The sequence below is a fragment of the Delphinus delphis genome, chromosome 3 (assembly GCF_949987515.2).
Source record: "Delphinus delphis chromosome 3, mDelDel1.2, whole genome shotgun sequence".
Lineage (NCBI taxonomy): Eukaryota > Metazoa > Chordata > Mammalia > Artiodactyla > Delphinidae > Delphinus > Delphinus delphis.
This window is the reverse complement of record NC_082685.1, coordinates 27250264-27737850: the sequence shown is the minus strand read 5'-3', so window position 1 is coordinate 27737850 and position 487587 is coordinate 27250264. Positions and strand designations below refer to the sequence as shown.

Here is a 487587-nt window from a genome sequence, read left to right as displayed (position 1 = left end):
TCTGACGCTAAAGCTCCTGCTAGGTGGGAGGGAGCTCGGTTTAATCACTAGGCTCAGTTACCAGGGAACTTCCTGCACTTGTGGCGATGGCCTGGGTGACGCCAGGTATCTGCTTGGCCTCTGCCAGCTTGCCTGGGCAGGAGACAAGTTGGAGGTGGCCCCTAAGCTTTGTGGGGGCTTTCTAACCCCTAGCCTTCTGCGGTGCCCCTGCCCAAAGGGAGGGAGGAAGAGGAGGAGGGGCGGGTCACCCTGGGGAGGGAGGGCGGGCCCTGAGAGGGAGTTTGAAAAGAGGAAGGAAGTGGGGCCCGGCAGAACGCCTAGCCACCCCCTGGCTGCTTCCCCACAGGACGACGCGAGGTGCCTGCAGCCGCCCCACGCCCCCACGCCCCACGGCCAAGCCATGGCCCCCTGGCGCAAAACTGACAAGGAGCGACACGGAGTGGGTAGGTGTGGGCATGGGGTCCTCAGCAGGGAGAAGGGCAGGTGGCCGAAGAACCGCATAGGAAGAGGCTGGGGAGCCAGCGGCGCAGACGTGGGCTCAGAGCACTGACTCAAGCTTTGAGGGTGCAGTGGCTCCCTCAGCCTGCTGTGGCACCAGCTGGGCAGGAAAAGGGAGGCAGGGGGGAGATGAAGGTGGGTGCCCTGCCCAGCAGGCTACGCCCAGCCCGCTCCCTCTCCTGCTGCCGCCACAGGGCTACCCTCTCTCTCCAAAGGCTTTATGCATTTCCTAGACGGGTTCCAGCAGAGCTCTTAGCAGCCTGGCTCTGCGTCAGGCTCCTGGCATTGTAAGGACTCCTTCACCCCATCTGACCTCTTGGAGGGAGCATCATTCTCTCCCTTGGCCGAGCCTGGCCTGGCCCAACATGCCTCCCTCCCCCGCTGCCCAAAGCGACACCCATCTGCTCGCTTCCCCTGCCTGTTCCTCCTGGGTCAGATGACCCTTATTTGTCAGAGCGTCCAGAGGGCTGTGCAAGCTGGGGGCGTAGGGCTGGAGGGCAAGACCCTTCACTCAGCCCCAGAGAGCCCCTGGGGAGAAAGGCTCCCACCGGGTTATAGGGGCATATCCAAGAAGCCAGCCTCATCAGCTCCAGCCATCTAAGCTCCCAGAGGCCTCTGCCTCAAGCTCAGGGCCGGAAGTGGTGGCTGGGGGAAGGGAGGCTTCAGGTACTAGGACTCTTTCTACTAAGTGGCACGCATGGTGCAATCCCCATAGATTCACTGTGGTTTTCAAATAAGTGTGAATTAAAAAACCACTCTGTGGCTTGCTACACAGGCAGATACCAGATACCACCCTCAGAGATAAGGGTTGAACAGGTCAGATGTTGGAAGATCCAGGGGCCAAGAGTAGGGAATGATGTAGGGAATCCCAAGGCCACTGCTGGAGAAACACAGTCCTGGAGGGCTCAACACTTATTCATTCACTTACTAGGCTCCAAGCACTGTGGAGTGTTTAAAGATGAATGGTCCCTATCCAAAGAGCAAATAATATTCCATACCCTGAAGGAGGCTCCGTTTCTCAGTTTCTCCACCTATATTGAACTAGACTCAGTAACTTTTGAACTATAAAGCTTCTCTAACTCTGGCCCTTCCAGGCTGAAACACCGCTCAGGTGAAGATGGGGACTGAGAAATGGAGCAGACCATTATAGGTGGAGGGACCAGTGTGGTCTAGGAGATGAAAGCTGGACACGAAGGGACTATCCAGGGAAAAAAGAGCACATCCAGCAAAGAAGAGTGGTAGCTCCTTTCGCCTTGAGGGGAGGGTGCATTGAAGGGAATGGTGATGCTCAAAGTAAGTTGGAGCCACATTTTGGAAGGCTCTGAATGCCAGGCTAAGAAGTTGAGACTTTTTCCATCGAGGCAGTTGGGAGCCATAGAGGGCTTCTGAGCAGGGGAGGGACATGAGATTTGTGCTGAAGCCAGTGTGGAGGGAGGCTGGGCGGACAGAAGAGCGAAGGTGCCCGGGTGGCAGACAGGGATGGTATTGGTGGTCCAGGATGACGAGGGCAGTTAATGGGGGCAGCTGAGTGTGGCGGAAGAGTCCCACCCTCTGGTCGAAGGGCTGTAGTGTGTTCCTGCTGTGTAGGCCCTGTGCTATGGTGTGAAGCTCATGGGCTCTGGTGCCTGCTCTTGGATTCCAGCTTCCAGTGCTTCCCAGCCTTGTGAGCTAGACAAGTTACTTACTCTCTCCAGGCCTCAGTTTCCTTGTCTGTGTGTTGGGAGTAATAACAGCACCTGCTTCCCAGGGTTGTGGGAGGACTCAATGATAATGATCCATATAAAGTGCCTGGAATGACAGTCGTACAAATCCTCACTAAATGTTATTAGTTATTGTTTTTAGCCTTTATTCTCTGCTTAGGAGCCCAGTTCAGGACATGACATCACAGGATGGGAGGGGGCTACTGAATGAAGTAAGGTTTTCACCCGCCTTTGCTGAGGAAATCCCACCTATGTGCTCAGAGACTAGGAACTCTGTTAGGCTCTAGGCCCAGGGGATTCTTCTGATGGTATAACTGAGAGTTTTCACACCTACCTGTGAAAATTCTGTTTGGGGCTGGGAGTCGGAAGGTGTATGACCCTTTAGGGGGCCATAGAGCACTTGGAAGGTGTCTGCTTATCAAAGGATCTCTTTTTCTCTGCAGATGAATGTCAGAGGTTAGGAAGGTAATCTCCAACCCTCCTCCGTAGACTCCAGGTAGATGGAAGGGAAGGGCAAGGCTTAGGTTATGATGAGACAGGGGACTGGAGTCACCCAGCAGAAAGAACCGTGGCCTGAGAGTAAGGAGTCTGGGTTCTAGTTCTGACACTATCATTTTTGCAGGCAGGTCTGTGCTCTAGTTTCCTCACTGTAAGTCTAGGTATTAATACTTTTGTCTTTCAAGACGTTCTTTTAGAAGAGTATCTGAGGTAATGAGTATGGGGGCTTGAAAACGAAGCGCTAGAGCCGTGTAAGGATTAGGGGCTCCTTGGAACATCTCCAGAGTCCCAGCCAGCCTAACACAGGAAAACCTGAGCTTTGCTTTGCCATTTGGTTTCCTCTTCCTCTGGCCTAGCTGACAAGGGCTGCTGGTGTCTGTTTGTCTGGGGGGCTGGCTTTTCTGGGGACAGCTTCATCACCAGAACCGCTTGGCTTCTTTCTCACTTTACTGTCTGGTGGGCAGCCAGGGTGAGCCTCGTGTAGATCCCTGGCCAGGTTCTTCCTTACTTCCTTGATGGAGCTTTAAAATGTGATCCACTAGAGTCCCAGAGAGGACCCTTGGGTGGAGGTGGGTAAGAGTTTCCACAGACAAGACAGTGTAGCTGTGAAGAAAAGACACAGCCTCTGCCCTTGAGGAGATACGGGTAAGGTTAGAAGCTTGGGCTGTGAGTTCAAATTTGGTCCTGTTTCCTCATCTTTCCTCATCACTCCTACTTTATGTAGGAGTAATAATGATAATATGGATTTCATGAGATCATTGTGTAATGAAAAGCATTAGTAATGAGACTGGTCAATGAAAGTTAGCGACTGAGGTCAAGGGGCGTACCTAATAGGTGCAGAGCCGAGAGACAGGTAATGTGCCCTAATGCCAGGCTCAGGAAAGTCATGCCTTATCAGAATAAGTGTAGTAATTTATGGTTTACAAGACCCATTCTCATGCAGTATCTTTGTCTGGCTTCAGAACATCTATGTGAGGCAACATATTATTATTCTCATTTTACAGACGAAGAGTTCCAGAGTTCACATAACTTGGAAGTGCTTGGGCTGGGCCTTAAATTCAGTTGTCTTCAGACACCAGACCCTTTGCACAACACTAGGAGGGAATCTGGGAGGAGAAACATCATAGACAAAGGCAGGAGGTTGGAATGGGTGTGGCTTTTGGGTCAATAAATAGTCTGCTTTGGTTTTAGTGGATGTTTGTAGAAATAAAAAATAGTTGGAGAGGTAGATTATGGTCAGGTTGTGAAGGGCTTTGAGTACCAAGCTTATAAGTTTGGACTTCATTTTGTGAGCAGTGGAGTTTTTGAGCAGGTGTGTCACCTGTAAGAAGATAATTTAATCACTTGGGAGGGGGGCAGGGGTTAGACATAGAGTGGAACAGCAGTGGGTGACAGTTTACCTATCTACCGACTGCCTCATTAGTTAATCCTGCAGGAGTCCCTTTATAATTAACATTTCCCTTTGGCTTTTACTATCTTAATCCTCTCTGCCTGAGACTCTTGTCATTGGTCAGAGCTTTATCCTTGGAGGAGACAGTGGAAGACAGAAAAGGAGGAGGTAGAAAGAGCAAGTAACAGTATCAGTTAGGGATAAGTATGACTACAGGTGACAGAAAACGCCCAAAGTAGTGGCTTAACCAAGCTAGAAGCTTATTTGCCTCTCATGTAGAAAGCACAGAAATGGTCCCTGAAGAGGCAGTAGCGTGGCTCTTTCTGTCTCCTGCATGGCTTCCTTGGCACGAGGCTTCTGCCTTTTGAACCAAACTGGCTGCTTAAGCCTCTATTGTCAGGTCCACTTTCCAGCCAGCAAGAAGGATGAAGGGAACAAGAAGGGCATGACACTGCTCATTAAGGACACTTACTTGAAGGCCCACTGGACACTTCCTCTTGTATCCTTTTGGCTTAAAACCTAATCACATGACTGAACCTGGCTGCAGTGGAACCTGGAAGTGTAGTCTGCCATGTAAGCAGCCATGCACCCAGCTAAATATCCAGTGTGCATTCCTGAGGAAGGAAGGGAATAGGATATTAGGGATGATATTTTAGTTTTCTCAGGCAGCCGTAACAAAATACCAGAGACCAGGTGGCTTAAGTAACAGAAGTTATTTTCTCACAGTTCTGGAGGCTGGAGTTCCGAGTCCAAGGTGCTAGTAAGTTGATATCTCCTGAGGCCTCCTAGGCCTGCAGACACCTGCCTTCTCCTTGCTTTGTCCTCATATGCTCTTCTCTCTGTGCATGCTCACCCCCTGTGTCTTCTCCTCTTCTTAGAAGGACACAAGTCCAGTTGGATTAGGGCCCCACCCTGACGGCTTCGTTTTAACTTAATCCCATCCTTACAGACCTGATCCAAATATGGAGCTTCAACATGAGAATTTGGAGCAGTAGGGAGGGCGACAGCTGGGTTCCTAACAGTTGACCTGTGGTCTGTGGTCTGATATTTGGGGATTGTAAGAGAAGCCTTCAAGGCAGGGGTCCTCAGAGGGTGAATGCAGAAGAAAGGTTTGTTTACCCTGAAGCTGGGCCTGCTGGGTAGATTTGTGCAGGGGCTTCAGTTATGCTCAGAAACCTCTCCTCCGTACAGATCATCTCGAGTTATGGTTGTGTATCTATGTGTGGTGCTGGGGAGTTATTGCTTGGTTCCTTCGGAGGGCTGAGGGACAATCTAATCTGTCCCGTGTCTCTCCCCTAGCTTCGAGTGACTTGCTGGCTGGCAATCTTTGGTGTCCCATGGTTCAGTAGAAGTATCACCCCAGTCTCTGCCTCTGTCTTCACGTGGCGTTCTTCCTGTGTGTGTGTCTCTTTCCAAATTTTCCGTTTTAATAAGAACACCAGTCATGTTGGGTGAGGGCCCACCCTAATGACCTCATTTGAACTTTACTACCTCTGAAAAGACTATCTCCAAATAAGGCTGCATTCTGAGGTGCTGGGAGTTAGGCATATAGCATATCTTTTGTTTTGTGGGGTGGGGCACAATTCAAATCATAACAGGCTCTGCAAAAGTTGAGAAGGGGTCTGTTTCACATCTTGATTGGGGACTATGGATGAGTGCGAGACCTCTCCCTGGTCCAGGGATGCAGGTGATGCTGTTTCCTGGACAGATCTGGTCCATACTGAGATGGACAGATTGGGAGTGCGCAATGGGTGATTGAGTCCCTTGCAGCACAGACTCTTATTACAAGGAACAAAATCCACTTAAAGTAGTTCAGTTAAAAGGTATGTGGTGTGTGGCTGTATGTGAGGAGGGAAGTGGTGTGTTTTAAGCATCAAGGGACATCAAACAGAAATCCAGGAAACATGGGCAGCAGTCCTCTGGAAAGGCCTGGTCTGAGGAGACCGGAAAACTGCCTGTCTTCTCATGGCTTCCCAGCTGCTCTAAACTTATGAGTGCTGTTCTCCTTCCTCTTCTCCTCTTCATAACTTTCATATTCTGAGAACACCACAGTGTTCTGACACCACCAGCATGCCACCTGCCTCAACCTGGCATGACTTTGCAGTGCCAGCACCCTCTGAATCCTCTCTCTGTGTTTATTTGTTCAAAGTCCTGAGAAGATCTGAGTGGACTGACTCACCTTTTCAATAAAGGCCCCCCAGGTCAGAGGTCATCACCACGCTAAGAATGGGCCCCACTCTGAGCAGGGTGCTGCCTTTTCCAATACGCTCTGGTTATGGGGTGGGGTCATGAGGATCGCAGGAGTCGTGGATGGGGACAGATTCTTGGAGTAGGAGGCATGAGTCAAACGTGCATCCCAAACACACCCAGGGCAGAACTCTACTACAGAGGGACCACTTAGACTGCTCTTGTTGCCGGAGTTAATAGCTAAGGAGGAGAGATAGCGACCATCATTTACTCACCAGCTTGTTCACTCATGCACTCATTCACTTTTCATTTATTTCTTAAATATTTATTGGGCATTTCCTATGTGCCGGGCACTGCGCTAGACGGTAAGATTACTAGAATTTGGCCAATATGGTTCCTACCCTTTTGGAGCTTATAGTCTAGTGGGGAAGACAAAAAGAAACTTGTGGAAAAATCAATAGGCATATCACTACAAATCGTGATATGTGCTCCTGTGATAAAAGAGTTTGTCTCATGAATGAGAGTATTGGAGGGAAGGAATCTTAAATAGGATGGTCTCAGAAGGCCTCTGAGGAGCAATGGGGGAAAAAATCGCAAAGGAAATGCTTAGAGGGATCTTAGTACGTGTATCTTGGCTATGGAGGCCAATTGTATCTTCGGACTGGTCCCCAGAAATTAGTCTGGTGCAACAAAAACACACGGATTGGAAATCTCATTCCTTCCTACCACCAGTTCTTAGGTGCCTGGGCTGCCTGCTTTCGGATGCAACTTGGGGTTGTTCAGGAGTGCCTGCTGGGCTGACTGTTTGAGTTCATTTAAGTAGATGGTCCTAATCCCTAGGTTTATGGGAACTACATTAGTTAGTGGCCATCTTGCCCCCAACCATAATGTTTGAGCTTAAATGAGCCTTGACAGACTGTGTTTGCTAAGCTCTGCTTCCTCTTGAGTTCAGCATCCTTATATTGCTGCTATATTTTGAGACAGACAGTGTAGTCACCATAATATTCTGCTAACTTCTGGACCTTTGGACTTCTTTTTTTTGTTTTTAAGCTTACAGGCCTTTAATATTCAATTGCACACGGGTGCCACAGTCTGAGTTTTGCAGCATATGTTCTGCAAATGGTGAATGCTAGTGCTTATTGCCACCCGACTCCAGAGGAATCTGTGTGCAGGCACTGCAGATGTTCCCTTTAATAGGCACTCTCTCCTTTCATTCCACTTTCTTTAATTCGCGTGAAGTGAACAACAGTCAGGCTGAGTTTGTCAACATCTTAAGTCTTACTTGGTTTTTAGTTCTCCTTGGAAAAAGCCATCCATCCCTTGTCTTTCTGACCCCACTAGGACACTGTCAGCTTCTGCACTGATTTAAAGCAGTGCAGGAGGGGGATGTGACTGACAATGTGGGCACTTTTCCAGACCCCTCTCCAGACATTGCCCCAGGGCACTCAGTGTTCCCCTGACAACACATGATCCCTTGGGTCAAATCCTAAACCAGGATGGTGAAGGGGACCTAGGTGGGCCATGTGACTTGCAGAGATGCCTCAGCATCCAGCACAGGGTCTGACCAGAGACAGTGCTGAGCAGGCATTTGTTGGGGTGGATTAAGTGCTAGCAATGTCAGGTCCCAAGAGCCCACGACTGCTGCCGCAAAGGGGCACACCTTGTGCCAGCTGGACCCTGAGGATTTGCCCGGGAAGGGGGATTTTGCTGCTTGCCTCACTGGCGGTGGCGACAAGGTCGTTGTCTCAGGAAAAAGTGTTCCAGGAAGAATAAACAGCCAATGCAAATGTCCTGAGGAGGGAGCCTCTCTGATGTGTGGGAGGCCACTGTGAATGGAGTGGAGTAACCCAGGGGCAGAACTGTAGGAAATGAGTTCTCTGAAGAGAGGTTGTATTGAGTAGTGCCTGGTACATGTTATAAGGACTTTGGCTTTTACTCTGAATGGAAGCGGGTGGGGCACTGTAGGGTTTGAGAAGAATTGCAGAATGTTCTGTCTTATTTTTTTTTTAATTTGGTTTTTAACTGAAGTATAGTTGATTTACAATGTTGTGTTAATTTCTGCTGTACAGCAAAGTGACTCAATTATACACACACACACATATATGTATATTCTTTTCCATTATGGTTTATCCCTGGGTATTGAATGAAGTTCCCTGTGCTATACAGTAGGACCTTGTTGTTTATCTGTTCTATACATAATGGTTTGCATCTACTAACCCCAAACTCCCAATCCATCCCTCCCCTGCCCCCTCCCCCTTGGCAACCACTGTTCTGTCTTATTTTAAAATAATTATTCTAGAAGTTTTATGGTTAGTAGATAGAGGGGAATTAAAGGTGGAAGCAGGGAGGCCAGTATGGCAGTCACTACAATAACCAGGCAAGAAATGGTGGGGGACCCCCCCCAAGGATGAAGCAGTGGAAGAGGTGAGATGTGCTTAGCTGTGTGTGCTGTAGGTGGCAAACAGGATTTTCCTCATGGATTGGACGTGGGTATAAAAGGAAGTAGTTAAGGGTGACACCATGGTTTTGGTCTGAGCAGCTGGGAGAATGGAACTACCTACGGGACTTCCTTAGTTAGTCCCCTGATCTAAGTTGTCATCAACATTGTCATAAATAATAACATTGCCTCAACTTTTTTCAGTCCAGTCCATTCATAAAGCACTTGTGGTACCACGTTTAACCCTCACGGCCACCCTGAGAGATGGGTACTTTTATCTTCATTTCAGAGATGAGGAAACTGAAGAGCAGAGAGATTTAAGCTCTTGCTGAAATGCAGCCTTTTTCCAGTGCTTTTCTTACATCTCATCCCTGGAAGAAATGTCTTCTGCTTTATCAAAATCTTCATTTTTCACCTTGTCTTTTAGTTATGTGACTGCAGGTTGTCTCCCCCACTGGATGGCTTATTGTCTGACGGCAGAGCTCTGTTGGGGGTCGAATTTGATTCCATCTGGCTCTGTGGTACTAGCAGAAACATGGTAGGTTTCTGCTAGTACCACAGAAGGTACTAGCAGAAAAGATCATCGTTATTGTAACGCAGGACCCTTGGGAATCCAAACACTATTCCTACAAAAACATGCACATGAGCAGTTTTGCATTACAGTTTCATTATGGCCCATTCATGGAAGCCAGTTAAGGACCCTGCTAAAATGTACTCAGTAACTAGATATAATAGGTACAGCCAAGGTGTTCTGCCCAGGGTGTGAATCCTTAGATCTGGGAGTGGCCAAGATTAAGAAAACTATTTTTATAGTCTATTCAGATCAATTAAGTTCAGTGAACCCATGCTAAGTTATGGTCCTGAGCTGAGTACTGGGGCCCAGAGCTGAAAAACACAGTCTCTGCTCTCAGGAAGCTTATGAGCCAGTAGTAACCTCTCCTTCTTTTTGTTTGAGGCAGGAAAGAACACTGTTACTAGTACTAATGTCCCCATTTCTCAGGTTGGGGATGGGTGCACCCCTTACTTCAGGTCACTATGGCCCCTGCTGTCACCCCCATCGTATTTCATTGTAGCCTTGTGTAGAATTCTCTGGCTCCTCCATAGAATGTAAACACCATGACCGCAATACTGTGTTTCTTCTTCTCCCACACAGAGTGCCTAGCACAGAGCAGATGCTCACTTAGGAGTTGTTGATCGGATGGATGGGTGGGTGAATGAGTGGGCAGAAGGTGGGGGATGGAGAGGGGAGAGAGGTTGGAGGTTTTACACTTTCTGGTAGCCTCGTAAGATTCAGGTGAGTTGCCCCATCTTGCCTTCATCTCCTCACCCTTACCCCCTTCCCTGTCAGCAGGCTAAGTCCTAAGAGAGAGCACAACAATAATTGGGGTGTTCTTGAATTCTGCTCCAAACACCTGGACCCCTGTAGTTGGCCACCGCACCAAGCCCCATGGTTCTCACCTTAGGACTCACTGCGACTGTGCACCCGTCAAGCTGATTTCCCCTCCCTTCTTGCCCTTGTGGTATTTCCTTCCCCACCAACCTCCCCAGCGCTCTTACCCCAGTTCTTCTCCTTGCCCTCCCTCTGCCCCTTCCTCTCTCTCTAGTCTCAATTCTTTGATGGGGCCTCTCTTGATCTCTCTTCTCTGAGAGCCCACAGCTGCCGTGCCCCACAGCTTAGCCCTTTCTTTTTTAAAAAAAGGCAGCCTCTTGTTTCTTGTGTGTTCATTTTGTCTCTTGAACTAGATTTCCCCAAAGCTCCAGGGGAGCAGGAGCCATCCTCTCTCACTCTACCTTTCTTTCTAACCTTCCATATGCTGCCTGCATTGGAGGTTGGGGGCTGAGAAATCAGCCCTTGGTTTCATCATAAAGCCTGTCTTCCAATTCTAGCATGTGAGTGTGTGAACGTAGAAGAGTGTGAGACAGTGTGTGCGTGAGTGTTTGTGTGCGTGTGCCTATACTGGCAGCACTGGGAAGGAGAGGGTGAATCCCAGCATGATGTTTTAGCAGGACTCATCAACCTTGACACTGTTGACACGTGGGGCCAGATGGTTCTTGTTATGGGGCTATCCTGTGCTCTGTAGGACATTTAGCAGTGTCCCTGACTTCCCCAGCTAGACGCTAGGAGCTCCTCCACTCCCCATCCCTGCCTCCCCCACCCCCAGGTTTGTGACAACCAAAAATGTGTCCAGACATTGACAGATGTTCCCTTGGGGGCGAAATTGTTCCCAGTTGAGAATCACTGTTTTAGAGAACTCATGGGAATCTCAACTTCCTTCTTGTTGGCTGGGAATGTCACCTTGGCTCACCTATGGCAACCTGTAAGGTTTTTAGGAGGATCCAGTGGGGGTCCTAAAGCACCTGGCAGGGAGCAGGTGCTAAATACACATCCACTAGTGAGAGGCAGTGTGGTGTAATGGTTGAGGGTGTATGTTCTGGAGCCAGCCTGCCTGGGGCAAAATCCTGGCTCGCCACCTTCCTAGCTGTGTCACCCTGGGCTGTTCACTTCATCTCACACTACCTCAGTTTGCTCATCTGTAAAACACAATTGACCATAATTTTACCCACCACAAGATTAAACAGGTGCTGGGATTGAATAGGTGACTGTAGGTAAAATCATTGGAGAAGTGTCTGATACATAGAAAGTGTTCCGTAGAGGTTGTAATTCTTGTCCTCTCCTGGTCAGGGGAGGAACACCTCCTCCCCCTTGGTTCCCTCTGGCTGTGATTCTCCTGCCTCATCCACTGCTGACTTGCACCGGGTTTGAGCTCTGACCTCGCTGCCAGAAGCTTCTGCTGGGTCATCGCATTCACCCTCCCTGATGCAATGTCAGGATGTTGCCTTGGTGCTGCAGCTGTCAACACCTTGTCCAGAGACTCCAGGCAAACTGCTTGTATATTTCAACGACTATGTTTCACTTGAATCCAAAGTGGACCTGCCGGCTAGTTCTGTTTCTCCCTGGAGTGGAGACCATCCAAAGCCCAGTTCAGGGACTAGAGAAGTGAGCTTCAGGCAATTACATTCTTTTTCTCCAATATTGTTTGTGTTCCTCTTATGTAGCTACTTGTACAAACTCTATTAACACTTGGTGTTTGCTGAAGCTTTTGTTTTGAAACACATCAGCAAGTGGCAGGGGCCCTGATGAGGTACGAATCCATCCTGAAGGGTCACAGGGCACTTGATGGCTGCAATCAAAATTGGCAGACCAGCTGGCTCAGCATCTCAGCAAGTAATCTCAAGAAATGCAAGAAAAAACTTAGAAGAAGAGACATACCTGCCCTTCATGTTCGTGTTCCTTCAGTTTAACAAGTATTTCTTAAAGTTCAGTAAATATTGATTGAACTTCAACTGTGAGCCAGATGCTGTTCTCAACACTGGGAATTCAGTGGCCGACAGGCAGACTCAGTCTCCACCCTCGCTGAGGCTGAAGGAGATGGGAAATGAACAAGTCTAGTACATACACACACACACACACACACACACACACACACACACACATATATACACATATACATATATACTCATACACACACAGTAAATCGTGACATCAGCAATGGATTAGTCAGGGAAATAAGGACTTTAGACTCCAATCTGGGTTTGACTCCACTTTCTACCACTTTCTAGCTGTGTGGCCACGGGCAAGTTCCTTAATCTCTCTTTAAGTTTCTCATATGTTACGTGGAGGGGAATACCTTGGAGTGTTACTGTGAAGATTAAATGAGCTGGTACAAGTAAAGTGTGAGGAATTTTGTCTGTCTTATTTATCACTATTGCCATATACTCAGTATCTGGCACACAGTAGGTGCTCAAATGAATATCTGTTGAAAAATAACATGTGCTTGGTACACAATATGTGTGTTTACCATTTGTGGGGTGTCAAGCAGTATATGAAGTGGTTAGAATCCAGACTTCTGGATAACTGCCTTATTAGTTAGAGATATTAGAATAAGTTGTTTATTCTCTGTCTGCCTCAGTTTCCTCGTGTATAAATCCAAGTGAAATACTGTACTTATCTCCTAACATTGCCCGAAGCACAGAGACCCCAACCCTGTTTGTTTCTGTGAGCTGCATGCTGTAGCAATGGTATGTTCACTTTTCCCTTATTTCTCTTGATTTGGGCTCCTGATGAGCAGGGCATTTCAATACGTTTAAGTAAAGTTGGTGGCTAATCAGTAGATTGGATTTCCAGGGTTGTTGGAAGTCCCACCTGTCTCAAAAGCTCCCACTGGCTTGACACTCTAGGATTTCCAACATTAGAGTCCTCACTGGGTTCAGTGACCTCAGACGGCCCTGGTACTTGAAGCACCCCCTTGGTCTTTGGTCATAAGTATTTTGGTCTGGTTAGGCGTATCAGGGACTAGCTGCTGCCTTGGCTCCTGAGTATAGTATTTTGATACAAGGAGAGGTCAAATCCTTCACTGGGATGTGCCAGTGTTCTCCAAGGCACGGAGACCTCGTATGAAAGGGGAAACTGGAATGGGTATCTGTGGGAATCCTTTCACCACTTGTTTATCTTCCATGATGGGCATGGCCAGTGTGGGGCAGGCTGTGATTTCAGTGATTTTTACTTATTACTTATTCCTATACCTTCCTTATGTTTTCCGGCCTTTCCATCACTCACTCAGAACTCAAGGGTAGTTAGGCCTGCAGGGAATGGGGAAGAAGATGAACTGTTCTGACACTGGTCAGAAACAACTCAGGAGAGAGTCATAGATAAGCAATCAAACTTTAGCAAAGAGTGGCATTCTGGTTCAAAGTTTCCTGTTAGTCATTTAGAAAACTTAACAGAATTGGGTACCGGTATGCAAAGCCACTTCCTTTGTCAGTAATGTCTGCTTTTCCCCAAATGGAGCCTTGAGAACAGAGGTCTTCATGCAAAGGCAGAAATACATTTATAAATTAAAGGGCAGTGTCAGTTACTTTCATTTTCGTATGATGTGAGTCTTTGGAATGAACACAGACCTCCATGTTGAATATGAAGTTTCAAGATCTGTCCGAGATATCTTCTTAAGCCAGTGGGTTGGTACCTTCTCACCTGACAGAGCTGGGCAGAGGGTGAGGAAGAGATTCCTCAGGAAAGATGGGAAGGATATAGTCTGGGAACAAAATAGAGTCTTGCCCTGCCCTTTAAATACCTGATGGACGAAACTAATTTGCTGGTGCTCCAGAGGCAAACACATGTCATGGATGGTTTTCTTCTGTTAGAAACCTTCAGTTGCCTCTGTGGCCCTGCCCAACTCCTTGGCAGGCATGTCCTCAGCCAGACCTCTGGAGCTGGAGGGATCAGGGAGTGGAGAGTCTGCAGAATTAGGGCATCTGCAAGCTGGAGTGGGTCCAAATGCTAGCAGCCTTTGTGGGGACAGGATTTGAATTGAGGCCAAGTGTGGAGGGAATGAAGAAATGGGGAAGCTTTATGCAGGAGGAGAGAACTCTGAGTCCCCTGAGGGTCCTCTCAAGGTTTGTTTTTGGGCAAAGGTTTAATTTTATTCATTGTTGACTGACAGTGCCATTGAATGCAAACTGCAAGGAAGCAGATTTAAAGGTGACACAAAGAAGAGCTCTGAAGGAGTTCCTCTGAATGGATTGCTCTAGGAGGTATTATAGTGCCAATAAAGAGAAAAGTGACTACTTTTTATTGACCACTTACTCCCGGCCAGACACAGAGTAAAGACTTTTTCTGTGTATTGATCTCAGCCAAGCTTCCAAGGAACTCTTCAAGGTAGGGACCATCATCTCCTCCTTTCTATAGTTGAGGAAAATGAGGCTTGGGGAGGTGAAGTTGCTGCTCAGGCAGGCTGCCGCTGGCCCCTACAGTTCCTCTGTGTGAATTACAAAGATACACCCCCTCCCCTGGTGGGCACAGTGCCTCGATAGGGCCCAGGCCTTGGCAAGCAGATCAGAGGTTGGGTGCCAGCCTCTCCTGCTGTCTTTGGCTTGGTGGCCTTGTGCTGGACAAAGCCTGCACAATCATACTCTGCAACCCTGGGCTTGAGACCAGAGCTGGCAAAGGGCAGAACTGGGCTCAGGAGCCACATTTGTCTTATTCCAGGGACACTGGCTCATAACTCCCAAGCTTTATTATCTCTCAGGATTGAGACTTTCCACCCCTGTGAATACTCAAAAAGGCTAGTTGGTCCCTTGGTGAAAGGGCTGATTTGTATAGGTCTTTGGACTAAAAAGCCTACAGGTTTCATCCTTTTCCCGCAGAGAATGCAGCTCAGAGAGTGTGGCAAACAGAAGCCTGAAGCAGGGTCTGGTGAACACCTGAACACCTGCCATCAGATGCTGTGGAGAGGCAGTGGATGCAGGGAATGAACAAGGCACAGGACAGGGTTGAAGTCTGGCTCTGTGATTTACCACTCTGTGGGTGGGTCTTGGATAAGCTACTCAAACCATCTGAACCTCAGTTTCCTCCTCTGTAGAGTGGGGATAGTACTACCTCATGCAGTAGTTGTAATGACAACATGAAAGGGCAGTTGAGAATGTGCTTCTCTGTGATATAGTGGAGGAACATTATAAATGCTGCTTGTTTATATTTGAGAAGGGTTTTGACCTCATTTCTTTCCAAGGCCTCTTCACTGATGTGATCACTGCTTTCACTGCATCTGTAAGTTCTGATAGGTTGTATTTTAATTTGTATTTGTCTTAAAATATTTTTTTATCTCGCTTGTGAATTCTCATTTGACCCACTGGTTGTTTAAGGGTATGTTGTTCCATTTACACGTATTTGTGAATTTTCCAGTTTTTTTTTTCTGTTTTTCATTTCTAGCTTCATTTCTTTGTGATTGGAAAAGATGCTTTGTATAATTTCAGTCTTTTCTTAATTTATTGAGACTTGTTTTGTGGCCTAACATGTCATCTATCTGGAGACTATTTCATGTGCACTTGAGAAGAATGTATTCTGCTATTGTAGGATGGAATATTCTGTATACGTCTGTTAGGACTAGTTATTATTTTTTAAAATTTTATTATTTTTGGCTGCATTTTGGGTCTTTGTTGCTGCGTGCAGGCTTTCTCTAGTTGCAGCGGGCTGGGCCTACTCTTAGTTGTGTTGTGCAGGCTTCTCATTGTGGTGGCTTCTCTTGTTGTGGAGCACAGGCTCTAGGCACGTGGGCTTCAGTAGTTGTGGCAGGTGGGCTCAGTAGTTGTGGCTTGCAGGCTCTAGAGCGCAGGCTCTGTAGTTGTGGCACATGGGCTTTGTTGTTCCGTGGCATGTGGGATCTTCCCGGACTAGGGATCGAACCCGTGTCCCCTACGTTGGCAGGCGGTTCTTAACCACTGCGCCACCAGGGAAGTCCCAGGACTAGTTATCTATAGTGTTGTTCAGGTCTTCTGTTTCCCTACTGATTCCATGCCTACTTGTTCTATCCATTATTGATAGTAGAGTATTGAGGTCTCCAATTATTATTGTAGAACTATGTATTTCTCCCTTTAATTGTGTCAATGTTTGCCTCATATATTTTGGTGTTATATTATTAAGTACATATATGTTTGTAATTGCTATATCTTCTTGGTGTACTGACTCTTTTGCCAATATATTATGTCCTTCTTTGTCTCTTGTAACAATTTTTGACTTAAAGTCTATTTTGTCTAATGTTGGTATACCCACCAAGCTCTCTTTTTGTTACTATGTGTGTGGAACTTCTTTCCCTCATTCTTTTATTTTGAACTTATTTGTATCTTTGGACCTAAAGTGAATCTCTTGTAGACAACATATAGTTGGATCGTGGTGGATTTATGTATGTATGTATGTATTTATTTATTTATTTTATGGCGGATTTAAAAAAAATCTTTTCTGTAAATCTCTGCCTTTTGACAAAAGGGTTTAATCCATTTACATTTAAAGTATATACTCATAAGGAAGGACTTCTTCCATTTTGCCATTTGTTTTCTATGTATCTTACATCTTTTTTTGTTCCTCAATTTTTCATTACTACCTTCTTCTATGTTTAACTGATTTTGTCTGGTTTACTGTTTTTTCCCTCCTCTATATTTTTTAGTTATTTTCTTAGTGGTTAACCTGGGTTTTACCACCAGTATCTTACGTTTATAACAATATAGTTTAAGTTAAAACCAACTTAGCTTCAATAGTATACAAAAATCTCTGCTTCTATATAAGTTTGTTTCTTCCCTTTTGTATTGTTGCTGTCACACATTACATCTTTATACACCCTATGCCTGTTATCATGGATTTGTAATTATTGCTTTCTGTATTTGTCTTTCCAATTGTCTATCAGTGATGGAATCCCTGTTTTTGTTTATCTCTTCATTTCTCCTTCATTTTTGAAGATAATTTTGTGTGATATAGAATTCTTGGTTGACATTTTTTTTTTCCTTCAGCACTTTAAATATGTCATCCACTGTCTTCTAGTTTCACTGGCTTCTAAAAAGAAATCATGTGTTAATTTTATTGAAGATTCATTGTACATGATGAATTGCTTCTCTCTTGCTACTTTTAAGACTCTGTTTCTTGTTCTTGACAATTTGACTATTTTGTCTTGGTATGGATCTCTTTAAGTTTATCCTGCTTGGATTTCATTGAGCTTCTTGGATGTATAGATTCTTGTCTTCCATCAAATGTAAGTTTTTGACCATTATTTTTTCAAATTTTCTTTCTGCTACTTTCTCTTTCTTTCCTCTCATTATAGAACTCCCATTATGTGGATGTTGGTGTGCTTGATATTGTTCCACAGGTCCCTTAGGATCTGTTAATTTTTCTTCATTCTTTTTCTTTCTGCTCCTCAGTCTGGCTAATCTCAATAGATGTTTTTTTTTGTTTGTTTTTTTTTTTGGTTTTTTTTTTTGCGGTACACAGGCCTCTCACTGCCGCGGCCTCTCCCGCTGCGGAGCACAGGCTCCGGACGCACAGGCTCAGCGGCCATGACTCATGGGCCCAGCCGTTCCGCGGCATGTGGGATCCTCCCGGACTGGGGCACGAACCTGCGTCCCCTGCATCAGCAGGCGGACTCTCAACCACTGCACCACCAGGGAAGCCCCTCAACAGACCTATTTTTAAGGTCATTGGTTCCTTCTGACTGCTCATATCTGATGTTGAACCTCTCTAATAAAATTTTTACATTTGTTATTGTACTTTTCAGCTCCAGAATTTTTATCTGATTCCTTTTTATAATTTCTCTCTCTTTGACTATATTCTCCATTTTCTGAGACATTATACCCCTGGTTTCCTTTAGTTCTTTGTCCATAGTTTCCTTTGGATATTTGAGCATACTTAAGATAATTGATTTAAAGTCTTTGTCTCCCAAGTCCACTGTCTGTCATTCTTTAGGGACAGTTTCTATTAAATTCTCTTTTTCCTGTGAATGGGCCATACTTTCTTGTTTCTCACATGCCTCATAATTTTGTGCTGAAAACTGGATATCTTGAATATTTTGATGTGCTAACTCAGACGTCAGAGTCTCCCTCCTTGCCAGGGCTATTGTCACTGCTTGATATAGATTGTAGTAGTTTGTTTGTTTAGTGACTTTTCTGAAGTATTTTTGTTAAGACTGTATTGTTTGTTGCATGTGGTCACTGAAGTCTCTAAATGCCTGGAATCGAGAGAAAAAAAACCTAGTCTTTGCAGCTGTGCGCATGTGTGTTGGGGCTTACGTTCAGCACTTAGCCAGGCCATTTACAGCTCTGCCAGAGCCTGCATTTCCTCCCTGTATGGAGCTTGGAGGTCAACCAGCGCTGAGAACTTTGGGCTTTCTCCCATCCTTTTTCAGCATGTGTCCAATTCATCATGGCCTTCTAGATCCCCTGCAATAGGTGGTATTCTTCAAAGCTCTTTATTCTCCAAAGCATTTCACTCCTAAGCCTTTCCTCCCAGGTTTATTAGTGGTATTATTGTTTGACCAAACTTATATTCTTTGCCCTGTATGGAAGCAGGTAGTTCTTTTGACTTTAAATGTTTTTGATCAATGCCCTTTGCATAGCTGTTTCTCTCCCTTAAGAGAGTCCCAAGTCAGGGAAATAAAGGCAAGCTCATGGCTTTAGTCCTTCAGGGAGCCCACAGACAGATCAAAACAAGCAACTACTGTACAGTTTCTTGGGACAAGGTCTGCTCTGCTCCCTCCAGCCCCAGGAACCCACAGGAACACGGAACACCATCTTCAAGACTGCCACTAAGATGGGGAGTAGAGAATGGGATAAGGATAAGTTAAAATGCTACAAAACTTTACCAGGTTTCAGTTGCCTTTTCTTGAGTAAGCATTTGCTTGGTTGCTGTAAACTTTTGACTGTTTTTCAGAGCTCTGGTAAAGTTGATTCTGACCATTTTTGCTGGATTTTTAATTGCTTCTTTGGAGGGACAGGCGCTTGGAACTCCCTATTTCACCATTTTTGCTGATTTCACTCGAAAAAGTAGTTTTTAAATGCATTTTGTTTGTTGACACATGAGGAAACTGAGGAGCAAAGGGAGAGGGAATGAACTGAATCAGTGGTAAGACTACCAAGAGGACTCAGGATACCTCTTATTTAGTTAATCTACCTCCCGCACTGCTTGGTCACATGGTTCATCAGCAGCAAGTCTCTCCTTGGTTCAAAGACCTCTGGGATTAGAGAGACAAAGCAAGGGTCTCCTCGTGGGCTCCGCCACATCCACTCTGCCTCCCTCCATCCACTCCCCCAACAGCAGTCGGCGTGATGGGGTTACATCACTCCCCCGCCTAACAGCCTTCAGCCTTCTATCCACTGGTGTATTTATACAATGGAATATTATTCAGCCATAAAAATGAATGAAGTAATGAGAGTTGCTACAACATGAATGAATCTTAAAAACCTTGTGCTGAGTAAAAGAAGCCAGTTGCAAAAGACCACATATTACATGATTCTATTTGTACGAAATGTCCAGAATAGGCAAATCTATAGAGACAGAAAGTAGATTAGTGGCCGATTGTGGCTCAGGGGACTTTTTTGAGGTGATGAGAATGTTCTAAAATTAATCATGGTGGTGGTTTCACAGCTCTCTGAGTAAATCATTGAAGTATATACTTTAAGTGGGCAAATTGTATCTAAATAAAGCTATTACCAAATCACTAAGTAAAATCTATCCAGCTTCCTGTTCTCTTGGAGTAAAGCCCAAAGTCATCGTGAAGCCCTGCATAACCTGGTTCTTGCCTCTCCAGCATCCTCTGTGTCACCCACCTCCTCCCTTATACTCCATGCACAGCAGTTTCCTTTTTGCTCTCTGAATGTGCCAAGTGTCTTCCTTACTTGGGGCCTTTGCGTATGCTATTCCCACTTCCTGAAATGCCCTTCCCCCCTTTCTGTTCCCATAGCTGACTTGTTTGAATCCTCCATGTATCATCAGCTCAGGGGGTCCTTTCTTAACTACTCCAACAAAAATTGTTGCCTCCTCTATCAGGCCCTATTTGTTTCTTACATCACATGTATCATATTTTGTAACCTTATATTTATTTGTGTATTCACCAAAAGAGCAAGATCAGTGCCTAGCATGTGCCTGGCATATTGTAGGCACTTACTGAATATCTGCTGCATGCATAAATGAGGACAACCTTGTAGGATCATACCATCCATCCTCCTGAGGGTCTTTCCTTAAATTGAAACACTTGTGTTTTGATTCACATGTCATATCAAACCTCATTGTGTCCTATTCTGTTCTTGAAGATCTTCCAAGCTGGATATTCCTTAAACAAACTTCATCCCTAGGTTAACGGTAATGGCCTGGTCCTCACTTAGCAAGTGATGCTGAGTAGGGGCTGAGCACTGCAATGATATGGTGTAATCTCACATTCCAAGGGATTAGCAGAGGCTCCCATACCACACAGGGGACTCTGGGTGTTTTCATAGCCAACTGCTACTCCCCAGAAGCTGACAGTGTAAATGGGAAGGTAGACAGTGTAAATGAGTGGTAGAAAGACTGGCATTTTAGGCTGCTGTCACCAGGATGGAGTAATTGGGGAGCAGCAGGTAGCTCACAATAGCAGTTGAGAATATGGAAGTTAGATACTGGTTTTCCTGTCACTTCCTAGCCTGATGATTTTGGCCAAATTGTTTAACCTCTAAGCACCTCCATTTCCTTATCTGCAAAATGGGATCACAGTTTACACCTCGCAGGGTTGCTTTGGGAATGAAATGAGAGGATGTGCTGAGCACACGCCAGGTGTACAGTGGGAGGTCAACCATGGGAATGACATAAACGCCATCCTTGTGACTCAGACTGGAGTGCATTACCTGTGCTAGGGAGAGGTCATGTTTGACTAATGAATGGGGGCCTTTGGGAGCCAGGCTGGGCCTGCATTGACTCCTGTGGCAGGCTGTGGTTTTTACATTGGTTTTACATTGGTTTAGTTTAGCCATATGGGCTGCATGGTCATCAGATAAAGTCAAGAAAGGAAGGGCAGGAAGGAGCAGAGATTCTTGGTATCCAGAGGTCTCACCAGGCTGCCTCTCTGTTCCATTTCATTTCACAGCCATATACAACTTCCAAGGGAGCGGAGTCCCCCAGCTCTCCCTGCAGATTGGCGATGTGGTGCGAATACAGGAGACCTGTGGAGGTGAGTCACTGGCCCAGGCGACCCTTGGATGCCAGGAGCTTGCTGATGGTGTTGGGACACCCCCAGGACATACCCAGCACCTCCAGCCCTCTCTTGGAACTTGCACCTCTGTGTGGTCTATTTAAATACATTTTGCTAATATTAGTATTTCAGATTTACTGAAAATAATGCTTTGTTATTGTAGGAATTCATACTTAGAAACAAAAGCCAAACTGGGTGGTTTGATGTTCATTGTGCTCTCTATTTGCCCAGCCATGGAGCTGTTGGGCCCTATGACACCTTCTAGATACACTTGTTCTTCTTTTTTTTTTTTTTTTGCGGTATGCGGGCCTCTCACTGCTGTGGCCTCTCCCGTTGCGGAGCACAGGCTCCGGACGTGCAGGCTCAGCGGCCATGGCTCACGGGCCCAGCCGCTCCGCGGCATGTGGGATCCTCCCGGACTGGGGCATCAGCAGGCGGACTCTCAAGCACTGCGCCACCAGGGAAGCCCTAGATACACTTCTTTATTAGTTTCAACACCATTATAAAGGAATATCAGCATTATTAGGGTTTTGAAGGGTCCAGTAAATTATAATCCTGATTCCAGTTCTGCTGTACATAGCTGTGTGGTTTGGACACTGCATCTGGGCCAGGAAGCAGTACTCACTCCCTTCAGCAAGCTGGGTGCCCTGTCTTGGGCAAAATGGCATCTCTTTCTTCCCACAGAGGTGTCATCTCTTGTGAAGCCAGGTGTCTGTTGGGCTGTGTCCACCATCGTGGCAATGGTGGTGGTTTTTAAAGTTTGCACAAAGGTTAATGGCCTTACACTCATGAGTCAGGCCATTAGAAATCAATGTATCACCTATGTCACTGATAAAATTGACATTGGGAGCACAGCTTGGGTGTAAGTGTCGAATGAGCTTGCTCATGGGCTGACTACATTCAGGCAGGCTCTCCCAGCCCTCACTGCCCAGCTGGGCCACCACGGATCTCCTCCTGTCTGGGCCTCACTATAATCCTGCCGTGTGGAGGGCGTAGAGTGTGTCTTTCCTGTGGTCAGGCAGAGCAAAGAGAAAGGAGGGCAGAGGGGGCTCTGTCCCTGTTTCCCAGCTAATCCCTCAGGTTAGGCTGTCCTGTGCTGGGATGGGGGTGAGGGGTAGGCAGGAGGCAGGTGTGCTACTGTTAAGGAGGCCCCCTCAAGGAGAAATAGAGGGCTGGAGGAAAGGAGTTTGCCTACAGAGCTAGCTATCTTTGGGTTCTTAACCACATAGTGAGTACTCTGCTAAATTCCCATAACATGTTAGTCTAGTTACTCCTCACAGCAACCTGCAGGACAGGTGGTATCTTCAACCCTAGATTAGCTATATGCAATTAACAGAGCACCTCTGCAGATTCGTGAAGGAGTTTGCGTGTCCACATACACACACACACACACACACACACACACACACACACACACACACAAATGCAAACCAAAAAGCAAACAAACAAAATGCTTTTTGGAGGGAGAAAGAATTTGATATTTGATATTTCAAAGCAGCTTTAAAGGAATCATCATGGGGGAAATGAGAACTTTGTTCACCTTCCTTACGTTTATTTTATGCTTTAGTACTGTTGCTATTTATTTATTTTTTAAGGATTTCTTTTTTAAAATAATTAATTTATTTATTTTTGGCTGCATTGGGTCCTCATTGCTGTGCGTGGGCTTTCTCTAGTTGTGGCGAGCAGGGGCTACCCTTCATTGCAGTGCGCAGGCTTCTCGTTGCGGTGGCTTCTCTTGTTGTGGAGCACGGGCTCTAGGTGCACGGGCTTCAGTACTTGTGGCATGTGGGCTCAGTAGTCGTGGCATGCGGGATCTAGAGTACAGGCTCAGTAGGTGTGACAGACGGGCTCAGTAGTTGTGGCTCGTGGGCTCTAGAGCACAGGCTCAGTAGTTGTGAAATGCGGGCTCCAGTAGTTGTGGCTCACGGGCTCTAGGCACGTGGGCTTCAGTAGTTGTGGCGCATGGGCTCAGTAGTTGTGGCTCGTGGGCTCTAGAGCGCAGGCTCAGTAGTTGTGGCTCATGAGCTCTAGGTGGGTGGGCTTCAGTAGTTGTGGCTCATGGGCTCAGTAGTTGTGGCACGTGGGCTCTAGAGTGCGGGCTCAGTAGTTGTGGCACACGGGCTCAGTAGTTGTGGCTTGTGAGCTCTAGAGCTCAGACTCAGTAGCTGTGGCCCGTGGGCTCAGTAATTGTGGCTCATGGGCTCTAGGTGAGTGGGCTTCAGTCGTTGTGGCACGTGGGCTCAGTAGTTGTGGCACATGGGCTCTAGAGTGCAGGCTCAGTGGTTGTGGCGCACGGACTTAGTTGCTCCGCGACATGTGGGCTCTTCCCCGACCAGGGCTCAAACCCATGTCCCCTGCAATGTCAGGCGGATTCTCAACCACTGTGCCACCAGGGAAGCCCAATGTTGTTATTTTGGACATCATGCACTTTTCAGTGTCCAGGCCTCTATAGTGCCCAGTCTGGCCCTATTTTACACACAGAGTGAGTGGGACTGGGGGAGGGGTAGGGATCTGATTCCAAACACCCTGCCCTCCTCCCATAGTGCAATCCTACCCTTTACAAATGTAGTTCTACTCAGTGGCAGATAAGCAAACTCTAGGTGTCTACCAAGGGCAAAGATTGAAAATAAAAACAGCAAGCAAAACAACTCCTCAGTGTCACTTTTGTGCTACTGGATGATAATCCCGAGAAACAGGCAGAGACCTCAGATTTGCAGGTGAAGGAGCAAGGCTCAGGGAAGAGAAATGACTTGCCTAGGCTTGCACAGTGAGCCACTTGCTGTTCTCTCCACTCTCCTAAGACTGCTCCCTTTTCTCCACCCCATGCCTACCAAGGCAGTGAAAAGCCTCAGAATGTTTTCTGTGTCCTACATTTTGAAATTCAGATGAGTGTTTTTTTCTTCTTTTCATGCAGTTTCCCTGGAGAAAGTGCTTCAGGGCAGGAAACTGACCACATAGGTTGCATGTAATCAGAGCCTTTCTTTACTTTTGCCTGGCTTATAGCCTGACCTTCAAAAAGACTGCACTTGCTGACTCAAGTCACCTTTGTTTCAGGGATTAACCTCCTTGCTCCGAAGCTCTTTAGTTCTGGTTTCCCATTTAAAATTTTGTTTTATCAGTCTTATTTTAATGCATCCTTGTAATAAGCAGCTACAGTACTTTTCTGGAAAGAGCTGGACATATTAATTTAGCAAGTGATTGCCAGTTCATGACTACTTTGAAAATACATTTGGAAGTCTGTTAGACTGATTCTAGATATCTGAGGAATTGGTATGAAAATTATTAGGATTTATCATGCATGCACTCATACCCATATAGAGTTTTCAAACTGGAATTTATAGGGTCCTAAGAGTCCGTGAGGGCCTTAGATGGCTAAGGGCTCTGAGATCAGGCCTGGTCTTATCTTTTTTGCATGCGGGGAGTTCTGCTTATGATTCCAGTTGAAAAACAGTTCCTCTGCAGATATAAAAAAGTGAAAACCATAGTGTTAGTCAAACATTAGTCAAAATGACATAGTAGAAAAAATATGGGTGTGCTTATATCACCGTCTTGCAGAAACCTACTCAAAAAATAAAATCCAGCCAATTGAGAGATGAATCAAAATGTTAAAATATAGGAATTGAAAAGCTGTGATAAGAGGAAATACAGGCAAACATTGAGTCCAAGTGAATTGATTTGTCAAAATTAGTATTAAAAGTCATGATAGTTACGACTACCAAAAAGAACGTCATTGTTGGAAAACTGTAAAATGTAATCACCCCCACCCACCCCCCACCCCCCCGCAAAAAAAACGAATACAGTTGAGAAGTGGAGAGGGGAATGGAATAGAATAGATACAGTCTTGAAGATTCAAAGCACATTTCTCCAGATATCAGCAAGGATTAATTCTTGGTGGTAGGAATGTGAATATTTTTATTTTGTGTTTTTCAGTAATTTTAAACTCTCCCCTCTCCTCCACAAAGAGAAAAGAAAAGAAGGAAGGAAGGAAGGAAGAGAGGAAGGAAGGGAGGAAGGAAGAAAAGAAAGAAAGAAGAAAGAGAAAGAAAAGTAGAAAAAGCATGGGCTTTTGAATCAGAAAGTTATTCTCTGCTCCACTTACCCACTAGCTTAGTGATCTTAGGGAAGTAAGCCTCAGTTTTCTCAGCTGCAAAAATGTATTATCATCACCTTGCTTCTGGGTGTATTATGAGGACAAAATGAGAGAAGTAGAGAAGCTGTTTAGCCTTATGCCTGGCTCCTAGGTGCTCTGTGTTGAATTCCATCTCTTTCCCCCATTAAACAGAGCTACACTGAGACTGGCAGGTATGTATCTATCTTAGCCATATCGCCCAGGGAACACAGAAGGTGACCCTCTGATCGTCTGGAGTGGGTGAGGCTAGCCCTTCTTTGCCTATGCACTAAACTTACTCAGCCAGATGAATGGGGAAAACAGAAATCTGAGCTGAAACCTTAGGCATGAATGAATTTCCTTTCACTAGAGCTCTAATGGTTTTAGTATTTCCTTTTAGATAATATTTTATTGCGATAAAAACTCAAACAATTCAGAAGGGTGCCCATTGCTAAGCTTTCCTAATAGACATCCTAATGCCTATTTCTTTGTCCGTATTACATCTCTCAGACTGCCTCTCTTACCCAGAGGCAGCATAAACATTCTGCTTCCTGATTTTAGATGTGGAAAACACATGTGTTTATTAAGTAGTCAGAACTCCTCGTGGGGGAATAAATGTGAAAAAGGAGTGTTGTTTTTCCCCAATCACTTCCTTCAGTTATATTTGGTTGACATCTTTCCAGATATTTAACAACATCTCAAAAGAAGGCTTCAATTCCATATGCAGTTTAATGCTCCTCTCCTCCTTCCCTTTTCCTAGCTTAAACAAGGTTGGGGGTAGAGGGAGCTTGGGGTGCTCTCTCTCTGATTCTTTGACTTCCTGATCAAATAAGCCAAAAGATCAGCCAGTCCCCTGCACGAATAGCCATGTAGCTGGGGAACAAGATGCCAGATGCCCGCTATACCTCTGAGTGAGTCTTCTGGACTGCACCCTTCGCGCTTGGATTTGGTCTGGGGGTGAGAGAGCTCTACCATGCACTCCTAAGGCAACAACAGCTACCTCCGAAGACCAACTCCCATCTCCTGATTACTTGGACAGCGGTGAGGGGATGTTCCTTGGGGGTATCCCAGGTTACTTAGACTCTTCCTTATGAGCCCTTCAGAGGGAATGTCTGCTCCACTCTCAGTTATTTGCTACCTGACTCTTCCTTTCCAGAACAACAGCGAAGGTTCCATTCCATGTACTGATACACATACTTGCCCGGGTCATGGGGGCCCACTCTTAGTGGTGAAGAGAATGGGATTTCTAGACAGTGGTTTCCAAGGTGCTTTTGAATTTCATTTACCAGTAAAATGGAACAAGGGGAGGGGATGAGGGAGGAAGTTGACCTAGCTTAACCTCCTTAAGGTAAGGCATAGCTTTTATTGTCATTGTTTTCTAAAAAATGGGACTATACTGTACATACCATTCTGAGACTTGCGCTTCTCACTTAAAACATCTGGAATTCCTTCTAAGCTGGCACGTGTGAATCACCTCCACCTTGGTTCAGCTGCAAAGAGCTCTGCGTGAAGAGTTCCGAATCTCCCACTTGCTCAGTGGGGTACACCCAGAGCCATGCCGCCTCTTCTCTACTGACAACTCCACCGAGAGTGATCCTGACCCATCTGAGTCCTTTGCTTTTAGGGCACGGTGGGGTGGGGGACATTATGTGCACTTAAGAGGATATTTTTTTAAAGTGCCACTTTGCAGGGAGATGGTCCTTTGTTTAGATCTGCTCTAGAAACAGGTTGGTATGAAAGGGACTCCATTTTCTTAAGTAAGGCTGTTTCATTGTAGGGAGTTGGTAAGTGAAGTTTTTCTTCCCTTTTGCTTGTGGGTGAGGCTAAAACGTCAGTAAACTTCGATTATGTTGAATTTGAAGAATGTTTCATTTACTTTGTTGTTATGGGAATATGTTGAAATGACTTCACACACACAAAAAAAAAAACCCACAAAAAAACAAAAAACAGGGCTTCCCTGGTGACGCAGTGGTTGACAGTCCGCCTGCCGATGCAGGGGACACGGGTTCGTGACCCGGTCCGGGAAGATCCCACATGCCGTGGTGCGGCTAGGCCCGTGAGCCATGGCCGCTGAGCCTGCGCATCCGGAGCCTGTGCTCCACAACGGGAGAGGCCACAGCAGTGAGAGGCCCACGTACCACAAAAACAAAAAACAATATTCAAATTCTGTAGGTTCTGGAAATAAAATAGAAAATATGCCTAAGTTTCTCTGGTTAATGATGATGATGATGATTATGGATTTTTAACTGACATATGGTATTTAGTAATTTTTTTAACACTTACCATATGCCAGGCACTGTACAAACTCTGAATTGCTTATCTAATTTAAGCCTATGAGACGGGCACTATTATTGTTCACATTTTACAAATAAGGAAACTAAGGCTTAGAGAAGTGCACTAACTTGTCTAAGATCACGCAGAAGTGCAGATCTTCATTCAAATCCAGACTTTGATTCCAGAGCTCATACCCTTAACCACTGATTGATACTGGCTTCTGTTACATTCTTCTTAATGTTATTAGATATTTCAATCAAATAGGAAAGTGAAATACTCCCAGGCACACACCACTCAAATAGATATTAACATTTTTCCTTGTTTAGTTCATACATATATTTTTAAAGAAATAAACATTTTAGGTGCAACCGAGATCCCCTGTTTACCCCTCTCCTATTGCATTCTTGTCTTTTTGTCCATTCTTCAGGTAACACTCATCCTGAAATTGGTATGTCTTCTTCCAGTCTAAGGTTTTGTACCTTTACCAGATGTGTTCACCTTCATAATTCTGTTTAAACAATAGTTTGTGCAACAGCCGTGTATGGTAGCTGTTATTGTCCTTATTTGACAGGTGAAAACACTGAGGCTTAAGTGACATGACCAAAGATCACGTTGCCCGGAGAGGGCAGAGAGAGGACTGGATTTCTAGGATGTGGATTCTTGTTTGATGTTCTGGGATGCTTTTAACCTCTCCTCCTTTTTCCCCTCCCCACGCAACTCCTGGGTGATTAGAGAATTTAGGTACATTTCATTTTGATATTTGGAATGTGGGAAAGGAGGACAGTTGGAGTTTATCATTTTCCATAAGAATGGTAAAAAAAAATTTCCTTTCCTCATATTCCCCAGGATGCACTTTGTGAGTTTTCTGTTTATAAAGTTTTCATGGATAGGGTTAGACAAAAAAAGCCTTTTCTATTACTTAACTGAAAGGGCATTAAGCCAGGGGATGCGTCCTGGGGTGTGGTAAATGCTGTGTTACCCTGAGCCTGGTTTTGATCATGGATTTTGCTATGTGTGCCAACTATTGTTATCTGCCCAGTCAGGTCTTGGAGTACAGCCAGATATAACTGGCCAGTGACCAGACTAGGGAGTGGACATCAGGGGTCATAGAGATCAGTGATTCAGCAGGGTTGGGGATATCAGAAAAAGTCCTAAGGACAGCTCTGATGCAGTGGATGCTTTATCATCATCCAGCAAGTGGAGATGGTGGTAAGCCTGTCTCGTCAAGGATCACTGGGGATTTATTTCTGAGAGCACCCAGCCCAATGTCATGTACACAGTAGGTGCACAGTCAGTGTTTGTTGAACTTAAACCTGGGAGCCAGAATGTATATGCTGGCGGTAAGCGTCAGTCGATTTCTTGCTCAGGAGTGAGTTGAAGTTTTGCAAATCAGGATACCGACAAGGGGTGGCAAGTCACTGATTCTCAAGGGTGAGAGAGGGCAATGTCACTGGAATTCAAGGGTCCCAGATGGAGCCCCTGTCGTGGAGAGCCAGATGTGGGCAGACTAGTGGTCACTTGGTTGTTTTCCTACTATCTGGTGGATTTTGGTGGCCTTGGCCAATAAGGTGGATTCAGGTCACTGCAGCCAAGAAGCCCTTAACTGTATCTGTGCTTTAAGAGAGCATTATCTGTATCTGTGTTCATCGCATGGGGGACAATGTGGTGGAACAGCTTTGAGGGCTGGCTTTGAAGCCACAAAGACTTTCCCTTGAACCCTGGCATGTGATTTGGCCCAGTACCTCAACTGACTTGAATCTCAATTTCTTCATCTACAGAATGGGAATATTACTTAGCTCACAGTATGGATATGAGCACTGAATGAGAGAATACATGTACAACACTTAGCATATAGCTTTGTGTGCATTAAGATTCCCTGATCAATTAATGGTAGCTAGTAATGTTACAGAGATGCTCTTATATCTTGTTTGTTGAATGGGAAAGAACTGCAAATAAAGGAGGTTGTTCTAGTGCAGTACTAGAGTGTCACCTCCAGAGTCAGATGCTTGGGTTTAGGTCTTAACTGTATTACTCACTAGCTGTGTGACCATGAGCAAGTTGCTTAATCTCTCTGTGCCTCTCTATTTTCATTTGCAGAATTGAGGCAATAATAGTACCTACTTTATAGAATCATTGTGAAGATTAATTTATAATTTGAAAAAAACTTTACCAGAGTTCCTGGCACACAGCAAGCACTATTATTAATATAATATAAGCATTATTGTTCACAGTTAATTATTACAGATAGTTATAGGGAAAATTATTAGAGGAGTGTGAAAATAGAATATGTTCTTCGTGAAGTAGAAAGTTTTCCACCACTGGAAGTACTTAGTGGGGTTGTAGTTTTGGGGATTCAGATGTTGGGAGGATGGAAGTATTAGGCAAATACCATGCTCCTTCTCCTATTAGACAGGAAGCACAGTATGATGGCTGTTTACGTTTAGATCCTGGCACTGTTACTTACTAGCTGTGTAACTGTGGTCAAGTTACTCAACTTCTCTGTGCCTCAGGTGGGCCACTCTTCTGTAAAATGGGATAATTGAATTTCCCGCCTCATGTGGTTGTTATGAAGATTAAAAGGCTTCATATATGAAGAGTGCTTAGAACGTTTTTTTATTCCAAACCTGAGATTCTTTCTCTCCAGCCTCCGTTCCTTCCTTTCTCTCTCCTTCCTTTTCTCCTTCTCTCCTTCCTCTACCTTTCTGTCTTTCAAAATAGGAACCACTTTGGGCCCCTTTTGCTTTAGAACTTTCTTTATGACCTGGCCCTCAAGCTGGCTCATGACCGGGAGGGGTGACTTTGCATCTTAAGTTGTTTGTTTTGGAGCTTGCACGTATGTCTGTTGAGAACATATTTCGACAACAATCTGTCAGCCCAGTAATGAGGGTTTGCTAATGAGGCGCCTGACAGACGCTTTTTATTTACAGAGATGACAAATGCCACTACTTGGCTGTGCTTGAATCATTTCAAAGGCCAGTAGGCTCATTATAGTCATCAATACTTGCTATACTGAGGTTCATTTTGTCCGAGAACTGTGTATAATTTGGATCTCTGTTAATTGAGTCATTTTTGATATTCCTGCAAAGGGAAGAATCTCTTAAAATTCCTGTCATTTTACCCATCCCTGAACTTACCTGTTTTGTAATGACTAACTTCTGCAAATCACATTTTAGACACAATTTGCTGTTGTTAGAACTGCGGCCATTATTTTAGGATGTTCGCCAAACTCCCTCAGACATTCTCAGTCTTTCTTTGTCCCTAAGGCAGAGGTTGAAAACATGCATATGAACACAGGAAGGACCCAGGCAGTTAATGGAAATAAGTGAGGGGCTAGGTAGAGGCTGGTGAGTTGGAGGCGCCTGCTTTGTCTGATGGGACCAGCTGCTTCTCACCACTAGCCAACTGCAACCATGCGGGAGCACTGGCCACCGTCTCTGGGCCTCCTGTTCTTTCAAAAGAAGGATGAAATTTGCATTTTTATGTGAAATCCCTGTATTTGTGGATGCTTTTTGGAGATGTTGGCAACTAATTCAAGAAACTGTTGCATCCTAGGGCTTTGATCTGTACCTAAGGTGTAAAGCACTTCTCAATAGTTTCTTTGCCAGTGAAAAACAAACAGCAACAACAAAACCCAGCAAGGAACTTGTACGAATAGATGAAAAACCTGTTTCTTTGTTTTCTCTTTGCAGACTGGTATAGGGGATACCTTCTAAAGCACAAAATGTTGCAGGTGAGGTCAATTTGTTTTTATTTGGGACAATATTGGATGTCTGTACATGACCCTGCCAGCCCCCTGGGCACTCATCTCCCACTGTTGCTCCTCTGCAGACTGATTCCATTCCTCCCTCCTTGTGTCCTGTGATTTCCTCGCTGTGCCTCAGTGCCTTCCCCTTTCACTCATTCTTTAAGGTCAACCTCCAGAGCTCTCTTCTCCCTGAAACTTTTCCTAATATGCCAGTCACATATGATTTTTCGAGTCCTGTGGAATCGTGCATTTTTTATTTGAAATTTATCTCCTACTGCCTTTCTTTAGCATTGCTTGGGGCATTCATCATTTCCTCACCTATGTGTGCAACATGACTCAGAAGGGACAGGTCCAGTCTCCGCCCTCAGGGAGTTCCCCTGCCCCAGCCCCACAGCACACCGCCATCTCCATGGGAGCAAGCGCCTGCTTTGCTCATCTCTCTACATCTCACAGTGTCTAGCGCAGTGACCGGATGTCCCCAGTGTACACGCTGGCTGAATTTATGAAGGAATTTCCAAGTAGTTGATCAACTTCTCTTAACGGAGCTAAGCTTATAGAGCAAGGAAATAATAGATGCTTTTTCCTTCCTCCATCCTGAACAATAAAATAAATCCAGAGAGAAAGAGATCTCAAATCAAAGCAACCCATATGCAACCAGGGACACTGTTGCCTCAGGACCTGACCTTTCCTGACTGTGAAGGGTGGCTGCTGTCCCGGGCAGGAGAGGTGAGAGGCAGAACGCTATTCTCCCTTAGAGTGAGTCTTTCAGGCACTCCAGCCTTGCCCATCTGATAGGGTGAGTGTCCGCAATGGGGTTGGAGCATCCTTTGGAATCTAGGGCTACTGTGGGATCCTGAACAACTGATAAAGAACTGGAGAGGAACCAGACCTGAAAGAGTAGATTTGGCACCTACCACTTGTTCTCTTGGACTGAGATTATTCCTGTAAAGTTTTTACCAGCTAGCAGCTTTTGGAAAAATCATGAAGACCTGGGGTCAGTTTTTTTCTGTAGGGACAGGTCATGCTATCTCACCTTGTCTTATCTTATCCCCAACAGGGCATTTTTCCTAAATCCTTTATCCACATCAAAGAAGTGACAGTGGAGAAAAAAAGGTATTTGCCACCCTTCCCCACACTTGACCCTCCAGTGGCTCGTGGATGTCACTGTCCTGTCTGCTCTGAAAACCTGACTGGGCAGATGTGAAGGATGCCCAGCCGATCCGCCTTCCTTGTGCTGTTTATTTATCTTCTTTCCCTCACTGGATGGGAGACCCAATGCAGATTGATTCGTGTTCAGATCTGATTCTGAGGGGGTTTTAGTAAATTTGGAGAATCACACTTTTCACTGGCAGCTGCCTTTGAACTGAATTAAAGTAGATTACTCCTGAATAATGAGCTTGGAGGGCCCACCCGATGAAGGAGGACATTAAAAAGGAAGTCCCTTGCATCTGCATAATGTAATTGGTGTAGACATTAGAGGCGGTTTAGTCTCCTGCCAGGAAGGCCCCTCTCAGCAGCTGTAGCTTAATGCAAATTTGCCAACATCTTATCTTGTTAGCACCTGGGTCTCAATTTCACACCAGTTTCTCTCCCACCTTAAATAGAAATATCGAGAACATTATTCCTGCAGAAATTCCTCTGGCACAAGAAGTGACAACGACACTTTGGGAATGGGGCAGCATCTGGAAACAGCTCTACGTGGTAAGACTCAAAACCCTGCTCCCTGGGATGGAAGCTTCTTGCAGTTTTTGGCTTGGTTCAAATATGGAATTTAGCCTTGACATAGTATAGCAAACAGTATGAGGCTATCAAGGCCCAGAGAAGTTAGGTGACTTTCTCAAAGCCATACAGCGAGCTAGTGACAGAGCCATAGTGAATGGGCATCTGGTGTGATCCTTCTGTTTTTTTTAAACTACTGAAAAAGTCATCAAACTTGAGTATGCTTAAGAATCACCTCGAAAGCTATTAAAAATACAGCTTCCTTCAATGGGGCTCTGCATTTTAATAAACTTAGAGATTTTGATTTGGTGGTCTGCCGATAACACGTTGAGAAATACTGTTCTCGTATATTAATTAACTAATGACTGTTGTCCTCAGATCTATGAGGGAGCTTTGACCCTGGAAAACAAAGAGCGTGTTTTATACGAGTTTTCCCTGTATTGAAGTAAATCTAATTTAAAATCCTCCTTTGATGTTTCTAAAACTAATGAAAGTGAGCAGCTAAGAAAACCATTAAACTGAGAGTGAAAATGTCGACCAAGGCTCACTGCATATTTGTTACAGCATCGTGTACACCTGCTGTTGCACACGCTCTGTTTGTGGAGTCACATTTTATGGTCATAAATGTTGACTCCCATGTGGATATTTCATCATATATGGTAATGGGCATATTCAGTTACCATTCTATAAGTTTCCCAAAGGTTGTTAGGACAGTTTAGGGGGCAAACAGCAGACTTGAGGCTAAAGTGATTTATTATTTATTTCTACCACCCCTTTTACACATCACATACACAGGCACCGTGGAAGCTTGGCATTTTCCTTAAGAAATCTTTGAATTGCAAGTCCATCATGCCCTTTACCCTAGTAAAGTGATCCTTAAACCTCCAGTTTCATGATTCTTACCATATCTGCATACCACCCATGAAGTATTTACTTAAAACCTAAGTTGTCTCCCTTTTTAGTAAACTTAAATGACTTACATAAGGAACTTTACAACATACTGTGTCATTCCAACAATCCTCCAACTCTCCAACACCAACTGGATGCCCTATAATTCAATTCAATTCAGTTCTAACACTGACTCCCCAGAGTTTAAGGGCTCAGTTCTACACGACTGCCCTCTCTTCAGATGCCAGTTGCAAGTCCCAGGTCCCAGGCTCCCCACACATCTGTCCAACTTGGTACAAATTCGGGGACTCCCACAACACCCCTCCAACCTCACCTCAGGTTCCGTGTGTCCTTAGAACAACTCATAAAACTCAGGAAAGTACTACTTTTACAGTTTTATTATAAAGGATACAACTCAGGAACAGCCAATGGAAGAGAGACACAGAGGAAGGTACTGGGGTAGCGATGGGCACAGAGTTTCCGTGCCTTCCCCAGGGAAGGCGTGCCACCCTCCCAGCACATCAATATGTTTACCTTCTGGGAAGCTACTAGAACCTCGTTGTTCAAGAGTTTTTATCCGCATTTCATTACATAGGCATGATTAAATGATTGAATCAAGTTCCAACCCTTCTAACCTCCCTGGAGGTTGGGGGTTGGAGCTGGAAGTTCCAACCCTCTGACCACATGGTTGGTTCCTCTGACAGCCAGCCCCCATTCTTGAAGCTCTCTAGGACTCATCTCATTAGCACAGACTCAGGTCTGGTCAAAACAGGCTCGTTGTGAATAAGAAAAGACACATCTATCACTTAGAAAATTCCAAGCATTTTAAGAGCTCTGTGCCAGAAACTGGGGAGAAAGACCCAATAGGTATATATACTTTTATCACTTCACACGTGCTTCCCAAATGCACAGTCAAAAGCTCTTGGCACAGTTAGAACATTATTCAGATAAATACACGAAAACAAAACAATGTCATCGAGTAGTACCTGTCAAAAGCTCGGAGCCAAAGAACTTCTCTCTCTTTTTGTTAAAAAAAAAAAAGAAATTAACAAATGTGAGAGAGGGGTTAAAGTCATATTGCCATGAAACTGCAACTTTCTCTTGCCCTTAAACAGAAGGATGGGAAGAGACTAGAGGAGAATCACCATATGGGTCCCTAATATGTGTCTTTGTACCACCAAAACCATCTCATGTCCCTTGGGTTGTATGCATGTTACACTTGGGGGAACACTGCCCTAGAAACAGGCCTTCTGCACCAGAGCAGTGGCCCTGGTTCTCAGCCTTAAAGGGCCTGGCCTCTGAGACCTGCATTGCAGCAGATGTTCTTGGCATTCCTATTCAACATGTAACTTCTTGGATAAGAGTCAGAAATAACCCCTCTTTTTTTAAACCAGGAAGTGATTGGCATTATTACTTTTGCTTTTGAGAAACGCCTGTGGCCCTGGGGGAGGAAACATGTCAATGACTCAGACCACCACCCAATCCCTTCACAGCTGGGTAGGGGCCAAGAGAGGCACTCGAGCCATGGCCCCTGAACATGCATGCTTGCCTTTGGCCCAGTTTGCCAGATGGAGGCCCAAGACCTTCGGTGCAGGTGACTGCGATTGTTTCCTGTTTCTGCTCCTAGGCCAGCAGAAAGGAGCGGTTCCAACAGGTGCAGTCCATGATGTACGACCTGATGGACTGGCGGTCACAGCTCCTCTCAGGAACTTTGCCCAAGGACGAGCTGAAGGAACTGAAGCAGAAAGTCACATCCAGAATTGACTATGGCAACAAGTAACGTCTCTTTCCTCCAAAAAGATGTTTTCTTTCCCCACCCACCCCACTTCTTCCCTTTCTCCCTATGAGAAGCTAGGTTTCATTTTTAGATGCGAGTTTGCCACTTTCTATTTGGGAGAAGGCTGTTACCAACGACCGTGCTTGTGTGCCTTTGCTATCACCCTCGTGGGACCCAGGGACGTGCAAGCGGAGAGAGGCTTGCTTGTCCAGTGGTTATTAGCCGGCTAGAGATTCAGGACACTCATTTAACCTACTTCCAAGGGGCTGGGGAGCACAGTCATGCTGGTTCACTTTCGGCTTAGTTGTCATTTTATTCCTGCATTTACAAAGCTCTCTCTTAAGTCCCAATGTGAGACTTAATGTCCCTTCCTCGTCCTACATTAATCTAAGCCACATGCCATCAGCTAACTCATATGCACAGTTGCAAAAGCATTTCCTCAAAGGGAAAGAAGCAGAAATTGGTTAGTTTGAATGCTGTGAAGTTAAGGAGAGTGTGAAACAATTTTTTGAGGCAGGACAATGCACTAATAATAATAGTAATGAAAATAACATTATAACTAACACTAACACCTAATCCAAGCTTATCATGCACCAGTCTTTAGCTTTGTGTTTCACATCCATTGTCTTATTTTTTTTTTTCATTTTTATTTATTTTTTGGCTGTGTTGGGTCTTTGTTGCTGTGCGTGGCTTTCTCTAGTTGTGGTTTGTCGCGGTGTGCAGGCTTCTCATTGCGGTGGCTTCTCTTATTGTGGAGCACAGGCTCCAGGCGCACGGGTCTCAGTAGCTGTGACTCGTGGGCTCTAGAGCGCCGGCTCAGTAGTTGTGGTGCACGGGCTTAGTTGCTCCGCGGCATGTGAGATCTTCCCGGACCAGCACTCAAACCCGTGTCCCCTGTACTGGCAGGTGGATTCTTAACCACTGCACTACTATTAATTTTTATAACAACTCTATGAGGCATGCAGTTTTAGTATCCTCATTTTTTCAGATGAAGAAGCTGAGGCTCTTAAAGAGGTTAACTAACAGGTCCAAAGTCACATAGCTAGTAAATGGCAGAACCAGAATTTAGACCAGGCAATCTGACTCTAGAGCCCCTGGGCCTCACCATTATATACTAGTTGGATAACATTTGAGAACTGTAAAGGCCCTTCCCGTCCTGATTATGTGAGTGCTCTCCAAACATCCTACTTACTTGTTTATTCATCCCAACAACAAACATGTATTAAGCGCTTATGATTGGCCTGATTTCCTGCTAGGGTTTTTGAGGCCACAGAAATAAAAGTTCCTGTACACTAAGGGACCACAGTCCAGTTAAGAGTGAGCTACAAGTAAACTATTGATATGTATTGTGGTAACTTTGATGGCTTAGGAGGCAAGAGCATTCTTAATTCAATTTGGAGAAGGAAGTCAAGGAAAGCTTCCTGGAGGAGGTGACCACAGTTAAATTTTGAAAGATAAAGAAGTGTTAAGTAGGTTTTTAAAAAAAGGGAGGCTGAGAGTGCATGAGAAAACATAGCATGTTCAGAAGACTGCAAAGTGGATCAGAAGCCTGGAACATAGGGCCTGAGTGGGAAATGGAAAGAGCCTATTAAGTGGGAATAAAAAAAGAAATTTTCCCAGCAGCCAGGCTTCCTTGCCTTTGTCACACGCACTAGGAAGATGATCCAAAGAGGAAAGCCAATGGGTCCAACTTATGGCTGATTCCCATCCCAGGGGCACGATCCCTCCGCTGGTTCCCCTGCTGGCAGCTGGCAGGCGAGTCCAAATCTGCTTATTGTGCTCATCATCCCAAAGTGACAGGAAGGGTTTGCTCTGCAGCTGTTGCTGCCATTGGTACAGTGATATCTTTAGCTGAGCATGGTTGCAGCTGGGACGTGGGAACTGAGGACGTTTTGCTGCTTCGCAGTAATGGCGTCTGTGACCTTCAGATGTTTCCTCATGGGGGCTTCTGACAATAAGGACCAAGGATGGAAAAAATGGTCACCACTCTTAGGAAGCCTTCCCTGATTTTCCTCCACCCCCCCTGGCTGGGTTAGGCACTCTTGCAGGCCCTTAGCACCCTGACCAGTAATTACCTCCTTACCGGCCTGTCTCCCATGCTGTTTTGGGAGCTCCTCTAAGGCAGATGCATTTCTATGTGCTGGGCATAGGATCTGCATGCAGTAGGTGAATGGTGGTGAAAGGAGAAAGAGGATCCTCCCTAAATCAGCCTCCCTCCACAGCATCGCCTGGATCAGCACCGTGCTTTCAGTTTCAGTCAGTTGCCTTTGGGGAAGTGAGAGACATCCTCGGAGACAGAGGCCCTGAGCTAAGGGGCCCCTTGTTTCTTGCTTCACTTCCCTGATGACTTCAGCTGGAAGTGAGAGAGATTTGTGCACCTTAAATTAATATAGGCCTGGTGTCTTGGGGGTTCAGAGCTCTGATATGGGATAGGCAGCTTCCTGAAAACCAGAAGGCCAGATTTCAGGTCAGAGTGTCAGGAACAGCAAGAGGACCATCAGCCTCAGGCTGTGAGAGTCAGGGAAGCAGGACTCTGAGTCTTGGAGGACTGGTCAGAATCAGCCTGTTTCTTCCCCCAGAAATTCCATTCCTTCCTTCAGCCATCAAACTTTTGTCGAGCACCCGAGAGGCCCTCAAGACACAGACATTTACAAAATACAGCCTCTCTATGCAACAACAACAAAAGGCAAGCAAAGAGAACTAATAATAACTTTCTGAGTGCTTACTGTCTGCCAGGTACAGTTTTAAGCACTTTCCATGCATTAACTCGGTTAAGTCTCGCGACAACTCTGTGAGGCAGGTACTATTATCATCCCTATTTCTTAGATGAGGAAATGGAGGCTCACAGGCTGATTCGGTCATTTTGCCCAAGATGCACTGGAATTTGAACCAGGTAGCTTGGCTCCAGAGTTCAAGCACTTAACCACTGCATTCTACTGCCTCCTGTGGACTATGAGGATTAGTAAGAGAAAGAGAAGTAAGCAGACAGTTGAGTAAGAAGTCACGCGTTTCATGAGAGGAGGAAGCGTGAACAAGAGGGTGGGAGGAGACAGGGCAGGGTGTGACACCTGACCTGCATCACACAACACTGGCAGGAATTATTAGGTGAAGAAATTTAGAGAAAGAGAGAGAAGTTGAGAGGAGCTGAGAGATGAGCATGAATATGGAGAGGAAGGTAGACAGGGGCTGGAATCTCGAGGGCATGAATACCAGGTGGAAAAGTTCAGATTTGTCCAGAGAGCGATGGGGAGCCACAGAAAAAGCCATTTCTGTTTTCTTCACCTTAAAAATTTTTATTTTTTTGAAAAAGGCATACAGTGAGGACTTCCTCCCCTGCCCTCGTCTTGGGTTCATTTTATCACTTTCTTGAACAGAGAGAGCAGTGGGGCTACCTTCTAAGGAGAAACTGTCAAAATGCTCAGTTCTCCAAAATGAATGGTTTGCTGTCCTATTGGGAAGAAGCCTCTCCTGATCTTGGGTCATGGGAATCCCATCAATCCTGCCCCTTGTCTACTAAAGCTTCCAAGTTTCAAATGAAACTGGTAATGGACAAGCTCTTTGGTGTCCAAGGAGTGAGGAACCCTCAAATGATTCCTTCAAATCTCAAGACAGCTGGACCCGGGAGAATGTTTTATTCATACATTTTAGAACCGAATCCACTTTGATAAATTTTGAAGAGAAAGGAGCTAGAGAGATGTCGGCATTAAATTACGTATTGGCTGTGCTTTGTCTTTTCCCAGGTCGTGAGAGCCTCTGCTCAGCATTAGTTGAATACATTTCTTCCCCCTTAGCATTGCCCGTTCAGCAGCATGGCTGTGCAACATTATGAGTCATATCTAGTTGGAAGTTAATTTCCTAATGAATGTGGACAAATGGGTGAACTTTGGCTCCCTTCTGTTTGCATTTGGATGACATGAGAGATGTGCCTCTTAATCCAGTTGACAAATAAGAGATGAAAACGTAGTCTCCTTCATCTGTCCTTGCTGCCCTGACCCTGTCTGGTGCTTGGCGGTACTGGTGCCTAAGCAGGACCACCGTTGTTCCTCTCAGAGTCTCCATCAGCCCACCGCCCCCTCCCCTCTTTGTATGGACAACTGAGGTCCTCCATGTCAACATCAGATGCAAAAGCAGCTTCAGGTTAGGACCTGTGCAAACATAACCCCTGTCCACAAACCCAGTGCTGCCTCTAAGAGCCTCCTGTCTTGAAAGTATACCATAAAGGTTAAGAGTGCAGACTAGGATGCCATATTACTTTTTACTAGCTATGTGACCTGGAGTAAATTATCCTCAGTCTTTTCTTCATCTGTAAAATGCAGGTATTAATAGTACTTCCCTCACAGCGTTGTTACAAGAGTTAAATGCCTTAATATGTGTGAAGAATTTAAGGTACCGCTTATCGCAAGTGCTGTGTGACTATTTTGCTGTTACTAGTATCATTGATGCCAATCAGAATGGCAGATGCAGTTGAAACAAATCAATACCAAACAGGGAAAATCTTGTGACCTGGAAGTCACAGAGCTAAAGAGCACACTGTGGGTAACAATGGATATATGTGAGATTTCTCCCCCAACGACTATTTTCAAGGTACCATTGAATAAGCGATACATGAATACCTTCTCTGCATATGTATTATATATCATACTATATTATGTTATGTTATATAAACATTAAATAGAGATAAGGCAAAATTCTCCCTTGGCCCCTCCACCCCTCCTAGTCCCAGTGCCCTGCCTCTCCTCACAGGCACGCATGTTGGTAGTTTGGTGCATTTTGTCCATACCTTTCTCTCTGTACATGCACCCAGGTAACATACCTGCCTTGGTTTCTTTGTTTGCTTGTTTTTTACTTAAAACACACTGTATGCATCTTTCCATGCTTGATTTTTTTCTTCACTAATACATATCATTAAACGTATCAAAACTATATCATATTTTTAAAACCCAACTACATAGAATTCCATTACAGATGACAGTTTGTCATTCCGCCTTTGACTGACATTTTAGTGTTTTTCAACACTTTGCTGATGCAACACACATCCTTGTTCATTGTTTTTCTAAGTTCAGTATCACAGGAAATACACATTAAAATTTTCTTAGTACACACTACCACAGTACCTCCCAGAAAGGCTGAGCTATATCAGTGTGACTCCCAGCTGTGTGCAAGGCTGTCTGTATAGAGCTGTGCTATGGGAGCCTATGATCCTTAGAAATCAGGTGAGCTTTCTGGTAGAAACTTCTCACCAACATTCTACAGGCTTCAACCTCCCTTGATTTATCATCTCACATTTTTGCTTTTCAGAATCCTTGAGCTTGATCTGATTGTCAGAGATGAAGATGGAAATATCTTGGACCCTGATAATACCAGTGTCATCAGCTTGTTCCATGCACACGAAGAAGCGACTGATAAAATCACAGAGCGTATCAAGGAAGAGATGGTGAGCTTTGTGAACTAGGCTTGGCCAAGTCAAGCAGGCTTTAGCACGTCATAAGCTTAAAATAATAAGCTCATTAACCAGACTGTATATTATTCAAAGGGACATCTGTCCTATGACCTGAGATCATCAGTAACCACATGCATTTTATTGTGTTTTTTTTTTTTTTTTTTTTTTTTTTTTTTTTTTTTTTTTGGGTACGCGGGCCTCTCACTGCTGTGGCCTGTCCTGTTGCGGAGCACAGGCTCTGGACGCACAGGTCCAGTGGCCATGGCTCACGGGCCCAGCCTCTCCGCGGCATGTGGGATCTTCCCGGACCGGGGCATGCACCCGTGTCCCCTGCATCGGCAGGCGGACTCTCAACCACTGTGCCACCGGGGAAGCCCCTATTGTGTTTTTGTACTTGGATCTTGATTCATTCCACAACCAGCCCCCAGGTGGTTTAATGCCAGGCAAGTTTCCTGTTCTCACGGACCTTTTATATTCCAGAGAGGAAAAAAGAAGAAATGTTAAAAATGTAAATAATTCCAGATGGCGATAAGTTTCTAAAAGGCAATCAATTAGTGTTATGTGAATCGGAGTGAATCAGGAGCTATTTTAAAAGGTACCATCAGGAAAGGCCCCTCCCAGGAGGGACATCTGAGATGACACTTGTATAATGTGAAGGCAGCAGGCCTGGGAAGATCTGGGGACAAGATGTTCAGTGCAGGGGGATCAGCAAGTGCAAAGGCCCCGAGATAGGACTGAGTTTTGAATGTTCAAGGAGTAGGAAGGTCAGTATGGATGGGCCATAATGAACAGTGGAAGAGTGAAGGCAATGCTTTGGAGAGGTAGGTAGCAGGAGCCAGTTCTCATAGGACCTAACGGTCATAGGGAAGAGCTAAAATATTATTCCAGCTGTGGTAAGAAGCCAATAAAAGATTCCAAGGAAACAATCTTTACAAGGTTAACATAATCTGATTTATATTTTTGAAAAGTATTTTATCCACTGTGTATTGTTTGAAAGCAACTTTATTTTTAGCTCTACTGAGATATAATTTTCATACAATAAAATTAATTCATTTAAAATTACAGTCTAATGGATCTTATTAATACATAGTGTTGGGCAGACTCTACCGCAATCAAGGTATAGAATAGCTCCATGATCCTAAAAGTTTCTTTGAGTTCCTTTGCAGTCAACCCCCTTCCCCAGTCCCAAGCCCCAGGCAACCCCTTTTGTGACTATATTTTGTCTTTTCTAGAATTTAATAAAAATGGAATCATATGTCTTTTTTTATAAATTTATTTATTTATTTAATATATATTTTTTATTTTTCGCTGTATTGGGTCTTCGTTGCTGCATGTGGGCTTTCTCTATTTCCGGCGAGTGGGGGCTATTCTTCGATGGGGTGTGCGGGCTTCCCATTGCGGTGGCTTCTCTTGTTGTGGAGCACGGGCTCTAGGTGCGTGGGCTTCAGTAGTTGTGACACGTGGGCTCAGTAGTTGTGGTGCACGGGCTTAGTTGCTCTGTGGCATGTGGGTTATTCCTGGACCAGGGCTTGAACCTGCATCCCCTGCATTGGCAGGTGATTCTTAACTGCTGCACCACCAGGGAAGTCCCATATGGTTTTTGTGTTTGACTTCTTTTACTCAGCATGCTATTTTTGAAGTTCGTGTTGTTGTATGTATTAATGTTTTTTCCTTTTCATTGCTGAGTTGCTATACCATTGACCAGTTGCCAATGGTATATATCATTGATCAGTTGTTGAATATGTGGGTTGTTTCTAATTCAGGGCTATTATAACTAATAACACTATGAATATTTTCATATAAATCTTTGTGTGGGCATATGATTTTATTCTTTCTGGATAATAATCGTTGGAGCATATGATAAGTACATATTTAACTTTTTCAGGTACCAACATACTATTTCCCAAAAGGCCTGTACAATTTTGCATTCCCATCAGCAATCTATGGGAGTGCCAGTTCCTCTACATTCTTGTTAGCACTTGATATTGTCAGTCTTTTAACTTTAGCCATTCTAGTGGTTGTGTAGTGGTATCTCACTGTTGTTTTGAATGTCCCTGAATGACTAGTGATTTTGAGCATCTCTTCATGTGCTTTCTGGCCTAATTTACCATTTGTATCTTTTTTTTGTGAAGTGTCTGTTCAGATACCTTGCCCATTTTCATTGGGTTGATTTTCTTGACATTGAGTTGTAAGAATTCTTTGTATATTCTGGATACAAATTCTTTATCAGATACATGTTTTGCAAATAAATTTTCTCCCGGTGTGTACCTGGACTTTCAGTTTCTTAAATGTGTCTTTCAAAAAGCAAAATTTTCAGTTTTGATAAAGTCTGTTTAAGCATTTTTTTTCTTTTATAGTTTTTGCTTTTTATGACACTAAACTTTATGTGGAAGTCTGGGTCATTTGTGGTATTTCCCAGGATCAAGGCCAAGAGAGTCAAAGTGACTTGGTTCAGACAACAGGAACTTTTGGTGGAAGGCCTGGATATAATGCTGAAATCTTTAGGCTTGAAACTTACATGATTCTTAATATTCAGGGCCATCTTTCTGTTGTTCTAAGTGGTGCTGGGCTAATTTTCTCCATTTTCCTCCCTTTTCCTTCCACCTCTCAGTCAAAAGATCAGCCTGATTATGGAATGTATTCCCGGATCTCCTCATCCCCTACCCACAGCCTCTATGTCTTTGTGAGAAACTTTGTGTGCAGAATTGGGGAAGACGCTGAGCTTTTCATGTCCCTCTATGACCCCAACAAGCAAATGGTCATAAGGTAAGTGTTCAACATTGCCTGACTTCTCTGTATTCGGGAGGTTGGAGTCGGCAGAGCTCAGAGTGCCTTTTCCTTCCGCCATCACTTGTGGAGAAATTCCCACCCAGTAGAGAAACAGTCTAGCTGAGAATGTGGAAATAACTTCTTTTAGGGTGTGGGAGTCAGGTGGAAATGTTACTTTCACCACTTTTTTTTTTTCCCAGAGTAGGGTTATGGTTACACCGTAGGGTTTTGTAAACAGTTCTTTGATTACTGGAAAACAACCAGAAATAACAAGATTCAGACAGGTAGCACTGAATAGAATAAAAATACCTATTTTAAAAGGAGAGTTAAGAAATGAATAGTGAAAACGCCCTGTCCTCAATGGCAGGCTAAGAGTGTGGGCTCTGGAATCTGTGTGGGTTCACATCGTGCCCCCACCATTTACTCTTTCTTAACCTTGGGCACGTTGTTAATCTTTCTTAAGCCTGAGTTTCCCATTTGCAAAATGTAGATGTCAACCTCACGGGGTCATTTCTTTTAGTTAGACTTTAATAAGTAAAAGCACAGGAAGCACAGGGCCTGGCACATGGTGCTCCAAGTGGCAGTGGTTATCATTGTTACTACCTTAATTAATTGTTCTTGGAAATGGAAAAAGTAAGGGAACTTCCAGGTACCTCAGCTCGAAGAAGGGAAAACACGTTTGGGAATCTCCAGAGGAAAGACTTTGATGTACTTCTGGCCCCCACCACCAGCCCTGGCGTCTGCTTATGGCTCAGTCCATCCTTCCTCCCAGGTGACCACTGCCTGTCCCCTCCAGTGGGGTTCTGAGCCAACACGTGGTCCTGTATTTGAGATCCCAGTTAACGCAGTACAGTGGAGCTGGAGCATGATCCTTCTGCTTCTATGGAGAAAATGATATCTTCTTACCTTGGTTGTGTTGATGATTAAAGGAGATAACATATAGTTCCTACTGAATTATAAAATTCACTTTAGAAAATAATGGCTCTCATGGAGACATTTAGTAAACATAGAGGGGCTGTCCATCTAAGAAGACGGAACTGAGGTCTGTATATGATCTCACATAATCGTCATTACTCCCTGTGATTTGGGTGAGAAAATGAGGCTCAGAGAGGTCAGGTGACTTGCTCAAAGGCACATATATTTATAAATGGCGGAACTGAGCTGTTCACCCAAGTCCATCTGACTCCGAAGATAAGCTAGTTTCCAGTTTTAGTCTGTCACCAAGGAAAGAGTTGTATCAAATATCCTCAGTGGTTCTCACCAGGGTCTTAGCACTGTTGCGGTGGAAAGCTATTCTTTATAGCAAACTTAAATCCCTAATTTAAAGAATGAGCCCAGCTCATCTGGCTAGGCCTCAGCAGACACTGTGAACAAGTGTACCTGCTCCCTTAGAACCCACTTTGAGATGGTCTGCGTGTCATAGGCCCCTTGCTGTTCCCTGTCAGCTGCTCCAAGGCACCTGTGACAAAGATCCCAAAAGCACTCCCTGCCTCTCAGAAAACACAAAGATTCCTCGTGGCTGAATTGACAAGGGTGCCTGGCCTGCTGGCTCATCTAAGTGATGGATGGCCTGAACCAGCCCTGTGGAGGGAGGCAGTGGATCAGTGAGGTGGCAGCTCTGTTCCCCGATGCGCCACACCGAATGATGCGCTCGATGGGGCATGCCTGAGTGATGCCTCTGAGAGTGCCAGAGACACTCTCCCGAGGGAAGCCCTCGGGAGAGTGAGGGCTGAGGAGGAAGGGGACAAAGGGGCAGAACCCTGCCCCCTCCCCCGCCCCAAGGATTAAAAAAAAAGTAGAAAACAAAGAAAGAAGAGAAGAGGCATGATACAGGAAAGGGGCAGGGGAACGTGGAAGCACTCCCCCAAGTCAGTCTGACTCTGGGTAGCTGTTCTCTCCCTAAGAAACCAAATTTCTCCATTCCTGCCTTCCCTAGCCAGCGTGTGCATACAGGGAGCCACAGGCAAGTTAGGGCATCCTCAGTGTGGCCCAGATGTGAGCTGGGGAGAATTTGGCTGGGACCAACCTTTCAGTATTGGGATGTACGATGGTCCGATTCCAATGGAGCCTGCAGAGATTTGGTTTGGGAAAGTTAAGATAAATTTTGGTAGTATGAAAAAGAAAGCAGTTCAGGCATCAGGCCAGTGGCAAGGCTAATTTCCAAAAGGAGCTCAAGAAAGAGTTGGAATGGTTCTCCCTCTTCCCCTGAGGAGGGTGTCATGTGGAAGAGGTCTTACCTGTCTGGGTGCCAGTAGGCCTTCAGATTTACCACCCAGGTCTTCCTGGGCAAAGATGGATGGGGCCAGCTCAGCCCTCTAATTGCTTTTCTGATTTATGATTCTCTTTCCCCTAGAAGAAAATTGCTGGTGCCTAGAGTTTAGACCTAGCAGGCTAGTTCTCTACTGGACATGCCACATGTGATTAAAGGTCCTGGGAAATACCCAGGTATTTCACTATGACAGTCCAGAAATAACCAATGGAAAATAATTAAAACAATTTGGGGGGGGGGGATGGAGCCTTGGAGACTTCTTGGTTATTTTGCTGAAAATTCCACTAAAAATTTTAGATCTTACTAAAAAAAAAAAAGTACATTTAACTTGATTAAATTTTAACCATTGGTTAATCTGGGACAGTCTTCTTTTTGTTGTAAGTTCTATTTCCCCCTTGAACCTTGCTCAGACTGCTCTTAATAGTCTTCTAGGGGTGAGTGGAGAGAAAAAAACAAGGCATCAGAGAGAACAAACCTCTAAAAAGAAGGCACTTTGCTGAATTCTCTTATTATGCCTTTTTTGGGCTGACTTGGTTTTTGAGTTTTATTTTGTTTGTATCCTGATTCAAGATAACGGGCATTTATTTAGAAGCAACTATATGCTCCTGGATGGCATGGAAAACTGAATGACTCAACTCAGCAAACTCTACCAAGCTTCTCCTAAGTTAAAGAATGCTAGGTTTCCTGATCTTGTCGATGCAGCTAGACTGACTAGTATGAACCACACAGGGTTGTGTGTATGATTGCTAGAAGATGTGTATTGATGAATGATCAGATGTCAGAACTGTGTGACTGCCCTTCATAAAACCTGTCAGTGGGTTCTTATTACTATCAGGATCAAGTCAGAATCCTTGAATGGCCTGTAAAGCCTACATGGGCTGGCCCATCTTTCTAATTTTTCTCTTACCATTTTCCCCTTGGATCTGTCTTTTAGGTGCATCAAACTCCGTCCTGTCTCAGGGCCTTTGCACACATGTTTGCTTTGCCTGAAACATTTCCCTTTCCCACTCTCTTTTTCCTGACCAACTTTATTTACATGTCACATCCTCAGCAAAGACTTCCCTAACCACCCAGCCTAGGCATGGTTCTTCTGATAATACATTCTCACAACATCCTGAACTTTTTTTTTGTAGCATGATTGCATATAAATAGTTGCCACGACTGCATTTAAATCATTACTTAAGTGTATCTCAGATAATGGCTAAGGCCCTCTATGGTCCAACACAGTGTGACATTCCTTCAAGGAAACGGTCCGACATCTAATGGATAATTTAAAATAATGCAGATCTTTACTCAATCTTGAAAGGGGAATAGGGTGGGAAGGACAAATACATTCTTAATGCCCAGCAAAACGTACAAAAATCCTTTCCCTCTCACTTCTGCCACTCTTTATCACCTCTACAGAGAATGCTGCTGCTCTTCAAAAATATTAGATAGCTGGGTTAGAATTTGCTTACTAGATGGCGGAGGGAAAGAGGTTGTGAGTACCAAGTGTTAGTAATTCCTTACCCCTGCCTGTCTAACGTCTGTCTCCCTGACGGGACTGTGATCTCCTGGAGGGAGGGACAGACATGGAGAGCCTGTCTCAGACACTCCCATGTCCCCAGTTGCCAGCTTGGTGTTGGGCTCATAGCAGAGGCTTGGTGAATATTTTTACCTTATGAATATTGAGACCCCTAGCAGTAATGGGTTGCCACCCCTCTTCCCACAGCGAGAACTACCTGGTGCGATGGGGCAGCAGGGGCTTCCCAAAGGAGATTGAGATGCTCAACAACCTGAAGGTGGTCTTCACGGTAGGTGTGCACTGTCCTCTTGTACCACATCCCATGCTCACGGACATGATCTTGGAGATGGGGCTGGTCAGGCGCTCAGGAGGGAGCGTGGCCTTGGTGCAGAGCTGTGTTCTGGGCTTTCTGTAAAAGGAAGCTATTGGGAAGATGGATCTCCTCCTTGCTCTCTCTTCCTCGCTCCCTATCTTACTCGTGTGTACCCAGTGCAGAGCACTGTGTGAACAAGCACAAGCCTCTTCCAGCAGTAATGTCTAGGTGGACTAGGTACAGCAGCTACTCTGATTTTCTGGTTGATTCATGGTTAACTTGAGTTCCTGACTTTGGTTCAGACCATCTAAAAACCTTTCCAAAATACATCAGATTAAAAAAGGCCTTCCTAGAACATTGACTGCCTTGGTAAATTAGACATTCTGAACATAATTAAGTCATAAGATGACTAAAGATCTTACGATTCCCTGGGATCATCCTTCTAAATACCAATACTCACCAGGCAAGACGTAACAGAGAAATGTTGAAATCAATTGCTATTTGGATGATTTATTTCTGAGAGTAAACTGGCTTTTTAGTTCTAGAAAGGAGAAGCAGTGGAAAGAAGGAGGTAAGAGTTTATCATTTCCAGCAGAAACCCCTCTCTTCTGTTTTCACCGAGTGGTGTTCAGAGTATGATCTTAAGATATCTGAGGATATTGGTGTTTTCTGCAAGCACCTCTGGGGAGAAGAGCATTTATGAGATTTTTCACTGTGTCACCTGTGTTAGCAAGAGAGATTACAGAGGAGGAGCGAGGGAGGGGTTTGGGCATTACAGAGTGACCGACATGCTGGATTAACCTACCTTGCTCCACAATAATTTTCCAGTTACAGGCCATTAGGTTCTATGTCTTATGTTACAATTAGATTGGAGTGCAGCTGATTTATTTTGTTCGTTATTTCCTGAAAAATGGGCTAGAGGCATGGAATAAGATCATAGATCCTAATTGCTTAGACAAAGTTTTCTTGGCATATATAAATGTGCCTCGGTGCCGTTTGTCTATTATTAGTTAGAAGGAGGAGCCTATTTATTTTCTTGATAAATAGGAGAGTCCCACGGGGCTTCCTGATTAAACCAAGAGACAGATGTTTCACAAGAGGGAGAGGGACGGGGAATCAATCAGTGGTTCATTTTGCAGAGAACCAATTCATGATGTAAACGTGCAGGAAAGGTCATCAGTAAATTTGTGTCACTCAATAATAATGAGAATGTGGTCCTGCCTTTGCGGAATTCTGCCTGTGCCACCACCTCTTCTTCACACAGCAAACGAACTTGAGAGCCTTGGTTGACTGGTTTAATGGGTTGACACTTCCTTCTCTTGAAATGATGGGAATCTTCATTTCAGGACAAGGAACGTCACGGTGCTCTAGCTTCTTTTATTGATTCAAGTGCTACCCAGTGAGCACCTACTGTGTGTAAGCTCTGTGCTGTGTCTGGGGATACAGCAGTGAGTAAGCTGATAGGCTCCTGCCCTCAGGGTGTGATGGGGGGAATTCAGAAAATAATTAAATGAATAAATAAGAGAGATCTCAGAAGGCAATCCATGCCATGCAGATAATTAAAACAGGGTGATGTGATGGCGTTTGACTGGGAATTACTTTCAGTTGGGCATCGAGGTGATGTTTTCGATATGAGATACGACTCGGCAGGCACATGCCTTGCTGGCCTCCTTTCTCCTGTCTCCGGATGTCAGCTCTTCCTAGTCTCCTCCTTGGAGGCAGAGCCCAAGAAGCTGGCACGTGGCTTGGGCTGATGGTGGCGTTTCCCTTCCGTCTGCTTTATGAGCGTTCACCCTCCGTGGCCCTGTAAGAGGAAAGCGCACATACCGCGAGGTTTCCTAAGACTTTGCCCAGTTTGGGGGTTGCTGCTAACACGTGGGGGACAAGACTGAACAGTAAAAGGAACACTGATGAATGACTAAATCAGGTAGCGCGTGTTTTAAGTTTCGTGTCTCAGCTGCCCCAAACGTCTGAGTTTTGTGAGGCCCGAGTGAGAATGATCGGGAGACACCGCAGACTGAAGCCTAGTTCTGAGATTGCCTGTTTATACACTCTCCAGAGAATGACCTGTGTTCAAGCATTTTTACTTTGCTCTCATAGCAATAAGCTTCTCTAGTACCAAGGGCCTCTGATGAGGAAGCTCTTAAAGGTCTCGTGTCTTCTTTTGAGCAAGTGAAATTTTTTCAGAGAAGAGGAGTGGAAAATGGACTTACCTAGGAATCTTAAATAGTTACCTAGTGTATTAATTTGCTAGGGCTGTCATTACAAAGTACCATAGACGGGGTGGCTTAAACAATAGAAATGTATTTTCTCACAGTTCTGGTAACTGGAAATCCAAGATCAAGGTGTTGGCAGTGTTGGTTTCTTCTGAGGCCTCTCTCCTTGGCTTGCAGATGGCCACCTTCTCCTTGTGTGTTCATGTGACTGTCCTTCTGCGTGTCTGTGTCCTAAACTCGTCTTCTTATCAGGACACGAGTCATACTGGATTAGAGCTCACCCTAATGACCTCATTTTAGCTTAATCACCTCTTTAAATGCCCTGTCTCCAAATACAGTCACATTCTAAGACATGAAGGGGTCAACATATGAGTTTGGGGGAGACATAATTCATCCCATAACATTTAGGAAGGAACCTGTCAGGTGGCAGGGCTTCTGTGTCTCTGGAATGCCTCTGAAAGATACCAATATAGATATTTCAAAAATACAAAAAATCCTAATGGGAGGAGGGAAGTAATTAGGGATGGAGGTCGTTGTGAGGGAAGCAGGACTTGAGCTGTTAAGGATGGAAAGGATTTGGATATATAGAGGAATAAGGGGTAAACTTTAGAGGTGGAGGTACAGATGTGGGGCTTAGGAAGAAAGATCTAGAGTCGAAAGTGAACATTGTGTGTTTGTGGAACAATAAAGAAATCTTTGTGACAAAAATAGAGTACTTGCATGCTGAGAATAGTGGGGAATCAGTGGGATAGGACAGCTGGAAATATATTTTGTCTAGGATATTTCATGTCAGCTGGGGAAAACTAGCACTAACAGGGTAGCAAATATCGAGCTATTAACATTGTTGCGGGGAGAGAAATGAAATGATGAACGTGGCTCGTAAAGATGAGTTTCAGGGGGATTTCAGGGTGGGTTGGAGGAAGGAGTCAGGCAGGCCAGAGAAGAGGCTGTCCCACCATCTGGATGTGAGATAATTGGAATCTCAAACTCAGCTGCCTGCTGGGCAAGGCGGGAGATGCAAATGAGTGGAGGGGCTGCCTCCATCAGAAAGCCGCCTCTCCCCTACCTTCCCTGTCTCCCTGCCCAGTGGGGAGACTTGGGAGAGTGGAGAAGCAGCTGTCCATTCCTCCAGCTTTGAAAGGACAGCCCTTGTATCAGTGAAGATTCTCCAGGGAAGTTGAACCAGGAAGATACGTAAATAGGTAGATTTGTTGTGAGGATTTGGCTCATGTGATTGTGGGGGCTGACAGGTTTGAAATCTGTAGGGCTGGACGGCAGGCTGGAAACTCAGGGAGGATTTCTATGCTCTAGTCTCGAGGCAGAATTCCTTCTTCGCTGGGAAACCTCGCGTTCTGTTCTTAAGACCTTCAACCGACTGGATGAGGCCCACCTACGTTATGGAAGGTGTGTCCTTCACTTAAAGTTAACTGATTGTAGATGCTAATCAGACCTACAAAATACCTCACAGCAACATCTAGACTAGTGTTTGATCAGGCAACTAGGCAGCATAGCCTGTCCACGTTGACACATAAACCCCCAAGCAGGAAGCTGTGGACCACTTTGAGGCCATGTCTTGTTCCCAGAGACTCTGCACACCCCTCCCTCTTCTTCCCACACCAGCCACAGTGAGAGGCTGGGGATGGCTGCTTTACCCAGGCCCTGGCTCTGATGTCAGCTGACAGGCTGCTCCCAGTACCTATGCCTGCATGAGGATTAACTCAGAAGAGAAGCGACTATTCTCTAGTGAGGCCAGGCCCAGGAATCTCTGCTCTGATGCCAACAACATGCCTTGACATCCATTCTCCAGCTGATCTGAGCTGGAAGGGGGTGCCAGGAACACCGAAGCTTTTAGATTTGAGCAGGGCACTTGAATGCTGAGGTAGTCCAGGTGGTTTCCCTTCCTGTGTGCCTTTGGATGGTGAAAGAAATGTATGGTGGTGGTTAGGTGGATGGACTTTGGTGTCAGAGTGACCGGACAGTGTCTGCAAGGACTGAGGTCATGTCCTCAGGGAAGACCCTTATCTTCTTTGTGTCTCAGTTTCCCCATATGTCAAATGGGGCTGCAGTAATAGTATTAGTGATGGGACTTCGGAGTGTTGTGAAGGATCAAATAAGACGATGATGTGTGCAACACTGAGCACAGGGCTTGAGATGTCAGCGTAGTTCACGGTTTCAGCGTTCCTCCTCCTGAGCCCACCCCTGTCCCCCTTGCAGTTAGGTGTGGCCACGGCCCTTGCTTTGGTCACTGAAATGGAAGCGGAAGTGATATGCCTCTCTTCTGGGTGGGAGCTTTAAGAGCCAGTGAGTGATTTGCCCCGTTACCTTCCCCTGCTCTGGGGACAGTGAGTGCACCTATTGTGACAGGATAGATCCTCCAGCAGCCAGGGGCCCAGAGTGAGTGAGTGGAGCCCCCGCCCATCTGCACTGGACCGGTAGCCTGAGCTGGAAGTAAACCCTGTTGTGTTAGAAGCTCAGATATTGGGGTTGTTTGGTGTCACAACAACCCAACCCCGAGTGATATACATGCATTAGGTGCTCAGTAAACGGTGATTGTTAGGATTTTTCCTTCCTCCTTTTGCCTTCTCCCTCAGAGGTGCTGAGTGATGACCAGGTGGATGGAGTCATTTGCAGCAAATGCTATTTTTGGATACATCAGCTGGTATATAGAGACGGCTACCTATACAGCTGATACTGTACCTCTATCCTTCTCTTCCCATCAGTTTGAGGTGGAAGAATTGGGATTGAACACCAGAGCCCTGTCACCCAATTTCCTTTCCAAAACTCACCTTTCTTATGTGTGAAACGGGGGTGATGGCTTTGTTTTCCGCCTTTCCCAGGACTAACTGTATGATTGGTCCATGAATGCTAAGTGCTAAGCACCAACCTCCCCCCACCCCCACCCCCAGAATTTACTATTACCGAGTTTGCTTTTCTACTTTTTGTTCATTAGACACATGGTGTGTAACTATTCGTTTCCTGCCTTACAGGATCTTGGAAACAAAGACCTCAACAGGGATAAAATTTACTTGATTTGTCAAATAGTCCGAGTTGGGAAGATGGATCTGAAGGATACGAACACAAAGAAATGCACGCAGGGACTGAGGCGGCCTTTTGGGGTGGCAGGTAATGACACACCACACAGCACTAACTGTTACTGGAGTGCACATTTTATATGACTGAATTTTGAAGATTTTTTTTCTTTCGCTCTCCTCCTTGCCCTCCCCCCCTCAAAAACTTAGGCCAGACAACCCCTAATACCTACATTTCCTGTGACTAAATCAAAATAATTGGTAACTAAGTCTAGATTTATGATGAAGACGGTGAATGATGGAATCCCCGTGTCTGGAGCAGAGCGCTGGGACCACAGTGCAGTCTGATCAGTCGGCACCTTCACTCCCCAGCACAGTGAAAAAGGAAGAACAATATGGGTGGGATCTAATTATGAGGCGCAAATCATTTTAAAAAAAATATCCAGGACAGGAAATGCAGTTACACAGAATGAGTCACCCACCACACATAGAAATTCCAGCTGGAAGTGGACGTGTGGAGAGCTGGCATAACCGAATGAGGCTGCTTGAGAGCAGCAGCACCTCCACACTGCTTTCCAAGCCTTAACTCCCTTGGGGGTTTCCAAGACTTCATCATTCTTGTCCCACTTTTACAGTTTTTGTTATATTTGACTATCACTTGCACTATTATTTACCCAATATATTTTCTCTTAAGGAACCTTCTTTATTTAAACTGAAGTACATTTTTTTTCTTAAAAGACAATTTAAATACCTGTGGAAATAGCAATTTGATATGGGAGTTTTACTTCTTTTTTTAAAAGTATAACATTTTAGTTGTGTACCATTTATAATCCTTGTATACCATATCTAAACCCAGTGTTTCAGGTTTCTCACTTCAGGACACCCTGATCTTCTGTTATCACAAACCAGCTGGCTGTCCAGTGAGTCCCCTGGCACTGCTTGCAAAGTGGCAAAGCGGAAGAAGTTAGCTTATACTGAGCCAGCTGGTGTTTCAGCTTAGCATTATTGCTAGCTAGCTAGCTAGGCGATCTTGGACAAGCTTATTCCCCAAGGCCTTAGTTTCATTATCTGCAAAATGAGGGACTTGGACCTGGTTGATCCATGCCTTGGTCTAAATTCTCTGATTCTATATGAGGGACACTTTTGGCATCACAATGTCCCTGTTAAGGCAGTGAGGGTCCTTCAGCCTTACTGCAAAGTGTGTCTTTGTCTCCAGGTGTAGCTGGCTCTCTCTTTTGGTTTCAGGTGACAGCAATCTGGTGTAACTGAAAGGTTTAGGAATAGATTGCTTCAGGCATAGCTGGATCCAGGAACTCAATTGAATTTACAGTATGAAAAACTCGGGAGCCAGAGGGAGATGGTTCTACCCAAATCATTCTCACTGAGAATGGGCAAGGGGGGGTTCTGTTCATCAGAGAGAATGGATGCTGGTCAGGTTCCAATAACAGTTTCCCCTCCTTCTCTCAGTTCCGTACCTCCTCTCTTGAGCTAGATGCAATCACTAGTTGATTATTACCCAAGCAGTTTTAATGGCTCCCTGACTGGGGCCTGGAGTGTTTGAGGAATTTCATGCTACTAGGGTTTTGGCTCTATTTGGCTAGCATGTCTCAGTGCTCCTCCCCCTGCCCCCATTTCTATAATCCCTGCTCTAGTGCAGGAGTTCTTTACCTTGGTTTTTTATGGACCTTCAGTGGCTGATTTAAGAAGTTTCAGAGGATCCCTCTGGAAATGCAGGGTTCAAGGATCCACAGATAACGTGTCTGTGCCTATGAGCACGTTTACGAAAAGAGGGTGAATAAGTGTTCAGATGCCACAGGGAGTCACCGCGCTTGGGTTTTGTCAGCACAGTAAACATCCAGTACAAATATGTCAGGTCCAAACCTAATTAATTCCATAAGCTTAATTCCATAAGCACGGCTCTGACTCTTTCCTTTTGGCCTCTGCCAAGCCCTGGGTTCTTGGATGCTTCCCTGACTGTTGACCTCCCAGCCCGGTTTGCCCAGAGGCGTTTGCCAGTTGTTGCCTGTAATGAATCCTTGCTGTCTGTATATCGTCTCATGCTGGCTTGCTTGCCTTTTTAGGCTTTCCTGTCCCAGCCTCCTGCCCTACAAGCTCATCCCATTCTTACCCTTTCCTGGGAGCAAGAGGGCTTAAACCATTAATTCATTTCTCTTTTCTTTCTAGTTATGGATATAACAGACATCATCAAGGGGAAAGCAGAGAGTGATGAAGAAAAGCAGCACTTCATCCCTTTTCACCCGTGAGAGATTTCCCATTTCTTTCCATTCTCTGAAACCACATCCTTTCTGATTGAGGGCCACACAAAAGCAGGGTGAACTGATTCCCTGAGTTGATGATAGCCCAGGTAGGACCTCCCAGGAGGAGGGCAGGTTGAGAATGATGGTCTCAGTGCTGAGGCATTCAAAACCAAGCAGCTTATACAAAGAACTATTAAAAATCAACCATAAGAAAATGACCCAATTTAAAAATGGGCCAAAGACCTTAACAGACCCCTTACCAAAGTAGATATACAAATGGCAAATAAGCACATGAAAAGATGTTCCACATCAAATGTCATCGGGGAAATGCAAATTAAAACAACAATGAGATAACTACTACATACCCATCAGAGTGGCCAAAATCCAGAACACTAACGACACCAAAATACTGGTGTGGATGTGAAGCAACAAATATTCTTACCCACTGCTGGTGGGAACGCAAAATGGCGCAGCCACTTTGGAAGACAGTGTGTTGGTTTCTTACAAAATTAAACATACTCTTACAATATGATCCAACAATCATGCTTCTTGGTATTTACTCAAAGAAGTTGAAAATATGTCCACACAAAAACCTGCACACAAATGTTTATAGCAGCTTTATTCATAGTTGCCCAAACTTGGAAGCAACCAAGATGTCCTTCGGTAGGTGAATGGATAAATAAACTGTGGTACATTCAAGACAATGGAATACCATTCAGAACTAAGAAGAAATGAGCTATTAAGCCACGAAAAGACATGGAGGAACCTTAAATGTGTATTAGAAGTGAAAGAAGCCAATCTGAGAAGGCTACATACTGTATAATTTCAACTATATAACATTCTGGAAAAGGCAAAACTATGGAGACAACAAAGGGATGAGTAGTTACCAGGAGTGTGGGAGGGATGGACGTATGTTGTTATATATTTGTCCCAACCTATTGAATGTACACCACCAAGATTGAACCCTTAGATGAACTATGAATTTGGGGTGAACAAAAAACCAAGCAGCTTCTCACCTATTCGTTCATCAGATGTTATTTATTCAACGGACTTTGACTGAAGGCTGGCAGAGGACTGGGCGTTGTGCCAGGCGTGGGGGGATGAGGTGGGGAACAAGGTCGACGTGGCCCTTTCTTCCTGAAGCTTATGTTTAGATGCAGAATTAGATGAACAAAAGACTAAGTATGACAGGGACCATGAAGCTGTGAAGCAGCAGCCTATCAGGAGCATATAACAGGAAATCAGAACCTAATTCTTGCGGGTGGAAATATCCATGACTTTAGAGGAGGGTAGTGAGGAGGGTGAATATCCTTTCCTTGATCTAAAACAAGTTTGAGAAAGCCGGATCCGTAGTTTCAGAACTTTGTCCTCGTTTGTCTAAGGAGGATGGTGTTTTGTTACAGATAATGAGGTCAGTGACTCTAAGTCATGGGATTAGGACTTCGTATGAGCAGCTAAAGCCTTTTCCACCTTGCTGAGCTCATTTTGAGGGCTTGGGAATCCTTCCTTTTTAAGAGTTTTCCTAGGAATAAAAATGGCCTCTACTTGTAGCATTGGTATTCCCCAAATTTCAGAGCCATGTTGCTCTGTGAAAAAGAGAGATGTGCTTCTTGATGGCAGGTACACTCTCTGAGCTGACATGGGCAGGCTCACTTTTCACCTAAGGTGTATGGAGGGGTTGGGCAGCTTTCTGGAGCTCCTGGAACCACAAGGTAGGGACCCCATGGGGGTACCACGCAAGTATTTTGTGCTCTCTTTTCCTTTCTAGGGTGACAGCTGAGAATGACTTCCTGCACAGCCTGCTGGGCAAAGTCACAGCCTCCAAGGGAGACAGCGGAGGGCAAGGTAGAGTGCCAACAGGCCAAGTGGGCTGGGCCTGACTTCAGCTTGAGATCCCTTGATTCTGTGGCAAACAGATCAAACTCCTAAACCCTGGGAAACATAGCCTTCCTTCCAGACAGACCGTTGTGAGGAATGGGGGAGTGTGATCTACAGAGCTGGAAATCTCTAAATGGGAAGCAGAAGGAGGCATGTCCTAGTGCCTGAAGGAAGAAGGGAATTGGTATAGCCTATCTCCTATGTGTCAGGCACTGTAAAATGTTTCCTTGTTCAATTTCATCCTTCCCACGGTCCTGTGAGATAGATGGTATCAAACCCACTTTACAAAGTCTGGGTTTAGAAGGGTGCAATGATTTGACAGAAGCTGATCCTGCCAGAAGTAACCTGTGGGATTTAAGTTGGAGGTGTCTTGCTCTAGAGCCCCTCTGCATCCTGCCTTGCATCCTCCCCCGGGGCTGGGTCACTGCATCTGTGGCCGCTTGTCTCTGCTTCCATGGTCTCCTCCAGAGAGAGACCAAGGGGAGAGATGATGGGAGGGTGAGGCTGAGGGAACACCTTGAAGTTGACTCTTCACCATGAGCGTTCCCTTCCAGGCCTCTGGGTGACCATGAAGATGCTTGTGGGTGACATCATTCAGATCCGCAAGGACTACCCACACCTGGTGGACAGGACCACCGTGGTGGCCAGGAAGCTGGGCTTCCCGGAGATCATCATGCCAGGTTCTCCTTCCCCCTGGGCGGGGCTGGGGGTGGTCTAGCTAGTGTGATCCATTTTCTTTTTAAAAAGTCAACTACTTCTTTTCTACTGTTTTTCTCTATTTCTCTCTCTGAAGGTAACCACTGACAACAATTGTTGTATATCCAGAAATCTTCTATGCATTCCCATAATAAACACAAACACATAAATACACACACATGCACCCACCCCCCCACAAATGGGAACCACACTTCATATACTTCATATACCATTACTTATTATACTTTACATAGCGTTCTGCAGCTCACTTCTCACTTAATAATTTATCATGGACATCCTTTCCACTTTACTACACGTGGAATAATTTCACTCCTTCTGGGGTGAATACTGACATTCTCTTAAATTGTTAAGCTATTTTTTAATTACCAAAAGAGTCCACGCTCATTGTAAAATGTCCAAATGGCATGAAAAGATTTAAAGTGAAACCTTAAAAGCTCTCTCAAATCTTTGTCTCCAGAAGTAACCACGATACGTATTTTCCAAATGTGTATGTAATAAAAGAAAGTAAATGGGACTGCATGACAGCACTCTTTTGAAACTTCCCTCTTTGCCTTCAACTTGAGTCTAGGACTTGTGTCCATAACTACTCTCGCTGACTTACCCCTTCCGTCCACAGTTGCATGGTGGTCCACTGGTGGTGTAATTTATCTATGCCTGCTTCACTGAGACATCAGTCCCTTGTGCATTCCCCTGTAGGGTTTTCAGCTCTCACCTCCCCATTCCTGAAGACCCTCCACACCTCGTCCCTCACCCCATCCGTGTTCCTCGGACACAGAAAGTCATTCTGTCTGCTTCTGCACAGTAAGAGATCTGCGGAGAGAACCATCTGTGGTTGTTATTCATGCACCAAGATCAATCCAATTGGAGTTTGCCTTTGCCTTCCCAGAAGGTGTCACTAGAGGATGAAAATTAAATGATTTTTAATGGAGAAAAAAATACGGCCAGTGGTGACCATCCTACCTCCCTTTTTGCAACTAGTTCCCTACTGTTCCTCCATCCTCTTTTTACCTACTGCTCCAGCCTCCCTGATGAAGTAAAAATGCTTTTCCAAATCGTTCTGATTTTAACTTCATTAACAGACAAGGTGTGGCACTTGCACCAGCTCCCCAACTCCCCGCGCCCTCTAGTCAGTGCCTCTCCTGCTACACAGACTCCAACTGTTGTCTCTCTCCCTGTGCCACAGGGGACGTCAGGAATGACATCTACATCACTCTCTTACAAGGTGACTTTGACAAGTACAACAAGACCACTCAGAGGAATGTGGAAGTGATCATGTGTGTGTGCGCGGAGGATGGCAAAACGCTTCCTGTAAGGGACCCTGCTGTTGCTCTGGGTGACAGGGCTCCCCTAGGGTGCCTCTGTTCATAAAGATTTTCTTTTCCCATTCCCGATCCTGCTCTCTAAATGCCAGGGGCCTGCAGGGTGGTGTTGAGTAAGGGGATCGACACCTTTAGAGCTTGGCTGGCACAGTAGCCCGTAATAAGACCTGGTGTTGTTCTTTCTTTACCCCAAAGCAGTTGGCTTTTCAGTGTCTGTTCCTTTCCTTTCATGACCTCTTCTTTTTTTTGCTTGGCACCTCAGTTTATAGGTTAGCTTTTCACAGTTAAAATGTTGTTCTCATCGAAACCTGAGCTGGTTTATTCAGGCAAAATTCCATGGCAAGAAAAAGGATCAATACAGAGCCTTGGGCTGGTGTGAAGACTCAGGATGTCCTCAAAACAGACATTCCCAACACTTAATCTAACTCTCTAGCACTCAGCCAGACATTCTGGTGGAAAGCCTTATCCGTAAATTGGTCTCCAGAGGGCCAGCAGAGTGAATTCAAGAATGCAAAGCATATTGCTATATTTATACAGCAGATGTCCTGTACAATATTTGTCATGTGTGTTTACATTTATTTACTTATATTTCCTTTAAGGTTGTCAGCAGTTGTGTCCAGTGTGTGGGAGGGTTTTGCTTCTCAATTTCTCCTTTCCGAGTACTTAGCTGAAAATAAAATCAGCTCTCAGCAGAAGTTTCAGCGTGGGCAGATATTCCTCTTAGGCTGCAGGAGGTGATCAGATAGCACCGGAGGGTAGGGCTGTGAATATTGATAGATCTTCTGCTTTAGCCTGGGGGCCTGGAGCTCAGGCAGGTTTTGCTACCCTCTACCTACGAATAACTGGCATTCACAGAGGCATTGCTACATGCCAGGCACTGTGATAAGTAGGTTGCATTACTGTTATTTTCCCCATTTTTACAAAGGGGGAAACTAAACCTTTGTCAAGTGAGACAACTTTCCCAGGGTCGTAAAGTTAGTATATGGCAGAGATGGGGTTTGATTTCAGGTTCCAGTCCCTCTTATTAAACACTTCACTCTAATGCGTGTACATTAAAAAAAGCCTCCAATTTATTTCTCATTTAAAAAATGAGGCTAATAACCACTCCCATCAAATTCTGGGAAGAGTCATAATTATTTTTTAAATGTAAAGAAATCATCGCAATTACCTTTTTGTTTGGAAAGACTGGTCCCATTAATTAATATCTAGTTGAGCAAGATCCAAGGATTTAACTTAATCCTCTTTTTGTTGGATTTTGAAACTTTTCTGAAAAATAAAATAAGTAAGAGACACTTTGCTCAAAGAAACACAAAGGAAGAGCAGAGGGTTTTTATCTGAAAGGGAAATTGGGTTTCACCAATGCATAGACCATGCTTTGAAGTCTTTTTTTTTTTTTTTTTTTTTTTTTTGCGGTACGCGGGCCTCCCACGGCCGCGGCCTCTCCCGTCGCGGAGCACAGGCTCCGGACGCGCAGGCCCAGCGGCCATGGCCCACGGGCCCAGCCGCTCCGAGGCACCCTCCCAGACCGGGGCACGAACCCGCGTCCCCTGCATCGGCAGGCGGACTCCCAACCACTGCGCCACCAGGGAAGCCCTGAAGTCATTTTTATCCAACTACCTGTTGGAGAACTTTTCAACCTCAGCCTCATTTTTTAAAACGCTGATGTGCTTGCCCTCGATGTTGCCGAAGGACAAATTAGAAGGAACGGTTAATGGGAAAGCAGACCTCTTATCTCGTTTCTGAACCATTTGTACTTCCGACTCTGCCATCCTTTCGTGTCACACCCAACCAGGCTGAACGGACGCACTTATCAAAGATGAATACATAGGCAGGAATTTGGGGGCAGAAATGGAGAGGTAACTGTGGAGCACAGCGATAATTTGCAGTTTCATCTGTGAGGGAAGTTAGGGGGAGTTCAGTTGACTGACTATTGAAAATTGCTAAGGAAGCCTGTGGGAGGCTTTTCTTTCTCTACTTGCAGAAATAAATATTACTGCCTAATTAAGTGTCAGGCAGCACACTTAAACGTTCCTGTTTGATGTTGGTGGGAACAGTCCCCTTTAGGGGTATCGATTTGTCCTCCCGCTCCTAGGAAGAGTGGGGTCGGAGGATAGAGTAGGTTAGACTTGTCCTTGGCTCACTTTGGGGTCTCAACGACCTTGCTCAGGAGGACCCATAGCAGAGAAGCTAATAGGCTGGGCTCTGAGATCAGACTGACAGCAGTCAAATCCCACCCTCCCCTCCTATTAGCTGTGTGATCTTAGGCAAGTTTACATGTCTATAAAAGAGGAATAATAATCTCTTCCTTGTGGGGTTGCTGTTTATACAAAATGGTAGGTGTAAGGCACCTGGTATGTGGTAAATACTCAGCAACAGGAAGGAGGTAACATTTAGGAAAAGCAGACCAACTGCAGGCTGAAGCCCTGGAAAGGATCTGAGGGGGTCAAACAGACAATCCAGTGGGGATAGCTAAAGCAATTTCAAGAAGTAAAAATGCTCAGATGCCGGGCTGAGAGACCTTTGCTCTTCTGAGACCAGCCAGGTTACAGGGCTGGAGGTAGGGCATGGGGGGCAGTGCTGTGTAGTGCTTAAGACATGACCTCTGGGGCCAGGCATCCAGGCCGAAAGCCCAGCTCAGCCCTGATTAGCGGGATGACCTGGAGCAAATTACATAATCTCTCTACGCCTAGGAGACTCTGTCTGAAACTGAGACCAGCAGTGGCACCTTACTCTTGTGAATGCCAGCTGAGGTAATTGACGTAACAGGTGTTCATCGAAGTTCACTATTACCGGAAAGGTAGAGCTGTCGCAGGCTTGGTTACTGCCTCGTGGACACCAACTGACATCTTCCCATGATAAGACCGACCTTGTCAGCCTAAAGCACTTCCTGGCTCTCGAAATGCGTTCACACCCCTGGTGTCATTTATTCCTCAGGTGATTCCTACGAGGTAAACAAGACCTGTGTTTGGAGCCTGATTTTTCCTCCTGCTGAAGTGTGTCCACCAAGGCCAAGTCGGCTTTAAAATTTCCAGGCTTCTTTCTACTGACCTGAAGCCAATTAGGGGCTCTCGTTGTTAACAGGGAGCCATGGGGGTGGACAATAGGGAAAATTATTGAATAGGTTCACTGGAGACAAGCACAAAGCTATATTTTCCTGAAAACCGGCCCCGTCCCTGGTCACAATGCTCTTTCTACACACCCAGCGACATTCGGTTTTATCTCTGAAGTGTTGCGAGGGAGGGAGCTGTCTTAGGTCTTTCTCAGAATAATACTGAGACTGTTTTCTCCAGCTTTAGGCAATCAAACATTTTCATCATCAGGATAGTTTTGTGGGATTCAGCTGCATGTTGTACAGCAGCTTTACTTTCACCGCAGATACATGTGTATTTTCAGTTTTTATAAGCTATGTGGATTCAGCTGAGCTACAGGAATGTTAAGCCCATCATTGTCACTAGCTATAAATCTTAGGAGGCTGGAAGGCATCTAGGTTGTTACAGAGGGAACACTGGGCAAAGAATTAGAGGGTCTGAGATGTAGTCCGGGCGTTGGTACCTTTTGGGGCAAGTGATGTAACTTCTCAAGGTCTCAGTTTACTCAGTTCTGAAATGGGGATAATGACAGTAATCGTCAGAGGCGGTTGTGAGGATGGAATTGAGTGAGGCAGTTCGTGTAAAGGGCTTAGCATAATGCTGGACACAAAGCACTCTCTAAATGGTTAGGACAACTTTGGAAGCATATTTTTAGTTCAGCACCTCAAGAAGTTCTGAAAGGCGCCATACCATTGAAAAGAGAGTTGTATGTCTTCCCTCATTTGCAGTTCCCTGGTTGTCCTTGTTTTTTCAGAGATAAGTTTTGAAAGGATGCTGTAGCCTTATTTTCAGATGGGTTTGATCTGACCATATGTAGCATCAGTCAATATTGAAACTGAACTCATTCTTTCCCTATAGCTCAGAAGTACAGAGGGACAGAATTATCCTTCCCGCAGCTTAGCTTGCTTTCCCAGGGGCCCAGAGTGGCCAGCTTTGGTCCTTCAGCCTGGTGGGGAATCCACTGGAGAATCTGATGGAATCTAGTGAGAGTCATGGATTCTCTCACCATAAAAGTGCCCAGAGGCACACAGTTTTGTGGTTTGGGGGCTTGGGGCTGCAAAACCAATCCTCATGTCCCTAGATCTCTGAAGACTTGAGGTTGAAATCTCTTGTTCTGGTATGAAAACTGAACTTAGGCCCCTTCTGAGTGACCCTACCTTAGATCTTGTTTTGGGGCCAAACAACTGGAATGAGCACAGAGATAGAATTAGGGGTTGGCATACTCTATTGCAAGGTTATTCCTTGTTACTCTGAGGGTGATTTTTTAAGAATAAATATCCTATGTAGGTATGCTTGCTCTGTGCTCACTCTCTCTCAGAATGTCGTTCCTGTGTTTCTGCTCAAAGCCAACTTGGAAGCTTTCTTCAAGAACTTCAACTGTCATCACCTCCAAGAAATAGTCCCTGAGTCTTCAGGGGACACTGCAGTGTCCTTTCTCTGTGCCCCATAGTATTATACAGTCAGCCCTCTGTACCTGCAGGTTCTGCATCTGCAGATGCAGAAGTTCAACTGTACTACACTGTTTACACTGTTTTATATAAGGGATGTGAGCATCTGTGGATTTTTTTTTTTTTTTTTTTTTTAATCAGTGGCGGGGAAGGGAGGGCCCTGGAACCAAGCCCCTGTGGATACCAGCGGACAACTGGATACATATATCTGTCATCACTTCACATTGCCTAGTGATTTGTCTGCTCATATAATGATTCCTACACCACACTGTGAGCCCTCGTGTCAGGTTTACTCTCTGACTCATGCCCGTATCCCAGTGCTTAGTGTGGGCCTGGTACCTGGAAGATGCTCCCTAGCTGTGGGCTCCTTTAGCCCCCTCTGCCCATGTGTCTGTCTGAAACCCAAGCTCCCTCCGCTTGCCCAGCTCCCGCCAGCACCTGGGTGTGTTAGCATCAGAAATCCATCGGAACGGGCTGCTGCTTGGCTGATCTGAGCCTGTTTGGTAACTTTGTGCAATTCAGATGTGGGAAACAAATAGAATTAATAAGACTGGCAGCGCGCAGCAGCTCCAAGGCTGGTTACCGTTGACAATAGGGCAGCCACGTCAGCTCCTGCTGCGCTTCAGTGGTTTCCAGAATGCAAGTAATAGAATTTCTATAGTTAAGCAGCTGTCGCTCCCAGGGCCTGGCACATTCATGTATAAATCCGTAATGTAGAAGGGTACCTGGCAGAAGGCTTAAAGAAGGCAGGGTTATCCCAGGCCCTGTGGCCAGCCTTGGCCTCGGGACCAAAATTGCCCAGGCATAGAAAATAGCAATTCTATAGTGTTTTCTCTCTTTTCATTTTTCTTGGGTCAGAATGCAATTTGCGTGGGAGCTGGGGACAAACCTATGAATGAATATCGGTCCGTCGTGTACTATCAAGTCAAACAGCCACGGTGGATGGAAACAGTCAAGGTAATAATAATAATAATGATGATGATAATAGTTGGGGGACTCTAAGACTCCCTAAGATCTGAAACAGTAGCCTAGCATGTCTCTGGTGGTGTGTCAGGCAGTGGAAATAGTGGCCCAGTGGGCGACCGCCCGGTCCTCTTGATCACCCTTCAGCGGCCCGGCAGCTATAGCCACCGTGGCATTGTCAGGTGATCTTGTGGACTGTGCCCAAGACATCAAGTTGTGTCGTTTTACTCAGCAGTGAGGAGTGACAGAGCTTGGGAGCAAATGTGAGGCTATAAAAAGCTATTTAATACCTGGTAGGTACACCGTTGGGAGGGTACCTCAGATGGAAGTGGCATTAACCACAAATATTTGCATTACCAGATTGTCACACTGAAGCAGAAGGGAATATCATGCATTGGAAGTGGAGTTCGGAATTAATTTAATGGACAGTGAAGCTTGATTACAGCTTCAGATGTCTCTGCCTTGTAATTAATAGCAGTCTTTACTCACTCTGTGCTCTGAACCCAAACTGAAGGTATTCATAAGACTTCCCTTTCAGAGGTAGCTCTTCAAACCTCAGTGGTTCTTGCGTTGTCACCTATATTCCTGTTTTCCTCAGTGGGTCTCCCTGTACTCACTCTCTTAAAAGTGATGACCTACCCAGCTTTGGGGTCAGAGAGCTGTTGGACCAGGTTGTTTTCTCTGTGCTCTCTTGTACCCCAGTTATATCTCTTTGCTAGCCCTCATCACATGGTGATAATTATGTGTTGCCCTGTGTGGGCCATGAGCTCTTTGAGTGGGACTGTGCCTTATGTCAGCATGGCCCGTGCTTCACATGATTGTAGCTTATAGTATTGATTCAATATGCAGTGAAAGAATGAATTGGACAACAGCTGCCCATGTGACTCTCAGCTCTTGTGCTCTGAGACACACAAACAAGTGGTGGACCTCTTTGGGCTCAAATTTCATTTTCTGGAGCAGAAAGTATCCACAGAAAATCTGAGTGGTTTTTCTCACAGGTAGCTAAGCTTCTCTGTCTGGGCCTGAATTGTATAATACAGGGATCGCTGTGGGGCTTTGGGAGGTGGGATAGTCCAGAGACAGGCCAAAAGCACCTCAGTCAAGGGTACAGCAGACCACTCACTGGACAGTGACACTGGGTGACCAAGGGGTGATTGTCTTGGCCCAGTGTCCTTGGAGGAAAAACCAAAGATGGGAATGAGGCCTAGGATTTTCCCGAATATGATTGGATTCAAGCATTTTTATTAATTTACATAAATGACAGTCCCCCATCAAGCCCCCTAATGGGCACTGTTAATTTTCTAAGCCCTGCTGCAACTGCCCAGACTCCTGGAGTGTGTAAGGAAAATGTGCACTGTGCAGTTTGCAGTGCATTAAATCCTGTGCTAAAGTTATGTGACTTTTATATCAATTTGGAGAGATTCATGTTTCCTCACTATAATTTACAGATCTCTTTTCATTGGCTGGGAATGCAATTTGCCAAATGGATTACATTTGGTACTTTATTTTCTCTTCATAGCCAGTTCTTATGTAATGTATTTACAGTTCATCAGGCTTGATGGCTGGGTAATAAATCAGCACGCAGCACTCTAAGTTAAATGGTCAGGCTGCCTTTTGCGGGGGGCGGGGTGGAGTGGGGAGGGCTCTTTAACTCATTGTCTCCTGAGCTCTGGTTTCTGCCTATTGAGGTGGCCGTCCCTATTGAAGACATGCAGAGGATCCACCTGCGATTCATGTTTCGACATCGGTCATCCCTGGAATGTGAGTGCCCAACCAAATGGCATCTCTGCAAAACCCCTAAGGGGAGAGGGGTGGGATCATTGGGTGGCCCAAGTATCTTTTTTTTTCCTGACCTCAACAATGCTATTTTCAGCCAAGGATAAAGGAGAAAAGAACTTTGCCATGTCCTATGTGAAGTTGATGAAGGAAGATGGGACCACTCTGCATGACGGATGCCATGACTTGGTTGTCCTAAAGGTACCATGAGCTGGTATTAACTCTGCAGTGGGGAGCATGCAGGAAGTGAGGGGGAGATGGCAGGATGGCTTGGTAATTAAGAGCAGGGACCCCAGAGTCACACACATAGGGGCTTCCCAGCTGTGAGGCCTTTTGTACAAAGTCGTAACTTCTCTGGGCCTCCGTGTCCTCATCTGTGAGCTCTCAGTGAGTAACTGTGAGGATTATATGAGTCGGTGCATGTAAGCATGACATTGATGGGTACGTGGAATTCTCAGGAAATGGAAGGTTATTGTTACATACAGAGTGGGCTTTGACTCTGTTAAGATACCTGTGGGATGTACAGAAGACCAGCAAGAAATATTTGAGAGATTCCTCCCTGTAGCTAATGGAAAAAATATCACAATTTAGGGTCCCGATCCTGCTGTTGACTAAATTGGAGTCATCTTCCATGTCTTGCTGAGTCTCAGTTTCCTTTTCCTTAAGTGGTGATGGCCATGTTTATGACCATAAGATGACCCACGCAGAAGGGCCATGTAAAAGAGTATAGAGGGCCGCTGCTGTTATTTTTACGTCATGAGACTTGCACTGTTCTCTAGAAGTGGGGAAGTATTTTCCTGATCTTACATGCATGCTTTCCCACAACCACTCCTGTGACAGTGGCACGTATCTAGCTAGCCCCTGGCTGGAGGCAAAGGGTATGGCTGTGAAACAGGGCAAAGCCTAAGTGGTCAGCACAGGGATCAAACCCTTGCCCTTGACTTTCTCAGCATTGGAGGTTGGAGTTGCCCTTTTGCCTGTGGTCTGCATGGCAAACACAGCCTCATCAAAGCTTCATAACAGGGTACTCTTCTCTGAGTCTCTTTGGCTTTTCCAGAACACCCCTTTTCCTTCTGTACAGGCTCTGTTTTCTCAGTTTTGACGCGTCAAGGTAGTTCTTGGTTTAAAAGATTGTGAACTCATTGGGGGCAGAGTCCCAGTTGCAGTCAGTTTTCAATTTAGTCACCCTCCTTAAGCCTCAGTTTCCTCATCTGTAAACTGGAGATGATAACAGTATACACAACAGTAACAACTGTTGTGAGGCTTAAGTGACATGAACTAAGGCATACAAAGCACTTAGTGCAGCATCTAGTGCAGAGTAAGGGCTCAGTAAATGTTGACTGCTGTAATGCCTACCTCTAGTCGTTCATTTCAGCATGCCAAGGGACTTAGTGTCTGTCATCTTACTAAGTGTTCTATATGCATTATGCCATCCAGTCTGCTCCAGATTTCTAGAAGTAGGTAATATGGTTAATTCTCAGTTTAATCATGAGAAGAATGAGACACAGAGAGACCAAGGAATGTGTCCAAAATGACACAGGCATGTGAATGGGAGAAGAGGGTCTAAATACCATCACTTTCAGAATCTAGTGCCTTTGCTGTTAACTTCTTCTTTAAGCCGATTCCTTATCCTGCTGGTGGGCTTGTTTGTGTTAAGATCTTATAAAACTTAGAATGAATTAAAATATCCTGTTTGGGAATCTTCAGTTCCCTCTGTGCCATTAATGAAGTCCACGGAGCCTTCAGGTGGTTGGTTGATCAACCCCTTTCCCATTAACGTAACCTTGGGTTCTCGCCTATTTTGTGGAAAAACAGCCTTACCTTACCAGCTGATGTTCACTGCTCCTCTTATGATGTCCCTCACTGTTTCTGATCCTCTCTACCTACAGTGTGTAATCTGGCCACTGCAAACTCTGTGTAGCATTGGGTGCATACCCTTGGCTTGGGGAAGTAATCAAGGTGTTGTTTCCAGGGGGACAGCAAGAAGATGGAGGATGCCAGTGCTTACCTGACTCTTCCTTCTTACCGACACCATGTGGAAAACAAGGCGGCTACCTTGAGTCGAAGCTCCAGCAGTGTTGGGGGGCTCTCTGTCAGCTCCCGGGATGTATTCTGCATTTCTACGCTGGTGTGCTCCACAAAGCTCACCCAGAATGGTATCGGAAACATTGATAGCTGTGTGTGTGTGTGTGTGTGTGTGTGTGTGTGTGTGTGTGTGTGTGTGTGTGTGTGTGTGTGTGTGTGTGTGTGTGTGTGTGTGTGTGTGTGTGTGTGTGTGTGTGTGTGTGTGTGTGTGTGTGTGTGTGTGTGTGTGTGTGTGTGGTCCTGATACAGACAGTTCAGGCCAGTAATAGTAATTCTGCTTGTCTGGACTCTATTTTAGTGGGTTTGCTGGGTTTGCTGAAGTGGCGTATGAAGCCACAACTGCTACAGGAGAATTTAGAAAAATTGAAGATTGTCGATGGAGAAGAAGTAGTAAAGGTCAGTGGGGCTTCATTTTGCCTGTATTCATCCACCAGTGACAGAGCTTTAAATCATGGGTGGCTTCAGGGGAGAGATGAAGTGCTGAGGGAGATAGGACAACTTTGCTTCTGACAATGGGATACAGTGTCCGAAGTCGGCATTAGAAGCCTTTATTGGTAAATCTGGGGGATGATATGGTTCAGTGATGCTGAATCTTGAACAGGAGAAAAGTATGGTTGTGCTCAGTCTCTGAAAATAGGTCAACTTTGGTGTAGATCCCAGTTCAACTGCTTGCCAACTTTATGTGATAGTGTTATCAATATGACATATTTTCCAGGGTTGTGAGCATTCAAGATGATACATATTTAAAAATTACTCCACAAGTCTCTTACACGTAATGCACAATAATTGAACTAACGCTTATGAAAATGTACAAAGTTCAACAAATAGTAACTATTATTTATTTTTGTTGTTGTAAGTTGCTATGGTAGTATGATCTCTTAGTATTATCTACATGTTGCTGTTAGAAATAAAAAGTATTCTTGGTTTCTGCTGCTTCGAGAATGTTATGTATTAAACATGAGAAAAGGAAAGACATCAGCGCTCACATTTTAGGTGAAACAAGCAGAAAACGATGTAAATGTCAGATGTATTGTTGTGTCCACATGGTGGTGGAGAATATAGTGTCTGAAGCGCAAATCTAATGAAAGCAACTGTCTCTCCAGCACTATGAATTGGGACAAGTGTTTCCCAGAGGTCCTGGTGATCTTGTTTCCATTGGGAACCTGGTACAACTAGAAACTCTGAGATTGAACATCTTTATGTAGTAGCTCTGTGTTTCGACCATAGGAAATATTGACCCATCTCTTAGGAGGGAGGGGTATCAAATTTTAGTTAATTGCCCATACATGGAGAAGCAATGGTCAGATTTCCAGATCAATGCTTTAACTGTGCACTGTGGACCCACCTACCTGGTTCAACAATGGCAGGGAAATTCCCCACACATCCTTTAATAAGGCCTGTCACCTTTGTCAGCCTGGAAAAGTCATCTGAAAGGGCATTCTGTTGTCTCCCTTTTGCATTCTTTTTTTCTTGTTTTTAGAAAAAAATTATTATTGATGTATACTCTACATATGGTAACATATGTACGGAGCACGTATCTTAAGAGTACAGTTCAGTGTATTGTTACACATGTACACAACTGTGTACCCACCACCTAGGTCAAGGTACAGAACATTTTTAGCATTGCAGTAGGTTCCCTCTTACCCCTTCTCCATCAGTAACCTGTTCGGGAGTAACCACTAAGCTGACTACCATCATTATAGATGGGGTTTTTGCCTGTTCTTGAATTTCATAAAAAGAGAGTGATAATGAATAGACATTTCTGTGTCTGACTTATCTTACCCTGCACAATGCTCACGAGTTATATTCGTCATTCCACGTTGAAGTAGTTTGCTCTTTTTTTTTATTGCTGTGGAGTGTTCTATAATGTGAAAATGCCACCCTATAATTATCCACTCTGCTGAAGATGGACAGCTGGGTTGCTCCAAGTTCTGGCTCTTGTGAGTAAAGTACCTGGCCCTCCTGAACATGGCACATGGTGGATGTGTGCCCTCACCCTCTTGGGTAAACACTGATGAGTGGGACTGCTGGGTCACCTACACTCTTTCTTACAAGACCTTCATTATTTTGCCCAGTTTCTCCAGGATACTCTGGATGCCCTCTTCAACATCATGATGGAACATTCTCAAAGTAATGAGTATGACATCCTCGTCTTTGATGCTTTGGTAAGAGAGAGGGGGCCAGTGTTTAGTGACATTAGGCATTAACGTGTGTCTCACTGTGAGAACACAGAGAACTTATGGCCCACATGGCCCTTTTCATGAATTTTTTTGGAGGCATTGTAACATTTGGCAACCAGACCAATGAACGAGTTGCTGTTTCCCTTCGTTTGCTTCGAGTTCATTTGAAAGCATGGGCAGGGTGATTAAAAGGGGAGTGTTTAAGTGCTGATGGTGGATTGGCCCTGGTTGAAGGTACATGAAGCTGGATACCGTGAATAGTCGCTTTGGCTTTCCATGAATACGGGGAGTGAGTCCTTGGCCAGGTTGTAAAGCACCCAAAATGTTTCCTAACTCTTTTTTTTTACCTTCTTCCTGCTCAGTCTCCAGCGCAGTTGTTACACTCCTCCTGCCCACCCCGGAACATTTTAGAGTGGGTGGTACACCAGGCAGATCTGTCTCCTTTCCACCTTTCGAAATGGTCTGTTCTTCCTCTTGTGGTCCCAACTCACATCTTCTCAATGTCATGTCAAAATAAACATAAAAAAAAAATCTGCATTAAGGTATCAGTGACCAATAAAGTATGAATGTGTCAACCCTTTGTGTCAGTGACATTTACATTTTTAAAGAGCTTACTTGGAGACAACTGTGACTTAATCCAGTGCTTCCCAAGAGGGCCTCCTAGAAAGCTGTGTCTAAGGAAAAATGCTTCCTGACAAAAAGATCCTTTGATTAAAGAACTTAGGGAAGTGTTGACCATTGCGTGACTCTCTTGGAGATTTACAATGCACAGAAGCATACGGAAGACTCCGATAAGGCCTGCAATAAAGAAGGCAGTCTAAGGTTTTGATAACTTGAGATTTCTCAAGCTTATCTGACCGTGAAACCCTGTAGCATACTTCGTGAAATACTTTTGAGGAGAGGTACTACCTTAATGAAAAGGACTGAAGCTATATTAGTGACCTAATTCCTGGGCAAAAGAATTTGATAGGGTTTCAGTTATGCCATGTGAATACAGCTTCCTGTCCTGGGTCTGCCCACAAAACCCACTGATTCCTTGCTTCTTCCTCAAGATCTACATAATAGGACTCATTGCTGACCGGAAATTCCAGCATTTCAACACCGTTCTGGAGGCTTACATTCAACAGCATTTCAGTGCTACCCTAGCTTACAAGTAAGTAACTGTGTACTTCCTGCTTGCCCTGCCAGGATGCCTAGGTCACAAAAATTTGAGTAGTTTCTTTTTGTCACCAGCCTGTGTGAGTTCTGCCTTTTTTGACAAAACCCAATCTGGCTGTGTCATTTGGATTAAATAAAAATATGCAAACTCATAGGTTGGTACGAATATTTTATGGTGGCAGAAGTACGTGGAAGTGTTTGCTCATTCGTTCATTCATTTAGTCAGTCAGTCAGCTATCATTTATTGAACAGCTACTTGTGATACACACTGGGATTCAAAGGCTAGAGAGAAGGAAGTGCATATGACAAGTAGCTCAGTACAGCTTGTGTATAGAGAACTGAGGGTTAGAGATCAGAGACGATGCTGGAAAAGTTGGTGGAGGCCCGTTTGTGAAGGGACCTGGAAAAGCAGGCCAAGTAGTTCGAAGTCCGCCCTGCTGGTAATAAAGAAACATGGTAAGTTTCCAGGCAACGGAGTTCCATGATATTACAGGAACATTTTCTGTGGGAAGAAAAAGCTGAAAAGAACATTATCACCACCACCATCCCCCCTCACATCCTCACTGTGACTAGTTTTCCCAGAGTCAAAAGATTTTTTTCTCACTACTTTTTCCTTTGCTGGCTGTTTATGGACAGGAAATACTCACTCCCTGTATTAAACATATATTTTTAGGCAGAGTTATTTTTATGGTGTAAATGACTATGTGAGCTTGGCTATACCATCACCTCTAACCTTTGATTGAATGCCTTATAATTTAGTAAACAAACTAATTACCATGCTGTGGGCTGAAAAGAGATGTATTTTGAAAATGTAATCCCTTATTCAGGAAATTGATGATGGTGCTGAAGACTTACTTGGATACCTCCAGCAGAGGAGAGCAATGTGAGCCAATATTAAGAACGCTGAAAGCTTTGGAATATGTTTTCAAGTTCATTGTTCGGTCAAGGACATTATTTTCACAGTGAGTACTAGTTACGTAAGTGATTGATTAGCTCTGCAATTCCTCTGGGGTACAGCAGTATTTGTGCCATTGGAGAAACTCTTTTACAAAATTGTAACCAGCTGCTGATCAAAAACAGCTTAAAAATCCAATTTAGAGAGTTATGAATAGGTAATAATTGTTCGAAGTTCATTTGGGGAAAAAAAGAAGAAATCTTCATATGTTGAAGAGTTATGTCTCCTCCAGTGACTATGATTTGTGATTTGAGGCTCTTCTGCATTTCATCTAACATTCTTCATTTGATTTGAGATATGGTGAAAACCTTCCAGGAATCTATATTCCATGGGGACAGGGAAGCAGATCTCAGAGAATTTGACATTTATTTGGTTCTAGGAGGATGCACATGACAGATGAGTGGGTATTTGCAGCTGATCCGCCTGTCCGTGAAATCCTGGTGGCCAAAAAGTGAGCTGACATGTTAGAGCACCTAAGAGATTTGATATTCGATGGTCAGCATCACAGAGGTTAGCTACCCGTTTAAAAGGCTTTAGAGGTGGAGTCATTCCAATGCAACCTGCAAAATAACAATTTATGTGTCTCCTGGCTACAAGACAGAGTTAGGCAGGGAATTGGTTGTGTGTGTGACCAGGTTGGTTGTGTGTGATGGGAAGTAAGAAGAAGCATACAGGAAATGTATTGTCTGGATTCTTATCGGTGCAGAGGAAGAGCATGCAACCCAAGCTGACTCGGGGAAATAGGACTTTATTTTATTTCGCATTATTGAAAAATCTTGGGGGTACTTGGCCTTCGGTACGGCTGGGTCCAGATGCTTAGTGTCGTTCGGATGGTCTCTGTCTCTCTAGATCTTGGCTCTGCTTTCCTTTTGTTGGCTGCCTTCTGAGGCAAGTTTTCCAATGGGGAAGCCACTGGGAAACTCAGACTCATATTCTACTAGCTTAAGCAACGCTAGGTTCCCTGTTGTTCGACCAAAATCCTATGCCAAGAACTATCTTGAGTCATGTACTAAGGTCTTAAACACTGTGACCTGGAGAATGAATATGCAGGTTGTGTACTTATGGTCCCATGTTCACCTCTGGAGCCATGGGTCAGGTCAGCAACTTATGGTATGAACTTGTTTACTTGAAGGGATGGTTTCTCAAAAAAAAAAAAAAGGTAGAAGTCCGTAAATCATCATTCTGATCAAGACATTGGATGAGTTATGAAAGCTTCATACTCAAAGGCAGCTGAAATGGGTAATTATTTGAGATTCTCCTTTGTAGGAGAATTCTTTGATATTTCAGTTGATGAATAGAAAGAGATGAGTGTCTTGAACCATGTCACAAAACATATGTCACTTAGGCTATTCTAAAAGTGAAATATCTGTTTCGATTCCTCTCTTTTGTCACATAGTCAAGGCAGAGACTGTGTAGTGAAGTCTTAGGGGTATTCTTGAACTTGAAAGAATATTTGAATTATTTGAAAACCAGTAAGAGACAATTATGGGTCTTCCTAAGAGTTGAACTCTTGGAGAGGTTCAAGGATTCAAACGTTGTAATTCTAGATTAGGCAATGATATCTTATCCCATCTCCAAGCGAGAACTTCAGATCTACAAGAACATATCTTTCCATGTATCATATCTTATGCCTCAGTTTGTCCTTTTAATTTATTTCTCTTCCCTCCCTCCCCCCATTCCTTAGTTCTTTCCTTCCTCCCTCTCTCCCTCCCTCTCTTCCTTTCCTTCCTTCCTTCCTTCTTCCTTGTCTTACCTCTCTTAGTCTTCATCTGTTTCCTCCACTGGAACAAAGAGCATTTGTACATCTGCTTTCTTCTTTTCTACCTGAGGGCATGTCATCTTGCAGTGCCCCCAGCTCTTCATTCAGTATAAATTCAGTGCTGCTGGAACTCTAAGTGAGTTTTGGCTTCTTAAGGAGTGGGATAATCTGTTATTCTCTTATGTACTCCCAGCATAGCATATATAGAACATCACTGACACTCAAGAACGCTTGTTGGATGAAGTGCATTCTGGGGGCTAGGAGAAGCCATTTGGTCAGAGGAGATGTCTCGAAGGTAATCCAGACATAATCTTGAATCCTTTGTCATGATCAGAAATATAGGCTGACCTGCAAGGAATGTCTAGAACCTCATGCTGAGGGAAGGTAGTAGGTCTTGTTCATTCTAGAATCTTTCACAATGGGTTCTCTTCAGTGGAGCCTCAGGGACATTGGGAAGTGATGGTAGTATCTCCCCAAACTAGAAGGGAATTTTACTTGGGAATGGAAGATAGGCGTTTCAGTGCTTTGAGATTTCTAAGCCAGCTGGTGGGAAATTGTAATATAGTTATTGCTTTGGGAGCTTACTGTGTCTGGTATTGTGTTTCCGTTTCCTGTTATTCCTTTGTCTTTCCTGGTGTGCATAGTTACAGCTGATCCAGCTCCCGTTAATTGTTCCCTGCCATTTTTTCTTTGGGCGTGCTGCACATGAGCGTTTACAAGGGCTAGGGATTTTCCTGTATCAATATGCAAGATACACTTGGGTAAGAGAGGAAGAAAACTTGTTGAGAAGGATTGGAACTTTTTTTTTTAACATCTTTATTAGAGTATGATTGCTTTACAGTGGTGTGCTAGTTTCTGCTGTATAACCAAGTGAATCAGCTATACGTATACATGTATCCCCATATCCCCTCCCTCTTGCGTCTCCATCCCACCCTCCCTATCCTACCCCTCTAGGTGGTCACAGAGCACCGAGCTGATCTCCCTGTGCTATGCAGCTGCTTCCCACTAGCTATCTGTTTTACATTTGGTAGTGTATATATGTCCATGCCACTGTCTCACTTCGTCCCAGCTTACCCTTCCCCATCCCTGTGTCCTCAAGTCCATTCTCTACGTCTGCATCTTAATTCTTGTTCTGCCCCTAGGTTCTTCAGAACCATTTTTTTTCTTTAGATTCCATATATATGTGTTAGCATACGGTATTTGTTTTCCTCTTTCTGACTTACTTCACTATGTATGACATCCACCTAGGTCCATCCACCTCACTACAAATAACTCAGTTTTGTTTCTTTTTATGGCTGAGTAATATTCCATTGTATATCTGTGCCACATCTTCTTTATCCATTCATCTGTTGATGGACACTTAGGTTGCTTCCACGTCCTGGCTACTGTAAATAGGGCTGCAGTGAACGTTGTGGTACATGACTCTTTTTGAATTATGTCTTCTCAGGGTTTATGCCCAGTAGTGGGATTGCTGGGTCATATGGTAGTTCTATTTTTAGTGTTTTAAGGAACCTCCATACTGCTCTCCATAGTGGCTGTATCAATTTACATTCCCACCAACAGTACAAGAGGGTTCCCTTTTCTCCACACCCTCTCCAGCATTTATTGTTTCTAGATTTTTCTGATGAAACCTATTCTCACTGGTGTGAGGTGATACCTCATTGTAGTTTTGATTTGCATTTCTCTAATGATTAGTGATGGTGAACATCCTTTCATGTGTTTGTTGGCAATCTGTATATCTTCTTTGGAGAAATGTCTATTTAGGTCTTCTGCCCGTTTTTGGATTGGGTTGTTTGATTTTTTGATACTGAGCTGCATGAGCTGCTTGTAAATTTTGGAGATTAATCTTTTGTCAGTTGCCTCATTTACAGATATTTTCTCCCATTCTGAGAGTTGTCTTTTCGTCTTGTTTATGGTTTCCTTTGCTGTGCAAAAGCTTTTAAGTTTCATTAGGTCCCATTTGTTTAGTTTTGTTTTTATTTCCGTTTCTCTAGGAGGTGGGTCAAAAAGGATCTTGCTGTGATTTGTGTCATAGAGTGTTCTGCCTATGTTTTCCTCTAAGAGTTTGATAGTGTCTGGCCTTACATTTAGGTCTTTAATCCATTTTGAGTTTATTTTTGTGTATGATGTTAAGGAGTGTTCTAATTTCATTCTTTTCCATGTAGCTGTCCAGTTTTCCCAGCACCACTTATTGAAGAGGCTGTCTTTTCTCCACGGTATACTTTTGCCTCCTTTATCAAAGATAAGGTGACCATATGTGCGTGGGTTTATCTCTGGGCTTTCTATCCTGTTCCATTGATCTATATTTCTGTTTTTGTGCCAGTACCATGCTGTCTTGGTTACTGTATCTTTGTAGTATAGTTTGAAGCCAGGGAGCCTGATTCTTCCAGCTCTGTTTTTCTTCTTCAAGATTGCTTTGGCTATTCAGGGTCCTTTGTGTTTCCATACAAATTGTGAAATTTTTTGTTCTAGTTCTGTGAAAAATGCCATTGGTTGTTGTTGTTTTTTTTTTGTGGTACGCGGGCCTCTCACTGTTGTGGCCTCTCACGTTGCGGAGCACAGGCTCCAGACGCGCAGGCTCAGTGGCCATGGCTCACAGGCCTAGCCGCTCTGCGGCATGTGGGATCTTCCCGGACCGGGGCACGAAGCCATGTCCCCTGCATCGGCAGGTGGACTCTCAACCACTGCGCCACCAGGGAAGCCCCATTGGTTGTTTGATAGCGATTGCATTGAATCTGTAGATTGCTTTGGGTAGTATAGTCATTTTCACAATGTTGATTCTTCCAATCCAAGAACATGGTATATCTCTCCATCTGTTTGTATCATCTTTAATTTCTTTCATCAGGGTCTTATAATTTTCTGCATACAGGTCTTTTGTCTCCTTAGGTCAGTTTATTCCTAGGTATTTTATTCGTTTTGTTACAGTGGTAAATGGGAGTGTTTCCTTAATTTCTCTTTCAGATTTTTCGTCATTAGTGTGTAGAAATTCAAGAGATTTCTGTGCATTTATTCTGTACGGGATTGGAATTTTTGTAAGAATCATTCATTTTGTCACACAGCCAAAGAAAATGATTTTCCTGTCCCCTCTTCTTATGTCAGTAGCTCCTGAGTCAAAGTCTGTACAGGTGTCTCTGGGCACATACCTGTGCCATAGTTGCAATGGAAGCTGGCAGAGCAGGTTTGAGCTTCTGTCATAGGGAGGCAGGCTTCAAAATATGGGGAATTCTAAATTGTAGGAAGTGAGTCCAAAAGATGCTGAGTGGCTATAAATATGACCAGTATCCACTGGGCTTTTCTAGATTAACTGAGGCCCTGGGAGGTATAGAGCATAGTGAGGAACATTCAGAAGGAGCCGAAGTGATTATGTTCTAGGCATTGAGTTTCTTTATAAACCCCCTTGCAGTGCCTTTTATCCTGAACCTCAGACAACCAGCTGAGCTGATCCCCAAGGTTTCTGAGTCCGTGGAATTACTCAGAGTCTGTGGTAGTCCATGCTTCCCTGGTCCACGTGGTGGACACTCCAGGAAGAGCTGCCCTTCCTGCTGGCCAGGCACATAGTAATGAGACTGCAGAGCTTCTGTAAGGATGACTTCCCGAATGAGAGAAGATCCAGAGCTCTGTTCTGCAATAAGAGCGTTTGCTCCTGCTTGTCTGTGTTCCTTGTAAATCTTGGTGCTGCCGTAGGCTCGCGTATAGGGGATAGTGTGGGGCATGGTTATGTTCACACTGTACTGGGCAGTGCTGGCTCAGTGACGGTCAGTGCTCACACTGGACACTTCCTGTCCCTGTCAGCACCTGGCTTGATGAGTGACCTAACCTCTCTGAGCCTCAGTTTCCCCACCCACGAATGAGGATAAACCAGCTTTTAGTGTTTTGTTGATGAAATGAGATTACATGTACAGAGCTTCATGTAGTGTCTGATATTTATTCCGTGAGCAAAATAAATCTGTTAGCTGTTATCATGTTTTCACCTAGGAGAGACAGAAAGGGTACTTGTTTCAAAAACTCAGATTAGAAAGAGAAAGTGTTAGTGTCTTGATTCCTGCTCACAGCCTGGCTTACTGTTCATGCTATACAAAACGTTTCTCGCTCTCTATTTTTTAGGAGGATGGGACACCTTTACCATTTAGAAGACCTCAATGTAGGGAATTGTTATGGCTCCGTGAATTCACCTGGGTCTGCTGCTGGCCCACTGCACGGGCCCTGCTTTTGTCTGTGGCTCCCACTTCCCCTGTGTGTGTGTGGTCAGGCCCCTGTGGCCAAGCAGCTGTGTACCCAGCTCTCCCTCTGTTCCCTGCTTGCTCTGCCTGTCTTTTCTTTGGCCGCATGCCTTCTGCTCTTGTTCCAGACCTGCTTAGTTCTTGCTTCCCCCTCCTTCTCCATGTTATCCCTCTCCTGGGGCTGCTCTGCCATCACACGCTTCTCCTTCGCCACACTCATCCACATCTTTTGCTTGCGAGTCAGTCGGCTCAGGGGGTAAAGACACTGTCTCTGGAGCTAGGCTACTTGGGTTTGAATTCTGCCTTTGCATCCTATCACTACCAGGTATGAAGGTTTATGACCTTGGGCAGATTAAATAATCTGCCCAAAGCTCAGTTTCCTTGTGTGTAAAACAGGCAAGTACGGAACAACCCTTGCAGGGCGGTTGTGCAGACTCACTGAGCTAATGGACATCAGGCATGTGGCACAGTGCCTGTCACATAGCGAGTGCCCACGGTTATGATGTCCTGCTAAGTGCATTTCCCTCATTATCTCCATCAGCCTTCACATAAATGCGGTGGAGACCCTCGTCTCCTGACTTCACCTCCTCCTACTGCTCTCTCACTGTGTGCCAGCCTCACAGGCCTCCTTGCTGTGGCTCAGGTTCCCAGGGCAGGGCCTTTGCACCCTTTCCCAGACAACTGCTTGCTCACCCACTCGCCTCTTTTAGAGCTTTATTCAAACTTCTCCTCATTCCCTTACGTACAGGGGCAAGCCCTGCCCCTGGCACTTCTTCTTTTGGTTTGTTTTTTTGTTATTCTATATCATGCTTTTAATACAGACTTAAAACAATCTGGAACAATATAAACTGTACAGATTTGATCAATCTTTTTGTTTTGTTTTTAAACTCAATCTCTAAACACACCAGTGTTCCATTCCAAAATATTGCACAACATTCTGCATACAAAATGCTTGACTGTGTTTCTCTTTCACTAAAGAAAACAAATTCATGACCCTGCTCCCCCCGAGCTCCTCTCCATGTTGCCTCAGTGCCCCCATTCCCACCTGCAGGGGTCAAACTAGAGAATCTACAGCTCACTGCATTGAGAAAAAGACATCGTTCTGGACTAAAAGTTTACGTTCTTTGCAAGACGATCCACCTTTTGATTTGTTCCTGGGAAAGAGGGGTAGACAGAGGTTGGGGAAAGGGGAGAAGTAGATTTTATTCTCCTCTTCTTTTATTTTAAAGTTTGTTTTTCCTGAAAAAATATCTTTCTCTCCTCTTAAGAAAAACTCTTGAGAAGAAAAGAATTATGTTTTTACGTTAGAAATTACATTTTACAAATGTAGCCAATTATTCAATACAAACGGACACCAAAAAATGTAAAAAGTTAAAAAAAAAAGTTTTCGTACGAAACCAGGTAAATTGGTGCAGATTTTTGTTTTGTTTTCTTAAAAATAAAATAAAATGGAAGCAAAAATACCTAGATTTGAGACAGACAGACTGAAGTGGGCCCAAGAGCCCAGCACAGGAGTCATGCTCCTGATCACACATTTGTCTTCCTGTTTCAAAAGACCCTAAGGGGCTGGTCTCCCCCTCCCTGTATGTGGTGAGGAACAAGCCGACCAGGGTGTGGTGGGTGCCTGTGTGCGTGAGTGGGGGAGGAGGGGCTGGAAGGGGGCATAAGACAGCATCCAGCCTTTCCCAGAGAGCAGCCTGGGCCTGTCACCTGGCCCCTGGCCCTTCTGATTGCCCTCCCGTTCACTCTGCTTTCTGTCATTCTTCCTCCCCATGTTAACATACAATAATAAGTTATGACATTTTAGCGCTCTTCCTGCTAGAATGTCAGGTCCACGAGGACAGGAGTCTTTGACTGTTTCGTGCTGCATTCCAAGCGCTGAGGACAGCACCCAGCACACAGTAGGCACTCCTTCAGTAAGCAGTGGGACAGCATTTCTATCCCCCTTTCACAAATGAGGAGGCTGAGGCTTCAATTCAAGCTCAAAGGTCACACAGCTAAGACTCAGTAGAGCAAGCTTCGCATTCTACCTCACCTGATCAAGCAGATTTGAGAACTGGCACTTTTTCCAGGCTGTGCAGGTGGGAAGCCTGGCTGGCTGAGAGGAGGGGCTGTCCTGAGAGGAAGCAACTCCAGCTGGAAGGGTCAACTTGCTGGGCGCTGCTGGGGCTGCTGAGAGGCGCGAGGCTGTGTGGGTTTAGGTGCTGCCATCCATCCCTAAGCACAGTAGGACTTCAGTGAAGAGCATGATGACTTGGAGCAGGAGTTGCCAGGAAGGGCATCCTCGCCAGCATGGTGAGGCTGTCCTGGCAGCAGTGACTTTGTCCTCATATCCTCCCAAGAAATGAACAAAGAAAAGCTGACATGGGGCCGGTCCAGGTGAGCTCACACCCCTTGGAAACAAGTCACTGGTCAGGGAAAGAGGAAGGCACTCAGTATCCTAATGGAAGCAGCAGCATCTCCAGGAGTCCTTCTGCTCCCCAGCCCTCACCTGGGACCTGGGCAGGCTGGCCATGGCATGCACAGTGTCATTTGCCTGCACTGGGACTGCCACTCCATTAACACAGGCTCAAAGGACCACGGTTCTCACCTCCAGCAGACAGCCCCAATCTGGCTCTGGTCACCCAGGGCCAGACATCATTGCCCTTTCTCTAATTGCCTTCACGTCAGATGATTTGGTGCTCTCTGATGCTCGCTTTTGCCTTTTTATTTTGCGTCTGGCTTTATTCTACCCATCCCGTCCTCCCTCCCCTGGCCTCCACCTCATCTTTCCACCAGTTCAATTTCTTCTTATGTAAATATTATATACTAGTTTATCCTGCAGGTCATGAATATTTTAGGCAGCAAGGTTGTCTGCATAAAGCTCAGGCATGCCCAGTGTAGCCTGCAGTCACAGAGGATACATAAGCCTCCGCCTTTTTGAAAAAATATGAATTTAACTCGAAGGGACTTGCCAGTGTGATTTGTTTTCACCGTTCATGTATGAATAAATATTAAAACGTGATCATCTGTTTATGCTGAGGATGGGTTGGAATTCTGGTCATATTGCTATTTCTGTTTCTCCTGCATGTAATTTGTTTGCCATGTTAATGACATTTATTCCTGTATAAACCTCTGTTTTAGGCTTTGAATGTAATTTCACTTTTTGATGACAGTAATGGCTCAGTAAACGGCACAATTGCACTTAATGGAATTATTTTATGATAACATTAACTTGGCATCAGATCAGGATGGAAGAGAAAACTCATCAAAGGGATATAGTCAAATAGTTACTTTTCTCTAAGTTATTATCTATTTTATGAGTTGCTACAGGGCAGAGGGGGGGGTAACAACCTGTTTCTTACAAGCATATGTGAAAGCGTTTTGTAGATCATTAAGTAAGTCATCCTTATTATAACATGAAATTGTGCATCTATGTGCACTTTTAAACAGTCCTCTTTCCCCTTTGCATATGGAAATATTGATAAACTGTTATTGAGCACCTGTTATGTGCTAGGGACTTTGTTAAGTGCTGGGAACTCTGAAATTGATGTCAGACTTCCTCAAGCAGTGGCAGTTTAGTGAGCAAGAAAGACACGCATGCCAGCAGTCAAATGCCAGCATGCCTGGGATAAGCAATGATCAGTGATATGATTCAGTGGAGGCTTACAAATGGTTCCCGGGGGCAGACAGGTTTGAATGACAGACTCCACCTCGGGAGGATGAGTCATTCTTCTCGGAGGAGGTGATCTTTTAAACTAGACATTGGAAGGTATTTAAGAAGCCTGGCCATGGAAGAAAAGAGAATCGGGAATTCCAAGTAGAGGGGACAACATATGATATAGAACTTACTCTGAGGTACCATTTATAAAAGCCTCTCCTCTTTGCATGGCCCTGTATCACTTTTTGCTCTACCTCACTTAATACTCACGACAACCCTGCAAAGTACAGGTATTATTATATTCATTTTATGTTCACTTTACAGAAGGGGAAATTGAGACCCAGAGAGGTGCAGAAAGTGACTTTAGGTCACACAGTTAGATGTTGGCAGGGAGGGATCTGACATCAAAGTCTCAGCTCTTTGTGCTATCTTGTGCTTGCCCATGAATGGCACTTTTATGGAACAGTCGCTAGTGGGTGCAGCTGTGGTTGTGGAGGAGTGAGGAGGTGTTTGAAGAGGGGATTTGGAGCCAGATTGTGAAACACCTTGAATGCCAGACCAAGGAGTTTGACGTCATCCTCTGTGCTGGGGGATATTGGCATAGATGCTACCCTCCATCCTCAGAGCACAGAGTGAATACCCCAGCAGAGGTACAAACTAATCTACTGGGATCAGACAAAAATATTAAAATTTCTTCATTTTGTCCTAAGATGAAGAAACTAAACTTTATAAACATTTGACTTAGAATAGTACATGGATATAATTTATATATAAATAAGCATCTGTTGAGACTCATACTTAAATTTTTTTTTTTTCCTCATAGGAGCAGTTTTGGAAACCCCTGCTTTTGGCAGTGGGGAGCCATTGAAGTTCTAAAGCAGGGGATTAACATGATTAGATTCATGTTTTAGAATGATTAGTGCAGAAGTAAGGTTAGTATGTGGTAGACAGAGGAGGGGAGGCAGGAGATCAATAACGAAGCTATTGCAGTAATCCAGGCAGGAGGACTTGAACTCAGGTAGTCACGGTGGGGCTGGAGAAGAAGGAAAGTAAGAAGATGAGGGTTTATAGATGGCAGGATTGCCCAAACTAATTGAATGTGGGAGTGGAACTGATGGAGGGGGCCAATTGGCTGATCTGACCCTGAACTTTGTGGTCCACTTTTATCAGGTATTGCTCATCAGCATGATGAGTGAGGGGAGGAGCACGTTTTGGGGGGAAGACGATGTGTTTGGGACATGTGATGCTGGAGGTGTTTACTGGCGTAGCCAGATGGAAATGCACAGCAGGCGGTTAGATACAGATTTGGAGTTCAGGGGAGTGGAGAATGGAGATATGGTTTTGGTAGAAATTGATCTCCTTTGGTAGAAAGAGGATGTGTTTGAAGCTGTAGCACAAGGTGGGCAGTGCTATAAAACTCAGAATGGAATGCAGGAGATGCGCATGTTGGAGGGATGGATGAGGGGAGAGTCCCAGGGAAGGAGGATTGGAGATATAGGAGAGGAAGCAGGAAGGATTGGCATTACAGGACCCAGGAAACGGAGCATTTCCGAGAGGGAATGTCAGCAGTATTCACTGTTACAGTGAGGTCCTGGGAACTGAAAACTGATCAGGAACAAGATATTTCACAATTAGGAGATCTTTGGTGAATCAGCCGACCCTTTCCGAGAGTTTAGCGTCTTTCCTAGTATCCAAACAGGAGGCCGTCCGGGGCAGAGGGATCAGGCTTTGATGATTGATTTCCCATCATCTGCGCGTGAATTACTTACATCGTGGATTGTTCTTTGCCAGGGTATAATCCAAGACTGGCTTCCCCCCACCATCCCTCAGAAGCTGAGCCAGTTGTTTCCTATTTCTTACCAATCTCATACTCTGCTTACAGCGAAGTGTAAAATGCTGGTCTTGTTTGCTTCCATTGTACCTTTAAATGGCTTAATTTTGCAGAACAAGATGCTATAGATGGTTACGGGAAAAGCCAAGGAGGACACAGATATTCATTCTTTCAGGTTGAAGCAGTAGCCGATTTCCTCTCCTTGTTAACTCCTTGTTAGAAGTCTGGGGCTAGCTTGCTGGTAGAATCTTTGCCTTTGCACAAAAATAACTTTCTGTCAAATGCCTAGGCTGACAGTTCCTCAGAGAATGACTTGGGTGGGAGATCAATTTACTGAATAAATATGTAGATTTAGGATATGTGTTTGCAAATCCCCTGTAACTTAATATGGACATGCAGGATAATAAAGGGTCTAGTTTGCCAGAGGGGTGAAATTCACCAAGCTAACCTAACTGTCAGGGATGCTGAACTGAATCAGGATGACTAGATGTATTTTGTGATCCACTTCAGATGCACTTGAGGCAGGCATCACCCTGAAGTAGAATTTGTTTCCTTATTAGGAAGTATTAATAATATATTACTCAGTTGTTGGGCTTGTTTCTTATTGTGTCTTTGGGGTGGATGGAAAATTAAAAAGGACTTAGTTATGGGGCACATACGGTCACTGTCCTTCAGATCTCCAAACTAGCTCCTCTGTATCTCAGATCTACTCTCCTAATGTAGTCAGTTGCAAAGACATATGAGTTCAGTTCAATTCGTTTGTTCATTCATTCGTTCAGTAAACATTTTTGAGTCTTACTATTTGGAAGTTCTATGCTAGGATACTGCAGTGAAAAAGGCAGATGTAGCCCTGCCCTCATGCTTCCCTTATATAATACTGTGGGGGAAAAAAATAAAATAAACAAACACACCAAGTCGTTGCAAACCATGATAAATGCCTGTACGGGAATTAAGCAAGTAGTTGAGATAGGTGGTCCAGTACAGCAGTGAATAATCCCATTAACTACCTGTATAATTGTGGGCAAGTGACCTAACCTCTGTGCCCCAGTTTCCTTGTCTAAAGATGGGATTACTTCACAGTGTTATTGTGAGGATTCTGATGAAGTGACGTTTAATTAATTAATTTGTTTTTTATTTTTGGCTGCTTTGGGTCTTTGTTGCTGCACGCGGGCTTTCTCTAGTTGCGGTGAGCGGGGGCTACTCTTCGTAGTGGTGAGCAGGCTTCTCATTGCGGTGGCTTCTCTTGTTGTGGAGCACAGGCTCTAGGTGCGCAGGCCTCAGCAGTTGTGGCACGCGGGCTCAGTAGTTGTGGCTCACGGGCTTAGGTGCTCTGCGGCATGTGGGATCTTCCCGGACCAGGCTCGAACTCGTGTTCCCTGCATTGGCAGGCGGATTCTTAACGACTGTACCACCAGGGAATTCCCTGAAGTGACGTTTAAACTGAGATGTGAGGGATGGCAATGATCCAGGCATGCAGGGATTGAAGGAAGAGTCCTTCAGGGAGGGAAAGTCTGAGTAAGTGATCTTGAATAAGAAAGAGCTTGAAAGAGTTTTTTTCAGAAAGTTATCGTGGCTGAAGTATAGAGAGCACAGGGGAGATTAGGAGGAAGATAAACTGGGTGAGATAGGCAGAGCCTACCATGCAAAGATCATTCTAAGTGTATTACAGAGTCCTCGGGAGGCATGTAGTTGAAGATGCTTTCATGTGACGTAGCATGCTGACACTTGATGGTGAAGAGGGCTTGTGTCATGTGCCACATGGGTGGATTGGGGGCGGAGGTAACTGCACAGGGAGCTGTGACTGACCAGTGGTACCTGAAATGGGCAGCTCAGTAGGAAGTGACAGATTGTTAATCCCTGAGTTAATTACACAATCCTGGATAGGAGTAAAGGACTCAAGAATACAGACAGAGTGCATGTTGTCCTACAAAGCGTTTGTGTTTTAGATTATAGTAATTCCATATTTAAAATTGAAAAGCATGTGTTTCATAACCTCCCACAAGCCTCTTTGGTTGCCTCCTGTAAGATTCAAAGACATAAACCGCCCATCTTTAATTGGGTTGGGGGACAGACACAGCCTGTGCTACCTTATTTCACTGAGCAATCCCTTTAGGTTTTTCTGTTTGTTGGTTGGTTGATTTGTTTTTTGCAGTATCTCATCTCTGCTAGGCATTATTGTTTTACGGTCATAACGTTTATTACTTTTTTTTTTTTGCGGTACGCGGGCCTCTCACTGTTGTGGCCTCTCCTGTTGCAGAGCACATGCTCCGGACGCGCAGGCTTAGCGGCCATGGCTCATGGGCCCAGCCGCTCTGTGGCATGTGGGATCTTCCCGGACCGGGGCACGAACCCGTGTCCCCTGCATCGGCAGGCGGACTCTCAACCACTGCGCCACCAGGGAAGCCCCCCGTTTATTACTTTTTAATGCCATATATGTTTTAGCGACCATGAATTGTTGGCTGCAGTTTTGGACAAGTTTTTTAAAATATATAGTCACTTCTCAGTGATCTGTTAATGTATGGGTCTAAAGACCCATATTACCTGAAGTAGCAGATAGTGTCAACTTCACTTGATTTGATCATCAGAGTGCACTATGCAGATGTGTGTATCTGTGTACAGGTGAACTTTTCCACAGAAGAATGTTTTTCCAAATCAGTTTGCTGGGATAAATAATATCGTTAATTATTATTTCCTGATTTCCTATCAGATGGGCATTCTGGAAGGAGGGCAGGCCTACTCGTCTTGGGTACCATAGGGGTGATAAAAATGAAGAGCTTGTCTATGATCAAACATATTTTGTGAACAAGCCACAGATGATAACATTATTATGTCAACAGTTAAGAATATCCCAGATAGCACGAGCCACAGCATTTTACATTGCTAACCTCTCCGCTTCCTCAAAACACTTTCTCCCCTTGGCCTCTGTAGCACAGAACTCTTTTAGTATTCCTCATACTTCTCACACCCTTTGGAGGTCCTAAATGCTCAGTTTAAACCAATCCTCCTTTCACTCAACTCCCTCCACCTAGGTGACCAAATTCAAACCCATCTCTTCAGTTACTGCTTCTATGCAGATAACCCAGAAATCCAGCTTGACCTCTTCAACAAGTTCCAAATCTGTGTGTCCAGTTTACTTGATATCTTTCGTATCTCCGAGGCAATTCAAAGTTAGCATAACCAGAACCAAACTCATGATGTCCCCTCATCTCACTGACGTACAACCCAGCATGTTGCATGGGGCAGACAAATAGGATTTTTTGACACCTCATTTTTTGTGTTTTTCCCACGTAATCCACAGTCAAGTCCCCTCTTAAATGTCTCTCAAATTCATCCACATCTTTCCATCTTCACTACCAACTTCCTGTTCACAGTTCTCATCACCTCACACCTGGATCACTGTGTTAGCTTTCTCCAGTGGTCTTGCTGCTTCCATCCTTGTCTTCTTAGAATCTGTTTTGCTATGGAGTCTCACGAATTTCCTAAGTAGACAATTATAACACCTGTAAATATGGAAAGCTTTGTTTCTCTCTTTCTAATTTGAATCCTTTTTCTCCCTGTCTTATTGCATTGGCTAGGATTCTAGACCAATGTTGAATAAAAATGGTGATATATATTATGTATTAGATTTAAAAAATATTTTAGATATCTTTTATCAATTTAAGGTAGTTCTTTTCTATCACTAATTTGATAATAATGTTCATCGTGAAGCAGTATTACATTTTATTGTGATCACTGATGTTTTGAACTTATTTATATCATCTTAGATGTGCATCTTTGCCAACACTCTGATTTTCTGTTCTCTTTTTCCTTCTTTTTTTTGGATTGTCTTCAGTTTTTTCACTCTCTTTTCGCCTTTAATAGCTTGAAAGTTACATTTTATATGCAGTTCTATTAGTGGCTACTTAGGTATTCTATCATACATATTTAACTTAATAAAATCTTAGTATCTTTACAGTCCTTCTGAAAAATAAAGGATTTTAGAAGATACTTCCACTTCCTTCTTAAATATTATACTATAATTGTGTAGTATGTCAGTTTTGCCTTTTTTGATAATTCCACAAATTAGACATTATTATTGTTTTAAGCAGTTGGTACTTGTTTATATGATTTTACCAATAAAAGTTCATCAACGGGGGCTTCCCTGGTGGCGCAGTGGTTGAGAATCTGCCTGCCAATGCAGGGGACACGGGTTCGAGCCCTGGTCTGGGAAGATCCCACATGCCGCAGAGCAACTGGGCCCGTGAGCCACAACTACTGAGCCTGCGCGTCTAGAGCCTGTGCTCCGCAACAAGAGAGGCTGCGACAGTGAGAGGCCTGTGCACCGCAATGAAGAGTGGCCCCCGCTCGCTGCAACTAGAGAAAGCCCCAGTGCAGCAACGAAGACCCAACGCAGCCAAAAATAAATAAATAAATAAATAAAATTAAAAAAAAAAAAGTTCATCAACACTACTATACTGTAAACTTAAAAGTGGTTAAAGTGGTAAATTTCATGTTATTTTTTTATCACAGTGAAAAAAAAGGTATCATTTCTCCTGTCATCTTTGACCATCCATATTTGTTTTTCTTCTCCTTGAAGTAAATCGTTTATTATTAATGGCAGGAAATTTACTGGTAGAGTTGCTAAAGTCTCTCTGATTTTATTCTGAAACTTGGAATGGGGTTTCCCTGGATATAGAGTTCTAGCTCTTTTGTTCATTGTGATCAGCTGTTAAGGTTAGCTGTCAGTCTTACTGTTGTTCCTTTATAGGCATTCTGTTTTTTTCTCCCTGGCAGCCTTTAAGATCATCTCTTTGTCTTTGGTATTCTGCATTTCTCTATGTTGTACTTAAGAATGAGTTTGTTTATATAGCTAGAAGTTAGTTTTCCTGGATCTGGAGTTTGGTATTTGCAATACCAATTCTATAAAATTTCTCATTCATCATTCTTTTTAATTTTTGCATTTTCCCCTTATATTCTATGATCTCTCTGAAATGTCAGTTAGTGTATGTTAGACCTCATATTCTCCATGTCTCATAAACTCTCATATTTTCTATCTTTTGTTTTTTGGGGTTCATTCTGGCTAATTTCTTTCAACCTATTTTCCAGCTTACCGATTTCCCTCTTAACTGCATCTAATATGCTGTTTGATTCATTGAATGAGATTTTTTATTTTAATCATTATATTATTCATTTTCAGAAATTCTATTGAGTTCTTATTCAAATATAACTTTTTAACTTTTTTTTGTTTCTTGATCGTATTTTCATCCATCCTTTCTATATTTTGAAGCACATTAAATATGAGATTTTATATTCTTTGCTGGATAACTCCAATAGGGGGATTCTTTGTGAGGCTGATTCTGCTGTTTCTGTTTTGGGTGACCTTGAGTCCTTGTGCATTTTGTTGTTATTATTATTTTTTAAAGCTTATTTCCCTTTCAACTTTATCAGTTCTTGTGTATTTTTAGTCTTGAATTAAAGTTTTTTATTTTCTTCCAGAGAAAATCAGAATTTCCTTCCATTGTTCACCTGGGGGTCACTAACAACCAGAGACCTCTTTAAGTTAAAATTTCTCTTTGTCAATCCAAGTGAGGCACATGAATTTGGAGAAAACAAAAACAAACAAGATCACAAACAAACAAAATCCAGGTGAGGACTGGCTTGTGGTTAAGAAATCTCAGTGGAGATGTGTTTTCCTTCTTCACCCAGCACCAAGTTTTCTTTCATGCAGTAGATTTATTTCTCACCTTCCTTTATAGGAAGGTATAACAATTTGGGGTATCAGCTTACTGCAAGGGTCACCAATATGCAGGCCCCAGGATTGATCTCATTCTTTCTCTTCCCCAACCAGTTAACTTCAGTAGTTGTGGCATGCGGGCTTCAGGAGTTGTGGCTTGCAGGCCCCAGTAGTTGTGGCTCGCGGGCTCTAGAGCGCAGGCTCAGTAGTCGTGTGCGTGGACTTAGTTGCTCCACGGCATGTGGGATCTTCCCGGACCAGGGCTCAAACCTGTGTCCCCTGCATTGGCAGGTGGATTCTTAACCACTGTGCCACCAGGGAAGCCCTGGGAGTCATTTTTATTGAGAGGTTTTCTAGGGCACTGTGTCTACCACAATGTCAGAAGTAGAAGTCTTTAAATTTCACTGCAGCCAGAATGATCTTTCCACATTTCAGGTCAGACTGAGGTGCTCACCTTCTTAAAATCCTCTTAATTTCTTCTCATTGCTCTTAGGATGAAGGCAAAACTTCACGTGACCTGCGAGGGTCCCGTCCTGGCTGCCCGCCAGCCTCTTTTCACCCGGCTTACCCAGTCTCTCCACTCCGGATTCAGGGGCCTTCATTCAGTCCCTCTGACCCACTCGGCTCCCTTCTGCTGCAGGGCCTGTGTGCTTGCTGACCTGTGGATGGAATGCCCTTTCTTCTCCTTTTCTCCTAGTTCTTTCTTATTCTCCTTTCCTGGGTCACCTGAAGCATCACTCCCTCAGAGAACCTATCCCTGTATTTTCTGGCTAGGTCAAACCTCTTTAAATTCTCATTGCCCATGTATTTTGTCTTTCAAGTATGTATCACAAATAAATATTTGTTGAGTACCTATTATACATCAATTACTGTGCTCTCAAGGAATTTGGAAAGAGAAATAAAAATTGACACCCAAATACATATCATAGCTGCCATTTTACATATTTGGGGGTTGATTTTTGTTTCTTCTTATAAATTCCTTGATAGCACAATGATTGGTGCATAGTAGGTGATCAACAAATATTTATTATCAACTATTTTTATAGTTGAAGTAACTATCTAATGGAAACCTTAAACACAACTGCTCAAGCCAAGTAAAAGTGTCCTTCTCCTAGACTTTAGAGAGTCCATTATTTTTTAGTTTTCCCTTCCCTCGTCCCTCATGGCTTGCTCTCTGTGTTTGGTTTTAAACCAGGTACGCACAACTGGGTCATTAAGGTCTGGTGACTGAAATGCAGCCCTGGGTTTTAAAGCTCACCTCTAGATCAGGACCCCTCTTCTGTGATCAACATTTCCTCTTCTGATATGATTTAATGTGATAATCTGGTGCCTCCTCCATTGTAATACATGTTAGAAGGTGGCCTCTCCCAAACCCCAGAAACCAGTAGAGAGCCTGTTGAGGGCCCTGCCCGGGAGCTTTGGTCTGCTACACACACTGCATGTCCTGCTTCTCTGAACCTGGAACTGTGCCATTTTCCATTTTAGGGGTATCCATGGGGCAGGAGGAATGTGTGCCTTGTAACTAATTCACAGGTCATCCGAGGCCTGGAAATCTAATTTCCCTCTGAGCATACAGCTTCTGAAAGGCCTGTAACTCAGCATTTATTCTTCCTTACATTAAGCATCAACACATTGTATACCTGTCCCAGGTACACTGAGCCCTAAAACTTGGTCCTTCTTTTTAAGCCCTTGACTTGATAATGAAAGTTTCTAAAAGTGTCGTTGAAGTATTTGTCTAGTGGTCAAGGTTTTGGTTTGCATTAGCAATCAAGTGTTTACCCGACAAATATTTATTGAGTAGCCACTGGACCACTCTGCTAAGCACTGGAAATACGACAATGAATCAGAGAGACTCAAGCCTAGTCATGGGATTTTTAGTCTAGGTGGGAAGGGAGTCATTAAGCAGGTAGTCGTGTGGGCGCATATGAAATTAAGAGAGATGTGTGTGTGAGATGCCTTGAGAGCATATAACAAGGAGATCATATCTCATCATGAAGTCAGGGAGGTGTCCTGGAGGAAGTGCCATCTGTGACCTGAGTGATGAGTAAGAGTTGGCAGGTAAAGAGGAGGAGGGTGTAACTGGTGAAAAGAAAGCTGGAGGGAGGTCCCTGAGACAGTAGAGAACTTGACTCAGTTGAGCTGTGGAAAGGCAGAAGTGACTGGAATTCAGTGATGGAGGGATGAGAGTAGCAGTAGATTGCCTGGAGGGACAGGAAGAGACAGATCTTGACGATCCTTGAAGGTCAGGCCGTGGCATTTAGACAATATCCTGAGGGAAATTGGGAGCTATACTGACTCTTTTTTTTTTTTTTTAAGTGTAGTTGATTTACAATATTGTGTTGTTTTCAGGTGTATAGCAAAGTGATTCAGTTATACATATATATATCTGTATTCTTTTTCAGTTCTTTTCCGTTAATTATAAGATATTGAATATAGTTCCCTGTGCTATACAGTAAAAAAAAAAAAAAAAAGGGATTATGAACAAGTGAATGGTATGATAACATTTGTGTTTTTAAATTGGTCCCTCTGGCCAATGTGTAGAAAATGGATTGAAAGGAAGTAAGAGTGAAAGACGGGAGATGGTTCAGAAACCTCTACTGGTGAGAGGTGACGGGGACTTGGATGAAGATGGTGCCGATGAGGATGAAGGATGGTAAATGGCTTTGGTGACTGTAGTTAACAGTACTGTATCATGTACTGGAAAGTTGCTAACAGAGTATATCTTAGAAGTTCTCAACACACACACATGCACACACACGACTGTAATTTTGTGAGGTGATGGATGTGTTAACCAGCCTTATTGTGGCAATGCTTCTGCCACATATACTTGTATCACATTATCACGTTGTACACCTTAAACTTACACAGTATCATATGTCAATTATATCTCAATAAAGCTGGAAAAAAATGGTTTGGGGGGGTGGAATTAATGGGGCTTGATGACTGAATGACCCTCAGGCTCTTCAAGATCCACCCCTACTTACCCCAGGCTCTGGCTTGGGCAGCTATGAGGCCATGTCATGTTGGGGAGCTCTGCAGAGTGAGCAGGGTTGCCCTTGGATGATTGTCATACCCCATGCTGACTCTTTGACAATAGAAGCCAATTAGGAATCCTGGAGGTTTCCCTCAATGATAATGTGTCTCCTTAGAGATGAGTGACCCGGTGCCCAGAGTGATGTGACCTCCTAAAGGTGACAATACACAATGGTGCTGACATCTGTTCTAGAATTCAGTCCAGGGACACAGACCACTGGTCTTTCTGCCACACTGCCCTCTCCTGGCAACTTCTCTGGCCCTCAGCCATCCTACCACTCAACTGACGATTCCAGTAATGCAAACCTCACCGTGTTTGGACTCGACACTTCCTCAGGTGTTCCCAGATTTCAAAACAAAGAGTTTTACTGCACATGCATTTTTCAAACCAGCACCATTAGTAAAGAAACTGTTAAAAATTCTATTTAATTCTACACACCAAATGTCAAGGCTCTCAGTGGAACAAGATCATGTAGCCCAGGGTTACTTATACTTCTAGGAAAACCACAGACTGAAAGGGCACAGTTTAGATGGTTTTGGCATGACCACCGTTTAGAGTAATACTAACTTTACATTTCTTAGGCAAGTGTTTCTCTAGAGGCAGTCCATGCCAAGAACCAGGAAGTAGGTGAGAAGTCAGCATCTTGATTCAATGATTGTAGAGAGAAAACTGCCACCAGTTGTATGGCCTTGAGCTAGACCTCCTGGCTCCAGCTCTAGTTCCTATGATGAGAATGAGAGAGTTCAGGAAAGACCCTGGGGGAAAGGATTGTTGTAGAAAGGAACTGGAGGCCAAGAAACATTCACTCCCCACCCCCACCCCCCAAAAAGAGTAGAAAGATCTTTTTAAAATTAAAGGCAGTATTTACTTGTTATAAAATCAGAATATAATATAAAAGTGTATAAGGGGACTGTTGACACAATCCCTTTTCTAAGAGGTAATGAAATGATCAATTTAATGTACAGATTTTACAAAGTGTGTATGTGTGTGCACATGTGTGTAATTATTCTGCAACTTAATTTTTTTCTGTTATGATGTAGAGAATATTATGCTTAGTAAAATAAGTAAGAGAAAGACAAATACTGTATGTTATCACTTACATGTAGAATCTAAAAAATAATATGAATGAATGTATTTGCAAAACAGGAGCAGACTTACAGATAGAGAAAATGAACTTGTGGTTACCAAAGGGGAGAGGGAAGGGGGGGAGGGGCAAATTAGGGGTATGAGATTAACAGGTACAGCTACTGTATATAAAATAGATAAGAAGCAAGGATATACTGTATAGCACAGAGAATTATACCCATTGTCTTGTAATAACCTTTAATGGAGTATAATCTGCAAAAATACTGGACATTATGCCATACACCTGAAACTAACATGATATTGTAAATCAACTACACTTCAATAAACTTTAAAAAAAGATACCAAGGACACCTCCCAGGTCATTAAAAAACTAAAGGAAGAAATGGTAAGAGAAGCAGTCAAGACATAGTTTCTTTTTAGTACCTAAACTTTTTAGACCAACTTGGCCTGAAGAGAAAGAGCTGGAAGGACTTTGCTGAGTATTAGCTTCTCTTTCAAGTAGATGATGTAATCCGTCTTTTTCTCTATATGTCTTGAAACTGTGGAAGTGTGTGTGTGTGTGTGTGTGTGTGTGTGTGTGTGTGTGTTTGTTTCTATCCTTAGGAACATTGTTTTGGGAACACTCAATTTCTAATTATATTGAGGGAAAAGACCCTGAATACCATTTTTCATGCTAATGGAGAAATTTACCTAAGTGCAGACTTAGGCAACTTAGTTCTTCCTGCCAAATTACATAAAGGTTGCAGCTCCTCTCGGTAGAATGAAGGATGGCACAGGGCATACATCACACTCTATTCATAACTTAGCTTTTGCCTGCATTTCATTACCTACTTACTATTAATTTATTGTACAGGGTTGCCATATTTTAAAAGTAAAGTGAATGTTTTAGATGGATTGTTTTTCTTTCATTTTGTCCATATTGTTAACTTCTATTTTTTTTTTTTAATTTAAGCTGTTTACACTTCTACCTGAGGCAGTTTTTCTTCAGTGATTGCATTAATTTTTGTGCATTCATTCTAGACATTATTCAAAACAGGATACCCCACACTTTGAGTTTGCCTTTTTTTCCCTCTCATCTACAAATCTTTCTTCCCTGGGGTGATTTACAGGAAGAAGACTGTTTAGTGAAACTTCTTTGCAGTTTGCCCGAAGGGGCAATCCACCTCAAATGTCAGATTCTGGAGAAGTAGCAGCTCAAGTAGAAATAATTTTGTCAATGACAAAAGGATTGGCACCAGGAACTGGGCTGAGCCCTGCCTGTGGACTGCTGGTAGTATTCAGTTCAATCAAGTCTTCATGAAATACTCTCTGGCCACCAGAGCTGCTTGCCAGTTCACACTGGCAACTTTGTAGTTATCCTAGCCCTTTCTTATATAGTTCCTTTCTAACAGGGTACAACTTTACTCTTTCTCTTCTGAGAATAACTCCTTACATTTCAACTTTGTTACCCTTCAAATGAAATTTTCTCTGGCCGCTGTTGAGCTGGGCAGCTCACTCCAGGCTCATTGCACCAAAATTCCATGTCTTAATCTGCAATTTCTGATTCATTTCAGGTCCATAGCATAGACCTTGGTGGTGGGAGAGGGGGTGGCGATGGTGATGATGACCACGTGGGGAAGAGCGGAACCAGAGAGGGGACCCTCTCCTTCATAATCCCTTTCCAGCCCTATTGCTTTGATTTAAATGTGCCTGCTGAGTGCACTGAAGGGTTTCTTTCTATAAGCAGGAACGATAAATGCAAGGATGATTTTCAGACAGACTCAGCTGGTTTGCCTACAGTTATTCTTTATCCCAAATGGTAGGGATGTGGAGAGAGAGAGACAGAGACAAGAGATAGGAAGAGACACAGAGAGACACACAGACAGACAGAGACAGAGAGGTAATAGAGAGGTAGGTAGGTTCTGGTCTTAGACTGCTGTGAATTTTCCAGAATAATTACTCTTCTGCAACCATGAATGGCTTAATGGTTCTCTTTGTAAAGTCACTAATTTACACCTCCTGTAATAGAGCGAATTATTGGCTCAGGGGTAGGAATACCAGCCAAGTAACCGTGGATTTAGAGCCTGAACAAAAAAAGGTGAGAGCTAGCCATCTCACTTCCCTACACAGTTGCAGGATATCATCCCAGGGGCAAATGATGCTTTCCTATCCACCTGACTTCTTCCGGTCCCAGGGATCTGCTCGCTCTTTGCTCTGTTCCAGGAGGCAGTATTGTTTAGTGGTTGAAGGAGTGAAATTTGCAGCCAGACAACTCCTCGGCTCAAATCCTGACTGTGCCATTTACTAGCTGGGTGAACTTGTGCGGTTAGCATAGTGCCTGGTGCATATAGTAAATGCTTAATAAGTAGCAGGTGTTAACAGTATTAGTCATCTTAGTGGTAAAAGTTATGATAAAAACTAAAGGTGGCAGAGCTGAAGATGACTATTAATAGCATCCTCACGATGTTGTTTAGGTACCGTTAGCATTAGCTGAACTTCTATGAGTTCTGTGGATTCCTAAGACATTTCTGTACATCCACATTGAAGGTGCTGAAGTTCATTCATTTAATAATTTATCATTTGTTGATGCGTTTGCTTAAAACTCACTTTTGATGTTCCGTGCCTCTTGCTAGACGTGGGGATATTATGACAAAATAGCCTTGATCTCTGCCTGCACGGAGCTTATCCTCCAGTGGAGAAGACAGGCAAGTAAGTGGTGATGATAAAGAATGAAGTATTCTAACAGGGAAGCCTCAGTCATTGTGACAGTCTGCATTAAATGCTGTGTGCAGTGCATATCATTCATCTAAGGAAATGCACTGGGTAAGTGGCCTCCCTTCTACAGTATTCCTCATGTCCTGGCATCGCTGGGCACACAAAAGTATCTTGACTTGTATGGCAAGGTAACAGAGTGGTGTGGTGAGATCTCATTATTTAAGTAATTTTGCTCAGTTTCGTATAAGATCATGGAGACATTTAAAATAGAATTTTCATTTTTAAAAGCTTCCAGTGAATCTGGTCTTGCTCCCAGGCACTTGTGAAATGAGTCAGGTGTGTGTCTTGCCAAGAGCAAATTGAGGCAAAAGATGTGACCAGGTAAGGGAGACAGAGGCAAGCCAGGCCCAGGTCTAATCCTGGGGGCCTTTCCAGGACTTCTGGGAGGAAGGAGGGAGGCGGGGGACAGGCTGTGGTGGTGGCATGGGAGGGGGGCGAGGTGCTGAGGGCTGAGAGGGACCTTCAGGTAGGTGGCTAACTGAGGTCAGTGTCAGCGGGGCCCCTGCTCCTTCCTCTCAGCTTCCATTCCCCTTGTTCACGCCTCTTTAATTTTTTTTCTTTTCTCATAGGTAAGACGTAGATAATAAGAGCCTCTATCAAATGAGCTAATCCGTGCGAGGAACTGAGCACAGTGCCTGAACCTTAGGAATCACTCAGCAATAATATTAAACTTTTATTGTTCAGCTTTTCTCGCTACCCGGCAATATATGATTTACCTGTGGGTTTGCCTCCTGACTTCTTGGGGCTGGGGACTGGGTCCTGCTCCCGTCTCCCTCCACTGCAGTGCCTGGCACACAGTGGGTGCTCTATAAATGGCAGTTGTGTTTATGAAGTGGCTGACTTCTTTCTCCTAAGACTTTAGAAAGCCGAAAGGAGCGGATCCAGAAGAAACCAGTGCTACCGTATAACAATAGCTAATGGTTATTGAGTGTTAACTCTGCACCAGGCACTGTGCTAATCGCTTTACATGCATTATTTTAATGTAGGACAACTGTGTGGGGCTAGGACCATTTTACTAGTGAGAAAACTGAGCCTTCTAGAGCTGAAGAAACTTAGCCAAGATCACCCAGCTGACAAGGGTCACAGCAGGGTTTGGAAAGCGACACAGTCTCACTTAAATGTCTATGTTGCCTCCAAGAGGTGGGTAGGAAATCAGGAGGATTCCTGGGAAGGTGGCTCGGGGAGCTGGACGTCGCCGAGGTATGAGGTATAGAAGTGTAAAGAGGCCGGTACTCAGGAAACTCTCCACCCTGGATTCTCAGGTGAATCTTCCTCCTGGCTTTCTGCAGCCCGAGGTTGCCTTGGTGCGATTCTGCTTCCCTGCGCTGCTGGCCTGAGGTGGGCGTCTCTGTCTTCGGCTGAGGCTTTCTGTACCTGCACAGAGAAGGTGGTGCAAGGCATTGTACACTCCATGTGGGGCCCCAGTTGCATTTAGTGAGTGCGCAGCTGTGCACAGCGTCTCCTTAATGAATCACATGCCAGCCGAGCACTGCTGTATTTATCCCAGCCCCGGGAGCTGAGTGCCTGCCGTGGTTGGGCTTGCACGCCCCAGAACAGCGCCTCGCAGGGTGTTCCAGTTTTTCTTGTGGTCAGGGCCTTTGGGCCCTTCAATAATTCGTCCCCTGGCGGAATCAGCTGGTTTCTAGGTGCTCTGAAGCCAGAAAAAATGTTTCCCTCCTGAAGCTATATACAGAGAACAAGTGTTAAAGAAGGACCTTGAAACCACATCTGCTGTGCCCTTGACTTCAAGGCCACATTTAAAGCCTTGCAGATAGACAAGACATTATTTTTCTTTCCTCCTTATGCTTCTCAGGGGAGGTCCCATGGTGCTGAATGCCCCCCTCACCCACCCCCACCGCCATCAGTTTATTTCTTCCACATAATCTAAAGGCTTTATGTATTTTTTTTCCTTAGTCACTCCTTCTAAGAAATATTCCTTTTATTTACGTACACTCAGATCAGAGAGTTTGCCAGTATGATCACTTCTGTGCTTAGGAATCAACAACAAGAATTACTGATATTTACTTAACACTTGTTAAGTGCCAGCCATAGTACTAAGCACTTGAGATGCACGATCCCATTTTTTTCACCTTAAAATAACCCTTCGAATGAGCATTATATCTCTGTTTTATCCACAAGGAAGGTAAGATTCGGAGATGTAATTTGTCTGAGGCCAAACAGCCAGTCTATGGAGGAGTCTAGCTAGACAGCAAAGCTCTTTACACTAGTTTTTTGCTTCCTTTCTTCTTCCCAACTGTAGTCATTTTCTTCAACTGTTCTTCCCATTCCCAGCAAATAAAAGCCCAGGCTTAAAAATTCACACACACACACACACACACACACACACACACACACACACACACACAATTGACAAGACTGCAACAATTTTGCTTAATGATGTAGTCAACTGTAAAACGCAAGCCATTTCCCCAACAGAATTGTTTTTACCCTCTATAAAACTTCAGCAGGTATAGAATGTATTTCCCTCCCTTGACTAGAGTGTGGTGTTAAGGTACTTAACTTGTGACATGAATAGCAGGGAGCAGCTTAGATTCCCAGGGAGGCAGGTACCCCAGTCTTGGCTTCATAAGATCTGTGTCACCTGTGCTGTGCTGTTAGGTTCTCAGAGCATAGAAGGAGAAGAATGCTGAGTTCCGGGTCTAGCTATGCCACTGGTGCAGTCTGTGACCTAGAGCGAATCACATGTCTTGCTGGTAGAAATTAAATTCAGTTTCCCAAGTTTAAATTTGAGTGGAAAACCTCGACTTGATTTTACCGCCTAAAAGTCTCTTTTCCTTCCTACCTCAGTCAAATAACCTTTAAAAGATGGTAATGAAGCTGAGTCACCTCCGCACTCAGGCCCTCAGTCTCTTCATCTGTGCAATAGGAAGCATGGACCCAGTGCTCACTGGCGTTCCCAGCAGCTCTTGCCTTAGAACCCCAGGGAGCTGCAGGAACAAGCCCGTCTCACCCTGCAGAGCTCTGACTGGACAGGAGTTTTCAACGAATCCAACCAGGGCTAGTCTACGCAAAAAAAAAAAAGAGAGTTTATTGGAGGGATATTTGTGCAGCTTATAAAATCCAAGAAGAGTTAAATAACCAGACTCAGGGATGTAAGGAACCAGGGTAGCCTCAAAGATCTCTTCAGCAGGAGTTCATGAACTTTCCTCCTGGAGCACTGCCTTAAGATGACTCCCAACAAAGCCCATTTCTTTGTTTCTCTGTTAAGAATGATGAATTCCAGGGAGGGAGCTGCCATGGGACTATTCAGTTATGGGAGGTGGGCTGGGGGTGGGGGGCGCTAGGGTCACCAGCAGGAGAAAGCTGCTGGAGACCATTTTTGTTGGCAGTACCAGTGGTTCCCAAGAAGAGGACCTGGTGGGATCCCCTCCGCCCACCCCGCAAGCCACACACACATACGGCCACAAATATACAAATAAGTACGCCTTACAGAGAAAGTCCATGCATGGTAAATAATGATGTAAATTATGATGAGCTCACCATGGGCAGCCACGTCTGGCTGTTAAATGTGGGAGGGAGACACCATAGACCAGGAACAGGAATTACGATGTCGCTTATTAGATGTTTTCAGGCGGCTGTGGCTAGAGGAAAGAGCAAGGGATTTCAAGGCAAAAGCCTTGGAGGATGGACCGTCCATTAGCTTAGCTTTGGGCACAGAGAAAAGCTCACAGCACCATCTCACAGGGAAAGCATCACCACTTTGAATTCAGACCCTCCCTTCCTCCCTGCCAGACCTGGTCTCATCTTTTCCACTTGGATGGGATTTGGGCAAGTCTCAACCTGTTGAGAGTTTTTTATGTCTTTATCGGTGTAATACTCCAACAATTAACAACAACAAGACAATGGCTAGCATTTACCAGGGCCCAGTGTGTGCCAAGCACGTCACATGTGAGCTGGGCTCCTCATAATCCCTGGACACAGTGCTGTGACAGCCTGCATTTGCAGGTGAGGAACTGAGGCTTACAGGAATTAAGAGAGGTGGTAAAGCATTGAGCACAGTGGTCTACGAAATGATTGAGAGGGAGGCTTAGGAGCCGATGGCCAGGTTTGAATTCTGGCTCCAACACTTACTGGCGCGGAGTCCTTGGGCTTAAGTCACCAACCTATAAAATGGTGATAAGGATGGGGCCCCTTACCATGGTGTGGTGATGAGGGTATGTGAGTTAATAATACAGACAGTGCCTGGGGCAGAGTGATCCTCTGTGATGTTTGCTGTTATTTATAAGGTCTTCAGTTAGTACTGGGCAGAGTGGAGATTGGAACCCAGGCTGACTCTAAAACACATCGTCTGTGGCAGAACATCTCTGTGTTCAGGACTGAGGGGTGTAGGAGAGGGGAGAAGGGAAGAAGAGAAGGAGGAATGGGACAGGTGGGGACAGAGAAGGAGAGAAGCCTTAGGACTCCTGGCTCCTCTCACAGCCTTGTCTCTATGACCTTGAAGTAGATACCCAGAAAGTCAGCAGCAGTTTCCGGATCCCTGTAGTGGATTGAAACATCTGGCATTGGCTTCCCCTTAAGCTTCTTACTTCAGGAGGCTTTAGGAAGGGGCCACTTAGGAAAAAAGAAGAGAAGGAGACACAGAGAGTGACTGAGACAGAAGAAAGAGAGATGAAGTCAAAGAGAGAGAGAATGGCAGAGGGACACCTAGAGACTGACAGAGAGACAAAGTGAGTGATACTCAGGAGAAGAAGAACAGAGAGACGCACACTTAAAGACAGAGAAAAGAGGTAGGAGAGAAGCAGGAAGAAAAGAGGGGCGAGAGCATGGGTGGGGGATTGAGTGGAGACAGCGCTGAGGTGGCCGTGATGGACCGCTCGACCGGTGATTGATGGAGCAAATAAACCCCTTAAGTGTGTCGGCGTTTTATCTGGGGAAAGCACCTTCACGGCAGCTGGCAGCTCAGTGGTGTCTGGCTGTGTAGGGCTGTGACAGGAGACCCTCTATCTGAATGGGAGACAGAAGCACCCTTCTCTGTGTTTCACCCAGAATGCCAAAGATTAGGCTGCAGAATTTTCACCCGTTGGCAATAAAAGCTTGTTTGGAGAGGCCTTGGGGTGAACGACACTCCAAGGCTGGGCCACGAGGGCACTGAGACTCAGGGGCCTGGAGACTGATTTTATGCGAGGGGATGGTTTCTATAAAAAGTCACATGTATATATTAGACAGGCCTTGAAAATCTCTGCAAGGATATCCTTAACGGTTGCTAATTTTATGGTAGGATTAATGAGGAGTCTCATGGCATATGCAAGCAGCGACTGCTGAAGCAAGCCCCCTCCCCTTAAGTCCCTATCTCCACCCCTGTCTCTTCCCAATTTCAAATGAAGTTTGTGGCTGGCACACACTTTCAAAGGTATTGCCTGTTGGCTTGAGAAATGACTCAGATGTGTCTTCTTTCAGGCTTTACGAAGGCAAGGAACAGATGGAGTTTGAAGAATCCATGAGACGCCTCTTTGAATCCATCAACAACTTGATGAAAAGTCAATATAAAACAACCATCCTTCTGCAGGTTGGTTTACAATACAAAAGAAAACAATTCTGTCTTTTCCCTTGGTCATCTGATAGATAACAGCGTAGTGAGATAACGTCTACTTTTGCTTGAATAGCAGCCATGTGCTAATTGAAGGCCTGGGCTGGGCCTGTGGTGTAAGGGTCGTGAACACCAAGGGCTCCTCGGAGCAGGGGATGACATATTTATTGTTCGTTTCCCATGAAGGTAGTGGTGCCTCTTCTTAAATAACTCTGAAGCTTTTGCTCCCTGGAAGGAAGGAGGTCAAACCCGATCCACTTCTAGTGGTGAGAGAAGTTAAGTTGTCAGTCTCTTAAATCGTCCACTTTTTATTCTCCACACCATAAACTGAGCTCCCATTTTGGGGTGAGAATGTCCTCAATAAACAAGAGATATTTTGGAGAAAATGGGTCCTGTAATTTAGTGGTCCATGATCTACAAACTCTGTAAATCTTTGAGAAACCTTGAGGTCTAACCCTATGTTTGAGAATGAGTTTAGCAGCCAAGAGGCTGAGTGAAGAGGCTGTTTCAGGGAGACTTCCTGACTTTCACAGCATTTATTCACAAGTGTTCGGGAAGAGCTGCCTCATGAGTTAGGAAGAAGAAAACCCAGACACATTGATTTAAACCAGTGGGTTAATGCAGAGTACCTCCTCTTCTTTTGATCAGAGTTTTCTTTTTAATTGCTAATTTAAATACTCACTAGCTAGCTATGCCTGGGGTTGCCCAGCCTCTGGTTAGAACGAATGAGGTACTAGTTCAGCCAGAATGCAGGTGAGGAGGCAAAGGCAGAAGTCTCTCTGGGGAGTGTTGGCTGCTAACATGATGGATTCCAAACTTTGCATATTAAAATCCCTTGAGGATCTTGAATAAATTCTGATGACTGACTACCACCAGCAAACATTCTAATTTAATTAGTATGGAGTGTGACTAGGGAAAAGGGAGTCTAAAAATCTCCCAACTTGATTTTAGTATGAAGCAAGGTTTGGGAATCACTCTGCTAATGGCTTCCTTAGAGGGGAGCTTTGTCTCGTTCATCGTTGTATCCTCAGCACCTAGAACAGTCCTAATACATAGTTGATGCTTGATAAATATCTGTTGAATGAATAACCCTCGGAATAGGTGTTCAGATCTCTGTTTTATAGATAAGGAAATTGAAAGGCTCCTATGCACTAAGGGGTGTAGCTGGGATCCAGATCTCTTTCTGCCTGGCTCTAAAACCATGCTCTGAGCCGCTACATCAAACTGTTCTTTATACTCCACATTTAGCACCTGCTGGGGATATGGTGGTTTTCTCTGAAATGAGTTGGGGCTGCAGTCTTACAGTTTTCACCTTCTCTTCCCTCTTGCTAGTCTTTTTTTTTTTTTTTTAAAGTCTTCCCTCTATTCCTCAAACCCTCATCATTTCAAAGCAAAGGGAGTAACGGGAGCAGGGGGCAGCATGAAGAAATATGACAAGAGCCAGAGCCTATCACCCCGGAGGCAGAGTGATTTCCACACCTCTTCACACTGATATCACACTGGAAGCAGCTGATTTCCAGTGAGAGACCACACAGTGAGTGTTAGGATATCCGGTGACAGCTGAGGATGCCCGGTTGCAATGAGAGGCTGTGGCATTGCATCAGGTCTGAAATAGGCTCCAAGGAAGCTGAAGTGTGAGGGAGCAGAAATGATGGACAAACAGAGGAAGCCGGTTGGTGGGGAGGAAATCGGAGTAGATGCCCCAGAGAAGCAGAGGTGCCAGGAGAGAGACCGCATGACCCTGAGAAAGACAAGGGGATAAGCCATCCTAGAGCCACCCTTTCCAATTTCAGCACCACTTTCCCTGTGATGAACTACAGGTATTTGGGGGGAAGGAATAAAGGGCAGAGGGAACAAGAAGGTAGGGAAAGAAAGGAGGAAAAAAAAAAGGAAGCAAGGAAGCAAAAAGATGAGCCAGGAGAATTTCTGGTCCTGAGGAGACCTGGGTCAACAGAATGTTCTTGATCAGCAATATGATTTTACCCTGGATTGAACTTCTCAGTGTCTCTGTTTCCTCATCTATAGAACTTCACTGTTTGGATCAGATGAACATTGTCTGCAAAAGAGCCAATTATAAAATGCTATGCAAATGCAGAGAGCCAATAGGATTATTATGGCTTTGGCATGAGTCAGTAAGAACCCAGGTTCTTATTGTCTGGGTAACTGTGTCAGAAATGTCTTGTTTTCCAGGTTATGCTGGTTTCTCCTTATGGATTTCTACCCTGAAGTCATGGAAAGGGACTTTGTCTCTTTTTAAATTTACTTTAAGGGTCAAATTTAGCTTCTAGGAGTTACATAAAATCAGTGATGCTTTCCATCTATTCCTATGGTTGTTGAAAAGTTGTCAAAGAAGAATGTAAAGTCATATTCAAATACAGAGAGCAATACCATTTGAAAAAAACTGAATGCTGTTTTAGGGTGCCAGGAATGGGCCGATGAGGGGAAAGGAGTCAAGGCCATTTGATGTTAGCAAACCCCACACAAGAGATCTTCTGCAGACTTTGACATTTGCTACAGCAGAAAGAGCTTTGGATTTCGAGCCAGAGAGATCTGGGTGGGAAATGGGGCATGCCCCCTTGGGCAGGTAACACTGGGCAAATCACTTCAGTTTCCTGGGCCTCGTTTATCCTTTTATAAAATGGGAAGACTAATTTAGAGGATTATTGAGAGGATTAAATAAAGTAATGCATGTAAAGCATGGTGTGTAAAGCCTGTTACATAGTTCCATTTAAATAATTTTTAGTCATTTATATCTCTCCCTCCTTTACCTCATCGTAAAACAGAAGCCTTGAGGGCATTTTCCTATAGTGGAATCTGGAAGGGAATATTTTTGTTTCTAACCCTGTCACATGAAGTCGAACAGTGTTAGGTCATCCAGTTATTCTGTTAGATCAAGAAACAGATATAAATTTCAAGGAGGATAAACTCACAAGAACTGACTCTATGAAAAATAAAAAAGGAAGGAAAAGTTTCACCAGTGAAATAGTACAACATGACTGTAGTCTTGATTCTGAGCCTGCATGGGGGTACAGTAGGAAAGAATGCTGTGATCTATTAGTAATGTCTGCCATAAGTTTTGGATGAGAGCACGGAGTAAGAATGCCAATGATTGACATTCTAGTCCAGACTTTCTACTTCCAGCTGGGTAGTGGCTTAGGTGGAAACCCTAATTCATGCCTGCCTCAGTTCAGAGTAAAGCCTATCTGGTTCAATCTCAGCTTTGGCTATTGTGAGTTTTGGGGCCCAAGCAAGTTATTTCTCAATGTCTGAGTTTCATCTGGCTTTTGTGAATTGCTTTCTGTGGTTTTCCTTATTGTTTAGAGCTGGCATGGCAGTAGCTCACCCAAAGCTATGGAGAATTTAAAGCTAGCCATCCAAAGAGGGTAGAGGGAGCATTAAAAACACGTTCCACTGATTGAGTACTTACCGTGTGTCAGGCATGAAGCTGACCTTTCACATGCAGTGTTTTTAGCCCTACCAAAGGTCTGCAAGGAATCGCTGTCTTCAGTGTCCACAGAAGGCTCATAAGGTTAAATAATTCATCCTAAATTATACCTATTCATAGTGGTGGAGCTATGATTTCAATCCACCCAGCTCTTCTAACTCCAAAGTTAATATTCTTCTCTAAGCCACAACGAATGGGTATGGCCAGGGGTTTCCACGTGTTTTCAAGAATGGGCTGTATGCTCAGAAGTCCCCATGTGTGCCAGCCCTGTGAATATTGTTGATAAAACTGATGGCAGAATGAGACAGTCAACACCAGACAGTTGTGAATTGGATGTAGCTCAAGTGTGAGTAATGGCCATTTGGTGACGTTGTGCAGACCCATTAGACCCATTCTCCTTTAGGTCATGATTCTTTATAATTCTCCAAGTTGATGGTATGAGTGGAAATAAATAAGCAACTCATAATTGTATGATATGCTCCCTTGGCCACTATGATCGCCACACATGATTGCTAATATAGCCACTAGAGTGTCCAGGAGTGCAGGGGGCTCTGCCTTTTAGGTCTCCAGTATCTGAAACAGTGGCTGTCACATAGTGGGTACTTGAATGTCTTTTGGCTGAGTGAATGAAAGAATGAATACTAGTTTGCACTATTTTATGTTCTAGCATTTATTATGTGTCACATGCTGAGCTAAAACCTTTACATATACTGTTAGCTTATTTGATTTTTATAACCACCACCTTATTAGGCAAATACTCTTCTTATCTCTACTTTACAGATGAGGAAGTGGAGGCTTAGAGAGATGGAGTAACTTAACCACAGCTGAGAAGTGGCAGGTCTGGGACTTGAATCCAGGCTGTGTAAGCCCAGAGTTTGAAAGTATGGTTTCATTAAAGAGCTGAGTCTTCAGGCAAAATGCTAGGTGGCTAAGCAATGAGCAACGTAAACAACAGTACAGATGGGCAGATGTCTGGTCTGCAGTTATGAAGCCAGGCTAATTAAGGAGGCCTCTTCCTTTCCTCTCTTTTCATTGTTAAGTTTTGTAAAACACCCACATGTCCGAAGTAAGGGAAGAAGGTAGTTCCTTCTGGAGAAGTGGCCTACAGGCTGCCCCCAGAGGTAGGAGAGGGGAGACTCATATCTAACAGCCAGAGCCGGAGTTTCATCTCCAGTTGTTAAATGATTCTTTACTGTCCCCTTCGTAACCACCTACCCTATACTTACGGGCAGTACTTGGGAATGTTGGATTTATGGAGGGTAGGATGAAATTTTGTTCCAATGAGGTGCTGCAGTCCCATTGATAGCTCTTATTTTTCATTTAATCGTCACATCAACCCTATAAAGTAGGTGACTTTATTCCCTTCATTCTCCTGATGAGGAAACTGGAGCATAGAGAGTTAACTTCCCCAAGGACACTCACGTAAAAGGGACCCACCTAGAGTTGAACTTGGCCTCTTCAGCCAGCCATTTTAAACACTGAATTCTCCTGCCTCATGCCAAGACTCAGGGGCCAACACACTGTTGGGTTACAGAAAGCACAGAGACATTCATATCCCAGAACCTGTTGGTCCCTCTTCCCTTCCCTTTCACTGAAAGACCAGTGGCAAGGGTGAATGTCTGGGGAGAGGGGATGTATTTTCCTCAGGGACAGCTTAGCATCTATAAGGAAGCTGCTGCTTCTGGTCACCTGCGGTGAACCCCTGTAACACTGTTTGTCCAGTTTCCATGGACCTTGACTGTCCATTACTTGGCTAAAATAAAAGGGTTGAAAATTGATGGGATGGGAATATTGTCAGAGCTCTTGAATGAGGAAGATGTCTAGTGTTCTCGTATAACCTTGCACCATTGCAGGATGTGTTCTTTTGCCCAGAAGTCTGTGTCTGCTGGCACCAACACTGTGCAGTCTTGGTTAGAATGAAAAAGAGAGGGCGGGGGGAGATAAGGAACCCTGGAAACACGTAGAAGACAAATCCCCGTTGAGCTTGAGGGAGTGCAACTGTGTGGTTTTGGTTTTTGTTGCTATTTTTAAACATCTGTTGTGTCCTAGCAGCCCAGGATTATCAGCTCTGGTGAAGTCCATCTGGATAGCAATCATTTCAAGTGTTTTCCTGCGACTTCTCTTAGGGCCACAGTAAAATCACGATCCCTTGATTTGGGGCTGGCTCTCTTCTTGTGGCCGGTACCTGGCTTCTGGCAGAGGGGCTTGGAATTGATGATTCATCTAGGAAATTCACTCGGTGCCCCATTATAAACTAATTACTGAGCTGGAGAATGTTGTCCTGGTGGCCATTCTTGCAACCTTCATATATGTGGTGAAGAGGATTCTTAACCTAAGGCATATCAGAAAAACTGTACCTTCTTTCAAAAGCCATTCTCCTAAATGGGAGATGTTTCTTTATCTACCTCCTCCCCCACTTCAGCCTTGTCTCCTGTATTAAAACCTCTGCACTTACCAAGATGGAAACTTTTCCTCAAGCAGGGTAGGCAGGAGCAGAGCGTACTGGTCCGAAGCCAGTTGGACAGAATCAGGTACATATCTTTGCTGTGTATGTGGCTTATTAGCTATGTGGCTTCTGGCAAGTTATTTTTACCTCTCCGTGCTATCATTTTCCTCACTGGTAAAGTGGGATGACAGTGTCTATTCATAGAGCAGTTGTAAAAATAAAATGAGATCATGCATGTATAAAGTTTCCGATAATGGTTTGCTATTTTGATTAATATATTTTAATCCTAATATATACACAGGTATATGTGTATATATATGCACATACACACCTACATAAAAACATCGGTTTGTTTTTATTAAATATTATATATGATATAGGGATATACACTATGGGATGAAAGTAATTACACAGGAATATAAGTTTATGTGCAATAGTAATATTAATGAGAGTAAAGATAATAACAACAGTAGAGCAGCGCAGTTCGCAGGAGGCCAACAGGTCTAGAAAGCCAAGCTGTTTCTAGTCCCAGACCTTAGAAACTTGCAATGAATGGAGGTCTCCAGCGGGTCTTATGGCTGAGCTCTTCTGCCTCCTGGGAGTGCTTGGTGGTAGTGCTTGCTTGAACCCACCTGCTATCACTCCACTCAGGTGTGTCAGGGCTGTGTGAAGGTGAGGACTGTGGACAGGCCTCCTGAGGCCAGTGCTGGCTGTGACAATAGACTTGGCAAACTTCCTGTCCCCTTTGGAAAAGAAAACCACAGGCCTGCCATTTCTCTGTGAGGCCCCCTGGACCAAATGGAAGTTTAATACACCTGTCGAGGTGGTAACACCCTTTGAGTCTCAGCATGACAACCCCTCAGTTTGTTTTACTTTATTGCCAGCCCAGGGCTGGGAGGCTGGGAAGATTGGCTCCTCCTGAAGCAGCCCTTGTCCCAGCTTTGCCCAGCTCCTCCTTACTAATAGCTGAAGCGTTTAAGTGTGAGTGTCCATGTAGACACCTGGTGATTAGTGCTCTACAGTATCACTCTGAAGCCCTGGAATGACATGCAGCCCTTGAAAGCCAGCAGCTTGCTGCAGACACTGAAGTCCTGGCTTTCCCCGACTCGCCGAGAATTTCATTTCTGTTTTTGTTCCCTCACTTTGGTCTTAATTATGATGAGTCCATGTTACACTTTGTCCAGGTGCTGGGTAATGAGGGCTGGTGTCAGAGAGATGAGATAAGGAGAGATCCAGCACACGCACTTCTGGGGGCCTGCTGCGTGCTGGGCATTACAATAGCTGCAAGATATACTTTATTTTGCATCATTCCTCTCTGCCCCACATGAAGATGCTGAGGCTCAGGGGGTGAAGAAATGGGCCTCGGAGCATGCAAGTGCTGGGTGGAGCACAGAGATCCCCCCCACACCCCCGCCCCAGGTGCCTGTGGGCCCAGAGCTCTATGTTTCTCAGCCTAAGAGTGAAGGAAGGAGTAGTTTGCTAGGATGCTCAGATGGGCTTTTATCAGGGCATGTGCCTCAGATGTCTCTTTAGGATGTGGGGTTATACGCTGGCAGCCCGTGGGAGCAGTGCAGCCTGCAGGCGTGTTTGATTTGGCTAGCACAGTGTTAAAACAAGTGAACAAGAAGGACTCATGCTTTAGGCAGAGTGTGGGTTCCACATACCTCCTCACTTCCCACTGGCCTGTGCTCTTCTCATTTCACTCTTTCTGCTGCTTTCCCAGCCCTGCAGGCATCTGCTTTTGCCATATCTTGATGTTTCCTGATACAGATGGCCTGACCAACTAGGCTGAAATGTACTGTGTACTATAATTGCCTGGAAGAATGTCATAATGCATCTTAGCATATTAAAATTCTGAAAAGTTCTGCCAAAAAACCCCCTCCAGAAACACCTTACTGGTTTATCTTTGCTTAAATCAAACTTTCCTCTAATTATTTGATTGCAATTCCTTACCCCCCCACCTTCCCGCCACAGAATACCTAACATCATCCTATGGGAAAAGGGTGTCCCAATAGACCCTAGTTTTAGAAACATTCACTTTGGAATCTTGTTAACTCTTGCCATCTTGATTTGAAAAAATAAAGAATAAATCTCTGGACACAAAATCCAATAATGTAAAGAAAAGATCTGACACATCTGACAACATACAAATTAAAATCCTACTGTGCAATGAAAGGTACGATAAACGAAGCTAAAAGACAAGCAACAATCAAACTATAGGACAAGCAAGAGAAGATTCTTGCAAAATGTGTTACTGCAAAGGGGTTAATTTTTTTTTTAACATCTTTATTGGAGTTTAATTGCTTTACAATGGTGTGTTAGTTTCTGCTTTATAGCAAAGTGAATCAGCTATATACATATACATATATCCCCATATCTCCACCCTCTTGTGTCTCCCTCCCACCCTGCCTATCCCACCCCTCCATGTGGTCACAGAGCAGCACCAAGCTGATCTCCCTGTGCCATGCGGCTGCTTCCCACTAGCTGTCTGTTTTACATTTGGTAGTGTATGTATGTCCATGCCACTCTCTCACTTCGTCCCAGATTACCCTTCCCCCTCCCCGTGTCCTCAAGTCCATTCTCTACGTCTGCATCTTTATTCCTTTCCTGCTCCTAGGTTCTTCAGAACCATTTTTATTTTTTTGGGAGATTTTTTGATGATGACCATTCTGACAAGTGTGAGGTGATACCTCATTGTAGTTTTGATTTACATTTCTCTAATGATTAGTGACGTTGAGCATCCTTTCATGTGTTTGTTGGCAATCTGTATATCTTCTTTGGAGAAATGTCTATTTAGGTCTTGTGCCCATTTTTGGATTGGGTTGTTTGTTTTTTTGATATTGAGCTACATGAGCTGCTTGTAAATGTTGGAGATTAATCCTTTGTCAGTTGCTTCATTTGCAAATATTTTCTCCCATTCTGAGGGTTCTGAGCGTTTTCATCTTGTTTATGTTTTCCTTTGCTGTGCAAAAGCTTTTAACTTTCATTAGGTCCCATTTGTTTATTTTTGTTTTTATTTCCATTTCTCTAGGAGGTGGGTCAAAAAGGATCTTGCTGTGATTTATGTCATAGAGTGTTCTGCCTATGTGTTCCTCTAAGAGTTTGATAGTGTCTGGTCTTACATTTAGGACTTTAATCCATTTTGAGTTGATTTTTGTGTATGGTGTTAGGGAGTGTTCTAATTTCGTTCTTTTACATGTAGCTGTGCAAAGGGCTTAATATTAATGATATATAAAGAATTCCACACCAATAAGAAATCACCCAAAAGAAAAATGGGGAAAGAATATAAACAAGCTATATATAGTAAATACAGTTTTTCAATAAGTATAGAAAAGGTGCCCACCTGGACTAGATCCAAAAATTCGCAGATTGCAGTTGCAAATTATGTATCAGATTGACAAAATGAGACAGATTTGTATACTAGTGTTAGCAAGGTTATAGGGAAAGGAGTAGAAGGAAATTGATTACTGCTTCTAAGTTAATATGACATTATCTCCTAAAACGTATATGTGTATACATTTGTATGTACATTTGCATATGTGTACATACATTTTACACACTAATTTCTCTTCAAGCAGCCCATCCATCACACAGGGGTTCTCACAGATACACAGATGTATATTTTAATATTTTCTTATCACTTATTTTATAATAAAGAAAAACTAAAGATAGCATGGAGTCCGTCAGTAAGGAGGACTTGGTGTACCCATGGGAGCATTGTTGTGCAGTGATTAGAAATGAAGAGTGCACTCTATGAAGTGATGTGCAAAAATACTGGTGTTAGCATGGTTAACTGCAAAAAGCAAGTTACTGAACTGTATAATCACACACATACATGTGCACATGCACATGCATGCACACACACACAAACACATATTTGTTCATGCACAGAAAACAGTTGGGACTCACCACAATATTGACAGTGATCCCTTCTGAGGAGTAGGGATCGGGGCTGAGATGGAGATGTGGGACTTCAGGGACAATTTTCACCCTAATACTTGTGTGAATTTTTTAATATCAAACATATAATACTGACTTGTAAACATCATAACTAACAAGACAAAAAAGCGTGGGGGCATGGAGAAAAACAGTGCTATTGGAGGGCTGCAAGGAGTGGCGCTGTAAGTAGCCTGCCTGATCTTAAATCCTGGCTCTGCCACTTGCTAACTTTGTGACCTAGTTAGTTATTGAATCTTGATGCCCTAGTGGTTCCTGATCTATGAAAATAGTGTATCCCTTGTAGGCTGAAATAAGGTTTAACAAAATAATCTAACAGCATGGTGTCTGCTCCACTGCACACTCTCAGAGGATAGTCATAATTGTTATTTATGTTAACTAAGAAGTGCAACTGTATATGGCTAGGATAAGATTTTCTTTAAAAAAAGAATTTTCTCTATTTTAATTTTGGTCTGTTTGTAAAAGGATGATACTTGTTGACTATAAAACACTTAGCATATACAGAAAAATAAGAAGAAAATATAAAATGGATACATCTACCAGATTTTTAAACATTATTTTCCAACTATGTGACTTACAACTCCTCCTGTGGAAATTACAGTCTACTCTGCTGTTTAGCAAATGGTGCTGTTTTGCAAGGGCCTGGGTCTTTTTCCCACCTATGGATGTATCAGTTATCTTGCACAGAGGACAGAAACAATCCACCACAATGCCCAGTTTTCCTAACCCAGCTAGTGGACCAAAACACGCTGACGATTGTTCACAAATTGGCCAGGGAGAGAAAATAGAAATAACTCAGTCCATGTCATCCTTGCCACCAACAAAACAATTCAAGCTTACCATCTTCCAATAAAGATAGAAGTTACCCTTTATTGAGCACGCAAATATGTCTGGCTTTCTGCTGGATGCCACATTTATATTATTTTGAATCTGTATAATCCTGCAAAATAGACATTATTTCCTCTATCTTATGGATAAGGAAATTGAGACATCAGAGAGGGTAAGTGTTTTGTCCAAAGTCACCTGGCCACTAAGGAGTAGACCCAGGATTTGACTGTAAGTGTGTATAACCTCAAAGGTTTTGATTGCTCTACTCTACATTTCTGCTCCCTTGAAGACAGAAGAAACTTTTGAAAGAAGTACACCTGGTGTTTCAATCTACATGCAGAGTCTGAATCACTGTAGCAGTGCCCAGGATTCAGGATCATTTTCCCTTGATCTGTGTTATGTTGCAAAGTATTCTCACCACCAGGCAGAGTTGTTGGCCGTGGGCACTGCTCATGTTTATTTCACTTTCTACCTAGGTGGCAGCTTTGAAATACATCCCATCTGTCCTCTATGATGTGGAAACCGTCTTTGATGCAAAGTTACTCAGGTGAGCTTATGGTGTGTACTTTCCTGGGCTCTGTTGTCAAGCCAGGGATTCAGAGGGAGAGGAGAGCTCTTGTGGGTAATTCCAGCCAGGCACTCAGTGCGGGGACAGGGAGGACACATGGTCAGAGCTCCCTGCAGGGATATTGGTGTGGGATTTTTACAGTTTCATTGGGTTGTGTCAGATTTGGTGAAAACCAACTATAAAGTAAACATCCTTCTTTGACAATATCAGTGATGCAGGATACGACCATGTAGGTTAAAAAACTGATGTTTGGTGTAAATGTCTCCATTTCACCTGGGCTTGAAGGTTATTTTGGGGTTCCAGTCTTTGCCCTGTAAGCCCTGTAGTTACAAATGGAGAACAACCTATGGACACTTAATGGGATAATGAGATGGGCTCCCCTTCGCTCGCTCCTTCTTCACCCCATTCCTCTCATGGGAGGAACAAATTATTTTACTGTGCTTATGCTCTTAGAATAGGGGCATCTGAGCCAGATACACCCTTTTCCTCTTTTTCCTAAATTCACTTAAGTTCCAAGATAACATATAGAAGATTTTAAAAACTTTTTATATTGCAATACTTTTAGATTTGGAAAAGCACTTCAGAGATAGTGTATAGAGAGTTCCTGCATACTTTTCACTCAGCTCCCCTTAATGTTCACATTTTAGATAACTACAGCATAGCTGTCAAAACTAAGAAAGAAACATGGCACAATTCTTTTCAGTGCATTCCAAACTTTATTCAGCTCTCGTCAGTTTATCCACTGTTCATACGAAGATTTCTTCTGGCTTCTTCTCATTCTTCTGGTCTCAAGCTAAATGTTATCTTCTTGGAGAAGCTACCTCTGAACATTGTAAATAAATTCTGTTCCTCCCTCAACCCCTGCACCGTTACTCTCTGACACAACTCCCTGTTCATTTCCTTCATCGCATCTACGGCCTTGTATTGATTTGCTTGCTTTTGTGTTGTACGTTGACCTCCATTAGAATGTAAGTTCCATGCCAATTGGGACCAAGTCTGTTCCTATTGTATCCCACTGCCCTGCACATTGCCTGTCACATATTAAGTAGATGCTTAATAAGGATTTGAAAGAATGAATAAGCACAATGAGCTGATTTTGGAAAGCTGACAGGAGCTGTAATTTTGTTTCAGTGGTATTTTTATTTTCACTGTATTTGGAAAGAGCTATCTCCTTTTTCATATCCCAAACTGGTTCTAACCCACAACTTTTCAGAGTTTTTTTAAAAATTAAGGACGTTTTTGATCTTAAGATTTATCATAAAACATTACTAAGCATAAAACATTAGTGAATAAAACGGCATGGCAATGAAATTAGAATCTGGTTTTGAACCCTTGTTTCTTTGACCCTCCCTAGCTGTGTAACTTTGGGAAAGTTAGTTAACCTTTTTAAACCTTACATTTCCCACTTGTAAAATTGAGATAAGCATTGGATCTACGTCATAGAATTGTGAGGCTTAAATGGCACAGTGGATGTCAAGTGCAAAACATGTGCCTGATACACACAGTAAGTGGTTGGGTTTCTTGATATTATTTTCAGATTTCCACATCTCTTTGAACACTGTCAGTATTCAACACCAAGACCAACTATGCATACTTACTGAAGGCTTATCATGCACGGAGGTGGGGGGCGAAGGGAGCAAGAGGTACATTGTTTCTGCCCCTGCAGAGCTGGCAGGCTGGGGATGGACAGACTGTAAGTGCCAGGAGGTGGCAGACATTGGTTTAACGAGCTCTGCGTGCTCTGGTTTTTCCTGCCCTTAGCCAACTCCTCTATGAGTTCTATACCTGCATCCCTCCCGAGAAACTCCAGAAGCAGAAAGTCCAGTCCATGAATGAGATAGTCCAGAGCAACCTCTTTAAAAAGCAAGGTGAGTGCAAAGCATCCTGGCCGGTTGGGGTGCCAGAAACCCCACGTGCTCATTACATGCTGCGCAGTTAGGAAATGTTTCTTCTCTAACAACTCCCTTGGTCTGAATGAAGGGGAAAAGCAGAAAGTAGCTGACGACTTAGATATCAGAATCTAAACTAATTTAGGGAAAACATAGGCTGAACTGTTTGTTTTCCTGAGAAAGTTTACTGAGAGGCTAAATTTGGAGTCATTTTGCTGTGAGGTTTTTGCTCTACGTGAGAAGTAGGTAAAGGTCTGATCCCTTCACAGAGGCACCAGGGGCTTCAGTCTCCTGTTGTGTTTGCTTCCAGGGGCACTCACTATAAAAGCAAGCAAACACACATTAACTATATATTCTCCCCTGGTCTTTTATTACTACTCTCATAGTAGCATGTTATACAATTGCTCTAGACGTTGCCTTTCTTCACGTAACGGTATTTCCTGGAGAGCAGGAAATGACAGTGGACTTGGGCAATGGTTGTGGTCAGAGCTTCTGCTCACCCAAACTGATCTCTGGTAACCACCAGTCCCCAGCCAGCATCCCACAGTCAAGAGCCTTGGGGTTCCCTGTTTTTGGGATCAGTGGGATGGATGGCCACACGACCTCCAGCTATGAGCAGGTAGGACTTAGATGTCAGTATTCACCATTTGCTACATCACTCCTCTCTGTGAGAAGAAAACTGTGCAAGAAATAAGAAGTCTTAGAAAGCAGAGGATCAGTCATCTCCCACCCGGGATTTATTCAGAGTGAAGCTTGAATATTTATGTATTAAAGATTCAGGAACCACTTCACTGTAAAGACTTTCCCCCCTAATGTCTGGTTGACATGGTGCATCCAGAATTGCTGTCTGAATCTCATCCCGTGGAATTAGAGCTAGGAAAAGGGCATGGGAAGAAAAGCGTTCTTGTGATTTCATATTCATGCCTGGAGTTTCCTGACCATTTAGACAGATGTGTGACAGCAGGTTAACGCAGTACATACATGGTTGGTTTGTGCAAGGTGGTTTGTGTAAGGTGATTGGAAACTAATCCTGGTTAAGTCTTGCTGTATGCCTTGTATTACTGGGTTTTTTTAAGTGAGCCTTCCTCGGTTTTCACCTTCTGATTTCCATGTCGGAATAAATTACCCTCACTCTGAAAACTTTGAAATATGCCTGCCCCTTCCTGCCCTGGCAGTCCCTTTCTGGATTTCAGGTGGTGTCACTGTAGAAGTGAAGTGAGTCCCATCCTAGGGGCGTGGCAAGGCCGACTCTTGCTGCATGTGGTGCTGCACAGGCAGCAGAGAGCAAGGGCTGCTTGGCTCCCTTTCGTTGTTCAGAGCGGCAGTCATGGTCAGGGGCCCGGCTCAGCATCGAGGCCAGATGGAGTGTTAGCGCGGTCCTGGATTGGGCATGCGGTGTCAATTCCAGCCTGGTAGGAGTAGGAGTGATTCCTTTACTGGAGTCACATCTCCTGGGCTGATGGTGGCCTCTGAGGGTTAGCATAATCACAGGGCAGGCTGGACAGCTGCTGCTCGCCAGTCCTGCTGCGTCTTTGAGTTTCAGATTCAGTAAAAACCCTCTGATTAATATTAACTGACAGAAGGCCAGCCCCAGTGTTGTACACAGTTACAAAGAAAATGCAAAATTCTTACCTTTACATACATACAGACACTAGAAGTAGGTGAACAGAGAGCCCTTTGGGGACCCATTTTAAAGAGGCGGCAATGTATAATTAGTCTATCCATCCTTGGTTCACGTGTGAAAGCAGTATGCTCTTATGCACAGCTTAAAGGTAACTCTTCTCCCACTATTTATTTGTTAAGTGAACCCTCTTACAAAAGTAACCCAAAAGAGGAAAAGAATCTGAAAAAGAATATATATACACACACACACACATATATATATCTGTATATATCTGTATATATGTATATATATATAAAACGGAATCACTTTGCTGTACATCTGAAACTAACACAACATTGTAAATCAACTATACTTCAATTAAAAAAACAAATTAAAAAAACACCCCAAGGGAAACTTCAGCTCAGCCTTCTCCTTAAATCCTCAAGTTCCAAGTGAATACAATCTGAGTTCATACACATGAACTTACTGGGTGTCTGGGGCTCTTGGGTGAGTGTCTCCTTTATACCCTGAAATAAGGGGAGTTTGATTCCTTGGCCAAGTCTGAGTTATAATGAAATCCCTTCTGTTGTTCTCCCTGTGAATTGTCCTGTGCCTCAGGGACACAGTTTGCTTTAAGTCTGCACTTATCTAACTGCCAGATGTGCAAATTGCCTGGAGTATTGTCGGTGACATTAGCTTGTACTCACAGCCTTGAACACTTGTACTGACATCAAGCAGAGGAACCAGAAGGCTTTTAAGCACTTTCCGAAATGTTGGCAGACTATCCTATTGGCCTCTCTTCAGGAGGGTCCTATGCAGAAGGGGGAGAAAGTTTACTGGTTAAGGGCACTGGTTCTTGGGTTGGATTCCTAGTTTAGCCCCTTTTCAGCTGGGTGACCATGGGCAATTTACTTAACCTCTCTGATCTTCAGTAAGCTCATCTGTAAAATGGGAAAAATGATAGCAATGTCTGTTTTAGAAGATTGTTGTGTGGGCTGATGAGACCGACAGTACGTTTAAAGTGCTTATCAGAGCAATATAATATCCCATACTAAGTGATCACTGTTATTACTGGTGTTGTGGTTATTATTTCTGCTGCTCCTTTCATTTTCCCAACTTCTGTCCTTACCTTCAGGTTCTTTGCAATAAGGTCATCCCTTCATAGTTGATAGCTGCACGTAACCCTAAGCTAAGCTTCCTTGTTTCCCTGAAAGCTGTGTGTTTTTCTCCAGGGTCTGAGAAGCACAGGACTTAAGGAACAAAAAGGCCTTGGTCTGTATCCATGTCTCATTCCTGCTTTGAATCGTTTTTCCAATTTTTATTTCGTTTCCCTAGAGTGTTTTTGCATAGGACCTGTGCGATGTGAGCCCAGAAGAATAGGTCAGGGTGAGATGTTTGTGGTTTCTCACCTCATTGTTTACCTTGCTGCAGGCCTCAAGATAGTTACATAGTTAGGGACACCTGACAGACATCCTCTAGGGTGGTTTGCTCCTTGGGGCTCTTTTAAAACATACACACACACACACTTTTTAATTCTTTCTTCTTTCATGGAGGCAGTTAGCCTCCATTCGCCTCAACTTTTACTTGACTTGTGATCCGAGTAAAGTACTTAATCCTTATAAGTCTCAATTTCCTCGGCTGTAAAGTGGGAACAACCACAGAACGAGTCTCATTGGGTTTTTGTGCAGACTCAGTGGCATAATGTGACTTGTTAGCCTGGGGTATGAGGGAGTCAGGGGCCACCAGCAGTCGAGGTCCCGCAGGGAGTGGCTTGCCCTGTGTGAATGACTTCCGGGTTCAGCGGGAGGAGAACTGGGACATCTATGGAGACGAATTTCCTGTTTTCTCCAGCTCGGGCTTGCCTGATGGTGCTGATGGGAGAAGGGATGAATAGGTACGCCCCGAGGAAGCTCTTGAGGGGAGTCTGCGAGAAAACCAAACCTTCTGTTCCTTTGGAACAGATTTGTCCCTGCTTAGAACCTAATCTCTAAGTAATGTGTCTTTTTAGTCTGATGCTAATCGCATGTGCCATCTGGTTCAGTGTAAACTGCTTTAGGATCCACACTGCTCACTTTTCTCAAGTTCCAAAACAAACAGGGGGCGGTGGGGGGAAGACAGAGAGACAGAGAGAGAAACAGAGAGACACACAGAGAGAGGGACCAACAGGGAGACAGAGAAAGAGAGAGAGACAGAGATCTGACAGAGATTTGGAAACGCTTTCAATGTTTATTTTCAGCTAGTGGGATTTTCTTTGGAAACTTTGTTGAGAAGCCGTTCTCTGAACACAAAGCATCCAGTTTTCCTTTTATCAAGATGTAGTTTCCTTCTTTCCCCCTCTTCTTATCTGTTGCCCACAGTATCCGGAGCTGCTAGGACCTCAGTTCACAATGGGCTAGGCCTCTGTGGTGGGAGGGGGCACAGACATCACTGTCCAGTGCCCTAGCGGGGGATTATCTTTTCTAATCATCACATCATTGCAACACTGGTCTGGAATAGAGAAAAGTCCTCTCGTTCTAACAGTTATTGCTTTGCTTGGTGAACTTATGTAACATCTCTGAGCCTCCGGGGTTCCACATCTGAGAAATGTGAGTAGCAATGTTGCCATTAGAGTATGGACTTTTGGTTTAGGAAATCCCTGTTTCTGATCCTGACTTGATCACTTACTAGCTCTGTGTTCCTTTGAACAAGTAACCTCTTTGAGGCTTGGTTTCTTTAGCTACAAAAATGAGATCATGCATGTAAAACAACTAGTAGAGTGCCTGACACAGTTGCTGCTTATTTAAAGACATTTATTGTATCCCCTGAATAACAGTAATAACCACAGGAATAATAATGACATCAACTGCATCTTAAAGGAAGAGACATTTATTAAATGCCAGCTATATATTATTTGCTATATAGGACATAAACATATAGTAAATTCTTACAACCCAATTACATAGGTATAATTATTCTCATCTTATAGATGGGAAAACCAAGGCCTAGAGAGTCAAGTAACTTTCATCCCAATGAGACCAAGGGTTATATTACAGTGTATTAGTGCATTAGTGTATTTGGCTATGTGATTCTGGGGTAACAAATCAATCTCCAAATATCAGTGGTTTAACAAAGGTTTACTTCTCTCTTGTGCAAAGTCTGATAAAGGTCAGGAAGGTCGGACGCCTTTTGTCCCTTGTGAAGCTATGCCAGCTTGTACCCATGGCCTCTTTGCAGCAGGGAAGAGAGCGAGGAACGAAGTACAACCACTTTCAACTACATCAGCCTGAAAGTGACACCCAGAGATTCCACCCGCAGTCCACTGGCCAGACCCCATCACATGTTCCCAACCTAGTTGCAAGGGAATCTGGGAACTGAAGGGAAATGCATAGCATATTTGATGACCGTCTCTGCTACCCATAGGTAGCAGTGGTGGCGCTGGATTTGGAACACAAGTCCTTTGAATAACAAAACTCCTCTTCTTTCCACTACACCATGCTTTGTTCTTATAATGAATAAAAAGGAGAAGATATGTTTATTTTCTTATTGAAAATGCTTCCTTCTCCATGTTAGAAAAAAGTGCCACATTGTTCCTCCTAAGAGATTTTTTTCTTCCTTCCTCACTCTCTGCCCCTGTTCCAAATACTGGGCAACTCTCTGACAGCTGTGTACGGGGACCTTTGCTTGGGCAGGAGATGGGACTCTAGCTGCCAGTGGTTGCTATGTCACTGCAGGTTTTTAAAGCACAGCTTTCCTGCAGTGAGAAGTGGTATAAGCAGGCTGCCTGGGACTTGGGATGTCCACATCAGGCTGGGTACTAAGACTGCTGTGAAAGACAAGGCAGGAAAGGAACAAGTGTTCTTCCTCCGAGGACATGCTCTGGGCTCCTGGCTGGCTCCTCGTCTCTCCTGGCACCATACATGACCTTCCACAGTTCTTTTCTTCGTGAATACTGCCCGGAATACCTTCTACTGCACCACCACCCTCCCGCCCCATTCCCTACTCCCGCCCCTAGACACACTAACTAGTAACTCCCACTCATCCCTTTAAGACCCTGACCCAAGGTCAAGTGTGCAGTGCGTCTTCCCTGATGTCTCAGGCATCTCAGCCTAGTCGCATTCCGCATTTACTCAGTCCCTGCTGCAGGACAGGCCCTGGGGTGGTAGTGCAGATACAGCCGTGCCAGTTTGCAAATTTCTGCACCACACTCAACGTGCAAAGACGATGAAGCTTCTTGGTTTTGTTTGTTCTAAATCTAATCTAATCTTTTTGAGTCTCCACCTCACTTTGTACTGTGGCAACTTAAAATTTTCAGTCAATGACATCTTGTGGCTTCAGATTTAACAAGTCTTTCTGTTTCAAAATAGTTCCCCTTCCCTCTCCAAAATAGTGTCTGGGACCAGGTTAGGAAAGGGACCCAATTAGGAAAGGGAAGAGAGACTCTGTTTTTGCCTTTTCCCACAACCTATCTAAAATATCTCTCTTTGGGACTTTAGTCCAGGGTGGGCATGTTGGGACACACATGTCTTGTGGCTTCAGGGGCCGCTACCTTTTTGCTCTATAGTATCTTCTTTTCTGAGGAAGCCTTCCTCATCTCTCTTCCCTGGGGCTATAACAATGGAACGGCTGCCAGGGTTCTTGACCAGTGGGGGGAAGTGTGACAGTAGAGAGTAGCACATTCAAAAGATTATCCTGGATTCTCAAAGGGGATAAAGCAAGACATAGAATCTCTGCGGGGAAGATTTCTCAGACCTTAGGTGCATCTGGGAAGTTTGCTAAAATTGCAGAATCCTGGACCCTACCCCAAAGATTCTGACACTGCAGATCTGGGGAGGGGCCAGGGATGTGCATGGTATCAGCCCTCCAAGGGGATTCTGAGGCAGGTGGCCCCCTGACTGACCCTCTCTAGTTGGCAAGCGGAGCTCCTAGAGCCTGAGTGGGGGAAGGAGAGCAGTGCAGCAAAGAGGAGCAGATCCCACAACACATAGCAGAGACCTCACCCTGACACTTGGCATTTCTCTCTCTCATTGTCTGTTGGTGCGACTATCTATGCTGCTGGAGAGAGCTCCTTACGGATAAGGGATATATATTATTTCTTTATGTGCCTAGTCTGCCTAGGGCCTCACTGATATCCACTCTCAGAAACTAGTCTGTGCACCTGGGCAGTAAAATATACCATTATTCGGTGACCAGGGTCCCTTAAAACAAAGGAAAAGGGAAGATGGGACCTCAGTTGTAGAGAACAGGGGTTGTCATAATACTCGACTCATAGTGTAGCTCATCACTGGTCCACACAAGGGCTTGCTTTTATATATTAACATATTTAGTTAGTTATTTTTAATAATAAATTAAACATCCTTGCACTCACCACCCAAACCAAACACTAGAAACTGAACAATCAACTACCTGTAACTATGTGTGTCTTTCCCCACCTAAGGTAACCCATTCTTGAATCTTTTGTTAATCATTCCACTGCTTTAATGCAGTGTTACTGCATCTATACATATCTCTCTAGTGTTTTGGTTATTTTAGCTTTATAAAGAAGCGTATTGAACTATGAGTAATTTGAAGGGACTTACTTTTTTCACTTAATATTATACTAAAATTCATTCATATTACAAACTGTTGGAGTTCATTTTTCTGATGAGTGTAGAAAATTCTATTGTGTGAATAAGCCATAGTTTATTCACTCATGCTTTCAATTTTAGGCACTTGGGTTGTTTCGGATTTTTTTTTTTATTGTAAGCATTGCTGCTAAGAATATTCTTGTACATGTCTCTCTTTGTACATGTTCAGGAGTCTCTGTGGAGCATATAACTACCAGTAGATTTGCTTGGTCATGGGAGAGCTGAATATTTAACTTTAGGAGATACTGCTAAACGCGTTTCCAAAGGTGCTTGCACTAATTTACTCTCCCAGCAATAGTGGATGAGAGATTATGTGGATCTGCATTCTCTTCAACACTTGATATTGTCCCAATTTAAAAATTTGCCAGTAAAATGGGTGTAACATACGTCATCACTGTCTTGATCTGCAGTTTCTTGATCACCAGTGGCACTGAAAATCTTTCCTTGTGTTTCTTGTCACTTGGGTTTCATGTCTGTGATATGTCTGTCCATGACTTTTGTCCATTTTTCTTTGGGGTTGGTTGTATTTCTCTTATTAACTTGCAGGATATCTTATATATTCTTCATACTCATGTTTTGCTGATTTTATGTATTATGAGAATCTTCTTCCCACTTACAGCTTGTCTTTTCATTTTACTTAAGATATATATTTTTTTCATTTCTTACTCTTTGTACAGATTTATCCATCTTTTTAACAGTCAAATCTTTTTGTGTCATCTTTAAGAAATCTTTCTCAATACCAAAGTCTGAAAGATTTTCATTTATATTTTTACTAAGAATTTCATAGTTTTGTTTTTGATACACAAGTCTTTAATCAACCTATAGAGCTTATGTTTTATGTATGGTGTGAGGTAGGAGTCTGATTTTGTCTTTTTTGCCATTTGGCCACATAGCGTTCCCAGTTTCAAGTGTTGGCCAGTCTTTCCTTTCTCCAAGTCAGTGTCATTTTCCATTTCCAGGACATTGCTCTTCCCTGGGGACTTGAGGGCAGGGTTGTTGGAGCCTGGATTCAATCCCTGGTCCACAGTGTGCAGTTTCTCTGTGTTACTTGTGGGTGGAAGGGTCAGAAGGGTCAGGAGAAAGGGATAGCCTCTCCTTCCCAAGCAAGGCCCCAAATTCGGATCCTGTGTTATGTTAGCATCCTGGGAACTATGTGCCAAGAAATAACACTTCTCCAGGTTTTGGACCTTCTCAGTTATGAAAAAAATGAGATGGTTTCTTGGAATGATCATTTTTCTTATAGCAAGAAATTTCTTGGGCCCATGGGGCAAGCTTCTTGTAGTTTCTGTATGTATCTGATAGAAAGAGCACTGAACTGAGAGTAAGGAGACCTGAATAATAGCAACAATAATGTCAGCAGTAGCAACTGTAGGTGAGGTTTACTGAGTGCTTATTATACACCAGGCACTGCGACAAACACTGATGTACATTATCTCATTTACTGCACAGTTGTGTGATCTTCGGCAAGTCACTTAAGCTCTGTAGAACAACTATAAAATCATGAGACTGAGCAAGATTTTCCAGAGCTCTACCGACATGAAAATCTTTGATTTATAAAAACATTCCCTGAGTGACAATGGCAATACTGCTGAGTCTTTCTAACACCATTTAGTGCCTAAAAACGCCTTCTCCCATATATTGCCCCCAACACTTCTAAATGTCCTGCCTGAGCTGGGAGTGAGGAATGAGGATATTTTATAGAAGGTTAAACGGATGCAGGGAAGTGGCACGATGCCCTCAAGATCACACAGCAAGGCTCAGAACCCTGGAAAAGGTAAAAGGATATTCTTACTGGAGCCAATTTATTTTCTTCCAGAAAGAGCTGTTGAGTTTTGAGAATCTAAGATTTTTCTCCTCAGAGCATTTGGAGGCATCGAAGATCTTTCTTCAGATAGGGGCTTGCCCCTCCCACCTACAGTGTTACAAAGCTACCTCCAGTTCCAAAACGTCCCTTCTACACTTGCAGATCTGAGAAGGGGCTGTTCCTTACATCTCTTTCCTTTTCGATGTGACTGATGTCAGAATTCAATGTCAGAAAGAAACCTTCAGATCCAGGATCAGAGAAGACAGTGATTTAATAAGCTGCAGAACAAATCCAAGAGAGATTTATTAAACTGTCCTCTTTTTTTTTTTTTGGCTGAAGTTAAAAAAAAAAAGTTGGCATACAATCAAAGAAAAGAATCCCTCTTGAACCTCCTCAAATACTTAGAATAGCAGCTTTTAATGACATTACAGAATACAGTTTAATTGGGGGCGGAGTGTGGGGCAGAGAATCCCAGATTACTTCTTTAGTGGTAAACCAAATCAACTCTTGTGCAATTAAAAGCAATTTACCTCATTAAAACTAACGAGCAAAATCAGGCTGTTCTCACACCTTTCAAACCAAGTTCCATGGGATTTTTTCCAATTTTGGAATGACAAGTGGAAACACACAAAAGGATAGAGTTTATATAAATCTTTAAAAGGTTCTATGTTTACTCCAAATTTTTTGTTTGTTTTCATTGTGAAGTTACAGTTATAGATGGTTTGAATTATACTGAGGCAGGTTTTAAAATGTTCAGAGACTTTTATGTTGACCTGTTTAAGTTTGATTTTGCCGATTTTTTTCTCCACATCTTCCTAGAATAGGAGAAAGTTTCCTTAAGACCATGATACAGTTGAATTGAAGACCAGCTGAAGATTTAATTCAATAATATTTATTGAAAAGCTAAAAATGTAGCAACACTGTGTTATGGGAAATGTGAAAGAAATACAGTAATAAATAATTTCATGGTCACCATTTATTTAACTGTCTTGTGGCAGGCACTATGCTAAGACTTTTCACACATTATCTCATTTCATTATCATGACATCCCTGTAAAGTGTAGATATTAATACCCCCTTTTACAGGTGAGGAAACTGAAGGTTAGAGAGGTTGGGAAACTTGCCAAGAGTCATAGGTCAAGTAGCATGGCAGGGCCAGGATTCCAAATGGGGTCTGTCTGATTTCAACATCCACTCTCTAAACAGCTGTGCAATATGGCATCTGGAACAGAAAATTTTCAGCACCCCCCAGGGAGCGTACAGTTGGGAGAGAAAAGACATACCCCAAAGATCTTCAAACTTGAGCCCACATAGGCCATGAAGGTAATAGAAATGAACGTACAGAGTGATAGTTATTATGCCATTTTATATAGTAACCTAAGCAAATATATTAAATATATATTTTATATATAGTATATAATATATATAATAACCTAAGCAAATATGCATATATACACACACACAAACACACTTAATGTCATCTTCAGTTGTATTTTTTACAACAGATTTTCCATTTGCCTAGTAAACGTGTGAGAACTTTCTTCACTTCACAAAGAAATGTGATTCCTTTCATTTTTTCCCTAAAGCACAGTGCCATTTGGTCAGTCATTCATTTCCCCACCTTTGACAGAGATAAGTATACAGAAAAATATTTCTCTACTACTAAGGAAACAAGAGTGAAAATGATCAATCCACACGCAGCTCAGAGTGGGGAGCAATAGGGAGCAGTGAGGACTGGGGCAAAGTCCATGTCACTGGGTATATAGGACAGCTGTGAATCAATGCTAAGTGATTGTTACTGTCTATGTCAATATGTGGGCCCAATGCTACCTTATCTCTTTTTTTTTTCTTTTGAGAGAGAGGTCCCACAAATTTTTTTTTATGAGAAACCTGCTGATTTAGGTTTTAAATGATATTTTCAGGCTGAATAAAATCTGCATATGGACCCAGCACAGCAGCCTCTGGTGTAAATTTATAACTTACAGGGTTTTAAATAATTTATAGGGTTTTAATAAATGTATTATAAATTTATAGAGTTATTTACAAATAATCCCATAAGAATGACTACTATTGGAATTCAGTGAGAATAGTGCTTTTGGAATGTTGAGGACAAGAAGAGCTAGGATGTCAGCTGAACTTTGAGGGGTAGTGAGTATGATGTAGGCCCTCTCCAGAAAACAGTTCTTTGGGAGAACTTGTAGTGTCAGGGCTGGAGCACTGTCTCACTGAAGACCACTGCCTTTCAAGCCTTAGGAGAGCTCAGGGTTCATCCTTGCCTGACACACTCCCTTGCTAATGAGGGCCTCAGACCACACCATAACCTCTATCAGGCATTCTCCTGGGAATGCTGGGCCATTGTTGGAAAAAATGATGTTTATTGTTCATAGAAATTAGTATTATAAAAATATTGTGTTTTTGTAGAATATTTGGAAGTAAATAAAAGCACCTGTGATCTCATGATTTAGAGGTAAACATTGTTATTCTTCCTTTCTTTTGTATCATATATTATATATAACTGGGATAATGTTTTGCCAGGTTTGTAATCTGCTTCTTTCACTGAGAATCATTAGGAACATTTTCCCACGCCATTTCTAAGGACTTCATAGGACTCTGTTGTATAGATGGGCTATAACTGATTTCACTGTTTTCCTATTTAGGGACATTTGGATTCATTTAATTTTATGCAAGAAAAACTTACTGGAATTCATTGTCTTAATAGACAAATGGTTGTCCTCTGTGCTCCTTATTTCTTCACTGTTGGGCATGAATCTCATCCAGCTTTTCTAGTGCTTGTCGAGGATTCTTATTCTCCCTTCTTCCTCCTCTTCACGTGCGTGTGGGGGCGCGCACGCGCACGCACACACACACACACACACACACACACACACACACACACACTCGCCCACAGGATTTTTCTATCTCCTTGTGTGATAGGCTCAGCGCAAAGCAGATCATGTTGTCCTCTCTTAAAGAGCTGGAGCGGCATGTTCCCATTTGGGAGGGACATGTTTTCACAGCCCTGCCGTCATTCTTGATGGTAGGGGGTATGTCTGTGCATGGACCTTCCCTGCAATACCGGGCACTTAAATGCAACCACACTGAGAGCCCTCATTAGCCCTGGGCAGCCACAGTGGATGTGCTGAGTGTGACACCCTCCAGGCTGGAGCGGCTGCCCAAGAGGAACAAGACACCAGAGCAAAGAGGGAAGCCAATTATCCAAAGGCAAATGAGGCTGTAATTATGGCTTTAGCTAAAGAGGGTAAAATTACTTGAGGAGAGACATCTCATTTCTGAAGTACGCACAGCCCAGGACACTTGTTCAGAACAAGGACTTGGATCAAGTCCTGGTTTTGCTGCCTTAACCACGACACTTCCTGTCTAGGAGCATCTGATTCCTCTTCTGTCAAATGGGAACAATCTAGGATGTTTACCTCGTTGGTTTACTGTGAGAATGACATGGGATAATGCCTTGGAGAGGCCAGGTGGGGTCTGACATTTAGTGAGGACTCATAAATGGAGTATCATCGTCATCGGTAACTCTTACTAGTATTACTATTATTTGTAATCATTTGATAGTGGAACAGAATGTGGAAGTGGAGCTCAGGAGACCTGAATTCTCAGTTCTGCAGTTTTCTATTGCAACTTAGAAGTGAATAAATCTCTGAGTTTTATTTTTTTTTTGTCTCTCAAATGAGAAACTTGGATCAAGGGTTACATCAGGTCCCTTTCATTCGGAGATTTGTGGACCTACACGTGCTGAGAACTATATATCATCCTCTTCATGGAGCCTCATGTCAACCCTGTCTTATAGGTGCTATTATCTCCTTTTTTGAAGGTGCTGAAGTTGAGACTTACACAGGAAGCTGGGATTCAACCCCAGGCTCCTAACATCCATTGTATACTTAATTGTCTGCGTGTCCCAGCATTCAGTGTAGTGACTGATGGTAGACTTGTGCTCAAACGTATTTGTTGGCTGCACTCCAGGCTTTTGAACAATGGGAATGGTGGTGAAGCTTGGGGCTGTGCTCACACCGCACCCTTGTCTCTTTTACTCAATCCTCCCAAAACTGTAGGCACAAAAGTCCAGAAAGAGGCTCTTGTCAGACTTTGGGGGCAGCTCCTGATACCTCAGCTCTATTTAACATAAATGAGACTGTTAAACACTTGCTCTTCATGGCAAGTGGGTCATTTTGTGAGTTACCCGAAGGATTGTGTATGCATGTGTGCATTAAAGAACTTGGCACCACTGGGTTAATCGAACGTCTGAGCTGGAACGGACGTTAACAACCCGCTGCCCAGAGATGGTCCAAAGCAGCAATTCAGAGAACCTCTGAAGAGGGGTCACCCTGACACGTACAGCAAGCTCGCCTCCTTCCCCCAGCATCTACCAGGCTAGCTACTCTCTCCTTCTCCTTCCCCAAGAGCAGTGAAAGCTGCTCTTGTACTCCCCACCCCTCTACCTCCAGCTCTCCCTCCCTCTTTCCCTTTCTTTCTCTCTCTCGCCCCCTTCCCCCCCTTCCCCCCACCCTCTCTCTCTATCCAAGACAATTTGACTTAACGCAAAAAATTCTAGGTGTAAAGGAGTGTCTGGAAAATTGATCTGGCTCTGATGAGGGATGCTGACCGTGGAGGAGGCTGGGCATGTGTGGGAGACTCGTACCTTCTGTTCAATTTTGCTGTGAATTCAAACTGCTCTAAAAAATAAAGTCTATTTTAAAATGTTAAAAATGCAGTGAACACACACACACACAACACACACACACACAAATTGACCTGCCCTTCCCACAATCTATTTTGCAGAGGATGGGGGAAAAGGCCCCGAAACGTTAAGTGGTTCCTTCAGGTCAGTTAGTTGCCCACACATCAGTTGTGTCATTGGAAGTGCGACTCTAGTGTGGTTGGGTCCCTTTTCTTTCTGGTTCAGGGACACATGTCAGCGCCTTAGGGAAGTAGCAAGGGAATTAGTTCATTTTCATTGCCCATGCCTATGGTCGCGGCACGTTGTCTTTGCTGGCACTCAAGTATCACCGTGCTGCAGCAAAACCCTGTGCGCTGGGCCTGAGGATCACTTCCCAAGGCTACCTCTGGAGGAACCACGGAATGATTAGGTGGTGGTTCGGGCTGCCCTCTGCCCACTCCACTGCCCACTAGCTCCCAGCTGTGCAGGTCTGACCACCTCCCTGTCTGTGTCTCAGTCTCTCTGTCTCTGCCTCCCACCCCATCCCCACATCTCCCCCATGCAGTCCCTTCTTCAAATCCACTGCCTCAGCACCATCCTGAAGAAACTCCACCTTGCCCCCTGCCCTCTTTTTAAGCCTGCTTTGGGCGTTAACTGATTTTCAGCGAGGCTCTCCTCTGCCCATCCCCTGGAGTTCCAGGATGTAAGGTAGGGGTGGTGATGGACTATACGCCCCACAGAGAGAGCGTGGGCTGTAGGAAGTCATCCTATGTCATTTTCCCTCCCAGAGAGAGCTACAGTGAATTTTCTTTCTGGGTCATCTAAGATGTGGGCACACCGTGCCAAGGTGAGCATTATTTATTTATTTTTTTGCCTCTTCCCCACCCAGCTTGAGCCCATTTTGTCCTGACAGTTACCACTCTACTCTGGTTGCAACTGGTTTTGTTACCCAGGTGGGACAGAGTCAGCTCTGATTAGGTTTTTAAATTTTAAGCACTACTATCCCCCCACTCCCCCCAAGTAATAAAAGTGTAGTTTTGTTTTGTTTTTTTTCGGTACGCGGGCTTCTCACTGTTGTGGCCTCTCCCGTTGCGGAGCACAGGCTCCGGACGCGCAGGCCCAGTGGCCATGGCTCATGGGCTTAGCCGCTCCGCGGCATGTGGGATCTTCCCGGACCGGGGCACGAACCCGTGTCCCCTGCATCGGCAGGCAGACTCCCAACCACTGCGCCACCAGGGAAGCCCTGTTTTCTGTTTTTAAATGTGTGTTGTGTAATTCTAACACACCTTCCTCTAGTGAATCATTGCTGGCTCCCCCAAACAGATGGGGAGGTCATGAACTCCTCCTCCCATGATGATGAGATAAAAGAATTTGGCACCCAGTAGAGTACCTTTGGGCATCTTATGCTGGCAGCTTCTGGCCACGTAGGGGGTTCTTCCCAGTTCGCATATGGCTTATCATAAGTCAAACAAATGCAGTGAGAATCCACACATTCTGCATCTGAGAGACTCTCCTCTTCCTGATGATTCTCTGAGATTTTCCTTGCATTTGCACAGCACAACCTTCTTGAGTTCAGGTAAAGAGTGTTTTCTCTGTATTCCAAAGAATTGGCTCTGAGTAGGTGCTCAATGTGTTTAAAGGATGAAGGAACCTTAACTGAGGAAGGTAACATAATCTATTGGAGGAAACACTGTACTAACAGTGGGAAGATTTAAACTCTAGTCCAGGAAAGCTACTAACAAGCTGCATGACCTTGGACAAACCACTTAACCTCTCTGGGCTCCATTTCTCATGAGTGTCATTAGAGAGTTGAATGTCTAAGATCCTGTCCATCTCTGATAGTCGGTGAGTCTGTATTGCTAGAACAGCATAGAAAAAGAGGCAGCAATTTCAACCTTAACACTGCTTGAAAAGCACTTAGGTATTCTGGGGTTTTGAGGGCAGTGGTGTCAGTTTAACATGAAAGATATGGAAGGACTCCTTGTGTTCAGATGTATCCTGGGCGGTACATTGTCCACACAGGCCATTGTGAATCCATGGCACGTCATTGAGAGGTTTGTCCGAACTGGCTCTGTGCTTCTTGGCGGGAGGGACCTGAGACTCCACCAGTCTTCTGAGCCTTTGGAGAGGGGCCAGCAGTTAGGACAGCAGAGCCCCACTTGCTCTACTGGGTTTTTCTCTCCATGCAAATATTTCTGTGGGTCTGAAAAATTGCTTTTCATCAGGTTTGCCCCTGCCAGTGTCCCTGAGTGGCCAGAACCTAAGTGTGTAATGAGGTGCTTTGTTTGCTTTGGTTTGGTTTATGGGGGTTCTGGGCTCCCCTCCAGTTACAGCTGCAGGTTTAAAACAATTACAGTACCGGTAGCAAGAGGTTCACTGCAGTGCTCTGCTGTTTGCTTGAGGCCTGTGTTGAGAAAGCAGGTCCCGGTTACCTCTCAGGAAAATCTGTGCTGTTTCAGAGGCCTACAGCGAGTTGTGAATCTCCATAGTTGGTGGGATCAGTCTGCAAACAGCAAAATGGTTTGTACGTGGTTCAACAGGAAAAAGATAAAATCATTCTCTGAGAGTGAGATGTGTTGTTCCCTCTTCCTTGTTCACCAGGAAATCTGGGCCATACACATCGAGAGACAGACCCTGGGGTTTGTGGAGTGGAGCAGGAGAGATGGTATTCTTACTCCTGTCCCATGGGAGGGGGCAACTCTGGCCTCCAGGCCCCTTCCTTGTGGCCAGGCTTCTTGCACCATTTTACTTCCCATGCCTAACTCTGGTCAGCTACCCCCTTCTCCCTCTCTTGCCAACCTAGGGGAGAACGCTGGGGAGCCCTCCACCGTTTGTTTCTCCTGGTTAGTCTTGGGAAATGGGGACATCCTCAGAGTGCATGTTACAGGGCTGCAGTGCTACACGTGCTTCTTTCCATGCCTGAGGGTCAGGAATGAGGGTCCCAGAGAGAGGAGGAGTATTGCCTTGGAGCAAATTCAGTTCATTCAGCAACCACTCTTGGGGCTCCAGTTCTAAGCTGTATTCTGGTTTTGCTCTGCCCGCTCTTGCCTAGGGGAGTTCATCCACCCTAGGGCTCAGTGCCATCTTGATGCTTACAACCGCCAACCTTAATCTTTTTTTTTTTCTTTTTTTTTAAATTTATTTATTTATTTATGGCTGTGTTGGCTCTTCATTTCTGTGCGAGGCTTTCTCCAGTTGCGGCAAGTGGAGGCCTCTCCTCATCGCGGTGCGCGGGCCTCTCACTATCGCGGCCTCTCTTGTTGCGGAGCACAGGCTCCAGACACGCAGGCTCAGTAATTATGGCTCACGGGGCTAGTTGCTCCACGGTATGTGGGATCTTCCCAGACCAGGGCTCGAACCCGTGTCCCCTGCATTGGCAGGCAGATTCTCAACCGCTGCGCCACCAGGGAAGCCCCGCCAACCTTAATCTTTAGTCCATGTCTTTGCTTTCACGTCAATCCCCGTATCTTTGTCTCTCTGACATCTCAAATTCCATACAGTATAGATGGGACCACCTCTTTAACGAAGAGACATAATGTTTCAAACGGTTTTTCCAATTCAACAAATGTTTATGATCCTCTGCTATAAACAAAGCATTGACTAGCCATTTAGAAAATACAAAGTTGGCAAAAATATGGTGATGTCCTCAAGGAGCATGCCTTCATTTGCAAAATGAGGCACTCCTTGTTAAAATGCAGGATGAATTTTCTACAGTAGAGGCATAAGCCAAGTGCCAGGGGATTTCAGAGGAGAGAGCTAGATGATGTTCAAGTCTTTCTTATTGTTTATTACCTCTAAAAATTTATTTTAAAAAACAATAAGAAACACAAGAGACCTTCAGAATTGTGAATATTCAACCTTTCTTAATTTATTAAACTAGATTTTGGTAATCTCTGATTTTTTTTTTTATGATTCGACTTTGACCCCAGATGTATAAAAAAGACTTCCTGGATGATCTCCTCACTCACACTTGTTGAGATCTGGAGAGACACTGTGAAATTTCATAATCTCTGAGTTGTATCCATCAGTGACTTTGGAAAAGTCACATCCCTTCTTTGGTTCTTGGTTTCTTTATCTGTAAAATGGGAATAATAATTGGATTGATGTGAATATTAAATGAAATAATGCTTAGTGCAGTTCCTGGATGGTAGGTAATGTTCTCTAAATGGTAGCTTAAACTTAATGTAAGTATAATTATTATTTTCATAAATTATTATTTATAATTATTATATTCATTTTCACTATTATCTTCTCAGAGTTGGAGCCAAAGTACAGCATTAAAAATAAAATGTTGCTTAAATTGATTTTTCCAGAATATAAAGACAGGAGAAAAACTGAGAAAGGGGATAAACATATGTACTGCCATAATTATGATAATAGTTAAACTTTGTATAATTTCTTATGGAAACCTTATAAAGTAGGTTACAGTCATTCTTTTACAGATGGAGAAAAACTTGCTTAACTACACCAGATCTTGCTAGTGAGCAAGCTTACAGTTACTTAGCTGGTTTTTGACTACTGATCTGTTTCTTCCCCTCTCAGCCTGCCATTAGTAAAGCCGGTATTTTGAATCAGCGCCCTTTTTTACTCACTTGGCAGACACTACCACTTGACCTAGGCAAATGATTACATGATGGTTGGTAAGGCCAGTTTAAAGGCAGTGCTTTGCCCACTGGCTTCTAAAGCTGAGGGGTGCACGGGTATATATCCTGGAGAGTCAGCTTCTGTTGTGCTTGCACTGCAGTCGATTGTATCAATTTTTGTTTCAACGCAACAGCTTCAAAAGGCTCTTTTGCCCCAAAGTGGCTGATCTTTTCAAATCTTTGCTATTTCTTTCTGGTAAGCGTTTCAGATAATAGGATAAATGCAGTTAACAACCACATATTTTAGATGATGAAGAAATATTCTAGAACACGTTTAAAGGTTTCACAAAACACAGACACATAGAGTTGAGCGGCTCCTTGGAGAGATTGCCTAATCCACAACCTCCTCATTTTACAGTTGAGGAAACTGGTCCAAAGAGTGGACATGACCTGCTCAAGATCACACCATGGGTTAGTTGCAGAGATGGGAAGCCAGAGATCCTGATTTTGGTTTCTTTCTTTTTACTTGTGTTTCTCAAAGTGTGATATGTACCACCACATGCAAAATTCTTTTCCTTGGCATGAAGGATAATTTTAGCTATGCACAGTTAAAGTACTATATCACAGAAGCAGATCATTCGTTCTCTCTCAAGTCCTTTTCAATCTTTCTCATTATGTCAAGGATTGTATACCTCTGCTATTTTGTCTATAATCTTTCTCTGCTAATCTCCTTTGATAGCGCAAAAGGAACAGACCTCGCCGCTAAGTGCCTCTTAGAATTTAATGTAAGTGTTTTGTTTTCCTGGTATTGATTGTTACCTTACCTTCCATCTATGGGAAGCGACAGTGGTTTTCCATTTGAAATAGCAAAATTTTCTTTTAAAATGAATGTAAGCAGATTAGAATGAATCTCCTTTATGAAAAACATTAAGTAAACCATAGTGTAGGCTGTAAATTTTGAGGAGTACGGGGTAGGTTTCACGTTGTCAAAATGTGAAATGGTTAACTAAAGCTTGGAAAATATTTGATTCTGCCCTTTAGAATGCCCTAAGCCTTTTGAGGATAGATGTGGCTGAATCCCAGTTTCCTTCTTATTCATGTCATGTCTTTTTTATGTAGCAGCCAGAAAAACAATTATTAAATCAAAATGGAGAACATAAAAACTACCCATATACCAGAGATATATTGAAGGTCTCATTATTGGTAACTTTCCTACAATCCAAGAAGTTGGGTCAGTAGTCAATTTTCTTTCAGTATGTATGTATTTTTGTGTGTATTTTAAATTATAAACTGCATGCTACTGCATTTGTTGAGAACAGAAACTGGTTTTATTTTTCAGGGACTTACTTAGGCTCTATTTTAAAATTCTATTTTAGACCTCATTCTTACCTTGTTTTCCCCATCTAAAAAGTTCTCTAATTTCTGATTACCTTGCTGTTCAGTGAGAGGGTGTGAATGAAAGAAAAAGTGGCAAAATGCAATTTATCAAAGATTTTCCCACTGTTATCACATTTTAAAGGTTAGAATGTATGGGATGAATGGAATAAGAATATTAAAGTTATTCATCAGATGGGGGCATAGGTAACTTTCTTTTACCTATAAATAGGTATATGCCTATATGAATTGAATACATGGAGAAAAAGATGTACTAGATTACACTATTTGGGTGATTTTCCTATTGTCTTTAACAGCTAATCTTCCAATATTGCCTAATTTTTTTTCCCTGTTCCCTGAAGCAAAAGTTCCTGCTTCTATAATTTAGTTACCCAGAGATGCTGGGGTTCTGAAGACCAATCACTGCTAGCCTGGCATGAGCTAGCCTTCATAAATATCACACAGAACTCATTCATGTCCCCTCATACTGTGGGCCTCTCCTTCTAAGAACTGGCCATTATGTGCTTTTTGTGGAATGCTCCTTCGGCAGAGAATTTATTCTCATTGAGAGGAATCTGAAGAAAAAAGAAAAAAGGAAGGCAGAGTCAACTTCTGGTGACTTATGGGCAGTTAGAGTCAAATGTTTGAGATACGGGCTTCTGAATCAGCAGAGATTTTACCAAGTGCCTGGTAGAGCTGCATACAGGTAGGTAGGGTACTGAGATGCCAAGAAAGAATGCTGCTTCTGTTAGGGCTAATAAAAAGACTGCATTGTACGGCTTCCCTGGTGGCGCAGTGGTTGAGAATACGCCTGCTATTGCAGGGGACGCGGGTTTGAGCCCTGGTCCAGGAGGATCCCATATGCCACGGAGCGGCTGAATCCGTGTGCCACAACTACTGATCCTGTGCTCTAGAGCCCACGAGCCACAACTACTGAGGCCTGTGCACCTGGAGCCTGTGCTCCGCAACAAGAGAAGCCGCTGCCATGAGGGGCCCGTGCACCTCAACAAGGAATAGCCCCCGCTCACCGCAACTAGAGAAAGCCCGCGTGCAGCAACGAAGACCCAACACAGCCAAAAATAAAGTAAAAAAAAAAAGACTGCATTGCTAAATTCAGGGCTAGGAAGGTTAATGACGGCACATTCTTTTCTAGTATCAAAGATTAACATGATAACTTGCATATTAAAGTTAGTCCAGACACACTGCTAATGGAGGAGACATACAAAATTAATTTCTACAGCACCTCATAAATTATGATCACTCACTCATCCCTGCCTGATGCTTTGTCTTGGCAAGAGCTGCATGCAGACTTAGAATGGGTGCCCGTCAGTTCCTAGTGGGACATCTTATGCTCCAGAGGAATTTGGAGAGCTCGGGTGTATTCCCTTCAAGTCCTTAATCACTGCCAGTCTTCTGCTGGGTGTCCCCCTGCTGGCATGTGTGCACTTCATCACCAACCAGGTTGTGATTTGGCAGGCATTTTTGTTTTAATAGTTAATAAGGCAATGGAACTGAGCTGAGATGAGAAGAGTGTGGAAGGTGGGGTAAAGAATGGGAGAGAGGAAGGAAGAGCTGCTCTCTCTTCATGCAGGAGATTCTCCATGTAGAGTTGGGGACAGCATCTTTGGGTAACGGCTCCTTGAGCCCTATAGAGGACCAACGCTCGGCCAACGCAGGAACCCAAGCCCAGTCTTTGAGAGCTCAGGCTCTGGAGTCTGAATGCCTGAGAGTGAGACCTGGTGCAGGATCTCAGGCAATTTGCTTAACTTCCTCAAGCCTCACTGTGCACACCTGTCAAACAGGGAAAATAATAATACCTACCTGATAGCAATGTATATTTTAAATTTTGGTATAACTTACATACAGTGAAATGTACAAATCTGAAGTGTACAGCTCAGTGAATTTTTTTTACATTTGTAGACACCCGTGTAACCACCACCCATGTCAAGATATAGCATATTTCCATTACCCAGAAAGTTACATATGGATATTTAAAAAAATATGATAATAATAGCTTCCATTTTCATGGCGCTTACCATGGGCCAGGTTTGCTGCTCTAAGTGCTTCACATATTCTTATTTCATTCTCACAGTCTTGTGAAGGGAGGTGCTCTTATTATCTCCACTTTACAGACAAAGACACAGAGATTTAGAGAGATTAAGTGACTTGTCCAGGGTCACACAGACAGTAACTGAGATTCCTGCTCTTAGCATCCATCCTGTACTCCGCCTTATCGAGGGGCCTGGTACTTATTGTGTCAGAAGAATGAGAATGGAGCCTCCTTAACGTCTGACAGTTCTTTCCATTCCTCCTCCTCACAGTCCAGTTTATCCCTTTGCCTTATCTTGGGCCAGTAGGCTGTGCATGATGCTCTAGCAGGAGAGCCCTTGAGGGAAAGGACCAGGTTTTAGCTACATTTCCATCCCAGTTTCAACAGCCAGGTGCATTGTAGATACTCTAGAAATAGTCGTTGGCTGTTGTGCCCTGCAAAGCCTGCTTTCCAGTTCCTATTCAATTAGCCTTACTTGGTAAAGTGACAGTATTGACAAACATACTGGTTAGATCACCTGGGCAGTTTGGGCTGCTTACCCCTCTTTGGACTCCACCTAAACCTTGTCTTTGTGATGAGCTAAAGGTTTCAAGCGAAAACCTCTCATGTTACCAAGCCCCTCTAAGCTCCCTTGTCCCAACTTCCTGTGTTCATATATCCCCAGTCAGTCCCTGTTCAGACCCCAGCTGCTTTTCCTTCTCCTCTTCCTTGCTTCTGTATCTTCTTTCCCCTCCTTTTCCTTTCTTTTCATTTCATTGTGGTCTTCATGATCATTACCAGATAAACTTTAATAAACTGCTCTCTGCTAAATGCACTGTGATTGCTTATTATAAATTCTTTATGGAAGGAGGTCATGTACCATGTATCTTTCATATAGTTGAATTCATGCTTGCACATTTATATGAAATCATTCTCAGACCTTTGTCCCTTTGACATCTTCATCTGAATGTCTTACAGGTACTCAAACTCAACACTTCCAAAATTGTATTCATTCTGTTCATGAAAACTTTCTCTTCTTCCATTATTTTTCTGCTGGTCATTTGGAGTTAGCCTTCAAATCTTCTTGTGCCTTATTTTTCACTTTCAATAAATCACTAAGGCCTTTGACTGTTTCCCACATATGCCTTGAGTCTGGTCACTTCTCTCAGTCTTTACCACTTATGTCCTGGTCCTGTACACCCCAGTGCTTGGCATTTGCTAGGCACTCCATAAACATTTGTCCAGATGAAAAATAAATGAAGATGCCATGTAAGGACAAGTACACGTCATGAGTCGTCCTCCATTTATTGTTTTCATGTTTTATGTGAGCACATAATGCAGTCAAATGAATGAAAACCATTAGCTTTTCTCAGGTTCTTCTTAGAGCTAAAATTCCACAACTTGATGTCAAAAGCAGCTAATCACTACTGAACTTAATCTAGAACATTAACATTAAAACTCAAAATACAAAAAATCTCTTAAACAATTTAGTGCCAGAAAAAGCTGTGTTTCTCTTGAGGAATTGGTTCTCTTCTACTTCAGTGATCCATACACTCTAGAACTTGGATGGTCTCCTTCATTGTCCGGACAGTTTATCACACAAGTGAGGAGCTACATTTTGTGGGTAATTGAAGCCCTTATGTTACCTTTTACTTTGGCGTGTCATCTCCTTTTTGCATCTTTTTGGACTAAGGTAGCATAGGAAGGAATACATATAACTAAAAATAAATATATTAACAAGTCATGCCTAAAATAAAATATTAATGTCATTTTCATAGGAGTGCAATCTGAGATTCATTGGCAGGGACTGAACATAGTGGAAACACAATGTGTTTCATCGTATGTTTTTATACTGTTCCCGTCAGTTGACTGGTTCTTTTCTTTATTACACTTGGACTGCCCCAAGGGTAAGGACCATATGTTGTCCTCCCTCTGTACAGAAAGCTCATTACATGTTGTTGACCGACATGTATTCTCTTTACTTTCTCCCTTCTCACACTTTCCCGATTTCCTCTTCATTGGCTTCAGAATCGAAACAGGATCTCTTTGATCCTCTCATTTAAATTTTGGGCCTAAGTGGGTGATTCATTTCTCAAGTCACTCTTTCGCTTTGGGCCTTCCAGGGGAGGGCTCGTGTTGGTTCTGTCGCATGAATGGAGAAATGAAGCAGGCAAAACCCCCTGCCCCCTGAAGGCTGTCTCTCTTCTCTGCCTTCTTAGCTGAGTGCTTCTAGAAAAGAAAAACAGGCCAGAAGGAGAATTTTTTCCCATTTTCATTTTTATTTGGGCAGCATCAGGGGGAGGGGGGGCATAGCAATGGTTTTTCCTTCCTCTTTGGAGTTTGCTTCCAATTCTTCAGCTTGTTTGAAAGCTGTTACACTTGTCTGTTCTCCCTTTGTAATAAACAACACTAGATTTTAAATGTGTGGGGCTGTGAGAGGGACCCCAGTTTCCTGTCCTCTGGAGCTGTTATGGGGAAGGTGAGGGAAGGAGAGAATCAGATGATGATTGGAAACAATTACACAGCCCTTACATTTTGCTAATGCTTGAATCCAGGAGAATTTTCTCATTTAATTCTCTGAAATGAAGGGCCCCTCTGTTGGCCTTAAAGTGCAAACGAGAGGCTTTTAGTGTGTGCTTGTCTCAGAAATGGAATGCCGGCTGCTCATATTGATCCAAACCATTGCTGTTGGTTTTTGTTCTTTTTGGTATGTGTAAGTTTTGTGATGCCAGCGATACAGGGTTGTTTGTGTGCAGCTTGAGGATTGCCAGTAAGTGGCATTATTATTCTAAGTTGCAAGCAGAAATGTACAAGGAAGTTCAGAGAACGCTTGCCTGAGCCTTCTTTTAGTCTCTCCACATACAAAAGGGAGCATGAAAATCTGAGGCGTATACCCCAATCATTTCAGTTTATTCCCTCCTCTCGGAACTCAGTTCTCTGGAGTTTGGTATTTCAGACAAAGGACGCTTGGTTTGAATGATGCAGATAACAGCTTCTAGTCCCTTTTATTCCAGTACGCCTGGACCAAGGTGTTTTGTCAAGTGTACGTGTCAGCTGCTGGAGTTTCGATGTGCTCTGCTTTGGACTCAAAAACTTCTTAGGTGTAGCATCAGATCCCTATGCCTCATTACACTTAATACAGGCACATCCAATTTTATTGCACTTCACAGATACCACATTTTTTTTTTTTTTTTTTTTTACAAATTGGAGGTTTATGGCAACCTTGTGTTGTCAGATGATGGTAAGCATTTATTTTATTTTATTTTTTTACCAGTAAAGCATTTAAAAACGAAGGTATGTATTTTTTTAGACATAATGCTACTGCACACTTAATAGACTACAATATAGTGTAAACATAACTTTTATATGCACTGGGAAACCAAAACAATTTATGTGACTGGTTTTATTGTGGTATTTCACTTTATTGTGGTGGTCTGAAGCCGAACCTGCAATATCTCTGAGGTATGCCTATAACTACAACTGAATTTGTATGTTTTATTTGGATCCTCTTATGGGCATTTTAATCCCCATTTTTGGAGGAAGAGAGGTAAAGTGACGTATTTGACATCACGCATCCTGGCAGTAGTAAGTCGGGGATTCAGACCTAGGTCTCTGGACCCTTAATCCAGAGTTCTGCCCACTTCTCCATAACTGCCTTTGGGATCAGATGAAGCCAAGGATGGAAAGATGTTACAAGAACAGCTGCTCAGGGGAAGTGGTGAAGGTGAAGAAACACACGTGCAGTTCTCCTCCTGCACACCCTTCTTCCAGCCCCTAGCTGCTGCCGTCTGATTTCTTCAAGGACAGCACAGGATAATGAATAGTGAAATAACCCAACACCAGATAGGTTTCTGATTCTGAGAGTTGCCCTCGGTGTAGGCAGACAGGGCTCTCTCTGTCTCTGAAATCAGCAAAGACTCGTTCACTCATCTAACACTTCCTAGGATCCTACCGTGTGACAGACATTGTGCTATGAGCTGCAGGAGACATGACCTGATGGAGATTAGGTGTCTCACCCCACGCTCTCACTGTCTTCTGGGAAACAGGGAGTGAGAGGTTTGAAGGTCATGATTGCTATCTGCTAGCCAACTGCAGTGAGACGGGTAAGCTCAGGTTATTTAACCAATTGGAGTTGAATAAATGGTTGGTTGAATTTTAAAAAGTGAAAGAAGTGAGTGACTAAACTGATGACTAAATCACCGAGTTGATGAATGTTCATCATTATTTAAATCTATGATTCTAGGACTGCGATTTGTTGTTTGTTTTATTCCCCTGGTACTGTAACCTTCACTAAAACATACAAAACAACCAACCATTAAACAAACCAACCAGCCAGGGTCTTGGAATTCCTACTTAAGGCTAGCTTAAGGGAGCTAACAAATTCAAAGGGTGGCTGCCTTCAGTTTGCAGAATCTCGAAGTTGGGAATAATTGTTTGTACTCATGAGCCTGTGAGTGAAGTTGGAACAGTGCTGGCATTGGAGTCTACTGTGAAATCTTGCCTCTGTTGGAGTCACACTAGCTAACTGACCCTACCCTGAGCAAGCTGCTTAGAGTTCCTATTTTCTCATCTGTAAAATGGGGACAATGCCATATACAGAACAGATTTTGGTAAGGGTTAAGTAGTTTCCCAATATGGTGCCCAGAACCCAGCAGGAGTTCAACATATGTTACCTAGCTCTCATACTTGGTATTCCACTCAGCCACTCCCTTTCATTCTCAATGGATTTCTAGACAAATGGTTTCTACCCTTTATTAAAATTTGACTCCTACTGCTGAGAAAACCCTGTTTGAGTATGTGACCACAGATTAGCTCAGAAAGACTGGTTAAGTAAAGATTGAAATTCATGGAGCCAGGGAATCATGTGAGTCTCCAGAGGAGACAGGGGCTGGGGTGAAGGGATTAAAGGATCTGTGTAGCATAGTACAAAAGAAAGGCAGTGGGGTCAAGGATGATATGCTCTGGAAGGGTGTGGGTGGTACTTACTGTTATAATAGGTATCCTAAGTGCTTATAAATGGATTTGAATTTCAGATGTCACTGAATTGGAACAAAATGGGGGCAAAGGATGTAAGACCCAGCTCCTGCCAGTCAAAAAGCTACCTTGACTCATTTCTCCTCTTGCATGAATTTGAAATGGAGCACATTGCTTTGATGAGAATCCTCCTTTAAAGACTGCCCGGATTATCCAGTGTAGAGGCCAGCTGGTTCAGCCCCAAGCTTTTCATTGGCTTCTCCTTCCATTAGCCAGGGTTAGGAGATGGATGAGACAATCTTCTAAGGCTGAGCTACACTCCTCTGGTGTGGCATCGTGAATGTAATCATTCTAAGCATTAGGGAACAAATCAAATTTTGGGTCACTGCTCAGTTGGCCATATCTGCACCTTTATATTCCTAAAAGCACTTTCGATGGAGCTAGACTGTGGTTTAATGAGTGTGCTGGTTAGGGAGGAGGTTGGTCACAGTGGCGGTGTAAGTGATCCTGGAAAGTGCAGAGGGGTAACCGAAAGTGGAAGCACCTGTCAGGACACACTGATTATGTGTCATATATAATATAATATCGGACACACTGATTATGCCCGAAGAGCTTGCAGAGGTATGATAATGGGCCATCTCGGCAGCCACTTCACGCTATCAGAGAAATGTTGATGGGAGTCTTTTCATTACTTGCTAGTTGAGGCAGTGAAATGGGCTTCATGATTAGATCCTAACTTGATAAACCCTAAAATGAGTCTGTTATTCTCTCCAGCATTCAAAATGCATATGCTTACACATCTATATAGCACATTTAAACCCATCAGCAAGTTCGATTCTGCCTCTGAACTGTAACCCAAGTCTGTCCATTTTCCTTTGTCTCTCCTGCTACAAACTAATCAAGTTTTTATCTCCTTTCCCCTTCACTGTTATAGTAAGGAGGCAGGATAGTTTAGTAGATGTGAAAATGGGCTCTGAGATCACATTTTCTATGTTTAAATCCCAGCTCTGCCACTTACTAGCTGTGTAATCTTAGGTGAGTTACTGAATCTCTCTGAGTTTTAGTTTCCTCATCCATAAAATAGGTACAATGATAGACTTCTTCAAAGAGAGACTGCCTGGTAGAGAGTAAGGGCTCAATAACCATTAGACTTCTTTTTCCCCTCTATGAAAAGCCTCCTCAGTCTTCTCCTACATTCCTCTCTAGGCCCACCCCCTACCCTCTATTAAAAATACAAAAACAAAACATCTTTATCTCCACCCAGTAATCAAACTCCTTACCATGGGCCACAGGGCCTGATGAGACCCGGCCCCGGCCAAACTCTCATATTATGCTTCCCATTTCCTATAATCTGGCCACACTTATTTCCACGTGATTCCTCCAACATGTTGAGCAAATTTCTACCCCAGGGCCTTCACGTGCTGTTTCCTCTGCTTGGAATGGCCTTCCCTGAGATCTTTCTAGGCTGTTCCCTTCTCACCCTCAGGTCTCAGCTCCAGTTCTCCGTCTCAGAAGCCTTCTTAACTGCCCCACATGGAACAGTCTTCCCTGCACCTCCAGACTCTCTTTCCCAGGTTACCCAGTTAATTGTCTTGCTGGGAGCTATTGGCATTTGTTGTAATAGCATCAACTTTCAGCACTCTTCCCATGTCTCCTGTAATCGTGATCATTTTTGTGTACAAGAGCTCCAGGAGGACTCTCTCTCCCAATAGCCAGCCCCTGCCTTCTCTGGCTGCCCTCAGGCAGCAGGGCCTGCTTTGCCTGGACACTGAGAGCACCTGAAGTGCCCGGGACCACCCATCCCCAAGGTCTAAATACTCCAGCTGCTTCACCCCTGTGGCCCACACTGTCCCCAGAGCTCCCCTTCTGTGAGACTTGAAGGCTACCTGGTCTCCTTCCCTTCATGGTCCCACTTCCCTACTCCCCTTCCAGTGTTTTCTGGAACACCTCCTTATTTAATACACCTTCACCCAAACCTCATCTCAGAGTTTGCTTCTGGAAGATCCAACCTAAGACAATTATTATCTTCTTAAATTGTTTCTGATATCCCACTAGAACAGGATATCCATGAGAATAGTGCCTGTTACAATAATTATGTCTATATATGTTTAAGGATATAAATATATGCATATAGACTATCAGAGCTTACAAATTATATTTATAACCAGTGTGACATTTTTGGACATAACCACACTCCCATCACTGTGTAAATTCCAACAATTATACATCAGTCTACTCTTCCTGCCATCACTATGCTTCTGAATGGCAAACACTAACTTGTTAGAGGGGTTCGCTTGTAGGTTTAGTGCAATATCATGCTTTGTGTTAAATATAAAGGATATATGGCAAAAGCAATAGCTCGGTTTGGACTTTAAGTGGGTATCTAGTATAAAGTTCTGAACGTATGTTTCTTCTTTAGGATTTACTGCCTAATTATATTTTCACCCCTGTAAGATACCTGGAGAGAAAGTTTGCAGTTGCTGAGTTCTGAAATCTCTAAATAGGCTATGTTTGTTGAGCTGGGGAGACATATTCTGGCCCTCAGGGTTCGTAAAGTGGAGATGTATGTCATGGCTGAGGCAGGCTGGAGGGGGAGTGAGGAGTGATTCTGACATTGTACTTAGGCGTGTTTCTGGGAAGGTAAGGAGAGTGAGTCACGAGGAGCTGCTGAAGAATGCGCGGGGGCACAACAGTGGTAGGGTTGTAAAAGGCTTGTAACCTGATCTGGAGTATGAGGTTTGTGGGTAGTTACTGATTTCCCAGTGGGTGGAATTACTTTCCTTCATGAGGCGCTGGCTGGAGGAAGGCGGTTGTGAGAACAAACTGCTATCAGATTAGAGCTGTGTGTGGCGGTCCTCCTTCGTGGCTAGCTGATGGAACCAAGTGGCCTCTGGCATCTGCAGATGCTCCCCCTACCAAACAGAAGGAAAGCGGCCGAGCAGAGCCCCGCTGGCCCTGCTCAGCTTTGCCTGGGGAGAATGTTGGGTTTCAATTAGGGGTCTTCCCTGCTTGCCAAAAGGCTGGGGGTGGGCAGTGTGGGAGAGCAGGGCAAACCTTGGCCATCACAAGTTCCTCGCTCTCCTCCAGGAGGGTTGCGCGGAGCTGAATTCGCCTTTCAGTCAATAGGAACTTGACCAAAGCAGAACGACTTTCACTTTAAAGCCTGTGAAAAATCGAACAAGATTGAGGAGTCCATTAACCCATGCTGGTGATAACGTAAAGGGCTGGCTGTGAGTGGAGTGAAATTCCAAGCGAAGGCTGCCACAGGCAGGCTTAGAAATGGGGTAACCACACTGAGGACATGACTGAGGCCCTGACACACACACCTTGTGGGTTTAACCTTTCTCCCCACAGTTAGAGAGGGATTCCCAAACGTTCTCAAGTGTCTGAGTTCTGCTGGTGGAGCCAGGATGTACCTGGGATGGAAGATCAGCAGACATTTCCCTAGTGGGGCCATAAGGTGCCAGTCTCATCTTCATATGTTTCATGAGTGATTCTTTTGTCTCTACCTCCCTTCACCTCAGCTCCAGGGAGGAGAGGCAATGCCTTCTTTCTATGGGCATTGCTTTGTATCCAGAGTCCTCTGCAGACCCTCCCTCAGTTCTGGGATGAGGTGCATGCAGATTACTGTAGGACTGGTACTGAACTGGTACCTCTCAAAAAACCATGGGGGATGATGGTGTACACCAGCTACTGGAGACGGTTTGGATTTAGAATGTGGAGCAGTTACACCTTTTGTCCTCAGCTTTCGACCTCAGCTTCACTTCTGGGATGTTGATGAGAACCTTACTGTTCGTCCTGTTACATAGATGATAGCCACGTAATGTGGGAAATGGGAAGATGAAATTCTAGTCTGGATACTACAGGAGCACAGAACAGGGTCACCCAAGTCAGAGTTGGGGTGTCAGGAACATTGTCCTAGGGGATTTGGCAACTAAGGTAAGACCTAGGAGGCAGGGAGGAGTTAGTCAGGTGAAGATGGGTGGGATAAGTACATTCTGGGCAAAGAAAATAGCATGCAAAAACTCAGAAGCAGGAGAGGAGAGGCTATGGTGGAGTGATGCAGGAGGTGGAGGGTGGAGAGGTAAGGAAGGGCCTGCCCACTAAGGGCCTTCAGCTATGCCAGAGCAGCGGTCAAACTCACCCCTGGGAGACTACTGAAGCCCTTCAAGGAGGGAAGTCCCGTGGTCAGGTTTGGGTTTGGGGAAATTTCCTGCTGCTGAGATTGGAAGTGGGAGATCAGTTTGGGAAACTTGGAACAGAGGATGCAGGAAGTTGGCTTGGGGGTGAGATGGGTTTGACTTCCTGATGGAGAAGATGTTGGGGATAGAGAGAGGGAGAAATCAAGTCTGCTTGGCTGACTGTGTGCCCGAGGGTGTCTTTGCTCAGAGTGAGCAAAGAAGGAGCAGGTTTGTGGGGAAGACAGCAAGTTCAGATGTAGTTCTTAGGAGTGTTTTCCTCTGGGGCTGCAGTTGTGGCTGAGATCACAGATATATCTGTGGCCTGATGCACCTCAAGGTGGTTTTCCAAAGTGGACAAAGGATACATTTTGATCTTTCCATGGAGCTGATACTGGGGAGAAGGAGGTGACGAAAAGGACCATCTTATTTGAAGTATACCTGAGTCGTGAAATTATTTCAAAAGCATATCACACTTCAAGAGAGCTGTGAATCCAGGCAGTGGCATCTTCTGCCATAGGATAAAGGTTTCTCTGAAAAGGAAGACTCCAGAGCCCGGAAACACTGCATTTTCCTCTCTGCAGGTCGCTTTGACAGAAGAAAACTCCTTTCTATGGAAACACAGAGTTGAGTAGCTCTGCGGGTTCCTAAGTTCCTGGTCTGAATTACGGTTTGGACTTGTCATCACTTGTTGGCCGATCTCCAGGCTCTGTGGGGCTCAGTTACCCAGGCTCTGTTTGCAGGTCTCTCACGCTCATTGCCTCTACCTATAAAGATTGATTTAAGGCTCTGCAATATTTATCTTTTAACCATTTCTGTTTGTTTGCTTGACATTCAAGCCACAGTTTAGAAATGCTGCTTCCTGAAGCTTTACAGACTAATGTAATTTCACAGCTCCAATTACAAATGAGAAAAATTATTTCATTTCAAAACAGAGGAGCCAGACGCTTCTGAGAAATCATGGTTAACGAGAAGACAAAGTACTTTCTGCAAAACAGGCTGTGTTATTAATGGCTTCCTCAGCTCAAATCCCTCTGACTCAGCACGAAGAGCCCTCGTCCTGTGGGGATGCTGGTTTTGATCACCTGTAAAGTCGGTGACTTTCAGATTGATAAACCACGGCTTCTGCTGCGGCCTGGTCTGTAGCTCCCACGACCTCAGTGGTCTGTAAACAATGCAGACATGTCCACTGTCTTTCCCCCTAGCAAATACATCCTTCCTCCTGCCACTTCCTTTGGACCTCTGTTTTATGGATCATAGAGTTTTGGATGGGGATTTAATAATCATTCCGTTTAACCCTTCATCTGATACTTTGAATACCTCTTCATTATCCCTGCCCAGAGACAGCTACCTACTGCTTAAATATTTCTAGGGATGGAGAACTCACTATTAGACTTTTCCATGAGAATCTACTAATTTAGCTCAATTTTAAGTAGAATGTAAAGTCCGGTGACTTCTCAAGGAGATCTTCATTAATATCTAAAATCTTCCAACAGGCCTTTTCCCTTGCACCCACGTCTTTGTAATAAGATCTAACTGAAGTATCTCAACTAGAATACCAACAGAATGAGCTGTTTAGGAAAAACCTGGCCTTTACTATTCTATAGCTCTGTTATATGGCCACTGACAGGTTGCCACTCCCAGGAGGTAGAGGCACCAGGGTTTTTCTTGTTTACTTAAGTCTGCCTCTTATCTCTGTTGGCTCTGCTGCTGTGATGGGCAAGCAACCCCTGGTTACATTCCCTCCCATCCCAGAATAGTGACTGGCACTTAGGGAGCCTTCAATAAATGTAGTAGATGGACTGACTAAATGAATGAATGAGTTAATTAACTGCCTCAGTAGATTAACCCTTTGTCTACCTTTACACACCTCCTCTCTGCAGGTCCTGGTGATCCCATTTACAGATGGAGAGGTTTTAAGTGATTTATAATCTTGGATCGCAAAAGCCTATTGCTCTAGGCTTTAAAACATTGTCTTACTATGCTTTAAACTCAAGACCAACTTTCTTTAAGGTCTTATCAAATCTTTAGCTTCAACAGAGAACAAGAATGTTGTATCAGAGGCTAGGAGTCTAGCGGGGTAGAACCCAGCACTTTTATTCTCATTTGCCATCACCTGGACTACTGCAGTGGCATATACACTGGTCTCTGTCTGCTCTTTGGTCTTTTCTTCCTGCAGCTGCCCTACATGCTACAATGACATGAATCACCTTAAAAAAACATCTTTTGAAGACTCCCTTTGCCCAGAGAACTATGGAAGAACAAGATTTTTGTTGTGTTTTAAATTTCCTTTATTAGAATCTTTTTTATTTTACTAGCAAAAATTAACTTTTCAGAGAGGAAGACTTTACAATTCTTACCTAACTTAAGTGAAGGCACAGTTCTTATCTTCTGATGGGGTTTAATTATGACAACATCAGTGAAGGGAGTTAAGTTTCATGAAGTTGGTGAGGTCATTCATCTCCCAAAGACAAAGAGTTTACAACTTCAAATGAACTCACCTAGTTTTTCCTACAACAAGCATTTTTACACATACAGTTTCCTCTAACAAACAAAAAGTTTCAAAGTTACAAGTTAACATCTTTTAGAAGATAACTTTTAAAACAAACTTCTGCACGAAATTTGCAGGAAATTTCTTTACCCCTTTTAATAAACAGACCTGGACAAAATTTCAATGGACTAAGTATAGATTTAACTTAAATGTTATGGTAATTGGTATGTAAATATTATCCAGTCTTTTTTCTTCTCTCTCTGAACAAAGGGTAATGGCTAACTCAGCACCTTGTATTCTCAGAAGTCCTTAGACCAACCATTTCTTGAGTCCAAACAAAGTACCATTAATCCGTGGCCCATGATTCCATCTATAACATTAAGCAAAGCTGAATCAAAATTTTTGTTGCCTGTAATTTTCTGTTTCCATAGAACTATAATCTTACACCACCCATTGCATTTAAGAATTTTCCTTTTCAATGTTATCTCCTGTTATTCTACTTCCAAGAGACTATTCTACTTACCCAGGTCCATGTACTCTATTTTTATTTTTATTAAAATTTTATTTTATTTTATTTTATTATTGAAGTGTAGTTGTTTTACAATGTTGTGTTCATTTCTGCTGTACAGCAGAGCGACTCAGTTATACACATATATACATTCTATTTTTAATATATTCTTTTCTATTATGGTGTATCACAAGATATTGAATATAGTTTCCTGGGCTGTACAGTAAGACCTTGTTGTTTATCCATCCTATATATAATTGTTTACCTCTGCTAATCCCAAACTCCCACCCCATCCCTCCCCCACCCTCCTCCCCCTTGGCAACAACAAGTCTGTTCTCCATGTCTGTGAGTCTGTTTCTGTTTCATAGTTAGGTTCATCTGTGCCATATTTTAGATTCCACATATAAGTGATATCATGTGGTATTTGTCTCTCTCTTTCTGACTTACTTCACTTAGTATGATAATCTCTACTTGCATCTATGTTGCTGCAAATGGCATTATTTTATTCTTTTTTTATGGCTGAGTAATATTCCACCATTGTATACGTTGCTACATCTTGGTCCATGAACTCTAAATCACTCTCTGTTCTCTAAATCCCCACTCTCCTGATGGCAATATTATTTACTCATCAGTGACCATCTCAAATGATACCTCTTCCATTCACTCCATCAAGATTTACTGAGTAGCTACCATGATCCAGGTACTGTGTTGGGCATCTGAGATTTAGTCTGGCTGTCACGAAGCTTACACTTTGGTTGGATGAATGGACATTAATTATACTAATTAGAATTTAATTACAAACTGACATTAGTGCTCTGAGACAAGGGACGCAATTCTATCAGAGCCTATAAAGTCTTCTATGAACCTTCCAACCATAGATCATTTCTCTCTTCTGAAGCCCTCATGGTATTTTATGACTCTACAAGTCTGAATTCTTTGGTTGTGAGTGACATACACCTAGTCTGATAAATTTAACCGAAAATAAATGTATTTGGATGATAGGGAGCAGTTTAAGAATCAGAGGAAAAGCTGGGGAACCAGTCTTCAGAGAGGGGAGATTCAGAATAGCCCTGAGAGAGGAAGCAGCGAGCCTCCCCAGGGCACTTCTGTGCAGACAGATGAGCTCCAGGAAAGATACTACCCTTTGTCTAGTGATGATGAGCACAGGCTCTGCAGTCAGACTGGATCCACCACTTACTAGCTCTGTACACTTGGGCATGTCCCTTTGTTTCCTCATCAGCAAAACGGGAGAAATAACAGTATCTACCTCCTAGACTCATTGGGAAGATTGAAGTAGTTCATGCAAGAAACTTCAAACAGTGCCTGGCACATTGTAAGCGCTCAATATGTTAGCAATGTCAGCAGTAACTGTTACTAAAGTTCCCTTAAGGTGCAGATCAAGAGGTTATCCTAATTAGGGTCAGGTACCCAACCCTGGTCCAGAGGAGGGCAGGGAGCCTTATGACAGTATCCCTAGGTTTATATCCCATAGCAGGGTGGCTCACCAGGGTGAAACCAGGGTGCTGTGCCAGAGCAGGTATAGATGCTAGGCTGACAGAACAAGAGCTGATGTCTGATTCTTCCCACCGGTATCTTATTCTGTCTTCTGCCGTTGCCCTTTGTTCTGTTGCTGATCACCTCTGTCGTATTTTAAATATCTACTGGGTGAGAACCATATATTATCTCTGTACTTCCAGAAATACAGTGCCTTCCACATCAAAGATGTTCAGCACCTACTTGTTGTATTGAATTAAAATAAAATTGGCATATATGATTCACATGTCAGCTGTAGAAGCATCTAGGTAGGGATGGCTTGAAATTTGGGGGGATGTTTTTGATCTCTCAAGGTTTGCCATTTTTAATAGAAATATAGAAAGAATGCTGTGTAGGATTTCAGAAACTTCCGGGTATTTCCTGAGACAGCAAAGCCAAGAGAGTTACCCATCTTTGCAAAGGTTTTAATTTATTTAAAATGAAAGTCATGGTGTATAAGGGTGCAAGTGAAAAGTTGTTCATTTTTGTACTGTTTATGCCAGTGAAAAATGTCCATCAATAGGGGTATGACTAAATGAACAAACATGTCCATAATAGAGAATACTATAAAACAGCTATAAATAATTAACATTGATCCTTCTATGTAATAACATAGAAGGTGCTCCAAAAAATATCGGTGAATGAAAACAATCAAGGTACAGAACAATATGTGCAGTATAGTCCCCTTTTATAAAAAGGCAACAAAACCAAAATGACACTAAATGTTCTTGTACTGATAACGTACATATGTAAAACATATAAGAAGATCTTGAAAGATGATCATCACAGTGCGATATGTTTTACTTAAATGAAAAGCCAAATCAAAATGATACTACATATTTTATACTGGTATACAAACACACATACATACATTTTTATATGCACATACACATACATCTATATAGAATAGAATAACTGGTTGGTTGCCTCTAGGGAGTAGGGGTTGTGGGAGGGGCCAGAACTGTGAATAATGTTCTAAGGAAATCTTACCCTAATTTTTAAAAAAACTTATTTATTTTTGGCTGCACTGGGTCTTTGTTGCTGCGCGTGGGCTTTCTCTAGTTGTGGCAAGTGGGGGCTACTCTTGGTTGTGGTGCGCGGGCTTCTCATTGCGGTGGCTTCTCTTGTTGCGGAGCACGGGCTCTAGGCGTGCGGGCCTCAGCAGTTGTGGCACATGGGCTCAGTAGTTGTGGCTCACGGGCTCTAGAGCACGGGCTCAGTTGTTGTGGCGCACAGGCTTAGTTGCTCTGCGGCATGTGGGATCTTCCCGGCCCAGGGCTTGAACCCGTGTCCCCTGCATTGGCAGGTGGACTCTTAACCACTGCGCCACCAGGGAAGTCCCTTAACCTAATTTCTAATATTTGCATTTTTTACAAGAAGAAGATATTCATGAATTATTTATTTAATGAAATGTTATCTAAAAAATAAAGAAAAGAAGCTAAAAAACGAGGAAGCTCAGATGCCTCTGAACTGCCTTCATTCCAGAATGCCGGGACATCTTGCTTCCTGTCATCACCAAGGAACTGAAGGAGCTGCTGGAGCAGAAGGATGAGATGCAGCACCAGGTCCAGGAGAAGAAGTACTGTGTCGAGTTACTCAACAGCATTTTGGAGGTCCTCAGCTGTCAGGATGTGGTGAGTCATCGTGATGTTGTAGACGTCCTGGACTCAGACTAGGGCTGAGTTAAGTTCTAAAATATTGATGCTGATGAATAGCATTCGAAGTCTAAAGATCAAAAGTCAATGGCTTTCTCAATGGGCCTACTTTTCCAGTGACTAATTCCCTGGCTGTGAAAGACAGCTTGGGGACTAGAGTTAAGCATGTAGCATTTTGTCACCATATTTCTTGTTGGACAGGCTTTCTCAGGGTGTAGGTATGGACATACTGCAGACTTTTTAGATTGCCTGTCCATTTACCAAAGCCCTGGTTTGCAGGGATGAGGGTAGGAAAGTTTTTCTATGTCTACATAGCCAAGAAGACCCCACTTACCTGCTTTCTTGGCTGATTTTCCTTGGTTTTGTTTCTCCAGTTACCTCCTGCAGTGGTGAAACGGTTAAGACTCTTTCTGGATGAGCAGATTGCTCATGCCTAGACCCTTGAGATAGGTTGAGGCGTTAAGTGATGATAGAGAGATGGCTGTGGCAGTGAAGCCAACGTAATATTGGTCAACATCATTCAGAGATTAGGTAGGAATGAGACCAAAAGGAAAGTCTCAGTGGGAGTAAGTAGAGGGCTTCCAAAGGGCAGAGTCTGCAGAAGATAATGAGGGAGACGGAGTGGTGATAATGGTAAAGACTGAGAGGCAGTGATTAAACACAGGACTACAATTCTTGAGACTTGGAAGACAGAGATAAACGTTCTTGATTTGACTCAGGTTCCTTTTGCAGCCTTACCTTGTCCTTGAATAATGTCCAGGAATATCTGTCCTTATGTGGGCTGGTTTCAGAGGACTGGGTAGACCCAAACAACCAATAAATCTAAGTATTTGTGTGACCATTCTCTCCATCCCCTCTCCTCCCTAGAAAATCCTCAGAGAAGGGCTTTCTGGATGAACGGTATCTATGATTGACTGTATTAGAAAACTCTGCAAAACAATATTTTTTTTCCTGCTCATATCCCACAGTCAACCATTATTATCAGTTTCCCTGTATGTCTCTCTCCTGTCTTGTCCTTTCCACTCTTACCATCCTAATTTTTTCTTATCTCATTTCTAGGTAAGTGAGATACATAGCTAGCTTCATTTGTTCATTCATTCATTCATTTGTACATATGATGTACCAAGTATGTGCCAGGCATTGGGTACACAAAGGCATGTATTTTTTCTTAAGAAAATACTTATAAACATATAAATAAGCAATTGCAATATAATATAATGACTAAAATCTAGATGCATACTAGGGATACTGGAACTACAAAAAGACTGTGTGTGTGTGTGTGTGTGTGTGTGTGTGTGTGTGTGTGTGTGTGTAAGCATTTTTGTCAAGGAAGCCTTCACAAGAGAAGTGAAGCTTCAGCTGGGTGTTCAAGAGTGAATAGTTAATGATCACAACTGCTACTTAATTTGCTGTTTTCTAGACATTGTGTTAAATGCAATCCAAGCCTTCTTTCTGCTCACCCTGATCACTGCTAAGGATTACCATTCCCATTTTATAGATGAAAACCTGAAATTCACAGACTTAAAAGTTCAAGGCCAAACAGCAAATAAATTGTAGGGTGAAAATTGAAACCCAGGTTGGTCCAACTCCAAAGTCTGCATAATCGTAGGCACTGGGGATATAAAAGCATGGTCTTTTCCCTCTCATTTTTTCCTATCCTCATCCTTTTTTGGGGGAGAGGGAGTATAATGCCCCAAAGCTTGGATATCTAAAATTCACTCTGTGAGAATGTCATGGTGATGGTGTTATTTTCATAAGCATGTTCACTAGCCAGCTATTGAACTGGTTCCACTCTTTGTTATTCTATCTTTAAAAAAAATTTAAGGGAATGTTTGATCTTACTCTCACAGTGTAAAAACATGATGGTTGGCCTATTATTTCTCCAGAAACTTCCCAAAGAATGTTGCCTCTTCTTGTTGAAAAGAATTTAGTGTTTCTTACATTTTAGTAGTGTTCACGTCCGTTTTCATGGGGAAAAAAATCCTAGATGCTTGGGACTACACTAGTGGACCCTGGTTTGAGGAACAGACTTATAATGTGTTCTGCCAATTTCCTAATTTGGGTAGAGGGATGGCCCCAGTACACAGTTTATTTGTTAAGCAGCGATGCTAGGCTCTGCCTGTCCCATGGGAGTGGCCCCCTAGAATTCTATGCTGGCAGGTTGTCATCACTTTGCACATTGGGTGACACCAGACACTGGTGAGAAGAGGCTGCTCTCTCACACACCCTGAATACTTGGGACTTCAAAGCCAAGAAGCCAAGGCTCTGAGCTCCCCTTGGTGGATTGTGGCAGCTGGACTTGAGGCGTGTGGGTGGTGCGGTGTCACTCCTCACTGCCTCCGAGCGCACTGCTTTTATAGTGACTTCTGAACGTGGGGACTAGCCCGCCTCTTTCCCAGGATGAGCAACTGTCTTTGCTGATGAGTTGTTAAATACTGTTATTACCGTTGGGTTTGGTACAATGTTGGTACAGTGTGTGAGCTTCACATCTAACTTCTCCAGCTCATGAAGATGGAAATCTCTCCTCTTCTCAAAAGCTTTTTCTTTCGCGAAGAAGATTCATTCAGCAACCACTATAACTTTGAGTTAAACCAGAAATCAGAAGTTGCAAAGTGTCTAATCTAAATCTCTCTTATTCTAGTATATGGCAACTGTCAACTCTGCCTACACATTACATCACCCAAGGAGCCTTTTTAAAAGTAGCTGTTGCTAAGTTCCAGTCCTAGTGGTTGTGATTTAGTTGCCTGGGGTTGGCCAGGGCATCACAATAACATGTTCACCAGGTGATGATAATAGGCAGCCAGGGTGGAGGACCACAGTTCTAGTGCAAAAGGTCTTAAACATGATAGTACATCCCAGTGACCTGGAGGAGCTGTTAAAACAGGTTTCCGATCATTAGGTTTGGAGGATGGGGCCTGATCATTTATTTATTTATGTATTTATATTTTAAAAAATATTTATTTATTTAGGCTACACCGGGTCTTATCTGCGGCACGTGGGATATTTGTTGCAGCATGTTTAGTTGCAGCATGTGGGCCTCTTAGTTGTGGCATGAGGACTCTTAGTTGCGGCATGCGTGTGGGATCTAGTTCCCCAACTAGAGATCTAACCCGGGCCCCCTGTATTGGGAGCACAGAGTCTTACCCTCGGGACCACCAGGGAAGTCCCCTGATCATTTATTTTTCTAACAAGTTCCCAGATGATGTGGATACTGCTGGTCCAGGGATACACTTTAAGAACCATTACTCTAATGTGACCTAATTTTTTTTATCTTCAGTATTCACTGGAAATGGAAGAACAGTTGGGCTCATCCTCAGTTCTTTACCTTCTTAATTGAAGGGCCCTTTCCAGTCTATAAAACTTTGCATCTTCCAATGTTGCATTTAATAAACCATAAAACGGCAGAGTCTTCAAACACATTCATTTGTACTCATCAATTCATTTTTATGCAGTGGTGGGGACATCGCCTGTACAAAGATCTGACTTTGAAAATCCAAACCATCAGGTGTGCTGTTGGTTTCTTCAGGCACTAACTCTTCAAAATTGGAAATTTCGGAGAAAAATTCAAAAGGCTCCCAGGGTAAATTCCTGGATTTTTCTTCTGGTTGTTTGGAGCCTCTCTGTTGATAACAACATAGCCATCTATTTCTTTACTGACTTTTTCTTGGCACCATGGGATAGTTGATCTCTCCAGCCCAAGAATGGACTATACCTACTGGAACCATTGCCCAAGGGCAGAACCACGTGTAGAAATTTAGCAATTACAGTGCAGTATGCCAAGCTTCCTTCTGGGGGGCATTGTGTGTTTGGGGGTTGGGAAAGAATGTTTGTCTTCAATAGATTGTCATCGTTTGGGTAATTACAGCCCAGCACAGCAGGCCTGGCATGTGGAAGCTATGTTTTCCTGTTATTACCATATTCATGGTAACCCTGGGTGGCATATGACTCAGGGAGGGATGTCCACCTAAGCCTGGATGTTGATATTTTTGTAATGATAGTGTTAAATCCCCTCACTCAGCTTGCTTGCTGTTGCATTTAACATAGGAAAGGGACAGGCTCAGGTGTAGGATGAAAGGCCTTCTGCCTGTATTAACTCCTTTTCTCCCCCTCACCGAGAGCAAGTTTAATTGTCAACTTAGGCTACTTTGAAAGGTGGTTTCACACTGGCTTTGTTCTGTGCCTTGCTGGCTGCCAAGTAACTCATAAAATTTAATTTTGCGCCAGACCTGGAGAGAGTTGGCTTTCCCCCCCTCTTGAAGCAGGCTTTTTGTTTCTGTGTTTCATTCCTCTGACACAGACGGGAGAGTCGTCATGTTGAACCCTGCTTAGCAATCAGAGTGGGTAAAGGTGACTCCTGGCTCTGAAGAGAAGTTGGTGTTGGTTGTATCTGCATCATGAAGGCAGAGAATACACAGAATCAGCTTAAAAAATAAACCTCTGAGCCCATTGACTAGACCTGAGGGGTTTTGCCGAGGCCCTCTGTTAGTCATAATTAGTTTGGGGTTTCTGGTGTTTTTATTCATCAGCTTAGACGCTGATAGAGAGGGCTTTTGCTCATGCTTTTTCTCTTGCTTGAAATTTCCTTTCCAGTTCCTGTTCTTTTTATGCAAGTAAAATCTTAAACTCCTTTTAGGTTCAGCTCAGGTAATAGTTCCTTTCTGAAATCTCACTTCTGTGTCCTCTCCACACACACCCCTCCCGCACCTGCCAACCTCAAGGCAGGTTTAAGGGCTTCCTTCTCTGTGTTCGTAACTATGTGTTCAGACTGATATCACAGCACTAACTGCTTTGTGTTACACTTTCCTGTGTGTGTCCCATGCCAGGCTTTGCGCACAGAAGCTCAGAGAGCAAGCCTCCCTCCCCCAGCTTCACAGAGCTTACACTTTCAGCCTTCCCTCTTGCCAATTCCACTTTTACTCTCCAACTCCTGCTCCATTAAAATTCTTTCAATCCCTCAGGGGCCACACTCTCTCTCTTCTGGGCTGCTGTGTGTGCTGTTTGCTCTTGTCGGAATGCATCACCTCCTCTCTTTGCCTTGCTAAATATTCAGAAGTCAGATGAAATGTCACTCTCCCCAGGAAGCTTTCTCTAACCCTCCTCCATACCCCTCTCCTGTGGCCCATAGAGCTTATGCGTGCTCTGTCATAGCACCTGGGTTATCATCCTCTGTGGACCCATCTGCCTGTGTAATTGGGAGTGCCCTACCCTAGACTGCCCTGCCCTGCCGCGCTCCCCTTCCCCATTGCCCATCCCGCACAATGCCTATCTGTTGAAAGAACGGATAAGTGAATGAATAGGACTCGTCCCAATCAATGGCAGAGACTGATTTCTCCCTTGGGTCTTCCACTCTGAGTGCTAGGAGGGTATGCTCCTAACTCTTTTTGTCTTCCTTGGGTGTCAGGTGCAGGGGTTGAATTAATCACACTCAGTTTATGACACTTTATCCTCATTGGTCTGTGCAAGGCCCTCTCTTGTTTCGTGTGTGTGTGTGTGTGTGTGTGTGTGTTTCTTACCTTTATCCCTGTCTCCTGCTTCCATTCCCCTACTTCGCTTACCTGCTATGGGCGATTTGCCTACTGTGTTGAATACACATGTGTGAGTTTGGGTGCATGTATTTTAAAACACACAAACACATACACTCACCCTCATGTCTCTTCCTTACAGAGGAGTAGACATTGACTGCAGAAGGCCATTAGCGTCTTCAGTTCTGTTGGGGTCCCCATGGGTGGGGAAGGGACTGAGGCGTGCATAGGGAGTAGTCTGCTTAGAGGGTGTTCTCCGTCTAGCGCCACCCCTGACCTAACCGTGTGTGATAGAAGCAGACCCTGCCAGTCTGTGCTTGGGTGTCTTCCTCTGAAATTCTAGGCTCTCTGAGAATCCCAGGCAGCCTGCATGATGCAGGCTTGAAGAGAGGCTGATGCTGCCTCTTTGCATTATCATTTAGTTTCCAGGATCAATACCACACTGCAAAAACAGCAGGGTTTTCTTCTAACCTATCTGCTCCCTTGTATATTATATAAAAGGTAGGGAGACAAGGCTCGCTGAAATTCTTTTGTCTGTGGTGCATTCCAAACAGGGGACAGCCAAGTAAGTCCTAAACTTAAAGTTGAAATAGATGAGAATGCTGTACCTTCTGCTGTGTTCAGGGCCATTTCTTTTACCCGTTGCTCTTCCTCTGCAACCGTGGTGTTCGACGTGCCCTTCCTAGGCCAGTGGAATGACATTACGATGTCATGGACGGTGACATACAGGATACTTTCTCTCCTGGCACCTTTTAGCCTGCAGAGCGCTTTCTCATACATCACAGTTGTTTGTTTCTGGCCACCACATGGCAAGATTAGCTTTATTAGCCCCATTTTACTGGTGAAGAAGCCGAGCCTCAGAGAGAGACTTGGTGACATTCCTAACTAAGGTCAGAGAATTAGTAAAAGGCTGAGCCTACAGGGAATCACCTCATCTCACTCTGAAGCCAGCCTTTCACACACCACAGTACCTTCCATTACTTCATTTATGCTCTGCCATGTAAGAGCTCTTTACCAGCATTATTTCCCCGGTGGAGGTAAGAGCACAAGCTTTGGAGTTAGGCTACATTCATGTATCCATCCCACAAATAACGTAGAAAGCACCATGTGTACTACACTACATGCTAGAGCTATAGGGCTGAGCAGAGCTGGGGTGCGTCCTAGCTCTGCTTCTTATTAGCTGGGGAACCTTGGGAAGTCATATAATCTCTTGGAAAAAGGTGGTTGTTCTTTCTCTGGGTGTGTCAGGATTACAGTAAACAAGAACATCTGTGAAAGCATGCAGCCCTGTATTTGGCATATAATCTGTACCCGATACATGTGGTTTTGCCTCTTCCTTCACTATTCCCCTTCCCTCCTATGCTCCTTCCACTGTTCCAGGCGGCTTCTGAAACATCCCTGTAATTCTTTTAAGAACAGTTAAGGGCCAAGTGGTCTCCTGGAAGAATGGCAGACAGGTTCTGAGCCTGGGGAGGACTTGGTACCCCGTTAGCCCTGGCGGCAGCCAGATGCTTTGGAGGCGTCATGGGAGGCTTGCCGAGAAGCAGCAGATACCGCTGCTGGAGCAGTGCCATCGCCTGCAGGGCATCTGGACCTCGTCAGGTTTCCTGGACGGACTGGAGGAAAGTGTCATCCTGCTGTTTCAGGGGCTCTTTGGGTTATTCCGGTACTCGGGGGCTCAGGATAACCGCTGTATAATGGGGTGGTGTGCTGGAGCTGGCTCATCCCAGCTCATGAGAACCAAGTTTTAAATGTTTAGGAATTTTGTGAGTTATTTGTTAGGTAACAGCCATTATTAAAATTTTATATAGATATCTATAACTAATAAACTATATTGAAATCAAAGGTAATAAATACATACTCAAAAGTACCACTTCCTAATTATCTTACCATATTTTATTCTTATCTGTGTGCTTGAGGTTATTTACATTGTTGTGTCTGTATGGTAGAAATACATACAGATATTTAATATTATAGATATTAATATTTAATGCTCTGCTGCAGCCCGTTTCTTCCCAGTTGTGCTCAGTGATGTCACAGTGGTAGCTTGAAATCAACCATGAAGGAAGTACTCTTACCAGAAAATTGACAAACACTTAATATCCAGACTTGTATTTTTTTCCCTTCCTGGAGAGACAGTTGATAAACATTTACCAGCACACCACTGTCTGGGACTCAAAGGAATTGCCCCAAATGAGAAAAACCCACAGGCACAGGGGAGCTGCCTGTGCACTTCCGTTCTCCCCAGTGACCCTGGATCTGCTGCTTCTAAAGGTTCTCATGAGACTGGGCAATGAGAAGATGCTCCAGGGATGTAGCAATTTAAAGACAAACTAAACCCCCAACCTAGAGCAGAGATAAAGCAATGTGTTTCATTTCCCATGACAATTCTTACTGATTGGCAATGGCTTCTTTCTTAGTAGTGTGGAGAATTTTGAAGACTCATGTGGGCCAGTGAGAACGAGAGCCCAGATTCCTGCATAAGTGAAGGTTGGGGATGATGACTCTGGTGCCATGGATGTGCTGTGCCTAAACTAGATGTCTGATCCATACAGCTGTGGGAAAGTCACATTTGACAGGGAGATTATTATCTTTCACCTCAGTAGCTTTGGGCCTTTGGGCCTTACATAGGGTTTAAAGATGATAAAAAGCTCATCATTTTCAATTAGGCAAACACCTCAGTTATTGTTACAGGAAGAACCACCAATGGATACTGAACGTGATGGGCAAAAGTATGATGAGAAACAGGATATCTGCATAGTCTCAAAGTATCCTCCCAAAGTATCCACTTATCAATGACACAAAGAAAGATAGTAACTTTACAGTGGAGAAACCTGACAGACACCACCTTAACCAAGTGATGAAAGGGAGCATCACCAGGAAGGGCACACATCAGCATCATGTGCCTCCTGAGAAAGGTACTGAGAAGGACACGACACCATTCTTTTTGGGGAATCCTGCCAAAAATACACAACCTCAGTCTAATAATGAGAAGACATTAAACGATCCCCAACTGAGGGATATTCTACAAAATAACAGATGAGTACTCTTAAAAACTTGAGGTCATGAAAGATGAGGAAATACCGAGGCACTGTCACAGATTGGTGGGGACTTAGGAAACATGGCAACTAAATTCAAACTGGGATTCTGAATTAGGTCATGAAGCAGAAAATGGCGTGAGAAGGAAAATTGGCAAAATTAGAATAAGGTCTGCCATTTAGTTAATAGTATTGTACTGATACAAATGTCCTGCTTTGATAGTTGTGCTCTGATTATGCTCATATTAGGATGTTAACACTAAGGGAAGCTGGAGGAAGTATGCATAGGAATTTTCGGTACTGTTTTTGCAACTTTTCTGTAGGTCTAACTTTTTTATTTTTAATTAAGCTTATTTTTGAAGTATTTCAGGAATGATTGCTCACTTCCAAAGAATGCATTTTGAGGATGAGCAGTTCCCCAAAGTACACCTGATCCAGTGTGAAGGGCTGCTGATAGATAAGGAGTTTTCTCTGCTTTTTCAGTCAAAACAACAAAACCCACAGACAAATCACTAGCCTTAGTAGAGGATTCCACTCTGTTAACTGCCTCAATCTGTCTGGAGGTGATTGGAACCTCCGACTAAATGAGCAATTGTGTAATTACTTGACTAAGCCGACATCAGCGTGCACTAACCCAGAACTAGGCTCTGGGGACCGGGAACGTGGAGTATTGCAACCTCTCCTGGTCTCGAGGACCTCGCAGGCTACAGCATTCACTTGGGCTATTTGACAAGCCTGTTCATGCGGTAATTGCTAGGCCAGCGTTTGGGACATGAATGTCGCCTGATCTTTGTTTGGCAGGCTTGGTAAGTGGGTGGTTTGGCATAACTTACTGGATGGTTTTTGGGTCGTTTCTTCTCAGGGGAGTCACCTGGAAAATTAGAAGACAGTTTTTGTTGATGGTTGACGAGAACTCCTCCCAATAAAATGAATAATCCAACACCTTCTGCTCCATCAGCACCAACTAGAAATACTTCTGAAGGTCTTCTTCAGTATTCCTCTATTGGCTATGACCAAAGTTTAAAAGAGTTTGCCCGCAGCCAAATCCACTACGTCCTCTCTGCACTCCCTCCCGACGGCTTCCCAGGGCCAGGACGAGGGTCAGGCAAGTGAGGCACTTGCCTGGGGGTGGAGGCAAAGTATAAGTGGGCACCAGAAATTCAGTAATCAAGAAAAAGAATATTTCAGTGCAATATTTTTAAAAATCAGTATTTTAGGATTTTGTTTGTCATACATTTTTTGCATTTATATATTTTTTAAAAATGTAGCATTAAATTTTATTTGTTTTGACTAATGAGTTTCTTGACACTCCTGAAATTTTGCCTCCTGGGCAAGTGCCTTGATCACCTTACCCTCTCACCTCAGTCCTGGCTCTGTATGGAGGCTTCAGTCAACACCAGCAGCCTGCGATGGCAAAGCTAGACTCTGACCCATGAATGGGCAAGCTGGCAGCTTGCAAGAGTGGAGAAGGTACCTTTCCATTCACCCCTGTTCACAAGACTGTGGAGTATGCTGTGAAGATCAGTGTCTGTAGGGAACCCTTGCATAAAAACACAAATTGAAAGGAACAATCATTTACACTAAACATTCACTGGACCAGCCACTTGTTTTCCAAAAAAACATTTCTTGCATAATGTTTGAATTAAATCTCCTGTTCACAGTTGGGAGGCATGAGTTAAAAGCCCGCTCAGCAGCAGAAAAATATAGCTATATTTGGTCCAGGTTACAGTTACTGAGGGAACTATAACTTTGATTTGCTCAACTGGTATAAATGTAAATCCTTAAGTGAAATGTGTTAAGTGAGGAAACAAGTGCTCTGTTTTTGAAGATGCTTTTGATCCACAGCTCTGTCTACAGAGCCCCAGCTGTCATAGGCAATCTGGGGGCAGCAACCATGACTACACTAGGGACGTTTCCAGAAAACCACCCAAGAGTTCTAGAATGGACATTTTGTCAGGGCGATTTTAGATGATATTAGTCTTAGAGGTAAACACAGTTGATTTAGCAGCCAAGGTTAGAAAAGACAACGTTTAATTCCAGCACAATTTCTCCAAGCAACATAGCATGCTGAAGTTGTCTTTCACTCTTAATTTATTATCTTTTCCTTTACCTGGAATACAAACTCAACTTAGCTTTTCTCTGCAGCCACATTTCCTACTGCTTTCAGTGGCACTCTGGGTTCTGGGGAGACCCCTCTTCCTCTCCCACTAAGCCTTCCTGCTCCTTGCTCTCTCTGTCATTTACCTGTTTCCTCCATCTGAAAAGCATTGTTTTTCTTCCTTCTTCTTGTCCTGAGGGCCTCCAGTTGGTGGTTCACAGCCTGAATCTAGCCCACAGATGTGTTTTGATTGGCTTGCCAAATTATTTACTAAAAACCACAATCCCACCACTTCCTATTGTTTCCTAAGTGTCTGTTCCCATGCATTTGTTTCTGTCTCAGCCTTGTAAGTATCTCAGCTGTGACTCCTGAAAGCCAAACCTTGCCCTTCCTGATAGACCCAACCCAAGTCCCCTCGCATTAAGAAATCATCCCCGGGCTTCCCTGGCGGCGCAGTGGCTGAGAGTCCGCCTGCCGATGCAGGGGACGCGGGTTCGTGCCCCGGTCCGGGAGGATCCCGCATGCCGCGGAGCGACTGGGCCCGTGAGCCATGGCCGTTGAGCCTGCGCGTCCGGAGCCTGTGCTCCACGATGCGAGAGGCCCCAACAGGGAGAGGCCCACATACCGCCAAAAAAAAAAGAAATCATCCCCGATTCTTTTTGCCCTACCTTAGTCACTTTCCCTCCTGCATGCTGACAACTTCTGACTTATCATAGAATTTAGCACTTAATTGTGTGCAGTGTTATGTTTGTTATTGTCATATTGGACTGTCAATATGGACTGTCAATAGGACTTCAATATGTTGAAGCAGGACTAGCACTTTTTTTGTTATTTCTCTTTTCTATGAAGGTGACGTCTTTTCACCTCACTAAACATTAACTGAGCGCCTACTGTTTGTCAGGCACCGTTCTAGGCATGGGGGCGGGGGGCAAAGGTGATTAAGACAAAATGCTCCCTCATTTACAACTACCTCTGAGACCTATTTCCCAGTACTCCTAGCTCCAGTCCGTGGTCTATTCATTTTGGGGGGCACACTTGCCCTGCACCTTCCTCCATGGTTAGCACTCCTCCTACTGCCACCATGAGCTCTTTCTGAATGCATTTGTTTCCAGATCAGAGCTATTTTGAAGCCTGGGTTAATTCTCCTTATCTCTGACCCCCCAGCCCATTTCAAAGACATGTATTTACCCCAGTCGTCTAGAATTTTGACATAGACTACCATTTACTGCAAGTGCTCTTATGTGGGTGTCCTATAGCTGGTTTACAGACTCTCCATGGATAGGGCTGATTCGATCTTATATTTTTTTTCTATATTTGTACATTGCCTGGGCATAGTGCCCAATTCCGAGCAGGAACTCAATAATTAATCTTTGTGGTTTGATTGATCCTCCTATCTTCAATGAGTCTACTTTCTAGAAATACATGCTGACACTAATTTTATTTTTTATACTCAGAAGAACCTAATGAGAAAGGTAAATCTGCTGCTGTTGCATTAAAACCTCAGATAAAAAGCAGGTACTAACTTTGAGTATTGTTGTGCTCCCAAAGTTGTTATATATCAGTTTAGAATTCAGCATGCATTTTCCCACAGAAATAATGCAGAAGAATAATGGTGGTCAAATTTCCAGGCCAGCCTGTTTGAGCACGTTTAACCTATAGTGTAACTGAACTCTGGACAGAGGGTAGAGGCTCATATTTACGCGTCCATATTACATGAATAGTTTACAGAGGTGGTAGGTACTTCACCTTACCTGACTCTCATCACATTTTGCTCACCTTTGAAGTGTCTTTTAAGCCTCATGGATGCAGGGACTGCATCTGTATTGTTCACTGCCATATCCTAACATAGCATCTGGTACAGACTGTGCAGTCAGAAATACCTGTTGGTTTTCAGTGAGTTAAATTCTAGTTGAAAGATTATGAACTTTGGAGACACGTAGACCGTGGATTCACCACTAGCTAGCTGTGTGATCTTGGGGAAGCTGTATGTCCTCCCTGAGCCTCAGCTTCATATTTTGTTAGCCATGGCTACCATGTTGATACTCAATATGTGTCTCTTCTTTCCTTCCCTCTTGGCCTGAATTAATCCCTCAAAAAGTATTTGATTAATTCATTAATGATGTCTGCTTTCCATGCTGCATTGGTTGAGGTGGTGGTGACAGGGAGGTGACGTTTGATATCAGAACCTGCAACAGTTTTTGAGACCATGTGAGTTCTATATCCAGCTCTAGTTCTGACAGTCTGTGTCATCTGAGGCAGGTCACTCAAGTATATCTGTGAAAGAGTGATGATGGATTTCAGTTATTTTCAAGCTTTTCCACCTAAGTATCTCTAATTTCAGGTGAATAAATATAAACTCTCAATGTTCTGGGGATCTTGCCCAAAGGTTGAATTTATTTGAATTCAGTCTCGTGTCTTATCTTAATTACTCATGCATACTTTATTTTCTAATTCATGATAGATTAATGTTTTCAAAGCATTACTGTTATTTGTGAGTCACTCATAAATGAATGTTTGCTATAAGCCAGATGCTTTGTCAAGGACCTTATATACAGAAATCAACTCTTACCATAATCTTGTGAGTAAGCTGTTATCATGCCCCTGTTACTGATGAACAAACAGCAGATTAGCAGCAGAGTCAGAATTCAATCTGTCTAAATCTGAACGTTTCCCCTACACCTCCTCAAGGGGTAAGTAAAAACAGACTTCCCTTGGCCATCAAGTATATTAATAAAAATGCTATGCCATGTTAACTGGAAAAAGCAGAACACAAATTGTCTGCGAGCTGCAGAGGGATTTCTTAGGCATGAGAGCTTGAAGGCATCACAGAAGAAGGATTTAGATATGTTTCAGGGCTGGATTATGGGTATATTATGTCACTTTTGTTCCTGGTAATATTTGTGCAAGAAATAATGACTTTAAATAACTACTCTGTGTAATTTAGAAGTATACTGAATGGATAAAGGGATAGTTGATTTTGTTAGACATTATAATTTTTCCTGTACATTTTTGTGAGGGATCAGAAATGTAAAAATGCAGGCAAAGCTGGTATTTTTTATGTCCCCCTCTGGCTTGACAAGCATCCCTGTAGCTGTGAGTAGGTAACAGGCAGCTGTGCCTCAAAGAACCTTATGGAGAGGCACTAGAAACCTCATAAGCAGAGTTTGAAAGCAACCTCCATGGAAAGGGGAGTATTTTTTTTTTTTTTTCTGTGAGTAGAGAAACAGAAACTTTAGGGAACAGAAGAGATGTTTTTATATCTGGGGGCAAGGAATGGCACGATTCAGGGAAGGTTGGAGAGGAGTAGTTACAATCTTCCAAGCTTCTAAACGACCCCTAAAAGACTAAATATTTATCTGCTTGAAACCTATTCTGAAAGGCAAGCTACAACACCACATCCTCTTAGTTATAGGGTAAAAAGTGAAAGAAGAGAGGAGATGGTGTCTTCATATAAGAAAAAGAAGGAAAGAAACTGTCAGCATCTTTGTTCTTTGAGAATAGATAACACATCTGATATTTTGCATCAGACTCTGAATTGATAAGATGTAAATTTAGGCAATATCATTCATCTATCCATTCATCCTTCCATCCATCTGTCCAACCATCCTTCTATTCACTGACACATTGATTTTATATATTTTTTCATGTACTTTGAGCTTCCTCTGTGTCAAGGAGATACCGCACTTTGGTCATTCAGAATTGAAATATGTGGTCCCTTAGTTTTGGGAAGTATGAGTAAGGTTTTGTGGGCACCCAAAAAGAACAACGACTAATCCTGCCTGGGGTGAAGTGGGAGTTTAGAGTGATTGAGTCAGAAAAGGCTTCCCAAAGGTGATGATTGAGCTGGGTTTTCTGACTGCTGAGTCACCTGATTGGCAGGTGGCCATGGGTAGAAGGGCATCGCAGACACAGGTAAAAACTTGCTCTTAAAGGCATTCAGGTTCTTCTCTGTGGGAAGAATGAGCTGACCAAGGGTGGCTGGATTAGGACCTGGGAGAAGCAAAGCTACACCAGACACAAAAGACAACCCCTTGAAGGAGCTGGTTGCAGTCCAAGGCTAAGGTGAGGTGAACTCTGCCTCGTGATGACATTGTGATTATGGGAAGATTAAAATCACCCCAGAACTAGGAGCATTGGGAGTAGAAGATTACTTCTAGATGCTACACACTTACCAGAAAGGAACTCAATGTACTTCTAGGACTAAACACTTGCATTTCGTTCAAGATGAATTGGTTATACTAATGAATTATGCTAGACTCTCGCTCGCTGAGAATAAAAAGGGACTGAATACTCAGAAGAAGGACTTTCCTGCTTGCAGCTGGTCAGGGAAGGATCAGAGCCAGGGATTAAAGTGGAGGGCACTGAGTATATTATGGAGACCAGGAAATAGATGGCCGCCTTCTTTTCCAGAAAGCCACCAGAAACCATAGATCAAATTGGAAATTTTGGAGTAAATCAGAAGAATAAACTAGTTCTTCCTCTTTCAAATTTATTGCAGATATATAGTGGTCAGAGAGAGATAATGAGGGAGGAGGAAGCACACAACCTAAACTTTCTGAAAAGAGTTGGCTGGGGATGAAAGTAAATATTAGCTGTGTGATAGAACTTTAAAAATATTTGAAATCATCATTACAATTTGGGAACAGTGAAGAAAATCACGCATGCTTTATGAACATTAAAACAGACACATGCACATGCTCTGGGGGTCAGTGAGGGGAGAGAGAGAGAAAGAGAGAGAGGGAGGGGGAGAGAGATTGAACTCCACCTTCTCCAGATGAGGAAAATGCCTTTGTTCTAGGAGGAAGGATTTTATCAGCACCATGGAGAGCGGCACAAGTTTTGTATTGCTCGTTCCTTCTAGAGATGAGTTTCCAGGGAGAGTTTTTCTTAACTGAAAAGGCAACATCGATGTCTGTGTAACTGCACATGGAGATCAGAGGATGCACATTCACTCCTCAGACTTATTGCTCTTTTCCGGCCAGTTCTCTTGCATTTAAGATTGGCCTACTTCCTCCATCCCCTCCAGGCCAAGCAACAGAGGTTCAAGGGTAAGATTTTAAAGTCTCCTCCTGTTGGTGGTAATTCTTCTAACGTTTCTGGCCTAATTGATCTTTAAGACTTGTCAGTGAGCGAGGGCTCTGAATTCTGGCTGAGACACAGGATCCTGGGATGTTTCATGAGACCTGTTTCTGAGCTCAGTTTTGTGCCTGCCTGATTTGGGAGGGATTTGTGGGGCAGAGAGTCCATTAAAAAAAAGAGGACAGTAGAGTTTTGATTTGGGGAGACCCTACTGAGGAAACTAGATCAGTCACCGCCAGATGAGCTGTCTGGTATCTATATTCTTTGTCGGGAGGATTAGGGACATTTTCACTGTGGGAAGGAGGTTAGAAGATTGTGTATGTATTTTGATTCCACTCTCAGCTTGTCTAAGAACCCCTTAGTCATTTGTGTAGGGTAAAGCTGTGTGGCCCATACAGTTGAGGAAGTCCACGCCCAGAAGCTGCTAGATTTGACATTCTGATTTCATCCCCTTATCTAACAATCTCTCCTTACTCTCTACAACAGTTATCTGACATCTCGTATTTGCTTTTCTAATTAATTAATTAAACGAAATCTACATCCCCTTAATAAAAATGTGGTGATTACTTCTTGTGTGTCAGATATTTGTGCTAGGTGTTGAACCTAAAATAATGACACAGACCTAATCTCTGTCCTCAAGGATCTCACAGGTGATTCACAATCTATTTGTTCAACCATGAAGCGGGGTCAGGTAGGAGTGGATATGTTATGACTTTTACCTCAGAGGGGCTTATGGTCTAGTATTCTAATGCTCTCATTCGGGGCCTCATTTTAACAGGAGAGAATTAGCCTTCCGTCAAAGAATGACATTTTATTCATGGAACCTCAAATATCAACAAATAGTTGGAGGTATATTTGGGAAATCATTTGGGGTGGGGGAGAATCATTCTGGTCTGAATAGGTACCTTCTTTGCCTGTGGCTAAAGCCATCCCAGGATGGTGGGTGAAGGCTGGTGACAAAGCAGAGGCACAAAGCAGAAGGAAGCAGAAGAGAAATGCCAGACTGCTAGCGGAAGGGGAGAGAGAGAGGAGCACAGGAATGGAGGGAGGAGGCTCACTGCGTAATCAGGACATGGAGGGATGGAACCATATTTGAATGACTTTCTGGATAAATAGGAACAAAGATCTTCACCACCAGGGTTTTTTACACCACTCCTTACCATATTCTGATGGAGGCATAAAATACATTGTCTCCTGAACAAGCAAAATGTATTAAACATTAGATAATTTGTTTACTCATTAAAAAAAAGGGTAATATATAAGCGCCTTCTGAATCTTCTAAACCAGCAGAATTAAACAGCCTTCCTATCTGCAGTTTATCTTATTCTCATTCACATAAGGAATTTTGACATTGCCCTAAGCCAGTGTAATAACACTGAAAACGAGTGACTGTACAATTTCTGTTAATTTTTAAAAAATATTATAAATAGTTCACAGACCCCATTTCTACAGTGGAGACCTTAAAGGTGCCCATTTCTGGCAGACCATTTGCATATTTATCTTCCTTGTTACATTTAGCTATTACAGACAATACAAAATTGCTGTCAATAGCCATGTATACAACACAGGAGCCTTGCAACCAAGGGGACGTGGATTCAAATCCAGTTCCACGACCTACAGTTCTGTGACTTTGGACAAGTTTCATAAACCTCTGAATTTTCTCATCTGTAACATGGGGAGAGCCAGTGTAGTAGATTGATAAGATTATTCTGTGAATTAGCTGAGATATTCGTGTAAAGAACTTATAAATAGTATCTGGCATATATTAAGTGCTCGGTATATACTGAACGGTAATAATAGTTAGATTAGAATGGATCTCATTTTACATCTTAAAATAGGGTAATATTTATTCTCAGGGGTTTGGTCGAGATGCGGTGAGATAATAAATACAAAGCACGTAGCCCATTGCCTGGCACGTAGTATGAATTCAGCAGATGTTAGTTGTGTTCCTCATCCATTTCTCCTTACACAGTCCCCATAGATTCCTCCTGTTTTGAAGAACAAAACCCAAAAGTGGAGCGTCTCCAAGGTACCTCTTCACAAGTGGCTCCAACCAGCCTCCATTCATCAGCATTAACCTCATAGACCTTGGGAGGTTCATTTTTTCCACTCTAGGCTGTAGGTTGTAGATTTCAGTGTATTGTAATAAAAGCCCCACAGAGCAACTTGCAGGATCTGAATAAAAGCAACATTTCTCTCTAGGCACAATGGGATTTTTCTGTGGGAGGTGACGGTTTTGTCATTTTTTTTTTTTCTGGTTGCTTTAAGTAGATTTTTTTTTCACCTGCCAGGAAATGGAAGTTAAAAGCATCTGATAAATGGAATAAAATATTTCATAGTTGCGCCTTCTACAAAAGTGTTAACCCACGTGACTTTGTAGTTCTTCTCTGTCCGCTCGGTAACGTTGACAACAGCCCTCCAGCACGTGAGCACTGAGACTCCATGGCCACGCTAGCACAGGGTGGGAGCTCTCAGGAGGGGAAGCACCCTCGCCTCTGAACACAGGGCTGCCTGCAGCACACTGTGGTCCCTGATAGGTATCCACTCAGTCCTCTGTAATATGATTCCTTAGGTGTGTAGACTGACTTTCATTTTGTTCCAATTGGGCAAGAGTTCTATTTTCTTTGTTACTATACATGATTACTGTGAAGATGTCCAACAAACCATAGCAAGTAAATTATCCCTTTAACCTCACATCTCTCCCTCCTCTCCCTGTTTAATGATTTCCTATGCATTTTTCCAGACCTTTTGGACATAGAAAATATTTTTCAAAAACATAAGTGGGCTTCTATCACATGTGGTGCTCTGTAGTCTCCTTTTACTGATATATTAAGGATATCTTTCCAGATCAAGGAATATCTATGCTCTCCTACTCCACTGTGTGGATAAGCCATCATTTATATAATAGGATCCCTGATTTGGGGACATTTATCTTGCTTTCTACATTTGGATATTATAAGCAATACAATATGCTATAAACAGCTGTGCACACCAATGTTTGTGTTATTATTTACTTTGGAAAAATTTGCTGAATGATTTATCATCTACAGAGTGCTGCCGCATCCATTCATTTCTGTGATCCTAAAAGATGGAGGCAGTGGCAGTTACAAGCCTGGACTCTGGAGTCAGACAGGCCTGGGCTGGAACGTGGATCAGCATTTACGTGGTGTGTGACCACAACCAGAGTCTATTTCCTCATCTGTAAATCTGGGATAATAGAAGTATTTCCTGCATTTCATAGGGAGGGGATTGCAGAATTCCTTAAGGTGATATACGCACAACATGTAGTAAAAGCTCAAAAAATACTAGCGATCAGTGTTAGAAATGCCTGCAGAGGATCATGAGATTCTCAAGATAATTCTGATGCTGTGGTTGTGATTATGCCTGTGTACAGATGAGGAAACTGAGGCTCAGAGATGTAAGGTTGACCAACAGAAGAAAGGAGCATAATTAGTGGTAGCTCCATAAGCTCTGTGCTAGGAGAGACTCTGTATTTTCGTAACCCTGAGAATCATTGCCAGAGAGGATTTGGAGGGCCTGAAGCATCTCCCACCTCCCAGCACCACTGCACTTCGTATCAGGGAAAGAGTGTGGAATTAGACAGAGCTGAGCTTGGGTTCAGGCTTGGCCAGCAGTGAGTGGATAATTTCTGGGCAAGTGACTAAGCTTCTCTTACCCTCATATTTCACATCTGGGGCTTCACTGGATTTTTTGTAAAAAGCTAAATGAGATCATAGATGTCAAGTCTACATGCACAGCTCCTAGCTTATAGGATGACCTCAAGATTGTCAGGTAACAGCAGCATGAGAATGAGAACCCACATCTTCTTTTCCTTTGTTATCTCCCCCTACCACCAACTCAAACTCTCCCCTTCTAGAGAAAGCTAACCCACGGTGCAGACACTCATGACCACATGAAGGCATTGCCCAAGTCCTACCTGGGAAGTGGGGGGGGGGGGCGTGGTCCAGTGGGTAGGAGAGGCAGAGATGATGGGGTGCAGCAAAGCTGCCCCCCTCCTGACTGCACTGACCCCGACTCCCACTTCTCTTGAGTCAGCAGCTGCCTCTGTCGCTTGCTTCACACAATGAGCTGTTGTGCAGTGAAGTCAAGTCTTTCAGGATGGAAACCAGTTCACACAGGAGGAAATAAACTAGCATTAAACCCAGAACTCATGAGAAAATCACATCACCTCCAGGAGCCATAAAAAGAGAGAGGGCGACTCTGCTCTAGGTGATGGCTGGTACTGTTTTTTGGAATTTAGTGTATTTTCTTTCTAGGTGAGTGTTTGTGGTGCCTTCAAGATCAGAACGAGGTTGAAAAGACTTATATAGGAACACAGAGCAGAGAAGAATAGTAGTGGCCATAGATGTCATGGTCAGAATACGCATTATTTCTCTTTTGCTAAACGAACAAAGAAGGTCGTTGGATTTAACTCTGTAGCTGTGACCTGGTATTCTTCATCTTAATACTGAAAAGAGGAGCTGGGATTGTCCTTGGCATGAACACAAGGACCAAGACTGTTCGCATGCTGGAGCAGAGGGAACAGTCGGCTGGACCTTGCTCAGCAGAACTGATTTTTCATTCTAGCTGTAATGACACGACTTGTCACTGGTCACATGACCTTATACTATCACACCCGCCTCCAAAAAAAAAATTGAAGTTTTTCTTTCTGTAAAATTAGGAGCTGCGTTAGAACTCTTTTCAAAACTTCAGACATTTGTATTGCACAGTCTCATTTTTTTGTTATTTAACCATTATCCCATGTACTTTTAATATTTCTGATTAAATCAGCTCACTTATAAACAATTAAACATGAAATGTTAGGGTAGAAATCCCTGAAAAGATGGTAGATGAAACACAGTTATATATTTTGCTCCCTGTTAAAAACCTACTGAAAAATATTAAAGGGAGTTTTTTTAAAAGGAAGGTAGATATCAAGTGGAAAAGTAATAAATGACGCAGCAGACCCAAGAAGGGTATTCATAAGCCAGCAGTGGGGAAAGCTGAAAACTCTTCCATTCTAAAGCAAAGAGTCCCCTCAAAGTTTCAGGTAATGGTAGTACCGGGTGCCGCTGGAGGTGGGAGGAAGGAGAGGAGTTCAAACAAGTAGGATCAGTTGCAAATCTGTGTAAGAAGCAGCCTGACTCCATGCATCTGGGTCACTGGAGGTTTATTCTATAAAGAGGATAAAACAGCGGGCACCTGGAGTAGCGTACACCAGGCAAAATCGAAGGCAGTGATGCCATACTCAAAATAAGCTTTTAACCAAAGTATGCATCCTGGAAACTGAAGGCTCCAGCACTTTCCTCCCACTCAGCTCCTGGAATGCTGGCAGCCACGTCTTAACCCTTCAGACAAGAGAAATCAGAGAATTCTCCACTGTGTAATCCGACCAGCCCAGACTGATCCAGAAGAGAAACTTGTATATACTGATACTTGAGCCTCTCCTCCTAACTGTCCCAACCAGATCACCCTGCAGTGAAGCTCCCAGACCACAAGCTCTGCTCCTATGCCCAGAGTTGGCAAACAGCCTTCGAGTCACCCGCACTGAAATGTGACCTACCACCACCGGTTACAGAGAACTAAGAAAGAACTCTAACAAGAAAGAGAGAGTGCAAAACAGGCAAACAGAAGACGAGTAACCTGGAGGAAAACAGTGACTCCATGAGGCAAAGCAAACTTAAAAATAGGCAGAGAGAATTTTGAAAAATAGGAGAAGAGGCAATCATGAATTAGGGAAAAGATAGTTTAAAAACAATCATCCGAAGAACTAAAAGGAATATCTGATTTTTTTCCCCCAAAATTGCTTTTGTCATTTTGGGAAATGAAAAGTTGTACAAGAAATGGGAATTGGTCATAGTTTACAAAACATTTTAAACACCAACTATTGATCAAACCAAAATTACAGTATAGCTGTATGGGAAGAAGGAGAAATGGGAAGGATGCCAGGGCCTAATGGGGCAGAGCGGGGAACAACAGTGAAATCCTTGTCTTATATATGGTGGAGGGTTTACAGATAATAACCAGAAAGAGGAAGACATTTGCTTATAAAAGAAGTAATGCAAGTGTGTTACTGGCAACATGGTCGTAAATACCAAAATAACAACTATGTCAGCTAAAAGAAGTAAAGAAGTTCCCCTGGGGAGGAGAAGGTGAGGCACTGCTGTTTTGTTTTTTTAATGAACCTTGGAGAATGTTTTTAAACTACATACATTTGTAACTTTGATAAAAATAAAGAAAGTTACATCACTGCCATTAAGTAGTCAGCATCACTTGTATAACGTAGAGCCCTCACACGGTTAAAAGTATCTTACACAGTTAGATAGTGAGCATGTATCAAAGTTATATTTGATAAACTAGGGAAGAACAAGCTGAACAATGAAAGAGCTGATTCAAAAGTATTTAGAGTTCTTGTCTTTTTTGTGGGAGAAGAGATGCTTATAGAAAATTGTCCTTACATGTAAGACAAAATTCTGCAGATCAGTAGAACCTTTAGAGAACCAGCAAAAAGCAAAACAAAAAAAATCACATTTGGTCATTTTTCTACAAGTTAACCTCCATCTTTATGTAGCTATGATATTTCTGGTTTCTAATCAACTGTAGACGATTAATCAAATAAAGATACGTTTCCTGAGAGGGTAAGAGCACATTTCTCCTCTCCCCCCAGTATGGGCTTAACAGAAATGCTCTATTTAAAAACCATGAGGATTAATCTCCAAAATATATAAACAGCTCATGCAGCTCAATATTAAAAAAACAACCCAATCAAAAAATGGGCAGAAGACCTAAATAGACATTTCTCCAAAGAGGACATACAGATGGCCAACAGGCACATGAAAAGCTGCTCAACACCACTAATTATTAGAGAAATGCAAATCAAAACTACAATGAGGGCTTCCCTGGTGGTGCAGTGGTTGAGAGTCCACCTGCCGATGCAAGGGACACGGCTTCGTGCCCCGGTCCGGGAGGATCCCACATGCCACGGAGCAGCTGGGCCTGTGAGCCATGGCCGCTGAGCCTGCACGTCTGGAGCCTGTGCTCCACAACGGGAGAGGCCACAACAGTGAGAGGCCCACGTACCACAAAAAAAAAAAAAACAAAAAACTACAATGAGGTATCACCTCACACCAGTTAGAATGGGCATCATCAGAAAGTCTACAAACAACAAATGCTGGAGAGGATGTGGAGAAAAGGGAACCCTCTTGCACTGTTGGTGGGAATGTAAATTGATACAGCCACTATGGAGAACAGTATGGAGGTTCCTTCAAAAACTAAAACTAGAACTACCATATGACCCAACAATCCCACTACTGTTCACATACCCAGAGAAAATCATAATTCAAAGAGACACATGCACCCCAGTGTTCATTGCAGCCCTATTTACAATAGCCAGGTCATGGAAGCAACCTAATGCCCATCGACAGAGGAATGGATAAAGAAGGTGTGGTACATAGATACAATGGAATATTACTCAGCCATAAAAAGGAACGAAACTGGGTCATTTGTAGACATGTGGATGAATCTAGAGACTGTCATACAGAGTGAAGTAAGTCAGAAAGAGAAAAACAAATATTGCATATTAACGCATATATGTGGAACCTAGAAAAATGGTACAGATGAACCGGTTTGCAGGGCAGAAATTAAGACACAGATGTAGAGAACTAACGTATGGACACCAAGGGGGGAAAGTGACCAGGAGGTGGGGGTGGTGGTGGGATGAATTGGGAGGTCAGGATTGACGTGTATACACTGATGTGTATAAAATGGATGACTAATAAGAGCCTGCTGTATAAAAAAATAAATAAAATTCAGAAATTCAAAGAAAAATAAAATAGTAGGCTCAAAAAATAAATAAATAAATAAAATAAAAACCATGCATCCTCGTTTTGCTTTATTTCCAAGTTTTGGATATTTTTCCTAAACACTTGCCATAAATATAGCTTTAAAAATAAACACAATAAAAATGAAACAATTTTATTAAGTTCTAACTAGATTCTGTTGCGTACCGTCTGCTCTAACCTGAGGACTTTCCTCTGTTAAAAAAGGAGTCGTGCATGAACTAAAGGGGTATTAAAAACATATTAGCGCCAAAGAGAGATTTTTCTACTTGGTGTTATTGAAAGGGTTAAAGAAAAAACTGAAAGAAGGGGATACCTTTCACATAATTTGATTCAAAGTTAGGAAATGCTGTGTCTGTGTATTATTACTTAAAATCGTCTCATATATGGCATGCTCTATTACAATTCTGGAAATACTGTAGGAAAGCAGTAGTTTTGAACCTCATCCTACAAAGTCCTTGGGCTGGCTTCAGGCCTAGGGTGAGCTAGGAAGACAGGGGTTGCCCCACCCACTTCGAGTTCTCCTTTTACTATGTTGTGTAGTAGGTTTATGGATAAGATTTCATTTAAAGAAAGGACTCCAAGTTCCTTCCAGATCTCACAGCCTATGATTATTAAAAAGAAAAAGTCACTACCATTTGCAGTGTGTTTAGGTTGGATGGATTAATTCCTTTGCCAGGGCCATAATAGGAAGACTGACTTTGTCATTTCAATTATAAGCCACTGACTGTTTAGTCGAGCCCGGAAGACAATTTCCGGGAGGTTCCCTCCACTTGCCTGACAGTGGATCAATGAATGGCGGGTGATTTGTGTCTGCATTTTTACTGCTTCGCACAGGTTTATCATCTTGAAAGTTTTCCATTTGCATACGTGCTATACATTCTTTGGACGGCATTTCAATATCATCCAGAGTTTAGATTATGCATTGCCTTTTGCTGCACTCTCTGCTACGTGATGGGAATCTGCAAGCCCGGCCGGAATGCTGCTGTAGACCTAGGGGAACGTGAGTTGCAGCCACCACTTATTGCAGGCTTACTACGTGACAGCCCTTAGTATCGAGGGCTTTCCCTGCAGTACTTTATTTATTCCTCAAACCAGTACTTTGAGGTTTCTACTGTTTGCCACATTTTATAAATAAAGAAGCTGAAACTCAGAGAGGAAAGGTAATTTGCTCCAGGTCAGCCAGCTCAAATAAGCAGAATTGAGATTCAAACTCAAATCGGTCTGATCCCAGAACACTCTGCTACACAGCCTCCCTTATCGGGAGCTTTCAGAGTGAAATGAATTGAATTTGTCAGTTTTCGGCTTTTAAATACCAAACTTCCCAAGCAGTCTAATTGCTACTCTTTGGACTAAGAAGAAATGACTATTAAAAAGAAGCAGCGGGCAGGAGGGCAAGAGAACAGGGTTTTATTATCTCTGTTGGTAAAAGAAGAGATGTAATCCTGAAAAAAAAAATAACATGAAATGGAAACTATCATATACATTTGCAGTGGGTTTAGGTTGATGAAATTGCAAAGGAATGAAGAGAAGGTAAGGGATTAATGAGAAAAAGCACTGAAGATTTTCTAGAAGGGAAAGGTCAGAAGTCACTGAAGGCAGTTGGAAGTTGGCTCAGTTGAAGGCAGGGTACCTATGTATCTTGACATATAGAAAGAGGCAAATGAAACTCCAAAATAACAACCAGAGATCTGTGTTCATGTTCCAGTCAGCCTGGGTGGGGTGTGGGTGAGGAGCAGGCTCTGGAGCCAGACTTCTGGGCTTGAATTCTTTTCCCTGACTTTCTGGCTGGGTGACCCTGGACAAATTACTTAACCTCTCTGGCTTCAGTTTCCTCATCTGAACAATGGCGATCATAACAGCGTCAATCTTGTTGTGAGAGGAAGTAAAATGTTTAGCGAGGTGCCAGGCATTTAGTAAGAACTCACAGAAAGTTAGCTATTGTTGTTATTACCATAAGCATCACGCTCATATAATGCAAGAAATACGAGATTGTAAGTCAGTAAAAAGACTCGAGGAAACAAACGGGAAGGAAGTCGGGAGAGAAGTTCACCTGCAGCCAAGAAGTAAAGGGCAATTTTCTCTTGCCCACCACTGAGCATCAGGAGGAAATGCCAGACGTGGGGAAAGGCTGGATGGTGCGGGGAGCTCAAACCTAGCAAGACATTGAGGTCTGGATGGATTTAATGGAGCATGAGAAATTGTTTCTGTAAAATATATGCTCTGATGGAAGCTCTGGTGGCAGAGGTTCTTCTGGTGAGCTCCACAGGGCTGGGGAATCGGAGATTAGCCAACATACAGAAGAAGCGAGTCTGGGGCAGAGAGAGAAAGCAAGCTCTGGGTTATTCGTCTTTGGGTGCCAGTAGTCATGGAAAGCACATTGGGAGGGGAGGGAATTTTTTAATAAGCACATCTTCTTTTGTTTTCTCATTCTCCCTCCCCCAACTATGAATCTATTTTCCATTCATTCGTTACATTAAGAAAGAAACCACAGTTAAGTTGAATGCAGCAAAGATTAATAAGGTACTTATGAATGAGTGAGTGGTCGTCTGCTTTTTCAGCCACCATTTATTTATCACCTTCTTGATGTCAGGGTCTGGTTAGGTCCTGGAGTCACAGGATGTTCCCAAATACAAGCCTGCATTTCCAGAGCTTTACTGTGTTGTGTCATGGTTCTCAGTCATCAGAGTAACCCACATAAAGTTCAGAAATCACAGATGTCCAGGATCTGTCTCAGACCTACAGATTCTCCTGCAGTGGAATTAGGCGAGTGTATTTTTCCACCACGGCATGTGTCACTCTTATGTTCACGTCAACCTTGAAAGACTGGTGAGAGAACCTTCCACAGTTTATAGATAAGGAAGTTGAAGCTCAGATAGGTTAGGATGATAAGTGAGGACACACTGCTGGCAAGGGCAGAGCTGGAACTCAGACACAGAGCTACTGAATTTATAATCCCAAGGGCCTTCCTCTTAGCTATGACCACTCTCCCAGGTATGCATTAAGTCTGTGCCTTAAGTCTGCGCCGGTAAAAGGATCTGAGGGTGTAGGTAAACATGCATGAAACCCTTGCCTACCCCAAAAAATGCTCAGAAAGCATCGGTAAGTCCTACCCAAGGTTCAGGGACTTGTATTTAAAGTGGACAGAACCCTATAAATGTTACAACCTGGCTCATTGTGGATTTCCTCCAAGGTGGATAATGCAGTGTCTACTGCACAAAGCTCTCCCATGTTACAGTTTCCATCACATAACCCCAGTCCCGGGCTCCAGAAACACTGCCTCCTTTTATTTGTCTCTGCAGCCTAGGGATGACAGTGGCCGCCTGCTGTTGCTAATCCCTAAGTTACCTTCTTTGGTGTCTCAGCTTTTTCATCACCTGTATAGCCAGTTTCCTGCATCAAATCCCCTCCTTATTCCAGGTTAGATCCTGTTACACAGATAAAGAAACCAAGGTTCATAGAAGTTAGGTAACTCAGCCAATATAATACAATAGTTCTTGACAGAGTTACTATTCTGAACCATACGTTTCTGATTCCAGAGCTTAAGCTCTTAATCACCGACTTATATTTAAGGTGGTTAGTGAAGTTCCTGGTGCCCAAAGCCAGGTGGTGATGGCGATGGAGATACGAGGACGACAGTGATTATGACAATGATGGTGCTGATGTTGATGCTGACGGTAGTGGTGGCGGTGATCTTGGTGATCACCATGTTTGACAACTGTTGTATGTCCTTTGGGATAGGTGTGCAGATACAGTGTCCCGGTTGTCACACAGATGTCTCTGATTGTGTTACAGGCCTTCACCTACCACCACATCCAAGAAATCATGGTCCAGCTTCTTCGCACAGTGAACCGGACAGTCATCACAATGGGGCGGGATCACGTTCTGATTGTGAGTAGATCTTTTCCTCTTGTCAGGCATTTCAAACTGGGTCAAGGAATGAATTTTCTGGAATACCAGGTCTCATCAAACGCTCAGCACCAGTTGTTGCTTTGTTTTGGACTACATGGGTCAGATTTTTCCTACGTTGGCTGGGAGAACATGAGAGTTAACTCAAGTTGCTGAAATAAAATTAGACTTAGAACTTGTCTACCCGGATGAGTGTACCAGATGAGTTGAGCCTCTCTGAGCCTCAGCTTCCTCATCTATGACTGGTGGAAGGTTCTCTCACCAGAGAGAAGCCTTTTGTAAGTAAGGCATGTCCAACCATGTCACTCCTTTGCTTAAACTCACTGGTGGATTTCCATCTCTGCTTGGCTAATCTCTCCCTTAGGTCTGAGGGCTTGTGCCCTACTGTTAATCAGATCTTGGCTTAGGTGTCATCTAATCAGAGAGGCTTCCCTGCCCTGACTGCCCTGTCTATAATACCCCACACCCCTCCATCCTCTTTTAATTTCTACACCCTACTCCTTCATGTTTCTTAGTACTTATCACCATATGACTGAGATATATATCTATATCTATCTATATAGCTATATAATTTATATAGCTATATAGATAGATACAGATACAGGTATCTATAGATTATATAGATATATAGATAGATATAGATATATTTTCCTTTATTTATTTGTTTATTGGCTGGCTCTCCTTGTAAGAATATGAGCTCCAGAATGAAAGGATTTTTGTTTTGTTCATTTGTATCTCCGGACCCTACAGCAGTGCCTGGCATATAGTAAGTACTTGATAAATACTTGTTGAACAAATGAATGAAAGAATGAGTGACTGAGTGAGTGAAGGAAAGAATGAAATGTACCAGGCAGGGACTCTAAAGTTTAATGAAGACAAGTAGTACTCAGCTTTGATTGACTGACACCATGTGGGATTAGCCATACAGCTGCTAGAACTCCCAACTTCTTGAGAGAAGCTAAAAATCCCCGTACTTTATGTGAAATTTCCTGACGTTTAAGTGTTGGCAGCTAACTAAAAAATATTTATAAACATTTTATGATCCTCAAACAGCTGGATTCAGCTCTCAGAAAGCCAGTTTGGGATGTCTGCTTTAAACTGGTACAGTATGAGCCGGTTTGGGGAAGTTGATGTCAATAACTATAGTCCTGCTTCATGGTTACAGAACTTAACATGCTGAGTGTTTATTCTAACAGTAGCTTGGCAAGGATTTGATCTCTAGAAGCCAAGTGCAACAATCTTCTTTATAGCCATTTGCTTCTGCCTACTTACGTCAGTGCATGGTTCCTTACTGTATATTATGTACATTTAAAGGAGTGGTGACATCCTTAGAGGGCGCCAGCAGTGCTGGGTACTCCTGCCTTACTGGTGCAGAGAGCCATGTAAATCATTCTCTGTTGTTTGTCTTACTGTCCTTCCACCTTAAAAGCATCACCATTTCTTATTCAGTTATAATCTTCCATATCTGCAGTTCCCATAATGCACCTTAGATAAACACTTTATGACCTCCCTAATCTTCATTCCTTCTCTTTGGAGCCAGACCTAAAGATGGTCATCCATCCATTTGGCTCATTCCATCTATAGCAGGCTCTTAACTCTCTGTCTCTCCTTCAGAGCAGTGATGCTTTAAAACAGTGCCTGGATCATAGAAAGCACCAAATAACTGGTGTCTATTATTATTATTTTCCTTTCTCTCTGGTACAGTGTGTCTCTCTGTCCCTTTGTGTTATCGACATAGTCAGGTGAGCATAGTTTGGCCCTCTTTCACGCTGAGACTTTTATCTGATGCTCTGTCCTTGTTGCTTGCCCTTCCAGTGCACACTGCTCACAGCTGGCCTATTCATCTTTGCCAGGAAACTCCCCTACTCTAGAATGTTCAGTGGCTCCCCACTGTCTACCAAATTAAGGCATAAATGCACTAGTTTGGCCATTCGTAGCTTCTGTGATCTGGCCATAACACGATCACTCATCAGGCTTGCCATACTTAGTCCCTTGCAAGGTGATTTTCTGATTTTTGTGCTCATGCCCCCTACATTCTGTGGACCCCTTTGAGGGCAGGGATCACATTTACTCATTCTTTTATCCTTATCACCCAGAGGGTGCCTGGCTTACTGTGGATACTCAATAAATGCTTGTTGAGCAAATGAATGAGTGAAATACTCCCTGAAAATGTGGTGCTGTACCATACCTTCATATTTTTGTACATGCTTTGCCCTCAGTTTAGATTGCTTTTCCTTCTTCAAGGAACACTTTTTCTAAATACCAGGAACCCACATCTCAGGGAGTGTGGGAGAAGTGTAAGGAATTGCCTGCTCAGACTTTCCCTGCCCCCTGGGCTGATTCCAGGAGCCTTGCAGACATTCTAAGCTGCAAGCTGTGTCATTAGCCTCAATGACTCTTGGGTTTGCTGCTGTAATTGCAATGATAAGAGTGCTGAGTGGGGAGTACTAGAGGTATGTAGCAAGCACACCTCACTAGGAGCAGGGATGTGCCTGAACTAGAAGGAAGAAATAAACAGGTCTTTCCTAAGATTTGGCTTCATTTTCATAAAATGGGCCTTTCCAGCAATTCTTAGAATAGAACTAGCTCATCCAAATTAAAGAAAATGACGTTGGAAAGTAATTACTCAGAGGTCAGGGGTCCCTGTCTTAGCGCTGAAGGCCCCAATTTCATTTCAAATTGAAATCTGGCAAGGAGGAGAGATCCCCATTCCAACCATCACTTTTAACTTTCCAGATATGATTTTTATTGGTTAGTTTCATTACTCTGGAATATTAAACAATCAATATTTATGGCAAACACCAGACGTGTCTAGTTCTTCTGAAATCCCAAGAAGGCCCGATTGGGTGTAGGGCTGGTTGTTCTCGTGTCATTATGTGGGATTACATAGTGACTTTTTTTCTTATTTGTAGGAGTAGAAATGTTGTGATAAAAGGTATTAAAATTACAGGTACCATAGGGGTAGGATGGATTGATTCTTATGCACAGCACATTGTAATTATCATTTGCTGGAAATAGCCATTCCTGATTTTTTCTGTAGATCATCTGCCTGAACAATGAAGTGTCGGTGGTGACAAATGAGCAGAAGGAAAGTTTACAAAAACAAAAAGCAAAAAACTTTTTACATGACTGCTGCCCTCTCTTCCTTTCTTAGCCAGAGTCTAACGTATCAGATAAATGTTTGTTTACTTAAATGACCAAGGATTTTTGACTATGATGATGAGAAAGGCAGCATGGTTTGGTAAAGGACATTTTGGATAAGGGAGAGCTGGAGAAAGTTTCCACACTCTAGACCTTAGTTTCTTCTGTGTAATGAACTGTATCATTTTTGAGATCTTTGTCATGTATGGAAGTTTTCTCATTTGGCCAATGCCCATTCTCTTTCCCTGCCTCCCAAGGTCCTGAGTCAGGGACAGAAAATAGATTTCACTTTATGTGCCAACTCTGGTGGCTTCTCAATGGCTTCCTGTTGCACTGTGTTGAGAAAGATTCCGGAGCTACATCTTGGCTTGGTAGAAAGAAGTGCTGAATTGATTAGTGATGTCTGTCATAAGGATGAGATTGGAAAACAGTGATGTATGCAAGATTCTTGGAAATATTATGTATTGACTGAAGTTATTGGTGCTTTTTTTGCCCAATCCAAACACTCTTGTAAAACCAATATTCCCTTTCACATATTCTTGGTTCCTTTAAGGAGGTAGTGGTGTCCGAGCAGACACATAATGGAAAAAGCCAGTAATCTGAGAGCTTGCATTTTTACCAGGGAATGGTTTCTATGTGCTACAGTCATATTTTATCAAGTGTAAGATGCACCATGATTTTATGTTCACATTACAAAGAGATATGCTACCAATTAAACTGCAACACAGTGGTTTATTATTGCACTGCTTGTACTCTTCAGAGATTGTTAAAAAATAAAAAAGTAAGTTTGACTGAAAATCCCTGTTGTGTGATGGAGCTCATCTGAGTCCTCACAGGTAAGTGTCATCCTCTCCCGTTGTTCAGGAGAATAGACTGACTGAGCTTCAAAGGATGGAAGCATCCTGGCCGAAGTCACACGGCTAGTAGTAAGATGGGCTGTGAACCCAGGGACGTCTGATATCAGATCATGTGTACTTTGTGCTGTCCCACAGGTCTCAGAGTGTGGGGGGAAACGTCCAAGCTTGTTTGCACAGGTGAGGGGGTTTGTCAGGGAACCCCTCCCTGGCCAATGAGTCCTGCTGCTGTCTGCTCTAGAGAAGGCCATCCCCTGCCTCTGGCCTCCCTGGTGCTGGGGATGGACAGTCCCATAGGCAGAATCAGGGAACCTAAGCACTGCCAGAAGTTCTTGGAAGGGAAACAAACTGGTAATTTTGCTAAAATTGGGTTCTAGCTTTTATTTTAGGTAGTTCGAATAAGCCTCTGGGTGATACATTTTGGGCCTAATTACCCCAGTTTTCGCAGAGGAGTCTATTGAGTGATTAAATAAAAGTAAATGCAGTTGGCACGAGGCCAGCTCCAGAATTTCAGAGCCATTTATTCGAAAAGGAAGAAAACACGTGGGAATCACCCCACCCTCCATTGCTTCACCTCATAATAGCACTGAAGACTCCAGAAAATGCCTGAGTCATCAGAGAGCCAGGGTTTCAAAGCTCTGACTTCACTTCCCAAATGACAGATAGCCCACCTGCATGACCACTCTCTGTCACTGTGAGCCCAAAGACTCAGGAGGCCTCTGCAGGGGCCACCGCGACACAGTGCCAACTCCACCCACATCCAGCCCCATCCCACGGAGAGCACGCGTGAGGACAGTCTAGGACACGAGAAGGTGGGGTGTTCCCAGCCAGAAGTGGTCGGTGGATGCCTGACCTTCACTGCGTGACTCAGCACCTTGTTCAGAAAGCAGTGTTTATACTAAAGCCATCACTTATTGAGCAGATATCCTGCTTTCAGGCAGAAGGCTAAGTACGATGTGTGTTTGACATCACTTAACCTGCATCAGGTACTCATGTTTTACGTGTGAGATAACAAGCACAGGAAGGTTATGTAACTTGCCTATAATCACACAGCTTGTTCGTGGAAGAGCTGGAATTTGAGCCCAAGCAGTGCCACTGCTAGAGTCCCTGTTTTTAAATAGCATATTATGCACTCCTGCACTATTAATACCTTAAGTTACTATTTAGGCATCAGGTATTTTAAAGATAATAATGAGCACCTTAAACCCAGCTATTGCCCTGCCTAGACTTTGGAATCTAATGGGATGACCTGTGTAGTAACTTTCAGAAACCTTAAGCTGGCGTAGAATTTTGGTGGTTTTATGATGACAGTGATATCTTTAGGATCAAGCTCCTCAATTCTGGTAATTGAACCATAACAACCCATAAAATCTGAAGAACTCTCCGTCTCCTTGAATGCTGGTGCTTATGAAATAGCAGGTTTTACAGAAGGTGACACAGCTAGAATGGAGACGTGGAGATTCTAAAGGGTTCCGGAAGGAGAGGTAGTCTCCTCCTTCCACATCCAGCTCATCTCCGGGTTCTGTTTGTTCTAGGTCTAAAGGCCTCTATCCAAGCGTTTCTCATTACCATCGATGCCACTAGTCTGTGTCTGGCCATGACCATCTCTCACTGGTGCCCTGCTACGTCTTCTGATAAGACACACTGCCTCCGCTCTCGTCCCTTTCTAATTCTTCACACTGTGGCCAACACGGTCTTTTAAAGTAGCAGTTTCTTGGAGATAAAGCATCAGTGACCCCACAGTGGCCAAGGATGAAGGCCCAGCTGCTCACCGTGGCTTTCAGGGCACCCAGTCTAGGCCTGCATCTTCTCCCAGTGCCCCTTACCTCCCACACTTGTGCCAAATCAAGGGAACGGCTCTCTTGGTCCCAGAATGCTCTTTTTCCCCTCTGCGTCCCCCTGCACACCATTCCCTCTGTCTAGAACATACCCCTCCTAACTTTCCTTCCAAGACCTTCCACCTTGCAAACTCCGCTTCCTCCTTCATGTCTTGACGCACATTCCACTCCACCAAGTTGGGATCAGACCTCTACTCTCTTCAACCTTGTGTACTCATCATACTGTCATGAGAACATCCTTCCTAGCAACTGCAGAACAATGCCTGTCTTCATCACTCCTGCGTTTCTAAGGACATAGTGGTTCCCTGGCATGCAGGATGATCTCAGTGAATACCTGCTGAAGGAATGAAAGATTTCTGCTGTCTATTTTATTTACATACAACCCATCATTCTTTTCCTTAACATGTTAAGTGGTACTTGCATTACCCTTATACAAGTGTTACTGTTATTACCCTTGTGATATGATTAAGCTAGGAGAATAAGGGAGGAAAAGAATTGTTATTGAATACCCAGACCAAATGGAAAGGAAATGGGGGGAGAATGTATTCATACCCTTCAGAGGATGCATATGTCAATAATAATGTCAGTTAACATTTCCAGAGTGTTCGTTGTGTGGCGGAGATGGTACTTTGGGGATATGATCACATTTAATCTGTGAGGTTGACAAATACTATGATCCCCTCTCAAAGAGGAAACAGTAGTCAGAAGGGCTTAAGCTCCTTGTCCAGCATCACACACCTGGGAAGGAGAAAGCTAGAGTCCATACCCAAATCTACAGAGTTTGAAGCTGACATCTTAAGCATTTCACTATACATATCTGGGAAATTGTTTTCCTGAGATGAAATTAATTAGAGAAAATTCCTGAGAGAGAGAGAGAGAGAAGAGTAAATATGTGTGTATGTTGTGTATTAGAGGGGGATCAGGTTAAGAGAGAAAATAAACATTATACAAGAGACCTGAAATTCCAGCTGGTAACCGAAAGATGGCATAATGAGCTTGGGGTAGCTTCGTTGCTGCTTGATATCATCATGTGGATGGTGCTTATAGCCAGTGAGTGGGGAAGCTGTCCATCGGCCCAGGGCATGGCATGTAGCAGGCGCTTATCCAAGCTACAGGAGTGAGTGGAAAGAACAGAACTAATTGAAAGCACAAATAACTGTTTAGCTTTAAAAGATTCTGATTTTAAAAATAAGATGAGAAAAGATTTATTTCATGCTAGGCTTTCCCTTAAGGATCTTTTTTTTTAAATATAAAATTCCCAAATACTTTACTAGCCCTGTGTGGTAGCATTCTTTTAGACAAATCAAAGTTTGAGAGCTGGAGCATAAAAATGCCAGCTTCATCTCCAGACCTTCCTTTTGTTCCATGATGAGTCACAGAGATGGGAATTATGAAGTTCCTAAATTTTTTAAAATAGCCACTGCGTTCTCCCTAGTCCACCTAATCGAGCAGACCTCTGCTACAAGGAAAGAGAGCGCTCCTAGATAATAAACATGCTGCTGCTGTGACAGTTTCACACGTGGCTCAGTAACATGTGCCTTGTGGTACTTCAGAGGAGGTGAGCTCAGACTCTAGAGAAGCTGGAGCCTCCACTGGCCACCCAGGGGCTGCTGTTGTTAGTACCCAGAGAGGGAGAGGCAGAGACGGAGTTTGGGTATCATACAGTTAGTACTAGGAGATGCATGACCAGTGCGTCATATCCTAATGAAATTGCCTCCAAATATCTCAGTGCCTTTTGGCTTCTCTTAGTGGAGCTGGACAGATCTGACTTTGAACAAGTAACTTTAGTGTGTCTTAAAGGTTAGACTCCATTGTATCTTCTGTCCTGTTTCCTGGTGCTAGAAGAGATGCCAGTCTTTTCTTGTCCTTGGTGAACTTCGGAAACTTTATTTATTTAGTTTTAACATCTTTATTGGAGTATAATTGCTTTACAATGGTGTGTTAGTTTCTGCTTTATAACAAAGTGAATCAGCTCTACGTATACATATGTTCCCATACCTCCTCCCTCTTGGCGCCTGTCTCCCATTTAGGCATTGATGAGCACCCTCACTCCCAGCATTTCTTTCTAAGGGCTATGGGGGTTGGAGTTTGAAAGGATTTTACTGGCTGGGAACTGGTCCTCTTTTTCTCAAGGGGTGAGGTGACCTTATTCCATAGCTAGGAAGTCTCTTTACTTCATAGTTCTGCTCCTCAGTTTCCATGTCTGTAAAATGGGGCTAGTAATGGTTATTACTTGTCAGTTCCATGGTGAGGACTAGGTAAAAACCCATGTGTAAGGCTCGCAGCACGGAGTTTAACACATAGCAGACCCTCGGTAAATAAGAGCCATTGTTTTCCCCCTTCAGTGCTACAGTCTTCTCCCTACTTTGACACACGTGTTATGAGTCAGATTACAAGTTATTTTATGGTGTGACTTGGGATAGCACCTGGGTTCGTGCATTATTATTAAGCTGTTGCTACAGCTGGGCTGTAAATAAAGCGCCCCCCCCGCCCCCCGAGATGAAACCAACCACCAGATGTCTGCCACAAAGGCTTGAACCCCAGACAGGAAGGAGAAATCCCATCCAGAGGCTCCTTCCCTGGGAATGCGGAGGGAATGGAGCTGCCCACAGAGAAAAAACCCTGTTAGAACAACGGCGAATGAAACAGGCTTCCCTGCAGGTCTCCGTCCCTGTCGTCCGTGCCAGGGCACTGGCCTTCTCCGTGACTCAAGGGAATCAATTCTGTCAAATGATCCTTCAAAATCAGAACCCACTTTTCTAGATTCATGCTACATTCATAAGTGATGCATTTATGTCGCCATTAAATATTTATGATAATTTTTTAATAACGTGAGGATATTCTAGGACTTAAATATGGAGAAGGATTATAGAAATATAACAACAACAATAAGAAAGCCATCATGGGGCCCTGAAGGTCAAAGAGGGGAAGAAATGTGGCCTCTCACCAGAGGCTCTGGATCTCTTAGAGGTCAGACCCAGGGACCTTATTCAGAAGCTAAAATAATGTTGGTATCGGCTGCTTAAAGGACACATGATTTGTACATTTCTGTAGTTTTTCTCTTTCTAAAATGATTCGGCTTTCCTTTTAAAATCAGGAAAAAAAAAAAACCCTCAAACACTATTTCTTTAAAAATAGGAATTAACGAGATAGTCAAACTTACTGAAGCATTTTCATGTATATAATTCCACTTTTCTTCTAACTAGCCTGTGAAGCCAGATGGTTTCATTCTGAAGACAGAGGTGGGGGGGTGGAGGTGAAGGTACTTCTTCAAAACTGTGCAGGAAATCGGGGGCTGAAGTCGGAGTCCTGGTCTTGTTCTGGTGCGTCTTTCCACCCTGGATTGTTTTTCCTCTTAATGTGTCCGTCTCCATATTTCCTCCCAATTCGTTCAACAAGCATGTGAAGCACTTACAGCATCTCAGGAAACGTGATCAACACTTCGAGGCTCCCAGGGATACAGATGACATTTCCTATCCCCCAGGACTTTGCTTCCTGGTGGAGGTGAGTGTGAGGGGTTGACAAAAGAAATGCCAGGATAATATAAGCAGCAGTCTGGTCAAAGCACCATGAGTACTTGGAGGACGATGGAGTGACTAATCCCATGGCAGGAGCGGGGAATGATCAGAAAAAGTTGCAGAGAAGAGTTGACATTTAAATTGCAACTTGATGTCTGGCATAGGAGTGAAGAGCCCAAGCTCTCATGTTTGGCAGACCTTGCAAGAGCTGCAGCCTTCACCATCTCATACTTGTGGACTTGGACAAAAAACTTATCTCCCTCCAAGCCTCGATTATTCTTCGGGGAAATAGGGGTCATCATTAGCTACCAAAAAATTATGGTAATTTTTTGAGGAAAATATAAGATAATGGAAGCAAAACATTTGATAATAGCCCAATGTAACTTCAAGAAATCGGAGCCTTTATTATCATGATTAGTAGTAATATGGCTACTATTCATTTATTCCCCCAAACAAAAATTATTTCCCATGGTAAATAGGTAATGGAACAGTGTCCCAGGTAGGGGGAACAGCGTGTGCTAAGCCACTGATATGTAATGTCCTCTGACGTTTTAGGAGGTGGCAAGGAGATGGTACAGGGGAAAGTGGAGTGGTAGGAAGTTAGGCTGCACGTACTAGGTTGGAGTTGGATTGCAAGGAACCTCGTTGCTATGGGAGGAATTTTATGCCCTGGATGGTGGTGGGCACAGTTAGAAAAACTTGGAGTGGCACGGCCAGATATACATCTTAGAGCGACCCCCAGGTAGCTGCGAGGAAGCTAGATCCAAGGGAGCTGGAAAACTGTAAGGAAAGTAGACTTTGAAGGCCAGTGCAGCGGTCCACACGGAACAGACAAGGGCTCATAACGTTGAAGTCTTTAATTAAACAAAGACTTCCTGGACTTAAGACTTTACAAGGGGAGGAAAGAAGTTCCTACTCTCATGACATGTTACATAGAGTTGGGAAACAGGGAGAAAACTAGAAACAGCTATAATTCAAGACAGATAATCATCATAAGAGAATAACAAGGACAGCATTAAGAGGGTCAAAAGGAGGAGGGGTATGATATCCAGATGGGTGAATCAGCAAAGGACATGTGCTCATTGTCAGAATCCCTGTCCCCCATCCCTCACTAGACTGTAGTAAGCTGGGACAGAGAAGGGAATCTATAACTGTTTATTGGGGAAAAAAGTGGTTATGGGCTGAGGTTCACGTGAGAAGTTTCCTTGGAGCTGGTTGTCGTGTAGTAGTGGAGAGGAGTGAGGGATCAGTTCCAGGAATTAAGATCAGGTCCGGGGTCTGAGTTTGCAAATGCTGAAGCTCTGCATGGCTTTTATTTTGCTCTCTTTGATCCCTAATTGCAGAAAGCATATTGTTTTTACCTTGAAACACACAAGCAAACGAAAAGCAATGACAAAAACACATGACTTCTCTTGTCCATCATGCATATGGGAGCTCTGCACGTGGGATTAGGTTCAGTGGGGCTTGGTGTGCTCGGGGCAAGAGCTATGTGAACCACTCTTGATTTCATCAGTTAAAATGACTCAGCCCGTTTGGCTCAGGAGGAAGAAGGCTTTTCTATCAGCATAACCAGGGTATCACAACATTGAGTGTGCTACCTGGGGAACCAATCCCAAGCACGGATGAGAGGTCACCGTGTGTGGCTGAAGATTTAAGAAATATATATTGAGGTTTTGCCAGGAGAAAAAATTATGGGTTTCATTAGAGTGAAATTTAATATACCATAGTTAGTTATGGATTCTGAGAATTCGTGAAAGCCGTTCATGATAATAAAGCTTTTATTTGGGGCTTCCCTGATGGCACAGTGGTTAGGAATCTGCCTGCCAATGCAGCGGACACGGGTTTGAGCCCTGGTCTGGGAAGATCCCACATGCTGCGGAACAAGTAAGTCTGTGTGCCACAACTACTGAGCCTGCGCTCTAGAGCCCGTGAGCCACAACTACTGAGCCCGTGTGCCTAGAGCCCATGCTCTGCAACAAGAGAAGCCACCGCAATAAGAAGCCCGCTTGCTGTAGCTAGAGAAAGCCCGTGCATAGCAGCAAAGACCCAACGCAGCCAAAAAATTTTTTTTTTTTTTTTTTTTTTTTCCGGTACGTGGGCCTCTCACCGCTGTGGCCGCTCCTGTTGCGGAGCACAGGCTCCGGACGCCCAGGCTCAGCGGCCATGGCTCACGGGCCCAGCCGCTCCACGGCATGTGGGATCTTCCCGGACTCGGGCACGAACCTGTGTCCCCTGCATCAGCAGGCGGACTCTCAACCACTGCGCCACCAAGGAAGCCCCCAAAATTTTTTTAAAAAGGTAAATAAATAAAGCTTTTATTTGCTTTGAAGTAAATAATCCTTTGGTGTGATGCTTGTTGTCTTTTCATTTTAATTGTGGTTTAAGCCAAGACAAAATGCTCTGCCCCAAATGCTTCTTTAGTGAGACAGACCCTGTCTCCTTTAAATTGCGTTTTGTCTGAAATGGACTAGGTCACATGTAATAAGTTCTGGCATTTTAATGGAAACATTACAGCAAAAATAGTTAACAATCTGCTTTAATTTCAAAACTAATTTTCTCTTTCATACGGTAAGGCAGTATCTTGGTAAAATGTGCAAAATGCATGGGGATTTAATTAAGTTCCGGAACAAGGTTAAACAATTTGTTCCGAAACAAGGTTAAGCTGGGCTGTCAATATTCAAGATGAATGGTGGGGGAAGGTGGTAGTGGCTTGATGTTCCTGAGTCCTGAATGCCATGTGGACCACAGTGGAATTAGAAGAACTGGCCACATTAGCTGCTGAAGGCCCCAATCTGTGGAAGGCTAGATGCTCCTGGCAGCACAGATAGAGCCTGTACATAGATAAGGGAAAAAACGGGGAGTCATTTCTTCCTGTCTCTCCACTGAATCCAATTCATTCTTTAATTTATCCGTGCAAAAAATATTTGAATCTCATTGTGCTAAGTGCTGGAGATTCAAAGGTGAGCAAAAATAAGCAGAATTCTTACCTTAGGAAGATAATAGGCTAATGAGAGAGAAATACATTCATCAAAGAATTACATAAATATATGTACAAGGCCAGCTGTGCCGAGGACTTTGGTGGAGGGGTCCTGGTGCCAGGTGAGTGTATAAGAGGGGTATTTGGGATGATCTGGGGCAGCGGTGGTTGTAGTCTTGGAAAGCCTTACTTGGGAAACCCCAGCAGAGCTGGAAACTGGGCAGGGCGGGTGGTGTGGTGGGGACTGTTCCAGGCAGAAGGAAAAGTGTGTACAGACCCTTAAGGGAGTGTTCGCATGGTGGTTCTGAGGAACCCAAGGTGACTCACTGTGACTGTAGAGCAGACAGTGAAAGGGCCTGTGATAGGAACTTCCACAGGAGAGCCAGGTGGGACCTCCTGAGCCATAGTGACAGACCTAGTGTGACTTCCTAAGTTTATCAGGACGCCAGATTGTGACAGCCAGAGTGTGACATGGGTCAGGTCTAAATTCAGCAATGACTGGTTTTGCTGCTACGTGGTGAAAGGGAAGGGCTTGCACATGGGGAGACCAGGTGGGATGCTTCTGTGGAGGCCAGCTGAGAGAAGAAGGGGGTTTGCAACGGGAGGCCGGTAGTGGAGAGGCACACTTACCTGGGAAGCCGGCTTAGCCTGGCAGTGAGAAAACCAGACTCTAGGTGGTTCTTCCCGGGCTGAGGATCCTGGAGGATGCAGGAAGAAATCATATATTTGGGAAACCTCAGGACTAGGGGTGATAGACATGAGCAGTAGGAATTCAGGCTGTAAACTGGTGGAAAGAAAATGGGGATGAAGTTGGGATGAAAGTACCCCAAAGGGGTTATGAGCCTTAAGCCGGTCAAACATGGTTTTCACCAAATGCAAGGAGTGTTGCGTGTGGATTTGTCTTTTAGTTCTTTTTATTGCAAGCTATGCTTGATGGGCATAATGATCACAAAGCATCTATGTTTCTTGGAACTTAAAAAGAGAAATACGCTTTTAGCATCCAGCAATTTGCCTTGAGCTGCTTAAAATGAGAGCCTTTTCAAGTGAAGGCTATATTGAGGCCTCTGATGGGCTAAGAAAGAAACTGTACCTGGAGGTCAGAATGCGTCTCAAGTCTAGTGCCAGTGGTTCCTGGAACTACCCTGGGTGCTGGTGTCTGGTAGACCTTCACACGTTGCACCCACCCACCACATTGCTGCCAGCACTGGCTTCCCACATGATTTCCACGAGCCCTTGGATGCATCATCTATCTAGCCTCTCTTAGTTGCTCACGCTTCAAATGGCAGGGGCCCAGCCCTTGCAGTGTCTTTTACCTCTAGGGTATTTGATTCCACGCGGCAAGAATCCTTCATTCCCCAGAGTGCTGTTCTGTGCTAGACATGCCTGCGTATTCTTGCTCACTGAGGCCTTTGTTACTTATGGATCATTGTCATGGTTTCTAGTCTTAATAAGGCCAGGAAGAGTTCATTCCTTATTAACACCACTCTTTGCCCTGAGAAAACCTCAGGCCTGTTTCTGAAAACCCACTGCAGTCCCATAAAGGCATCGTCCCTCTTCTCCCCCAATTTACTTCAATAAACAAATGAATAAATACACATTTATTGAGCACCTGTTGTGTGCCCTCCGTAATGCTCAAGGTTCTCTCCCACTTAATTGTCAGGCACCCTTGTCAGGGAAGGGTGATGTTCAGCGTTATAAGAAAAGGAATCAGCAGCTCACAGAGGCTAACTTTCCCAAGGTCATCCTGCAAAAAAGAGGGTGGTAGAATAATATTAAACCCAAGCCTTCTGATTCTGGTTTTTCCCACCTAAACTGGTAAACAAACTGGTTTTAGATGGCTAATGGACAGCGCAAGGAAAAAATTAAATCACGTGATGGTAATGTTGTTTTCTTTTCAGTTCTCTCTCAAGCATCCTGATTAGTCAAGTAGAAGATGCATTTGGTGTTAAAGGGGCTTTAGCACGTGTTGAATATTTGCTGATCTGCCATTTTAACAAAGAGAGCTGGTCTCAGGCTCAGCACCGTTAACACTCAACAGGCTCCAGCAAGAATTTTAAAAAATTATTTTGGTTTCATCTTTTATTTTTGGAACATCATACTGGTTTCTCTCATGGTGGTGATAGATATAAAGGAAGAGGATTATGGGGAAAATAATTAAAGAAATTATTCCTCTTTCTAGGAAGAGAATTATGGGAAAAATAATTAAAGAACAATATTGAGTAAGTTACATTTCAGGTATATGAGCATAATAATGATAAAAAGCATGAATATGTATCCGTCTGAATGAAGCTGGGAATTGCATCATTGATTCACAGTGCCTCTCTGGCTCCCAGGACGTGTGGGCCTTGAGGAGATCATTGCCATGCTAAGTTCTGAAGCTGCTCTTTTTTTATTTGTTTCCCTGGGAAACATATAGAAGTGATTATAATGAAAACTCTCCCTGCCATTAGGACCATTGGACATCCTTCTTAGGTTTAACTTTTATAACCCAAACCAACCCAAGCTAGTGATGGAGTCTTAAAACCTAGGAAAAATATGTAAGTTTATTGCAAAAGATAATATCCCATTTAAAACAGTTTAGAAATTTACAAAACCTTACATCAGTACGTAGTCTTTAAGAAGGTGCTCTGTAGATGAGCTGGTATTAATTCCAAGTATAGCGAGTACACATTTTTTTTAACTACAGAGAAAGCAGCTACATAAACGCCTGCAACTTAAGGTGATGTATCAGTCCTTCACCTTTCAATTTTATAAAAGTAACCTTTGCTAAATTAATATCGCTCTGTAAAACCAGATAACTTCAAGTACAGCATTTCTGTAGGATATCACGGTAGATGTCACATAATACTTTACAAAGAAGCAATTTTCGCATGAGTAGGTGAATATAGAGTCTTGGTATATGTATACTTTTTGAAGTTTAACACAGAGATGATCGTTTCTGTTTAGCAGGAATGTGTTTACTGAATCCACTTCCCCCATAACAATTTAAACGTTCAATTTTCAGAAGAGACTTCCTTCCCAGTTTCAGGTTGGTGGCCCAAGCAATGTTGTGTTGTGCTTTGGTATAGAATCATTATAGCCTTGTTTGGTTTTATCTCTAGAAATGTCAACCTTTTCAGACCACTATTTCATCTAACTCAGTTGAGGGTTTATCCCAAGGCCACCCCAACAGAAGTGTATGGCAGCATACACTTCTTAATTATCCAAATGTTGGATTATCCATTTTGTGTGAGTTATCCCAGACATCTCTTCCTCATTGCAGGCTGACTTTGACAAATGATCCTGATCACCTCTGGGTGGCTCTGCCCATTTAATGTTGGCATGTGCACGGACTTTATAAAACAGGTAGAGTAGGTGTTCATATCTCCACTCGGGAATGGACAAACAGGCCTTGGAATAGACTGTTCTGTTGCCTGGGTGTCTTAATTCTGGGAATAGGATTATTTGCATTTTACTGTGCCGCCCAGGAACATAAATTAATTTGAAAATTAGCGGAAGCAAAGCAAATTAAGATGGAAGCGCTCCTACAAGATAAAATTATATGAGATCCCCAATGATTTTGCTTTACTGGATTATCCTCTGTGCCGTTCTTTTCGGTTGTTGGGGTCAACTGAGTGTTGATCGTGTGGATACATACTGAAAAATCTGTGGCTTTTAGCCAATGGTACCATATCTTATTGAAACGTGGCTTAAGTATGACAAGTGTATTTATCTTAATTCTAACTTCACGTTATGTATTCCGGTCTCATTTTGTGGGTTTAAACATTACACTAGAAACAGAACAAGAACATCTTGAATGACATTCCAGGATTTAATAGTGCCAGCCAAGATTCCTTGCCAAATTTCCCTCTTGCTGTCACTGAAATAGCTTTGTGCACTGCAGCGCAGGGACAGGGGAAGGTGAAAGTGTCCGGGTGGTTTGCTCAGTTAGCCTCAATTTGCAGCGGGGAACGTACGTCCCACGTTTACACAGGATGCTGCACTCTGCAAAGACTCTAACTCAGACACCCAGTCTTCAGCAAAGGGGATTATGAAGTGCCTTCCTCACTGAATGCTCGTTGAGTTTAGGATGCCTTTTCTAAGCAGCCTCAATCCAACCACAGGCTGGTAGAGAGTCTAACAAGAAGGACTATGAGCCTTGCCAACCTACCCCTCGTCCCTAAGAGTATGTAGCAGTTACTGAATTACATTACTTTAGCTGTTTGTTCAGCCATGCAAGTTTGACTGGACCCACATGTATGGAGGTCTTGTCAAAAGAATGAGCCAGACTCTAAAAGAATTCAGACTTTGGGAAGGAAAGGCCTTTAATACTAAAATGGAAAAAAATATATCCTCATCCCCAGTTCTGCTGCTTCTTCAATCAGGTGACCATTGCCTGGTCACCAGGAAGGGAGATTGTGTAGATTAATATACTTTGAACTTGTCTACAAGGCTGCTGTAGGGGTGAATGGGCGAGAACCAGTGTTGTGTTTTGTCTTAGTCTTATTTGTGTCTCTGGTAAGATGAAACGGACAGATAGGCTGCTGGATCTCATGATCTTAAATGTTGCAGAGAAATTAACTGTGGAATCTTAAAGTTCAAACCCAAACCAGACCCCATCCATTTGCCAGGCAGTCTCAGGCCTCAGACTGAGAAGCAGGATGATTTAAGGTGGGCCCTGGAGTAGCTACAGCCGTAGGGTAGTCATACCTGCAAGTCCCGTATACCCTGTGGTGAGCTTACTCTGCCACAGACTCTTAAGGTCCACACAGCATGAAATGACAAATCCTTGCTTTGGGATCAAGGGGCTAATTAAAAATGAAGAGGACCCAACCCACAAGGTGATCTTGCGTTCTCATGCCCTGCCCACTTTGGTTGTGCTCATATATGCCAATATCTTAGAAAACTGCCAGTTTGGGTATCTGTTTTTCTCTGGGTATCTGCTTGTAACCCTCCTCTATCTTACTGCTCTGCACAACATTTTTGTTTCTTTCCTTTGGGACGATGAACCCAGGATGGGCAGGAAGTGCTTAGCGTTACAGAGATGTAGGAAAGCGCGATGGGGGACTTGCCCATGGTGGGAATCTAGACTCACAAACCAGGATGTGTGACAGGAAGCTAGGCAAGTGGGCACTCGGGTCCGTGAGGTCCTCAGCGAGCAGTGGCACGCACTCAGGTGAGATGTGGTCATGTGTCCAGTGGCAGGTAATCCAGCCCAAGTTGTTCTGGTTTCACAGGTCGAGTGGCTCATAGCCTGGGGCCTTCGCTAAGAAGTAGAGAAAGCCTGAGGGCAGTGGTTCCCCACCTCGGGAAGGGCAGAGGTGAAGGTCCCCATGAGCTCAGATCCACCAGAAGCATTTCTTCTTCACCTTCTTGGTTTTCCGCCTTAAGTCCTGTTTCTCAGGGACTGAGGGCTCTGCCGGGGACTTTGGTGGGGGAGATGCCTCCGCAACTGGCTCTGCTTCCTCCAGACTCTGTAGAACTTCATGGAACCTGCCTTCCTGCTGCCGGAAGTCATATTCTACACTGAAAAACACAAAGAGGAAGGAAGGAAAGTAAATTCAAATCAGCACATACTGATGTAGCATCACCAAGTGTCCAACTGACATGGAAAAACATGTGCTTTGAGGTCAGGTCCCAGATGCTCAGGTAGCTGCTTGGCTGTGTGACCTTGAGGAGCTTGTGCCACCTCTCTGAAGCTCCAGTTTCTCATTGACTGAATTGGCATCTGTAATGCCTTCCTCTTGGGCATGTTATACTAAGTTTAAACGAAGCACGTAACATGGCAGCCTAATAGTAGATGTCCGGTAAAAACGTCTCCAATCTCTCTCTCACATTTATTTAATGCTCCTAATTGTTCATTCTTTTTACATACATTTTATGCATGAAAACTGCCTCATTATAAAGTACTTAAGTAACACAGAGGATTATGTACTAAAACTAACAACTCAGTTTCCTTATCCATAAAATGCACATAAAAACGGCACCTATCTCAAAGGCTTTCTCTGGAATTAAGATGTATATTAATTGAGAGAATATAAATGAAGTACTTAGAGTGGTTCCTGGCATATAGTAAGCCATCTCAGAAGCCCAGTGACAAGGTACCATTTGGGGACTTTATTAGTCACACGTGGCAATCGTGATCTGCCTTTTTGGTGGCACTTACTCCGATCCTGGGTCTCTGGGAGGTGACATGGGCATAGCAGACCAGGAAAGTGTCCCTTTAATGACAGCTCCTTTCTAGCCCTTGCTGGGTAGAAGGCTTTGGCCAGTCATGCCACATCACAAACCAACATGGGGTCTTTCCTCTTCCGTATGAAACATTTCATTTTCCTCCTTGCTAAACAAGGAGGGACACCGTTTTCGTGACTCTGCATTTCCCCCACTTTCCATACTCCCAAGCTAGCACCTCATCTTTGGGCCTTCTGAGAGTTCTAGTATGAAACCAGGTAACAAACACAACTATAAGCTTAAGAGCCTTCTTCCAGTCATCCTGGCACTGGCAACTCCTCTGTAAGTAAACCTCCTGTGGAAGAAAGTGGACAATTAAGGGTGGAGGGAGCACATACACAGTCTGTAGGGACGTCTGCAGGACTCAGTCTTCCTGGCCCGGCTCTCCAGGTTCTGAGAAGGCTGAGCCAGACTTACCAGATGGGCTGACCCTTCCTGATGCCCACTGGCCTGATTCCCAAGCCCTCAAAGGTCAAGGCGAGCCTGAGCACCCACTGCACGCAGGCCAGAGCTTCTGTTCTCCCCAGCCTCTGACTCTCTAAACGCCTGAGAACCCTGGTCCCCAACAGTGTCATGTTTACCTCACAGACCTGTGTACAGACGATACAATGGAGTCTGTACATTAATGACTCCAAAACACACAAATAAAATAACAAAAAAAGGAATGGAGATTAGGAAATGCCCATTAAAGGAGAGTATTTAAATATGTCTGTATTGAGGAATCCTGTGAAGTAAGCATAGGTGTAAAGCTCTGCAAGACACATCGTTGAGAAGCAAAGCAAAGAGCAAGACATAATATATTAGTAGTAATAACATTAATGATGATAATAGTAGCAGTAATAGGGGCTGAATAACTATGCTTAAGGAGCATCAGGGATGGGTGTCTGATTATTTTGTTTTGTATTTTTGGTATGCTTCCACCAGATTTTCTTCTCTTTGGCTTATATCCTTTTACTTTCTGTGCCCCCGGTCTTCTCCACAGGGACATACTCCTGGCTGGGTGACTTATAATAATGAGTGTAGTAATGCAGGCTATGTTTTTCTAGGCAAAGCTTCACGATTGATTAACTGTGAGATCTTGGCAAAGTCATTTCTCATATTCAAGCCACAGTGTCCTTATCTGCAGAATAAGCATGGTACCTACTCATAGGATCTCAGTGAAGTATAAACAACAGAATGGTACAACACTCAGCTCAGAGCCAGGCACCAACAAACACTGAATGGTATTCAGCTAATCATTCAACAAACTAAATTTACTGAGTATGTCCCATGTTCCAGGCCCTGTGTTAGGTGCTGGGGGCAGAGTGGTAAACAGACAGACAGACAGACACAGAGGTCTGGCACTGAGGACTCACCCAGAGAACTGTTTTTTTCTAATTGGTGTTAGGACATTGTTGTGAGTCTTGACAAACTCAGGTGGTTTGTTGTTGTTTGTTTGAATTAAGAAGTCAGAGAAATATCACATATAAGGAGAAGAAGGAGGCTGTTTTGTGTGTATGTTCATATAATTTGGTAGAGGTATATGGATGAAGAGCTGGAAAGTAGGGGTAGTTGAGATACGTACAAGGCAGATTTTTAAAGCAATTGTTAGTTTAATCATCTGTCTCACACGCTGGTGAGAAAGATCCCCAAAGCAGTATCCACATCTGTCTATCTCACTGTGATGTCCCTGTAGCTGAGCACAGTATCAGGCCTAGAGTAGGATGGATGGTTGGATGCATGGGTGGATGGATGGGTGGATGGATGGATGGATGGATGGATGGATCGTTGGTTGGATGGCTGGATGAATGGTTAGATGGCTGTATGGATGAATGGATGGTTGGATGAATGAATGGATGTTTAGACTGTTGACCAGCTGGATGGATGGATGGATGGATGAAATTTCTGATACCAGAAAGCTGAGGAAATTCCTAGAACGAGTAAGGGGTACCTACTTTCTTTGGCTCCAGCTGATGCTCTAGGATGAAGGTTATTTTTCTGCCTGGTGAAAAGAGGGCAGGGATATTTCAGGAGCTAGGAGAGCTATGAATGTAGATGTTATCTATCTGTGAAATAGTGTAAGAGAGGGTAAGAATCAGAGTTTGCAACTCACTGCTTTAAATTCCTTCCTTAAAGCAATGAGAGTTTGCTGGAGACAACTCTTCCCCGGCCTCTGAATCCATCTCCTTAAATTTCAGTTGGGGAGAGTGAGTTGCAGGTAGTGGTGACAGAAACCCACCCCAGGCTCAGAGACAAATAGGGGTGCAGTGCTGGGCAGTACATCCTGGAAGTGGGAGCCTCAGTGGATACTTCTGTTCACTGATCTGGCAAATCCTAAGCTTTGGCTAGAAGACCTCTAGTAGCTCTTGATATTGGCTAGCATTTACTAAGGACACAGAGCCACTAGTTACCAGCACCAAGAGGCCAGACAGGAGACACGGGTTTGAGCCCTGGTCTGGAACGATCCCATATGCCATGGAGCAACTAAGCCTGTGTGCCACAACTACGAAGCCTGGGCTGTAGAGCCCGTGAGCCACAGCTACTGAGCCCGCGTGCTGCAGCTACTGAAGCCCGGGCGCCTAGAGCCCGTGCTCTGCAATAAGAGAAGCCACCGCAATGAGAAACCCACACCCCGCAACGAAGAGTAGCTCCCGCTCACCGCAACTAGAGAAAGCCTGCGCACAGCAACGAAGACCCAGTGCGGCCAAAAATTAAATAAATAAATTTATTAAAAAAAAAAAAAGAAGGTAAAGTCTGTCTTAGCTCACAATTTAAAGCACATTGTAGACAATACAGAAATGGCTCTCGAATGGAATACTCCTGGGTTTGAACCAAGGCTGTACCACTTACTGGCTGGGTGACCTTGGGTAAGTTGCTTCTCTTTCTGAGACCCAACTGAAAGTGGGGGTTATAAAGCTACTTCAGTGGGTAGTTGTGCAGATGGGACACAATAACGGGAAATGTCCTTATGTAGGATGTGGTCTCTACCCACTCCACTAAGTCTCTTGTCTTCCTATCTTAGAGACTGAATGCCTCACCTCCTCACTCATACCTTCAACTCTTCAGTAATTGTATACCTTGCCAGAAACATCACTTTTCACCTCTCCCCTCCATGTACATTCAGGGAAGAATATGCTCTTTATATTTCTATGGAAACACCACAGGCTTCCATTATAATCACTGGGACTTAGGGAACTCCCCATCCTCTTCTTGCAACTGCCCCCATTGGTCTTGACAATTCAAAGAGCATTGAAGGTGACTTTCTTTTCAAGGCCAGGCAAATAACAGAGTACAGACAAGCATCTGTGCTTTGGAAAGAAATTGATTAATGTTTTTTTAGGCAATTTATTAACATAAAGGAAAATTGTCACTTTTCTTCTTATCCATCCATTTGACAAACTACTGTTCAGTTTGGAAGGGAGGAGAAGGCATATACTTTGTTTTGGTAGCAGCTGCCCTATAAGTGGGCAGGAGGCAGTGCCCTCTCTCATCTGTCTTTCATTTTGAGGCTGGGTCGAGAAGAGGAGATGCCCCTCGACTTCTTAGTTAGCCAACCCACAGCACTTTCAGCAACTTCTTGAAAGAGGGAATAAAATGCCAGCTTGAGAGAATTCAAGCAGACTCTTAGCAGAGGGCTGTTTGCAGATTCTGGGGAATAAATGCCTGCCTTGGGTTTGGTATCAAGGTAGAACACCAGTAACTTTTCCAACCTTCCCTTCTCTCTTTCCTCTTAATCTACCTATCTTCCCACCCTTACCATCTTCTCCATTCATATCCACGTGGATGAAGAGGAGTGCTGAATGCTTAGTTTGTACAGAGCTCTGGCTCACGGTGGGATGGGAGTGGCAAATGGTGGTCAAGAAATCGTTATAATACAGGATTCAGGCCCGGAGCCATTGAGATAGTTTGGAGCATTCAAGGTCTGCAAGGTTGGCCCTCTGAGGACGCAGGAATACCTGACACCTGGTTCAGGAGCGCCCAGTTCACTGTCTGGGGATCCTTAGAGCCTCTCCCAGCCAAGATGTCTGTGCGTGGTGCCACTCTGCATTTAGAAAGTGAGCTGTGTGTAGACCAAGAATGGAAGAGAGCTTTCAGGTTTCCCTCTTGAGGGCATTTCACTCATCTAGCTGACAGATCAATGCTCCAGCCATCATGCTAGGTGAAAAACAGAAGGATGTTTTTCTAGGTAATGGGAAGTAGCGAGAAGCCTAAGTCATGGCTTGTCTGGAAGAAGAAATAGTGAGAAGCAAAAAGTAGATAAATGCGTAAATACATAAGCAAACAACAGAGACAGATTCTGGATGTAGCATCTTGGCTGGGCAAACTGAAGTTGGGTGAGACACACAGAGATAAAAGTTTATATAGAAACAAACAATAGAAACCTCTTACTTTTATATAGCACTTTCAGATTGCAGACACTCCAGATCTGCATTTTCATTTTATCTTCACAATAGCTCAGGAATCTAGGAAGGTTGTTATCTCCGTTCAGCTGACAAGTGAGTTGGTGAAGGGAGTCACACCATAAGTTATGATCAGAATCTCAGCTTGCTTTCCTGACCTCTAGTCCTCTGTTTTTTTCCTAAAAAGGGATCAGATGTTTTAGCCCAGGGCTTGGCTGGTACCAGGGTCTTACTCTAAGAAGAAAGAGATATAACATGAGAGTATCTGGGTCATGTTAGGTGAGGCCATATGGTAATTTAAATGATGAAGAAGAAGGAAGAGGTGGAGAATGACTCTCATTTATGTAATGAAATCTATATTCCGGACACTATACTACAAATTTAGTAATTCTCACGTCTCATGTGATTCTCAGAGCCCCATGAGGTAGATATTATCTTCATTTCACAGGTGAGGAAACTGAGGCAAGGCAAGGGGAGGTTAAATATTCTGCCAAGGGCACACACTAATAAGTGACAGAGTCAAGGTTTGAGCCTAGATTGTCTGGCTCCAAAGCTTGTACACGAAGACACACAGCATCGAAAGAACAGCAGTCTTCAATCTGTGTGAGATCCTGGTCACCAGATGAGCATGGCGGGGGGGAGGGGAGGGGCTGGTGACCAAGGCCTAGTGCATCTAAATGAACTTGCAGCCCGCTGTGGAACCAGACCCAACCTGGGCTGGGCTGCGTGCACGACCCTGCGTGACCCAGCTGACCAGCCCACCCTGCCATAGTGTTTCCAGATTTCAGGGACGTTCTGACGGGGAGGCCGCGTACCAGAGAAGACAGACCCCCCACAGGAGGCAGCTTACTCAAGGTAGTATCTGGGCGGTGCAATTTTGGGTCTGGTGTAGGTTGCTGAGGTCCTCGGGGGCCCTTTGCTCTTCCTTCTCAGCAGGGGGGTCTTGTTCTTTTAAACCGTACCGTTCTTTTAAACCATAAACCGTACACCCCAAGCAGGTTGGCTGAGAAACTAATGATCCATGGCATCTCCCTGAAGACAAAACCACTTCCAAGTCCCTCTCCACCTCTTCATCTCTGTTAGAGTGTTTCTGTGGCCCCTCTTGCCACGGAACTCAGGTGCAACACAGATTCATTGAGCTCCAGAAACTTTTGTTTTAGAATTAGCTGTAAGAATCAATGGAATCAGCACGGGTAGTTTGGTTCCTGTCTACGTGAATAAATCACACCACTTTGGGAAGTGTCTCTGGGGAAGAATCACAGTCTGGGAAAGTAGGAACCTTAGTTAGTGTTTTTCCCCAGTCTGGAAGGGATATTGTTCCTAAAACTTTCTCCTAATGACCAGTTTGCTCATTATTTATAGGGTGCAATTTTAAGCTTCACAACTCACAGCCATTTCCAGCTGGCAAGTACACCCCTTCTTGGGCAACTGTCTGCTGATGAGTCCTCAGAGAATTGCACGTTCTCTTCTAGGCACATAAGTAAGCAGAGCCACGCTGCAGAAACCTCACTGCTGATTGCTGTCTGTGAGGGAGGTCTGCGCTCTGGGTTCTGTGGCTCTGTGTTGAGAATGTCTTCACATTAAGTCCTTAGAAAGAGAAGGTCGTCTCAGAGAACTTTAACACAAATATTCACTGATTGTGCAAGGTCAGAAAGTAAGAGGGAAAGGCACAAGAAGGTCTCCTGAAAGCAGGACTGGTTTAAGCCCTAGCTCTGTTGGATCTTGGACAAGTCACATAGCTTCTCTGAGTCTCAGTTTCCTCATCTGTAAAATGGGAATGATAACCATACCCATATTTTAGGGTTTTGGGGAGTCTGAAAAGAGATGATACGTGTACAGTGTTTAGCAGAATTCCTGGCACAGTGCCTGGTTCAACAAATGGTAATGATTGTTGCGTTAACTTGAGGAATTCTTGCGTTAACAGAGGAATGAAGATTGGGTCATTCTGTGGTCAGCTGTGGCCTCCTGCCAGCAGCCATCCATTTGTTGTTCCTGTGAAATGCTCAACTTTCTTGATTTTATATTTATGGCATGTTTCAGCCTCTTTAGCTATTAATGCATTAAAATAGGTTTCATTTTTATTGCAGATAAATTGCTGATGTTGTAAATCCTACTTCTTTCCACTTACACTCCAGGGAGAAGAAGAAAGGGATAAGCATACTGAGAGAAACAGGGGCTAATGGCAAATATCTTGGGGATCAAACTGTCGAGGCTCAGAGAGGTTTCCACATGTACCCCAAACTTTATGTCTGCTTCCAAAAGAGAGCTTGAGCTATGTTTGGTGGTAGTTGTTTGGGGGATGCTGGGTAGTATTGCCATTAACATTCACGTTCCTGCATTTGAAATGAATGCTGCTCAGTCCATACTACCATGGGATGAGAGCTGCAAAGGCATCTGTGATTACTAGAAAGAACAGACATGCTGTGTGCTTTATAATTACTCCTCACTGTGGAATTCATTGCTGGCCAGAGAGAGGACCGTGGCTGGAAGACGAGGCTCTGACAGTTCACTTGGCTCCGCGCTGGGAGGGCATCTTAAGCAAACGAAAGGAACATACTAAATAATTTACGTGGAAAGTTGGTTGCTGAATTCACAAGCCTGGGTGCATATTGCATTTCTAGTAAAATGCCTTTTTCTCTGGTTAAGTAATAGCTTTAAGTGGCAGGCAAGACTAAGACCCAGTGGCCAAGTGACTTAACCATAGAAGGAGACTCTAGAAGGCTCTCAGCGCCTCTGACTGCATGACCCCAGGTAACTCACGTTGCTTTCCTTGGTTAGACGAAGGCCTGGCTTTTCTCCGACAGGGCACACAGCTGTACAGCTTTGGCCTGTGTTCCAGAGAGACTCCTTATGGGAAGTTCCAGATATTAAAACAATGAGGGGGCGACCCCAAGAACAGGGATGCTGGTCGCCGGGTACAAAAGACGGCACTTGCAGCAAATCTCCTTTTGCATATCCTTAACTTCTTCTCTGTCTTGCTCAGAGGAGTTGTAACAGTGGAGGAATCAATAATGATAAAAAAGCAGTCTATGGTCTGTGGCGTTTGAGGAAATGAGAGGAAAGTGGTGGAGGATTCTGGTGTTCAGCTTCACGCATATTCCCTGGTTCTGGAGCCTGTGGTGACCACACCCTCTCCTGGAGCAGGGTGGGCGGTCCTGGGCAGCACTTTGCATGGCCACCCTGTCAGGTGTTTGTAACTGCTCCTCCAGGACGCACCAGAGGGCAGTTCCTAGCATTTGGGCCCTTGGCCTGGGAGCAGAATTGGGCTCTAACTGGTCTGAACCTTAATTGGAGGAGGAAGCGCAGCAGGGATTGCCATTCCGTTCCTGATCTCAGATGAGGACCAAGGAGCTGGGAAATGTGGGAGGGAGGAGAGGCTACAAATGAATCCCCTAAGTAGTGCATAATGAAAGCCTGTGCGCCCACGTGGACCGGCAGAAGCTCATTTTGTCTTCTCATTGGAAATAGGAGGCATCAAAAATACCCTTAGTCTATGAGGAAGCCCCCCCCCCCCCACCAATCCTCTTCCCTTCCCTTTCTCTTGCCTCCGCTCTCACCTGCACCCCCTAGTTAGGTCTATACCTGACCACCTAACCCTGTAATCGAAGCCAAGCAGAAAGGTAAGTCATCTGTCCAATGATGCGTTTAAAACAAAAGCTACTTTCTGGGTTACTTTATTAGCAAGAGCTTTCTATGTCACAAAAGTTTCTAATAAATTAACCAGAAACCTCCTCCTTTCAAGACCCTAATTTTACCTAGTTGAATGTTTCTCAAGCTTCACTGGGATCAGGCTTTCCCAGGAAACTGGCTGTGCCTGTAGATTCCCATCCTCCACCCCACCCCTCTGATCCAGCAGGTTTGGGGAGTGAAGGCCAGCAACCAGTATTCACAGCCAGGAGACTGATGCAGATGGCCCAGGATCACATTTTGAGAACACTATTTAGGTCCTGCAACTTAAACACAAACCCTCACGATGCCCTTGGATTATGAGAACTCAGCCATACAACATTCTGCTGAGCCCTGATACCCCTCAAGCAGGTCTGTCCTCTGAAGGCAGCATGCTGTAGAATCTGGCCAACAGGAAGGGAGGACTAAGTTCCAATCTCGACATTGCCACTTACTAGTTTCAGAATAATAGTGCAAGTTCCTCTCTCTCTCTCAGTCTCAATTGTCTAATCTGAATAGTGTGCAAGTCCCTGAACCTCAGTTATCTCAGTTATCTGTAAAATGGGAGTATTTTTATCTATCTCACATGGTTGTGGGGATTAGATACGAAAATAAAAGGCATTTATAATGACCAGTAATAATAGACACTCAATAAGTGGTAGCTCTCTTCTTATTTCTTTTCCCTAATCTTCATCCCAACAGATCTCTGTCTTCCCCTAGCTGTCATAGTTGCAAAGATCATCAAAGTCAAGTTAACAGACCTCCAATTAGATGTGAGTAGTTTACGAATTATAAGGGTTTAATCCAGGCGTCTTAGTTTCCTGTTACTACTGAAACAAATTACCACAAATTTAGTGGTTTAAAACAAGACAGATTTTACCCTTAGAGTCCAGAGATCAGAAGTCCTGCAGAACTGTAAATCAGGGTGTCAGCAGAACTGTGTTCCTTCTGGAGGTTCTAGGAGAGAATGTGTCCCTTGCCTTTTCCAGCTTTTAGAGGCTGCCTACCTTCTTTAGCTTGTGACCACATCACTTCTGCCTCTGCTTCTGTTGTCACATCCTCTCTGACTCTGCCTCTCCCGCCTTCATCTTTCCCTTGTAAGGATCCTTATGCTTATGTTAGGCTCACCTGGACAGTCCAGGCTACTTACCTTGTCCTGAGATCCTTAACTTAATCACACCTGCAGTGTCCCTTTTACCAAGTAAAAGGTATTCACAGGGTCCAGGAATTAGAATGTGGGCATCTTTTGTGGGCATTATTCTGCCTACTACACTGGGTTTTGATGCTTTACCAAGAGAACCTGCCAATCTAATGCCTTAATTCCCTCTTCCATAGAGATCATTGGTGCAGTTCAGACACCGTAGAAGGGAGACATTTTAGCCTGGAGGGAGTTTTCAGTTTTCCACAAAGCAAACCGCCTTTCCTACCACAGCCAGTACAGAAGTACTGGGCAATAATGTTGGATGGCCATGATGAACGAGGATCTCAATGTCCTGTGAAATTGCAACAAGCATTCTGAGTCATCGAAGGAAGATTTGATTAGGTTTCATCTTGTAGTGTTCCAGGTGTTTGAAAACTGACAGTCCATGTACTACACATAGTCGTTTGATTTAGTTCCGAAAGATCTTCTGAGGACCTGCTGCACAGAAGCCTTCCTTCCCTAATAAGAACATTTGATTAATTAAGGCCTTCCGTTTCCCCACCCAAGGGTAGGGGCACACACAAATGGTCACACTGACTTGACTTTGGGGCATCTGAATAGCTGTTTTTCATCCCTCCCCTAGTCAGTATAGCCATTCTCTTCCTTGACAAGGTTCTGTTGAGCACCAACTATGTGTTAGACACTGGCCCACGACTTTGAGGTACTAGCCATCAGCTGAAGGAAAGAAACTCAGAAACACTGCGTTACAATGCAATAGGATAAATGGTATAGTCGAGGAATGTGTGTGCCAAGGGGGTCCTTCTTGGGAAGGCATGTAAGGCTATTCAGAGGAACTGACTTTTAAGCTGCAAGACTAGGAGATTTCCAGACAAAGCAGGGCAGAAAAGGCATTTCAGGAAATAAGGAAACTTGCATGAGAAAATGCACAGTATATGAAGCCAGCTGAGTAGTTCCCTGCGGCTGGGGAGAAATAGGAGACCCAGCAGGTAAGAAGGTTAGTATCATGTTCAAAGGGCTTTGAAAAATTAGCTGAAGGAAACAACAGGAACTGGAACAAAATTGTTTAGCAGGGGAGTGACATGATCAGATTCTTCTTTTCAGGTAATTTAGCAATCTGTGCGGAGGATTACTCGGGACAGGGCAAAAGGTACCCATGGCAAAAAGACCAGCTAGCGTTTAAGTGACCAATGATGAGAGCCTTTATGGACCAGAGAGAGAGGGCAGAATCAGTAGCCAGTTTGCTGTGTGTTGTAAAGGAGAGGAGCGAGGCACTATGGGGACTATAGTTTCTTTATGGAACTGTGGTTAACAATGTTGAGCAAAATAAGAAACATAGGAAAAGAATTTTGTGGAGGAAAATAAGAAGTATGTTTTCGTATATGGAGAATTTGAGGTACCTTTGAGATACCAAGATAGAAATGGAAAGATCTGTAGGTAGTGTGTGTATATATATATATATATATATATATATAGAGAGAGAGAGAGAGAGAGAGAGAGAGAGAGAGAGAGAGAGAGGGAACTCATAAAAAAGATAGGGGAAGCTGATGTCACAGAAATTAAAATTAAAATCCATGAGCGCAGTTGAAGTCATGAACAGAGGCTAAGGATGAGAAGAGGAGACAGCCTGTCCAGAGAGACCCCTGAGCAAACAAGTGCTCTTCTGTTGTTCTCTCCTCTCTAGCACCTTTCAAATTTTACATGGCCAGCCTCTCCCTTCACCCTCTGAAAATGGTAAGTTTGCTGTTTGCTCTTTATTTCCATTTTCTAAGAAACACACTTGGATGATAGAAGAAATTTTTTTTTTCTGAGAAAGACTTCCCATTCTTTTTCCTTAAAACATTTGAGGCATTTTACAACTTAAACCAGGCAGATTTTTTTTCCTGGGAGCTACATCCGTAAAATAAATGCATGATTGGTGTAGTCAGAGACCTCCAGAGAGGTTCTGTGGTTATTTTTAGAGTGAACGTGAAGATGAAGTGCAGGCAGATGTGGCTGGAGGAGCAGAGAACGGGGTGAGGGAAGGAGGAGAGATATGGCTTGGAGAGACTTCATGTCCTTGAGAGAGGAAAGGGAGCTGGTTCCTTAAGGCACAGTTTCCAAAACTGCAGTCATTCATTCACCACCTTCATGGTTTTTGTGAAACTCCCCATACCACATGCACAATAATTTTTTTCTCTCTAGACCAATTCACTTTTTAGACTTAAAAACATTTGTACAAAACAGGCAATATACCTTTTGAAAATGGAGACGTGCCTAACAGTGAGTAGGTAGGGGGACTAGTTTTAAAAGTTAAAATCTTCCCATAAAGATTTAGAAATGATTACATTCTGGCTGCGCACTCTTGCTTGCCCATGGCTATGAACATGAAACATGCTCACTCTTGGCAAAGAAGTGTGATAAGTAAGCATTAGAAAGGTTTTGAAGACATTCTAGCACCAAACTCAGATTTTTCCCTCTGGGTAAATCAGAAGAATTGAAATGAATTTGAAAAGAGAACAACCTTCTCACTAGGTAATCCAATGCTATTGAATCTTAGGTACCGCAGGAGGCATGCAGAAACCCTTTGAGTACCTTGTCCTAGGATTAATGCTAAGGAGACGTGAGGAGAGTGTTTGGGGTCTAAACAGCCTGGAACCAGCTTGAGTCATAGAGCCAGTCCCCACACCCTTCCCCTGGAGCCCACAGCAGTCAAAACTGCAAGGAGTTCATTCTTCCTGGTGTACTCATGAGAATACACGGAATCTTTGGGCATCAGTTTTGGTGCTGTTCTCCTTGGTGAGGTAGGATCTATCACAGTGATCCATGGTAAGAAGAATGCCAGTGAGGCTTTGAGGAGCGGGTGGACAGAAGGCTCCTCTTGGAGCAGAGAGAATGAGTCGGATAGAACCAGTGACCCCATGTGTCTTGATGGAAGCGAGTAGCATAGCCATAGGCTTCGGCTGATGGGGCCACTTAGAAAACCTTATGGATTGCTAACTTAGCAGCAACCTCTCCAGAGGAGAAGACCCGGCAGGCAGTCCATCACGCATCCATGTGCTTTATGTTCAGTGACATGCACTCGGTCCATCCGTCATCAGGGGGAGACTGCAGCTTAACAAGGCCCGAGGATGAGTATTTCACATCATTTATTTATTAGTTTGCAAGATCTGACTTTCCAGGATACCACACAGGGTTTGAAGTCATTTGAAATGTTAAAAAAAAAAAAACAAAAAAAAACGACAACTCTCATCTTCCAACTGTTACTGTGATGGAGATGTTGTTCTTATCTCTTTGCTTTCATCAAACTAATTGCCTGTTCCTTCCCAATGGCTTAGATACAACGATATAGATACTGTCTGGGAGAAAAGTCTGGCTTTGAATGGTAATGAGGGATAGATGCATGCAATGGCTGCTTTTCTTGGAAAACTGAAAAGGGATGTGTGGATAAAGGTTTGCCAGCGCATCCAGGGGTAAATTTAGAATGTTTGCTTGAGATATTTGAAGTAAGTACTAGAAAAATGCAAACATTCTCAGACTTGTTGGAAGGTTGTAGTTTAGCCAAATATTACTATTTTAAATTCAGCCTAGAACATCAGAATGTCAGAACTGAAAGGGACCATAGGGACCATCTAGTTAAAGGCCCTCATTCTTCAGATGAGGAAACTCAGAGGCCAGAAACGATTTGCCGAAGGCCAGGGCAAGAAACTCATAGTAGATTGGAAAATAAACATTTGTCCTTTTCTCTTACATAAGCTAAATAAAAAGTCATCTGAAGGTAATAGAAAATACATCATGTGGCTGCTGAAAAAGAGACTTTTCAAAATTTAAATGGAAGTTAGTTAAAAATAATTATTTTTGTTTATGAGGAAAAGTTTTTGTCCTCCCTAACAGTCTAGACATTTAATGATTTTTGTCCTCCTGATGATGAGGAAATTTGCTTAAGATGGGGAATATAAAAAAAGAAGGAGCAAAAGGTAAGCAATTGATGCGACTCCCTAATTTTTCTTTCCAATGCACAAGCCTTTTCCAGAGCCCCCTTTTAAGAGGGGATATTTCATGCCAGGGTAAAGGGCATGTTTTTTTCTGAGAGGTCCTGAAGCTCCTGTTATTGTTATTGTTATTGGTGAAAAAACTTTATGGTCCTTTGGCTTTTAGGTATAAAGTGTTGACAGTTCAGTGAGAAAATGCCCAAGGCCTCACCTAAGGGTAGGGGCCCCCTGACTACCAGGCCCCCATCCCTTGCCAGGATGAAACCTCAGGATTCTGCTGGAAGGAATGAGACATTTTAAAAAGAAGACACAGGCAACCCAGTTGGGCTTCAGTTTGCTGAGGCCCTAGCTGCCTTTCTCATCAGAGAGAGAAAATAATACAGAAAACCAAAGCATACACTTTTGTTCAACAAAGTTAGATTCCATCAACTGAAATGACTGCTTTAGACCACTTTTCCAGTGTGCCACCGAAAGTAGACTTCCAGCTAAAGGGGTGTTGATTTTTCCAGTAATAACAGGAATAAGCTCTTGGATTTGTACAGAAATTTACTGTTACAAAAGGCATTCAGATATATTTTCTCATTTGTTCCTAACGGCAACTCTCAAGAGGGATAATTGTTCCCACTCTACAGATGAGGAAACTGAGCTCCAGACAAGTAAGCAGGCGTAGACTTGGGGATTTTGACTCCAAGTTTAGTGCTCTTCCAACTGTATGCTGTTTCCCTTCTATTACTTATAAAAATTCACTCTATTGCAGCAACCTTACCCCCTGCTGGAAAGAAACAGTGTACTTAGAAACGAACGCACAATGCTTAGCACAGTTCTTGACATATAGTGATTGTTGGCATGTGATAGCTACTGTGGAGGAAGAGGCTGTGTGGTACAACAGTCAAGATCATAGGGCTTGGGATCAGAAGGATCTGGATTTGAGTCCCAAGACTCTGAATATTTGGTTGGAGAGCCCGCCCCCCCCCCACCCCCTGCCCCGTTCTCTGAAAATGCTTTATGGGAGTGGAGCCAAATGGCTGAACTTCTCTGAGGACCTTAACGCCTACCTCACGAGGTATACTGTGAAACGAGACGCAAACGGGCGTGCAGAGCTTAGCAAGGCGCCTGTACTCGGTATTCAGTAAGTGGAGGGATGATATCTCAAGAGGATTTGCTCATAGACCTTGTTGTGAGGAAACAAAGCAATGCCTGCCTTGGAACCAGATGCTAACATTTCATAGTTAAACGCCTTGCTTTTTAAGTCTCAGGTATTCCAAGGCCTCCTGTCTTTGCCCCTCTCTTGAATTTCTGTGCCTAAGAGAGCTTACAAGAATGTCCTGTGGACCCTGCGGCTTCTGTGCTCTCAAGAGCAGGCCTCGGTTGCGGCCAGGTACCTGTATATGATGCACGCCGTGTTCTGGCAGGTCCTGCAGTTGTTGAGATCTTGGCCAGTTCGATAAAAGTTGCGCCTGCAAGACAGAGCATTTACTAGATAAATCTGTGGGCAGAATCCCCCTGGGATGCACGCATTCTACAGACTCATTCCCTGCAGCACAGCATTGCCCCTCTCATGAGGACCAAAGCCTGGCCATTACAGACACAGAGACAAGAAACCCCCGTTAATAGAAGCTCACATTTCTAGAGCGCTTTATAAATGTTTAAGCACTTTGACATACGGGTTTTCTTCATGCTGACAATGACCCTATGAGATGAGCCAGTTATTCTTATCCCCGCATGATAGATGGGGAAACTGAGGGACTTTGCAAATGAGTAGAGGAAGATGATTAAAACTCCAGATCCCTTAGTTCAGTGCATTTCTCTCTGTATCATCACAGTGCTTCTCTCTTACAAGGCAATGTTGATTCTGATCCCTATCAGCAAAGGCCAGTTAATTACTTCCTCCCTCTCCTACCCTTTTGTCGATTAGCTTTGGCCATTCCTTCTTCTCAGTCTTTAGAGAGCACTGTTTCAAGGAAAGAACAACTCACACCTAAACAGAAAACTGCCTTCCCCTCCCCAGACTGATGCTGAGTCATCCAGGAAAGCATTTTGTGACTTTTTTCTCTTTGCAAAATTGTGATCTCATTTCAATTTCCATTTAGCTGGTCCATGATGGACTGGCCCAAGCCTTCAAAGTGGTCAGTGGTGGGAAAGGTCAACAGTAAGCTTAGTGGCCACCTCAAGTCCCTGTGACAAACCCATAAATAACTAAAATACTGTGCAAATGCAGTAACTTGCTTCAAGGATGGGGGTGGGGGAAGCACCTACATGCTAGCATTTTCCCCCATGATTTATCAGCTGGACTCACATCTTAATAAAAATCACTTTTGACTCTGCTGCTTCATGGCCCCCTTTCTGCAGTCTGTTGACATCTGGAAACAAAAACACATCACCGTGGAAATCCACCAAAGCCTACAACCAGGCGAAACCCAGTCAGAACAAAGGGGGACCATTGCTTACAATCTGGGGAAACAACAGAATCTCAGACATTTTGGAGACATCTTACTAACGGAAACCAGTGCTCTCTCTCTGCCCCTATCCTGGCAAGTGGCTTAACCCAATAAAAAAAATCCACCTTACCCTTCTGTGAGAGCTCGAGCTTTCTCCAAGTCTTGAATTACATTCAGAAGGACTTTAATTTTCTCTTGGTTTGAGTGCAGAGATTCCTCCACGGATTGCAGCCTGCCCTGGAGGTCGCAGAACTCACCCTGTGCCAGGTGGATTGGATTAAGTGCACCCATCTCCGTGGTGCCCTGCCGTTCGGTCTCCCTCCTTGGAAGAGAGGATGGGAGGTGATCGCTTTTTGGACAGTTTTGAAACGCTGGGATGTGTGACTGGAAGGGGTTCTTTGCCATCTGCTCCTCACACACAGGGGCAGATTTTGACTCACTGTTAGTTTTGAGTGACTGCAGATCCTGGTGATTGTTACTCGATGAAGCACAATCTGAAGCTCCCCCTGGCTGGGCTGGCTGGCTGTGGGAGCCTGGCGAAGGGGAGCTGTGAGTCTGTGGATGTGAGGGAACACACGTTTCCTTTGACTGAGATGACAATGGGCCAAGGTCTTTGTCATCAGAGTTATCTTTGGGCAAAAGCATTTCAGGTTTAAGTTTCCCTGTGCCGGGCATGTGGTTGGCACCGCTGGTGGCATTTAAGCAGGAGAGGGGTCTTTCTGAATCTGACGGTGGCACTCTTCTCCCATCACCTGGACACATGTCAACCAAAGTGGGTATGGAGTTGCTAATCTCAGCAGACCTGTCTGGGCTGAAAGTGGACTCTCTACCTGCCCAGGTAGGGCTGCGATAAATATCATCTGGAACCTGAATGGCAGCTGTTGCTTTCTCTGAGGCCCTCCATGTCCCTGCTTCCAAGCATATGCTCACAGGCCCATTGCTTTGCACCTTGGACATTCTAGGGAGAAATGGGTGGGACGCCTTGACCCTTTGAGGCCCATCTTCAAGATGCCGAGACAGCCTTAAGTAGGCAAGGTCAGAGGACACAATATCCTGTTCAGAGAGATTGCCGTTCACCTGGATGGCACTTTGGGATGCTGTCTGCATTTCCACCAGGGACTTGCTAGCTGTGAGTCTCTTCCTTTTGAAAACTGGGAAGTGCTTCCTGAGACTGGGGGAGGTTTGGATGGCGATGTGCCGAAAGCCCCCTGCCTTCTGGGACCTGGGGAAGGAGAGTGAGTAGGTGGGGAGGTGATGGTGCCCGGAGGCCTGAGTCTCGCCCATTACAGCCGGGTGCTCAGGAGTTTGGATGTCAACCTCAGCTCGGGCAGGTGGAGTCTTACCGGTGCCATCTTCCTTAAATCGCACCTGCTGAGATTTGCTCCTGCGGTGGTGAGGTTGCTTCGCAAGCTCCACCGACTCTAGACTGTTATGCTTCAGAAGCACAGGCCTCACTTTCATACTTTGCTGGGCCATTGAGCCTCAGTTGAAAGGATTGGGACCATACACTTCTCCTGGGCACATTTCCTTAGGTCTTTGGAGCAGCGTCTAATGACAGCATCTCAGACACAGAGCTCTGCCAGCCGGGATGGAGTGATCCTCTCCTCTGAGTATGGGCAGCTCTGTTGGCCATTCCCAGCCAGTAGGTTTTCTTGGGGGGCTCTCCGTAATGCTTCCCCTGCAGTTAAAATATTATTCCATTGCAGTGGTAATTGCCACTTAGGTAAACAAGGAGTTAGGCTAATCATTAAACCTGATCTACCAGGAGAGCTGGTGGGCTGTTTATCAACGGAGGCTGGCAGGCAGTTCTGATCCTGGAAGAAGCTTGCTGTCTTGAACAAAAAGACAATGAAAGTACCATTTAGGGGATAGCGCCAGACTGCCAACATGTGAATTCCAAAAGAAACCTGCTATGTCTGGAACATACGGCTTCCTTTCTGGGAGCGTCAATTTGCAGTGTAAAGCTACAGGAAACTTAAACATATCTTTCCATTTCATGTAAACAGGCAGAGAAATAAATGACCTGGGGCTTGGCTTCTTTGATGATACATGATGCTCCTAAGGGAACATCCCCATTTACGTCAATCACATATTCTTCCTTTGGGGCCATTGTTTTCTTTCATGCTGTTTCCCTTTTCTTCAGTGAGGGAAACTTATCTGCCTAAATAGCCTCACAAAACCCAGTGGCGTGTGATGGGGACAGGATTGAGGCATCCGAGGGCATTCAGAGGGCAGAGTCCCTGTCGTGGTGTCTTGGCTGAAGTTCACATGTGGGAAAAGTGAGCCACATCTGCAACTTCTGGGTATTTGAGCCAAAACGTTTGTTCGCTTGGCCTCGGGGTCAGGGTCTGGGACCGGCAGCCTTTGCCACCAGGCGGGGAGAGTCTGAAAGGGAAGAGATAACAGATGCAACTGAGAACACAGTTCCTGGGGGCCTGGGTTTCTCTCCGATTTCCAACCTCCCAGCTGAGGGCTTTTGATAGTGGATGGTCTGGGGGTAAGTCAACTTACTACCTTTGTGTCTTTTCCCCTAGTGAGCCAGCCACCTTGTGGCTACAGGGCCTCGGAACAAAATGCCTGTCTGCCTGGATCGCTTCCTCCTTCTACTCCCAGGCATCCCCCAGCCAACTCCTATTCATCCGTGAAGTCCCAGCTTAAACGGCACTTCCTCACGAAGTTTTTCTAACGACTCCTCCCTCACATACACCTCTGATGCTACATCATATCAGGACCGCCATTATACCTTTTCACCACATTCTTCATAACACAAATTGTAGCTGTCCCTAAATAATCATTTGTGTACGTATTTATTTAATGTGTATCTCCCCTGCTACCCTGTAAGCTCCAGGGTGGCAGGAGCTGGAGCCATTTTTTTTTACAGCTTAGGTATTTCCAGTCCTCCTTTAGGCTCACTGTGGTGCTTAATGAGTATTTACTGAAAGAGAGGATGGCTGAGTAAAGCAAAGGAGAGCCTGGGAATGGTGGACGGGGTTCCTAAGGTATCTTGCCAGGGCAACAGGATGGTGGATTCTCTCTGCTCGGACTGAAACTTTTGCTAGAGGACAAGATTTTCCCCTAATGTCTTCATTTCTTAATTGCTTTCTAGGAGATAAATTGTGCATAAAATTCTCCGTGCAGAGTGTACCTTGTAATAATAACAGTTACCATTTATTGAACACTTATCTTTACCGTGCTGTGGGCTTTACTTGCATTAATCATAACAACTCTCGTTTACCAAGTAGTCACCAATGCACCAGGTGCTGTTCTAAGCACTTTCCAAGCCATAACTCATTCATTCCCTGCCCTATAGAGGTGGATACTCTTATTATCCCCATATTACAATTGAATATGCTGAGGCCCAAGGACACACAGTTAGTGACAGAGCCAGCGTCTGAACTTAAACAGTCTGGCACCAGAGCCTGTGCTCTTAGCCTCAATGCTTCACTGCTTTCCCAGTTTTACATTATCTCATTAATCCTTGGAACAAAACTATGAGGTATTATGATCCCCATTGGACTGATGAGGAAACTGAGGCTCAGAGAGGATAAGTACGCAGTGGAGGAGCTGAGACACGAACCCAGGAGTCTATGACTCCAAAGTCCATGTTCTTGCACACGAGGTTATGACTTTGTCCCCTTGGCATCTTCCTGGTATTCGGGGCAGACGGTATTAGTGATTTGAGTACAGAGTTTGAGGACCTGTGCAGGTCTGGAGAGATGCAGGGGATTGTGCCCTGGCCTTGCCATGGCAAAGTGCACCTGTTTGCTGCTAGTCTGAGGGAACCCACAGAAGTGGAATGAGGCAAGTTTGAAGCCTGCTTGAGTTGACCAAAGGATATTACAAGAAAATGAAAGTGGTAAAACAGTCCGCAAGTATTTGGATGTCTCTGAGGGAGTATTCTGTCTCTATGGTACTTGGCCTTATCATTAAGGTCGAAACCTCTGGCTTCTCTAAGCACCGGGGCTTTGCTCCCAAGATGTTCTTCATCCTGCTGCTTGGGGTGCTGTTTTGTGGGTGCAGCTTAAGCCTTGTTTCTCAGTGTTCTACTCTCCCCAGGAATTACTAGATAATGCCAATGGCAATTTCGGCTTTCCCAGCTCCCGGCTACCTTGAGAAGGGTCACCTGACCCAGTGGGGCTGGCACAGGTAGTGGCAGGTCCTGAAAGAGGAAAGGATTCATCTAATGCTAATGAGTTGTCAACTTATCATGAGGTCCTGCAACTACTTCTCACATTCTGGGTTCAAACCCCTGTCCCTTACTGGCTGAAGGGTTTTTGACAATACTTATTCCCTCCAAGCCTCATTGCTTTCATCTGTCAAATGGGGATGACACATATAGCATAGGCACTACATATGCATGGGTCTGTTGAGGGAAGTAATAAGACAATGCATGCAAAGCCCTCAGCGCAGAGCTCAGGACACAGTAAGTGATCAGCGTGGGCTTGCTGTTGCTGTTAATACTGTTGTCACCACGCAATTAGCTTTCCTTTTTGTGAATGCGGGAGAGCATGTAGAGCTGCTATCTGCAGCTTTTCCAGAGCAGGTAGAGCCACTCTTGGTACAGAGAATGGGCAGTCTGGGGGAACACTTGCCTCACCTGTCTGAAAAGCAGGGCTGGCCTATGAGAGCTGCATCGCCCTGTAACTCTGGGGAGATGGCCCTGTTGGTGAAGGGCTCCCCAGTCACTCTGCACAACAATCCCAAACAACTCCATTTTAAAAATCAGTTTTGTGTTTCAACAACAGCAGAATCTTTAGATCTGGAAGAATCCAGTAGCTCATCCCCTCCTTCCAAGGCTAAGTCTTCTCTCCATCATCTTCTTCCTGTAATAGGTAAGCCTGCCTGGATACCTGTAGTGACAGGGAGCCCACTACCTAATCTGACAGTCAACAATAATTATTTTTATTAATATTAGCAAATATGTATTAAAAACTTGTTATTACCAAGCACTGTGTTAGCCCTTGGCATTTAATCCTTAAAATGGCCTTTTGTATATGACCTCCCTTTTGCAGAATGAGCAATTAAAACTTACTAGGTTAAGTCTAAAACCACACAGCCCATATCTTTAACCCTTGTGCTGCAGAGCCTAGATATTTATATGTCTACTCGTGTGGATTTCTTTGCTTAATTGTCCTCTACCTTCTCCCTCTCCTTAACTGTTCATTAGTGCTTCATTCTGGGAAAGTTAACTCACTTAGACTACGATTGCCTGAAGCTGGTTTTCATAAGAGCTAATATCTAGTGAACATTGATTATGTGCCAGGCATTGTCATAGGTGTTCATGTACTCTTGTCCTTAATCTTCATGACAGTCTTAGAGGCAGGTGCTGTCAGTCACACATTTTGTAAATGAGGAAACTGAGGCACAGAAGCTTAAGTAATTTGTCCCAAGTCACTTACCTGCTGAACCCAAGGACTGACCCTGGAGCATAAGCTCCTAACCACTGGGATTTCCTGCCTTCTCCAGAACTAGGAAAGGACTGATCTTGTCAGGCTGTTAGGCGGGTTTCAAAGTCACTCCACATTTTCCTTCTGAAAGTCAGCCATTATTCTGCTTTTCACCCTGCTTTTTCTCCAGGAAATGTGTATATCCTTGACATGTTTTATTTTCATCTTTGAAAACAGTTTTCTATTTTTAAATTATTACATGTTCATTGTAAAAATTCCAATAGTATAGATAAACAAAGAAAGGAAGGAAAATCACTTGATTTCTAAGATAGATAAACAAAGGAAGGAAGGAAAATCACTTGATTTCTCACCACCCAGAAAGAGCCACTATGTACCAATAATTTGGTGAAGTTCACTCTCGGCACCCTGCTGTGCAACATTTGCACATTAATAGTAGGCACATTGCATATGCGTGCACGTTTACAGGAAGACTTTTTTTACTGAACAACATGGAGAAAGTTCCACATTATGGCACATAGATTCACACCATCCTTTTAAGTAGGCTCATCGCACTTCGTTGTCTAGTTATACCGTGATCTATTCAAATAATATCCTTTTCTGGATATTTAGGTTGTTTCTAAATACTTGGTGTTATTAAGAGTTCCGTAAATAACATGTTTTGCTCTCTGAACCTTGGAGCACTTGTCTAATTATTTTCTTGGAATAAATTTGTGGAAGAAGGATTAGTGGATTAAGGTACCTAGGCATTTTACATTTTGTTGATATTACCTCTTTGCGTATGTGTTTATCAGTGATATTGGCCTGCAATTTTCTTTCTTTGTGGCATCTTTGTCTGGTTTCGGTGTCAGGGTGATGGTGGCCTCGTAGAATGAGTTTGGGAGTGTTCCTCCCTCTGCTATATTTTGGAAGAGTTTGAGAAGGATAGGTGTTAGCTCTTCTCTGAATGTTTGATAGAATTCTCCTGTGAAGCCGTCTGGTCCTGGGCTTTTGTTTGTTGGAAGATTTTTAATGACAGTTTCAATTTCAGTGCTTGTGTTTGGTCTGTTTATATTTTCTATTTCTTCCTGGTTCCGTTTCAGAAGGTTGTGCATTTCTAAGAATTTGTCCACTTCTTCCAGCTTGTCCATTTTATTGGCGTATAGTTGCTTGTAGTAATCTTTCATGATCCTTTGTATTTCTGCAGTGTCAGTTGTTACTCCTCCTTTTTCCTTTCTAATTCTGTTGATCTGAGTCTTCTCCCTTTTTTTCTTGATGAGTCTGGCTAATGGTTTATCAATTTTGTTTATCTTCTCAAAGAACCAGCTTTTAGTTTTATTGATCTTTGCTAGTGTACTTCATTTCTTTTTCTGTTCTTATTTTTAATTAATTAATTAATTTAATGTTTGGCTGCGTTGGGTCTTTGTTGCTGCACACAGGCTTTCTCTAGTTGCGGTGAGTAGGGGCTACTCTTCGTTGCAGTGCATGGACTTCTTATTGCGGTGGCTTCTCTTGTTGTGGAGCACGGGCTCTAGGTGCACAGGCGTCAGTAGTTGTGGCACGCAGGATCAGTAGTTGTGGCTCACAGGCTCTAGAGCGCAGGCTCAGTAGTTGTGGCACGTGGGCTTAGTTGCTCTGCAGCATTTGGGATCTTCCCGGACCAGGGCTCGAGCCCGTGTCCCCTTCATTGGCAGGCAGATTCTTAACCACTGCGCCACCAGGGAAGTCCTTCTGATCTGATTTTTTTTATTTCTTTCCTTCTGCTGACTTTGGGGGTTTTTTTGTTCTTCTTTCTCTAATTGGTTTAGGTGTAAGGTTAGATTTTTTATTTGAGATATTTCTTGTTTCTTGAGGTAGGATTGTATTGCTATAAACTTCCCTCTTTGAACTGCTTTTGCTGCATCCCATAGGTTTTGGATCATCATGTTTTCATTGTCATTTGTTTCTAGGTATATTTTGATTTCCTCTTTGATTTCTTCAGTGATCTCTTGGTCATTTAGTAGCGTATTGTTTAGCCTCCATGTCTTTGTATTTTTTACAGTGTTTTTTTTCCTGTAATTGGTGTCTAGTCTCATAGCATTGTGGTTGGAAAAGATACTTGATACAATTTTAATTTTCTTAAGTTTACCAAGGCTTGATTTGTGACCCAAGATATGATCTATCCTGGAGAATGTTCCATGAGCACTTGAGAAGAAAGTGTATTCTGTTGTTTTTGGATGGTATGTCCTATAAATATCAATTAAGTCCATCTTGTTTAACGTGTCATTTAAAGCTCATGTTTCCTTATTTATTTTCATTTTGGACGATCTGTCCACTGGTGAAAGTTGGGTGTTAAAGTCCCCTACTATTACATTGTTACTGTTGACTTCCCCTTTTATGGCTGTTAGCATTTGCTTTATGTATTGAGGTGCTCCTATGTTGGGTGAATAAGTATTTACAATTGTTATATCTTGTCTTGGATCGATCCCTTGATCATTATGTAGTGTCCTTCTTTGTCTCTTGTAATAGTCTTTATTTTAAAGTCTATTTTGTCTGATATGAGAATTGCTACTCCAGCTTTCTGTATTTAATTTTTGATAGTTTGATTAGTATGTGTCTTGGCGTGTTTCTCCTTGGATTTATCCTGTATGGGACTCTCTGCGCTTCCTGGACTTGATTGACTATTTCCTTTCCCATATTAGGGAATTTTTCAACTATAATCTCTTCAAATATTTTCTCAGTCCCTTTCTTTTTCTCTTCTTCTTCTGGGACCCCTGTAATTCGAATGTTGGTGCGTTTAATGTTGTCCCAGAGGCCTCTGAGGGTGTCCTCAGTTCTTTTCATTCTTTTCTCTTTATTCTGCTCTGCGGTAGTTATTTACACTATTTTATCTTCCGGGTCACTTATCTGTTCTTCTGCCTCCGTTATTCTGCTATTTATATCCTTCTAGAGAATTTTTAATTTCATTTATTGTGTTGTTCATCACTGTCTGCTCTTTAGTTCTTCTGTGTCCTTGTTAAACATTTCTTGTATTTTCTCCATTCTATTTCCAAGCTTTTGGATCATCTTTCCTATCATTACTCTGAATTCTTTTTCAGGTAGACTGCCCATTTCCTCCTCATTTGTTTGGTCTGGTGGGTTTTTACCTGCTCCTTCATCTGCTGCATATTTCACTGTCTTCTCATTTTGCTTAACTTACAGTGTTTGGGGTCTCCTTTTCACAGGCTGCAGGTTCATAGTTCCTGTTGTTTTTGGTGTCTGCACCCAGAGGGTAAGGTTGGTTCAGTGGGCTGTGTAAGCTTCCTGGTGGAGGGGACTGGTGCCTGTGTTCTGGTGGATGAGGCTGGATCTTGTCTTTCTGGTGGGCAGGACCACATCTTGTGGTGTGTTTTGGGGTGTCTGTGAACTTAGTATGATTTTAGGCATCCTCTCTGCTAATGGGTGGGAGTGTGTTCCTGTCTTGCTAGTTGTTTGGCACAGGGCATCCAGCACTGGAGCTTGCTGGCCGTTGAGTGCAGCTGGGTCTTAGCACTGAGGTATATTTTGATTTCCTCTTTGATTTCTTCAGTGATCTCTTGGTTATTTAGTAGCGTATTGTTTAGCCTCCATGAGACAGAGATCTCTGGGAAAGCTCTTGCAGATTGATATTACGTGGGGTCGGGAGGTCTCTGGTGGACCAATGTCCTGAACTTGGCTCTCCCACCTCAGAGTCTCAGGCCTGACACTGGCTGGAGCCCCAAGACCCTGTCAGCCACACAGCTCGCTCTGGGCTTCTGTTTTGATGATGTGGCTCTGGAGAGCATGGGCCACTCTTCTGGGAATTGGCTGAGGAGAACCATGAGGGCGCCGAGCATCCTGAAAATGCAGACCCAGTGTGGCGGCCGCCCTCTCTTCCAGGACGAGCAGAAGCCTCCCCAAGATGAGTGGGGTAAAACCCAAAATGCTATGGGAGTCGCTGTGCTCATGGAGAAGAACCTGAACCAGGCCCCTGTGGACCTGCATGCCCTGGGTTCTCGCCTCTTTATTCTTATTCTTTCTTCTCCCTTCTCTTCCTTTTTTAAATTATGAAATGTTCCAGGCATGCAAAACAGCACAGAGGAGAGTACAGCGAACATAGCAATCACTGCGAACCTACAGCCTAGCTTCAGAAAGAAAAGGTTACAAATCCAGTGAAGCCTTCCTCCTCTGTTCCCTCTCCTCTCTCCTTTTATCCCCTCTTCTGTCTCTCTTGCCCTTCTCCTCCTCCTGATTTCCCTCTCCATCTCCCCCCTGCTCTCTTTGCCCTGACACCTCTCTTGCATTGTCTTTATCACACCCTCCTTCCTCATCCTTGTCCCCTTCTCCTTTTCTTTTCTTCTTCTGCATACCCTTCGCTTGCCTTCTCATTCTCCCTTGCATCTTTAAGAAGAGCCTGTGGGTCAGCGATTCATTCCGTTGGCTGTTCAGTGTCAAGGGTGGGAACTCAGTATCCCTTGGAATTGCTTCTCCTACAAACCTTAGCATACCTGCCCTGCAGGGACAGTTCTCTGGTCCACACATCCCCTAGCTAGAGGCACTAGCTGTTCCTGCTGGTGCATCAGAAAGGTCACCTCCAGCTTGCTCTCTCCAGGGTAGAAGTGTTACTACCTTCAGATGCAATTGCTGGTCACTTCTTCCAGCTTCTTCTCACAAAGGAAAGAGCAATAGTCTGATGAGATATCTCGGTATTTTACTCGGCCTTTTGAATTTTTTCCAGAAAGATTTTCTGATCTCTCTCACTGCATGTTATTTCACTACATCACTCGGGACGTTTTCTTACCATTTTTAAGGTTATACTCTTTGAACTTTAAAGAATTTGATTTACTCTTCCCGAGGCCTGACACTGGGGGAGCTGCCTGCTCAGACATGCCGAAGACTCTGGACCATTTTGTATTTGTCATCAGAGGAGTAACTCTGTGTCAGATGAAAGTGGGGCACAGGGTTGAGTGGTTACATCTCAGTCCTCTTCTCCATCAGCTCAAGTCCAGGAGAGCCAGCAAGAAGCTGGGCAACAATGATTTGCGTTGTTTAAATGGATTCATTCATTGGGTGTGGAGTTGGATTAGGCCACGTCTAGGTTCCTTTTCAAGGTGGAGGTGTCCATACTTCCCGTTTCAGTTTGCGGGGAGGGATCAGTTACAGCAAAAGAAGGCAGGAAACTCCTTCCCCATGTCAGTACGACCTCCTTTGGTTTTGTGGCACCTGTTCCCTTCTTAATCAGTCTGATTTACACTTGGTAATCTCATTCAATAATTGTCTGAAGGTGATATGAATAAAACAGGAAAAGTCTCCCCATTCCAAAGGGACCTATACTCCTGTGTAAACCAGCCAGATGCATTTGGTTGATTAAAATTCTAGTAGTTATACTAGAAATAAGAATGACGCCAGTGACCCTTTGGTCTTTAATAGAAATGCTAAGGTTTTTTCAGAGTGTTTTCAGATTTACTGGCCCATTTGGGCCTCACACCAATTTCTGCCAAGACCAGACATTATCACTCCCATTCTGCAGATGAGGAAATTGTGGAAGGGAGGGGAGAGATTTACCCAAGTTGAGTGTGGTCTGCTGTGGCCAAAGGGACCTCAAAACTTTTTAGATCAGGGAGTGTCCATTGGGGCTGGAGGAAGGCCAGCGCCCACCAGAGGGGCCTTGGGTGAGGGCCAACAGAAGTGGCCCACAGCACGGCCTTGTCGGGGACCTGCACCACAGACCCAGCAGGGACAATTGTCATTGTCAGGTCCTGGACTCTGCAGCACTCCACCCACCCCAGTACCGCAAAGCATTGGCAGGCAGCTGCAGTGAAGGCTTTCCTGCTGCTGGATCCCTGCCTGCACTGCAGAATTTTCACAAGGAGAAGGGAAGGGTGGGAAGTTTATGGTCTGATCTAATCACAGATGAACGGAGGACTCTGTGGCAGGCAGAAGTTTGCAGACTGCGCAGGACTCCGGTGCTGTTAAAGAGCCCATCCCTCGATTCTGAGCCGAGCAAACGGTGTGCCCAGCCTGTAGCATGTGCGGCGTGTAGTAGGTGCTCAAATACAGTGGCTTCCATTGTTCTCATTTTTACCACAATTACCATGATGCCTCGGGCCCCAGCCCACACAGGGGACAGAGGACAAAATCCCAGGGTTTGAAAGTGCCTGCTGGGAGCTGTGGACAAATCTCAAGTAACATTAAGGAGTGAAGTGAAGTAATACAAGTGAGCTTTAAGGAGAAAATGCCGTCAAATGTCTCCTCTGGTTTTCATGTTCCCCACGAGGCTTGGTGATTCCCAAGGGGCCACAGATGTCTCTGTGGCTTTTGTTGTTCATTTCCTCCTCTCTGACTCTGTCCCGGTCCTCTGGTGCAGACACCTCAGACCATTGCTGGAATCAGTGTCCCCTTCTGGCTTCCCGTACGGTCCCCACAAGTGCTAGTTCTGAAACCCCATCTGCCTCCCTTGCAAGTCACAGGTGGGCGAGGACACCTCTCATTGCCTCTCACTTGATGGGCCCACGGTGTTGGCCTAATGACAAGGACGCCCTGTGGCATACTGATACTGGTCAAATCACAAAAGGATGAAAGCTTGAAAAAAAAAAAAAAGATGAAAGCTCGTGTTTAAACATCTTCCCTCCTCCTCCTTATTTCTCCTTTTCTTCTCTGCCTTCCTGTCCCTCCTTATTCCCTCCCTTCCTTCTTGCAAGGGGAAGGACATGTGGGCAGAGAGAGCCAGGCAGCCTCAGCCCTCTTCTTACCCTCCAGGGTAGGAGATGGAGAAAAGCACTGAGCTGAGCAGACTGCTTTCCCAGGGCCCAGGGGTCCTCACTCTTAGCCACCTGCAGCCCCCCGAGTCTCCACCCCTGCCCCTAGCCTGGGGAGAAGCACCTGGCATTCATCATCCTATCCTGCTGAGAGCTCCCCCAGGCAGCAGACCTCTTGGCTTCCTTCCTTCCTTCTTTCCTATTTTCTGGCTTGGCCATTGTCCCCTGATTGCCCCCACCCCCATCCCCTGCCCTTGCTTGAACAGAGACCTTTATACAAATGGCATGGTCTCAAGCCAGGCCCTGGCCACCCTCCACAATTCCTGCTGGTCTTGTGTTGGAGGTTGGCTTGCTGAGCAGAGGCACAGGGGCTGGGAGGGGCACCCAGAGCACTGGGACAGGAGGAGGGAGCCAGAAACACTGCTGCTGGGTGTGTGTGTGTGTGGGGGGGGGTGATGGTGAGCAGCTCCCTAAAGCTCACCTCAATATTCCCTAGAATGAGGTCCACAGCCACACAGGCCAGAGTTGCTATGAATGGCTGTCTTCATCTGAAATACCAGGATCCCTGTGGAGCGGTTTGGAGTGGTCAGATCACTTAGGTATTATAGCACGGTGGACAAGGGCATACATTTTGAAGGTGGACTGCCCAGCTTTTGATGCTGGCTCTGCCATTTTCTGAATCTATGACTTAGGGTAAACTACCTAACCTCTCTGTGCTTCGGTTTCTCCATCTGTAATATGTGGCTAATAACATTACTTCATAAGTTGGCTGTAAGGTTTAAATGAAATTACACTTGTAAAGCATTCAGGGGAGGCCATGAGCACTGAATAAATGTTGGCTCCTGTTATCATTCCTAGTATCATGACTCTTGGCATCATCATCACCATCATTACCATCAAAGTGTGAGAACCGACAAAGGCTTCTATCACTCACCAGACATGCTGCTCAAACTCTCATCTATGAAACACATGTATTTATCATTCATCTCCTACCTACTACACTCAGCGTTTGTGAGAACTGACTGATATAGAAGTGAATGAACGTGATAGTTTACCATAAAAAAGCAGATATCATAAAACTAAAAGCAATAGTAACTAACAGAAGATAGGAAGCAAAAAACAGAGTTAGGAAAGAGGAGAAAAACTGAGCATAAACTTTGGTGTGAGCTTCCTAGTAACCCATGGCAAAAAGGGAAACCCCGTGGGGCATGTCATTATCATTACTTAGTACATAAAATGTGTCATTTCATCACAAGTAATGACCTTTTTCATAGCTTTGAGCTCTAAGAAAAATTTACCATGAGAATATTCACTATAAAAAGTTTTTTCAAATCTAAAATTTCAGTCCTAAACTCCAATAGAAAAGATAATTCTGATGAGATTTGAGAAGTATCATGATAAAATTGGTTGAAGGAATGTGAGTTCTTTAACCCATATGAGAGAAATAGGTTCCAGGTGAAGACTTCACTACCCAGTCAAGTGGGGGGATGGGGGCAGCATTTTTCTGCGATGTGTCTGAAAAAAGGAATCAGAACTCCTTGGTTGAGTGCCTCAAGGATGCAAACTAAGTCTCAGCTAAAGGTAAAAATTCCCCCAAACTCAAGTAATCCAACAGTGGGGTGAACTGCCTGTTAGGTAGTGAGCTCCCTGCCCATGCAAATGTTTGGACGGCCAAACTTTCAGGGCCAAGTGGGGAGGTTCACGGCACTGCCAGGGAGAGTAGAGATGACTCCTGCACCCCAGGCCACTTTCATATTTTCCAAGTCCATGTAATATAGGAGCAGACTCTCCAAAGATGAGATGAGCTTTTCTCCCTTGAATGTAGATTAACAGTTATAACAAAACCCATTTCCTACAAATTTGCTCCCTTAGAAATCAAGGAGCAGGCTGGCTAGAGCAACCAAATCCCTTTTTAAATTATTACTTAAGATAAAGACTATTAGCAAATCATTTGGCCAAGCAATTGTCAGCAGATTTCAGGAAATGTTCCCCTTGTCAGAAGTGACTGTGTCACTTGTCACCAACCTCCTGTGTGTCCCATCTGCCATCGACATAAGCAAGTGCACATCCCTGGGGCTCCCACAGCCCCAGCCCTGCTCTCCTCCATCCAGGCATTCATCAGCTGGACTGCCATCATCTCCTCCCTCACTGGGGCTCTTTTGGGACAAGGCCATATCCTGCTCAGCATGTATGGCCAGTGCCTCCACAGTGCCAGGCTCATAGCAGACAGCTGTAGCATATGGCTAGGAGCATGGGCTCTGGAGCCTGACAGCCTGCGTTTGAATTCTGGCTCTATCATTTATTAGCTGTGACCTCTTTGCGCCTCAGTTTCTCTGTCTGTAAAATGGGATTGATAAGAGTACCCTGTGCGTGTGCATCACGCGCACACACACATGCAATTGTAGTATGTGTTAAATGAGATAATAAAAGGTAAGCTTTTGGCAAGTGTTTGCCTTATCTGTTGTATCAGAGGTTGGCAGACTATTTCTATCAAGGGTCAGATAGTAAATATTTGCAGCTCTGGAGGTCTCTGTTACAACTATTCAGCTCTGTCATTGTAGCATGAAAGCAGCCATAGGTAATACATAAATGAATGAGCCTGGTGGTATTCCAGTAAAGCCTTATTTACACAAACAGGGAGTGGATGAGATGTAGGCCATAGTCTGCCAATCCCTGTGATTATAGGAAGCAATAAGTGAGATGATCAAATGGAAAACTTAAGCAATCACAGAGGCTACAGGGAAGAAATGAAAGGTGGTAGAATGGTGATTTCAACAGTAGTGCCCAGTGGGTAAGGACTCAGGCTGTAGAGTCAGATAGATCTGGGTTTAAATCTCGTTTGGGTGAATGGTGTATGCTCTCTGTGTCTTGGTTTCCAAGTATATAAAATGCTAAATGGTGAGTAAAAGGGACCTGTCTCAAATGGCTGATGTGTGGATGAAAAGAGATGATGAGACAGAGTGCTAGGCATCTAATAAGATGTTAGTAAGTGTTAGCAACAAGGATTGTGATGACAAAGTGACTGTTGAACTGAACTAAGGGAAATTGAACCACACCTACTCTTGCATCGAGGATGCCCACACAGAATGGCTCATTGGGTAGAAAAAGGGCTTCCGATCCTGAGAGTGGCTGGCACCCTGCAATGAGCCTTCTATTCCACTGTCCATGAATGGGGCCAGTATTCCTGGCTTTCTCCCTGCAGAGGCAGATGTAATAAGACCTTGGTGGGAGAGCCTGCCTACCACCTAGAAACATGATGCTAAGTCAGCACCAGAATCAATGGCTACGATCGTGTGTGTCAGAAACGAGCCAGTCTTGCCCTCCTTAAGTGGGTCTGCAGATAGCTAGAGGGGCCAAAAAGATCAGTAATGGAGAATATGAATTTTTGTCCTGGGCTGTGCAGAGCCACTTGGAGACTTGAGTTTGGAGCAGGTCTGGGAAGGCCTTTGACTTTGAGTTGCTTTTTTTGGAGATTAGTGTCCTGGGAAAGGATCTCTGCATATCACATTTTGTTCAGGGAAGATATTGCTGTCAAAGGTGAGGCTCACGGTGTTCCTCTCCACTCCTTGTTGATGCATGAAGACTGCCTAACCAGTGGGTCTCCGCTATGTTCATACTGTGCTTTTTTTAACTCCAGAAGTTTTTATGTCTTATTTTCTTTGCCTCAGGTTTCACAGAAAAAAAAATATTCTGGAGTCCTATAGCCCTAATTAATGCTATCAGGTCTCTATACCCTAACAATATACTAATTGGTATTGATTTTCAATTATGTCATTTCTCTCTACTAAGATGATGGGATTTTCCCAAAATGTCCTATCTTTTTTCCCCATGACTAGAAACCACAAACTCTCTTTTCCTTTCCTCCCTTCCTCCCTTCCTTCCTTCCTCCCTTCTCTCCTTTCTCCCTCCCAATATATTTTTATCAAACACCTGATATGTGCCAAAGATTGTGTTGGGCATCAGGAATACCTTGACGTTCTCGAGTCTAAAGGATGAGATGGGCAAGCTACAGACAGTGTGGTAAGAGGCAAGCTCTAAGCAACTTTGGGGTACTGTGGAAATCTACCTACCAGGACCCTGACCCATTACTGTAGTGGGGAAATGCTTCCTGGTGGAGGTGACCCTTGAGCTACACTTTTTAGGATGAGTAGGAGTTCAAGTACGTGAAGATGAAGGGAGAGGCAAAGTCAAAGGTGTGCCTAGTCTAGGCAGGGAAATGAATGTTGCTCCCTCTACCTGAACTTGGTTATTTGGTGGGGCAAGGGCATGTGGGAAATGTCAGGAGAAGACTGGCTGGCAGGAGGCAGGGCATATCAGGACTTTTAGGCCAAAGAGATCTTCTGGAGCCACTGTTTCTCTGATTTGGCTGTAATTATGTCAAGAATGTCATCTCCTTTGTCCACTGCTACTAATTCGTTATATATGCCTTTGATGAATAAGGTGATAAAGTAAGTTAATTATGACTTAATATGTAGAGTTTGCTACCTGCTGTCTTTCAATACATGAAGTCTGTTGGGAGAGGGGGAGCAAGAAAAGAGCTCTTGATGGTGAAAAAAACTGAAAAATATTTCCTCCTATTACCAAGACGCATGTAAAACCTGTTGTGGAATTTAATATAAGTAAATTGATAACGACAAGCAAAGAGTTGATTAGCAGTTCACCATGTGCCTAGCACTGTGGGTCACCCGGGATAAAACTGGAATAGCAAACAGTCATGGTCCTGCCCATTTTGGAACTTAGCCGTGGGTAGGAAACGTCAATGGTAAGCAAATAAACACACAAATAACTATGCAATTATAAGATGTGCTAAGTGTTGTGAGAAAAGATGGGGTCCTCTGAGGGAGTAATAGGGAGACCAAATTCACATCGAGGATAAGGGAAGTACTTTCTGAGAAAGTGACATTTGAGCTCAGGAGAGATGGGGCGAGTGATCTAGGTGAGCGGCTGGGCATGGAAGGAGGGTGTTTCAGGCAGAAGAACGCTGTGCATCTTGGTCCTGCGGCAAGGAGGTGCTTGGCCTGTGTAATAGCTAAAGAAAGGCCGCTGTGGCTGGAGCCCAGGGAGCAGGCCAGGGTGGGCCCTGAGAGGATGGGCAGGGGCGGTAATGCTGGTCCTAAAGGTCATGTTAAGTCTTTCAGGTGATTCTGAAAACAGCGGGATGACTTTAAGAGTTCCAAGCAGGGTGTGTGGGTGTGTGTGTAGGTGTGTGTATGTATGAGAGAGAGAGAGACATGAGCACGTTTGTGTTTTAAAATGAATCTTCTTGTTGTCCTGAGAAAAATAGTTATACAGGGACAAAATAATGGGTTCAAACCAGGATTTTCCAGGGGCACTTGTAGGATTTTCTGGATCCTCTCAGCCATGGGCTATGATGTGACCACCATGTTTGCTTACGTCTTTTGGTAAGGAAGGCACCCCCTTCTTCGGTGGTGGCCAGTTTGTAAGAGTGCCTGGTCCTGGGGTCAGTGACGCCCTCTCCTACCTCGCGTTCAGAACTCGGGTGCTGTGCACCGTACCATCCATCTAAGGCGTCACCCTGCAGAAGAGAAAGATCACCCGGATGTGCAGTCAGTCAAACTGTTTGGTTCTCCAGCTCTCTATGCAGGGTCACTACAGGCCCCACAGTACAAGTGAGAGGGCATCTTGACCTTCAGGGATTACTCCATCCATCAGGGCAGACAGCACAAAAACATTAACAAGACCAAGGGAAGTGCAGGAGAGTAATGACAGGTTAGTCCAAGCATGTGTTAGCTCCCCCAGTAAGGAGGTGATGAACTGCCAAGGCAACCTCTCCCGGGAGTGAAGAGGTGTGATAATAAGTAACATCACTGTGCAGTTACTATGGACCAGGTGCTCTTTTAAAGGCTGTGAATTCTATTTCATTTAATCCTCACAGCTACACAGTGAGCTCTGGTTTAGGAAGCTGAAACACAGAGAAGTTGAGTAACTTTGCTAAGCTCCCACAGCAGTAAGTAGCACAAAGGGTTTGGAACCCAGGGACTTACATACTCGAGAGCTCATGCTCTTGGCTTTGATGTGATTGAGTCAGGTGGAGTGGCTCCCTAGAGGGAAAGGCCATGGCCGGGGTAGAGGAAAGTAGGAAACAGTGAGTCTCAGCTGTTTTATAGGTTTCATGCTGCTGAGGTTCTGTGGGGCCATCTGAGAACTAAGGTTCCCCATGTGGTGCTGAGTGTTTTATAGAGTGGAGAACCCTACTCCTGTTCATGTATTCCTTCCTCAAAACCTTCCCAAGCACCCTTGATCTGCAGGAACTGGGATGGGTACTGGGCTACAGCAGTGAGTTGAGATGTTCCCCCAGAGCTCACTGGGTAGTGAAAGAGTCATAAAGGAAAAGCGTTCATTTCAATGCAGTGTGATGAGCACCCACCATGAGGAAGCCACATGCTGTAGGAGTCCATAGGAGAGGCAGGCATCGATGATACGTTTTTGTGGTGGCTTGAGCGTGAGGCGCCATGGGTAGGGGAGTCTCTTCAAAGAAAGGGACATCGGGTGTGAGCATGGAAGATGAGCAGGACTTAGCCAGGTGAAGGGTTTGGGGGTGGCAGCAAATGGGGCAACGGAGGAAGTAAATCACTTCAGGAAACACTATGCGGGAAGCCCTCCAAGCATGGATATAAGAGAGAGCAGGTTCTCTGGAGGAACAGGAGGGTAGAACGCATTCGGGGAAGACGTGAGAACAGAGTTAAGTCTGGAGAAAGGTTGGTGGGGGCTGGGTCATCTTTCAGGGAGCTTGGACCTCACCCTGAGGGCAACGAAAGCCTCCCTGGCTTTGAGAGGAGTAGAAGGTAACAGGTTCTTGGGGGTAGTCTAATCCTTTGTACGCGTCTTGGGTTATGGTGATGTGCTGACGGCATCTTTAGCAAGAGGCCTGATGATCTGGCCCCCAGAGAGTGGTTTGGCTCTGAGGGTGGTTTTCCCCCTGCATCTTAATGGAAGTTGTCTCTCCTTTCTGCATTGGGCTTACCAAGTAGCTGAGGTGTGTTTTATTTTTTAAAGAACGACTTGCTCCTCTGTACGGTCTGCCTGTCTATGGGATTTCTCCCAGGGTGTTCAAACATACCTCCAAGGTCTCATTTCTGGGCAACTTCTCCTCAGTGGGAGTCATGGGGGGAGGATGTAGGTGAGCAGCAGGGGGAGAGCCTGTAGGAGGGGGAGGGGGAGGGGCCAGGAGGGATCATGATGGCGACCTCAGGAGCCCCCTTGGCTCATCTTGTCTCAGTCACATGGGGGCCTCCCAACTTATTCTTCCCCCTCGTGAGGGCTCCCCAGTCAATTAAGAAGGCTCCCCAGGAACTCCCTGGTGGCGCAGTGGTTAAGAATCCGCCTGCCAATGCAGGGGACACAGGTTCGAGCCCTGTTCTGGGAAGATCCCACATTCTGTGGAGTAACTAAGCCCGTGCACCACAACTACTGAGTCACGTGCCACAACTACTGAAGCCCGTGTGCCTAGAGCCCGTGCTCCGCAACAAGAGAAGCCACCACAATGAGAAGCCTCTTCTGCAACCAAGAGTAGACCCCGCTCTCCACAACTAGAGAAAGCCCGCACACAGCAACGAAGACCCAGCGTGGCCAGAAAAGGAAAAGAAAAAAAGAAGGTTCCCCATCATTTAAATGGAAAGTGACAGTCTGATTCAGATGCTGTGGGTGGCTGCAGCTCACCGAGCGTTAACTGTATTAGCCACATCAGAATTTCCATCAGTAACACTTTATGGAGCTAATTTGTGGGTTTATTAACCCCCAGATCACTCCTAATGAGGATCCATGTTCCTGTGGGAATGCCTGCACAGAGGACTAGGGGCACCTTTGTGATTGCTCCCCAGCCAAAGCAGTTCAGTATTAGGGAAGGAACCGGCCTCTGGAACCAGAGAGACACAGGTTTGAATCCCTGCTCTTCCATTTTGCAGCTGTGTGACCCTGAGCAAGTGGTTGAAGCTCTCTGAGCCTCAGTTACTCATTTACAAAACAAGATACTAGTCATAACCCTCTTGCTGGGCTGTGGTCAGAATTAAGTGAGGCCCTGCAGAGTGTTCAGTAGATCTGAGGAACCGTTATTATTATTACTTTCTATAGTGGTTTTAGGAAGGGCTACAAATTCAAGTGCCTTCAGGGTAACGTAAATGAGTGAAGCAGGCTGAGGGAAAGATCCGAAGAGAGAACAATGACTCCCAGGGCACAGCCGCTGCTCAGCGTCAGCCTTCATTGTCAGGTGATACCCAGGTCCTGCATCATTAGAGCCAAGGAGTTTTCAGAAGAAGCCAGAGTTTAGTGTTAAAATGTTCCAATTTTTAATTGTTGGTAACAGATTTTAAATTTTTAAATAATTTGGGGGGCAAACCAAACACATCTGAAAGCTGCCCCTTTGCAATCTCTGGGTTCTCCTTTCTGCAAGTACTGATTTGAGACTAAGTCCTAAATGTAAGTAGTTCCAGGCTGCCAAGCACAAACTGTGTTGGGAGCTGACTCTGTCTGTGGCAGGTTGGAAGTAGTGAAATGCCCCACTCCTTCCAGGGTAATATAGCTCATTCCTCAGGTCCTGTGTCTGGGCTTGTGTGATGTCCAGAATCAAACTGAAGTAGTGAGGTATGGGCAGGGACTGGACAAATGCACTGTGTCATATGCTGTGGCAGAGGGTCCCCAGGAGGTGACCAGCAAAATGGTGGCATCTACATCTAGGGGTTCCAAATCACTCACATGTGCTGTGCCTACCTCTGCTGTGACTTGGCTCTTCTGTCCTTTTCAGACTTGAACAGAGTGAGAACACTTAGGGGAAATTACAGCAGTCAGGGAATGTTTGCTTTCTGAAAAGAGGATAGCTAAACATTCATTTTCAGAGTCGAGTTGTTTTCCTAACATCAGTTCCCGTGAACCTGACTATATCTATATCTAAAATGTCTGTTGCCTTCAGAAAGCCTCTATTCCATTTTACCCATAAACATTTTCTCTTCTGCTAGGTTTAACATCTCAGCATGTGGGGTACTAATTGCTAATGAATACGAAGACATTTTTCTCACGCTAAGAGTTATTAAGCAGTCTCGAGGTTGACCTTCTTTTCCTTAATTACTTCCTTCATTTGCTCAATACATAGTGAGTGTCTACCACACACCAGGCATTGTGGAAGGGGCCTTGGATAGTCAGAAAGTTCTGAGGTAAAATACAGGCTTTGCTGCTTGCTAAGAGAGCCTCAGTTTCGTCGTATGTAAAATGGGGATGGTAATAGTGCTAACTCATATGAGAGTCGAAGGGTTACACCAGGCAGTGTATACTTATGGCCAGCATTCAATAAATATTAGCCACCAAGTGATCATTCATCTCAATTATCGCCACAGCCTTCGGGGCTGCTGCTGTTACCCTCAGCTTTCTAACAAGAGGAGGAAGCCGCGTTTTAATGTGATGAATTAACTTGTCCAAGGTCACACAGCCAGCAGATGTTGGAGCTGGGATCCGTCAGTCACCAAAACCCATTGTCTTTCTACCAAACCAGCCTTCCAGGGGCAAACCATTCCTGACCTCCTTGCTTTACTGTCTGAAAGAATTAGGAGCAGTTCTAAATTTAAGCTCTGTAAAGACTACAGAGGAGGACTTCTCTGGTGACGCAGTGGTTAAGAATCCGCCTGCCAGTGCAGGGGACGCGGGTTCAAGCCCTGGTCCGGGAAGATCCCACATGCTGCGGAGCAACTAAGCCCGTGAGCCACAACTACCGAGCCTGCTCTCTAGAGCCTGTGAGCCAGAACTACTGAAGCCTGTGCGCAGCAACAAAGACCCAATGCAGCCAAAAATAAATTAGTACATAAATAAATTAATTAAAATAAATATATAAAGTTATTAAAAAATTAAATATAAAAAAAAAAAAGACAACAGGGGATTTAGAGGCTGAGGATAAAATACTTCCAGCCAGCTCTCTCCTGCTGGAAGTGTGTGAAAGGGCAACGCTCAGGGTGCTGAGAACACAAATGCTGGTTGGAGGGAAGTACGGTCATTCAATAGATATTTATTGGATCCTTCTCTAAGCTGGGCACTGTCCTCGTCACTGGGAACACAGCAGTGAACAGAGTCACTTTCCTCACAGAGTTTACAGTCTGTCACATTCCTGCAGATGTGAAGATGTGCAAATGTAAATGTGAGGTTTTAGAAACCCCAATCAAAATGAGGAAAAAGATGTGGCTGGAAATGCTATTGGGACCCACTTCTGATGGCCACTGAGGCATTTTGGTCACTAATGAAATCATATTTTGCTTATTGACAGGCAACTTGATTTTGCATTTGGTTTGTATCCATTCTTAGGGATACGGACGATAAATCAAGGTGTCCAGGTCCTATCAACAAGCCCGATCATAGGAGAAGAGCCTGCTTTCATCTGGAGGCAGTAACAATGCATTTCCTGCAGGGAGATTCTTTTGGCTATTCTGCTTCTCTGTTTACTCTCTGCTTAGACCAAGTGCCTGATAATTGGGCTCGTGCAGAGAAGGAGCTAGAGTCTGTGGCTTGTTTGCTGGAACACTTTAGAAAGTCAAAGTAGTTAATGATAATCATAACTACCACTTTGTGTAGACTGTTCGCCAGACGTTATGGTAAATGCTGTGCATGCATTATCTTAATTCCTTCCTCACAAACAACCCAATACAATTGAAAGTGCAGTTATCTCTATTTTACACACGAGGAAGTTAAGGCACAGAGAGGTCAAATCCTTGCTGAAGGTCTCACAGGTGGAAAATGGCAGAGGGGAGACTGAACCAGGTTTGACTGTCTCTAGACCAGTGGTTCTCATCCAGGGGCAATTTTGACCCCCAGGGGACATTTTGGGAAGTCTGGAGACATCTTTGCTTGTCAGGACTGGGAGGAGATTGCTACTGGCATCTGGCGGGTAGAGGCCAGGAATATTCTAAACATCCCACGATATACAGGACAGCCTCCTACAGTGAAGAATGATCAGGTACCGAGTGCCAATGGAGCTGCAGCTGAGAAAGCCTCTTGTCGAGCCCCAGTACGTGTCACTGCCCTGTCCCCATCACTAGACATCTCTCGTGTAACTTCTTGCTGAAGCATTTTGCTTTTATAAAATATTCCCAATCTTTGGTGAGGTGTTATGTTTATATCCTTGCTTGCTCTGTCTTCATCTAAGAACCTGTGATGGAACAATTTAGATCAAGCCATCCCCAAGAAAAACTTTTAATGAACTACAGAACAAGGGAAACCCCAGTGGGTTTGCAGCCCCATTTCAGCTAAGGTTCCAGTTCACTCATGCCAGAAAGGAACTCATCAGAGTCTTATAGGCTGCAGGACAAATGCAGGTTAATATCTTCAACTTTAAATTAAGCTGGACTTTTTTTTTATAGCTGGTCCTTTGGTAGCAACTAGATTTATTAAGGCATTTTTAAGAGCTGAGGAAAATCAATAAAGTATATAAGCACATGTGATTCTTGTGCTGTTTGCAAATATAATTCTGATTCCTCATGTACATATATGCATATTCATATAATATTTAAGAATATGCTTCCTTCTGCTCTGTGTTTTAAAATTGACTCACAAATCAGAGCATTTGGTCTTCTGAATGTGTTCCCCAAGTTATGAGATGGGCCAAGGTTGGAATGAATAGAGAAAGGAACACCAATAAATTCCTACTTGCTAAGGGAAAAAAATATCCTCAAAGTATATGGGTCCTGGATGGTGCTTTTGCTTACCCATAAAGACGAGTAACTTATTGAAAGATGAAATTATGATTGGAATTGAACTATACATACCAGCTGGACCTAACAGACATATAGAGAAACATTCCACTCAGTAGCAGCTGAATACATATTCTTCTCAAGCACACATGGAACATTCTCCAGGGTAGATCATATGCTAGGCCACAAAACAAGTCTTAATAAATTTAAGAAGACTGAAATTATATCAAGCATCTTTTCCAGCCACAGTGGTATGAAACTGGAAAAAAACCTCAAGAAGAAAACTGGAAAATTTGCAAATATGTGGAGATTAAACAGTATGCTTCTGAACAACCGATGGGTCAAAGAAGAAATCAAAAGAGAAATCAAAAGATATCTTGAGATAAATGAAAATGGAAACACAACATACCAAAACTTATGGGATTTTTTGTTTCAGTTTTTGTTTTCTACTTACAATCCATTCTACTGAGTCAATGTAGAACACTGGTTAAGAGCACAGATTTAGGAGTAAGACATCCCTGGGGTGGTATCCTGACTCCACTGATTATTAACTGTGTGACCATGGGCAAGTTACTAAACCTCTCTGAAACCTAGTCTTCTCATCTGTAAAATAACAATAATAACAACAACAATAATAATAATAAAGACTTCCTCAAAGTGCTGTAAGGAACAATAAGTGAGATGGGTAGGAAGTACCTAACACAGTGTCTCAGCCAGTGCTTGCTGGAATGCAGCAAAAGCAGTTCTAAAAGGGAATTTTATAGTGATAAATGCCTACATTAAGAAAAAAGAAAGGTGTTGAATAAACAACTTAACTTTATACCTCAAGGAACTAGAAGAAGAACAAACTAAGCCCAAAGTTAGAAGGAAAGAAATAACAAAGATCAGAGCAGAAATAAATGAAGCAGAAACTAAAAAGACAACAGAAAAGATCAGTGAAACTAAGAACTGATATTTTGAAAAGATGAACTTACCAAGAAAAACAGAGGAAGAGGACACAAACAAATGAAATTATAAATGAAAAGAGGAGATGTTACAACTGAAGCCACAGAAATACAATGGATTATAAAAGACTACTATAAGCAATTATATGCCAAAATATTGGACAACCTAAAGGAAATGCATAAACTCCTAGAAACATACAACCTACCCAAACTGAATCATGAAGAAATGAAAAATCTGAACAGACCAAGTACCCATAAGGAGATTGAATTCAGTAATCAAAAACCTCTCAACAAAGAAAATTCCAGGACCAGATGGCTTCACAGGTGAATTCTACAAAACATTTAAAGGAAAACTAATGCTGATCCTTCTTAAAGTCTTCCAAAAAATAGAAGAGGACGGAGCACTTCCAAACTCATTTTCCAAGGCCAGCATTGCCCTGATTCTAAAGCCTGGCAAGGACACTACAAGAAAAAAAGAATAATAACCATAGACCATGATGAACACAAATGCAAAAATCCTTAACAAAATGTTAGCAAACCGAATTCAACAATACATTAGAAAAATCATACACCGTGATCAAATGGGATTTATTCCGGGGAGGCAAAATTGGTTCAACATCCACAAATTGATGTGACAAAACCACATTAACAAAACCAAGGGTAAAAATTATATGATCATCTCAATAGATGCAGAAGAAGCATTTTACAGAATTCTACATCCTTTCATGATGAAAAACTCTCAACAAAGTGAGTATAGAAGGAACATACTTCAACATAATAAAGACTCTTTATGACAAGCTCTCAGCTGCCATCATATTCAACAGTGCAATACTGAAAGCTTTTCCTCTAAGATCAGGAACAAGCCAAGGATACCCACTCGCTACTTTTATTCAACATATTACTGGAAGTCCTAGGCAGATCATTTAGGCAAGAAAAATAATTAAAAGTCATCCAAATCAGAAAGGAAGAAGTAACATTGTCTCTATTTGCAGATGACATGATATATATGGAAAACCCTAAAGACTCCACCAAAAAATTTCTTAGAACTAATAAAAGAATTTCATAACATTTCAGTATATAAAATTGATATACAAAAATCACTTGCCTGTCTCTATACCAACAAACTATCAGAAAGAGAAATTAAGAAAACAATCCTATTTACAATAGCATCAAAAATAAAATAAAATGCTTTAACCAAAGAGGTGAAAGATCTGTACACTGAAAACTATAAGACATTGATGAAACAAATTGGACAGGACACAAATAAGTGGAAAGACATTTTGTGGTCATGGTTTGAAAGAATTTTGTTAAAATGTATATACTACCCAAAGCAATCTGTAGACTCAATGCGATCCCTATCAAAATTCCAACGGCTTTTTTTTGCAGAAATAGGAAAAGCATTTCTAAATTTGTATGGAACCACAAAATGCCCCAAATAGCCAAAGCAATCTTGAGGAGGCATCACAATCCCTGATTTCAAAGTATACTATAAGGCTATAGTAAGGAAAACAGTATCGGCATAATAGACAATGGAACAGAATAGAGAGACCAAAAGTAAACCCATGCATATATATTCGATTAATTTATGACAGAGGAGCTAAGAATATACAATGGGGAAAGGATAGTCTCTTCAGTAAGCGGTGTGGGGGAAACTTGATAGCCACAAGCAAAAGAATGAGATTGGACCCCTGTCTTACATCAAACACAAAAGTCAATTCAAAACGGATTAAAGACTTAAACGTAAGACCTGAAACCGTGAAACTCCTAGGAGAAAATATAAGGGATAAGCTCCTTGATATTGATCTTGGCAATGCTTTCTTGAATTTGAAAAAATCCAAAAGCAAAGACAACAAAAAGTAAAAATAACAAGTGGGACTACATCAAACTAAACGTTTCTGCAAAGCAAAGGAAACCATTAACAAAATGAAAAGGAAACCTATGGAATAGGAGAGAATATTTGCAAACCACATATGTGATAAGGGATTAATATCCAAAATACATATGGAACTCATACAGCTCGAAAGCAAAACAATAACTAACCCAGTTAAAAAATGGACAGAGGACCTGAATAGGCATTTTTCCAAAGAAGGCATACAGATGGCCAACAAGTACATGAAAAGGTGCTCATCATCACTAATATTAAGGAAATGCAAATCAAAACCAAATGAGATCTCACCTCACTCCTTTTAGAAAGGCTGTCATCAAAAAGGACAAGGACTAAAAGGTACTGGTGAGGATGTGGAGAAAAGGGAACCTTTGTGCACTGTTGGTGGGAATGTAAACTGGTACAATCAGTATGGAAAACAGTATGGAACTTCCTTAAGAAATTAAAAATAGAACTACCATATGATCCAGCAATCCCACTTCTGGGTACATATCCAAATTAAATAAAATCATTATCTCAAAGAGACATCCATACTTCCATGTTCATAGCAGCATTATTCACAATAGCCAAGGTATGGGAATAACCTGTGTCTGTTGACAGATTAATGGATAAAGAATATGTGGTATATCTCTACGTGAAATATATTATTCAGCCTTGAAAAGAAGAAACTACTGTCATTTGCAACAGTATGGATGAATCTGGAGGGCATTATACTAAGTGAAATAAGACACAGAGAAAGATAAATTCTGCATGTTATTACTTATATGTGGAATCTAAAAATTTGAATCCAGAAAAACAAAGAGTAGAAAGGTGATTGCTAGGAGCTAGAAGGTGGGAGAAATAGGGAGAGGTTGGTAAAAAAGGTACAAACTTTCAACTATATGATGAATAAGGTCTGAGGATCTAATTTATAACATAGTGACTATAGTTGATAAAACTATATTATAATTGTAATTTGCTAAAAGAGTAAAGTGTTCTCACCAAAAAAAAAAAAAAAAGGGTTGTGGGGAGAAAGAAGGAAAAAAACGGCAAATATATTAGGTGATGGATGTGTTAATTAACTTGATGGGGAGAGACCTTTTATAACGTGTCCACATGCCAAATCATCACCTTGTACACTTTACATAAGTTACAATTTTATTTGCCAGTTATACCTCAAAGAAGCTGGCAAAAAAGAGATTGAATCATGACCAGTGTTACGAAACTAAGGCTACGGTGAACTGTTTGCAGTTGTCTCTCATTTTACCAGTTTCAATACATTTTGACATCTATTATTGCATTTCATGTTGAAAACAACCTTGAGGCGTTAGCCCCATTTTATAGATGAGAAAACAGGTTCAGAAACATTGGGAAACTTGTACAAGGTCACAGAACCTTGCTCTGTTGGAGAGAGCCGCCGTTTTGGTGCTATTTCTGTCATAATCGCTAGTCCCTAGAGTGAATACAAGCCAGGCGGGGCCCATCCGCCTGCCTTCAGTGACTGCTGAGGATGTGAAGACTCTGTGGGTACTTTCCTCACCTTTGCTGTGCCTGCATTTTCAAATCCTTCCTTCTTTATCAATCAGGGCTCAGACTTAATGTGCTGTCCAATACTATAGGAGTCATCTACCACATGAAGCTATTTAAATTTAAATGAATTAAAATGAAATAAAATCAGAAATTCAATTTCTTGATCACACTAGCCACATTTCCAGTGCTAAAAGCCACACATTGCTATTGGCTACCGTATTGGACAGGGTAGAACATTTCCCTCTATTGACTGACACAGGATCAGAATGATTAAATTAAAGAAACAAAACCTGCAAGATACATAGTATTTCAGAAAGGTGTTATTCAGTTTGCGATGAACTTAAAAAAAAAAAGTCTAAGTTTTTGCTTTTTAAGGAAGAAAGTTTTCCTGTTTGTTATGAACCCACTCTCAGTCTGGTATCAGGCAGGGGATATTTCCCTTGTGCTAATCTTTATGACAGTCTTGCAAGGTGGGTATTATTATCCCCATTTTATGGTTGAAGAAACTGAGGTTTAGTTACTGGACCAACATATGCATCTTCTAACTAGCAGAGCAAGGATTCAAATTCAGATCTGCTTCCCAAACCCATACATCTACTCTCTTCTACACCATGAATCCTCAATAAAAATAAGGGCTTTGATTCTACCTGCAAAGTCAATGAATAAGATACACTTCGAGTAAGATACACTGCAGGATCATCACTTACAAGAATTATTATCATCAAGATTTGGAGCTTTTGGAAGGATCTGAGTGGATAAAGAATAGTGGAATCCCACAAGATATACTTTAGGCTAAATATCACTGAGCCCTTTCCTTGGGCTAATCCTCTACTCTTTTCTTTCCTACCACACAGTTACCCCTGGTACAGCTTGAGTTACAAAATGCCACTCAACTTCTGCAGCTACATTGTTTCTTTATGACTCTACAAGCCACCAGGTGCCTTTCTCTCAGCACTTGGAACAGGTTTGCTGTGGAATAGCAGTGATGACACTTAAAGGTACTCTTAATGGCACCAGAGCCAGGCTTGTTTCCATGTCTGTGACCTGGTGTTAGTTGAACCACGTGTTCTAATGACACATCTTCCTGGCCCAGATGGCTTTCTCACCTTCAGATGATTAGAATCAAAAATCCACATCCCAAGTCTGTCCATTTACAGGAAAGAGGACCGTCTCCACACAGGCATCTAATTGTTAGAAGTAGACATCTGAGAGAAGCAGGACATTTTTCCAAGAGAGTTGCCACAAGGAATATGTGAGGAAAATGTCTTTTGAGCCCTGAAATGTTGTAGGCAAGGTCACTACAAAGTCATTTAAAATTGCATCTCACAACAGTTCAGTGGCCAAGTACCTACCCCTCACTGTTGATTTATTGCTTACTCTTTTAACTTTTTTAAGAAGATCGACAGATTGATTGCGCTGCGTATTGTTGGAGACGTGCTTAGTTTTTCTCAGGCCTGATTCATAAAACATCACTGACCTGTTTTCAGCATCATTCCCCTCTATGCCAGGGAACTTCTCTGAGATTTGTAGCCTACGTGTTTAGCCCTGAGTGAAAGCAGTACGCCACATTCACAGCAGATGACCCAGAAGGGGGCATGGCAACCACATCCCCAGGGTGAACCATCCCACCTCCAGCTACAAGACTAAGGGAAGCTGAGAGAATTCCAAGCGGGATCCAGGAATTTGGACTGCTGACCATGACCTTTTGAGGTCTCAGCATTCCAGAGAATGTGGCAGGTGTCCCCTTGTCTCTGGTCTCTCTGCACCCTGTCCAGCCCACTCACATTGTTGATCACCCAGAGTGGGTTAACCATCTGGTGGGTTGATCATCCCTGGGCACAATCTTGGAGACGGCACAATCTCTGAGCCCTTCATATGTATTTGGCGTGCGAGTCATCTGGAGGTGAGAGTGACCAGCAAAACCCTCAGGTCCCTCCGAAGCCCCCCTCAAATAGTATTTCTACTCTTGGTGATGCTTGTCGGCAAACTTGCAGGCAGCTGTGGTTCTGGTTGCTAATATCTCAGTGAGTTCATTTCGTTTCTGGGTTTATTCCTTTGTTAGTGCTCTTATTTCATTTTATTTTACACTGACGAAGTGGCCCCTCTTCAGGTAATTTATATAACAGGTCAGGTATGTGCTATGCTTAGAAGGAGAGGATTAGAAAAGAAAGATTATTATTAATTTAAGAGTTGTATGCCTTTCTCAGATCCTTATTAAGCTGTGTTGCATTGTACACACATGCAGATCTTGTACGAACTGCTGTTGATCAGAGAACCCTCTCTTCACTTCTCTTTCCATGTGGTGCTCACAAGCCGTCAGGGCCGTGGAGCTTTGAGAACCAAGAGCTGTTCCCACTCCACTTAGGTGTGCATAAAACTGCGCTCCCTGTCCAGACTAGGGGATATTTAATACGGCCAGTGACATTTTTCCAAGCCTGTTTATGACCAGCTGGTGAGAGTTCCTCTGAGACAATTTGAGATAAAACTTCAGGAGTAATTATGCTTTATGAGGACATAATGTCCTTCAGGCTTAATTTCACAATATGTTAAATCAACGCTCATATTCAATACTTCTCTGTGTTCAAGTTAAAGGGCACAATATGAAACTTCCCCATAATTAGCCAAGAAGTTGGTGCTACACAAATGGTAAAAACGGACTTCACGCCCTTTGCCTAAAGGCAAAATCAACACAAGACAGGAGGTGTTTTGGGTCACCAACTTCCATCCACAAGTGCCCTGGAAAGCCTAGACACCAGGAAAGGAAATAGAGAGGGCTGTGTATTCTGATCAACCATTGGGGAAAATAATGCCCCATTGTCTTTACTTCCACCGTGCAACAGGGCTATTTCATGTCTTTTTGCTTTCATTCCCATGCTGTTTGCTGGGTCAGAAGCGGTGTCTTCTCTAGCATGATGTTGTCATACAAGATATCTGAGATCTGAGGGCCTGACTAACTGGGCGCCCATGTGCACCAGGCTGAGGAAAACCCAAACCAAACACCTTGCTGTTTTAGAAAATGGCATCTACTGAAAGATGTGATGTTGTGAGGGGCCCTGGATAGGAGAAGAGGGAAGTGATGATGTTTTCCTCTTGCTTCCATGTCCTTTGTCTTAGCCATAGGCCAGGCCATTCTTTATTTTTGGTTAGAAAGTATTTGGATTTCCTTGGCTGACGGGTGGCTCTCATGTGCACGCCATTTTCTATTCTCGTTATCTGTTGGCTTTCAGGATCGTTGCTCTGTTTGCCAAGGCTCTTACACAGTCTTAGCGCCACACTAATTCGTCTTCTATTGTGTGATGAGTATGTGTGTGCGTGTGTGTGTTTTATAGGATCTTTTTCAGATATCAACATTCTCCTCTACCCTTATAACTATGGACTATACTACATACTATCTCTGTCTACTTAATTCATTACATCAGAAACAGAATTCTTTATGTGCCACGGTGTGTGGTGGAGTGTGTGGTGGAGTGTGTGTGTGTGTGTGTGTGTGTGTGTGTGTGAACATTCATTCCCATTGCGTTACACCCATAATGTATGAAGGTGAGAGGAAAATGGAGTGGTCCAGTATATTGCCCAGTGTCTTTCAGTTTTTCCTAAAGAAAGAAAGACCAAAAGCAGCAGCAGTAGCAGCCGCAGCAATATAGCTGGAGTGTTGAGATTTTTTCACAGGAGGTAATTCCTTTTTTTCTTTCAATCAACTCACTTGAAGAGATTACTTAATTAGCATTTATTGTTTGTAAAATTCCTTATCCAGAAGTAACATTTTAGGGCCTGCAGTTTTGAAGAAAGACCATTTAGTGGGTGATAATGTTGTATGGAATTTTCAAATTGATTTCTTGGTAGTAAATTGCTCCTCGATTGTAGTGCCTTCTCAACTCTCATTAGACACCAGGGCTTCTTTCTGAATGCATTCATAACCATTCAAATGTTGTCTCCGGTTTCCTGTCATTTGAAACAGCTCAGAACTCCAGGCACAAACATTTAAAGGACAGCTATACTTTTACTATTTCATTAGTGTGCTAGGAGAATTAGAATGTGCTATTGAAGTTTATAGAGCTTTGCGGCTCCTGATGGAAACAATTTGGCTGTACTCATCCCAAGAGTAGAGATAATCTTTCTCTTTGTACACGGAGTTGCTTCCTTTAAAGTCCACTCCGCCTGAGTCTTATTTACCAGCTTGATCTATGGCTAGGGCAATATAAAGCCTCACTAGAACCTGGTTATGAGTCCTCTGCCCTTCTCTTCTCCCCAAAATACCCTGGGAATAGAGCAAGCTCATTGCCAAGAAAACTCTCTGACAGTACAGTTTGGTCCTGTTTTCAACTGGTTTGCTTTGACCCTTTAGAAGATGGCACCGAACTGTATTACCTAAAAGGAGCTCTAGAAAATTTGAAATAAACCAAAAGCAAACAAGCATGCCGAAATTCCCTATGATGTTTGTGGCAGTTTTCATGCTTTTGGCTTTCTGAGAGTGGATAGTTTATGAGCAGAGCTATTTCAAACTTTGCTGTTGAATTCAGTGGGGATGGTATGGTCTTATCATGGCCTCTGCCTGGACATTTTCTAGCCAAAATAGGTCTAAAAATGACATCACTGCTCTAAGCCTCCCATTTTAACAATGAGGGATTTGACACTTAGGTACCACAATGTCGATCCCGTTTAAGGACTTTTTGTGTACTGAGCAAGAGGCTCTGAGAACATTCTGTCTTTTAATCCTCAGTTTTGGCTGCCAGAGTAGGTAGGATCATGTCCGTTTCTACAGGAAGAGGAAATAGTTTAGAAAACTCCGATGTCTTGGCCCATATCACACAACAGGTTGGTTGACACCCTGGATTTACTGAGGATGCCCTTTCAAATGAAGCTTTTGACTGAAAAACCAAAATGCATGCCCTCATTTCTCAGAAGCTCTGTGGTGGGGTTGTCTTCTGGATTTTACACCCTGAGGGCAGCCCTTTGATCCGAGCCTTGGCTCCAGCCAAGCTCCTTATTCTGTCTCACCTGCTTTCCTCCAGCCTCCATGATTTGCTGATTTTCCACCTGATGTTTCCCTTGTGCTGTGTTCTAAAGCTCAAGTAGCCTTACCCCACCCTTTCTGACTCTTTTATAACCCATATCAGTGGCTCTCTCTTCCTCACCCTTCTTGAATTAACCTCACTGATCCCTTCATTCTGAAAGAAAACGATATCAAGTGCCTGTCCTTGAGTCAGGAACTGCTCTCGGGGTGCATCAGTGAACCAGACTGACAGGGTCCTGTTTGCGGAGCTCTGCACTCCCGGGTGGAGGGATTATTGGAAAGCACTACATTTAGATTCAAAAGACCAAGGCTAAATCAGAATGTGAAAACTAACAGATGTGTCAAACGGTTATTTTTGATTTGGCCTATACAGTGTCTGAAAAATTAAATGGATTGGGAACATTTTAAAACCAAGAGATTCTACGTAGAAAACCATCTGGATTTCTGGCGTCTCGGTGGTGACCTGGGCCCACATCCCCGTAAGGCACCCATCCGCATTCCCTATGATATGAACAGTTCTGCACCCTTTGGATGGGGTGGGGCCTTTCACCACCCCTGCCTCCACCACACCTTCTTGTGCCCAGGCAGCTAGACTCATTCGCATGATCTGCTGATCCCTGTAGACATCTTAGATTTTACAATCCTTGGAGCAAATGATCTAAAAGTCCCTTTGTATCCTGGCACCACTGCGGCCTCTCCTGGACTAGAGCCAGCAGCCAAACAAAGAGAATCTCTGTGGACCCAGAGGAGACCATCTGGGTCTCCATCACAGGGCCAACTCAGAGCACATTCAGACCCTGGACAGCGACCAGCTCTCTGCACCCCAGAGCCATTCATTATCCATTCCAGGCCTTGATGTTGAGGCCCCACTACTTGAACTTTTCAAGACACTTAGTGGAAGTTAAAAAACCAACAAAACCAGAAAATTAGAAATTATCTCAGGTAAGAGCCAAATGAATCAGAAGTGAATAAGGAGAGAACTGTTGAGCAAAAGCAAATAAAGGCTGCATAATATTTGGGAGAACTAATGCTGACTATTATATCGTTAAAGTTGGCTTTGGTACTTTGAAAACCTTGACTCAAAATCAGCAGCAAAAGCAACACGAACAACAGCTAATATTAATTGCAAGCCTGTTGTGTGTTGTCCCTCTCCCTTAATTTAACCCACTGCTCCCATTTTACAGATGGGAAACTGAGACTCAAGGAGATTAAATCACTTGTCCAAGGTCATCTAACGAATGTGTTCAACCACTCAGATGTTTTAATGATTTTGGTTCATTTCTTAATTTACCTGACCATATAGAGAAATGATTTGGGGGATTGACAGAGGTCACACACACACATGCACACAATTAGTGCCAAGCTTCTACAGACAAAGATGGAACCTCCATTGTCAGGAGTTGAGCAGATTCTTTCCCCACTGACGTTCATTATCTAGATCTATTTTCAACATTTAATGAAAATTTTCATTCTGATCAATTCAGCTATATTAAACCATCAAGGGACAGTGATCAAGATGTTTTACTGAAGAGTCCACACAGGGAACTGGATGATATACCAAAAGCAAGCTGGTAAATAGAAGAAATGCCAAGTGTGAGTTCGGTGATTTGAGATTCGATCCTCGTAGTAAATCTGATTAAAGTATATAATTTTGTTTAAAAAAGAATCTCTCAGGGCAAAGCCTACCTCTCAAAAATTTTTTTGCTGAATTCTATAAGATTGTAAGAAACATGTCACACTAGACCAGAAATATTTTTTAAAAGTCCTTGATTCTCCCTCACTTTCTCCTGTTTATACTCAGATATAACATGGGGAACTCTTAAGGCAGAACAGAGGGTCGTCCAGGCAGTTCATGAGAATTCAAACTGGATTTGAGGTCTTCCTGACTCCCATGTTATACTCTGCCAGGCTGAAGCATAAGCTGCTGAAATTCTGAGGAGAGAGTTCTCTAAGAGGGTAATAAGAGTCCCAAAGAACCCATTGTAAACAAGCTGTCTGAGGCCCAGATGTGGAGTGGAATAATTGTAGGTGTGTTTGTCAAAGCGGAACCTGTTATTTATGATCCATGTCTGCACACATGTGGATCTAAGGGACCAGCCTCTTGGCAGAGATCCTTCGGTCAGTGTCTCTTTGGTCACACTGTGTTCCTGGCCCTCCCAGTTATCCCTGTTCTGGAGCTGAGGAAACCTTCCTAGTGCCCCTGTGAGTGGTGAGAGCAGTGTAATGCAGAGGTTACGAGCGTGATAGTTGAACCATGGCTCTGCCACTAGCTAGCCATTGGGCAACCTTTCTGTGCCTCAGCTCTTTCATGTATAAAATGAGGACAAGGCTAGTACCTCTCTCGTAGGATTGTTAGAGGATCAAACAAATTAATATATTTAAAAGGCTCAGAATAGTACTTTGCGCATCATGGGTTAAATTAGGTTAGAGGTTGCTAAATAACATTCTAATGTGTGACATATTGCTTTTAATAATAACGACTAGGCTGTTGAGCCCTTTTATGTGCCCGAATCAGTTCAAGAATTTAGCCTATATTAGGTCATTTAATCTGCAGAATATACAAGGAATATTTACAGAACATGCAGGATAATACCATCTTATCTCTGTTTTCAGTTGAGAAAACTGAGGTGTAGAAATGTTAAAAAATATGCCCAAGTCACAGAGTAGCAAGTAATGGAACCCAAACTTGAAAGAAAGCAGGCATCAGTCTGTGGAATCCATGCTCTTAACCACTGTCCTAAAAAGATATACAAACCACCTTTGTTCTTACTCTTCCAAATCCAAGATTGAATTTATTCATTGCAGAAATGCCAGATTTCTGAGAGCCTGGGCAGAAGATCAGCACACGTATTGCTCCCTTATTACCCATGGTTTAGAGCAAGTAAGGTTGATACAGTCAAGTCATCAAATCACAGCACTTCCTTGGACAAAAGACTCAGGGTTTCTAGTGAAGGAAAATCCACAGTAACCAGCCTGGCTAGGGATTCCAGGTACTTCTTTTTTTTTTGCGGTACGCAGGCCTCTCACTGTTGTGGCCTCTGCCGTTGTGGAGCACAGGCTCCAGACGCACAGGCTCAGCGGCCATGGCTCACGGGCCCAGCCGCTCCGCGGCATGTGGGATCTTCCCGGACCGGGGCACGAACCCGTGTCCCCTGCATCGGCAGGCGGACTCTCAACCACTGCGCCACCAGGGAAGCCCCCAGGTACTTCTTAATACCTTGTTTTCAGTTGCTCTCACCAGTGTTGGCTCCCCAACTAGATTATAAACTCTTGGTAGACTAGGCCATGTTTCTACAACTGCTAATCTCCCATGACAGTCATGAGTGCTGGACACTCTAAAATTCAATAAATACCAGTGAATGGATTGGTTCCACTTGTTTTGCACCCTGATATCAACAACCTTGTTGCGTACAGATTTTTCCAGTAGTCAAGGTAGGAATTCTAGAGTTCCCTTTGGTACAAAGTTGGAGCTCTAGTGCTCTCTAATTCCTGTGAATATCACTGGAGCAAATTACTTGTTGATAATGAAACCATCATATCTCTTTTATGTCTGCAAAGAAAGCTCTTTAATGAAGTGAGAGGCTCTGCTGATAATCTTTATTTCCCATCAAGATAATTGTAGGAGAAAGTAAAAATTGAGCATTGTTTGCTGATTATTTAATTGATTGTTTGCTGGTTTTTAGTGGTTGTGAAAGATTAGAAAGTACCAAAGAAACCAGATATGCTTAAATAAGAGTAGAAAAGAGAACGTGCTCACAGACCACAGGAAAAGTCATTGAAGACGACAGAAGTCATGATGCCACACTCAGAAAGGGCCTTATCCTGGTCAACAGCGTAGGAAATGAGGACTTTATAGTGGCGATAAGACTCGTAATTTTAAGGAAAGTTGTGCTAAAGCTGGTCTTTCTTTTCCAATGGTACTTTCATTCTGGAAACTGCAATGAGACATTAAATAAACAATGGCACTGTATTCCAGGGCAGAGAGCTTGCAGACCATCAAAACTAGGATTGGCAGGAACTCTGCACTAACACAATATCTTTTTAAAATGTTCATATTTGGATGATAAGTAGTACTCTATACACCACTGATTCCTCTGTTCGGTGTCTAATCTAGAAAATTACTCACATATATGCACATGGTTGTTGCAGTTCGGTTCGCAATATCACAACATAGAAAACCACATGAATGCCCTCTAGGGGGAAAATGGCATTCATCCTAGGGAGCACCATCCTGCAATTAAAAGAATGTGCTATATACCCTAAGGAAACCATAATTCTAAAACAGTCATGTACCACAATGTTCATTGCAGCTCTGTTTACAATAACCAGGTCATGGAAGCAACCTAAGTGCCCATTGACAGATGAATGGATAAAGAAGAGGTGGCACATATATACAATGGAATATTACTCAGCCATAAAAAGAAATGAAATTGAGTTATTTGTAGTGAGGTGGATGGACCTAGAATCTGTCAGACAGAGTGAAGTAAGTCAGAAAGAGAAAAACAAATACCGTATGCTAACACATATATATGGAATCTAAATAAACAAATGGTTCTGATGAACCTAGGAGCAGGACAGGAATAAAGACGCAGTGTAGAGAATGGACCTGAGGACACGGGAAGGCGAAGGGGAAGCTGAGACGAGTGAGAGAGTGGCATGGACATATATACACTACCAAATGTAAAATAGATAGCTAGTGGGAAGCAACCGCATAGCACAGGGAGATCAGCTTGGTGCTTTGTGACCACCTAGAGGGGTGGGATAGGGAGGGTGGGAGGGAGACCCTAGACGGAGGAGATATGGGGATATATATATACGTATAGCTGATTCACCTTGTTATAAAGCAGAAACTAACATACCATTGTAAAGCAATTATATTCCAATAAAGATGTTTTTAAAAAAAAGTAAATAAAATAAATGACAAAAAAAATAGAATGTGCTAGATGTGTATGTACTGAAATGGATAGGTCTCCTAGATATGTCTCTAGGGGGGAAAAAGACAATTTTCAGAATATTGTCCAATATTATAATGCTTAGGTGACTTTAAAAAATGCAAACTACTTTAAAATATATTGTAGGAGCCACATATATAAGTATGTAAAGACAGAAAATGAAAGGACATTCATCAAACTATTAACAGGGGTTAAGCTGGATAGAAGGGGTAGGTTGGCACTCGATATGGTGGTTAAGAATGACATTAACTGTCACATTTCAGCTTTTTCACAAGGGCACTATAATTTCACATCACTTGTGGAATTGATCGATTTTAAATATAATTTTAAATTTAAAACAATGTCCTAAAGGTGATGTCACTCAACTCATTGTTTGAGATTGAGGTAACTGAGGCCCAGAGAAGCCACATACATGTTCCAGGTCACACTATAAATATGGTGCAGAGCTGAGGCCCACATGAGTCTCCTGACACCCTGTTTCTTACTCTCTAACTGGACTGTGCTCTTCTCCAAGGTTTATGAAGATTTATTAAGTTGACTCCACTCCATGGAAATGAATGGCTGGACACAAACTTAACCATGCTCATCAAATTTTACTTCCTCTTAACTCCAGACCAAAAAGTAATAGCCAGGGATGCTGAGCCCATCAGTGTGGCCCAGACTGGCAGCTACCTGACTTCTTCTCTGGAGTCTGCTGTCTGGCTTTGTTCTGACCCTAATTCTCCAGCATGTGTTAATTTGATGTGGACATTAAAATGGTCATTAATGGTTTGAAGAAGTGGCAGGTGTGTGGCAAATAGGATTTTTCTGACATGTTTTTATTACAGTAATCATGGGGTCACCTGCCTTGGTTTGTGTCACCATCTTTCCTCGGGTAAACAGTGTGCTCAATGGCCTTTTCTTCCCCGGTGATTCTTTGAGCCCCAGTGAAACCTGCTAATATGTAGGCAACTTAAAGCAGCCAAAACATGATTCTTCCCTGGAGTGTTTTCATGTTAACAGAGATCAGGACCTGAAGTTAAATTTGATGGTGCTTTAAAGGTAGAAGCTTAAACATTAACCAGCAGATTAGTATTAGTGGGAAGGATTAGTGGAAAGGATTTTACTGAACTTTTTTTTTTGCCTTCCTAATATTCCTGAAATTACACCAAACAACTACACTTTCTGTTAATCATTAATACACAACCTAGTAATAATTGTCATTAGTGTTCTTGAATTTAGAACCCAGCACTTTATGTGAATTATGTCATCTAATCTACAAAACAACTTTATGAGATAGAGACTGTTTTTATCTCAATTGACTAGAACTCTGAGAAAAAGATTGTTTTCTCAAAATTTAGCAACTTGGAGGAGGTCACAGTGTAGGAGACAGAGCTGGGTTCAAATCTCATAATCTGATTCAAAGCCTCAGCTCTTCACCACCATACCATACTGCTGCACCACAATAATGATCATGTAATTATTATGAATGTACAAAATATAATGTAATACAGTAAAATGTAATATTGTGTAAGATATAATTCTATGCAATTAGCTGTGTGGGGACTCATTTGCATACTCTGATTTCAGAAATGCCAAGGTGGGGGTAACACCCTCTCTGAGAGTTGTTAGTAGAATTCCAGAAACTGGGTGGGTTTGGGCAAAGTTGGAAAGGTGCTTCCCCCTACCCTGCCCCTACTTTCTTGGTTCAGCAGTTTGCTAGCTGGCACTCATACTTGGGAGATAAATCTAACCTAAGATCTCACTATCCGTACCACTCAGGAAGCTCATACATCACTTACTGAGTAACTGACAGTAACTGAATTTGGTAAGAGGGCGTGGCTGTAACTCAGCTGAAGAATTCCGCTGAAATCATAAGAGGTGATAGCCCAGCCCCAATGGCAGGTGATGGACAGTGTAACCCTTGAGAGCACATCAGCTCTGTCCTTGTTCCTGTTTCTGCAGATTTAATTTATGGCTGGGACTTGGCCCTTCCTTTGGACTTACAGGAAGCCTAGGAGCTGAATGGCTTAGCTCACCGTGATCTGTGTGGAAGGCTCTTCTCAGCTCTCTGACCTCCACCCAAGGACACCTGGAGCTCTTCTAAGCCCAGTAGCAGAAAGTTGTTTTCCTAGAGATTGGCAGCTCTTGTGAAAATATGTAGTTAGACAGTTTGCTGAATGAACCGAGACTCATTTGGTTAGGTCTTCACTCAGACCACAGAAACACTTTCTCAGTTATCTTTGCAAGTATCCTATTTATCCCTCTTAGTTATTTATTTTCCAATTCCTTCTACGAATGTTTAAAAAAAGAGTCCCAGTGCCAGTGCCTTACTGCCATGAAGGAAAAGCATGTCAGGAAATGGTCAACAGGAATGAATGCAGTGTAAGCCAAAACAGTGTCTGGAATGGGGAGAGCACTCAGGAAATCATCTTTGTGATTGGAAGTAAACCCATATTGCTCCTGTTATGAGGCTTGGGGTTATAACATTCAAGATCATCATTTCCTAACAAGAAACACTGTGTCATCTCAGTAAGCACCCTAGTCTAACCAGCTGAGCTAACCAGCTGCCCTAACACCACATAATCTTTATTTTTCTGCTTTCTTAACGTCAAGTTTCAAGAGGATATCCAGAAAAATCAATGAGCCTGGGTTTTTGAGTAATTGAGGACTGTTACAATATTTTTTAAAAGATGAGCATTGTGTACAAGGCAAACTTTTCCAAACCCATTTCATGGAAACCCAGGCCCACAGGTTCTGTGGTCACATTCACAAGGGGAACTCTGCCTCTTTTATCCCTCTCTTAGGAATTTGACATATACATTAAAAGCTCTGAGAATTCCAATATCCAGTAAAGATGTCTATTTAACTTTGTTTAACCCAGTGTCTTCCAAACTCATTTAATCAGAGCCCTTACATAGCCCCTGTGGAGGGGGAGTGCTCAGGGGAAGCTGCTTTCAGAGATGGGATTACATCTCTGCACCCACAAAGTACGTTGAGATGATTGACACTGCTGACGATTAGAGCCCACTATTCAGAACAGGTGGTAAACAGCGTTAATGACAAACAGTCTTTTCCCGAGGTCTTAACTGAACTTTTAAGTTCCTCAATTGGATAGTGCACAACCACAGTATTTTGCCTCTTTGCTGCAAGGAACTTAATAATACTGTGATGGCCCCTTGTGAATGGAAGGATGATCTTCCCACACACACACACACACACACACACAAAAGCCCCAGAGGACTTGGAGGAATTTTTCTGTGTCTAATCAGAATGCCATGAACATCCTGGGACTAGGCAACTATTATTTGAGAGCGTTGCCATAACCCAAAGGACCTTTCTATTCAGTTCACTCATTTCTTTAGCTTTAATGTCACTCTATTTTTGAAAAAAAATGTTAACACAAATTGCAGTAACATCACTCTTCAGTATTTGCATAGGTGGGGTGCAGCTTTTGGAGGTAGCTTTGTGATTTCCAATAAAGCTTCTGCATTGCCTAAGGATATTATTAGTTGCTTCCAAAGAGTGAATTCTACCATTTTATAGATTAAGAGGTAGAGCTTCAGAGAAGATGAGGCCGAATTTATGCAGGTAGAAACATAATAATATTCACCTGGAATACCAAGAAATCATGTTAACAAGTAAAAATAATGTCAGTAATGTCCACAAACGGAATCTGTTAGCTGGATGATCTGGAACTAGTTCACCTGGTCAGGTTAGAGCTTTCTTAATGCCTGTAATGTTACATCTGGAACCAGGCCTGATATATTTAATTATCTCAACAAGGTTGATATTGGCCATTACTTTTATAATAATTATCAGGAATGAGAATATCAACCCTTACCAATTAAGGATTTTACACTTTATAGTATCACCTACGTTTTCTTCGTAGGATGGCAGAGTTATCTCAATTCACAGATTTACATGCTCAGAGAGGTTCAGTGATTTGTGTGTGGTCACACAGCTGATACGTAGCAAAGCTGGAACCAGAACCTAACCCACTGTGCCTTCCTTAAACTGTACTGTCTCATTCCACAGAGCTCCTCAAGCAGAGTTGTTTGATTGGATATAAACTCTTTTGAGTATCTGACACATTCCTGGGTTTTTTCCAAAGGAAATCATTTGGAAGGGAGCTTGGAATTTGTATGTTGCGATTGGGTAACCCCTTTATTTAACAAATACCTCTATAATGCTTATTGTCACGGCAGGTTTCTAAGCACTTTGGAACCACCAAGTTGTGGATATCTCTTACCAGTCTTACAGTGCAGATATAATTTTACTCAGTTTTACAGACATGGAAACTATGATCAGAGAGGCCAGATCACTTGCCTGAGGACACAGAGCCACCACCTATCAGAACTCGGATTTTCACGCAGGCTCTCTGACTCCAGAGTCTGTGCTCTTCATCACTACACCTTCTTCTGTCACCTCCTCTGTTTATGCAAGCATAGGATTGTGTAGAAAAATCAGGTTGAGTGTGATTCCGGGTAGATATTTTGTTCTAAGCATGATGTGTCTAGGTAAGCATAAATTGATGTTTTTTACTTTGTTATTCATACTTTCATATCTTTGCTAAATTTCCTGTAGTATTTGTGTGTCCCTTTCATAATAATAATGAGCATATACAGAAACATTATTCTAGCATAAGGCTGCGGCCTTTATCTTAGGTGCTGAAAGATATATTGGCGAACACACATGAGCACACACATGCACGCACATACATTCATACAAGGGGAATTTTGAGCCAGGAAACTTGGCTTTAAGCTCCTATGTTCCTTTTTGCACATTCCTTTGGTGACCTTGGGCATATCTCTGTACTTCTTTGAGCTGCTGTTTTCTCATCTGATAAATGAAGGATAATACTACTTCATAGAAGATTAGGAGCGCTAAGTGAGACATTGGATGAGCACACACTTTGTAAGTTTCAAAGTGCTATAAAAATGTAAATGACTCTAGGTAAAGATACTTATGAAATGTTTTCAAAAGTTTCCATTCTCTGTTATTTGCATAGATGTTACGCAACGTGTGTTTCGGAGTTTGCCAGAAAGAGTTTTATCCTGTAGCCATTAGCCAGTCAAGATGTAAGCTAGGGTGGAAGTTTTGTGGGATAAGCAATCTACTGCTCCCTTGGAGATTCTCTGAATTTGCAAATAGAAACACTGAGGTTGACCAAATGGAGCTGCAGTAGTAATAACATTTATCATTCAGGTGGGGCCTCTGTGTTTGCAGAGGGCTTGGTGATAGGTAATTAGCTGACCTCCCCTTGCCTCCTCCTGCCATTCTTCCCTTTCTCCCATCTCACTGTGCTGCCTTGAATTCAGAGGCAGAGTCCCCTGCACCCTCTTCCTATGTTGCTCCCTAGTGGCTCCTTAGTAAAGCCCCAGAGGGCCGCAGCCGTCTAATGAGTTGGTACCAGGGGTGAGAGTTAAGCCAGCCACACAAATGAGCTCTGGCCCTGCAGCCCTGGGCCAGCAGGATATGAGGATATGAGGTCAGGCCTGTAAGACATCAGGCTTCAGGCAGGGAATAGGTTTAATATAAATGGGAATTCTCTGCCCCTGTCTTCTTTGCCTCTCACCTCTTCTCCCCCAAAGCCTGGCCTCTGCCTTGTTGGTTCTTGGTGCCCGGTGACCCATTTTTGCCTCCACCAACCATCTTGTTGGCAAGTCCAGATTTCCCCGGGTGCCCTCTCAACTAGGGCGGACTTTTCTCGTTCATTTGTTGCCAACAAGAATTAGGACCTGAAAACCTTGCTGATCTTTCGGCTGCCGCCTGGATAACAGTTTAGACCCTCGTTGAGCACCCGCTTCATCTCTTTGGCTCCAATCACACTGAAGTTCATTTGAAGGGACTGAGACTTCTTATTAGCAACTCCATCCTGCTTAAAAAGTGGAGTGCCTCCTCGCTGCCATTACAGCAGATCTGAGATAACTTCTCTGAAAGGAGGGCTGAAAACTGAATAATTAACAAAACCATCTTTTCTGAACTCTTTTTTCCTCTTCATCAGTTTGGTGGCTTCTGATCTTCTCTTTGGCCTGGCACATGGGTTGGTAGACATATCACTGAAGGCCAAGCTGAATTCCTCAGTTTTGGACTTTGCTGGTAACTGCTTCCTCGAGGAGCCCCTAGAACTGAAGATGAAGAGGCTGCGTGCGGGCATACTTACTCCTTCCCAGTCCTCCTGGAGAGCCTTCAGTCCTATCAGGCAGCTCTCAGCTCTGTCTCGCACTGTTTTTCCCAAGTAACTTAACCACCTATAACATTAGACTCCCTCTTTTTTATTAAAAAAAATTTTTTTTCCTCTGTGATGCTTTTTTTCTTTACTACCCTCCCCTGCCTCTCATCCATCTGTTCTTTATATGGAAGGCCAAAAAGCTTAACAGATGGTAAAGAGGGGACACGTGAACTTTACAGGAGGGAGTTGAGGACCTGGTACAGCTGGGCAGTCTCAGCTGAGCCTCAGTTTCCTCTTCCATAAAGTGGAGCAAGTCCAGATCCGCCTCGTGGGAGGGGCAGTGGGAATGCTGCCGTGGTGGGTCATGGTAAGAACACTGTCCGGGGTGGAATCCCAGCCCTGCCTTTGACTGGCTGTGTGACCCATGGGGACCTCTGTACTTCAGCTTTTTCATCTGTGGAGCAGGGTAATAATAGCATCTGTTTAATAGGGTTGTGTTGGAAGGATTAAAACAGATCCTTCATGTAAATTGCTTCACAGAGTGCCAAACCAATAAAGTCCTCCGTAAGTATTATTATTATTATTATTTTTGCGGTACGCGGGCTTCTCACTGTTGTGGACTCTCCCGTTGCGAAGCACAGGCTCCGCACGCGCAGGCTCAGCGGCCATGGCTCATGGGCCCAGCCGCTCCGCGGCATGTGGGATCTTCCCGGACCGGGGCACGAACCGCGTCCCCTGCATCGGCAGGCGGACTCTCAACCACTGCGCCACCAGGGAAGCCCCACCATAAGTATTATTGATGGCTGTTATTCTTCCTGGATTTAGCAAGTTCTGGCTCACTGAGGAAGAGGTGTCCCCTGACAGCAGGCCTGGTTTAGGTCTTACATTTTCGCAGAGACAAACTGTGAGGTTCCTAAAGGAGCTTTGTAAGCATAACTGTGTGCCCACACCATGGCCTACATGCCTTGGCGGGGTGTTCTCAGCTCAGGTCTCTGGGCCCATTGCTTAGAGCTGACCTTGGCAAAGGGAATCCTTCTCTCAGAGTCACGTGGGATGCTCTGGAAAAATATGGATCTGGAAAGCCAGTGAGGCCTCGGAGATCTAGGATCAAGAGTCCTCACAGCTGTGGACTCAGGCCCTGACTTGGAACCCCAGGGAGGCCATGCATCTCATGATCTCACACCTGCCACATGCAGATCTTGTCCTAGCACCCTGCTCCGTTCTTGATATTAGAGGGACATTGCCACTTTACATAGAAGGGTGCTTTTCTTACTTAGGATGAGTGTCTGCAAACTGAACCATTTATCTTCTACTTTTTTTGAACTGCCATATAAGCCTTGGCATTACTGTTAACAAACAGGCATTTTTTTTCCCTAATCGCATGAGCCTGACAATGGGAATGGTCTACATCAATCTTCTATGAGTTCTGATGGCCAAGTCCAAAGAGGGCATGGTGAAAACGATGACTGAGGAAGATGAATCTGGCAGCTGCATGAGGCTGAAAGTTGGGAGCAGTGACTTGGCTCTAAGGCTGGCCAAGGCAGGATCGACTAGGATGTAGTCAGAACAAATAATGCTTGTGCATCATGTTATATCATATTTTCACCCATCCAACAGTGATGAAGAGCTGGAGGGGATCGTGAAGATCATTTGAAGATAAACAAACCAAGGGCTCCAAGGCTTGTAGCTCTGTAAACAGAGGGGAGGTTAGGCTGGGTGCATTTATTCAACAACTGGCTACTTAGTGAGCTTTTATTGTGTCTCAGACACTATGCTGGAAACACAGGGGTGAAAACAAGGAGAAACACACAGGCAAATGTCCCTAGCTCTAAGTTCAAAAAAAAAAAACAACAGCCAGTAAACAGGAAAACAGTTGTAAATCGTGATACAAAACAACCAGCCAAGAAACAGAGATAAGGAAGCAGTAAAGGTTAGGGCAGAGGTGAAGCAGATACTTTAGGCAGGGCGATGAAGCTTAACCTCTATGACATTTATGCTAAGCATTAAAAGATTAAAAGGAGCTTCCACGTGAAAAGTGGGAAGAAGAGCAAAGAGCATGAGAACATTGGAGGTGGAGGAATTTGCAAAGGCTTGAGTTGAGAAGATCCTGGGCCTTTCTAAGGCTTGAAATAAGGCCACTGTGTCTGGAAAGTCAAGAGAGGGCAGAGCGGGTTCAGATGACTTTGGAGAGGTAAGGAGAGGCCAGATCATCTAGAGCCTTGGAAGTCATAGTTAGGGGGGTAAACTGTGATGCAAGGCAGTAGTTCGCAAACTCAAGCATGAATCAGAATCATGTGGAGGGTACCTTAAACAGATTGCTGGACCCCATCCCTAGAGTTGCTGATTCTCATGGTGTGACCTGAGAATTTGCATTTCTAAGACATTCCCAGGGGGTACTGATGTTGCTGGTCTAGAGACTAGACTTTAGAACAACTGCTCTGAGGCAGTGAGAAGCCTATTAGAAATATGTTTAAGAGAACTGGCAGAACTTGCTAACCAGCTGAGCGGGGCTCAAGAGGGAAAGGAATCAAAGATAATCACAAAGGTACAATCCCACGTGATCGGGAGGTAAAATATGTAGGCAAAACTCTTCAGCTGGTGTTGGACGATGAGATGGTGTGCCCAGCAGGAATCTTCTGTGGGTTTCAGTGGATGTGGAATTCAGAGATTCGTAAGACTTCCACAGATGGGTGGTAGGGAGGGTGTAAGTATAGGGGAGGAAGCACAGAAACAGGAATATGATACAGTCAACCTGAGGTTTCTCCAGGTCCTCCCACCCAACCTTTTCACCCTGCAGACTCGGGGCCAGCCACCCCACTGGCTTGCCTGGCCCAAGACCAAACCAATGTTGGCAGCAACCTCAGTCCACCAGCAAATAGGCTGGTCTGTTTTGCCATCCCCCTTCTCTACCATCTTGTAGAGGGCTGGACTCTACTTCTTGCATCCTATGATGAAGAAACTAATTCTTGTGAGCACTGACCCTGAGCAGGGACATCCACTGTCCACCTGAATGAACCAGGTCTGCCTTTGCCCCTGGAATGCTCCACTGTGTGCGTGTGGTCAGTCAAATCTCCCAGCCTTACTTCCCCCAGAGCACAGCTTCCTCTCCCGCCCCCACCCCCCATTAGTGTGTGTGCTGCTGACAGCACATCCAAGTTATGAGGGCAGCTTTGCTGGGCTGCAGACAAAACCAGTGAGTGACCTGAAGCGTGGCCCACCCACAGGAGAGGCCAAGAGATCATGGAAAGGACAGTGTCATGGTAGCCAAAGGAGAGAAAAGTTATAAAAGAAGCAGAGAGGCCCAGATACATCCGAACTGTTGATCAGTGTAAGAAATTAGGAAAAAGGAACCCAACGTGATTTGTCAACAAATCACGACAACTTCATAGAGAGCAGCTACACAAGAGTGGGCGGATGGAAGGAAACAGCAATCAAAACGCAATAATGCGCATCTAATGTTATTAGGTTAACTACTACACAAGTAATTGAGTGATGAAAATTACTAATCTTGCACAGGATGCTCACTCCATGCCCCGGGTACTACTAGTCCTGCTTGAATAGTGGAATAATTGGCAGATAACTGCACTATTAATTATGCCAAGGCTTGCTTGGAGATAGGCTAAAGGCCATACATGTAGGATGAGGAGGATCTAGGAATTCCTTTTATCTCTGTGCCCTGAGAAGAGCAGATGGAATGCTTGAAGTCAACTTGAGCCCACAGCTGGCCCCGTTGACTGAAGTTCCTTCATGCTCCGCCCTGAAAAGGAAACCGGAGTGCCTGTGCAGTGAGCCCATGCAGGCTCAGAGGCCACCTGCAGTGTGTGTGCAAATGGCACTGAGGCACAGTGCGGGTGAAAGGGGTTCTCAAGTTCTATGCAGGAGACATTTATAAGCCAGGCCCCCAAGGACCAGTATTCGCTTCTCTCTGATTCATCCATCCTTGGCCACATGATAAACATTCCCCATTCCTTGCCCTCTTGACACCAACTAAATCATCCTGCATGCGTAAAAACAGACACAAAGCTCCTAAGTTCACGTCTGGATTTTCCACAAAGTGGATTATGGCAAACTGTAGGCAGAACAGCTAGCTTATCTGGTTGTGGGATGAGATAAGACAGTAAGAAGCCTATCAGAGTCTGAAAGTTTTGAACCTGCCCTGTCCAATAGATCCTTCTGAGATCATAGAAATCATGTTTTGTGCTACCACTGTGGTGGCCACTAGCCACATGTGTGTATCAGGCACTTAGAGAGGGGCTAATGTGACTGACAATGGAACTTTTAGTTTTATTTAAGTTTAATTAATTGACATTTACACAGCCCATATGGGTTGTGGTGAAAGCACAGCTTCAGAAGACACTCCAGCTTTACTTCCACCCTTATGCAGTCACATCTGGAGCTCCTGTCTGGACTCGAGGGGGCCTCAGAGCCTCTTAGGGTGATGTGTGTCCTCTGGGATGACATTTCATCTTGGACAATTTCCCTCCTCCTATCAGAAGAGAGCTTCATTCACTCCAAATACGAAAAAATCTGCCCTTAATTACTTACGGGGGTGGAGGATGGACATATTAACAGGCTATAGATAACAAGCAAGTCCTTTAAAAATGAGGGCTTCCCTGGTGGCGCAGTGGTTGAGAGTCCGCCTGCCGATGCAGGGGACACGGGTTCATGCCCCGGTCCGGGAGGATCCCACGTGCCGCGGAGCGGCTGGGCCCGTGAGCCATGGCCATTGAGCCTGCGCGTCCGGAGCCTTGTGCTCCACAACAGGAGAGGCCACAGCAGTGAGAGGCCTGCGTACTGCAAGAAAAAAAATGAATGTGGTGACTGTTCAATGCTGCCAAATCAATTTGTGCAAAATGACGGAAGACAAGGATGAGCTGTGGCTGACAGGGAGCGATTAAGTTGTGTGATTTTGCCTTGAATTATTAATTTCAAGAAGTGTCGTTTCTCTCTCTTAAACCTACATCTTCCTCGCCCCCCGAGTATCAGTGGGAAGCACCGGATGGGTGAGCTTCTCTTTCTAGCTTGTTGAGCGGCCTTCTCTCTTGGGTTCTTTTCTGCTGCTCTCAGCTCTTCCTCAGAGTTTGCATTTCTTTTTTTTCTTTCCACATTTGCAACAAATTAGCTATATAAATAAGTGTTAATAAGACAACAACAAGGGAGAAAGCATCCTCATCAAATTTCAGGTCTCTTCCACAGGTGTCCCTGCACAGCCACGGCATAAGAACGGAGCACATAAGCTCGGAAAAGTGAATTTGTGGGAGGTCGTTTTCCTCTTGGGAAAGATATGAGGACTTTGGCTGATTGGCCTATTTGGTGAAGTCACTGTGCTACTGACATCCTTGATCTCAGGATTAAGCCTTGCATGGGATGCTTTCAACCGTGATTCCTTTGTGCAGAGTCCAGTCCCGGAAAGCCATCTTACAAATACATGTGCATCCCAGAGAGGACCTGGAGAGAGTGAGGATGGCTCAGCCCACCTCAGTCCTATTACTAAGCAAAGCCATGTGCTACTTACAGTGGGGCAGTGAGAAGCTCACAGACACCAGAGCTGCTCCAGGGGGCCTGGCTTGATATTGCCGTCTCTTAGCAACAGAAGAATTCCCACCTTGGTTGCTTGAGGCTTCAGGCTTCTTTGAAGAAATCTTTCTCACCTATCCAAGTGTACTAAGACCCTGCCTTATAAAGTGAGATTTGGTTATTTGATGAGATGGTGTGGTTTTGTGGAAGGTGCTTTGGGATCAGACTGACTGGAGTTTTAATCCCATTTCTGTCACTTGCTGGCTGTTTGACTAGTGAAGTGACAAAACAGTTCTGAGCCTGTTTCCTCATCTGTGAAACAGCTATTGCTAATTTGTGGGGTGGTGGCAATGGTTATAAATGAAAACTGTGACATTTCTAGCTACAGTGGCTTATAAGTGGTCAGGTGGCCAGCACTGTGGTTCCAGTAGATGCAGCCAAGAAATGCAGAAGACAGTTCCCAGCTAGCCCCAGACACCTTCCTCCAGGGACCCTATCCTTCAGTCGTTTCCCTCCTGCCTTGCCTTTTCTTTGTTGTGGGTCAGAGCAATATCATTTATTCTTTCATTCTTTCATCTACTCATAGAAAGCCTACCGCATGCCAGGAATTGCTGTAGGTGCTATAGGGATACAGCAGTGAACAAGAGTCCTGACCTCGTGATGCTTACATTTTAGTGGAGAGGTAGACACAGACTCAGTAAACAAATGAAGACATAACTTCAGATGGTGATTAGTACTTTGTGGAAAGATAAAGTAGAGTGAAGGGATCTGATGAAAGTGATGGAAACCTCACAGCTAGTATGTGATCTTTAAGATGACACTTGCACACACACACACACACACCCCACACACAGTAAGGAGTGTGGATCCTTTATTTTATGGAGTGAGGAGGACAAAGGGCATGAAGAAGTGAGACTGGGGGGCCACAGTGGATACAGGAGGTGGAAGATGGTTGGAGTGAGCTAGGCTGAAGAGGAGGAGGGGAAAGAGGAGATGCAAGGCAGCTACCACATGGGCAGATGTGTGGGGAAAGAGAGAGGGAAGGTGCCAGAGATTTCCCGGCCCCTGGGCCTCCTCATGAAAGCCCTTAGCAAAAATGTGCATGGCTCACTGATGCTTTTGCAGTTAGATTTTGGGGTTTTTAGATCTGGGACATGTGAAAATGACATGGTTGGCCCAGGGAGCCAATATTTATATGCTCCTTGTTTTAAATAATCCAAACCTTACAAACAAGTGTAAAGTAAAAAGCCCTAGTCCCTTTCACTGTTTCCCAAATTCTGCTCTCCAAAGGTGACTCACATTGAAAGTAAAATGTGTATCCTTTCTGATATTTTTTTTGTAAATATACAAACACTACACACGCATAATGTTTAAAAATAAACAGTGGTTTCCTTCTCTTTTTTAAAAGAAGAGGTCTGATATCATAATTCCCCAAGGACCAAATCCCAAGAAAGACTACCAGAACATTCTAGTATTAATGCTGCATCCTCAAACTACAGACAGCAGTTCTCAGAGAAAAACCTCCCTCTTGCCCCCAGCATCAGGTCCTAACCACTCCACACACTCCACGTCTGCCCACCATTCTCTACAAAGAAATGGTTTCTCCAGCAGGTGTTTACAGACAAGATTGTATCATGACCCCCAGCCGATACTCCAGTCATTAAGTAAGAGAGATCCCCTGCCACTTGAGGCCCTGTCACCTGAAACAGGGTGGCGATAGGGACAAGGAGACTAAATAATTCACCTCCCAGTGTGCTCTGAAAGGCAGAGGAGCTGAGCTACGTGTTGCCATGGAAACCAGGTTCTGTTTACTGGTAGCTTCCTCTATTGGAGTGTGACAGCTTAGCCTGTGGGACGGTGGTTCTCAACCTTGGCTACACGTTGGAATCACCTGGGGGCTACACAAACACTGGCACCTGGCCCCACCCCCAGCAATTATGATTGCACTAGTTTTTGTGGCAGCCGGGCATCCCCAGGTAATTCTAACGTGCAGGCAAAGGCTGAGAGCCACTGCTGTAGGTCAGCTCTCCCTGTTCTAGTAAATTAGTCATTATCCTGAGCCTCAAGAGTCAGCATAAATGAATTCAGCACTTCGTTATATTTTAATATTGATATCACATTCAGCTGGGGAAGAAATCTGCTCATTTGTCCACCCTCAGAAGCAAGGCATCTTTAGTCCAACTCCTTCCCTTTTCTCTGTTTTTTTTTTGTTTGTTTGTTTTGTTTTTTGCGGTACACGGGCCTCTCACTGTTGTGGCCTCTCCCGTTGCGGAGCACAGGCTCCGGACGTGCAGGCTCAGTGGCCATGGCTCACGGGCCCAGCCGCTCCGCGGCACGTGGGATCCTCCCAGACTGGGGCACGAACCCCTGTCCCCTGCATCGGCAAGCGGACTCTCAACCACTGCGCCACCAGGGAAGCCCCCTATCCTCTGTTTTAATCTTCCTGATGAGCAGGAGCAATGCATATGGACAAGGAGGGACCTTGCTGACCTCTGTTCTGGAAATATGGCCACGCTAGAGGATCACCTGTGTGCATTAGCCTTCAAGCAGTGTTGGGGTCAGCCACCCACTTTTCCAACTTCCAGGCAGTTGCCAACCTTTGCATTCCCTTCTTGGATTTCCTTCAACGTGCAGATTTATGAGGCAGGGAGTGGAGGCGGGGCGGCTGGAGTCCAGGCGTAGTGTCATCACGGAGAAGAATGAACAAAGTGTGCTCCAGGGAGCCCCACGCTTCCTGAACATCTTTCTGGTGTCGTCTTTAATGCTGCTGACTTAGGGACCTCACCTGCTTCTTTGTCCTTCTCCTCACTCAGCGTGACCAAAGTCTATGACTAACGTTAGGTTTCCCCATGCAGGGCCAAGAGCGCCGGTCTTCCCGCTGTTTGTCTGCGCGTTGATCGGTGACCCCACTTGCAGCTCTCCACATGTCTGCCTGGGGTGTCTCTGAGGTTGAGGAATGCCAAGGCAGGGGGCCAGTGGGTGCCACGGTGGCAGTAGCCAGTAACTGGGACAGGGCCTAGGTCACATGCTTTATTTTTCATTTAGTAGAAATGGGATAGAACTGGGAATCCCTTAGAATGATTTCCAACTCCCCCTGCCCCCCTTGCCAGCTTTGCCCAGGAAGACTTCTTTGATCAGGGCTGATCTACACCCGCTCCTAGATACTCTGGTAGTTGTTCCGGAAGCAGATCATAGCCAGTAGCACCCTGGGCTGTCCCCACTGGTTTACCCATCCTCATGCCCACTACACACAAACCTTTGAGGGCAGAGTCTGCCCAGCCCAGCACGACCCTTGTCATACAGTAAGGGAACATATGCACGCGTGCCAGGATGGGGCTGCTTGGCGGCGTCCACATTTCTCCCAACCTAAGCGCACACATTGGATTTACATAGACCTAGATCTAACCCCTGCTCTTTACTTCCAGGCTGCCTGACCCTTTGCTAAGCTTTCTCTCTCTCATTTTGATGTGACCCTACACGTTCAGGTACTAATGAGTATTAAAGGAGGTAGTGGATGTGAAGCACTGCTCACAGGGTCAGGACTCGATAAACGTTAGTTATCATGCCATTGTTTTTATTCTTAGTTTCATTACTGTATGTGTGATAAGTTAATTTTAACATCATCTGCGAGTAGGCAAAGAAAGTAAGATGCTTCGCCAAAACAACTTTAACCATCTGGCTTGGATATTAATTCTGATTAAAAAAAAAAAAATCCTGAGAAAGTGGCTTGTAAAGTGAGAGTGCTGTGCAGGGGTAAGCCGACCCGCTGTTGGCCAGATGTGAACCTAGCTGCCGACGCGTTGGCCGTGCCCTTCTGAGATGAGGAGTTTAGTCTCGTGGAGTTCCGATAATTAACAGAAAGAGCACTGGAGCAGGAGTGCAGTGTCGGGTGGGCAGCTAAGCGGCAGTCAGGACAGCCTGGCAGAGTTTCTATAGACGGACCGGACTGTGGCGTGACGAGCCCTCTAATTGGAGGGAGCAGCAGTGTACAAGGATGGCCTGCAGCTCCCCCCCCCCACCCCCGTGCCTTTGCCACTTCTGAGGGAATTTGTACGCCGCTTGCAAGAGCCGATACCTGTGAGTCACAGCCAAGGTCCTTTCTCCTGTGTGTTATGGGATCGAAATGTAAAATCAGCAGAGGAGAAGGTCTTGACTCACAAGCCGGGAGGGAGACTGAATGTCGCGTGTGTCCTGATCCGGCTGAGCCATCCCGTCCCAGAAGACTGGATCGCTCTAGCTCTCCTTCCCTTCTTTTGTGCTAAATCACCAAGGTCTGGTGTGTGCTCAGAGGGCAACTGAATGGAGCAGTTTAGACTGAGAACCAGTTTCTAAAGACACTAGCACCTTTTCACAGCAGCCATTCGAGCATCAGGCCACGGTTTGGGAGACCGTATTAAGGAGCTGACGCTAATATATGCTGGTTGAGAAGCCAGCGCTTTATCATGTCCTACCTACTTTGTGGTGAGATGAAGGTCTTCACAGTGAGGCAGTAATGGACATTGCAGATGCAGGGAAGTCATCCTTCATCACCATGTTATTTTGCTTAGAGCTCCAACGGCTACATTATGTCTTAAAATTGTCAAATTGTGCACAGTACACCGACTTCATGGGAGAAAAATGGGTTCTCTACAAAAATCAGACAATTCTGGTAGAATGAGACATTATAACCCAAAAGTCCTGCAGATAAATAATAGTTAGGAATGACACTTACTCAGCAGAGCACGTAGAAAACAATACTCTGTATCAGCTACATCCTTAAATGGTTATAGTTTCACACCTCTAAATACAACTAAAAAAAAAGGCCAAGCAAACAGCCTTTAGGAGGCTAGCAGGAATTTTTTCTTGAAGGAAAAAGCGATGAACTTTAACGAAATATTCTTTGTTTTCTATGTATTTTTGCAAATAAGAGCAAAAGAGTTCCGCAGTTGTCTGAAAATATTACAAAACCACCTGTCTGTCCTTCAGGAGGTCGAGAACAAAATCAACAAAATCTGCATCTTGACTGTACACACAGAATTAATCCACAGAAGCAAGGAATTTTTCTAAAGAGACCAAAGAATGATAAGGCTGTGGGCCATCCTTTTATAGAGAAGGGAATGCCTGTGCCTCTGAGACAGAGCTGGGGCTAGGGTGCAGCAAGGAAGGGGTCCCGAGTGCAGCACTGAAGAAGGCAGCAAGGAGGAGGGTGGGGCAAGATCAGGGCACCTCCACTGCCTGCCGCAGCCAAAACTCTGAACTCGCCTGGCAGCTGTAGGGGAGGAAACTGAGGCCGGGAGGCGAAGTGACCTGTCAAAGATCTCACTGCTCATCGATAACAGACCTAGTGCAGAGGGAGGGAAACACAGCCAGTAATGACCCCTATTCCATCCTCTGTGTGTTTTTGTCAGGGGTGGGGAGAATCAGCAGATTTTCATCGTGAAAATCGCCGGACTTCTTTTCTTTATGAATTAACAAATATTTGGACATCACTGGAGGAGCCAGTTTGGCTACCCATCCACAGCAGGAAGGAGCATTCTCCAGGGCGCATAAACCTCTGATGGGGGTGCACTCTTGGGTATTGATGTGGGGCACCAACACTGCATCGTCCCCACGAATACTCTGTGACCAGAGGATAATGATTAAGACGGGGCAACGCCCACTTAGTAAATGAGCTAAATTGGCAAAACTCAGTTTAAATAGCGATTTTGTCTCCAGCGATAGAATCATACCAGCACCCTTCCCTTAATGAGACTGACACTTAATAATTCAAACATACCTAGAGAGAAGTCAAACGAAGCGTCTCCATCACCTGTTGGATCTCCCGCCACCTCGCCCACTGCTGCTTTGCACACTCTGGGAGGAGGGGTGTGGTATGTGGCCACTAGGTAGGGGCTGCCCAGTTTATGGGCCAAAGAATTGGTTAGGTGACTTCTATAAGGCCATGCCCTAGCCCACATGCTGTGCCCTAAGTCACAGTCTTAAATATCTACCACACCCCCACCCCAAAAAAATCACAGCCTTGACAGCTCTTGCCAATAGCTTCAGCTGGAAGACATCTTTTGAGAGACTGTATATGGCAGTGGTTTAGAGGGGCTGGCAACCTACTGGCCAGCTGCCTGGTTTTGTAAATAAAGTTTTATTAGAACACAGTCATGCCCATTTGTTTACATATTGCCTGTGAGGGCTTTCACGCTACAATGGAAGAGTTGAATAGTTGCGGCAAAGACTTTATGGCCTGCAAAGCCTAAAACTTTGTTATCTGGCCCTTTAAGAAAAATCTGACCCTTTAAGAAAACGTTTGCTAAGCCCTAGACTTGGGTTTGCTTCCTGGATCTGTGTTCCCTGAGTGTGTGACCTTGGGTGGGTCTTTCCCACCTCCCTGATCTATAGTTTCCTTAAATGTAAAATGGAGTTAATATAAAGTCTGTCTCCTGAGGCTGTGAGAATGAGGAGAGATGACACATGCTTATCTGTGCTTGGCACACAGTAGGTATTCAAGAAAGGACTAAAGATAATAATAACAATAATGATAACAGTAAGTTGTGTTGAGTGCTTACTATGTGGCAGACCCTATTCTAAGTTCTTTAAATAGATCAGCTCATTTAATTCCTTTCAACAACTCTAGGAGGTAGATATTATAATTATTTTAATTTTGCAGATGAAGAAAGAGCACTTTCTTATTTTTCTTTTATCCCTTCTAAACTGTCCTCTTTTTACCTCCTGTATGTACTACTTCTGCCCAGCAGCAGCTCTTCAACTGATGGTAATCTTCTCAAGGGCAAGATTTGGATGTGCCTCCTTATCCCTGGACCTCTGGGGCCTGGGACCCAGCAGGCATCAGGGTGTCAATAATTCTACTCTTGGTCACTAACAGCAGTGAAATCAAACATTTCTTCTCTCACATGAGTGGAGGGTCCTTTCCACATTCCGCCAGCCCAGTCTCCCTTCTTCATCTTTCAGACCAAATTCTCCTGTCTTTTGTGGTGGAATGGGAGGGGAACATCACCATGGAGTTCCAGTAGTAAAAACTCAGGCTGGGGCTTCCCTGGTGGCGCAGTGGTTGAGAGTCCGCCTGCCGATGCAGGGGACACGAGTTCGTGTCCCGGTCCGGGAAGATCTCACATGCCGCGGAGCGGCTGGGCCCATGAGCCATGGCCGCTGAGCCTGCGCGTCCAGAGCCTGTGCTCCACAATGGGAGAGGCCACAACAGTGAGAGGCCCGCGTACCGCAAACAAACAAACAAACAAAAACTCAGGCTGACTAATATTCTGAAATCCGGGGAACCATTAAGTTTTGAAATAACCAGACGTTCATTTATTCAACTGATTTTTTTGTGTGCCTATAGTTCACCGACCGTGGAGGTTATACCTGCAGGGGCAAACCTACCTCTCTAAAGCTGACAGTCTATTCCAGAAATATTTACAGAGCTACCCAGAATGACTGCCATCTTAAACAAATTTTTTGTTTTTCTTTTCTGGGGGATTTTTTTTTTTACATAAAAATAAATGGTTCGTTCTAGGATCTCGATCTCCAAATATTTGTTTTCATATAAAATTAGTAAGATACTTAAAGTTTTTGTAAGGAACTCAGCCGTCTGGTTAGATCCCTGAAGGATATAAGAAAGGGGGAAAAAAGTAAACCTATAGTTAGTTCCTCTTGTGTGTCAGGCACTGAATGAGATACTTTGCTCACCACAAACCTGTAAGGTAGAGACTGTCATTTCCCAATTTACAGATGGAAAAATGGAGGCTCTGAGCATTTGAGTGACTTGCTCAGGGTCATCTGGCAGAGCCATCTTTTATGTTTTATCCCCAAGCCTATACTCCTACATTTCCCAGGAGTTTTCTGTGTTGTCCAGAGTCCTGGGGACAGCTGCAGAGGGGAGAGCAGTGAGTAGGGTCCCAGGATCCTCATCCCTCCACTGGAGCAGCACCTATTCCACTGTTTTCTGCAATTAATTCTTCTACTGACTTTGGAAAGGGATCTGCTACTTTCGAAAGGACAGGACAAAGGGCTTTGGACAGTGGGTGTGTCTTTATTGAGTGCCAAATGTGTGCCAGGCCCTAGTTCAGTGATTCTCAGCCGGAGATGACTTTGCCCCCAGGAGACATTTAGCAATGTCTAGAGACATTTTGGGTCTTCACACCTTGGGGGTTGCTGCTGGCACCTAGTGGGTAGAGGCCAGGTCTGCTGCTGCTAATCCTACCATGCACGAGACAGCCCCGGAGCCCCCAACAAAGAATTATCCAACCCAAAAATGTCAGTCGTGCTGAGGTTGGGGAACCCTGAGCACGCAAAGTCTCAGGTATTCAGAGGCGAGCAAAAACAAACAGGGAACCTGTCCCTGCAGAGTGTTGAGCGGGGTAGGCAGGTATTAGGTCACTGACAATAGAGTCTTTTGTTATAAACTGAAGAAGTGCTCTGAAGGGAAAGTGTGTGGTGTAAGGAGAAGTAGTAACAGGGGGGACCCCTTGTCTGGGAAGTTGGGGGAGGCTGAGGTCTGATGGCTGCAGAAGGTGGGTAGAGCAGGAGTGTTCTAGGCAGAAGTCACTGCAGGTGCAGAGACCCCAGGGAGTGAGGGTGAGTGGCTGTTTGAAGACCTGTGGGCTAGAACAGAGAATGCCAAGGATGTGATGCATGACAAGGGAAGGAAGAAGCAGACCAGGCAGAACCCTCGGCCTTCTTAAGGATTCTGGACTTTATCCCAAGAGCCGTGCTTTCCACTGAAATCTTCGGCAGAGAAGGAGATGATTCCATCTGGGTTGGAAAAGACCACTCTGACCGTTGTGTGGAAAACAGAATGGCATGACCAACAGGCCACAGGAAACCAGCAGACACTTAATACCAGGAGCTTTCTCCAGGTGGAGGGATGGGATGGGGAACAGGCCCCTCCAGAATAGAGCCCCACTTCTCTGCGGCTGCCTGTTTCAGCGTGTGCTTAACGGCAGGGTCTCTGTGCAGCAGGAACTATGTTGCCCATAAATGTCAAGCCCCATCCTTTCTCCCAATTTAAAAATATGCACCATTCGAAAATAAAACTCTGCCATATCATTTGGGCTTCACATCTGCTCTACAGTTGCAAAATAACAATTCCACTGCTGCCGCTTGCATGAAGTGGGGGAGTTTGACATGGGAAGGACGTGGGCCTGTCTCTAATTTCATTTTTCTTTATTGACATTTTCCAAAGTGTCAGAGAGCAGATTCTCTCATTAAGATGTTGACATCTGAGAAAGTCTGTAGTACATCTTATTTATGGCAGTGTGTGTATAGGTGACAGACAAGGGAGTTAAAAAAAATCAACTGTCAAGGCAAGAAAAATCTTATTTTTCTTGGTCTGTTCTCCCTCCCCAGTGACTTCTGGCTACTCTGATTCATGGAAGAGTACCCATGCCTCTCCCGTAGTCTAATTAACTTAGAGGGAGACTAAGCAAGAGCTGAAAATTCTAAACACGCAAGAAACATGGGTCTGTGGAGCTGGCACAACTCATCTCTGGTTAGCAACAGGTCACGCACTCACCCGTGAACCACACAGATGTTCAAAGTGGGATGTCTGGAGGTATTGGGAAATTATCATAAATTTGAACTCATTTGTAAGCATCTATTTCCATATTTTACAGAAAACTGTAATTTTCTTTCCCAAGTTGCCTCTCCAGTGAGGAGGAGGAATTTGTTGCCAAGATGGCGCTGGCTCCTCCGGCTGCAGCTTTTATGCCTTGAGGATACAAGGCCGGCAGGGTCTGACCTTGGCCCTGTAAGGGGAACAGAGAAACAGAGGACAGAGTCCCTGCCCTCTGCATAAGGGAGACCAGGTGGGCTCAGGAACCAACCAGCCAGCCTACTGGAAAGTTAACTGCCTTTGATGTTTCCAAGCCCTGGTGTGAGCTCTTCCCCCATCACTGACCCCTGCAGGTGCTCTGGGTGTAGGATTGCTTGCTAGGCTGAAGTACAGGGTCGATAACACTTTTTCACAATGTTGTTAGCGTTAAATGAGACGCCATATGTAAAATATCTGGCGAATCATATACAGGCAACAAACGTTGTTGATATCGATCTCCAGAAGAGAGGCGTAAACACAGGAATGCTCCACCATGAGCTGGATGAGCCCACACAGCTGTGGGATGCCCCCTGCAACATCTCTCTGTTCCATCAAGTGGAGGGTGATGTTGAGTTTCCTCCACATCCAGATCAAATGTTCCTGTTTTGTAATGTACACAGAGGAACTTAAGTTTCACCTTTGGAGTAGGCGTGGGGAATGTGAATGGGATCAACAGATTAAAAAATGTTCACTGGTACCTTACCTCTCGGGGTATAACCCACAATTTCTGGATTAGATTCCTCTTGCAGAGAAAGAGAGCACCAGTTCTCTGTAGGGCTGGTTCTGCCCTCAGATCCAGGCCCCGGGGACAGGGCAACACCGAGGTCCCAAACTTGGGGCCCGTGGGCCAAATTCAACACATGGATGTGATTTATTGGTCGGAACAGTTTTTAAAAAATGGGAAATAGTTGCTAACATTTGAATGCTAGGAGTTTTCACATAAAAAAGACAGATTTATGGCTTCTCCTGAGAAAACAGAAGGTCCGGAAACACAGGACCCACATTTCCGCACAGCACCATCCTGTGATGATGAGTAGCAGCTGTTCCCACAAGACCTGGCATGATCTTCAGTCACCCTTTAGTTCCCAGCTCGCCTGGTACAGTAACCTAGCTGCCTGGCTCCACCAGAGTACTTAGAGTTTGCAGACCCTGTGGCAGTGCCTCTCAAGGCGGGATCCTGGGATGCGCAGAATTGGCATCACCCGGGATCTTGATAGAAATGCACATTATGGGTCCCAGCCCCGACCCAGTGAATCAGAAGGTTGGGGGTGGGGCCTGATGCTCTTTGTTTCAGCCCAGCTTGCAGGTGACCCTGATGCCGGTTATGTCTGAGAACCCCTGCCCTGGAACACCTGCTTGGGAATGATGGGAACTGGTTCTCACGTCCTCTCTGCTACTTGCTGTGAAATAATAGAAATGTCGCTTTACTTTTGGGGGGCCTTATTTACCTTCTCTGTAAAGCGAGAGGGTTGGGGGCTAACTAGTTTCCAAGGGCCTTCTGACCTTAGCACGGTGTGATTTCTATATTCTTCAGGTGTGTGTGGACTAATTAGCATTTATAAAGTGCTGGCCACATCCCAGGAACGGGCTCTGCACTTTACTTAGATGATGCCCTTTAGCCCTGCCTGTTGCCGTGGTCCCTTTTGAGGACCCATTTTATCGAGGAGGAAAGAGAGGCACAGAGAAGTGAGATGACATGCCAAAGTGCCTGCCACAGATCCTGCTGATTTTTATGTCACCCAGAGAGCTGGCGAGCCCTTGACTCCCTGTGGCCTGCCTGCCTGGAGAGGTGTCTGAAAGGTAATGTCAGCAACATGCCTGGCACCTCAGAGCAAAGCTGAGTGGCCCTTCAAGGCAGGCAGAGGCATGTTTTGCAGAGCAAGGAGGATTATCAAAAATAGAGCAGGGCAGCAGTGGCCTTCCCCTGCCCCAGTTAAAGGAACAGGCAGTGACACTAGGAGTGATGCTGGAGGCATCACTCCTTGTAAGAAGTTTTGGAGGGAGGGAGAGCAAACAACCCCGTGGAGTGAGCACCAGGCAGGCTTTGGACCCCCCTCCCCATCCTCAGTGGAATCCCAGCCCCATCCCTTAAAGTGTGACCCTGGGAGAGCATGTTGCCACCCTGGTCCTCAGTTTCCTTGTCTGTGAAATGGGGACAGTGATACCCGCTTCCCAATGGTCGAGAGGATTAAATGAGCAAACAGGTTTAAGAAAGCACTGGGTGGCAATCATCAATACTAGCAACCTTGCCCTTTCTGAGCAGCTCTAGAAGCACCCTGTGGTATTGGCTGTGATGATGGAGAAGCTGAGCAGTCTCCGACCGTGGGAAGAAATCTCTGTCCTCAGTTAGCCCAGTGGGCTCCAGTCACTCAGAGCGCTTCATTTCCCAAATGCCTTGTCTCATTTCTCTGTCTCCATCAGTCAAACGTTCTAATTTTTTTTTTCCTTTCAGACCTCCTCTCTGGGGTCTGTCTTCCCCGAGAATGTCTGGTAAATAGCTGTAGGAGGATTTAGACCCTTATTATAACTTCAGAGTTATCTTCTTGACATAACCAAGACAAAAGACATTTACCTCCATGGGGCCCCTCCATTCCCAGATCAGGGAACACAGTGTAGTCCCCGTCACTTTCTCCTGACCAGGGAAGAACGCTTTGGCATTGTTCAAAGTCTGTGGGTTTCAAACCAAACAGCTCTTTCTCTGCTACTTACTAGCTGTGTGACCTTGGGAAAGTCACGTCATCTCTCTGGGGCTGTATTACCATCCATATAATGGGTCAGTAATCCCCTAGTAATGCCGTAGCAGGTGCATAATGAGTGGTAGTTCCCTTCCCTCCTCTAGTTAGAGGAGACTTTTGTGCAGAAAGATCAGGAGGATAGAGTGGAACCCATTTGAACTCTTTTGTGTCTTAGTGTGAAAAATTAATGGGGATAAATTCAACTGAAACGACAATAATTAGTACCATTAATTGAGTTGTTACTCTGTGCCCAGGACGGTGCTAAGCATTTTCTACATATTGTCTCATTTAATCATCCCAAGAGTTCTTATTGGATTAGGGGGGTATTATTTCTCCCATTTCATAGGTGAGAAAATCGAGGCTCAGGGAAGTGAAGTAGGTTGCCCAAGGTCCTCAGTTAATAACCTGCTGGGCTGTGTCAGCAGGTCAGTAGCAGCCTCTTTACAGGTACACTAAGAAGGAGTAGAAAGGATGCAGGGTGTTCTCCTCCCACTTGAAAATCACTCATTCTTCCAGCCTGCAGAAAACTTCCCTCTGGAAGCATTAGCCTCAAGTTTTTTCTCCAGCAGCCAGTACCTCTGGTTTTTGCTTATTATTTTGATGCATCCATAGCCTCAGTCCCTTGTGTGGCCTATTTTTTTTTTCCTGGCTCCCGGCCCCAAGGTTTGCCCTTATTTGCGTAAGAGTCACCCAGAATATTGATGTGGTTCTTTTCCAGAAAAGTGAACATCCCCCTCCTTGCCGGCTCCAGGAAGCCACGTGGGCCAGGCAGGCAGGCTCCAGCCCTGGTGCAGCACCGACGCCCTCCCCTCCCCTCTGCTGCCCACCATCCATTCACAAGCCATCAGCTGAGTGAGGCTCCTCAGAGCCAAAGCGGTGTTTACCCAAGAGGACCCGGATCATTCCACATGCCATCGCAGCAGCAGTAAATGTCAGGAAGGCATAATTTTATGGTCTTTCTGCTCTTGAGGGAGAAGGGGACCCAAACTCTTGTCACTTGACGAGAAGAGCAGTCTCCAGCCCCACAGAGTCATTCTGGAAGGCAACAGTGGGGAGAGTCATGTTCCAGCCCCGCCCCCCCCACCCCCACCATCCAGCCTGGTCTGATGCACCGAGAGGCAGAATCTGAGGAATGAGGTACGTTAGCTCCTCTGACTGGGTGACTGAGGGTGATTAGTCACAGGAAGTCCCAGAGGGCTCTCCTGGGAGCTATCTTTAGGCTTTAGCAAGCGCATCATTAGCTAGTTTTCGTATTTAGAGGAGAGCGCAGAGGAGTTCTGGAAACTGGCCTTTACTGCACCTCCTGTGTTGGGCATCAGGTGGGCAGAACCTCAGCCAAACACTGTGAAGAGTCAGGTGCTCCAGCGCACTTGCCCCCCTGGAGGCACAGTCGTTCATTCATTCACTGTCAGCCATTCACTCACGTGGTCGCCCCACCGATCTACTGAGGACCCACCAGCATCAGATGCTGTTTCAAGGAATAAGCTACATTCTAGTGGGGTGAGGAAAGATGATAAAGACGCAAACCAAATAGGAAAAATAATTTCATGTGGTAATAAGTGCTCTGAAAAATCACACGATAGGAGCTTGTCATAGAGAATGGGAGGCTGACTAAGGCTGAGTGGGCAGTAAAGACCTCCCCATGGAGAGGGCCTTTAGGCCGGGTCCTGAATATTGAGGAGGAGTCAGCTGGTGAAGAACTGGGGACACGGTATTCCAGGCAGAGGGAATAAGAGCGTGGGCAAAGGCCCTCAGTCGGGAAGGAGTTTTGTCATGTTACTGGGACAGAACGAAGGCCAGAAGGGTTGCCGGGGAGCATTGAGTACGCTCACGCTGGAGGGCACTTATCGCGTACCTAGCACAGTTCTAAGTGTCTCACCTGCAACATCCGCTTAATTATCACACAACCCACGAGGCCCTGTTCCCGCTTAGAGCTGCAGAAACTGAAGTTCAGAGAGATGGCACAGCCCTCCAAGGTCACTCACCAAACGAGTGGTGGAGCCATGCTTTGAACCTAGGCCGCCTCACAGTGGAGCCCAGATTCTAGCTGGCACAGAAGACAGTCACTGTGAACCCACTTGAACTCATGAACTGAGCCAAGGTTGGGAAGAGGAGATGGATCTTGGACTAGGACTGAGCGTTTCCCAAGCGGAATGAGGAGGGAACTGGCATTCAGTGATAGTGCCCAGACGGAGTGCCAAGCACCAGGCTGCACACTTCCTCATCCGTCATCCTCTCCACAACCCTCCCAGGTAGACTTCACTACCCCCTTTGCACGGATGGGAAAGCAGGGCTCAGACAAGTGGTGCAGCTGCCCAGGGTCACTCAACTAATACAAGCTCGTCCTGATTAGGGTTCAGTCTCGCTGCCCCAGAACCTGGGCTTTTCCAACCCTCCATGTTAAACGGCCTCTCTGGTTTCATTGTTTCTTATTCTCCCCCTCTAAAAATGGAGGTGAAAATCCCCAACTATGATGAAACCTTAACAATACGTGTATTTGTTTCGTGGGGAGGGAATGACCGGCTGGCAGCATGAGCGCATTGTCCTTCACATTGTTACGTGGAGGAGAGGAGCGGGAACGGGTCCCCCTGTGTCATGGTGCCTGTTGGCTTGGCATGAGCACACAAGCAATCCCATAAATAAAAAGTAAGTCCCACACCATGCAGCACGCTGAAAATGTACGCCCAGTTTCAGAGGGAGGGGGGAGTCCCTGCGATTGCGCGAAGCAGGGTCAGCAGCTGCTGAGGGGAAACCCTCAGGTTTCTCCCCCTGGGGCTAACCCTGCTCTGGGAGAAGCCTGGAGAGCTCCTCTTGTAAGGCACCAAGAGAGGAGCCAGGCTACCACTCGATACTCACCCTCTTTACTTCCTGGTCTAAATTCTAGGTGTGAAAATTCCATCTGACCGCTTCTTTTGTTGACTCACTTAACTAATGGTCATTTGTCTGTTATGGCCAGGGCTCGGGGGAGAGACCGTGAGGGACAGTACAGATAAGACCCCTCATCTCACGGAGCTTACATTTTAATAGGGGGATTCAGAATGTTTTTCATAAAGGGTAAACAAACATGCAAATAAATTGGTTTCAGATTGTGATTAGTGCCATGAAAAAGATAAAATAGGATAATGTGACAGAGAGACTTAAGGTGGAGGGGAGAATGGTCATTTGCAACTCTCTTCATTTTTTTCATATCCATCCATCCGTCATCTACGTCGTCTATCATCTATCTAGCTGCCCATTTATCACTTACCTACACACACGTACAGACAACCATACACTGATATCTTCTTTCTAGGTCTCTCTCCCTCCCTCCTCCTTCCCTCTCCCTTATCCCTTCCCTTATTCCTTCCTTCTGCAGATTACTTTGGCCACCCGCTCAGGGCAAGATCCTCAGGGCGCTTTCTCTGTTTCCTTTGCTGACAAGGAAAGTGACTGGCCCGGGTTATTCCTCCATGTCTCCTCCATACTGAACACACTGGTCCGCATAAGGCAGGTTTGCTAAGTTACCAAATTAAAAGATTATTCCTATACTGTTTTTATATGCATCCAGTTCCAGAGGTATAATGGAAGCCCCTGAGTGCCCTCCCTACCTCAGGATTACAGTTTCCAAACAAAGGAGTGTCACTCAGTGAAAACCAGAGCATGCAGATAAAGGTTTATAGCCCTAGAGTAGTTTCCTTGGCATCTTTTTGAATGTAAACACAAAAGCCCAAGACTGTTCCATGCACGAACCAATTTCCCAGATGATAAATTCAGCTTTAGAAACATTTGCTGAATACCTACTGTGTGTGAAATGTGACAGGGAATCATTGACAGTACAGTCCTTGCCCTTCTGTTTCCTATTTCGTTGCTTACTTCCCAGGAGGGAGATCATGGCAGTGCAGATTCTGACATGAGCAGAATTACAAATGCAGCTGTCTGGGAAGCCTCATGGAGACCCATGAGAGGAGAGAACCCATTCCTCGTGCCAGAGGACTGCATGAAGGGTTGGTTTTTGAAATATTCTTCGAAGGAGATCATGACCAGCAGCCCAGTTTAGCTAAAGGGGAGGAGAATTAGTCAATGAAAAGTGGGTAATAACTTGGAAAGGTGGCTGGAGCCTGGAACTGCAGACTGAATTCACACTTAATTCGGAGGCAGTGGTAAGTGAGGGTGGGGGACGTGGCAGCTTTTTAATGACTGGGGCCACATGGAAAGGAATGCTGTGATCAGGTTAGAATTTGATTCCTCTGGGCCGTGTCTCACAGAGCAAATCACATGTTCAATGGGATTTTTAAAATAAATTACAGAGCTCAGAAGGGAACAGAGAAGGAGAGCTTCTGAGCGTACACGGAGGTGTGTACACGGAGGTGTAACGTTTCAGAGTTCATTAATTAAAGGAGCCGATGGAGGAGGATACCGCCCTGTCATTTAAGACTTCTTGATAAAAGAGCCGGAGGTTTCAGTTTTGAAGTGGGGAATGCAAATAGACCTTTGAACCTCTATCCATCCTTACATCAGTTAGCAAGTCACCCTCCTTTCTCAATTTTCTTTTAGAGCAAATGGCCGTTTAGATTATCCTCTAAAAGTCACAGGGGAGGAGGGTCTGTCCCTTTGGGGATCACAGATACTGTTCACTAAGGGATCTGGTGACTTCTGTTCCCAAGAATGTTCAAGCTGGAGACAAACCGAATCCTACTGCCTATCTTGCAATGTTCTCAGTAGGTGGTGGTGCCCTTCCTGCCCTCTCTCTGTCCTGGTATCATAAGATTAGGCAGGCACCATCATGGGCAGTGGCTAAAAGCTTGGACTCCGGAGTCAGCCTGTCTGGGTTTAAACCCCAGAGCTGCTGTTTTCTAGCTCTGAGTCCTTGGGAATGTTATTAACCTTTCTGGGCCTCCATACCCTCATAGGGGAACTAGTAAGCCTTCCTCATAGGGTTTTTTTGAGGATTAAGTGCACTGATGTATGCAAAGAGCTTAGGCGGCACTAGGCGTGTACTAAGAGCTCAGTAAATATTAGTATTATCTCAGTACAACAGCCTTTTCAGACAACAGAGGCTTCAAGACAAAGCTGAGTAATCAGGAGTGGAAATTGCTGTGTGACCAGGACTGAGAGGCTTGAGTTTGGGAGCACGCAGCATGGCTCTGTCTTGTAGCAGAGGACTTGTTCACCGAAGGTTATGTAATAGCCTTCAAAATAGGTTTCTGTGCTGGTTTTGGTTCACGCACCTGGAGTCTGCTGTGGATTTTCTATGACGGGAAGCCTCGGGTGTACTATTTTTACCTATGAAGTATTTTGTCTAGTGTTGAGTTACGCTGGGCATTTTCTTGTTATTCCTTCTAACGGCCACGTTCTGCCACGGCATTACTTGATCTCCTAAGATTGGCTGGAGTATTGGGACCAGATCCCATCCCTGACTCTGTGTGACTAACCGCCAGCTTCAGCAGGCCCCTTCCGTGATATGGGTTTCAGGTTCCTACCTCACTTTGTAGGCTGAGCATGTTGGACTGCATTACACTTAGGGTTAGCAGTCGTTTACCCCTGTTCGCAGCCCCTGGGATAAATCTGGCCCACAGTGTTTTGATTGTCCCTCATGGTGCTGGCCCATTCAAAGTTATAAAATTAATTTTGAGTTAGATGGACACAAATAAAATTTGGCGGGTTTCACAGGGTTGCCCAGATTTCCAGCTGCTCCGCTGGCTTGGCTGGGCCTGCCTTCCTGCTTGGTGGTGATTGGCTACAGCTGATGAGAGCTGCCTGCTTTAGATGGGCACAGTCCCCACCACTCCCTCTTGCATCCCCACCTTTGCTCATTGATCGTCACTCTTGCAGGGATAGAGTAGAAGTATGAGGAAAGTAGAGTGTCTATTATACCCATTTCTTCATCAAAAATGGGAAGATTTTGTGTCTTATCACCCCTATTCGAGATAGTATTAGAGGCCCTTCTGGATTGTATTCTTTAAGTTTCTTGTTTGTTCTGTGGACTTCCCTCCTGAAGCTGCATATTTGGCCCCAGACGGAGAGAGGTGTTCTTAATGATTCCACGTAAGATGACAAATGGCAGACTTGGGACTTGAATCCAGATCTTCTGGGTAAAAATTCAGAACCCTTGCCCCCTGCACTACTCAGTCTTCTGAATTAGGAACATTCGGCTAACTCGCGTGGAAAGATTGCTCTGTGCCACCTGCTCAACTCTGGGGATTCAGGGGTGGTTTAGGGGGAACACCTGCTCCAGCATCTCACCCTGGTCAGTATAGTGCATTCATTCATTCATTCATTCATTCAACAAATGGTTGTCAATAGAAATCAAGTTCTTAGATATTTAGAGTAGCATTATGATGAAGGTCCAGAGTTTATTATTAACAATACTAGTATAATTTTGAGCTCCTATTATACACACACACAGACACACACATGCACACGTGCATACAGATGTATATATATAGCAAGCACTGTGTTCAATATTTTACTTATATCATCTTGCCTAATCCTCTTCCACACACTGCATGAGGTAGGTGCCATTATTATCCCCGTTTTACAGATGATGAAACTGAGAAACAGAAGATCACACAGCCAAGAAGCAGGCACCAGAACCAGAGCCCTGAGCTCACAGACTACCCAGCCTCCACTCTTAGGCACAAGGTTATTCTGACTGTCTGTCAGCCAGGAAGTCGCAGCTTTTATACAGATGACATTGTTGGTGCAATTATTAAATATTCCCATCTTTGCACCATATGAAAGAGGGAGCCTTGTAGTTTAAGTTACCCAAACACCCTCGGTTTCTCCTATTCTTTCAGAGAGAGGAAAGCTTTTCTTTGCCCCTGAACTGTGACTGTGAAAATAAAAGGAAAAAAATCCACCAGAGGACTAAAAATCGCTCATCTTTGCAAACAAAAAATTGACTGTAACAGAGCTCTTCCGCATGCAACAGTGGGAGGAGACCCTGTTCTTACTGTACCAACTTCTTCATTTGATAATTTTGTGAGTACCTACTGTGCGCTCGATTTTGGCATCGGGGATGCAAAAACCAATGCAGCATGGTCCGTTCCCAAGTCATTCAGTCTATCGTCTGATTCTCTCTTCTGGATAAACTAATTAAGATTCCCCTTTAAGCGAAGGACAGAGAAGTAGCAGTGAGTCAGATTTTTGCCGCTAGCCTTATGCAGATAACCCGTTCTTCTCGAAGCTCCCCAGATGTGGGGTCTGGGCCACCTGAGCCCAGAGACCTCCCAGGCTGAGAATGAAGTGTGCCATTTCAGCACATGAGACGTGCAGGAGTAGACAAAACTGCTGTGTGAGCCAGAGGAGCCGTGCAAAGGTCTAGGGAGACAGGAGGGGTGAGAAGCACCCCACCTGCATTTCCTGATCCCATGGATATTTATCATGGTCAGCCTTGCCCTTGGGATTTCAGCATCTCTGTTAAGGGGTTGTCACTGCCTTTTCCACCCTGGGAGCTGCCACATGTAGAGTGAAGCCATGGGAATACATAAGTGAGGAAGGAATGAATAGATTAATAGATACCTACATAGGTACGTAATTAGGTAGCAAAAGTCTGGAAGAATGCCTGCCAAACTATTAACAGAGGAACACATGGACAGGGGACCAGATAGGGGAAGAGGAATAGGTTGGTTGTGGGAAAGGGAGGGCTTTACTTTTTTTATTCACTATGCTTCTTATTAATCAAATTGCTTAAACAATACACATATATTCCTAACAGAAAAGAGAGTTCAGGCTTTACAATAAAACCAGAGTATAAATCCTAGCTTCCACTACTTCTGAAAGCCATATGACCAAGGACAAAAGTATTTCAAGTCTCTAAACCCCAAATCCCTTGTTTATACGATGGAGTTTGTTGTGAGGATTGAATGAAATTAAGTGCTATATGAAATACTGACTGAGCTGTCAATGGCTATCAGCTCTTTTTTAAAAAAAATATATTTTTTTGCATTATTAACAGCATGTAGGTGGGGCTGAGAGTTAGCTGGAAAGAAGACTTCTGTGGGCAGAAGAGAACTACAGAAGAGGTAGCAGTAACAGCAGGGCCAAGCAAGTGATAAATTCTATTTCTTGCCGCATAAATTACACTCCTAATTTGTGGAGACATGCAACCCTTCCTTCTTGCCCTGCCAGCACTTGTTTTCTCCTCTGGAAAAGCCCAGGGATGCCTAGCATTTTGTATGGTAGAGTGGCTAAGAGCACAAGCCCTGGAGCTGTTGGTTTCCCATCCTATCTGCTCTGATAACTAACTTGTGTCCTTGGAAAGATTACTTACCTCTGTGTCACTTTCCTCACCTGTAAAACGGGGATAGTTTCTACCTCAAAGATGGTCTCGGGGATTAAATGAGCTAATGCATGCAAAAGGCTAGAAAGAGAGTCTGGCACAGAGTAAATGCTTACTAATATTAGTTCTTAGTATTATACCCTGTGGTTCTAGAACAACATTTAAGTTTTCAAAGGCCTAGGCGTTCTCACTTTTGGAGACTTCACGTCACATCTTATCACACACATTGAAAGTTACCCACATTCTACATTAATATTTCTTGCTATAACACATTTAAAAGGTGATATTTAAAATATATTTTAAATATTTAAATATTTAATATTTAAAATATTTAATTAAAATAATAATTTGGCTGTTGAAAGCATTTGGCTGGGAGTAACTCATAGCTGTAAGCCCTCAGGAATCGCCAGGCACAGTATTCGAGAATTCTTTCAAAGTGAGAAATTCTAAGAAACAAATTGTTTTAAAGTGTAATGAAATGTTTATGATATCAAATTTAATAATTAATGGCATTTACATAATGTTACATTATGTAGACATTTAATTAAATATTTGCTCATTTTGATTTTTCAGTTTTCTATTTTTGTATTTTGAAGCAAAAAATAATATATTTCAGGCCTCAGGCAAGGCAATTATGACAGGCTGTCAGCTCATGGGCAGAAAGACTCCTCCAACCTGCCCGCTCACTGCTGTGGCTCAGCAGTTGGGTGGGGCCTGGATGCAGAAGGGACCCGTGAACACATCCATCCTTGTTCTCCCATTTTATGAATGAGGAACATGAGATCCAAGGAGGGGAGTGACTTGCCCAAATGCAGAGTCCTGCGCCTTCCCGAGCTGATTTTTTTTTTATACACATCTTCAAGGGGCAGCTCCCAAAGTTGAGGGGAGCTACTTCATGAATGGTCAAGGTCACCGACGCCTGAGAAGGCTCAGACGGGTCCACCTGGGCTGCACATGTGTGCAACCCAACGAGTAAATCAATATCAACTTGAACCACCAGCCAGAGGAGTGCCCATGAAATACGAGCAGGTATTTTCACCAGTTGTTAAAACTTAGCAGGGGCATCAGTTACAGACAGTGGCTTGGCAAAACCTCCCAGCGGAGAGCTCCAGGGAGTGGAAGAGCTGTAGCAGGACCCCACCCTACAAGAGCAAACCCCAGGCAGAGCTAAGCGCTTTTGTGCCGTCCTGAGCCACACAGCCTGTAACCTTGCCGAGATCCAGGCATGATGGAAAGCTGAGGAGCTTCACGGCTGTTCCCAAGGGAGGGAAGAATGCCAGGCTTCTGCTATCTAACTAGAGCTTAGGGTGGTCCTGGAGGAGAGGAAGGGGGGGAACCCCTGCCCAGGACCACTAGGGGCAGAAGGTCATCTGGCTCGAGAGCAAGGGGCCTTTCTTTCCAATAGGAAGGTTCTGGGCTCAAACACCTACTGAGCATATTCAAAAAGTATGTAAAGAAGGAATGGAGGGAGACCCCATTTGTCCTCTTCTTCTCTGGAGAGATTCAGCCAGGGACCTTCACTTTGAAAACTTGGCTAAACACAGTCTATATTTACAGACAAATACAGAGGCTTCATAGATTCAGTTCCCCATCATGTCTCACGGCCAGATTGGTCTTGTCTGAACCCACTCAAGTCAAAGCAAAGCCACACGTACTTCAGGCAACTAATGTGCCCAAATCTGGGCTGTGAGGTCCTAGAAAAGCATGAGACGCAGCTCTGGGCCTTAGGGAAGCAAAGAGTTAGCTGAGGGGAGGAGACTCAGATTTGTGCAGGAAAGGTCTGGGGTCTGGAGACTGGATGGTCTTCTCAGTTTTGCCACAGATTTGCTGCACATCCGGGATCAAGTCACTTTGGTCCCTGAAGCCTCAAGTTCCTCCTCTGTCCTGCAAGGGCAGGACTTGGTGATCCCTAAGAGCCATCCTGGTTGATCAAGTACTAAGCTGCATGGCACAAATTATAGATGATCCCTTAAGTGTCTCCAAGAAAAGGATTTTCAGGGATGTACTGATTTTCTGGGAGCAGCTAGAACAGAATTAGGAAAATGATGCCAAGAGGTAGCCACAAATGATGCTGTTAATCCAAGAGGCTGTCCCAGATTTCCCCGGAGTCCTCAGTGCAAGGCTGTGATCCATTCCAGATCCACCCTCTTCACTCAGATCCCTCTCTCTTGGGTTTTATTAGAAAGATCACTCAAGTGACCTTAATCATCCCAGGTAGGATTCAGCTAAGATTTAAGGAACGTCTTCTATACAAATGCTTTTAGTTGTACGAGCATGTACCCAAAGGGGAAGAAAGGCATCATCTATCTTTTAGAAGCCTTAAGATGCTGGGCACAGGTGTATTTTGCATTCCTGAAAAGCTGTGTGCCAAGAAAATGCATTGAATCAATCCTATTTAAAATGCTCACTATTTAAAGGTACTAGAATGCCCTTAAATTCACCTCTGTGTAAATACAGACTTTGTTTAAAACAACCAGGTTTTTTTTGTCTTGTTTTGTTTTAAATTTATTTATTTTTGGCTGCGTTGGGTCTCCGTTGCTGTACGCAGGGTTTCTCTAGTTGCGGTGAGCGGGGGCTACTCTTCATTGCGGTGCGAGGGCTTCTCACTGCGGTGGCTTCTCTTGTTGCGGAGCATGGGCTTCAGTAGTTGTGGCACGGGGGCTTCAGTAGTTGTGGCACGGGGGCTTCAGTAGTTGTGGCATGCATGATCAGTAGTTGTGGCTTGTGGGCTCTAGAGCACAGGCTCAGTAGTTGTGGCACACGGGCTTAGTTGCTCCGCGGCACGTGGGATCTTCCCGGACCAGGGCTCAAACCCGGGCCGCCTGCTTGGCAGGTGGATTCTTAACCACTGCACCACCAGGGAAGCCCTAACCAGGTTTTTAAATAAGGGAGTTTCCCTGCCTGAAACTCTCTGGCAAAGAAGAGTACAAATGCAGTCTTTCTCAGAGGCAGAGAAATGGATTCAATTCATTCTCAAGGTTCCTTTCAGACCTGTAATTCTGGGCTTGCGTCAAACATAAGGAAAATGTACAAGACCTTTCTGCCTTGGCCAGTATGCCTGGTTTCTGTCCCTGGAAGATCTGTAGAACCAGCACTGTCTCCTTGAGCACGTCTCAGTCATCAGCACCAGGCAGGGCTTGTCCCACATCCCACTGGGGTTTGAGTAGAACTTGGAGTTCTAGTCCACTTCCATTTACTCTGAAGTTTGTTCATTCTGGTAACGAGACTAAGAGCCATGAGGGCAGGGACTGCCTGTGGTTTTGCTTCTCACTGCCTAGTGTGGAGCAAGCAAGCAGTAAGTGGTGGTGAATGAATGAGTGAAAACGGGTGCCATCAGTACTGGTTGGCTGTGTGACCTTTAGCCACTTACTTAACTGCTCTGAGCCTCAGTTTCTGCCTCCATATCATGGGGATAGTAAGAGTTGCTACCTTGTAGATTGTTGTGAGGATTAAATAAGACAAAATATAGAAAATGCAGCACATTGACCGACACGTAGTAGGTACTTTACCAGTGTTAGCTATTATTATTGTTTCAGTGTAATGCTCTTATTTTGTCCTTTCCACAGCCCTGTGAGGAAAGTATAACCATCCCCCCTGAGTAGATGAGAAAACTGAGGCTCAGAGGTGTCAGGTGCCTGGCCAAGGTCACAGGTAGAACTGGGTCTTTTTCCACTGCTGAATGGTCAGTCCGTGAAAACTGCAGAAGGCTCTTAATCCTGCTGATGGAAGGCTGAGGACCATATGGAAACCTTTTGGGTTTTCCAGGCTCCCAGGGTGACCTGGCCTTGTGGGGTGAAGGGCTGGCCCTGTTAGCTTCAGGTTTGGTTGGACTCCAGTTAGTCCCGTTGTCCTCTTTGCCCCCTTGACTCCCCCTGCTCACAACCATTTATTATTTCCTTAAACAAGCCAGCTTACAGAGACACACTGAGTTAAGCGGTGGAAGGGAAGCTTTCCACTGCACCGTCCACCCTGAGTGAGCACAGCACCAGGGGAGGCCCTGCCAGCTCACCTCAACCGAGACGCTGTGTGCTGTGCTCTTGAAAATTAAAGCAGTGCAGGGCTTCCCTGGTGGCGTAGTGGTTGAGAGTCTGCCTGCCGATGCAGGGGACGCGGGTTCATGCCCCGGTCCGGGAAGATCCTACATGCCGCGGAGCGGCTGCACCCGTGAGCCATGGCCGCTGAGCCTGCACGTCCGGAGCCTGTGCTCCACAACGGGAGAGGCCACAACAGTGAGAGGCCCGTGTACCGCAAAAAAAAAAAAAAAAAAAAAGCAGTGCAGGCACATTTAAAACTCACCTGGTGGACGCTCTCTCCCTGAACGTAGTGGACGGGTGTGCACGTGGGAAACGTGGTGTCCACACGCACATAGATGGACAAAGCACGGTCTTTAGTCAGCTTGATTATCTGCCCTCACAGCGGGGAAGAAGGAGTCCCGACTCAGTGGACGTAAAGGTAGATAATCCGGAAACTTTGCTTGGCAGGAAAAGACACCTGCCCCGTTCACACCTTGCTGCGCTGTTGTTAATGAGGAGCTTATGAGACTGTTAGGTACCATCTTTGCCTGCCTTCCCCAGGCTATGCTTGGATTTGTAGGGACAATGAAGAGCCCCAGAGGTGGGCAAACAAGAGCAGGGCAAACAGGGAGTCTGAACAACCCACCACCCGAATAACAGGGCTGATGGCTTAGAATGTTCTCGTTGAAATCCTGGTGTGTGTATTTAAATTGTAGCTTTCCATACACACACAGGGTGGCTGTTCTCTTCATCCGTCCCCCCTATACCCCTTCCTTCTTATTATTAAACTAGAGGACAAAGCAGGTATTTTTCCCTTTTTTTGTATGAATTTGCAGCATGTGGTTTAAATATTCATTTTATAAGAACAGTGTCACATTTTAAGATTCAGTGTTAGGCATAGAGCTCTCTTAAAGATTGTTAAATAAGTACTAAGGCCAGGAAAAAAGCTGGTGTGCCAGCAGTGCCCAGCGGTAGAGAAGCCATTCACACAGAAGAGGCTGTCATTTATCAGCTACCCAGTCACCCTCGTAATTGACTCAGGGTAAAAGGCTTGCACCATTTCACACTTCTCTATTTTGCCACAAATACTTAAGACAGTGGGAAAAATATATAGCATGCTTCATGTCCCTCAAATGATCGTGTTTTATCAGCATGACCAGCTCATCATAGGTTTGGTAAGGAATGGCCCAGGTTCCTAGAATACAGATCAAATAGATTCCATTAATACTGACTTTCAAAGTATTTAAGCCTCGGACTGGGCAGAAACAACATGTGAAAATTTAAGTAGTATCGCAGAATATTCCAGTGATCAGGGATGGATCTGTATGAAAACATTAACTTCTCAGAATCCTGGTTCAACATCTTGAGGTTATAAGAAAGAAGTTTACATCCCAACACAAGAAAGGTTTCTAACAGTTGTAACTATCCACAGGGGGAGAGGTACCTGATTAGGTGGACATTTCTCTCTTTCTGGAGTTATTCAAGCAGAGGTCATTGGATCCCTTATTGGGGTTGCTACAGAGGGAATCATGCACGAGGGTGAGTGTTGGACTGAATGACCTTTGAGTCCTTCCAGTTCTGACATCCTCTGACTTTATATTTTTTATTTGCAGTCAGATATTTATTAACAAACACTATCCTAGTTGTGCCTCCCACATCTTACGAGTCATCATAGATCTAGAAAGATCAAGAAAGAGTAGTGTGGAGATGAGGTAGAATACTCAGAGAGGAAAATAGGAAGCAAAATAACAGGATGGGAAAGCAGATTTGGCCTAGAAAAGAGGAAACAGAAACATCTCAGGGAGCCAACTCTGCTAATGCTTGGAAGGAGGGCAAATAGTTGTTTGGTTTCCATCGAGGTCCAGATAAGAGTAAGAGAGGCTAAGTTAAATTAATCCAGTGTAAAGCTAGATCATCAGAAGGCAGAGTGTTGGATCCCATGCTATCAACCTTTCAAAGACTAGCCTTTATTTAGCGTGTGTATAAGAATAGTCAGGTTGAACTGCATTTGTTGCTTCCGTGAAACTGATTAAGGTAAGGTCTACTCTGCTTCTCTAAGTCCTTTCATAAGGACCCATGACAAATTCCTGCCAGTGTATAGTTACAGAGGAGAAAATAATGTGGTCCCTGCAGAAGGGTGTACTTGCCTCCCGTGTCAGAAAATTAAAACTGTGTAAATTGATAGATTTCCTTTTATTTCTGCCTTAACTGCCAGAGAACTCAGAGCCAGATCCTCGAGTATTTATATCTGCTTAGTGGTGGTGCCTTGAAAGTCACTATTTCTGCTTCTTGTAATAGATGAACTCACTTCACAGCATTGATAATACTTCTTGTGTTTTAATCGGTCATTCATCTCACATCTTTTGGAAAGTGAGTAGGCTAAAATCTCATATATTCAAGACAAAATGGAGTAAAAGGAAGACATTATCAATTGGAAAGGAAGATGAAGTTCTAGGATAAGTTTTCAGGATGAATTGGAGAATTTCTGTCACTGCAGATGACCAGTGATGGAGGGTGTCATTGTACTCAGCATTCTTGGTCATCGTCTCATTTTTCACTTCCACTAGTCTTGTGCAATATTTAAACCTCTATAACTGATATCAGATACCCCAGTACATTGCATTGGTAGATGACAGCAGGCAATGAGAGGCAGTTTAGGTCGATCAGTAGTCTATTTGTGATTTCATCATGGTAATTCCAGTCCTATGTCCTACAATTGTCATTGGCCATAAGATGCGGATCAATAAATGGGAAGCCCCCTGAGGGCAGGGAATGAATACTTTTCATCACTGATTTCTCTGCTCCTAGCATAAAGCCTGTCAGATTTCTGGTGTCTGTGAAGGTCTGTTGAATTAAATTAAAATGAATTGAATATAATTGAAATGACTTGAACTGCACTGAACAGGATTAAATTGAATTGCCTAGTCTTGCCTTACATCAGGGGAATGTCTCACCTTTGCTAGCTAATCAACTGTAACAGCAGAGCAAGAGGAAGCATAGCATGCTGAGCGTGATGTTTAGAACTTAAACATGTGTTCATCCAAAAAGTATTTATTGTGCACATCTTGTATTCAGGTACTGTGTTGGTCCTGGAAAGACAATGGTGAGCTAGGCAGACATTGTCCCTGCCCTCAAGAAGCTCCACCTTAGGAAAGGAAATAGGCATTAAACAAGTCAGTGCATCCATAAATACCTAATTAAGAATTGTGACAAGTGCTGAGAAGGAAAAATGTTAATTTTTGTAAGAAGAATAAAGTAAGGGGCAAGCTAATTTGTCCAACTTAGAGAAAGCCAGTGTGTCTGAGCAGAGCAGTGGGAGATGAACCCAGAGAAAGGACTTTAGGCTTTGTTGTGGCTAAGTAGAGACATGAGTAATGAGACTTGGATTTTTTTTAATCAACTCTGGTAGTTCCCTGAAGGGGAGGAAGCAAGATTGGAAGCAGAAACCAGTTAGGAGGCTACTCTATAGTGCGGGGAGATGTGGTGGTGGATTGAACTGGGGTAGAGAGAAATGGAGAGTCTAGCCATATTTCATAGGTAGAATTGGAAAGAACTTGGCCAACAATTGGATGTGGCCAGGAAGAGAAGGAGCCAGAGATGCCTGAAGCTTTCCATATAGGCAACTGGGAGGATGGAGGGGTTATTTCCTGAAATAAGGAAGAGGATCAGACTTAAGGTGAGTGAAGAGGTTAAGATCAAGCAACCCAGTTGAGCATCTTGAGTTTGAGATGCCTGTAAAATATCCTTCTGAGGTTGTCAAGTAGGTAGTTGTGTGTACAGAGTCATCCTGTAAATATTCACTGAAAACCTAATCTGTGTCAGGCACCGGGGTGGGCATAATACAAAGATGTATGTAAGTCACGGTCTCTGACCTCTAGGAACTTAATGACAACGACTTAGATGACAGATCAGAAAATATTGCAATAAAAGGTTGGAACTGATTTTAAAAAACATTAGAGAAAGAAAGAAATAGGGCTGTGTGAGCTGAAAAGAGAAGGAAAGAGCTTCCTACTGAGACGGTAGACAGTGGCTATCAAGGTAGAAGTCAGAGTGAAGAGAGAGGGCACGGAGGCCAGACTCAAGATGAGGCAGAGTTCTCATTGCTTTAGCACCACATCTGCCTGGGCAGTTGCTCTGTAACCACTACCTGGCCAGGTGTGGGCTGGGAGGTAGAAGGGTGCTAGACCCTGAGCTCCTGATGGGTTAAACCCAAGGGTGTGAGAATTGACATTTTGATGGTTAAAATGAGGGTCTGGAGAGAACCTACCCACCATGAAGAAGCCAAGTAACCGGAGGGATATTGGCCGGGTCTGCGCTAGAGAAACTGCTTCTCTAGAAGCAAGCAGAACAGAAGCAGGGCTTTGAGCTGTCCCAGCCTCTGCCCCTGGATTTCCACTGGGTGCCCCTGCAACATCTGTATTGGGAAATAAAACATCCCACCCCTCTGTTCTCTGTTCATGAGGCACTGTTGCCTTTGCTTAAAGAGAGTTTGGGAGGGACTGAGAACGTTCTTCCAAGAAGTACCTCTTTAAAGTACCTCTTTAAATTTACACCCATGAACTGTTGTGAGATAGAAGACGACCAACTCCTGGTTTTCTCTAAATCAACTTAAATTTAACCCGGAGTAGCCCTGACCTGACTTACCTGGCATTCACAAGGACTCAGACTCAGTTTCGTCCCTCCCCACCCAGAGAGTCAGTGCAAAGTCCCTGGGGTCTTATGCCTCGCTGAGCACCCATGGAGACCCCACTGGTCCTAGGTGCACCCTGCTCACTGCTGATGTAGCCGTTGGTCAAGCACATCCCTAAGCGAGGGAAGCTTTTCTGGTTCAGTACTGCTGGGGCCAGGGGTCCAGCCACCCTAGGGGCACAGCCAAGGGCAGGAGTTGCGGATCTTTGTTATTCAGGACCCCAATTCACCTCTCCCCTCCTAGTCCTAGGAATCTTTTTTCACCCTTTCTTCCCTCTGTTTCTGCTTTCTCATCCCTCTCAGCACCGTGTGTCCCTCCTCCTTTCTCCTGACGTCAGTTGCTCACTGGAGCTGCTTTGCCCAAAGCTGTCGAAGGCAGCCATTCTCCCATCAGAGCCCCCTGGAAGGCTCGTTAGACACAGATCCCTGGGCCCACTCCCAAGGTTCTGATTCATCAGGTCTGGAGTGGGGCCTGAGAATGTGCATTTCCAACAAGGTCCCAGGTGATGCCCATGAGGCTGGTTCACATTGTGAGAACACCACTGCAAGTGGAGGGAACAAAATGCCTGGCTCCCCCTACAGAAATGGCAGGGATATGGGAGGGTGAAGGGAATGAAAATTACAGGACGGTTGAAGCACAAGTATTTCAGTTAATTACCGTGCCATCCACCGTCTCATGTTGAATGATAAAATTACAGTGACCAAAACATGATTTAGATGCAGATTTTTGGGAACTCTTCTGTTTGGTGAGGAAGACCAAGGGGAATTACATTATATCTTGTATCCCTGGTGACCACAGGCCTGTCCTTGTTCATGGCTCCACCTCAGTCTGGAGCTCAGGACCCCTGGTTTGGGACTCCCCGCCTCTATTCCTCATCAGGCGATTTTCAGAAAATTGCTTCCTCCTACCCACAAGCCCAGACAATGATTTTTCTTTCTGCTGCCTGGACTTGTCGTTGAGAAGCCTGGCGTCGCCTGCAGAACGTATTTGCAAGTAAAATGTCCAAGTGGCAAGAGAGAGGCCCGGCAGAGGGGCAGCTAGATGTGGTGAACTGTGTCAGATAAGCAGCCTACAGGAGCTCTCCGCCCTCTGGCCAGCTCTTCTGCTGGGAATAACAACCCTGCAGCATCCCTACCCGCAGGGCCTCCTGCTGCCTCTCCCCACAGCACCTGGGGATGGAGCTGCCCTTGAAAGGGCCTAGTCAAAGCTGTTAAGGCAGAAATTGCCCCTAGTGCTTCATCTTGCAGTGACAGTGGTGCAGAGTGGTCAGGCTGGGGCTGCCCTGCTTTCACATCTTGTCAGTGCCACATACTAGCTGAGTGTAGTTTTGGACAAGCCGCTTTTCCTCTCTGTGCCAGTTTCCTCATTTGTATAAGGCAGATAGTAATAGCATCTACCCCCAAAATTGTTGTGAGCATTCAATGAGATAGTACCTGTAAATTGCTTAGCATGTATCTGCCACATAGGAAGTGTGCAAGTAACGTGTGCATCATTCATCACTATTACTCTGTCCTGGATATTGGGATTCATGTCTTAATTTTCCTCCTGGACTGTGAGCTCCCTGAGACCAATAGCCAGGTCTGATTCCTTTTTGTATCCATTCATTCAATCACCGAACATCTGTTGAAGCCCTACTATGTGCCAGTCAGTGGGCTAAGGGCCCAGCGTCTGGCCCTGCACATGGTGTACAAGTGTTGATGAATGGTTAATGAATGAAAGGGGAGGATTGATGGAAGGTAAATACAAATGTACAAAAGATACATTTTTATCCAGCAGCACTGTGTGCTAGAGCAGTGCTTCTCAAACTTCAGTTGGGCCTACTACCCACCTGGGAATCTGCTTAGAATCAGATTCTGATTCATCAGGTCTGGACTGGGATCTGAGATTCTTCATTTCTTCACAAGTTCCCAGGTGACCATGATGCTGCTGGTCTATGGACCACACTTTGAGCAGCAAGGCACTAGGTGCCCATGCATTATCTCTTATTGCTTGTAAAACCCTTATGGGTTCAGAAATGAGGAAAAGTAGGTTCATAGGAGTTGAGTAGTTGTTTAAGACAGCTGGCCAGTCTGCAGTCAGGGTGGCCTGCCTCGTTTTTGTCTTTTGAGCTACACTGGCTCCCTAAGAGCAGTTGTTCCCAAAGTTCACTGCACATTCGGAATTGCCCAAGGAACGTTAAAAATCCCAAGGCGTGGGGAAGTAGATAGCAGGTAATTCTAGTGCGCAGTGAAGTTTGGGAACCACAGCCTCCAGGCCAAAACGTCATCAGAGGAATAAGAAAGGAAGGGGCTTAATTTTGCAATCTCTCTAATTTCAGGTACCAATCATAGACTTTCAGAATTTAGAGCCATAGGCCTCATTATTTTACAGATGAGAAATTGAGGCCCATAGCGGTTAAGAGATTCATCCAAGATCACCAGACTCATTGATGGCAAAATTAGAACTAGAGTTCAGGCCTTTTGGCTCTCACTTTCCATGTGCCCCCTTGTTCTAACCAGCTGCAAAGGCAACAACCTACATGTTTACTGTGCCAGAGGAGGATTCCAGGAACACAGGGTATTCATTGGAAGGCCATCTTCATGCCCCTCTAACAGCCAGAACCTTGGAGACTCGAGTAAGACCTGGGAGCCCTCAGGGGAGCATCATCTGACATCACAAGGGCAGGGAAGTTTTCCTTTACAATATCCTACCAATCTTTAAATGATAACATGTGACAAATCATGTTTTGAAGTTTTAAGGGCTTTCAAATTCCAAAATGAAGTATATAATCCTATTATGGTATGGGTGTAACTGTGGCTTGATTCGATGTAATAAGCATTTATTGTCTTAATTGTGACATAATGTCAGTTTTGTTGAATGCTTCGTCTGAAAGATATAGGGGCTGTAAATATGTACAATCGGCACTTTATGGGAGGCTGGGGGAGGGAGTGTTACATGAATTAGAATTGAAGAGCCCAAATCTTAGCTGTTTCTGTGTAGCTTTACCTTATAACCATTGATAAATTAGTCATATGAGGATGCGTGTACTCTTAATTGTAATCATTTATTGAGCACTTACGCTGTGAGCACTACTGCAGCACCCACTTAAGGAATGTAATTACACTTAATCTGCATAACACTCCGAGAAGTCAGCATTACTTAGAGGCCTACACAGCTAGGAACGGGGGAGCCAGGATGTAAAGTCAGCTGTGGCTCACTCTACGTCACCACCGCACGCAGAGTAGGAGCTGGTTCCTTAGTCTGGTTTTATAGATGAAGACCTGAGAGAGGGAAAGAAACCTGCCCTGGGGCACACAGGAAGCAAATGGCAGGACTGGACCTGAGACCAAGATCTCCTGACACTGGGCCCAGTGCTGTTTCCTACTATGTCTGTGGACATGAGGCCAGAAAGAAGAGCCAGGACTCCAAAATCTTCCCACTCAGGCTCCAGCCATCACACAGTGAGGAAACTGTGTTCCATGACAGACAAGACTTTAGTCCAATTCCCATCTGATTAGAAGAGAGCCTTTTACCGATCTGTGTGTCCCCTCAGAGCAGACCTAAATTAGCACACACCATTTAGGTGCCTTCCCAATCTGTGTCCCATTTACTCTTCCATCTGAGACCACATATCCATTCACTGAGCAAATATCTCTTGGTTACCTGTATGTACCACGCACTATATTGCAGATGAAGAGATAAGAAGAAAGTGGGACCCTAACCCAGTCTCTGACTTCACAGTCTTACAGCAGAGGTAGACAGATGAGGAGAGAGCTCCCGAAAACTGATTAATGCCATCAGAGTGATGATTCCAGGGGCATGAGAGCTCAGAGAGGGACCTCCAACCCAGCTGGGGGTGGAGAGAATCCCAAAAGCCTTTCTGGGGGAAGTGATTTCAAATATGAGACCTGAAGTTCCGTAGAGATGATGAGGCAAATTGTATAAAGGTATGTGTGTATGTGTGTGTGGGCACACACACGCACATACTGAGGCTGGAATCAGGACCAATTCTGTGTGGCCTGACGGTACAGTTTAAAGGAGCGAGTAGGAAGAGGGGAAGAAAGGAAGTTGAAAAGGGGCATGCAGGGAATCATACCCTGTACTAAGAGGTTGATTTTTTTATTCCAAGAGTCAGTAGGATCTGCTGAAGATTTTAAGCAGGAGTGAGAGTTGGTCTCATTTCCATTTCAGTAAGCTCACACTCTGACTGCAACATGGAGATTAAAGGGGGCAGAGCTGGAGGCAGGGGACCCCTTAGGAGGCTGCAGCAGTAATCCAGGTAGTGAAGATGGTAGCTTCAATACGGGCAGTGAGACCGGGGGCAGAGGAATGAACACGTTCAAGACAAATGTCTAATCTCCAGGGCTCGGTGATTCATGGAGGCGGCCGGGGAGTGGGGGTGGGGCGGGGGGCTGGAGTGTTGTGTTGAGGTAGCTGGTGGCTCGGAGAAGGAGCGCTCGGGGAGGAGAAAGAGGAGTCTGAGTGGGGAAAGATGGTGTCGGCATGTTTATTACAAGCTGCCTACAGAGAGTCCCAGGGGAAATGCTCAGTACAAAGCTAGAGGGCTGGCATTCTCTTTATTTATCAGAAAAGACCCTAAAGCTGTCAACACTTTGGAATCTTATGATCTGATGAGAAATGACCAAAAGAATGACGGCTTGACCCCAATCGTAGACTGGTTGGTCTAGCTTGTAATACGGCTCAGGGTGATCAGCTAACACAACAGGGGCCCTGTGGGCACTGGGACAGCTAAGGAGACCTTTTTTCTTTAAAATCACGGCAAGTGGGACAGTCCTCCTGGTCTCCTTGATGGGAGTCCACTCACTCACTCACTCACCCACTTGGGAAGCCTTTAACTGAGCAATTTCCATGTGCCAGGTATAGAGGATACAGGATGTGGAAGAAAGTCCCTGCCTTTGAGTGTCTCCAGGGCTAGTGGAGAACACAGATGCCAGGGCATGCGATTACAATTCCATGTTACAGGCAGGAGGAGAGTTGGACGTCAATGTTCAGGAGACCCAGATGTTCTTAGACTTTGGAATGCTAAATATCGCCATGGAGTATGGGATGGTTTTCAGTTTTCATTTTGGTGACTTGTGCAAAACTCACAGCCACAGAGAGACTGGGACTTCACATTAAGTTTCACAATTTTTACGGTTTTTGATTTTATCACAATTCTGATTCTCTCTGAGTCCTTAGGAAGGCCACCCCCAGGGTCTACTCACTTGATGCTGTATTAATGGTGATGAGGACAATGAGAGGAGAAAGATCTGAGTGTCATTGGAGCAGAGGGAGGGAGGGAGTGCCTAGCTCTGTCTGGACAGAAGAGCATCAGGTAAAATCAGAGAAGCCTTCCTGGAAGAGGGGATAGCACCTGCATGGGTCTTTAAAAATGAATTAGACTTCATGGTGTGTAAAAGAAGGCATCTTTGGCTTGTGCAAATGCCAGGGGAGTGAAGAGAAGTCTAGAGTAGATAGCATGTAGGTGGGAAGAGGGGGCTGGGAGAGAAGCAGGATTGACATGGTGAGAAGCCTTGAATGTCATTCTCGGGAGGCATGTGGGCATGAAGGAAGCAGTGAGGAAGAGGCCTTACCTGCAAGTGCCCACAGGAACCAACCAGGTACATAAAAGAACTACGTAGGGTGTTTGCCAGGGATTGAGGGGTTTCCTGGGACACAGGATTTTCCATGCTAAAACCGGTAAAGTCCCAGGCAGACCAGGACAAGTTGGTCACTCTTGGATGAGGCCAGGCTCTGGCTACCTGGAAAGTGCGTGCCTACCCCCACGCAAGCCCCTACCTCTTCAGGAGGCAGCTCCCAGCGCTGCCATAGGGGAGTGCAGAATGCAGAATGGTTGTCTCTGAATCTGCCGAATACCCCAGAGAAGCTGAAAATCCAAAATTGATGCAGTGGCTTCTAGTTTTAAAACGTTGACAAAACGTCAGTTGTTCTTAAAACACGTTCCGATGAAACAAAGCATTTCTGTGAACCACATGAGGCCCGTGGGCTGCGGGTTTGAGGATCTTCGGGCAAAGTGACATAAGCAAAGCCCCCATATCCCACCCTGCTCCTGCCCTGAGGCCCCGTGAACGCACATTCAGACAATTCTCATTATACAGAGTGACTTCGGTGATCAATCTTTTGGTTTTTAATTTGATGTTCTTAACCATATTTGGATGCTGGGCACAGAATGTAATAGATCAAAGCAGGGATGAATAGTGGTAATAGAGACACCCATTCAGTTCTTTTGAAAGATGAAATTAGTGCTCAGTGGCTTGTTCTTTCCCAAATCTGGAAACCTATGTGGTGAGGAAGTTAAAGGAGAATGCACATCTCAAACATCAGCCTTAGTTGAGGTCTGTTTTTCTGGGATCAGGACAACCCCCTGGCTGAGATAACAGTGGGAAAGAACAGTCATTTTGCTTTTGGGGAACTTGGAGGCTCAGGGGCCAGTGTTTGCAGGTGGTAGATTATGGTACAGTTGATTCAGCACTCTGGTCAGAACCAGCTCTGCCACTTCCAGAGGCTGTGTGGCCCTGGGGAAACCACCTAACCTCTCTGGTCCCTGGCTTCCCCATTTGTGCTGCAAGGAAGCTGTCTTGCAAGGACTCCCAAGGATCACATCCCCCATCAGCTGTCTAATTCTAAGCTTTAACTTCAATTAGACTTTTACTAGGATTTCTCCAGGCCTGCCAGGGTGAAGGAGTCAGCAGGGTTTTTAAAGGACAAATCAGTCCAGACAACTGTGACATCTTTTTTCCTTTCTAGATGGAATTAGTAGATATGGAGCTGTAGTAGGTTGATATGATACCTGGGTGCCACCGGGACAGCTCTCTGGATGGCATTTTTCATTGTGTCACTTGATTTTTCTTTAGCTGAGTGTGGATCAGAACATAGGGATGGGAACTGCGTGCAGGAGGAAAGTGTCAAAGGCAGGGGCTCCCTGGCCAGGGAGCCTTCTGCTCCCAGAGAGGGGACAGTGGGGCAGGTGGGGGAGGACCTGCATTCGTGCCAAGCTGCAGTGTCACCTTTATTAATGATGGCAGGGAGAGGGAGTCTGCAGGCAGCTAATGCAGACTGCGGAGGTTGGTAATTGGAAGTTGTTACCATTCCAAAGGACAGGGAAGTGGAAGTGGGACAAATGGGAATTTAAGAGGAGGGAAAGAATGAAAAAAAAAAAAAAAAAGAGCGTGATGTCATTTGGAAAATTGCAAACCAATAAATCAATGAGGTATCATTCCCAGGACAGAGAGGAAACTGCCTAAGAAGGACCCAGCCAGGCAGGGAGCTGGGGGCTGACAGGAAGCACCAGATCAGTAGGCAGTGCAGTGTCCTCGTCAGGGGTCAGCTGGAACGTGAGCCCCAGGAATGGAATAATGGACTTTACTCCCTTCTCTCCCCTCCTCCTTGAGGGTTTTTTGTTTTGTTTTGTTTTTTTGTGTGAATGACATCAGAAGGGCTTCTTTATCCAAAAGGGCCTTACAGGAGCTCGTTAACGTGAACCCTCGGAGTCAGCTTTTCAAACACTTATCTCTGAGTTCAGCTTCATAGGATCTTTTTCATCATTGGGATCAGCTTCATAAAAGCCAGAGCATGATAATTCTGCCAGTTTTTACTGTTAACAGATGAAATAGTACTCCCTTTATAGAAATGAAGAGCAAGGACTCTGGGTAGCTTTCTTTAGTTCCCCAGACCTTGTCAACAGAGCTGGCCTGAAGGCAACCCAGTAGGCAGATGCCTGCATGACATCCCATTATCAACAGATTGAGATTCAAAGCCCTCAGCCTGGCATTCAAGGTCCTTCCGTCTGCGCCTCCAAATATCTCTTGTGATCTCCCTCTGTGAACCTCTGTTGTACCAAAACACTTTGCTCATTTCCACCTCTGCTTCTTTCCTCACTGTGTTCCATATAAAAGTGGGACAGCAATTTCTCAGCACATGTATTATCCCTCTCTCCCTTGCCTATAGCAGACATCACTAATTGATTGCCACACTCTTTCCTGCTGAGGTAGGACTTGGCATTAGAATCATTCCCCACACAGCTCTTTAGACAGTTACTACCAATCAATCAAATTATAAAATGTTTTTCCTATTATAGATGTCCTTTCCCACTCTTAGCTTAATCTCTTTCACTCTTCTCATTCCTCAAATCCCACATGCTCCATGAAATTTCCCCTGAACATTCCTAACTACAGAGGTCATTCCCACTTCTTAAAAGCCTAGAGGAAACTATAACATTCATTTTGCACCTGTCATTCAGCATCATAATGTATACATCTCTCTAAGATGCGAGTTTCTCACTTCAGCAATAGTGACATTTTGGCCTGGATCATTCTTTGCTGTTAGGCTGAACTGTGAATTACAGGATGTTTAGCAGCATTTCTAGCCTTTACCCAATAGATGTCAACCTCCCCCTCTCCCTGTATGTGACAGACAGAAATGTTTCCAGTTTCCAGACATTGTTAAATGCCCTCTGGGGGAGAAAATTATCTCCAGGTTAGAACTACTGTATTGAGAGAGAGAAAGACAGAGAGACAGAGAGACAGAGAGAGACAGAGACAGAGAGACAGAAAGAGAGAGAGAGAGAGAGAGGAGAAAAGGAAAGGAAGGGAAGGGAAGAATCTTCCTTATGAGTCTGAGTAAATATTTGCTAATTGATTGATTAATTGGGAGTGAGGAATTGTCTGGGAAGGGAGAAAACCCTTCCCTAGTGTGGACTGAGAGTTACACCATCAGTGTGTCATTGCTTTGGTTAAGCCCTACTGAGTTGAGCAATGCAGAGAGCTTGCAAAGAGGCCACCTCCACACACACCCGATAAGCTGTTATCAGACCCCATACCTGAGTGTGCTGGGACTAGCAGATCATTTGCATCAGGGACAACTAGACCTATTTCGGGGTGGTGGGAGGAGGTGCTAGGAGAGGGCTGGTTGAAGAGTTAGGCTTGAAGTTTAGAACACGATGTGGGAGACCTTCTTCACTCTTCTTCACTTGTCTTCAGTCCTCCTGAAGGAAACTAAAGACATCCTTTTATGCACAAAATAATCATCCCTCCTGAAAACTCTCCCTTACCTGGCTGCCTGGCTGTCTGTGAACATATTTATCTGCCTGCCCACACCCCTTGAAACATGAAGTCTCTGTAAAGGGAAACAAAGGGCAGGGAGAGCTTGTACAAATCATTATCCGCAGTGCAGCTCTCCAGGTCCACAGAGGGGTTTAAATCATCCTTCACGAGTCAACCAAAAGCTAACTCCACACTTCCCCAGCTGATCAACTAACTGTTCCTGGTAAACTGGAAAGACAGCTGAGGCTAAGCATTGCAAGAAGGCTTTTTGAGTGCCCGTGGTGTTGCCAGGCTCTACAGGGACCCTCTGCACCCGGCTTCTACTTTGTCCTTACAACAGTCCTATAGTCACCACTGTTATCCCCATTTCAGAGACCAGAGAACTGAGGCTCAGAGAGGTAAAGTAACTTGTCCAAAGATCCAGAGCATATTGCAGAGAGCTGGGATTTGATCCCAGTACTTAGTATGCTCTGCTCAGTGCCTTCCAGGAAAGCTGCTTCTATGCGAAACCAGATATATTTCCTAATACGTGGTGTTGGTGTCTGTCACTTAACCTTTCTCGGCCTTCAAAACCCCAAGCAATGCAGAAAATGGAGGGGTTATCCTCAGCTGAGCCTAAAATCATGGAGACTCATAAGCCACAGAGCACAGTCATTAAGAGGGCTGGTCGGGCTTCCCTGGTGGCGCAGTGGTTGAGAGTCCGCCTGCCGATGCAGGGGACACAGGTTCGTGCCCCGGTCCGGGAAGATCCCACGTGCCGCGGAGCGGCTGGGCCCGTGAGACACGGCCGCTGAGCCTGCGCCTCCGGAGCCTGTGCTCCGCGACAGGAGAGGCCACAACAGTGAGAGGCCTGCGTACCGGAAAAAAAAAAAAAAAAGAGGGCTGGTCTTATTTACGTAGCTAGGTATCAACCCTGACCTATCTACCTATGTAATCTGCCCACCTAGCTCCATCCAACCATCTCTCCATCTCTCCATCCATCCTTCCATCTCTATTTAGGCACAATAGATGTCTAGAATGTCCTTAACATTCTAGAGGCTTATTAGATTGAAATGAATATTGAATATTCTTAATATTCAAGGTTAGGCAGGAGGCATGGCGGAGTGAAATATTTTGCACTTTTCCTTTCTTCATTATACTTTGAGGTATTGCTTAATTTTCATATCAATAAGATGATGTCATGATTACAAAACAATATTCTGGAATCAAGCTGAGCTAGGCAAGTCGTGTCACCTCCCTGCTCCTTGACTTCCTCATCTGTAAAGTGCGCGTGGCTTTACCAACATCGACTGACTGCTGGGAGGATTAATTGAGATGAAGCATACACAGCGCTTGGCCCATAGTAAGCGCTCAGTAGCTGGTAGCTGTTGTGACCATCGGCATACTTTTTTGCACGGTGTCCGACACATAGATGTCCGACTGATGTTAACTTCTCTGTCTTCCAGCCGTTTCCTTGCCTGGCCACAACTTATGAAACGTCCTTATTGACGGAGAAGCAGAGTGTTTAGCACATTGCACGACACACTCTTAGCCCTTTAAAGGGCAGTTATTATCGCATCCTGCAGCCCACGGTACCTCCTTCCTGAGTCATAATATCCTTTCATGACCCTTTTTCGTGTTGAAAGTTGACCTTGGTGTCTTATACAACCTGGATGAAAACGTTTGCAGGAGAAGGTGAGGGGCCGTGTAGGATACTCATGCAGAGCCCACATCCTAGCGATGCTCCTGGCTTTGATTTTTCTCAGGAATACGTGAGCCGAGGACAATACTGTATTCTCCAGGACTCAAAACAAATGTTTCTGCACAGCCCTTCCTGAGGCATTCGGTGCCAAGCTTGGAAGACCACCACCGGTGTGTGTGTTCATTTGTGCACTTCCCCACCCACACCTCCACAGATGTAATTGGAAACATTTAGAAAAATCATCTTCTGTTCAGTTAAAAACTGGGGTGTCCTAAATGATAGCCCGTCTCCTGGCAAGCAGCCTTCTCAAGTCCCACAGGCTCCAATGGCTTTAATCAGAGGCTGAGAGCCGCTGTAGCAGGCTCCCTCCCCTTCATTCGGCTCTGAACAACAGGGAGACAAACCACAGAACTTGAAGACGGGGGATCCACGTAAAACTAGAGTCTATGTCCACACCTGCCGGAGGAGGGTCAGAGTCTGGTATAGAATGGTCAGTTAGTGAGAAAAGCTTGCTGAGGAGTGGTGACGCTACCACGAACAGGAAGGGTCAACACTGAGCACACAGTTGCACTTTTCACGCACCCACCACCCTGGGAACAGCTCCAGTGTAACGTCTTGGAGAAGGGTGGTAAGACATGGAAACCACCTCTTTAAAGAGGGGTTCTTGAAACACACAGCAGCCAGAAGGAGCTTCTTAAAACCCAAATGAATGGCCTCCCTTTGCACTTGGAAGTAAACCTAAACCCTTGCCCGACCTTCCAGGGCCTTCAGGATCTGGTCCCAACCTGTCTCTCCGACCTCATCTTATATGTGCTTTTCCTCATTTTGTACCCTCTTTTCGATCCTCCAGCACGCCAAGCGCATCTGACCCCAGGGCCTTTGTATCTGCTACTCAATTGCCCTGGCATGCTGTTCTGCCAGATTTTTGCAGGACCAACTCTCACCATTAGATCTCCACCCAAATATCAGCCCTCTAAGAGGCCACCTCTGTCTCCCCTATTGAAAACCGGTCTCCTCCCGTCTCCACCTCATTGCTCTGTAATATTCCACTAGTAGCAGGTATCACTGCCTAAAATGATCTTATTTATGTATTCACTTGCTTATGGTGTTTCCCCATCCCTGACCCTAATGAGGGTGTGAGTTCCTTAAGAACAAATCCCTTGTTAATCTCATTCATGACTGTCCAGAGCACCTAGAACCATGCCTGGAACATAGTAGGTGCTCGAGAAATATTTGTTACATTAAGGCACGTGTGAAAGAGTGATCTCACTCTGGCTTGATCAAATATATCTTAAGATGGAGTAAGCTCAGAAGTAGAACAAAAATTCTTTCATTTCTGTCCTCTCCTAAGGCAAAGGTGTTCTATACATGACCCTAACTCTTCAGTGTTTGGGGGAGTGGTCCCTGTAACATTCTTTTAAAGATGGGGAATACTATAGAAGTTCAATCTGTCATCTAAAAAATATTTATTGAGCTCATACTGTATGCAAGTTCAATTCCAGATTCTGGTGATACAGCAGTGAATAAAGGGCAAAAATCTCAGCCCAGGTGGAGCTGACAGTGCTGACATGAGAGACATCATGGATTTATGAAAAGAACACATGTTTTCGAGTCAGAAAGACCCAGATTCTAATTCCTGCCCCACCATATACTAAATGTCTGTCTAGGCAAGCTGCTTGACCTCTATGCATCTCACTTTCCTCATCTGTGAAATGGGCATAAAGTTGACCTAATGAGGTTGTTGAGAGGACTCAGTGAGATGATAAAGGTGGAGTCCTAAGCACAAGGAATGATTGAACAGAATTTGCTTGCCTTCCACATCCCTTTGCGATTAAACACCTCATTGTGTCCTTCGGAAGATTTAAAGTGACCCCACACTACAAAGCCACATGCACAGGCTCCAGCCAAGATCAGAAAGTGTTCGCTTCAAAGGAAGAGTGTGTGGCCGCTTTAGTCTCGCCTTCCAGCCTGGGTTCAAAGCAGCCTTGTTACCAACCCCCCCGCCCCCTGCTCTTTGACAGTGAGAATAGCTCTCTGAGGAGACGCCTTGCCTACGGTTCTGGCCCTAGTGATGCTGGAGAGCTGATCATTAATGCCCACAGTGCCAGGTAGTGGCACACACAGCTACCTCTGAAGAGTTGCTGTGTTGTACAGATGGAACACGTCTAGGTGCATCCAGAGCACATGGCATCCAAGAGGCACATCCCCGTCTTCCTGTGATGTTATGCCTTGACCTGGATCAGGCTACACAAAACCCCTGGATCTGTGCCCATCAAGAAGCTTCTCCCTGAAGGAAGGTGACTTGGTTTACTCTGTCATACAGCAGGATCCCTGGGTAACCAAAGAATGTCACTGCCCACAAAGACAGGCACTTCCTAAAGCCAAACAGCCGGAAGACGAAGCTTTCGATGAAGACAGTTACATTTCAGGCTTTTGAACAATCTGGGCACCGTTGTCATTCATCCTACCTGCCAGCAACTGTCCCCAAATAAAAGAAACCTCCAAACATGCCCTGCTCGAAGAGGCACACACGCGGTTTACTAAACAGCTTTATTTGGGGCGTGCTGTTAACCAAAGGCATGTTCAGAGTCAAAGGACACTTGGCTCTTTGTCTGAAGCTGTGATTGGGAGTGCCTGATGCATCCACAGACGGTCAGGGGTAGGTGGGGTCATCGTATCCTCTGTCCAGGTCAGGAATTTCAGTTAGCCAATCTGCATAGTTTCTCTGGACCAGAGTCAGCGACAGCAACAGTAACACTAATAGCTGATCATATTGAGGGTTTTCTATGTTCTAAGTGCTCTATACAAATTGATTTAATTCTCACCAAAACTGTATGCAGTAAGAACTATTTCTATTCCCTTTTACTCTGAGGCACAAGACACTGCCCAAGGTCACATGCCTAGTAAGAGGTAGAGCTGAGATTTGAACTCAGGCTGTCCGGCTCCTAGGTCTCCACCTGACGTTGCTTCTTTGGAGCACAACCTTATCCATCCGGCTCACTGCTGCACCCGGGCACCTAGCACAGTGCCCAGAACTTGAGATACCACACACACTACTTTCCCCAAAGATTGCTGCAAACTACAACTCTGAGCTTCCTGACAAAGCTCTAAGATGAACGGCTTTTAGGGTCCCTGAATTCCTCACACCATAGCCTCCTACCTCCGGTCCTGGATCTGTCACAAAGACAGCACCAATTCCATCCAAGAAGAAAATCTGTTATATAACCGCATGGCAGACATGGGGGTGAATGGAAAAGCAACCTGAGAGTGGCATTAGGCTACTCTTAGTCTTCAAAGGAATTGGGTGGCCCCATAGATAAAACTCCTCATCTCCCTCGGCATGCAAAGTTTCCTCGCTCATCTCCTCTCCTTGGCGCTCTCTGTATTTTATTTTATTTTGGTCGAGCACATTATTTGAAGTTACTATGGCAACGTGTCACCAGCTGGCATCGCATAGTAATGCTGGCATTTAGGTAGCAAGCTCCCTAAGTCGGCTCTTTCCCTCCCTCTGCGATCTCATCACTCCCACTGATCTCAGGTGAGCGGAGTGGGGGACGCATTGCAGCAACCATGCCCCTCTCCCCTCGTTTGGTTAGCTCTTCAAGGCAGGGCAAACTGATCACCTCTTCCCGGTTCACTCAGCACTGCAGGGTCCTGACCGTGTGTGTAGGTGTGTTTGCTTTAGAGGTGGCTGAATAGATACGTTTGAGTGTTGTGCACCAAAGCTATCGGCCTCATCAATAAGATGATGATGATTTTTTATGCAAAGGAGTAGATTGATTTGGAGAGGGCTACTGCCCTGACCGCAGTCAGCCAGTATCCCAGCTAATTAATATTAATGACACAATAGTGGGTTTCTCTCTTTCCTCTCTTGCCATCACACAGTGAAGAGACCCTGATTGTTTTCCTTTGGAGCTTCAGCTCTCTCCCAGGTGTGCAAGGGCTCCCTACCTACTGACGGGCTGAATTGTCCGGATCAACTGATTGTCATGGATCACTGAAGAGGGTTCTGTATGGCAAGTAAGCCCCGCCACTGCAGGCGTTAAGCAGCCCCTCATCAGCCGAGTGCCTGCGACGACTGCATTTATTTTTACACGTTTGACCCAGTTTCAAACCATGTCTCTTCATGCTGTGATTCATTAGCTACATTTTAAACCACCCCGAATGGAGCCGACGTGACTCTGCCTGGTTTGTGACAGCATCTCAGATACAGTTTCTCCCCGGAATTTAATATGCGGGTCCCCCCCCCTACCTGGTATTCTGTTTTAAGAAGCAATTTCCTTTCTGGGCACCTGGAATGCTGCTTGGGTGTGGATGAGTGGCTTCCTCACGCCTTGGTAGTAAATATATGCTGACCACAAAATTTCCACCGAGGATGGAAGGCAGGGCATTCTCACTAGCCTGAATTGCAAGAGATCCCTCTAACCCTCTGTCCCCCATGCAGTATTCAGGCTTTTCCACGTTGCTGACAGGGCTGGGAGTTTGGGGTCCGACACCGTAAAGTTTGAGCCATGTCAACAACAGGAGTGTCTGAGTTGCTAGGGCAAATGCAGTCTGTTCATCACCCCCACTCCCAATCCCTACAGCTCTTTCTAAACACTTAAGACATGGTGGATGTAGAAGGTCTCAAACTTGTAAAAGGGAAGAGGGGCAGGAAGCAAAGAGGTGGATTGCCGTGCTGAAGACACTACTGAAAAAGGGATAAGCGTCAGAGAAACACAATGTGATTCCACCATTCTATCACTGCATGACAGAGAGGAGTTTTTGGTTTTTAATTTAAATGACAGAGAGGAGCCTTTACTGAATTCGAACCTGCTGCTGGCATATCATGCCATTTCAGAAATCAGTCAGTCACATTGGTGCGATTGCTGACAGATTTGATACTGAAGTGGGCTAGACACCATAGCAGACAAAAAGGGAAGCTTCCAAGTGGGAAGTAAAGCACTGTCATTTCTCATTAACAGCCAAATGCAGGTAACTTGTCCAAACTTCAAACTACACAAACATCACACTACAGATCGTACTGGAAGGCACTCAGCTGGGATTTTCTATGGGGCAGTTAGAACGAAGAAATGAACAAGCTGGTAAAAGTAATTTTGATTGATCGATGAACTATACACCCTGAGCAAGTCCTTATAAAAGGATAATGGTTTCTTTAGTAAAATGGTCACTCTCTCTAGATGGGCACTTGGAATCCCCTTCCCCTTTTATTTTCATTTAATATGAAGCACGGAAGTTTCTCTAAACGAGACTTAAGACAATGCAGCCTTTTCAAGGTAATTTCCAGGCAACTTGAGCTTTGTTGTGTGCTTTTCCCCCCTTCAAATTCAAATCAAGCCTTTGGAAATACCAAGCATTCCTTATCTGTATCTATGCGTTTGGGGCAGCCTGCAGTTCTGACAATGGTGGATTTTACAACACACACACACACAAGCTCACAATCCCAGGACTCATTTAAGCCAAAGCTTTAAAAGTAAACTGTTGTCCAAGAGACGACAGCATTTCCTCTGAGAGGATGATCGATCACAAAAAATAAAACCTCCCCAGATCTCTTACCTTTTGAAGCAGTGGAATTACCTGCAGAGAATATCCTTCCTTTCTTTGCAAAATGAGCCAGGCTTTGGCCAGCAGCAGAATTACTCCAAAAGGAGAAATAATAAGTCCTTTATATTGTAATTTTCACTGTTTATATGCAAGAAGTGTAGTGGGTCTGCTCACGTAGGAATAAATAAAAAGCCGGAAAAACTGCACGGCAGCTACCATGTGAAAAGGAAAGACCTCTAGTGGCCACCGGCTGAATTCTTGGAGGAAGCCCCTCACAGAAGAGATGGAGGGAGTAGAGGAGACACACGCGTGTGTGTATGTGCTCTCTCTCTCTCTCTCTCTTTCACGTACACACACACACACACACACACACACACACACACACACACACAAATTCAGAAGATTTCTCCCCTCTTGCGTCCAGCCTGGATGGAGGGATAAAAAATAATATGCTTGTTTCTTGGTTTCAGTGGGACCTGGTTAAATTAGCAGTGATGGTGGCATTCTGTCTGGTTTGAAAGGGACAGATAATTTCACAGACTCACCATCACCCCCTGAGGGCGTGAGCCGGAGAGAGGATTTGACTCCCTGGACGGCCAAGGCGGTTGGCCCCCATATAGAGGTTCCAGGTCCCCAGCAACATAGTGTCATTGACGTTACCCCTGAGAGTCCCAGTTTTGTGCCCCCTGTCACCTCTGCATGTTTTCTCAACACTTATGGTGCATGCGTGTGGTGATCACTGGCAGGCAGAGCTGGCTTCCCAGGCGTGTGACCTGGCCTGGTGCTCAGAAGGACCCTGTGGCTGTCTTGAAAATCTGAAGAATTTTTACAAGGACTCTTCAATTTTCATTTTGTTCTGAGCCCCACAGATTGCACAGCTGGTCCTGCTGACTGGGAAAGCATTTTATCCCTAACGTCCTAATTGAAAAGAACCTAGAAGCAAATGAGAATCTGTATCTTTGGGAGTTACTTTTGGGGATGTGAACTTGAAGAACATTCAATTACCCAAAAGACTTCCTGTGGAGGAATTCAGAAGGAGCTTCCTGGGGACATCAAGGCTGTTCCTTCCGCCACTGTCACTGAACTGTAACCCTGTAATCTGGGAGGATTTTTTTTTTTCACACTCTATTTTTTTGGTCTTTTAGTTTTATTATTTTTTTAACAAAGACAGCAGTTTGTGATACAAATATAATACTTGGTTCAAACATGACACGTCCAGGCCCACCTCTCTGGTGTGTGTTACGTCTGACACCCTTTAGGAGTGGGGTTTCCTGGAGACACCTGCATCACACCAAGCTGCCCAAGCTTCCACAGGCCTGCCCTTGACAGTGGGACTTCCTTTGGTTGAGATGGCAGCCCAGTGGAGTCTTGTGGGAGACACTCTTGAGTGGCTTCTCCCAGCTGGTGGCTTTATGGTCAGTACTTCGTTCACCAGGTTCCCAGAGTAGATCTCTCTCAATTCTGCCTTCAGACACTAGCCCTGCCAGAAAGCGCCACCCTGGTACAGAGTTATAAAACCTGGGAGAGAAAAAGCAGAAGAGGGTGTGGTGATGTCTTCTGGTGCACGAAAGGATGCGGTTCTTGCTCCTCTGATCCCGCGGATCCTTTCAAGTCCTTGCGTTGATTTCCCTCTTGTCTGAATCCCTCTGGCACTTGATCTGCTTCGCTGATCAAAGTCTTGTGCTTTTTTCCTCATGGTTGTTAATCTTGCTTTCCCAACTAGATCATGAACTCCTGAGAGCAAGGACTACCTCCTCTCATTTCTTTTATGGCCCTTAGCAAGTACTTGTCCCCGGTAGCTGCTGGCTTCTCACTGACTGATTCATGGTCCAACAGTTGATGCCCTTGTAGGGAACCTCAGTGTATTCAGGGCACCATAGGAGCCATCTGATCCTTCTGATACACCTCTCAGGGTAGATACAGATGGATTATTGTCCCACTTTACAGATGGAACAGTTGGAGATTAGACATGTAAAATTATTTACCAGAAAATCAAACTGTCTCCAGAATCTTGATACACGCTGGATCTCCTGACGTTAATACAGTGCTCTCTTTCCAATGTACAAGCAGCTGGAGAGATAAAGAATAGGGCCCTTGTTGTCTGTATCTGGAGCTCCTATTACAGTCCTAGTCATGTAATAGGTGTTCAATAAATGCTTTTCGGATGAATGAGCTGATGAATGAGCCATAAGGAGACATTTACTCTCAGGGAAATTTCGCATGCTCATCTGCTAAGGAGAAATTCTCCCTCCCTGGGGGACCTTTTTATACTCACCTGGGATAGAGAGGTGTTTTCTGGTCTGAAGTCAAGTAATTGAAGAAGGTGAATCTCATGGTCCTCTCTCCACTGTTTCACGGCGTTTTTCTTTATTTCTTGCAGAGTCACTTTGTGGCATGTATGACAGCCATCTTAAACCAGATGGGTGACCAGCACTATTCCTTCTATATTGAGACATTCCAGACCAGCTCTGAACTTGTGGTGAGTCTATAGGATGCTCTGGGGCAGTGTTGGGGAGACGCGTTACACAAAAGATTCTTGAGAGTTTAGGGCAGAAGGTCTTCCTGTGCACCGGGAGAATGTGTGGGTCTACGTTTGCAGGCATGTTCGTGTGATTCCCTGTTTCTCACTCCCATTTAGGCTTGTAAATGTCACTTCTGGGACACATCTTCTGTCCATGTCATACACGAGCCCTGAGTGCCTAGTCTACATATGCCTTAAAACCAGTATTTGCTGATGAATCATGGACATTTTGAGGCTTAAGAGCATGGGTGTTGGAGTCACACAGTCTTGGGTTTGAATCCAGGGTTTGTCACCAGCTAGCTGAGGAGGTTAATTTTAACATTTCTTAAGCCTCCGTTTACCCATCTGTAAAGTAGGGGTCATATCATTTATGTCACAGGGCTGTGAAGGGATTAAATGAGAGCACAGTAGCTCTCACACTGTAAGAGTCCACTAAAAGTTAGCTATTATTACATTATAATAACGAATGCATAGAGAAAGTTGGCCTCTGAGACCCTTTCTTCTTCTAACCTCTCAGGGCTCGTTTGCTAGGACTGTCTGCCTGCGACGGGTGCTGTGGGCCCGTACCTCTGCAGCAGATGATATCATCAACGTAAAGCCCAGCCCGGGCTGTCCCAGGGTGTAGTCATCCCTTTGCCCTCAGTATGGTCAGCGTTGTCATTGTCTCCTTACTATTGCCAGATGCAGGGGTTCTGCTACCAGGGGCTCACTTTTAACTCTCCTTGAAGGAAGCAAGGGCACCAGAATTGGACCAACCTCAGAGAGTGGCCCACAAAAAGAATCAATAGGAAGCCAATGTCCTGCCCCTTCATCCATTTAGCTTTGAGAAGGTCTCCTAACTGGAGTAGGATTGGCAAGAAATGGAACCTCTTTCTGGATACACAAAAAAATGAAACAAAAGGAAATCTAAACAACCCAAGATTTCTCCCCCTCAAGTTCTCAATGTTATGTGACATGGAAATAGAAAGACTGCATTCCTAATTTTTGATCCTCAGTGGAAGGAAAGGTAGGAAGGATGGTAGGAAAGAGAATTGTTATGTATTAAATTACACACTTCTTATGTAGTCCTCCAACAGTACGGCATAGGTGTCAGTAGTCACATTTTACAAGTCTGCAATCTGCTTGCTCAAGGCCACACAACAGAATGTGGCAGAGAGAGGATTTGAACCTCTGCTCCAGCCCTTACACCGTGCTGCATCTTCTCACTCAGAAGCCAGGCTTTCCATCTGTGAGGCAGAGGTCTTCTCTTCTCCATTCCCACAGGAAGGGAGTGTGCCTGTGACGATATCCACACCTCCCCAGGTGACGTCAAGGATGAGCGATTATACTCACCATCGTCATCCTCGAGCACTTAGTGAACACTTACAGTGGGCCAGACTCTGTGTGGAGCATCTCATAGACAGTGTGCACTTAATCAACCCTCTGAGGTAGATGTTATCCCCATTCTGCTAATGCGGAAACTGGGACTTAAAGCATTGAGGTAATTTTCCCTAGAAGCAATGATTGCTGGAAAGGAACCAATCTCATTTCCAGAATTTTGCAATTTAGCTTAAAGCAGTGATTTTCAAATTATATTTCTCCTAGCCTCACTGTCTTCTACCATAAACACACACACACACACACACACACACACACACACACACGCATGCATGCACGCACACTTCAACCAGAGCTGTTTTCTACTTTTATCTATTTTATATATTAGGTTCCAGGTAAGATTTTCTCTGAACAAAGAACTCTGCTATTAAAATAATCTGAAAACCGCTGGCTTAAGGAAAGAACTCTGAACGGGTTTCCTATGGATTTTAATTTTACCTTAAGCAAATAGCCTGGATGCCTTCGTTTCCTCTAGCTCAGGAGGGCGCCAGTGGTTCTGGTCTTTGCTATCTAGATTTGTCTTGAATTTGTGTTCTCCAAAGGTAGAGAACAAGTTTGATCCACTGAAAAATCTGATGGGGCATGCTGAGGTCCACTTTGAACCTCTTCAAAGGAGAGGGAGAGAATCCCTGTCATGTTTCCTCTAAGCCGCTTGTTCACGTGCCTATGACATATGAATTAGCTGTGTTTACAATACGGTAATTAGATGTTCATTTTAATAATAGTTTGTTTGCTCAATGACCTGAGATGCATTCATATAGTGTAGATTATTTCCTCCTCAAATACATATTTGGAAAGATGATTATAAAACTGCCACATCAATGAATGCATTTACTTCTTTACTCCCAAAGACAGAATTAATAGTCCTTTATTTTGAGAGTATTTTCTCATTCCATATTCATGTTCCACTTATATTTGTGAAACAGTCTCCCAGTAACAAATCGTTAAGATTTCATTAAAAAGTCCACTCTATTGGTTTCATTGGATTTACTTAATAACAGGCTGTACCCCTTCCCTTTCTGCACCTCCAAAAAATAATAAAGAAAAAATGTGAACAGCCAACAAGATCTGGGCCCTTCCAGTCATTTCCTATAAAGCAAAATGACAGGTGTGTTTTGCTTTACTATTGCAGGACTTCTTGATGGAGACATTCATCATGTTCAAGGACCTCATTGGGAAGAATGTGTATCCTGTAGACTGGATGGCCATGAGTATGGTTCAGAACAGGTGAGCTGCCACCTGCTGCCTAACAGCCCCGTCATCTCAGCACTCACTTTACAGTGCACTGTTAGAGAAAGAAGGTGGGGATAGTTTCTCCGTGGGTGAAAATAAACCGAAGTGCCACAGACCCTTTCTTTCTACATTTAAACCCCAGGGAATTGCTCACCGATCTTGAGCTATTTATTTATTTACTATTATTTATTCCTTTTTATATACTGAACTGGCTACTCCCTGCCTTCTCCATTCTTCAAATACTAGTTAAAATATACTTTGTCTATGAAGCCTTCCCTAAACTCTTGAGACAGGAGAGCTTAAGGTCAGTCTTATTAAAATTGAATTATTTTAAATTTATTCAAAACAATAAAATATATTCTGTGACATGCAGTAGAATAAGTTTAGGAAGCACTGGATTACACAGCTTCGAACAGCTTTCTGTGCTGCAGGACTTCTCAGAGCCTTTAGTATGCTAATAGAATTCTTTAAGAGAAAGATTTAGGATACAGCATTTCACAGATTTACTTGCCCTTTGAAACATTTGGTGTGAATATATTTATGTCTCTGTGCGTATATATAATACTTATTAGCATCTCATAGAATACCAGAGTAACCCAAGTATAGCTCAGGTCCCACATGGCCCAGTACAACAATAGATGAGAGTAACTGTGAGCAATTTCAGTCTTTAATTCTTTCTCTCAAATCATGTCATTTCATCAAAATGAAGTTCAAGTCATAACACTCAGCAATATTATCTAATATTCCCTTTCTCCATTCTTCTGTCTCTCAGTATCTCTCCTATCCCATGGTTTACCCAAGTCTCTCTCAGAACCTCATCCTCAATTCCTATCCACAAACCCCTTTAAAACTGGGGTCTTCTCGGCTCCTTTCTTTCCTTTCTCTCTCACTTTCCTTTGGCTTCTTATATTTGTTTTAGGTCCTTCCCATGGAAACCCCTTCACTCTACACTGGTTGGAAGTTTTCTCTCTCTCTACCTATTGTCCTTGTTTTGTATCACAAGAGCCAAGAATTGACTGGCAAAGACAGAAATATCCTGAGAGGGTAGAAGAAGAGGAGAAGTTGAAGAGGCAAAGGCGGATCCTCTTCAGTGGGAGGCAAAGAGGGAAAACTATAAATATTAATAAGTTTGTCATTGGATACAGTCTGGGAATTTCTATCTCATCTATGCCTAGGATCTTACTCCCGTCCCAGATGGCCTCCATCCCTTACTCTTCTGTCCTCTGAAAAGCTGCTCTTCCACTACTTGGATGCCTAAGTGCCTAGCCAAGTGACTTTACAGACACACTTGCTCTTGGGGCCAGCTTTAGGGGCTGGTGAAGGGGAGGAGCGGTTTGTCAAGGCAGAAGGAGATAGCTATCTGTATGTACATTGTTGCTGATGGTGGGAGGTGGATAAATCAGCACAGCAACAAAGATGTAAGAATTCTTAGCTTGGGCTTACACTGCCCTGATTCTCCCTGTTCACATCACTCAGCTGGGAGGCTGGCTTTTACAGTGCTTAAAGCATTGGTGGGAATTAGGCCAGGCCACGTTACAGATGAGAGGTGGGTATCTCCCTAGCCCTGCTGTCAGGAGCAGCTTCCTGAGTATGCAACCTGTGTAGGTGTATAGGACCTTGCACTCTGAAGGGTCCTGATGTCACCATCTTGAATTCTTAATAATTTTTGGACTAGGAGACTTGCATTTTCACCGTGCACTGAGCTCAACAAATTATGTAGTTGGTTGTACCTCACAGCAATGTCCAGTCACCTGTGTTTGGAAGAAGCCAGCTCCCAAACTGCGTGCGAATCCCTTCACTGTTTGCCAGCTGGTCAATAATGTCTTGGGGTTTTGCCAAATTACATGAAGCACCCAGGTGAGTCACCTTCGACTCACCCTACATTTCAGGTACACTCAACTATTCACTGTTGCCTACTGTTTCATACTTCTCGTGACTTCGCATAAACTATGACTCTCCTCCTTTCTAGACCAAACTCAACATGAAAGCATCCTTCAAATCCTTGTCCATGTAATTTCTTCTTAGTGGATCCTTCTAGGACTCCTTTATGGTAGGAGAATATGTCCCCTCCTCTTCGTTTACATACACACCCATATTATAACACTTACCCACTGTACTGTAATTATCTCTTCATATGACTATTTCTACCACTAGAGAATGGGCATCCTGAAGGCAGGCACTATGTCCAATTTATCTCTGTGTTTCTAACTCCTGGCACAGAACCTGACATTCATAAACATGTGTAATGAACTCCGTGTATCCAATGGGTACTTATTTTTTAAAGTTTTAAAAAATATTTTAATTTGGGCTCCCTGGTGGTGCAGTGGTTGAGAGTCCGCCTGCCAATGCAGAGGACACGAGTTTGTGCCCCGGTCTGGGAGGATTCCACATGCTGCGGAGCGGCTGGGCCCGTGAGCCACGGCCGCTGGGCCTGCGCGTCCGGAGCCTGTGCTCTGCAACGGGAGAGGCCACAACAGTGAGAGGCCCGCGTACCGCAAAAAAAAAAAAAAATTAATTTTATTGGAGTACAGTTGATTTACAATGTTGTGTTAGTTTCAAGTGTACAGCAAAGTGATTCAGTTATACATATACATATATTCATTCTTTTTTAGATTCTTTTCTCATATAGGTTATCACAGAATATTGAATAGAGTTCCATGAGCTATACAGTAGGTCTTCGTTGGTTATCTATCTTATATATTGTAGTGTGTGTGTTTGTTCATCCCAAGCTCCTGATTTAGCCCTCCCCACTACACTTCCCCTGTGGTAACAATGGGTACTTACTGATTAGGGTTTTTTTTTTTTAAGAAATTCAATTCAAATTTGCCTAAATAGAAAGAGAAAGTATTGGCTCAGACAACTGAAAGAGCCCAGAGTTATGGCCGCAGGCATGGATGTATCTAGGTGCTCAAACAGTGTTGTAGGGACTCTGTATCTCTACCTCTGCTCTTTCCTCTGTTGGCTTCATTCTTAGACAGATGCTCTCTTTGCAGTGGAAACGTGGCTATAGAAGTTCCAGAAATATGTCTTGTTGGATTAGCAGCCCCAGTAGAAAGAAAAAGCCTCTTCTTCAATAGGTACAGCAAAATTTCCCAGACTAATCTTGAGCTACATGCCCATCCATAACCTCTGTGGCCAGGAGAATGAAATACGCTATTTCATCAGGCTTGGGTCATATGACCCACCTTTGGAACCGGGGAGGCTATGGTTAGTTCTACCCAAACCACAAAGTCTGGGAGCAAAGGGGGAGGCTGGGGGAGTAATTCTTCATAGGAAAATCTGAGAGTTATTACCAGAAGGAGAAATGGACGATGGGCAAGCAAATAAAGGCACAGACATCTACCACTGATACAGGGTCAGGAGGATGGAAGCCCAGAGAGGCTGGAGCCCTGACCAGGGCAAACTCCCCTTCTGAGCTGCCGACAGTCATCCTGGAGGAAATACGTAGAAGTGCTTTGAAGGACTGTCCTTACCCGAAATCCCACAGACTTTAGTCTTTTTGTGGGAGACTGGCCCCCAGAGATGATGCAATAATCCTTGTTTCTTTATACCTACAAAATCAGAATATAATTTTCTAAGGGACCTAAGAAAATGGAATTGTCTCCTAAATAGAAACATTTGTATCTCTAAAGGATCTGCTGAGTACTTAAGTCTTTACATTTAAGATAAGTTAGACTCAGAAACACAGCCTGGGTTTCAGACTTCTTAGTTCTGCCACCTTCTCTTTCTTGGGAAGTCATTCAACTTCTTGGAACCTCGGTTTTCTGATCTGCAAAATGGGGATGATTCTATCCATTTCGTGGTATGTTTTTGTGAGGGTAGGATGAGTCACTCCTTAGCACAGTGCTGGTACCTGGGAAGAACTCAGTGAATGGGAGCATTGCAGACAACAAATGTAGCCTTGGAGTAGAGGAGCATGTGCCTAGTGTCGACCAGAAAAGATGACTGTTTTTCTCCTTGCTGGCATATAGCTTAGGTTGTAGACTTCCTTCATCTTCTGGCCACAGTGATCCCTTCCATTTACAGAGCACCTGAAATTTTTTTCACAATTGTTGCATCTTGTGTGGTGTTACGATAGCTAACATGTATTATGCACCTAGATCCACCCCCATTGTAAATACTTTACATGTATTCGCTCATTTAATCTTTGCAACAACTTTATGATGTGGAACTGTTATAATCCACATTTGATACCTGAGGAAACTGAAGCACAGAATAGATGAATAACTTACTCAGTGTTGTATTACTAGCGAAAGAACAGAGAAGTCAGGCAATCAGAGCCCATGTTCTTCATCTCTACTGCTTCATCCTGTAAAATAGTGAGGCTTGTCTTATTAAGTGCATTGTAAGGATGTGCAAACTGCATATTTATTGGCTCAGATACCTTAAAGAGGCCCAAAGAGGTAACCTGCACAAGGTCATGCAGCTAGTTAATGAAAGATTTCAACATAAATTGGAAAAACGGAACATACACCATGGTTGAGCCCAGATCAGTGTTCCCCAGAATGTCATTTTCTCTCCTCTAAAAATATGCATCCTAAGCTCCATTCATTCACGTGGACAAGGTGAACTCCGTATGTTGGTTAGTCTGTATGTTACAACATCTTTCTTCCTTTCTTTTCTTTCCTCCTTTTCTTCCTTCCTTCTTTCCTTCCTTCCTTCCTTCCCTCCCTATTACTTACATTTTTATGATTTTCTGTTTTCATAATTTCCCAATTATCGCTTGTTATTTGTGTATGTATGTATTAGTCATATATAATTTATCTATCTGCTTGTTGGAGGAGGGAATGGAGTTTTGCAGATTTGAATGTCTCCTCAGCTGTGTACTGTTTGTGTATGCAAACGTGGTGACATGTCTACTGCAAGAAATACCTCCTGTTAGAGCATTCTTCTTACTGGTAAGATGCAACATTCAGTAAGGTCTGACGTACGCGACATGGTTAATTTTTAAATGATCAAGTTCTTTGTAATATTGTAAATGAACAAAATATGCCTAGGGACCTCTTTTCCTCTCCTCCATCTGCACCTCAATCTGGAAATTCAACATTTGGGGCAGGGGGCAAGTGGTGGCCGTTGGGGATTTATACTCATCCCTAAAGCTTCTCTAAATGGAATCAATCAACACATACATATTGAGTGTCCCGGGCATCCGGAGCCCATCTACGCCATGGCCCCAGAAGGCAGGGTGCTTACAGTCTTGTTGGTGAGACAGTAAGTATGCCCATGGAAATATGACCAAGCGCTGCAGCCATTGTAGTGAGTTCAGAGCACAGAGTCCAGAGCACAGAGAAGTTAGGATTTATGACTGCCTAGGTTCGAACCATCTTATAGTTACGTTACCTCTGGTAAAGTTACTTAACCACTCTGGACTCTGTTTTTCTCACTGTAAAATGGGGTACTAATAAGACCTACCACAAAGGATTTTTGTGAGGATCAAAATGAAATAATACGCATAAAGTAGTTAGAACAGTGTTTAGCAAGCATTTCGTAAATGTGAGCTATTATTTTTGTTCTCACATTCCTATGATCTGGGAACATCCAGAATATTTCACAGAAGAGGCACATCCGGGCTGGATCTTGTCTACCTTACTGGTGACGTGTTTCAAGGTCTAATATTGTCTCCAGCACACACTAGGCACATAGTAGGGTCACAATAGCTGACCCTAGGAAGCTGAGCAGGGCAGTGCTCAGCAGTCTGCTGGCGGCTCCATCAGTGTGCTGACACTCATCGTCGCCCGCTTCCCCTTTCTCCTACCTACATTAATTTGTACTGCCTACTCCCTTTTTGTAGACCTCATCTCCTCCAAGTCATATCGTCCGGAAGAAGGCCTCTCCATGGGTTTTATAGCCAGCAGGGCACATCTAATCCTGATGTCCAACTGGCCATGGAATTCCAGTCCCAGGAGTCTGCTGCACCCCTAACTAGAATCCAGAACCACTCGAGAAGGGTCAGGGGTACTTGGGGTGGGCCGTGCCCTGACCCTGAGCTGGAATCCTCTGATACACTCTAGCCTCTTGGTGCATGGAGCCCTTGTGTGTTGTGAGGGAAGCAGCTTAAAGGCTCTGGGAGAATGGCTTTTTCACTGCTTCTAGGGGAGGAATAAGGACTCCCTTCTTCTGGCCACCTCTTTTATCTCCATCTTCAAGTTTTGACCAGTAGAATCCACTACATCCCATGAATCACAGCCCAAAGGGGAATGGGATTCAGGGAGGCCCTCTCTCTGCCTTCGGCATTCTCACTGGAAAGGGCGTGTCCACCTCCAGTTCCCTCTTTCATTCACATCATACAACCTGTGGGCATGGGTTGGTTGTCACACTGGAGTGTTCTCAGCTTCGGATCCTCCTGCCTCAGAGCTACAAGGTGGCTGGGCAGTTAAGGATAATGATAGCCACACAACTGACATTTATTAAGGACTCCTATGGACTGAGGCCCTGGGCCACCGGCTTCACGCACTGCGTCTCATTTCATCTTCACCCACGGCTCATCATACCGATGGGGCAGCTGAGAGTACCAGAGGCAAAGCAACACACTCAAGACCACAGCAAGGGAGAGTAGCAGAGCGGGAACGTGCCCCCAGGCAGGCTTGCTCTAGCTGCTGCAGGAGTCTGTGCACCTTGCATTACCGCATCGAGTCCAAGGACTGATGCACATGGTGCATAGGTTTATTCAGGACACGAAACGTAGGAACTCTCAGTTGCCTCCAGTAATGAGGATTTGTTCTGTTACACGAAGGGAAGTAGGAAACTGGGAACCTGGTCCAGTGGCTGCAGTGAGCTTCCCGTGGAGCAGTTCTCAGGGTAGCAACCTCGGGTATCCTCGGGTACCAAACTCCCTTTCTGCCAGCTTCCTCCTGCTCACAGCAGCTGACTTCTCTTGCCGTATGGCCTTTGCTTCCTCACAGAATTATCTGCTCATGGCTTCTGCTCAGGGCGGGGTTCGTTGCATCCTCCCTGGTTGTCCTGCTTTTGAACTGTCTAGAAGGGCTTGATTTACTACTATCCAGGCTTGGGTGCCCCCACCGGTACCCATATGATTACCCATGGGCTTCTAGTCAGCCCATGGAAGACTGCCTGAGTCGAGTGTCGGTTCTGGGCCCTCTCAGCTGTGGGCAGGGCAGCAGGATAATGGGGACTAAGTGGGAAGGGGCTCTGTGCCTTGTGGGCATGAGTAGGAGCATGCCCAGTGCCAAAACACCATGCAGGCTGGCCTTCAGGGGAGCCAGTATATCTTTCTGGTTAATTGCAAGGGCTTTAAAGAAAGACAGACCTGAGGTTGGGTGGACTCTGCTGCTTATTAGCTGTGGGAATGTGGGGAAATATTTTGATCGTTCCAGGGCTCAGTTTCCTCTTCTGTTAAATGGGTGCGACAGTAACACCTCCTTCAGTTTGTAGGATTAAATGAAACAAAGTCTATAGAGCACTTGGCACAGGATATATGCATGAGACTCCCATCATTGTCATTATTAACAAGGTGAGCTCACAGCTTGGGTTGAACAGAATTACACAGATTTCTTTGTGAACAGAATAGCATGGTGGTTAAATACCAAGGTTCTGAAGGCAGCATAACTTTGTTTAAATACTGGTTCCACATGTATTGGCTGGGTTCTTGGGAAAGTTACCTGAACTCACATCTCTAAAAGGCAAACAATATCTAACTCGGAGAGTTCATGTGAGAATTTAAAAAGGTGGGGAAAAAACACGGAAGAAATCCATGCAGAGTACTTAGCGCAGAGCCTGGCACATCGTTGGTAACCATGACTGTGATTATTATTAATTTTTTTAGAGGCTGCTAAGCATCACGGATGAAATGCAGGAAACGTTAGGTTGTTATTTGATCGTGAACTTTGTTTTCAACACTTCAAGATCATTTTTGAAAGTAACAGAAAAAGTTGAGTGTGTTTTCATTCTAACCCACTTCAACATATTAATGCTTAGGCTTTAAGTACAATTATTTTTTTTAACGAATACAGAAGACATACTTTTCCAAGCCCATAGGTGGGAAACCAAAGTTAAGTGATATTCTGATTCCCAGAGGGTGGCTGCAGAGGAATCCAGAGAGAGGGAGGAGCCTTGATTTACTTCAGCCCCTCTCTGCCACTAGTCCCCCCATCAGCACAGGGAGCTAATCATTCCTGGTTATTGGGCTGGCCTTTGTGAGCCAGAGGAGGTTTAGGTTGACAGTCAAAATAATAACTGTTATGGAAACTACTGAGAATGTGTAAAACCCCTCATTTTGGTATCATATTAGACTGTCTGAGATGTTTATACATAATATGACAGCCACTCAATGCATTTCCATCTGGAGAATCAGATACTAATCTTTAAGAAGAAAATATAGATGTTTTTTCAAAGACATATTAGCAAATGACAGAATAACAAAACCAAAGAAGTCTCACCTTGTGGCAGCCTGATGGGGTGGAGGGTTTTGTGGGATTTGTATTTCCTGTCTTTACGTGGTCCTGATGGCTGCAGCTTGTCCTCTGACTGTCCATTTTGCTGTCGGTACCTGCCTTTGGAAGAAGGATTAAGCAACCCAAAGGGGTCTGGGCGGCCACAGCGACCATGTTACCGTTGTCACCATGTGGCAGGCACTGTGCTCAGCACTTACCATACATTTGCCATTACACCCTGCAGGGACCCTGCGAAAGGGGTTACATCGCTGCTGTTTCACAGAAAAGGAAACTTAGGTGTCAAACACGATATTAACATGTCCCAAATCCACACAGCTGGGAATTGGCAAAGCGAGAAATCACAGCCAGTTGTGTGTGTGTGTGTGTGTGTGTGTGTGTGTGTGTGTGTGTACAAATCTCCTGATCCTGATAACAGGATACACTGCCTTCTTTGTTCAACAAATATTTATAGGTGAGGTTTTCAGAGGTGATGAAGAAGAGAGCCCAGTGCTACTGAAAATTAGTCCTTGGGCCACCTTTATCTATATGTCTGTTTGCTACTTTACATTTAAACAAGGTTTTGTAACTTTCAAAGCTTTTTTATGTACATTTTCTCTTTCTGGCTTCTAACAGATGGATGTTATACAAAGTCGAATAATGAAGTGCTGATCTTAAAAACAAAACAAAAGAAAAGAGATATTTAGTGTTTAACGAACACCTAGCCCAGCTTCCCAACAAGCGATGCCTGGTGTAGCACATGCTATAGTTGCCCTTCCCACACTCGTGGCCCACCCAAAATATACCTGCAGCTTCGGTGGACATTTCCCATGCATCCTGAGAGCTTCCTACTTCTTTCATTCTCTGGGCTTTCTCTGGCTACAGGAGAGTTCTCAGCCCACCTGCAGGGCAGGCCAGAAGTGCTAGGGACTTAATGTCCGTAAGAGCAACTTTCAACCATGGGGGGGCTGGTATTAATGGGTAAATAGCCCAGGACACTTCTGATGTTCAAGTATGTTCAATACAGTCTAAATTCAGAAGTTCCCACGTAGAATTGAGTCCCAGTTATTACCCAAAGCAATAACCTGCTGATAAACACTTCCTTTTACTGGCTTCCCACGGGTAGCCAAATAGACATTTTCCCTGGACCAGCCACTCAGTAGAGAAATTATTGATTGTCCTCTGTTAATCAAAGATTATAGACAGTAGTACAGGGAAGATCTGGCCCCTGCCCTTTTAGATTTTACAAACACACACACGCACACAGTGGAGACTTGGCCACAGTTGGGCATGTAGCAGCTTGGGAGGTGACTGCAAAAATCCAGGACAGAAATGATGGTGACTTGGTTCGGGTCAGTGGCAGTGAGTGACGAGAAGTAGTTGCATTTGGATATATTTTGAAAGTAATGCTAAGACGTTTTGCTGACAGGTCAGGTGTAGGATGTGAGAGAAAGAGGAAAGTCAAGGATGCTAAGTCCCCCTACCCCTTGAGCAGCTGGAAGAATGGAGTTGTTTTCAGCTTAGACGGGAGGACGACAGAAAGAGGGCAGGTAATAGGAGTCAAGCTTTTGACGTGTATGCTTGCAATGCCTATTAGTCGTCCACGTGAAGGTATAGAGCAGAGAGCTGGAATGCAAGCTGGAGCTCAGGGGAAAGGCCAGGGATGAAGATATAAAATTTGGGACTCAAAGGCATGTAGATTGGAGAGTAGATGAGATCATGGAGGGAGTCTCTCATTTCAAGGAAAGCACAGTCTAGTTGGAGGAGACAGTCGTTACTGAGTCACACAAATAGCTCATTCGCAGACCATGATGAAGTCTGGAAAGGCAGTTGTACTGACTGTCCTCTGGGGGCCTGAAAGATGCAGCAGACCCTGCCCTGAAACAATCAGAAGGAGGGGGCATTCTATACAAAGGAAGAATACAGCTATGAACTCAGAAAACAGCCAGAAGCACAAAGTAATAGTGAGAAAGGATCCTAGCAAAGAAGGTGGGGTCCAATCATGGAGAGCATTGACGGTCAAGAGAAAGAGTTTAGATTTCTCCTGTGGGCAGTGGGGAGCCACTGAGGTGGGTGAACGACAGGATTGGAACTGTTCCATAGGGCAACTCACTCTGGAGGCTGAAAGGGAGAGAGAGAAGAAGAGGCTGTAAGACCAGAGAGTAGGGAGGAAGGAGAGGAAGGGATGGATGGGAAGACATTCAAGAAGAAACACAATTTGACAAGAGGTAACAAAATGTTCAATACGTGTAAGATTTGATCAGCATTACCATCTCGAGAAGAAGAGTGGAGAAGAGGTATATATGGGAGGCGCAAGGCATACATAGAAGAGTGATCATTGAAACACTGTTTATAACAGAAAATGCTGAGAAGCAACGTAAAGGTCCATCAATAAAAGACTGATGCAATACGCTGTGATACATCTATACAATAGAATGCTCTTCAGTGATTAAAAGGGATGATATATATCTGAATTCACTGGCATGAAAGGAACACACAATTTATTGTTGAGTAAAAGAGGCTGTGAAACAGAATTTATCGTTTAACCCCATTTATCAAAATGCTATCTTTATAATATCGTTTGTGTATATATGTCTAGGGAGACCTTTGAAATTATGTTCGTCAAAATGTCAGTGATGGTTTTCCCCAGATGATAGGATTGCTGGTGTGTCGTTTGTTCGTTTATTTATTTGATTTGGGAGGAGGCAATTTTTCTGTCTTCCTGCATGGCATGAATTTTCTGACACAGGCTTGTAACAGTTTAAACAAGAGACAATACAGATTTTCTAAAGGAAGTCAAACAGACAGGCAGGGCAGGGCAAACATGGCCTCAGGTCTACAGTGAGAGCAGGTGTTAATGTGGGTCAACGAACCTCTTCCTTGGGTCTTTGGAACTAAAGGAACTTCAGTCTGAAGCATAGGGGAGGAATGTTTGGGGTAGCGTGCTCAGATGGCCTGGTGACCTTCTGCCTTCTTCCAGGGTCTTCCTGAGAGCTATCAACAAGTTTGCAGAAACCATGAACCAGAAGTTCCTGGAAAACACGAACTTTGAGTTTCAGGTGAGTGTGAGGCGCCAGACTTGCCCTTGGAGTGCCCTGGCTGGGCTGCTCCAGCAATCTGGGCTAACTGCTTCATCAGACACATCCCAAAACACTCGGAAGCTATGTCTGTGTCTCTGGGTGTTTCCACAGAGCCATGGCGGGGAGAGGGGAGGGAGGGAAGTACTCAGCGTTTGGAACCAGGCCCTTGATTAAATAGTCATCAACTGAGCAGCATATGCAAATGTGACCGTATGATGTATCTTGTGTTGAAGAGGAGACTTGCAGTCATTCATTGTCAAAGTGGGTGCCACCTTTTAAATATGTATTAATTTTTTTTTTTTACTTTTTTATTCACTGGAGCCTAGCAAAGCAGCCATTCTCAGATACTGAAAGATAAAGCTCACTAGTACATTTCTGTGACTTTCTGATTCCTCCGGAAACCACTTTTAGTGCTCAGACAAGACCTGAGGACTCTGTGAGGTTCAGGGGCTTCAAAGCATGCCCCTGGGGCAGACAGGGCGACACATCTGCTCAGGGCCCAGGCAAGAAGAACCAGCTCTTCAAAGCCTTGTGGACAAGTTCAGGTTGCTACCTCTGGCTGGAGGTGTGAGAGAGGAGACCCTTAAAAGGGGATCCCCCCTCCAGGGAAGCCTCTGACCCCCAGGATCTCTCACAGCACAAGCTTAGGGAGTGGCCAGCAAACTGGGGCGATGGCTTTTTCTGCCTGCTCGTCTGGGGTTTCGGTTCCTGTCTGGGCTCTGGCCTCTGACCAGCCGAGGAACCTCAGGCAAGGCCTGGACTGCATCCGTGCCTCAGCTGACTCATCTGTAAGATGCTCAACAACACCTCCCCTCGCTACTTCGTAGGGTTTTTCCAGAACGGGAACGTGCCAAGGCACTTGCTAGGGGAACTCACTTGTAAGGAGGGTCCCAACAGTTTCCGATCAAACACTTCCTCCTCCAAGAGGCCTCCCCTGCCTGATTCCTCTCCGAAGGTCCCCTAACAACCCCATGGCCACTGTGTATCACCACTTAGCCTGCTGTAGTCTCTTCATAGCACTCCGTGCCATCTTTCTTATTTGCCTACATGCCCGTTCTCTTTCTTTCCTCTGGTAGAAGGTAAGCTTCGGGAGTCGGGAGTGTGAAGACCTGTACTCACAGGGAATCTATGCTGTGTTCCTGGCACATAGTAGGTCTCCTTGGGGAGGTGATGCCTGGGCTGAGGTCTGTGAGATCCGCTCTGCTAGACAGCACCGGCCTATAAATACTTAATAAATGTTATCTTTGAATAAGATTCTCTCGCACTACCTTGCATTTAAATCAGGCGACTGAACTGTAATGATAATGATGATGAAGAGAACAGCTGCCATTCTCTGACAGCAGTGTACGTGCAGATCTCACAAGAAGCGCTTTATGCGTTATCTTTCTCAGCCCTTACAACTACCCTACAAGGTAGTTACTATGACTCTTATTTTCTCTACTGGAGGGATGTGGACACTAAGACTCCCAGGTGACGAGCAGATAGCCTGAAGTCACACAGCGTGTCAGTGCAGAGGTGGGACGAAAGCACAGCAGTGGCTGGCAGCAGAGCCTGCAGATCACTGCAGCCACATGCTAGAGATAGAGTTTCACCACCACGTTGGGTTGACTGCTTGGCAGGGTCTGGGTGAGAGTTATAAACCTTTGACATGGAAACAAAACATGTCACTTTGGCTGTTCGAATCAGGACAAGTGTTTGATCCCCTTCCAAATGTGGCCCAGGTGCCTGCAGGCTCTGGTTACGAGTACGATCAGGGAAGTTAATAAGGCCATTGCTTTTTTGGAGGGGCAGCTCGGAAGAACACACCTAGGGGCCAGTGGCAAGGCAGTGTTTGGGTCATAAAACCGTTGGCTGGTTTGTTCATCTCTTTCCGTGGGCTTTGGTAATTGTAGCCTCGGACCCGATTTCCTGACTCTGGCTCTCCTCCGTGGTCTTAGAGCGGTACTTTCCAAGAGAAGCTCAGCTTTAGTCCTTCATGCCATTCTTTTAGGTTTTATCCAGTTTTCCTGAAAGAAAATCTGCATCTGAGAGTGCCCCAGAGAAGTGGGGGTTTCATACATGGAAGGTTTGAGCTTATGAGCTGTGTGGCTTTAGGCAAATTACTTCACCTCTCTGTGCCCCGGTGTCCTCAACATCAAATTATGACACTAATAGTAGCTACTTCTCTGGATTGTTGAGAGGATTCAGTGAATTAATTCGTGTAAAATACCTAGAATGCCGGGAACATGGTAGTTAAGAAATGGTTAATAAATGTTAGCTCATTATAATTACAATAATTATCATTTTGATGTGATGATGATGACGGTGGTGGTGGTCCTAAGTGTGTCAGGTTCTGGGAACCCACATGTCAGTCCTCAGCAAACACAACAGTAGGGAGGCATCTTTCTGGTCACCACAACAACTGCCTAGGGCTGTCACACCCACAAGATTTGTAAAAAGGGAAAGCGGCCAACATTACAAAATGAAATAAGTCTCCTTTTCGAATGAGACTTCCACAGATATTTAGTGGGAAGCACTCAAGAACAGGATCATTCTTCAAACCTATCTTTGTTCTCCTACCTTCTCCTCACTTGTGTGAGAATGGATTTGTTCTCTGTACCCTGCCTGGAACACGCCTTGTTTTCTTCTTACCATTTCGTTAATTATGCATTTAATATCAGCAGGAACAGCATCCACCACGAAGCGCGGCTGCCCTTGCCAGCTGCTGCCCAGAGGAGGGGCACGTACAATGAGATTCGCCCTAATATCTTTTCCAGAACTGTGGTTTTATGATTCAAAGGGCAAAAAGCAAGGAGCTCTGTGGGTGCCGTTCTGTAGGTGACAAGACCTGGGAATTAGAAAAATGATGCTTCCTGCTTGGGGCTAAAAAAGTTTGCATTCCCAGGCCCTATTCAAGATGCTGGGCCTTGAGATTCACATCTGTTTGCATGGTCAGGGAAGACCAAGAGAGGATTTCGAGTTTAACTCAGTGAGAATTTTTGTTTAAGAGCAATTCTCATGAGTCCAGGCTGTTGCAACATGCCTTGAGAAACTCAGAAGCAAAACAGAGCACTGGCCTGCCTTCAAAGATCTTGGGGTCTCAATAGCAGACTATAAATCCATCTTCTAGCATCCAAGCTTTTGAAGAAGGTGACTAAGCTTTATTAGGCATCGACTTAGGGCATTTTGACCCTTAATCATGACCCTATTAGGTTGGGATATACCCATTTTACTGGTGAAGAAACTGAGCTTCAGAGAAGTGGTTGACTTTCCTGTTAAAGGTCATCTAATTATTAAGTGGGTCTTCTGGGATTCAACCCCAGGCCTGTCTGCAATACCCAAGCTCTTTTCACTCTTCTGCACTGTCTCTTAGGAACAGGGTGCCTTTCGGATCTAGGAGACAGCTCTGTGTAGCTCCAGAAACAGTCTGCCCTTGTTAGCTTTTGCTGGCCGTGGGACAGGGAGCTCTTCAATGATTGGCTGCAGAATTAGACTCTCCATGTTGGAAACTCTGATTGGTCCAGAAATCAGTGGTTGCACTTCAGATGTGTTCTTTGGCTCCAAATAATTTTTTTCCATCTTAGGTGGCTGTCTGATTGCTACTAAGACCATTCTCTCTACTTGGGAAGCTGTAATTGGCTCTGCCTTTGGTAATTCCAGCCTTAGTCTTGAGGCATTTCTGGATCAGCTTCTGGGCACCAGACCACCTTGGGATCATTTTTAAACCTTTACTGGAGACCCTGTGAAATGAAAAGCTTCCAGAATATTCCCAGCCGTTGGTGGAGGAATGAGGGCAGGCTTGGTCTTTATAATGGGAAGTGTAACCAGTGATGGCAAAATACATGAGAGAGGGAGCACAGACACAGAGGGAGCACTCATTGGCGCCTTGAAGAGGCCCACAGCACTACCCACAGGGAGGTCATGGCAGGACGCCTCCACCAGGCAGGAAGATGGTCATGTGCTTGGGGACAGCTTCTGCGGCCCTGCCTGCTTCAGCTTGAGGACCCTAGACAACCTCTGGACTGAGGTTCCCAACCTGAATCTGTAGCTGGAAACTTTTACTCCCAGAATCAATGGCATCTTCACAATGGCCATGGCAGCTGGGCCTCTGCACCACAGAGGTGGGTATGCTGACTGCATTTCAGCAACCCTGGGTGTTGGGTCTTTTTTTTTTTTAAATAAGAATTTGGGGTAAATAATAATTCAAGGCCATTGAGAAAGAAACTTATAGGATCAGACATTCTTGATGTCTCTGCTGTAAAGATATCTGATGAACCAGTGGAAAACTCAACCAATGACAAAGGCTAACAAGAACCAAGAGAGAAGAAGAAGAGCAATTTTAACAGAAGAGCAGAGTGGTTAAAGAATGCAAGTTCTGGAGACAGATGCACTTGGATTCAAATGCCAGCTTCATCATTTTGTAACTGTATGACCTTGGGCAAGTTAGTCAACCTCTCTGGGCCTCAGTTCCCTGTTCTCTAAAATGGGGAGAATCATAATACCAATAGCATAGTTTCTGGGGGGGATTTAACAAGAACACATGTGGCATGCTGGGCTCATTAATGAACTCATTCAACAAATATTTCCTGAGTACATGTGGGGTTAGACATGATCCTAGACACTGGATATACAACAGGGAATAAAAAGATGAGTTTCTTGCTTGCATGATGCTTACATCCGGTAGAGGAGACAGAAAATAAATTAGTTCTGCTTAAAATATGTCACGAATCCTGTGAACAGGGTGCAATGAGGGCAAATAATGGATGGATCTAGTTTAGTCGAGGCGGGCTGGGAAGGCTTCCCCTGGAATTGATTTTTGAACTGAGATCAAAAGGCTGAGTAGGAGTTTACTAGGTAGCAATTTCCTCATTTTGTCCTTATAAGTACCCCCTTTAGATACTATCTAAAGTCTCAGAGAGGTAGGGTAACTTGCCCATGACAGTGGAGCTTGTAATTGGATTGGAATTCTGGAAGGTGACCTGACGGTATCTATGAAAACAAACAACAAAGACAACACAAACAATAACAATATCTGCATAGACCCTGTGCCTTAGCAGTTCCACGTCTAGGAATGTCTACTACATAACAGTCTCTCATGCATAAAGATATATAAACAAGGATGTTGATTACAGCACCAATGCTAAAGAAGAAAAATGTTGGAGTCAAGCTAAATGTCTATAAATAGGAAATTGGTTACAATTAAAGTACATTCTTAGAGCAGAAGACCATGCAGCAATAAAAGAGAATGAAGCAGATCTGTATATGCTAATGTGGAAACATCTGCAAGAAATATTGATGAGAGAAAAAAGCAAAGTATAGCAGACTATTAAGAAAAGATGTCTATACATGTGTTTGTTTATACACAAAAATTTTTGGAAGGATATCCAGGAAATTGTTAGCAACATTTTCTTCTGGGGAATTAGACTAGGGTCCAAGGTAGGATGGAAAATAACTTTTGATTATTTAATCTTTTCCATCATTTAATTTCTTTCACTGTGTGTATATTACATTTATAATTTTTTGAGAGTTAATTAAAAATAGCTGAATTCTCATTACACCCACTAGCGGTATGACTGGGTGGTGGTTTAATCTATCTGGATCTCACTGTTTACATCTGCGAAGTAATAGATTTGGACCAGATGACCCTTACATTTATTCCAGCTTTAACCTTCTTTTGTCCTACGATTTCAAAATATGAAATTCCCAATCAGAAATCACCTTACTTCTTCCCCGGGGAAAAGGAACCTGTGTGTTTTGCCAAAGATTCTGTGGCTTCTCCGAGCCATCCAGGCTGGGCTGTTAATAAAATGCCACCAGGCAGCTTGGGCCAGAGAGGAAAGAAAAATCTGGGATCTTTTGAAACAACTGGAGAATCTCTCTAACAAAATGGTCATCAATAAATAAATATTTTCTGGAGCACAACTGTACTCAAGCCATCGTACTGAATTTAGCATTAGGGATACAAATAAGTAGAAGCCAGAACCTTGGTACTGGTGGAACTTACAATCGGAAAAGACAGGGCTTACAAATGCTCTACAGCCAGTACTTACAACAATCCTTTATGGTAGTTACCATTATTTTTTCCATTTTACAAGTAAGGAAAATGAGGCTCAGAAAGGTCAAGTAGCTAGCAGCTCAGCTAGTAAGAGAGAGACTGGTATCCATTCCCTAGTCTGTGAGACACCGACGCATGTGCTCTTAACCGCTGGAGGATCCTGTCACGGGAAGTGAGTGGAGTACAAGGTCAGGTGTGGAACGATGGACCCATGTCTGTGGTTGCACCTACTAAGTGCTCCTCAGATCCGGAAGGGCTGAGCAGACCTGATGTGCTCTGCCTTCTGGGAAGGCCTCATGAAGGAAGTGGGTCTTGAACTGGGCTTTGATGAAAGGATGGAAGTTAGATGCTGCAGGTGTGAGAACCACTGTGAGCAAAGCCACGGAGGCCAAGACACTTGTGTTCTATCTGTGAGTCTGAGCAGATCAGCCCCTCCCCCCTCCCCAGGCAGTTTGCTGAGGGAGATAACACTGGAAATTGCCTGAAAAGCCAGGTTAGTTCATTTGGTTCTGATTCTTCAGGAGCAAGAGTCAAGGAAGGTTCAGGCAAGAAGTATCATGAGTGCCCAGCCGTGTCTAGTTGTGGCCACTGCTCAGCTCTCAGGCACTGCACAGAGCCACTGACCATGACGGCCTTCCCTCAGTTCCAAAGTTGGACCCACAGAGCCTCATGGGCAGAACTGGGCAGGGGCTGTGGGTGAGACACGTAGGGGCACCATTTCTGATCCACTAAGAAGAAGCAGCACTGGATCTATGGTCTCATGGTCCATGAAGATCTTCAAGGAGAGAAGTCAAAAGAAAATCAGGTGCACTCCTAAGTATATACCCAAGAGAACTGAAAACATACATCCACACAAAAACTCATATGTAGATGTTCATAGCAGCATTATCCATAATCGCCAAAAGGCGGAAACAAACCAGATGTCCATCAGGGATAAACAAAATGTGGTACGTCCATATATATTTATACCCAGAATAGTATTCAGCAATAAACAGAAATGAAGGACTGACACCTGTGACAACGTGGATGAACCTTGAAAACGTCATTCTTAGTGAAAGGAGCCAGACACTAAGGAAAGGTCACATATTTTCTGATTCCATTTCTATGAAATGTCAAATCCACAGAGACAGAAGCAGCTTTGTGGTTGCCAGGGGCTGAGGAGGAAGGAAGAATGGAAGTGACTGCTAATGGGTGGACGGTTTCTTTTTGGGGCAATGAAAATGTTCTAAAATTAGGTAGTAGTACCTTGTGAGTATACTCAAACCCACTGAATGATATACTTTAAAAAGTTAATGTTATGATATGTGAATTATATCTCAACTTTAAAAGAGAAAATCAGGAATGTGTGACAGAAAACATTTTTGAAGGACCAAGTCAGGTAGAATAGAGGCTAGCAAGAAGCTTAATTAAATTTGACAGTGTCTAGGTATTCTCAAACATGGTTGAGAGAGGGGGATTTCTGGAATTATTCTCAAAAGTGATACCAATTCAACTTACTTTGTCACATACCTATTTCCTGTTGTAACCTGATTATTCTTATGAAATCCCCTGCATTCAGGAATTTTTCACCCTAGAAATAACCCATTCCATGTCCTATGACCAAGTTTTCCCGTTCCTTGGCTTGTGGTTTCATAACCTGGTCTTAGACGGGAGGAGGTGTGAGCTCTGGGCTTACGCAGACCAAAACAGTACATTTTCAGAACCTGCAAGTCATGGGGACGTCAGGAGGAAGGACAGTCAGAGTGGCTGAAAGACGCCAGGAGGAAGGACAGTCAGAGTGGCTGAGAGACGCCAGGAGGAAGGACAGTCAGAGTGGCTGAGAGACGCCCTGACCTTTACTGTGTTTGGATAAGCGAGGTTACTACGGAAACAGAGGAGCCTGAGATCTGATTCTCAGGGTGATGGGCAGTTTTTGGAGGACTTTGAGGAAGAGAGTGATACGATATGATCCTTCCGGGTTCTGTGTGCAGAGTTGACTTTACGGGGGCCACAAGCCAGGAGGTCACTTCACTGCACCCCTGGAGAGACTTGGTCTTTTTGGACTCTGGGAGATAAAGTTTCAAGTAAAAGAAGGAAAGCTCATTTCCTCAACAGAGTATGAGCTGCACAAGGGCAGGGACTGCTGTCTGTATAACCATTGCCCTATCCCCACGTGATGACAATGCCTGGCCCATTGAAGATGTTCAATAAATATGTGTTAATGCATCCTCAGCTAAAGACTGATCACAGCGTGTAGAAAGAGACTTGAACGTCAGTCGGAAGGCTTGGGTTTAAATCGCAGCTCTGCTGTATGTTTAACAAGCTGTGTGACCTTAGGCAAAATACTTAAGCAGTCTAAGCCTCAGTCTCCTCAACTGTAAAATGGGCCTAATAATGGCTACCAAGTTTTGAGAGATGAAAGGAGGGATGTGTGGGAAAGTGCCTGGCCCATGGTAAAATGAAGGGCTTGTTTTGCTCCTTTCTGAAACTGGAACCACAAGCCCAAATGAAAGTAATACTCTGGGCGGCAGTAGGGGCTTTATCAAGGGTAGAGCTGCCTTTCATTTAGTCTTGGCCATCTGAAACTTCCGATGAACATCTTTGAGTGAAGGATGAAGGTCTCACTGGCAGGTGATTTCCCCAGCTGGTGTTAACCCTCCGCTTGCTAGTCAATGTTTAGAGGAGGCTGGAAGTGTGTGGGCTTTGTCCAGCAAAGCCGCCCCCCACCTGCTCCTTGCAGGGCCATGGCATCTCGTAATAATTGCTCCTGAGCACCGAAGGCACCAGGTTGTACTATTTGCTTTGGTACCAAAGGAGTCACTAGAATAATGAAAAGAATAATAGGCAGTGCTTTGGAGCTCTTACTGAGATTCATGCCCTTTAAACACATCATCTTTACCATAGCCCTCTGCAGTGGATACACAGGTACCCCTTTTGCAGATGGGTTCACTGAGGCTCAACAATACCTTGGTTTGGGTCTCCATCTCGGTTCTGTAGCCTGTGTCAATATCACTGTCACTGCTGCTAATCTTTGGAGCCCTTGCCCTGCGCTGCACACTTGACCTGATCTCTTTCACCATGAGCCGTGGAGCGGGTTCTAGTATTAGTCTCTTCATTTAGCACCAAGAGATCATGTAAATGTGACGGTTATGACAAGCTTACCTGTAAACTTGGCCCTCAGTGGTTCTTGAACCCAAATTAGCATTGTAATCACCCAGAGTACTTGTGAACACACGGATTTCTGGGGTCCGATTCAGTAGGTCAGGGGTGGGTCCAGAGGATTTGCATTTCTAATGAGCTCCCACGTGCTGCTGGTACTGCTGACCAGAGCCACACTTCAGAACCATTGAACTACAGAGAAGGAAAAGGCAAAATATTCTAAGCTGGAATAGGTTGCAGGCTGGTCCTCTGAGCTGTCGGGTGAATTAGGGAGGACTTCCGTAGAGGCTGAGAGGCTCTGAAATACTTAATCCCTCATCACCCTCTACTTCTAGGGCAGAGAACCAGCTCACCAGGGCACCCAGCTGGGGCGACTTGTCTTTCAAAAAAACAGAATGAAGCAAAACAACAACAATGAAAAAGCAGCCCTAAAATCTTCCTCCTTGCCCAAATCCTGTTGTCAGAGAGAGGATGTGGTCGGCACCTAGAGAAATCCATCAGTTATCCTCGCTCTGGCCGGGATGTTAATTTCAGAGTCAGTGCCAGTTAGAAAATTGCAGCGCACAGAATTAAACTGGTTCTGCCTCGGTCTTCTGCCATCTTCATAAATTATTCACGTTACCCAGCGTTTAATATGCTTTCCCACTTCAGACCCTCTCCGTGACTGTTCTCCACTCTTTCATTTACAGCTGTGGAACAACTATTTTCATCTGGCGGTGGCTTTTATCACTCAGGATTCTCTGCAGCTGGAGCAGTTCTCACACGCCAAATACAACAAAATCCTGAATAAGTAGGTTGCATTTGGATCTCTTGAAAGGGGGGTAGGGGTTCATGAGAATCTCTGAGATGGTGACTGAAGCAGACATTTTTTGTTCCTCCTAGGTACGGGGACATGAGACGGCTAATTGGCTTCTCCATCCGTGATATGTGGTACAAACTTGGTGAGTAGGCACACACAACCAGACAGACACCATCTGCACAGGCCAGGGTCCTTCTTGAAGACCATCCGTTAGAGGGCCATGGGGACTTCAGCAGTGGGAGCTTGAAATAATAGTCTATCGCTGTACGCGCCCCGGGTCCTTAATAAGTGCCTGATGAGAGAGGGTGCCCATCCCCCAAATCCCACCCCCCAAAACAGCTGTGGATCTGCTTCTCCTTGGTGCCCCTGAGGGGTTAAGAACTCAAACTGGATTTTACAAGAAGGAGAAAGAGCACGACTGCTGTGGGAGTACACGTCACACGTGTGCTTTCTGCTGACTGGTGGCCATTCTGCATCCCGCTTCCTATGTGATGTAGTGATCTACAAAAGACCCTCCAACCACATGGGGGAGAATTGTTTCCATGGAAGACGAAGGTCTTTTGCGGTATGTTTGAGCTGAAACGTGACCCCAGAAGCTGTCCCTGCTTCAGTGAGCTGCAGGAATCCTGTGTGAGCTGAGTGGCATCTGTGGGAGGAAAGAAGGGGAAATGGAGTCCGCCAGGCATTTAGGGAGGGTCTGAGTCAGACCAGGGCTAAGGAGATCTTTATCTAGTCTTCACGTCACTTCCTGCAAGATGGAAACATTGCCTGCTCCTTTTACTGATCAGGAAACTCAGAGAGGGAAGCAACTTGCTTGAGATGAAACAGTGGCAAATCCCAGAGCTTGGTTTTGATTCCACGAGGCTGGGGGCCACATACCTCGCCCAAGGCCTGAATCCTGCTCCATAAATAGGTGCGGAAAGGATGAATGGGTAGATGGATGGATGAATAAATAGTAACAAGTAATGAACCATTTTCACCTCCGATTTTTGTGCACCCTCCTTGACTCTCTGCTGCCGAATTGCTCTGCCCTGGGCCTGGATGTGGGCCCTCTTCAGTCGAGCACTTGCAGTGCTGTGCCCATCTCTTAGATTCAACCTATATCACCTCCCCTGACTTTGCTTCTTGCCTCCCCAGACATCTTAGTGTCTTTCAGTTCCCATCTGATTTCCTGGACAGCCGTTCCTCACCCTTTCCAGCAAGGCCCATTCGTTGTGGGGAAAGCACAGTGGATATCAGCCTGGGTTTTGTGTTTGCTGGCAGCAACTCAACTCAGGCCAAGAGCACATACTTGTAACAGGAGGGTTGTGGACTGGCTCACAAAATCAAAGTGAGAGCTGGGGAACCAGGCCCAGAACAGACTCTACATCTCTGCCTGGGGCCTTGCCCCGTCATTTACATGCTATGAGGCCCAAAGCCAGGGGACTGAGTGACACTGGGCCTAACCTGGGGAAACAGCATCTTCTCCCAGGGTGCTTACGAGGATCATGAGAGCAAATACTGGGCAAGTGAGGCCATGGAGGCCACACCCATGTCAGAGTTTTTATCATTATTTTCACCCTCGTGCCATCAGGAGGGAGCCTCATTTTCCTGTTCTAGCTCAGTAGTCATCAAAGCCAGGCCTATGTCACTAAGGCCTGAAGGGCAGGGCCCGGGCAGTGCCCAGGCAGGTAATGTAAAAGAGTGAAGGGGCTGATGTATGTTAAACCCACAGAAATCCATAAAGCAGGGTACTGTCAACATTTGGGGTTGGATAGTTCTTTGTTGTGGTGGCTGCCCTATGTATTGTAGGACACTTAGTAGCATCCCTGACCTCTAGCCACCAGATGCCTACCCACCAGATCCTCCTTAGTTGGGTTAACCCAAAAAAGTCTCTAGACATTGCCAAATGGCGTGTGTGTGTGCACGTGCGTGTGTGTATACAGAATTACCCCCATTTGTAAGCCACTATCATAAAGAAATACCATCTCTGCCCTGTTTTTCTAGAACAGCATACCTTTCTCACTCTATCTTTTGTTTTTCCACTTTGGATAATGACAGGGATGTAAGAAATACTTTATGTTTCATTCACCATTACCCTGCAATAGGGAAAAACAAAAAAGCCTAGTGCCAGTGAAGGCCTACCTGGTAGCCAGCATCTGGCCTCAGGGGTCAGGATTATAGGAAGGAGTAGGTGGGCCTGCAGCAGAGTGAAGCAGATGGGCCCCAGCTAAAAGGGACAGTTGCTGTCCTGCTCTGGTTGACCGCCGTCCTTTTACGATGCAAGGCCGACACTGTCACATCTTCCGTTTTTTCAAAAGGAGCCAGGAAACATGATTTTTAAATGCATTTTCCAATTTATGAATATTGGTGATAACTAATTGAAAGTTTTTAAAACACTGAATGTGTCCAGTGAAACACGGGGCCCAGATTCGGTTTGCATATGAGTTTGCATTCTTTGCTTTACAACAGCAAAGAGGAGGTAAAGCCGTGGTGGGTTCCTTTCCCAGATCTACACATCAAGCTTTGCCAGAATTGCAAAGCAGGGATCTGTGCTTTGTTTGTTTCTAGTTCTTCCACACAGCCTGCTCTTTTCTGAATGTCCTTCATTGCCGTTGTTTTGCACACAGAAGATTTTATTTAGATATAGATTATGTTTTGGCAGGCGTTCCTGTGTTCCCAATTATGCTGATGAATGAAAAGATGTTACCAAATATTCCACCTGCTTAGAATCACAGAACATCAGAACTGGAAGGGCCCTTTAGAGATCATATTGTCCAGCATTTTTCAAGTGTTTATTTTTAGCTGAGGACCAATAAAAAAAATATCCTGCTCAACACAGAAATTGGATGAAAGCCAAGCTATTCTAATTGAAGTCGAGTGGGGGGCCCAGAGCCCATTATAATGGGCCTCTCCTGAGCTCCCATGTAGACCCCTGTGGATTTGCTGGGGAGAAATCCTGAAGTACTTCAGAGAATAGTTTGAAGCTACAGGTCTGGTGCAACCCACCATTTTACCAATGAGGAAAGTAAGGCACAGAGAGACAAAGAGGTGTGTACGAGATCCTGGAGTGGATTAGAGTTAGATTCAGGGCAAGTACCCTGGCACGAGTGTTTGTCCAGAAGCATCACAAACTTCTTGATGTATTCAAGTACCTGTAGGATGAATTAATGTAATTAAAAGATATACTTGTTAGGGTTTGGGGGTTGCAAGAAAGAGATGCTGACTGTGGCCGCCTTAATCAGGGAAGGTACTTATGGGAAGGGGGAGGGGAAATGGGCTACGAAGGGTAGGGCCAGAGACACTCAAGGATCCACGACAGGTGGTGTGACATTGCCTTCAGAATGTTCCATCCCAGCATCACTCTGCTAAAGGTCCAGTCTCCAGGGGACACCATTCTATTGGCCTTCCTTGGATGACCTCTCCATCAATGCCCCCACCAAGCCTACATCCATCAAGGGAGGTAGAATTTCCCAAAGGAAAACGTTCATGGAGTTATGAGAGGTCAGACAAAGGCACAGATGTCCACAGCAGAAAACAAAAAGTAAAGGATGCTGCTGGCAAGGATGGCGGAGGCTCCAAGGAAGAGGAAGGTATATCAGCCTGAAGGGGTTTTCCTGGTGCTAATTAGTTACATGGCTGCCTTCTCTTTGCCTATCTCCTTCAGGGATAAGGGGAGGCAGAGTGAATGGATGGTTCCCCATCCCCACCCCACTCCGCGTTCTGCCAGATGATGTCATTAGCACACTCTCTCTAATGTGCTAATGAGGTTAATCTGCTAATCCAAACCAGGACTAAGCACTGTATACATGAGGGCCCAGTGTAGTGAGAACACTGCCTTGGGTAATGATGGGTTTTAAAGTGCAATTTGTGGAATATCCAAGACAGAGTGAAACTTAGAAGCTATCTGTGGCAGACGAGGCTGAGTGCCCACACAATAGCCATTCCATCCTTCTTCCTGGCTAAGTGATCCCTGATTTTTTTTTTTCATGATCACAATTTGCTCAGTTAACAATGACTTATAACAGGTGATGGCCATGTGACCCCGCTCTAGCCAATGAGAATCAGAAGAAATAAACTTCCTGGGGCTTCAGGAAAACATTTTTTTCCCAATTAAAGTAAAAGGAAGGGGGACAAATTCAATGAGCACAGCACATTTTTTGCCATAGTTTTTCCCCCTCTTCCTTTCTGAGAAACAATAAGATGCCTGGAGGTGTGGTAGCCACCTTGAAGCCATGAAGACAAGAGTCACACCCTAAGGATGGAGGAGCAGCTCTGGACTGACCATCTCTGGCTTCTTGTTAAGGAAGAAAACTAAAGCAGAACTTATTCAGTTTAGCCATGGCGATCAGATTTCTGCTACATCCCCATCTGATACATACATCATCTAATTCAATGCCTTGATTTTACAGGTGAGGTCACTGAGGCCCAGAGAGGCACAAGGACATTCCCAAGGTCAACAACAAATCAGTGACTCAGCTGAGGCAAAAGAGCCAGACTCTTGACCTCAAGTCCAATGTTCTTACTAATAGTGTGTTTCAGAATATGTAGATTACTTTCCAAGAGTATGAAGTAGCCAACTGCGTTTTTCAAAGACTGCTGATAATGAGTAAATCACAATGCGTGTGAAGTTTTAAACTTTTGTTTTAATGCCCAGTGCAGTCAGGGCATCATCACCATGATCGTCAGTATCATCATCTTTTTCTCATCAGGAGAGATTTGAGCAACCCTGTGATTATAAGAGAGCTAATTGCAAAGATAATCCCAGGCTGGAAGATTATTCAGGGAAAAGTCTAGACATCTGTGTGTGTGTGTGTGTGTCTGTGTGTGTGTGTGCGTGCTTTTGTGAGAGAGGGTACATGCAGGGAGGTCTTTATGGAGAGAAGGACCATATGTTGGTACTAGGACCCAGCCACTAAAGGGTTAATGCCATTTGAGTCTTGGAATCCTGGGATGATGCCAAATATAATGTACTCTTCCTGATAACGTAGCATCATAACATTTGATTTCTGCTTAGAGTGAAGCAATGCACGTTTTGCCAAAATAACTGTACTTAACCATCCCACATTCACTTGGGTTAATGCCGGTCTGCTGTGTTAACAGTCTTCATGGGAAAGAAAGACAAATTCCAGCGGCCGGCATCATGGCCTCACACGTGGGGAGGTCACTCCCGGCAGAGCTGTGAGAGCAACTGCACCATTACTTTTTAAGCATCTGTGGGGTGCGCAGCTTGGTGCTAAGCTCCAGGGAAGGGCGGGAGAGTTGGGAAAGTATAAGGCACAGTCCCTGCCCTGCCTGGAAGAGCCTACCATCCGGCTCTGAGAGTAGAACAAACTAAGAGTGGAAAGAACAAAGTAAGAGCATGTTCTTTAATGTGAAATGTGTGGTGGAGACTCAGGAGTTCAGGCAAACAGGAGGATGGCTCTTTTGAGTAAATGGCTCTTGAATTAGACCCCAGGGTGGTCAGAACTGAAACAGAGGGGAATGGGGGAGGGGCAACTATTCCAGGAGCGCAACAAGCCTAAGCAAGCATGACTTCTTAGAGTTGGGCAGAAGCTGCTGGGAAGAAATAGGAAATGGGATTAGAAAGGCATCCATCCATCCACCCATTCACTGATTCATTTAACAACAAATATTGAGCACTGTGATAGGCAGAATAATAGCTCCCCAAAAATGTCCAAGTCCTAACCCCCAGAACCTGTGTATAAGTGACCTTACATGGCAAAGTAGACTTTTTAGGTGTAATTAAGGATCTTGAAGATGGTAAGAGTATCCTGGAGTATACACATGGACCCAATGCAATTACAGTGTCCTTATAAGTGAGGAAAGGAGGCAGGGGAGGCAGAGAAAGATTAGAAAAAGCAACACCATTGGCTTGAAGATGGAGGAAGGGGCCGTGAACCAAGGAATGTGGGCGACCTCCAGAAGCTGGAGAAGGGAAGGAAACAATTTCCTCCTTAGACCCTCCAGAAAGAACTCAGCCCTGCTCACACTTGACTTTAGCCCAGCGAAACCCATTTCAGACTTCTGACCTCCAGAAGCATAAGATTAATCTGTGCTGCATTAAGCCACCGTCTGTGGTGATTTATAATAGCAGCAACAGGAAATGAAGACAAGTACCCTGTAAGTGCCAGGCACTATGCCTGTAGCTGAGGCTACAACTGAAAACAGTTGTAGTTAGAGACATAGCCCCCAGCCTCAGGGACTTTGCACTGAATAGTAACAAACTAATTGCGGAGCTATTTAATTATGGTTGCAAGGGGACATAGCTGTAGAGCAGAAGCTGGGGACGTCCAGAGAGTGTGTAAAGAACTCCTGCCTAGTGAGTGAGCTGAGGGGGCCTTGATGAGGAACGGGGGGAGCCCTGAGCTCCAAAGCAGTGCTGTCCTAAGGAACTAGCATGTGAGCCACCTGTCTAAATTCAAATTCTCTAGTGTCCAAATTTTTTTTTAAGTATTTAAAAAGCAGTGAAATTCGTGTTAACAATATGTTTTATTGAACCCCATATTCCAAAGTGTTATCATTTCAACATGTAACCAATATAAAACATTACTGAGATATGTTACCTCTTTTTGGTTTGTTTTCCAGAACTCTTTCTGTGAAATCTAGTGGGTTTTTTTACACTTACAGCACATCTCAGCTCGGAGTAGCCTTATTTCAAGTGCTCAAAGACACATGTAGCCAAGTAGCTTCCATACTGGATAGAGAACGAGTAAGATTTACTTGTGGAGGCGGTGGTGATAGGATTCAGGGCGGTGATGGGGTCAGGGAGAGGGAGGGAAGAGCATGGTGGGCAGAAGCGGGCAGTGTGCAGGCCTGAGGAGGGGGAAGCAGGGCGAACCGGAGGAACAGGAGGCAAGCCAGTGGAGGGAGGCTGGGGTGTGCAGACGGAGCATCGGGCCAAATGAGCCTGCGGAGCAATGGGACCCATGGAAGGACTGTAAGCTGTGGACCAACATAATCAAACTGGGGCTTTTCAAACATCTTTGAGAACAGATAAGAACATGTTTCGATCGGATAGAGAAGGGTTTAGAGGGTGGTGAATGTCAGCCATGGGAGATAAGATACGTCTAATCCGACCTTCTTCCCACGCCAGCGCTTTACTCTAGAGGTGAACAAACAAACTGACTGGACTGAGAAGTTCCATGAAAAGCCCCAGGGGGCTCCATGAGGTCGGACCCGGTCTCCTCACATTGCTTTTTCCAGAACCCACCCTAGGCTGAGCTTGTACTGCTCAGCGTCATCATCATAATCAGCATCGACACTTCCTGAGCCTTTCTGATGAGCCAGACCCCGTACAAAGCCCTTTGTTTTAAGCTTCTCAACAATTCTTCCAGACAGGGATTATGATTATTACCTCCATTTAACAGATGAGATAACAGAGGCTCAGGGACATTAAGTGACAGGCACAAAGCCACACGGCCTGGAGTGGCAGTGGGGGGACTTGACCCAGGTTATCAGGGCCCGGAGGGAAGCCGGGGCCGGGCACGTGCTGGGTAACAAGGAGAGAAACAACCTCCTGTCTTAGAGCAGTGCTGGGAGGGCGATTTTCCAAGCCTGGGAAGGTGGAGCAGAGATCTGTGTTCTTTCTTCCTCTTTTGAAGTGAACGAGTGGTCTTTCCTGAGCAGCCCGACTTTATTTCAGAGTCCCCAAGAGGCTTGCGGGACGCCGAAATCCAGAGGGTGGTAACTTGCCCTCATCCCATTCATTTCAGGGTCTGTGCCAGCCCTCGCGGGGCCTCACGCTCTCAGCTCGAGTGCGCCTGGTGCCCTGTCAGCCCCCTGAGGTGAGCAACTTGCCCACCTTCATTCTCAGCCTGGTTCACGCGATTGTCTCCTCCCTTCCTTCTTCCTTTCTTCTTTCTTTGTTTCTTTTTTGCCAGGTCGACTTCTTAGTGCCCTCAGACCCTTGGCCTGCAATCTCACGGTCTCTTCCTGAGAGGGGTGATAGACAAGGCCATTGCACAGACTGGAAACTGAGGCCGGAGAGCACAGGGGACTGCTCTCCACCAGCACACCTAAGCTCTTCCCTGTGCTCTCATTACCACCAGATCCTTTCCTGAAGCCTGTGTACCTCGGCATTTGGATGTATCCTGCTGGCTTATCGGCACTTTGTATCTGTTCCCAGTGAGAGTCCGCTTCCATTATGTGAAAAAGACCCTCTCGCCCATTCCCTTCCTTGCCTTTTTTTGAAAACAGCAGCAGACGTGTCCCTCGAATGAGGAATTTTTTTTTTCCCAAATGAGTTTGCATTCACTTAGCCACAAATATGTTCCCTGTGTTTGTGTGCCTGTGTGGGCATCTATGATGATAAAGGCACACATTCAGATTACTTGAACACAAAATCCAATGTGCTGCAATTCCATTTTTGATGTAAATGAATAAACTTTCTTTCTGGAGCGTTGTAAGTGCCGTTGAAATCACACTGCATTTAGAGAGCAGCATCTCTTTCTCTCCTCTTTCCCTGTTCTTCCAAACAGCTCTTCCACTGAATGCAGGTCCAAAGTGTCTAAGAAGTCCCTGGTCCATGGATGTCCGCTCTTTATTTTAAACCATCTTAAATATATCCTTATCAGACCCAATGCCCTCCAGTATTCTAAAGGCCTTTGTTGTATAAGCAATTTCTCCATTCCATGGTGGCTTATCTGACAGTTTCTCATTTACCTTCTACTTATTATTGCAGTCGACTTTGAATTTTAAAACCCCACTGAGGGTTTAAAGGATCTTGAAGGACTAAATCAGAAACCTAGATTAGCAGTTACTATAAACCTTCAGGAAAGCTCGTTTTTTTTCCCCTTTTTTTCTCTTTGGATCAATGTGAAGTACAATCCAAATACATCCTATAATGAAGCTGATATCCTGGTTAAGTGTCTTTATATTTCACTCAACTCTCTGCCAGCCGTCATCATTTCATTCTCACTAGCCAAAGATATTCCGAGGATGATGCCTTTTTTATCTGAATTCTGGGGAAATACTCACTCCAACCTTAAGCCTCATTTAGGCTGAATTAAAATTCATTTTCTTGCCGCCTTCCCTCTTGGCTCCTTTCCTCAGCTTTATTCGAAAGCAGCGGCGCCAGGCTGTACGCCGTACCGCCTGAGTTTCTGCACCCCAGGAGCTCTCTCCCCCAGGCGGAGACCACCAGTGTGCATCCTGACAATGGGGAAAACTAGGATGGGCTTCTTAGGTTCTGAAACTCAGGAAAAGAAAGACGCAGCTGCTGATGAAACACCTGGGTGTCAGCTCAGTGACAGGGTTGCTGGGATAGCCTTGCCCATGCTCCCTAGGAAATCCCCGCAACTCTTAAGTGCCCCTCTCTTTTCCCCTCCTCTGCCACATCTGATGTGTGTATTCTGAGGAGTCTGATCCGTTCTGCTCAACAAGGCTGCCCTTCACGGTTCGTTTTGGCCAAACGTGACAGCAGCAGTAGCTAACACTATATGAGTGTGCCACGTGCCAAGCACCGTCCAGGGTGCTTGATAAATAATAATTCATTTATTCTTCACAACAACCCTATGAAATAAATACTGTTATTCTCTCCCATTACAGATGAGGACACGGAGGGCTCAAGGGGTCAACTTGCCCAACATCACATAGCTAGTTGATGGCAGAATCCATTTACATAATTCAGGCAATCTGCATCCAGAATCGGTGCCCTTCACCACTGGGCCACGCTACCCCTCCCTCTCGGTGCTGATTCTCCCGGGCTCTGGGCTAAGTATACACAGACATATTTTCACATGGTCTTCTCAACAGGTGGGCATTGTGATTGCATTTTTATAAGACACATATCCAAGTCACATAGCCAGTGAGTGTAGGAGCTAGACAAATTTACTTCCTCATTCAGCAGACATTTACTGAGGATCTAATATGTTCTATGCTCAGTGCTACAGATACAACAATAAGAACAGACATGACCTCTACTCTCACAAAGCTCTCTGTGGGGGGAGGCAGACGTTTATCAAATGAAGCCATCATTGCCAAGTTGACTAAGAAGACAGACCTCCAACCAGTGCAGTATCTGACATAGCTGGCAGTGGGGTGGGCATGCAGTAGGGCTTTTCTCAGCCCATCCATCCATGAGAAGCCAGGTGGTAATGGGCAGATGTTGGGGAAAAGGCAGCGGAAAATATTACCAACAAAGGAGCTGTGTGTGCACGGGTCTGGCAGTGAGGAAACAAGGTGAGCTTGTGACAGTGGAACCAGGCCAGTGTGGCAAGAATGCCAAGAGCCAGAGGAGGGGACGCGGGAATGTCTTGAAATGAGGCTGAAGAAACAAGAACTTGTAGTTTCTCTGACCATAAGTGATGTTTTAACTCCCGCTATTACACCGACCATACTTTTATAGCAGGTTCTTGGCAGCAAAGTTTGCTTTTCTTGTTTTCATGAAACAGTTGGTAAAAGCATGTTTTCCAAATCTCAGGAACATGGCTTGTGTTGCAGACAGACATAATTTCAAGTATCCCTCTGATTTGCCATCACTAGCATATTCCGTCAGGGCCCTATTTGCAAAGGAGATGATGCAGGTGAAAACCCTTATACACAGCGACGTGCTTTCCACACGCCTGGGTTATTATCCTTAACAACGGAGCTTGTTTTGGAAGATGCACATGTCTCTTACAAGAGTGGATGTACGTAAAGTGTCCAAAATGGTGCCTGGATCCCGGTAAACAACTATATCAGTGTTAACTATTGCTTTTACAATCTTGCCTCCCTTTTTTTCTTTCCCCAGGCATGGTCTGAGAACCTGGGCATCATGAAAACTGTCTCATGGGTCCATGTCCCTCTTCTCTTTCAGGCCAGAACAAAATCTGCTTCATCCCAGGCATGGTGGGACCTATATTAGAGATGACACTTATCCCTGAGGCTGAGCTCCGGAAAGCCACCATCCCAATCTTCTTCGACATGATGCTGTGTGAATATCAAAGGAGTGGGGATTTCAAAAAGGTAAAAAATGAGGCTGGAAACTCATGCCAGCATCCCTAATCCCCAGCCCATTTCTCCATAATGATATCCTTGCTCCATCTGCCTGGACCTCATTCAGAGGCTTGACGGTAGGCTGGGGACCTTTATTCTGGTACCCTGAATGAGCTGGCAGCTCGGATTTGGTCAATATTCTATCACACTTTCCTGCCCGAGGCCGAGATTAAAATGCACTTTCTTGCTGTGTATCAGCGTGGTCCCTTTCTCAACAGGAAATAGTAAGGATTCTATTTCTGTACGGAAGAGCCCCCTCAAGGTGTGTCCAAAGGCCCCCTCCCTCCCACCTGCCCCAACGGGACACCCACCTCTGTCCAGCACTTCTGCTCTGGGATGACTCGGAAGATCTGAATAGCTGAGAGAGCGCCTACCCCGCTAGGTGTCAGACCTGGCCACGCGTCAGGGTTGACAGCAAGTAGAGCCCAAGGCCTATACGTAGGGAGGCCCCGCAGACCCGCCGCGGGGATGGAATGGGAGGCTTTCCCCAGCATGTAGGGAGTGGGCCACCTGTGTCAAACGCGAGGGCCACTGACCAAGCATTGAAAATCCTGTCAAACTGGAAGGATAAGGACCGTTTTCTGGGCCCAGTCACTCCAGATGCTTCTGCCAGTGGAATAAGCACTGGTTTCCACAACAGGTTCCTGGCAACATTCAGTAGTCACTCCCAGTTTAGGAAGGTGTGTCTAAGTCCTGCCAAGTTTGCCTTAGCAGTACCTCCAGGTCTCGCCCTCCTGTCCGCTCAGCCCCCTTCTCACCTGGTGCTCCGCCTAACTGGGCTCCGTGCCCTCTCTCCGGCCTTGCCGCATTTCTGCCTCTCATTCTATACCACGTCTGGCCGCCAAACAGTTTTCCTTAAAACAGGTATCTAAGTGCCTTCTAAAAGGCAGCAGATTCCCAAGTGCTTTTCCTTAAAATCCTTGCAGACCTTACCCTCCCATTGTTCACTGGTTCTCTAATCCTCACCAAATAAAGCCCAAACCCTGTCTCCTGCATTTCAGGCCCTCCTTGCTCTGGCCTTCCATCAAATGTTCCAGCCATTTCCTCCAACTCCTTCCTCCCACCTCACCTCCAGGCAACCCCCACCCCCCACCCCCACCAGCTCACCTGAATTGCGTTGCCTTGGTGAGCATCCTCCTTCATGTTTCGTCTTCCTCGGGTTCTCTGCCACATTCACAGTCCTTCCTGCCAACATCGTCTACACTCCTGCCAATCCTGCAAAGCCCACTGCAACGCTCATCCTTTACGAGATCTTTGCCCTCTATTCCTGTGTCATTCCAGCTGTCTGAGGTACCCTTATTATACACTGCCTTGCACTAAACTCATTTCTGCATCTTCCTCATCTTCATGTCATTAAAGTGATGATGATGGTGACAATGACTGCCGTTAACTGGGCGTTTACTCTGTGTCAAGCACTGTAAATAACTTCCATACAGTAGTTAGTTCATGGGATGAACTTTTTATTACAACCCTGTGAGGTAGGCAGCATTACCACCCAATTTTAAGATGGAAGTGCTGAGGCTTAGAGAGGTGAAGTCACTTACCCGAAGTCACACATCAAGAAAGAGGCAGAGCAGAGGTTGCAACACACAGATCACTACAATCCCAAGCCCAGGCTGTGCCCACTGCACCATCCAGCCACTGGCCTCGTCGCAGTAAGTGCTGGCTGAATGAAAGAACGAGTGGCATCCTTGCATGCAGTGCCTTCTCAGAAAATGTTCCGTGGAGCTCTAATCCCACCAGATGCTCTATGGAAGAGGGTTTCGAGGTTAAATACCTTGGGAAGCCCCTGCATGCCATAACCCCTGTTGGAGACTTCCAGTGCACATTAACGTAGCCAAGGCACTGAGCTGTTCCACAGTAAACAGACCTGTTGAATTTCTCAAATTTAGTTCTTGAAGAAACAGCTATTGGATGTGCCAATCACTTTGGGAAAGGTGGTTCTAAGAGGAAAGAGACTAGTTAGCTGTGATGATCTCAGTGTGAGAGGGTGCGCTGCCCGCCCAGGGACTGGTGGGAGCTCTCTAGTCCCAGGAAGGCTGGTGACCAGCTGCCCCCCTGCAAGGAGCCTGTAAAGAAATCAGGTGAGGAGTTCAGATGGAGAAAGACACCATATCCAACCAGCTGGGGTGGGGGAGTAGAAGGCGCAACCCTGGATCGAGTGATGGTTGTCTGGAATCTGCTGCCTTTTAAGGGGCGGGGGGGAAAGTCTGTGAAGCTTGGGAACCTGTGAAGGGCACAGTACATGGGATGAAGGGCATTGTGCTTCCCCTCAGGTCAGCACTTCCCGCAATGGTATGGGCACCAGCTGGCTCAGAAGATGTCCTGGGAGCAGGTGTGCAAAAGATACACTCCCAGTACTGATGGTATACAATGTACGAAGGAGAAGCGCACCCAGGTCCTTTCTGGATTACAACCTGACAGTTGTGTTTGGTGGCCTCATGTCTTCCGAGGCTTGCCTGTCATGTGATTTTCCTGCCCTAATGGATTCCCTTATTGAGGCATCCCTGTGGCATGCACCCACCTATTCCCCATGAATGGGGTCATCCCTGGGCTCCTCGCTCCAGGCATGTGTTCATCGTTAGCTCCTTCCCCAGTTGCTTCTCTTCATTGCTACCTTATCAAAAGGGATGGGACAGTCAGGCTGACTAATGGGGCAGCTTCCCATGTGAACGCAAGCTGCATGCTTGATGGGAGCCCAGCTGTGGGATGAGCAGACCCAGGTGTTACCGCTTGGTTCGGAGTAAGCAGCCATGGACGGTGTCCCCAGGAAAGGGAGGAAGCATGGCCCCCATGAGCCCCAAGCTGCCCTGATGGCCAGATCCAGAATGAACCGCAGAACCGGGGTTTGAGACCCAGCAGGCCTCGTGTGCAAGCTGGTATTAGTGCACGATGCCAAACAATGAGATAAGGGAAGAACCACGTGCCCAGAAGATGACAGGGTTCCCTTTCTAACATGTGGGTTTTAATGGAAATAGCAGAGCTCACAGGAGAACTTAGCAGGGCCTTTGCTCCTGGCTCACAGCAGGCCCTCTGGCCTGATACCCAATGTCGTGTAGTTCCTTTGCTGTCGTCCCTTTGCTGGGCTCTTCCTTTGCTTTCTTCGCCGGAAGAATCCTAGTCATCCTTCGGCTGAGGCCTCACATGTTGGGAAAGCCTTTCCTGCTTCTTGGGGCAGTGGAGCACCTGGATGCAAGAGACCAAGATTTGTTCCGGCAGGATGAGCATGGACGGAACTGGGACAGGAAGAGGGTAGACTCTGAGTGGCTGGGCTGGGGAGAAGGAGGCTCCAGGGCAGTCTCTCTGCTATAAGTTTCTTATGCAACCTCATCACCAGATTTCCCTCCCTCCCCCTCTAGCCCCAATTAAATGCCCGATGCATTTGACTGACAGCCGTTACCCCTCAGGAGTACATCACTTCACCCCAGACCGTCTCTGTCTTTAACTGGGACTGGATTTCATGTCCCTGGTACACTCCATGATTCCCGTGGTGGGGCTGTGGACCGCAAGAGGGGCCTTGAGTTGGCCACGCTGTGGCTGGCGTGGCCATGCCCCAGTTAAAGTGAAATGCATCTAGTCCTACCTGCGTGGAGCTCAGGCATGTCACCTGTGCCCCATAGCATGACAACCTGCTCATAGGTCTGCCTCCATCACAAGACTGTGAGCTCCTCTTTGAGGGCCAAAGTGGTTCCCTCAGGCCTGAACTCCCAGCACCTGTCAAGTGCCTGACGGGAATGTGACGTGAACCATGTCAACGTTCTCAGTATGAATGGAGGCATTTAGACCTCCATCCCACCACTGCCTTGGTACAGAGAGGAACATTCCAGTAAATGTTTTTATAATGTAGGATAATGAGGGTGGCTGACCACTGCCTGAGTAACCCCATAGGAGGCTGGGTAGACCAGCTGTCTTGCTGGCCAAGTCTTTGTGGAGGGAGGGACTGTGGGCTTTCTAGATGATGTTGGTGGGAAGGAATGGAGGTCCTGGGATGTAGAGAGGAAGTAGGGGGTTACCTATGAGGCAGATTGTAGAACAGGATTAGGTACTAATCACAGGAGGGTCTGAGCTCTCAGCAGGCAGGAGATCCAGAGAGAATCCCTTTCTCAGAGAAGGAAGAGATAATAGCATTTGACAGCAGCACTTAAAACAGTGCCTGGAACACAGCAGGAACTCAATAATTGCTTGTTGAATGAATTAATGGACAAAGATATCAGTTTAGCAGATTCCACTGAGACTGAGTGTTGGCATGGAGTGAATTGGTGATTCAAATGGCTTAGAACATCATGTGGAAAAGTGCAAATCAATTCCCTAACTATGTACTGAGCACCTACTGTCTTCTGGACACTGTGCTTTGGAGTCAGATAGACTTGCTGCTTATCAGCTGAATAAATTTGGGTAGGTTAGTTAACCTTTCTCAGTCTCAGTTTTTCATCCATAAAATGTGTATCAGAATACCATCATAGGTTCCCAAACTCAAGCTCCATGGGTGATGAAATGAAACAGGAAGAGATGAGATAACTCAAAGAAAATTAGGAAGCTGCAGCAACTTGCATCGGCGTCCCTCCTCACATGACACTGTCTCCTCCAGCTTCCTCCCGTGTTGGCTTCCACCCGCCCCAGGACAGCCAGCATTTAGTTAACAAAGGAGACCACAGGCTGACTTACTGGTGCCAGTTTCATCTTTGTTATCTCTCTGCCATCCTGGCCTGTCACACTATCTCTGCCCCCTCCCGTGTCATAGTCAGCACTTTACCTTTTTTTTTAAAGGAATTTTGCCTTTTTTATAAAAAATTTTATTTATTTTTAAATTTATTTTTGACTGTGTTGGGTCTTCGTTTCTGTGCGAGGGCTTTCTCTAGTTGCGGCAAGTGGGGGCCACTCCTCATCGCGGTGCGTGGGCCTCTCACTATCGCGGCCTCTCTTGTTGCGGAGCACAGGCTCCAGACGCGCAGGCTCAGTAATTGTGGCTCATGGGGCCAGCTGCTCCGCGGCATGTGGGATCTTCCCAGACCAGGGCTCGAAACCCGTGTCCCCTGCATTGGCAGGCAGATTCTCAACCACTGCGCCACCAGGGAAGCCCAGCACTTTACCTTTGAAGGTAGCTGAGGAAGAGCTCTTGATCCCTAAATTTCACACTTCGGAGGGGCCCGGCTCCTATCAAAGAAATGTTCTAGGCAAACAAGATGATGAGAATAGCCAAGAGGTTCTAAAGCAGTCAAGAGAGGCAGAGGAAACAGTGCAGGGAAGGCATGATGCAAATGTGAGGCCCACGTGATGTCATTCTGCTGCAGCAGGAGGTCTGGACTCCTAGAGCTCACCCCCGTTTTCCTGAGTGTTTAAGATGGCTATTGGGCCCTGCGGCATGTAACTTTTGTGAAAGTAACCTGAGGATGCTCCTTAACAAATATCCATCTTGCAGGGGTGGGGGAAGGAGTCAGTGATGTGATGCAGTCTTGTAGTGTGGATGAAATGGGATTAATTTGGAGAAGCCAGAGCTGCGCCCTAAGCTCTGCATAGTGACAGTGTTGGGGGGTAAGGCCTGTCATGCTGACGTAACGTAGTGTATGTTTGGGACTGTATGGGACCCTTGGGAGGACCCTAAGTCAAGCCCATCCATCCTTTGAAACCCAAGACAAAGGTCCCACTTCGCCTGTTTCCTGATTTATAAATGAGGCTGATGATATCCATTTCCCTTGACAGTTGTAATATGATGCTAATGAAGAGGACAGTGTCCACAATGTCATGATGATGATTGCTACCAAATATGAAGCACTTACTATGTGCTAAGCGCCAGGCCAGGCCTTTCACATGTGTTTTCCCATTAACTTCTCGCCACAGCACTATAAAGTCGGTGCTGTTTTAAATTTCCATTCAATAGATGAGAAAACTGAGCCTCAGAAAGGCTTATTAACTTGCCCAACATCACATGGTGGGGAAAACAGTCAAAGCACGACTCAAACTAAGTCTGTTTGTTGTCAAACCCTGTGGTCATAGCCACTCCTGAGCAGAGCACAGGACTGGCCCCGGCAGCCCAAAGGGCCAGAGTCTACCCTGGGACATGCTTGACTGAGGCCTTCCCTCTCTAACGCACTCCGGAGGGTTCAGGCATGGCTGGCGTCCTCAGCTCTGCACATTCCTGGAACCCTGTAATTTCCCTCCCTGTGGGCTCTTTTGTGACCCTGAGACAAGTGCTTATTTAGCCCATCCACTTCTTGGCTCTAAAGGAAAGTTCATCTCATAGGAGGAACCGTGCCAGCATTTACCATTGAACAATTTAGACAAAAAAGCTGGTTTTCTCCCCCGAGAACTGCTTTGCAGTAACATTCAGCAGTAATAACAATAACATTAGCAGCAATCATAAGATGACAAGCAAACCCAGTACGTACTTGAGCCTACGCACTCCCCTAGTGCTTTAGAAATAAAATTTCCCCAGCCCTCCCAACTACCCCACGAGGTAGGTACCACTGTTATTCCTATAATATTGATCAGAATCAACAAGCTATGGCCCCAGGCCGACTCTGTCCTGCCACCTGTTTTTGTAAATAAAGTTTTACTGGACTGGAGTCACGCCCATTTGTTTTTGTGTTGGCTGCGGCTGATTTGGCGCTGTAACAGCAGAGGTGAGTCGTTGTGACAGAGACTGACCCACGACGCCTAAAATATTTACTGTCTGGCCCTTAAAGAAAATGTCTACTGAGCCCTGACATAAACTATGACACTGAGGATTAGAAAGATCTACTAGCTTTCCCAAGATGGTGGAGGGGATGGAGGAGACATTGAAAGCCAGTGCTCATTTACCCCAACCGTGGCCTAACGTCAGCACCTACTCTTGTCGTCCCTTGGCTATATTTCTTCCTGCCCTAGGCTTGACACAGTATACACGTCTAATCGTGCTAGCCCCCAGTCCCCGACTTTGGATGACGCTTGACATGCTTAACAAAATGCTTAACAAAATGCATCACGTAAGGGGCATGATTCATGTGTAGAGTGGCAGCCCAGACCCTCGCCGTATTGGCCTCTGTCTAGGTCTCCGTTCTGATTTCCATCCTTTCTTGCTTGAACTCTCTGCTCCAGCTGAACGCTCTCCTCATTTTTCTCCACGTTCCAAGCTCCACACCTTTGCTCAGTCCATCCGCCCCCCCGACACACACACACATAGAATGCCTTTCCTTTTCCTATTTATCACAATCCTACCCATCTTTCCAGGCCTGTGTATCTCCTTCCATAAATCTTCCTCAACCGTGGAAACTCACAGGAAATTCTCTCTCAGCACAAGCTGTATCAGCACAAGCTTCTGGTCCTTACCTTTGGCCCTTAGCCCACAAAAGTGAGGGAGCAACGGCCCCACGGATGATATGTGAAGCAGAGGGAAAGTGAATCTGGTCTCTGCCTTCCGTCACCGAAAGATTCCAGCCAACTCGACTGGGCTTGATCCTTTGTGCACTGGAAAGAGCCTGCCAGAATGTCTCTGCCATTCATCTGAGACTTCAGACAAGCCACTTAAACTCTCTGGGCCTCTATTTCATCTGCAATAATAACTGACACTTACTGAGGGTGGTGCTAAGCAGGGGCTGGCTGTTTTTCATGCATTATAGCATTTCAAGGTGATCCTTGACTTCCAGACCTCATGGAGTTATTGTGAGGACTGAGGGTAAAGGGGCTGAGTTAGGATCCAGAGCGCCCAAGGGCTCCCTGGACCTTGTTGAGCTTTGCCGAGAACCTCCCTCCCTTCTCTAAGTGCCAGTTTCTTATCTACTGGTAAGAAGGGAGATGGGTGGACTGCATGATTTGGATGGACTCATCAAGGCATGATATTAAAACAGTATACAAACCATTTTTGCATTACAGCCATGTAAGAGAGACAACAAATGGCTCTTCAGAATGTTCAACTCAACTGGGTGAAATGCTTCTTGACATTGAAAGTAGGAAGACAAAATACTCTCTGGCTTCAGTGTTACAAGATTTGGTGTGTAGGTGCATACTTACTTTCAGGTCACTTAGCTAGTCTGATCTCTGACCATTAAAGTTGTCACCAGACTTGACTCTCTGAGGCATTAATTCATATAAATATGACAGCTTCAGTTATGGCTGGATTCAGGAGCTCAAAAATGGCACGAGGTTTCAGTCTCTCTCCATCCCTTCCTCTCTGCTTTCCACTACATTGGTGTCATTCTCAGGCAGCCTCTTTCTTTTTTGCGGTACATGGGCCTCTCACTGTTGTGGCCTCTCCCGCTGCGGAGCACAGGTTCCGGACGCGCAGGCTCAGCAGCCATGGCTCACGGGTGCAGCCGCTCCACGTCATGTGGGATCTTCCCGGACCGGGGCACGAACCTGTGTCCCCTGCATGGGCAGGCGGACTCTCAACCACTGCGCCACCAGGGAAGCCCACAGCCTCTTTCATTGTGGTCCTTTCCAGCAGCCCCGGGCTTAAAACCTTCCATCATCAAGTTAAGCAGAAAGACTTCTTTTTCCTAAGAGTGTCAACAAAACCTCAGATTTCAGTCTCACTGGCTTGATCTGGGCCTTAATTGTAGGGTCTAGATAATGAAAGATACTGACCAGGAGCTTCGCCTGTGTCATGTACCCACACCTAGAGCTGGGGAGGTATGGTCAGCCCACCCGAGTCTCACAAACTGAAATTAGGGTTGATGTGATTACCAAAGTATAGAGAAAGGAATGCTAGGCAGGCAGAAATAATAGCTGTTCATGACAACATGCCATTCCCTGAAGATCAGTGCTCTGTCACATCCCTCAGTGCCTTTGCACATGTTATACCCTCTGCTAGGAATGCCCTTTCTCTTTCCATTCTCCTGCAAAATTTCAAGATAAACTTGAGAACAAGGTCAAATGACATGGGCTGTGAGCCTTCCCTGTAGACTCTCTCTCTCTCCTATGCCCATCTCTCTGCTCCAGCACTTACCATCTATGGCTCTTCTCCACTCTCCGGGAACTGCTAAAAGGCAAATGTAGTATCCTGTTCCATTTTGCATTCCCAGTGCTCAGCACTGAACCTGGGAGATGATATATGCTCCCTAAGCTTTGGTTAAAAAAATGAATTGACTAATTTCAGTATTCAGCCTTCTAATGTTATTGTTGATTTTCATCTCCTGCTTCTTCAGTTTGAAAATGAAATCATCCTCAAGCTGGACCACGAGGTGGAAGGGGGCCGAGGGGACGAGCAGTACATGCAGCTGCTGGAGTCGATGTAAGTTCAGTGCCCAGCATGGGAGGAGCCGGGAAGGTGGGCCCGAGGCCGGAGGGCTTAGGACTCCAGGGGGCTCCAGTGGCTCTGTCCTCCCCTGGAGATAGGGTCATGGGTATGGGAGAGGCTCCATTTTTGGAAGAAATCTCACATCTCTCTCTGCAGTGGCTGTTTCTTTGATATCGATGGGACAGGTCAGATAAAAAGAAACTTTGCTGTGTTGGAGAGGGAAATAATCCACCAAAATGTCCACTCTTGTTATCTCTTAGCTGTGGAATAATTTTTGCTGTCTTTTCCTTTTTTCTTTCTCAATCTTTGACAGATATTGGTCACAACCAACATTTATGGAAACCACGCTAAGTGCTCTCCCTGTATTGTCTCATTTAGTTGCGTTTTCTCTGTTTGATCCCATTTCACATAGGTGGCCCCCAAAGCTCAGGGAAATGTCTTGTCCGAGGAAACTAGGCCAAGCTAGTCAAGTGGACAAGCTGGGACTGAACCCAGCTCTGCTGGACTCCAGCGCACAGGCCTGGTGAGGCAGTGGGCAGTGGGTAGCACCCAGGAGCACTGGCCTTGGACTCAGGACACTGTGTTGTTTTAACAGCTCATTGAGATGTAATTCACATACCATACAGTTCACCTAAAGTGTACAATTCAATGGCTTTCAGTATATTCACAGAGCTGTGCAACCATTACCACAGTCAATTGTAGAACATTTTTGTTACCTCCTGAAAGAAAGCCCATACCCCTTAGCCATCATCCCCTCCCCTTCTCTGGGGTTTCTACGGATGTGTCTATTCTGGACATTACATACAAATAGAATCATACGATACGTGGTCCTTTGTGACTGGCTTCTTTCTCATAACATGTTCTCAGGGTTCACCCATGCTGTAACACGTGTCAGTATTTCACCTCTTTTTATTGCCAAATAATATTTCACTGTTTGGAAACACCTCATTTTGTTTATTCATTCATCAGCAGTTGGATTTTTAGACTGTCTCCATTTGGGGCTATCAGGAATGATGCTACTTTGAGCGTTCATATACAAATTTTTGTGTGGACGCATGTTTACAGTCCTCTTGGGTGTATAACTAGGAGTGGAATTGCTGGGTCATATGGCAACTCTGTATGTAACCTTTTGAGGAAGCATCAGACTATTTTCCAAAGTGACTATACCAGTTACCTTCCTACCAGCAATGTACAAGCCTTCCAATTTCTCCACATCCTTCTGAGCACTCGTTAGTATCCATCTTACTGATTATAGCCATCCTATAATCAGTGTGAAATGAAATCTCATCGTCACTTCAGTTTGCATTTCCTACATGGCTAATGATGTTGAGCATCTTTTCATGTGCTTATTGGCCATTAGTGTATCGTTGGAGGAAGTCACTGGATTTCCATCTTGATTCCAGCACTTAGCAGCTGCACCACTTTGGAACAGTCATGCACCATCGTTGGCTTCAGTGTGCCCAGCTGTAAAATGGGGATAATAGGCCTCCTATGGTTATACTGAAGAGTGAATAACTATAAAACATGTGCACACAGCAGGCAGAAGCTCAGGAAATGTCCTTTGATCCCTCACCTAACTCCCAGTTTCTATCTCTGACACCATGATAAGAGTGAGGACTTCTCCCAAGGTTCAGGAATGTGACTCACACATCCCAAATTCCCTTTTTTTTTTTTTTGCGGTACGCGGGCCTCTCACTGTTGTGACCTCTCCTGTTGCGGAGCACAGGCTCCGGACGCGCAGGCCCAGCGGCCATGGCCCACGGGCCCAGCCGCTCCGTGGCACGTGGGATCCTCCCGGACCGGGGCACGAACCCGCGTCCCCCGCATCAGCAGGCGGACTCTGAACCACTGCGCCGCCAGGGAAGCCCCCAGATTCCCTCTTAATTGTAGATTCCCTGATTTGTATGATTCCCTGATATATATCTGATCTTGAATTCTTTCCCCAGTCCTCTTGGAATATTTTAACTTTAACAACAAAAGCAGACTGAAGGTCTTGCTCTGACCCTCACAATGACCCTCTCTCCCCTGCCCAGCGGGCAGAGCCCCGTGGACAGAGTTGAGTCCCAGGCAGCACCGTCCCAGCTGCCCTCGCCCCCTCCTGTCACTGTGCACAGCCATCACTAAACACCTAGAAAGCAAAGGCCACTGGGCTAGTGGAGCAACCCATCATCTGCTCCTCGGGTAGGTATCGAGACTGATTGTCCAGTGGGGAGATGACATTGTGACTGAGTTAATGTTTTTCTTAAAGCGCAAGAAAGGAAGCATCTAAATATTGACCAGAAGTGAGACCAGGGCTGGCGCTGGCAGTTTCCATTTCTATAAGCGGATGGGGCCCTGCGGCCAGTCTTCAGATGATCAGCAGGATTTTCAAATCCTTCCTGAGCGATTATTTATAAAAGGAGTCCTTAGAGGTCAAGGAAATTAAAAAACAGCTCATTATTTTCCTCCTGAAACAGAGGCGTGAATGATTTTTGCAAAACTAATCAAGCCCAACCTGAAGAGTCAGGACCCCATCAGAACACCCAGGGGCCAAGTCCCTGCACCTTCCTTCCTTTTGACTTTCTGAGCCGCAGTTTCCTTATCTGCAAATTGGGGATAAAAATACCATCCAACTCCTAGAGTTTTTATTGAGAAGAAACAAGACACATCGTGAAAAGTGCTTAGCACAGTTTGTGACACCTTGTAGGTAATCTGGAAATAGTAGTTATTATTATCATTGATCAGGTGGATATCGATGTGATTATTTGAAGCCATGAGCTTACCTATCATTCCTCTTCCAGACTAGTGAACCTCAGCTCCTCTAACCCTTCTTCCCAGCCCCTCATTCAGGGCCTCCACTGATACATAGGGCCCACTCTGGGCAGACACAGTCCTGTGGGCACATGGCTTGGTAACTGGATGGTGTTTTTGTGAATCGAGCAAGGCGTCCCTTCTGGTGGCAGCTGAAGCCCTGCATCGAGGCACAAGGGTGAGGGCATGAAGTGGTGCTGCATGTCAGTATTCATGTGCTCTCGTGCAGTGCACAGCCTTACACAGCATCCCGCCCCTCCCCATCCTTAGAGCTCTCCTTGGAGCCCACCCGCATTAGTCCACATCTGTCTTAAAGTGAGAGTCCCATACTGAATGGAGTAATGAGACACATTCTACCCTCCTGTATTCCATCTGCCTGGGAATATTTCTAAAAGTGGCACGGGGGCTGGAAGCCTGAAAGGGACAGAGAAGGTGTGTTCTGGGGCCCAGATGCCACTCAGACCAGTTCAGTTGAAAGGGGACCTGTCATAAGAAGCACAAAATACATAGTTTTTAAAGGAATAAGTGAAAAGTCCAGTTCCGTAGGCACTGACAAAGGTGTGGGTCAGGACTCCCTCCTCTGAAGGCCTCCCATACTGAATGCAGGTCTATTCGAGGGAGGTGTGAGCTCCCTCCAGCCCCCACCAAGGCAGGAGCGTAGATGCGGAGTGCCCAGCGTTCTGCCATCCCTCCTTCCACCGAGTGAGGGACTATTGCATCACTTCGAGAGTCTCCTAGCTCTTTATCATTGCCACTTCCATCCCATTGTTGGGCTCAAAGGAGAGGACCTTGGCAGGTTGGCAGGATGGAGATTAGAACTCAGCCCCATGCGCGTCGAGCCTAGCCTACAAACTGAGGGTGACAACAATGCCTACCTCAAGAAGATTATGTGCGTGTTAAACAAGATAGTCAGTAAAACCAGCTTAGCACAACATCTGGAACACAGGTACTCAATAAATGATAGTATCATGTATTACAGTTAGTTTTTATTTCTATATCCACTTCCACTGCTAGATGGTGAACTCCTGGAGGTCAGTGAATTGCTAGCTCTGAGATCTCTGAATCCCTAGTTCCCAGAAGAGTACATGTTGAGTGCACAGATAGACAGATAGATGGTGGACGGATGGGTGATTTCAAACCAATCTGCCCATCTACCTCTCCCACCCTAGACCATATGAGCACTTTTCTTGCCTTATGGCTAAAAAATAGATTAAGAAAGCCAAGACTTTGTTTTTCTAAACACTTGCTTCTCAAAGGACCAACCATATAGCATCACCTGGGAGCTTGTTAAAATGTAGAATCTCAGGCCTTACCCCAAACCTGCTGAATCAGAATCAATGAACGCAGTGCCCAGGTGATTCCCAAGCACACTGAAGCCTGCAAAGCAGCAGACAAAGCCAGTTGTTCTTAATATTGGCTGAAAAAATAAAATACTGCTTCCTGGCTCCCATCCCCAGAGATACAAAGACATTGACCTAGAGTGGAGCTTGAGCTTTGGAAAAGCTCCCCTTGTGATTCTACCATGCGACCAGGGCAGAGAGCCACTGGTCTGGCCATGCTCAGGCCCTCAGATGCCTCCTACTGGGAGGCTGTGAGAAATCACACCCCAAACACTGGGACAAAGTTTCATTGCATTGTCATTAAGACGGAAGGCAAGGCTGGAAGTGACCATCCCACAAGGAGTTAGGCACAGCTGATGACTGAGCCAGACAGGCCTAAATCACAGGGCAATTTCCATCTCTCCTTGAGAGCCGGGAACAGGTGCTTCTCTCATGGCGAAGGTGGATTTGTCTGATCACAGCCACAGTTTGAGACATCGCGTCCTTGCAGCATGGCTTGGCTTCTGGGCAGAATGACCCTCCAGAGTCCTTGCCTTCCTCACCTTCCCCCTCTTAGGAGCTCTTGGGACTTATAAACTGCTATGGGCAGAGTAGGCAGAAACAGACGTAGCCTGGGAAATGCTTTTCTACTCAAGATGCCTGAGAACACACCACAGTGTTTCTCTGCGGAAAATACTGACCCGTGATTGTCTTGATTCCCAAGGTCACCACTGACTATCGGAATGATGCTGGGAAGGACATTTAGCTTCTCTGGGCCTTGATTACCTCATCTGCAAAATGAGGGGAATCATTTTTACTTACCATAATGACTGTGATCATTTCTTTAGAAAAAGTGATTAGACAATCTGGTGGAGAATAAGTGATTAAGAAGTAGTCATTAACCAAAATTTTAATCCATCTGTCTCTCCCTACCTCTCCTGTGGGCTGCTTGAGGGTAGGCATGATTCTTTTTATATTTCTTTTTTTTTTTTTTAATATCTTTCTCCCCATCCCCGCCCTACACATTGCCTGGAATAGTGCCTAGCAACTGATAGGTACTTAAGGAATGTCACTATTTTAATTTTTGTTTTTAAAATTTAGAATATTATTATTACAGCAAATGTTGTAAATTGTTCAAATACCATATGCACATTTCAGTTGAAAAATGAACATTGTCCTCCTCTATTCCCCCACCTAGACCCCTTTTCAGAAGCAACGTGCATTTAGTTTGGTGTTTATCCTTCCTGACCATATCTGTCACATTCATAAACACACAGAGACACATAAAAGTAGACACACAGGGACTTCCCTGGTGGTGCAGTGGTTAAGAATCCGCCTGCCAATGCAGGGGACACGGGTTCGATCCCTGGTCTGGGAAGATCCCACATGCCATGGAGCAACTACTGAGCCTGTGCTCTAGAGCCCGCGAGCCACAACTACTGAAGCCTGCTCGCCTAGAGCCCGTGCTCCACAACAAGAGAAGCCCCTGCTCGCCACAACTAGAGAAAGCCTGAGTGCAGCAATGAAGACCCAACACAGCCAAAAATAAATAAATAAATAAATAAAAATTTAAAAAGTAGACATGAACTTCCACTCACATATAGCATTTGGTGGTTGAGAGCAGATGCTGGAGCCAGACTGTTGTTATTTACCAACTGTGTGACCTTGGACAAGTTAGTTGACCTCTCTGTCCATTAATTTCCCCATCTGCAAACATCTTATTTCATGAGACTGTGATGGGAGATTAAATGAGGTAAAATTTGTAAGACGTTTAGAATAATGCCTGGGACGTGGTAGGTTCTTTGCAAGTTGGTTAAATAGAACATAAGTATTGTTCTGAGACTCACTTTTCTCAACTATACATTTTACAGAGCTTTTTGTTTCAAAACATATTGATCTCATACTTTTTAATGACTTCATAGTCACATTTTGTGAATATGCTTTAATTGGACATTTAAGATAGTTCCAACTATTTCACTATTAGACACAATTTGTATGTACTGTAAATATATCCTTACATACTTCTGGGATTATTTCTGTAAAATAGATTCCCCAAAGTAGAATTATTGGATCAAAGGATATGTACTTTGACAATTTTTACAGATATTGTGAAAATTGCTGCCCCAAAAAGTTGTACTGATTTACTCCCAATGTGGGTCTGTAAAGGTGACCATTTCTCCACACCATTGCCCTCAGTAGAAATTTATTTTTATTTTTTCTCATTTTGATGGTGGGGAAAAAGTTACTTTCTACACCATATGGGCAAATAAGCGTATAAATGAGTTAAGTGATTGAATAAAGGAACAAAATGAGCCAATGAACCAGGGGAACTTGGATACACCTGTTTGTTTGGCTTGTTCTCCACCCTTCCCGAGCCCCGCCCCCAACTCGCAGCCCCGCCCCCGACCCCCGACCCCGAGCACGCTCTTTCTCCCTTGGCCTCGAGCTCACCGCCCTCCCGTCTGTGCCGCAGCCTGATGGAGTGTGCTGCGGAACACCCAACTATCTCCAAGTCCGTGGAGAACTTTGTGAACCTGGTCAAAGGCCTCCTGGAGAAGCTGCTGGATTACCGGGGCGTGATGACGGACGAGAGCAAAGACAACCGCATGAGCTGCACCGTGAACCTGCTGGTATGTGCGCGGCTCTCCCCATTTTGGGTCAGATCGGAGTCTTGGGAGCAGGTCTGGCTTTGGGTTCCACTATGGCTCTGGATAGGGAAGCAGCACTAAGGGCTTTAGAAATCAGACAAACGTGAGAGTGTCCTTTCCCTGCCATCCGCTAGCTCTGCATCTTGAAGTCAATCATTTCACGTTCCCTGTGCCTCAGTTTATCATGCATATGAGATGGGAATGACTATAGTTGGCTCTCCCTATCCAAGGGTTCGGCATTTGCTGATCCAACTACAGATTGAAAATAATCAGGAAAAAAAATTCCACAAAGTTCCAAAAAGCAAAACTTGAATTTGCCTCATGCTGGCCACTATTTACATAGCATTTACATTGGATTTACAGCTCTTTACATAGCATTTACATTGTTTAAGTAATTATAAGTAATCTAGAGGTGATTTAAAGTATACGGATGTGGGATGTGCGTAGGTTATATGCAAATTCTACGCCATTGTATTTAAGGCACTTGAGCCTTCTCAGACTTTGGAGTCTGTGAGGGTCCTGGGACCAATGCCCTGCAGCTGTCAGGGGATGACAGTATTTCCTTTAGCATTTAACACACAAAGAAGGAAGGTGGCAGCATAAAGAAGTTAAGAGTATGAGTTTTAGAGTCACATAGGCTGTGGGTTCTCATCCTACATCTGGTAATTAATAGACTACACAAGTCAAGAAAGTTTTCTGAAGGTTTAGTTTTCTTATCTGTTCCATGGTGAAAATAATAGTACCTATTTCATAGGTTACGCAGTCCTGACCCATGGTTAAATGCTCACTGTGTTTGTTTGTTTGTTTCCTTCTCTTACAGAACGAAGTAATACTGATAACTAGTATTTATACAAAATTACTATGGGATAGGCTAACCAGAGCAGCTAGTCCCAAACCCAGACTCTTCACCCCTGTACCACACGACCTGCCATTGGCCAGCTCCCAAATAGTCTCCCTTCAGATGTACTGTGATGTGGTTATGAGACAGCTAGTAGCAGCCACAGTGCTTCATACTCACCATGCCAGCCCACCCTAAAGTGGTTAAAATGAATAAAGTTGACGAAAAGACCATGTGGCATCTATCACATCAATCCCCCCTGCCATTGCCAGTGTTCCAGAAATATAAATCCTGTCCCCATAGTTCTGTTGTGTGTCTTCTGTTCACCCTAAGTGGACTCTTTTTTTTTTAATTCTATAGTTAAAATACACTTCCTCTTCAGTGATTTGAAAATGACTAACATATCTGTAATGAATGCTGAAGTCATTACAATTCAGCAACATTATGTTAAAGTGTATTATTATTTATTTTTTTGAATTTTATTTTTTTATACAGCAGGTTCTCATTAGTGATCCATTTTATACATATTGGTGTATACATGTCAATCCCAATCTCCCAATTCATCACACCACCACCACCACCCCCTGCCACTTTCCCCGCTTGGTGTCCGTACGTTTGTTCTCTACATCTGTGTCTCCTCAATGTCTGCCCTGCAAACCGGTTCATCTGTACCATTTTTCTAGGTTCCCTAAGTGGACTCTTTTTAAACAGCCCAGATATTGCCATTGATTTTCTGAAATGCTAAGGGGAGTTTAAAACTCCTGATTACAGCAGAAAGGAATTCATTGCTAATGACTCCACAGGCCCAATTTACATAAAGAGCAGCAGGAAGAGGGGTTTTCCAGGAGTTTAGCAGTTTCTCTCTTTGGAGAGGTAGAAGTTGGTTGAAGAAACTGACCTTCAACTGTCAGAATATGACCTGGGAGAAAGTTGGGACAGGCAGGTCTGTAAGCAGTTAGACTCTGCTAGATTTTGGTGTGTGGCTTAAACATGGTATCAGGGAGAAGAACAGGATGGGGTGGGTGTGTCTGGAGGTCTAGTATGGCTCTGCCACCCACTGACTAGGCTCTGGAACACCTGGAACACATCACCTCGCTCTCTCGGAGCCTCAGGTGCACATGGATGCATTGAATTAAACCTGGGTTTTCTCAAAGTGTGGCTCAAGGATCGGGTCCCGACCTCCTGGCTCAAAATCTGTAAGGACTTGTTTTAAAATGCACAGGATTCCAGGACAACTACTGGTCTACATGAGCCCTGAGCTGGAATAGGTATTGCCAGGCTTAAATGTTTTTGACTGTGGAATCTCAGCATAACTTCTGATAGTTCTGCACTATCAGAAGTTATGATCTGTTATCATCACTGGGATCTGTTGTGATTACTATTACTCTATTGCTATTACTCTGATTCCAACTCAGTTCTGCCTGAGTGCAGGGTCTGGGCTTTCAAAGATCAAGCTGGGCTGCCTTTCATAGTAGCCTTTGTCAAAGTAAACGGCCTTAATCTTGGCATCCCTCAGGGCAGCCAGTAGCTGGATTGCACCCCCGATGTGATGGCTGAGATACTTCCTCTGTCCCTTTATAGTCTAAGGATCAGGGAAGTGACTTTCAAGGCAGAATGAGCTGCTTGATGCATTCAGGAAAGTAAATTTCTTGCTTCCATCTCACCCAGGTAGTACATAGCAGTTTCCTCTCATCTTCATCACATTGCCTTCCACCCCTGCGGCTCTGCAAAGAAAAAACCTCATCACTGTTTTTCCTCCCTTATCTAGAATTTCTACAAAGATAATAATCGGGAAGAGATGTACATAAGGTAAGATTTTTGTTTTCTAAAACCCAGGCCTGCTGTGTCACTCTCCTGCCCAATATCTATCGATGGCTCCCCGCTGCCTTCAGCATAGAGTTTCAGCATATCTTGTTGACACTCAGACCCTCTTTGTTCTGATTCCTATCCATCTCCCCAGATTCAACTCCTTCCATCTCCTACAATCAGCCCCCCAAATCCACTTGGAGTTCTCTGACCTGCCATGCTGTTTTGCTGTGGATTGAGCTGGTGAATTGCACTTGCGTTTGTTACAAGATTGGCATGCGGAGCCCTAGTCCAGGGTTGGTAGTTAGAACATCCGCCAGCCCAGCTCTGAAGGGAAAAAAATACCAAGATGTATGATGCCCGCTTCTTTGTAGGCATTTAAAAGATATGTATTTGAACATCATATGAAGGATTTTGGGGGGACATTCGGCTGAAGCAAAGAACTCCCTTGCCAGTGTGTCTCAGGATCTCATTTTTTTCCTCCAAAGTTTTTTTTATTGGTACTTTTACTCATTACAAAAATAATACATACTTATTACCAAAGAAACCTCATAAAATACAGACAAGCAAAACAAAAAATGAAATAAACTCCCATAATCTGTACATATTCCCAGACCTTTTTATATTTATGTTTATATATAGATCAAATTCTATGCATGCCTAGTTTCTGCAAAAATGAGATCATATTGCTCATAATTTATTCTTTGCTTGACAAGAATTCCATGTCAACAGAAGTATTTCCACTTAATTTTTAATGAAACTATAAAATTCCCTTTCCAGAATACACCATAATTTATATAGCCAATCCTATGTTGTTGAATATTTAGGTTGTTTCCAACTTTCTTCTATCATAAATAGCACAATGACAAAATTCTTGGACATACATATATCTTTATGCATCTCCTTATGAGACAAAAGCCTGCAAAGTGGCATTGACTGTAAGGGTTAACGACCAAGGCCCTTTCAAGGCTTTTGACACATTCTATCAAAGACCGGAGACTGCAAGTCCAAATTCACTCTGCAAAATACTGCAAATATTTTTAGGTACTTAGTTTAGCATTATTCCAGAAATAAGAACTATCATTTGGAAAAAAGATAATTCCATAGGTTGTCCTGAGCTTGGTTAGTATTTATAACATCACTAGACATGACCTATTGTAGTGGCATGGGGCTTTGGATCCAAAGGGCCTGGGAGGCTTTACCTGTTTTCCTCTGTGACCCTGGATAAATCACTCAGTGTCTTCGGGCTGAGGTTTCCCCATGTAGAATGTTTCCGGTCTGTTCTGAGGATTAAATGAGATGCTACAGGTAGAGTGCCTGGCACATGGTTCTCTCCCCCAACATCTTTTCTTTTCTTCCCATTTTAGAAACACAGATGGGGAATCCCAGATTTCCATAAGTTTTGGAGATGTGAATCCTATAGTAATCTAGGAAGACCACATTTGCCTAAACCAGACATTGTAAACAGGATATAGTATGAAAATCTGTCCTATTTGGCAGGCATAGTATTTAAAAACATTTTTAATTGGTTGCCAAATTTTAAAACTCTAGAGATGTTACATAAAAATCAAAATTTCCCTCTTCTGAAAAACTCAGAAGGTATGACAACACTGGGCCCTCATCCTGTCCTGACGACCACTGCCTAGGCTAGGCGGTAGTGGCCCCTTTAGACGGGGGCAGGAGTGCTCTGGTCATGACATCGTTTCCATTCCCCATTGAACTTCATCCCATCCACCTCACTCAAGCTGCCCACCTGGCATCTGTTTGCATTCAAATCCCTAGTCGGGCCCATCAGGGTGTCTTCCATTGGGCTCTGTAGTTGATCACCAAACCCTTGAGTTGACAAAGGATAGGAGGGGGTGCCTTGGCCAATTAAGGAGTTGAAAGCAGCAGGGAAGCTCTCCCTCTGACTACTCTCTTCAAATTTTTTGGACCCAGTCATCAGGAATCTAAGAGACCAAGGCCAGGCAGGTGGAGATAAGACAGGATCTGACCATCTACGCAGGGGTTTTTAAAGGTTGACCGCAGGCTCAACACTCCTTACACACACGCCACGTGGAGTTTCCCTGAAAGCTCTATTGATCAACAGAAAGTTAGGGCAGCAGGAGTGACTGTAGAGGCAGAAATAGCTGCTATCAAAACCTGGTTCTGTCTATTTCTAGCTCTATCTGCTCGAGTGTAGGTCTCAGTTTTCTTACCTATAAAAGAATTGTTGGGAGGATGAATTGATATAATATATAAAGCACCCATTAGTAGAATGAATAAATGAATGAAGACTCTCTCTTGGATGCTCCTCTACTCATCCTCTTACCTTGGGATCCCAGCCCAACTGTCACACTAGGGGAACCTTTCTAGAAGCCCTACCTGGATGAGTCCTGCTCTCGTAGTACCATAGACCTCTCCTTCAGAGCATTGATCACAGCTGTATTTTTGCAATTACTTGATTATTTGATTGATGCCTGTCCCTTTTCCTAAATTATAAATCCCAAACCCTGAGAGTGGCATCTGCTTTTGCCACCATTTATCTGTAATGCCTGGTACAGCCTGTGTGCTCAGTACAGCTTTGCTGATTGAATAAATAAATGAGCAAAAGGTCACTAGCTCATTAGTTATCAGAAACCACTAATTGAACTTTCTTCCCCTTAAAATCTTTGGCAGTCCCTACCCTGAGTTCAGGCAGCCTCCATTTGGCCCTCTGGCCATGTTTTATGTAGCCAGGGACATTCAGCTCTAGCTCCTCCTTGGGTGACATTCTAAGCAGAAAGCTTTCTTATAAAAGGAATCTAAGCCTGAGCATTGAGACTTGCTTTGAGTACAGATGCTTGAGAAGCCCTTTGTTCCCTGTAGTTAGACAGCCCAGGCAGAATATTGGCATGGTTACAGACAGCACCTTTCCTCTTGGAGGAAGGACCAAGGGCATCACATCACAGCATCTTCCCTTCACCAATTACTGAGAGCTGAGTTTAAATAAATGCTCCTGATGACGTGCAAGTCACCAAAGCAGTGGGGGTTTTTTGGCTCTGGATTCTGTTTCCAGCAGTGGCAGGAGGGAATGTTTTGTAGAAGAACGTGGTTCACAATGATCGTAGATAATGGCTGTCACTGCTCAGCACTGGCTACGGGCTAATCGCTTTCGGTGCATACCCACATTTATGAGCAGCAGTGCAGGCTGTCATTCACAGAGCCTTTTATACACGATCTGCTTGTCCCTTTATAGGCCCAGCAACTCTATAGGTAGGTTCTCTGAGCACTGCCATTTTACAGATGAGCAAACTAAGGCACAGAGAAGTGAATTCACTGCCCCTTAATACTTACTATGTATCAGGTAATTGACCTAAGCTTCCTTCCTTTGTTCTTGTCCTGTTCTTAACACCTTTCAACCGTAGACTCATTCTAGGATTCAGAAGTGGATTGTCACATTGGAAAAGGGTGGGAGATGGGAATGTGATTACAGTTGAATAGTAGGTTCTCTCTGCTGACGGCTCCAGGCCTCCACGTGAATATCCAGTCTCTAGCCCCTGGTCCACTTCCTTTGCTTATCAGAAAATTCAGTTCCTTTACATCTAGAGAGCACTGAAGAGAGGGTAGGAGTTGCCCTTTACAGTGCTGTGGCTTGTCCATGCCCTTGGAGTCGTACAATGATTAGGGCATAGGCTCTGAAGGCAGTTAGACTGGGATCACGTTCCAGTTCTTCATTCATTAGCACATGACCTCTGACAAGCTATTTATTTCTCCTTGCCTGATTTCCCTTGTTGTATTGCACTGGGCAGAGTCTTCAGTATCAAGTTGAATACTGGCTGGAATGTTACCTAACTTCTCCAGGCCAGAATTTTCTTATCTGTAAATGAGAAGTCTCGATGGACCTATTTTACACGATTGTCAGACAGATTAAGTGATCTGAGGCATTCAAAATACTTAGCATGGTTCCCGTCATACACTAAGTGCCCCACGAGTGCTAGGTGCTATCACTGTCACCCATGCGAGTCTGGATAGAGGGAATGGAGGACTCCCTTGTGACTCAGTTGTTCTTTCTGGCCTGGCCCTACCACCTGCCTGCTTATTATTGCACCTGGTGATTTAGCATATTTCCCCAAACAGGTACCTGTACAAACTCCGCGACCTTCACCTGGACTGTGACAATTACACAGAGGCTGCCTATACACTCCTTCTCCACACCTGGCTTCTCAAGGTACTGCCTTTCCAGTAAAGGGGATTCATGCTGGGATCCCCATGGAGCCCTCACAGCAAGTTGAAGAGTGAAAAAGAAAAAGAATTAGCCAAATACATTTTGTTCTGCTCTGTGTCCCCAAACTCTTAAGCTGGCAGGTTACTTTTCTGCACTGCTTTGTCTGGTCACATAAGGTTTCTAGTGACCCTCACATTCAGCAGCAACAACAACACCCGAGATACGTCTTGCAGTTTTACATAACATTCAAACTGTTTTATATAACATCCAAACATCAACTGTAAATCATTAGCATGCCCTGTGAGCTGTTTTTCTTCTCTTGAAAGTGCTGCTGGAGCAGGACAAAGTCTGTAAGATTTCCTTTGGCTTTTGAAGTGCTGAGACCATGTCTTGCAGGGTTTCGGAGAAAAATCCTACAAGCCATACACATGAGCCAATGGAGAGTCAAATAAGTGTAACTCCACAGCAATGAAGAGGCGCTTCCCGTGGAAACGGCAGACCAGCATCTCTCTGATTGACACTCAGGGTGACAAGGAGGCCGGCAGGGGTGTTCGCAGGGCTTCCTCCCACTCCTCAGCAGTAGGGGAGACACCTGCCTCAGGTGACTGTGTGTGTCCTCTCTCCGCAGTGGTCAGATGAACAGTGTGCATCGCAGGTCATGCAGACAGGCCAGCAGCACCCCCAGACCCACCGACAGCTGAAGGAGACGCTCTATGAGATCATCATAGGCTACTTTGACAAAGGAAAGGTAATTGGTCCCTGCCCTTCCTCTCTCCGTGGAAACCCTAGCTACCAGAAAGGATTGTTCTCTCCCATATTTTACACCCAGTCCATCTGCAGGTGTGGTCAGCTCTCCCGCCCGACCCTAAGTCTGATCACTTCTCTCCATCTCCATTCCTTCCACCTCCATTCAAGGCACCAACATTGCTCACCTGGACACTCAGTGAATCCTAAGCAATCTCCCTGCATCCTCTATTCCCCCCAACAGATCATCCTCCATATGGGAAACGGTGATCATAAAACATGCATTGGATCACGCCATTGTCCTGCCTACAGTCATCTCAAATGGCTCTCCCAATCCACTTAGAACAAATTACACAATCCCTCCCATGACCCATGAGGCCCCACACGAGCTGTCCCCTGACTACTTCTCTCATTTCATCTCTGCCAGGCTCCCTTTTGCTCACATGCTCTATGCCAAGCTCTTTTCCACCTCAGGGCCTTTGCACTTGCTTTTCCCAGCTTAGAACATTTCTCCTCCATATCTTGGCCTCCTCCATATCATATCCTCCATACCATGGCCAGCTCCTTCTCACAGCTCAGGGTTTTGCCCAAGCAAAGGATGTCATGTCCTGAAGGAGGCCTTCCCACACCACCTGAGACACAGCAGCACTCCTGCCCTGAGTCACTCTTACTGACTTATCTTCAGAGTACTTATCACTATCAGACATGACCTTGATCGTTTTGTTTTTGCTTGCTCATGTCTGGCTCCCCACTTTAGAAGGCCATGAGCACAGAGACTTGCCTTGTCCACTGCTAAGTGCCCCGTAGCTAGCACAGAGCCTCACATATGGGGCCTAGTAGATATATATTGAATAACTTAATTAATTGAATGTATGAATGACATCATGGTACCATCATTGATCTCTAAACAGCAAGAACAGGATGTTTTGTTGGGTTTGGTCTGGAGGTTGGCCAGACCTGCTACTGCCCATCCTCCAGTCTCCAGTAGACCTTCAGGAAACACCAACCCAAATGCCGTAGGAAGCATAGCACCGTGGTTAAGTGCTCAGGCTCTGGGTTTCAAGCCTCGTTCCTCTACCACCCACAATCTCCTTGGCCTTTCAGAGATTCCAATTCCCCATCCATAATAGTGGGACATTAACAGTACGTACTTCCTAGTTGCATTGTGAAAATTAGGTGAGAAAATGCATGTAGAGCACCTAACAGAGGACCTGGTACATAGTAGTAGCTTGTTAAATTTTAACTGTCATCGTTATTACCTACTCTGCCCTCGAGGCCCCAGTTGACTGGCCACTTCCTCTGTCAAGTTTTTCTTGAGTCCTCCAGCTTCCGTACAGCTCTGCCTCTCCTCTGAATGGCAAGGCCTCTTACAGTTCATCAAGACACAATTTAATACTTAATTTTGGCCTGTTCTGTCACTGCAGTTCATTGCATCTGTCTTAGTCTGATCTTCCCACCTTCCCTGGAAAGATAAAATGAGGTAATGTCTGTGGAAGGGCTTATAAATTCCCAGGAGTTGAGCAGTTGGAGAACACTGTCTTTATAATTTACAATTATAAGCCTCTTGAGGGCAGAGACTCTGCCATCCCTGGAACCTCCTGTCCTGCTGACTCGACGTCAGAGCTTACTCTTGGTTTATGAGCTGACTAAGTCGGTCACAGTGTGAAAGCCCCAAAAGGACATGTCAAGCCTTGTCCTCTGCCAACTATCCAGTTCAACCCACTCTGTGCTGAGCAGAGAGGAAAAAGGCATAATCCCCAGTGTCAAGGGGCTTATTATCTAGTGGGCAAAGCAGACATACCGATTATCATCTTTTTTTGCACATAACCCTTTGGTGTCGTGCAATAACGGGGAAAGGAGGCGGGAACAGGGTGGTATTAAAGTACTTTGGGAGCAGAGAGGAGGGGGCAGATGGGTATAGCTCACCCTGGAAGCCACTGCTGTCGTAGCTTCTAGAATGAAGCCCAAACTCTTTAGCATCCCTTTAACTTCCTTTCCCCATATCTCCCCTCATGGAGACTCATTGATCTAGACACACACAATGACTTTCTACTCCATAAGTCCATCTGTCATTACCTGGTGGACTCCTCTACCTCCCTCAAAACCCAACTAGTACATCTGTTTATGTGTGTGCTTTACACACTTCTGTGTCATGAAAGCAGAGACTGTGTCTTGGCCATTTTTATCACTGTTCCGTCAGTGTATACCATGCCCAGAAGCCAGCAGATGCTCAGTAACTAATGTATGAGACTCAGGGATCAGGGACTGTCAGAGGTCTTAGTGACCACATGGGCAGACCTGAAGGAAATTCCAGGTATCTGACTCCCTGCCTGTCCCCCTCCTTGGCCCCTTAGTGATCTCTTAACACATGGGGAGAGTATTTCTGGCATATTATGGTGGGAAGTTGGCAAAGACCTCCACTTGAGCTGAACAGTCCCCTGGCCCGGCCTGGGGGTTTTAAAGAAAGCCCCAGGGACTTCCCTGGTGGCACAGTGGTTGAGAATCCTCCTGCCGGTGCAGGGCACACAGGTTCGATCCCTGGTCCGGGAAGGATCCCACATGCGGTGGAGCAGCTAAGCCCGTGTGCCACAACTACCGAGCCCACGCACCACAACTACTAAAGCCCACACACCTAGAGCCCGTGCTCCGCAACAAGAGAAGCCACCGCAGTGAGAAGCCCACACACTGCAACACAGAGTAGCCCCCTCTCACCGCAATTAGAGAAAACCCACGCGCAGCAACAAAGACACAATGCAGCCAAAAAAAAAAAAAAAAAAAAAAAAAAGCCTCAGCCCAGCCTGGTCTGTGGACTTGATTCCTCCTGGCACATAAAGCATTTTTATGCTGCTCACTAAGCTGTCCATGGGTTTACAGCCGTGGCTCCTCCACTCAGCACTTGCCTTTATTTATTTTTATGCTTGGATGCAGAGAGAGCACTTTTGCGACAAAGCACACACTGTGTTTTGGCAACGTCGCCTCTCTCCTCCCCCACCTCCCCCAGCTTTTCCATTAAGGTGCATCTTCCATTTTAAGCCAAATGTGAAATGTAATGGGTGTCCCTTGAGATTGCCAGATCTCCAGCCCACCCAGCACCTCCCTCTGCCTCTCTGCAGAGGTTGCTGACCCCTTTGATCAAGGATGGAATGATAATCTATTGGTTGCAGTCAAAACGGAGCAGATGAAAAGGACCCCCTCTGTCCAGAGTTTGTTTTTCAGATTTTTTTTTAAAGATGGAAAAGACCTATTTAAAAAAAGTTTTCATCACTCTTTTTCATGCTGCCCCCTGCACAGTCACCCTAAATAACACCGTTAAGAAGTGATGGATGGGTATAAAGTTTCATTTACGCAAGATGAATAAATTCTAGACATCTTCTGTACAACATTGGGCCTATAGTTAACAATTCTGTATTGTGCATTTAAAAATCTGTTAAGTGGGTAGATCTCAGGTTGTGTCCTCACCACAAGTTTTTTAAAAAGTGAGAGAAAGAGAGGGAGGGAGGGAGGGAGGGAAGAAAGTTGGCCAAAGGAAAAAAGAAAGTAACGGACTGGCAGAGTGGAAAGATCCTAAGAGCGAACATCAGGGGAACTGGATCTGGCCTCAGCTCTGTCCCCGGAAACTCGCTGCCCTCTTACTTCTTTGTGAACCATTTCTCTTTGGGAAATGGGGTTACCACCTCCCTGCCCCACCTGCACACAGGGAGCTGAGGCAGTCAAATGTTCATTTACTGAGCACTTCTAAGGGAGGGAATGAAGTACAAGGTCGAGGGTCACACTCGGGTGTGCATCCTGGCCCTGCTTTTGGTTGGGCGTTTGACCTGGGGCAGATGCTCTGCTGATCTGAGCCTCCATTTCTCGCCTGGGAAATGCAGATGCTACTAGTCACCTCTCAGGGTGGTTGTGAAGATCCCGAGAGCATGTAAATAAAGTATCCAGCCTCGTCTATGGGTGTTCCATTATTTATCACGAAACTAGGGTGAGAGGCAGAGGGTAGGTCTGCTTCCTGGGAAACGCTCAGCTCCCTGGGTGTGGGACTGGGTCCGGGCCAGAGTAAGGCCTGTGGCTCAGTCCCAGGAGAGAGCTGCCCTGGTCCCTTCCTTAGCAAGGGCTCTGCAAGCCTGGAGGTCCCCCTAACCGTTGTCTCCACGACCTTCCTCGTAGATGTGGGAAGAGGCCATCAGTCTGTGCAAGGAGCTGGCGGAACAGTATGAGATGGAAATCTTTGACTATCAGCTGCTGAGCCAGAACCTGGTAAGCTGTCCCCAGGGGGAGCTGACTGCCCTGGAGGCTGGGTGCTCAGGGCCTCAGCCCGGCAGAGAGGCTGGGCAGAGGGGGAGGCGGGGCGGGAAGCCACATGGGGTTAGGACACCAGGAAAGGAATGGAAGTAGGGCCTGAGCTGAGCCAGGCTGTGCTGAGCGTCTCCCTCCCAGTTGGAAATATTTCCAAAGGGAGGTCTTCTGGGAAAACTCATCAGTTTCTCAGATGGAGCGTTAAGTACCTGCTTGGCGTTGGGGCCGCTGCTGTTGCCCACCCAGTAAACACTGTGCTACATTTGCAGGAAAATTCCCACAAATCACTAGGCCAATTAAATAAAAACGCAAATGCGCGCTTTCTGATTAACAGGTAAATCACATTAAAATGCTCCCCATCTGGCCATCCCCATTAGCTCCTCGAAGCTTGTGACTTGGTGGTACCAGTGGAAAGTGGGGGGAAGCCAGCCTATCCTGCTTATGCCGCAGAGGCCAGGGCTTGGGGGTGGGTGACCCCTGCAGGGAAAATGCAGAACTTTTTGTCTGCTCCCCCCACTCTCTTCCCACTGGCCTGAGAGCCAGGACCCCAGGGCCCCATCTGAGCCCATTTTGAGATGCCAGTCCAGCTGTTCGTAGGGAACTGTAAAACGAGAGTCAGAATGTTGGAAGAAGATTGATAGCTTTTTCTGGTGGGGGCATGGACATGGATTATAGTGTTCTAAGGTATGATGCAAACACACACACTACTTGCACCAAGAAACACTTACATCTACCTGAGTCTGTCCACATAGTTGTTTGTGGGTGTGGAGGCACGCACGCCTTCTAAACGTGTGCAGTGCACAGGCACACACAGAGCACACATCCATGCACACACACGTACCCAGTACACACTCACGCACACGCTGATGGGCATGCACATCCGTGCACCAAGCCCGCGTCGCACAGGCTTCATGTCCAGGGCCACACACATTTATCTTCCATGTTGTGTCCAATTTAAGATGCACCAGTCTATTTTATGTGCCCCATCATGATTTCTCTCCAGTTAATAGTAATTGGGAGATGCCATTAGGTGTAAAGTAAAACACAAACTATTTTCAAAGATGTTAAAATATGAAAAACACACACCTCTTGGAATTGATGAAATATGTTAGGTGTGCATACACAGGAAGACATCTATATCCGGAAACACTTATCCATCCATAGGCCGTCACAAACACACTTCCAGTGAGAGTGGAGTGACGATGCTGCTGGGGGCTCTGAACAGCTGGCTGGATTCAGTTCCGTACTTCCTGGCTGCGCTGTGAGATACCATTTCTTTATCTGCAAAACAGAGATACAATTCCATGGGATTGTCATGAGGGCAATGCAAGTAAATGTGCTGGTGCAGGTAGCGTGATTAACAGGGTATCTGGTTACGGCCATTACTATTAGGATTACAGACAGTTCCATGACTATGCAAACACGTGCACTCGGCACATTGGTTCTGGTGGAAGGATCCCATCTTAACTGTGGCCTCTTGGAGTTGAATGTGCCTTTAATACACATCTGTGTTGTCACAAGCTGTGAGTTTTCTTCTTCCAGGTCCAGCAGGCAAAATTCTATGAAAACATCATGAAAATCCTCAGACCCAAGCCAGACTACTTTGCTGTGGGATACTACGGCCAGGGTTTCCCCTCCTTTCTCCGGGTAAGTCTGTGGGTGACGCAGACACAGGCCAGGGATCCGCGGCCTTGGCATCCCGGCTCTCCCTCTGTGCTTTGAGGCTCTGCTTGTGCTCAGAACCTGTGCCCTTCTCTGTCTGAACGCTGTGCCCACCTTCACACACACCCCAGTCCCCCTCCATCCTCAGCACCTCAGCCACCCCCCGTGTTTCTCTACATACACAGCAATCAGAGCTGCCTTGTGAGGTAGTGAGCACCCCATACTGGGAATGAGGTGCTCAGAGAGGCTGGAGGAGCTCTGCTACCCAGCGGGCACTGCAGAGCACTAGTTGTCAGACCTTTTGGTCTCAGGGCCATTTTTTCTCTGAAAAATGATCAAGGCCCCTGAAGAACTTCTGTATTTGTAGACTTTATCTGTCTACATTTACGATACTCAAAATTAGAGCGAAGAAGATTTTTAAATGCAGTTGTCCCTTGGTATCCACCAGGAATTGGTTTCAGGACCCTCTGCAGATACCAAAATCTAGTACTCAAGTCCCTTGTATAAAATAGTGTAGTATTTGCATATAACCTCCTAAGTGCTTTAAATCACCTCTAGACTACTTATAATACCAAATACAATGTAAATGCTATGTAAATAGTTGCTGGAGTGCAGCAAATTCAAGTTTTGCCTTTTGGAACTTTCTGGAATTTTTTTTCAAATATTTTTGATACACGGCTGAATCCATGGATTAAGAACCTGAAGACACGGAGGATTAACTGTATCCATTTATTTAAAAATAAGAAGAATAAACCCATCATATGTTAACATAAATTAGATCTTTATGAAAATGGCTGTATTTTTCAATAAAAAATTAGTGCATATAGTGAGATTGTTTCATATTTTTGCAAATCTCTTAAATATCTAGATTAAGAGAAGGCAGCTTAGATTCTTATATCTGCTTCTGCATTCAATCTGCATCATGCAGCCTTAAATGTATACTCATGAGGGAATGAGAGTGAAAAAGGAAAATGGCTGTTATGATGAAAAGAGTTTTAATCTTGTGAGGCCCTGACGGGGTCTTGGGGACCCTCAGGGATCCCCTGGAGCACAGTGTCTGAACTGCTGCTTTCCTGGATTATTGATTCATCATGGAGAGAGTTGCGTTAGGTCAGCTGAAGGCTTCCCTTCTGGTCTTTGAGTCTGTGATTCAATCCTCAGGTCAGGGAGATACAAAAGAAAGCTGACCTCACCTGACTGAGTCTCGTCAAGGAGATAAACCACTCACCATGACCAATCGGTGTGGCAGTCAGGGTGGCCCTCCGGAGTGAGCTGCAGAGGGGGGAGCTAGTGAAGGTTTCCTGCGTGGAATAGAGATGACTTCCCACACCTGATCCTGCATCACAGACCCCTGGGGAACTTGTTAAAAGTTCATGTTCCTGGGTCCCACTCCCACAGACTCCATTTCAGCAGGTCTGGAGTGAGGCCCAAGAATCTGAACTTCTAGAAGGCTCCTAGGCTTTTGTGATGAGAGGCCAGGTTTGGAAACAAACACTGATATATAAAGGTCAGTGGCAGACATGGGTTTGGACAGAAGAATTTAGGGGCCATTAGAGGCAGCACAGATATGGTCTAAAACAGGGTTTCTCACCTTCAGCTCTGTGGACATTTTAGACCAGGTGACTCTTAGCTGTGAGGGCCTGTCCTGTGCACTGAAGGATGTTTAGCAGCACCCTGGGCCTCTACCCACTAGGTTCCAGTAGTGGCCCTCTCTGAAGCCGTGACAACCAAAAATGTTTCCAGGCATTGCCAGCACCCCAAATCCCCCCCTGTTTGAAAACTACCAGAGTCTAAAAGAAGCTGACATGGTCAAGGAGCAATAAAGAGCATGTTTCCACGGATCCAAGTGATGGAGGACCTGAATGCTGGTCCCTTCCAGCCCACAGGTCCAGCCCACATGGTCCAGCCCACAAGGTCCATTAAAGGCAGGAGGGAAACTGTGTGGTCAAGTAAATGGAAGAGTGGGTGTGACACAGTGAAAGCTGAGTGAGGAATTATTCTGGAAGCTGCACATAAGATTGTTTGAAGAAAAAGTTCTCAGCATCCATGATCTCCTCTCCCTTTAGAACCCATCTTTTTAAAGAAGTGGTGTGTCTAGCTAGAAGGTCAGTGACTTGAGCTCTTCCTTTCTTTCTCTTGGGGAGAAACAGAGAGTGGAGAGATCTATAGAAGGTCCCCATGACAGGCCTCCCAGCTTTGCTTGAACCATCTCCTCCAAGGCTGGGCCCTGGGATCTCTGATGGGTGTCATTTCTCTGCAGAACAAAGTGTTCATCTACCGAGGGAAGGAGTATGAGCGAAGAGAAGATTTCCAGATGCAGCTGATGAGCCAGTTCCCCAACGCAGAGAAGATGAACACAACCTCTGCCCCCGGGGATGATGTGAAGAATGCCCCAGGCCAGTGTATCCTTTAAGAATGCCCCAGCCAAGGGCCAGGCATGGGCAGCCCTGCCGGGACTTCAGTCCACAGAGCCCCGTCTTAGAGCTCAGAACTGCTGCCAGAATCATTGCAGTGGTGCCAATATTAGTGTCCAGTGTGGGATCCAAAAAGAACCCATCTCAGGAAACTCTAAATGTTGCATTCATTGATAAGTTCACTCACTCACTCATTCCTTCATTCTTGTGATGAGTACTGCCAGCCCTGACTCTGCCAAGCCTTGTGCAAGGCATTGGAGACTACACTCACAAAGGGGTTCTACCTCCAGGGAGCTTTCAGTGTAGCAAGTAAAAGACATTGAACAGCTAATTGCATTGTTAAATATGCATTTAGAAAAACGTGATCAATGCTAAAAGAAGGCCCTTCAGCTTGCCGTGATTGGGAGGGCAGGGAACGCTTCCTTGAGGAGGGCGATGTTGAAGGTGAGTTAATGAGGCAAAGCTTAGTGGGAGGGGGGAAGGATGTCCCAGACAGCGGGAAGAGCCGCCATCCGCAAAAGCAAAGGTTCCGAGAACTGGAATGGTGCCACATTGCCCTTATAATAAAACCCAAACTCCTGACCAAGGCCTGCGAGGCTGTCTGTCCATCATCTGACCCCTTCCTGTGTCTCCAATGTCCTCGCCTCCGACTCTTCCTTCCCTTTCTCTCTGGCCACGCAGATCTTGTTTCTGTTCCTTAAACATGCCCAGCTTGTTCCCGCCTCTGGGCCTGGGCATTTTCTCTTCCCTCTGCTTGGAATGCCTTTCCCCCAGCTCCTTTCTCACCCATCAGATCCTAACTCAGTGTCACGTCCCACAAGAGGCCTTCCCTGGTCCCCTTATCGGAAGCCTTCTGGACTCTGTTATCTGAAACCCTGTTTGTTTGCTTTAGAGAATTGATCTCAATCTGTCGTTATCTGTTGTGCTCTCAAAGACAGAACTAGAACAGAAGCTCCGGGAGGGCAGAGACCTGCGCTGCCATGCTCACTGCAGTAATCCCCGAAGCCAACTCTCAGAAAATACTTGCTGGTTAACAGAAAGAGAAAGAAAACAAGGGAGAAGGAAAAAGCAAGAGGAGATAGATAGAGAAAGGAAGGAGGGAGGGAGGTACCACCGATGGAGCCAGCTCTCTGGAGCACACAGAAGGCCAAGGTGACAGGAGATGGTGCTAGTGAGGTTGGGTAGAGCGTGCTGGAAATGGGCTCCATTGCAGCAAAGCATAATGTTCATAAGGCCGGTTCTGACGCTGGGCTGGGTCAGGGCTCAGGGGGTCAGAGAGGGTACAGACCCAAGGATAAGGCAGACAGCTGAGCGACGGGGGAGGGGGTACGTTAACCTAGCCTGGCTCCTGTGTTGCACCCTGTAGCACAAATTAAGTTACATCCTTTAAAATGGGGCTGACAGGTTGCATGGCTGGTCTGCTAAGTCTGCCGAACCTTAATCCAAATATTTTCCACTCGCGTGATAAATATTCATCTGTAACCTTTTCATTGTGCTCGCCTGCCCTTCATGCCTGCTCTACCATGGTTGTTTGCAGGAGGAAGTGCAACCGGTGGTGGGCCTGGCTGGTTACAAATGGGAGTTTGGTTATAGGCGAGACATGGGATTAGTACTAAGGCCCTTCTAAGTGGATATCCTGGTGTTGAACAACTCTGTGACCTTTTAACTCGTGGTGGGAGGGGAGAGCTTGTGTGACTGGGCCACGTCATTATACGCAGGCCTGATTCAGCTCCAGGAACCAGGTAGAAAAGAGAAAGTGGGAGGGCTGACATTTGCTAAATATCCTCTTCATGCCACACATGAGACTGAGTGTTTTATAACTAATTTTTCTAATCCCCATACAACCCTATTAGGTGGGTATTGATTTTCCCTATTTCATAGAGAAGGAACATACAGGGCAGAGAGGTAAGGTGCTTTGCCTAGGGTTACAAAGCTAGTTAATGATGGAGTTGAGATTTGAACTCCAAGATCTGTCTCAAAGTCTGCATTCTTTCTGTAGTGCCATTGTTTTGTTTAAGATTAGTGAACAGAATGTTCTTTATTAACTATTGTAACATGATGGCGTACCAGGCATTTTCACGCATTGTTTCATTTTATCCTCATAGTAATCCTGTGAGTTGGGTAGTATCACTCTGCATTTTGCAAATAAGAAGACTAAGGCTCAGGAAAATGTAAGCAGCTTATACCAGGTCCCAGGAATTGATGGAACTAGGATTTGAACTCGGGTCGGACTTTTGCCAAAATCTAACCTCTTAAGGCTCTGTTCTCTTGCCTTTACGTGTTGCAAAGCTGACAAGCAGTTTGAAAAGGGGACAAATCTCATGTCTTCTCACTTAGGTATCCAAGTAGTAGAAGACATTTGAAAGCAAAGGTCTCTGTTGGGTGTCTCCTGTCCCCCGCCCTCTCCTCTGCCTAGACCTTGGAGCTACAGTTCCATGTATAGATTCAGCACGGTTCCATGCATACATTCAGCACATGGTGAGAGAGTCAAGCCATGCATCCTGCTGGACGTGATCAGAGGGCTCTGATGTCACTGGCTTCTCCAGGACAGGTTTGGATTCTTCTCTTAGGCCAAGTCCAATTGCTAAGATCAGTAGACATGGTTTAGAACCTACTTTAAAATAGGGGTTGGCAGACTCTCTGTAAAGGACCAGATAGGACATATTTTAGTCTCTGTGGGCCATGTGTCTCTGTCACAATTACTCAACTCTGCTGTGGTGGGAGAGCAGCCGTAGGTAGTACATAAATGGACGGGTATGACTGTGCCCCGATAAGACTATATTTATGAACACCGAAATTTGAATTTAATATATTTTCACACGTCACATAATACTTTTTTTCAAATATTTTAAAATATAAAAAGTATTCTTAGCTGTGAGCCATACAAGGACAGGCAGTGAGCAGGATTTGACCCGAGGGCCATAGTTTGCCAGTCCTGCTCTAGACTTAATCCAGGGTGATTTCCCTCCCAGAGAAGGCTGTTTGCTATTTGACTTGAGAAGGAAGGTAGTTTTCCTGATTATGGAAATCCTCCCAGTGAGGTTTATTCATTTGTGTTAAGTGTTGCTCGCTCTTGCCCTCTCCTCTGTGTGTGTGTGTGTGTGTGTGTGTGTGTGTGCGCGCGAGCGTATGTGTGTGTGTCTCTGTGTCTCTCTGTCTCTCTCTGAGTCACTCTCATTTCATGTGGAAATACTCTTCAGAGGTAAAACAGTTAAAGCCCCAAGACATTAGTATGAAGTGAACTTATTGGGGGAGGGGGATTAAATTTAACTTGGAATTATATTTCGGCCATTTCTTATGTGTGAAAGAGCCCTAGCCTCTTCATCAGAAAGCTCACAGTCTGGTGGGGAAGCAACAGAAGGGAGAAGAGAGGGAGCTGGAGAGATAAGAGTCCTAATTACAGATGCGTTGCTTTGGAGGGTCAGGAAGGAAAAGGACACCTGGATGAGGATAGATTGAATGTTCATGGAGCTGTGGGGAAATCGTCCACACAAAGGGAACAGTATAGTCTGTTGGATACTCAGAGATAATGGTGGGAAATGAGTTGGAATCATATTAGAATATCTGAATACTCCATATTCAAATATTGGCATATTTGAATGCCCACAAGAGGAGTCTGTGATTCCTTAGTTGGCAGAAGTGTCAGGCTTAGGGGAAGAGTTTTTGGAGTTATGGTGGTCATCAGGTAGAATAGAGGGATGAGAGTACTTGGATACCTGAAGAAGAGAGATGGGTAAAGAAGCCATGGAAGGTAGGGAAAGGGAAGTAAGGTCCAGGGATGGGACCAGTGACTACTGACCTTGTTTATTTGGCTTGCCATATTATCGATTTACAATGAATAAAGGTCTAGAATAGGCATGACAAAGATCTGGCACACCTGATGCCTCTCCTGTATCCTGTGCCCATGGCAGGCATCACTAATCGATCATGGACCTCTTTCCCACTGAGCCTGGACATGGCCTTACATTCCTGCCCCAGACAGTTACTCTCAAACTTTCAGAGTTGGAGTACAAAATGAACGTATTTGCCTTCTCTAAAGCAGTGCTTCTCAAACTGGAGCGTGCATATGAATCACCTGAGTATCTTATAAAATACAGACTCTGATTCAGTAGGTCTGAGGTGGGACCTGAGATTCACCATTTCTAACAAGCTCTCAGGTGATGGTGATGCTGCTGGTCAGAGGGCTGCACTGAACAGAAGTCTGGAATCAAAGAACCCTGAGCTTAGGGTTAAGAGACCCCAATACAGCCCCTTGCTCTGTGCTCACAAGCTGTGTGACCTTCAACAGGTTGTCCAGCTTCTTTGACCTTGATGTCCTTGTCTCTGGAAAGTATGATTTACGTTAACAGCGCTGCTCAGCAAAACCGGAGAGATGAAAGGAGACCATGGGGAGACGTGCGCTGCAGTTGATGGACAGCTATAAATGCATTAGGCGTTATTCTTGTTAATGATAATAATATAGCAATGAGAATGATAATTAAGGAGTACTAACCAACTGTTAGCAGAGGTTGAGCCCTGGCATGGGTTGCAAGTGACGGGCAGCTCTGTCAAGGACCACGGTGACTGCTAACTGGTCACTAGGACCTAGTTGGCAGCCAGCACCCTGAGGTTGGTCACTCGTTAAAAACTTGGGCCCAGAAGGACTGTCCTGGGAGGTCTCACCTGGGACCTGCTGTGCTTGGAACTGTCCCCCCGACTGAGACGTTGTGAGCTCTTAACTGTGGGAATCACAGACATCCAGTGTTTCACTGTCCAGCCCGTCTTGCATGAACACCCAAGGTTCAAGAATAAGCCGGTGCCTGACCAGATTATGAAGTAAGTCCCACAGCTCAGGGGAGGGAGTGTTGGGGAGGAGCATCCCATGGGGCTGCCAAGCCGAGCTGGCAGCAGGACAGGCCGTGGTGCCTTCTAGTTCCTTCCCTATCTTAGCCAGCCTGTCCTCCCTTTTCCTCTTGGGAGAAGCACCACCTCTCCCATGACCCCTCTGGGCTCTGCCCCTGAAAAGGCCGACACCAGAGAGGGCCGGGGGGAGCGAGGGGTGAGGCTCACCTTGTGGCAGAGCGAGTCTGCAGGAAGCAGCAGTGGGCTTCGCTGAAGTGGACGTGGAGAGCCGGTTGCTCAGGTTGATCCCAGAGTGGCTCCAGAAATCCACAGCCAGAGAGCGTGGGCAGACGGGCGACAGGCAGGTGGGGGACAGAGGGCCGGTGCTCAGGCCGAGCACTTCCTCCACAGGGACATCTTGTAGGCATTTGTTAAGGTCGTGCATTGACAATGGTTGTGTTCAGATTACGACGTAAAAAGGGGACATCAGAGGAATTCCCTGGCTGTCCAGTGGTTAGGACTCGGCGCTTTCACTGCTGAGGGCCTGGGTTCAATCCCTGGTTGGGGAACCCACAAGTTGTGAGGCACAGCCAAAACATAAAATAAAAAATAAATAATAAAATGAAATAGGGGACATTAGAGGAAGCAGCATGAAGGCAGGTGTGGTCTGTTTAATGCCAGATCGCAAGGTCAGGGATGAGGCAACAAAGCAGGGCACCACGCTGCCCCCTCCAAGCTGTCTGGCTCACGCCACTCAGGCCCAGACACCCAGTTGAGCACCTCGAGTGGCTTAGGAAAAGGCCTCTCTTCTGGGAAGACCCGTTGGAAGCAGGAGCTCCTTTGTGAGAGGAAAGGCCTGTTCCTGTGGGGAGAAGCAGCCTCACGGCAGTGCAGGCAGCTGAGCAGATCCTCAAACTCAGCTTGGAGCTCAGCCTCCCGTCACCTCTCGGCCAGGCACCCTTGGGCAGGGGATGACCACCATACGGCTACCATGCCCTGCTGGCCCTGACGTTAGAACCGCCCCAGAGGTTCAAGGGAGAGTGATTTGGGGGATGGCTGGGACACCTAAGGAGATCCTTGGAAGATACCCCTGGGACATTAGCCTAGGACCTTAGATGTATCCAGACCCTTCATTGAGATCACAAGAAACAATAACCCAGGCACCACTATGTGCATTAGTGATAGAATTCCAACTTTGGGGGCCCTACGGGGTGCTATGTTCTCATGAGGGCCTAAGACCGACTAGCTTCTAAATCATCTTACAAGGAAAGCCTGGTTTTAAATGTTGCAGCGAGGACTCTGCCAGACGTGGAGTTTACCATAGTGGGCCTCCCTGGACGGTACAGGGTCAGGTCAGGTTTTGCTCTCAGGAGCCTCAGCCTCTTCCTGTCTTGCAGCTTTTATAAGTCCAACTACGTGCAGAGGTTCCACTACTCCCGGCCAGTGCGCAGGGGGACCGTTGACCCTGAGAATGAGTTTGCCGTAAGTATCTCCCCTCCCCTCCCCTTTGGCAGCCTTGATCGTTGCCCAGGGCCTCCTTTATCAACCAGAGCCTGCACCTGCCAGAATCAGAATTGGGAGGGCATCTGATCTAAAGCCAAAGGAAGGAACACTAGCTTCCATTGGTACGATGACACCCATTCTCCAGGCTCTTCCGTTGGGTTTGCTTTCTCATTTCTTGAGCCTCTCCACTCTCTAGATACCACCCAGGCCTGGCGTGAGATGCACCTTTCAACCTCAGGGAGTTCACAGTCCCCAGTGTCACTGTGTGCTTCCCAGCCAGGACCTACCTGTCTTCTATTCCCGAGGGCCGAGGCTGGCACGAGGAGACAGCTCCAAGTCTCTCTCAGCTCTTTCCCTTGGACTGTGATTCTTTGCACTGGGGGAGTCACTGTCCCTTGAAGAATCTGATGAACACTGTAGACCTCCCCCCAGAAAATGCAGGTGGATGCATTCAATATTGCCTAAAACTTCTGCCTGTTCAGAGACCCAGGTTAAAACATACTGGACCCAAATCCAGGGAAAACTTAAACTTCACCTTGGGAAAGAATTCTTCAGGGTAAAGTGGGAGCGTATTTCTGAGTCTTGTAATTTTTATTCTGATTCCGGGTGGATAGGAGGCCTGGGGGCCTGGCTGGGTTCCCACCAAACTCTGATGGTCAGGTTTCATGTGTGTTGCTTTCCTGCCCTTGTCACCCCTGCCCACGGGACAGTCGATGTGGATCGAGAGGACCTCCTTTGTGACCGCGTACAAGCTTCCGGGCATCCTGCGCTGGTTTGAGGTGACTCACATGTCCCAGGTGAGTCTGTGGGGCTCAGGAGGCTCCTGAGACTGGAAAAAGGGAAATGCTTTTGTTCAAAGCCACTGCAGGAGTCCAGGAATTCTGGTGCAGGAAGGGACCTGAGGCAGCATCCAGTTTACCTGCTTTCAAATTTTTTTTTTTTTTAAGCATCAGATAACATTTTTTTCCCTGCAAATGAAAGGTACCATAGAATCCGGTAATAAAGCAGATGAATGGAGAGCTTCTGTGGTTGGGTGCAGGGGGAGGAAGAGGGCCTGGAACTCAATCGACACAACCACCCTCTCATATCCTCCCCTCCCAACAGCCCTTTGGGGACCCCTCTGCAGAATCTCACTATGAGTCCATTTTATACTTGGATAAACTGAAGCTCAGAGAAAGGAAATTACACAGAGGCAAAGCTCTGGCTAGAATGCAAGTATTTGAACTCCATGGTGCAGATAGCATGTGTTTTGCTTCTCAACACACTTCAGGGTCTCCATGTCCTCAAACAGCTGGGGATCTTGCAGCCCTCAGGTTGCAAAGGTCAATCCGGTGAAATCTGAGAAGCAGGGACATATTCGGGATGTCTTATTCACTTATTCATTCAACAAATATTTAATGAGTACCTAACACATGTCAATCAAGCACCTAGAGATTTTGCAATGAAGCTTACATTCTAGTGGCAAAGACGCACTAAAAAGCCTAAGCGAATATATACTATGTCAGGTGGAGATAACCACTATGGAGAAAAATAAAAGAGAAAGGTGATCAAGGAGTGGTGGGTATTTTAAGTAGGATGGTCGTAGAAAGCCTTCCTGCTAAATGGCTTTAGATCAAAGGTCTGAAGGAAGTGAGGACATGGTCCTTGCAGATACCGAAGAGAAGGACATTCTAGCAGAGGAAATAGCAAGTGCAAGGGCCCTGGGACAGAACAGGCTTATGTCTGAATTAGAACAAGTGACGGGGGAGTAGCAGGAGTCTGATAGCAGGTCATATAGGGCCTTGTAGGCACCATAAGGACTTGGGCTTTTCCACTGGGTGAATTTGAGTCACAAGCAGAGGAGGGACATTGTCTGACTGACGTTTTCAAGCTACTGTATGATCAACATTGAGACCATCCCCCTTCAGCCCTTAAGGGCCCCCAGCAGCCAGGTGGTCCTCCAATCTCCTTTTCACAGTCATGGCGTAGACCTTAGGGACCATATAATAACGATGATGACATCAGCAGACATTACTGAGCATGTGCCAGACTGTTCACATGTGTGACCTCACTTAAACCCCTCAACAAGGCTGCGAGGTAGATATTATTATTCTCCCGTTTTACAGATGAGGAAACCGAGTGAGTTAGTGGGTTGCTCAAGGTTAGTAAAAGAGGTGAGGTTTGACTATAACCTCTCATACCAGGCACCTGGATGGACTCATTCTCCTCTTTCCTTAACATGTCCCCAGCCCACCCCAATAATTAGTGCCCTGGAGAGGAAGAAACTACTCATGCCCTTTATTCATGGGACACATCGGTTCATGATAAGCTTGGATAAGTGTCCCAGGTGCTGTGTCAAGGACTTTGTAACATTATCCTGTTTAATCCCACAAAACTGTGTGAAGTACATCATATTATGAATCCCATTTTTGAGGTGAGAAATCAGAAACTTTCTACTAAGCCGTAGTCTCTACCCATTGGCCCTGGCTGTGCCCTTTCCTCTGGTGGTGCTCAGTAAGGTGCCTCTCCTCCTTCGCTGTCCCCACAGGACTGTAGGCAAACTGAAGGAATTCCCGCCTGCACTCTCTGAACATCTCATCTCCCGCCATGGTATCTCACCTCCTAATAGACTACATAATTTGCCTGTGTGTTTATTTTTAATATCTAGAATTTTAAATATAATAGCATTATGATATAAGCTCCACTAGACTGTGAGCTCCAGGAAGACAGATTTTTGTCCGTTTTGTTCCCTGCCATATCTCTGAGTGCAAGGAATAGTCCTAGACACATAATTGGTGCTCAAGAATAGTTATTAAGGGACTTCCCTGATGGTGCAGTGGTTGAGAATCTGCCTGCCAATGCAGGGGACACGGGTTCGATCCCTGGTCCTCGAAGATCCCACATGCCATGGAACAGCTAAGCCTGTGCGCCACAGCTACCGAGGCTGTGCCCTAGAGCCCACGAGCCACAACTGCTGAGCCCGCATGCCGCAACTACTGAAGCCCGCATGCCTAGAGCCTGTGCTCCGCAACAAGAGAAGCCACTGCAATGAGAAGCCCACGCACTGCAACAAAGAGTAGCTCCCGCTCACCACAACTAGAGAAAGCCCACGCACAGCAACGAAGACCCAATGCAGCCAAAAATAAATAAATAAATTTATATTAAAAAGAATAATAGTTATTAAGTAAATCCATTAACCAATCAGTCAGTTAATATGCAGAAACCCATAATATATGAAGTGCTTACCTCGTTTTATGAACTCAGGATTCTGAAATTAGGAAAGAAATAGTCAACATTTTTGTTTCACTTCTTTTATCCTGATACCCTCTGATAGAAGGGATTGGGAAAACCTCCAAAAAGTTGACCAGAGTGACTTTATCTCTGATAGCCTCCCTCATTTGAGTTACCAAGAATTTCAGGATGTCTCAGACACAGAAGTTTCATGGGTGCTGAGTGAATTCCTCTCCAAGCATTTGTTTTTTGTGGTATAGAATTTGTACCTTGTTCTTGGTTGTTTCTTTTATGAATCGTCATGACTACAGTGCTGTTTGTACAGAGAGGTGTTTTCTGATAGGATTCAAGTGTAAGTTCTGCTTATTGAGGGTCCTTTCCTTTTTCTTGGCCCTGAGAATATGTAATCTTTACAAGAAGTCCTGAGCTGGGGGTCAGAGACCCAAATTCAACTTGGTTATTAACAAGCTATAGGATGTTGGACAAACACAGTGTATCTCTGGCCTTAGTTTTCATCATCTGTAAAATAGACATGAGAAAACTATGGAATTTCAGAGCTGAAAGACACTCTGAAGGTCATTTAATCCAAGAGCTATAAATTCAAATACCTTCAGAGCCCGGGAAGATAACTGTAAATATGGGAACTCGTCCCATTAAGACAACGGGGAGTGGTAGAAGCTGTGGCAAACTCCTTCCAGCTGAATTAGTTTCTTAAAAACTTAGAACTCACGTGCTGGCTAAATGACAGACCCAGGCCCAGTTTGGCCTACACATCTCCAATGTGCAACCCCATTCCTAGCCCTTGTCCATTTAAATTATTTTGCATATGAGAAAACTGAAGCTCAAAGATGGGACTTGAACTGCCAAAGTGATCAGTGGTAGAAGTAGGTTGTAATAATGATGTCTATCTTACACAGTTCAGAGGTTTCCTAAGAGGATTCACGAAGGTGATAATGTGGGAGAGGCCTTTGAGGAATGTGAAACACCACTCGATGGCGAGGGATTATCACCGCTTTCCCGAGTGCCTTTAAAATTGTTTCCAAAGTACAGTTATTCCTCAGTATCTGAGGGTGTTGGTTCTAGGAGCCCCCTCGGATACCAAAATTGTTTAAGTCCCTTACATAAAAGGGCGTAAGTACAGTGAATACAGTTGGGCCTCCGTATCAGTGGTTGGTTGAATTCGAGGTTGGTTAAATCCAAGGATGTAAAACCCAAGGGTATGGAGTTCTGACTGTATCTTCCAGGATAATTCATTTTCCCCGCACAGCAAGCTGGGCAGGGACTATATACCTGTGCTGCCAGTAAGGAAACTGAGGCTCAGCTTAGGAAAGAGACCAGAGATTTGAGGGCTTGACCAAGTCCTAACAACCAGTGTATGGCAAGTTTGGTAGCAGAGTGTGGTCTGTATGTGGGGGAGAAGCTCGCCTTTGGAATTCGGACACTGGCGCTCTCTCCCCAGCGCTGCCCCATCTACCCTTAGGTGAAGGACTTACCTGCTGTTGGGGGGATTGAATGAGAGCACGTGTGGGACACACCCAGCATGGGCTGGCACAGGGGAGGCAGTCCACAAATGACGACATCTCTTTTACCGTGATCAGTGCTTTTATAACTGTTACCAGCTCCGGACCTCCAGGTCTTCCACCAAATATGTAACCCCCATCGCTCTGCTCTAGAGAGTGACGTACTCATCTACACGAACGTCCAGAGGTGAGAATCCAAAGGAGTGTTCGTTCTCATTCTCTGTCCTGTTGTCTGTAACAAGGTTAAAGACGTAGGGATACAAAAATAGCTTCAGAAGTGAGGAAGAAAGCCAAGCAACAGGACTTTCCATTTTTCACAACTCACCGTAAAGCATGAGTCTCTCAGACATACCAGGCTACTGTTGAAATCCAGGTGTGCTACTGGGCTCTGTCCAAGTGGTTGTGATAGATTTTCCTTTAGAACCCAGTCTAGACCTCAGCTTGGAGAAGCCCCTGCAGGGTAGGTCTGTGTGCTTGACAGAAACTGGACCATGGGTTGCAGCTTGTGGAACATGGGCTGCCGCCTCTACCAGGCCGAGCAGCCTTCCCCCTACAGCTCTGTGTGTGTGTGTGTGTGTGTGTGCGCGTGTGCGCACTTGAGTGTGTATGTGCGTGCATGTGTGACGGAAAGAGGATGACATTGTGTCACTGTGTCTTGTATCACAGAGAGAGAGAGGAGAGAGCCTACTCCCAGGGCCTTCTCACTGCAGAGATAGCCACTTTCAAAACTGTCCAGAAACAAGGAAGGGGGGTGAGGAGGCTAAGATTTCACAGGGATTTAAGGAAATAGTTTAAAAAGATGACCAAGAGCATGGCTGTAGAGGCTGGTTCTCCCCTTCACATATACTCAACAGTTAACAATAACTAGCAGGTGCACTTTTTAAAGAACTCCGCTGTAAGTCAAGTGTCATATTATCTCAACTAATCTTTGCTAAGTCAAGTGTCATATTATCTCAACTAATCTTTGCTATGTCCCCACTGAAGCAGGCCCTGTAGCACCACCACTCAACAGATGGTAACACTTAGGGTTGCCTCCATGAAGTTTTCCCGGATTACTTCACCCTTCCCTCCAGCCCCACCCACCCTGCCAGGGAGTCTTCCCTTCTCAGGACAGCTGCTAGTCCCTGTCCTGACACCTACAAGAGTTGATAACAGTAACTACCAGCTACTTTTTTTTTTGCGGTATGCGGGCCTCTCACTGTTGTGGCCTCTCGCGTTGCGGAGCACAGGCTCTAGACGCGCAGGCTCAGCGGCCATGGCTCACGGGCCCAGCCACTCCGCGGCATGTGGGATCTTCCCGGACCGGGGCACGAACCCGTGTCCCCTGCATCGGCAGGCGGACTCTCAACCACTGCGCCACCAGGGAAGCCCTACCAGCTACTTTTTGAAGTAGATGTTCTTATCCTCATTTTACCAGTAAGTCAACTGAGGCTCAGAACGTTTGGGAAACTCGCCCAAGGTCACACAGAGAAAATGGCTGAGATTGGCACTCATTTTTATTTGCTTAGTTTAGTTCAGGAGTCAGGAAACTATGGCCTATGAGCCAGAGCCCACCTGCGCCTAATTTTGTAAATAGGTTTATTGGAACCATCATGCTCATAGATTTACATATCGCCTGTAGCTGATTTCTTCCTACAATAACAGAGTTGAGTTGTTGCCACACACAACATCTGGCCCTTTCACAGAAAAAGTTTGCAGACTTCTTGCTTAGTGTTTTACTCTCGATCCCATGCTCTTGGGAACCACTGTTATGCCAGTTAGCACCTGATGGCACTGTGTTTATCTTGCTTTCTAAGAGGTGTTGAAGACGTGGTTAGTTTTATCTTCCCAACTAAACCGAATCTACCTTGGAGCAGTGACCCCTCATATAACAAGTCTCGGGACCTACTGTGGGCCAGGCCAGGTGATCACATCGTCAGCTGCTCTAATCCCTTCAGCTAAGTGCTCGCACATAGTAGGTGCACAACCAATACCAGATGGGTTGAATTGGAGCGTCTTTCACCAGGTAGTAAGAAGAAAAACCCTCCCTGGAGCACACCCAGCCTCTGAGACCCCAGCGAGTGCCTGACACTTCCTGCCTGCATTTCCCCAGGGAGATCCCTCTTTTGCTAAGCACAGGTTCAGCCTGTCTCTCCCCACACAGCCGGCAACCCCCAGGGCTCAGTAGTTACCACAAGAGCCTGCTACAGCCCCTTGGGGAGCATTGCCTCATTTGAATTCCAACCCCAAATGAAATCAATACCAATCATTTTATCTATTTTTAAAGCGACCTGCTGAGGCCCTTTCTTCTTGATCTCGTTTTCAACAGACCACAATTAGCCCTCTGGAGAACGCCATCGAAACCATGTCCGCGGCCAACGAGAAGATCCTGATGATGATAAACCAGTACCAGAGTGACGAAAGCCTCCCGATAAACCCACTCTCCATGCTCCTGAATGGAATCGTGGACCCTGCTGTCATGGGAGGGTTCGCCAAGTATGAGACGGTGAGGGCTCCCCTCTCCAGGCCCTGGTGGAGACAGAGCAGTGGCAGGAGGGCCCAGAGCAGACACAGCTGCATGCCACTCATCTTACTGTGGCTGTTTCTCCCTCAGAAGGACACTTCAGCTTGTTTAGACCTCATACACATTCCAGAGTTTCTTTAGCCTCATCTCCTTCACCTCTCATCTCATCTCCTTCCCACCCTCAATGCCATGCTCTGTCAGGGGTCATAGAGATCCCTTATCCCACTGGGCACATCAAGATACCTTTGTCAAGAGGAGGCTCTGGGATGTCCACGAGCCAGACCATAAAAGTCAAGCACCACAAATCAAAGTACATGCTACTTGTGTCAAGCCATCTCTTCTATAGATGATGGAGATGACCTCCAGAAATGGGAAGGAATGAAACACGGAATCTGTGAAAATACAGAAGGGATGGGAGATCGACTCTCAAGCGAGAGTTGTAATCTAGATATTCAGGTCATAAGGACCCTCCAGAAATCCCCACACATTTCAGCCACAGATTTCATTTCTGAGGCTCCTGGTGTCCGTGGCGAAAAGGGAAACGCCATCAGTTATATGAGTCACATTTTCCACTGGGGGAAAATAATTACTCAATAAGGAGACATAACTTTTCCCAGCTCTGAAAAAGAATAGAAAGTCCTTATTTGGCTCTCACCTGGGCCATACGTTAATGGGACGCTGAGGGAAAAATGGACTCTTCGTTCTCGTAAGTCTCATGATGGACTCTATTATCTTTTCTATGTCATCCATTGATGTAAAACTAGGAATACGGCACAATAGTATAACTCACGGACAGTAATTCCGGTTAGTCCTTCCAGCTACCCTTGGACACCCCGTAGAGTCATCCATTGGTAATCCTTTGTTCAGCCTTGAGGGGTGATATGTCTGTGTATATACGTGCACACACTGAGAACAGGAGCCGAGAAGGAGCTGGGGCTGCCAAGGTCACACACGATGAGGGAGGTGAGCTGGAAAGCCCACCAGGTGAACTTCCTCACTGAGTTCTCTCTCCTGGGACGGTGCCTTGACTGTGCAGCAGAATCCCCAGCAGGGCTTCTTCACACACAGCTGCCTCCACCCCACCTCCGACCCCAGAGGCTCTGATTCAGTACGTCCGGGTGGGGCCTGAGAATTTGCATCTCTGGCAAGTTCCCAGGTGATGCTGCTGCTGCGGGTCCAGAGACCCCTCTTCAAGAACAATTTCCTGGGGTTTGTGACCCTTTCCCAGTGGATACCGATCTGAGCCCCGGGAGGAGGAAACGTCAGTCCCTACACGTCCCTGACTGTTGCCCATCCACGTAGGAATGGCCTCATTCCTGCCCCTGTCAACTGGAACCCTCTCCCGGTGCCAGAGAGGTGGGTCGTGGGGTCCACGGCAAAGGAACAGGAAACCCCCAATGTCTGTTTGTCCTGCTAGGCCTTCTTCACTGAAGAGTACACCAGGGACCACCCCGAGGACCAGGACAAGCTGAGCTGCCTCAAGGACCTGATTGCGTGGCAGGTAAAGCAGAGGTGGACTGGGGGTAGGCCAGCCCTGTGTCCGTCCCTTCCCCTCCCCGGTTTGCCTGCCCTCTGCTAGCCTCTGGCCGGTATGGCCGACTTTCATACTGCTCTCCTGCCCTCTGGCTTTTGGCCTTTCTTCTGACTCTGTCTTCACCTGAGCAGGTGCGTCGTGGAAGCGGGATTTGGGGCCCTGCACCCTTGGGGTGCTGCACTGGCGCCGGGCAGTGACACTGTGCTGCGTGTTGCTAAGACTGCCCTGTTGGATGTTGAATTCAGGAGGTGGCTTCCCCCAGGGGGACTGAAGTGAAAGCCAGGGTCCCGCGCACCTCCCGCCACCTCCCACCACACCCAGCACCCGCCAGTCAGATAATGGAAGACTTCGGCCCCTACCCCACCTCTCCTCCTACTAAGGCTGACCCAGTTTGTTGCAGACAGTGCTCAGATGGATATCAGGTTTCGAAAATAATCGAGGCCTCGGTTTGGTTGGTTTTCAGGCAGAGGGTCTGCACTCTGCACAAGCTGCTCAGCACTCCGGAGCCCAGCCTGGCACCTTGGAAGGACTGTCCTTCCCGCCCGCTTTGTCCTGCTATCTGCTTATCTGCCCTCTCCTTGCATCCTTGTCCCTCTGCCCCTTCCCTCCGCGATCTCCTTCTCTCTGACTCTTGCTGTGCATGTGTCTCTGTCTTTCTCCTCTCCTTGGAAGTTCTTTGCTTCTCCCCATCCCCTCTCTGACTTTGGCCTGTCTCTGCTGCCCCCCTCACACCTCACTCCTGGCTCTGCTTCCCTTGCACATCTCTCTCCACTGCCCTCCCTCCTTCTCTGCTTTCTCTCTGGCTCCCTCTCCCGTCTTTTCTCTCCCTCCTGCTCTCTCCTGCTCTCTGCCACTCCCTAGAGAAGAAACAATCCCCAGACCCCTAGCCCAGAGGCATTCAGAGGACCAGGCTCCTGGTCTAGGCCTGCAGCAGCCCCTCCTCAAGCATCTCCCTGCTCTCCACGGACCACCCAGCACCCAGGACGCAGGGTGGGCTCTGGAGGGTGCGCTGGGGGGAGGCTGGGGAGGCGAGCAGGGCAGCAGGGGGCAGCGTCTGCAGCTGCTGGCCCTCCCTCCTCCCTTCTTGCCAGTTACAGTGCAAAGAAAAGCGAGCTACTGGGTAGGGAGTTTTTGTTACTCTAGGGGAATTAGGGAGTGAGAAGCATTGGGTGCAGCCTCTTTTCTTAAAATAAGGATTCCTAATTCAGGTCCTTCTCTGCCTCTGCCAAATTATGCAAAGTGCGGCCTTAAAAATAAAATGCCAGGCGCTGCGCAGATACACTCTCCTGAATGCATTTTGTGAGTCCGGAATTTTCTCTCCCTTCTTACCTTGTGCCACCTGTGAAACCCAGACACCCCCAAGAGCCCCAGCCTTCTGAGGTCATCGTGCCCTTTAATACTCAAATAATGATACGCCCCGCTCCCCATCCCCAGCTCGGGAAGCAGGAAGACTCAGCTTTGGTTGGTTCCCTTCCTCAGCTCTTTCTGGGGTGCCCCAGGGAGGGCTAACATGTCACACAAATGTGTCTGGGTGCTGGGGGTCATTCTCAATCCATATCACTGTCCTGGGCCTCTCTGCTGCGCATGTCTTATCACCTGGTAGTGGACTCTCTGGGCTGTATTCACCACACCCAAAGCATGGACCAGACTGTGGCCTCAGAGCACAGCCGATAGCAGGCCGTGCCTTCTAAGGAAATTCTTCCAAAGTCTTGCAGTTCATAGAGGGGCACCACAAGCAAAGGAAGGAGACTTTGAAAGCATGTATTTGATGTTACAGCTTCTAAGAGCCTGCAAAGGGGATTGCCCTGGGCCGCATTCCTCCCACTCAGAGTCCAGCATCCTGAATAGTCAAAAGACGCTGCCCTGCGCAGGGTGAAGGTGACCTTTTTTACGTTACACACAGCACATTAGCTCTTCATTTTATTCCATTCATTCTTGCAACTTATATATATTTGAGTCCCAACTGTGTGCCACGCAACAGAAATAAAGCGCTGGATAAAATTGTGGGCCTGCTCCCTCCCTCCCTTCTTGGAGCTTAATTATAGATTGGATCTTGGTTTGCCAAAGCCAGATTCACTTTGGATCTTCTCAGAACACGAGACCCTTAGATTTCAAAGGGAGATGTACTTGCACCGCTAGCAACCCAACAGAAGCTAGAAGTGCAAAGTACATTATGTGTTCAAGATTTCATGGTTTTCAAGAGTGATCGCTTCTTAATTTTTTTCTTCGTAAAGATTTTCTCTCTATGTATTGGCATGGAAAGATGTCTACAGTACATTCTTCTTGTAAACATTTCACGAGATATTACATAGAGAAAACTACACATAACAAAAATACACAGCACACCGAGTTGTCACTGTACACTTACGTGGCCACCACCAGATGAAGCAGAATTCCTCTAGCACCCAGAAGCCTCTCATGTGCCTTCTTTTAGTCATTGCCAGCCCTCCCCAAGGTCGACCCCTCTCCTGCTTTTACAGTAACCATTTACTTGCTTTGTGAAAATACTTTTTAACCACCCAAGCACTCATTGCTAAACACTGTAGTTTACTTTTGCTTGGTTTTGACCTATATATAAATGGAATCACACAGTGTGCATTCTTTTGTGTCTAACTTATTTTGTTTACTGTTATGTTTTAAAATTGATTTATTTTGTTGTACATAGCAATCATTGATTCATTTTCATTGATGTATAATCGTCTATGCAGCTGGACTGTATAACGGTGCCAAAACATATTTATTTAGTTTTCAACTGATAGAGATCTGGGTTGATTTCAGTTTGAGGGTATTACAGGTCGTGCTGTTCTGAACATCTCTGTGTGTGTCTTTTTGCCACACACATGCACAATTTCTGTTGGATGTATACCTAGGTGTGGAATTGCTCGGTTATACTATGTTAGAATATCTGGCTTGAACAGATGACTGCCAAACTTCTATCACTGTAGATTAGTTTTGTCAGTTCTTGAACGTCATAAAAGTAGTATTACACAGTATGTGTTACTGTGTGCCTGGCTTCTTCTTTTCACTGTAACGCCTTTGTGATTCATCCAGGCTGTTACATGCAAGAGAAGTTTTTCTTTTTTTGTTCTAAGTGGTATCCATTGTGTGACTATACAATATACCAATAATATACCGATGTATTTATCCATTCTCCTGTTGATGGTGGGTTGTTTTTAGGTTTTGGACAGTGTGGAAAGAGTTGTAGGAACATTCTCGTTCGTGTTTTTTGATGGGCATAAACTCTCAGCGTCCTCACTCTCTCTCTAGTAGTGGGAGTGCTGGGTCACGCGTTTATCTTTAGCCTTACTGGATACCAAGAGGCAGTTTTCCAAAGTGGCTGAGCCAATTTACACTCCCACCAAGAACTTCTGTGAATCTGGGTTGCTCCACATTCTCGCTGACGCATGATACTGTGAGTCTTTAATTTTAGTCTTTCTGGTGGTTGTGAGGTGGTATCTCAGTTTAATTTTAATTTGCATTTCCTTTGCGAGCAGCGGTGTTCATCGCCTTTTCATGTGTTTATTGGCTAATTGAATAGCCTTTCTTTGAAACGTTTGTTCAAATCTTTACTGATTAACTGAATTGTCTTTTTATTAATAATTCATAGGAGTTTATATCTATTCTAGATATGAGTCCTTTGTCAAATCTATGTATTGCAAATATCTTCATTCAGTCTGTGGCTTATCTGTTTACTTTCTAATGATGTATTTTTGAAGAACAGAAGTTTGTCATTTTAATGAGGTCCAATTTATCAATTTTTTTAATGATTATTACTTTTGTCTTCACTTTATGAAATCTCTGGCTCTCCCAAGATCATGACGATACTTCCTGTGTTTTATTGGGAAGTTTTATTGTTTTGTCCTGTACTCTTAAGTGTATGATCTATACAGATTTCTAATTATTCCAGCACCATTTGTTGAAAAGACTGTTACTTTTCCCAACTTTGACATAAAGTGATCATATAGATGTCAGTCTATTTCTGGACTTCCTACTCTATTCCATTGGTCTGTTTGTCCAATGCCATATACTGTTCCTAATTACTGTAGCTTTATAGTAACTCGAGATCTGATAGTGACAGTACTGCAATTTTTTTTTCAAATTTGTCTTGGTCCTTCTAGTCCTTTGTATTTCCATATAAATTTTTAAATCAGCCTGCCAATTTTCACACACCCCCAAAACACATTGAGATTTTGAATAGGAATATATTAGGCACGTAGATTAATTTAGGAAGAATTTCTGTTTTAATGATAATTGATTCTTCCAGTACATGAATATGGAATCTCTCTCCCTTTCTTTAGTTCTTTCATTTCACTCAGCAAAGTTTTGTAGTTTTCACTGGAAAGATCTTTCACAAATTTTATTAGATTTGTTTTAAGATATTTGATATTTTTAACTATTATAAATGGTATTTTTTTTAATTTCTCACTATCATCACAATTTTTTTTTGGTATGTTTACCTTGTATCCAGCGACCTTACTAAATTCACTTAATAAGTCAAATTGTTTGTACATTCTTTTGGATGTTCTACAGACAAACATATCATCTGCTAATATAAAAAGTTTTACTTCTTCTGTTCCAGCGTCTCCCACATCAGGGCAAGAGTCAGTACTTCACAGAGTGGGATGCTTTAAAGATGATGTCCCATTCTATGCCTAGTTTGCTGGTTTATCCTGAATGGATTTTTAATTTGTCAAATGTCTTTTATGCATCTATTGAGATACTCATATTGTTTTTCTTCATTATTATGCTAATTCAGTGAATTATATTAGTTGATTTTGGACTACTAAACCAACCTTGCATGTATGACATAAATCCCACTTGGTCGTAATGTATTATCATTTTTATATATTTCTGGATTCTATTAGAAAATATGCTCTTCAGGATTTTTGTGTCTATGCTCAAAAGAGATACTAACCTATAATTTTCCTTTTTTATAATATCCTTGTTCAATTCTTGTAACAAAGTTACCCTGGTCTCAAAAAGTGGGTTGAAAATTACTCCCTATTTTAAAAATTTTTAAGAGTTTCTATAAAGTTGGCATTTATTTATCCCTTAAATGTTTGCTAGAATTTGTCTGTGAAGCCATATGGGCCAGGAATATTTTAAAGCATGTATTTAATTTAATAGTTTTCAGATTTCCTATTTCTTTCGTCCCCTTTTTGGTAAGTTGTATTTTTCTAGCAATTTGTCCATTTTATCTAAATATTAAATTTATTGACATAAACTTTTTTATAATATCCTCTTATGATATTTTATAATGCTTGTACTTCCTATAGCGATACTCCTTTTTAAATTCTGATATTGGTTATTGGTACCTTCTGTTTTTTTTTTATTAGCCCTTTAAGGTGTTTATCAATGTTTTTGTCTTTTCAAAGAACCAACCTTTGGATTTGTCAATCCTCTGTGTTGTCAGTTTGTTTTCTTTTTCATTCATGTCCACTCTTACTTTTATTATTTCCTTCCTTTTACTCTCTTTGGGTTTAGTTTGCTGTTCTTCTACTAATATCTTGAGATGGATACTTAGCTAATTGATTTTCTGTCTTTTCTAATATGTAAAACTAAAGCTATACATTTATCTCCATTAGCAACTTTATATCTCACTAGTATTTGTATGTAGTATTTCCATTATCATTCCCTTCTCTTTTTATTTATAAATTTATTTATTTATTTTTGGCTGTGCTGAGTCTTCATTTCTGCGCGCGAACTTTCTCTAGTTGTGGTGAGCGGGATCTACTCTCTCATTGCGGTGGCTTCTCTTGTTGCGGAACGCGGGCTCTGGGCACTCGAGCTTCAGTAGTTGTGGCTCACAGGCTCTAGAGCGCAGGCTCAGTAGTTGTGGTGTGCTCCGTGGCATGTAGGATCTTCCTGGACCAGGGCTCAAACCCGTGTCCCCTGCATTGGCAGGTGATTTCTTAACCACTGTGCCACCAGGGAAGTCCCATTCCTTTCTTTTTTAAATAAAATCTTTGTCTTGTGTCATGGATAGAAAATTTTTTCTTTTTCTATATATTGCTTATTTAAAAAAATATAAAGTTTTCTTAAGCTCTCTTCATTCTCTGTTTCTTCCACGTTAGTCCATTCATTCTTTTCTTGCTCTCTCCCTTACTCCCTCCCTCCGTTTTTGCTTTTCTTCCTATCTGTTGGTTCTGATCTCTGTCTTTCACACTGGAGAATTTCCTTCAATGCCTGGTGATCCTTGGCAGTCTGTTCATAGTAGAGAGTGGGGCACTAAAAAAGCTGAATGAATTTCTGTGCATATGAGAGAAGGTATTGTCGCCTGGACGGCATTACATATGGTAACTGAGTGATCCACAGACGTCTGTATAACATGCGCCATTCACTTTCTCCAGGACAGACCCTTCAAGCTATTGCATATGAAGGTCCCCCTGGCTCCTGCACTGCTGGCAATGTGGGGACTGGAAAGTGAAGGTCTCACTGTCTGTTAGTGTGCAGACCAACCCCCTATTTTCCTGTTTGGTTCCTCATCCCTGCCCTCTGTTGATAATATAAGAGCGTAACTGTCTCCCGTCAATTATCTCTTCCCCTCTCATCTTCCCAAGGCTTTTCACATCACTTTTTAAAAGCTCCCTATTGGCTGGTTAACTCCACGGTGTTAACATTTGGGTATCTTTCTTCAGCAGCCACATGAGGTCGTATCACTGGATCTCCTGTGCTGTGAGACCAGGCTGTGCCCACTCCTCCTTTTCTGTTCAACCCTTCCCTTCTCCTATCTCCCAGCCTCTGACAATCATACCTTCCCTTTTGCATTGCCAAGAACTTCTTGGGCAAGGCTTTAAGTTAAAGCAACAGAGAGTCCTCTCCTCTGGTCTCACACTCTGCCCCTCAGTAGATTCTATAACGTGCAGACTTTCCCTAACACATGGCTTCTAATGGGGGTGGGGGGCGTCCAGCCCTCCTGTGGGGCAAGGGCAGCCGGAGGTCTTTCTCCTAGAGGTCTTGTTTTCAGAGCAAACCCCAAGGATTCAGCTTTCCCATTTCTCAGGGTTGGTGACCCCGCTTGAAGGTTTCCAAGACCCTAAAGCCCTCAACAAATTCTCAGCAGGCAGACTTGCTTCCACCAGCTCCATGGGGCCCGGTGGCCAACCTTTGGCTCATCATTTACCACCTTTCTCTCCAGATCCCCTTCCTGGGAGCTGGGATTAAGATCCATGAGAAAAGGGTGTCAGAAAATCTGCGGCCCTTCCACGACCGGATGGAGGAATGTTTCAAGAACCTGAAAGTGAAGGTGGAGAAGGAGTACGGTGTCAGAGAGATGGTACTGGTGGTCCCTGTGGCCGGGAGGGATGGGGCAGGGAGGAGGATGAGATTGGAGCCAAGGAACCTGCCCTTGAGGAGAAGGACCTGAGAGCCAGCAGTGCCAGGGCCAATCCAAGGAACCTTTCTGGAAACTTGGTCCCTCAAAAGTCACCCCAGATAAACGCCAGTTACAAATTGAGGCCTTAGCACTCAAGGGACCGTGCTAATAATAAAAGCAATGTTGGTGAAGCACCTGTTATGTGCCGGTCTAATCTAAGCACGTAGGTCATTTTGTCTTCACAACAAGCCTGGGCGTGACTTTTAACCCCCTGTGTCTCTTCTGGAGGTTCCTAGGTGTAAGTGACTTGCCAGAGGCTACATGACAAGTGAGTGCAGGTCACTGCCCCCGGCTCTGTTGGCCTGCAAAGCCAGCGCTTTGGGCCACTCACAAGCTCCGTGTCCTCAAGAGGCCATCAGCCTGGTGCTCACGGGACTTCTCCTTTATCCTCTTCCCCAGAAAGTAGCATCATAAAACGGCAAGGCAGTGTGGTCCTTCAGAGGCCTTCTGGCCCAACCCTCTGAGTTTACAGATGGGAAAACTGAGGCCCAGAGACGAGAAGTGAGTTACTGGAAAGCATGGAGGCGAACTCAGGTCTCATCTTCTGGCGCAACAGTTTTTCCATGAGACAGGTCGCCTCTTCCAGCACTCCCTGTGTGACAGCCCAATGCAGTTCTGATGGCAACCACCCAGAGTTAGGTGACATTGCATAGGTTAAGGGCAAAGTCCTCCACAAGACTCCCCTCACTTCAGACACCAGGGTTCCCAGGCCACCTGCGCCACTGACCAACTGGTTACAAATCTGGAGGTTCCCACCACCCCCTCAGGTCTGATAATTTCACAAAAGTCAAGGAGTCGGCCCTCCCTCCAATATCCATGAGTTCCCTACTCGCAGATTCAACCAACAGAGGATCAGAAATACTTGGGGAAAAAAATCGAGCAAGTTCCAAAAAGCAAAACTTGAATTTGCTGTGCCGGCAACTGTTTACCTCACATTTACATTATAGTTACAACTATTGACATAGCGTTTACATTGCATTAGGTATTATAAGTAATCTAGAGAGGATTTAAATTCTACTGGAGGACATGTACAGGCTACATGCAAATACTGTGCCATTTTATGTCAGGGACTTGGGCATCGCTGGATTTTGGTATCCTCGGAGGTCATAGGTACTGAAGGATGACTGTACTTACGATTACAGTTTTATTAGCAAGGAAACAAATCAGGACCAGCCAAATGAAGAGAAGCATAGGGTGAGGTCTGGGAGGGTCCCAAACACACAGCTTCGTGTCCTCAGGACATGTCACTATCTCTCCTACTGGCACCTCCATGTGTGATTACCAGCCGGGAAAGCTCACCTGAGCCTAAGTGTCTGGAGTTTTAATTGGGGTTCATAGGCATGATCGAATGAATCGTTGGCCACGTGGTTGACATCCATCTCCAGTCCCCCTTCCTCCCCAGAGGCTGAGCTGATATTATCTGGCCCAGAGTCCCAGCCCTGAAATCACAAGGTTGCTCTTTCTGGCCAGCCCCCATCCTGAGTCTTCCCATCAGTGTAAAGGGGCCACCGTGAAAAACAAAAGACACTCCTACCAGTGGGGAAATGGCAAGGATTTAGACATCACCTCCCAGGAACCAGGAATAAAGGCCTGACAAATTCTTTATTAAACAGCTGTGCGTAGCCTCAGCCAGCCAGGAAGTTTTTGCTCTGCCCCACGCAGACCTGGCTTCTAACCACACCCTCCTCCCCGCAGCCCGAATTCGAGGACAGGCGAGTGGGCCGGCCTCGGTCCATGCTGCGCTCCTACAGGCAGATGTCCATCATCTCCATGGCTTCCACGAGCTCTGACTGCAGCACGCCCAGCAAACTCACCTCCGAGAGGTCAGTCCCCACCCCAGGCAGCCCCCCGTACCCCTGCACCAGCCTAGCCCTCAGCAAAGCCTCGCTTCTTGCCCTTCTGTCCTTGGCCGTCCTTCTACATCTCCGTGCCCTTCTGTTTGAAAGTCCTTCCCCACCTGGCACCTCATCAAAACCCTCACAACTACCCTGTGCGGCTTATTGCCGTTGTTAGCGGGTCAGTCGAGGCCCAGAGAGGTGTGGTGGCCCTTCCTGAGGACCCAGCAGGACACCGCACAGCCCACAGGCTCCCCGTCCAGCCACCTCCATCAGCCAGCCTGAGCTCCTCATCTTCTTGCCTCTGCTGGGGCTCCCGTCCCCACCAGCTCCCCATCCCAGAGCTCCTCCTCCTGTACCTGCCTATACCTCTGTCGGGGTTCCCCTCCTCGGCCAAGAAGAGCCTCTCCCCTTCCACTTTCTTGGAGCCATCTGCGTGACCCGGCCCGACTCAGCTAATGCAATAGCAGATCCTGTGATGGAGAACTCTCTCTGGGAGAATGTGCTAAGGGGTCCTTGACCTCATCTCTTGTCTACTCTGCAAGGTTGCTGCAAACACCCCCGTTTACTGAAAAGGAAATCGTGCCTCAGAGAGGTTGAGTGATTTGCCCAAAGTCATTCGGCTAAACAGTGGCATAGATTTGAATCCAGATCCCTATTTTTAACCGGTTTTCTCTTCCTATCACCAGTCTTAGGGCCCGCCACCTTCAATTTTATTTTACCCTGTAGTTTGAGTGTTTGCAAATTAAGCAAGTGGCTCCCCAAACTCTGCCAGGTGAGCTGATCTACCGCCCAACCCCGTGGTGACAGCTCAGTCAGCCTGGGTCCCTGCAAGACAGTTCCACTGAAGCTCTTAACTGCAGTTTTTGCTGCTGTCCCTCTTGCCATTCAGCTTCGACCAGGAGTTAGCACCTCCCAAGGCTCCGAAAGTGGAGCAAGAGGAGCCGATCTCCCCAGGGAGCACTCTGCCAGAGGTCAAGCTGCGGCGGTCCAAGAAGAGGAGCAAGAGAAGCAGTGTGGTGTTTGCGGACGAGAAGGCCACGGCAGACCTGAAGCGGGTGAGTGGCCAAGGCTGGATCTTCTCTGACACCCTCGGCAGATCTCCACTGCACGCCCGGCACACTGCCTGGGGCTCCGAGACGTGCGCCGCTCAAGCCTCACCCTCACGGTGAAGTGGGGTTCCCGAGGTGGCATCTCAGGGGCAGGGAGGTGAAGTGCTTGCTGGTGCCCCTGCAGCCTGGATGTGACAGAGTGGGGTATGACCCAGCCTGTCACTCTGTCCTTCCTACCATCGCAGAGGACTCTGAGGCTGGGGAGAGGCTGCCCGGTCCACCACTGAGCAGGAGAGCCGCCCTCCCAGGGCTGGGCCAGGTGTTTCCACCTCGGCCCTCTATCCCCACCCCAGGGCCATTCTAACCACTGACGTCTCAGACTCTGCTAAGCTCTTCCAGTGGACCGGGAGCCCAGCTGGGGATGCAGAGATGAACTTCTCACTGCCCTGACTTTAAGAGTTACTGTCTTATAAACGAATAACTATTTAATATGAGACTTGGTACCAGACAGCCCTGGGTTCAACCCCAGCTTCCCCCTGAAAGAGAGGTTTGTTGAAAGCATTCTGGGAGCCTGGAAGGGGGAGAGGGATTTACTCTCCTAGGAAGGGAGGGCTGCCGGATGAAAGGGCAAAGGCCCAGCTGAGATGCCTTCCAGCGACGAAAGAATCCCCCACAAACTTCCCAGTAGGCCTCAGAGGCTATTCTTGCCGGGGGGGTGGGGGGAAGGCCGGAAACAAGACTGTGTTTCACAATTCTAGGGGGCGTCATTCACACAATAGTCTAAATGTATGCCCCCCCCGCCCCGCCCCCCCCCCACAGCAGAGTTGTATAGTATACAACCTGTGCAACCATGCATGGCACGCTGACATAGAGTGACACAAAACAGAATAAATGAACTTGGGGCGGGGCCCATAGAAGCCATGGCAAACTTTTATCTCCGACTTTTCAGGGCCTAGAACTGCCTCATGCTAAGCCTCTGTGGTGTGTGTCTGTGTGTCTGTGTGTCTGTGTGTCTCTGTATGCACATGTGGGCATGATATATTCATCCAGCTTTCCAGGAAGCACGAGTTCATGAGTGATACCAACCTTTCGGAGCATGTGGCCGTCGCCCCCAGGGCATCCATCCTCTCTCAAATGAGTTTCGCCAGCCAGTCCATGCCCACCATCCCAGGTATGCACCCTGCCACCACCAGCACGGGGGGTATAGAGGTGTCTGGGGGTGGAGGAGGGTGGGAACCATATCTACATAGCAAAGTGAGCTAAGCACCATGGGGGTAAGAGGCTCTGCTCACAGCCCCCCTGTCCTCTGAGCTCTCCCCACATCCACCCACTTCTGTGGCCCTGCCAGGGCTGAAGTGGAGGCCTGCTGTCACTCTGGAGCTCAGGATCCACTGGGAATGTGGTATGTCCCACCAGGTGGTCCTGGGTTCTCAGTTAGCCAGGCCCTCCCAGGGATCGGGAGTCGGCCCCTGGTAAATCTCTCAGCCTGTGTTTCCCTCTGGGGCCTGGAAGGCTGTTTCCGGAACTTACAGAAATCGCTGCCACATCTTACAGTTGCAGAGTGTTTGATGCACAGGTACTTCCATTCCCCCCATCACTAATTCATTGTCGTGAGGAGGTCTGCAGCTTACAGGTGACCTTTGCTAATTCACAGAGGGGGACCTGGGGCTCTGACTGGGGATGTAGCCTGCCCAAGAGCGCTCCATCTGGCACGTGGCAAGTCTCTAGTGTCCGCCAGTCTGTGCTTGGTGACAAATGTTCCTCCTTCGTTGTTTCATTTAAGCCTCAGCACAAACCTATGAAGCAGATCATGTGACCAGCCCCATTGTATGGATAAGGAAACTGAGGCACTGAGAATGTCAATCTCCTGACTGTCCCAGCCACTAAGTAGTGGAGGCCCCTGGAACTGTACCCCTAACGACTGCCCAGCCTCCCCAGGCAGGACACCCCCATGTGGCCGTTTCACTCTTATCCTCGCAGCAGGCCTCACAACGCCCTTGAGGTCTGTACTCTTACCCCCAGGTACCCAAAGTCAAAACCGAGGGTCAGAGTCATCTGTGTGACTCTGAGCTGGGGGCCATAATCACCAGATGACACCTTGGTTGGAGATGCTCTCCTTCCGGGACCTCTGGGTTCTCCGTGTTGGAAGACAAGAGTGAGCCCACACGATCTCCCCGACCTGGGCAAAAGGCCCTATTCCCTGAGGAAGTCAGGGCCCCAGTGGCCAGGGCCTTCCCCCACCATGGACCCGTGTTTCCAGCCCAGAAGCCCTTGGACGAGGTCTCGATCGGGTCACGTTGCAGGCTGCTGTGTGCGGGGCTGGGCAGGCCTCAGCGCAGTGGACAGACAGGCTCGACAGTCCTGGCACGGCAGTACTCGGGCCTCCCGCCTCCTGCCTGGTCGCCTGCCTGTTCTCCCTGGATGCTATCTCTGTCCCCCGCGCGTCTCCCATCTGCCCCCCGAAGTCACCCTCTCTCCGCCCACCGCTCACGGCGGCTCTCGGCTCTCCCGCAGCCGTCATGCTCTCGGTGGCCGGCATGCCCGGGACGGAAGAGGCCAACTCATCCCCCCGCCTCAGCCAGATCTTCCCTCTGTCAGAAGGCGACAAGAAGACGCTCAAGCGGAAGAAAGTAAATCAGTTCTTCAAGACGATGGTGAGCTCCCAGATAAGTGCAAGGAAGGGGGGTGGGTGTGGGGAGGAGGAAGGGAAGAGGGGGAGGCGGAGAGAGGAGAAAATGGGGGCGTGCGTATATGCGCGTGTGCACGGTGTGGTCACCCTCAGGGAGGTATGGACAGGGCCCCCCAGGGTGGGGATGGTGGCCAGAAATGCCCAGAGTGCAGTTCTCCTCTTGGTCCCCAGGTGGCTGCCCTGAGCAGGATGGACCCCAGCTGGGCTGCAGGAATGTGCCAGAGGGGTGTGCAGGGCCCCTGGGACCTGAGAAACCATAGCTGTCCTTTGCTGCACCTGGGCAGCTAAAAGTGCTTTTTAATTCTTTTGGAAGAACTTTCCTATTCAACTTATATTACAGAATCCTACTATTTAAAAGTTTTGTTTCCAAGCCCTGACTTCTCAAGTCCCGTCTCCTATTGTTACTTGTCAGTCTCTGCTCAAGATGAAGGTACCACTGACCTTCACCACCTTGATCCTCAGGGTTCAATTAAAGCAGGACTCCGCTGCCGTAATAACTGCAAGTTCACCGTGAGCGTGCAGTGAGTCAGGCACCATGCTAAGCCCTTTCCAAACACGGTCCCATTTGACCTTCCACTGTGAGGATTTTATCAGGCTCACAGAGTTAGGTAAGCGACTTGCCCAAGTTCACACGGTCCACGAAACAGCAAAGCCTGTGTTCTAACCACTGCGTAGCACAGCCTTTCTGGTCACATCAGTCAAAGTCACGGCAGCTCAGGCTCACTGGGTTAAGGGAGGGGTCAGCTCAGCAGCCCTTGTGAGTGGGACAGGAAGCCCTGCTTTGGTGCTCATGAGAACCCCATTTTGGGTTGTGTCTCCTTATCCTCTTCTCCCGCGCAGCTGGCTAGCAAACCTGCCGAAGAAGGCAAGCAGACCTCCAACTTAATGTCCACCGACCTGTGAGATGCTGCTGACCAGGGCTGCACCTGGGGAGACAAGGATGGGAGTTTCCAGAAGAGGAGACACACAGCGGGACATTGATGCCTCTAAGAGTGGGGAGACCGTCCATCGGTTGCCTGCACTCAGACAGAGGGAGTGGGCTGATCTAGGCCCCAGAACTGTCAGTGGTGACAGACCCAGTGTCACCAGGGCCCGTGACCCAGGTGCTGGGTGACAATGCCCCACCTGGATTCTTAGCCACACGAGGATCCAGCAAGAATGCCTTCTCCCAGTACGCTCTGCCCAGCATCCTGGGCACACCTTTTCATAGCCCAGTTTCTTAGGTATAAGGAGCTATATTTTTGTATCATTTTCTAAGCTTAACAGAAAAGCTTTTTTTTTTCGGTACGCGGGCCTCTCACTGTCGTGGCATCTCCCGTTGCGGAGCACAGGCTCCGGACACGGAGGCTCAGCGGCCATGGCTCATGGGCCCAGCCGCTCCGCGGCATGTGGGATCCCCCCGGACCGGGGCACGAACCCGTGTCCCCTGCATCGGCAGGCGGACTCTCAACCATTGCACCACCAGGGAAGCCCCCAGAAACGCTTTTAAATATTCTTTTATTTTATTTTTGGTTAACAGTTTTGTACTTTACATTTTTTAATACAACCCACCCATCTTTTTTCTAGCTGATCATCTCCAAAGTGTTGCTATTTCTTACTGACAATAAAAACGATTCCATGACTCAAGCAAGCCTCATTGCATAATTCCATCAGCTGAATCCCTACGGCCTAGGACTGGACAGGTTGCTCCTGGGGCTGGTCGGGAGGGCGGGCAGGCCCAGGGCCTCCAGTGATGTTAAGAAACCTGGCTGCAGCCCATCCCAGTGCAAAATCCGTCCACCTTGTTTGTGCCACCCCCAAGAATCTTCTCCGCGACTTCAGTTCGTTTAAATATTCGTTTATTTCATTTTGGGTTAACAGTTTCGTACTTTACATTATTTCCCAGATGAAGACACCGAGGCACAGAGGCGCTGTGTGAGCTAAGATCATACACGTGATACATGGAAAGGCTGGGATCAAACTGGCAGGAGCTGGACAGGAAACTTGGCTTTAACTCTGTGCTGCCTCTTGCACGCCTTCACGCATGGGCCGTCTGTCGCCTTTGTCCACACCAGTCTCTTCCCGTAGCCACCACGGCCCCTCACCAAGCCCCAGCCCTGTTGCCCAGTCCAGCTTCCACTCTCTCCTCAACAGTCCAGTGGGTTCTGTTTCGGTGGTAGTTGGGGCTTTGGCTGCATCACGGGTGCTCTAAGGTGAGGTGACAGCACCCAGAGGCTCGGAATCTGGCTGAGTTCACTTTCCAAAGGGGCAAGGAAGTGCATGTGCGCAAAGGAGTGTCCCCAGGGAGCTGAAGAGCTGGACCCACCAGGGCATCTTCGTGGCTTCACGGCTGGCGCTGTGAGCGGTGGGTGACAGTTATTTATTTATTTATTTTAAAGATTTTTTTTTCATGTGGACCATTTTTAAAGTCTTTTTATTGAATTTGTTACAATATTGCTTCTGTTTTATGTTTCGGGTTTTTTTTTTCTTTTGGCCGCAAAGCATGTGGGATCTTAGCTCCCCTACCAGGGATCGAACCCACACCCCCTGCATTGGAAGGCAAAGTCTTAACCTCTGGACTGCCAGGGAAGTCCCGTGGGTGAAGTTTAAATACTGCTTAGAGGAAGATCTTCGGAGCGGTGAGGCCCAGAATGAGAGACGTTTCAGGGTGTGATAACGAGGGTATCAGGAGAGGCAAGGACCAGCCCCAAAGCTAACTTTTCTCTTCATAGGATTTTGCGAGAGGTGGACTCTGGAAGAAAGAGTGGGTCAGGTGAGGAACAGAGGCGTTGGGGGTAAAGGAATCGTCCCCTGTGAAGGGGGTAGGGCAGCGAGGTTAGGGTGGGTTTCTCCTGCCCAGAAGGAGTCAGGACAGAGCACAGATAAGGCAAGAGTTGATGTTCACCAAACCCGCAGTGCAAGTACCATGCAAAAGACTTCCATAGCTATTTATAAAATATGAATGTCTTCTATTTACTGAGAGGTTTATAATAAATAACCCTTATAATAATCAGGGTTACTAACCCAAACTCTTATAATAATAAGCACAGTTAACCATATTGTTTTTCTTAGATTTAACTCTTAATGACTCCAATGAGAAAATTCTTAAGAGAGTTAGATGCCGTTATTTTTGACTATTTATAAAACTGGGGGGAAAGGAAGTAGATTTTATGAAAAATATATCCCAACGGCAGACTCCCCAAATTCACACAGATCTTAAATGGAGTTTAAAACTAAACACAAATGACATATTTTGTGTTAAATGTTTAAATCAGTGAACACTTGGGAAAATATTAGGTTCTCATAAACAGTGGCTGCCTGAATCTTAGGGTTAAATGACCACATTTACAAATGAGTAGGTGTGGTTTCCAGGGATCTTAGGATTTGCCGTTAGGGCAGGTCACAGGAAGATCCACCCAGCTGCACCCTGGGTAATCATAGCGACCCTGACCATGAGACACAGAGGTAAGAGCAGGTGATCCCTGGGCCAGGCGTAGAAGCATCAACTCTTCTGATTTACAGGGACACATGGGGTGGTCACCACTGTGGCCCCAATTTCTACAGTGCAAACCACAGTAAAGAGGAGAGCTCACAGCCCATTCTCCTCCCTCACGAACGTGATGAGGACTGTCCAAAGCCCTGGAGAAAGCACCATCCCTGCCCTCAAGGTGCTGCGGGTCCCACAGTGAAGCAAAGTGTGCCAGGTACGGAGGGACCCAGCAGGGGAGGAAGGCTTCCCCGGCAGGATGGGAAGGTGAGTCGGGGTCGTCCAGGTGGAGAGGAGGAAAGGCAGGCACGTGCTGAGCAATTGTGAGAAGCTCACATGGCCACAACCGGAGGCGGGGCCTCAGAGAGGGGGTGGGGTGCGTGGGATGGGAGAGGTCAGACAGGTGTGTGCAGGGTCTTGAATGCCATGGTGGGCAACACACATGAGTACCTACTATGTGCCAGCCACTGCTCTTGGCAATTTGCACTTTAGTAACTGTTGAATCCTCACAACCACCCTCTGAAGCATAGACTATTATTTGTTCCAATTTACAATGAGGAAACAGGTCCAGAGAGGCACAGGCACTTGTCCTGGGTCACACAGCTTGGAAATGGCAGAGCAGGGACTTTATGCTTTGGGGTCCGAGGAGCAGGCTGTTGAGCAGCATGTTTCCAAGGGATAACATGGGGGACACAGCCTTTATCCCCAGATCACTTGCTCTCTAAGCTGCGTGTGCACTGGGGCTCCCTAAAAGCACTATGCCCAGCCCCACCTGGGCCTCACAGGTCAGAATCTCTGGGGCACAGGCCCGGGAGAGTGGTTTTGATCAGTTCTGTAGGTGGGTCCTATATATGAGACCTGCTGGGCAGGACCTTGAAATCCACACAGCTTTGCTTCCCATTTGCTAGATGAGGAAACTGAGGCCCAGAGGGGCCAACACAGCCCACCAAGTCCCAGAGTGAAAAAAGGAATCAGTGACCAAGCCCAGCTAGAGCAACTGCCTCTAACCAGTGTTCTTTACCCAGAGATGGGGGAAGGGGAGGGAGGGGGAGAGACAGAGAGGGAGGGGAACTCCTTGTGGAGCAGACTGTTTCTCTAGGTGCAGCACAAAGGCCACTGGTGGTATAGGAGGGATCTTCAGTGCACGTGGTCACAGCTTCACATAACATGGAATCCAGTTACATTAGCTTCCTATTGCTAGTGTCACAAATTATCACAAGCTTAGTGGCTTAAAACAACACAAACTTACCTACTACTGTTCTTGAGGTCAGAAGTCCTAAATTAGTCTTAGGGGTGAAAATCAAGATGACAGCATGGCTGGTTCCTTCTGGAGATTCCACTAGACCATTTCCTTGCCTCTTCCAACTTCTAAAGGTGGCAAGGCATTCAGCATTCCCTGGCTTGTGGCTACGTCGCTCCAATCTCTGCCTCCATTTTTACGTCTCCCCCTCTGTTATTAAATCTCCCCTGTCTCCCTCTTAGAAGGACAATTCTGATTACGCTGGGCCCACCTGGATTGTGCAGGATAATCACCCTATCTGGTCTTTACTTAATCACTTCTGCAAAGTCCCTTTTACCTTGGAAGATGACAAATTCACAGATTCTGGGGATCTGGAAGTGAACTTCTTGGGGAGGGGTCCTTATTCTGTCTGTCACACACAGGATGAGAAAAATCGCTCCCTTTTCAGTTCTCTTCAGTGCTTTTGCCTTCTCCAAGGAGAAGGTCCTTGGCCGGTGTGTTTCATCACCTCTCTAACACTTGGCTGATCTCACATCCTAGCACAGAGTGAGCAAGCTCAGGCCGGTGCTGCCTCAGTTTCCTCATCTGTAAAATGGTGATAATTATAGTACCTCCTAGAATTGCTGTGAGGACTGGATGAGATAACAAGGCAAGGATTCAGTCTGTGCCCAGCATGGTGTAAGCTCTAAATAAATGCTCATTCTCCCTATTTTATTTATGGAAAATGATACTGGTACTGATGATCCATTCCCAGAAATCGTATGGAATTTATCTTTAAAATAAATTCATTAAGTAAAAAAAAAAAACAACAACAAAGGAAAAGAAATGTGAGAACCGATTAAAAAATTGTAAGTAAATCAAAACTACAGGCACTGCACAAAGATGGCAAAAGGAGAAGGGGTGTGAGCCTCAACACTGTGTGACTCTGACAGTGTCCTGCACAAACACGCCCAGAACTACTGCCGTGGAGAGACTCGATTAGCATTTTCTGAGTAAGTGAAGGAATGAGCTATTGCCAAGCATCGCTTCAGAGGCATTTCCTGCATCGTCTCATTCAGTTCTTGCAACAGTCCTTTGAGGGGGGTGACCCTGGTTAACCTCATTTTCCATATGAGCAAACAGAGGTTCAGAGATTAAACAACAGCAAGGCACTCCGAAAATATAACTGGAGGAGCCCAATTGGAATCCAGACCAGTCCAACTGTCCCCCTTGGCTGCCTTCTAAGGCATTTTGCCCCATTGCCAACCCAGTTCCCACTATTTCCATCACAGTGGCGTTAAGGTGTTTTTCTCCAGGGGGCATGTTTCCTCCTTGAAGCTGCTGCTGGTCCTGGGAACCTTTCTCTTTATTAAAGGGGCTCAGAAACCCTGGGCCACTGACCAGAGATGTCACCCAGTCTCTGCACTCTGCTCCCTGCCTTTAAAGAGTTGGCCACCAGAGAGCAGTGTTGGCCTATGTTTCTCCAGCCTCAAAATCACCCAGAAACCGGAGCAGCAGAGAGGGGACCCAGGATCAGTTCCAGCCTGGTTAAAGCCTGGGCCAGACTCCTAGAAGCCCGCACTTGGGGACAGAGAAGCCAGCCCCATGGCAAGCCCCCAGAGTACACTGAGACAGCGCTGCGGAACACTGCTACCCTGGCAGGACAGGAGGCCCAGATAACAGCTCATTGCCATTCGCAGAGAACCGATCTCTTGTCACCATTTTACAGATAAGGAAACCGTGGCACAGATAGTCTTAGGCTAGAAGCCAACTAGTCCCAGATGCCCCCATTCCCCATCCCAACCAATCCTCACCCTGTCAGGCTTCCAGAAACCTTGAAACTCAGGAGCTATTGTGTTTCATGTGTACTAAGGAACAGAGCCCGAGCAGCCAAGCCTACAAAAGGGGAATCCAGGGAAGGCAGGTAAGTGCACAAGCTCGGGGACGTGTAGCCCCAGCTGGTGGCCCTCTCCCCAGAGGCCTCTCCCCTTGCCCTCAGGCTCCCAGCCCCTGAGAAGCGCTCACATTCACAGAGCACGTGCTACGTACGTGCCTGGCTTAGTCCTCAGAGCAGCACTGGGAGGGAGTTGCCTTTCCCCATTTTACAGATGAGGAAACTGAGGCCCAGGACAGTTGACTGCTATCTGAGGTGTTACCTTACCAAGGAGCAGAGTCAGGACTGAGACCCGGAAGTTTGGCTCCAGAGCTTGAGCTTCCTGCTCCCTGCCCTGCCCTGTGATGCAGCAGCAGCCAGTTCAGACCCCACCTGCCTCCTCGGCCTCTGGTTATTCATCCTCCTTGGCCTGTTTCTTCACACAGTCCTCCAGCCCATGAAAGTCAAAATCAGAGGTGATGGCCCCGGGGGGGTGGGGCCTGTGCACATTCACCCTTTCTGCAGGCCTTGAGCCCGTGTGGGCTCCTAGAGCCATATGGGCTCCAGTGCCTATGGCCGACTGCTGGGCACATGCTCCAGAAGAGTGGCAAAGCCTTCCCTCCTCCCCCGGCATTGCCCCCAACTGGCGAGATTGTCCCAAGGTGAGAGCAAAAACACTGTGTGGAGGAGGATAGATGCTGGGCCTCCTGCCCAAGCCTCCCTGTCAGTATCCGTCCTCTGGTACCCAGGCATTCAACAATCACCCTCTTCCTCATCAGCAGTGTCTGCCACATCCTGGGCTCTACACCTGATATATATCACATCATTTTTCATGCAAAATGCACACGAGACAGGTTCTATGTGCAGCTCCATTTAAGAGATAAGCAAACTGAGGCTTTGTGAGGCCAAGAAACAGAGCCAAGATCATGCAGCTACCAGACAGCAAAGGAAGGGCTTGAACCCAGCTCCACCCAGCCCCAGAGTGCATGTTTTTCATGTTCTATTGCCTTGTGCCAAACGTCTTAATCTGGGGCTCAGAATATATGGTCTTTTCTCATTCAAGAAGTGCTCCCTCTGGACTGCAACATGCAAACTGCTGCCCCGCATCTCTGGCTGGCTCAGGCCCCACCTGTCCAACCTTTTACTGTTTCCCCTGAAGCTGGGCAGACCATCCCTTCTCAGGCTTGGATTTCCACCTCTGGGAAATCTCAAAAAAGGCTAAAATAATTTCATCTCTAAAAGGACCCTAGTTTATAGAGACACTTGACTCTTTTCCTAGAGGCCCTGGGACGGCTCAGGGGGGCTTCCGGGATATAGCGCCCAAACCTCCCCTGGGGGTAGGACAGGCAGCTCCTGTTACACACCCCAAGGGCTGCAGCAGTGCTCCTGAAATCAGGAATGAATGAGGACTCTGGGGATGAGTTGGGTGCCCCTGGCCTGAAGGCCTGGCCCAGTTGCGAGGTGTGGGGAGGGCATGAGAGGCTGGGGTCCCCGGCCACTGGACTCCTGGGCCAGAGCCTCTGTGTGGGCAAGGCCTCCTGACAGGCTGGACTCTCTCTGATCTGCAGGGGAAGGAACCGGGGCCCAGGTGCGATGGGAGGGTTAGGTGAGTATTTCTCAAAAACACCTCTAAGGAAGGAGACCCTGGCAATAGGCACAGGGCGGAACAAGGGGTCGGGAGACGGGGTCCAAACCCAGCCCAGCTGTGAACTTGTCATGTAACTCGGGGCCCCTCTGACCCTCACCTGCAGATGGTAGAGTCCAGCTGTATAGCTGGTGTCTGCACTAAGTATTCCTCCCTTTGTTCCTTCATTGTAAATCCCCACCTGCCATACCATCCCCCTGCCCACGTGCTGCTGCAAAAAACAATTAACTGGAAAGGTAGCAAACTCAGTGATGAACTGTACGTATCAAATGTATACTGACTCTTCTGTATAGTAAGTAAAATTTGAGGGTGTCTCTAACCACCATGTTAAATGACTGACATCGATTATATCATTGAATGCTCACAGCACCCACAGAATTCACAGCATTATTTCCATTCTCACCTGAAAAAACTGAGGCCAAGAAAAGTTAAATCACTCGTCAAGCTTGCACAGTTGTTCAGCGGCAAAGCTGGGATTTGAACCCAGGTCCTCCTGATCTCAGGGCCTGTGTCTGCTGTATCTCTTCTACAGTGCCTCTTGCTGGCCTTTTATGTTTAACCCCCAAAGAAAATCACATGTGTGCTTGCCTTTCTCCAATCATTTAAATCGGAAACTATAGAAAGCAACAACAAAATAACATCTAATTCTCTATCTTGAAATAATAATGGACGGTTTTATATTTACATAGTTCACATACATGTGTAAATATGTATTTTTACCAAAAAAATCATGCTATTTTGCAGCCTGTTTCTTCATATATTTTTAGAACATAATATTTTTTCATATCACTAAATATTCTACAATCTAATTTTCATAGCTGCATAATATTTCATCGTTTGAATGATAATAATTTTTTTTTTTAAAACCAGTCCCCTATGGTTGGACATTGCGGTGAGTTACAGTTTGTTACAGCTATAAATAATGCTATGGTGGATACCCCTGTAGCTAATTCTTGCTCTGTTTAATTCTGCAGGATAAATGATCAGAACTGACATTGGCAGGTTCACCGTCAGGCTTTGGATCTGTACTGGTGAGCTCCAGCGTGACTGTCCTTTGAAAAGTCAGGGCCCTGCCCTCAGCAAGTCAGGCCTGGTAGAAAAACTCTAAACGAAAGTGCAGCCTCTGTCACCTTGCTCTTCGGAAAGGAAGTGCAAAGGGTGCTGACCCCAAGCCTCACCTGGGCAATCATGCCCTTTCTGAGCCACCTTTCATTCGCTGGTCCTATGGTGAGGACAGGAGGCTCCTCAGGGCCTGGGAGGACACCTCCCACCGAGGTGCCCGAACCCATCCTCTGGGCACCCAGACGCTGTTAATGAGATCCATTTGATGGCATCTAGGTTTTCCACGTGTACCTGATGTGGAGGAGAACAGAGACACAAGCAGGGAAGGATTCCTGGGAAGCACCTCCTCCAGCTGGGACAGGAAGCAGCCTCCTTCTTCGGCCTTGAAGACACATGAGGTCCAGAGGAGGTGAGAGGAAGTTGAATGGGGAGAAAGAAGGAAGTAGAGGCAGGAGGGCCAGAGGGAGGTGGTGACCGGAGAGGCTGGCTCAAACTTTTCTCCGATCTGCTGATCCCAAAGAGAGGTCTCCAGCTGCTCTAAAACCTGCTCAGGGGCAGCTGCCTGCCCTCTGAGAAAGGGGACCCACCCGCTCCGCAAGCTGAGGGCCTGCCCTGGGATGGAGGGGCGGCTGGGATAAGTCATCTCCAAGCCCACAGATGGAGAACGGAGCCCAGGGAGGGGACGGACTGGCCACAGGCAGAGAGAAGCCCAACTGGGGTGGGGCACCTGCTTCTGGAGCCTGGGGCAGAGATGGGGTGAGGGGAATGGGCTGTGGTGGGCTCTGCTCCTGGCCTCAGCTCCTGGGTCCCTGGGGGACTCTGCAGGCTGAAACATGAAGGGACTGTGATCAGATAAGGAACCAGAGCCTGCTTTGTCTCTGCAGCCAGAAAGAAACCTGGAGAGTACAAGTTCTCTCATTTTCCCCTGGAGTCCCTCTTCCTTTTGTTGTTATTTTTAGGAGCTCCACTGCCCCTTTGGGAGAATCCACAGGCCTTTCTCTGCCTGCCTGCAGTGTGTGTGTGTGTGTGTGTGTGTGTGTGTGTGTGTGTGTGTGTGTGTGTGTGTGTGTGTGTGTGTGTGTGTGTGTGTGTGTAGGGAGATTGCCTATAACTGCCTGTCCTTTTGAAACTGACCAGAGGTGCTTCTGATTCTCCAGGACCAGCTTCTCTCCTGCAAACTCCAGAAGATGTGTCTTCACTTCAAAAGACCCCACAATGTGGCATCTCATAAAGTGTCCCCTCCAATCTGGGTGAGGTGTCAGGGTGAGAAGGAAGAGGGAGACAGAGGGGCTGGGGAAGAGACACAGAGATGACGTGAGACAGAGAGAGAGAGACCAATAGTGAAAGGAAGAGGGAGAGAAGCAGAGGTAGTGAGGACATGAGTGAGAGGAGACAGAGGTAGAAAGATCTGGAAACAAGCTCAGGGAGAGACAGAGAGACTGTAAGAAGGGAGACGCAAACAGCTCAGTGCATAGAGAGAAGGAAGGAGACCAAGAGTGAGATGCAGAGAGGATGGGAGGAGAGAGAAGGAGAGTGGGAGGGTAGAAAACTCAGAAGGAGAGAAAGGGGAAAGGCAAGCTGAGACAGAATGAAGGAGGAACCGGGGAACGCGCTGAGGAGAAAGAGGGGAGACAGTGAGGAGGGAGGAAAGGCAAAGCAGAGGAGGAGAAGACAGGCGCCCTTGTCCTTGTTAACATCCGCGAGGAAGCTGGCCGAGCGTGTCCTTATGGGCCCTGCCGTGGCCATGGCCAGCAGGGAAGTGCCCCTCTGGTGACATGGGTGGCAGTCGAAGGAGGGAGGGGCAGGTCTGCAGCAGGTGGCCGCCCCTGGGTGGGGCCGCCGGCGGAGCCCTGGGGTATAAGTGGGAGGCCCAGCCGGCTGAGCACCTGTCAGGGCCAGCTCCCCTGCGCAGGTGCCAGGCAGGTGGCTCCGGCCGAGCCCAGCCCCAGCATGAGCTCCTTCGACCTCCCAGCGCCCTCCCCGCCCCGCTGCAGCCCCCAGTTCCCCAGCATCGGCCAGGAGCCCCCCGAGATGAACCTCTACTACGAGAACTTCTTCCACCCCCAGGGCGTGCCCAGCCCTCAGCGGCCCCCCTCCTTCGAGGGCGGCGGCGAGTACGGGGCCACCCCCAACCCCTACCTCTGGCTCAACGGGCCGGCCATGACCCCGCCGCCTTACCTGCCGGGCGCCAGCGCCAGCCCCTTCCTGCCCCAGACCTACGGGGTGCAGAGGCAGCTGCTGCCCGGCGTGTCCGGGCTGGGGGGCGGCGACCTGGGCTGGCTGCCTATCCCCTCGCAGGAGGAGCTGATGAAGCTGGTGCGGCCCCCCTACTCCTACTCGGCGCTCATCGCCATGGCCATCCACGGGGCACCCGACAGGCGCCTCACCCTCAGCCAGATCTACCAGTATGTGGCCGACAACTTCCCCTTCTACAACAAGAGCAAGGCCGGCTGGCAGAACTCCATCCGCCACAACCTGTCTCTCAACGACTGCTTCAAGAAGGTGCCCCGTGACGAGGACGACCCAGGTAAGGGGTCTGCAGGCTCGTGCCCCCAGGGAAGGCTCAGTCCTCCCGACACCCCATTCTAGAAAGTCCTGAATACGGCTGTGCCCCCCGAGACTGGGGGCCAAAGGGAGTCATCTGTACACGTGGACCCTGGAGGCAGATGTGGGTTTGGATCCTGGCCGTGCCGCTGACCAGTCAGGGACCTGTGAGCCTCAGTTTCCCCATCTGAAAAATAGGAATGTAAGAGTGGATCCTATACAGGCTTGTGGGTGGCGGGGTCACGAGATGATGTATGTGAGGTGTTTGGTGCTAACGAGTGCTCGATGGGCTGCAGTGATTGTGACAATTAACCTGAATCCCCAGAATCCAGCATGTAGGAAGTCCTTTGCCGGCAGGGGATGGGAAATGAGTGCTTGGACTAGATAAAGGCAAGTGTATCCTAGGCCTGATGGGAAGGGACCGGTGTCTGTGAAACAACCAGTAAGGGCCACATGATGCCGCCTGCCCTAGTTACATGGTTTCTTTGACTCCAGCCCTGTGGGGTGGCTCTTATGAAACCCATTTTACAGATGAGGAAAATAACACCTAGAGGTGAAGCAGCCTGCCTCGGGTGACACAGAAGGATGTGACAGTGACGGAGAATGAATCTGAGTGGAGGTGACTCACACCACGGTGTGAATTTTTTAATGAGCAATTTCTAAAATATAGAGACGTACACAGAGTAATATATTAAATAGTCATGTGTCCATTTCCCAGAATTAAAGTCCACTCTTGTCCCAACATAGGAGCCCAGGGTACCTCTCAGAGGAACCCCACCTCCACCCTCTTTGAGGCTTGTGTGGGCAGGGCTGTTTGTCCCCCAGAAGAGGGTGAGCATCCCATCCAAAGACTGGCCTCACCCTCAGGCCGAGAGACTCAGGCAGGCAGGGTTCAGACTGTCCTTCCTGGCTACAAAGCCCCTTTTATACATCTAGCATTAGCCCTCTCTCACAGCCAGCCTGAGGAAGAAGGGACAGGCCCAATGGGCCCACTTCTCATGCTAGGAAACTGAGGCTCACCCAAAGTCCCTCAGTCCGAAGCAGGGACTCAAGTCCATCCTTGGAGTTCACCCCCGAGACTTTCAGGGAGCCCTGAATTTCTCCCTGAGTTTTCTTTTACATCAGTAATGGAAGAAGCCCCACCCTCACCTTCCCCCAGTACTTGAACTTCTTAAAGAGACCGCACTGTAAACTCCTTCGTGGCTTAGGCCTCTCTTGTGTTGTGCTCCCAGGGTGCCTTGGTGTGAGGTGGGTGCTTAAATAAAGATCCGTGTGCTGTGGCCTTGGAGGGGGTTTGTGGAATTCCTGTTTTGTTCTCTGCCTTTCTGCATTTGTTACCTTCGATTGTAGTTTGTGACAGTAAGAAGGAGCAGAAGCAAAGCATTGGCTCCGTCTCTCTACTTACCTTCTCCTGCTTTTGTGCCAGGCAAAGGGAATTACTGGACCCTGGACCCCAACTGTGAGAAGATGTTCGACAATGGAAACTTCCGCAGGAAGAGGAAGAGAAAATCGGACGTTTCCTCCAGCACGGGCTCCTTGGCCTCGGAGAAAACGGAGCCCAGTCTCCTGGCAGGCAGCCCCAAGACCACGGAGGCCCAGGACATCTTGGATGGTGCTTCGCCGGGTCCCACCAGCTCCCCAGAGAAGCAGCCCTCGCCGCCCCCGCCGGGAACCCCGTGCCTCAACAGCTTCCTCTCCACCATGTCAGCCTATGTGAGTGGGTCAAGCCCCGTGGGCCGCCCTGTGGCCACGCCGGGACTGAGCCCGGAGCCCGCTGACAAGGTGGGGCAGAACTTGCTGAACTTCAACTCCTACACCCCACTCACCAACTTCAGTGGCCACGCGGGCGGGGGTGAGTGGGCCAGCCCCACACCCAGCAATGCTCTGAGCTACGGAGGCTCCGTCCTCAACCAGTTCAGCCCTCACTTCTACAACAGCGTCAACACAAACAGCATCCTCTACCCCAGGGAGGGCACCGAGGTCTAGAAACACAACAGCTCCCGAACCAGATGGACACGCTCGGGGTCCTCCATTTCAGCATCCAAGTGGTCCAAGACCTCCAAACTGCCCAGACATACACAGGAGGCTCAGAGGAATTCATCGTTTTTCTAGAACATTGTGTAAACCTTGTGTTTATCACATATCCATCCACAGACCCACAACCAGCTTTGCAGTAGAAATACTGGTGCCTGCATGACAGTAATCAACTTGGCCATTTATTGAGCACTTACTATGTGCTGGGTGCTGTACTAAGCTCTTTGAAGGCGTGATCGTACTTTCTATTTACAGCCACCTTGTGAGGGTCATATAAACCTCCCCATTTTACAGATGAGAAAACTGAGGCTTGAGGAAGTTAAGTAACTTTCCCAGGGTCATACAAACTAGGAAGCGGCAGAACCAGGAGTCAAGTCCAGGTCTCTATGACTCCCAAAGTTTGGGCCAATGAAGGCTGGGATGGAGGAATTGGTTGAGCAGCCAGGGAAGGTCAGTGTGGAGAGCTGATGAGGGCAAGCATATGCAAATCTCCCCACTGCCTTCTGGCCGTCCATGAAATTTAGCACCAGCCCTAGGCACATCTCATCTTGGTCCAAGTCCTCATTCTATGGCCCCCCACTTACCGGCCGACACTCCTTTTGCTACTACTCAAGGGAGAAGCCCAGATCTGTGCCCCTGCAGGACGATGCGTCCAGCCTCTCCCCACAGAGGGATGTTGCTTCCCCAGCCCCGCAGACCATGAGCAGAGCAGGGAGAGGAGCAGTTGGGGTGTTGGTGCACCCCAACCCCCCCTACCCCCTCACTGCCCACTGACAAAATCTTGTAAAGCCCAGCTTCCTGTGTGCACGTCATGGACCAGTGAGCTGGAGGTGGCTGAGTCTGCCAAGAGAAACAAGGCTGAATAAGTGCTTCCTTTTTTACAGCCCGGGAGGGGCTGCAGACCGCCGCAGAGGGGTCCATGCGTGCTGCTCCTGGAATCTTTTTCTTGTTTTGTATGTACTTTACATGCCTGTGACGTTGCATCACAGCACACCCTGGGAAGTATTTTTTTGTTTTCTTATGTTCTTTTTAATTAAAAAAAAAAAATCTACGTGTGTCCCTTCCTTGTGAGTTTTCCTGTCACTTGGCTGCTGGTTGACTCAATATGGGGCCAAGTGCAGCCTGGAGCTGAAGGCTTTTGAGACAAGAGGCAGAGAAAGAATGGGTGTCAGGCTCTTTCCCTCTGCCACATTGGCATGCGGACAGGACAAAGGTGCCCCCAAAAAGAGGAGAGCTTGTGGGACACAAAATATGGCCCGGATTACGGCTCATGCGATTGTCATTCCTGTGTTATGATCATGTGATCCCCCTAACAGCCCTGTGCAGGGAGTGGTACTAATCCCATCATTATACAGATGAGAAAAACGCTTGAGCAAATTTCCTCAAGTCCCCAGGCCGTCCCTGCCCACATCTGACTCTGCAGCTCATCTGTAGCACAGCCTCAGATGTGGCTGACCGTAGTGGCAGTGACAACAGTCCTATTGGCTACAATTCGCCGAGGACTGTGGGCAGGCCCTGGGCCAAGTGCTGTGCAGGGGGAGCTCTTTTATCCTCACAACAGCCCACAAGTGTGGACACTGGCGAGTGACTGGGGTCCTGGCACAAGGCCTGCTGGATGACGTGTGCGTGGAAGCTGGAGGTCTTCTAGTTGGAGAGCCCTCCTCAGACGCCCATACCGAGGGCTCAAGCCATACCAAGCTGCCCCCTCAGACTCTGGGGGGCTCTCTTTCCCTGGAGTAAGAGAGGAGGTGGTAGATAGCGATGATGATGGTGATGATGATGACATTCATTGTAGGTTTACTACGTGCCAGGCACCGTGTTAGGACTTGACCTGCCTTACTGCATTTAATCCTCCAAATAGTCCAGTGCAATCAATACTACTATCTCCACCGTATAGGTGAGAAAACTGTAACTTACAGACAGATTCTGTAACTTGATCAAGGACACACAGCCAGGATTCGAACGCAGATCCATCGATGCCATGGCTAAAACCCTTGTCCACTGCACCTGGCACTGGGGAGCCCTGGACTCACCGTGAGAGAGCAAAACCAGGAAAACCGAGATGAGAACAAGCGGGCCTCCTTAAAAACCCCTCAGATTGTTTCCCGGGGAACTCCGTTCCACAGAGGCCCAGACTTCTCCTGGCGGTAGAGGCAGATGCAGTGCTGGCTAAGGAGGTAAAGGGAAGGGATACAGTCTCATACCATAAAAAAAAAACCTTAGAAAACTTGGAACAAGCTGACCTCTTGCTGCACAGAGTGGAAACCTGAGGCTGGAAGAGGAAGGGACCCCACAAATGTCTCCGGTGAGATGGAGTCAGAGGCAGAGTTGGAATGTGGGTCCCTGAAGGCTGCACCAGGATTCTTTGTCACACTAGATCCCACTGCCACCAAATTTGCCCAAACAGACACCCCCCTCCATGAATAATCTCCGCGCCCGCTCTTTGAGCCCCACTCCTTTCCCACGACGGGTCTGCCGGGTGTGCAGTCTGGACAAGGCACCCGGTGTGAAGGGGCCCAAACAGAGACCAGCCTAGCCCCCCGGGAGGGAGGTGGCGATTTAGAACCCAGATCCACGACACAAAGTGCCCACTCTCCTTCAGCCCAGAATGTAATGGGCACGGCAGTAAAAGGATTGTCTGCAGGGCTCTGACAACTCTTGTCGGTGGCTGCGACGTTCCGAGTAGCAACGCTAGGAGCTCACGGGAGGGGAGGGGGGACTGCGCACTGCTGGAGGGGGGACCCGGGTCAAGAAGGGGGTCTCCCCGGTCAGCTTCTGCAGGCTGCTTCTTGCCCTCTTATGGTCCTCTTCCTCTGAGAAGAAATGGGATCTGAAGAGAGAGAGGGAAGGCAGAAAGGGAAGGAGAGAGGGAAGGATGGATGAAAGAGGACGGGTCGTCCACCAAGCATTCAATTCTGTGGATGGCCTTTGGGCTCATTAGCCTCCTACAATGTGGCTCTACATTAAAGACACGTCCTCCAGCACCAATAAAGTGTCTGAGAAGAGGGCCTCCTGTGTTTTGGGAGCCCAGGAAGGCTGCGTGGAGGAGGTGAGACGGGACCTGAAGGACGGTGGAAATGAACTAATGCAAAGAATTTTCAAATAAAAGGGAACTAAGAGAATTAATCACCTGCAGACCTAAACTAAAGGAAATTGCTCAGTCTGAAGGGAAATGGTAGTACATGGAAGCTCAAGTCTTTCAAAAGGAATGAGGAACATCAGAAATGGTAAAATTCTGGGTAAATATTATTAAAATCTATTTTTTCTTCCTAATTTCTTTAAAATACACAAGGCTGCTTGAAAACAAAACTGTAACATTGTCTTGTAGAGTCTATAATGTATGTAGGTGTATATAGATTTTCAAATGGCAACTTTGCTATAAGGGCTAAGGTTTTATGGTAAATGGATCTATAGGATTGCAAGTTTTTTTTCTGTATATTTTGTAAAGTGCTACAAACTTAACTCTAAATAGACTGTTGGGCTTCCCTGGTGGCGCAGTGGTTGAGAGTCCGCCTGCCGATGCAGGGGACACGGGTTCGTGCCCCGGTCCGGGAGGATCCCACATGCCGCGGAGCGGCTGGGCCCGTGAGCCGTGGCCGCTGAGCCTGCGCGTCCGGAGCCTGTGCTCCGCAACGGGAGAGGCCACAACAGTGAGAGGCCCGCGTACCGCAAAAAAAAAAAAAAAAAGTCAATGGATGCAAATAGTAAGCCCAAGAAGCAGGAGCTGGCCCTATTAACATTAGATAAAATAGACCTGAAGACCAGGAATATTATCAGAGCAAAATAGGGACTTTTAAAGTAATGAAACAGTCAACTCATTAGGTAGACAAGTATTCATAAATGGAAGAACTTTAAATACATGAAGCAAAATTGACAGAATGAAAGGGAGAAGCAAACAATTCCACAATTTTGGTTGGAGGTTTTAACACTTCTCTCTCAATAACTGATGAAATAAATAGTCAAAACAATCCGTAAAGACATAGAGGATCTGAACAACACTAGAAACCCCCTTGACTAAATTGATATTTCTAGAACCTTACATCCAACAATGTAGTATACATATTATTTTCTAGGGCCTATGATATGTTTACCATATTCTGGGCCGTAAAACAAGCCTTACAAAATTCAAAAGGATTTTAAAACACTGTGCTACGTGAAAGAGGCCAGACACAAAGAGTAAATACTTATATAAATATTTATATAAAATTCTAGAAGAGTCAATCTGTAGTGACAGAAAGCAGATCGATACAGGTATAACTCAGAGATACTGTGGGTTTGATTCCAGACCACCACAATAAAGCAAACATAGCAATAATTTTTTGGTCCCATGAATTTTTTGATTTCCCAGTACATATAAGAGTTATGTTAAAAAAAAAGAGTTATGTTAACTTTACACTATAGTCTATTAAGGATGAAATAGCATTATGTCTAAAAAAACAATATTTACACCTTAATTTTAAAATACATTATTGCTTAAAAATGCTAACCAGTATCTGAGCCTTCAGTAAGTCATCATCTTTTTGCTGGTGGAGGGTTTGAAATACTGTGAGAATTACAATACATACAATGACATACAACACAGAGGCATGAATTGATCAAATGCTGCTGGAAAAATGGTACCGACAGACTTGCTAGATGCAGGGTTACCACAAACCTTCAGTGTATAAAGATGTCTGCAAAGTGCAATAAAATGAAGGACAATAAAGCAAGGGTGGCCTGTAGTTGTCTAGGGCTGTGGTGGAGGCAGAGGTGAAGATTGATCGAGAAGGAACCCCAGGGAACTTTCTGGGATGATGGAAACATTCTATACCTTGACTATTGTGGTGATTACATGTATGCATCTATTTGTCAAAACTCATGGATCTGCACACTTAAAACAGGAACATTTTACTGCAGGTAAATTATACCTCAATGAGGTTGATGAAAATTAAAAGAGACTTTTGGAATGTATACCAGGAAGTGACAAAGCTGGTTAGAACCTTAGCAGAGGCTGGTTCCAGAACACTGAATTAATTATTTGCCAATACTTAAAGCCTGTGAGATTTCAGGCAAATATGAAGACTTAGGCTTCTCTGAAAAGCAGGAAATACTGAGCCAAGATTCGCCCACCTGCCATCTCCCCCACCAAACCATGGCTGGAGCAGGGGAGCAGCTACTCCCTTTAGACGGAGCACTGCCTTTCCAGCGGCCACCCTGCCTGCTTCACTCATATAAGTGATCCGTCTAGCCCTGGTTGCCTTGGAGTTTGTGACCCATTGACTGAAGCGATTGTAGTGATTATCACGTAGTGTCTCGTTTAGCCCCTATAGCTTCTCTATGGATCTCTCAGCATCTGACTTACCCTACTATCAGGCATAGGTATAGAGTTTCATTGTTATATTCAAGCACTTTGTGTATATTATCGTATTAAATCCTTACAGCGACCCTACCAAGCAGGTCCTGTCATCACCCCCAGTATGTAGCTGAGGAAGCTGAGACACAGAGAGTTTAAATACATGCCCAGGTTTACACAAGCAGGAAGTGATGGAACCAGAATCCAAACCCAGAGCTGTCTGATGTCAGGGATTGCGCACGTCCGAGAAAGCCCAGCTGCGCAACTCCAGGAAGCAGGCTTCACGGGGAATTCCACGGTGCTGTGTGGGCTCCAGGGGGCGCCACTCACACAGGACACAATGCAAATGGTGCCTTCTTGGGTCTTGTAAAACTGAAGGGTGAGGTAGCCAATGGAAGGGGGGAACTCCCTCTAGCTTTGGGAATGTAATTCAGTCAACAAGATTTTCTTTAGCACCTACCATGTACCAGGTGCTGATCTAGGTGTTGGTCTAGGAGACACAGCGGTGAGCAAAGTCCCTACCCTAACAGAGCTTACCTTCTAATGGGAGAAACGGCCAATAAAACATAAGCAGGTTATATAATTTTATTCACATTTAATACCATGCCAGTTAATGATCAATTGCTGTGAAGTGAACTGCAGCAGAGACAGGGCTCAGCAGTGACTGGGGACACTATTTAAGATCGGAAGGGGTGAGAAGGCTCTCTGAAGAGGTGACATATGAGCAGAGACTTGCAGATGTGAAGGAGCCCTGTAAGATCTGGAAGAAGGCCACTCCAGCAGGACAATGGGGACAGCCAAGTGCAAAGGCCCTGGAGTGGGAACGAGCTCTTGGCACATTAGATGTTAAGGACGAGACACTAGTAGGACCTCACAGGCCTTGGCAACAGTGTGGGTCTCATGACATCTGTAGGGGAGAACATGGGGGCAAGAATTTGCATGGAGGGAGAGATGGAAGAGAGTAAGTTCAGGGCACTCTGAAGGGTGATCAAAGGACTTAGCGCCCACCCCAGGAACAGCCCACAGCCCTCCTGAACATGTCTGTCAAAGTGTGCCCAGCAGTTCTTCTAATTGTGATTGTTTTTTCCAAAATACAGGTGTGGAGAGCCTGGCTTCTAGCAGGATGGCAATGACACCTGGTCTGGTTTCCGTAAATCTTTCTTACGCAAAATTCTATCTCCATCTCGATCACCAAAGGCTCTGACGCATTCCACCTGAGTCTCTGGCTGCAGGATGTGCTAGACAAAAAGGGAAACAATGTCCCTGAGTGACCAACCACTCACCAGCTAGGTGACCTGGGGTGAGTCACTTCTCCTCTCTGAGCCTCAGTCCCCTCCTCTGTAAAATGGGGCTACTCATGCCTCATTTCCAGAGTGGCTCATGGGAATTAATCAAGATTGGGTTTTTGAAAACACTTTGTGCAGGACCAGTTCATTTATTTACTAATTTATTTTCTATCTCCCCAACTAGGATGTAGATGCCTTGAGAGTAGGGTCTTGTCTGCTGGTTCATCTCAGCGACACCAGGGCAATGCACAGAGCCCGGCACACAGTCAGTGCACAATAATATTTGCTCAATTAATGAATAGTATATGCTTATTAATTACCTGCAGATATAATGTTGGATGTGGCTTCAGATCCTTTAGTTTCTGAATAGTACACAACAGGATTTTCTCTTTCGGGTCCAAATGAGCACTGCATGATTTGTATTGTGTTAAGGTTAGTGGTGACGGTTATTTCCATGAAAATGTCTCTCTGAGTGAGCAGATATGCCTGTGAGTCTGTTCACACATCCTAACTACCTTGGGATTTTCTACCTAATCTGTTGATATGGGTAGACTATATGACATAGCCAGTGTCTACCCCAACTTCTACCATACAGAAAAGGAATTTAAATTAATATCTATATTTAATGCATTTGTTCATTCATTCTTTTCTTCAGTAAATATTTATTGAGAAACTTCCATTGAACTGTGGGACTCAGCATGGAGGTACACCACTCATAGACCCTGCCCTCGAGGAACTTACATTCTAGCAGGAGACAGGCATAAAGCAACTCATTATACAAATAAGTAACTGCAGTTGAAGCTAGAGCCAAGAAGGCCAAGTCCAGGTGCTATGAGTGTGTCTATCAGGATTCCTGACTTGGACCAGGGTATCAGGGAAGGCTTCTGTGAGGAGGTGAGGTTTGTGCTGAGCCTGAGAGGTGAGAAGTGAGGGGAGAGAGCGTTGAGCCAGCCAGAGGGATCAGCGGGCACAAGGGCCTGTCCTGGGAGAGGTCTTGTACTTCTGAGGATCACAAGGGAGAGGGATAGGTGACAATGTTGGAGGTTTGGCATGGGGCAGGTCAGGCAGGGCTCTGTGGACCTGAGAAAGGATTTGGATTCAGTCTACAAACAAGCAACACCACCAAAGTGGTTTAAACCCGGTAGAGACATGAAGACATTTACTTTCTTTCTTTCTTTTTGTAAATTTTATTGAAGTATAGTTGATTTACAATGTTGTGTTAATTTCTTCTGTACAGCAAAATGACTGTACATGTACATATATCTGAAATCACTTCGGCTGATGTTTCCATGAGACTTTGTACATTTCAGTGTATTCAAAACTGGAAACTCATGTTTGATGACCTTGTAATCTTGCAAGGTCAATAGTGCAGTTCAAACTCTCCCCCATGTTACAGAGGAGGAAACTGAGGCACAAGGACGTGGGAGGGCTTGATAAAAGCGGTTAGACAGGGAGGGCAAGGTCTTTGGAGCAACATCAATCTATCAATGAATAAGTGGAGTGTGGGAAGGAGTATAAGGAATTGGGTATTAGAAATGGTCCTATGTTCTCTGGCTCTGGCTCTCCCTGATAATATTAAGAATGGTGAACCGGCAGTGAGGCGATCTGAATATGATAGAGCAGAACGTCAGCTGATGGCCAGCCTCAGAGCCCCTGGCCACACCTGTCCTCCCTCCAGTACTGAGATCTTAGCACTAACCCCCACTGGGGAAGGTGCATCCTAAACCTGGTCCAAGCTTATCAACGTTCTGCTCCTTCTCCAGGGTCCCTTATTTCCTAACAAAGCCACACTTCCTTAGCTTCAAAATTAGTAAGATAAAAATGATGATAACCAGTGTCTATCAAGACTACTGTGCTTGTCTGCTCAGCACCTATGCCCCACCTCCTCCTTCCGGTAACAGCACCCTGATTTTTGTCCTTGGGCAACAGCTCTGTGGTGAGCAAACTACCCAGAGCTAGCCAGTAAGGCTCAGCACCGATCTCCACTTAAGCCTGATCTGTAATAGGCATTCAGTAAATGTTTTCTAAGTTTAATAAAATTTACTACTTTACGACTGCGTTAGTCAAGACTCTTTTGGCTGCAAGTGACAGAAATGCCCACGCAAGAGAGTTTTATTGGCTCACGTAACAAAAAGTTCCTATGATAGGGCTGACTGCTCTCCCACCACCACCAGCAGGTGCAAGTGTGTAGCGACATGAAAGAGCATGGCCAGAGCCTTGAGATCAAGGAGGAAAGGGGACGCGGATGTCATGGACTCAGGGCAGCAGTTGGGCATCTTATTTGCAGCCACAGAAACTCACTCTGGATAACAATAGTGGAAAAGGACACAGGGGAAGGATCTTGAGGGGCTCATGGATCAAAGATAAGACTGGGGAACCAGGTGCAGGAGAAAGATGAGGCCAAGGGAAGACCAGGTGCAGGAATGACAGTCCAGGTCAGCCACCGGCCCCTGTGGTGAGAACCACAGTGCTGGCACCTCACCACCCCTCCAGGAGTAATTCTTACCTGGGCCACTCCTCAAGGTTGAAAGCCCAAGGGCAACATGCAAATGACCCAGCTGAAGTCCAGTAGCTCCACTCTATCTGAGTAGGGAGGGGTGGCATCTGGGCTCTGCCTTCTTCTAAGACTAACACAAAATTCTTCCCTAATAAAAAGGGGCTTGGGGGCTTCCCTGGTGGTGCAGTGGTTGAGAGTCCACCTGCCGATGCAGGGGACACGGGTTCGTGCCCCGGTCCGGGAAGATCCCACATGCCGCGGAGCGGCTGGGCCCGTGAGCCATGGCCGCTGAGCCTGCGCATCCGGAGCCTGTGCTCCGCAACGGGAGAGGCTGCAACAGTGAGAGGCCCGCGTACCGCAAAAAAAAAAGGGGGCTTGGATGCCAATCTGGAGAAAGCATAACATTTGAAGAGGTGAGCTGAGGAAGAACCTCATGGGAATTCACATTCTGATGCTTCGGGGGCCAGCTGATCACATGTCCCTACTAAAGACATCCAAATTCAGTTTTAGAAATGACTCTTTTGGACAGACTGTGTCAGATTCAGCTATGAGCCACTGATATGGAAGGAAACTTAACCTTTATCTTTTGGGTGATGGGGAGCCATAGGAAGATTTAAGCCAGAGGCGGGGGGGACGTGGAAACAGAGAGAGATGGTCGGGCCAGCGAATCAGGCCATGGCTGTGGGGTTCGGATGGAGGGGATGGACTGGAGACCTTCTGAAGAAAAAATGGCAGCAGGATCTGGTGACTGAAGCTACAAGGGACGTGTTGGGAGAGGGAGAAGTAAGAGTCAAGAACTCACCAAATTACTGGCGTAGGGGATCGAACATCATCAAACGCCTCCTCTCAAGTGCTTCATTTTTTATTTACTTTTTATTTTTTTATTTTTTTTGCGGAACGCGGGCCTCTCACTGCTGTGGCCTCTCCCGTTGCGGAGCACAGGCTCCGGACGCGCAGGCTCAGCGGCCATGGCTTACGGGCCGGCCGCGGCATGTGGGATCCTCTCGGACCGGGGCAGGAACCCCTGTCCCCAGCATCGGCAGGCGGACTCTCAACCACTGCACCGCCAGGGAAGCCCTCAAGTGCTTCATTTTTGTTAGCAAGGAAAGGATATTGTAAAGGCCAAATTGCACAACCAAAGAGGAAATCCAAAGGCAGACAGAGAGAATAACAGAAAGGCCTCTGCATTGACAGTGTGATTCATTATTATTCGTTAAGTTGAGAAGGAAACAAATAATTGGTCCTGGATGAAGAAATTGGGCTTGTCTGAGCCTGGGGCTATGGGAGGTTAAGTCTGCTCCAGAATTCCTTGGGGGCGTGTACCTGATGGGTGAGAAGGAAGGAGGGGAGGAGTGGGGCTGCAAATGCTTAAAGAGACATTTCGTCCAGGACTGGGGCTGGGAAAATCAAGGGGACTGGGTTTTACTGCTTGGAAGGGAGGAGGACATTGGCAACACTCAGCACTGTCCCTGTAGTTGTGCCTTCTTGCCAACTTACTTGGTTTTGAATAAATCTTCAGGCTAGCCTGGAGGGAACCCAACCTGAGCCCCATCTTTTGCAGATGAGGAAACGGAGACCACGAAAGCTGGGACAGCTAAAGAAGGTCACACGCTTAGGAAGTGGCGGAGCACAAGCTAAATCTGGCTCAAGATTCCCGACTGCCAGTAGAATCCAGGGCCCCTGAGCCGCCAGGTCCTGGGAGTAGCGATTTATGTCACGTAGGATCTCCCACTGATTTAGCCACTTGCACAGTGTTTGATAAATATTCATAGAAGGGAATTTATTTTCCATTGGTTTGCTATCAGTTGATCTATCAAGCAACCAGGATGAATTGAGGTTCTCCTATGGGGATTCAGAGCAGAGGAGAGGAAAATCAATGAGGGCTTGATAGTCAGAGAGTCTTCCCTAAGAGTAGGAAGGGAAGGACTGGATATGCCAGGAGAAGAGAAGAGAGCCAACCACGAGGCCAGGACAAGAGATGCCTTTTAACAGATCTTCCCATTAATTTTTAATGCCCCCCTTAAGGGTGGTGAGAACCCAAATTTGACTATGGTCTGTAAAGGATTCCTAGGCTCTGAATGGATGTAAGACAACCTAAGACATGGAATTGGGAGACCAAAATAATGAAATTGCTGGCACAGTCCAATGGTCTGGGTCAGAGTTCAGCAAACTTTTTATGTTAAACTCTACAAGCCAAGTGACAAAACTTAGAATACTATGAAGGTACAAGAGAGAAAAATTCTCTGAACTTTTTATTAATGAAAAAATACAATAAAAATAAAATAACTGAGTGCAATGTTTTGGAATACAGTTCTACTAATGAGAAGATGGGATTCTTGGGGAGGGATAACATTTCATTTAGTTGAGATTCAAAGTGGGTGTCCTCTGTCCTCAAAATCAATTGCAAATTGTCATCTGTTAATGCTGATCTGTAGTGAATTTTATATGCTTCCTATTTGACAGTGTCTTTTACACAGAGGTGACACTCGTGGCATCCCTGTGATTGGCAGTGCACCAAGCAACAGGGCTAAGGTCTGAGAGACCAGCAACTACTCAGCTCTGCGTAGCACAAAAGCCTCCGTGGATGGGAGGTAAAACAATTAGCGGGTCTTTTTCCAATAAGACTTTATTTATGGACACTAAAATTTAACTTTCTTATAATTTTCACAGGTCACAAAATAATCTTCTTTTGATTTTTTTTCAACTGTTTAGGAATACAAAAACCTGTGAATACAAAAACAGCAGGGAATACAAAAACAGCAGGGGAGAGATTTCCCAATAGAATGATACTTTGGCGTTCTTGCTGGGTATTGGGCATGTTTCTTCCAGCTTTTCAGCATCCCAGGCTGCGCATCTGGTTCTTTGCATAAGGAATTCACTTTGTACCAGGTTGAAATGAGGCCCCCCTGTCCTTCTCCCGCTCTTCCCCTCACCCTGGCTTGGCATGGAGCTCCTTCAGAGAGCCTGAGCCAATGGGGAGGAGCCTGGGTGAGGGATACCGGGGGAGGCAGGTAGGACAGCAGGGGCCACCTCTGCAAACTGGCTGTCAGCGCATGCCAGGCTCTCCTCATCCACAGAAATCCATACCCTCAGTGCAAGCTTAGGTGTTCTGCCTTGCTGTTCCCATCTGTAAAATGGGCTAGACAATCACCTTTCTATTAAATGTGATTTCACACCTCCTTATTGGGCTCCTGGGGGTACAGAGGTGACCAGCACAGGTGCAGCCTCAGCTCCACCAGGTTCTCGGTCTATCGTTTCTCAGTTCATGGCTTGGCTAAACCCTGTCATCTTTCCTCTTTCTTCCTCAGAGAGGCTTCCCTGACCTCCCGTCTAAAGCAGAGCCCCAACAGTCTTTCACAGCCCACCTCCCAGCCTGTCCCCTTCAGTGGGCTCTGTCCCATGAGGGCTCATCAGACATTTTACTCCCGAACCTGGCACAGAGCTGACCCAGAGTAGCAGCTAAAATATATTTGTTGAATAAAAGCAAGGACTGGGGAAGACAGCTGTTAAACGTGGTTGCAGTGGGAGGAAAGGAAACTTCATGGGAAACTTCATCCCTTTAGGATCTCCTGAGGTTTAGTACCTACCAGGGTTTTTCCCTCAGGGCAGAGACTATATTTTACCGGACGCAGCAAGGTGCCTGGATAGCCCAATGAACATTTACTAAAGGCCCATCCTGTGCCAGCCACGTGTTTTTTGATATGTATCTCTCTTAGTTTTCACCATGGCCCCTTGCACAGCTGAGAGCATTGAGGCTCTTACATAAATGGCACTCCACAAACATTTATAGTTCGATCAAATCACCAGGTTTGATTTAGACCAGAGATTGTAAAAAGATTTCATTTCACGGGCCAACATTACCTTGTGTGGGTCAATTCATTTGAACACTATACTGGGAAAGATTCTGTGACTGTAGTGGTTTGAATGGTGGCTCCCTCCCTCCACCCCAAAAGTTCTACAACTTAACCCTTGGAGCATGTGGATGAGATTTTATTAGAAAATAAGGATTAGAAAATTTGGAAAATTGCATTTGGTGATGTAATTAAGGGAAGGGTCTTGCAATGAATTTATCCTGGATTACCCAGTGGGTCCTAAAATCATTGACAAGTATCCTTATAAGTAGGAGAAGAGCAGAAGCACAGACACAGAGAAGGGGAGAAAGCCACGTGAAGACTGAGACAGAGATTGGAGGGATGCAGCCACAAGCCAAGGAAAGCCTGGACATGCTAGAAACTGGAAGGGACAAGGAAAGATTCTCTCCTAAAACCTTCAGAGGGAGTGTGCCCTCTTGACACCTTAGTTCTGGATTTCTGGCCTCCAGAACTCTGAGAGAATAAACTTCTGCCACTTTAAGCCGCCCAGCGTGCGGCAATTTGTTAAGGCAGCACTAGGCCATGAATACAGCGGCCTTCTCAGAGCTCGGCGGAAGGAGTGCCGTGACCGATTTCTGATGTCTGCATGGGCGAGGGAGGACAGGGCGGCAGGCCCATGCTAAGTATCAGCCAACTTTGACTTAGATCAACCAGATCTTCTGGTTGGGGGCTTCCTCTGCGTGAGCAGATACCAGATGTTTCTATCATGGTGACTCAGCACTCAATGGTCCAGAAATCCATCAGGATTTCTTGCCTTTGGCTGAAGGGAGGAGCAGGGAGGTATGGACAGCAACAGCAGCATCAGTAGCTTCATTGTCATTGGCCGGATGAGATCATCGTGAAGGCGGAAAACCTTTTGGGAACTTGGGGAAGTGAAGGCGTCCCACAGCCGGTCATCTTTTTCCACCCGCTCATGCCTCCTCTCGGTAGGACCACAGAGCATCATGCAGAGAAGATAGGCCTGATGTTGCGGAGGAGGTCATCCTGGGTGCGGTTCCGCTTTTGCTGGAGTCCCCCTTTCTGGGCCTCAGAGTCCTTTCTGTCAGCACCTCCCCGTCACCTTTGCACCCTTCACGCCACCATTTAAACCTTGGTTTTCCTGTCCTGTCCACAGCAAAATGACAGCCAAACTCCCTCCTCCATTTAACAGTGGGGCGGCCCAGTGCGGGGACAAGCGTTGGGGGACACAGTCTTTTATTCTTTCTTGCCGTGTGATCTTGGAGAACTTTCTATCACTCGTCCTCAATTTCCTCATCTGCAAAATGGGAAGAAAACAACCATACCTGCTTCAAGGGGTTGCTTCGAGGTGTTGATTTGTCCTCAGTACATACACTTAATAACTGCGCAAAACTGTTTAAAAACAAAACGCTGTGACAGACACACAAAATCGGTTGTCCTACTGAATTCTGGACCCGTTTACCTGTCCTTCTGGGTTTCCTTTCCTGGACCTTTAAATGATCATCATTCATTGAGTGCTGACTGTGTCAGGCACCATATCACCTTATTCAGCCCTCACACCAGCCCACAGAGGTAGGTACTATTGCTATGCCCACTTAAGTGATGAGGAAAACTGAGGCTCAGAGAGGAGAGTGGCTTGACGAAGGTGACACAGCAAATGGAAGGTCTGTCTCCAAGCCATCCTATGTCTCAGCCTCCTCACTCAGGGCCCCTCCACCCGCTCCTTCACTGTGCCTGGGGTGGCTGTGGAGCCCATGACCCCTGTGGTCCCCGTAGACCACAGACTCTTTGAGGAAAGGGAACGAGCTCCTTTGTTTTTATGTCCCAGGCACTCCACGCTGAGTCTGGGGCAGGGTCACAATCACTAAGCATGTCAGACAAAGCTACTGAGTGAATAGATACACGAATAGTGGAGGGTTTAGAAAAACCGTCTTGTGTTTTAACAAAGTGGAAACTTTATGCTCCAATGAAGGAGAACTGAGTTATCGTCTACCTTCTACCCTTATATCCTGGGTGACCCTGTGTGTGTCAGTTATTTCTTTTGTAAAATGGGGATAATCATGTACTCTCTGCCTTGGCCTGGAGATGGGGCCGAGGGGTCATTAAAGAACCCTTGAGTTTGAACATAGCTGGATGATGCTGGTCTTGTTCACGGTGCAGCCCCAAGAGTGCCCAGCATACAGCAGGTGTCGTGGTTATTTGCTGCAGGAGTAAAGGACTCAGTGCTTTTCTCAGCCACTTCAGTTGCTAAAATCTGCAAAAGCAACTTGACCTCGGCTGGACCACGGCAGGGCTCTCCCCTCTCCTGTAGGAACCAGCTGAAAACAGGGCGGCGGGTTAGGGCTGGTCCTTCATCTGGGACAGTGTTATACCTTCACCCACTGCCGCCTGGAAAGGGTTAAACCTCGGCGGCCTGGCCTGGGTGCTCTCCAAACCTGTCTTGCCCCATTACCTTGCCTCCAGCTGAGGTTAGGCTCTGAGTTTACCCATAAACAGCTGCCACGCTCCCTCTGAGCAGCTAGAGATAAGGGCCATTTCCAAGCCCCAGCACTACATGCTGCTCTCCGTGCCCCAGCCCGGCCATCCGCCTTGGCCTCAGCTGTCTGGGAGGTTATCCTTCTCAGGCAGCTCCGCTCCGTCCTTTAGAAACCCTTGCGTTAAGTATTAAGACGTTGGGGCCCCAGAATGGCCACATAGACAAGTAGAATCCACGATCAGACTTCCAGAATTAAAGGAGTCTTGGGCCAGAAGAACACTGGTGGGTCCACCAAACCCACCACGTCAGGGACCCTCATTCCAGAACTGAGGCTGGTAACTTCCCAAGGCTCCAGAAGCTTCCATAACTCCTCATGTCTAGTTCCTCCCAGATACTGCTTTCCTGCCAGTCAGATATCAGGGATAACATCAGAGATGTCCCTGGGCCATGCTGATTATGAATAGCTTAACTTGTCGTGCTGGGCTGTGACTCGTGAGCTAACTCTGGTCTACCATGTGTTTTTGCAGGGCACCCTTGAACTCAGAAAGGGTGAATTTCCAGCCTCCCAAGTCTGCAGATTGCAGACTTGCCATGTGAGGCAAGTCCTCAAAATAAATCTTTCTCTACCTCTCTTTGGATATGTATAAATCTTAGGATATATGTATATTAGATATACATTATACATATAGATCTAATTAGTTCTATCTCTCTGGAGAAACCTGACTGATACCGATTTGGGTGTCCGTATCCACACTGCCCCAGAGATCTTTCTAGAACACAAGCTGGATGGTGTCCCACTCCTGCTTAAACCTACCTTTAATTCCCCAAGCTCTGGGATAAAATCCAGGCCTTCCCAGGTGACTTCTAAGGGTGGAAACCTGGTTGATTTTCAGCCTCCGTTTCCCCAGTTCCCAGGAACTTCTTCTCCCCTCCCCTCCTGGTACCCTAGTCTTCAGCCAGCTGAGCAGTGGGGAGATACCGTGAGGACAAGAGCCCAAGGAAAGGCTCTCAGAAGCAGACCTCTCTCTCTACACCCCTACCATTCCTCTACCCACCACCAAGCAGGCCTTCTAGAACTTTCTAGGACACAGCTGCCATGAGGGTCTGGGCCTGGACCCTCTGGATCCAGCCTGAGGGCGCGAGTGTACAGAGCTCAGGAGAAGGCAGAGGGAGCCCTGTTTTTGCCATTCCCTCCCTGCGGGCAGAGTTGGAGCCAAGTTTGACAGAGCTCCTTGACTCCTGCTGGTGGAAGGCCCCTGAGGAACTGTGGTTCTTTCTGGATGACTCGACCAACCCAGAACCCCAGTCTCAGCCCCGGTACCGGATGGGCACCCACTGGTGGTGATTGTGAAAAAATAAAACACAGGGATATCACACAGGGCTCAGGCTGGGACCCGTGTAAACCCCACACCCTGGTGCCAGGGAACGTGGCCTCTGGTGACTGCCAGAGGAAACCCCTGTCCCACTGAAGCCCAGCCTCCCACCATGGCTCAGGGGTCACTGACTTCCCCCAGGGACGTGGATGGTGCCCCAGAGCTCATCCCCAGGCGGGGGTGTTTGGGTAGCAGACTGCTTGAGCGCACAGGATTGGCTATGAAAGTCCCTGCAGCGTGAGACACACCTCCCAAGAAAAGCCTTTCCCTTTGGAGGCTCCTGGCCATGAGCACTCTTGCTGGCGTGGTAGCAAGAGGTACATGAGAGATGAGAATCCATGCATTCAATCAGTCAGTCTTGATCCCCTGCTATGTCCAGGTACCGTGGACCTCAAAATAAAACACAGCACCTTCCTCAAGTAGACTTCCGAGACAGACGCTGGTGCTCTAGGGCCTCTATCCACAGCACTGTGAGGCTCGCAGGAGACCATCTGCCGCAGTTTCCAGAGATCCCCAGTGCCTCTGGGGACTCCCTACGTACCACATCTGTGGTCTTCAATTCGCCTTACACACCGCCCAGACGATCTTTCTCTAGCATTGTTTTCTGGATTAAATCAAACTCCTTCAGTGCCCACTAAGGCTGGTCTCCGGATGCCTCTCCCTCCTCACTCGCACCTCCCACCCAGCTCCTCGTTTTCCCCTGGGCTTCAGCCAAGCAGGGCTCCGGGCAGACACTTGAACAAGCACTCTTGCTTCATACCACGGGGCCTTTGGACTCACAGTGTCCTGCCTGGAATGCCCATTCCCTGCCTTGCCCACCTGGCAGCTGGAAGTTATCCCCTCGTGAAGTCCTCTCTGATGTCTCAGCCACAACACCAGTACCCCTGGATGGTACGTCTCTGTCCATAAAAGCAACTTCCAATTCCTCACCATGTTTGGCTGGTTGGTGAGGTCTTGTAACTGAGCAGGACCCTATGGGGCCTTCCCCGGACAGACACCTCCCCTATATCCTCTGCTGTAGCTCCTCTCTGAAGTACTTAGATAACAGTATCTGATGCACACTTCCTGAGTTGATTTACAGATGCTAAAACCAACACCAAATGGAAGAAACTAACTACTTGATGAGCGTGAGCCCCCAGACCTACTGGTGCCTATGGATTGATAACGTCCACCACCCTGTTACCTCACCATCAACCAACCAGAGAATTGTACATAAACTGATCACCTACCCTATGAGCACCCTCCCTCACCCGGCTTCTAAAAATACTTTGCTGAAACCCTTCGGGGAGTTTGGGCTTTTGAGCGCAAGCCACGTGTTCTCCTTGCTTGGCCCTGCAATAAGCCTTTCTCTGCTCCAAACGCTGACGTTTCATTTTGTTTGGTCTCACCGTGTGTTGGGCACACAAATCTGCATTTGGTAACAGCCTGGCCTGTCTTGGCCAATGCCCACCCCTCCCCATCACCCACATCTTACCAGTTACCCTGGTCTTTTTCTTTTTAGAAGTTTTTGTTGTTGTTGTTCTTTTTAAATTTTCTTAGAAGGTTTTTTGTTTTGTTTCGTTTTTTAATTTTTGGATTGTGCCACGTGGCTCGCGGGATCTTAGTTCCGCGACCAGGGATCAAATGCGTGCCCCCTGCAGTGGAAGCACGGAGTCCTAACCACTGGACCGCCAGGGAAGTCCCACCCTGGTCTTCTTAAATGCCAGCTCTTTGTCATCTCATGGACTCCACACTTTCTGTTTTCTCTGCCTGTCACGTTTTCCCCCAGGAGCCGCAACTTTCATTTTTCAGGTCCCAGCTTCCAGACCCACAAAAGAGAGATTCTCCCCCACTGCCCTATTGAAACGGAGTCTCTTCCTCTTTCTTCTTTATCTTCACACACTGCTTGGTTTTCTCATAATACAAACACAATTGCAATAATTGTGTGGACTTCTTCCTTTGTCGACCCAGTTATTGCCTTCCTGTCCGCTGGACTTTCGATTTCATGAACGGAGGAGGTCTTGCTGTCGATCCTCACCATTGCATACCCAGCCTTCAAAAAATCATGCTTAAGAAATAGTCATTGAAGGACTAGTGGTTATGTGAGTGTACACATATGAAGGAATTCACCTAATATGTGTGCATCTTACCATACGTAAACTACACTTTAATAAAAATATATACAAAGTGTACTGAATACTTATAAACGCATTAAAAATGATAAGGGATAATGCACGAATTTGCGTATGTATCTTAATTGTATTTGCATCACTGGTGTTTAACACAGAGCCTGGCCCAATGTTTCCTCCATTCCCGTGACGTCAAGTGGCCAAATTCAGAGCACATTACATTAATGTGATCTTTCTTTATACTTCCTCTTGGAAAGTCATCATTAAACCAGTGATGCATCTTAAAATAGATGATTTGTCTTAGAACACTGAACATAGAAAACTCAGTTTGTAGAAGTCACTCACTAAATGTTGAACAAATTTGACTTGAAACGCAATGGGATAAACTCTTAAGGGAGCTTGAAAAAGAGGTTTATAGGGCACTCCTCTTACCGTATTCACCTGTTTAAGAGAAACAGGCCCGTGAAAAGGCTGCAGAGAGTGTACTAGTTAAGGCCTTGGGATTGGATCACCTGCCGATGAATCTGGGCTCCACTGCTTAAGGCCAGCTGTGTGACCTTAAGCACAGTGCTTAACCACTCTGAACCTTGTTTTCCTCATGAAACAGAAAGTGTGATCCCTACGCCACAGAGCCCTGGTAAGGATTCAATGATATGATGACTGGGAAGCTTTTAGCTCAGTGCCTGGCAGACAGCAAGCCCTTGATAAGTAGTGGCAATTATTAGTAGTGTTGTGCTCCAGCCCAGGCCCTACCCTGGTCCTCTGAGCCCACAATCAGTCCCCTGTGAGTGCCACATAATTGTGCGTGTTTGCAGGGAGGGACCAGAGCACAGGGGAGGAAGAGGAGGTATCTGCCCCCGGGGGGACTCTCATCCTGGAATTCTCTTCCTTCCCAGCCCAGCGAAAGTGTTTCCTCCACTCTGTAGAACTTCACTCCTCTGGGATCCCAGCTCTGGGCCCCAGGGGTGCTGGGAACAGAGCGGCACAGTCAACAACCTTTTCAGTTGTGTCAACATCTCTTGTACCTTCAAGTCCCTGGACTTCAGAAACCAGGGGAGGATATCAGACTCAAAACTGGAGCCAGCCCACGTGGCAGCCTCATCTCTCACGAACACCCTCCATGCAGCCCTGTCTGAGCATCACCGACTCCCTGGAATCCCAAACCAGCCAAGGCCATTCACACTAGTGAGCCTTTGCACACGCTGTCCACACCACCTGACGCTCCCAGTGCATTCCACCTATGGCCCTTGGCTCTGAAATGGGATTTTATCATTTCCCTTATTTTACAGGTAAGTCAGCTGAGTCCCAGAGAGGTTTGGTCACCTGACACAGGTGACCCAGGGGCTCCCAACTCCCAAGGGCCACAGGTGACCCCCCTCCCCACATCTTCCACCAAAATAGTAATCAAGTGTCCCCAGAGAGTCCTATGTGCCAGGCTTCACATTCACCATCTCACTCTGAGGTCAGTTTTATTCTCTCCAGCTTACAGGTGAGGAAGCCCCAGTTCAGTCTCTTGCCTGGGAGCACGTGGTGTCAGGTGGCAGAGACGCCCTGCAACCCTAGCCCCTTGGGATCCAACTGACTTGCTAAACTGATTCCTGGGGTGATACCGTGAACTAGCATCCTGAACTGGAGACATGCTCTTTTGGGGTAAAAATATCAAAGTATTAGGACCTCAGGAGGAGCCCCGAGGAAAGTGGACTTCCCTGACCACGCTGGCCAAGTACACTTTCCTCCCTGTCAACACTTCCATTGTCGTTTATAGGGTGCAGTAAGATTCCCAGGGCCCCGGAGACATGGACGGACTGGGAGTTCTCAGCCTCTGCAGAGCTCCTCCCATCTCGCCCACCCAGCGGACACTCAAAGCCAAGCCCTCCTGTCCCAGTTTTCGGTCCCAGTGACCCCAGACAACTTGGTCACTTTGCCATCCAAGCTCAGTTCCTTAGAGCATCAGCTCTGGAAACGGCCGCCTAAATTCAAACCCCAGCAACACCCCTTGCCAGCTGTGACCCCCTGGGCAAGGGACTTAATCTCTCTGTGCCTCGACACCTTCACCTGTAAAATGGAAATAACAATAGTATCATGGTTGTGGTGATACACGAGACAGTAAACCCTCCAAAAATGTTAGTTTGGACGTGGAGGTGTGTGTTGTGTTGTCTCTCCTGAAATGAAGCCAAACATTCATAAGGATTCTTGCTTTCTTCGGGCGGCAGGAGCTGCAGCCAGGCGGCTGGAAGCAGGGATATGGAAACAGGCCCAGGGCCAAGTGGGGACAGCGAATCCCATCCAAGTGTCCCGGCCCAGCAGGGGAGGGCCAGCTCGAGATGGGGAGGCTGCCCGCGCAGGCCTCTGTGCCAGGCCAGTGAGTGGGCCAGACACCTATTTTCATTATCAGGCCCACATTCCTGGGATTCCTGGGTGAACCAGCCACTTATTACAAGAGACTCAAAGCGCCAAAGGAAAATACTCATTTGAGGCCCAGACATGGATTTTTCATTTTCATAATTGGCCGTTGGGTCTGCACGTCCTGGGGCGGCAGGCGGAAGGGAGCTGCTGGACAAAGTGTCTCTGTGGGAGCCCAGTCGCCCGTGGGGGAGGGCGGGGCCGGCTCCGCCCACAAGGCCCTCCAGAGGTCATGGCATCCATCCCCCTGCCTCTCGGCCTGACTCATCAGCACCCGGGCCAGAGGGACAGGCATCTACCCTGCTTTGCAGAAGGGGCCGGGAGGCTTGCGAGATCCCCTCCAGGTCCTCACACTAGCCGTCGGTCTAACTCAGCGTCTCAACTAGGACGTGATTTGGGCTCCCAGGGGTGACATTTCTGGTTGTCACAACTGGAGGAGGAGGAAGAACGGAGGCTCCTGACCAAGGATGCCGCCCAGCGTCCCACAAGGCACAGGACAGCCCTGCTCCCACAACAAAGAACGAGCCAGCAGCCCCGATGACAAGTGTCAGTCCATTGTGCTGCAGCTCTTGTCCACTTTTTCCCAATTAGAGTTCACGGAGGTATAACCAGGGGAGAAGGGGCAGTGACCCAGGTGCATCTTTTAGGAAGGAGAGACAGGTGCAGGGTGGGGAATGAAGACCGATATACGCGGCTGCCTACAGGATGGGTGCAAGGTGGAGATAGACTACAGGGGATCTGGAATCCAGCGGACCTGGATCGGCGCACAGCCTCCATTCCCCAGCTGTGGGGCTCTGGGCAAGTCACTTCGTGAGGTTCATTCAGCCTGACCTGGGAAACGAGGTCAGCATCGCCACCTCACAGGGTGGGTATGAAAATGAGCGGTGATGACATTGGCCGAGTACCTTGTGTCTGCCTGGAGCATGGAAGTTCCCCACACATGCCGACCTCCTCCCCTGACTCTATTTCCCCTTTCCACAGCTTTCCCGTTGGCACCTTCCTTCCCCTGCGGCCTCTGCCTCCCTCTCTCTGCCTGTCCAAACCCTCCCAGTACCCAGTGCTCCCTCCGGAGCACCTATTCCACCCTCACCCTCTGGCCACCCTCCTAAGCCAGCAGAGATGCCTGCCTTGGCCACGCACTGGCTTCTACGGGTCATTCCTGGCTCTGGGGGTATGGGGGCATATTTGGGAGTATGTGGTATGTGTGAATGACATGTATCTATAGATTTGCACATGTACTGAGCGTTTTGTGTGTATGTTGGTGTGTGAGTGTGCGTTTCTGTGTCTTGTGTGGATGCATATGTCCTGGGACTGCCTCTTTCTTCCTGCGTTGTCTCCCAGTCTCTGCAGGATACTTTGCAACACGCTGGACTCATTAGCTGTAGAGGGTCCTTAGGGGAAAGCTGGAGACATGGATGTCTCCAGATTCCAGAGCAGGCTCTTTACTCCCTCTCCCCTGAGAAGCATGCCCAGGACCCAGGTTGTCATACACCATCCTGCCTTTCCCCACACCTTTCCATCCTCCTTTTCTGAGCACTGACTCTGGGCCAAGCCCTATCCTGGACACCTGGATGGAGAGATGCTCACACCCAGTCCCTGCTGAAAGTCAGCTCATGTTCCAGTGGGAGCTCTCAGGGCTGCTGGTCAGCCAGGATGTACCCGGACAGCAGTACCTGCTTTTAAAAGGTTGAAATACTCCTTAACGTTTGGCAAACAGCCTCTGCCCTGAGCCCCAAAGGCCCCCTGATTCCCACGATCCAGGAAGTGACGGGCTAACCCAGGCCCTGCAGGGAGCCTCCAGGGACCCTGCTTCTGGGCTGTGCCGGCCTCCCTCCATCAGCTCTGATCAGTTGGTGCGTCTGCCATACCAGCTGTTAGATATTTTCAGACACTCCTAGGAGACAGAGGCCTCATCACGCTGCAGACCACTAAGAGCACCGAAGCAGATGTTGAGCAGCTCTGAGAGCCCTGAGGACAGAGCCACCAACTGCCTGCAGGATTTCAAAGAAATCTTCAGAGGAAAAAAAAAAAGATTCTTCTCCAGGATCTTGAAGGATGAATAGGAGTCTGCAGGAAGATGAAGAGCGGGAAAGCCTTACTAGGTGCAGCGAACAAGAAGTACAAAGGCAGAGAGGTGTGTGAAAGAATCTCAGGGTAAAGGCAACCAGTTCCTGAGAGTGCAGAACGCGCGGATGATTGGAAAAGGCAATGAGGAGACTAAATCGTAACAGGCCTCAAATGCTGAGCTAAGGAGCTGTAGCTTGGCAATCTTCAGGCCTAGGACCAGCTACACAGTTTGGGGGTCCAATACACACTGAAAGTGGGGGGGGACCTTGTTCAAAAATTATTAAGAATTTCAAGACAGTTACAGCTCAACATTAGAGGAGGGTCCTTCTAAGCCCAGGGCACCACATGACTGCCCGTGAAGGTGGCGATGCCCAAGGCCACTGGTCTGAGCTGATGTCCTGCCTGGGATTTAGGAGATGACAGCCTGAGCCCACCAGGCCTGAGAGGGGAAGCAGGAAACACCTCTTCAAAATTCTCCTGGCCTCATGGGAGATTAGCCCCTTCCCTTTGCAGAGATCGGGTTACCATTCCAGACGCACTGTTTTCAGAGCCTTAATTAATTAGAGAGGACTGTGCTGCACTTTCCTCTTTGTGCACTAATTCCTCACCCAGCTGACCCTGCTGCTGTATAAACACAGGAGGCGGGTGCCCAGGAGGACCTAAAAGCCTGCTTCCCATAAGCGCTGGCTCCAACCACTGCCCAGCGGCTTGGGGATGTGCCCAGAGTCACCCAGGCTCCATCTCACACAGGGCCCCGCTGGAGGGTTCAGAGGGCGTTCAGTGGCCACCTCACTAGGAACCAAGGAACCCAGTGACTTGAGGCAAGTCACTGGAACACTTTGCTAATGTCACCTTCCCAGAGATGAGATAAGCCACCAGATGGGAGAAGGAATCAACAGGGGTCTAACTGCACTTTTGATGCAAATAGAGGCCAAAATCAAAAGCTCCTCTTCTTGAGGTTAATAGATTCATTTGGTTAAAAGCTGAGAAGCATTTCACCACAACCTCTGTCCCCAGCAACCTGCCCTCAGTATTTGCATACGTTTTGAATGAAAATTGTCACGACCATGCAAACCAGACAGCTAAATGCATCTTATCTGATGGCTGTCGGGGAATCTGGGGGGAACAGGCGGGGTTTAAACACGAGTCGGGGCTGAGGCTCTCGTGTGGGTCTGAGCTTCAGTGATAGCATCTGTCCCACCCTGGGCGGGGGCTTATGACAAGCTGGCTTCTCCATTTCACTGGCCCCTCGGTGACTAACAAGCCACTTGCTTGTGGTGGGACCTGGGAGAAAGAGAAATGATTCTTTATTGTTCCTTCTGGTTCCATTGAGGCCAAGGGCAAGGAGCAGGGTTAGGGGACCATTGCCCCTAAAGAGGGTTTCCTGATCCACTACTCCATTAATCCTGAAGGACTTCATTCAACCATTTCATCCTTCACCATGTGAACCTTTCAACTGTATTCACAAATAATACCTATCTTTAGGGGGGAAATCCGAAAGGAAATCTATTCATTTTTTTAATTGATCACACCATATACATCACGTAAGTTCTCTGCAGGAAAAAAAAAATTTTAATGCTGATACACAATGTGAAAAAAAGGATATGTGACCCTGAAGCTCCCAACATTCCCCTGCCCAGAGCATCACCACCATTAACTCCTGGAGGGGTTGTATGTTCTCTCAGACTCACTCTGCGCATCGCTGCACAGAGAACTCTGTCTTCCTGGCACTTGGGTGTCCCTGACCCCACCATTCCTGCACATACCTTAGGCAGGGAAATCGGCAGTCCCAAGCTCAGACGTTTTTACCAAGCATCTCTCTTGCACTGTGCTAGGCCCGGGGCAGGCTGCAATGAGCAAGATGCAGCTGAGAGCCAGTACCCTATGTGTCACAGCTCTCTGGGGTTTGGCAGAGAAAGCAGTCACCCTCCCATCTTCCAGTTTCCAGATTGGGATTTGCATTTTGCTTTCTAAAAACCCTTATGTCCCTTAGCATTCCCCACTGCCCTTCTTTTTCTTGCCTACCTGCAGTTCCCAAGTTTATCATCACAAGCTTAAATTGCTTTTGTAGCGGGGAAACACAGCACACTTTTTTTTTTTTTTTTCTGTACGCGGGCCTCTCACTGTTGCGGCCTCTCCTGTTGCAGAGCACAGGCTCCGGACACGCAGGTCCAGCGGCCATGGCTCACGGGCCCAGCCACTCCGCGGCACGTGGGATCCTCCCGGACTGGGGCACGAACCCATGTCCCCTACATTGGCAGGCGGACTCTCAACCACTGTGCCACCAGGGAAGCCCCACACTTATTTTTTAACAAAATTTATTTAGCAGGTATTACATGCCCGGTACTTGGGCAAGCACTATGTGAGAGGTAATAGATGTAAAAGAAACATCTTCACATCTACTTATAAAAAAAAGACTATCTATTTTCCTTTCAAGCTGTTTAATACACTCAAGGGTTAGAGGAGAAGGACAAGAAACCCTGCTTATATTTTAGAGGATGATTCTCATGTGGCAGGATTGCATAGGGAAGTTTTCCTGGGGCATCAATCATATGATTCAGAGAAGATACCTCCCGCCCTGGACCAGGAGGTTGTACATGGCCTGTAATAAAAATAATGACAATGAGGTAAATGGCACTACTACACTTACCAGGGGCTTACACATATGCAAACGACAATGATGATGGCAAGAATGTCGAAGTAATGAGGTTAAGTGATATGATCTATGCCTGACACACAGCAAGCGTTCAGCAGTTGGAAGCTGCTACGTTTATCTTCCTTCTTTCTAGTAACGTATTATACTTCCCATTTTATCTACGAGAGCCCTGAAACTCGGTGAGGTCCACAACCCTACCCTAGATCACAGCAGCTAGCAAGTGGGGGAGCTGAGATTTGAACCCAGGTCTCCTGAGAACCAAGATGAGTTGGTGATACAGCTTTGCCAGAGTTTCTTGGCTAAATTAGAGAAGAAAACGTCAGCCCAGCTCCTCCTCTTAATTTCCAAATTGCTTTGATAGGTTTGTTTCTATAGGCCTGTTACTCAGCATTTTCCAGAAATGGTCTGATTGCTATTTCCCATCCCCTTTGTTACAGTTTGAGAGGACAGTCCTCAGATTGTGACCCTCTCCTATCTTGCTTTAATCCAACCCTAAACACGGTCAGGCCTGCTAAATTTCCCCTGATTTTTTTTTTTCCCAAGCTCTCCCTGTTCCCATCTAGATCAAAGCCCAACTATTGTAGGCTAAATATTTGTATTTAAGTTTGCAGCCTAAATATTCAAAGATGTCGCTTGGGTGTATCCAGCATTGCTCAATTGGTTTCAACCGAAATCTTTGAATATTAGTTTGAGAGAAGGAGAAGCCAATGTTTACTTTGGTCTGAAGGCCCTTCAGTTACTGAACTCATCATACTCTTCAAGGACTTTCTTTAACTCTCCAGCATAATTCAAAAATCTCTCCTAGTTTTCAGAAGAAGGCACCCTAAGGTATGATGGCAGACCCCTGACTGAATTTGACCCATGACGTTCTTTAAATATAGACAATGAGTCACCATCACTCAAAAACTGAGACATTTCATGTAACAACATGCGTTTCCTGCTTCCATTTGAAAAAGATCTGGAGAGATTTGGAAGGTCTAGAAACGCGAGGCCAGAATTCGGAGGCTCTGGCTAACAGCTGCCCTCTGTAGACAGACAGGTGTTCCCCATCAGGTCTGCTTATGTCATACATGTTACCTCCTAGGCCCTGCTACAGTGCCAGGTCCAGCTCTGCCACCTACCTCACCATGTGACTTAGGACAAGTCACCCAAGCTCCTCATGTGATGCCGCACAGACACCTGAGTCTGTTTCTGCTTTCTGGCCCTGAACTTCTAAAAGGAGCTTCGACTGTTTGCATTGAACAACTCATCCAGCTCTCCCTTGGCCAGTACGCAGTGCTCTGAGACCAGACATGTCTGTCCCCTGTGACACTGAGTCCCCTGCAGTGGAGAGAGGGGTGTCACCTGTGACCTCTGTGTTGCCTGGACTCGTATTTTCAGGTTTATTTCTTCCTCCTAAACAAGAGCTCTCGTTTTCTTAGTTGAAAAGCCACCAGAATCAAGCTTTTCCAGACATAGTCCCAGGCTCAGAAGGGTTCTCGGGTTAGTTCCTTGCTTCCAGGCAGGCCACCAGAACCCTTTCAGAGAAGACTTTTGGCTTTGCTCCTATAAAAAAAAAAAAGAAAGGAAAGGAAGAAGGAAAGAAAGGTGGGAGGGAGGGAGAAAGGGAGGGACGGGGGGAAAAAGGGACTGTTTTGATTTAAAATAAAACATTTTTTGCAACATCGACATAATTTAAATGTTAATAAAAACTACAAAAATGTTTACCTGCAATTCCATCACAACAGCACATAAACCCTCTTTAATCTTTGTCTATATACACATAAAATTTCACCATAAAAATAGCTTACGTTTGCTGAATGCCTGTTAGACGGATTGTGCCTTTGGTGTTGCATCTAGAAAGTCAGCACCAAACCCAAGGTCATATAGATTTTCTCCTATATTATCTTCTAGGAGTATTGTAGTTTTGCATTTTACACTAAGTACTATAATATATTTTGAGTTAACTCTTGTCAAAGGTATAAGGCCTGTATCTAGATTCTTTTTTTGCATGTGGTTATAGGTTTTTCTAGCACTATTCGTTGAAAAGAATTTTTCCATTGTGTTGTCTGTGGTCCTTTGTCAATAAATCAGTTAACTATGTTTATGTGGGTTTATCTCTGGGCTGTCTATTCTGTTCCACGGATTTGTGTGTGTGTGTGTGCTTTCATTTGCATTAATGTGTAAAGTTATTTATTTATTTTTAAATTTTTATTGGGGCATAATTGATTTACAATGTTGTATTAGTTTCAGGTGTACAGCAAAGTGACTCTGTTGTACAAATACATATATTCACTCTTTTTTAGATTCTTTTCCCATATAGGCCATTACAGAGTATGGAGTAGAGTTCCCTGTGTTTTAAGTAGGTCCTTATTAGTTATCTATTTTATACATAGTAATGTGCATGTGTCAATCCCAATTTTCCAATTCATCCCTTCCCCCCAACCCCCTGGTAACCACAAGTTTATTTTCTACATCTGTAACTCTATTTCAGTTTTGTAGATAAGTTCATTTGCAGTCCTTTTTTTAGATTCCACATAAAAGAGATATCATATGATATTTGTCTTTCTCTGTCTGACTTACTTCACTCAGTATGAGAATCTCTAGGTCCATCCATGTTACTGCACATGGCATTATTTTGTTCTTTTTTAATGGCTGAGTAATATTCCTTTGTGTATATATATATATATATATATATATACCACATCTTCTTTATCCATTCCTCCGTTGATGGACATTTAGGTTGCTTCTATGTCCTGGCTATAGTGAATAGTGCTGCAATGAACTGTTCAATGGATTTATTTGTCTGTTCATTCACCAATACCACACTGTCTTGATAACTGTAGCTTTCTAGTAATTCTTGGAAACAGATAGTGTCAGCCTCTGACTCTGTTCTTCTCTGATACTGTGTCAGGTATTTTGGGTCTTTTGCCTCTCCATACAACTTCAGAATCAGTTGTTGTTGTTGTTGTTTTTATTTGATATTTACAAAATAACTTGCTGGGATTTTGGTTGGGGTGACATTGAATCTACACAGTAAGTTGGAAAGAATTGACATCTTGGCAATATTGAGTCCTCCTATCCTTGAATATGGAATCTGTCTATTTATTCAATACTTTTTTTATCCTGAAGAACCAGAATCCAAATGAAAAGAGATGCAAACAGAATTGATATGATGCACATAGTTAAGGTGGGGGAAGAAAAGGACTCCACACAAAACTGATCAAGGGTCGCTCCTTGACCAAACTTTAGATGGACTCCTCTGAGCCCTCTTTTTTGACAAGGCCTCATCCTTGGACCTTGTCATTGACCTGCCTAGCAATTCTGCTGAGTCAATTTAGCAAGAATTCCCACACAGATATGTGATCACCTCTGATATTTGATCAAATTCCTCAACTCCCACCCTTGATGTCTAAGTCTTTGGCCTGCCTTCAGTATGAATCCTATGAAATCATTTTAGGAAGAATTCTCCTACCCTTGATGTCTTCTCTCAGTAATTTTCCATCCGCTGACCCCCTACTCTGTTGGTTGCCTATACATCTCCAGCTGTCTTCATTGTATTCAGAGTAGAGCCCGATCTCTCTCCTCTATTGCAGTAGTCTTGACACCTAACCCAGGAGACACGTGGTGAGCACTGCACAGTCCAGTCTTTGTTAACTTCCAGAAACCAGGAGACTCAAAGTCTTAAATGTCAGGGTTTGGCGGTGATGGGGGTGGGAGTATTATCGGTACCCAAGGGGTTTTCATTTATGGACGTGACTGAGTGGCAACACAGAGAGGTCTATGCCATGGAAAGAAGATTTTTATTATTTCCATTTCCTGAAAGGAGGGCCCATGCCATGCCAGCCACATGGGAAGAAGCAGGTTTGGGTCAGGAGGTAAGCAGGAACAAGGGGAAGGCCTGAACCACAGCCTTTATTGGGGTTTCCACAGAAAAGGCAAGACAGGGCTAGATAAACAGTTTAAGGTGGGCCAGTGTGAATGATTCGGGTGGACTTTGGGCTCAAGGGGTGATCTTAGTTGTGATACCTGGCCCTGGGATGATTTAGGGCAAAGGAAATATCAGCTTGGTGTGTGAGAGAGAAGATGGTGGATGAGGACTCAGTCATGGATCAGCCGGCCTGCAAGAAAGGCCAGTTCCACCCAATAATATGACCTCGTGTTGAATGGTTGCTGAGCAGACGTACAGAATAAATGCAAGAAAGCACAAAACTGCGGCGTGTGGGAGATGGTAGGAAAAGGATTATAAAACAAAAGTAAAAGGCGAGCTACAATGCCCAAACCAGAGTGACCTCCCCTGTACGTTCCTTCATTCGCTCATTTGCTAAATGGGAGTAGAAGTAACACCTCCCTCAACGTTTGTGGTGAAGAGTCCATGAGGCCAAGCGTGTTGAATGTTTGGTACAGCTCCTAGTGCAACACACGGCTCACCAAATGCAAACTCTGCAACGGGCGTGAGCGCGTTGGATGGACAGTGATGCTTTAGCTTAACTTCATTTAATAAGAAAAATATACAAACTTCCTAAGGGAAGTTGAGACGCCTCCCATCACCAAGCAAGGCATCCGTGCTTGCTGTTGTCACTGCCGCTGTTCTGTTTGAACTCTCTGATTCCTTTGGTGGGTTTCCAGCAAATGTGCAGAAAAACGTTTGACACCAAATATTTCACAGCCCATCCTAATACGTCAACGAGGCCAATTTGCTTTGCTGTAGAATCAATCGCGCGTGCTTATTTCATGCTACACTGTGGCAGGTAACAGTGCGCCTCAGACTTCGATACGTATAGGAATCACCCCCCCACCCCCCTCCCGTCTCGGGGTTAAAATATAGATTCTGATTCAGTAGGTGTGGTGCAGGGCCTGAGATTCTGCACTTCTACAAGCTTCGGGGTGATGCCACTGGTCTAGGGTTCATCCTTTGAACAGCAAGAGATTGAAACACAGTAACTTTGTCTTATTGGGAGATCAGGCTTCCCTAGAACCTGAAAAGGCCAAAGGAGGAGGGAAAGACATTGACAAGTACTCTATGGCTGTCGTTAGTCCCTCCACGTTGGTGGGTGCTTTTAGCCCTCACTCAGAGCCAGGGGACTCTTACTTGACACACAGTTGGTACCATCAGTGCAGAGGGCTGGCTCTGGACCTTCACCCTGCTCCTAAGTTCTGAAAATTTAAAAAGGCACGGGGAGGCCTGTGTTCTTTTCAGCTTTCAGTCAGCACGCCAGGCCCTGCTGGATTAAATAGTCCACGCCCCGAGAGACAGAAACCCAGCATTGTTTATTCTGCTGGGGGGACCTGGGTCCTAGCTTCAGCCACTGACTTGGTGTGTGATGACTTGGTGTGTGAAGCCCCTTTCCTTTTCAGTCCTCATTCACTCCCCCCATAAAATACAGAGTTTTGAATGAGGTCCGTTGTCTCCAAATGTGGGGTGTCGTGAGAATCACCCGGGAAGTCTGATAAAATCCTGATTCCCGCCCCGACCCAGATCTAGATCTTTGAATATTGGTGGCAAAGTGGGTAGGGAGAGCTCAGAACAGGGTCTGCCGGAATGCCGGGGGGCCAGGGGAAACGCAGGTGCTGGAAGGAGCCAGAGTCATGGGGAGGAGGGGCGACAACCCTGGGGATTATGACAGCTCCTCCCTTCTACATGCCTCCACACTCCCCACCCATCACCCCCACCCCTGTTTATACCCGTTCCCTCCCCTCTGAGGTCTGGGGGGCGCTGGGCCACTCATCTTCTGTTTGCTGTAAACACCAGGAACTGCTGCTCAGGCTTCCACTAATCCTGTCTTCCACACCTCCCTTCTGCCCCCTCCCCTCCCTGACCTGCAGCCTCCCTCTTGCCCTAAATCTCTTCTCTGACAGACTCTGGAGGCTGCATTCTAGCCCTTGATCCACAGCAAGAGAAGCCCAGAGGCCTTAGGGTCTGTTGTACCACAATCCCTGCACATTGCAGACATCCCTCCCTCCCTCTCTCCTGACTGCATCCCTGCTTCTGAATTAGTCAGGATCCTTAGTAACAAGTGATGGATACCCCACGCACACTAGCTTTGGGGGTAAAAAGTAAATAAAAGAACAAAACAGAAAACAATTGACTCATATAACCAGGATGTGCCTTCAGGTCTGGCTGGATTCAGGGTCTCAAATGATATTGTCAAGGCTTGCTTTCTCCATCCCTCTGGGTCACAACAATTTTCTCCCATCAGATTGCTTCTGACAATCTACAGCTCCAGCATGATATTTTCTCAGCCTATTTAGCTTGTAGAAAAAGAGGTTCTACCAGGCCAACAGAAACGATGATGCTCACACACCTTCTCTTTTCTCTCCTCCTTCCATCCCTCTCTCCATCTTATTCCAAGATGAATAAAACAGAGTTGCTATCTGCTGTCCTCAAAGGTCTTACAATCCAGTGGGGAAGAAACTGGCCATATACCAATAGCTATGACATTTTATGATTAGGGCCATGGCAAAAGTATGTACAGATTCTGAATAATTTTATTGGGTGCCTGGTAAATGCCGGTTCTGCATTCCCCACTTCCATTTCTGTAACCTGAGCTGGCTCAGTACCGTGTGCAGTGCCCAAAGCAGGAATTGTTGCCAATTTGTAGATCATGACCTGGGAATTCAGCCTGGGCCACTTGGGTCCACCCAAGCAGTGTCCCATGCAGTGTCCCAAGCAGGGGAAAGGGAGAGGTGGGAAACCGGGAAACCCCAGTGGTTCAACCTTTCAAGCAGGTCCTAGCAAGGGAGAGAAGGGACAGTGAGAGGGAAGGGGGGGTCAGAGGGACTATGGCAAAGTTGGTCATAAACAGGGGTGGGCCAGGACTCACTTGCTGCACCCATGCGATATCCCAAAATCAAGAGCCTCCTTTCGGCACAGACCAAGGATATGCAACAGGCTGTATGGGATGGGGTGGGTGCAGTTTGGGGGGAGATGGGTGCCAACCTCCATCAGATTCTCCAAGAAGCGAGCTATAGCTTCATGATAGATCCAGAATCTCACAGCAACACCCCAATGTTGCTAACACCCAAGTTCAAGGTCAGGTCCTGGGTAACAGTCTTACCTCTTCACCTTATCTCCAGGCCTCAAATCCAAAGGTCTCCTCTCAGCCCTCACCTCACTCTAAACCCCCCACCCCAGCCTGAGTTCAATCCAACCCTGACTCCTAGCTGTGTGATCTTTCTAAACCTCAGTTTCCCCATCTGTCAAATGGCCTGGTAATAATATCAGTTCCCATGTAGGAAGCGCTCACGGTGATCTAGGCACCTTTACCCAGCATATCTTATGTCCTCCTCACAATGACCCTGAGGGCTGGGTACTTCTGCGACCCAGGTTCACAGCTGAGGAAATTCAGGCCTGGAAAAGTAGCTGTCCTGAGGTCACAGAACAGGACGGGACCAGGGCGAGGTGAGACCTCTGACCCCCACAACCCCCATCTCCGACCCCCGCACCACCATTTAAGGAGGCCCTCACTCTCAGATGCCAACCCTGCACCTTCACGACCCTGAGAGTGGGAGCCTCCTTAAACGGAGCGCCCCATGTACCTACCTTGCCTCTCCTTAGTGCTGGCCCATCACAGAGCAATACATTCAGGTGTCTCTGCTATCACAGTGCATGCTCTCAACTCCTAGGGCTGCTGTACGGCTTGAAGAGGACGCATTTATTAAAGCACCCTGCGCAAAACCTGGCAAGAGACAGTGCTGTGTAGTGTGGAGCTAAACTAGGATTAAAATCCCGGTTTTACCTTCTAGCTCTTTCTCTTCTCATCTGACTCCTATTTTGCAAACTGGGTTTCTGAGTCTTCCAGCCCAGCGGAGCCCATGGAAGTTTTACAGGGAGTCCCTTTCCCCAAACAGGCATTAGACACTGAGGATCCAGGAGTTGGGGCCAGTGGGAATCACTCCCTTGTTGATCCAGATCTCTAACTGCCACCAGCGTTTCCATTAAAACCGGTTCACCTGGCTCCCAATAAGACAAACAGTCCCTTTCAGGAGCTAGCACTTGGGCAGGATTTCAATTTTATTTTTCCAAGTTTTTATTACCTTACATTTAAAACATTTATTGCCTTGCTGATTTCCGGCCGCAGTGCCCAGGCACGGAGATATGAGAAATAGGACTGCTGAATCCTTAAATGCTTGGCTGAGGGAAATTTCCACCCTCCCCGCACCCTCCCTGCAGGGTGGGCACCCCCAGGACACACGCATCAGAGGTCTGGGCCTGGACACCACAACTCAGCTGTCGTAGATGCCCCCAGAGGGTCAGGAATAGGTGGTCTGAGGGCTGATGGGGCTAATTTTCAGGAGCAGAGCAAGCCCTGCCTGGTTCTAGAAGAAGTCACAGCCCAGAACACTGGGCCCCAAGACAGGGCCGAAGAATTGAAGTATACTAAAGGCATCTACAGACCTGACCCTTCGGGAACATTTAAACCCCACTGCCGCTGTGGGTTAGGGATCATCACAGCCATTTTGCACATGAGAAAACCAAGGTTTGTGAAGTGATCACTTTGCAGTCACACAGATGAAGATGGCAGAACCAGGATTTGACCTAAGTCAGCCTACTGGCTGTGCAACCTTGAGGAACGACCTTGCCCTCTCTGGGCTTCAGCTTCCGTATATGTACAATGTGGCATGAATAGTACCTACTTCAGGGAGGTGCTATGAAGTTTAAATGAGATCACCCTGTAAAGCCCGTGGCACAGTGCCAGGCATACAATAACTATCTCTTGAACGAACAAGTGAGTAGAAGGATCAGGGATTGGAGAGCAACTCAGCTCCAGTCCTATTTAAAGCCCTGTTGCTCATCTGTCATTTGTGAGGCTTATACTGAGTCTGGAACATGGCAAGTTTTCCAATTTATCTTCACGATTGGTTGAAAACGTTAGACCGAGAATTTTTTTCTGCACTGAAAGGGTTTCTCCAACCCCACTTGTGAACATTCTGTCTGGTCAGCGGCCACCACCTCTGAGAGGCCTCTGGGGTCCCCCAGATGGATGTGGAGGCCGCCTGACACTCTCATGTCAGAACATCACACATTCTAGTTAGCTGTGCCCGTTCGTTCTCCACTCCTCTAGAGAGACTGTTGCTGGAGACAGGAAACCACACCCCCAGCCATGACAGTAGCCCTGGCAACAGCTTGCATCCCACGTGCCCTTGAGGACAGGCCATATCTGCTTGGCTCACCACCGGGACATCCATTTACATCCTGACTTTCAGATGCTACTGCCTGGCCTCTTAGAGAATCTCAGTGGTATTTGTGGAATAAATGGAACCAAAAAAGATTTGGCCATAAAGGTGCACCTTACTGGTTGTTCAGTGTGCAGGCAATGACAGGGCTCCAGCTGGTATGTTGTCACCCTACAGTAACTGCAGTTACCTCCAGGATCTGTGCCCAGAAGAGGGGAATCCACTGACTTGCATTTTGTCAGGGTGTGAGGTCCCTGGAGCCATTTGATTAGGTTCCATTGAAGGAAACTTGGAAAGGAAACTAGGGAAGACATAGGACCCACCCCTGGGTCCCTGCAGGGAGCCCCTTTTATGAGATGTCTTCCTCTTCCTTTAATACACACATGCCCACAGCCTCTCTCAGAGAACAGGCTGAGCCTATATTTTCCTGGTCACATCAGGGCAAGGAGATCCTGTCTGATGAGTAAGAAGTGCTCTCAGGAGGCTGTCTGAGGTCTGGTGGTGCCCTAGGGCTGCCCTGCTTTGTCTATTGCTGTCTGGGCTCCGTAGGAACAAGCTTCAGGCTGCCACTGCTCAGGATCCCACCACCTTGGAACTATGAATGGGCTCCTCTCCCAAAGCTGAGCAAGCCCAGGCTGACTGCAGATCACTTCCAAAAGGGTGAAGTTCAAAGGGATGTCTGGGGCAAACGGACAGAGAATGTGGTGGGAACCAGGTGCCAGATATGAGCAGGTGGAACCTATAAACAGGGGATCCATCTGAGTGGTGAAGATCTTGAGCTCTGGGGTTAGAAAGACCAGGGCTCCCCCACTTGGCTCCACCACAAACCAACTATAATATTTTGGGTAAGTTTTTTAATAATCTTTCAAAAGCTCAGTCCCCAAACTGTAAAATGAGGTTAGCAATAATACCTTGCCATGACAAATTTTAAGGTTGAACGAGCCAAAGCTTGTTAGTACATGGCACTAGGAAGATGCCAAGTAACATGGATGCTGGTAGATCTGCAGAGCTTGTGTTATTCTGTCGTCTCTCTCACCGATAGACTGGAGATATTATGGGGCAGGAGCCCAGGTGACTGAGACAGGGCCAGGCTCATGGTCGATGCCCATCAATTATTTGCTGGATGCATGGCAGATGAGGCAGAGTGGAAATTACACTTTCTGTTGTTTTGTTATAGTGTCGATTTATTTTCCTGTCTCCCTAACTAAACTGAAGCCCTGGAGATTACAGATAAAGCTTATTCCTCTAGTATTCCCAGTGCCTAGCACACAACCTTCTCTGAGTCTCAGTTTTCTCACCTGTATAATGGGAATGAAATCCCTATTTGATAGGGTTTTCTGAGAGTGACCTAAGCTAATGCATGTACAACTTTGCATGGTGCCTGGCATCATGTAAGAGCCCAGCTGGGATCGTAACCAGCTTACACAAAGGCGTCACAGCCGGAGTCCAGAGCTGAGCAGGTGCAGGTAAAGGTCAGCTCCCTGACACTCCCAGGGTGTAGCCATCTGAGGTGACTCTTGGACCAGCTTAGAGACTACTCCCTTTTTACTAAATGCTCATCTCCTAGACACGAGGCACCATGCAAAATGCCTGACGCAGGCGCAGAGCAGCTAAGTAACTGGCCCGTGACCAGAGAGGCACTAAGTGATAGAGCTGAGATTTGAACCGGAGCATCTGGCTCCACAGCTGCCATGATTGAACTTCACTATTCAGCTTCTCTAATGAGGGGGTTCATGACCTCAACGCTACGGGCGTATGGGGCCAGATCATTCTTCATTATGGGGCTGCCCTGTGCATTGCATGACGTTCAGCAGCCTCCCTTCCTCCACCCACTAGACGCCACGTTGGGACAAATGAAATTGTCTCCTGACCTTGATAAATGTCCCTTGGGTTGAGAATACCCATTTGAAACCACTGCCGTAAGGGGGCAGCACCTTTCCCCTCTCCTCAGCCCAAAGCAGCCCTCTCCCCTTCGGCGCCCCGAGGCCATGTCTCCTGGATGTAGCGCCTTGACCGGAAGCGGAGAGCCGTTCCAGCTGTGGGTGACCTGGTGAGTCAGTCCCTTCTCTTAACATTTCTTTGCCATCAAAAAAGACTCCCAGGCTTCCCTGGTGGCGCAGTGGTTGGGAGTCCGCCTGCCGAGGCAGGGGACACGGGTTCGTGCCCCGGTCTGGGAAGATCCCACATGCCGCAGAGCGGCTGGTCCCGTGAGTCATGGTCGCTGAGCCTGCGCGTCCGGAGCCTGTGCTCCGCAACGGGAGAGGCCACAGCAGTGAGAGGCCCGCGTACTGCAAAAAAAAATTTTAAAGGCCCCCAACATCCACCCAATTGCCCAGTGCAGAAGTGTGGGCATCACCTTTGACCCTCTCTTCCTACCACCGCCGTTTCATCCCTCTTCTAGTCTTATTGGCACCACCTCTTACATAGTGTTCAACTCCCTCCCTATCCATCCCTTGCCCTTCCTCTCCATCCCCTCCTCAGCTGCTTCAGGGCCATCCTCTCACCTCTGGGTCAACTTCCCCACCTGTGTCTGCCTCCTATCCCACCCTCTCAAATCCAGGGTGATCTTCCTTAAACACAAATCTGATCACTTCCTGCCTTAAGTGTTTCCTGAGAGCATCTTCTGCTCCTGAAAGAGATGAAGCGAGGACAAAGCCCAGTGAAACTGAGACCTTTGGGGTGAGGCAGAGATGGACTCCTATCAAGACATGTAGCTCCCTGCATGTGACCACATCACAGGGGTGACCTGTCTGTCTCCCACACCACACGGTAAGCTCTGCACAGGCAGGACATCTCGTTCCCTGGTCCTCAGTACCTGCCACACTGCCGGCACTCAGCAAATGCTTGTTGGATGGACGAACGAATGGACGGATAGAAACAGGCACATCCATGTACAGTGCTCTAAGCTAGGGAGCGCGGCGTGAGCCCATTGCAGGGGATCCAGAAATATTGGTGGGGTGACCAACTTCCTACCCCCAAGTAGGACTCCATTGTACAAAGATGAGCGCCCTTCCTATAAAGCCATTTCAGATCCAGAGAAGAAGATGGGAGAGTGAGATGGACAAGAGGCAGCAGATCGTTTGCTGTGTGTCTGGCAGTTCTCCCTCGAGCCAGAATTTTCTTACAGGGACTAGTTACAGGAGGGAGTGACTTCCCAAAGAGCCTGGCCCTGGAAACTGGCCTGGAATCTGATGGTCTTTATTTTGGGGAAAACGCACAATAAGCTTAACTGTGTTTATCTGGCAGGCACAACCTCACTCTCTCCAGTGGGTTTTCTTGACGGCGTGGGGAACAGGTTTGTTCTAGCAGAGGAGCTGCTGGGGCCGGCAAGGGCGTGTCCATGTGGAGCACACCCGGCACCCTACTCCCTAGTACTCCTGCAACACCCTCGCCCTCCCCTGCCTTTGCCTGCACCCCAGGGAGGGGGCCAGCCAGCCAGAACTTGGGGCTGGGGACAGTGACAGCTGCACCTGCCCAGAGCCAACAAGATCTGTTCCCCTGGATTTTCCATGTCAGTGATTCCAAGATCAGCTCTGATTGCCCATGCGCCTTCTGAGGCCTGTCGGGGCAGAGCAGGGGGCTCAGAGTAGCCGTGGGCCTGAGCTGCCTCGAAAGAGGCACTCCTGAAGGTGGCAGGTAGACGTGACCCTCCCACCCCGCCCATGCACGCACAAAGAAAGTAAGTAGTAGGAGCAAAGGAGCCTGTCAGGAGACAGAACCTAGATTAGGGATCAACTGAGGCCAGGCCAGGTGGGGAAAGGAGGACCCTTCCTGCTTGGCCTTAAGCCAGGGAGATGCTAACAGAATGGAAATTCATGCTCCAGCCCATAGCCTCTAGAGTTGGAGCCCAGAACCTTTAGGTCAAGGCAATTTAATAATAGTTTCCAAGAGGACAGGTCTGGAGTCAGAGAACTGGGTTCAACTCTAATCTCTTCTCATACCACCTGTGTGACCTTGGACAAGTCCCTTTACCTCTCTGAGCCTCAACTTCCTCATCTGTGAAATGGGAATTTCTGTGAGGACAACTGAAACAATAGATTGGGTGCTCAGCACAGAACCTGGCATATTGTGGATGCTCAAGGCAACTGGTTTTTGTAGTAAGAGATTCTCCGTGCTTATGTCCCCCCTCCTTACACAGGGAGGGGACGTGGATGAAGTATGCAGTCTGGGATGAGGGGAAAGGGGAGAGGCTGGAGAACAAGCCTCTGCTGGGACAGCGACTGCAGCAGGAGCTTCCCTTGGCTACATGAGTCCATGTCTCACGTGGGAGACAGCTGCAGAACCATATTGGTGGAGTGGTGTTCTCCTTTGCCAGTTGTGGTAATTTCTATTGATTACCCTCCCAACAGACACTCTCCTGAAACCCACACCCATTTCTTCATTGCAGGCAGAGCCACTTTCCATTGTAGAAACTAGAAACGCTATACATTGTCTTTCCCAGGCTTCCTTGCCTATGAGCATAGGATCTGTTCACGGAAGGAAGCACACTTCTTTGGCTGGCCATGGATGTGGCTATCTGTGATGCTGGGAGCTGCAGATGCCATGTTGCAACCACGTGAGGACAGTCTCAAGACCAATGTGCAAAGGATCAGGAAGATGGGAGGAACTTTCTGGAACTTTCATGGCTCCAGAGTTCTTATAATGGGAGAATAAATGAAGTCACGGCTCAAGCCACTTTTGCCAGGTTTTTTATTATTTGAAGCAAAAAACATCCCAGCACCAGACTTTTTAAGCTTGAGAAAAGCATCTTGACCCACAGTGAGTCTGGGACTCTATACCAGCTGTTCCTAGGGCGTCCTACTGCCCTTCTCTGGCCTGAATGAAAATGGCAGACACTGAGACATCAAGGAAGGCTGCTGGATCTGAGGCCGCACCACATCCCCGCATCCCAGGCCTCCAGACAGAGTTTGGTGAGTTACTAAGATCTCTCGCGTCACTCAATGTGCTCACTCCTTCCACCAACAAAGTAGACGCCAGGGCCTACAAAGTGGCCAGCCCCGGAGGAGGTGATGAAGATGCAGAGCTGCAAATACATGTCTCTACTCATCTGTTCATTCATGCGTTTAATAAACTTATCCAAACCTTCAATATCCCTCAAACTTATTTTTATAAACTTTGGTGTTTGGGCTTCCCTGGTGGTGCAGTGGTTGAGAGTCCGCTTGCCGATGCAGGGGACACGGGTTCGTGCCCTGGTCCGGGAAGATCCCACGTGCTGCAGAGCGGCTGGGCCCGTGAGCCATGGCCGCTGAGCCTGAGTGTCCAGAGCCTGTGCTCCGCAACGGGAGAGGCCACGACAGTGAGAGGCCCGCGTACCACAAAAAAAAAAAAAAAAAATTTGGTGTTTGCTTTGCGATTCTTTGGAGTATGCCCCTCAAATTCCAATGTTCCAAAGTAGCCCATGAACACGGAAATTTTGGGAACTACCGTATTGCCCAAGTCACTGACCCTTCTGGGCTTGTTTCCTTCTCTAAAAGAGAAGCTAATATAACTTTCTCACTGGAAAGAGCAAGTTCTATTAGCCTCCCTGGTTCTGACCAAGGATCAATGAGCAGTCGTGATTTTTAGAAGCCTTCAAAGGCAAGAGGGTGTAGAGTGCAGTCTAGCTTCATCATTAGATCAGATGCTTCATCATTAAGATCATACTTCATCATTAAGTATGTTATACCGAGCAGACCAGGTTTAGAATACTGGCTCTGCCAATTATTGATGGTAAAGTCCTGGAAAAATTATTTTACCTCTCCTGGCCTCAGTGTCCACATCTGTAAATGGGGACACACAGTGCCCACCTTACCTCTCAGAATTCATTGCACTTAGCTATGTAAGTTCTTGCCACAAGCCAGTGCTCCACAAATAAGAGCTATTTCTGTTGCCAGGGGCGTTCTTGTTACTGTTAGGAGATCTCCAGCCCTCTTGAAACCTTTTCCATAAAAGTCTCAGAAAACTCTTCTGATAAAATTCATCTTAACTTAAGAGTTAGACACACCTTCAGGTAAGGGAGGAAAGACTATCTCCGCAAACCAAACAGACTACAGGAGAATTGGAACGTCAGAGCAGAGGATACTGTGAAATCATCTTGATCACCACCTCACGGAGCTCTGGGGAGAATGAAAAGAGACGATGCAGTCAGTGGCCCGAAGGGGCACGTGAGAACTTTGTCAGGAGTGCTGGGGATATTCCCCTTCTTAATTGAGTGCTAATTGCACAGGTATGGTCAGCGTGTGAACATTCATTGAGGGGAACACTTATAATCAGCACACTTTTCTCAAAGTATGTTATACTTTCAATGACAGGTTTTCACGATTCAGTTCAATGCCGGTGTTGAATACTTCTAACTATAATAAATGTTAAATATTGGTGCTCTTGTCCCACGGCCATGCCCCCAGTAGATGCCTCATCAGAATCTTCTGAGTTCATGCGTTTGCTGCTTTCCAGAGTTCTGGAAGGGCAGACGCTGATAGGGAAACTGAGGCATCAGGCCCCAGAGGCTCAAGGTCACAGGGCTCCCGAGGAACTGAGTCAGGCAGAGCCCAGCAGCACCTCCCTTCCCACAGCCCCTCCCCTCCTCCTTCCGTGGCTGCCTCCCCACCCGGCGGCTCGTGTCTGCACCTAGAGAGGGTGTGGGGACCCATTAATTCCTAGGCAAATGGGCTCTGGGCGTGTGTGTAGGGGGAGGAGGGGGGCGGTCCAGGGACAGCTCAAACAGGCCTGGGCCGCCTAGTGCCCTGAGGCAGCCACCCCCTGGCCTCTAAATGACAGTGTGGAGTGTTTGGCTGTTTGCAGGGTAAACAGGAGGGCTGGAGCGATGACTGGGGAGGAGGGTATGCACCTCTGCCAATCCAAAACAAAGAGCGAGTGCCGCCAGGTTCCTCCTGCGCCTGGGAGGTCGCCGAGGGCCAGCGGGGGGCCAGCCTGGGCCAGGGGCTGCTGTTAGGGTCAGCACCAGTCATCATGAGAAGGGGAGGCTTGGCTTCATCCGCCTCCAGTGAGCTCTGCACCCTCCATCCTGGCAGCCTCTGGCTGGGCTGAGACAAGCAGTGTAGGGTTAAGTAAGCCTTGCCTTCCCAGGAAAGGAAAGGGGTGAGAGAACCTGCTGAGAGAACCCTGGGGGTCTCACTCTGCCTCCGTCTGTCTCCCCAGCGTCTGGCACAGTTCTTGGCTCTCCGGCTGAGTGGCAACATGAGCAAATAAATACAGATGCAAAACCAGACTGCGTGGGTTCAAGTCCCGGCTCTCCTATTCATCTTTCTATGGCCTGGGGCTAGTTATTTAACCTCTCTGTGCCTCAGTTTCCTCAACTCTAAACAACAGTTGTTGTGAACATTCAACGCCCAGAGCGAGCAGCCTGACATCCACCGGGATATTGGGACAGTGCACTGGGATGCCAGACAGTCTCAGGAAAGTCTTCGTTATTATTATTAAACAACATATAAATATTTTCTCATTATTAAAAAAAAAAAAACAGATGACAAAAAAGATAGAGTTTGTCTCCCCTAATATCACTCCCTTTCTCAGGGGCAGTATTACCTGTTAAAGGTAATGTCACATTTTTCCAGACCTTTTCCTGGGGAGACTCTCAAAGCAGCCCCATGGGCCGGCTGAGGGCCCCAGGCTGGCCTGAGGGACAGAGGTCTTGGGCTGGCCATCACTGTGCGAGACAGATCCTCTGGCCAAGAGCCTTTCCCCAGAGGCTGATGAGCATGGAGGTCCTTAAAGCAGTTTTGAGAGCTTCATGGAAAACACCTGGGCATCAAGGAGGACGAGCACATCCAAGGCGATGCTTCCCAGTAGCAGCTGTGGGACCCCCCTGAGTCAGAGCCGCCAGCTCCCAGGCACAGGGGGTGGTACCTCCGACTCTCCCTCAAGCCTTCACAGGGTGTCAAGGAGAAAGTCTCGGTAGATGCCGGTAGGTCTGACTGTCTCTCCAATGCTTGTTCTGCTTTTATCATCTTCACTTTACAGTAACCTACTTATGGTAAGCCTTGCTGGTTTACCATGTGTAACATACGTGATATAGGTTTACCATACCAAATATAGATTTCCTCCTAAAGTTTGTTTTGCTTTTTTTTTTCTTCTAATTTTAAACAGCAAGAGGATTTTAATTAAAATGTTAAATAAATAATGTTTTGGGTGATTGGCAGAAATGGCAACAATCATTCTGGTGGGAAGGAAAGGGTGGAATTCTGGCACTCACTGTCTTAGATAAATGAGGATGGCCTTCTCCTGAGCAAAGCCCTGAAGAGAGTTGCCCAGCCACCGTGAAGGCTTGCACCAAGGCCTGGGCAGCCCAGGGCAGGACTTCTGGGGAGTGGGCAGCCTGACATCCACCGGGATGTTGGAACTGAGATGTTCTAAGTTGACCCAGAGAAGGCCCAAGTTAAAGTTAGCCCTGGAAGCCTCACTTAGACCTGTCAGGGTGAGCCAGAGGAAAACCAGAGCAACACCTAGGTTTTCTGTCTTTGAGCAGTGCCTGGGGACTGAGGTCAGCCAGGCTCAGTGGAAAGAGCACGGAAAGCAGAGTTCCAGCGTCAGCATTATCGCATCAAATGCTGTTTCCCCGGGGAGCCAAAGGGGCAGGCTCTAGAATTAGACTGTCTGGGCTCAAATTTCTTCTCTCCACTTTCTGAGTTTGTATCCTTCCACAATTTACTTGTGGCTCAGTTTCCTCATCTGGTAAATGGGAATAATAATGGTTCCTATCGGTCTTTGTGAAGATTGAGATACCTAAAGTACTTGACAGGGTCTAGCAAGGGTAAAGCTAAAACTCCATAAATGCTAACTGTCTTACTATTTCTATTCTTATCATTCGTATTGTTTTAAAGCAGAAGTTTCCTAGCGTGTTAGGGTCTTTGGAACCATCCTGCTTTGCCTTGGAGTCAAATGGCCTGCCTTTGCATCCAGCTCAGCCTTTGGGGATGTAATCTTATGCAAAACCATCACAAAGCATTTAAGCCTCAGTTTCCTTGTTCATAAAATGAGGCTGATCCCTGCACTGCAGCGCTGTATCTGGATTCAGTGAACTGGAGTCTGCGTACGAAGATACCTAGCACGTTGCTGGACACGCAGCAGATATCTGACACGTGATACTTTTCTCTCCTCGTCCCCCCCAGACACACAGGAGCATGCGTGCTCACACACACACACACACACACACCCTCCTATTTTAGTCTTGGCCTGAGGCTGACAAGCCCCAGATTAGTGCTCAGTGACAACCTTGGCTTTATCAACCCCCTTAGGGGTATTTGCATATTGGTAGAGACATGAAAACACTTCCCATTTCCAAAGAGTGAAATGGTAGGATTATCAGACCTCCTTCAATCATTCATTTCATTCACTGAGGACATAAGTGCCGTACCTTCTAACAACTTTATTTCATTACAAAATAAATAGATAAATACATGACACACGTTTAGAAAAAAGCAAACAATTCAGAGATGAATAGAAGTAAATTTAATAGACTCTTAAGCCTTTTTTCTCCCCCTCAAGTCTCCCTTCTGTACCCCACTTGCAGTGTTGACAGCTGGGGTACATTAGGTTCATAGAAATATGCATGTTCACCCATGGGAGCGAGAGAAAAGGAAGGAAGTTTTAAAAAAAACCATACTGTACATATGTCCCTACATACACTTTTCACTGAATGTTTCATAGCCATCTCTCCAGACGAATAGAAAGAAAAAAAAATCATTATTTATCATAGACGCTTCATCCAATACTGTGGATGTACCGTAGTTTATTCAGCCTCTCCCCTATTGATGTATATTAGTTTTGTAGGATTTTTCTAGTTTCTTCTCTACAAATTCAACCAATGTAGCAATAATCATCCACGTCCGTGTATCCTTAGGAGTTTTCATTTCTACTGGTTAGAGACCCAGAAGTGCAATTTCTAGTCAAATGTCTACCCTTATTTGAGGGTACAGAAACTTGTTGACTACAAAGCAACAACATTCTAGAAAGCCTGGAGATTTGGTGGGAGGGCAGGGTCCACATCTACTAAATACCAAACACTTGCCTCTATGAATTATCTCAAAGTCCTCCCATTAATCCTCGACTGGGGGAGTAGGCGTAGGGAGTACCCATCACACAGATGTGGAAACAGAGGCTCAGAGAGAAGAAAGCACTTGCCCAGATTGGGGGCTTCTGAGATCTCAGCCCAACTCCAGGGAGCTGAAGACCTGTTACCCCCTCTTAGTTGCCTCTGTGGGTTGAGCCATAAGCAGAAGGTATCTGGTGCAGGAAGACCTGAAAGTTTCCAAAGGTGAGAGGTGTCTGCTGTTGGGGTATCTTTTTGCTCAGGAACAATCAATGTTATTAATTGTCTCTGTCTTTCCTTCTCCCTGTTTCCAATCCATCAACCTCCTGGCTAAGCATCACCTTTGATGGAAAGACAGAACAAATCTGCCTGTCTAGAACACCTAAGGATGCTCGGGTGGCCTCCTTTCCTTTTCTTATCTCTGCAGGCTGGGGAGGAAGCTGATGCTTTGCTGATGACCTGTGGGCCCCACCATGTTGAACTGGTAGGACACTCAGGTGGCCGAAGGACTGGCTGGATCACAGTGGGAACCTTGGCATTTCTGAATCGACAGAAACCTGAGGGAGGAGAATCCTTCAGTCTGGGCCATGGGGCCTGGAAAGAAACTTCTGGCTTCTAGACGTTCAGATAACTAATTTGAATAGTGAAGAACTGGAGGCAGACAGATTAGAGACAGAACAAGGTGAGAAGGTACAAATGACAGAGAGAGACCATCTGATTTACCGGAGCTGGAGTCAAAATTTTTATGAGGTCATCACAGGGAACATTCAAATGGACTATTTGAATCTTATTTGACTAGTGGGATAGTCAGTGTGGTCAGAGGGTCACCCCACACTGACCAAGACAGCACACAGCAGTTGTCCTAAGTAATGATTGATGTCCGTACTGCATATTCGGGTTCCCAGAGCCTTCCTCTCATGATCTCGTGGAATCTTTGCAAATTTCCAGTGAGGCCACAAGCAGGAGATCCATTTTTCATACAAAGAAACGGAGGTTGAAAATCCAAGGGCAATAGGAAGCAGAGCTGGAAGGACCTGCTTCCAGGAAGCTGGAGTAGTCTGAAGGCAGATTGGCAGGGAGCCTCAGACCCAGACCCTTCTCCCACCCTACCCCTTTTCCTGCCTAAATGCAGAGTTCAAGCTTAGAACCACACGGACCCTGGTGTGATCAGGGGGATGAGCCATCTCTGGCAGAGGCCAGGGTGGAGGAAAGAATGAAAGGCTTAGTTCTCCTGTATCACCAAATGTTTTTAAAAATCTTAAGTGTTTCAGTGTTTGATATAGGCCAGGCCCCGTGGTGCAGAGTCCAAGGCATGCACCCCTCTTGAAGGCCAGGGACAGCTTGACTCCTTTCCTTAACCATGGGCTGGGCACAGACTAATTCCTTCTCCAACACAGGCCTGGTTACCTGGAGAGTAAAAGGGCTCATGCTTTAGGACAAGGCAGCCCTGAATTCTGCTTCTGCCTCAGGCACTGGCTGCTGTGTGCCATTGGGCATGTGACTTCACCTCTCTGAGCCTCAGTCTGGGTCATCATCTGTAAAGAACAGACGAAGGAAATATTGTGAAGGGGAAAATACATAGAAAGATATGCCAGAGTGCTTAGCTCAGGGCCTGGCAAGGGGGTGAGCAATAAACAGCTGTATTCATTCCTTCTGTGGCTCTTTTATGAGGTTTTCCTGCTGCCAGCACAGGGCAGAGGCTGTCAGATGTGAGCCTGCACAGAGATCCCCTGGACAGCGGGCCCAAACAGCAGATCTTCTGACCCAGAGGCCTGAGGGAGGCCCAGGAATCTGGCTGCTAGGGTACCCTAGAACTACACACTGATGGCAATTCCCTTAGGCAAAGGCCAGAGGGGTCCAAGCACAGTCCTAAGAAATGTCCTGGGCTCTGCGTGGTCCCTGGTGGCTTGGGACAGGCTCTTTCTGATGGCCTCCAGCCTGATGCGCCCCAAGCGCCCCTGATCCCTGGTCCTGCCACTCCCCAGGCTATACTGGCCTCCCTCACTGCCCAGAGGGCTGAGGTGTGCCACGTTTAGTCCCTGTGGCTCGCCGGGAAGAGGGGATTGCAGAAGGAGGCCAAGCATCCTAGCTCAGCACCCCTCCGCTTCCCCCTCTCTTGCCCCCTCAGCCCTCACTCCAGCTCCCAGCACAGGCAGTGCGGGCCTCAGCAGGTCAGCCTCCTCCCCGGGGTCCCCCGGATTGCCTCTTGTGTGCCCTTCCCAGCTGGCCACCAGCACAGTCCTGCCTTGCACCCAGCCTGGGGTTTCCACGGCTCCTGCTGCCCCCTTGAGGCCAGTTCCTGCAGCTTTGCTCCTGAGCCCTGACAGTACTTTGAAGAGGCTGGGAAAGGTCAGCCGGGGACAGACAACCCCCAAGGAGTGAGGGAGATTCAAGGTAGCCTCCACCATCACCTCTGCATCTCTCTCCCATCTCTTTGCTCGCTCTTCTCTCTCAGGCTTTCTCGGTTCTCTGTTGCCTTGAATCAAGTCACTTGTCAACTTCTCCAGGTCAGCTGTCCAGCATCGTTATCCCGGCGCGGGGTGTATCCAGGTCTTAGCATGGAGGAGGTGTGCCGCTCCCCAGATTGAAAAGGATGGGGTGCTGACCCACAGAGAGCTGCTCTGGACCTAGCCAGGGCTAGAGCCATAGCCCACTCTTACAGTGCTCCAGACTCTGGGTGAGGCAGAAATAGAATATTTCAGGTTTACGGCCAAAGGAGACTCTTAGAGCCTCACCTGCCGAGTAGCAAGAATGGCAGCTCTCAATTATTAAGCATCTACTGTCTTCCAGGCATCAGACAATGTCTTCTCTCACCAGATCATCTGAAGTAACACTGAGGTAGGGTATACTGGTCCCATTTTACAGGTGAGAAAACCAAGGCTTGAAGAGATGAGAAGGTTTGCTCAAGTTCATACAGCTACAAGCTGGGAGAATGCGGGTCAGCCCCCCCGTCTGCCTGGCTCACAGACTTCTGTGTTCTTGCCCTCATGGGTCATGTGACCCAACGTGCCCAGCTATGGGAGGCCTATGTTCTGCTGGGGGGAGCAGTCACCATGCACAACGCTGAGGAGTCCCTCATGCCTCAGTCCAGGCTTCCTCGATGGCAGGGGTCCTTCTGGATCTTACGTCACCCTCTACAGCTCCTCAGCCACCCCAAACCCTGGAAAGGCCTCCCGGATGGAGGAGGTCCCCTCTGTCAGGACCCACAGAGGTAGTCAAGGGCTCTAGGTTCAAAGTGCCTGAGCGCTTGCTCTTCTGGCCTTAGTAAGTTACACAGACTCCTGGAGGATCCTTCCCAGCACAGCTCGGGGACTCAGATTTCCCGGCTCTGCCACTTCCTAGCAGCATGGCCTTCCTGAACACTGGTGCCTGCCCTTGGGAAATGGGGATCATAAGGGTACTGACCTCCAAGGGTTGGCAGGGGGATCCAGTGAGCTAAGACCGTCAGGTGCTTACCCAGCATAACCTCTGACAGGAGGTGGGTGCCCCCTCAGGGGCAGCTGTCATCAGTACTGTCAATTCGCTGATCATCTCCTGCTGATCTGGAGTTCTTGTCTTTGCAAAAGATAGAATGGAGGGACTTCCCTGGTGGTGTAGTGGTTAAGAATCCGCCTACCAATGCAGGGGACACGGGTTAGAGCCCTGGTCCGGAAAAATCCCACATGCTGCGGAGCAACTAAGCCCGTGCACCACAACTACTGAGCCTGCACTCTAGAGCCTGTAGCCACAACTACTGAGCCCGTGCGCCTAGAGCCTGTGCTCCACAACAAGAGAAGCCACCTCAGTGAGAAGCCCGCGCACCACAATGAAGAGTAGCCCCCGCTTGCCACAACTAGAGAAAGCCCGCGCGCAGCAACGAAGACCCAACGCAGCCAAAAATAAATAAATAAATAAATTTATAAAACAAAAATGGAATGGAAAAAATAATTTGTGATGGAGTAATAAAGATAACTTCATAGTTAGCCAAGATTTTTCAAGACAAAGGGCACGTGAGGTCAAATAGTAAACAAAGTCTTTGCTCTTAGAAAGGGAACTGCTGCTCTGAAGTATTTGCGTCTTAACACAGAAGTGAGGGTCTTTCAGAAATGGCTGTTCTGAAATTTGTCCTTGAGTCTGCCAGAGGTCACAGGAAAGGGACAGGACATTGTGTTATTTGAAGGGTGGTTATGAAACCATCTCTTCTGACTGGTTCCCAGAACTCTGCTCTTTACTTTGAGCTCTGCAGACTGCAGGTGATGTGGAAATAGCCTTGCTCCTAATTCTCCATTTCCTTGTTTCTGCAGCAGTCCCCACTCTGCCCTTGGGCATGCTGCAGCCGGGAAAGCTGTCATCTGGGCCTGGGTAACAGCTCCTGCGCACAGCCAGCCAGCCGTGTCACCCTGGGCAAGTCAGATCACGTCTCTGGACCTCCTCCTCCTCAGTAAAACAAGACAGTCGAACTAGGTGGTAAGTTACTGACACCTTGAAATTCTTGGATTTCTCTTCAGTAAATATTAAACTATTGCCTTCTCTTCCTAGCCACAAAGAATTCAAGTGTATCTGGATCATCTCTGCCCAATCCAGGGCCTATTACAGCAGAAAGGACCTAGTAGCCCCAAGTTGGTAATTAACTGACTGAAAGAACATGGCAAGCCACGTCTCACTGACCCTATTTCTCCACCTTAAAATGATCTAAAACCTTCATCATAGGGCTGTTGAGAGTGACAGTACCTACAAAGTCCCTAACACACAGTAGGCCCTCAGGAATCCTCTGTTGAAGGACAGGGCCCCTGTAGAGGTGGTTTGAATGAAGCTACTGGCTCACACAATGGAACACTGCTCCTGCTACCCCAGCCAGGTGGGGACATGTTTGTCCCCATCAAAGATCCAGGTTCCAGCAAGACCTGCTTCATAGCACCAGCCAGCACACCCAGAAGGAAGGAGCTCTATTATGTTCTGTGATGAGCTTGGAAATAGCTACAGATTTAAGCCTATTGATGCAAAAACACCGGTTTGTTCTCGAAATGAGAGTTGAATTCTTTACCCAGGGAGAGAATTTTTAGAGAAGCAAGTGGTCCTCTAAAAAAAAAAAAATAAAAATCACACATATTTTTTTTCAAGGCTGGATGATGAGGTAGGCCCTTTCTCTAGTGTTCCAGCACCGTCGAATCCAAGAAGGTTCAAGATAGAAGACACCTTAGAGAACTCAAGCTCAACCCCTCATCTGACGAGTAAAGAAATTGAAGATCCAGAGAGAGAGAGGGAGTCCCAGGTAATGCAGGCAGTTGTTAATACAGGACGGGGTGAAATTAAATGAGCAAATTAACTGTCACTGCACAGTACCGTATTTTCTGCTTTGAACAGCACTTTCACGCCCATGTGCACACTTAACGACCCCATGAGGTAGATATCAGTATCTCTGTTTGACAAATGAGGAAATTAAAGTTCACAGTATTGGAGGGATCTGCTCGTGATCACCTGGCCTTTTCCCCTAAGTCCCTGTGGTTGAACCAGAACTTCTCTCCGTGGCTGTGGGAAGTGTTGGAATGATTCTGAAGGGAGGGAGACATGCTTGGGCTCCCAGGGCCCAGCATGTCAGCCTGTAGGAGTAGAGGGGAAGGCTGTGTGTGTCGGGGCAACTGTCGAATGTGGGTACAGAGTGGTTACTCCCATGCCCTGGGTCAGGAAAGATGGACTATGCCACTCCCCAGTTTTGTCCACAGGACCAGGCTCATACCATGTACCAGAGGTGTCAGAGAATGTGGCCTCTGGCTTATCTGAAGAGACAGAGCTAACTCCCATGAACCAATTGGAAAGCGTGTCATTCAGCAATAAAAAGGAACAAACTACTAACACAACAATGGGGAAGACACTTAGAAACAGTATGTTGAGTGGAAGAAGCCAGGCTCAAAAGAATGCATGTTGTATGATTCCATTTATATGAAACTCTAGAAAACACTGATCTATAGAGACCTGGCACAGAGTGAGTGAATGGAATAGAAAGGAATGAGGTGGGAAGAGATATAGTTGGGTTTACATAGATAGATTCCTTGACCAGAGGGACAGGGAGAAATGATCAGTATTAAGCTTCTCCCAAGGACCTAACCAGTTTTGGAATGAGTGGAGGCCCTTAGACAGAATTCCTCTGCTCTCCGCTTTGACTTTTCTTGTTTCTCTTCCTGAACTTCCATTGCTTTCCTCTCGGCTCCCCCAGACTTCTGACCTTGGCCTGCCGGCAGTCAGTCTGCCCACACCTCTTGGCTTTCACTGCAGAGGTCCTTGGGGCTCTCCCAGACCCCACTGCCCTCCTCTATATGTCCTGACCCTCTTCCCTCCAGCTGAAACAAACCAGCCCCCCTCTGTCACACTCACAGCCAGGGAGGAATCCTGCAGCAGGAGACATGAACTGCAAACTGGTGGACGAAGTTGCAAGATGCTGCACGAAAGGATGAGTCTATGTTTCTCTGATGTTCTTTCAAACAGATTCATTTCTCCTTTGATGTGCTCATGGAAATTCAGATTTTTCTTTCTGGCAAGACCATACGCTGAAGTTTAGAAGAAATTTAGATTACGCTTAGAAGGGAAACGCAGCGGCTTGTTGGGGTAAGATCATTGGCTTTGAGATGAGATCAATGTGAGTTCAAATCCCAACTCGGCCACATCTGTAAAAGCCTGACTTTCAAATAGCGGCCCTGGCACACAGGAACCGAAGTGATGACCACAGCGATTCATGCTGAGGATGTTTGCTAAGCACCTTCCTGTGCAGGCTTCATTTAATCTTCACAACGATCCCATGAGACAGGAAACGTTTACAGAAGAGGAAACTCAGGTTCAGACCCAACATGATTAGAAATGGAAGTGAGTTTCTCCCCAGAGGAGGAAGTGGCTTTAAAGCTGAAATTCACAGCCCCTCTGCCATATCATTGTGTTTTCATTACTTTTGATAGCCTAACCTCTAGGAAATTACTTTGCATCTTGTATCATGAAGGGTCTATCTCCTCAACTGGGCTGCCATTTATTTGATTAAAGGATTTGCATCTCCTTCACCTCTGTATCATCACCCCCTCCCCACATTTGAGCAGTTCATGAAATAGCAACCGATTGACATGAACAGGCTTTGGAGAGAATTTTTCAACAGCCCAGCTATCTTTCCCTCTCCACCCATTAAAAAAAGTCATCTTAAATATGAATGTTCCATTATAAAAGTAAACATATCAAATGCAGAAAATTCAGAAAACTATAAAAATAAAGAGAAAAAAATAATTTATGATCTAACCACCCCAAAGTATTATTTTGTCCTATTTCCTTCCAATCTCCCTGTGCAGAGATTTTTATTATTGCTCTTTATCTAAGAGACTATTCATTATAAATGTTTATTTTTTTACAATCAAGAAGTATATTTGCACATTGGAAAAGGGAAAAAAAAACACCCAGAAAAATAATACAAGTTACTCAAAAGATTACAACCAAGAGATAGTTACTGTTAAAATCTTTGGCATATTTTGACTTGACTTCTCCGCATTTCATTCTGAGGACCCCGAATTGCAGAACGGGGGGCTCCCAGGCCTGGCTGAGGTTCAGATCAGCCAAAGAACATCTCTACGATCCATGAAACCAGAGTGCATAAAGCAGAGGTGTTTGTTCAGCTGTTTTAATCTAATGTTGAATGTGTAGGATTGTATAGGAAAGTATAGGATTTCTTATTTACTCTTTTTTTATATATACGGCAGGTTCTTATTAGTTATCCATTTTATGCATATTAGTGTATATATGTCAATCCCAATCTCCCATTAATGACTACTTGATAATTCTATCACATGGCTGAACCCAAAATCATTTAACCAGTTCCAAGTGGTTGGGCATGTTGGTGGTTTTCGACCAGTCATGTTTGTAAGCACCTGTGAAACCGACATCTCTGCTGTTACCTCTGCTAGCAGGCTCTCTGGTCATTGACTCAGAGGTAACTGGGGCAGCCACATGGGTGCTTGGATTCCAAAGGCTGAGTTTCACCTGCCTTCCGTTCTTTTCGGTATAAGCCTGAGTGCCCATGGATCTGAGAGAGCCGATGGATTTGAGTCATCTGGAGGAGAAAGTTTCTGATGAGGAAATGACTTTGTGGGTTCCCCCTAGGAACCTCCTGCAATCTTTCTAGAGTGTCAGCTTCTGATCTCCCTAATAGATGGATGCACAGGGATAGAGAGGGCAAAAACGTAGAAAAGGACTTTTAAAAATGAATATGTGAAAGACACTACCATGTGTAAAATAGCTAGCTAGTGGGAACATGTGGTATGGCACAGGGAGCTCAGCTCGGTGCTCTGTGCTGACCTAGATGGGTGGGAGCGGGAGGGAGGTTCAAGAGGGAGGGGATATATGTATACGCAGAGCTGATTCACTTCACTGTACAACAGAAACTAACACAACATTGTAAAGCAATTATACTCCAATGAAAAAAATGAATATTTGCACGTGAAAAACATTCCAACATTTCAGAGGAAGAAAAGGAAAAAGGCCACAAAAAGTAATCTCTCTCTCACACCCAGATTCCCTATTACCTTTCCATAGGCAAATATTGTCCATGGTTTCTCATGTCTTCAGGAACTGTCTACACTTACACCATCATTTCTCTATCTTTCCACCTATCTCTTCACTTGTCCAGCTATCTTTTTTCCATGTACTTATATAGCTAGCTACTCATCCACCCACCCGTCCATCCATCCATCCACCCATCCATCCATCTATCCATCCATCCATCCGTATAAAAAATCAGCAATCTTTAAATGAATGTTAACCACAAATAGAGCAGTTTAGAATGGACTTTAAGAGATAGCGCCCTGGTTCCCCAGCCCAGCTAACCACCTGCTTTGTAACATTAGCCAAGACACCTTACTTCTCTCTGCCTCGATTTCCTAATATGAAAAGATGAGTTCCCTAATACCTCCCAAGGGGACTGTGAATGTGCCTTGGAATGTGGAGACAGGAAGGCCGACGCGAGAGTGGATAGAGAGTCTTGCTCTCCCTACACCTGCAGGGAGGAAGGACATCATGGAGGTTTTCCACCCAAATGAGTGCACAGGAGAGGAGAAAGGTGAAGCAAGGTGGCCAAGGGGAGTTCACCCTTGGACACAGGTTGGTCACATTGGCACCCCTGCCTGGTGGAAGGGGACAGAGTGATCTTTCATAAACATTACCTCACCTGCTTTGTGGGAGATAAGGTGTTTGCTAAACTTTGTGGGAAGAGCAGGACCTTCCGCGTGACCACAACCAGGACGGTTGCCTGCTCAGACCGGCTGCCGGGACCTCCAGCTCAGCTTGCCCAAAATACAGGAACCAGCAAACAGCGCTGGGTCTATTTAGTGTAAATAGAGGCAAATGCTCAGGAGATAAAGGACAAAGAGGTCACGGCTGGGAGAGGGACAGTGGCCTCCGCATGAGCCAGTGTCTGTGAACACCTTTGCAATGAGGGGTTCAGGCTCCTGGTGTGGCATTAGCTCCCTCTGGGGTTTGCATCAGGGCCTCTATGTGGCATAACCACGTGAAGGGTGCCCCCTGGAGTTGTGCATTGGGGCAGACTGGCATGTACACATCAACGCGCTCATTGGTCCTTGACTATTTGGAAATTCTATTGATTTGAGAAGTCTGCCACTGTCCGTGCTGGCACTGGGCCCATCCACATTTGGCTTTCGCATTCTGTGCTTCCTAATGCCATTTCTTAATTAAGATTACACAGCTTTAGTACGTAGACTTGATGTTAAGTAATGGCCCTAATTAAGAGTGAATTTTAATTAAGCTTCATTCAGAGCCTGCCTCTGATTGCCAAAGATTTGCAGCCTGAGAAGGGGAAAGCCTGCCTGTGCACAAAACTTTGACCTTTGTGCTCCTGAGCTGTCTCGACCAGATGGGTTTGCTTGAATTTCTGGCCTCAGGAGCACATTTCTTCACCACGCTGCAGGGGATATAAACTACCTTCCCACCTTCCCTCCCAGCCAGCCGCAAACTCAGAGCCCAGGCAACATGAAAACAGAACAAAACTATCCCGAGTGTAGGGGGACTGCAATTCCTGAGGCTCAGCCCAGGGGTCCGCAACTCTTGGGGGAACATCACCCACATTGCCCACCTTGTCTTAGGAAATAAAGCTCACTCACTGTTCTCCAATTCTCATGATACCCACTCTACAGGTGAGAAAACCAAAGCTCTCAGAGGCTAAGGCTCACGGCTAGTGGGGGTAGAGGGAAGACCAGAAATCAGATCTGGTCTCAACGCCTGTGCCCTCCCCTGGTTAGAACACAGCCTTCCAGTAAATGGCAAACATCTATGCGTTTGGGAGAAACCAACCTCCTTTTATTTCCTATCGGGCCACTTAAACCAGTGTCTCCCAAACTTTAGGGTTCGTACGCCATACAGGTGACTTTTACCGCATCCGTACGCACGATCACGTACTTAACAGTGAAAAACAAACTCATTTGTTTTAAAACAAAACTTTATGTACTACCAGAGAAACTGCTATCCAGCAAAAGTTCTCATAAAAATACAACAATGAAAAATGAAACAATGTTATTGAATCCAAAGCAGAAACCGTTACCTTCTAAAAGTCCAAGACTCAGGCCTGGTTTTTCTCTAAAAAAGAAAGATGAGAAAAATGTCAAAGATATGAGCATGAAACTGAGACTTTGACCTTGAGATAATCAGAAGGCTTGAAAGAGAGTTGGAAGGATAATCGTCATGTCACAATGTGACTCAGTCCTATCCAGGTGCCACCTAAGAACGACTCAACTGCCCAACACTTTCCAAGACACTGATCTAGGCCTTTAGCACATGGTTCCAGGCTTTGCCTCTGAGTAATATTGCCCCTCAGCTGCTCCACGGATGACAAAATTCTGGCCGGAATTTTCGCTCTCCTATCCCCCAGCCCTGGCCCAAGGCTGAGGTGTGGATATTCCTTTGGTGTTTCAAGTGCAAACACAGTGAAATCAAAGTGCTCTCCAGGCCGGCTGGCGGGGTTGGCTCAGCTGCAGAGGACAAGCCCGACTGCCCTGTTCTGAATGTCATCGCCAGACCAGTCCCTTTCAGGATACTGAAGTTCCCGCCTTATCAAATCACCCACTGAAGCTAAGTTCTAAAACCATTTTGATTTTTCTAGAAGGAAAAGGTAAGTGAAAAAAATGGGATTCAATTACCTTGAAAAAAAAGGGGGCCATTTCACTCACAAATTACATACTTAGAAGTTCAGTTTGAAAATAGCAATTCAAAGGAATCCCAGGCCAAGTTAGAAGGGGAAGAACAAAAAAGAAATCATTTATTAATCCCCTTCCATCTACTCCTTCTGATTGAGTGAATCTTCCTTAGACTCAAAAAAAGGATAAATGGGCTTGAAACAATTAAATAAGCACTTTATGACTTTAATAAGCCAAGCCCCAGAACTTTTCCATTAAAAGCTGGGTATTTAGACGACCTAACCAGTCTAGTGACCCCAAAACCACCGTGTTTCAGGTGTTCTTCTACATAGAGCTGGGAAGGACTCTCTGCTCTTCTCCAAGGGATTTCAGGTGAAGTTTCAACCCAACCCTTTAACAGAGCCAAAGACTCTTAGATAAGCCTGCCCAATCTGTTCCCACTTCCTACACCTGGAAAACTTCACTAGAAAAGAAGATATCTCGCTTGAAGTAGAAAAACAATATGGAAATTAACTTATGCCAGACAACCATCACTATCCCATGAAAACCACTACCCATTCTTTTTTTCTTTATGTCTTTAATGCCTGGCATTGGAGTGACGGTTGATGGTTTCTTAAGGTATACTTAGCATATTTTCTCCTGCCGTGAATAACGACAGCTGGAGCCAGACTGCTCAGGGGTTGAATTTCTACTCTGCAAGTTACCAGCTGTGGAACTTGGAACCTGTTTCCCCATCTGTAAAATGGGGATAATAATAACACCTACCTCATATCGGATTGTTGTAAGGATTAAATGAGAGCATGCTTAGCACAATGCGTGGCACATGGTCTGTGCTCAGCGGACGGTCGATGGTTGACCTTAACCCTGGCTCAAGCTTGTGTTGTGGTTTAGCTCAGCAACTACCAACTTGCCTGTTGGGAGAAGACGCTCCTACGCTCAGAAGATTCAGAAGACCTGCAGGAAGGTGGTGAGTGACTCAACTCCTCCGTGAGTCTCTGAGATGCTTCTCTGTCCTCATTTCAGTTTTCTGCCCACCACGTGGGCCAAAGAGCACTGACCGGAAGCAGGCGCGATCATTTTCCTGAGGACCTGGCTGGAGGGATGGGGCCATATGTAGCACAAGAGAGAGGCATGTGCTCAGACCATCACTGTCTTGGAAATCCATTTTGACTGTGGATCCAAAGAAAATCCTTCCAGGCTTCGTGTCACACACCAAATCCTGCACACACGTATGCGTTTCTCGCTCCCTATGCATATCTCCTGCACATCTGGGCAAACACCCGTCCCCGCACATGACATCTCATGCACATAGCTGTCCAGCCCTTTGATAAAATGCGCTGTGTCTCCCCAAGTGAAGCTTAATGTGCCTCCGCCTGGGGATTTATACCAAGCAATAAAATCCGCAGAATAGAGAAATGCAAATAGATCGTATAATATAATATTATCATTGTCAACACAAAAGACTTTTATTTACAGCCCCCCAAAAGAAAATACACTGTAGTGTCATTTGTTTCAGGGAATGCGAAAAAGGTTTCAACAACTAACAGGGCATGTTTCTGAGCAAAATATGCCCCATATATGATGTTGGAACACATATTGTCAGTGGCCGCTCGTGTGTCTGTGTTCTTGCAAACAAACCCGTGGAGTCGAGTTAGAGAAGGTCACTTCCAGCCTCTTTGAACCACAGGGCACCTGCCTTGTCCACACACAAACCAAGCAGCGCAGATTTATTTGGCGGGAGAGGGCCTCTGGGGCCGGTCATACTCGATGAGCGCATCTCAGGATGAAGTGTCTGAAGTGTTGCTAACTTGGCTTCCTGAGAAACTGAAGGGGGATGTGAGAGAGGCCAAGTGAACAGGGTTCATGCTTCGAGCCAAGGGAGGCAGTAAAGAGGAAATACAGGAGAGCAGACAGAGGCAGTCTTTTTCCATCTTTTCTCTGGGCTGCATCCCTACGAGCTGAATCCCCACATTCCCAAAAGCTAGAGATCCTTCCATCAACGCTTTTGTTGCACAGGTTACTGACCTCTAATGAGACCAATTTTTTTCATGGATTTGGTTAAAAAATAAATCTGTTATTTTAGTTAGGGATTTGGGTGTCCTGTGAGACCTGGTCACAGTGATGGTTTCATTTCTGTCTGAGAGGGAAGGGTGTAAATTTATAAAGCTTTAAACAGTAATAATTAACTGAAAGACATTTTATGCAAAAATATATATATTCTAGCTGTTTCACCCAATAGCGCTAAGAAATATGCGGGTATCATTAGAGCCACTTTATAGATGAGAAAACAGAGGCTTGAGAGAAGTAAAGTGCATTATCCACGGTCACCCAGCTTGCAAGACAGAGAATTGAGACACACATTCAGGTCTGTTTGACTCCAGAGGCCATGATCCTGAACTTTACCCTAACCTGCCTGACCACCCATTACGAAAGCCTCAGCCTGTGCTGGGTGCCCCAACAAGGGTACGTCATTCAATCCTCCCAGGTGAGGTAGGCATTATGGTTCCAACACATGGATGAGCAAAGTGAGGCTCCAGAGAGGAAAAGCATTTTCCCAAGTCATGCAAATGTTATGGAGCTTGACTGGGATTCGGACCCCAAGCCCTGATTCCAAATCCTGGGGGATATAAAATGAGAGTGTGAAGGTGTAGTGATTATACCTTCCCCAGCCCACCACGCTCCTTATCAGTCCTACATGTTGGGTGAGTTTCATGGGTAATCAAATCAGTAACCTCATTTTGCAACCTACGATTCCTATTTTTTTACTTGCAGCTCATTTGGACAAGGAAGGTCGCCATGTTTGAGAAGACAGTTCAGTAAAGCACTCTTGACCATCCCCAGGGTTTCTGCATCCAGGGTGGGTTGGATGGGTCAAAACAACCAACTCCAGTTCAAAAAGGAAGGGAGGAAACCCCACCCCAGAGAGCAAGCTGATCTCCCAGGGGTTAAATGCCACGACCCTCCTAACTCAGTCCTGACCCATCCATCACAGATCCCCTGGTGACCTTCCACTATGTGCCCCAAAGTCAAGACAGAACCCAAAGAATGGTGAGTTCTGTCAATCTGCTTTCACTGGACCCCATCACAGGGAGGTGAGAATAGAGAGGACTCACTTATTCGGGCAACAAATATTGGTGACCATGAAATTGGTGACACCATGTCATGGGCTGGGGATTTGGTGGAGAGGAGCACAGACACATTCTCCAGTATCTGGGACTTATATCCTAGTCAGGGAAACAGATAAGAATCGGGGAAACAGATAAACCAGACCAGCTATCAGATGGTGCTAAGTGTAAGAAGACAATAAAACAGGGGGTGTGATACTGGGGAGTTTGGGGGGTAACATTAGATGCAGAGGTCAGAGAAGGCTTCCCTGAGGAGCTAACACTGACTGGGACCTGACTGATGGGAAGGGGCCGCCCTAGGAAGACCTGGGTATCCCGAGCAGCCCTGGGGAACTCTGTTTGGGGCAGTCACCCGTCAGAGTGTCCATGATGACAGGAAGGTCACAAGAATCCCCAGACTCTGATTTCGGTCCACAACGAATCACATCCCTCTGTGAGCACCATGGCCCCAAACCCCCACTGCAGGCACACACCCACAGCAGAAGCTTGTTTGACCAACAGAGTAGCGTTCCAAAACACACTCAGCGAAAACCTCCCTGGAGAGGTGAGGTCTCCAGTTTCTTTCTTTCTTTCTTCCCTTCCTTCCTTCTTCCCTTCCTTCCTTTCTTCCTTCCTTCCTTTCTTCCTCCCTTCTTTCTTCCTTTCTTCCTTCCTTCCATCTCGGCCATGCCTCATGGCTTGCGGAATTTCAGTTCCTGGACCAGGGATTGAACCCGGGCCAAGGCAGTGAAAGCGCCGAGTCCTAACCACCGGACAGCCAGGGAATTCCATGCAGTTTCTCCTTTAAACAGTAAACATTTGGAGAATTCAGAGCTTCTCACAGGATGGCACCTGCTGTAAGGGCCTGGAGTTAATTTCCACACCTGCCTTATTCAGGATTCTGCATGAAATTATAAGGGAAAATGGAGGCGTAAGTTTTCATTGCTGATAGAGGCTAGCTGGCATTCGCAAAGGGGGAAGCTACTGGCATTAACTGAACACCTTGAGCACCAGCCTTGAGCTGGATACTTCACCTGTGTTGTCTCCTTCATTCCCAGGCGGAAGGTATTAAAAGATGCAATTTTATAGCCCGGGATACTGAGTTCTCTGAGAGGCAAAACAACTTCTTGAAGGTCACATAGCGAGGAAGTGGCAGAGCCAGAAAAAATTACCCTATATTACATTAATTTCTAATGGGTTACTGATTACATTAATTGCATTAATCCAACGTATTGATCATTAATCCAATGTATTGATCAATCATACTAGGTTCCAGGCTCCTTGTTAGATGCCTAGGCTCACAGATGATTTCACTGAAATCTCACCATATGTGATTCCTATTTCCATCTGGCAGATGACAAGATTGAGACTCAGGGAGCTGGAGTATCTTGCCCGGGTCACTCAGCTCCTAAGTGAAAAGCCAGGATTCAAACCCAGGTATCTCTGATTGACACCCTCTCCCCTTTTTTTTTTCAGAGAGACTAAAGAGACTCAAGCGAGGAAAAGATAGAAATGTTCCATATTAAAAGAGGCCAAAGAGATACGACAACCAAATGCAAAGTCTGATTCTAGACTGGTAACTGTACTGAGGGGAAAGTGTTATTTTGTGGTCAACTGACAAAACTGGAATGTGGATGGTAGATTAGATAAAAATTCGATATTGAATTTATGATGTTGGTGACTCTGCTATAATTATGTAAGAGAATATCTTCATCCTTAGTAAACATACAGTACAGTATTCAGAGGTGAAAGGCCATGATATATGCAACTTGTTTATACGGTTCAGAAAAAAAAATTGTGTATGTGAGTACACGCATGTGTGTGTGTGTGTGCACACATGCATGTAGAGAGAAAAAGCAAATGAGGCAAAATGTTAACAGTAGATGAATCTAATAGGTTTATTTACTTTTCTGTAAGTTTGAAATTATTTCCAAATAAAAAGTTGAAAAGAGAGAGAAAGAATTGCCAGATGTCAAAATGAGCTTGTGGTTTTTTCCTGAGTCCTCCTCCAAGGATTTTCGACCCTTTTCAGTATCCTAATTCTTCCGCTCTGTCTGAAATGCCACCATTACCAATTCATTCCTTCAGCTTTACATGTCTAATTTTAAAATGCACTTATCTTTGAGTTATGTGTCATTCAGATCTTAAGGAGATGGAGCTGGAAATGTTAATACGCACCATCATTTGTTGAGTGTTACATGCCAGGGATGGTGATAAGGACTTTCTCTGTGTTGTCTCATCTAATCAACTTAATAGTCCCAAACGCCATAAAACGTAGGCACTCTTACTCTCCTCATTTTGGAGACCCAGAAACCTGGGCACAGAGAGTGTTGTAACTGGCCTCAAGCCCCTCAGCAAATAAGCAACAAAGCTGAGGTTTGAACTGAGACACCTTTAAAAGCGCAATCTTCCAAACAAGGGAACAGTTTGCTTTCACAGCAGAAGAAACTAGATACCAATTAATACAGGAGCTTGCATTCTCCCCAAGATGCACAGCTGATTTCCTAATCTCTACTCAGTGTCCCAGGCACTACTCTTATGCGCTGGGACAGTAATCTTCGTTTTCTGGAGAAGCATCTTTAGTAAGGTATCATGAATGGTTCCCTGCCATAGGACATCAGCTGGCTTCTGAGCAACCACAGGGGATTTAGAAATCACTGGCAACTCACCAAGTGCTGTCATTACCATCACCAGGCATTCTGACTTTCCCAGGGTGGTCTCCTTGTCAAATGGCTGGTCCCACGGTCAGACCACAGCTCTTCATGAGTGAGTTGGGAAAGGCTGACTTCTGTTGGCTGATAGCTCAAGAGAATTCCCCTTTGGAAGGCTCTCCACCAACCCAGGAATCAAGTATTAACTCTTACAGAGCATACAAGTTCCTGAAAAATCAGTCCTTTACTTTCCAGTTTCATGTCTTACTGCCCCTCCTTCATTCCCTGTTCAGATCATACTAAGTTTCTTCCACTTCCCTGAAAGTGTCTGATTTTTCTCACCTTTGAGCAAATGCTCTCTCCTATGTCCAGAATGCCCCTTGTCCTAACTCCAACTTTTCCTACAAAATTCTGGTTTGTTCTTTTTGTCACAGCCTAGATATCACTTCCTCCAGGAAGCCTTCCCTGAATTCTAGACTAGAGTAGGTGCCCCTCCTTTGGGGTCTCCAGGCATCAAGGTATTAACTTTTTTTTGTTCCCTATTAATCTTGTAAAGGCCCATCTCTCTCCCTATATAGGCTCTTTATAGTCCCGTGAAACAGGGGCTATGTTTTGTTCCCCCAATTTATTGGCCATAGCTTAATACAGAGTAATGACTCAGGAAATATTTGGTCCATGAGTAAATAAAGGAAGGAGAACTTTAATCTTAACCTGAATTTCCATATGTGTTGATGAGGGTTTTGAGTTAAGGCCATGATTCTATAATGCAAGAAGTAGTTTGGAAAACTAACTCAGGTCCTGGTCAAGCAGACCTGCTTTGGGGTCCCAGATCTGCAACACTCTGTGCCTTTAAATGAGTTATCTAATGTCTCTAGGTCTGTTTCCTCATCTGTAAAATGCACGTCAGCACTGCATCTGCCTCATAGTTCTATTATGAGCACCCATGGAACTTGTCATCACTCTCCCTGACCCTGGCAAACACTGGGTAAGTGTAGGCCATTAGGATTGAGATTTGTTATGTTATTATAATTATTATCATGATTATTATTAAAGCCATATTAGAAGTAAAAGAAGCAGACATAGACATTCAGCTGGCTGCTACCATGGAAACCTGGATAAACACCCAGAAGTGTAATTGACTCTTCTTCCAGATGTTGGATGTACCGCAGCATCGGGGGGTCTTGCCTCAAGCAGGATCTACCTCTGCACACAAGATTTCTGTTTCCTTTGTCAAACTCAAACCTGATTAGGGAAAAAGAAAGCACATCATTTCAAATTCCCAGTCTCTGGTGTCCACAACCAAGACAGATGTGTTTTGCTAAGTCTGGTCTGCAACCTTGAGTCAGGCAAGATAACTCTTGGGTCCTGAAAGTACATTTTTTCAGGTACATTTACTGATAAAAACTGGGCTACCAGCTCCAGAGACTTTAGTCCTATGAGCATGAACGTTGCAGCTGGAGAGACTGAGGCTGGAGAGGCAGCAATGCACTGTGGTTAGGCACGCAGACATCAGACCCCAGCCCCACAGCTCACTAACTGCACCATCTGGGGCAAAAATTACTTTACCTCCGTGCCTCAGTTTCTTCATCTGTAAAATTAGGCTAATCAGAATATCTATCTCAGAGGGTTTCATAAGAGGATTAAATGAGTAGGTATTTGTAAAGGGATTTGAACAGGGTCTCATACTACGTGTTTGTTAAATAAATGTCAGTACTTTGTGGTCAATTCAAACAAGAGAGAAAATTATAGATTGTAACCTCAGAGCCTTGGATGTCTGTACTTATTTCTGCATTTTTGTTTCAAAGGTATCTGCTCAGGAGGGCAGGAAGGAGTCAGGAAGAAAATCCTTTTTGTTCTGCCTGTAGAGTTGGCAATTCCTATGGGGGAGAAATCAATGAGAACTTGATACACAGTGTGCAACCCTCTCTGGCGAATCCCTAAAATTGATTCCACTAAGATCCTTGACTTTCAAGTCCTCTATAAAGGAGGCAAAAATAAACACAGATTTTCTCTAAGCTAGGAGGTAAAATTTTATTTCCAATTAAAAGAAAAACTTTAAAAAAAGACCAGTTACATCCAAGTCAAAGGTAATTTATTTTACGAGGGGTTGTTCAAGTATAGAATAAGATAGCACTACTCATAATAACCAGCAACAAGTGTACATTTAAAGGGCACTTTAAACATCTCAGAACATATTTGCACATCTTATCTGCCCTCCACTCATGTCCCATTCCTTCTGTATTGCAGAGTAAAGAGCTCACGGCCCAGAATTACATGACTTCCATTATTCTGTATGAGCTTCTATTCATAAGCAAGTGATTTTGTGTTTCTAGGCCTCAGTTTTCCTGTCTATGTAATGAAGATAATGTTCCTTACCTCGTGGTGTGTATTAAGCAAGTAGTAAGTGAGTAAGCTATGCGAAGCCCCTGGCATGGTGACCGGCATATATTGGTAGTCTTTATTGCATCGCACAATAAAATGTGAAGGTTGGATTATGAGAATAGAATGTGAAAGTTAAGTGCCTCGAAAATGTCACATGAGGGGTATTATTTTAAATGGGATTCACATTTTAAGGAATAATGGTTAAATTTCTAGGTATGATAGTGGCATTAGGGTTATGTTTTTAAAAGGGACCCTTCCAGATTGTAGCTTCTAAATACCACTAACTATTAAAAAGAACCAGGGCTTTGTGGGAAAAATGATAAGGACTGATTCCAGGTCTAGGAGGAAATGTACAAGATAAGACATCTTGTCAGCCAGGGAGCCGTCAAAGACCACCAGGGCTGTGACAATAGGACTCAGGAGCCAGTTTGAAGACGCTCCCACTGGCCAAAAACTGGGACAACTGGAACATCAGTAAAGGCTATAACGGCAAAGGATTGAGAAATATCAACTATGCTCAAAGGTGAGTTTGTAAATGATACTGGGCAAATGACCACTTTGGGAAGATTCTAGAGAGCCAACTTTTTTATTTTCAAAACTGATTTTAAAAAGGGGAGAAAATCAAGAATTTATCCTGCCTTCCTAGAGGAACTGTTCCTCTGCATAATCAAATAGTTTAATAAAAGATGTCTCTTTATCTAGGAAGATTCCAGATAATAAACTCCAAGAGAATGGTAGAATATCACCATTTTGTACACTCCTAATAGATTAATGGATCTAGTCAATGACCATCCATGGTTGCTCACGTCACCAAAGAGAGACAACCACATATCATGTGCTGTGACATAATCTTGTCCCTTCAAAGAATAAAAACATAGAACCTTATCACGCTTCTAGGTCTAATTGTCTGATTACAAAAAGTGCATGGGACAAAGGAATATGTTCAATACCACGCTATAGTCAGCAAACTGAGAAACTACAAGACAAATAACCCCCCCAAAAATGGAAGAAGATAGGTATTGAATAGAAAGAGAAAGAAAGGGAGAGTGAGGAATCTGTAGATTAAAGGAGACTTAAAAATATATCAACCATTTGGAATGTATGAATCGTATTTGGATCCCAATTTTAGCAATCTGTTTTTTAAAAATCAGGGAAATGTGAATACTGACTAGATATTTGATGATATTGAAGCAGTTCTTGTTCATTTTGTAGGTGTGTAAATGGTATTGGGGTGATTTTAGTTGCCTTAGCTGAGGTGAAATTCATATAACAGAAAACCAACCATTTTAAAGTGAACAGTTCAGTGGCATTTAGTATATTCACAATGTAGTGCAACCACCCTCTCTATCTAGTTTCAAAACATTTTCATCACCCCAAAGGGAAGCCCCATAGCCCTGAAGCATTTGCTCCCCATTCCCCACGCCCTACTTCCTCTGGTAACTACCATCCTGCATCTGTCTTGTCTATCTCTGTGAATTTACCTGTTCTGGATATTTCATATAAATGAATCATACCATATGTGACCTTTGTAACTGACTTCTTTCACTTAGCATAGTGTTTCTCAGGTATATCCATGTTGCAGTATGACTAAATTTGCTTTACAATGGTATGTTGGTTTCTGCTTTATAACAAAGTGAATCAGCTATACATATATCCCCATATCTCCTCCCTCTTGCATCTCCCTCCCACCCTCCCTATCCCACCCCTCTAGGTGGTCACAAATCACCGAGCTGACCTCCCTGTGCTATGTGGCTGCTTCCGACTAGCTACCTATTTTACATTTGGTAGTGTATATATGTCCATGCCACTCTTTCATTTCTCCTAGCTTACCCTTCCCCCTCCCCATGTGCTCAAGTCCATTCTCTATGTCTGCGTCTTTATTCCTGTCCTGCCCCTAGGTTCATCAGAACCATTTTTTTTTTTTAGATTCCATATATATGTGTTAGCATACGGTATTTGTTTTTCTCTTTC

The 487587-nt window shown here is 45.4% G+C and overlaps 3 protein-coding genes across 4 annotated transcripts; 2 read left to right on the top strand and 1 right to left on the bottom strand.

The window, feature by feature from the left end:
- Positions 1–362: 362 nt before the first annotated feature.
- On the top strand, positions 363–408887 carry DOCK2 (dedicator of cytokinesis 2). Its single transcript, XM_060008407.1, has 52 exons — positions 363–443; positions 21142–21225; positions 31318–31358; positions 32431–32486; positions 32978–33074; positions 35608–35756; positions 41056–41191; positions 43809–43963; positions 47947–48028; positions 53256–53391; positions 55482–55557; positions 57324–57400; positions 57988–58113; positions 59334–59458; positions 64865–64963; positions 66658–66730; positions 66843–66946; positions 68718–68901; positions 69129–69226; positions 70906–70995; positions 72063–72163; positions 72996–73130; positions 102579–102687; positions 113861–113931; positions 115714–115820; positions 152684–152832; positions 180224–180319; positions 312184–312282; positions 314834–314928; positions 326302–326380; positions 336263–336363; positions 336456–336514; positions 347150–347298; positions 356448–356533; positions 363122–363278; positions 365903–365943; positions 370039–370129; positions 370755–370874; positions 375029–375118; positions 376700–376804; positions 379080–379221; positions 383967–384048; positions 385452–385536; positions 386268–386354; positions 392596–392772; positions 394208–394291; positions 401463–401600; positions 403395–403522; positions 404427–404592; positions 405637–405757; positions 407101–407240; positions 408116–408887. Exons 1-52 carry the CDS (start codon positions 401–403, stop codon positions 408176–408178), a joined length of 5484 nt encoding a protein of 1827 aa, XP_059864390.1. The 5' UTR covers positions 363–400; the 3' UTR covers positions 408179–408887.
- INSYN2B (inhibitory synaptic factor family member 2B) lies at positions 197984–215964 on the bottom strand. The gene is made up of 3 exons (XM_060008409.1): positions 214619–215964; positions 213433–213507; positions 197984–198170 (listed from the first exon to the last, which is right to left on the bottom strand). The coding sequence occupies exons 1-3, from the start codon at positions 215962–215964 to the stop codon at positions 197984–197986; spliced, it is 1608 nt and encodes a 535-aa protein (XP_059864392.1).
- Positions 408888–418490: 9603 nt separating the features above from the next.
- On the top strand, positions 418491–421070 carry FOXI1 (forkhead box I1). 2 transcript variants are annotated; one of them, XM_060006803.1, is made up of 2 exons: positions 418491–419067; positions 420793–421070. In XM_060006803.1, exons 1-2 carry the CDS (start codon positions 418491–418493, stop codon positions 421068–421070), a joined length of 855 nt encoding a protein of 284 aa, XP_059862786.1. The 2 variants fall into 2 exon arrangements, with proteins under 2 accessions (XP_059862786.1, XP_059862785.1); XM_060006802.1 differs by having other exon boundaries at positions 420511–421070.
- The last annotated feature ends 66517 nt before the right edge of the window (positions 421071–487587 follow it).

What these genes read in the sequence shown, in the direction of transcription:
- DOCK2 (XM_060008407.1), top strand. Translation starts at nt 401, where the DNA reads ATGGCCCCCTGGCGCAAAACTGACAAGGAGCGACACGGAGTGG. An exon ending in AGAATTGACTATGGCAACAA is followed by an intron (nt 35,757 to 41,055) that starts GTAACGTCTCTT and finishes TTTGCTTTTCAG; the next exon opens with AATCCTTGAGCTTGATCTGA. An exon ending in GCTACTTTGACAAAGGAAAG is followed by an intron (nt 370,875 to 375,028) that starts GTAATTGGTCCC and finishes CCTTCCTCGTAG; the next exon opens with ATGTGGGAAGAGGCCATCAG.
- INSYN2B (XM_060008409.1), bottom strand. Translation starts at nt 215,964, where the DNA reads ATGGCCCAGCAAAGTATGAAAGTGAGGCCTGTGCTTCTGAAGCATAAC. An exon ending in GCTCGAGCTCTCACAGAAGG is followed by an intron (nt 213,508 to 214,618) that starts GTAAGGTGGATT and finishes TCTGTCTTGCAG; the next exon opens with GCGCAACTTTTATCGAACTG. An exon ending in ACGGCGTGCATCATATACAG is followed by an intron (nt 198,171 to 213,432) that starts GTACCTGGCCGC and finishes TGTGTTTTTCAG; the next exon opens with TGTAGAATATGACTTCCGGC.
- FOXI1 (XM_060006802.1), top strand. Translation starts at nt 418,491, where the DNA reads ATGAGCTCCTTCGACCTCCCAGCGCCCTCCCCGCCCCGCTGCAGCCCC. An exon ending in CCGTGACGAGGACGACCCAG is followed by an intron (nt 419,068 to 420,510) that starts GTAAGGGGTCTG and finishes CTTTTGTGCCAG; the next exon opens with GCAAAGGGAATTACTGGACC.